Source organism: Vulpes lagopus, chromosome 11 (assembly GCF_018345385.1).
Source record: "Vulpes lagopus strain Blue_001 chromosome 11, ASM1834538v1, whole genome shotgun sequence".
NCBI lineage: Eukaryota > Metazoa > Chordata > Mammalia > Carnivora > Canidae > Vulpes > Vulpes lagopus.
Genome location: NC_054834.1, coordinates 16,940,439 through 17,466,601, shown reverse-complemented (window position 1 = coordinate 17,466,601; position 526,163 = coordinate 16,940,439). Strand labels below are relative to the sequence as shown.

The window sequence follows — 526,163 nt, the reverse complement described above, 5'->3', positions numbered from 1 at the left end:
TTAAGTCAATTGATTTAAGATTCTTTATGTTTACCTACTGCAGACAATAGTGGTTCAATATTGCAAGCAGTTTTCTTCTCTGTAAAATGAAAAGAATCTGCATAATAGAAACTAAATCAATGTTGTGCTTGCACTTTAAAATATAACCCCTTACCAACACCACTCTGCATTTATTTCATACTCAGATACTTCTCATGCTCTTCTGCTAGGCCAGGGACTATAGAAGACATTATAATGTGTGTCTAGTTCTGCAATCAATAAAGCTAATTTAAACTATCCTCTAACAGGTGAGGTAAAAGATTAGCATTTAGGTCTGGGATTAACAAGTAAAAATAGGTCATTCTGTGATATCTTCAGGGACACAGCACAGTTCAGGGTTTAAGGCTCAAAGAAAATCTGTTTTGAGAAGGACAAAGTCAAATACTTACTTCATTGCGGACAGACCTGTATCACGTTAATGATGAACCTTTAACTTCAGTTCTGGAAGCGTCATCTCTCTATTAGGATATAACACATCTTTCCCCCACCAACCTCAGTTCATTCAGCTGAATTTTTCTGCCCTTCCCTTGGTTTTCTAAGTGAAGCCTTCAGTCACATTTACCTTGATTACTGCTTTGACAGATACTAAAACCAAGATCAATGTGCCTATTTTTCTGCTGCAACTATTTTGCATGATAAGTACTCAGATAGTACGCAAAATCTCACTGAAGCACTCAATTCAAAACCTGAAAATGTGGGTACAAAAACATCACTACCATGATTCTGTAGAGTTCAAAATTGGCCATTTTGCTTTCTTATGAAATTGGTCAAAACGAAAATGTACATTTTGTTCTCTTCATTTGCTTTTCCCTATCCTCTTTAATTCAGTTTTATTTCCTTTGTTCTGTGTACTTTCCCTCACCCCCATGCTGATTTCTTTCTGCAAATCCCTTCAGTGATGGATACTGACATCAGTGTCCACAGTTTTAACATTTTTATTAAATCTAACACCGTTCATAGAAAGCCAGGCACACTCTAGGGAATTAGGAGCTTACTAAATGTTCAATAACCTCGTTTTATGGCCAAATTCCTCTTTTCCTGTTGCTCTAACATTTATTTTATTCAATTGTTATTATCTTTTGATCAAACAGCATGATAAGAAATGTAATTGAAGTTCCATTTTTTCTTTCACCATCCAGCATTTTGTTTTGATAAATTTCAAACAGGCAGAAAGGTTGAAATAATTATATAGAGAATATCCATACACCCACACGTGCGTATTCTATGAACATTTTATTACATTTGCTTTATCACCCAACTGTGCATTTATCCATTCTTCAATACATCTGTCAACCCATCATAATTTTTTGATGCAAAAAGTTAGAGTTATCAGTATACTTCATCTCTGAAGTTTCAGCATACATATGTAGCGGTAACTAGAGTTCTATATTGGTTTACAATTCCTTTTTTTTCTTTCAAGTGGTGTGTATATGTAATGACCTGTACAAATATTTAACTTACCGTTTGCTGAGTTTGGACAAATATAGACATCTGTGTAACCTCAACCCCTATCAAGACAGAGAACCTTACTATCACTGTAGAACATTTCCTCATGCTTCTTTCCAGTAAATCCTCACCCCCGCCCCTTTGCCCTGACCCCAGGCAACCCATGCTCTTATTTTTACCACCACAGATTAGTTTTGCCTGTTTTAGAACTTCATATGGATGGAATTTTAAAGTAAATGCCGTTATGGGCAAAACTTTTTTCATTCAGCATAATGTTGAGATCCATCCACGTTGTGTGTAGCAGTAATTAGTTCCTTTTTACTGCTGAGTGGCATTTTGTTATATGACTGTCCTACCTTTGGTCTGTCCATTCTCCTATTGATGAAATCTGAGTGTTTTTCACATTTGGACCATGATGAATAAAGAAGCAGCCATGAGCATTTTTGTATAAGTGTTCTTGTGAACATTGTTTTCCTTTCCCTTGAGTTACTATTTAGGAATGTAATTGCTGGGTCCTAGGGTAGGTGTATACTTAATATAAGCAGGGATGCCTGGGTGGTCCAATAGGTTAAGCATTGGACTGTTGGTTTCGGCTCAGGTCATGATCTCAGGGTTGTGAGAGTCAGCCCTGTGTCAGGCTCTATGCTCCCAGGGAGTCTGCTTGAGATTCTTTCTCTCCCTCTCCCTCTGCCCCTTCCCTTGCTCTCTCTCTCTCTCAAATAAATAATGAGAGCTACTTGCATAATTTACATATGAGTAATGATATATTTATGCTTATCTAAAAGAATGTGCATTTCATATATACTTATATTCTAATATTCTGATTTGAAATCAGTTTGTATGAGAATACAGCTATATATTTTTTCTACTAAGAGTTAATGAGCATAGGGCGTCTGGGTGGCTCAGCTGGTTAAGTGTCTGCCTTCAGCTCAGGTCATGATCCTGGGGTCCTGGGATGGAGCCCCACAGCAGATTCCCTGCTCAGTGAGGAGGCTGCTTCTCCCTCTCCCTCTGCCCCTCCCTCCACTTGTGCTTGCTCTCTCTCTCTCAAATAAATAAAATCTTTAAAAAATATTATAAGCAACAAAAAAAATATTATAAGCAACTACAAGGCCGATTTCTAAAATTGTGCCATGTCACATTTCTATCAGCAATGTATGGGATGTGGTTGCTCCACATTCCTGCCAACATTTAGGGTTGTCAGTCTTTTGAATTTTAGCTATTTTGGTGGGTACATATGGTATATCACTGTGTATTGTGGTATTCCTTGGCATTTCCTAATGACTAATGATGTTCAGTACTTTTCATATCCATCTTGGCCATTTTTAGGCCCATTTTTTGTGAAATGTCTGTTTAAACCTTTGTCTACTTTATTTGGTGGTTTATGTTTTTGCTTTTGAGCTATAGTTCTGTATATATCCTGGATACCAGTCTTTTGTCAGATATATGTTTATGAACCCATTTCTTTTTTTATTTCATCCGTCTTGGTCTCTATTCTGTAGCGTAATTGATCCTGGGTTGAATATTGTCTCCATAGCCTGTCCAGACTCTTATAAGATTGTAAAATAAATTCCTGCTATATTTTTCTTTAATGCCATAGGAAGGCAATTGTGGAGTCCTGAAAACTGTTGAATGTCAGTAACTAATTTTTCTATTTTTTGAAATTTTTTCTGTAGTATCAGTGGTTTTTTTCAGGATGGAATTAGCACTTCGTTTACTTTTAAAAACAGTTTCAGGGGTTCGTGGTTGGCTCAGTCGGTTAGAGCACATGACTCTTAATTGCAGGGTCATGAGTTTGAGCCCCATGTTGGGGGTAGAGATTATTTTTTAAAATAAAAATAAATAGTTTCACCTAGGGATCTATTTATAAAGTGATACAAAGTGAAACAAATCTAAGAATAATTGTAAATCTAAGAAAACCAGGCATCACTGGAACAGGTTAGAGAGCCAAGAAATAAATCCACTCATATATCATCAATTAATCTATGACAAAGGAGGCAAGAATATACAATGGGAAAAAGAATATTCAATAAATGGTGCTAGGAAAATCGGACAGCTACATGCAAAAGAGTGAAACTAGACCACTTCCTTACACTATACACAAAAATAAACTCAAAATGGATTAATGGCCTAAATGCCTAAATATGAGACCTGAAGCTATTAAACTTCTAAAAGAAAGAACAGACACATCATCCTTAGAAACATATCTATGGAATCTCTCCTCAGGCAAGAGAAACAAAAGCAAAAATAACCCATTGGGACTACACCAAAATAAAAGGTTTTTGCACAACAAAAGAAACCATGAACAAAACAAAAAGGCAACCTAGTGGATGAGAGGAGTTATTTGCAATAATATATCTGATTAGAGGTTAATATCTAAAATATATAAAAAACCTATACAACTCAACACCAACCCCCCCAAAAAAACCAAAAACCAAAAAACCAACCAGTCTAGTGAAAAAATGGGCAGAGGACCTGAATAGGCCTTTTATTAAAAAGACAAATGACCAACAGACACAGGAAAAGTTGCTTAGCATCACTAAATTACCAGGGAAACACAAATCAAAACAACAATGAGATACCACCTCACACTTGTCAGAATGGCTAGTATCAAAAAGACAAGAAATAATAGGTGCTGGTGGGTATGTAGAGAAAAAGAAATCCTCATGCACTGCTTGTAAGAATGTAAATTGATGGAACCACTGTGGAAAAAGGTATGGAGTTTCCTCAAAAAATTAAAAATAGAAATACTGTATGATCCAGTACTTCTACTACTGGGTACTTCCTTAAAAAAAAAAAACACTACATTGAAAAGATATATGCACCTCTATGTTTATTGCAGCTTATTTGCAATAGCCAAGATATGGAAGCAACCCAAGTGCCTATCGATAAATGAAAGGATAAAGAAGTGGTGCATATATTTACAATGGAATATTATTATGCCATAAAAAAGAATGAGATCTTGCCGTGTGCGACAACATGGATGGACCCAGAGAGTATTATGCTAAGTGAAATAAATCAGAGAGAGACAAATATCATGTGATTTCACTTATATGTGGAATCTAAAAAGCCAAAACAAGTGAACGAACAAAGAAACAGACAGACCTGTAAATACAGAGAACAAGGTTGCCAGAGGGAAGATGGGTGGGGGATGAGGAGAATAGATAAAGGAGAGTAAAAGGTGAAAACTTCCAGCTATAAAATAAATAAGTTACAAAGATGAAAAATGCAGCATAGGGAATATAGCCAATAATACTGTAATAATGTATGGTGACAGATGTGACTACTTTTATCATGGTGAGCACGGAGTAATGTATAGAACCGTCTAATCAATATGCTGTACACCAAAAACTAATATAACATTGTGTGTCAATTATACTTCAATAATAAAGAAAACTAAGCAATATTTTACTGTCACTTTATTTATAGTTATTAGGGGAAAAAGTAGCTAGTGCTGTCGGTGATTTGATGATGATAATAAAGTTGGTGATGACACTGCATATGTGTGAAACCACCTTTTTTATCTTTAAAATAAAAGCATGTCCACATTTTTTTATCTTTAAAATCAGGAAACAAACTTGGGAGTTACTTTCCTCTCTAAGAGAGAGTACTGCAACTAGTGTAACTGTTGTGGCAAATTATATTCAGATCTTGTTCTTAAAACCAAGGTGTAAGTGAAAATCATGGAGAGTTAAAGTCCTTCTGCATCATGCGTCACTACATCGTAATACAAAAGATTGGTAACAGTTCAAATAAACTGTTTTAACCCATCCAATGGAATACTTCCTTTCTCTGCCTCCTGCTGGATGTGTCGCTTGTGTTGTTTTATGTTTTCTTTCTTGGTTTCATAACCACTGGGTTCTACAGATGGAAAGAACTTTGGGGTCCTCTGGTTCTATCTCCTCATTTTACAGAGGAAGAAAAAATACCTGATATTAAATATTATGCCTCAAACAGTAGAACTTATAATTTGAGGAATTACTACTAGGCATAGTTAGGACTAGACACAGATCTCCTGATTGAATAATCTTTTAGTTTCATGTTTTTTCTTCTATTGTCCAGCCCTGTGGATTTTTGCTTTAAGGTGACACTTGTATTTACCCCCTTCATTTCTGCTATGTTTGCCAATAGGGTCTCTAATTATATCTAAATTGGATTGTCACTCTAATCTATTTCCCTCAGGTCCATCCTGCACTGTTTAGTCTCACTGATTTTCCTTTCGACAGGCACTCTTGCTTTCCAGCAACTTCAATGGTTGCTATTGAATCAGGTCCTAGATCCTCAAGGATCTTTACGCCCTCCTCCCACCTTGCCTCTTCATCCTTATTTCCCACTCTCCCCAACCTGCACCCGCTCATCGGGGTGGTCTCCCTGTTACCTAAATTCCTATTGTGTTTCCCCTGTTAGTTCCTTATTCTGGAAACCCCCTCTCCCACCCCTGCTCTCCAATAAATCATTTACATACAGTTTATGGTTCAAAATCCAGCTCAAGCTCCATGAGATTTTTCTAATTCGTCTCAACTACAATGATTTCTCACCCATTATTCATGCAACATACACTGCAACGTCCCACGTATCAGTTGATGTGGGTACTAGCGTCCATAAGAGATAAACCCCCAAATCTCAGTGGCTTAACATCATAGAAGTGTACTTATTCAAGGATGATAGTGTGTAAGTATTCATATATTGCCAATGCTGGTGATGGGAGCCCTGTGCCTCTTGAGGCCATTTAGTTGCCCAGGGTGATGGCGACTGTCATCATTTTTTTTAAAGATTTTATTTATTTAATGGAGACGGGGGGGGGGGGGGGGGAGACCACGAGTGGGTGGGGGAGGGGCAGAGGGAGAATGAGGAGCAGACTCCCTACTGAGCAGGGAGCCGGATGCAGGGCTCCGTCCAGGACCCCAGGATCATGACCTGAGCTGAAGGCAGATGCTTAACCAACTGAGTCACCCAGGCGCCCCTCTGCTATCTTTAATACAAAGCCCTCATTGTTGCTCAGGCATTGGAAATTGGGGGAAGAGTGGAGAAGGCAAAAATTCTTCTTAGCTACTTCAGTCAAGGAGGGACATGTCACAACACTTTTGCTGGTCAGAACTAGTCACAGGGCTCTCTATCTTTGTGTGCTCCCCGATTCAGCCTGTGTATCCCTGTAATCACTCTTCACTAAGGAGGGAAGCACAGATCTCTGGGGGGTGGCTAGCTAGCTTTCTTAACAATGTTATTCTGTACTGATTTCTAATTGCTTGGTGTCCTCATATCCCCATCTGAATTTTACAGTGTAACTAAAATTCCACAAATGCATATGGCAAAATGAGTCTGGCGCTTAGTGAAGGCTCAGCAAATGCTTGTTAAATAAGAGAATAATTTATAATTTATATGTTTTTTTTGTTCTTAATTCCTAAATTAAGTGAGAAAGAAAAACAAAGAATAACAAGTCCTTAGGGTTTCTGTCTTTGCCTTTTTTTTTAAAGATTTTTATTTATTCATGAGAGGCAGAAAGAGAGGCAAGACATAGGCAGAGGGAGAAGCTCCCCCATGGGGAGCCTGATGTGGGACTCAATCCCAGGACCCCAGGATCACAACCTGAGCCAAAGGCAGTTGTTCAACCATGAGCCAGCCACTCAGGCGCCCTTTACCTTTTTAAAGAACACGTTTGCAATGTATTCTTCACACATAGAAAGGGAAACTTAGCTGGATTATCTTCAATTTAAGAATAATAACATTGTTTTCACCTTTAAAAATATTTTTAGTTGGTGCATCTTGTTTTCTTTTCCTAAATTTCTTCTGCTATAGAAAAACTGACACACAACAATAGAGTGAATATTTATAATGAAGTCCCATGTACACACTGCTTGGCTTCAGTAATGAGTGACCTGTGACCACTTCTGTTTCATCTATTTTCCCCCGCTCCCCTCCCACATTGAATTTCCGAAACTAAACATAAATATCATATTATTTCACGTGCAAATATTTCTATTTATATTGCTAATAGACAAAGCCTAACCCCACCCCCATAATAACTGTATCTCGTTTAAATAACAACAGTTATTTCTTTCATCACTTAAAGAATCCAGTTAGTAAGCACGCTTCTCCCATTTTAATAAACTATTAGTTTGTTCAAATCAAGATCCAAACCCTACATTTGAGACATGCCTCTTACATATTTTTAAATTACATATTTTATTTTATTTATTTTTATTTTTTTTTTAAATTACATATTTTAAAAATTATAGTTCTTCTCCCCCTACCCCACTTTTTTCTTGGAATTTATTTGTTGAAGAAACCAAGTAACTTGCCCTATAATAGTTCTCATTGTCTCAACTTGGCTAATTCTATCCTTATGGTTCCTTTAAACAGTTTAATGTGCCTCTGTCTCCAGCATTTCCTATAGGCTGCGGTTAGGTCTAGAATCTCAATCTGATTCAGGTTTGATTTTTCATCATAGATGGGGGTGTGTACCACTATCAGAAGACATGTGACGTCTGCTGATCTCTCGTATACAGGTTAACCATTATCAATGAGTTTAAGAGTTGTTACTCTGATCCGTCCATTATAAAGTTTGCCATCGTGTGGTCTGGGCCACCACCGATGATCCACCTAGATCCATTATATCATTGTGTACCTCTGTGTCTTTTTATAATAAGATCTTTCAAAGCTTTGAAATATTTTATTATTCCTTTTCATCTTGTATGATTAAACATATGTAAGACATTTGAACTCCTCCCCCCAGTCGTAATAATGGTAATTAACATTAAAGTGTCCACTTAAAATATTTTCACACACACTGTTTCACCAATATTATCTGATCCTCTCAAATAACCTTAGAGGGAAGCTGGCTTTATGACCTTAGGCAAAGGTTGTCATCTTAAACATGAAGAAAGTAGTAATAACCATCTCTAGGACTGCTGTGAAATTTTTTTTTTTTTTTTTTTTTTTTTTTATGATAGTCACAGAGAGAGAGAGAGAGAGAGAGAGGCAGAGACACAGGCGGAGACACAGAGAAGCAGGCTCCATGCACCGGGAGCCCGACGCGGGATCCGATCCCGGGTCTCCAGGATCGCGCCCTGGGCCAAAGGCAGGCGCCAAACCGCTGCGCCACCCAGGGATCCCCTGCTGTGAAAATTTAACACGTTAAATACATACAAACCGCTTGCAACAGTTCTCACCCGACTCTGGTAAGAGTGAAACAAATGGTTGCTGCTGTTATTATTAATATTGTTATATTGCTACCATCAAAATTTCCTTCTATTGTAACCCATATGCTGTAGTTTTATTTTAATCAATGTATGTAAGACTATCATATATAGTGAATAGATACATTAGAACCTAGACGTAGAGACCACTGACAGCCCTTCCACAGGCACACTATGCCTGGTAGTCCCATTCTTTCACACACAGTTGTACCTGAAAGATAGAATTGCAAGGCGGGTTCTAGGTAATTTTTCACTTTTGTGTATTTTTTTTTTTGCTTTTATCACGGAAAAATTTAAATATACACAAATGTAGAAAGAATAGTACAATGAATCCTTAGGTACCCATCACTCAGCCCACTATCCATCAACCTAAAGCCATTCCAGTTCTATTCTTTCCCTCACTCACTTCCCCTTTTGTATTATTTTGAAGCAAATTACAGACATCATATCATGTCCTCTGTAGATATTTGAAGCATATTTATCTAGAGTAAAAAAACATTTAAAAAATAATCTAAGATCAATCATCACACCTAAAGTTCCTTGATTTAATTAGGCAGTTGGTATTCAATTTTCCAGTTGTTCTACAAACATCAACTTTTTCAGTTCCTTTTTTTTGAATTGAGATCTAATCCCCCACGTTGTGATTATAGCTCCTTAATCTATGTTACTTTTGACTTTATTCATGTTGAAGAAGACAGACTTTTTTGACCTGTAGCTTTCCCCAGGGTCTGGATTTTACTGCTAACATCCCTGTAATGTAGTTTCAAGGCAGCTTTAAACGTTAGAGTGTTCATGTGTATTATTATCAAGGTTTCACCAAATGTGATGGTATTATTTTGAGCACTGGTGATAACAGCCAGAGGTCAGGGGAAGCCAGCACTGCTGGTGGATCCCAGCTGACTGTGAGCGCTCTGTGACTGGCTGAGGTCGACTTGTCAGTAGGAGCAGCTGCTGTCGGGCTGAGAAAGCTTGTCTCCTGCCCCAGGCCTTTCCTGCTCTCTAATCTAAATGGGGCCTCTTGTTATATATACAGTTTCAGGGCATCCTCTACTTTTCCTTCACAGCAAGTGTCACAATTTCTAACTGTAGTGGACTTCCCCCATTTATATTCAGAAAAGTCGGCAGTGCATGAATGTAACTTGGTGTACAGCTCAATTCCAAAGAACACACAGACCGTGGTTTCCAACTAGGAATGGGGCAACACAAACCTGACACGATAATCATTTCCACAATGGAACTTTTTCTCTTATGACTAAGCACCAAGTTAAATTGAATTCAATTCGTTCTTCCTCTTCTCTTCTCCCAGGGAGGACTAAGTTCCTAGGCCAGAGTCATGCCATTTATATGCAGTTCTTTCTTTATTCACTCCTCCCCTGTAACTGAGGTTGAGGCTATTTCTTCATTCTGCATTAGTCCTGATTCCACAGGTTTGTAAAAACTTTATGGTCAGTCTTTTCTCCAAACAGACAAGGAGAGGAGACTCAGAGGAGATAAGAGTAGAGCACAGATGCCAATGGGTGCTGAGAAGAAGCACGCGGCACCATGTTCCTTATGGGGCAAAACCAAGGGGGAGGTAATTGCAACACCCAGATTTTACTTAGATGAATCTCAAGTTTGGAATAGCACCCAGCCAATAGGATGCCTGGGTAACCAAGGACTGAGGGAGCCCTGGCAGATGGGCTGAGGACAGCATTCTAGAAAACTGCACATGCCAGGGCAGTGTGGGGAGATTACTGAGAGTTTTAAGCCCCTGAAGGATTTGAGGGTGGTGGCAAAATGCTAAGAGGCCCAGGGAACCAGGAGACACTGTGTGTGTGGACCTTGAGGCTGGAAGCAATGGCAGGGCTCGCAGACACCAGTACTGGATACCAAATAGACTGTACCTTGGCTGATGTGCGTATGTGACTCACCAAGGACCATGTGGACAACCACACTACTGAAGCCGCTAGTGCCCTGATGCTGGAGGGTAGTTAAGGGCTTCCTGGGGAAGTTGGCTTATCTTCAAGAAAAAGGGAAACAGAAGAAGGAAAACTGAATCAGAATGCATAGTCACTCGTTTTAAATGGAAAGATACTGAGTTATCTTCAAGTGGCAAATTTGAGCTAATTTTCCTTCCATCAGCAGAAAGGGGACTTGAGCTAAGTTTGAATTCCATCCGAAAAAGATAAAGGCACATTCCAGCACATCTGGGTTTTTGTTTTTTGTTTTTAAGATTTTATTTATTCATTTGACAGAGGGAGGGAGAGAGAGAGAGAGGGAGAGCACAAGCAGGGAGAGCAGCTGGCAGAGGCAGAGGGAGAAGCAGACTCCCCGCTGAGCAGAGAGCCCAATGCAAGGCTTGATCCTAGGACCATGGGATCATGACCTGAGCTGGAAGCAGACGATTAACCGACTAAGACACCCAGGCGCCCCTGCTCTGACTTTATTCTGTATTTGAAGGGTATATTGGATACAGCAGTAGCCATAGCTGCAGATGACAATGATTATTCTGTGGAAGATGCTGAATAGTCACTAGTGACTGTCCCACCACCAACATAGTCCTGGCACCTTGATTCCAAAACTATCTCTCCTTTTTCTTCCCAGCCTGGGATCCCTTCTATTCTCATTGTCCTCTGCTACCACGTTTGTCTGCTCTTGCCCATTGACACCCCCAATCTTCATGCCCTTTCAGGGGAGAACTCCTGGCCAGAAAGGGGACATATGTTCTGGTTGGCTCTTGTCTCAGGTAGTCTTCTTCTTTGGGGAAACCAAGAGGAAATTTTATTAAAATATGTCAGTACACTGGGGCGCCTAGGTGGCTCAGTTGGTTGAGTGTCCGACTCTTGGTTTCTGCTCCAATCATGATCTCAGGGTCATGAAATCAAGCCCCATGGTGGGTTCCACACTCAGCAGGGAGTCTGCTTGAAGATTCTTTCCCTCTGACCTTCCCCTAACTCATGTACATGCATGCTCTCTCTCTCTCAAACAAATAATTAAATCTTTTAAAAAATATGTCAATATGCAATTTTATATCTATATCTTTAAACCATTTATTTGTATTCCAGGGGCACCTGGGTGGCACAGGGTTAAGCATCTGCCTTCGGCTCAGATCATGATCCCAAATCCTGGGATCAGTCCCCTCATCAGGCTCCCTGCTCATCGAGGAGTCTGCTTCTCCCTCTCTGTCCTCCTCTCCTCCCACTCACTCTCTTTCAAATAAATAAGTAAAAAATATTTTTAAAAATTTGTATTCCACCTCATTAATAAAGTATTTGAGGTAAGTAAGTATATCTTAGTGAAACATTTGTTGTAAATAAATTGACTAACCAGTTAAAAAATCTGATTTTGACCTGGAAAATAGGGACCCCATAATACAGTATTTCCTGAATTTGCCTGAAACACAGATTTATCAGGCCTTTCCCTTCAAGACTGATTGGATGGCTTTTTTTTTTTTTTTTTTGCTTTAGGCAATTATTTTCACTTGAAAACTTTAATAAAAATCACCAATGTTAACAGGGACAGTGGTGGATGAAGACACATGAGGAATTGGGACATGAGATTGTTAGGAGAGACAAAGAAATTTCTGAGTGAAAAGGAATTTGATCTAGCACTCTTTTTTTTTTTAAACAGTTTTTTGTTTGTTTTTAGTAAACTCTACCCACAACATGGGGCTTGAACTCATGACCCCATGATCAAGAGTTGTATGCTTTACTAACTGAGCCAGCCAGGTACTGCAGCACTACTTCTTTTCCCAGTATGAATATTTCTGTATGAATGTTGATAATCAAAAAAACTCATGGCATTATGGAAAAATCATAATATTGATGGTGGCAAATTATACTGAACTATCAAAGTTTTAAAAAAAAACTAAAAATGTTGGTCAAGTTGTGTCAAGTGGTACTAATTACAGCCTTTTCAAGGATCTTCTTACTATTGTATCTTATTATTTTGCAGCATCAAATGTGTCTAATTAACAGAACTGTAAGTTTTATTTGATTAGAACAGTTACCTCCCTTCAAATACCTATTTCTATCCATATATGCATCTTCCTAGGCACTTGTATGAGCATGATACCCTCTCAATTTTATTTTTTTTTTAAGATTTATAAGTTTATTGTAGAGAGAGAAGGCAAGCACGGTGTGAGAGGCAGAGGGAGAGGAAGGAAGAATCTTAAGCGGACTCTGAGCTGAGCATGGAGCCCATCGTGGGGCTCAATACCAGGACCCTAAGATCATACATGAGCTGAAACCCAGGGTTGGAGGCTTAACCAACTGAGCCACCCAGATGCCCCACCCACTCAATTTAAAATTATTCAAAGGAACACTGCATAGATAAGATCTGTTCTTTATTCTCATTTTCTGAAATTTCAGACAAACAGCTTTTAGAATATAGTAAGTCACCCATTTTATAGTCTCTTTTGAGAATTTTGTTCCTTTCTACCCCATCTCCCCTTAACAGAATTCCACATTTCAGAAGCTTCTCCACTCAGCAAAGAATAGCACTTATGGAAAGGGAAATCCCAAGGTTTTGTATTTGGGGATCTCCAGCCTCTGAAGGCTCTGTCAGCCTTCATCTCCATGAGTCTCAGCCTCCCCGGGAGGGAGCTTCTGGGAAGGAGAGCCTCCAGGGAGGTTGGCAGATGTGAAGGGCAAGGATAAGGGGGTCAGGAGGGCTGGAATGGGCTCCTTGCTGCCAGAAGACCTCAGTCGCTAGGGATTTGTGAGGGTCTCATGGAAGCTGACAGTCTGGAGACTTCGAGGCCTTCTGGCATCTGATCCTGCCATAGTGTCCATTGCTTAAAAGGTGAGATTATTAGAACTAATAATTCCAAAAGGACACAGTTTTTGTAGTAGGAATCTCTTCCTAATAAAACACAGCACCAAGTGGAAGGCAGTTCGTGGAGCAGGTTTTCGGGCCATTGCATTCTCCTGCCCACGTGGTCTGTGGGTCCTGTTGCTGTTTCTTGTCAGCAATCTGGCTTCTGGCCAAAGACAGCATATTTTCTAAGCCTGTAGCACTGAAAACTATTGCCATTCATAAAAATTCCCAGTTGCTTAGTCCTTCCCAAATGCTAGGTACTTTGAGAGGTTTGTAGCTGTGCAATTATGTCTATTGGTGTGATGTTACCACTGCCCCCAACTCCCGCCACCCCGTCTGCTTTTATGCAAACAAGCACATGGTGCTGGCTGGTCAGGTATTGATGGAATTCAGCAGGGACCCTGAGCATATTATCCAGGAAGATTACATTCTGGTTTCATAGCGTCACACTGGTGCTGCCTGTGTTTACCACTCTCGTCCTTTCCTCTCTTCAGCTGTCACCACAGAGTTTGGGACATCACTGAAGAATGGGGAAAGGAAGCCTTTAGAGTTTCCCACAACACATTTTCAGGAATCAAAGGGCAATGGCATTGATAGGAGAAGCAAACTGTATTAAAATTATTTGGGCCCTTAGCTGGAATTTCCTTGCCGGCTGGATTTGAGTCCCTTCCTTTGTGTCTGCCTGTCCATCTGTGAAAAGGGGATAATTACACCTGTTTCTCATTTGCCTCCAGAGGGATGTTACGGAGATTCATTTAAAAAGTCTATAAAGTTTTTGGAGCATGGAAAAGTATAATTACAAGAAAATAGATTGTCACTGCAGTGGTCCTGACAAATAGGAAGTAATTTCATTCATCAATGTAGAGATGAATATGTAATATTCACCCTCATTACATAAAAGTTGGCTCTTCATGCTCTATGAATTTTCCCACAGTATATATATCTAAGAGGTGGGAGTTTAGAGAACAGATGACCAGCCACAAAGGTGGATTTTAAATAATCCATTTTCTTTTAACTCATTGTATTCAGGCTTGATGCTTAAAGAAATGAGCCAAAGAAATGACATGAAGGAAATAGTAATCCTCAGCTACACTGTACAGACTCTAATATTTTTCCGGCTTATAATAAAAAATGACCATCTGAATCAGAAAGATTTCTTCAGGTCAGAAATGCTTATTTCTGTTTCCTATTTTATTTTATTTTTTTAAAGATTTTATTTATTTATTCGTGAAAGACAGAGAGAGAGAGAGAGAGAGAGAGAGGAACAGACACAGGCAGAGGGAGAAGCAGGCTCCATGCAGGGAGCCCAACCTGGGACTCGATCCTGGGACTCCAGGATCATGCACTGGGCTGAAGGCGACGCTAAACCGCTGAGCCACCTGGGCTGCCTCCTATTTTAAAAGTTCCTGTTTAGGGACGCCTGGGTGGCTCAGTGGTTGAGCATCTGCCTTTGGCTCAGGTCATGATCCTGGGGTCCTAGGATAGAGTACCACATCGGGCTCTCCGCAGGGATACTGCTTCTCCTTCTCACTATGTCTCTCTCTGTGTGTCTCTAATGAATAAATCAATAAAATCTTTTTTAAAAGTTCCTGTGTAAGTCTTAGAAAATCACCTGGACATATTTTAATTTTAATTTTAATATAATTAACAGACAGTCATATTAGTTTCAGGTGGATATATAGTGATTCAACAATTCTATACAGTATTCAGTGCTCATCACAAAGAGTATGCTCTTAATTCACCTAGATCTTTTTAAATGATAGGTTTTCCTAAGGATTCGAAAGTCAGAAGTCAACTGACACATATACTTTAATTTTTTTTTAAAAAGTCAATTGACATAACCCTAAAACTGCCAACTGTCAATTATGTAAGAGGCATGGCTATCACAGATATATAGGAAACACTAGTTTCTTCCAAAATATCATTTTACCTATTATTAAATTTTCATTGTCTTTCAAGGAGGTGAGCAACAGCTGTTTCCTGAAAGTTGCTAACATTGCATTAACAGTGCTAAAATTGCATCAACAGCGTGGGAAACAGAGTGAGGAAAGGTACAACAAATAAATCCAAATCCCCAAATCCAAATGAAGCGATTCCTGTTTTTTCTGTTCCACAGCACTCAACCCTGACCTCAAATTATGAAAATGAACAACAAATGGTTGTTAAATGCCTGCCTGCTATGTGTGGGAATCCTGGTTCTCAAGTGTGCTTTCCTAGACCAGCGACGTCAGCATCACCCGAGAGCTTGTTAGAAGTTAAAATCAGAAACTTTGGGGCTGGAGCCCAGCAATCCATGTTTTAACAAGCCCTCCAGGAGATTCCCATACTATGAAAGGTGTCTTTTAGAGCTGGAATTTCACAGGGTAATGATGAGGTGGAGACTGGGCTGGGCACCCTGTGGGCAGTATGGGGTAGTCGCTGCTCACAGAGAGCTCCTCCCTCTGACTTCTCAGGGGGTGCACCTCGGTGCCAGCTCAGGACTCGCATTTTGGGAGAAGAATCACTTTTCTCTGGGAGTCAGATCTCATTCCAGATAAAATGCTCAAATGGAAGAGATTCCAATTTGTGGTTAATACTGTGCCATGAAAACAAAGCTGTTCTCTATTGCTCTCATGAAATTCGCTTACAGAGCTGGGGGAGGGACCTCAGAGGGAGGGCATAAGGACAAGAGGGCCTCAAAAAGATTTGGTCCCCACTGTTACCATCTCTCGCCTCTACATTCCTGCCCCACAGCTCTTTCACCCTTTGCCTGTTGACCTCCCTTTGTGTGTGGCACGCTCTCCTGTGAATTTTGGGAGAGCTGAAACAGTGAAGGTGAGATCCATGCTAGAGATGGTGTAGAGAGGGAGGCCCCAGGCCAGTCTCCACCTCACCCACTAACCTGCCAGGTTCTGATTCCACGGGCAAGCTGCGGCTTCACCAGCCAGAGCTATACAATATATCCAACTTCACTTCCTTCTGGTTATTTTATTTTAATATTTTTGAAAGCAGTTCCTGGAGATAGAACTTGTCTTTCACTTAAACAGGACGTAACTCTGATGTACCTTCCAATTTCCACTGTTGGTGACCCAACTCCCAATAGAAAGGCCAGGCTGCCCCTACCCTAGTCCTTGGTGAAGAGGACTGCACCCCCCATGTCCCCACTTCCCGAGGTGCACAGAGCATGTCAGCCCTCTGCACACAGTCTCAGTAGTCGGATAGGGACCGATCATGCTTGGTGTCAGTATTCCCTGCAAGAAACCTTCCCTTTTGAACCTTTGGGATCTTTGCAACATCAGAGTTCACCTGTGGCTTAAAATTAATATGTAAATATAATGAAAGAGAAAGAGGAAGCTGAGTGGACTCAGCCAACCTTGACATCTGGGTCTTTTTCCCATACAAATTTTTTTGCGAGATGATTATTCAGCTGCATACACTGAAAGATTACTAACCAAAGGATAGGAGACAGAAGGGAAGGTTTATCTGGAATCCATATAATCCATATGCAAGGAGATAGGATTTTCCTAACACTGAAAGAAACCTTGACTAAGGCATTTAATTTTTTTTTTTTTTTTTTAAGATTTGTTTGATAGCATGAGAAAGCACAATCAGGGGAAGGGAGAGGGGAGAAGCAGGCTCCCCACTGAGCAGGGAGCCCAATGTGGGGCTTGATCCCAGGACCCTGAGATCATGACCTGAGCCAAAGGCAGACACTTAACTGGCTGAGCCACCCAGGTGCCCCTTGACGAACATATTTTAAAGCAAGTATTAGCAAAAAATAAAAAAATAAAAAAAAAATAAAGCAAGTATTAGCAATGTTGCTTGTATCTTAGATTAACTAGAAGCATTTAATTATCCCCAAAGTATGGTCAGGCGTTTATCCAGTGGTCTGTGGATAAACCTACAGTTTGCTTTTTTAGGGGTCTGAGGGGTAGAAGTAAACTGCTGTTTTTAAAGACTCCTTAATATTCCTTAATCTTTAATTCCATTTCCACAGTTTTCTTTGTGCAGTGTGTTTTATCCTGCTATTTAGGATATCTTTGTTAAAATTTTAGTGTTTGCTTACTAGCACAATTTTTCTCCTAAGCCTCTCTCTTTTTTAACTTATTTTATTTAAATTCAATTAGTTAACATACAGGGTATCATTAGTTTCAGAGGTAGAGTTCAGTTTTTGATCCATTGCATGTAACACCCAATGCTCATTCCATCAAGTTCCCTCCTAAATGCCCATCACCCAGTTACCCCATCCCGCGACCCCCGTCCCCTTCAGCAACCCTCAGTTTGTTTCCTGTAGTTAAGAGTCTCTTATGGTTAGTCTACCTCTCTGATTAAATCTTATTTTATTTTCCCTTCCCTTCCCCTATGGTCCTCTGTTTTGTTTCTTAAATTCCACATATGAGTGAAACCATATAATGGTCCTTCTCTGATTGACTTATTTCACTTTACATAATACCCTCCAGTTCCAGCCACATCATTGTAAATGTAAGATTTCATCCTTTTTGATGGCTGAGTAATATTCCTGTGTGTGTGTGTGTGTGTGTGTGTGTGTGTCTGTGTGTGTGTCTCACACCTTGTTTATCCATTTATCTGTTGATGTACATCTGAGCTCTTTCCATAGTTTGGCTGTCGTGGACATTGCTGCTGACACCAGTCAGAACGGCTAAAATTAACAAGTCAGGAAACAACAGATGTTGGCGAGGATGCAGAGCAAGGGGAATCCCTCTTGCACTGTAGGTAGGAATGCAGACTGGTGCAGCCACTCTGGAAGAGTGTGGAGGTTCCTCAAGAAGTTAAGTATAGAGCTACCCTGCAACCCAGCAATTACACTACTAGGTATTTATGGAAAGGATGTAAGCCTTGTGATCCAAAGGGGCCCCTCACCCCAATGTCTATAGCAGCAGTGTGGTCAATGTCCACAATTGGAAAGAACTCCGAGCCTCTCTTGACATATGAACTTGGTGATGGATTGGTGAGTGGAGATCTTTTTGGGTTATCTTATTGCCAGTATAGTTAAGAATCTTACAGTTAAGAACTAAGTGTAGCTAAGAATCATATTCTTAACTATACTAGCAATAAGATATACCAAAATCTACCTCTTTTAGGTATACTCCTTTATACCTAACAGAGACTTCAAAGATCATAGTCCAAGGAAACCAAGTCCAGAAAGTTTGAGTGGCTTGCCCAGAGTGCTTGAACTATCTGATGCCAGGACTGTGACAAAATCCAGGCTTTTCCCCTCCAAGATTTTATTCACTTACTTGAGAGAGAGCATGCGAGCTCCCGCACCAGCAGGGTGGAGGGACAGAAGAAGGAGAAGCAGACTCCCCACTGAGCACAGAACCCATGCAGGCCAATCCCAGGACCCCAAGATCATGACCCGAGTGGAAGGCAGACAAATAACTGAGCCATCTAGGTGCCCCACCCTTTTTTAAAAAGTAAGCTCTGCACCCTGTGTAGGATTTGAACTCACAGCCCCCAGATCAAGAGTCAAACGCTCAAAAGACTGAGCCAGCCAGGCACCCCAAGAATTCAGACTTCTTAACTATCAGGCAAGTACCGAGTGCATCACCCTATTGCTTTGCTAGTTTGTTTGCTTTAATACCTGACATTCTTTACTCTCTTGAGATTCCCTTCAGCATTTGGCCAACCTGGTGTAGATATTGGGTTTTTCTTAAGCAAGGAGGATTTGATACTATCAAAGGATACCAACATAGGAAATTGCTCCCAAGGGTGGACACTGATTAGATGGATATTTGGAAAGCTAGAGAGAAAGATGACACATTACAGGCTTCAAGCTGCCATAAGTGCTAAACATGCTGATGGTATTGTGATTTTGTGCAAGAGAGAGATAGGTCTTTCCTGCTGGTTCTGACTTGTCTCCCATTTTCTTTTTCAGCAGTCTCAGAGACCAGGCTTAATTAAAATAACGTAAATAGGGGAATCCCTGGGTGGCTCAGTGGTTTAGCATCACCTTCAGCCCAGGGTGTGATCCTGGAGACCTGGGATCAAGTCCCACGTCAGGCTCCCTGCATGGAGCCTGCTTCTCCCTCTGCCTGTGTTGTGTCTCTGACTCTCTGTGTGTGTGTCTCTCTCATGAATAAATAAATAAAATCTTTAAAAAATAAAATTAAATAACGTAAATATCATGGATTTTTGAGAACGAAGATGGCTTAAACTAAATATATTTCCAAAAGTTAAATGAACAGAAAGGGGAACATTAATGGAATCCTCAATGTAACTTTAAAAACATCACCTCCAAATGCCCTGTCATTTTGGCTATTAACTGCTTGGATCCTCTTTTTTCATGCACCGGGCTAGTTTTGATTTCTCTGAAGTAGTCTGATTTATTTGCATGCACCCAGAGAAAGATTCAGAGGTCTCCTCTTTTTTTGGCACAGTAAAATCTTTTTCAAAAAGATTTTCTATGATGTGGATTTTTAATACTTCAGCTCAAATCATGTTCCCTTTGTATATTGTGATTCATGATAAGATAAATAAACCACCACTGAAATTTGAAAAGAAGCTACTTCAGGAAGATCTTTAAGTAGCTAATGAGTCAGTGTGTATTCATAGAACTTTGATCAATGCTTGCAGGGACTATTTTGTGCTGAGAACAAAGACACCAAAGAGATAGGGCCACTGGGAGGAAGCTGGAGGGAGTGAACAGGCTGCCGTTGCAACCCTGGAATCAGGAAATTCCCAGCCCTAATAACCAAAGCCAAGTGCAGGGGAGAGCAGCTGGGAAAAAAATTCAGAACTGCCAACAGGTGAAAAATGCAGAAAATCCAATTCTTAGCAAGGAGAAACACCTTTTATTTTAGATTACCTGCAACATATTTTCAGGGTACAGTCTTGGCTAAGAAAAGAGGTTCATGTGATTCAACAGCTGAAGACAGCCTGTCGTGTCCCCTCCAAAAAAACCCTGACACTCCCTGGAGGGACACCAGAATCTTCTGCACTGGAGCATCACATCTTACAACTAAATATTTCATTTCAATCGAATGTATTTTCCTAGGAGCATTGCAAAGTATGGACTTAACCCTCTGCTTTCGAGACGGTAATTTATTTACGTAGTTCCTGTTTATTGGGGACCTAGCTTGGCTGGTGTGCTTCCTCCAGGAATTACCCCTCCGGAGGCGGTGACAATAGGTCTTCTGTGCAGGGAATTGCTGGGAGGGCCACCAGCTTCAGCAGAGTCAGCTCGAAGGGAAAGCTGGAGCCCAGGGCCAGGCTGCCAAGATTTTAATGAATCGCTCCAGATATGCTCTCTCATGCCTTCCCCTGTGTTCAGAAATCTGAAAGAAAAAAAAAATCCACATATAAAACACATGGCAGTTGGACATTAAAAATCTGCTACCCACACCAGTATCTGTTATGTTTCTTTTTAAATGGCTGAGTGCCATTTAAAAATGTACCTTTTTTAATGAATGTTTTTCTGTAGTAGGTGTTATTTAATTTTTAAATCAATTTCCCTATGAAATAAAGTCATATGATTGCTCAGGAAAAAAAATGTTTAATTTTAGTAATTTTTTTTTCCTGGGGCCAGTTAATGGAAGATTCCTATTAGGGAAAAAAGTCATTTCGGAGGTGAAAAAATACAATTTTCCATCATGCTTCTGCTTTTATTTGATTGTGGCTTATTTTCAGGCAGTTTGGGAGAACTTCTTAAAGCACAAGGTAAATAAGTTCAATAACTTTCTTTGCGTTTCTTTAAAGGCAATCTAATTTAAAGCCTTTAAATCTTCTGATATTTCTATGTTTTATTTTATTTGTTTAAAGATTATATTTATTTATTAGAGAGAGAGAGACAGAGAGCACAAGCAGGAGGAGGGGCAGAGGGAGAAGCAGACTCCCCACTGAGCAGGGAGCCAATAGGATCCTGGGGCTCTATCCTGGAATCATGACCTGAGCCAAAGGCAGCCACTTAACCCACTGAGCCACCCCAGGAGCCCCTGATAATTCAGTGTTTTAAATTCAGCCCACCCATGTCACTGTTTAAAGTTTTCTCTTAACTCAAAAATAATAGCTCTTTCTATGGGGAAAAAATAGTTTATGAAGCTTCTGAAATATCAGTCATTCTGAAAACATTTTTGTTTTTAGAAATATTTTCATCTCGAAACAATCATAAATTTACAGAAAAAGTGGGAGTATCATATAAATAACTTTTTTTCTGAACCATTTGAGAGTAACTGCTGATTTGATGTCCCATTTCCCCCCAAAACTTTAGTATATATTTTCTACAAATGAGAACATTCTCTTACATAACAATAACCAAAATCAGGAAATTAACCTAAAAACATCACTACCATCTAATCCTCAGGCCCATTCAAGTTTATTCAGTTGACCCAATAATGAATTTTTATAGCAAAAGTATCCAGGTCATGATCATGTGGAGCATTTAGCTGTCATGTTTTCTTTAGTCTCCTGTCTGAAACAGTTTGTCTTTCAGTGGCTGTCATGACCTTGACACTTTCAAAGATAACAGTCCTTTTGTAGAATATTCTTCACTTGGGTTTGCTTGATGTTTCCTCGTGATTAGGTTAATAATATCATTTTTGGAAGTGATTATATCCTATAATTTCCATTTATCCCATTACTGATGTAGTTTCCTTTGATCCCTTGATCTGGGGCATGTATACCAGGCATAATAAGGATTCTGTGGAGGTAGTACTTAGAAATTATCTAGATCCACATCAAGCTCCACCCCCCCCCCCCAAATATATATGGTGTGTGTATGTGCACGTATTACTGTGGTTTTCTGTTTTATTTAACAGGGTTGCTAAGTTCATTAAACAAGGAGGCCATTCGACTGAAGTGGCTCTAATGTCATGGTGGCCTATGTAAGCAAAGAAACATCTAAGCCTATAAATGCCTCAACATTTTTGTTTTTGTTTTTAAATATTTTATTTTTTTATTCATGAGAGACAAACACAGAGAGGCAGAGATGCAGGCAGAAGGAGACACAGGCTCCCTGCGAGGAGCCTGATGTGGGACTCGATCCCAGGACCCCAGGATCATGACCTGAGCCAAAGGTGGACGCTCAGCCACTGAGCCACCCAGGTGCCCCTGCCTCAAAATTTTGAAATCAAAACCTAAAGACAACCAATCACAGTCAACCAAGCTTTAAGTTACAGCCAATCAATAATTTCCTTATTTTGCTTCTACCTTTCCTCTATAAAAATTTTTCTTTAGCAAAGCACTTCTAACCATTTCCAGTTTGGTGCTGCCCGGTTTCCAATGGATTTTTGTTCAAATAAACTGTTAAATTTTAATATGACTCACTTTAACAGTTCATAATCTTTCATTGTAATTGTTTATTTTGATACTCAGATGATCCCAGACTTGGCCATTTGGGCCATCCCCTACACACTGGCTCCTGTGTCCTGACATGTCTTCATCATACTTCACAATACTTTCTGGCACTATGAGATGTTTTAGGCTCATTTCGTTCTTTCCTTGTGCCAGGTATGTTGATTGATATCAGAGGTATTGTTGTTCCCAGGCTTTCAGTGCCGAACTAGGGAATATAGATGTCTGTCTGTCTATCATCATCTCTCTATCTAATGGAAACAATAAGTTTACACTAGTACCTCTAATTCCAATTCAGTACTACAGAGATTATTTTTGCTTCCCCCTCTTTTCTTGTGACTCCCTTGCCTGATAGTGAGAAACATGATTTATATTATTCTTAATATGTTTACTTAACTGACCAATCCTCCTGTAAGTAGACATACTGTCATCTCAGCTGCCATTTCCACCCTTTGTGCAGATGCCCTCCCAAGCCACTTGAAATCTGACACCTCATGTTGGCCCCCCCACACCCCTCTCACACCCACATGGATGTATGCAGTTTGTATCCGACTGGATTCTGATACCTCATACTGGGTCATTCCTCCCAACACATGCAAACCCTCTTCACTCTGCTTGGGCTCTGAAATCCAAATTTTGGCCAATACCCTGTGCTCAACCCCACCTGTGCAGATGCTTACCTTTCTTTGCCCCATCTGATGGTTTTAGAATGTAATTTTTTAGGGACAGAAGGGGAAAGGGGATAATGGGGCTGCGGCAGGGGAGAGAGAATATAGGGAATACGGGGCAAAAAAGAGAGGGAAAATAAGGAAGGGGAAAGAACAACATTTATGTTTAAATATATCACAAGTTGGGGCACCTGGGTGGCTCAACGGTTGAGCGTCTGTCTGCCTTCAGCTCAGAGCGTGATCCTGGGGTCCAGGGAGCCTGCTTCTCCCTCTCTCTCTATGTCTCTCATGAATAAATAAATAAAATCTTTAAATAAATAAATAGACATATCACAAGTCGGCAGATTGTTTTTGTTAATAAGATATGGTTTAAATACAAAGAGAAGAATCTAAGAAGACACTTAGAAATGGAGTGCTTTCTGACATAGAATATAACAAAATTTTTTTCCCAGTCATTACAAGTAATACGAAAATCCATGTGTTACAGCCCAGCTTTCACATGATTACATATTATGTGGATGATGATCTTTTCGTATTTTGTATATCCATTGTTCTTCCTATTTGGGATACAGTAATCCCACACAGTTAATAATAAAATTTACTTCTCAGTAAACTTTCACAGGAACTTTGTGAAGCATTCTTGCTGCCAGAAATGTTCAGCAGCCTTTCTGACTGTTTCACCCCAAAACTTCCCTATTCCATGATTAACTCGGATATAATTCCTTCCGAATGGATTCAGACTGTTGTCTAGTCCATCTTATTAAATATCAATCCTCCATTTCCCTCCAAATCATAAGGCTCTTATTCTTTAGAACATTGCCCTAAAAGATCCATGTCAGTTTTCTTTTCAGCAAATGACGGGAGAGTGCTCTCATACTAACATTAGAAATAAGTAAGCAGATTGAAACAGTTATTCTATCAATCACTGCTACATACAGTGTCAGCTTCCTATAAAAACATGTAAAAACAACCTATAATGTTGTTATATGGGGCAAAAATTGGCACAAATTGTCAGGAGCATGGTCCCTTAAGGCTTGAACAGTAATTTTATTATTAAATCAGAGCAAAGGGATGCCTGGGTGGCTCAGTGGTTGGACGTCTGCCTTTCACTCAGGGCGTGATGACGGAGTCCCAGGATTGAGTCCTGCATCGGGGCCTACTTCTCCTCCCTCTACCTGTGTCTCTGCCTCTCTCTCTCCCTCTGTGTCTCTTGTGAAAAAATGAATAAAATCTTTAAAAAAAAAATAAAATAAAATCAGAGTGAAGATAAATATTTTTTAAAATTAAAGTTATTTTCAAAATCAAAGCATTAAAGGCTTAAAAAACGTTTCATGTAGTTCTATTTCTCAGAGATAACTATTGTTAGCAGTTGAGATAGTCTTTAGAATTCGATTTGTAGGGACACCTGGGTGGCTCAGCGGTTGACCGTCTACCTTCGACCCAGGATATGATCCTGGGGTCCCGGAATCGAGTCCCATGTCAGGCTCCCTGCATGGAGCCTGCTTCTCCCTCTGCTTGTGTCTCTGCCTCTCTCTCTCTCTCTCTCTCTCTCTCTCTCTTTTTCTGCCTCATAAATAAATAAATAAATAAAATCTTAAAAAACGAATTCCATTTGTAACTGGTAAGAAATGGAACTATATCTTCTATTTTTAAACATATCTAAGTATGATTCCTTTCTTAGATGAAGAAAGTGTGTAGGATGTTAATGTGCTTCATTTTCATTTTTAGGACAGAATTTAAAAATACTAAAAAATGACTATAAAAACATCTTCATCATAACAGAATGGAACTTGGAATTGGTGATTTAGGAACATAGGGATTATCCACCTTGAACATATTTTTAAAAATTCTCTAAAAAGATGTCATGTTTTTCCATCTCCTATTGTGTAGAATTCGAATACAATTACTAGAGTCACATTAAGTAAAACACTGAAACAATCTGAACAGAGGTAAAGAAGATGTTGACTTCAGATGCCCATCTGTTGTGTTAGAATCACTGTGTTGTGATGTGTACAGAATAGATACCTTCCCAGGACTCCTCTACTCCTGCAGCTTGGAGTGAGGCCTCTGCTCTGCACCTAACCACACAGGCTTGAACCTCAATAACTCAGTCACAGACAAGCAGAAAAAGAAAGAAGACAACTCAGGTGCCTGGGTGCTTAGTCGATTAAGCCTCTGCCTTCGGCTCAGGTCATGAAGCCCGGGATCCTGGGATCCTGGGATTGAGCTCCTGTAGGGCTCCCTGCCTCACAGGGAGCCTGCCTCTCCCTCTCCCTCTGCCGCTTAACCTTCTCTGTCAAATAAAATCAGAAAGAAAGAAAGAAAAGAAAAGAAAAGAAAAGAAAAGAAAAGAAAAGAAAGAAAGAAAGAAAGAAGAAAGAAAGAAAGAAAGAAAGAAAGAAAGAAGAAAGAAAGAAAGAAAGAAAGAAAGAAAGAAAGAAAGGTAGGAAGGAAGGTAGGAAGGAAGGAAGGAAGAAAACTCTTTGTTTTAAAGCTAGAATAGTACTTCTCAAACTTTATTGTACACGTGAATCATCCAGGGATCTGTTAAAATGTAGACTCTGATTCACTGCCTTGCTTCCTCTCCTCTTGCTTCACCTTGTGTCTGCATTTCTCCTATAAAGTGTCGGCACTTTAATTTTGCCAGGCTCTGTTTTCTAGAAGTCCTGGGCTATTAGCCTTTTCCTTTCATCTAAAATGGTGCTTCCTTCGGTTCCTGACTTTCTGTGGTCTGCTACTAGAAGTGGTGGCCCATGGCTTGGTTCTAACCTGTGGAGTCAGGACTCACCCTCATGTTAGACTTGTCTCCAGACTCTGGGGAGTGTCTGGGGTGTCTCTACAACCAACCCAGCCCAGCCTATCCTCGCCTGGCCCTCTTTGGGGTGAAAGTAAGAGAGGAATACATGGGTGGGAAGATCCTTGCAATAGGTAATAAAGCTTTGCAGTTCATGGTGTCACTATGGACCGGCAGTGGCAGCATCATCTGGGGGCTTGTTAAAAGGTAGACCCCAGCCTGCTGAATCAGAGTCTACAGTTCAACAAAATCCTCAGGTGAATCGGATGGTTACTGAAGTTTGAGAATCCTCAATTTGGGTTGCTATTAGCAGAAGTAACTGAAAATCCAATTCGAACTGACTTACATAGTAAAGGAAATTTGTTGGCTTATGTAATTGAAAAGTGTGGCTGATGGAATGAGATTCAAGTGGGATCAGATCCAGAAGTTCTTAAGTTTTATTAGGGTTCTGGAACTCTTTTTGCTTATCTGGGCTTTTTTTTTCCCTCCAAGCCTATCCCCGAAACATTATTTCATTTTATATTAATGAGAACAAAACAAATATATGGAACAATGTATAAATAAATAAATAAATAATAAATAAATAAAATAGCACTCTTTAGGGGAGGCTACCAAAATTTTTAACACAATGGTCCTTTAAAATTGAGACCCTTGGCTGCAAGTAAAATAAAAGGCTCACTCAAAACTTGTAGACAATAGGAAGTTTGTGATCTTTCATATCAAAAAGGCCAAAGGTAGGTCTGGTGCCAAGACTGACATGCCAGGGCTCCCTTTCTGTGCAATTCTCTGGCCTCTGCCCAAGCCCATCTGTGGACTCCCATCTTCAGACTGGAGCAAAACTGGTGAAGTTCCAGGAATCATATCCAGGCCTTCAAATATATAAAGGCCGAAAAAGGACCTCCTTTTCTCATGTCTCATCTTTAAGAATAGATAAATCTTTCCCAGAAATAACACAGCAGAGGCTTCCTGACCGCCCATTGTCCAGGATTAGGTTTCAGGCCCATGACAGAGAACTCTAGTTACTTCTGAATATCCATTCTCTGTTTTCTTTAGCAATATTGTTCTGATTTTATCTGGACATATGGCTAGCCAGCTAAAAGACTATTTCCCTGCTTCCCTTGCATCTATATTTGGCCATATGACTAAGTTCTAGTCAACTAAATGTAAGTAAAAATGTTATGTAGAACTCCTGGGAAGTATCCTTTTTGAAAGGGATGCAGCATCTTCTCTTACTGCTCTTCCATTCTGATTTCTGGAAAGCAAGCAAAATGGTTGAAGCTTTCATGGTCATCTTAGATCATGAGGATATGGATATACTCAAGGAGCTGGTGAAATAAAAATCTCAAAGAAGCCCGGGTCCTTGATGACTTTGGGACTTCCCATTACAAGTAATGGATGGTCCACCACTAGTTATGCAAGAAGAGAAAAGCTTACGTGTTTAATTCACTTTTTAATTTGGGTTTTCATTAATCTTTGGTGAACCTAATTGTGACCAATGCACATGCCCATTCCTAAATCAATCACTGGCCAGAGGAAATGTTACCACTTGACTGAGGGCAAATGGATTTTAGGGAGGCAAATGATTACCACTTTAAATATTTATTTACTTATATATTAAATATTTCTATTAAAAATAAATTACTATGGGGGACTTAAGTGGCTCAGCCGATTAATCATCTGACTCTTGGTTTTGGGGTCATGGGATGGAGCCCCACATTGGGCTCTGCATTCAGTGCAGAGTCTGCTTCAGATTCTTTCTCCCATTCACACTTTCTCTCAAATAAATACATAAAATCTTAAAAAAATAAAAATAAAAATTACTATGGGGAGGCAGCCTTCTCAATATCTACATATGAAGCTGCCTTGTTGTAAGTGCTGTAGCATCTTAGTTACAAAACTTAGATGATTATTTCCTGTGAAGTGCAGAGTAATTATTTCCATTTAGATTCTAATGCGTATTTTGGTGACTTCTATTAATTTTCATGAAAAAATTCTCATAAATCAAAGGGTTACTCTCCAAAATTCAAGGTTTGGTTTTTTAATTGACATACTTTTACTTAATTTCAACACATATGACTTTATTAATGAAAACATTCTTTTAGCACATTTACTGCTCCACTGAAGGTGAGTCTCAAACCTGGTCTCTTTAGTCCTTTCCTTAGATATCTTGCAGTTTTATACTTTGCGATGTGATTTTTTAAATAGACCATTTTCTAATTCCTTCAAAATCAAATTGTAGAGCAAGCTCTGTCTCGGTTGGGAGAGTAGAGTAGAACTTTTCCTTATAACATCTCTGTTCAAGAAACTATTCTCATTTACAAGGGATTCACAACTCATATTTCCAATTCCTTTAGTTTCCTTCAACTCTAAAATTCCAGATGAAATTACAAAGAGCCAAAGCTATCGTGAAAAGGCATATGATCCAAGCTCTGTAATATCTCACTGTGGTCTCAGCAATCCACTCCAATCAGGGTGTGGGGTTTGGGGTAAGTAGAAATGCACAGGCTGTAAATTAAGAGTACTCTAATTCCGTTCATTGGACATAATTAATGCAACCACCAGTAGCAGAAGACTTGTTCAGAGCCCAACTTTGTACTTAACGAGCTTTGCCGCTTTAGACCAGACATTCATTTCACATTTTCAAGCATCAAGTTTCCTCATCTATAAAATAAAGGCCCTGATTGTCACAAGATCTTTAAGTCTCCAATTCTTTTTTTAAAATTTTATTTATTTGAGAGCGTAAGAGAGGGAGCAGGAGCAGGGAGAGGGGCAGAGGGAGAAGCAGACTCCTCACTGAACAGGGAGCCCAAGGCAGGGCTAGATCTGTGACTCTGGGATCATGACCTGAGCCAAAAGCATATGCTTAACCGGTTGAGTCACCCACGCACCCCTAAGTCTCCAGTTCTGTGCTGTGCTCCAATTTTAAGGAAGACAATGGTTTATTTCTAAAATCCCCAAGAAGCAGAAATATTTCTTCTTTACCCCAAAACCAATTCCATGGCTTAATGATTCTGTGAGGCAGCTTTCTCGTTTCCAGCTTTATTAAGGTATAAATGACAAATGAAAATGATATATATTTCAAGTGTACAACCTGATTTCATTTACATTTTGAAATGATTACCACAATCAAGTTAACACATCCATCAGTGAAGCAGCCTCTTAAATAAAGAAGATATGACTGTCTCCTGTCTTCTCTGGAGTTTAAGGATAATCCACCAGGGACTCCTGGGTGGCTCAGCGGTTGAGCACCTGCCTTCAGCCCAGGGAGAGATCCTGGAGACCCGGGATTGAGTTCCGCATCAGGCTCCCTGCGTGGAGCCTGCTTCTTCCTCTGCCTGTGTCTCTGCCTCTTTCTCTCTGTGTCTCAAATAAATAAATAAATAAATAAATAAATAAATAACTTTTTTTTTTAAAAGGATAATCCACCAGCACTCTTCTTCTATTAACCCTTCACAAATTTTAAGCCAGTAAGTCACCATTCACCAGTCTTCTTAGTGAGTGATCTTGAAAGTTCAGCCATTCATGTACTACCTTCATGCTTTGGGCATCATCTTTCTGGTTCTCTGCCTTGGTTATCATGTTCTCTATGTTCCTTCTTAATTTTGGAGAGAATTTTTGTATAATCACAGCTTGATGAGGACTCTGTAAGTCTTGCTTGGCAAAAACAGGTTAACTATGAAAAAAAAAAAAAAACAACAACAACAACAACCCAGAAACCTACTGATTTTTAAAATAGGCCAGTAAAGACTTCATGACAAAGGCAACAAGCCTCACTTGGTATGAAACACTGAAACATTTGTTGTAGTAGCTGGCCATGACTTCCTCCCTTTGGTGCATGAGCAATATTAGTAGCCTCATGAAACATTTCTGCTGAATCTTTATGCACTTTACAGGTAGGAGGATTTTCCTAGGTTTAGGGCAGTGAGTAATGGAGGTCAACCTGGAATCTCCCACGACCTCAAAAGGAGAAACATGTCTCTAGGGCAAAATCAATGGTTTCTTTTACCTTTATTTAGAATAGTTTTCAAACCCTAGCAAGCCAAAGAATCACCCGAGGCTCTGGCTAAAAAGCTCATTTCTGGGCCTTGCCCAGGTCAAGACTAGAGCCTAGGAGTCCGCATTATAAAACAACTTCCCAGGCAGTTTTCAGACCCTAACTTTGAGACACGTGCTAAGGCTTTCCTTGGTCTATCACTGTGTTAGCTCAGTCTTCAATAACCTGAGTGCTTTTCCCGTCCTCTGGTAGGTGCCCCTGTAGCGGGATGTGCCAAGACCTAAGATTCAATATTCGTGGCTCCAGGCAGTCTAGCACCTGCAGATGAAGCAAACTGGCAGCCTCTCTAGGAGCTCAGGGCTGGGAAGGCTTTGTGGATCCAGATCGGAAAGATCTGATGATTGATTGACTGATTGATATTTTTTGAAAGGTGGGTGGAATCAGAGGGATTCCGAAGTCAGGCCTGGTGGAGCTGAGGCTGTAGGCGCAGAGGCTGGAAAGGTCAGTTAAATCGCAGGCACTTTCTCCTCGGGCGGCCAGCTGTGACTCGAGGTCTTCATCGCAGCGACATGGGGACAGTCTCTTGTTTTAGGGAGAGTAACAAGGCGGTGTGGATGCTCCAGGCGGACGGGCTGTGGCGGGGCCGGGGGCGCGACCATCCTCACACCCTGAGCGCGGGGTGGGAGGCAGCTGGGCGGCCCGACTGGCCCGGGTTAGGCCCCGGGTTCTCCGGCGACCGTCCGGGGGAGTCCTGGGCTCCGCGTCGTGAGAGCCCCTGGGAAGGGCCCGCCCATTGCCTGGGCAGGAGGGGCCCGCTGGGTCTCCGGGGAGCCGTCCTCGCGGGCTCCCCCTCCCCCCCCGCGGCCCCGGAGCCCCGGCCTCCCCCAGGGCTCTCCTGCCGGGTCGCACCGACCGAGGGACCGAGCGTTAAAGGAAAAGAAAAGAAACAAGTAACCGGCGGCCCCACGTACGCAGCGCAGCCCCGCGCCCAGCGGGTTGGCGGCCTCAGCGCGAGCGACCCGGGGCGGCGGGAAGGCGCTGGGCTCCCCGGGAGGAGGGCGGGGCGGGGCGGGGCGGGGGGAGGCCCCACCCCGGGACATCCTCACCCCGGGACGCCCCCACCCCGGGACGCCCCCACCCCGGGACGCCCCCACCCCGGGACGCCCCCACCCCGGGACGCCCCCACCCCGGGACGCCCCCACCCCGGGACGCCCCCACCCCGGGACGCCCCCACCCCGGGACATCCTCACCCCGGGACGCCCCCACCCCGGGACGCCCCCACCCCGGGACGCCCCCACCCCGGGACGCCCCCCCCCCGGGACGCCCCCACCCCGGGACATCCTCACCCCGGGACGCCCCCACCCCGGGACGCCCCCACCCCGGGACGCCCCCACCCCGGGACATCCTCACCCCGGGACGCCCCCACCCCGGGACGCCCCCACCCCGGGACGCCCCCACCCCGGGACGCCCCCACCCCGGGACATCCTCACCCCGGGACGCCCCCACCCCGGGACATCCTCACCCCGGGACGCCCCCACCCCGGGACATCCTCACCCCGGGACGCCCCCACCCCGGGACGCCCCCACCCCGGGACGCCCCCACCCCGGGACATCCTCACCCCGGGACGCCCCCACCCCGGGACGCCCCCACCCCGGGACGCCCCCACCCCGGGACATCCTCACCCCGGGACGTCCCCACCCCGGGACGCCCCCACCCCGGGACGCCCCCACCCCGGGACGCCCCCACCCCGGGACGCCCCCACCCCGGGACATCCTCACCCCGGGACGCCCCCACCCCGGGACGCCCCCACCCCGGGACGCCCCCACCCCGGGACGCCCCCACCCCGGGACGCCCCCACCCCGGGACATCCTCACCCCGGGACGCCCCCACCCCGGGACGCCCCCACCCCGGGACGCCCCCACCCCGGGACGCCCCCACCCCGGGACGCCCCCACCCCGGGACATCCTCACCCCGGGACGCCCCCACCCCGGGACATCCTCACCCCGGGACGCCCCCACCCCGGGACGCCCCCACCCCGGGACGCCCCCACCCCGGGACATCCTCACCCCGGGACGCCCCCACCCCGGGACGCCCCCACCCCGGGACGCCCCCACCCCGGGACGCCCCCACCCCGGGACGCCCCCACCCCGGGACGCCCCCACCCCGGGACGCCCCCACCCCGGGACATCCTCACCCCGGGACGCCCCCACCCCGGGACGCCCCCACCCCGGACATCCTCACCCCGGGACGCCCCCACCCCGGGACATCCTCACCCCGGGACGCCCCCACCCCGGGACGCCCCCACCCCGGGACGGCCCCCACCCCGGGACATCCTCACCCCGGGACGCCCCCACCCCGGGACATCCTCACCCCGGGACGCCCCCACCCCGGGACGCCCCCACCCCGGGACGCCCCCACCCCGGGACATCCTCACCCCGGGACGCCCCCACCCCGGGACATCCTCACCCCGGGACATCCTCACCCCGGGACGCCCCCACCCCGGGACGCCCCCACCCCGGGACATCCTCACCCCGGACGCCCCCACCCCGGGACGCCCCCACCCCGGGACATCCTCACCCCGGGACTCCCCGGACCCTCACCCCGGGACATCTCACCCGGGACGCCCCCACCCCGGGACATCCTCACCCCGGGACGCCCCCACCCCGGGACATCCTCACCCCGGGACGCCCCCACCCCGGGACGCCCCTCCAGCGGGCCAGGCGTGAGGCCTCGGGTCACTGGGGCACCTCCTTCACACTGGGGGCGCTGGGTTTTATCACAGAGTTCCTTCTTTTTGGCTTCGATGAGGGAGCGAACAGTGACATTTGAACTTTTCCAGCATTAATCGAAACTTTAAAGTCGGGGAACTCTGATAGCGCGCATCTTTTTTTTTCCTTTTAGAGAAGTTTGCTGTAAATAATGATGCTTCTCAAGGCTTAAACTGGGCCCCGGAGCTTCCCCCCACCCCAGCCGCCACGCACCTGGGAGGCCTTCACCTCCACGTGTGTGCGCCCCCCTGCCTCACCCCTGCGCTTTTCCTTAAGCTCCGCAGCCCCCCCCCCCCCCCCCCCCCAAGGCTGTGTTTTGGAAGGGTTTACCCTCGGAGCTACAAGTCCTCGCCCTTGAACTCTGCTGGAAGTTTCCACTGCCTGCCTTCTACCTTCACACCATCCCATGGCTTTAGCAGAACTCTTCGTAGGGTTGCGTGTCTTGGCATGTTGGTTATTGGTTCCAAATAAGGAGTCTTGGTAGCTCAAGGCTTGGGTTTGCTGTAGTGTCCTAATTAGTAAAGTTTTGCTTTTTTGGGAAAAAATTTTAAGTCTCCTAAAGAGGTTTTTTGGTTTTAAGATTTTACTTATTTATTCAAGAGACACGGCGGTGGGGGTGGGGCGGCGGTGGGCAGAGACACAGGCAGAGGGAGAAGCAGGCGCCATGCAGGGAGCCCGACGCGGGACTCGATCCCAGGACCCCAGGGTCACGCCCTGAGCTGAAGGCAGACGCCCAACCGCTGAGCCACCCGGGCCTCCCTACTAAAGAGTTTTTGTTTTTTTATTTTTTTTTATTTTATTTATTTATTTATTTATTTTTTTATTTATTCATGATAGTCACAGAGAGAGAGAGAGAGAGAGAGAGGCAGAGACATAGGCAGAGGGAGAAGCAGGCTCCATGCACCGGGAGCCCGACATGGGATTCGATCCTGGGTCTCCAGGATCGCGCCCTGGGCCAAAGGCAGGCGCCAAACCGCTGCGCCACCCAGGGATCCCTCAATTTTTTTTTTTTATTTTTTATTTTTTATTTTATTTTTTTTTATTTATTCATGATAGTCACAGAGAGAGAGAGAGAGAGAGAGAGGAAAGAGTTTTTGAAGGTTTAGCTTTTTAAAATACACTGGTCTGCTTTCCACCACAAAACAGTCCTTCCGCCAAGTCTTCAGGTCATAGAGCTAAATGGCAGGTGTCTGCAAATGAAAAATTAGGTGAAGTGTGAAATGCCACAGTCGTACATTTCAATAATACGTGTTGTGATTGAAAAGTTCTACGTGAACCAGTTAGGCTTTAGCTTCCTGGGCCTTTCACTCGTCTGTGAAGAAGCATAAGCTTGTGTGTTGACATTCCGCTAAACAGCAGATGAACTTAGGTCCTCAGCAGATAAACCTGCTAGAAATACCAGCTGTTTTCTAATTTCGGTAGTATTTCGCTCTTTTCAGGGCACCTTGGCAAGATGATTAGCCCTGTCAGGCTAAGAGAATTGTTCCTCCTGATGATCACCAGTGGGTGGTAGCTCAAAAGAACACGGTTAATTCCTCTTCTATAATTGGTAGCACTGGCAGGGGAATCTGGGATTCTATTTTATGTCTAGCATGGCTGTGACTCCACACATTTGGCAAATTATTTTCCATTCAAAGCCTCAGCTTTTCAAATGTAAATTTTAAGTAATTATACCGTTGTAATGTCTCCTCTCTGCACATTTGCTATCTAGATTTGAAGCCTTAATATTTTCACATCAACAGACACAATTGAAGATTTTTTAGCGAAGCTAAGTAATACTAAGTATGACATATTCCTGGCACAATAGCCAGGGAGCTGGGCTAAGTTCGCCCTGGAAATTCAGCACCTGTGAGGTAGTATTTTAATCAAGCAGAGTTTAAAAAGTAAGGAGGCCAGATTTGGTTACTATACATGCTTCTGGTTCGGAGTTGAACTTTGGGAAAATGATCTCTATCCTGGAATAAATGGAAAAAATATTTCTTTTAAAATTTAAAATGATGGGGCATCTGGGTGTCTCAGTGGTTGAGCATCTGCCTTTGGCTCAGGTCGTGATCCCGGGGTCCCGGGATCGAGTCCCACATCGGGCCTCCTGCGGGGAACCTGCTTCTCCCTCTGCCTGTGTCTCTGCCTCTCTGTGTGTGTGTCTCATGAATAAATAAAATCTTAAAAAAATTTTTTTAATAAAAATAAAAACTAAAATGATATAGCAAAGAAAACTTTGACACCTGTAAGCTATAAAAAACAAAAACCAAAATTGTGTACCCACCTTTAAGTGGGCAGCCTGGGTGGCTCAGCAGTTTAGCACCGCCTTCGGCCCGGGTTGTGATCCTGGGGTTCCGGGATTGAGTCCCACGTCGGGCTCCCTGCATGGAGCCTGCTTCTCTCTCTGCTTGTGTCTCTGCCTTGCTCTCTCTCTCTCACTCTGTGTCTCTCATGAATAAATAAAATCTTAAAAAAATAGAACAGTATCAGGGGCGCCTGGGTAGCTCAGTTGGTTGAGAGTCCGACTCTTGATTTCAGCTCAGATCATGATCTCAGGGTCATAAGATGGAGTTTTGAGTTGGGCTCCACACTCCGTGTAGAGTCTGCTTGAGTTCCTCTCTCCCTGCCCCTCTCCACTTGTGCACATCTCATTCTCTCCAATCAGTCAATCTTAAGAAAATAATATCAAGACTTTTGAAGGCTTTTGCATCTCCCAATCTGATCCTATTTCTCTATCCTTCATCTCCCAGTGGTAACAGCCATTTAAACTTTGATCTTATTTGTAGTTTTAACCTATATGTATATCTCTCTGTGCAAAATACCACTTGGTCTTGCTTGTTTGTGAATTTTAAATGAAAGAATACTATTTTCTATTTTGCTTTTGTTCCTTCTCAGTATCCACGTTGACTGCTGTAGGTCATTAACTTTCACTGATGTGTAGTATTCCATTGTGTGAATATACAACAATATGGTGACCATGGAGATGTACTGCTTAGATTTCCTTTCAAGGAAGAGCTTATCCCAAGTGCTCTCAGGTGGTCAGTAGATACATTTCATCTGTTAGCCCCTTCAGGGATGGCCTCCGCAGAGGACTTTCTCACCCAGTGTCAGGACATTTTGGGTGTGGCTCACATTTAATTAGGGATTGAAGTGGGGTATAAAGGCCTGGCCATTTTGACTCAACACAGAACAACTTTGACAACCCGTTTCAGTACGAGAGACTCTCCCATGGGGGATTCCAACGTTACCCGAGGTTACTGCCTCTTGACTTCGCCCACTTCCTCCAACAGGTATTAATCCCATTTCACTGAACATTCCCTGGTAAATACCCTGGATACTAACGTGTCTCAGGGTGCTTCTGAACTTTGCTTATCCTTTTTCTAGTGGTGATATTTGGGAAGTTTCTGGGGTTTGCTATTACAGTCAGTGCTTTCACTCACTTCCTGGTGCATGTCTCCTGGTCGACACATGTACACGTTTCTCCAGGATGGATGTCTAACTGGAGTTTCTGAGTCAAAGGTTATGTACATCTTCACTTTTCCTGGGTAGTGCCCAATTGTTTTCCAAAGCTGTGGTACTTATTAACAATCCCATTTGTGGTGTAGAAGTCCGTGTCCTCACAGACTCTTGATATTTCCACATTTAAATTTTTGTTGAATGGGTGAGTCTAAATGTTACTGCATTGTGGTCTGAGGTTTAGCATCTTTCTATATTTATCGACCTTTCAAGTTTCCCCTTTTACGAGATGTCTGTTCATCCTGTCCATTTTTCTATTGTGGTTTTTTATATTGGTTTTTAAGAGTTCTTTATTCTGGATCCTAAGCCTTTGTTCATGGTATATATTGCAAATATTTCCTCTCACCCTGTTTCTTTCAGTTAGTAATGGGGTGCCTTTGATAAAGGAGGGTTTTTAATTTTAATGTAGCCTAATTTCTGAGTCTTTTCCTTTTTGGTTTGTGCTTTTTTGAATATTTTAAGCAATTCTCTCCTATTTAGAGGTCACAAAGACATTTTCTTTTTTTTTATTTATTTTTATTTATTTTTTATTTTTATTTATTTATGATAGTCACAGAGAGAGAGAGAGAGAGGCAGAGACACAGGCAGAGGGAGAAGCAGGCTCCATGCACCGGGAGCCTGACGTGGGATTCGATCTCGGGTCTCCAGGATCGCGCCCTGGGCCAAAGGCAGGCGCCAAACCGCTGCGCCACCCAGGGATCCCACGAAGACATTTTCAAATTAACTTCTAAAAGTTTTGCTCTTTGCATTTTGTTTTTTATTCCATCAGGAATTTCCTTTTGTGTGTGACATGAGTTAGTAATCAAACGGGACACAAGAGCCTTCAAAAGTCTTGATATTGTTCTATTTTTAAGCTGGGTGTGGGTAAATGGTTTTGTTTCATTGTTATAAACTTACATGTGTCAAAATATTCTTTTGTAAATTGTATTGGTTTTCTGTATTAATAGTTCTCATATTACTAACCAGGTAACTCTACCTCTTCTCATTGACAGCAAAACCATTTCTGTCACATATCAAGTTTCCACATATGTGTGGGTCTCCTTTCTTGGGTTCTTAATTTTGTTCCTTTTGTCAACTTAAGAGGAAAGCATCTTAACTGTCTTTATGATAAGTCTTAATAACTGGTAGAGTAAGCCTGTGCACCTTGTCAGTCGTCAGGACCATCTCTGCTATCCTATACCCTTTGCTCTCTCACATACATGTATTTTGGAATCTGCCTATCAGATTTGACCAAAAAGTCTGTTGGAATTTTGATTTGAATTGCAGTGAATCTAGACATCAACTTTGGGAGAATCAGCATCTTTACCATATTAAATCTTACAACTATGAATCAAGTATAATTTAATATTTATTTAGATCCTCTTTATGACTCTTAATAAGTTTTAGAACTTCTTCCATGAAAGTCCTACACACTTTTTGCTAGATTTATCTCTAGATTGTTGTTATTTTATGTTGCTTCCATAAATGGCACACTTAAAAACATCACATGTTCTAGCTGTTATTGGTATATAGCAATGCCATAGATTTTATATATTAATTCTTTATCCAGTGCTTAATCTCCTATTGCAATGTATCACTTTCAAGAAAGTAAGAAAAAAGTCTGTGGTATGCAAATTGTCTAAGGTTTAAGTGTCATATGTGTTTAAGACCAGAAAGGATATAGATTTTCTGGTCTATATTGTCTGCTTTGATTACTCTTGGACCTATGATACACCAGATTGCTTCATCTTTCAAAAACTGTCATCATTCATCTTTACTAGGGAAGCGATGTATTTTATCAGGTGACTGATACAAGAGTAATGTTTTTCTGTTGCCTCCTGTATACCGTCCCTACTGGCCGATTCTGGGGGCCTGGCATTGACATGTTGTTTTTCTTCATTGTTTCAGGATTCTCTTGCTACTGTCTTTTTTACTTTCCCTCCTCCTACCTGTCTAGCCTCCTTTTCTACTTCTCATATTTTTTGTTGCTTCTTAACTCATCACCCCATCCTTGCTTTTTTTCATTCTATTCAGAATATGGGTGTAAATCATATAATGATATTCACTATATAAGTTTAGGAATTATAATATCTGGTAATGTTGAGCCATGGACTTATGTAAATTATTTACAGAATAGATATGTCATGGGTATAATCCTACTTTAGCACCTCCTGATCTATATATTAGAAATTAATTCCAATTTATGTATAAGACTGTGAGACCACTCTCCCCACCTGCACTCTTCCTAGTATGGTCATTGGAAGACAAGAAATATTTTTATCTGGTTTTTGTCTCAAAGTAGTTGGGAACAAAATTTATACTTTTGGCAAACATCTTCCTATAAAGTGAAATCTCTTGTATTTGGCAAAGATCTTAAAATGGACAAGAGTATCTGACAAACCAGCTCTAATTTTACATGAGCTGTGACTTACCAACATCTTTAGTATTGGAGTACTGTCCTTTTTTTAAATAGGTTTACTTATGCACGTATCTACATTTTTTCTTCATGAGCTCTGAGGACACTGAACTGTAAAATTAAACCACATTTCCTCATTTGAATTGCTAAACTTCCTCCTCTGGACTTTCCAGTGATGAACTACTGGGAGAAGAGTCAGAGTGAATAAGCAAAGAGGTGATTGAATACTTCTTTTAAAAGAGTGTGTCTAAACCATGAGCAACTAACCCGGGGAGGAAGGGCTGATAGGCTAATAGTGTGTGGTGAGACACTGGTCTCTGGATTTCCAACATTGCCAAATTTGTCTAATTCAAATGTCCTTGAGATGAGAATCATGTACTTAACTACAGGATTATTTTAAGACTACAGTTATTACTACCTAACAGATCCACGAAGGCATTATCTTTATTATTTATTTCAACTTGGTCTGTCATGGTTACATTATAAGCTAGTCCCGGAAATGTTATCTAATGACTATTGTTTAATGTGTAATATGAATATGTAGCCCAGTGGTTCTCAACCCTGTCTGCACATTAGAATCACATGGGGAATTTAAAACACACACACACACACACACACACCTTGGAGACTGGGCTTCTCACTAGTGCAGGAAAATCAAGATATTTTGGGTAGGTCTTGGACATCTAGGTACTTTTAAAAGCTTCTCCCTAATCATTCTAACCCAAAGCCAGGGTTGGGAACCACTGGTTTAATGAAACAGGCATATATAATTTGTTGTCATCTGTACTTGGGGATTTTTTTCTCTTAATTGTTAGTGTTTTGAAAATAGATGTGCTTTTGCAAGAAAAATTGAACTTTCTTAGCAAGATTTCTTGTAAAGGAGTTTCTTATCTTAGCTGAAACCTTTTAAGTGTACTTTTGAGAGGGTGTCTCCCAGTATCCCTATAATCTTGAAAGAAAAAAAATACTTCTCAAAATATTGACATATTGCATTCCAGAAGTTTTGAGTCATGTGCAGGATGAACAGAAACTCCCTGAAATTCTCTTGAGATGTCTACTAAGGCTACCTTAAAGGATTTTTCAGTAATTATCCCTTGTCTCATTGTAAGCATGATATGGGAAGCTTAGTTCATTCTGTTCACCTTTTTCTTGGTTTGAGATTAGTTTGTGCCACTTTTTTCTACATGATATTGGCCAAGCATCTGAATCTCACTAAAAATTGTTTTCTTGCTGAGTGAAATAAGTCAATCGGAGAAGGACAAACAGTGTATGTTCTCATTCATTTGGGGAATATAAATAATAGTGAAAGGGAATATAAAGGAAGGGAAAAGAAATGTTGGGAAATATCAGGAAGGGAGACAGAACATAAAGACTCCTAACTCGGGGAAACGAACTAGGGGTGGTGGAAGGGGAGGAGGACGGGTATTGGAGGGGAATGGGTCGCGGGCACTGAGATGGACACTTGACAGGATGAGCACTGGGTGTTTTTCTGTAGGTTGGTAAATTGAACACCAATAAAAATTAATAAAAATAAAAATAAAAATAAAAATTGTTTTCTTAATACAGCAGCCTATAATTCCTGATACAGTGTGGATGAGATAGAAATAAATTTGTAAATTGTTAAGTGCTATTTAGCAGTAAGTTATTGAATCATTGTTCTAAGAGACTAGGTGATTATTTTTTCATCAGTGGAAAGTGTGTCTGACAGCTCAATAAACATCAAAAAGTATATATGCTGGTATTAAAATAAAAACAGCACTTCCCCCCCCCCCCCTTTACTCCACTCCTAGAAGATCCAGGTAGCTTCTTTCTGTGAAGGATGGAGAAGAAGATGTCAGGATGATTCCTAAATTTTCTATGAAATCTGCTCTTTGTCTTTTGAAATGTTTCCCACCCCCAATTCCAGTGCAGGGGTCCAGGTCACCAATTATCTTTGTTTTTTATCCTGTTTTCTTTCTTTTTCTTTTCTTTTCTTTTTTTCTTTTCTTTTCTTCTTTTCTTTCTTTTCGAGGAGGAGGAGCAGACAGAGTAGGAGAGACAGAGAATCTTTTTTTTTTTTTTTTTTTTTTTTGAGACAGAGAATCTTAAGCAGGTTCCACGCCCAGCACAGAGCCTGATGCAAGGCTCTATCTCACAACCCTGAGATCATGACCTGAGCCAAAATCAAGAGTTAGTTGCTTAACTGACAGCTTCCCAGGTGTCCCCTATTTTTTTCTTTTAAATCAGGAATGCAAAGTGAAGTTTGCTCTAAGTTATAGGATAGTTTGCATATGTTTTGTCTGAATATTGGACCTTGTCATAGTCAACACAGTATTTTAACATCTAAAGCATTATTCATGTGTGGGGAAAATGAGTCAAGTTTAATCAATTTAATTTTGAGGAAATTGGGGAAATATGCATTTCTCTCCGGTTAATGATGATAATTATCAAAGCTGCATCTACTAATGTGTAAATCCTTTAATTGTAGAATTGAGAGAAATATACTAAATTTTTAGCTGAAAGTTGATGGTCAATTAACTTACAAGTTAAATGTTTTTGTTTTTTAAGATTTTATTTATTTATTTATGAGAGACACACAGAGAGAGGCAGAGACATAGGCAGAGGGAGGAGCAGGCTCCATGCAGAGAGCCCAATGTGGGACTCGATCCCTGAACTCCAGGATCACGCCCAAGCAGAAGGCAGATGATCAACCGCTGAGCCACCCAGGCGTCCCACAAGTCAAATGTTTTGTGTAAAGAATCTTTTCTCTCTCTCTCTCTCTCTTTTTAAAGATTTTATTTATTTATTAGAGAGAACACAAGCAGGGAGGAGGGGCGGAGGGAGAGGGAGAAGCAGACCCTCCCTCCCCACCCTGCTAATCAGGGAGCCCAAATCAGGGCTCAATCCCAAGACCCTGGAATCATGATCTGAGCCAAAGGCAGCCGCTTAACCGACCGAGCCACCCAGGTGCCCCAAGAATCTTTTTATCTTTAAATCAAAATATAGCTTTCATACAGAAAAGTACATAAATCACAAGTGTAGCTCAGTTGATTTTCACAAAGTGAAACTCACCCATGTAACTAGCACTCAGAGCAGGAAAGAGAAATTTAATAGAAACGCAAAGGTCTCCTTCATGCTCCTTTCCAGCAGTCACTCATCTAGCACCGTAGATTCATTTTGCCTGCTTTTGAAACTTATACATAAGTTAAATGATATAGTTTATACCTTTCTTGGGAGGGGGAACAACCTGGGCTTCTTTTGCTCAGTTATTTATATTGTACATTATAGCAAGTTATTCATTATGATTATTGTACAATAGTCCATTGTTTGGATATCCCACAATATATTTATTCTTTCCTTGATGGATATTTTGGGTTCCCAGTTTGGCTATTATGAATCCTAGTGCTATAGAAATTATTTGTGTCATTTGTCAAAATATGTGCATATATCCGTTGCAATATATGTACAATTCCTGAGCCATATATGTTCAGCTTCAGTAGCTACTGCAAATTTTCCAATCTACATTCTTGTTTAACAGTGTACGAGAGTTTCAGTTGCTTCACATTTCTTGGCATCATATAATATTAAAACAATAAGGATTTGTATTGTAATCTTTAGGATAACTAATAAAAGAATAGCAAAAGAATGTATAATTGACAGTAAGTAGGAGAATGAATTAATATGATTTTTGATTAAGCCAGAGGAAGGCAAGAAAGAACAATTGAGTCACATAGAATATAAATAGTGATATAATTGATAAAAATCCAAAATATCAATGATTAAATGTAAATAGACTATTCTAAAGGATATTGCTTATGTGTGTGTGTTTTTAAAGATTTTATTTATTTATTTGTGAGAGACATATAGGGAGGGAGAGGGAGAGACACAGACAGAGGGTGAAGCAGGCTTCCTTCAGGGAGCCTGGTGCAGGACTCAATCCCAGGATCCCGGGATCACAACCTGAGCCAAAGGCAGACACTCAACCACTGAGCCATGCAGGCACCCCTTAAAAGATATTGCTTGTAAAAAAAAAAAAAAAAAAAAAAAGATATTGCTTGTAAGACTACAGATCTTAGATATAAGGTCACAGGAAGAGTAATAATAAAAGAATAGGAAAAAAGCTGTGTAAGCACTAACCAAAGAAAGCTGATGTTGCTATACTGATATCAAAGTAAACTTAAAAGCAAAAAGAATTATTAAAGATAAAGGACATTTTGTAGTAAATAAAAGGGTTAACTTGTCCAGCTCCTGGCTAAAAAGCTATGTGTGATTTTTCAGGTGTAACCATATGCAATTGCGAAAGCTTTACCTGGAAGGTCTCATGGGGGAAAGCCACCCTCCCCAAACCAGACTTGGTGAATTGCCAGTGCACTGCAGTTCCTGAAGGGAGTTGTAGGCAAGGCTCAGGGCCCCCTGGCTAGACATCATCATATCCAAGGTTGCATTCTCAGCCCAGGTGCCTTCATTCAGGGGCCACTTTATCAAAAGCCATCAGCAGAGACCTTCTGAAGTACCTCTGCTGAGACTACCTCAGTAGGAAAAGGGGGGGAACCTTGAAGATAGTTCTTTTCCACTTTGACTCAGTACTTTTCCACTCTTAGGTCTTCTCCCTCTCCCTGCAGTGGTGTGGACTCTCTGAGCCCCGGAGTCCACACCACTGCAGGAGCCTTCTGTTGAGGGCTTATTCAGCAGTGAGAGACTCCCCACCTCCCTGTTGATCTACCTGAACCCTCCACCAGCATGTCATTCCATGGGGGAAATGAACTGTGATGCTGGTGCCTTCTCTGGTATGGACTCTTGCTTATACTATCATAGCAAGTGTTAAAAGGCTTGACTGTAAGTTATGTTTTTATCTTATTGCAATAATCAATTACTCAGACACCAGACAGTTCTACTGAGTACCTGATAGGTTAATCCACCAGGAAGCAATAACAGTTCTAAGTTTTTATGCCTCTAACAACATTGCTTCAAAATACTTAGAGCAAAAACTAGTAGATAACTTAAAATTTATTGAAGTATAGCATACACACAGAAAAGTATATGGGTTAAGAGAGTATGGCTCAGTGGGTTATTGCCAAATGTGTTGTTGGGTATATCGTATGGCCAACCCATACAGCATTACCAGCACCTCAGAAGGCTCCTTTGAGATACCTCCCAATTACTAATCCTTTCCTCTTTCCTAAAGGTCACTACTCTTCTGACCTCTGACACAATAGATTAGTTTTGTCTTTTTAAAAACTCTATATAACAGAATCATCAGTATGTGTTCTTTCGTACTTGGCTTTCCACTAATATTTGTTAGATATGTTTTTAAACATTCCCTGTTGAGGCACCTGGGTGGCTCAGTTGGTTAAGCATCCAACTCTTGATTTCAGTTCAGGTCATGATCCCAGATCATGAAATTGAGCCCTGGGTTGGCCTCCATGCTGGCTGTGGAGCCTGTTTGAGATTCTCTCTCACTCTTCCTCTGTCCCTCTCCCTCACTCACGCACATGGTCTCTCTCTAAAAAAAATAATAAATTTAAAAGTAAATTTAAAAAATTCCCTGTTAAGTATTAACTTGCTATTATCATTTTAGGTATTTTAGAAGATAATTATGAGAGCTTACGTATACTGAATGTTGAAAGAAATGGAAATATTATTTATACGTATAAGGTATGTCTGTATTCTTTTTTATTGTGTAAGAAATAGAAATATTTGTACTATAAGGTATGTCTGTTCTTTTTTTATTGTGTAAGATATGTGTAACATAGAATTTACTACTTTAACCATTTAAGTTCTTTTTTTTTTTTTTTTTTTTTTTTTACAGAATTTTATGCTATATCTTACTGAGGGGTAATGAATAAGACTTGTTGGCACTTAACCTTTTACATGACTCTTATTTTGTGAGATTAAATAAGGTGATTGAAATTCAGTCTTAATGTTTTCTTTTTTTAAAATAAGAACCATATACAATGTCTGACATAGTGCTCAAATTTTTTAAGTTAGCAGTTCCATTTTGCAGAGGGAAAAATGCTAAGTGAAAGATGTTTAACCCTAATTAAAATGTACGGATTTATCTCAGAAAATATTAAATATAATTCCTCAACATCATCTGTTTAGACTTCGGTATGCTCAGACTTTTGAGGCATTATTGTTTTCAATGTTAAGTGTTCTAAGGAATGAAAATGTACCTTTACTGATAACTTTACTATAATAGTGGAACATGAAAGAATAATTTCAGTGGCTAGCTTGCTCTGCATATGTGTATTACTCTATTTATTTATTTGCTAAAATGCTGTTTTAAATTGGGGCACTTGGCTGGTGCAGTCGGTGGAGCATGGGACTCTTGATCTTGGGGTTGTGAGTTTGAGCCCCATGTTGGGTATAGAGATTACTTTCATAAATAAAATATTTTTTTAAAAAGTAATTTTAAGTTGTATTCTATATGTGTGCTGCATTTAAAGAATTATATGATTCAAAAAGTTTTATTTACAGGAGTATCATGGACTTGTTTTAGCCACTCCCAATCTCTATCATATATATTGTCTTAAAGAAATAAACCCAAGTACAGAAAGATTTGCTCCTTTGCTAGATTCTACTACCTCCTAGATCCCCAGATTGAGCTGTACACTCTTAATCCATTTCACTCTTTAAGCCCATATTACTAGCTGACATAGGTTTGGTCCCTTTCTGACATGCTACCTTTAGCATGTACTTATTGGTAATACTGAGTACTTATTGGTAATATTGACTGAATTATTGCAGGTTTAAGATTAATAACATCCTAATTTCCTAATCAATGATATATAATACATATCTGGTTAATTTTTTTTAAGGATGATAAAGGAAATATTGCCTTTGGATTATATGACTGCCGAACCAGACAAAATGAGGTAAAAATAAATAAATAAATCTTAGATACTCATTAGTTATTGCTTTTAGAGTTTTTTCTTCTTTCTGCCTCCTTTTTGTAGTTACAGATTCTTATTTAATTTTCTAAAAATTTCGTTTTTCTTTCTTGGCCTGCCTTCTCTCTTTTACCATCTCTTGATGCCATTATCTTTAAAGATAAATAAGTAAATGAAGTGTAAGGACTCCTGAACCAAAATATCACTTTGAGATTTAAGCAAAGTTGGCTCAAATCAATTATTCAATATTCTGTAGGAATGTAGGAAGTCCAGTGTCTTCTAAGATTTGTGAGCTCCCAGAAGTTTAGGATCTCATAATGACCTCTGGTTATGAGTTCTGCTTCTCCTTAACCCTCATTTTTCTTGCTTCTCAAGGATCCAGATATAGAACTCAGCTTCCTTTTCTTAATTTTTCCCCACACCACCCACATAGGACATTGGTTGATATGACAAGCTTATCTAATTCTTGGTGCAAATGTGAGGGAGTCATTTTGTGTCTAGGTAAAAACAACTTACAAACATTAAGGGAGTAAGAAGTCTATAAATGTACACTGACACAGAAGGTTCTCCAAAATATACTGTTATGTGAAAAAAGCAAGTTGCCAGAATAATATATTTATGTTTTAAGAAAACTATACCATATATATATGTGTAAATATATATTAAAAACTTGTTTAAAAAAGATCGGGAGGCTATCGAATAAATTACAAACATGTTTCCTTTTGGAAGGGAGTTCATATGGGGCGAGCATAGTGGAGAGCTTTGACTTTTTATTTGGTGGTGTTTCATGTTTTAAACACTGAGACTATGTTCATGTGTTATTTTATAATTGAAAGGGTAAAACACTAAAAGTTAAGTGATTCTTTTTGTAAATTAGAATGCCTCAGAGCAGGAGTCCAAGGAAACCAAAATGTCTCACATGAATTCAGAGCCTCCTTATTCACTCAAAGTTCACTTTTTCTAATCAAGCATTTCATGACTTTTCAAATTTTTCATCAACTTTGGGCCATAGGATTTTAGTGTGTTCTCAGTGCTTTTTTTTTTTTTTTTAAATCTGCAAGTACTAATTACCTTCCTAATACTCTCGCTATGAGTTGTTTTTTCTTAACCTGTTCTCTATCGAGGTCTAAGACTCTTCATCTTTTCTTACCCTCTGAGGGTATTCTAAGAGAGTTTGCCTAATATAACTGTGATTGTCTTCATTTCCTCAATTTGCATATCATATCCTCCTTCTGCATGACCATTTTCATTTTCCTTAATATTTAATAAGGAAATGGAATCTTGCACCACTTCAAACAGCAAGAAAATTATTAAAAGGGCAAGTAAAAACAGAAGATTACTTTGCCAAGGCTCTGAATATGAGTTTTATAGGGGATGGGCTTGATAGTCTCTTAGACATAGTTAATGATATCATAGTTAAGTAACTTGATTAAAACTTTACTTGTTTCAATAATTATAATAGCTGACATCTAAGTGCTTATTAGGAGTGGCAGACATTGTAATAAGTGCTTTGTATGGATCATCTGACTTGATCCTTCTAAGGATTTCATGAAATAGGTATTATGATTTTTATTTTACTGATGAGAGAATAGAAAAATGAATAACTTGTCCAAGGTTACACAGCTAGTAAGTGGCATCATCAGAATTTGATCCTACATCTAGCCTGTCTCCAGGGTCTAGGTTCTTAGCCACTAGATCATGTTGCCTCATGGTTAAGTTTCAGTGCCAACTATGGCCTACAGTTGGAAACTTCTTTCTTAAAAAATAATCTGAAACTTCTCAGTATGGATAAACTGGTTAATTGATGGTTCTTTAATAGAATGTCTTGCCACCATGATACCTGTTTCAGAGCTAACTGGGAATTTGAATTCTAAAATTGTTCTTTAATACAAAACTCCAAATTAAAAAATAACTTTGTTTTAATAGCATCTCTATACATTTGAGAAAGACTTGCACGTCATCAGTTGCTCTATCAACAGTGAGAGAACTTTGCTTGGTAAGTTGAATTCTTTTATTGCTACATGTCAAGAAGTAAACTACATTTGTTGAGTTTCAAAGTATTGGACCTTTGCAATATTTGACTATCCTATACCAATGATTTTCTGGGAAAAGATGCTCTTGGGAGATTAATTTCAAAATATAAAAGTCTACTTACAAAAAAATAATTTTTTTCTGCATTACCTTAATCATTCACTGACAGATTCTTGAAGCCCTTAACTTTTTTCAGGTATAAAGTGGTAAACTAATCAGCCACTGCATGGATTCTTTGTTAATGGATTATTTTTTCTTTTTTCATTAGCTGCAAGTTTAGTTCATTCTGCTAAAGAAGGAAGAAAGAATGAGCTTCAACTAGGTATGACATTTTATTTTTTAGTGCCTATTGAAAGATGAAGATTTATTAACCACTAAGTTGAATTTAAAACATCTTTATGAATAGCTTTTATCTCAGAATGAAAAGGCAAAGGCCGTGTCAAGCATGAAAACGTTTTTTAAATTATTTTTGAAGTAAACAAAGTACAGAAAATAATGTAATAGTGAATAGAAGTATTAGAAAGCAATTAGCACTTGCAGACAGAGCAACACTGAGGAAAAACTAGAACCCTATGATCAGAAGCTGGTGTAAAAGGCTGGGAAGGGGTTGGTATTCCTTCAAGAATATCATTTTTTTTTCTTACATCTGGTAAGCAGTTAACTGATACATAATATATTGTGAATAATCTACCAATTCTAAATAAAAATTCTCGTTTGTCAAGGCCCACTTTATAATTTATTGTCTTTGTAATATTCTTTCCTTCTTTTTAACATTCCATATCCCCCATCTGTCCAGAACTCAACAAGTAAGTGCATGGAGTGGGTCAGGCACTTTGCATGCCGCTGTGGATAAAATGTTATGCAAGACAGGTGTGGCAGTTGCCCTCGTGGTGAGCTGTTGAGGCTGGTGGTGGGCGGGGTGTGCCATGGGGCATCATCCCATCTTCAGTGGAGGGTAGTAAGCCCCGTTGGACCAGTTTTTCAATTTACTGAGAGAAGTATGGACCTTTACATAAAATTTTGTTAAATGTTGGCTCAAATGCTTTTAAAAAATTCTACTTGTTGCCCTTATTGCCTACTTATCTACTTATTGCCCTTATTAAAAATGCCTTGTTGGCCCTTATTCCTTTTAGCCTCAAGAATTCCTTATGCTGGTAAACCCAATAGAACCTATATTCCTTATGTGATGTTTACCAACTATGCCTAATTGTGCTGCAGAAAAAATGGTAATTATGTACATTATAAAATATATGTTCAAAAATACATATGTTCAGACCAACTTTATTTTAACTTTTATTAAATTGAATCCTGTTCAGGGGGTGCCTGGGTGACTCAGTCGCTTAAGTATCTGACTCTTGGTTTTGGCCCAGGTTGTGATCTCAGGGTCACGAGATCAAGCCCCGCATCAGTCTCCGAGCTCAGCAGAGAGTCTGCTTGAGCAGCTCCCCCTCTCCCTCTGTCCATCCCCTCTGCACATTCTCCCTCTCTCTCTCTCTCTCTCTCTCTCTCTCTCTCTCTCTAAAATAAATACGTCTTAAAAAAAATCCTGTTCAGGTCTGCTTACTCAGTCTTTGAAGTTTGGTACACCTCTAGTGAAATTATCTGATCACATCTTTAAGAATATCAGAATGGACATTGTTAAGTATCATATTGGCTTCCTGATGTTTTATATCTTCTCAGCTCACCTTTTATGCCAGCTGCTGTGGTAAGAGCCAGATCTGCCCAGAGCTAATTTGACAGGCAGGGCCTTAACTCAGCCTCTGCCTGCTTCTCGTTTTTTTTTGCCCAGCGCCTTGGGAACATCTCTTCACTACTTGCACGTGTGCCACCTGGAAGTATGGTCAGAAAGGATTCCCAATAGGACAAGCATGGAGGGGCCAGGGAGCTGAGGGGTAAATACTCCCCTTTCCATCCCTGAAGTGGATCATTCTGAGGTGTGCTCCATGCAGCTCGAGTCCCAAGGTGGTCATGAATTTGATAAGGTCCTCTTACTGCTGGATTCTTCTTCCTGTTTCAACCCTGCTTCCTCATGCCACAGCCCTCAGGGCTAAAGTGATCCAGTCCCCTGAGATTACTTCTCATCTTAGTTTGCATTTTCCCCCTAAGTAGAGCCTGAGGCAGGCATTTGAATGCAATTAGTTTATTTGAGGAATGATCCTAGGAAGCACTATGTGGGGAGCATTAAAACAGATCTAGGGATCCTTAGATGGCTCCGTGGTTTAGCACCTGCCTTTGGCCCAGGGCGCGATCCTGGAGTCCCCCATGTTGGGCTCCCTGCAGAGCCTGCTTCTCCCTCCTCCTGTGTCTCTGCCTCTCTCTCTCTCTATCATAAATAAATAAATCTTTAAAAAAATAAAAAATAAAAAAAATAAACCGAGATCTGAAAGAAGGGAGGGAGCAAGCCCTCGGCTCTGGGGAAAGCACATTTCTGACAGTAACAACAGCCAGCACCAAGGTCCTGAGGCCAGAGTGTACTTGGTAGACTCGCTGATCAAGGATAGTGAGGAGGCCGAATGAAAAGGGGGCAGAGCAGAGTGGTAGGAACTGAGGCCAGAGGAAGACAGGCCTGAAGTACACCTAGATCCGTGGAGCCCCTACAAGGCCTGTGTTCAGTTAAGATTTCAAAAGTGATGTGACCAGAAAGCACTGTAGAATCCATTATGGTGTTTTATTCTTCGAACAAATGTCTTGGAAAGCCTTATTTTATCTGCCCATGAATGACCTGATAAGCCATTGGATTATAAAATGTAGTTTGCCTGGAGGTATTGTTTCACACTCTATTGCTTATGAAGAGATTTTTCCGTTGCAAGTGAGACAAACTGTAACATCTTTCATATGAACAAGATAGGCTTTTTGGTCCACACACTTGCCAACATAGTTTGTATCAATAGTGCTTCTCTTCTTGGCTTTGGCCATGGCAGATTAATATTTTGTTTAGAAAACAGTAAAAGAGGGATGTCTGGGCGGCTCAGTCAGTAGAGCATGTAACTCCTGATCTCAGGGTTGTGAGTTCAAGCCCTATGCTGTGTATAGAGCTTACTTAAGAGAGGGAGAAGGACGAGATGGAAGGGGGGGAGGGGGAAGAGGAGGAGGAGAGGAGAGAGGGGAAGAGGAAGAGGAGAGGACCTAGCTGCCCCTTCACCCTCCCCTCTGGAGTTGCATTTGCTGCAGGTCACAGTAGATCCCTGCTGGGCAGCTGTTGGGGTGGCCACCTGTGTTGGGCCCCTCTGCCACTGAGACTCTTCTGAGACCCGCTGTACCATTATAGTGAAGTCCTGCAGCCGCTCTGTGGAGCTATGGTTTGCTTCAAGAGCTCCAGTAACCAGAGCTGCTTCAGAACCAGGCACTGCTGGACTCTTCTAACTTTGTCATCATTCACAACATGTGTCTTCACCTGGCTCGGACCAGATTCCTTTGCCCACTGTCTACCCGCCCACCCTGCCAATGCCATGCTAATCCCTGTGCTTTTGTTTTTAATATTTGTTCAATTTATTTAAACTAAAAAAATAAAACTGTTCCCTTGTTTCTCCCATGCTCCAACCCTCATCTCTTGTGATTGCCAATTTGTTTTCTGTATTTATGAGCATGGGTTTTTTTTCTTTCTGGGAGTCCACACGTAAGAAATATGATACAGTATTTATCTTTCTCTGATTTCACTTAGTGCAATGCCTTCAAGATCCATCCAAGTTGTCACTTCTGTTCCTGCTGTCTCTACTTTCTGTGATATCCACATCCTGCCTGGACCTGCCTTACCCTACAGCGATGCCCTCCCAGGCACCGCAGGATTCTCTAACTTCTGAAGACGACTTTAAGCACTCCATAGAATCATGAGATTTTGTGACTGAAACTGACTAGATAAACGATCTGATTCTTTAGTTTTTGTTTTTTTTCTTTAGTAACAAGGCATAGAAGCCTAGGAATGCATTGTCCTTTCTGAAAAATGTGTATTAGGTTAGTAGCAGAGTGTAAACCAGAACTGACATCTCTAGAATCCTAATCCAGAGTATGTCATGTTACACCATGAAATCACATGGTATGTTACTGAGAGAAATGCCTGTTTGCATGGTTACTCTTATCATTATGCTTATTATATTAAATGTCCAGGATGCCTCTATAAAGGGAAGAATTAGTGCAGGAAGATGGTTTGTGTCCTTGTGTTCCATTTTAAAGTCAAGTGGATTTAGCTGATAGCTGGTTATCAAATTTACTTCCAAAAAGTCCACATATGAGTAAAGTGATTCTTTACTTTTCTAAGGAGAAGATTCCCCACATAGCCCCTAAAAAGTTTTTCCCCCAAATTGGAAAATGTAAACTTTTAGAGCAAGACATAAAATAGCCAATGTCAGCTTGTACTACTTAGTATATTACTTATACACACTTAATGTAAAATAACGTAATAAGGAAAATTGCTTTTTTTCTCATTCTCACATTTCACAAAGCATTTCTATTTTTAAGTATCTTTGACACTAATGTTTTTATTTATTTATTAAAGATTTTATTTATTTATTCATGAGAATACACAGGAGAGAGAGAGAGAGGCAGAGACACAAGCAGAAGGAGAAGCAGGCTTCATGCAGGGAGCCCAACATGGGACTCCATCCCGGGTCTCCAGGATCATGCCCTGGGCTGAAGGCAGCGCTAAACCACTGAGCCACCCAGGCCGCCTGACACTAATGTCTTTTTTTAAAAGATTTTTTTAAATTTAAATTCAATTTGTCAACATATAGTATAACATCCAGTGCTCATCCCATCAAGCGCCCTCCTTAGTGCCTGTTACCCAGTTACTCATCATCCCACCAACCTCCCCTTCTGCAATCCTTTGTTTGTTTCCCAGAGTTAGGAGTCTCTCATGGTTTGTCTTCCTCTCTAATTTTTCCCCACTCAGTTTCTCTCCTTTCCCTTAAGGCCCCTTTCACTATTTCTTATATTCCACATATGAGTGAAACCATATGATAGTTGTCTTTCTGCAATTGACTTATTTCACTCAACATAATACCCTCCAGTTCCATCCACATTGATATAAATGGGTAGGTATTCATCCTTTCTGAGGCAATTCCATTGTATATATGTGCACCACATCTTCTTTATCCACTATCTGTCAGAGGACATCGTGGCTCCTTCCACAGTTTGGCTATTGTGGACATTGCTGCTATGAACGTTGGGGTGCAGGTGTCCTGTCCTTTCACTACATCTGAATCTTTGGGTAAATACCCTGTAGTGCAATTGCTGGGTTATGGGGTAGCAAGATTTTATTTATTTGTGAGAAAGAGAGCACACGTAAGTGGGGGAAGGAGCAGAGGGGGAGGGAGAGGAAAGGGGAAAGAATCTCAAGCAGACTCCCCACTGAGCCTGGAGCACAATGCAGGGGTCAACCTCAGGACCCTGAGACTATAACCTGAGCCAAAGCAAAACCAAGAGTCAGATGCTCAACTGACTGAGCCACCCAAATACTTCAACACCAACGTCTTTCTTATTTTCTAGAGCCTTTTTTTTTTTAAGTTATCTAGCAGATTCACAAAGCTCCTCACCTTCACCTCTATCCCAGTTAAACAAGTATAGCCCTTTTGAACTGATATACAATCACTGGGATTTTTATCGTAAGCTACAAGTATCATTGACCAAACAATATTTGATCTTCATTTGTTCCATCCTTATATCTTTGGGATCCCACGTAGTAACTCGCTGTCTTGCTTTTTCAGTAATCTTTAAAAGGCATGTTTACAGAGATATCCAGTGCTTGTAATTGTAAGGCCATATGGTAGGAATTGTTTTTACATTTTTTGCCTTTATTTGCTGTCAGTTTAGTTTCTTAAGTAGTGAAAATTGGCATTGATTCAATGCTGTGCTGTCCTGAAAATTGTACATTATTACTCACAATAAAGTCATAGAGAAAGCACCTGAGAATATTAGGCTCTGCAAGAACTCAGCTTTAAGGCAGCTCCTTTTCTGAGGTTTAATCTTGGGGGAGGGGAACTCTTAGTCTAAATGTGGATCTCTGTGGTAATCCCATTGTAGCCTGTGTCCAAGGACTTCCTCCTAATTGCTATCTTTTATGTCATTTGCTGCAATGTGACACTGAGGAAATAAGTGGGTCTTTATTCACGCAGCTCTGCCACCATTCCAGAGGGAAGCCCTATCCTCTTAATAGGGTCCGTGTACTGGAGCATGTTCATCCGCCAGAAATATCTTTATATTTTCATCCACAAGTGATATTCATTCATGTGCTGCAGAACTGGAGTGGTAGTGAATGGAGTCGTGTTTACTTAGACTTAGGAGCCCAGAGGGCCTGTGAGGCTGTGCTAAGTGGCTGAGGAATGGTCAGGAACTCGCTTCTCACTCTGCGCCTATTGATTTCAACTTTGTGAGGTTTTCTTCTTTTGTCAAGGGTTTTAAGAACTGCCAAAGAAAATTTTAAGAAAATACTTTTCCTCTTGGAATAACTAATACAATAGGTAACATATTTATGTTTTCAAAGTACAGGCATAGGTGGAGAAGATAACGAATGACATTCTGGCCTCCTTTACTAAAAGCCTCCTTTCCTTTGTAGGATCAAAGTGCTTAACTTTGTTGGTTGAAATCCACCCTGTTAACAACGTGAAGGTTCTAAAAGCGGTGGATAGCTCTATTTGGGTGCAGGTAAGCAAGCATGAGCAGGAGCACGATGTGGTTATCACTCATCTCACTAATCAAAAGGTGTGAAACCTAGAGGCAAAGGTGCTTATAAAGTGTTTTCACACCCATTATCACATTTAATCCTCAAAGCACTCTGGGAAACGGGTATGGCTGGAAACATGGAAATTAAAACTCAACCTAGCTACTCTGTCTCCATTATAAACGGGTTTTCTGATCATAATGTAATATTCTTACTTGATAAAATACTGATTTTCGACACATATCAGGTAAGTCTAAAAAATGGTTTATTTAATGTATTGCTTTAGTTGACAGAGTAAATATGAATAAATGGCTTAATCCCTGAATTTATCAACTCCAGGGAAGGATACAGAAGCGCTGTATGTATAGTGCAGGTGGACCATAGTCTGTCTTCATTACCTGCACACTCAGAGTTTGTGAATTGTACTACGCACTGAAATCTATTTGTAAACCAAAGTTGATTCTCACGGTGCTTTTAAAGTCATCTGCAGCCGCGTGCACAGTGGTGAAAAATTCGTCACTCAGCTGGGGTTCAACAAGGGTGACTGACACTGCCTTCACGGTTCACTGCTCACACTGTAAACAGAGGTTGTTTAGTGCCTTAATTCTCACATGTTTGGGGCTCCTCATTGGTGATTGCACTATTTAAAATGTTCCCCGTGCATAGTTCCCAAGTGCTGTTTGGTGTGCCTAAGCACAAGAAGGCAGCAATGTGGTTGTAGAGAAAATATGTGGGTGAGATAAGCTTCCTTCAGGCATGAGTTTCTGGCGCTGTTGACCATGAGCTCAATGCTAACGGCTCAACAATATATATTAAATAAGATGTCTTTAGGAACAGACAAAAACAAAGCTATGTATTCATTGGTTGCTACAAATCTCATGACCATGCAGGAGCCGGGCCTCGTATTTCCCCCGGGAGCAGTGGTTCAGAATTCAGTGCATGGTGTTTATGGTGATCCGTAGAATATGCCTGCTGCAGGGGACACCTGACTGTTACATGTTCCTGCAGCGCTGTAGCATAACTTCCTTGTGGAATCTGAACTATCTGCTTCTTGTTCCCCCCACCTACTCCCAGCCTTGAGCCTACGGATCTCCCGCTTGCAGAGTGTCAGGAGAGGGGCCTCTCTCCCATCTGCCCCCTGCTTATAGGCAGGGCCTGGAGTGGAGCTCCTAGGCTGCCCTCCCCTTCCCCCAGGAAGCTGCTGTGTTTACACTGTCATCAGTACAGGGGTGACTGTGGGACACATCATACTTCCCTTTTCTGGCCTGTTCTGGTTTCCTTAGCGTCTCCACCCAGGGCTGTGTAGGCAATGGAGACATTATGGAAAGATTGGGACAGCTAAAGGGAATTAATTAGAACATAAGGAGGGAATGAGTTTTTATGAGTATATGGTTACACAACATTGTGAATATATTAACAACTGCTGAATTGACTATTTTAAAATAGTTAAAAAGGTGATTTTTCTCTTATGCAAATTTTGTCTCCACTTGAAAAAATTAATAGTACATGATGCATGACTGCTTTCATAGGCCAAAGGGAAAGTCCCCCACCCAAATGAAGTAAAACCCGTACTTGTCTTGTGGACCCATCTCTGTTCCTATCTCTGCACCCTGCTCCTCATACCTCTGCCCCGGGGGAGAGAAAAATCCTGCAAACCTCCACCAAGGGCAAACTCCCACCTCCCTCTCCCCCTCCTGCTCCCCTTCACTGAAATGCCATTCACTGTCCACTGAGTTTAGTCTTGCCTGCAGTCTGTCTCCCTTTTCTTACCAAAACATTCATGGTGATCTCCAGTAGTACATTTCTACAAGGCTGTGTGTGCGGCCTTGACCTCCTTCATAGAGGAACTTTGGCGAGACAGTACTGGCTGGGGTTTGGACCCCAATCTGGTACTTTTGAAACTTGCCTACCAGCACGACCTGCATCTTCCAAATTGTTCCAGATATCTACCTATAGTGCATATCTTCCAACTATGAATATTAATAACCAAAGTCTAGCACCATATTTGTGAAGATCAGTGTTGCCCTAATATGTTGTAATTTATACAGATTTCTACTGACAACGCAAAAACAAAACCAAATCTCACACACTTTTGTAGAGTGTGTCTGAAGCCTGTCTGTCTATAGTCTTACTTCCAGGCTTTGCTCTAGGGCTGCCTCATCATAGAAAGGAAAACCATCACCACCTAAATGGAACTTTTGAAATCACGTTCCCACTGAGTGCCACACAAGACCCGGCAGAGGCTTAGGACTCTTCAGCACCTTCCTCCAGGTCCCAGTTCTAAGCAAGCATGCCTTGGCCACCTCTGGAGTCCCAAGGGAGGCCAAATCGTCTTCCGTAGGAGCGTCTCCTTATATTTTGAGGCACTGTTTGCTCTTCCATTATCAGTATGGTGCCACTCCCCTTTGCTTCTCCTCAACCCCAGGACACAGTTTCCTGTTTGATGTGCAGTTTCACAAATCAGGACATCCCAAGTTCTATATTACTTTCATAGCTGAATTCTGCACTGCTATCTATTTTATAATTTTGAAGTTTTTGGTAGTGTTTTGATTTTCGATTCCAAAAAGGAAAACTTACAACAAACAATTTAAAAAATTTATCAGTCCTGTTTTCATTTTTCATTATCAGTCCTGTTTCATTTCACTTTTATGAAAAGTTAGGACACCAGGTAACCTATTTTGTCAAAATTTTTCGTAGTCTTTAGAGAGGCTGCCAACTCTAAAGTAGGGACATAAAAGGATTATGTTCTTTCATAATGCTTTGAAGTTTGGAGGGAAAAACCAAAATTCACTGGTAGCTCTTATCTAGTAAGCTGTCTTTTCATGTTACAAAATGAAACTGCTGATTTATAGGTACCCTTTTGATGATGAAAGAATTAAGTCACTGGAGTCATCTCATGACCTCTTTTCCCTCATTGTCACAGCTCATAGCACCAGGCCTGTGTTTCTGGCTGGCTGCTTTGTCCTGTGGGCTGGCACATAAGGCAGAGCACAGATAAGGAGTGAGGTGGATCAAGCCTTTTCTTCCCAGCGTAGTCATTCTATTATTTGAGGCTTGCAAATCCTCCACCACATGCCACATTGTGACTCATTGTTCTTCTTGGAAAGTCCCGCTTTACGTTGTGCTTTGTCTCTTGGATGCGGGAATTTGGAAGTTGTAGAGCATACATTTGCTCGGTTCACAGATTAAATACTAGGTTTAGTTGCATAACAGATGTATTGATCACTTTTTTTGTGCATGTGAAATAGAACTTTCTGTACAGATGTTGTTTATATTGTTTCTGAGTGGCTTCAGAATCATGTATTCCAAAATAGGAAGCACCATCTCTAGAAATAGCTTATGCTTTAGCCTTACTGTTTAAATTAATTATGTTGGACCTGTCATGAATTTCCCCCCAGAAAAATCGGCTCCTAAAAGTGTTCTTTTTCCTCCTTGTTTCCATTTGTAATGTGTGTATGTATGTGATTTATCTAACCTATTCTGTGGTTCTGAGTACCTACCTTCTACAGTATATAGTGATATAGTACAGTGATCAGACACTTTTGGAATATTTGTGTAAGCAAGGTTGTTGCTTATGATTTTGTGAATTTCCTCTTTACAGTTTCTCTACCCCCAAGTGGAAAGTCACCCTCCTCCAGAGAACCATCTGTTACTGATTTCAGAAGAGAAATGTAAGTATATCTTTTAGGTGGTCTATGTGAACTTCATGAAGGGCACATTTCTTGGTGAAGTATGGGACTTGACTGAATCTTCTAGATGTCCACTCGCCAGTGCTAAAGCTCCAACTGACCTTTGATGTCCACCTGAGACCTAGCACTCCTGTGGAAGGGCTTTTCCGTCTGCTCCCACGTGTTCCCTTAGGCTCTGCTCTGTTTCCCCATCCTGGGAATGATGGGCTGGCTCCTATATACATGGATTTCCACTTTTGTCACATGGTAGAGTGTAGTACAGTTGTGGAGGTCATTTTTACCTTCTTTAGTTCATCCTTCTTTAAGATGTCTGGCACCTTGGATAGAGAAAAGGGAAGGTATTAGAAGCCAGAAGAATTTGATGGCACAATTCGAGGACACATACATGGTCAAATTCAGGTAGAGGCAAATAAGAGTGGGACATTCTGTAATGAAGTTTACACTTTTGAGTGGGAAGGGTGGCAGAAAAAGGACAAAATCCACTGGCGGATCATATCTAGAAAGCCATCTTTCATATTACAAAATGAAACTGCTGATTCATAATGGCAAGGACAGGCCTGGGGGGTTATTAGGTTTGTGTTCAGTTACTATGCTCATGACCAATGATCTATCTCACATTTTTGTAACTAGAACTGGCAAAAGGTTAAGTATGGCCACATCTAGATGGCTTACTGAGAGAAAGGGGCCCGCCTTACAAATCAGCTTAAATTGTTTTGGGTTTTCTTATTGTGAAATTGACCCTTGTAAAAATACCAGGGTTTCTACCCAATATTTTTATACAAGAAGTGTTTTGAGATAAACCCTGCCAAATGAACCCCTGTGTGCTCCAAATAAGGCTGATGATGCAGGGAAGGCCAATATTGAGGGGAGCAGAAGGCTTGAATGCTGCACGTATTGTTGATATTGATGAGCAGAGTAAATGCTGGATTAGTGGTAGACTGTGGAGGGAGGCTGGAGAAAAGTGGGTTTTGTTTTGCACTTATATTATGAATTGCTATCTGTGATATTACTATTTTTCCAGCCAGTTGATTACTCTGCATTGCTTTTATAAATAAAGGTTCAACATTGTGAGGTGTAAAAAGTGATTTTTAAATGTTTTTCATAAAGGCTAAACTGTCTATCATTTCTCTTTTAAAAGATATTGAAAAATTTCATATCCACGTCATCCAAGAAGACGGAAATAAAGTGGTAAATATTTGAAATCTCTTTTGCTTCAGAGTTGTTTTTTTTTCCCCACAGAGTAACATTTCAAGACCGTTAAGGATAGAGTAATGTTATAGAGAAAGACTGCTTTCTTTATTTGATGTCTTACTGTTGAAACAGAGAAATAATAGACTTATGAAGGAGTTAATTATTTCTTTTCTCTTGACTTCGCTCTCCAGTCTCAGTCTCAGTCTCCCTGAGATAACTCATGACAGCCTTGTGGGACTCTTTCCCTAGCTCATACACACTTCCACAAGGTTAGTGCACATATACACGGATTCAGTCGTTTTTACCAAAACAGAATCATAATATATATATATATTGATTGGCCATTTTTGTTTTTACTTTTTACTTAGTACACCAGGGCTATCGCTATAGGTTTTCAGATAGAGATGAAGTTTTTTTCTCTAATTTTTATACCTACAGAGAATAAATGGGATCATAATGTATATACTAGGAGTTTATATAGTTCCTTTTTTTATATAGTTCCTTTCCCTTTTTCCCTATCTTTCCTCTCTTTTCTTTACTTTCTTTTCTTTTCTTTTCTTTTCTTTCCTCTTTTCTTTTCTTTTCTTTTTTTTCTTTTATTTTCTTTCTTTTCTTTCACTTGCATTCCACTTCTCCCTTGTCTTTTCAAAACCTCTGACTTTTGTCTACAGCCTATTAGGTATCCTTTCATGCATTTCTCCAAACCTGTGTATCTGCCATCCCCACCCCTGACGCACCCAGGGGTTTATTATCCACTCCTTCCTCATTCAGCTTTGTGGCATTATCTCCAAGTCAACCAGAATAGATCAGTTCATTCTTTTTAGAAGTACATAATAGTCCCTGGTATGGATGTACACAATTTCAATCATTCTCCCATGGGTGGACACTCACTTGATTGCCACTATTTTTTTTTTTTTTGTTCATCTGTTTTGGGTTACAGAGTATCTCAAATAGTTCTTTTTAAATAGCTTTACATATTTGGTACACATTATTTCTTTGGGCTAAGTCCTCAGGGATGGATAATTGGGTTAGTGGGTATATGCATTTAATATATCTCAACAGATTTTGCTAGATTGCTTTCCAAAAAACCTTGTAACAATTCACAGTTGTACAAACAATGCATAAGAGTTCCCTTTCCCTCTATCCATACCAGTCATTGGTGCATTTGCCTTTTTAAAAAATATTTCCAGTTTGATGAGTGTTAAGTTGATAACATTATTATTTTAGTTTGCATGTCCATTAATATTATTGGCTGTGTGAATTTGTTTTTCTGAAAATTGCTTAGTTACATCCTTGTCTATTTTTCTATTGTGTTATCTTTTTTCTTGACAATTTGTGTAAGATAATAATCTATTATTGATATTAAAAATCATTTCCTTCAATATTTAGTTTGCATCAAAATAATCCTTCTCTGAATATTTTAATTTTAAATTTAAGTGAGCAACATTGAAATGGAAAAATGCATTTATTAGTTTTATATCTCTGATTGAAAGCCTCAAATCAAGAGGCCTGGCTGGAAAAGTGTGACTAGAAAGTGTGTGGCTGGAGCTCCAAGCCACCAGGGGCGTGGGGTGCACAATGGCAGGGCATGGACAGAACAAGTGGTCAGCAAAGAGTCAGGACAGGAAGGAAGAATGAAGTCAGAATCCCAGAGCCAGCAATGCGCATTTAGAGGAGAGAGTCTCCTAAACAATTCAAGGTCAGTGAACTAAACAAGACCACGAATGGGTAGATAGTGGTTAGAAGATGGGCCTGGGAGCCCTGGGATACCCTGCAGAGTGAGGGCAGGGAGCACCTGCCAGCAGCCAACATAGTGTAACCTCACACGCCTTCATCCTAGTTTGCCCTTCTCTGAAGCATCATTGCCTTTCTTCTTTTTTTTAAAGACTTATTTATTTACTTGAGAGAGAGTGCGCACACATGCAGGGGAGGAACAGAAGGAGAGGGAGAGAAATCCTCAAGCAGACTCCCCACTGAGCGCAGAGCAGGTATGGGAGTTGATCCCAGGACCCTGAGATCATGACCTGAGCTGAAACCAAGAGTCAGGTGCCTAATCGACTGAGCCCCCCAGGTGCCCCCACTGGCCTTATTCTTAAGGGCTTAGATGATAGCTTCTTAAGGCCTTCCTTTCTGGCCTGACTTTTCTGACCACTGGCCCTGTCCATTCCCTTCCATCCCATGCATTCATGACATCTGTGGTAGGGTAGGTAGGCAGAATTATAATTATCCTCCAGTTTACTGAGAGTACAATAAGCAAGGCTCACAGGGGTGACGGAACTCTAGAGACGGACAAAACTGAGATGTGAATCTGGGTTGCCACATTCTGATGATCATGTATATACCTTTATCTGAGAGTCCCCAAATCTATTCTAATTTAACAAACTTCAGAAAAATGGAAACATGTGTTGCCCAAAGTTTAGACTCTTGTTGAGAATTTAAGTTGAGAATATAAAGGTGTTGTAGGAGAAGGCATACTCATTGGGGTAGACCTACGGCTTTAGTTAAATGTAACTGTAATAGAAGTATGCCAAAGTACCATAGGAATACAGAGGTGGGGAGCTTTGCCTTGGGAGGAGGTGAGGGAGGCTTTGTGCAGGAGACAGTGCCTAAGTTGAGTCTTGAAGGATGGACAGTATCACCATACTCATTGTGGAAGACATAGGGGTAAGAAGCATGACCAAAGACACACGAATAGCTTATGGCAGATGTGGGCTCATTGCCCAGTGCTCCCCAGCCCCAGGCCTAGTTTTTCCTCATCATTACAGCTGCTGTCTTTGGTGGTAAAGCCCTTCTGTCTGCAGATACCAGAGTGGGTTATGTACAGAATGGGAAGAATGAATCTTCTATTGGCCTTGGTGTTGATTTGTAGTTGGTGTGGCCTTGCCTTCAACAGCTCTAGCCTGCCTGGCTAACAGGGACAAGAATAATATAGTCCATCATAGAGTCTTTGGGAAGAGCAAGTGATTAAATAATGCCTTAAATCTTTTCTGGGAAGACTTTCCATGTGCATGTGTTGGGGGCAGGGGACTGCCAAAAATAAACTGTGGAAATATTTGTATGTATTATAAAGATATAATATGTAAAATAATGAATCCAGATATATTCTCCTTTGAAATAGTGGCTTATCACTAACATCTCTTTGCTTCTCTAGGTACTTAGAGACTCTGGCCATCTCCCAAGAGAGAGAGTAGCTGAGGATTTTGTTTGGGCTCAATGGGATATGTCAGAGCAGAGATTATACTACATTGTCCTGAAGGTAAAAACTAGTCCACTGGCCTCCTTTTTACCAGAACAATTTAATTTTGACATTACCATTATTACAATTTATTAAGTACTGCATTTTCATTGATGGGGACAGTCAATGAAGGTTTATTAAAAATATGAAAGGTTTTCATTACTGTTTGCCTCTTAGTTGCTTCCTTTTCTTTTTTTATTTTGTTTTTCTTTTTTTATATTAATGTTTTTGTTCTTTTATTTTTATTGTTTTAAAAAGATTTTATTTATTTATTTAGAGAGCATGTACGTGCATGCACATGGGCAGGGAAGGGGCAGAGGGACAGGGAGAGGGATAATCTCCAGCGGACTCTGCACTGAGCACAGAGCCCAACGTGGGGCTTGATCCCATGACCTGGAGAGCATGACCTGAGCCAAAACCAGGATTCGGATGCTCAACCAACTGAGCCACCCAGGCTACCCAGTTGATCTTTCTTTTAAAGATTTTATTTCTTTAAGTAATCTCTAAACCCAATGTGAGGTTCAAACTGACAAGATCAAGAGTTGCATGTTCTATCACCTGAGACAGCCAAGTGCCCCTTTGTAATTTTTTTTCTTTTTTGTAATTTTCACTTACTCTGTTTTCTCTTTTAGAAATCAAGGAGTATCTTAAAATGCATCCAGTTTTCTGCTAACGAGAAGTTTAACTTAATGGTAAGTCCAGAGAATGTTGGGCTGTAGGAAATTTTATAACACATGGCCTCCTTTTAAAGAGAGCTGTTATCAGAAACAGCATTTTAGCATTCTTGTTACATTAGTCACTTGTATGAGCAAGTAACATAGTTCTTATCGTCTCAAGGCTTCAACTCTATAACACACACAATTAACATGTAGGTAGAAGAGCACAGAGGAAATTTCTGCTAACTGAATGCCTCTCATTAGAAAAAACCATGCATGAGTGAGGACTTGTAGAAGTAATAGGTATGGCCTATGGTAGATAGCTTTAAGTGGTTACAAGTCATTTGACCCTAAAAGACTTGAGAGGATGGTGGATTTGAGTGTAGGGTAAAACATCAATGAGAGTGTATAGTTTAATTAGTAAATATCTAGCATCACTCTTGGCAAAGCCATTTGGGATGCTAGTCTTGTGAGGAATCATAAATATCTTTACCTATGGTGAAGAAAATATTATTCTTCACTAGGATTAATATTGATGTCTAATATAGATTGATATCATACTATTACAAGAATTTCATTTACTCCTCCTGCCCTTTTTTTAAATAACTTATTCTAAAGACACCCAGTCCTTCTCTCTGTACATGGTCATTTGTGTCTTGTAAAAGTGTACCCCACTGATTGGCTTGTTATACAACCATTTATGATATTCACATCTGAGGCAAAGTTTGTCAAGTATTAGCTCTTTAAGAAATAAATCTACACCAAGCTTATGATTGGTGTAAACTCTCGAATATTCCCAATGGACTTCCTGTGCTGTGGATTTAGGGGATAATGTCTAAAGATAATGATGGTTAAAAGGATTCTTCTTCATCAATAGGCAAGCACAGTGTGGTCAGGCTTGCTCTGAGTTTCAGAACTATCGTCACTAAATTAATGTTATTTTTTTTTGGTTTGCGTTCTCATGATTTTTTGACAGTTTGAAGCACCCTTGGATATAACATTAAGTGCCTCAGGATTTGAGTAAGTTACTCATAGATTATTGTTAATTTTTATAGATACTTATGGGCAGAATGATTATATTTATACCTAATCTATGGCATGCAGATATAAGGACAATTTGATATTCCGTGTGTGTTTGTGACCTTTTATATTCCTGTCCTCAATAGGGAATCTAAACAACTTTATCAAGCACAAACACAGGATTTTTCATGTAAAGTCAATCATATTGATTTTCGTAGTCATTTATTTCTGTAGGATGTTTCCATTTATTTTGATCTGTGGAAATGTTCTTCTCCCGTTGCTTCAACAAAAGGAGTTGATGAATTAGGACTACATTTAGAATCAAACATCAAAATCCTTCTCTTGTTGCCACAGAGAGGATGTTGCAGTCAATCCACTTGTAGCTCAGCTGTGTCTGTTGCCTTTATTGTTTGTTTTCCTTTTTATACCTTTACAAAAGTAAGCTTTTCTTCTCCCAGACTATTTTATGTATAGTAAAAAAAAATGAACATTTTTGAAAAATAATAGACACAAGCCCACTAGTGCACAGAAGAAACGAAAGTCTTCTTGAATTAGAGTAATAATAATCCAAAATTATTCTACATTTCAGTAGCTTTATTTCATCGTATATAAACACTCAGTTGTGCATATTTTGAAATCCTATATACAGAAAAAATTTTATTACCTTCAACTTGTTATATATTTTTTTCTCTATTGCCACAGCCATGCCATTGATGTATTTTTTTTTTATTACCGTTTTATGGAACTTTTAAACAGACAAACACATTATCTACTTAAATTTCTCAGGGACCAGTCTCTACTTCTGTTGGGTATGTTATAGTGGTTACTGTCCTTTATGAGGGAACTTTATTTTTTTTTTTTTTTTTTTTTTTTTTTTTTTTTTTTTTTTTTTTTTTTTTTTTATGATAGTCATACAGAGAGAAAGAGAGAGAGGCAGAGACACAGGCAGAGGGAGAAGCAGGCTCCATGCACCGGGAGCCCGATGTGGGATTCGATCCCGGGTCTCCAGGATCGCGCCCTGGGCCAAAGGCAGGCGCCAAACCGCTGCGCCACCCAGGGATCCCGAGGGAACTTTATTTTTTATTTAAAAAAATTCTTCTTATTAAAGTGTGGTTGACATACAATGTTAAATTAGTTTCAAGTGTACAACATGGTCAATTATGCATTGCTCACTGCATTAAGTGAAAGAGGGAACTAATTTTTAAATGCATTCAGTGTCTTGTCCTTTATCTTCTTAGACTTGTAAACTTTGGATGTGATGATCTTCAAGACCAAGGGAACCTATCCAAACACCTGACCCTGTGCGTTTTTACCAACCATACAGGTAGAACCAGGATTGTATTTATCAATTTATTCAATTGTACTTGAGTTCTATGAAAAATTTAGTCATTGTTTAGCTATATCTTATATATATCTTAAAATGTAATAGAGCCAATCTTACATAAATGATCAGATGACTGTTTATATACCAAATTATCTTCTCCACTGCAATTTTATATATACGCTGTCTGTATGAGAGAAGCCACAGTCAGCAGGGTTATTGTTCTAATAGTTATTTGTGTTTTTTGATAGAGGGGATAGATTCATATGTAATTGATCTACATTTTCTCACCTGCTCCATCTTTTAACAAATGGTGTACAATTATGGGGATGCTTTTTGTGTCAGGCTTACTGATGTATTTGAGTTCTAAACCTATGTACCTAGCTGCGCTAAGAGCCATTCTATAACTTATGAGCTGACAGTCAAAGCTTGACATAAAGTTATTAGTACTGTAATCATCTAAACAGTCAATTCTAATTACTACATCTAATAGCCTTTTTAAATACACTAGCTTGAGTGGACACTTACCACGGAGTTAAGTAGCACTTGGAATAAAGCTGTATTCCTTTAAAGCCAAATTCTGTGGTATTCACTAAGCCAATGTTTATGGAGATAACAATGATGAGCAAAACTGACCTAATTTTTATTAGTACAGAGGTTACTGTTTGGAATTTAGACATTAAATAAATGCACAAATAGTGTTTCAATAGAATCTTGAGAAATTGTAGGAATTGGAAAGTCATGAGCATATATATAATGAAGGTTTAATGGAAAATGATAGTATCTTCAAATATGTTCTAGTTCAGCCAGTGTGTCCCTGTTGGTCTTATTGTATCCCATTCAGTCTTAGTCCTAAAAATTGTCCCCTTTCCCACCTCACTTCATAATCCAGCATATTGTTTCCATTCTCTCTCAGGCCAAAGTTCCTCCATAAAACAGTTTTGGGGAGTTTAGGGAAGGAAGTGATGTTTCACTTGAGACTTGGAGGGTGTATATGAACTAAGAACAGTGTGATTGAACTAGAGTGAGCAAGCGGGAGAAGACCAGGATGGGGGGAGAGCTGAAAAGTAGGTGTGAGTCAGGTTATGTAGGGCCTTGCAGATCATGAAAGAGTTTATATTTCATCCTCAGAATCCTAAAGTCATTAAAGGGGCTTTCTTTTGTTGTTGTTGTTGTTTTAAAATTTTGAGAATGCTCAAGCATTACAAAAAAGTTCAAGAACAGAATGAACATTCATGTACCTTTTACTTAACCATATCATTTACACTATTTGCTTGATCATATTCTCCACACATAGGTACCATATTCTTCCTTTTGACTACATCATTCAAAAGTAAGTTGCAGACATCCTGACACTTTACAGCTAAATAATTTAGCATGTATCTCCTTAGGTCAAGGGCACTCTTTTACATAACCTCAGTTCCATTATTAATCACATTAATCAGTAATTATTTAATATTCAAATTTCCATAATTATTTCAAAGAAGCCCTCTATATGTATAGATTTCTATATGTGTGTGTATATATATGCATATGTGCTATATATGTCTCTACGTGTATTTGTATATAAATGATAAATGTATGCATATATATAACTTTTCAAGTCAGGATCCCATCAAAACTCATGTATTGTATCTGGTTATTATGTCTTTGTCATCTGTTTTAATGTAGATCACTTCCCTACCCCTACTCCCTACCCACTTTGTTTTTCTTTCACAACAATGATATTTTGAAGAGTCCAAGCCAATTACCCTGTGGAATGTCCTGCATTCTGGATTTGTCTGATTGTTTCCCTGTGGAAGTATTTAACTTCTTCCTCTCTCCTCCACATTCTCTGTATATCGGTAGTTAGGCTGAAAGGCACCATTACACATAGGTTAAAATTTTTTCATCAGAATACGTCATGGGTGATATTGTGAAATTTATTTGCACCAGATCCAGAGGCGCATAATGTCAGGATGTCAGGATGTCTTAACTATTTATGATGCTAAGTTTGGTCATTTAGTTACATGGTAACCACTGTCAATCTCTCTTGAAAAGGTACATTTTAATCTCTGTGTGAGTGATCTGTAAATTATTGCTTTGGCATCACATGACTGCCCTTTCCACAACAACTTTTCACGTGGCACTCCTTGATGCCCCTTCACTGAAGTGTTTTAAGCAGGCAGTGATGTGATTAGATGTGTATTTTTAGAAGATTACTGGCTGCTGTGTGAAGAATGGATTGGAAGAGGCAAGAGAAAAAGTGGGGAGGTGAGCGGATAGGATGAAGTTGTTATACATTTGGGTGGAGGATGGCCTGAACTGGGACAGGTGGCAGAGGTGGTAACTAGATGGGTTTGAGATGCATTTGGAGATAGAACTGAGAAGACTTGCTGTCGTTTAGCTGGAAAGGAACGGTTCTCAGGCTTCTGGCATAAGCAACTGGGTGAATAGTGGTGCCATGTACTGAGGTATAGTGGCTTGGGTGGGTCTTTGGAATGGAGATTGTGAGAGGTTTTTTGGACACGTTAACTAAGATCTGGGACTTAGAAGAGAGGTTGGGACTGGACATGAATAAATGTGGAAGTTTTTAAGACTGTAGTTTGGCATTTGAAGCCATGGGAGGAGTTTATAGGGTCAAAAGGGAGGAAATTTAGGAATAGGATCTAAGAAGCAAAATGCATAAAGGTTAGGTGGAAGGAGAGAGGGAGGGAGGGGAAAACCAAGTGTTTTACTACAGCAGCCAAAGGCAGAGGCGGTCTCACAAAGGTCGAAGTGACTAGCCGTTAATAGGTAGTGAGGGGTGGAGTCCACTGGGTCTGGCGGCACGGAGGGTCACTGTGAGTGGGTTGTGTTGGGTGACTGAGGTGAAATTTTGGTTGTGCTGGGTGAAAAGGCGTGTGGGAGTTGAAAAATATCACAGCAGGTGTAGACATGAGAGAGACAGCAGCTGGAAGGGCTAGTAAGATGTAGGGAATATTATTTTTGAAGGTGATAGAGACTCCCGTATGCTTGAATGCTCACAAGCTGTTTAGTGGCAAGAGAACACAGCAGAGGGGAACAACTAACTGGTAGGGTTAGTCTGCTTAGAAGGTGGGCAGTAATGGGATCCAGCTCCCATGGAGGGCATGGGGTAGGCTCTTCCCTAGTACTTTGTCTTTAAATCAGTTGACTATAAACAATCATTTGAAGCTCTCATTCTTTGAAGCTTGTATTTCTTTTCATTCTAATGCCCCTAGGAATTTCTCCTGAACAGTATCAGCTGTAACTTATAAATGGGCGATCTGTGACATGAAATGTTAGGTTTATCTGCATGAGAAGTAGAAGAGTGTTCTTTCCTTTCTCGGCAATGTATAGGAATGTAGAAAATGAGCCTTGCTCTCCACAGGCAGCTTTGCAATAGAAATAAGCCTGTTTCAAATGAGATGCTTCCCAAGTTAAGATGCAACAAACCAGAGAAGGAACCTTTTGATTTTTAACTAATAAACTGTCAGCACATTATTTCCCCAAACTGCTTTTTACAAATGATTTTTCACCTTTGTGATTAAACAAACAAAAACCTACTTCAGGGGTGCCTGGGTGGCCCAGTCGGTTAAGCATCTGCCTTTAGCTCAGGTAATGATCACAGGGTCCTGGGATCGCGGTCCCTGCATCAGGCCCTGCGTTGGGCTCTCTGCTCAGCGGGAGCCTGCTTCTCCCTCTCGCCTGCCACTCTGCCTACTGGTGCTCTCTGTCTCTGTGTCAAATAAATAAATAAAATCTTAAAAAAAAACCCTACTTGAATGATGTAGGAATGAAGAAGGGAACAAATAGTCATCCCTATATGGCTCTCTCTATACTACAGAGCTTCATTTCCCGAGGGCATGGAGACCAGAGAACATGGTTCATGAAATGAATGCTGACAGATCAGGGTCTTCAACAAACTCAATTTTGCATCCGTGATGATGCTGTAAGAATATTTGATATTCCTTTGTCCTATATTGGTCATTGGGAGCTACTTTGTCCTTTCACCACTACTTGTTACATTCTTGAAAGCATCTTTGACCTGAATTTTCCTGCCCTAAGAAATGAAATTCACTACCTTCCAATGAATTCGAGGGTAAAATCTGGATGATGGGGGTGGACAAGGGGGCAGAAGAGCTGTTGCCGTTGTCAGGCCACTTCCTTATTTTTAAGATTTTATTTTTTTTCTATTTCTTTTTTTTTTTAAGATTTTATTTATTTATTTGAGAGCGAGAGAGTGAGGGAGTGAGCACAAGTGAGGTGGGCAGACGGAGAGGGAGAAGCGGACTCCCCACTGAACAGGGAGCTGGATGCGGAGCTCAATCCCAAGCCCCAGGATCATGCTAAGCTGAAAGCAGATGCTTGACCAACTGAGCCACCCAGGTGCCCCAGGCCACTTCTGTATTAAGATTGAGTTTATGTAGATTTGTCAAACTAGTTCTAGCAGGAGGGTAAATCAGAGATTTCCTAAAGCAGTGAAGGAAAGAAAATATTCTTATTCCTGTCCCATCTAATAGTCCAACCATGCAGCTGTGCTTGAGTCAGTGGCCATCATTCTTTCTTGTGCACAACCTACTGGGACGTAGTGAGGGGTGAAAAGTGTACATTCTCTTTCCCGTTCGTATAACTGCAAGAGTTGCCCTTCACAAGTTCCCAGAATTAGCCTTGTGTTTTAGCATTTTATAGAGCCTTTTACAATGAGATAATTTCCCTTGGAAAACTTTGTCCATAATAGCTTTCATTGTCCAAATAGTTTCCCAAAGGCTAGCCAACTTTGAGATTTTATCTTCATCATTGATGAATATTTATTAAACATCTCTTTCTGGATACGCCATTAAGAGCATGCTTTGTTTTTTCAAACTGCGACTTCCCCTAACTTGCAAATAGCAGCAAAATCATTCTGGAATACTAATAATCACAGCTAACCTTTATAGCTAGATAACACTTCTTCAGAAGAGCTTTATACGTACGATCTCATTTAATTCTTATCTAAGAACCGTATGAGGTAGGTTCTGTGTTTTCTTTATTTAGAGACAAGAAAACTGAGGTTTGGAGAATTTAATTAATCTGCTCCAGTCACATTTTATTTCATTTATTTTTTTGAGTTTGTTTACTTATTTAAGTCATCTCTACACCGAACATGGGACTTGAACCCATGACCCTGAGATCAAGAGTCGCACACTCCACCAACTGAACCAGCCAAGCATGCTACCCCAGGCACATTTTAAAAATAGTGATGCCTGTGGTGCTTGGATGGCTCAGTCAGTTGAGCATCTAACTCTTGTTTTTGGCTCAGGTCACGATCTCAGGGCCGTGAGAGAGAGCCCCGCATAGGGTCTGCTCACTGGGCATGGAGCCTGTTTTGGATTCTCTCTCTCCCTCTGCCCCTCCCCCAGTACTCGTTCTCTCTCCCTAAAAAAAAATAAATAAATAAATACTGATGCCTGAGTCTTACCTTCAGAGATTCTGGTTAAGTTGATGTAATGGGGAGCTTGAGAATCTGTGACTCTCAGGTGAGTTCAATGTACTCTCAAGGTTGAGAACCAGTGCTCCATTGCTGGATGGTCCAACATGGTAGCCACATGTGGCTATTTAAGTTAATTAAAGTTAAAAAAAAAATAGTTCCTCAGTCATAATAGCTACATTTTAAGTGCTTCAATAGTCACATGTGGCTAGTACCAATTTAGCCAGCACAGATATAAAATATTTCAATTATCAAAGAAAATTCTATCAATGGGACAGGTTTGCAGAGTCCATCACATCCCATGTCACCTTGCTGTGTCTTTAATATTATTTTTTCCCCTTTGGGCTTGGGAAAGGGAACTAAGTCACAACCTAACTTGGAAATATTTGCTTATGAGATCTGAAGATGGCTCTTGGTGTATGTAATCAGGTACATCTATTCTACACCTCGCTGTAATTTTCTTCAAAACAAGAAAAATGATGACCTCCATTCTCTAAAGGATGGTATATGGAGGATTTGGCTAAAATAGAGGATATAATCTTCTTTATATTGTTGACATTTCATGTTCATGCCTCAGGATAGAGTCCTACAAGAAGAATTTGGGTCGATAGTATGAATATATTTAATCCTCTACAAAACTGTATTTCCGAGGGGTTGTACTAGTTCTCTTTTTTATTATTTGAGAATGTTCTTCCTACTGCTACCTTGACAGAATTGATTATCATTTTAAAACTTTTGCTAATTTGAAAGGAAAAATATGGTGCCTTTAAACATTTTTTATTTTGTGATTAACAGGCTAAAGTTTTTAACTATGTTTGCTAAAAATTTCTTCCTCCTTGTGATCATAGAACATAAAAGGACAGGTTAAACCAGTAGTTTTTTGCTGGTAGTATGTTTACTTTATGAAAGTAGTCAGAGTGGTACATGGAACTTTTTTTTAACTGTTATAATTACTATTTTTTGTTTGTGCTTTAGTATAGTGTTACTTTGATTCTTAGTGAGTCTGCTGTCATTTTAAAGAGAAGTTATTATTGTGTACTCAGTAACCATAACAGTAATTTTACATCTAACAGAATTAACTATTTTTTACCTGAGAAAATGTTTCTTTTTGTTACTTTGCATTTAAGATATTGCAATAGGGGCGCCTGGGTGGTTCAGTGGGTTAAGCGTCTGCCTTTGGCTCAGGTGATGATCCTGGAGTCCTGGGATGGAGCCCTGGGTCAGGCTCCCTGCTCATGGAGAGCCTGCTTTTCCCTCTCCCCCCTGCTCATGCTCTCTCTTGCTATCTCTCTCTCTCTCTTAAATAACTAAAAGAAAACTTAAAAAATGATATTGCAATAAAATATACTTCTAACAATATGTTATGGTTTTTTTTTAAGATTTTATTTATTCATTCATGAGAGATACAGAGAGAGGGGCAGAGACATAGGCAGAGGGAGAAGCAGGCTCCCCATGGGGAGCCCGATGTGGGACTCGATTCCAGGACCCTGGGATCACGCCCTGAGCCAAAGGCAGATGTTCAACCACTGAGCCACCCAGGCATCCCTATGGTTTGCTTTTAAATGTCATTAAAAATGGTCACAAATGATAACCATTATAACAGAGTGCTCATTAATGTCCTTAATAGCCTTCTTAGAGAAGATTGGCCTTTTTTTTTTTTTTTTTTTTTGCCACCATGATTCTTTGATAAAGGACCTAGTGAAGTATAACAGAGGAAATATGGCTGTTCACTGAGGTAATGATTGAATTTACACAGCTAGTTAATCTTAGCTCTGGAAGTAGAACCCAGCACTCTAGACCCAGTCAAGTTCCTTTCCACCCTGGAAATCTCCTGTTTCACATAATCATATAAATGTTAGCACTAAAATTCTCAGCTTCAGCATAATGCCCTCCTTGGTAGGTCTTTGTTGAGTTTATCTAGCCTACATATCTGGCAACAGCTGCTAGAGATGATGGACATATTCCACATTGGAATATTCCTCATATTCCAGAGAGTGTGAAGCCTGAGGGTGTTCTGGAGTGATGGGGTAAGGGAAGGTGTCAGGGCTCATCTGGAAAGACTACTGTGCCAGGAGCACTGTCCTTTGCACTTCGGCCAAGGCTCTCGTGACCCAAATATGGGTGGGTATGGGCCAACACACACTTGCTCTTACTACCCCAGTTTGCCTTCCAATTCCAGATAAAAATAAGGCTGGAGACTCTCTTTATTTTATTTTTTTTTAAGATTTTATTTATTTAGTCATAGACACAGAGAGAGAGGCAGAGACACAGGCAGAGGGAGAAGCAGGCTCCACACAGGGAGTCCGACGTGGGACTCGATCCCGGGTCTCCAGGATCACACCCCAGGCTGCAGGCGGCGCCAAACCGCTGCACCACCGGGGCTGCCCTGGAGACTCTCTTTAAAGAGATGCATTTTGATAAACCCAGGTCTATAATGATTAGTAATGGCCAGAAGACAAGCTAAATGAGAGAGCAGGGCAATATATGTATATTAGGAGAATCTCCTCTGTAAACTTCTCTAGATTCCCATGATTTCATTTATTTTTATTTTTTTTATTTTTATTTTTAAAGATTCTATTCATTTATTCATGAGAGAAAGAGAGAGACAGGGACAGGCAGAGGGAGAAGCAGGCTCCATGCGGGGAGCCCGACACGGGACTTGATCCTGGGACTCCAGGATTACACCCTGGGCCGAAGGCAGGTGCCAAACCTCTGAGCCATGCAGGGATCCCCCCATGATTTTATATGCAGGAGTGTATCTCTATTCATTTTCCTCTCCTTCCATAGTTCACCACAATACATATGTGTGTGCCAAGTAACGAATTAAAATTTCTTAGCAGCTTGTTAATAAACCAGTTCTAGAATTTGGGAATAATCTATGAGGTAAGTTGAAGTAGAAACATCTAAAGGAATAGAAGTAAGGTTAAGTGGCTTAGGAAACTTTTTATTTGTCTATGGTTCTTTTCACCTCTAATAAACACCTTCTTACTTCTAGGAAGTTTGTGTGTATGTTACAGTCCGAAGTTTGACTCTTGGGAAAAAATCACGTATTCAGTGTTTTACTTTCATAAAGGTACATGTCATTTATTCTTGATTTTTTATTTTTACATAATCACTCTTCCACAAGTTAGAAGTCTTATTACCTTGTAATAAGTTTATCAGTACATTCTATACTTCTGTAATACATGTTTCCTGGAGAAATTCACTAATGAAAAATACAGTTAACCCTTGAACCACATGAACTTGAACTGTGCAGATTCACTTATATACGGGTTTTTTTCCAAAAATACAGTATAGTACTGTGAATGTATTTTCTCTTCTGTATGATTTTTCTTAATAACATTTTTCTTTACTATGATAATACAGTATACAATATAAGTAACATATAAAATATGTGTTAATTGACAGTTTATGTTTTCAGAAAGGCTTCTGGTCAGCAGTAGGCTATTAGTAGTTAACTTTTGACTCCCTAAGAACTTATACATGGATTTTGGACTGTTTAGGGATTGGCATCCCAAATCTCTTTATTGTTCAAGGGTCAACTATATTGAGTTAGCTAATATTTTTATATATTTTTTCCTGACCTATATTTTTTCTAGGCTTATAGTTAGACCAATACTTATGGACATATTTGTCCAAAATGTGTTTGCTTGCTTTCTTATTATTACTAGTTGGAAAACATCAATATATTTAACTTATAGGGTTACACAGAGTTTTAGTTAAAAGCTTCCATCATCTCTCATCTCAACAGGTCTTAGACCTAAGATACCTTTATTTTGTTTCACATATTTGTAGCCCAGGAAACTGATTTGTCAGCAGTCAGCCTGGGGGGAGGAGTAAATATCCAAGCTTTTTCAGTTCTATAGTTGGCCAGTGTACCTGTAATAGTTTTAGTCTGAATCATGCTAAGGCATATTTATTTTACTTGTTTAGTTCTTTAAAATTAGTTCATGTAGTACATACTGTGGATAGAATTAATTTTTTTTAATTTGAAATTTGTTAAACTAAAATAACTATGCCAGGCCATATTAGAGTTTATTTTGCAGGACTATCTAACAGTATCTTCAGAAGTTAAAAATCTAGGTAAAAAAAGTTTAACACCTTAATAATGAAGGTAGACATGCTTTAATAGCATAAGTTGGATTTTTCTTTTGTGGAAAGTTTTCATAGATTTTTCTAATGATTAATATAATGGTTAAAACCATAAATAAAACTTCCGTGAAAGTTTTATTAAGAGTTACTAATTCTGATGAAGAGTTAGAAAAGTGGAGAGTGAAGAGAGAGTCTACTACCCTAAGTGATTGAGAGAAGTCTCAGAGGATCTTAATGATGGTAAGAAGGTACAGTAAATCGTGAGGGCCACTGAGCCACCTGGTCTCCTCCATCTCTTGGATCCTGAGGTAGATTCCTTTAGATCCTTCTGTCCCCACACAGCCCACCTTATAAGATCTAATATTATATGCTAAGCCTAGAACAATTACTGGGTCCCGATTGCAGTGTGATCTACCTTCCGAGCTGGCTTTTAGAGAGTGATGGAGAACCGTGAAATCCAGAAATCAGAGACTCTTGGTTTGTCAGTTTCACAGCTCCTGAATATTAAGAGTATCACATAGAATAATAGCCTTGGGTGGAATTCCGGCTATTTGTTTCTTACCATTCTTTCCTTGGTTTCCTGTTCTCTCTCCGCAGGGCACAGCAAGACCTTCACTGCTGCTCTTGGGAGTGTTGACTCACTTGTGACTAAGGGCCTTACTTTTCTCAACCTTGGTGAGTGAGAGAGAGGTGCATCTCTCTGCTCTGACTCTCCTTTCTAGTACAGGTGATACTCAGCCTTCTATATCTCATTTTGCTGCCTGTGTGCCCCATTTTCTCCTGCCTCTTTAGGACTTGGATTGTGATGATAACCACTGGCCTTTATGAAGCCTGATAGGGGAAGGTTTTTTTCTGGAAACCTTAGCACTCCTGATTTCTCTGTTGTTCAAGGGTCAGCTGTATTAAGTTAGTTAATATTTTTATAATATATTTTTCCTGACCTATATCTTTTTCTAGACCTATAGACCAATCCTAATGGATATGTTTGTGTCCCCCATTCAGGTCAGCCTTTTGGAAAGGGATGCATCTCCCTTTATAGAGAACCTAGGCTGTGAGCTTTCCTATGTTTTTAGTAGTAATACTAAAAAAGCCATTTGTTAGTATAAAAAATGATAACAGGGCACTTGGGTGGCTCAGTTGGTTAAGTATCTGCCTTTAGCTCAGGTCATGATATTGGGGTCCTGGAATCGAGCCTAGTGCCTGGCTCCCTGCTCAGTGGGGAGTCTGCTTCTCCCTCTTCCTCTTCCCACCACTTGTACGCACGCGCTCTCTCTCACTCTCTCAGATAGATTTATCTGTCTATCTATCTATCTATCTATCTATCTATCTATCTATCTTTAAAAAAAAGTGAGTGGGACATTCCCTAAAAGCCTATGAGAAATAATACATCTTGTCCCTTGATTCTAGAGAGGACAAAGGTCTTTGAGACATTGTCCATTCCCTGTTGCTAATTGCTAAGAGCTTCCAAGTCCTATAAATGATTCACGGATCAGCTCGAATATGTTGATTTTCCCTGAGTAAATATGGTAAGGGAACTTGAGTGTTAGGTTTGAACATATTAATGGAGTCTATAATGAAGAAAATCAAGAGGGGGTTTATTGTACCAACCTACGGAAAGTGGCTTTTCCATGTCAGTTAGGATGAGGGGCACAAAGAGGTTAGCACAAGACTGAATAACAGGCCTATTACTTGCCTACCTACAGGACATAGCACAGTAATCAGAAAAGAAAAGCTTCAGGTGTAGAGCACGTGATTCTTTGATAACATTCCCCTCTTCCTGTTCCCCAGTCTGTCGACTATTATGACAAAGGTTTAGGAAGCTGTGATGGGAGGGGAGTTGGCAAGATGAGAATGAAAATGATAAAGTTTGTTAAAAAGATTTTTCTTTTGAACAGTACTATAGATGAGGTAAGATAGTGAATGCTGAGTGGGCCAGTATGTGGTAAATGTTAACATGAGCTTTGAACCTGTGGGAAATTGCCTTAGAGAGGCCTGATTCTACTGCTTCCTGTGGTAAGAGAGATAAATATAAGGTTTCCTGGGTCTGAGACTTGATTCTTATCAGAGAATGCTACATCAACATCCCATCTCAAGAGTGATGTGGGAAACTTTCCACTAAAAAAACTCCAGCATTTCGTGAGGTCAAAGGTAGCCTTCCTTTTTTTCCCCTTGAGAATGACTCTAGAAAAGGGCAGGCATGATTTAATCTATGGTCTTCGGACTGTGGAGCCAGCAGAAATACTAGAGCTTTGTAAAAATAGGCTCTTACATAAGTTATCTTTATTTCTTAAAAGCATTTCATCTTCTCAGCACAAAATTATATCCAAGATTAAAACTATTCCAGAGGTAGTTTTTATGACAACAGTATTGCTTTTTGAGTGATGTCGTTTTTTTCTTAATGAATTATATGCAGTTGTCCTGAATTGTCAACCGATTAAAAGGGACTTATATTAATTAAAATATAAAAGCATAGGGGCGCCTGGGTGGCTCAGCAGTTGAGTGCTGCCTTCGGCTCAGGGCATGATCCCAGGGTCCAGGATCAAGTCCCACATCGGGCTCCCTGCATGGAGCCTGCTTCTCCCTCCTCCTGTGTCTCTGCCTCTCTCTCTCTCTCCCTCTCTCTCTCTCTCTCTGTCTCTGTCTATCATAAATAAATAAATAAATCTTAAAAAAAATATTAAAGAATAGAGTTGGGGGAAGTTTTCCATGAACCCAAATACCTCTATGTAAGATATGTTTGTAAATAAAAAGCTACCATTTTAAAAATGAATACTATATGTTAAGCATGTTATTTCAATTATCTTGATCCTTACAATTCTGCTGATGATGTTATCCTCATTTTACAGATAATGAAACTGAATGAAGCTCAGAAAGACTGAGATGTGTACCCAGGCTCTTTTGAGTGTCTCTTGTCAGGGGCCCTGTGTTAGTTTCTTACTGCTGCCATAACAGATTATGACACATTTAGGGCTTAAAGCAACATAAACATTGTCTTCTGGTTCTGGATATCAGAGTTCTGAAATGAGTTTTGAGGGATTAAAGTGAAAGTATGGGTAGAAAAGGTTCCTTCTAGAGACTCTGAGGAGGAATTCATCCTTGGCCTCCTCCAGCATCTCGAGGCTAGCGTTTCTTTGCTTGTGACCACATCACTCCCATCCCTTTCATCCCCACATGATCTTCTCTGTAGCCCAATCTCCCTCTGTCTGCCTCCTATAAACATAATTGGAGTTACTTGGATCCACTTGGATAATGGTACTCTTCGAATCTCAAGATCCTTGATCCCATCTGCCAAGTGCCTTTTATCACTTCAGGTAACATATTCACAAGCTCTGAGATTCGCACATGTACGTCTTTGAGGGTCATCATTTGGCCTACCACAGGTACTGTTGACATTTTTTATGAGATGATACTTTTTGTGTGAGAGTGTCCTGCGCGTTGAGGGATTTAACAACCTCCACCAAAAAGCAGTAGGACTCCTCCTTCCACTCCAATGATTGTGACAACTTGAAATACCCTCTTATATTTCCCAATGCCTCCTCTTCCAGGGACATAGTTATCACCCTAATTAGCTGTTTAAATGCTAGGGCTAGAAGTTAATTTAGGTCATTTGATACCCAAACCGTTTTGACTGTACCTTACTATATCATTATTTATGGTTTTCTACTTAAATGTTGCCATAAGAAGAACATTATTGCAACCGTTTGAGCTACTCATTTTAACATCACTTAATCCACAGTGATCAAGAGGACACTTACTTAAGTCAATGGATCTGAGGTTTTTTGTTTTTTTTTTTTAGATATTTATTTGTTCATGAGAGAGATTGAGAGAGAGAGAGGGAGAGAGGCAGAGACAGGCAGAGGGAGAAGCAGGTTCCATGCAGGGAGCCCAATGTGGGACTCGATCCCAGGTCTCCAGGATCACACCCTGGGCTGAAGGCGGCACTAAACCGCTGAGCCACTGGGACTGCCCCAATGGTTCTGAGTTTTACATCCTCTTTCCTTTCCTCCGAAAGCCTTCAATGCAAATGATTAGCATATATTTCTTTGCTTCTTAAGAAAAAAGAGTCCAGCTGGCTCACTTATAATCTAAATGTGTCATCTATATGAAATTCACTGCTATTGCGTGTGAAACGTTATTGGCAAGGGCTACTTCCACCTTACCATTCTCCAGAATCTATTTTTACACCTTGTCTCAATCTGTGTACAAGTGTTCTTGGTACAAAATTATCTGATACCGGGACCGTGAAGGTGTGAATTCTCGGCAGCTCACTATGCAAGGAAATACACTAGTACCTCACAATGTGTTAGAATGACTGCAGAGATTGTTGTGATGATTTTTGATTTAAGGGTTCTCTAAGTGAAACGATGATGATGATAATAGTGATGATGATGATGAATGGGCAAACATAGGAAACAAAATTTTAGAGCTTCCCCCAAATGGCAGAAACTAGGACGGAAATCCCCTTCTAAGCTATTCCCAGCCTACCAGAAAAAGGAATAATTCATTTTGCTTGGTATTTTTTTTTTTTTCTAATTTGCTTTCTGAGGCCATGTAGGTTCGTATGAAGCCACACTTCACTTAGAAACAAAATTATAGATATCAGTTAAGATAACCCTGGCTAAACGTATGAAGAAAATTAGCCACAGATAGAAATAAATGAGATCTGGCTAGTAAGATGAAATGTACCGACATCAGATGGTTTATTATTACGTTGATTAAAACTTTTATATTTAAATGGTTCAAAGAAAAATAGGGATACTGTGACATTCTGGGCTTTACATTTGCCTGTGCAGCTCTTGCTACATGCAGATAACTTATAGCTCTCTCTTCTAGATTATTATGTGGCTGTTTACTTACCTGGTCATTTCTTTCATCTGCTCAACATTCAGCATCCAGACCTGATCTGCCACAGTTTGTTTCTGACAGGTATGGCTGTAGTTTTTCCCTCATGAACGTTGTCCATTTGGGTTTATCTTGGCCATGTTTATGTTTGGGTGAGAGAGGTTTCTTTTATTTGCTGACCTCCTTTTTTTTTTTTTTTCTGCCAGGAAACAATGAAGTGGTTGATATGCTACCTCATAGTCCTTTACAGTCACTCTCAGGGTCCCTGGTACTGGATTGGTGTTCTGGAAAGCTCTATAGGGCACTCCTCAACCAGTCCTATTTATTACAGTTCCTATGGAACACTCAGCTAGACTGTGAGAAGATGGCCGTGTTGCACTGTGTGCTCTCCTGTGGCCGAGACCCCCGGTTCCTGGAAGCCAAGGTGGTGATGTAGCTTCAGTTTAAAAATTGGCAAATAGACACCAACTGTATATATGTGTGGTTGAAATGAATAGAAGTCACTTTTATTTGGCAATAATTAATTGAAGTTTATGGTTTGTGTCCTGATTTGAATGTATTCTCTTCTTGTGATTCTTTTATATGGACCCCAATCAGACCTCAGACTATGAGCATGTCTGTTCTTCTGACTCTTCTTTTCCATACTGTGCTAAATATTAGGTACATCAGTAACATTCCAAGAAAGTGTTCAGTAAATACTGAATAGTTTCTCAAATACCTACATTTTTCCTGGTCTATATTTGGTGTATAGTATCAGAAGAACTAAAATCTACTGGCATATATTTATTATAAATTTAATTTATTGTAATATACATCACAATGTATATTACATTATAATAAGTAAATATTAAATATTTTTATTTATTGATTTTATTTCATTTATTAATAAATATATTTGTAAATATATTTGTAATTTATGAAGCACTTTTACATGTTTTGTCATTTAATTTTACAGCTATCCTGTGAAGTTGGAGAAACCCCCCTATTAGAATTGATTAGGACCAATGGGTGGTTGGGTAATTGAAGAAAAGATACCTTAAACATTTTATTTTAACCTAAAACAAACGTCTCTTTTGACGTAGATTAAGACCCTTCCTTTGTGTATTATCTGGTTGGAGTTCAAAATCATTTTTCTTACATAAAACTAGTAATGTGTTGTCTCTTACTTCCTGTTAGTTTCTTCTTCCTTTTTTTTCTTAACCCTACTACTTTCTTCTTCTTTTAACCTGAGAGCCATATTTTTAAAGATCCCTTCAAAATAATCCGTATATATTGGGCAATTTTTTCTAATCTTTACAGTTGTCTCACACGAAGTTTTTTAGTGTTTTAGACATACATGCCTTTGAATCTTTCCAAAGCATTAAACTTTTATTGAGCAAACAACAGTCTTTTTGCATCCATATTTCACTCCCTTATGATGATATTTTATTAAATTACCTAATTGTGAAGATAAGTACAACCAGCATGAATAGGTTTCGAAATAAAAACAACTTACTGGTAGCAGTATCCTTCATTTCTAGAGTGGGAACAAGGAATTTCGGTACACCAGCAGGTGAGGATGGTTGTGGAGATAGACTTGTTACAGCTTGCCTTTGGGAGGACTGCATAGTGATGTTCACAAAGGTTAAGTGGTGTGACAGTGTTCACACTGTTGTCTAAGCTGGATTCAAACCCAGACCTGCTGCCTTCAGGCTTTGTGCTGTGATTTGGTTTGGTTTGGCTTTCTTCTGTATCCCACAGCTCTTCATATTGGTACTTTGCTATATAACATGACCTACCCTAGCAAAAACAAACAAGGGGTGGAAAGCTTATTTGGATTTCGACCAAGGGCATTTATGAAAAAAGATACGTAAAATGGACCTGATTTATAATACTGCTTAAGCCACAGTCTTGTGTTACGTGTCTCGAAGAGAAGTGAGTGTATTCTTCGACGGTTCCAAAATAGATACAGAATTTTAAAAGATTCACGTGTGTTTTGTACTTCTTTGATGGTGGGGGCTGGGTGCAGATGTAAATACCAACAGAATTGTCTTCTTTCTTTTTAAAGATTATTCAGTGGATTTCTGAGAACATTTCCACCTGCCATTCATTTGACCTCATTCAGGAATTTATAATTGGTAGGTGTTGCTGATGGTGCATATTAAGTTGAGTCCTTGACCCTTTTGCGGGAAGGAAAACAGCAAATTGATAATGCCTCAATCTGTCAAAATGTTGGTTAGAAGCTTTTTTTTTCCCCTACTCTATTTCAGTTGGCAGCTAATTAAATTTCATTCTCTCGTGGTCTTGTGAGAAGCTACGACAGTTCAGAGACTGATGAGATTCAATATGATCTTGATTCTCTAACCTTATTAGTGATTTTCTTCCCCCCTGGCAAGATATAAAGACTTCTTGTGTTGGCTGGTTCTGTGTATAATGGTATAATGTCACTTTGGGTTAGGCAGAAATGCCAACTAATTTTTAAAAAATTATTCTCATTGTAAAGAACAGAACCTGAACATTTCATAAGGTAGAACCATAAAGTTAGCCTTTTGAATATCTTCAAAAGGAGGATAAGGCAATAAAACCTTTTTGGGGGGTTGATTGTTTTGATGAATTGCAGTGTCTACTGCCTTATTCTTCTTATTAAACCATGTCTTTTTTTTTCTTTCAAAAATCTACTCAGCTTCTTCATATTGGAGCATATATCCAGAGACAAGTAACATAGATAAACTTTTGCCATATTCCTCAGTGCTCACTTGGAATACAGTAAGTTAACACTTTGTATTCTTTATGTAACTAAAATTGATTCACAGTCATGGGTAAGTTGTAGGACATCCCTGTCACAATACCCATGGCTGTGATTTCATTTGTGTTGACTGATGAGGATCTGAGTTGGAGTTTTCTGGCAGCAAAACAATAGTGAATCTTTGCTGTTTGCCAAAGGTATTTATATAAAATAGGAGAATCAAAGGAGAAAGTACTGAATATGTATTACTCTTCTTACTGCTAAGCAGAAATAAGCCTCTTATTTAATAAGTCATCTTCAAATGGCATTTTAATTTTTTTTTAGCTACTGGAGTGGATTAAAATATTCCTTAGGTTTTTATAAATGAGAAATGGCCAGACCACTGCTGTCATTGTAAGCTGTTCTATTTACTAAGTAGATTGACCCCTTTTCCGAGCCTCATAAGGAAAATCTGTAATAATGGTAGAGCTGCAAGATCAGTGAAAGTTAGTAATCTCAAGCAAATTCACTGCCCTCAATCTTTTCCTCCTTCTGGTCCGTCCTTCCTATTTTTCAGTTGAGAGTGCTGAGCTAACATATTGTTTATTTTCTCTTGAACGTGGTATAGTAAACTGATATTTGTTGGATCAGAAAGTGAAAATCATGTACCAGCTGCTCCTGAAAAAGGTTTCTTCTTTCCTACTTAAATGTTAGAACTATATGCTTAGTCTCAAGGCAGAGGTTTGTATCAAAAAGGCATTTAGAAAAATAAATTGAATTCTACTAACACAGACATTGGAGAATACGTACTGGGATAAATTGTGACACTTGCCCATTTTGTATTTAGACTATCTAAATAGTCAGATATGTCTGATTCATTTCTGAATGTTCAGTATGCACAGGGGTAGTGTTTTCCTAAAAGCCCTTCTGCCTTTTACTGTTATGAGTTATTAAGTTTTCTTGTCTCACTGTAGAATAACAAGGGAAAGGTGAGCTGGTTTTTCTCTGAGTCCTCACTGTTTGCTTTGAGAACTCATGTGAATATACATGCAGCCTCTATGGTGATGTGGCAGGAAGTTTGCAGGTTAAGCCACGAGGAGTCAGGAAATGCTCTTCTCTGTGTCCTTCCCTCACCACCCAACCCTATCATCCTCCATGTCTGTGTCTGGGAGGTGAGGACTGGAAACTCCCCTAGTTCCCAGAGTTGTGTTTAAAGATGGAGCACATGTTAACTGGATGTCTTGTGAGAGGCTCATCTTGACAGGCAATTCCTCACTTTGGCATTTCTCATGACTGGGGCGGAGGAGCTGTTATAGACAGAGAGAGTGATGGCAGGAAGTCCTGTGAGAGTATAATAGAAACAACCCACGGTTATAACCACCATATACTGAGCTTATTTTAGGGTTAACCATGTTGCTCTAAACTTCAGGTGGTTGGAGTAGGTTACTTTTTTTTTTTTAATATTTTATTTATTCAGGAGACACACACACACACACACACACACACACACAGAGAGAGAGAGAGAGAGAGAGAGAGAGAGGCAGAGACACAGGCAGAGGGAAAAGCAGGCTCCATGCAGGGAGCCTGATGCAGAACTCAATCCCAGGACCTGGGATCACTCTCTGAGCCAAAGGCAAGCACACAACTACTGAGCCACCCAGGTGTCCCTTGTTATACCTATCTTAAGATGCCTTTTATAACCTAAAGCTTAGTGAAATTTTAATACTTTTTTGAATTATCTTCTCTTACCAAGTAGAGATAAGTGAAACACAAAATGCATTCTCAACACAGGCTTTCTGTGATCACAGTGGACAACTCAGTTTTTTTTAATATTCTGGAAATTTATTTCTCCATTGCTGTGGTGCTCCTTTCCACAGGAACATTGGGTGTCAGTAAAAATCTAGTACATTTAAGTTCTAAACAAATACCAGATTTTCTTTTTTTAAATCTAAATTCAATTAGCCAACACATAGTACATCATTAGTTTCAGATGTAGTGTTCAGTAATTCATCAGTTGTGTATAATACACAGAGCTCATTACATCACGTGCCCTCCTAATTCCCATCAGCCAGTTACCCTAACCACCCACCAAACTCCCCTTTAGTGGCCCTCAGATTCTTTCCTGTAGTTAAGAGTCTGTCATGGTTTTTCTCCCTCTCTGATGTCACTAGATTTTATTTCTACATAACACCTTCTGAATTATTTTCTCATATATCTTCTTTTTTTTCACTAGTTGAGAGGCTAGTCTACACAACTGATACAGAAATACACTTCCAAAATAACTGAATGAAGGACAATTTTGGTTCCTTCTAGCGAGGCAGGGGCCAACTATAACATAATACATTTAAGCAAAAAAAGAAGAGGGAGGAAGAAGCAATAAAATAAGGAAGGAACATGTCTCCCTTATTTGATGGTGCAAATGTAGTTTGCCTCATTTGTTTTTAAATAGAAATGTGTAAATAATATATTATTTGCTCTGTATTACTAATAGGCTTCTCCTTTCCTTCAGAGACACTGTCCTCTATTGTAATCATAACTTTAAAGAATATTTCCCTTCCCAACGCAAGAGATGGGTTGTGTTCCCTGTTATTTATAAACCCCAAAGTTTATTTAAAGTAGAGGTTAGCAAACTGGGAGCTGCCCTCAGCTTCTGTCTGTGCAGAAAACACTTCCTGGAGGCTCAAGCTTGTGGTGCTTGATACATTTAGCAGTCATGTGTGTGTTTTTCCCCCACCATAGGAAATTCCTGGAATAACCCTTGTGACAGAAGAGATCACATTGCCTTTCATGAAGGTAAGTCCTTACAGAGAAGGACAAAACACACCGTGCATATGGCTTCCTTGCTGGTTTCCACACCTGACTGGAGTTCCAGCTCTGCTGCCTTGAGTATCATGGTGGTTCCCAAAGGGCTTGCAAACAGTCAAGGGAGGATGGGGGGTAAGGGACAGGGTTAGTTCTCTAAAAAAAATCCTTCCTCGGGAGTTGAGTAGTAACTGAGGATGATATTATGGCAATTTTTTAGGAATACTCTTTGGAGAGGGAAGTTTTCTGAAGATAGAGAATGATGGGGCTCAACGGAAACCATACAGAACTCGTCTTTTCCATGCCGCCTCAAACCAGTTCACACTGGAGGGGTTCTTGTAGATTGTCCTTAGAGGACCTGGTAGCTGCTTCTTACTTCATTTGTATCCTCTCAACATGCACGCACGCACACACAAATACACACACAGTCTGAAACCCATTAAGTAACCTGGGCTGGGATTATCTAATTTCCTTCTGGTTCTAAGAACAACTTTTCTCTTTTTTCAAAAGTGACCTATGTTGTCTCTCTGTATGTGGTCTCTGTGAAGCTTCTGCACACCTCCTTCCTGCCACTAAGCAGTAGCGATTAGTGTCTTTCTGTAATCTGGTGGTTTCAGAAGAGTTTCTGAGTACAATAGGGAGAATAGAAAAGGGTGGGTGAGTAGAAAAGAATGTGTATGTAGTTAAAAACTGGAGAGTGTTTTAGCAGTTTCCTTGAAGCTCCTTTGTTGTTTTTGGCATCACCTCCTGTTAATTATAGCTTGGTGTGTAGTGGGAAATCTCAACTTTTGGCAGCAGACAGCTCGCTGCACTGCCGCTCTTTTATTTACATTTGATGCTTTTGGATCCATGAAGGGCAGGTAAGGCCTGGGCAGCTGGGGAAAAGCTGAAACCCGTAAGGTTGAGGTCATGGTGGTGCATGGGCAGTGAGAGAGGGCCAACCGGGGTAGGTTTAGCAGTTCTGGCTTTCAGGCCTAAGAAGGGTCCTGCAAGGAGGCTGACAAGTGATGGTTCTAGGCCCCAGCCTGAGACCACTGTGGAGCTCTCCAAAGGGAGGAGGATGAAGGGAAAAGAAAGGTTTGATTAATAACTGAAAAAATTCTAGGGCACCTGGGTGACTCAGCTGGTTAAGCGTCTGCCTTCTGCTCAGGTCATGATCTCAGGGTCTTGGGATTGAGCTCCATATGGAGCTCCTTGCTCAGCAGGGAGCCTGCTTCTTCCTTTCCTTCCCGCTCCTGCTCTCTCTCTCTCAAATAAATAAAATCTTAAAAAAAAAAAAAAAAAGCTGAAAAAGTTCTTAAGAGCCTCCATCTTTTCATTGTATGGTTTCTGCTTTTATCACTAGCCCTACCAAACCCATAATATGTTTGATGGACACACAATAAGCCAGTGAAGAAAATTTTAAAGAGAAAGTAATGTCACCCATAATTCTACAGTTCCTGACAGATCAACTTTCAGCTCCCCCACCCACCCCCGTTTCCTCCTGGCCTTTGTAATATTTTACCTAGTAATGACAACCATCCAGAGATATTTAGTAAAGATTGCCTATTATATCATTTTTCGTGCTGCTACTATGTGAACTTTGTAGTTATGACCTCTCATGGCTCCATAAGATTCTGCTGGGTTATTGTGTCCTAATTAATCATTTTTCTGTTTCGAGACATTTACTCTGTCTCCAGCCCGCATTAAAAAATTGCTATTAAAAATAATGTTGCAGTGAATATTTTTACATAGATACATGTGATGTCTATGTAATGTCTATATTTGGTTTATTCCTCCAAGGTTAAATGTCCAGGAGTTTTACTGGGCGAAGACTATGACAATTTTAAAACTTTTGATTGTTATTGGCAAATTGGTATTCAAAAATAAGTTGTGATTAACTTACAAGGTTTTTATGAGTTTCTCAGTTTTACTATAACCTTTGCACCATTGTGTATTTTCATTTAAAAATTGGGACAGCCGGGTGGCTCAGCAGGTGAGCGTCTGCCTTTGGCTCAGGGTATGATTCCAGGTCTGGGGATTGAATCCCAAGTCGGCTCCCTGCATGGAACCTGCTTCTCCCTCTGCCTGTGTCTCTGCCTCTCTCTCTCTCTCTCTGTGTGTCTCTCGTGAATAAATAAATAACATCTTTTTTTAAAAAAAAAAAAAAAAGCGTAAAGGAGTGATGTGAAGGTTCTCTTAATTTTTTACCCATTGGCTTATTCTAAGAATATGACTTGGCTTTCCTTCAGAACAAAGTAGCTTATTTTTGCACTTTTCTTTTTTCTATTTCTGTATGTAAAATGTTGTGTTTATATTCATGTTTTTTTCTTTGATAGTCACCCTGCCATCTCCTCACTTTTTTCTCCTCTCCCCTAATTATCTTTAGCATCTGGCCCTGCAGACAGATGTTTCCCATTTAAGCATCCCCAAACCTGCTTCGGAGATCGCTCTCTGCTCCACATGTGCCTACATGATGGTAGGAAGGGTTATGTAGTGCAAGTTCGAGCCGTAGATCTCTTCACAACCCTGTCCACGCATATGCGATGGACAGGCGGGGGAGCAAAGGTCCTGCTGGGATGGGCCTTGGGCTCTGGAGGAGATGGTACTAGATTTGGTTAGGCCAGTCCCCAGCCCAGCCCTGGTCACTCAGCACGGGGGACACAGGACACCTGGCTCTGATCTTTCTCGTTTCCCCACTTCTGTTTGCACAATACCCCTCACTAGAAGCTGCTGCCTTTGACCTACTTCTTCTACCCCAAGTCCCAGCTTAATTATATTGCGATGGACTTGCTTGCAGTGGCACATGCCACCCTCTGCTCCCCCCCCCCCGCCCCGCCCCCAGCCCCAGTTATAGGACTGTTCTCAACATGCTTATTCAGCTACAGGAGTTGGCTCTGACTACCTATGACCTGAATCACAAGTTACCTTTCGAATGAATGTGTGCTTGCTGCCAGACTTTCCACGAGGCCCAAGGGACCTCTATTTACTCTCACCACACTGGCTTCCATTCTCCTTGGTAGATGACTAACGTGATAAGGAGTCCGGAGAGGGAAGGGCAAAGTGAAACTAGATAAGCATTTTCTTCCGGCTCTCTCTGCAAGTAATTCTCCTGTGGAGTACTTTACATAGGACTTAACTAGGACTATGTCATTTAACGTGCATAAACCAGTTAAATTAGAAGTTTTATCACCTGAAATGCAAGAGGCTTCCTTACATTATAAAATTGTTTCCCAGAGAGCTTTAAACAATTACCTGAATAGTATATTGAAACAAGGTCCTTGCCCTAAAAGCAGTGTTATCAAGAGTGACCTTCCTACGAATGATTTTATTTTTTAAAGATGTTATTTATTTATTCATGAGAGACCCAGAGAGAGAGCGAGACACAGGCAGAGGGAGAAGCAGGCTCCATGCAAGGAGCCCAATGTGGGACTTGATCCCAGGACCCCAGATCATGACCTGTGCCAAAGGCAGATGCTCAAACGCTGAGCCACCCAGGCATCCCCTACGAATGATTTTAACCCTTCATAAAACATGGTTTTCTCCAGGGAGGTGGTAATTTTCATTAAAGGCTTAAAATTACCCTTGATGTTATGGTGAGAAACTATTAAAACTGTCCGACCACAGGAAGCACAAAAAGATTGAAAAGCATATAGAGACAATAACCTATTTGAACATAAAGATATAGATGAATGAGCATACCACAAATGGAGAAATGGAGTATTTTTACCAAAGTATTTTTAAAGCCAGACATCCTTAGTTTCTTTTTATAAAATAAGGAAACCTTTTTGTCATTTGTTTAGATTAACTGACTCAGAGACTGGGAAGACCAGAAAGACTTCTCTATGCCCTTCCCAGTTCTGTCCACTCAAACTCGATCGTGTTACTGCAAGTATCTATGAGGAGGGCTCTCAGTGCCCCCTGAGCAATTGGGAAAACGATCGTGGGCACCTGGGCTCTTCTCCATTCAGAGACTTGTTTATTTAATTATGCTTCTTCACTTAAAAAGTGTCTTAAGAATACTATTTTAATTGGACAAGAGTATAATTAATTGCTTAAAGAAATAGAAACAACTTTTTTCCTTGACCCTCCCAATACAACCACAATCATCTAAAGGTTTGTTGGGGATCCAGAGTATCAACAAAATTACAATAGCTTACAATTTTTAAAAGTGATGGGTGTCGCTTTGATAACTGTGTGTCCCAGATAATGTCAATTGGTTATGTGGGAAATTGATTTTGCAAAGTTCAGTTTGTACATAGGTGATACTATGATATAACTAGAAATACTAGACATTTGGTCTCCATCCGTGATTCCTAGGACAGAGTTCCTAAAATCCTGGTCATTTCCTAAGTGATAAGAGCTATAGGGACATATTTTTTTTATATTTAGTGTTTGTTCCCAGTTTCTGAAATAGCTCCGGAGCAAAACGGTGAAAAGAATGTCTTTTGTTATTCATATCAAGCCCCTTTCAGTTACACTTGAGTTATGTTAATGAGATGATTTTTTGGAAAGTACCTAGGCTGTGGGCTGGTTGCATAAAGAACCAACCCTGTAGGAGGTTGGAACTTTCACTGCCTGCCCTCGTCTCACCTCCAGAGGTAAGGGGAGATTGAGTTCAGTGACCAGTGGCCAATGATTTAATTTATTCTGCTTGTGTAATGGAGCCTCCATAAAGAACTCTTACTGAAGGAGTTTGGAGAGCTCCTGAGATGGATGACCAGTGAAGGTGTGGGAGGGTGCTATGCCTGAGGAGCGCTTGGAAACAGCCCTTTCCCCCACGCCTGCTCCTATCCATCTCTTCCATCTGGCGGTTCCTTAGTTGTATCCTTTTACGATAAACCAATATGTAATAAGTAAACTGTTTTCTTGAGTTCTGTGAGCTACTCCAGTGAATTATCAAACCTGAGGAGGAGGTCTTGGGAACCTCCAATTTATAGGCAGCTTTTGGGATCCAGTGCTGCTTCTTGGTAGGTAGTGTCAGAATTGAGTTAAATTGTAAGACACCCAGTGGTGTTGGAGAAGTGATGGATGTAGGGGGGGAATCTCACACAATTGGTGACCAGAAGTGGAGTCTTCAGTGAGTAGATTGTTGTAGAAGAAAAAGAAGAGTTTTTCCTATGCAAAATATCTCCTGGAACGGTGAGGTATGGCAAGTTCAATTAATATTGTCAAACATAATTTTACAATGCTACAAGGAAATATTACTTCTTAGAAACAGAGCATCAGGCTGGTGTTTTTATTTCTGTCATATCTACAGAGATGGGGGGTGCACCTTCAGTTTACATCTCAGATGATGAAATTGAGGAACAGAGCCAGCCACTAGGCTGTGGTGCTGTTCTTCATAGGTTTGGTTGCAGATATACTGTTTAATGCTTAAGGTTGAAAGGAGAGAAATAGGTTCCTCCTGGCTTTCTCAGGGCATGTGCTGGTTATGAAATAGTTTAGAGTCATACTTAGTGATTACATTAAAAATGCAGCCCATTAAAAATGGCTGAGAGAACTACTCAGCTGGGCAAAGAAGAGAAACTGCATTTTTCTAGATGTGGGAAAGAAAGAGGAAGTTAATTTATAAATAGGAGAACTGGCACTCACAACATGCAGTTCCCTTTGCAGGAAGTCTCAGGAGTTCCAGTCACTGGTCCTCTGTATGGATCTGATGGTCTGTTCAGAGCATTTTGGCTTAGTATGGTGCTTTGCTAGTTTATGGACACACAAGGGTTTCTATTTTATTCTATCTGTGCTCGAGGTTAGTGGGTCACTGTGTTTCTCTGGGCTGCAAATAAAAGTTGATACTGAGATGGAATCTGTTGGACAGCCAAATTGAAGTGATGCTCTAGTTTTGCTAGTTGAGCCCTGGTGTGGAGAGTCAAGGTTTTCTGAGTTGGCCTCTTCTCCTCTAAGAAGATGAGGATTAATCAGCAGATGCAGGATCAAAGCCAGAGGGCTTTTTAGAAATGAAAGGCAGATGTCTTTTTTTCCTGGCAGGAATTTGCAGATGAGCCAGTACCACATGGCTTTTTTTTTTTTAAATCTCCCCAAATCAACTAGCAATCCAAATCATAAATGGGGAACAATCCCTTAATGTAACCCTCTAGTCCTTTTCTTCAATTAATAGTTTTTATGGGTTTCATCTCGTAATTATTTTCATGTCTTCCTTAGAGACAAAATGAGATTTTTTTTTTGAAAGTAATCTCCACACCCCAACATGGGGCTCGAACTCACTACCCTGAGATCAAGAGTTGCATGCTCCACCAACTGACCCAGCCATGCGCCCCTATTTTTCAAGAAGAGACTTGGGATAATTTCCCTTCTTTCAAAATCAAGCTTTTTAACTCCTCCTCATGCAGGAAAATACTTCTGGGGCTTCCTTGAAAATCTGATGGCTTCTAACACCAGGATCTCCCAGAAGTAGCTAAATTTATGAGTATTTTTCTTTTTTTAATTTTATTTATTTATTCATGAGAGACACAGAGAGAGAGAGGCAGAGACACAGGCAGAGGGAGAAGCAGGCTTCATGCAGGGAGCCCAACATGGGACTCGATCCCAGGTCTCCAGGATCACACCCTGGGCTGCAGGCAGCACTAAACCGCTGCACCATCAGGGTTGCCCAAGTATTTTTCTTATAAAACATGTTTGTGTACTTTAAAGCTTTATGAGCTCTTCTGCAGTAGCCTGCAATGCGCCCTGTGGGCTGTTGTGGCTTTTCCTTTGTGTCCATGGTGCTGTCCCCAATGTTCAGTTCACAACTAGTTTTATCATCAGTACCAACAGATGGAGTGTTTTTCTATGCTCCCAGGGTGACTGTTCACATGTGATTGTGCAGCTTTTACTCCCTCTTCCCCCCATTCTATGTCAAAGCATCTAAAATTTTATCTTGGAGCTGCTTTAATTCCCTGGGTTAACGAGCATGCCCGTGTTACTCTGACGCTGGAGATCATCCTAGATCGGCTCCGACCTCCTCCTTAACCCTGCCTCCTGCTAATTAGCAACACAATCACAATCACAGGTTTTCAGACAGCTGGTTCTCCATCAGCCTGTGAACTGGAGGCGAGGCAGGTAGATGAAGGAAACCTGTGGGGGTGGGTGGGCGAGGGAGATCATCTGGGCATGCTCCAGTAGAGTCCTCTGCCCCGACTGAGCGCTAGGGCTGCTCAACCTACCGCAGCCCAGTGTCCAGGGGATGCCAGCCAGGTGTTTGCTGAGCTTGGGAGTCACGTGCTAGAGGCAGAGCATGAAGTTCTCGTGTTGCTTTCTCCAATGCTCTGTCGCTGATCTAAACCCACGATCTGCATTCTTGTCACTTTGCTCACTCCCTAAGTGACCCATCTGAAACATCCTCTCCATGTCTTTCACTTACTCAAGTCCACTTTCGAACCCTGGGTCTTATCTATTACTCAGGCTTCCAAAGAGGCCTTCCAATTTACAGTGACCTCCGAGAATTTTCGTAACTGAAAAAAATTATATCACTCACCTCATAGATTTCCATGTAGTGACCTATGCCACTAATTGTTTTCATCTGTGTTATAACATCCAGCCCAGTGACCTTGAAAGACCTACAGGTGTATAGTAAAATAATTCCAGGACTTTTGGTTAACAGTGCTTCTTATTTAAATATAAGTGGTTTTTGTTTATTCTTTAAACTCAGAGCCTTTTCCTTCTAACTCAAGGGTTTGGGCTATTTTAGGTTATGAATTCCTTTAAACACTGGTCCAAGCTGTAGACCTTGTCCCCAGAAATGTCCCACAACTCACTCCATTTTACATACAGTCAGTGGGTTAATAAGCCCCTTTGAAGCCCAGCCATGGACTTGTTTTATCTGTTTATTCTCAACTGAGAAAAGGAATTTATATTTTAATAGGGTGGAAGGGGAAGGAAGAAGGTAGCTTGGGAGAGATCTTTTCTTAGGAGCTGCAGAAGATCCCATGAGCACATGGGATCTTCTGACAGGACAGTGACATTTGGCCTGAGGGGAAGAGGCACCCTGACAGTTAGAAACCAGTGTGCCCTCACAAGATGTCCTGGGCCTCGCAAGATGTCACCGACCACAGAGTGGGACTGCTGTCCAAGCAGGCCGAGCGGGTGTCTTAGCCAACCACTAGATGTCACCACAACACTGATTAGTTTCGAGGCTTTGTGTTAGTGGGCCTAACCCAGGAGTAGAAGAGCAAGAAAGCTGCAGTGACTTCCTGTTAGGGACTTAATACTGCCAAATGTTGGCAGAATTTGCTTTCATTATTATTTTTTTCAATAGAAGGAAGACCAAAGGGTGGACAAAGGTACATTAATTATAAATAAATTAAAAGAGGAAGAAAAGGTGAGTGAGGTAGGTCAATCAGGGACCGTGATGTGACACAAGTGTTCCAGTTTCCCCTAGAAGTGACCTTTTCTTGGAAATAGTTTTTCTTGTCTCTGTGAGAAGGGATGTTGGCTGGATGGGCCTTTCAGACTTCTAAAACAGCAAGCTAATATTATGTAAGCTAATATTATGTAATTTATGGATACTCCAAAATTCATTTTGAACCAGTAGTGACTGTCCTTTCTATAACAATTTGGGTAATGTGCTATTTTTTAACATAAGGGCGTTTTTCTTGATTGAGGCATATTTTATTTAAGTTCTCTCTCTCTCTCTCTCTTTTTTTTTTTTTTTTTTTGCAATGTAGCTAAATCTGTTACCACACTAGGCATTATCTCACTTTGTTTTATGGATACACATTGCACTTATGGCCCTAGTCAAATCTTTTTATAAATATGTATATTTTGGCAAGAAAGTATATCATAAATCTATCTTCACTGATTTAAGAAAACAGTTTTTGTCAGTATATCCTTTGACATCAGCCATAGAAACCTTTTTCTAGATATGTCTCCTTAGGCAAGGGAAACAAAAGCAAAAATGAACTACTGGGACTATATCAAAATAAGCTCTTGCACAGCAAAGAAAACCACCAACAAAATGAAAAGGCAACCTACGGAATGAGAGAAGATATTTGCAAATAATATATCCAATAAGAGGTTAGCATCCAAAATATATATTAAAAAATTATACAGCTCAACACCCAAAAAACAAATGATCCGATTAAGAAATGGGCAGAGGACCTGAATAGACATTTCTCCAAAAAAGATGTACAGATGGCCAATAGACACATGGAAAGATGCTTAACAGTACTAACCATGAGGGAAATGCAAATCAAAACCACAGTGAGATTTCACCACACTCCTGTCAGAGTGGCTAGAATCAAAAAGACAAAAAATAACAAGTGTAGGTGAGGATGGGAGAAAAGGGAATCTTCATGCTTTGTTGGTGAGAATGCAAATTGGTACAACCACTTCAGAAAGCAGTATGGAAGTTCCTCAAAAAATTAAAACTAGAATTACCATATGACCCAGTAATTCTACTACTTGGTATTTATTTACTTGAAGAAAATGAAAATACTAATTTGAAAAGATATATGGACCCTTATGTTTATTGCAACATTATTTACAATAGCCAAGATATGGAAGCAACCCAAGTGTCCATCCATAGATGAATGGATAAAGAAGTGGTGGTATATGTATATAAAGGAATATTAGACAGTCATTAAAAAGAATGAGATCTTGGCATGTGCTACAACATGGGAAGACCTATAGGCATAGTACTAAGTGAAATAAGTCAGACAGAGAAAGGCAAAGACCATATGGTTTCACTTATGTGTAAAATTTAAGCAACAAAACAAATAAATTAAAAAGAGACAAACCAAACTCTTAATTACAGAGAACAAACTAGTGGTTGCCAGAGGCAAACTGAGTGTTGGTGGGCGGGGGGGGGCGGGGAATGGGTGAACTAGATGAAGGGTATTAAGTGGTACTAACTTCCAGTTATAAAATAATTATTAGAGATGAACAGTACAGCAGAGAGAATCTAGTTAATAAGATCGTAATAATGTTTTTTGGTGACAGATGGTGACTACAGTATTGTGGTGAGCATTGAATAATATATAGAATTCTTGAATCATCGTATTGTACCCTTGCAATACAGGATTGTATATTAAGTATACTTCAATTTAAATTTTAAAAATTAAAAAATAGAGGCACCCAGGTGGCTCAGTTGATTAAGCATCTGACTCTTGGTTTCAGCTCAGGTAATGATCTGAGGGTCATGGGCTCGAGCCCAGCATCAGGCTTCATGCTAGCAGGGAGTCTGCTTGAGATCCTCTCTCTCCCTCTCCCTCTGCCCCTCTTTCCACTCTCATGCATTATTTCTCTTAAATAAATAAATCTTATATTAAAAAATTAAAACTATTTGTGTCAACACATTCTTCAATATTAAAAAAAAAAGCAATAGTATTGCACTGTATTTAAAAACAAATGTAATGGATACTTTATTGCTTCAATTATAGCAATATGTCAAGGACCTAGATAGAATGCCAGCAAATTCTGTTTTGGAATATTTTATGACTAAATGTGAAACTAGTTCACTCCACCTTTCTGATTCCTCGGTTCAGAAAGACATCTTTTGGTAGTAGATAAGCTTAGCAGTAAGTAAGGCTATTCCTGTGCTATAAGTCTTATGAACTTTCTCTGAATATAGCATTGTTAGTACAACCTAAGTCAGAAAAGTGGGTGTCTGGAGAGGAAACAATTTTATGTGTTTAGTACAACACAGAGTTTAATACAGGCTTCCCAACATAGCCTTAACCTAGGTGATTCATACAGGTTTTGGAAAGTGAGCAGTAGTTCTCTATTAAAGGAGGAGAAAAGGAAATGGGGAAAGCAAGACTCTGTAAGTCTTACTATTTTAGAATTCCTGCAGGAGGAGAATGCCATCTTTTGTGGGAAGAATTCACTCAGAAATGCTACCCTATATGAGCTGAGGAAGTAAGGTGAGCCTGGCTTTGCAGCAAGGCTTGAGTGGTTCTTGCTGGTTGGTTGGGGCCACAGGCCCTGCTTGTCAAGCTCACCAATGTTTTTTTGTCTTCTGCAGGTCCACAGCTTTAAGGGCTACTGGGAAAAACTGAACTCCAACCTGGAATATGTTAAGTGCTCCAAACCATGCTTGCTCTATAACAACAGCATGGTCAAGAGAGAATGGCACAGCCTGATCTCAGAAGAGGTTTGTGTGGATTCATGAGAATAAAGCAAGAAGCAAAAGTACAGAGCGTTAGATGAGGTGATGTCCTTAAGTTCTAAGGCTGGCTTAAATTTGCAGCACTCCCCCTAATTGCCAGGCTCTTTTGCATTGTTGCAAGGAGACCACAGTGCTTCTCTGATCTCTCTTTTGAGGAGAATCAAGTGCACAGAAGTTAAGGGACACACACAGCATGTTCATAGTAGAAGTGAGACTAACATCCAGGTCTTATCTGTGTTCTTGCATTATTTGTATAGTTAAAAATTGGTTTAAATAAATCCAGTCTTCCCAAATTAGTGGTTGCCAGGGGTTAGGGCTGATTGAAAGAAGAGTGGCTGGGACTGACCACAAAGAGGGCAGCACAAGGGAGATCTTTGGTAGGATGAAACAGTTCTATATCTTGATTGTTGTGGTATATTGTGGCACATGAATCTATGTACATGATGAAATGACATAGGGCTCTACACTCATTCTAGCAATATCTATCTTCTAATTTTTGATGTTGTACTATCATTATTTATATAAGATATAAACATGGGGGGAGATTAGGTGAAGAGTCCATGAGATCTCTCGGTAGTAGTGTTAATGTATATAACAACACTGTATAGTTGATTTGCTACTTCCTATAAATCCATAATAATTTCAGAATAAAATGTTTTTTAACTAATTTTTAAGAACCTTACATATTTTGATTACTTGGAAAGTATATTTCTTTTTTCCAAAACTCTTTACTATATTGTATTATGTCCTTGGTATGAAAAATGTCACCCACAAAACCTCTATCTTCTATACCTCTGACATGTTCTCTCTTCTAGAAAACCGGAAGAAGAAGGTCCATGGTATATGTGAGGAATATTTTTGATAATGCAATGAAGTAAGTAAAAGTAAGGATTAGTACCTACAAGATGACTATTTTTTGCAGTTACTTTTTTGGATACCTTTCATGGAAGTAGTTTACTTTTGTTGAGTATCTTCAATAAAATGATGCCATCAGCTTAATGAATGCAGCCACCTGGGCCCTATTCTTGAGTTTGGTGCTAGAGTTTCTAGTGGGAAAATTGTATATGCTAAATGCTATAGACTTGCATCCTGAGGGTGGATGAAATATGAGCGATAAGTGGCAAAGAGAGCTCTTACTAAGTGAGCACTTTGGAGGGTAGAGACAATAGGTTCATTTAAAAAGCGTTAGTGGGCTGATGAGCTGGCTCTTATTTTGAAAGCCCATTTTCAGGACAGATGAGTCATCTCGGAGTGCTACAAGTACAGGCCCCATTCCAACCTTGTTCTATTTTCTGTTCCCATTATTTCCAATAACTGAGAGCTACGATTGTTCTAAATTGTTGTCATTGTTTGTGCTAAAGGGTTTCGAGATTTTTATAATTGCCTAATGTGGCTTTTGTCAAGTTGATTAAAGTGTTTGAGGTTTTCAGCCACCTGAAAACAGTTTCTGCAGTGGTTTTATGGAGGATATCTTTGTATGGTATTGTGGCTTTAAAAAAAAAAATCTTCCTATGTGAATAACACTGGCTAATTTCTTTGTAGGGTGATTTCTAACCTAGAAGCAAGGAATTTGGGTAAGAAAAGACCTGTAATAAAGCCTTCTGGATTTCAGTCAGTGTTTGGTTTGTAACACTGTGTTTCCTACCCCCGTGTTGGCAAGAAAATCACGCCCAATAGTGTAATGAAGACAGCACCCTTTACTATCTATCCAACCAGCTCTTTCCATGTCTGTCTTGGCACCAGGACCTTTAGGGACAGCTGCTGAATGTGCTTTTGCTGGAAGAGTCCCTGAGTGTTGGCTGTTTGGTTTTTGTTATTTTTCTTCATGCTTGATCTAATTACCATGCCCTGTAGCTATACCCACAGGATGCCCTTCTGCAGTTCCCCTAGCTTAGTGCTGCTTTCTTTCCAGCCATCTAATCATACAAGGGTCTTTGATTTTGGTTAATGTTTGGGCACTCACTGGGCTAGATCATAGGAGTACAAAGATAGGAGTCTCTGGATAAGCTTTGTGGTTTTGGGGGAAGAGCATGGGCTTGGAGCCAGACAGAACTTGGCTTCAGTTCCAGTTCTAGCCACATGCTGACAGTGTACTCGTGGGTGAGCCATGTATTCATTTTGTGCATTATCCTTTTCAGGGCAAGGTGGGGGGGGGGGAATGAGAGCAAATGGGGTAATGTTTATAGTGCCTGTTACAGTGTTTGGCCCAAGAGATGCCTGAGGTGGCTGCTTTGTCATTAACGTGTAAAGAAATGCAAACGCACCATTTCTAAACCAGGTGACAGGTGTTATAGAACCACAATGGGGGAGGGATTGGGTCAGGAGTGGGGATGGTTGGGGAAGAGAGCAGGGTTAGAAGAGGCTTTCCAGGAGTGACATCCGAGGTAAGTCTTGATAAACACCCTGCCAGGTGCAACTGGGGGAAGAGAATTTTAAGCGTATCTAGATACAGCTTTTTTTGTGGTTTTTGTCACTGGAACTCTTTCATGCCTCATAAAGGTCAGCCTCCACTTAAAAAGCTGTTAGTTTTATAGCCCACTTTTGTTTTATAGGCTTGGATGTTTAGGTATATGTTGGGCAATCCTAACGGAAATTATTTTATACAGTGCATTGTGGTGCATCCTGCAGCTGTGCACACAGCTCACGTGAACCCTGACAGTGACCTTGTGATCCAGCCCAGGCCGCCAGAGCCTGTGCTCACTGCACAGCCCAGAGGGAAGCAGCCTCTGCCTGTGTTAGCAGACCATCCGTGCCTGAAGCCAGGGGTTCCACCAACGGCAGGAGCAGCAGGCAGGAGTCCTGCCTGGCAGCCAGGGTGTGGATGTGCCTGATTCAGGCTCACCCTTCTTGCTCCGCTAGGAATTTTGCAACATGGGGAATGTTACTGTTTGTCGAAGCTTTTGTTGTATCCGTCGCTCCTGTCCCTGTTGGAGCTCTTGCTCCTGTACTCCCAGCCTGTTTGCATCCTGTGGCCAGTCACTCTCTCTGGGTGTACTTTGGGAACTTGTCCCTTCCTCTCACATGCTTTGCTTGCACTGTGTCCTAGGAAGAATGTCATCATTAACAGAAACAGAACAATCTGTGTGAAATTCAGGGCTGCTGGCATCAAGTTTTGAATTGCTTCATCTTAATCAAGAAGGTTGTTTAGGATCCAGGTTGGATTTATCCTGAGGAGTGGAGAGGCATCTGTGCTGGCCTACCCAGGGTGGTCAGCCTACTGACCAGGGCAGTTCTGCTCTCTTGATGGCTGTGTGCCTCAGGTGATCCAGGAGAGGAGGAGCAGGGCACGAAGGCGCTGTTAGAGTGAGTGTTAGGGCACATCTGCCAACAAGACTGTGTTTGCCTGCCCCTCCAGTCTGCTGGTGTAGTGCAAATCATCGGATTTCACCTTCCATGTCACTTTTCCTCTTGATCTGGTTACCTTTTTAGTTGGATAACCTGTGTCAATTAATATTATTTGCTACAGTAATTGACAGATCCCCCTCAGTTCAGTGACTCCCAAAGTCATTAAACTATCAGGGGGTCCCAAAGAAGGCAGTCATGTAATCCTTCCACTAAGTACCTGTCCCTGTGTTTATGGCCCCCGTGGGGTTAAAAGAAGGCCCAAGTGTCTCTGACTCCAGTGAAACAGATTCTTAGACAGTGGTAAGCTTTCATGTTAAAGAGAATTCAAAGCCAGAGCCTGTTGGTGTTGGGAAATGGGTTCCTTGTTTTCTTTCTCTCTTAGTCTGTTAGAGTAGAGCTTTCTGTGTATCATCTGACTGATAAGTTTGGCTTGCAGGAATAGGCCACACATTTAATGAAAAATTTCATCCCATCAGCAAAATGGTCTATTTTTCCAATAACTCAGAGAAGGGAAACCCAGGCTTATTTCTCTTCTTCTAGCCCATTTTCCAAAAATCACTCTGCTTGACTCTTGTTTTGTTTAATTTCAGAGCCAAGATTAACACCCCTCTTCCAGGAGGAAGACTATCACCAGAGGCTGCTTATAGGGCTGGTAAGTGGTCTGTGGGCCACTTGGGTGCTGGGAAACAGGAGGATTCAAGAGAAGGGGAAAGGGCTAGATTGTGCTTCTCACATTGATCTTATTTTTCATTCATTCTTTTAATGCATAGCCGTTACCAGCCACTGTAGGCCCTGTGTGTTCAGTGGTAAGCAACACTGATATGATTTCTGCACATTTACAAGTTATAGTCTGGTGGGAGAGATGTAAATGAATCAGTCACCACCCAGAATATATAATTACAAAACATCATAAGGAAATGCACAGCACTGAGTGTTTAAAACAAGGGAAGACAAGAACAATGTCTCTGTGGCATTTGTGTTTGGGGTTTAAAATACAACAGAATAAAGTATTCTTTCTCAAGAAGTCCTACTACAAGGAAGACCAAAGAGAGATAAATCAAAATAAATGAATGGGAGAGCAGAATTGGTAAATAAATCCAAAATCTATTTTTTGAAACACTGATTCAAGAGACATATGGAAAGTGTAATAAAATATTTTTAATACTTGCAGGCTTAGGAATGGGATAATCTATTACCTTAAATATAGAAATTTTTAAAATATGTATAAATACATATTCACACATTTGAAAATTCCAGTTAAAGTTTCCTTGATAAATAGAAATACCAAACTTGAGCCAAGAAGAAGTAGAAATCCTTGAAAATACAATAACCATAAAAATAATTTAAAAATATATCAAATATTATCTTGAGGGGTACCTGGGTGGCTTAGTTGGTTAAATGTCCAACTCTTGATTTTGGCCCAGGTCATGTTCTCAGGATTCTGAGATTAAGCCCCATCTTGAGCTCTATACTGGGCATGGTTGGAGCCTGCTTAAGATTCTCTTCCTTTCCCCCACTCCTGCCCACACACACTCTCTCTCTCAAGAAAAGAAGTTAAAGATTCTTGCTATTTTCACTAAAATTTTACATTGTCTGGAAATTCTATACAGTGTGATAAGCAAAAGTAAAATAAGATGCTATGATTGTCCAATGCAATAAACAAAATAATCACCTGGGGAAATGGAAAATATTAAGCAATTAGTAAATAAGCTGCTGATTCTAAATTTATTTTTTATTAGGATTAACTAGTTAGAAAAGTTAATGAAAAACTTTATTCCATTTCCAAATCCTTAGCATCTAGGCTTAATAAAATCACAACCAAAAAGCCAATGAAATTTCTCTGATGGTTGACCAGAGGAGTGGAACTAACATTACCAGATGGCCAAGTGTGTTATTGACCTACAGTAATTGAAACAATATGGTGCTTGTACAAAATACAGAATCAGGAGTCTCTAGTTTAAATTTGAATCTTTAGTGTACGATAAGTTAGGCATTTAAAAAATTACTGGAAAGAAATAATTTTTAATCAATCAATGGCTGGCTATTTGGAAGACAGTTGGAGTCCTCCTATTCCAAATACCACCACCTTATACCGCAAACCAACAGAAATACCAGATGGATTAAGGAATCTAATAAAAAAATTATATGCGTGTGTGCTGGCATATCAGATTGTCAAAAATTTAAAACTCACGCTAGCAAAGTTCATTGTACAGGGAATTGGGCAGCCCCATGCAATGCAGTTGAAAACTAGTATAACCACAGCAGGAGGCATTTCGGAAGTATCTCTAAAACCTTACATACGTGACCCAACAAGTTCCATTTCTAGGAATTTAGCTTGAGAAAATACTTGGGGATATGGCAAACAAATCATATACAAGAGGGTTTTTTTAGTACTGTTTACAATAGTATAAAGTATTCCATATGAGAATAAGAATATCCAATTCAATTTTAGTACTTTCATAAAATCTGAATACTGTGTAGCCCTTACAACCAGTGTGGTAAAGAAATTTAATGACATAAACTATGTCATTTTTTTAATGAAAAACAAATTAGAAAACATTGAAATAAGTGTGCACACTGGGAAAAGAGGGAAATAAAAAATCCAAAATGTTACCACAGATGATAGGATTATGAGTGATTTAAAATTTAATCTTTATGGTTGTTACAGAAAAATTGAAAAGCATGACAAAGCATGCAATAATCTTTAAAAATTTTTAAAGTTTTATACCTAACTAACACATGGCCCAGAATGCAATGGGCTAAGTTTTGCTCCGGGTGTCATATGTGTAAATCTGCCAAAATAGAAGATATGTGCACACATGAGGTCAGTTGTATAATTTCCATGGAGTTTATTGGTGCAAAGATCGCTCCACCCAGGAGAGCCTCCAGCTGAGGAGGGCATTTAGGCAAAAGGGAGGAGGAAAAAAGGAGACAAAACAGCAAAAGGTGAGGAGGGCTGGGATGCTACACTGATGGGTGAGCTCCAAGAAAGATCAGAACAGAGTAGGTAGGGTAGCCCCGGTGGCGCAGCAGTTTAGCGCCGCCTGCAGCCCAGGGCATGATCCTGGAGACCCTGGATCGAGTCCCACGTCAGGCTCTCTGCATGGAGTCTGCTTCTCCCTCTGCCTGTGTCTCTGCCTCTCTCTCTCTGTCTCTATGAGTAAATAAATAAAATCTTTAAAAAAAACCAGAGTAGGTATACAAGCCTGTTTAGAGGTGATGGAATCAATAATTTCATTACTTTTGCATGTCGGGGGGCTATGCCGAATGCCTAGAGCCCCTACACAGAGGGAGGTACCTGATGCATTTTATTTTTACTCCTGCCTCTATCTTTCCAATTCCTCAAAGCATGCCTCTCCCCACTACACCTGCATCAACATAGTTCATCATTCAGGTTGTTCCTGTTAGTGCTCCAGGGCTGGGAGCAGTAGACTTCAACCCTTTGGTAGATCCCAAAGCCCTTGACTTCTAAGTTAGTGGCTTCCCTTGGCTTCTTTGGAGAATCCTCATCAGGGCTGGGAATCTGCCTCTCGGCTGCTCACTGGGCTCTGGGTATATCAGCGGTTCCTCTTGAGGAATGTTGGTGTCCCTGATGTATGCCCATTAAAGTAAAACTGTGGGTTATACATTTCTGCCAATAGGCTCTTCAGGTCCAGTATTTTTCATATTGGTAAACTGTTAACAAATGGATCTAGTTTAAAACAGTAGCAGGTGTGAGTGGGTAGTTTGTGACGTATCTAATCCGTATCCTGTTTTCAGATGGTGTCTGAGCTAAGAGAGCATCTCCTGAGACACCTACAGGGTATAGAAAAGAAGAAAATTGAACAGATGGTTCTGGACTACATTTCAAAACTGGTTGGTTTTGCTTTTTGTTCTCTGTCCTGCATTGCCCCAGCCCCCCCCAGTATGTAGCTCCCAGTTTTTGGCTCAGTATGTTTTTAAGATTAGGTTTTTGCAGATTTTCTGTCCTCAAACCACTGTGTTTGGTGCTATAGATTGAACAAAGGGAAAAAAGAACCAAAAAACAAGGGGGACTTGGTTATGAAAGTGGTTTATTACACTCCCTTCAAATAGTGATCTATATGTTCACGGAAGCATGGAGCTGTGACGAGCTCAGCATGGTTGCCAAATGCTCACGTGCCTCTTGGCAACTTCCAGCTCCTTATTAAACTATCAGTAATGATTTCTATACATGGAGGCTGGTGAAGACATGAGAGAAGTTGAACTGAAATTCTTAATGAGTGCCAACAGCCCAATTAGGCCAGATTCTTGCTTAATTGTGTAAATACTACCACATTAGAGTCTGCTGGTGAGATTGGTAGCTCATCCACCAGGTAGCCACCTGTTGGAATTGTGTGATCCCAATTAATAGCACCAGTCCATGTATAAACAGAAATGCTATGGCTAGACCGATTTTGAGGTGGTCTTGAGTCTCTCAGAAAGCATATGGAGCTGAGGCCTGACCCTACTTAGAAGCTAGAAATAATATGCTAGACAATTTCCTAAAGTATTTAAATTCATAGAAAGAGAAAGAACACTCCATTCCTCCCATTTGGGGTAAGACCAGTATGCAAATGACCAGTGTGTGAACATACATTTTTGCATTAAACTCTGGAAGATTAAATGTATTAGATATGGCCCTGGCTGGATTTCATGTTTAATTTTAAAGTTTTCTGCCTTTATTACAGTCATTAGTGTCTGTTTTTAAACAACATGTTTAGAATTTCACAATTTTTAATACATTAGGAGAGGTTGGTATTCTCACAAATTGATGTTTACAAGCGAGGCATTGAAACTTCCCTAAATAATAATTCTTCTTAGTAGAACCGTACCGAGGAGCTCACCTTATGAATGTGGCTTTTATCTTCTCCATGCTGGTATTAACTTGCTTTCCCTGTCCCTTAATAACATAAGAATTTAACATGTCCACCACCTTTCTTTCTGTTGACTTTAAATTTCACTTTGCAAAGTGTTAAAGATTTTTGTTCAAGCATCATTCTTCCCTGTAGCTAAACCCATAAAAGTTTTAACACTAGTCTGTATTAACCACTAGAAGCAATGCGACCAGAAGTGGTAGAGATGTAGCCCCAGAAAACTCAGTACCCTGATTTTCTGACTTAGCAGTGACTGATGGAGGCCAGATCTGCCTGCTCCTGCCCAGCAGCAAACAGCCATGTCCCCTGGTCCTCGCAGGAGAGTGGTCCGACAGGCTTTCTGAAACAAATGCAAGAAGTTGCTGCGGCACGAGACTTCAGCCAAAGAGACACCGAGAATCTGTGTCGTTGAGAACTAATTATTTTTATCTGTGCCTATATGGAGATCCTTTCTGATTTGCCCCCTGGCCTTGGCTACACTTGCAGGGCATGGGATCCATGGCTGGTGACAGCCCCAGGGAGACTGCTCTGTTGCTGACAAACTAGTCAAATGCATGACTTGACTTGAAACTGGTCGCACTCCACAGTTGATGCTTGGGACCTCCATTCTGTTCTGTGTCTCCTTTCTCCTCATTGTCAGCTGTGGGCCTGTGTCATGGAACAGTCCAAGAGCAAATCCAGTTGTACTTGGCCTTCACTGCTGGCAGAGGGCCTGTGACCGAGGGCCTGTTGACCAGGCTGGGGAAGCTCAGCTGGGGCACTGCCTGCATAGACAGAAGGGACTCTGTTAGGCTCTGGTGCACATTTTCAGTCTTTCCATTTTGGATTCCACGACCTCTGAATTGGCTGCAGAAAGGCTGGTTCTGTGTCCAGGCGCAAGCTGAATGCCAGCCACCCTGAACATGCCTGTCAGGCCTGTGGGGGGCTCGCTGTAGGGACCCCGGAGGGAGAGGGAACGGGCAAAGGTTAACAGACTGTCTTTATCCTCCAGCTGGATCTCATTTGCCAAATACTAGAAACCAGCTGGAGGACACATCATCTTCACCCCTGGGTTCTCCACTTGTACGCAAGTATTTCTTGCTCTCTTTTATCAAGGTGTAAAAAGGGCTAAAACAACTTGAATTGCTGCCCATTTTGGCAAAGCTTTTTCAGAAGTTAACAACTGAAAACAGTTGTCACCAGCCCTGACACTGTCTTAGTTCTGTACTCATCATTTAAAGGAGTGGCCCAGTTACTTTACCGGTCCTCTTTCCCTGGCATATGGTTGATGGGGAGGAGGGGCACGTGATCTCAGGACTGCCAGGAAGGGGAATTTAGGTTAATACAATTTATCATTTATGCGCCTACTGCCTGGTTAGATTCTAGGCATTAGGCTGATGGTTGCCATCATACTCATGAAGCTTTCAGCAGGGCCTAGCCTTTCATAATTAGCATGAATTCCATCTCTATGTGCTATTCAGAGCCACTGCTTAGACAAACGGAGTTTTAGAGATGAACCCCTTGGCTGATGGCGGCTCTGTTGTTTTACCCGTCAGCAGGCGGGCCAGTGCTGCTGAATTTACAGTCTTTCACATCATGACCAGGATTCTGGAAGCTACCATGAGTTTGTTTTTACCTCTGCCTCCTGGTAAGTCTTGGCTCTTTTGTCCTTTGTTGTAAGAAATGTGTTCTTTCTTCTTCACCATGGTCCCCAGATTTTGACAACATACTGGATGAGACTTTCTGTGTTTGAGAAATTATGTGTCTGGTGTCAGTGTGAGAGATGGGCCTGACATTGGTCTCTGCAGACCAAATCTCTCCTCATTATTAAATTATACTGTGACTTGTCACTAACTTTAGGGAGCTGAAGCTGGTCTCTATGCAGCTTGCAAGGATATTTTGAACCAGTGGACTGATTTAGGGAGATCTTTCCCTGATGTCTGCAGGCTTAGTTTATCTGATTGAGAAAGTTAACACTCAGGAGGAAGTGGGTCTGGCTGTTAGAAAATAGCTGATTTTTATGTGCTAAGAAGCTAAAAATCGCCCTTAGGATTTTGAAACAGGACCAAGTCAGGCCTCAAAACACCCTTGGCACATGTATGTAGTCATTTATTTAATTGGTCATTTGTTCACTCAATAAACAAACATTAGTTGATTTTTTTATTATATTCCATATACTGTGCTAGAAATTAGAGCAGTTACAAAAAGTAACAGAAATCTAGTTGGTAACATGTATTCATTTTAAGAAACAATAAGCTCCTCTCTGCCTTGTGTTCATTACATATATATGCTTTTTTTTTAAAGATTTTATTTACAGAGAGAGAGAGAGAGAGAGAATGCATAAGCAGGTGGAACAGCAGGAAGAGGGAGAGGGAGAAGAAGGCTTCCTGCTGAGCAGAGAGCCCATCACTGGGATCATGACCTGAGCCAAAGGCAGATGCTTAATGGACTGAGCCACCCAGATGCCCCCATTATGTACATATTCTGATGAGTGCTAAACTTTATGATAACTATCACTACATAATGTTTATCAGCCAACTTAATTTAATTTATTCATATACATCTATCCCATCATCTATCAGTAATTCATTCCTTTACTCATTTTAAGTCAACATGTAGATGGTGCCCATTTTGTGCCAGTTACTATACTAAGTACTTTACTTAAATGAGCCTATTCCATTTTCATAACAGTCCTAAGCGGTAGGAGCTTAAATTGGACCACATTAAATTGCCAATACCCAACCAGTTTTTGACCAACAAAAAAGGCACTTTCATATACTTCCACTTAATATTATTCCCACTTTATAGAAATTGAGGCATAGGAAGGTTAAGTAACTTGCCTAATAGACACACAGCTATTAAGCAACAGAGCCAGTGTTCAAATCCAGGAAGTCGGGCTCCAGAATCTGTGCTTTTACTACTATTCTGTGCTTGCCTCTTGAATTTTATATTTCATTTGAATTGGTTGATGCTGAAACATTGACAATTTATTGGCCCAGAAATCCCCACAGCATGTTTCAGCCTGTATGCATTTATGATACATCTGATTCAGTTTGGAATCCTTCATGCTTTCTCTATCCAACATATGCCTTATCTTATAAGATCTGCTGATATTGGAGGTACAAAAAGGGTTTCCTTTGATTTTTTAGGGATCCAAAAGTGACCATTCATGAGAAGAATGGATGACTTTAAATTATCCCAATAGAATAGGAATTTCAAGGGGCCCTCTAGAAAGAGTGAAGGGATTTCATGAAAAACTATGTATGGTTTTCTGGCTTCAACTCTTAATTATTTGTCATTAACACAAAAGAGTTGGTAGGGGCATGGATTCATGCTTTGAGATTTGTTCACCATGGATGTTCAAGCCTCTTTTGTAAATAAATGAAAGTGACTTAGTGGGGACAATATTATATCTGGGAGATCATAAAACTTTACTTTCTATGGAACATCAGGGACATGTAAGGAGAGAAAACATGGAAAAGTGTTATCCATAGTGATTAAGAATTATTGTGAGTAGACTTTATGGTTTGTTTCCATGGGTCAGGTAAGGAAGAGCAATATCTCTCCTTTCCTCTTAAATGTTTGTTTCCTTCATGTGACTTGGAAAGAGAGGTGAAGTGACACTGGATCATATGGGTGTACACGTGTATGTGTAAATACAGGGTGTTTTTTTCATGTACTTGTGTATATAGGCTTGCTCTCCAACCCTGCTGGACTGTTTGAGTTCCAAGGGCTGGAAACTTGTAACCCAGTTGGTTAAGGAATAAAGAGGATGCGGACCATGAAAAAGTCATGGTTTCAAAGTGGAGCATTTGTAGTTTAAATGGGACCTGTGTTCCCCCCATGGGCTAGAGGAGGCCAGGAGCCCTGGCGGAGATGAGAACTAGAGTTGGCTGGAAAAGCTCTGTTTTGAAGCTGATGCCTGCTTATGCGTTCTCTCTCTCTCTCTCTCTCTCTCTCTCTCTCTCTCTTAGCCAATTTGCTCTGTTGCTTGGAGCTGACCCAAAGCCAAGAACTGTTGGATGTGGGGCTGTGCCCTAGGGATAAAGGATGAAGGATCATCAGGGATCTTTAGGACATGGACACAGGTCTAGAGAAGGAATTCTGAATCCAAGAAATCTATAGGAACCTAATGAACTTTTCTTCAGAACAGATTTCATAACTTTTTCTAATCTTGGAAAGAATGTCCAAATCCACTTGAAAAATCTCATGTTATTGGTTACTTAGTAAAATCACTTTTTCTTTTTTTTTTTTTTTTTTTTTATTCAGGGAGGCCAGAGTGGCGTCATCTTGTTGTCAGCCCCTTAACATCTGCTTGTGGGCAGAGCCTGCACTTTATCTGACCCTTGATGTGGCCAAGGACTTAGGACTTAGGACTCAGTCTCTCACTGCTCATGATTCATGTGTTCAGAGAGAGAGAAAACTCCACGATTGTTCTGAACTCAAATTCAGGCTCTTTGGGCATCATGTCTTTGTCATGTAAGCTCCTAAGATTAGGCTGTGATCCATTGTCATTCCCTATCCACACCCCGTCAGTTTCCACGTCTGGACCCATTGCCACATGCTTCCAATCCCTTTCCTTCTCCTTCACTGTCAATGCCCCCATCACCCCTGGTGCAGGTTCATGCAGTGGCCTGCCAACACCGACAGCTTACACACCTCTTGCAGCAAACTGTTGATACTCCAGTCCATTCTTTGCCTGTTGCCGTTTTAATATTCCAAGAGCAAAACTCAGACCCTTTTACCATCTTGCTCAAAAGCTTTCAGTGTACCTCCCCAAAGTCTTCTAAATAAGAGATTCCTTTCTGTCATTCAGCATTCAATCCCTGTCATGCACACTCAGAGCACCCTGCACTTTTCTTTTATAGAACTGGTCACTTTTAAAGATTTTATTCATTGTTGGAAGAAAGAAGGGGGAGGGGCAGAGGGAGAGAGAACCTCAAACACACTCCACATTGAGCTTGGAGCCCCATGCGGGGCTCAGTCCCACAACCCTGAGATCATGACCTGAGCCGAAATCCAGAGTCAGATGCTTAACCAACTGAGCCACCCAGGTGCCCCAAACTGGTCACATTTTTAAGAACGTATATGTTTGTAATTCTTTGATTGTCTTCCCAGCAGCCTGGGAGGTGGATGGGAGCAGCAGTCGTGTCTGTTTTGCTCATTATTGTACACCCAGCTGCTTGTCTGGTGTCTGGAAGGGATTTGTTAAATAAATTAGCCATTCCAACCTACCTCCTACCATACCTCTTGTATACCTGATTCCAACTCAGCTGGGTCATTTGATACTTTCTGAATATGTCCCATACTTCCTCACCTTTGGGCCTCTTTCCATATTGTCCCATTAACCCAGCTACCAATTCTTGGGGCAGGATAATGTCATAGCTAAGAGCCTAGGCTAAAGTCCCATAGCCTGCATTCAAATGTAGCTCTGCCACTTACTAATTATATGATCCCAGGCCTTTCTTAGTTCCTGTGAATCTTGGTTTCCCCATTTATAAAGTGGGAATCAGGCAGTTCCCACGTCATAGTGTTGTATGAGGATCAGGTTAGCCAGTGCAGAGATTGAAGGCCTTGCTACATGTTTGCTCTTGGTCACCATTGTGCTACCCCATTGCTAGACTCTTTTTTTTTTTTTTTTTGTGCTAGACTTTTCATAGACCGAGGGCTGGTTCTCCAGGCAGTCCTGTGGAAAAGATACTGGTGGCTCCATTTTAGGGAGGAGGAAATGGAGGCTCACAAAGTTTTAGCTGGTAAGCAACGGCAGGATTCTAGTGCAGATCTGCTCAGGCAAGGTGGCTTTTTCAACTGCCTCCACTTTGTATGTTCTCTGGCCTCATTTCCACCCCCAGGAATTGCATTTACCCTTCAAAGCTCCCCTCATGTGCTGTCTTTTCTGAGAGGGCTTTTCTAATTGTTTCCTGGACCCATATCTTCTCCCATTGATATGGTTTTTATTGTTTATTATTAATAGTGTGCTTAGAACTCTGGATTTCTGAGCGTTTGAATAGCCCTTCCCATAAGACTTAGGTTTGAGGGAGTTGCCTTCCTCTCTTGAATTCCTATAGATTTGCTATCTGACCATATTATTTAGATTTTTCTTGTTTATAATTTAGTTCAAGTAGACCCCAAAAGCCTTTCTTTAGGGCATACCCAGAGATCAAGCATATAGACTGTCCCCGACTGGTTCAAAATTTTTCCACTTCAGCGAAGTGTGGTCCCTGGTAATCAGCCTTTTAGCCTGGGCATATAGAGTTTGAAGGTCTTCTGTTAATTGTTCTCTTTTGCCATCTTACTGTAGAATTGCAAACCTGTTACACTGTACAACTGTTTTTCATTGAGCAGGCCTTGCACTCTTTTTGCCGAAGAAGGGACACAAAGTGAAGGACGTGCCTGCTTGTTGGGAACTTACCATAGACCCAGCACAGTACTTAGTCACGATAACACAAAGAAGGAGACTTGGACCTTGTCTTCAAGAAGCATTTATTAGGGACGCCTGGGTGGCTCAGTGGTTGAGCATCTACCTTTGGCCCAGGTCATGATCCTAGAGACCTGGGATTGAGTCCCACATTAGGCTCCCTGCATGGAGCCTGCTTCTCCCTCTGCCTGTGTCTCTGCTCTCTCTCTGTGTCTCTCATGAATAAATAAATAACATCTTAAAAAAAAAACATTTATTAGGAACACCTGGGTGGCTCAGTGGTTGAGCATCTACCTTTGGCTCAGGGCGTGATCCTGGGGTCCTGGGATCAAGTCCCACATCGGGCTCCCCACAGGGATCCTGCTTCTCCCTCTGCCTATGTCTCTGTCTCTCTCTGTGTCTCTCATGAATAAATAAATAAAATCTTTTAAAAAAATCAAAAGAAGCAGCATTTATTAGATTCTAGGTGTCAAAGCACTGAGTTGAGGGCTTTATTACTATCCTTGAATTCACTTCCTGTAGAAGGCTGGCTGACCATGCGTACTACCCCCCCCACCCCCACCCCCGGTCTCTCATCTAGGTTTTCATACTCTGCACACGATCCTTGGCGTCCACTGTCTCCCTTTGCATAACCTGCTGCATTACATTGACAGTGGGGTGTTGCTGCTCACCGAAACAGCTGTCATACGGCTCATGAAAGGTAAGAGGCTCTGAGTTTGCCACAGGGCCAGCGCCAGTCTGAGCCCCGTCCAGGCTGGCTTCCCGGGTGTGCACCCCGTGCAGTCACACAGGGCCTTGCTGCCCTCGGGGGTGCCCCACATTCAGCTGCATGCTCGGCATTACATCTTAAAATTTATAATATTGGAACAGGTAGGGGGGTGTCCTCATTTGTCTTCTGCAATGGACCCCCAAAATTATGCAGCCTGTCCTGCTAAGTACAGTTCATTTCCGGTAACCAGCCTTCAGCTAATTTAAAGTAGACTTTCAAGAGGCCCCAACGGGCTCCTTGATCCATACACAGCTATTGCATTCCTTTTCTGTACATGAGGGCACTTGAGGATAGGAGCCTCCAAAGGCTTGTTGCTCCAGAAAATGTCATGGAATGGCTTACTTTCAGCTGATTAACTCTGTCATCTCAGACTGGAAATGCAAGAAAATTTGAGAGAGGCAGCACTCATGTGAGTTTGGACTCGAAGGTCTCGAGTCTAATCACTTGCTGAAATTACTCATTGGGTAGCTTACAGATGTGTTGGGGTAACATACTTTAAAGTATTTGCTGTTGCCCAAGGTGCCTTCTGTTTCAGTACAATTGTTTTGTGACCGGCAGCCTCAGAACCCTGTCCCACATACAGAAGCACGTCAGTAAACGAAAGCCCTTTAATTCAGAGACACAAACTAAAAATTTCAAGCTATTGTTAGACTTAGCCTGAGAATTCAGGGTGGGGAACGTGTGTTATCAGAATGAACCATCGAAGTATTATTCGCTTGCTCAGATATCAAAATGGAGATTTGTTCTTTTTGCCAATCTAACTTTTTTGTAGATCTGGACAATTCCGAGAACAATGAAAAACTAAAATTCAGCATCATTGTGCGGCTTCCCCCGGTAATCCTGACTTTTCTCTTATTCTCTCCATAAGCCTTGGTGTAAACCTCCTTAGTTTCTTCTTGCAAAGGGAGCATTTACTTGTTTTGGGCTAAAGTCAATTGAATTGTTTCACTTTTCGGTCCTTTCCAAGAAATCCCATGCATCTCCGCCCCGCCGGCCGTTCCCTGCTGCGCCCAGAAAGTGCTTGTACTGCCCCTGGCCTGGAGTGCCTGGCACGGCCTGCCTAGAACATTTAGCCAGTTTCTCCCTCTTAGGAAACCACACTAATATTTACATCTGTGAGCCTGAGGGGAGGGAGAGGGGAAACATGTGCTTCGGACATTTAAACTGATAAATTTAAATTTAAATACAGGTGAGGTCAGAAGGTTCTGGAACTGCATTTCCCCCCACTGCCATTTCTACCACAGCAGGAAAACATTTCCAGGTTGAAGGAAGAATGAGAAACATGAGAGAAAGGCTTGTCCAGACACTCCTTGTTTTTATGGGGGATGTTAGCTCTCCAAGTCAGAACTACTGTGAAAATATGGAATTCCACAGCAAGGTCCTAGAGCCCCGGACTTCGTGGACTTGCTGACCCGAGAGCTCAGCCGGCCCTGCTGTTGACATACCTGGAGCGCCTGTACCTCCGGCTCGGTCCTCCCACGCAGGGATGTCCTTCTGGGCCTCCTTGGTTTCCTTTGTAACACCCCCTCCTCCTCGCAGCTCACTGAAGCCCAGGCAAGGGCAGAAAACAAGGCATATTTTCCATGGCTAGATCTCTCTGGGGAAAGTCTCTGAACATTTAGTTTGGTCTCTAAATTTGATTTTTTTTTTTTTTTTTTTTTGCCTCAATCTCGTAGAGAGTTACATTTTTCTGGGCAAGACGTTGGCGAGAAAAAAAAAAAAAGACATTGGCGAGAACATGCCTACAACCTTTTGTTTCCCAGCAAGATACCACTTAGAGTTGCAGGTACCCAGTTTTGAAGAATAGCAGATGAACTCCATTTCAGAAAAAGAAATTTGGCAAGATCAGTGTATGAACTACTTTCCTTGGGGTTGAATTGGAGTATTTATTCAAAATTCAGAAGCACACCTCCTAGGAAATGGCCTTTCTTCAAAGGTCATTAACCATGAAGGGCCTCTCTTTTATTTTTTTAGTTTTTTTTTTTAAGATTTTATTTGTTTATTTGACAGAATGAGAGAGCATGTGTGAGCCAACACAAGCAGGAGGAGAGGCAGACAGGAGAGGAAGAAGCAGGCTCCCTGCTGAGCAGGGACGGGGTCCATCCCAGGACCCCAGAATCATGACCTGAGCCCAAGGCAGATGCTTAACCCACTGAGCCACCCAGGCACCCCAAGGGCCTCTCTTTAGACTAACTAGCTACTTTGGAATAATCCTTTTAAAATTATAAGTAGATAAAGGTACACGTACTTGATGCCAGTATAAGCTACATTCTCCTCTATATTTTTTCCATTCTTTTATTGTTATTCTTGACTCAGTTTTTTTAGTTTTAGATACACAGGAAAATTGAGTGCAATGTCCAGAGATTCCCAGTACACCCTCTGCCCCTCCACATGCATAGCCTCCCCCGTTACCAACATCCCCCACCAGAGCGGTCCATTTGTTACAACTGATAAACCTGTGCTGACACATCACAATCACCCAAAGTCCGCAGTTAACATTAGGGTTCACTCCCGGTGGTGTTCATTCTATGGATTTGGACAAACGTATAATGCAGTGAGTGGGTCCATCATTATATTATCACACAGAGTATTTTCACTGCCCTAAAAATCCCCCTCTACGTATTTTTCAATTTGCTTAACAGCATATTGGTCAGAAGATCTGTCGACTTTGGGATCATCCTATGAGTTCTAACATCATTTCGCGGAACCATGTGAAGCAACTGCTACTGAACTATAAGAAACAGGTGAGTCTGTGGGCAAGCACAGCCCACCAGATGTTGTATGGATCCTATCTGGCCATTTCAACATAGCCACAGAGTCAGCAATTGTAGTGCTTACAACCACCACCACCACCCCCTTTTTAAGTTTGTGCTTGTTTTGGAGAGTCCGCTAATAGCAGAAGTGGTTTCCCTTTTAGCCTCAGAGTTCTATGATTGACAAGTCACCAGGCAGTGTGGAGTTTCTGCCTCTGAACTACTTCATTGAAATACTGACAGATATAGAATCTTCCAATCAAGGTAATTGCACTCATCTGTCCTCAGGGCTCTCCTGCTTTTCTCTTGACACGTCAGTCCCGATTCACTTCTGCGTACCCCTTTCTTTCCAGAATACACCTTACTCATAAGGAGCCCTTACTGCAGCGGGTTTTAATCAGTAACATACAGTTTAGTTCCTGGAGTAAATTACCAAAGGAATAATCACCCGTGAGGGGTGATTAGGGTTGAAGGGTTGAAGAGGCTCAAAAGCCATTTGGTTGATGTGAATGACCTTTCTTGGGGCTTACGTATAATAAATTTTAACAACACATTTTCAGAGTCATGTGTTTTACTCAAATATAAAATAATTACGATTTCAATGAGCTGTAGGCCCAATGTTTTACCATGGCTACATAGTAACTCTTTTCTCTTTATTTCTTCCAGCTCTGTATGCTTTTGAAGGACATGACAACGTGGATGCAAAATTTGTGGAGGAAGCAGCTCTGAAACACACCACAATGCTTTTAGGCTTATAAAAGAGAAAATGCAATTATATCAGCTTCCAGTATTTTAATCTTGCTCATCATCTTGACTTCTGTTGAGACTCCTTTACCAATATTTAAAATTGGTAACCAAAATCAGAATACATTGTTGAACCATCTGAATTTCAGTTTGGTGCTTGTTCAGAGAGAACTAAACTGCTGTACCTCATCTCAGTTTTGAAGAGCAGACAAGCAGTCAAGTGTAGAGGAGTGACAAAACAGTCTAGGAAGCATGGACTGTCTCAGTGAGGACCCAGTGGCTTATCTTCCTAATGATTTCATAGGCCAACAGCTAGTTTGTATTGCACTCTGAAATAAAATGTGCTTTAAAAAATGCAGGGAACAGTGCTTAGAAAAACAAAAACGAGATGTGTTGCGGAAGATAACACATGACAAGTAGAAAAATGAGATGTTACATAAGAATTGTATTTGGAAAGAGGATGCTTTCTAAAGAACTGAATTTGGACCAGGTCAACTCTGCTATTTCCAGTGTGGAATGCTTTGTAACATACAGCAGCGTGTACATACAGTTCTGAGAGTGGGCTTTGTCTTTGTGATGGTTCAGATGGAACTTTATTTAATATGTTAAAGTTTTTTGTATTTATAAAAGTTTGATTTAGTAATATCTTGTCATTAAAAAAAAAAAAAGAACACTGAAGGTTCTAGCCTGACTCTTGGTTTATGAACCTAGCCTTTTTATTCCAGCCAGAAATCATGAGTTCATGAGCATGTTCCCTCAGAGGCCCCCAGGACATCTAACTAATTCTCCTAGTTTTATTTTTTCTTCCCTTTTTTTCTCTCTTTTTAAAAGATTTTATTTATTTGAGAGAGAAGAGAGAGGGCACACAAGCAGGGGGGGAGGGGCAGAGGGAGAAGGAGAAGCAGACTCCCCAACGAGCAGGGAGCCCGATGTGGGGCTCATGACCTGAGCTGAAGGCAGATGCTTATCCCACTGAGCCACCCAGGTGCCCTTTCTCTCTCTTTTATAATGAGTTAATTCTGACCAATAACAATAGTTGCTTGCCTGGGGTCAGCCAGGCCCTTTGCTTTTCTATCTCTACACTGTTTCTTACAATGAACTTGTGAAATTGTAATGATTATAAATATCACTAGCTGGTAAAATAATTCAGCTTCTTTTCTAAAATCATACTTGTGTTCCAAAAATTGCCCTCTCCTATGACTTTCCCCTTTTGGTCAAATATTTAGTCATCACAGAGACCCCAAATCCTGGAGTCCTGTCAGCATGTTAGACTCTTTCTCTTGGAAGATCACTATTTCCCCCCCCCTACCCTTTCATACTTGGCGTTGTTTCGGTGTCTTTCTGAAGTCTGAGTCATCGGACTCCCATTGATACTGGTCCTGCCACCACTCTGCTCATAGCCATTCGTTTCCGGATAAGATGCCAACTCCTTGACATTCAGTGTTTCCTAAATCCCAGCCTTACATGCTTCCCCAACATGAACACGCTGTTTAAGCCAGGCCAGTTCTCTGGGCCCTGAGCACCTTTTTCTTCCAAGCCTTGCTTTAGGCTACTTCCCTCACCTGGAATCCCCTCCCCACTTATTAAAATCTTATTTATGTTTAAGGGCCAGATAAATAAGTCCATGTCTGACCGTGATCCCTGGCTATTCCCACACACAGTGACACCTTCCCCTTCTGAACCAGTAGCACATGCTATAATATTTAAACGTCCATCCCTTTGTGTCAAAAAAATTGTATTTCCATTCTTAAGTTGTTTCCTACAGGTATATTTTTTGGATTACTAATGCAATTAATAATTCCTACAACATAGGAGCTGTTAAGTATGCAGTATTTCTTTGTGTTGACCACACAGTATTATCATAGGTACTTTGCTTTATAAAACCACCAAATTAGATTAGATTCAGGACTGATTTGTAGGCTGAGAATGAGATTAAATTCCATTCTGGCAGGATGGGGGCTTGGAAAAGATTTTGTTTCCATTTAGAGAAAGAAGAAAAATAAGGAATGTAGTATTTCTCATTTCCAGAATTATGACACAAAATCCATACCTGACACCAGTTTGAAGTATGGTTTGAAATATTAATGAAGTAAAATCAGTTTTCAAATCTTGCGTATTTTCATAGATGAGAAAATATAAAAACAGAATTAGGAAAATGTACTTGGGTGAAATGCAATAAAACCAGAGTAATGAAATAAGTGGAACTGGCCTCATTTTCAGCTCTGCCACATGCAAAGCTGTGTTTTCATTGGAATTTTTAAAAATCTGGAATCAGAACTTGATCACAGGCTTGTTTGTATATAATGTAAAAAATCTAGATTTAGAAGAAAGATAAATTAGGGCATAATTATTTTTGCAGCTAAAGGATTATCGTAAAAAGAATTATCATGATGTAACTTTAAAAAGGACAAGCTTCAAAAAAAAAAAAAAAAAAAAAAAAGGACAAGCTTCCACACGGCTTTTTGATTTACATTACCAACATGAACTTCAAATGCATCTATTTAACAAAGTGAATTATAACCCCCGTGATACTTGGGATACATTCCTTTTCAAACATTTTATCTTTCTCTTTCAAGGGAGTATGTTGAATAGTGTTTGCTTTTTTTCTTCAATAAACAGAAACCACTCTGCCAATTTCTGTACTTCAGTAAATATTGATTTATTTTTCTTGCATTTTTATAGCACTTGGACTACTATATAGTTCTGAAAGTCAATATATAGAGTGAAAAAAAATGAACAATACAGATATACGCTTTAACATAGTTGTAGGAAAATTCTATGTCTTACTTAATATCGTGTAAAATATAGTAGCTGATGAGTGTAAAAGGAATCCATGCTGTTTGCCGTTGTTGGTTGACTGGGATGCCATATTTGTCTGTAATTTAGAGCTATTCTGCTGATACTTTCCAGCTGTGCATCTGAGGAAGCGTGGCTGAAGTGTCTCCTTGAGAAGCCCAGATTGGTTCACATGCTCAGATTTCAATCGGCTTTGGAACAGGTTTCCTTATGTGCCTCATATTGGCCCCTTGTTCACTGGGCTTGAAAGGAGCCAAAGCGCCATATGGTTTTGGCAAAGGAAGAGCGGCCTCTGCCTCTGGGATGTAGGCATTTGGACGTGGCTCTGCAGTTGTGTAAACACCGTTGGGGAGTTGGCGGTTGTCTGATACCAAGAACTCCTGCAAAGAATGATTTTTCCTTTTTAGTTTCCTGAAAACAGTAATGAAGTCCCTTCATCCTTAGGGCCCAGCAGACACAGCTGCATCTGAGCAGCCTTAGCCTGTGCTGGCTGGTATTTTCCCCCAGGGATGGGAGGGTATGAGGGTGGAGTCACTAAACACACACACACACACACACACATACACACACACCACACACTGTGTCTCCCTTGACCTTGTTGCTCATGACCCTTGTTGCTCATGCATCACTCTGTTCCTGGAATTGTGGGGTTTATCATAGACTGGCTGGTGGGTCCTAAATTCACTGTATTTCAACTTCAATATCTTTCATCAAGCACTAATTATTTCCATATTTTTGAAAAAGGCTGGAGTAAGTCATCGGTGAGCAAATGTTACAAAGGAGGAAATAAGGATAAAGTAGAACCAGAGGAGAGAAGTGGTGAGCAGCTTGCTTTGAACCTCCAGGTCCTCAGAATTGTGCCTGTGCTTCTGGAGAACAGAGGAATTTCTTCTAGCGTTAAAAAGCACTCTAAGCAATGGAGACAGGTAAATGACAGTGGGGACAGGTAAAATTGGAATGCCCTCAAAAGCAAAGCCTCAGGCACTGTGGGAATTATAAACCCGACCCTACTTTCAGGTATTCCTAGCACATATTTGGAAAGCATGTTTTCTTGGGTTAGGGGTGAAGAGCGATCCTTTGGGGGGGGTATTTACTTGACAGTCTGAGAGTGAGCCGTAGGTTCCCAGGATGTGGTCTTCTTAGGAAAATGCCTAATTCCATTGTAAGAATGTCATGGGGTGGGCAAGACTGGGCCCCTGAAGGGCGGGGCAGTCTGTGTTAGGCCTAGACAGGGGCCCGTGGCAGGAGAAGAAGCTGTGACCTTGAGGCCTATGATGCACACGAAGCAGAAGAGGCTGGAGGCCTCACAGTGTGCTCCAGTGGCCCCAGTAGCCACGTGTGGGCTGAGGAGGGACGCAAGCAAGGACAGAGACTGAAGACCGTTGGACAGAACCAGTGCCAGCCTGGCTGCTGTCCTGCCAATGGGAGTCCATGGTGTTCAGCACACAGGCCACGATGAAGGGCTGGGACTTGGTGCTCGGTGAGCGTTTTCTGGAGAATATCATGCACTTTGGACTATTATTTTGCCCTGTCTACATCCTCTCTTAGAATTCCTTTCTAATGATCGTCAGAACTAAGTGTGTGGTAGAGTGGGACATTTTTCATACATTTTGGGAGGACCCAAATCCCAGAACACAGCCCTTCCTAGCACACTTTACAAATGCAACACAGAAGACCAAGCTTACCCGAGACTTCTCAGCGACAGCCAAGGCATACATTTCTTCATCTCGAAGTACCTTCAACCATTCTGTCTCGATGTCTTTATTGAGTGGCAGGCCCTTTTCTATCCTGGAATTGCAAGAGAAAATGAAGTCTTCTTTCTCCCTGACTTCCTTTTGGAGTTCAATGGCCAGAGCTTGCTTCATGGACAGCTCAGCAACAAGAGCCATCATCTGTTCCGTAGCATCTTTGATCTTCTTCCGGTAGCCATTCATCTAGAATGAAAGAGACCAAGGCTTAGACTATATATATTCCACGAAGAGTCAAGAAAATGGCAGGCTGAGAGCTGTCTAGAATGGTGGGGCGTGGGGGGGGGGGGGCGGCATTCTTGCCTGAAGGAGGGAGAGCCTAAGTGGGAATTCAGAGAAAATAAGAACTAGAAGAGATCTCAGAGATTGAGCCCAATTTCCTGGCTGTGTAAGTAAGGAGAAAAACACATCTGTTCATTGAGCTATGGAGTTCCAAGTGGATAGATAACACTGAGGGGAATAGTCCCTTTAAGAGGTGAGAAGGAGAAAAGGACAGGATATTTTTGATGTCTAAGTTCTGGCCTAAGATTGCCATGTTTTTAATTTGTCACTTATCCAGCGGAAAAAAGTCTGGTAGAACAAAAACTATACTTAAAAAATACTTGTCATCATTGGGCAGCCCAGGGGGCTCAGTGGTTTAGCACCACCTTCGGCCCAGGGCCTGGTCCTGGAGACCCAGGATCGAGTCCCACATCGGGCTCCCTGTGTGGAGCCTGCTTCTCCCTCTGCCTGTGTCTCTGCCTCTCTCTCTGTATCTCATGAATAAATAAAATCTTAAAAAGAAAAATACTCATCACCTATGCAGAGGTCCCGCATCTGAAGTGATTTTTAATGGAAAGTATTATACCTCATTGTGGTTGCACTATTGATCATAATTCCTGGGATGCATCTTTATTAGGTCATGAGCAAGCATGAACTGAACCAGGGAAAATCTGGTCAATCATTTGAAATGAAATGTACCTTGTTCTATACATATGTTTACCATTTCACATCAGGTGGTTATCATCAAAGACTTAAAAGATCGGGCTAAGTAGAACACAGCACGATTAAAACAATATTTGTTGAATGAAGGAATTAACGAATTCTATCTTAATCCTCCAGCCTTTTGAGCCAGGGTATACTGAGACATGAATGTGAGCTTCCAAAAACTACACCTGACCTTGAAACACCTTCATCTCCTAATAGAGAGCGGACACTGGCCTATGTGGGCCTGGGTTTAGGGCAATGTTGCTGCCAGTGGTTTGCCTTTCTCTGAAAATATAATGACTGATTATTATATACACACTCTCTTTAAAGGAACAGGGAATATATGCTTCAAAAACTGTTCTACACCACAGCGATTTTTAGGAAGCATACATTGAATAAAAACAACCACCTTTTAAAGCTTCAATGGTAAGTCATTATCTTAAGTTTCATGGATTCATCAGTTAGGGCACACCGAGTGTTATGTGTATGTGTACGTAACTGGCCGACCTTTTCTCCTCCAAAGAAGGATAGTATCATTCTGGGCTTCTGGGCTGCTCTAAGTCTTTGGCTGGGAATCCCTCTGCCTCCCCCTCCCCCTTTTTTTTCTTTTTAAGATGGTGGGGTAGGGGGAGAGGGAGAGAGAGAATCTTTGGCAGGCTCGGTGCCCAGTGTGGAGCCCAGCATGGGGAAAGGAGCTGAATCTCACAACCCTGGGACCATAACCTGAGCCAAAAATCAAGAGTCGGATGCTTAACCCAGGTGCCCTGGGACTTCCCATTTTCTGTTCATTTGGGAAAACTTGCAAGAGGAGCCATTTGCTTCTAGGAAAGATGAGAGCCTGGAGATCTGCATTCTTGTTGAGTCCCCACAAGGGGCTAGGCCACTTCTTACCTAGTGAATACTTAAAACAACTTAAGCTGATGTCACATCCCTGTCACAGATTAGAAGACTTGGTCATTAAAATCCTCTCTGTGTCCTTCTCAAGGTCACTCACTAGTATTGCTAAGTCCCGGACCTGGTATCTGAACCATTCTACCCCTAGTTCTGCCTACTGTGAAGAGGTCATAATGTTGAATGAAAAAACAAAAACAAAACAGGGAGAGAACACCAAAGGTGGGGAAAGGCAGGGGAGATGAACCACTAGGCTAGGACTCCTCTGACGGAAGCCTCCCAGGTAGCAGTCCCCACCATTAGCATTTCTCTAGCCTTTCTCAGTTGACTTCCAGACTCTGTTGACCAGCCAGCCCTGGGTGAAAACGAAGGACTTCCCCTAAAGAGAGGGAAGTTCATTTTGCAAAAGGAAGGAAGGCAACATTTAGAGAAACAACATTTAGAGAAAATTAGAGAAATGCTAATTCAGGCAAGTTCATGAGACTAAAGAAGTCTTAACATCTCCTATTTCTGGAGTAAAGTTGTGACCTGCACAGGAGTCGTGGGACTGGGGGCTCAGTGTGCTAGTGGAAGTCCTCAGAGCAGCCGGGTAAAAGCCAAAGGAAAACGGCAAAGGAGCCTTGAGATTTATAATGATTTTGTTTCTTTTTTTTTTTTTCTTTTTTGATTTTGTTTCTTTAGGGCACCCAAGTGTTTCTGGAATGGGACTGACTGTTCATTCATTCAACAGACTGTTTTTTTCTTGAGCTTAGTGCACACCAGCTTTGGGGAAATTAAAATCCCCGTGCCGTCACGGCGGGATGCTCCAGGGGGCCAGGAGGCCCAGCGAGCAGGGGACCCGGACGGCCCTGTGCGGAGGCCCTTCCTCCCCTGCCTCCCCTGCCTCCCCAAGCCCCCTCCTGCCGGCTGCCCCTTTCCCCACGCTCTAGCACCAGCCTGATGGGTCGCTCTGAAGTAGCAGGCCTCAGATTTTAAATGTCTGAAATTGGGAAGCTCCACATTCAAGGTGTCGCCTTGCTAGTGGGGCCCCAGCGGTGGCTGCCCCCCAAGACTATTAGGCATGGGTGTCGGGTGATTGCTGTTCTCTTGTCATGGTCCCTGGCCGTTTCTGGGTTCTGGCTGGGTTCTGGATTGGGGCCCCTTCCATGCCGCCTGCTGGCTAAGTGAGGCCTTCTGATCACAAGGAACTAGAGAGGATTCAACTTGGCACATGAAATATAAGGGTGACAATTTCCATATTTTGAATATGTGAAACTTGTAAACTGTCATCGAAAAGCTTAAGTCTGCCCAGTATAAAGTGAATCCACTCAGGGAGCAAGATTGAAACCGACTCTGGACAATTTTTTAAGATTCACCTTTACATTTTAAATTTTACATCTTTGTTTCTCTAGTCGTAAAGCCTGATCTCTCCAGTGCTTCTGTCAATGAATAACGCAGTCGGCGGGAAATGAGAGGGGTATAGGATAAGGGACAAGGCAGGGCAGACCTTTTTGGCTAAGAGCAGTGTGTCCTGCTTGTAGGCCTGAGTTTTGCTGCAGAGCCTGTCTGTGAGCCGAGACACCTGTTCATAGATAAAGTCCTTCTCCAGTAACTTCTCCTCCTTCTGGGCCAGCTGTAGTTCCAGCTACAGTTGAAAACAATGTCAATAAAAAGGAAAAAAGTCATGCAAGTCAAAATCTCTCTTAATTAGAGCACTGTTTCTCCCCCTTAATGGGGACAGATTGCTTTTATACAGTTGCCAAGATGGCTGCAGGAAAGTCTTTAGCACCGGCCTAGGTCAAGACTTCCCTTGCCCCCCCACCGCCACCCCCTCCGGATAGCTTTGGGAGGTCTTCCTCCCCTGGTAGAGGGTGTCCCTCTCAGGGCCAGCCAGCTTCCATGTTGCCACTCCTCAAATTTCATCCACTGAAGATGCCAAAAATGTCCTTTGGGCTCTGAGACAAAAGTGGGCATCTTGAAACCACTCAGGTTTTACTTCTTTTTGGCAAACTCTAGAAACAAGCTTAGGTTTAACTACTGAATTACAAGGAAAGGACTGGATTAGTGGCTAGGACAGTGAGGGATGGGGGACAAGTCTGTCTGCAGAAGCTGGGACAGCACCACACGTAGCTGGGCGCTGACGGACACCATTCTGAGGATGACCACTTACCGCATCTAGTTTTTTTATCATTTCTTCTTGGGTCATATCCTTCCCTGGAATGAAGCGGATTCTGTTCTCACCGTCAGGATTTATAAATTGTTTCTCCAGGTCCTTTATTCTCTCCGTGCACTGTGAAAACTATTTAAACAAGAAACATTAACTTCAAAACTAACTCTCCTGCTCACTAAATTTTAAAATCACATAGCCCAAGGTCTTTAAAATCTTTTGGTAGGATCAGTCTGGGGCAAGGTGAAAGAGGAGGACTGTCACCATCCCAGCTGCGGGGACCCGGGGTCGAGTGCCGTGTCCCATGAAGATGATGCCCAGGACTGCTCTCCGCAGCAAGGCCGAGATCTGGGTCATCAGAGAAAAAGCTGATTTTACCACCAGCCCTCCGTGTTCCGCCGGTGGGAGGCTGTGTGGTTGCAGCGCTCAGACTGTACTGACCTGACCTCTTTATTTTAGGTTGTTACAGAGGTCAAAGTAGACAATGTACAAGGCCAGTGACACACTAGACTCCAGCTTAAAACTCTTTGTTGGAATACGTTTAATGGCTTCCAGAAGAACAAAGTTCTCAATTATTGGGTCAATCTGGTGTACGGTCTGCAAGGAACTGCTGAACTATTTATATTTTTTTTGCTAACCAACCAAGGTAGTGTTTCACAGATCAACTATATTGGTTGAATCAATGAGACTTTGGCGGTAGGTGAAGAAATACGCCAACTCCCAAGCAGGAGGGGCAGTCACACTCAGCCTCACTTCATGGGGAGAGATGTGGAATGCAGTGAAAACCAAGAGTCATCACTTTCAACTTTTTTACTGAAAACCTGTAGAATCTTAGGCAAATCATTTATCATCTCTAAACCTTAGTTGTCTTAGGTGGCTCAGTCGGTTAAGTGTCTGCCTTCAGCTCAGGTCATGGTCACAGGGTCCTGGGTCGAGCCCCACATGGGGCTTCCTACTCAGCAGGGAGCCTGTGCCTCTCCCTCTGCCCCTCCCGCTGCTCATGCGCATGCTCCTCTCTCAAAGAAATATATAAAATCTTAAAAAAAAAAAAAGCCTTAGTTGCTTCAACTGTCAAATGAGAAGATAAGGCCCAATCTAATGTAGTTGATTCACTAAATGAGATAACACATCTCAAGTACTTTACAACATATTCTAGGGTGATGGGGGTAGAATTTAATTTTTAATTCATGAATTCACCTCCTCCTCCTCACAAAAAGAATTTTAAATGGTGACATAATTATTTTTTTTCCTCTTTTATTCCTCTCTCTCAACATTCCTTAGTTGCCCTCAATATGGAGTTAAAGTATACATATATACATAACCAAGCGTAAATACATAATTATGCCATTTATTATTAACAATGCTTCACATTTTCGTTTCTTAATTAGGAAATAAAATAAGGAACAAAAATATGGTGCTTGCTTATCAAAATAGTACCTTGATTGACCTTATTTCCCTATGGGTCGTTGAGGAAAAACTATATACTTTTTCTTTTTTTTATAATTTTTATTTAAATTCCCCAGTTAGTTAACACACAGTGCGATATTAGTTTCAGGTGTAGAATTTGGTGATTCAACACTTACATACACCACTCAGTTGAACAACAAGTGCCCTCCTTAATCCCCATGTTTACTTTTTCTATATAAAATAGTGCGGTGTCCTAAAATAGTTCACGTAACTTCCAAGATCCCTAAAAAGGAGCTATTATTATAGGCACCAGGAAAATGTGACTCATGATCATCCTTGGATTACACTGTGAGACAATTAAAAATTGTTTCAAACAACTGAGGAAATGCAAACCTTAAGGGAATTCTGGAAATGATGCAAAAACTGGGAAGACTTTGGGGAAAAAAAACACAAGACACTGCAGCTGTAACAAATAACAGGATGTGACAGGGCTCCAACACGGCAAGGCAGGGTACAAAAATGATTTGCCTAAGGCAAATTTTACATCATGTCCTTCAAAGGGCCCATGTTATTTGTGCTGAGTAGACAAGTAAGTACAGTTTGAAGACTAATAGGAAACTTTTTTCTTTTTTTTTTTTTTTTGAGATTTATTTATTTATTTATTTATTCATGACAGACACAGAGAGAAGCAGGTTCATAGGCAGAGGGGGAAGCAGGCTCCCTGTGGGGAGCCTGATGTGGGACTTGATCCCAGGACCCCGGGATCACGCCCTGGGCTGAAGGCAGATGCTCAACCGCGGAGCCAGCCAGGTGCCCTGATAGGAAATTTCAACAGTTCTTAAGCTTAGAACTGACTCTGGCAGGACAGGTAACTGATGCTAACCCCTAGTCCATATGTCTCAATTCGTACGCAATGAGAATGGAAAAGGCTCAGATCAGACATAAACGCTTCAGTAGTTTCCTCTTGGGTCAACTAAGCTCATATTTCACACCAGATACCTGGTTTTGTATAATGAAATGCCAAGTGCATATGTTTTAAGAACAATGAATTTTATCCATTGACTGGAAGCCCTGATTTGCAATGAACACACACAAAGTGCCTGCACAACAGGGAGAGAAGTTTTCTCTTGTGGATCTTAATGAATTTAGAGTCCTTTTGTTCTGCTGGGCATCTTGATAGTGTAGTATGGGCACAGATGGCCCCGAGGCTCTGTTTTGGGAAGGAGCTGGAGAGAAACAAATTATTCTATAAAATCGAGACAAGTGTGGAGTGCCTGGGGGACACTGTGGGGTGGTGGGGCTGCGGAGAGAAGAGGATGAAAGGTGGAAAGGCAAGCAGGTGAAATGGAGCCAGGCTAGGGTGCTGCATGGGCCAACACACATGGACACTGTTAGCAGTGATGGGGTGGCCGCCCATAGGGCTCTGCGGGTATGGGTATCTGATACTGAATTTGAGGTTCTTCACATTTCTGTAATGTACCCAATCATGCTGCTGCCCCAAATCGTCAATCAGTTCACTAAGGTCTTGCATGAATGGTTCTGTGCAGGTAGGCTAAAGAAGGAGCTGGTCCTGAATCTGCATTGATGGGGCATAGAAGTGAACCAGAAAGTGTGTGTGCCAGTGGGGGGCGGGGGGGGAGGCTGTCCTTCATATGAACCACTCATTGATAGTAGGAGTCAGACCCACAGGAATCCTGAGCAGGTGACCTTGGAGACCTGAGGGACTCCTGGGAGTGCCAGCCAACCCATCCACATCAGGCTACACTTACGAAATAAGTGATTAGGAGAACTTATGGCTAAAAACAAACATATATGGGACAGCCCGGGTGGCTCAGCGGTTCAGTGTAGCCTTCAGCCCAGGGCCTGATCCTGGAGCCCCAGGATCGAGTCCTGCATCAGGCTCCCTGCATGGGGCCTGCTTCTCCCTCTGCCTGTGTCTCTACCTCTCTCTCTCTCTCTTTGTGTGTCTCTCATGAATAGATAAATAAAATCTTAAAAAACAAACACACACTGGAATTAGAACCTTGGTACATTTATGCACAACGAAAGATCCCATCACTGATAAAGCATTTACACACTCAAATGGCATAAGATATGAAAGTGGACCCATTATCTGGTTCCGTAGTAATGTAAATCCCATGACAGATTAAATGGAAAAAAAAAAAACCCAAAAAACAAAACCAGGACTCAAAACTGTCTACACATGAGCTAATGAAAACCGTTTACTTATATATCTTGAAAAAGACCAGAAGGATCTCTGCCAGATTTTTGATAATTTTAATAGTGATTGTATCACAGGAATAGAATTTTATTTTTTTATAATGCTTGTATTTTTTCAAAACTTCATTAACTGAACATGTTTTAATTTTATCATCAGGAAAAAAACCTGAAAACAAATCTGACATTTTAGAAAACACACTATAGGTTAAAATTTGTTCCTGCTACGTTGAGTCAATGGAAAAAAGTGTAAGACACAAATCTTTATTTAATTTTTTTCTTCTATTTTCATTACGAAAAAAACAATTACATGTGAAGAAAGTAGTTTTATGTTCATAATTTTTTATGTATATGAGTATGTATTTATTTATTATTTCATGTTTAAATTGTTTGGCTTTATTCTACATTTACAAAGACTGTGTCAGGGGATCCCTGGGTGGCGCAGTGGTTTAGCGCCTGCCTTTGGCCCAGGGCGTGATCCTGGAGACCCGGGATCGAGTCCCACATCGGGCTCCCAGTGCATGGAGCCTGCTTCTTCCTCGGCCTGAGTCTCTGCCTCTCTCTCTCTCTCTCTCTCTCTCTGTGTGACTATCATAAAAAAAAATAAAAATAAAAAGACTGTGTCAGAGACCAGGCTATTCAATGGCAGGGAAACTACAGGGATTAATAAGGAGTCTAATTATATGTGATTGCTAATTAACAAACAGCAATCTCGGCTTCTAAGGTTAGGAGTTCTAAAAATGAGAGAACGAGATGGTCTCCAAGATCTTTCTAGCAAGCACGAAAAACATAGTTATGCTGGTGGCAGTGAAGGCCTGGACTCGTTAAGTTTTGAGCTATAAGGAAGCTAGTGCTGAGATTCGGGAGGGCTTAAATTCCAAGGAAGGCAGAAAATGCTTCATGGGGGACCATCTGTAGCCTGCATTCCTGAAACATAAATTCCACCTGGAGCAGCAGAATTTTTTTTTAAATTTATCTATTTTAGAGAAAGCAAGTGGGGGGGAGGGGCAGAGGGAGAGAAAGAATCTCAGGTAGACTCCCCACTGAGTGCAGAGCCCTATGTGGGGCTTGACCTCATTACCTTGAAATCATAACTTGAGCCCAAATCAAGAGTATGACGCTCAACCGACTGAGTCACCCAGGTGCCCTGGTGCAGAGGCAGTTTTAAAGAAGACACGTAACTCATGGGTTTGTACAGGTACCAGGAAGGGCCTGGCTCAGTTTACATGTAAGAACTTGATATGATCTTCAAACCAATAAAGTTGGGGGGGAGGCAAATGGCCCCAGGAAGCGTCTGATGAATGTTTCCCCCACCTGAATTTGCAGCACTGCTAAATCAGCATCCAGGGCCCTCTTGGTTGGCAATAATTTCTGGGTCACGTGAATTTGTCTTTGTTTCTCAGCAATCTTCAGTTTCAGGAATCGGATCTTTTCTTCCAGGACATGTATTTCAATTTCTCCATTTAGTTTCATCTTCTCTTGGATATTTATTTTTTCATAAAAGATGCACACCTCCTCTTCTCGCTGTATCAGCTGAATACCACTATGGTCAAAAGGAGAGGCAGAGGCTAAGAGGAAGTTGAGACCACTTTTTTACTACTTATGGTAATTCCCTCTGGATTTGGGCACAAAATACACATCAACATTACGGAATTCCAGAAGACAATAGATATTTACTGTCTGCTCTCTAGTTAAACAATTTAAGTTTTCCTAGGGATACGAGAGGGAGGGTTGTTTAGCGTCTCTTCTCTGCTCTGAGCTGATCATGCAGTTGGTATCTCTGCAAGTCCCAAAGGCTTTCTGAGGGTGGGAAAAAAATGTCATTCCCCATGCATGAATGAAGTGACCCCATAATCTGATTTTCTGCAGACCCGTTTCTTGGGCCAGGCTTGCCAACCGAGGTCTGGCCAGAAGTACCCAGGCAGGGGGCCAGGGAATGTGTTTCTGCAGTGATTCTATGGAACTTGCCAGGCCTATTAGGGTTTTTTTTTTTTTTAAGTTGAATATTTTTGATGCAGATTTCCCCCTAAACAGGCAAAGCTCTGTCCTTTGTAATCACGCCAGGGGAAAGACCCCTCCATGTGAGGAGAATGTGGGAAAGAAACAAAGTAAGAATTTTCCAATTCCAGCCCTACAGGTCTGACCAGGGCCTGGGAAACACACTGCCTAAATAATTTGTTTTGTGCCGGGAGCCAAATAAGAGCACTTTTTTTCCCTCTCAGAGAAACCACCTGCCAGTAGTTTGAAAAAGTAGTGTCCTTCGCACCCTGAAGCTCTTCCCACACTCTGCATAGCCGTTATCCCAGAGTTCATCTTTAGTTGCTTTTACCTCTTTCTCTCTCTCTTCCCTTATAGTGTGTGGACACATAATTGGATTTGCTTAATCTTAATGTTAAGATTATTATATTTCATCTGCCATTTTAGTGGCTCTTCTGGGGATCCTCTCATTTCTCCTGACAACAGAAGCCAGGAGCAATGCTTTACCACCTTTCTGTGCTTGTAGGGTCCAATGCTTAGAACGTGGCTTCACGTGGAGCAGCCCACACAAGCCACGATGAGGCCAGAAGCAATCCCTACAATCTCACGTAGAGCTCCCCGTAGCTCAGGCAGCTTGGGAACCCCGCTACAGCAGTCACTGTTAGTAACATAACCGTAGCCTGCAAGAAGTAATGCTCTTCGGAGAGTCTTACCTGCTGAGAAAGCGAGTTGGGAGAATGACTTGACAAATATACTAGGACCAAACCTGTCACAAAGGTGGTTACAAGATCCGAAGACTTATTTATGTCGATTATACTGAAATAACTTGCTGGTATCAGGGGCAGCCTGAAGGGTAGCTCGGGGAAGACCCCTGATCTTTGAGCGAGCCACCTACACCCACCTAAAGCCTACTCTTGCCTGTCTCTCTCTTAAAAGAACAACTTCTTATTTTCAGGCCACACACGCAGCTCACCCCCCCCCACTGTACCCCCACAAGAGGCGAGTGAACCCCAAATGTCAAATGCTCCCCAATACCCACCATCAAGTCTGGAGAGGAAAAGGAGCAACCTGTCTAAATGGGATCTCTGGGTTTCATTGCTCACATGAGGTTCCTGTTTAGTTTTTTTTTTAAGATTTATTTATTCATGATAGACAGAGAGAGGCAGAGATACAGGAGGAGGGAGAAGCAGGCTCCCTACCGGGAGCCCGACGTGGGACTCGATCCCAGGACTCCAGGATCGTGCCCTGGGCCAAAAGCAGGCGCTAAACCACTGAGCCACCCAGGGATCCCCCCGGGTTCCTGGTGTTTACCTTTCATTTCGACGCTGAACGGCTTTCTCGTACTTCTTGCGCAGCTGCACCATCTCCTCTTCGACGGTGGTGATCATACTGGCCAGCCGGTCGATGTTATTCAGCTGGGCTTCCTTCTTCTCTTTCATTTCCTGGAGTTTTGCTACAATTTTGTGCACGTCATTTTGCATGCTTTCACGGATGGTAACATTGTTGGCATGTTTCAGCATGGAATTTTGGAGCTTCCTTTAAAAATAATGGGAAAATGGGGAAGATGATCGTTTCCTTTGATTACTTTAAAAATAATGAAGACTTCGGAAAGTATCAAAGTCTCTGGGGCTGTAGTCTGTCCCTGGGAACGACGGGAGTAGTACATAGTCCCCGCGTCACCTGGGCGTTTGTCACCTCCCAGCACCCCAAGAAGGGTGAGTACAGTACGTGAAGATACTTTGAGGGACCGGAAGAGAGACCACATTGACATAACGAATTCCAGTACAGCTGACCCTTGAGCGACGCAGGTTTGAACCGCGTGGGTCCACCTATAATGTGATTTTTTGGGACAAATACGACACAGTGCTGTAAACGTTATTTCTTTTTTTATGATCATCTTAACATTTTCTCTTCTCTAGCCTACTTTATTGTAAGAATACAGCATACACATAACAGCCAAATATTTGCTAATCAACTGGTGCCTGGTCAGCAGTAGGTTATTTTTTTATTATTATTATTTATTTATGTAGTCATACAGAGAGAGAGAGAGAGAGAGAGAGAGGCAGAGACATAGGCAGAGGGAGAAGCAGGCTCCATGCACCGGGAGCCTGACGTGGGATTCGACCCCGGGTCTCCAGGATCGCGCCCTGGGCCAAAGGCAGGCGCCAAACCGCTGCGCCACCCAGGGATCCCAGCAGTAGGTTATTAGTAGTTAAGTGCTCTACAGGGATTGGCCCCCTGTGACCCCTGTGTTGTTCAAGAGTTAACTGTATATTGCTATAATTGTTCTACTTTATTAGTAGTTATTATTAACCTCTTACTATGCCTGGTTTATAGGTTAAATTTTATCATAGGTATGTATGTTATAGGGGGGAAACCTCATAGAATATTTAGGGTTCAGTAGTATCTGTGGCTTCAGGCAGCCACTGGGGGTCTTGAATGTATCCCTCATAGATAAGAGGGGCTACTGCAGTAATTTATTTGAGAGAGAGAGCATGAGCAAGGGAGAGGGAGAGGGTCAAGCAGACTCCCTGCCAAGTGCAGAGCTTGGAGTCCCATGCAGGGCTCAGAACCCTGAGGTCACGACCTGAGCCAAAGTTAGACCTTTAATGGACTGAGCCACCCAGATGCCCCAAATAAGGACTATTTTTATGGATAAGAAAAGCGAGCCCAGAGAGGTAAGTTAGCTTGCCCAAGGGCATGCAGCCAGTCAGCTGCAGGGCTGGGATTTGAGTCTAGAAAGCTACCTCTCTCAACCACTCTGCTGTACGGCCTCCTATAAGCACAGTAGATGCTTCAGATCTATAACCAGGGGGTGCTGGTTAATAAACATTTGATGGTCTTCCAACTTTAAATGCAAAGTGATCAAATTTGTGCTTTTCTTTCTAATTCAGTAAATGAAAATAGTATACAAACATGGTTTTTTATTCACTTAAAAATATGGCTATCCAACAGTGGAAGCATACAGAATCGCATTCAGATGCTTAGAGTGTCATTTGTGAAGCATTTTTGAGCAAGGGCTCTTCCAGCTTTGTAATATGAGTATCTTCTACTTTACTATTCCCAGGTATTTTAGAGTTCAATGAATCAGAAGAGAAATTTTTGAAAAGACAATAGTTATTATTACACTTACCTTTCTTGAGTAACTGCACTATTTCTTAAAATTTCCAGTTCGTTTAACAACATTTTATGCCTTTCTTTTATCTCATTTACTTTCTGGTGAGCTTTGTGAAGTAAGTTAACAAATTTGTTTCTTTCATTTCGAATAGTGTCATACAATTTAGCAAACTCTTTGAGTCTGTGGAAACATGAGGGTTTTTTTTTTTTTTTGAAACTTGTGAAATAAAATCCATTTTTTCCCCACCTAACAAGATAGATCATCATGTAATTCTTTTACCTGCGATGAATTTCACGTTTTTTCTTCTTGTGTATCCTGATTTCAAGATCCTTTGTTTTGATCTCCTTAACAATGTTGGTATATCTTTGCTGAAATATGAAAATTAAGTGTGAAATTAAAAAAGAAAGAAAAGCCCACCACCATCAACATATGGTTGATGTTGATGTAATCATTTACATGTTGATGTAATCATTTACATGATTAGTAAATATTTGGCTGTTATATGTATGCTGTATTCTTACAATAAAGTAGGCTAGAGAAGATAAAATGTTAAGATGATCATAAAAAAAAAAGAAATACGTTTACATGGGACCCCAAGCTGCACTCCCAGCTTCACCCTAGCTCATTCCTGTCCAGTAAGGAGGAGAAGTCAGTCTTAGCCAGCTGAGTTGTACAGTTGAGGGGAAACTGTAAGGGAGAGATCTGGAAGCTGTCTGCCCAGCTGAACTGAATTAAGGACAAGAAAGAACAAGAAAAAGGGAAAGAAAAGAGCCTGTACAGGTTGGCTTTGAGGAAAAGTTTGGGGAACTTTTGAGAGAGCCTAGGAGTGAGTGTGGATGGCACAGATGGGCTGGGTAAGTGAGGAGTCTGTGGAGGATAGCTGAGGAGAGGGGATTTGTAGTTAGTTTTGACAGATGCTATTGTGATATTTTATGAGAGGCCGAAGCCGTGATTTTTTTAAAAAAAAGAATTTATTTATTCATTCATGAGAGACAGTGAGAGAGAGGCAGAGACACAGGCAGGGGGAGAAGTAGGCTCCATGCAGGAAGCCCGATGCAGGATTCGATCCTGGGACTCCAGGATCAGGCCCTGGGCTGAAGGCAGGTGCTAAACCACTGAGACACCCAGCACCCCCAAAGCCATGATTTTAAGGTGCTTTTCCAAGAAGAAATGCTACCCCGTGTAAATGCTTGCTCAGAACAGTTTGTGGGATCCCTGGGTGGCTCAGTGGTTTAGCACCTGCCTTCAGCCCAGGGCCTGATCCTGGAGTCCCGGGATCGAATCCTGCATCGGGCTTCCTGCATGGAGCCTGCTTCTCCCTCTGCCTGTGTCTCTGCCCCTCTCTCTCTCCCTCTCTGTGTCTCTCATGAATAAATAAATAAATTTTTTTTTTAAAAAAGAACAAAGTTTGCCCTCGGAAACAGCCAACATCTGGGTCCCATGCTAAATTCAGGAATTCTCTTTTAGTAATACATTACATTCATTTTCAACAGGAAACCTCTGAACATAATCCTTTCGTGGAATAAATGATTTTAGCTGGCATGACAGCACAATCATTTTTTTTTTTGCCATTGGTTTCATTGTTCTTTTGGTTTGGGATGTTGCCCTGGGTCAACTCCGGTACTTTGTTGGGAGCCCAGTAAAGTCAGGGATTTGGAGCAGTAACTAAGGGCATCCTAGCATTGGGCTAAACAATGCTGGCCTGATGGCCTTGGGAGGGACAGCAGGCAAAGGCCACTGCTCTTGATTTGTTCTTCGACAAGCCCTGGTGGCTTGTGAGTTGCTGGGGAATCAGAGACCCGCCGCCTGTGCACTGTCCGCACTGCCCCGGGAGGTCCCTACCTTATGCTTACTGAAGTTGTCATGTGCTTGAATCCTCTGTTCATTGTCATTGACCCAGCTCATTTTTCCTCTAGATTGCTGACTATCGCTAGTTGAATCCTGAAAGCCTTTTTCACACTGTATGATTGAGTTTTGTTGGGGGAAGCCGTGTTGTCAAACTTGAAGGATACAATTACAGCTTCCTAACGAACACGGTGTACAGCTGAGGATCTCCTGAACTCTTACGGTAAGTAATGGGTGGTTACAAAAATGCAGTTACCTGAGCTTTCAGGAAATCCTTGGATTTTTGGTCCTTCTCATCAATTTTGATTTGAGTCATACGGACAAGGTTGAAGACAACGTCTCGCATGTTTTCTTGCTCCTTTAAAAGCTTGTTTTCTTCTGCAAGTTGTTGTTCCACTAGCTTGGTCTCAGCTTCTGATAGGATTTTCTTTTGAAAAGCACAACATATTATAACTTTTTTCTTTGAGGAAACATACTAGGACCAGTACCTTAATTTTTTTTATTTCCTTTGTAGAATTTATTTTACTAGGATGTAAAACAAAGTAATGACTGCCTAAGCTCCAAGTAATTTATCTTATAAAAGAATGTACAAATATGATAACATGTAGTTTTTCTTAATCAGACTGTATTTTCAAGTAACTTTAAGAAAAAGAAGAGACAGGGCATCCTGGGTGGCCCAGAGGTTTAGCGCCTTCAGCCCAGGGCATGACCCTGGAGACCCGGAATCGAGTCCCACATCGGGCTCCCTGCATAGAGCCTGCTTCTCCTCTGCCTCTCTCTCTGTCTCTCTCTGTGTCTCTCTCGGTGTCTCTCATGAATAAATAAATTAAATCTTTAAAAAAGAAAAAGAAGAGACATAAAACATGTTTTTGACAGTGCTTGAATAAACAAAATTTGAAAATCTAGAATTAGACATTGGTGAAATAAAGTATATATTATTTTAAAACTGATTATATACTCAATAGCCCTTTTATTTTAATTTTTGCTGGTTCAAACACATCCTTTTTTTCCCAAATTCAATGTGGGGTTTGGTCTCTGAGATGAAGAAACAGACCCACATGAGGAAGGATCAGTATTGATGAGCTTTTGTGAAGCATAGTTACAAACACAACTCTTTATTAATCATTCTCAGATAGAAGCTTAAATAAGAGTTGACATTGGGAATCCCTGGGTGGCGCAGTGGTTTGGCACCTGCCTTTGGCCCAGGGCGTGATCCTGGAGACCCGGGATCAAGTCCCACGTCGGGCTCCCAGTGCATGGAGCCTGCTTCTCCCTCTGCCTGTGTCTCTACCTCTCTTTCTCTCTCTCTGTGTGTGACTATCATAAATAAAAATTTAAAAAAAAAAGAGTTGACATTAACCTGTTGGGCCAAATTCCTTTTAGCCACTTCCACTTCCTTGTGGAGTTCTCTCCTTCTCTCGGATAACGTAGAGTCATCTTTAGGGATAGCTTCAATCTGGAAATAAAAATTTTAAACTGGCATTTCCACAAGAACAAAATATTCAGTGTCACGTAGTCAAACCCATGATGTACCTTTTGCAAAAGGCAGGCAAATTATGATTCTCAGTCTTACAGGAACTGCCTTTTATGCTGAATATTTTTTATAAAATCCTGGTAAATGAAAACATAAAAATCTGCCCCACATCTATAATTCACCAATTGCAAATTTTCTATTTCTGCTTCATTTGGAAATAAAATAAATTTTACTAATAATAGCTGCTAATAATTATAGAGCATTGACAATGTGTCGAGAAAGGTTCTAAGTGCTTATATGTATGGTCATATTTAATCCTCACAATAACCCTATGTGATAGGTAATATTATTATCTCCAGTTGTACAGATGAAGGGAAGGAAGAACGTTTAAGCAACTTGCCTCAGTGATACAGGTGCAAACTCAGGTGGTTAGAGTCCACGATCCTAACACTGTATTCGATTGGTTCTCTAACTCATGACTCAGTACTTTGGAAACATGCATGTTCGAGTGATATTTATTATACTTATAAAATGTGAATTCACATACTAAATCCTATAGATTAAACAATAGGAACTATTTATTAATAATAGTAAGAATACTTGGCTACTCTTTATTTTTAAGATTTTATTTATTTATTCATGACAGACACAGATTGAGAGAGAGAGAGGCAGAGACACAGACAGAGGGAGAAGCAGGCTCCATGCAGGGAGCCCGAAGTGGGACTCGATCCCAGGACACTGGGATCATGACCAAGGGTAGACGCTCAACCACTGAGCCGCTCAGGCGTCCCTACTTGGCTACTCTTATGTCATTCAAGGAATAGCTGGAAAATTCTTACCCAAAAGAGAAGTCTCTTAACTGTTTTGTTGAAACCTGACATTCCACCCTTACATTTCTATTGCATTGGCTTGTGCTTTTGTCCTTTGCTAAAGTACTTCGGGAGAAAGTACCTTTCATTCTATCAGTCTTTGCTGTCTTGCTAGATTCTTTATGATGGAGGAGAGAACAAGGAGGAGGAAGACACATGGCAGCTTCCGGGGAAACACTATCCAAATGCAGGAGGGGTTATCCTGGGTGCTGACAGCACACTTGACTTCGAGCAGGTTTAGAGTTGATCATTGTACCAAAAGCACAGGACTCCAACCTGATATGGTTTATTTCCTACTGCGACGGCAACAAAGTGGAAGAGTGGCTAAAATTTGTCTCAAGAAGGAAAGCTCATACTGTTTAGTGATGTAAAGGTCACCTAACAGACTCTTTCTGAGATATATGTTGCTTTTTAAAAGTAGCTAAAGTAGGGGCACCTGGGTGGCTCAGTCGGTTAAGCGTCTCCCTTCAGCTCAGGTCATGATCCCAGAGTCACAGGGTAGAGCCCAGTGTCAGGCTCCCTGCTCAGTGGGGAGTCTGCTTCTGCCTCAACTTTTGCTCCTTCCCCAGCTCATGCTCTCTCTATCTCTCAAAAAATATGTTTTAAAAATCTTTAAAAATAGGTAGCTAAAGTAGGTCTTTGGATGTCCCAACATCCACGAGCCTGTGCCTCTTCAGGAGCACCTTCTGTACCCTCAGATGCCCAAGATGCCCAGCTTCCATCCCACCTGGGGAGCTAGCTGTTGAGAAGTACACACTGGATTAGAAAGATGAGACATGGTCTTGTGAAATCCATATAACGATATACAGAATTTGTGATTTTTTTAAAAAGATTTTTTTTTTATTTATTAATGAGAAACATACAGAGAGAGACAGAGAGAGAGAGGCAGAGACACAGGCAGAGGAAGAAGCAGGCTCCACGCAGGGAGCAGGGCGTGGGACTCATTCCCGGGTCCCCAGGATCACGCCCTGGGCCGAAGGCGGCGCTAAACAGCTGAGCCACCCGGGCTGCCCCAGAATTTGTGATTTTGATGAGCAGATAAATGCAAGTGCAGATCAGAGAAGGAACAGCTAAAAGTAGACTTAAATAATCAGGGAAGATTTTTTGGAAGAGTTTAAGAACAAGAAAGAGTTTGATTTCTCCTTCTGGAGAGTGGAGTCAATTCTTCCAGAGGAAGTCTAGCAAGCATCCCAGTTCCTGGCTACTTCTCTGCCACAGGGGCCCAGGAGTGGGCTACTCCAAATGCTTTGCTCCCCAAGTGTAGGCAAATCTGCATAGGAATGCTAACTGGGACCAGGGAAGCTTCCAGGGTTTTTTACAGAAGATGTGATGAGGGCACACTCACTAGCTACCCTGTCAATTAAAGGTTCCTAAGAAATCTTCCTGGTCTCAGACATTTAGGTCCAGTGTTTGGAATTACAAGCAATCCTGCAACAAATTATATTTATTTCTGAATCCTGGCTAGCTGATACCATTTTTAATTCTCCATAAACCCCAATCCTCAAGTTTCAGATGAGAATTAGGGATGCAGAGAGAGAGAGAGAGAGAGAGAGAGAGAATTAGGGATGCTTGGTTTGTGGAAGGGGTAAGAATGTGGCCCATTGGTAGCAAGCCTACTGGTTACCTAACCTACATCCACCTTCTACTTTGACTTTACTAATAAAACCCCAGTTTTGTTCATAGCTGCAATGTATCCAGGATTCCTCAGACTCTTTTGCAACTGGGAGTGACCAGCTGAACCAGGACAGGCCAGTGAAATGTAAATGGAAGTCTGCTGGAGAACACCCCTGAGACAGTGACTGCTTTCCTGTTAAAAAGACAGAGTCAGTCAAGTCAGCTACCATATGGCTTTTATTTTCTTCCCTCTCAACTTTTGTTCGGTCTTATGCCTAAAGGTGGAAGGTCTTGTGGCCTTCAAAACAAAATATACACATTAAGGATGACAGAAAAAAAGAGCCAAGAGCATCCTGAGCCTGCCTCTGGACTTTTTATGATGTGAATAAAACGATCCCCTAGTTAAGCCACTGTAATCGAATTTCTGTTACTTCTGGCCAAATCGAGTCTAGTTATTTTAGTTATGTTCTAACGCTGGGTGGCTTGAGATATTTACTGTTACATTTAAGCCCCTAATTGCATCTATCAGTAGGTTTTGTAAGCCTATTTATTTTAGTTCTTTGTTTGGGTTTTTTATAGAGTTACATTTCATTCTTAGAGAACCAACCAAAAAAAGTGTTTAAGGTAAGAAATTAAACATCTGCTCCCACCTTCACTATTAATTGTCTGGTGTCTGCTCTTCCAGACATTTTTAATGCACGAACCAACATCAGTAACTACCATAAAAGTTAAGAAGTTAGACATGTTTCTGTTACAGTAAACATCCTAATTATTTGATATCAAAAGAACCTCAGTTTCTTTAAGGCTTTGATATTTTCCTAAAATATTTCAAACTTTCATGAGGTTTGTGGCTTGAATTTCAAAAGCCACAGGAGAATCAAACCACTGTCTCCAGGGGGAAACGAGGTCTGAAGGAGTAGCTGGAGCCCTTCATGCTTTACCTTTTATCTTTTTCCTTTTTGGACCTCGTGTAAGGCTGAAATGTTCACTCATGCTGGGAGTGACTATTTTCAAGTACTGCCAGCCAGCGTAGGACTTGGCCGGGCTAATGATAAGCCATAAGGTCAAAGAGGAAGATCGTCTCTCCCTGAAACAAACTGCACTAGGGCAAAAACCTAGATTGTTTGCGAACCCAGTGAAGGAAGAGGATTTTAATGTTTTAATTTCTGTTAGTTTTATATCCATCGGGTACTCGGGTGCTCTTTTGTAAATTGAATAGCTAGAAGTGTCCTAACATAAATAGCTTCTGTTTATTAAAATCTGAACAACTTGTGAGCCTTCTACTGCAATCTCCCCTTGGGTCAAGGTCATTCGTTTCGTATCTGTGTTCAGGCAGGTCAATGTATAGTGGCGACCTCATCATCAGAAAAGGCTCCCAACTAGCTTTATAGCATCCCACTCTTAATTATAAAGAGATAGCCACAGGGCCTGTAAATTAGCCCAAAGTTTCTATTTAAACATCGTAGTGTGCTAGGACCTGGGCTAAGATGGATTAGTTTGTAGTAAACCAATGCTCCTAACAAGAATAACTTGAAAAGTTTGATCAAAAGATGTGTTCGAAGGCTTAAGAGTTGCAAAGGTAAACAGATTTAAAGTCTTCAAAGGTTCTAGCCCTGAGAAGTAGTAAATTACTAATTTATATGGACTCTAATTAAAATCAAGGATGAGTGTTGGACCCTTTAACCACTTTAGGTTAAAGCATGGAAAGAGAATGCAAAACTAACTAAAGCATATCTAAAATGGGGAAAATAGAACAACTGGAAATAGAAATAGGACAATTCATCTGAGCCTCTATGATGGGCTGGATGCATTTTATTTTACTTTTATTTATTTTTTTCTTTTAAAAAATATTTTATTTATTTATCCATGACAGACACAGAGAGATGCAGAGAGAGAGGCAGAGAACGAGCAGAGGGAGAAGCAGAGGGAGAAGCAGGCTCCATGCAGGGAGCTGGACGTGGGACTTGATCCCGGGTCTCCAGGATCAGCCTCTGGGGGGATGGTGGCGCTAAACCCCCGAGCCACCCGGGCTGCCCGGTTGGATGCATTTTAAAATTAGCATTCTCTGATTTCCTTTTCTTTATCAATAGCAAAAACAATTTCTTAAAATATTTTTACTTCAAAAAGATGGCACTGATCTTGAAAAATCAAAACGTAGCGTATAGCACTCACCTCTAATAGAAGCCTTTGATGTAGTGCTTGAGTTTGAGTGAGTGCATCCCAGGACACTTTCAAGAGTAGCTCCATCTTTTTTAAATTTCGAAAATCTCGCTCTTTTTCTCTTTGCTTACGAGAAAGTTCATCATGGTAGTTCTGCTTGTCAATGAGACAGTTTCGTAAATTGAGATCCAAGATCCCTCTGTTCCAGGTAAAGAGGGAAAATGAAGGTGATTTGTCATCAACTGCCCTTCATGTTTTTCAAGGCAGCATGCTCAGCATGTTCATACAGAACTATCCTCATATTAGAATCAACTTTTAAATAATGCCAAAAGCAACTTTGGAGGTTGACATATAATTGAGTCACAGTCTTATAAAAAATGCAAATGGAATAGCAGCTCGGCAGAAACAGAGGCTCAGAGGCTGAAATTTTATTTAAAAATAGGAATTAACACCTTCCCAAGGAACTGCACCACAGAGGTCTTCCCATTAAGAAAAACTCATGATTACCCCAGAAATACCATTCATCTGTTGGAAAATTCCCTCACCTATAGCATACTCCAGTGATACACTTTTCAGAGGCACATTTCAAAAACCTACCAAAATACAATACATTGTTCCTTAAGATTTGGTCATAAGAAATTGAAGAAAATGATGAGTAAAAGGTGGGGAAGATATTTGGAAATACTCTATGTAATATTTTTTAAATGGTAAAAATCTATAAAATACTTAATCGAATCAACATTAATCTATTTGAGATTATGTAATGATCCTCAAATATAAATTGAAGAAAAATTTTGATGACAGATCCCAGAGATATTACTAACCTTTCAGTTAGTGAAGTTGCTTCACTCACCCTGGTTAATTCCAGGAGCTTGACCAATTGGTTATATTCTCGTTCTTTGATTTCAAGTAAGGCTCGTTTGCCTTCAACTTCCTTTATTACATCTTCTTTCTCTTCCATTATAGAATTAATTTTGGTTTCGACTTTCTTTAGCGAGTCATTTAGTTCTTTGAGTTCATATTCCAAGACGATCTTTTTCTTTTCCATTTCTCTGTGGGGGATACATACATACATGTACAGATACATACACACATATGTGTACACGCACACGCACACACACACGCACACACGTCTGAATCCATGCTATCTTTACCTATTTTTACTTTCTGAGAGGGCAACAGAGGAGCTAGTGATGAATTCAGAAGTGGGGTGAGGATGACGGGTGGGCGGGATTTGGGGGGTATCTCCACTGAGGGCCAGTGAGGGCAGTGATTTGTTCTGCTTCCTCACTTTCTCCCCAGATCCCCAGTGCAGCATCTTCTGGGATCTACCCTCATCCTGACCAACCTCCCTGAATCTCTCAACTTTGGTGGTGGTGGCGTGGCCTTCAGAACTGTTACAAACACCTGCTTTTTTTCCCTTTGCACCAGAGCAATCATACTGTTTCTCCAGAATTCTTGTATCTTCACTTATTTTTATCTTTGGGGGTCCTCTAAACCTTGAGAATTTTCTCCATGATTTCTGCCTGTAAATCTACTCTGAATGTTTGAGGGTGTTCCCCCATGTGAACAGTTGGTGAAGTGAAGAATTGCTGTCATCTGGGCTTTAAGCTTCTGGCTGGCTCACACACTTCTAGAACACGGAAATTCAACACAGTTCAAATCATTTATCTCTTGCAGAGCTCTATGAAAGCCAGTTGGAATTCTCCATACACGTTTAATTTGTAAACTCGAAAGAGAATATTGACCCCAAATTAAGACATAACTAAGTGTTAGGCATGATAGTAATATGCTGCATTACTTTCTTTCTTTTTTTTTTTCATTACTTTCTTTTAATGAACTTGACACACACACGCAACCTCAACAAGGCCAAATGCAGATAATTCGAAGGTCTTAAGAGTAGTTTGATGTGTTCAGTGGTTAATATTCTTGTTTTAGCATGCACACATAACTTGGGGGAGAGTAGGATGGATTAAGGATAATACTAAATCATACACTTTTTTGCGTGTCGTTTTTTCTATCTCTTTTCCAATTTGTACAGGAACAGCTTGATGATGGACCACCTCATCCTAGTAAAGAAACAGGCTCGTGTTACATTATGTAGTGTTAGGCCAGAAAGCAGTTAAGACAAATTAAATAGAAAAGAATTATGATGTGTAGAATTCTTGCTACCTGTCCTGTACTGTGCAGTGTGCTTTAATTATTTAATACTCACAGTGACCTTAGAAGACAGCTACGGTTGTTAGCGGTTTAAAGAGGAGGCAGCAAAAAAATAAAATAAAATAAAAAAATAAAATAAAATAAAGAGGAGGCAGCTGAGTGTAACTAATGCTGTTTGCTTCCTGTAGGGATGTACGCCCAGCCTTCGGGGGCGGCAGGATGGCTGCTAACAGCTCACGCTTGGTCTCCTCTGGGGGACTGCTCCTGGCCCACAAGAGCTGTCTTATCAAGGAATAAGGAGTCGAGGGAAGAGGGCAGCCTCTGTGACCAGTGGTATAAGGCCCATCCCCTCCACCTCTGGGCGGAAATCATGGTCTAGAGTTCCCCCTGGGGTCAGGTTGAGACTAGAGTGCTCTGAAAACACATTTTGGCCCAGCCACTTAGCCCAACTCTGTGCTACTTCTCTCACACTCCTATCAGATTCTCCTTAGTGCTCTCCCTCAACAGGTCCTTGTCCGAAGACTAGAAGCTCTGCTTCTAGAGAACTCCGCCTAAGACTCCCACTAAGAGAATTTATTATTATTTTTTTAATTTTTTTAATTTATTATTTATGATGGCCACACACACAGAGAGAGAGAGAGAGAGAGAGAGAGAGAGAGAGAGGCAGAGACACAGGCAGAGGGAGAAGCAGGCTCCATGCAGGGAGCCCGACGTGGGACTGGATCCCGGGTCTCCAGGATCACACCCCAGGCTGCAGGCGGCCCTAAACCACTGCGCCACTGGGGCTGCCCTTCTACTAAGAGAATTTAAGTAATTTTCCCAAAGTCAGATGGCTAGTGAGCGGTAAGGCCAACATCAGAAGCCAACTTTGCCTAGGACCACTTTCTCCTACGTCCTATGGATTCACAGAAGGATTAGTTTTAACCTCAATCGGCTTATGTACACGGCAGGGGTTCTGGAACAGCCCTTCTTGCCTGAGGATCACACTGGACTTTGGTGCCTGGGGTAACACATGTGCACGGAGGTTGCACACATCGTGGGGGTGAAATGCATTTCTCCCAGGGATCTGGCTCAGTCCTGGGGCCAATCCAAGTTTGGTAAGGCTAAAACTCTTAAGATTTGTTGGGGGGCCTCTTTAGGGAGAAAGAGTACAAAATGACAAATGCTAAATAAGCACAGGGCCTTGGAAGAGGTTCGTGCACGTGAGGGCCTAAGGCTTTAGCTTTGTCGGGCTCCTCGTAAATCTGTCTCTGCTCAGGTCCTATGTTCCAAGTAGCAGCTGGGTATGTCTTATTTGACTACTCTAACCCCTTAAGGAAAAAGACATTAAAGTGAATCTTAATTGTCCTTTAAGCCAGCGAGCCTCAGATATTGTTGCTTTTAAAATAACTCCAGGTTATTTAAACCGTTTGAGAGTTATGTATTTTTCAAAGTACAATGAACTTTAACTATCTCCTAAAATATAAATGCACAAAGTCTTCATCCTTTCATGGGGGGAAGGAAGTAGTGTGGAATCAAACAGACAAGGATAAAGTCATACAAAGATACACAAGAGGTTAGGACATTTGGTTGCTCTCCAAAGAAGTGATTGTGTTCGTGACATTCAATCCTCATGCTGAAAATGCCTGGTGAGGTCTAGAGAGGTCTTTTCCCTGGGCCAAACTAGGGCGGCAGCACCACTCTCGAGTTTTGGGTGAATGCCCAGAGCTCAGGTTTAGTTTGATGGGATCTGTCACAAGGCTGAATGTTTCTGTCGGTGTGATGCTAGTCCTCTTTGCCAAACCCACGCAGCTAGTCTTGGTAACCAGGCATCTCTATGTCCACGCAGACACAATGCTTAAGTATTTATGAACTGTAAGTAGCACACCTTTAGGGTGACCTGACATTCCAACAATTCTTCTAGCTCCTTCTGTTCCTTTAGTAATTGCTTTTGCTTAGATGCCAAATCTTCCCGTAAATTTTTGATTTCCAATTTCCTCTGCATTATTTCTTTACGTAATTCTTCAGTACTTTCTCTCAATTGTCTCATCTTCTTCTCCATTTCCTTTAAAAGTAATGAAAATTTATCAGGTTATATAGAGCCTGAGCAAGCATCTGTCTACCAAAAAATAAAATTAAAAATAATTTTACTCACCATTTTTATTATATTTGAGCTTTGCAAATGATTTCTTACAAAGTTAAATACAATAATAACTTCTGACATCTTTGATAAAGGTATGACAGTTGTACGGCATGTATTACACATTTTACATTATATTCATACTTTTTTTTTTTTTTACTGGTGCTCCTTTCTATCCTATATTTGAAATGTGTCCTTTTTGAGTTTATTTCTATTTCATACCCAAAAAACATTAGTGGAAATTTCTAGCCTATTTTCTAGGTTTGTGATTTGACATCAGATGCAAATAATCTTTGATTATTGGGCTTGTGGTTAACTTGAGTCCCACACGAGAATTAAAGACTAGGGAGGTGATATTTGGAAAATCCAATCCTTTGTGCTCCTTAATCCCCCACTTTCTTATTGGTATTACTTCTCTAACTCATTCAGATTCTCCCCAAAGGTCCTCCATCCCAGATTCATAACACATCTTTGTTCCCTTGAGTGATTATTTGGGGAGTGTTTGACTTAAGGGAGAGAAGCCTTACACTCAAAATATCTACACATGGGGTGCCTAGGTGACTCAGTCAGTTGAATGTCTGTCTTCGGCTCAGGTCATGATTGTAGGATCCTGGGATGGAGCCCCACATTGGGCTCCCTGCTTAGCGGGGAGCCTGCTTCTCCCTCTCCTGCTCCCCCTGCTTGTGCTCTCTCTGTCAAATAAATAAATAAATGAATAAATAAAATCTTAAAAAAAGAAAAGAAAAGAAAACCTACACATTATTAATGACTGAGTGAATGTATCCATTTAGCTTGCTCTGGGCTTTCTGCACATCTCCCTACTCCACTGCTGCTGGGGGAGGATAAAATTGGTGATCCTATGATCTGGAACTAAAATTCAAAATTCTTTTTCCCATAAAATCTGTGTAGTAAATGATAGTTAGGTGTACTTCTAGAATAGTGCATATTTTATATGCCATATATGTGTGTGTATGCCACACACACACACACACACACACATAAAAAGTACTATTTTACTCTATGCTAAACAGGTTTTTGTGCCTTGGAGTTAAAACACCAACAACACACTTTTGACATATAACTGTTTGAAAGAGGGCAACAGTGCAAAGTGTAATGACATTTCTATTTACTTTATGTGATAGATCATGAAAAACAGACTCAAATTCCTCCTGTTCCTGTAGGTATTTGTTTTTTTTCTCATTAAGAGGTAGAGCCTATTTCTCTACCCCTTGAGTTCAGACTTAGCCATATGACTTGCTTTGACCAATAAAATATTCTAAAAGCAGAGGCTTGAGAAGTCTTGGGTCTTGGGATTTGCCATTACCTGAGGCTGTTTGTCTCTTTCTTGAGTCTGGAAACCCTTCCATCATTATAGGACTAACTGGTGACATGTGATCTTAGACCAACTAGCCTGCCAACTGGCCAACACATGATGAAGCCATCCTAGACCACCCAGACCTAAATGAACCAGCTCAGACCAGAAGAACTCAGAACTGTGAAAAATAAGAAATGTTGGTTGTTTTAAGGCACTAAGTTGTGGGGCACTTTGTTATGCAGGAATAGATAAGTGATACATCTCCTTCACGAAAATTTCTTATAATAAGCTTGAGATGTTCAGGAAGCTCTGAGAGTAATAACTATGCAAAAATAATGTTTTTATGTGCCAGCCACAGATCCCTTTTTTTTTTCTGAAAACAAAGCAGATAATTGTCCAACCAAATACAGCCTAAATTAGATGCCAAATAGCTAAGCCTGTAATAGGCATCACTGTGTGTATTCCAGAAGTGATTCCCTCCAGCATTATCCATACTTAAGACTCTTGTATCTTTCATTATGTCTCAGGGTGTGGTTGTTGTGATAAACATCAATATTTATCAAAAGGGATGTTTAATCCAGCTGTATCTAACAAACTGTAAACCATCTAAGTAAGACTTACTCCTGGCTTAGGTATCTTCTCAAATTCCTTTATTATGAGATTTTTTTCTTCTGTTAAGCTGTGAAAAGAAAAAAAAACAACAAGTTTGACAACGTACAAAGGAGTAATAAGCTATTTCTACAGTAATAACTTTCTACTTTCTCTTAGAATGTGCTTCCCATGTTTGTTTGCCAGGTAACCTGATGGCTTCAGTGACTCCCGACTAGATGCTTCCTCCCCAGTCCTCACACAACACTGTGTACACCCGCCCATGGGAACAGCTGTCTTACCACATTACAGCTACTTGGTAACACGACCTCCCCACTAGACTCGGACCCCTTCCAGGCAGGCTCTGGGCCTTTTCTTTTTTTCTACTATTTGCAATAAACCAGTGCCTGTCTGGATTGCTGCAATACCTCCCACTCACTCCATCAAACAAGCAGGTCTCGCCAGCCAGTAGGCCTGGGAACTTGGAACTAAAGATGCATTCACATCTTTAAGGTTTATTTTTGTGAGTTTTTATTTGCAATCATGTAAATTAAAGTTAATGTTGCAAGTGTGTGCCACATGGAATTTAATATAGGTCAGTTGTCTGGGACACAAGCTGAAGTTGAACTTTCATAGTTTTGAATATGTAGGCCTTTGCTCTTAGAGCTTGCATACAAATTGATAATAGTCTCCTTCTCACCTATTGATCCTACACCTCACCCAGGCTGCCACCAGGGGGTGGTAGTGTGCTGCCATATTTTGGTTGTAAAGGACACCTTTATGCCCCTGAGTTGGAAAAATGGTGACATGAAGCTCTCCCGCAAGACAAGACTCACAGCCTTTCCTTTAAATAAATGTAAAATGACCTTTTCCTTAAACAAACATAAGATGGCTAATTCCTTAGGACACCTTAAACTAGTTGCATTTCTATCATGTGTTTTTTATTAAGAAAAACTGATTGACGTTTTCCCTTTAAAAGATGCATATTTTTCAGGCTCCTGGGTGGCTCAGTCGGTTAAGTGTCTGCATTTGGCTCAGATCATGAACCTGGGGTCCTGGGATAGAGCCCCACATCAGACTCCCCGCTCAGGGTGGAGCCTCCTTCCCCCTTTCTCCTTGCTCCTCTCCCCTGCTCATGCTCTCTCTGTGTCCAATAAACACATAAAATCTTTAAAGAAAAAAATGCATATTTTTCAATTTACAGAGAAATATATCATTCATAATCCCATCCCATCACACCACAGTTGATCATTTTTATTTTCCTTCTATCTTTCAATAATATTATACAAAATGCATACCTATGATTGAATTCATTTTTATCCAACATGTAATTAAAGATATCTTCCCAGGGGCACCTGGGTGGCTCAGTGGTTGAGCATCTGCCTTTGGCTCAGGTCATAATCCTGGGGTCCAGGGATCGAGTCCTACATGAGGCTCCCCACAGGGAGCGTGCTTCTCCCTCTGCCTGTGTCTGTACCTTTCTCTCTGTGTCTCTTATAGATAAAAAAAATCTTCCCAATTAAAAATATTTTTGGACTTCATAATAATATAATAGTTAGTTTCAAAGTTCCCTAGTGGGTAGATGTCACATAATAAAATAATCGTAATATCATCTTTCACTGATCCTATGTCAAGTAATTTACATGCATCGTTTCTAAACTTCAGAACTTGCCAGGTAGGTATTGTTTTCTTCGTTGTACAAATGAAGACACAGGAGTTAAGTACCTTTTCCAAAGTCACATAGTCAAAGCTGAACTGACATTCAAACCTAGAAACTGAGCTCTGACTCAATACCAAGCTGCCCCCTCTGGAATACTTTATTATTTAAATATTCCATTTTTCTTTAGAATTTAGGTTGCTTTCAGTTTTTCACTTTTATTTATTTTTTTTAAAGATTTTGTTTATTCATGAGAGAGACAGAGACATAGACAGAGGGAGAATCGGTCTCCTCGCAGGGAGCCCAGTGAGGGACCTGATCCCCAGACCCAGGATCATGTCCTTGAGCCGAAGACAGATGCTCAACCCCTGGGCCACCCAGGCGTCCCAGTTTTTCACTTTTAAAAGCAAAGTATAGTAAATATCCTAGTAAATATCCTACATCCCTAAAGACATGTATTATGTCTTTTTTTTTCCTCCTTTTAGATTCTCCTTTTTGCGTGGCATTGCTGAAATAAAGAAAAAAACACTTTTGTGCCTCTTGATACCTCTTAACACCTAATCTTTTAAAATGACATTAATATTGAAATCTGCCTGCCACCTTTCGCTTTCCTGGCTAAGGGGTGCTTCGGGTGTCAAAGGTCCTCAGGATCCATTTCTTTCCTAACTGAGACCATGTCATCAAAGGCTCTTGGTTTTAAGGACTCGTGAGTAAACGGACGGTGCAGGAGGCCTGCATGTTGTTCTGTGCAAGAGGCATTCTTTCACCAGTGGTAGAAACAGCCTGAACGAGTGGAAATTGCCGCCGGTAGATTTTTGAACCAGTGCAAGCAGTAGAATCTAAGAGTCAGGCCGTCCAGAGCTGGAAGGGGCTGCTGTGGGCCGCCGTGGGCTTCTGTCGGGAGCGGGGAAAGCAGGCTGGAGGTCACAGAGAAGGTTCGGGGGACCCTAACGTGTAGTCAGAGCTGAGAACCATGGGGGTGGGGAGCAATTCTTCAACTGGACATGCGGCCGAATCACAGGGGGAGCTTGTAAAGCACTCCCACGCTGCCTTGGGTGGGGAGGCCTGGGCAGAAACTGGAATCTTGCTTTGGGAGTTGGGTCTACCTTTCAAACAAGCCTCTCCGGTGCTTCTCTCTCGGTCATGCAGACTGCACCCTGCAGAGCCTGGTCTAAGCTCATGGTGCTCTTGGCTTCCACAGGCCGAGCAGGAAAGACTTCACAAGTGTTCAGAAAGTGCAACCCGTTGCAGCTGTGAGTTCTTACTAACTAGCCCTCATGACCTGTGTGCCCTGTCATACCTAATACCCCGGGGTCCCCGAGGCATTGCTAAAATGACCCAGCTCTTCCTTTCTCCCCGGGTCTGCTGGTTTCTCGGCCCCACCTGGCTGTCACTGCCAGACTACCAAGGCCCGGCTGACTCGGCACAGTGAGTCAGGCTGAGCACTGATTTATCTGCCCTCCAAATCCAAGAACTACCAGAAAGCAGACAAGCTCCAAAAGACAACAAAGTGAAGGCAAGGGAAAGGTTGAAAAGAGTATTGGAGGGGCGCCTGGGTGGCTCAGTCGGTTGGGCACCCGCCTTGGGCTTGGGTCCTGATCCCGGGGCCTGGGGTCGAGCCCCCCGTCGGGCACCCTCTCCCTCTGCTGCCTGCCCCCTGCTCAGGCTCGGGCTCTCTTTCTCTCTCTCCAATAAATAAAATCTTTTAAAAGAAAGATATTGGAAAATCTTTTCAGAGAATGTCTTTAGAAAGATAATGATTTTGACTTTATTTCGAAAATCAGTCCTCAATAGTATTTATTTTATTACTTCATTATTTATGTGTACTATTTCTTTTACTTAAGAAGGTTATATATTCTTTCCTAAACTGCATATTCAAGAGGTCAACGAATATTAATCTCAAAGCTAAAACTATGGCGACAGATTTAATTATTAACCAGACAACGTAATTATATGCACCATTACTAATTCTTAAAGATTTATATTATGTGAAACCGTGAGAAAAATCAACCAAATTACAGAGTGGAGTTTTTTTCTCTAGAGCATTTGAACAACATACTATTCTTCATAGTTGCCAATGATTCAGAAGTTCCCAAAGATATTGGGGTGGAGGGGTGCTAGTTATTAGGGCTTCTGTTATTTAGACGCTGAATAAAATGAGTTTGTTGTGCTGATCTGAAAAATAGCATCTGTATATTCAGATGAATGGTTTTCTCTCACTGGCTTAGTTTATTTTTAGGTGGGGATGGACCTATCTACTTTTTTCCTGGGGAGGGGGTGTTGAGTGAATTCGTTTCGGTACCATATAATATGAAATATGTTAAAGCCAATGAAATACAGCCTATAATTCTTCCCTCGTATTCCTTTTGGAATCACCATTATTTTTATGGAACTAAGTTTGTTCACTCTTGAGCTGCTAATATTTGAGAATGTGAGGGAGTCTGCTCAAGCTAGAGTATGATGTGTTACAAATCCAAAAACAATACACACTAAACAGTTCTGCAAATGTGTGTCCTGAATGTTCTCGTTCGCTGTCGGGCACTATGCACAGTCCCCTTCCTACCCCAAGTAACTCAGCGAACAATTTGCCTGTCTATACCTAAAAGGCAAGAGTTCTGGTTGTTGCTGGGTTTTTTCCTTTGGCAGGAATACTTGGAAATTTTAAACAATTTAAATATCAACTGACTTATGTTCCTCTTACCCTTTCGTGGAAATGTCAAGCATTCATATTTTCAATACTAATGAACAACCACCAATTGTTTTAATTTCATTATTTTCTCAACTGAAAGAGTGCTTACAGAGCACAGAAATAGCTAGGCTTTCTTTTTATAGATCTCACTGTGAGCCTGAAACGAGTTTAGATTGAAAGACAAAAGAGAACTCAGATTCCGCACCCCCCCCCCAGTCTAACTCTTCTGGGTAGGCTAGCCTTCTTCATCCCCCAGTTGAAAGGATAGGCCCCAAAGAGAGGATTCAAAACTCAGGGCTTGCAGAGTCCTCAGAAAAATCGCTCAAGTCATTTGCTTATCTCTCAGCGGGAATGAATTCATTACATTCGCTCTACCGACTCTTAAAAATAGCCAGAGAAAGTTCTTCCACCTTAAAAGGTAGCAAATCCTAGGAGCGATTGTTTGGCCTTCTCTTCGGTACCCAGGCAGGGCACCCAGCGCACCACAGCACAAAACTTGGATGGTAATCATTTTCAAATTCCATCTAAATAGTGTGATTTGCTGAACACAAGTCAGACTCTTCCACTGACTTGCTACTCCACAGGAGGAATGTTAGAGATTTTGGAAAGAACATTTGCCTTCCAGCAATACATCTCTCCTTTCGCTCACTGGATGACATCCTCTAGTTCTGCATAAGTGAATGTGTCCTCCAAAAGGATATTGCTTTCTCTCTTGATGCTGAGGAATAGTTTAGGAGAATAAGGTTGACTCTGTGGTCCATGTTCCTGTATTAGAAAAACAGAGGGAGCCACATGTGACCCTCAACTCACATAGGTCTGTCTGCAAAGTGCGTGAGGGGCGCCTGCCATGCAGCATGTGGTCTGCTGCTGCTGAAGGGACACGGGGCCACCATCGGGGAGAGGCGGAGACTGTGCCAAGTCCTTGTTCTATGCAGTGTGTTCTCTGGCTATGGCCAATGCTTATGGCTTTGTTCTGACTCAGGGAAAACAAGAGCAGGCATCTCCTTCTGCGGGTGTCTCCCTGTCACCTGAGATTTTTTTTTTTTCTAGAAGTTGTGTGACCTTCCCGTTCAGGGATGGCCTGTTCTAGGAAATGAAGGAAAGAGCTAGGCTTATAGTCATCTTACACATTGCCATCTCATACTCATTGTGCCCAAAATTCCTTCCCGAGTCTAATTTTTCTGTTTTTGTTCATGTGGAAGGAGCTTTGTTCAACTCTGTCTTCGGTGTGTTTGAGAGAATTGTGTGCTTACCTATTTAACCTGTACTGAGTGTGGGACTCTCTTTCCTTCACTGCATTGTATTCATTTTGATACTTGAGGAGTTGTTCTCGCATTTTAGAGACCTCGGTGGTGGATGCCTCAGGGAAATCGTCAGCTTGCTGTAGGTGAAATTGCTGCTGCTGTATTTGCTCGGTGAAACGTTTGGCATCCTGGAGCAGCTGGACCTCTGACTCTTGTGTGCTGGGTTCCATGAAACAGAGATTCAAATAATGAGAAGGGCACAGTTTTAACACCTGCAGTGGCTCACATAGGGGGTCTAGCAAGGAGAGCTCCTGGTTCTTTCCATTCCTGGGTTCAATTCAGTTCAGTGATATTTTTGTGCCAAATATTGTACTAGGTACTTCTAGGTACTGGAAGCGAATGGAGCTCACAGTCTAGCAAGGGGAACAGATGGAATAGGTAGCCGGAATACCAGGTGACAAGCACTACCACTGGTGTCTAGACCAACATGGTGGGAGAGAGAGGAGCATTGAGTTGGATGGGAATGTGATATTTGTACTTGACTTTGAAGAACAGCCAAACTGGGAGATAAAAAGGGGGAGAGTGGGTCCTCCCTTCAACTTTCCCGGCAATGCTGGCTTTCTCTAATTCCTGAATCCTCCTCCTGACTGTAGGAAAATCTTTTCCTTCTTGGTGAACTAAGAAACAACAAAGTTTTCTAATGACTTTACTAGGAAACTAGGATGAAAAACTCTTCTATAAAATTATGGACATAAACCACCTTACAGATTTCTGATCCTATCTTTAATGTCTGGCTGGAGCTGGACTTGAATGTCACAGTTGAGGGGGACTCCCTATCTAGGTCTTGTTCCTGTCTAGGAAAAAGGGTTCAATATCTGGCAAGAAGCAGATTTGAGTGGACACAGGAACTGGACTTGGTGAAATCGTCTAAAGCTCCCCCACCTGTTCTGCATGCTGGCATCAGCTGCAGGCTGAGCAGCAGCCCTGATTCAGCTGCCTCACATTAGCTACCTCTCCTACACGGAAGCAAGACTGGTGCCATTTCCTGCGTTAAAGCCAGCACTCCTCCTTGGCGCACACTCCACCAAGATCCTTCCCCAGGAGAAACCGTCAGGGGTCTCCTCATGTGCAGAGATGCCCAATGACCTGATGAAGGCTGTCTCAACCCGAAGTTACCTGCTCCACCCATTTCCTCTGGCATTCATACGTCATTTGCTCAATAACATCCAGCGAAACATTAACTGGGACAGAGTGTGTTCCAGGCACTAGGTTGGGTACCAAATAGCAACAGCAGCTACAGTGCTAACACATATAACTTCTATTAATGAATGCTGGAGTGGTTTCTTACAATTCATTTTCCTTGCATGTTAATATACTTTGTAAATCTAAAGTTGCCTGAGCTCCTTCATAAGGGTCTTCAGCTGCGGAACTGTGAAGTGTTGGCTTGTGCCTGATTTCCCCAGAAAGAAAACGGACAAAGCGGTTAGGGTTCTAGCCAGAACGCAAATGCTGATTTACCCACATGGACTTGAAATATAGTGTCAGCAGTGTCAGCAGAAGAGGATTTAACAACTTCTATAACGCGGTTCCTATGTAAAACCCATTCAGTTTCAGTTCAGCATTTCCAGGCTCTCTCTGCCCTGCTGAAACCCCAGCAGCAGGAGTGGGGAGCCTGTATCTTCATGCTGTTCTCACCCACCAGGCAGGGGCAGTGGGAGAGGGTGGTGTGTGTTTGTAATGACAAGAGAGGGAAGTAAAGGGTCAAGAGGAGGTAAAATGTGGGTAGCAGAAGGGAAGTAATGGTTCTGCAACACAACCTGGAAGTAGGAAGAAATAATGCCATAGCTTTGGTCCTACATTATTGTCCATCACTGGGGCCCAGGGAACTGAATTGTGGGCCAGGGAAGGTGGAAGCTAAATCAGCCCCCCACAAAGCTCTGCTGAGCTCTAGATTAGAGCTATCGGGAGGGTGAGAAATGTTGCAGGATTCTTTGTATCTGCAAAGGGACTTGGAGGGATGCCCTGAGAGCTGCATGGATTTGTTCTTCCCATTTAAGCAGTGTGAAATATGTTGGAAAAGATTACCCCAGACTTCCTATCTAAAGCCTCCAAGTTCCTGAGTCTTGAGAACTGTGTGTACACTTTGGCAGTCAGGCCAATTGTGGGGAAATGGAGTCTCCGTGAGGGATGGGGATGAGGAGTCAGCTTGAGGCTGGCATAGAGGAAGAGGAGGAGGAGCCAGAGCTGGGCAGTTACCAGGAACTTGGATGGAGCTGAGTAAGTAAGGCGTGGAGTGAAAGCGAAGGGTGCATAGGAATGCAGCTCTGCTCTTCCGGTGATTCACTCTTCCCACGTGCTCCCATCCTCAAAGTAGCCAAATCGACTCTGGACAGGAAAAGAAGTAGCCCAGGAAAAGAACTCTGGGCTAATGTTTGAAGACTGGGGGAGAAGATGGATGGAGAATGAAAGGATGGAGCTTCTCTCCATTGCTGTCCCTCCTTGGCTTTTGGGGAAGACATATGAGGCAGAAGGTAATGGGGAAGAGGAAGAACAAGGATGGGGAGTAGTGAGGAGTAGCAGCAGAACAGGATTTCCCTTCTTTCTTCACTCTCCTCCCTTGATTCCCAGAGGCTCATAGCAGATGCTTGGAAAACTTTGTGGAGTCATCCTATGGAAGCCTATTCTCACCTGTTGCTGGTTGGGACTAGGCTAAGGAGGGTAGCCTAGGGTAGGTGGAAGAGGTGAGAAGACCAAAGGCTCAGCAGATGTAGGCTGGGGTTGTGCTTGAACCTACACCTCCGAGTGGTAAAGAGAGGTGAAGAGCAAAGAATCCTACAAAAGTGTCCTGAGGCAGGTAATGTCAGTCTTCCACCAGATTCTCCCCATCTCGGTCTGCTCTTGGGTCACCTGTAGCTTTGGTGGACAGTTACCAGTGCGCCTCTGCCTGAGAGCTTTCTCTGGCCATAGGAACTTGCTTGGCTTCTCAGAGGGCATGCTAGAAGTGCCAGGAGCCCCTCTCTCTAGGAGCAATCATTCAACAAAGGATGGAAAAGAGTGGACAAGTATCCCAGTTTCCTCACCTTTTGATGGGAGAGTTCTGAGGTGTGTTCCACACACGCAGAGGGTCCTCAGTGCGACTGAGCACCAGTTGGCCACAGGATAAAGCTGCAGATAGGCACCCCCTGCCAATCCTTCCCTTCCCCATCTCACTTCCCCATCCTCCCATGATAATATCTGGTATCACTTCTCAAACTACTTGAACTCAAACCTTCGCCTTAAGGTCTGCTTTTGGGAGGCTACAAAAACAAGACAGATCCCATCACACAAAAAAGAAATATATGATAAAGATGTCTCAACACAAGCAAATAGCCTACCTTACCACGGTATCATGCAGCAAGGTGTACTTGGCTTTTAACTCTGCCATTCTGGTTCCAGGAAGTTTCCCCAGACTGTATAACTAGCAAAGAGAACACAGGATCACTATGGGAGATAATATGGATATAGGGATATTTTATAAAATCTTCCTATTCAACATTAGAGAGGAAACATATCAGGCAATGTGGTGTATTACAACGATGCTAGGTTTTTGGAGAAAATATTTCTCTTCTGCCTCCGGTGATCTCTACGTCCCTGGGCAAGACTCTTACCTCTCTAGACTATGATATCTTCACCTGTAAATTGAAGTAAGGAATGGAGTCAAATTCTTCCAATTAAAAAAAAAACATATTTCTAGGTTTAGCAAACAACCTGGATAGTATAGATGACTAGGATGGCTATTTTTAAGTTGAGAGAACTAATAATTATCGAACGTCTTTTACGAGCAAGTGTTGGACAACAATTATTTCATTGTTAAAAATGTTTTTGTGAAGTAGGGATCATCTCCATTTTAAAGTTTAGAAAGTTAAGTGATTTGTTTCAAAGCTACTGAGCTAGTTAAAGGCAGTGTCAGAATGTAAACCCAAGTGGCCCAGCTCCAAAAACCCATGATCATTCCATTGCACCACACTCTCTATGCCTCTACAGCCAAAGAAGCATGAAAGTTTATTTCATACAAAATTGATATTATTTGTTCCTTTCTCATTTCTGGTAAAAGAACTTTTGGATTTACTCTCGGAGTTAGATGATAAATAGTAATAGACATCACAGCACAATATGAAACACTAAAGTTTTAACATTTGGAACTAATGGCAAATGGAACTAAAGGAAAGATCTGTGTTTATCAATGTCATGTTGTTCTTACCTCTAAAGTATTTCTTGAATCCATCTGTTTTCTTCTCCCTTCCCTGGGGAGGGAGAAGGGACTCACTAGTCCAAGTCACATCCCAGCTCAGTGGGACTACTGCAAAACCTCCCCTTGTCCCCCTCTCCATCCCTGTGTCCACTCAGGGCCCCTGTCTGTCTCCTTTCCAGGGAGATTTTTTTGAAATTTTTAAAAAGATGTTATTTATTTATTTGAGAGGGAGAGTGAGTGAGTGAGAAAGAGAGAAAGTGAGCAGAGGCAGAGGGAAAAGCAAGGGGCAGAAGGAGCCTGACACAGGACTCAATCCCAGGACTCTGGGATCACAACCTGAGCCAAAGGCAGATGCTCAACCAACTAAGCCATGCAGGCATCCCCAGAGAGATTTAAAAAAAAAAAAACAAAAAAAAAACCACAAAGGTTTTGCTATGCTGGGTGTTCAAAACTCAAGTGGAATAGAATTCAAGAGCCTGGGTATGACCCCTGAGGTCCTGGATGACCCTGCTACCTCCCAGTCTCCTTCCAGAACCCTCTCATCAAGCTTTTAGTGCTCCAGCCACACTGGCTGCCTTTTATTTCATTCCCCCAGGCCTTTGTGTTGGCCATTCCTCACTTATCCCCAGGCCAGATTCTTTCTTCATACCTCACTTTCAATATCAATCCATAATCAGGCCTTCCTCTGACTTCTAAATTAAGATAGATACCCCCACACACCACCGACCCCAAAAGAACACTGCACTTCATAACATATAACATATTATGATGATCTGCAGTAATAAATATGTGACTAAAACAACGTTACTCCCCAACTGATTGTATAAGTGCCATGAGGAAAGGGCCTGGATCACCTTGTTCTTCACGGTGTCCTCAGCCAGTAGAAGCCCAGGCACAGAGCAAGTACTTGGCACACATGTGCCGCGTGAGCAAATGCATGAATACAACTGATAAAATGCGACGGTCAGAGCCTCCACAGTGGGCTTTCGTGGTCTCTCTACCCAAATAAGGGTGGAAAACACATTGTAAAATGCACTATGAAGCCCTCTCACTTTTGTGAAAGTCTGTGGGGTCTCCTGTGAGGGACTTACAAGCTAGTGCCAGACCTGGATTCCAATCCTCCAACCTTCACTTTCTATATATGGTAAACAAGGCTTTTTTTTTTTTTTTTAGTTTTTATTTACATTCCAGTTAGTTAGCACACAGTGTAATATTAATTGCAGGTGTACAATGTAGTGATTCAACACATACAACACCCAGTGCTTATCACACCGAGTGCCCTCTGCCCTCCTTAATCCCCATCATCTATTTCACCCATATCTCCACCCACCTCCCCTCTGGTACCCACCTGCAGTTTGTTCTCTATACTAAAGAGTCTATTTCCTGGTTTTCCTCTCTCTTTCCCCTTCCTTATGATTGTTTTGTTTCTTAAATTCCACATAGGAGCAAAATCATATGGTATTTGTCTTCCTTTGACTTTTTTTGCTTAGCATAATGCTCTCTAGTTCCATTCACGTCACTGCAAATGGCAAGATTTCATTCTTGTTTATGGCTGAATAATATTCCATTGTGTAGATATACCACTCCTTTATCCATTCACCAATTGATGGACATTTGGTTCTTCCCATCATTTGACTATTGTTGATGGTGCTGCTATGCATTAGGCTGCATGTATCCCTTTGAATCAGTAATCTTGTATTCTTTGGGTAAATACCTAGTAGTACAACGGCTGGATCTTAGGGTAGTTCTGTTTTTAACTTTTTGAGAACCCTCCATACTGGGTAAATAAGATTCTTAAGCCCTTTGAGGAAGTTCTACTTCTCACTATATCGAATAACTTAAAATGTATTCATGTGCATAATTTATTTTACATGTAATTTTTAAAGTGTTGAGTTGCTACTTGTAGGTTGACTTAATGTTACACTTTATAAATATTTAATTAAACACATTTGTTTCTTCCATTTTCTTTCTGCATTTTTGAACTATTATGTAATTTACTTCAGATCTCAAACATTTTCATTGGTTCTTAAAAATGGTGTAGGACATAGGCTCTGTGCCCTTAAGATTTAATATGTTAAAAAGAAAAAGCTTTGCACATGGGCCCTCTTAAAGGAGAAAAATTACTGGGAAAAAAATCATGAAAAGGCAAGGGTGAGAATGTGTGTTTGTATGTGTGTGCATGTAATACAAAGATCACACGGTGACCAGCCTTATAATTAGGCAACAAGTTAACCACTCTCGGTAATCCATTGGGTAAGGTAATTATGGACTCTAATGTTTAAAAACAAATATAGTATGTATAGTTTCGTTATCAGGCTGAAAAGACATTACCTCTCACCTAGTGCTGTGCATGATGAAAGCAGAAGTAAATGTGACATAGGTCCTCCCCTAAAGCAGCTCACAGTTTGAGAAGATAGAAATTACAAAATGCTTACACTCAGTAGTTTTATTGTTAGTAAATAACCATATTGGGCATTATGCAAGTATTTTCTCTATATTCTAAATTAAAGCAAATGAATAAAATGATAAATTACAGACCATTTCCAGGAGGTGGAACTTCCAGAATGGTCATGTGAAGAGCTTGATGAAGACCTTGATGAAGAGCTCTCCCTCAAAGAAACATTGATTCAACTCGTCAAGATTATCTAACACAACCTTTAAAGTCTCTGGAAATTGATCTAAGGGCTTCCAAAATAATGAGATGTATTTATTTACAAAATCTGAAACTCGGGACACCTGAGTGGCTTAGTGGTTGAGCGTCTGCCTTCGGCTCAGGGCATGATCCTGGAGTCCCAGGATCGAGTCCCACATCAGGCTCCCTGCATGGAGCCTGCGTCTCCCTCTGCCTGTGTCTCTGCCTCTCTCTATATATCCCTCTGTGTGTGTCTCTCATGAATAAATAAATAAAATCTTTTTTTTAAAAAACTGAAACTCAGAAAAATAGGAGACTGTGACATTTGAAACATGAACTGCATCCATTATCCTCAGTTCCATGTTGTGGAAGAAGTATTCTGGGCAGGCTTAGCAGCCAGGGAAGAGCTCATCTTCCCCACCTTCCTATTGCTAAAGACCTATTCAGGTGGGTGGGGCAAGGTTAAAAATAAAAGCAAGGATAGAATATCTACACAGAGACATCAGAGGCTGCACACTATGGCGGGGAGATACACTTTGCAGAATTAGTCCAGCCAAGTCACTAAACAAATAAACAAGTGAACAATAACACAACCCCAACAGCAACAACAAGAAGCCAAGGGAGAATCCGAAACCAGAGTTGTTACAATATATTATCTAAAATGTCCAATCATCAGCAAAAGATTATGAGTTATTCAAAGGGGGGGAAAGGCAAAAACTCTTTGCGGGGGGTGCAGATGTGGACTTTAACAAAGCCTTCAAAGCAGCTATTATAAATATATTCAGATAATGAAAAGAAATCATATTTAAAGGATTAAAGGAAAAAATAAAGGATTAAAGGAGATTATGATGACAATTCATCAAATAGTGAATATCGATAAGGTATTGATCTAGAAGGATAAGAACTAAGATGTTAAAATGGTATTCTTTGGGTAATAAGAATGTATGGTTTTCATATTTTTATGTTTCCTTATCTGTATTTTATAATTTTCTCCAACACATATGTATTGTTTTAATAATAAAAGTCTATTAAAATATGCTTGAAAACTTCGCTGTAAACAATAGGGATTCAGCAAAATTTCAAACTGGAGAATGCTGTGATCAGATCCTACTGGCCGATACAGCCAGATTCTAGCTCAGACTTAACGAAAACTCAGCTGTATTAGTGGAGTCTTTTCTAAAATACCAGTTAATCGAAGCCTGATGGCAGTTGGGCCAGGGGTGCATGTTGGCAGGTTTTATGACTACAGAAAAAGCAGGAAGGCTCTAGCCTCTCTACAGGCTTCTTTTCTTATTTGCTATTTCCATCACTCCCATAGCCATACTTGCCTTTGATGCCTACAAACCTATGAAGAAAGCTGACGGGGTTAAACATCTGGTATGCCTTTGTCATTTCTACATGAATTGAAAAAATTAAGTCATAGACGTTTAGAAAGAAGATTGATAAGCTACCTTTTATTTGATCTACTCTCCTAAAAACAAGTCTCTCTTAAAAAAGGAAAAGATCGGGATCCCTGGGTGGCTCATGGGATCCCTGGGTGGCTCAGTGGTCTGCCTTTGGCCTGGGGCGTGATCCTGGAGACCGGGGATCGAGTCCCGCGTTGGGCTCCTGGCATAGAGCCTGCTTCTCCCTCTGCCTGTGTCTCTGCCTCTCTTCCTCCCTCTATGTTTATCATGAATAAATAAATAAAATCTTTTTTTTTTTAAAAAAAGGAAAAGATCAAACTGTGAAGAATGGATTCTAGCCTCCCTAAAAATAAAATGCATAATCTGGATGTAATATTCATCCAACAGTGACTTTTCTGTGAAATTGCAAGTTTGCAATTCTTTAAGCAGGTCTTAAAGCAAGTTTGCAATTCTTAAGCAAGTTTGCAATATCTCTTTAAGCAGGTCTATCTCTGGTTGGGAACTTCAGACTCCATTCTGGTGGATGAAATGCTTCACTCATAAACATAAAATAGCTGCATTTTCCCACTGCATGATACAAATGGGCACAGAAACCAAGTTTGTCATGTTTTAAAAATGCAGGATCTAAAGAACAGAGCATAAGGCCCAACTCAAACTGTCAAAGAGTATACATAACGAAAGGTTAGATATAATGTCATTAGGTTCATAAATATGATTTCACAATAGATAATTGTGTTACTGAATTGCCTTGTTGGTAATTGAGTCTGGAAGGAAACATTTACTCTAGAGCTGAAAGTTTAACAGGAGTTCATGATTCATGGATAGCATGTAATGATACGGAAAAAATTTCAAAAATGGAAATTCTAGGACATTCCAAGGAAAGTAAGAACTTTCACCAAGTGAACTTATCTGCAAGGGGGTCAGCATGAGGAAACAATTAAGTGTTTGTGGGGGTGTCTGAGGGGAACCACAATGACCATGGTTATTAACCTATTCTATTCTCATTGCCTCTTTGACATTACCTAGTGCTTTGGTCTTATCCCAATAAACCATTGGCTTTGGGGGATAACATAAACTTGAAAGCATAAATCCTTACCATCTTGTCTCCCACTCATGCTTTCCCTATCTCTGCTAGATATAAACGACATGGCCATTTTTAGCAGTTTCCAAATGCAATTGAGCTCTCAACAATGCTTCATCACTGCTTTTGTCTGACCTTTCTCCTTGGTTGTTATATTAAGCTTTAGCTTTCCTGTATACCTAACTCATTCACCAAACAAAATTAAGCCACCTGAACTCATCATCTACATCAACAGATCCCTTTATCTACAGCCACACTCACCTTTAACTTCTTTCCCCAGATTTCAAAAATGAAGGCAAGCCTGTCCACTTGTGTTTTCAAATATATACTCTCCTGCCTCGTCCTCGGCATTAAAGCATCAGTTATACCTTCCTTTTCTTTATGATCTCTATTTCTCCCTCATAACTGGTTCAGTGTGGTATTGTAATCAAATACAAATATATCAAAGCAGACTTCAATGTGAATTCCAGCTCTACTATTTTTTTTCAAATTCCAGTATAATTAATGTACAGTGTTATATCAGTTTCAGGTGTACAATATAGTGACTCAGCAATCCTATGCATTACTCAGTGCTCATCACAATAAGTGTGCTCCTAATCTCCTTCACTATTTCTTCCATCTCCCACCTCTGGTAACCACCAGTTCTCTGTATCTGACTCTGTTTTTGTTTGTCTCTTTTTTTCTTTGTTGTTGTTATTTTTTAAAGATTTTATTCATTTATTCATGAGAGACACACAGAGAGAGGCAGAGACATAGGCGGAGGGAGAAGCAGGCCCCATGCAGGGAGCCCTACGTGGAACTCTATCCCCAGACCCGAGGATCACACCCTGAGCCAAAGGCTGATGCTCAACCACGAAGCCACCCAGGTGTCCCATTGTTTTATTCAGCTCTACAGCTTCTCAACCTTGTAACTTGGAGTAATATTTCATCAATCTGTGCCTCAGTTTCTTCAGCTGTAAAAGACAAAAGTAGTCCCAATTTCATAAATCTGTAGTGAAAACTAAATAATTATATATAAGGTATTTGGTATAGTGTCTAGTACACAAATAAGAGCTTAATCAGTGACAGTTATTTTACTATTGTCATCATTGACATTATCCTCAACCTGTAAATTTGCTCAAGTCTTTCTCATTTAAAAAGCAAACAAAAAATCCACCCCTGGGTGCTATGCTCCTATCTTTCTCTCCTTCACTCTCATATCAGCTTTTCTGAAAAGAGTAGTCTCTGCTCTGTATCTCCCCTCCGTGACCTTCAGGTCACTCACCAATTCATAGTCACTGGCCTGCCAGCACTTCACCAAAATGACAAATTGACCAATGACTTTCTCATTTCTCTGGCTGATTTTGATATTTTTCCTCTTAACCACTGTTTTCCAGTAATTTTTTTAATGATATATATTGATGTGGTTTTCTTTGGCCTGAAATTTGTTCACAATGTTGGATCTGTGAGTTTATCGTTTTCATCAAATTTAGAAAAATTTTAGATGTTGGTTTCTCAAATATTTTTTCTGTCCCCCTCTCCTCACCTTCTGCGAGTAATTATTCATGTTTGGCCACTTGATGTCCACAGACCACTGAAGTTCTCTTCATCTTTATTTTACACTCCTTCTTCTTTGTTTCATTTTTATTTTTTTAAATTACTTAAAAATATTTTATTTATTCATGAGAGACACAGAGAAAGAGGCAGAGACACCGGCAGAGGGAGAAGCAGGCTCCCTGCGGGGACCTGATGTGGAACTCGATCCCAGGACCCAGGGATCACAACCTCAGCCAAAGGCAGATGCTCAACCACTGAGCCACCCAAGCATCCTTCATTTTTAATAATATCTATTGTTACATCTTAAAGATCATGAATCTTTTTCTTTAGTGTTTAATCTGCTGTTAATCCCATCCAGTGAACTTTTTTTAAAAATCTGTCTTTTTCACCTTTAGAAGTTTGATTTGAGCCTTTTTCTAGCTTTCCCTTTTCTCATTTTATTTATGCTTCCTTCCACCTTTTTTTCAACATTCAAAATATGTTTTATTTTTATTTATTTATTTATTTATTTGTTTGTTTGTTTGTTTTTGAAGGTTTTATTTATTCATGAAAGACACAGAGAGAGAGGCAGAGACACAAGCAGAGGGAGAAGCAGGCTTCATGCAGGGAGCCCGATGTGGGACGACTCGATCCCGGGACCCCAGGATCATGCCCTGGGCCAAAGGCAGGTGCTAAACCACTGAGCCACCCAGGGATTCCCTCAAAATACGTTTTAATATCTGTTCTGATGTCCTTGTCAATTAATTCTACTTCTGTTCCATTCCATTGTTTGACTTTTCTCCTCATTATAGGTCATATTTTCCTGCTTCTTTGCATGCCAGACATTGTGAATTTTACACTGTTGATTATTTTTTTCATATTCCTTTAAATATTTTTGGGCATTGTGAGTCACAGTTAAGTTACTTGGAAACAGTTTGATCCTTTCAAGGCTTGCTTGTAATCTTTGTTAAGGAAGTCCAGAATGATCTTTTGTCTAAGGCTAATTTGGCCCCACAACTAAGTCAATACCCTTCTACTCAGCCCATAGATTAGGAGGTCTTTCTATTTTGGTTGGTGGTGACATGAACGATTGGTTCTGTGTGGGTTCCAGGTATCATTCCATGCTCTCCTCTCTGGGAGTTCTTTCTCCAGCCTCAGCAATATCTTCACAAGCATGCACGATCCCTGGAGCTTTTCTTCTACACTCTTCCCTCTCCTTACCTATGTATTTTAGCCAACTTGGCCTCCCTGAATCCCAAAACCTGTCATCACAAGTCAGCAAGACCACTTGGTTCTGTTTGGGTCCCCCCCCCCCCATGCTATCACTTGGAAACTCTGAGTTGTAAGATGGCATAATTATAGGTCTCAACTTATTACGTACCCCCAGAGATTAATGTCCTGTGCAATCTGTTGTCCAAAGTCTGAAAACCATTATTTCATCTAATTTGATTTGATTCGAGTTGTTTAAAGTAGTAGAGTAAATCTGGTTCCTGTTACTCCATCTGAGTTGGAAGTGGAGCCCCAGTGACCTCTTAATTATTATATTCAAAGGATATTTCTCTGTCCTTAGGTTACTTGATAATTTTATGACATTTATTACTATTGGCTTATTTTATAGTTCATCATTCCTGGAAATCTCTCCTTTTCCAGGTCCTGTAACATATAGTCTCACAGTTCTCTCTCTTAATTTTCTGTTTTCTTCTATAGTCCTCCCTTTAAAAGTTGGTGTCACCCAGGATTTGGTCCTTATCTTTTTCCTCTTTTTAAATTATTTGCTTTCCCCAGGGCCTCTTATTTACTTCCATAGTCTGAGATACCACCTACTGAGGACCCCCAAACAGAGGGGTCTGCAGCCAGTCATTGGACAAGCTAGAACTTTATTTGGGCAAGGGCCTTTTAGGACTATGGAAGTTACAATAGAGAGTAATAAACATCTTCTTTGTCCAACACCTGGAATACATGAAATTGTTTACTTAATACAATATCAGTGTTCAGGTATTGTGATCATTTTTTAGAGAGAAATTTAGGATTATGTAGCATTTTATCCTTTTATAGAATAAACAAAATCCACAATTCTTTACTGAGCATGTTGCAATAGATAACTAACCACTTTCCCTGACTTTAAGTCTGTCTCCCTAGAATGTGTCCTCTGTGCTGCCAGCAAAACACAATCTTCACCTTGTTTTAAACCCTTCAAAGGATTCCATCATCTTCAGGATTAATTATAGGTCCCTTAACATGGTTTACAAGGGCTTTCATTACCTGGCAGTTGCCACTCTCTCCAAACCTGTCTCCTCCCTTTCTAAACTTCCCATGGCCATTTCAGTTCTATATTGTGTCCTGCACAATGATGCCTTTGCCCCTGTCCCCTAAGATGTCCACATCCTAATCACTGTGACATATCTAGAAATATGTTACTTTACATGGCAAAAGACACTTTGCAGATGTGATTAAGAGTGTGGACCCTAGGGATCCCTGGGTGGCTCAGCGGTTTAGCGCCTGCCTTTGGCCGAGGGCGCAGTCCTGGAGTCCTGGGATCGAGTCCCGCGTCGGGCTCCCAGCATGGAGCCTGCTTCTCCCTCTGCCTGTGTCTCTGCCTCTCTCTCTCTCTCTGTCTATCATAAATAAATAAAAAAATCTTTAAAAAAAAAAAAAGAGTGTGGACCCTGGATGTGGAGATCACTGTGGATTACCTGGCTGGGCCCAATCTAATCATAGGTTAGCAGAGGACCTTCCTGGCCATGTTGAGAGGGATGAAATGGAAGAAGGAGAAAGATTGGAAGTGTGAGAAGGACTTGACCCACCAGAGGAAGGGGGTCATGGGACAAGGAAAGTGTGTAACCTCTAGAAGTGGGAAAAGGAAAAGAACCAAATACTCTGGTAGGGCCTGCAGAAAAGAATACAGTCCTGCCTACACCTCAGTTTTAGCCCAGTGAGACCCACATTGGACTTCTGACCTACAGAATTATAAGATCATAAATTTATATTGTTTAAGCCACCAAGTTTGTAATTGGTTAGGAAAGCAGTAGAAAATGAGTACAGTTCCCAACCGTACCACACCTTACGTGTTCTGTTCTCCTACCTTCAATTTCTTCTTTCTCCTGTCCACTTGGGGAACTCTTATTCTCCCTTTAAAACATCTCTGTGGTAACCACCTGAGACACCTCCAGGGAGAATTACTTCTTTTTCTGTATTTCTAGATGCATCTATTATTGTACACACGGTGCCCTATTACCAAAATATGTTTAAATATCTTTCTCCCACTCCACTGCACATTCTTTGATGATGGAAGCCCTACCTTATTCATCTTTGAGCCCCAGTGCATGGCTTGGTATCTTGTAAGTACTCAATAATGTTCACTAACCAGTTACGGATTTGAGCTTATCTTAAAACGAATGATGCAGTTAGAAGAACTCTTGTTCAGTCACTTGTCAGAGAAAGAGGAATAGGTTCAGGCAAGGTAACTTGGCCTGAGCATAGACTCAAAAAAGCAGAGAATGTGCTGTACAAAACTAGCCGCCTCACCCACAGATTCTCTTTTCCCTTCTGTGTGGGCGTCAGGGTGCACAGGACGAGCAAAGAGTCCCTGCAGCCAGCCGTCTTGTTCCTCTTCTGGTGGCCTGCCACAGGAATTCGAGGGGGAGGCTCCAAGTGGCAAACAGGGCCTCCCAAGAGTTTAGGTTTCAAGTGCAGTGGACATCGTGGGTGAGTAATGCAATTCCTTAGCTATATGTAAGACTTCAAAGTTAAGTTGCAATCATTTTAAGATAATGTGTGCGGCCAAATAAATAAAAAGCATGCCTAAGCATGTACATGCTAAAGGGTGGCATTCCTTTAAAACACTCACATTTGTCCCCTGGAAACTGCAATTGCTTGGAACTTTATCAATCATTTATCTCTTGTTTAAGATTTTTCCCCCTTTTCCCCAAAAAATCATGAGAAGAAATGGTAGCAGGATGGAGTGGCTGTAAGCCTGGGAGGCAGGAAATGAGCCAGACTGAAACCCAGCTGCTTCTTCAAGAGCTTCAAAGGGTGAACCAATGATTGAGAGCAAAGAACTTGACTGGGCCAAAGATATGAGGGCCAGTCACATAGGGTCCCAACAGAATTAGAGTCAGGAAACAGAGCCAGGTTAAAGCCAGTGAGTGACTAACGTCAGGAAATAGTACACAGAAGCATAGGGGGCGGGGACAGGGGAGAGGGATGCCATGGGCCCCAGGGAGGATGGTGTTGCCCAGCTGACTCTCACCAATCGCATGCAGAGGTGCCACCTCTAGTGCACCTTTAAAGATCTTGAGTGGGTTTAGGCAGTGAGAACCCTGAAACAAAGCTGGGGCCTTCATGGCCAGGGCATTTCTCACACAAGGATTATAAATGTATGAGGGTCATGTCCATAGCAGGTCAACTAATTGTTCATCTCACTTTATAATAGCTCACAGACCAAAGCCCCTGCTCTGACCCTGTCCTCAGGAGCTGTCATTGTGAATGTGGGCTGACTCTCCAGACCTGGCTGCTCTCTCTGCTACGGAGTAGGTGTGGGCACCCACCTTTTGGGCCTCCTCTGGTGTGCCACCAGCACCGCCACTCAGCTGGATGCCAGCAGAGGTCCCCCAGCTCCAGGCCTTGAGGTTGGAGGGAAGGGATATAACCTCTCCCCACAACAAAGAAACTCAAGATGTCTAGTGCCCACCTTCCTGTTTTGAAGATGCTTCTGCCCACAGTGCTCTTGCCAGTATTCACAAGTCATAATTTATTTAGCATAGAGGCATCCAGGAAGCCACCGGCACCAGCATCACCCTCCACTTCCCCTTCTAGCAGGCAGATTGTGAGGGACAATGAAGTCTTTGACTGCTGATTGCAGAAGTGTGCTTTAAAAAAGAACAAAAACCCAAAGTTTCAGCTTGAATTTCCCCATTGATACTATAAAATGGAAATTTGGGAGCAGAATATGGGGATGTTTGAGTTCCACTCTTGTTCTTTTCTTTCTTTCTTTTTTTCAACAAGAACATTTTTTACTTGATGCATACTTCGGAGTACATGGTTCTAAAAGATATATATATACAGGGCAGCCCCAGTGGTGCAGCAGTTTAGCGCCGCCTGCAGCCCAGGGCATGATCCTGGAGACCATGGATCGAATCCCTGGATAGAGTCCCACATCAGGCTCTCTGCATGGAGCCTGCTTCTCCCTCTGCCTGTGTCTCTGCCTCTCATTCTCTCTCTGTGTTTCTATGAATAAATAAATAAAATATTTTAAATATATATATATATATACATAAATGAAACATTTCACCCAAGAAAGATAGAATTACACATTTTCCTCAAGTACACACAGAATTCCCTGGTTAAATCATATAAAAAGAGACATAACAAACATTACAAATCTAAGAAGACTGAAATCATACTGAGTATATTTTCCAACCATAATGGTACAAAACTAAAGATTAGCGATAAAACAAAGCTGGAAAATGTACAGTGTACATATTAAATAGTTACTATGTAAATACTAAACAATACACTACTGTACAAGCAATGGGCCAAATAATAAATCAAACGACAAATCACAATATATCTCAAAACAAAAGAAAACACAATATTCCAAAACTATGGAATGCAGCAAAAGCAGATGTTAGAACAAAATTTATGTTATAAATGTCTATATGAAGAAAAAAAAAGCTCAGATAAACAACTTAACACGATACCACAAGGAACAAGAAAAAGAAGAAACTTAGCTGAAATTTAGTAGAGGAAAGAAATAACAAAGAAAAATCAGAAATAAATAAAATAGAGACCAGAATAAACAATTATCTAACATTGAAAGTAATGGCCAGTTTTTCCAAAATAACAAACAAAATTGGCAATGCTTTAACTACATTAACTAGGAAAAAAAGAGAGAAGACTCAAAAACCAAAAAGAGAACTGGAAAACAGTACAACAGATGCCATAGAAACACAGTGTGATAACAAGATTACTGTAAACAATTATATACTAACAAATCAGATAACTTAGGAAAAAAACCAGATAATTTCCAAAAACACATAAGTTACCCAGATTGAGTCATGAATCTTGAATCCAAGAAATAGAACATTTTTTTAGACCAATAACAAGAATGAAAGTTGAATTGGGACTCAAAAATCTCTCAGCACAGAAAAACCCAAGACCACACGGTTTCATTGGTGAATTCTACCAAACATTCAAAAAAATAATTAATGACAAAATGAATCAAAATCTTACAAATAGTGGAGTAGAGAGCATGCATTCAAAATCATTCTGTGAGGCCAGTATTACCCTCATATCAAAACAGCATTAAAACAAGAACAGAAAGTCTAGTTGGTCTGATACAAGTATTGCTACTCCAGCTTTCTTTTGACATCCATTTGCACTACTAATGTCTCTCTGCCCCCTTGCTTTCAATCTGAAGGTGTCTTTTGAGCTAAAATGAGTCTCTTCTAAGTAGGTGAGTTCTACTCTTGTTAATTCACTGGTAATGGGGCTTTAAATTCTAGCAGCATATTTGGATGAGCCATTTAATTTTTGCTAAATTTAATCCAAGTATTTTATTCTTTTTGTTTCTATTGTAAGTGGAATTGTTTTCATAATTTCATCTTTCGATTGCTTGTTGCTAGTGTGCAGAAGGCATTCAATGTTGTTCACTAAAATTTTTAACCATGAAAATAGAACCATAAAATAAACCATAAAAATTAACCATAAAATAGTCGTCTTCACCTTGGTGTCAGCCTTTTTTATATGTTCTACAAATGTTTCTTTGAGCCTCTTGTTATCTTGATGTATCCTGAGCATCTAGAATAAACTGTCTGACACTAAGGTACACAAAAATATTTAATGAATGAGGCCACGATATCTCACATATTCCACAAAGTACATATCTTGTCAGTGTTGAAGTCTTGCTCCCATGTCTGTCTACCAGGTGAAAAGCTCTCTGGAGGCAAGGATCAGTCTAGTGCCCCCAAAACCTTGCATAGTACATGGCATGTGGCAGGTGCTCAGCACATATCTGAAGAACCTAACAGTATCTAGCAGAGCAGGAGTGTGATGTAAATGATCAAACATATCACAAAAGGAAATTTCAATATATGGCTTTCCCTCTCCACACACACACGTGAACTGGGCCAAAATGATCAGTAAGGACATCACCAAGAGAATCTTCTTTAGATTCTTAGTCAGTCTAGAAGGAACACCAGCAGCCTGAAGAGTGTTTGCATGTATGTGCACATGTGTGTAAAAGTAAGGTGATATTAACTTGATACTGATTGTGTGAGATTTATGGATTGGTTGACTATATATGGAATATTCATTGCCTATACAGTTTGGAATGGAGTATTAAACACCTTTGAATAGAAAATTTGTCAAACATTTTCTCCTGATACCCCGCCACCCAGTCCTCAACTCAACATGATCTACGTGTGGGGATGCATTACTCAGCCCATAGTTAATAACTTCAGTAGATTGATGGGCCAAATTTAAGTACAAGGGAGATTTAAATCCATAATTAAGTAGAAAATCAAATATCTGAATATTTGAATCCTAACAAAAACTCTTTTAAGGGCAAGATAGTATAATTTTTCAAAACTAAATGGGTATCATAAAGTATTACATTTAAACATAAGGTTAGATCCTAAGAATCTTCCTGGTTTGTGTACTAATTTGAACCATTTAGTCACCTTATAAATTTCTTGAAATCCTGCAGTTGAATGGTAACAGATGGATAGCTATTACCCATGGCAATTACATAACAAATTATCTTGAAATTTCCTCAGAAAAGGGTGGAATGTTCAGAAATTAACATAGTTTTCCAAGAAATCTGGTTTCTATGATATTTGGAGACATAGTTTGTTAGCTTGTCTTGGTTTTGTTAAAAGGAAAGAAAACTATGTAATACCACCAAGTATACTTTTAACTCTCTTCACTTGATACCAACTTTGATACCAAGCAAAGCAAAGTAAAAAGAAATGAGGGGGACAAAGTTAAAAAATAGATTGTAGCAAACATTTCACCAAACACAGCTGTTTCTAGTTCACTAAGTCAACTATTACAAAATATTCTAATGTGCCTTCTGGCAAAACACAAATAGCATCATTTCATGGAAATACCATGCTTCCAGTTATTCCTGATAGTTTGTAACAGTTTAAGGATATGCAGCCATTTCTACAGATGCCCTTTCTTCCTTCCTTCCTTCTTCCTTTCTTTTTTTCATTTCTACAGATTTCCGTATCAGGAATAGAGGTAAGACACTATCTAATCTTTAAACACATACAAGAAAGACCTTAATCCATGTCATAAGAGCATATTTCACAACTGCAAACTAGTAGTCAATAGCATAAATACACTCTGCAAATGTTTTCAGTATGCACAACATACAAATAAAATTAGAAAATTAGCCGGCAACATTTAAAAATTGGTAGACTTTAAATAAAAATGGAATTTTCAGCTTCTCTTGAAAAATTACCAGATTTTATGACACCAGATTCATATTCCAACATTACAACAATCAATTGGCATTTAGCAGAGGCTGACTTTCAGAGATACTTAAGAGGCTACCCCTTTTAAAAGGAGCACAGTCTGCCCCACCCATTCCATGTATGGCCCATGTACTAACACCTAGGCTGTTTCACTTATTTTCGTTACTTTTATGGATCTTCTAGGCATTTGAGATTGGGACGCTGTACATATTTTATGATATGTATATAACATCTATATCTAAAGGTAGAAAATAATCAATTGATTAAGAGAGTAGCTCCATTCATAAAACTCCTGCACGAACTTTTTGGAGTGTCCTTTCCTTGGGGTTGTATCTGCCTCTTTTGCTTACCCATGTACCTACCAGACCACAAGGGTATATGACTGCATCATCTGGGGTTTAGAACTTGGCAGTTTAGGGGTACCTGGGTGGCATAGTTAAGCCTCTGCCTTCAGCTCAGGTCATGATCCCAGGGTCCTGGGATCGAGACCCACATTGGGCTCCTTGCTCAGTGGGGAGCCTACTTCACCCTCTCCCTCTGTGCTCTCTCACTCTCTCTCTCAAATAAATAAATAAAGTCTTTTAAAAAAAGAACCTAACAGTTTAAAATTTGAGATTTTCTTACTGTTTTTCCATTTTAGCTCCTCATAATTTTGTCAAATAAACAAGAATCTGATAGTTTTTTGACTAATTGACATATTTAACAATTATTTGAATTTAAATATTTTATTATTTGGATGTTGAAATGAATTTTCATTTTAATAAAACACTATGGAACAAAAAATAAGCTAAAAAGATCATGAATATACTGTGAAAAATTGTGTCAGCCAAATTTTGCTAGGGCTGAAAAACAGGAAATATTCAGTTAACATAAAGGACTTTAAAAAAAGTCTATAAACATTATCCTTGCAGTTAACTATACCTTTGGTTATGTACTTTACGAGATTTGACAAAAAAAAAAAAAAAAGAAAAAAGAAAAGAAAGAAAGAAAAAAACCTGTAGCTTGTAAGGGAAGTGCAGAAAAATTCTTAACAACTTACTCCAGTAGTTATCATTTTAGAAGTCTGCACCATATAGGAAGTGAGCATCCAGTAAAGTAGTCAAATGAGAAAATTATTTCCACGCAAATCAGGCACCAGCACAGTAGGGATTCTGAGAGGGGAGTTACAGGGACAAAAATAACTTATTTAGAAGTAGCATATTTCAGGGCATCTGAGTAGCTCAGTTAGTTGGGCATCCAACTCTTGGTTTTGGCTCAGGTCTTGATCTTAGGGTCGTGTGATTAATCCCCAAGTCAGACTCCGGACTCAGAAGGGAGTCTGCTTGAGTTTCTCTCTCCCTCAACCTCTCCCCCTGCTTGTGTGCTTTCTTACTCTCAAGAAATAGATAAAATCTTAAAAAAAAAAAAGTAGCATAATTTATGACTTGCCATAAGATGGAAGACTGGAAGTTCCATTAAGGTAGGGACTCTCATCACTATAGCCTAAGGTCTGTCCCATGTGGAACTCACAAAGACTTGAGTAAGTGGAAGAAAGAGTACATGTGACGTAAGCAGTCTTTCAATAAATATTTACTAAATAAATAATTCCTAAAATGAATTTATTCAATAAATATTTACCAAGTGAATGAACACATGAGTAAAATTAATCACTCTTATTTCTTATTGAAAGTAATGCTTAACGTTTATTTACTTATTGAGAGATTGTGTTGTAGTTTGTGTATATTATATCTCATTTAGTCCTCACAATCATCCTATAAATAAGTATTACAATCCAAAAATTTTTAAAGTAAAAGTTATAAAAAATAAAACTTTTAACAACAATAACAACAGCAACAAAACTCAAGATGGTTGAAAAACTTGAGGAACATCATAAGGCTGGTGAGAGGCTTTGCAGGGATTTGGCCATAATCCTATTCTGTTACTTATTTTCGTGAATTAAAGAAAAAGAAAGAAAGAAAGAAAGAAAGAAAGAAAGAAAGAAAGAAAGAAAGAAAGAAAGAAAGAAAGAAAGAAAGAAAGAAATGAGTAGCATAGTCTTTCTGATAGCATGGAGACAGTGTGAAACATTTAGAGAACTTAAGGTAATATAAGTTGGCAAACATGAAAGACCATGCAGAGGTGGATGATATTCATGAAAGGATACTTTATCAAATTGATGCTGTGAGGAAGGATGGGTGAAGAAGACATATAATTAATTCTGATATCACTTATAGTGTGAAACCAAAAGACAGTAGCCAAAAGTAATATGATGGTATGAATTATATAATGCTATGAATATACAGGTAACCATTACAACAAAAACACAAATCTTCCTAAATTCCAGAAGCTGTGCTATAATAAAGACATATATAAATATAAAGGAGGGTTAAACCTTGAAATAGAATTATACCTCAGGAAGAGGAGGGGAACAGGGTGGAGGGGCTGGGGATAGAAGTTAGAATTTTTTAACATACTTTGTTTTGGAGAATGATGTCGAATAGTACCTTAAATATAATATTAAATTCATAAGCAACTCTAAAAATTGAAAACAAAATAAATTGATTGAATGTAACTATATATCAAATTGGCACATAACTGCATAATAATAAAGAAAATTGTACAGGACAATTAGGGAAGTATGAATGGTTCTCACAAATATAACATAGACGGAAAGAAGTCAAACAAAAAATACATTTTGTATGATTCTATTTACATCAAATTAAAAATATACATAAAACAAAAAAGTATGGTATTTAGGGATTCATGCTTAAGCAGTAAAACTATGAACAATAAAAAAAGGATTACAAAAGTCAGAACAGTAGCTACTACAGGTTGAGTGACAGGGTATAAAGGGACTTTCTGGGAGTTGACAACGTTTCATGTTTTGACTTGGGTAGTGGTTGACTATCTGACTTGAATTGTACTTTATATTTTGGACACTTTAACATATGTGTTACATATGTAGAAAATGGTCTATTTTTTAGAAATGCCATATGCAGAAAAATGACTTGAAATATACCAAAATGTTAAAGTATTATTACACTTAACAAAAAACCCCAAACAACCCAATTAAAAAATGAACAAAGGACTCAAATAGACATTTCTCCAAAGAATATAAATGATCAATAAGCACCTTATAAGATGCTCAACATTAATCATTGAGAAATGCAAATCAAAATCACTATGAGATACCACTTCACACTCATTAAGATGGCTATTATTGAACAGATATTGTACCCATTTTAATAGCAGTACTATTCATTAAAGCCAAAGGTGGAAACAACCCAAATGTTCGTCAGTGGAGGAGTAGATAAACAAAATGTGATGTATACAGACAACGGAATATCAGTCAGCCTTCAAAAGAAATGGTATGCTATCCCATACATGCTACAACATGAACAGACCTTGCCGACGTTATTCTAAACGAAATAATCCAGATACAAAAGTACAGATATTGTTTGATTCCACTTATATGAATGAGGTTATCTAGATTAATCATATCCACAGAGACAGAAAGTAGAAGAACGATTACCAGGAGGGGGATAGCGGGGAATGGGGATTTATTGTTTCATGGGAACCAAATTTCAGTAGGGGGTGCTGAAAAAGTTTTGGAGACAGATGGTGGAGATGGTTGCACAACAATGTGAATGTAGTTAACGCCGCTGAACGTACACTTAAGAATGATTGAAAGGGTGAATTTAGTGTTACGGATATTTTACCATGATAATAAAAAAGAAGTAGGATTAGTTTTCATATGCATTTCTGTATTTTCTAGTCTTTTTTACAATGAGCAAGTATTTCATTTATAATGAGAAAAAAAAGTTTCCAGGAAAGGGATTTTAAAAAATTGGTCACATGCCTCCTAGAATGCAGCTCTGGGCAGGGTGGGACACAAGACGTTTTTTATAAAATAATTATTTTAAGAATTTATACTCTAAGCCAGACAATACAATCAGTCATAGACAGACAAATGGGAAAAAATATGAATACAGATGAGCACATATTGGAGAAACTGTCTAAATCATGTTCATGTAAAGCAAAGCATGTGAATATAGCACGTTTGGGAATTCCTAATCATTTTGAAAGATCTGAAGAAACTGTCTTCAGATTTCTAAAATCCCAGAAGCATTGTATTAGGAAAGTTTTAATATGGGTAAACTATATTTTGGTGGCATTTTTCTATAGTCTAGCAACAAATTAAGAGTACTATACAGATCAATCCAGAATTATCTAGAAAAGCTAGTCTGGAAATTGGAAGACCTGAGCAGCCTTCATCAGGGTTGGACAGATCATTTAGCTCTACCTAGACCTGTTCATTCATCTGTAAAATGAATAGGTTGGTCTTGAAAGCATGAAACATCATTTCCTGAGAGTTTATGGCACCATGAAAAGCTTGCGATAGCTGTTTAATATTAAACAGCTCTTTAGTATTAAAGTCCCCTTAGTAAAATCTAAGCACTCTTTGTTCTAAATATTTTCTATCAGTTACTGGCTTAGTATATTCACCTTCTATCTAACAATATTATTTTGCTATTTGATGTCGTGTTTGTGTTCCAAAATGTGAAAACTCAAGGAATTACAGGGAATTAAGTTGTTATGAAAGTGAATAGTTCCACAACAAAACTCCTTTAAATATTTGGAAATTGGATATGCTGGCTAAAAGTTTCGCACTGTTTGTAAAGTTAAGCTGTTTAGAACTTGTATGTCCTACAAGTTTATTTAACTTTGCTGATGGGCAATATAATAATATAATCTGAAGCAACTAGGGACACAACTAGCCACTGTCAAAATCATGGAGAAGGCATTTATTTTTGATGCCCTAATGCTCTGATTCCAATCTTATCCTATAACTTTGTTCTCTTAGTATCCATTCCAGGAAAAAAAAAATCCCATAAAATTAGTTTTACATATGGATTTAATATCTTCATTAAATAAAAGATCAGGGGCACCTGGGTGGTTCAGTCAGTTAAGTGTCTGCCTCTGGTTCAGGTCATGATCCCGGGGTCCTGGGATCCGGCCCCACATCATCGGGCTCCCACCTCAACAGGGAGTCTGCTGCTCCCTTTCCCTCTGCCTCTCCCCTTGTTTGTGCTCTCTCTCTCTCTCTCTCTCTCTCTCTCTCTCTCTCACACACACACACACACACACACACACAAATGAATAAATAAAACCTTTAAGAAAACACACACACACACAACCCACAGAAGATGGTGGTACAGTTCCCAACATGATTCCAGTTTGCTCTCTTTTCCCTCCACCCCCCAGGCTGGTCTTTTTTCTTTGTCTGTTGTCTTTCCCCCACCACCTCCATCTCTCAGGGCTCTACTTCATTCCACTGTATTTGTCTTCTATGTTTGGGTGGGAATTACAGGGAAAAATTATAGAAGATGGGCACATAATAAGCAGCAGATGTTAGCTATTTGTAGAGCAGTGAGGAAGAGCAGCTTAAATTTGGCCTAGATTCTCCAAGTCAGGCCAGGCTCCTCTTCTGGTGCCTGCCTTATAAAGGAGAAAAATAAAATCCCCCAATCCATATGCTGCTTCTCCCTCCTTACTCCTCACTGCTTCATACTACTGAAGCAAAGGTATAAGAAAGAGGGGGAAAAGTAGGAAAGGGGCAAATGTAAAAAGCAGAAAGTTTTAATATATTTACCTCTTGTGTTTTTATATTTTCAATACTACAGCTATGTCTTTATTCTGTGCATTCAGAAGAACTTATAATTTACTGAATTGATAAATCCTACACTCATTAAATAAGTTTTAGACTTAGGGAAGCTACATATGCCATTTGTATGGAATAAGGTTTTCTTTTTAAAATCCCTTTTGTTCTAAACACTTATTTCTTCTGCTTCGTAAATGGAAGATTTTGGAGCGGTGGTGGTTAGGGAGATGGGCTGAGACGCAAAGAAAGAAGCCTAATAAGGGAGACAAACAGGAAGCTGTCTTCTCAACCCAGACAGCATATATCCACGGTAGCAGTGATTATTTACAGACACTATACAACCTTCGTGATCTAATTTGAAAAAAAAAAAAAGACTTGAAAAGTGGCCATTTCAGGAGTAGCAAAAGGACAGGCCAACGCCATGGTATAGAGGCAGGGAATTGAAGGGTTCAGGAAATGCCCTGGTGTGCTCTATGCCAAACATACCACCTCTGCCCAAGGCTCGCTCTGGCTTGGAGCAGGTTCCTCTACAGCTTAAAGCTCCACCAAGTGAGGGAAGCACCTGTTTTTTCACCCTTATGATCTCCAGGGCCAGTACGGAGCATGGTTCAATAAATATAAAATAAATATTCATTGACTGGATGAATAAGACAAAGTAGATCTTTATAGTTTTTCATTGGAATTAATAATTTTAATTAAAGAATTGTCTGTACTTTTTTTTTTGTTCTACATTTTGATGCTTTGCTTTGCTATTGTATGGCTTCTAATGAATAACATTTAGAATCATAAACTGTCACAGCTGAAAAGAGCCTTAGCGATCTCTAACTTGACTTTCTCATATTACAGATATGGAAATTAAAGCCTACTTTAAGTGGCAAGAGTTACCTCATAGGAACATGAGTTCCAAGACTACCACCCTAAGGCTCTTTTCACTGTATCATGTCAAGCTATTTATTTATTTTTAAATATTTTTATTTATTTATTCATGAGAGGCACAGAGGGAGACAGGCAGAGACATAGGCAGAGGGAGAAGCAGGCTCCATGCCGAGAGCCTGACGTGGGACTTGATCCCGGGTCCCCAGGATCACGCCCTGGGCTGAAGGCAAGCGCTAAATCACTGAGCCACCCAGGCTGCCCACGTCAAGCTATTTTTCAGATGATCCCAGTAATGAACAAAACTTTTGTGTCTGTTTTGTCTTCTTTTGGTGCAATACCAATTGTTGCAGCTAAACTTTGTATCACTTGTCAAAACACATGCCCAATCATTGGTACATGCAAACATAATCAAAATGGCTTTGTATTAAATACACAAGCAGAGGAAAGCTGTGATTAATAATAGTTCATACTTAAAAATAAACAAAATAAACAATAAAGCAATTTTACATCTGTTGATAATGATCATAAAGTAGTTTCTTCTACCCTGAAAGATTTTCACTGAAAAGAACAGGAAATGACCCAAATCATAGATAACATCAAATGAGAAGCAGAAAAGGAAATAAACTAAATAAGATCATGCTGCACATCAGAATACTAAACTGTAAATGCTTAAAAAGATTTCCTAAGAACTGGGAGACCTATCAGTGTGTTTCAGTGTTTACTATTTACAACATTTAAAATTTTATTTATTTATTTATTCATGAGAGACACAGAGGGAGGGGCAGAGACACAGGCAGAGGGAAAAGCAGGCTCCCTGTGGGGAGCCCGATGAGGGACTCGATCCCAGGACCCCGGGATAATATATAGGATATGGATCATATGGATTTAATGTATATGTTATACATAATTTATATATTCTTTTTAAATGCCAAATAAAGCACTACCCTAAGGAAAGCAACTGTTGAAACAGGTAAAACCAAATTATCCATTTCAGCTTAGAATGAATGAACAGACATTTCCCGGAATTTAAAGCTATGGATTTTGTAGCAATATACATCCAGTCCTCATTATTCATGGAATGTGTTTTTGCAAATTCACCTACTCACTAAAATTTGTTTGTAACCCCAAGATAATACTTGCAGACTTTGGGGATCATTTGTAGACATCCCTAGAATGGTGAATATTTAGAGTTGCCCAACACTCAGCTGAGCTCAACGAAGGCAACACTCTGCTGTCTTGCTTCAACTCTCATCCTGTAAACAGTATCCTTTCTATGGTCTAAGTGTCATGTTTTGTGCATTTTTGTACCTTTTTGTGGGCAATTTCGCTGTTGAAAAGGACCCCTGAGTTTTGTGTTGAACTGCTGCCTTGTGTTGCTAAGTACAAGAAGGTTACTATGCACATTATGGAGAAAATACATGTGTTCGATAAGATCACATGAATTATAGTTCTGTTGGTCATGAGTTCCATGTGAATGAATCAACAATCTAAAACAAGATATTTTTACACAGAAACACATTTAAAACAAGGTTATGTATTGACCAGTTGACATACATCTTATAACCAGAGGCTCACAAAAACCTAACCCAGTATGTCCCCTAGGAGCGATGGTTTAGTATTTGTTAATGCAGTGTTTGCAATGATTTTATAGGAAATAACTACCAGAAATAATGAGCAACAAAGAGAAAGTGCGGAAAGCCATGATTTGAAACAGAAAAGAAAGAAAGACACAATTTGATTTTCATAATTTTTTTTTTACTATGTTTTAATTGTTTGCTTTGTTTCAGGAATATAGAAAGGAAACTTAAGATCAATTTTCAATAAAGAAATAAAAATAAATACATTGTTTCTCCAACATTGGTTATATGAAGTTTTCTAAGTCTCTGGAAATTAGATGATAGCAAAATTAGATGTCATGTCCCATGGACCTCTTTGATCCTTCATGATCCCCGTGCTTGGTGTGGGATACATGGTAAAAAGAGATTTTGTTGATAGATAATGACTGATGGACATCTCAAGACTCCCATGGGATATTCCAGTTTCATAAATTCCAGCTGAAGAGCCCTAAGTACCCCCACTGAAGACCCAGGCCATTAGCATGTCTGATAATTATATATTCTGTAGTCTCATAAAGAGTGGACCCTTGGGTGTTTCTGTCCTATACTTCTTTTGAACCAGAATCTTTAAGGATACATATAACGGATCTTTCATAGTAGGTCCACACTAGAGGGATTTCTAGTCTGCATCTATGCTAGTGAGGTAGTTGCAAAACAGACCAAAGAAACTATCAACTATTATTCTAGTTTTAACCAAAATCAGGCAATTCTTGATGTCTGTATGGGTTGCTGAAATCAGGATATTGTTTAAAGTTCTTTCTATGAAATTTATAACAAACAAGGACTAAGATCCCTAAGGAATATTAAAACAAACATTATTTACTATCGACATTGCAAATCAAGTAGTTTAAAAAGTGAACGATTTAAATTCTTTATTATCCTAAAAGCATGTATTCCCTAAAGTATAATCAAATACTCTTGAATTTAAAAATTAGAAACTAAAATATATTAATACATGTACATAATATCAGTGAAAATATTTCAGTGCTATAAATAATGATTGTCATATCAACTTCCTTTGGTACAAATAGAGACATAAAGTGTTTCCTTTTTTAAAAAAAAAAGCTGCATTAGAGGACATGGAAATTTACTTTGGAAATCTGAAAAATGCAGTAAATGCAGATCCTCCCTTGAATGTACTTTGAATAAGAAAACAATAAAGAAGTCCGAATATGTTGTGAATATAGGCGGATGAAATTAATTTTCATATGTGGCTTATAGAAATTCTATCATATGGTGCTATATAATTTGTTTGGATCTGAAAAACAAATTTGTAAATGGGCATAATGTGTCAGTTCTGAGCTGAAGGCAGATGTGGGGAAGAAGGGAAGATTCTGACACTGTTATGAGGAATCACGCCCAATGGCTCCATCCATTGTCTGCCTTCAGGTCAGCTCAGGAGCCCCAGGGTCCTGGGATCCAGCCCCTGCTCAGCGGGGAGTCTGCTTCTCCCTCCCCCTCTGCCCTCCCCCCTGACTCTCATGCTCACTCTCTCTGTCTCTCTAATAAATAAATGAAAATCTTGAAGAATCAGAGGATAATACTCAAATCAGGGCAGAATGGGCATGAGAAAATCCAGAAGACTTTCCAGCAAAAGGCAGGAGGCAAAAGGTGAAGGTCAGATGATGAGAATTCCATAGGCATTGAAGACAGATCTTCAAACTTTTGATTATCTGATAGCTGCCTGCTTAAAAACCTCTCTCCCAGTCTTCACAACACTGCATTCTTCTAATTCTCGTCCTATTTCTTTGACCATCTTCTTGGTTCCTGTGGTTTCAAGTTGATATCCACATGTATTCTGTGATGATTTCATATCTAGATGTCCAGTTGTTTGGCAGATATTTCTACTTAATGGCTTGTCAGTTTTTTCAAGACAGAAATAATACTTCCACACTCTCCCCAACCTGCTGCTCCCTCCCTACTCATTACCACATTACTTAACTTCAACTAGAGTCATATTTCATAGTTCTCCATTCCCCTCCATTTCTGATCAGTTTTCAGATCTCATGGCTTCTGTCACTTCTTGGTAATAATGTATGCATTAATGTATGCAATAATGTATGCAACCCCTTCTGGATAAAAACCCAGAGGATCACCTGCCAATGTCAATGAGAACTGATTAACAAAGCAGTTCTCAACCTTTTTAGGGGAATTTTTTATAGATCCCAAAGGGACAGGAGAGCCAGTTCCCCTCCTGCCATCACACTAATACCTCTCACCTACAACTCCCATTTCCTATTCGTTTGTAGTAGAAGATCCATTCCTAAAAATGGTCATGGGGTTGGCAGGGTAAGGTTCCTGTTGTTAACTGACATTTGAAAAATGTCGTATACATCACTTCCCTCTTGACCAACCATAACACACTTTAGCACATGACTGATCTTCCTCAGATCTGCTTGTCCTGAAACTCTACTCATCAGCATTTAGTTACTCATGTTCCAGGAAACGCACTTTGGGAAACAATGACTTGGACTATTTAAATGGTCTCTACACTGCTTTCCTCACCTAATCTTTCCCTTTCTAGTGCATCAAGTATTCATTGACAGACTAATTTCTCTAAAATGCTTAACTGATAATATTATTCTCTTGCTCAATATTATTCCCTTTTGTGGCTCCCCATTGATCTAAGCAGTGGTTCTCCATAACATGGTACCAATATACCTCTCCAGTATTATCTTTCCCCCTATGTGGCAGTGTGGCATGGGAGAAGAGATAAGAACTTTGGAGTGAGATCCTGGTTCAAATTTCAACTCTGTCTCTTGAAAACTGTAAAATGGGCAAGTATTTAATGTTCTGAGCCCCTTTTTTGCTCATCTGAAAGTGCACATAGTAACTGTAGAGATGGGAAGATGTAGTGAGATAGTATTAGTGAAAGCTTCTCTAATGATTGTAGCACACACTCTCTGGCCCCGTGGGTTATAAACTCATTAGTCAGGTTGAACCTCTTTCATGTTGTAGTCACATAATGTCTGCCTGCATAAGTGACCAGTGATTTTTTTAAATTAAGAACCCAGAGGATCACTTGCCAATGTCAATGAGAACTGATTAACAAAGCAGTTCTCTACCTCCTTTTTAGGAGAATTTTTTATAGATCCCAAAGGGATCCAAGCTTTTTAGGTGGAACTATGCCGTAGCCCTTGGCCAGGTGGCGGTGCAGGGCCCAAGAATCAGCAGCAGTGCTGGAAAGTCAATCCCTGATTCAAACGATGAGACAACAGCCCAATACAAGAGTCAGAAAGCTGCACCTTCATTAGATTCAGAAACTTTTTAAAGTGCTTATGACTTACTTCAAAGTCCAATGTGAAGAAAATCCTGCCTAAGAAGGAAAATGAGATATTGTTTGATTTGTTTCCTAGTGTAGCCTAAGTACCTGAAATAGTGTCTTCCCTATAGAGGATGCTCAGTTAATACATGATGGATAGAGGGATGGATAGATGGATGGATGGATGGATGGATGGATGGATGAGTGAATGAATGAGGCCATGGCATGCATTTTACATATGATCTAGCATAGTGCTGGATATATAGAAGGTCATTAATTAATACCTGACTGGCTAAATATATAGATTGTATTCTAGCCAGTTAAGGGCATTCAGTAATGTATTCTAAACTAAATGTTATTCCTATATATTTCTACTTTATACAATATTTTCATGTATTATCTATGTTATCATCACTCTTTTTTAAAATGATTATTCATGTATTTCTCTCCTTACAATAGAAGAGTATCACAGCTTAGAAGGGAGTGAGGAGAAAAGATGAAATTAAGAGATTATCTAAATATTTCTAGTCAAAAGTTAAGAAACTGTGTATATTGGTTTGACTACACTGAAAGGAATGAAGAGGAAACAAACTTAATTTTTTTAAAAAGCTGGAAGATGAGGAAGGAAAATGAGGCATAAGGTGTGCAGAATGCATTTGATAAATTTGTTTGGAAAGAATGTTACGCTTATACACCACATTTGGTATACACTTCACTCAAATTTTTTGTAATTATCGTTCTTGTATGAGGGAAGGACAGCCAAATACCTCCTTCACAGCTACAGGAACCAAGGTTCAGTAAAGTTAATGATAATACATACAATAAGAGGTAGATCCAGGGGTGGAATTCAGGTCTTCCAAGTATTCAGGAGTGAATACAATTGCCAAGGTGTAAAGTGAGCCTGACGTATTTAGAGAACATATTAGGGTGAATAGAGTATCTGGCTGGAATGAAGGGTGTATAAAGAAAAGTCAGAGGGCAACAAGTTAAATAGATATGAGATAGATTTATAGAGTATCTTAAAGTAATACAATAAAGAGTTTGGATTTTAATCCATATCAGTTATTTTGAAATTATTTTTAAAGCCAAAAAATACTTTTTGAAATAAAAAACTGGGACACCTAAAAAAAAAAAAACAAAAACAAAAAACTGGGACACCTGGGTGGCTTAGGTCGTGATGCCAGGGTCCTGGGATCGAGTCCCACATGGAGTCTGCTTCTCCCTCTACCTAGGTCTCTGCCTCTCTCGGTGTGTCTCTTATGAATAAATAAATAAAATCTTAAAAAAAAAAAAAGAATCAAGAAACCTTATATGAGATGCCAAGATGTAAAACAAGGTAAAAGGAAGTGGTTTCTCCAATTGGAGTGTTCCCCTTTTCTGCCCCCTCAGCCTTTGAGGAGAAAAGGTTGAAAACTGCGAAAAAAGGTTTAAACCAAGACAAGTCTGAAGAGGCATGAGTGCTGATATGTGTCTGGCCAACACAGTCACAGAGCAAGTGGCAGAGAGGCGGGTGGGGGGACCCCCTGTGGGCGCAGAGAGCCCGGACACCCGGCTGCCAGTGGGAAGGAAAGCAGGGACGCTGGGGACAGGAGAATCAGAACAGAGCCAGAGGTTCGAAGACAGTGTCAGAGTATGACAGAGCTGGTGAGGGCGAAGGAGAAGGCTCTGAGGAAGGGCGATGATGCACTTTTAAATGCGTTTTTGTCGTAGAGACATTTCCACCAACTGTGCTGGGGCCAAAGGGGTAAAAAGCAACCCCTTCCTCTCGACCAGTTTTCTTCTCCTTTTCAAACAGGTGAAACAAAAGTGCATGGCAGGAGTCAGAAAGCTGCACTCGTGGTCATAGTTCTAAAAATTTTCAAATGCTTAAGATTTCACCCGAGAGCCCAACACGAAAAATACACAGAATCCTCAACGACCCCAATCTGAAAAGGAAAAAAAAGCCCATCTCCCATTTATGTAAACTCCCCCTTCTTCAGGCCGGATAACCAGCACCTTGAGCTTCATCTTTAACAGCTGGTTTCCCCAGTGGCATTAAGTACGATTTGTTTCAAGGATAATTATGGTGAAATCCGAGAATTTTTCCCCAGGGCTGTAGAAACTACAGGTACAAGCGCAACAGGAGGAACGTGTGCAAGCAGTCAGGCGCGGGAGTTCTGCGGCCGCCGTCCTGGGAGCGACCCAGGGCTTTGGGGCGGCTGCGGGGAGGGCACGGCCCCCGCTCCCCCGCTCCCCTTCTCTCTTGCTCCCGCACTCCCCCCGCTCCCCCGCCCCCCTGCTCCCCCGCCCCCCCCCGCTCCCCCTCTCCCGCTCGCCCCCGCCCCCCCGCTCCCCCTTTCCCCCCTGCTGCCCCCTACTCCCCTACTCCCCATCTCCCCATCTCCCTTGCTCCCCCGCTCCCTTTCTCCCCATCTCCCCTTCTCCCTTGCTCCCTCCGCTCCCCCTGCTCCCCCCCACTCCCCTGCTCCCCATCTCCCCTTCTCTTTTGCTCCCCTGCTCCCCCCTCCCCTTCTCCCCTTCTCTTTTGCTCCCCTGCTCCCCCCTGCTCCCCCCTCCCCTTCTCCCCATCTCCCCTTCTCCCTTGCTCCCCTGCACTCCCCTTCTCCCCATCTCCCCTTCTCCCTTGCTCCCCCTGCTCCCCTGCACTCCCCTTCTCCCCATCTCCCCTTCTCCCTTGCTCCCCTGCACTCCCCTTCTCCCCATCTCCCCTTCTCCCTTCCTCCCCCTGCTCCCCTGCACTCCCCTTCTCCCCATCTCCCCTTCTCCCTTGCTCCCCCTGCTCCCCTGCACTCCCCTTCTCCCCATCTCCCCTTCTCCCTTGCTCCCCGCCCCCCGCTCCCCCCGCTCCCCCCTGTTCTCCCTCCCGCTCCCCCGCGGCCCGGGCGCTGTGATGCAAGCGCCCCCGCCCGTTTCCGAGAACGCCCAGCGCCGCCCCGGCCGCCAGCTGCGCGCCCCTTAAAGCCGCGCGGGCCGGCCGGCGCCCCGGGGTGAGCGCCCGCGAAGATGCCGCCGGCCGGCTGGTGCTGGCTGGGCCCGGTCCTGGCGGCGTGCGGCCTGCTGGCCGTGGCGGACGGCGCGGCGGAGGCAGGCGGGGGCGCGGGCGCGGGCGCGGGCGCCGAGGCCGCCTGCCCGGCCACGCTGCGCAGCACCGGCAGGTGCGCGGCGGGCGGCGAGTGCGCCTACCAGGTGCGCCTGCCCGCGCTCACCGTCCAGCTGCCCGCGCAGTGGGGCAGGCTCGAGGAGGTGTTCAAGGAAGTCCAGAACCTCAGGGAAACGGTGAACAGCCTGAAGAAGTCCTGCCAGGACTGCAAACTGCAGGCTGACGACAGCCGGGCCCCGGGCCGAGGGGGACAGCTGTCGCCCAGCCCGGGGGCCCCGGGGGAAGCCGAGGACGGGCGGGTTCGAGAGCTAGAGAGCGAGGTTAACAGGCTGTCCGCCGACCTCAAGAACGCCAAGGAGGAGATCGACGTGCTTCACGGCCGCCTGGAGGAGCTCAGCCTTGTGAATATGAACAACATAGAAAATTACGTCGATAGCAAAGTGGCGAATCTAACGTCGGTGGTCAACAGTCTGGATGGCAAGTGTTCATCCAAGTGCCCCAGCCAGGAACACACACAGTCGCGTCCGGGTACGTACGACGCTTTCTCATCGCTTGTCCCTGAATTTTATATAGCTAGACACTATCTGTAAACATTAACCTCAGCAAACAAGGTCGACAAATGGCAGATGAGATAAAAAATCAAGCCTTGTATTCACCAAGGTAGCAGAGGAGAAACTACCATCTTTGCAAATGTGACCATAGAGATAATATAAGAATTCTAAAAATCATGCTTGGTTCTGTATCTTGCGAGAGAGAGCACTTCCAATTTCAAAGATCTGATGTGCTAATGCTAGAGCTACACACAAATGGAAGTGGAGAGATATTGTTTTGATATAATGTTTCAGTGCATTTAACTTATCTTTTCGCTGAAAGGTTTGAGAACAACAGAGAGAAGGCTGTATTTCTAGTTATGCTTTGTTCACTGGAAATCAGTTCATTGGAAATCTGTTCCTTCTCGTGTGGTCACAAGAAGTCTTTGAAAGATTTTAACTTTCTGCCGCTCATAATCCCAAATATCTAACGACAATAGGAGATTTTATAGATAGAATAAAAGCAGCTATGTAGCTTCATGTGTGCGCAGAACTTTTTGCTTTGAGGGGCACAAAAACATTTTAAAGGGAGAGTTTTGGCAGGCCAGAGGAGCACAAACTTAACTACTACTTAACTACTCCTGCTATGCCCACAAACTTGTAACTGTGGCACTGGTTCCTCCAAATGCTGGCTTTCCATCTGAGTTCCTGGGACACTGCTGCTGATGGTCTGGCTACACTTTGGAAAGCCATCTCTGCATGAGGGCGACCGCTTACCATGAGTGTAAGGTTGAAGGGATATGGCATGTGGGACAGAGATCATATTCTGTTGGGCCAAGCACCTCATGTGTGCACCGTCCCTAGGGAATCTGCCAAGGATCCGGAGGTAGGCAGGGCTTTCAAGGACCACTGTTGCTAATACTCCTGGTAGTCTGGATCTGAATGTACCCTGAACTGCGAGGCAGAGGTTCACATCTTGGTGACATCTCTGGGCACATTAGATTTGATGCTGCGTAGCAACTTGGAATGATATGAACACGATTCTACTATTCATTTCTGTGCTAAAAGTTTGGAGGAAATATTGGGGTACTCTGAGTTCTAAACACACATGAATAGATATTTTGTGCCTCTGAGTAGCTCATATTAAATTTACCTTATCTGGCCCAAATCTTTATAGAAATTCTTTGAGAGTAATATCTGTATTTGATTCCTACAGAGCTATGTCAACTGATTATTATATTTATCCTGGACATAACCACCTGTTATTTCTAGAAACCAAACATATGAAACACTGGCTAAATACTTTCCAGATAATAAATTCAGAACAAGAAAAAAAATAAATTCAGAACAAGAATATTGGTATATTATTTTAAAAATTCCTTTTCTTTTTTTTTTAATTTTTATTTATTTATGATAGTCACAGAGAGAGAGAGAGAGAGAGGCAGAGACATAGGCAGAGGGAGAAGCAGGCTCCATGCACCGGGAGCCTGATGTGGGATTCGATCCCGGGTCTCCAGGATCGCACCCTGGGCCAAAGGCAAGCGCCAAACCACTGCGCCACCCAGGGATCCCAAAAATTCCTTTTCTTACTTGATCTTCTTTCATTGTCACACAAGTAAAACAAATGTGAATTTATGATCAGTTCTGTACCTTAAAATTTTAATACATCATTTGGACATAACCAAATGATGACAGAGGAAGGTATTGGCCCCTTTGGGTAAAAGGAAATAGAAAGAAACCTGTGCTTTTTTTGTACACATGGAATGCAGTTCTAGGAGAGTTGGAGGCATCTGACCTTTAGCACCTAGGAATGAAGTAGTTACAAGAACAAGCTTTACAGCCAGCTAGACCTCAGTGTGTCCTGGCTCTGCCACTTAATGCTTCTGTGAACTTGGCAAGCCACTGATTCTCTTTGAGCTTACTAAACATCCTCACGTACAGATCGGAAACAATACCTACATCATAAGGTCAATGTGCAGAGTAAGTGTGAAAACGTGAAGTCTATGTAGAATGCCTGGAACACATAAGTAGCACTCACTAAATAGTAACTAAGTTACTGAAACTACTTTATTGATCTCATTGTTTATTGTGAACATTGTCACTATTATTACCAAGAGTATGTGGAAGAGCCGTGTCTGCTTTATAGCATCAAGTTCTGATTCCGAAGCCTTAATAAACATTTGCTAAACATGTCAAGTAAGTTTTGCAGAGCAAGGTTTCACTAACACCATTGACTGAGTTATCAGACTGCTTTTGTAAATGTAAAGAATTCTTCAGATGCATATTTTTTATTAACAGAATCCAATGCCTTTGTCTTCTTCCCCGTTTAGTGCAACATCTAATATATAAAGATTGCTCTGACTACTACACAATAGGCAAAAGAAGCAGTGAGACCTACAGAGTTACACCGGATCCCAAAAACAGTAGCTTCGAAGTTTTCTGCGACATGGAGACCATGGGGGGAGGCTGGACAGTGCTTCAGGCACGTCTCGATGGAAGCACCAACTTCACCAGAACATGGCAAGACTATAAAGTGGGCTTTGGAAACCTCAGAAGAGAATTTTGGTTGGGGAATGATAAAATTCATCTTTTGACCAAGAGTAAGGATATGATTCTAAGGATAGATCTTGAAGACTTTAATGGTGTCAAACTCTATGCCTTGTATGATCAGTTTTATGTGGCCAACGAGTTTCTCAAATACCGATTACACATCGGTAACTATAATGGCACAGCGGGAGATGCCTTACATTTCAGTAAACATTACAACCATGATCTCAAGTTTTTTACCACCCCAGATAGAGACAATGATCGATATCCCTCTGGGAACTGTGGACTCTATTACAGTTCAGGCTGGTGGTTTGATGCATGTCTTTCTGCAAACTTAAATGGCAGATATTATCACCAAAAATACAGAGGTGTCCGTAATGGGATTTTCTGGGGTACCTGGCCTGGTATAAGTGAGGCACACCCTGGTGGCTACAAGTCCTCCCTTAAAGAGGCCAAAATGATGATTAGACCCAAGCACTTTAAGCCATAAATCACTAATGCTTATTCCTCTGGGTATTCATTACCTAATAGGGCAGTTAATTCCTTCAGCACTTTGGAATGTGCTTCATACTACTTTTCTGTGACTAAAATTTTATCTCTAAGGAGTAGGTTCTTATGCTACACAGCATTTGAAATAAACTGAAAAAATATACATTTTAAAGGAGTTCTTTGTTGCTGTTGTATTGTTATCCAAATGAGTACTTGCAAAGCGATTGGGAGTATTGAGAATTATACGCTAGATTTATGATTTTCTTAATTTCTATTAATTGAAAGGTTTTCTACTTACTTGTATTACTATAATTATGAAATCATTGTTTATTTAGCAGCCTGGATTTTTACACAAGTAATCTGTATTTTGATTCTGACTTACATTTCAAGGTAGATCACTCTTTTCAAACTATTCTCAGTTATTGAGTATTTCTTCATCTCTAAATATCCTAATCCTCATTCTGAGATAAACTTTTTCAATTGATGGCATTTACTGTGGTTCAGGAAGACCCCTATAGCATTTTAGTTCCCAGATGAAGGGAAATCTATATAATTAGACCTATTTAGGTACTATTTGTGAAATGTAAAATATTTGTCATTTAAGAGATTTTGAAAGCGGTAGCATAATGTCACTTCTAAAAGCATTCAGAAAATTAATTCAATCTTAAAGACTGTGGTTTAAAGGTAATTCACAATAACTCTTTAGATGTTGGATGGTAAAAACTGCTTTAATATAAAAATTAGCTTCCTTTGCTCTGTATGCACAATAGTTTTTAATTTAAGTTTGCTCACTACTGTGCGTGACTACTGGTAGGCTTTCTTTTGGAAGGGCAGTTATGGGTGGGGAATGAAGCATTTATTTATAGACTAGCATACTCTGAAGGCCAAAGCATTTATATCCAAAGCAATAATTTCATTAAGTGATTCACTTCATAGAAAGGTGTTTTATAGGACATATGAATTTTGAAATATATAGTAGTTCAATAGTATGTATTTCAATTCTTAGCTGGTGTATTGCTTATTTTTTTAAAAGATTTAAATACAAACTAAAATATCTGAAACTTTTATAATTCACTAATTCTGGAGTGTAGGTATCATTTTTAAAAAGATTATAAAAAATAGTGTGTTAAATTTCATCACTGTATAAAGAGATCATTTCAGAGAGAACAGTAGTATTCTGTTGAACATTTAAAAATATTTTAGAATAAAATTTGAAATAATACACTATATTGTATGTGAGTCATAGAAATATACTTAGCTTTTAAATTCCAGTTAGTTTCTATTATAGTAACCAAGTTTTCAAAATAAACTCATAAAGATGCAACTTTACTCATTTGAAAATGATTAAAGAGGATAGTTGCTTTAGGTAACAAATTAACTTTTTCAAATATTGCCCTTTATAGAAAATTCTAACCCAAAAAAGAAGCAAGATATTCTTTAAAATATATATATATATGACATACAAAGTTTTCAGGTACACATGATGAAAATTAGGTTACTGTGAACACTATCAAAAGGTTAAAGCAAGAGCAATGCAGATAGAATTGTGATGACCAAAATGTAAAATATCATTGTAGATTTCAAAGGCTTCATATCTACTCCATAGTTTAATAAATGTAAATGTAACTGATTTACTCTTTATTTCTCTCTTCTCTTTAAAAAAAGATTATGAAGATTTTGATATTACAATATATTTATTTCAGATAAGAGAGGATTTTCATTTACTGTATGTAATTATTAATATATGCATAAGTTTAAGTAATTTTCTGTTATCAAAAATGGACTTGTGAGGCAGGATGTTATCCTCTCAAACTTCTAATTCTCACAACAAAGAAAAGAAAAAAAAATAGACTCTTCACAAAATAGAGTTCTAAAGAAAAATAGCCTATATAGTGAGTGTCTTACTGACTTAATGGGAATGAGGTATCATTTCAGGAGATTTGGCAAACAATTCCACATAAATACTCAAAAGCTTGTCTTTCTATCTTTCCACCTTATTTTGAAGGATCAAATTTTATTTTCAATTATACTTTTATGGCACTTTTCTAATAAAAAGTTCTGTGACATAGGAATTCCTTTTTGAAATCATTTCATGTCATTTATAAAATATATTTTATACTTTGATCATCTTTAACATGTTGATGGAAATAGATGATATCTCAGTTTTTTGCCTTAACATAGCTATTCACTAATATATACTAATGTTCATAAATGTTGATTTATTTCAGATATTTCAGAGTCTTGGTTCCATTTTAAAGGCTACTATTTGTTATCTAAATTAAGACTTTATTTCTAAGCTTTATCATTCTTTGAAAATGTTGACTAAAATTAGTCCTTAGAAATTCCAAGTGAAACGAATTCACTCATTGCTGAGAAGAAAAATCAAATTCTTCTTATAAGCAGTAATATTTCAAATGAACTAATGACACATCTGTCCAGTAAAATAAAGAGCTTAAATATACAAAGTATAAAGGATATCCTAGTAACAAAATTTGCTGGTCCTTATTTTTGAATGTCTATCCAATAAAGGTTTTAAAAGTAAAACTGATGGGTAGTCATGATAAGCTTTTGTTTAAAATTCTTATTTTCTCTAATGTATAAGTTGGTTTATGTCTCACGTCTTTTAGCAACTCTGTAAAATAAAAGATTTAATCTTCACCTCTATTTCTGCAATGTGGAAAAATTATGTATTATTGTTTGTAAAATAATATTTATATATTTACTTTTGTTTAAAAATTTGCCTAGTGTTTACCTAATTAGACTTTACCTTTGATCCAAAAAGACTTTAATGAGTTCTATTTCATTAACAGGAAGACAGAGGCAAATACAGGAACATTATCTTATTTCTCTGCAGAATATTGTTGACACATATGAAATACAAAAGTTTCAGTTTCCTTTTGCAGCATTCAGCTCCATCTTTTTTCCATCATTGATGTTGCTGCCTGCCTCAGCCCTTATGAACTCCTTTGGAAATGCAAATGCCTTCTCAGAAACCCATGCCTTCTGTTTTGATCTGTTCCAACCCACCCTCCATTTCACTGTCAGAGAGGCTGTTCAGAAATACAACATATTATTCCAACAACCCCTCATTTCCTATAGGATAAAAATCCAGCAAATAAACCCCTTCATGAATTGGTCTCTGCCTCTCCTTTCAGTGCCCTTATCTGCCACTACATATACTCCTGCCATACCAAATACTTTGTTGTTCTCCAACAATCTCCATGTTCTCTGAGTTTTCCACTATTTTCGCTATGTTCCCTTGGTCCAGATAGAATGCCATCCTCAGCCCCTGCTGAGTTTTGTCTTATCGCTCATGATTAAGGGCAGGGACTCAGGAACTGGACTTGCTAGATTTGAATTTCAGCTCCACCCTTTGTAAGCTATGTTATCACCAGCCAAGTCACTTAATCTCACTGTCCCTTGGTTCTTTCAGTTATAAAATGGGTAACAGTAGAATCTGACAGTTATTGAGAGCATTAAATGAGAAAACATATGAAACACCTAGAATACACACACACACACACACACACACACACACACACACACACACATAACATGCCATCATAGCATCATTATCCTAAATAGTTCTCTCTTTTGGCCAGTCTATTTTGGTAACATTAGGAGGGGTTTGGCACCTTTCTTCTTTGGTCCTGCCAATCTACATATTCCTTATTATACATTACATTATTCAACAAAGGTTCTACCTTGATATCAATCTGTTTGGCTAGGATATAGACAAACAACTGTCTCAAACGACAGTGTTGTTATTCAAAATGACGAGTATGTTACCACAGATAAAGAGCTGTAGTATAAGAAGCTGGAGTTATAACTGGGGAAGGAGCAGATACAATCAAATCTGAGGACTTGGGAGGCAGTGAATACAGGTGAATATAGGTGAGAAGTGGTTGAAGTCAGGGAAATACGACAAGAGAATGAGTATATATAGATTGGGTACATACACTGGCAAGCCTTTAGAAGGAGTTCTTGGAATAGGCATCTGGATACATGTCATGTAGAGGGGTATGGCAATACCAGAACACACAGTGATTGTTCTCCTTGACTGTGTTCCTAAAGAAAAAAGACTTTTTTCCCCATACTTCTTATACCATATTGTAATTTTGAAATTAATTTTGATCATACAAAATCCATGAATGCTTTAATTGAAGAAAACTACTATTAGACTAGAGGCCCCTTTGCAAACCACTCTCAATTCCAATCTCCTCCCTCTCCCAAGGCAACAAGCAGAGTTGGCTGAATTAAAACTAACTTTATTCTGTGTCTTGCCAAAATGCAATGTCTACTGAGTCATACCTAGGCCAGGTTTCTTTTGCTTATTTATTGGGAAGAGCTGGAAGTGAGAATAAAAATGAGGGAGACTGGGTGTGCTTGGAGAACTCAGTCCCCTGAATTCCCAAAGGTGACCGAGCCTTCTTTGCTCCTTGAAGTGGCCCCTTCCGAACACTGAGAAGGTTCATCTTTCTCGAAGACAGTGTTGCTTTCTTTTCTGACGGAGAGAGCTTCATTCTCTGTTTAGGCTCCTTCGTCCCACTCTTCAGCCTCTCTAGAACTCTAACCAGGGCATGCTCTCATGTCAATTATGAAGTCAAATTGGAGGAGAAGCCTTTACAAGAATTTGCTAATTTTTATCAGCAGAAAGCTGGGGGCAACATATGGAGACCGATCCTGAGGTTGCTTGACTAAGGAAGAAAAAACAGACTTTCAGATGTGACTGAAATCTATTGATATGGGCATATTTACCAGAAGCTCTGGATTCAGTGGGCCGGCTTGAGCAGATGTGTTTGGTTCTCATAGTTTGCTTGATTAGTTAACACAAACCTAGTATCAACAGCAGCTCATGGTAACTAAGATTAAGAAGCCAGAAATGCCATGGAACTAAAGAACTTATGGGGATAGAAATGTTGGAGTGGATTCAGGTGCATAATTCATTCAAACAGTATTTACTGAGTGTATACTATGTGCCAGACAGTCTTCTAGAAAGCCAGAAATATATCAGTTACCAAAAAGCCTAATCCCAGAGAGTTTATATCTTATCAGAGGAGATGAATAAATATATAATAAATGCCATAAGCCGTTAAACAGGGCAAAGGAAATAAGGAGTATGATAGGAAGGAAGCCATTTTATAGACACAGACTGAGGAGACCTCCCTGAGGAGATGACATTTGAACAGAGTCTTAAAGATGTAAGAGAATAAGCCAGGCAGATACTGGGAGAAGATATCCAGGCAAAGGGAGAACCAGGTGCAGAGGTGCATGGCATGTTTTTAGGGTTGGCAAGGAGGCCAGTGTAGGAAAAATGGACAGTCTAGGGTGGAGAGGATTTAGGAGAGAAGACCGGAGAGAACTTGGGGAGGTGGGGTGCAGTGGCAGCCAGACCATCTAGACCTTGTAAGTCATGGTAAAAATTCTGCCTTTTACTCTGAGTAGGTAACCAAATGTTTTTTATTGGAGGAGCTACATGACCTCACCCCATTTTAAAAGGATCACTCTTGTTGAGTGGAGAACATGCTCTTGGGAGACATGAATGAAGCACAAACACTGATCTGACAATGTTTGCAATGATCTTGAAAAAATGTGCACCACAGTGGTTGCAGTAAAGTGGTTCCTTAAGGTAAAGCTGACAAAATTTGCTGATCAAAGATCGGGGTGGATGGCGAAAAGACCGGAAGTATCACAAACAATGACAAGATTTTGGCCTGAGCAACTGTGAGGGGTGGAGCTGCTGTAACCCCAGGTGGAGATGCTGCAGGGGGAGTCTGTCCAGAAAATGTAGCGAGGGTGGGGTGAGGGGGTGGCAGTGGGCAGTTGTGAGCATTCCATGTTCAGATATCAGTAATACATCCAAGTGGATGGCATGTGGAGTTAGCATGACATGCAGAGACAACATCTAGCATTCAGAAATACATTTCTATACTTAGAAATACAAGAATGTAGATAGTAATGCATTTAAGGACCTACATGAGATAACTGAGTAAATAAGTGTACATGGAGCAAAGACTTCCACGGAAGAGTTGGAGATAAGGAGGAACCAGCACCGTGGCAGCCCATCCTCTCACCTTGTAACCTTCATTTCAGAGGTCATGTGGCTGCAGAGATTTATTCCCACTGCAGCAGCTTTCTCTAGATTATTCTAGATTTAGATGTGCTTTTCCTTGCTTCTGCCAGCAACACTATTTTGATGAGTTACTAGATGTCTTAAAAGCAGTTATGGTGTCTAGAAACGGTATTCCAGAAATCATGGCTCCTGACTTAGGCAGTCACTTCACAGTGAAGGGAGGAAGCAATGATCTATTGAAACCTCAGATACTGCATCTTCTGGGGAACAGCACCATGTGAGGTTGGAGCGTTGTCATGTAGGATACAGTGTGCTGTGGGGTTTCTTTTTTAAGATTTATTTATTTATTTGATAGAGATGTGTGTGTGTGGGGTGGGGTGCAGAGGGGCAGAGGGAGAGGCAGAGAGAGAATTTTAAACAGGCTCCACACCCAGCACACGGCCCAATACAGCATTTGATCTCATGACCCTGAGATCATGACCTGAGCTGAAACCAAGAGTTAGACACTTAACTGACTGGGAGACCGATTGCCCCAGATATGGTGTGTGTGTGCGTGTGGGTGTGGGGGGTATAGCAAAAGGAATATGAATATGAACTAGATTAGAGACCAAAAAATGTTCTTTGTTAAGAGTGTAATCCCTGAGATTGAGTAATCAGGTATGCTCATTTTAAATCATTAGGGTACTAGTTTGCTATGATTATAAACCTTTAGTTAAGCAAAGACTGGTTTTACTTTTTTTTGAGACAACGATCTTTCAAAAACATTTTCCGGGGGCGGGGCAAGCTGCTGGATCCCCAGGCACCTGTCCCCACTGACTTACCCAGAGAACTTTCATATCATCCTGAAAACCTGCGAATTCGGCCTGAGATTTGTTTTTTTTTTTTTTTTTTAAAGATCTTACTTATTTATTCACGATAGACAGAGAGAGGGGGGCGGGGGGGCGGTGCAGAGACACAGGCAGAGGGAGGCTCCACGCAGGGAGCCCGAGGCAGGACTCGATCCCCGGACTCCAGGATCAGGCCCTGGGCTGAAGGCGGCGCTAAACCGCTGAGCCACCCAGGGATCCCCTTGTCCTGACATTTAAAGAGAGAACAGCTGGAATGCAACAGAGACAAGAGTTTGCGCTTCTAACAAGGTAGGAAGACAGAAAATAAAATAAATAAAAAAATAAAATAGTCCGGTGGGGGAGTCCCCCCCACCGCGAGGAGGAGCCGGGCTGCGCGCGGCGGGGGGGGGGGTGGTACGGGGAGGCCCGGGGACAGGAGAGCCCAGTCCCGGAGAAGCGGGAACTTTAAAATCCGCCCTGGGTCCTTCCCAGAGGGAACGGCACTTACAGGGAACTCGGGCAGGACCCCAGGAGGGGCAGTGGGGCCCCCGGGTTCCCGGGGTCCCTAACAGGGGAAGTGCACCGGGGGAGGGCAGTAAAGGGCTGGAGCAACGGCAGCCCGGGTGGCTCAGGGGTTTGGCGCCTGCCTTTGGCCCAGGGTGTGATCCTGGAGACCCAGATTGAGTCCCGAGTCGGGCTCCCTGCATGGAGCCTGCTTCTCTCCCTGCCTCTCTCTCTCATGAATAAATAAATAAAATCTTTTTAAAAGTGGGGGTGGGGGGGCTGGGGCCCCGGGAGTGGCTCGGGTGGAGGGGGCTGCGATCCCTGGAGTGATCCCAGCAGCGTAGGCCCGGGAGCCCAGGGCGCTGGGGGCCACAGCCCAGGATCCTGCGCTCCCCCAGAGACAGGCGGAGGCCGGGAGGGCCCAGGACAGCAGGGCGCCCCCCGCCCCTGGAGCATCCAGACCCCTGCAGGCCCGGGGCTGCAGTGCTTGCTGCCGGAGCGGACTCCAGGGCTGGGGAGCTGGCCGCCACCAGTGGGGTTGTCACCCTGTGCCTGGGATGGAGCCGGGACGCCAGGGAACGGGGCCTCACAGGGTAAACAGCTCCCACTGAGCCCAGCACCTGGCAGAGGCGGGGCAGCTCCCCCGGGTGCACACACGTGAGATTCCGCACAGCAGCCCCTCCCCCAGAGACCAGCTGGAAGGACCAGGGAAGAGCAAGTTCTGGACCGAGCAGCGCTAGAAAGCTCCAGAGGAAGTTGAGGGATTTACAGTCTATAGAACCAGAGGATACGCCGCCTTGGTTTTGTTTGTTTGTTTGGTTGGTTGTTTTTGTTTGTTTGTTTTTCTCTTTTTCTTCCTTTTGCTAGTACAACTCGTTTTTAGCCACTCTGCACTGAGCAAAATGACTAGAAGGAAGAACTCACCACAAAAGAAGGAATCAGAAACAGTACTCTCTGCCACAGAGTTACAGAATTTGGATTATAATTCGATGTCAGAAAGCCAGTTCAGAAGCACAAGCATAAAGCTACTGGTGGCTCTGGAAAAAAGCATAAAGGATTCAAGAGACTTCATGACTGCAGAATTTAGATCTAATCAGGCCGAAATTAAAAATCAATTAAATGAGATGCAATCCAACCTGGAGGTCCTAACAATGAGGGTTAATGAAGTAGAAGAAAGAGTGAGTGACATAGAAGACAAGTTGATGGCAAGGAAGGAAGCTGAGGAAAAAAGAGAAAACAATTAAAAGATCATGAGGAAAGGTTAAGAGAAATAAGTGACAATCTCAGAAGGAAAAATCTATGTTTAATTGGGGTTCCAGAGGACACCAAAAGGGACAGTGGACCAGAAAGCATATTTGAACAAATCATAACTGAGAACTTCCCTAACTTGGGAAGGGAAACAGGCATTCAGATCCAGGAGATACAGAGGTCCCCCCTCCCCCTAAAATCAATAAAAACCATTCAACATCCCAATAGTGAAACTTGCAAATTCCAAAGAGAAAGAAAAAAATCCTTAGCAGCAAGAGACAAGAGATCCCTAACTTATATGGGGAGAAATATTAGCAGCAGACGTCTCCACAGAGACCTGGCAGGCCAGAAAGGGCTGGCAGGATATATTCAGGGTCTTAAATGAGAAGTACATGCAGCCAAGATACTCTATCCAGCAAGATTCTCATTCAGAATAGGAGAGATAAAGAGCTTCCAAGGTAGGCAGAAACTGAAAGAATATGTGACCACCAAACCAGCTCTGCAAGAAATATTAAGGGGGACTCTGTAAAAGAAAGAGGACGCCCAAAGAAATAGCCACAAAACCAGGGACTGAATAGGTATTATGATGACACTAAATTAATATCTTTCAATAGTAACTCTGAACGTGAATGAGCTTAATGATCCCATCAAATGACGCAGGGTTTCAGACTAGATAAAAAAGCAAGACCCATCTATTTGCTGTCTACAGGAGACTCATTTTATACCTAAGGACACCTACAGCCTGAAAATGAAAGGTTGAAGAACCATTTACCTTTCAAATGGTCCTCAAAAGAGAGCAGGGGTAGCAGTCCTCATATCAGATAAAGTAAAGTTTATCCCAAAGACTGTAGTAAGAGATGAAGAGGGACAGTATATCATACTTAAAGGATCTATCCAACAAGAGGACCTAACAATCATGAATATTTATGCCCCTAATTTGGGAGCTGCCGAGTATATCAAATAATAACCGAAGTAAAGACATACTTAGATAATAATACACTTATACTGGGAGACTTCAACATGGCACTTTCTGCAAATGACAGATATTTTAAGCACAACATCTCCAAAGAAACAAGAGCTTTAAATGATACACTGGACCAGATGGATTTCACAGATATTTACAGAACTTTACATCCAAACGCAACTGAATACACATTCTTCTCAAGTGCACAAGGAACTTTCTCCAGAATAGACCACATACTAGGTTACAAATCAGGACTCAACAGATACCAAAAAATTGGGATTGTTCCCTGCATATTTTCAGACCATAATGCTTTGAAACTAGAACTAAATCACAAGAAGAAATTTAGAAGAAATCCAAACACTGGAGGTTAAAGACCATCCTGCTAAAAGATGAAAGGGTCAACCAGGAAATTAGAGAAGAATTAAAAAGATTCATGGAAACTAATGAGAATGAAGGTACAACCATTCAAAATCTTTGGGACACAGTAAAAGCAGTCCTGAGAGGGGAAATACATCGCAATATAAGCATCCCTCAAGAAAACTGGAAAAAACTCAAATACACAAGCTGACCTTGCACCTAAAGGAACTGGAGAAAGAACAGCAAATAAAACCTACACCCAGCAGAAGAAGAGAGGTAATAAAGATCCGAGCAGAACTCCATGAAATAGAGACCAGAACTGTGGAACAGATCAGCAAAACCACGAGTTGGTTCTTTGAAAGAATTAATAAGATAGATAAACCATTAGCCAGCTTTATTAAATACAAAAGAGAAAAGACTCTAATTAATAAAATCACAAATGAAAAAGGAGAGATCACAACCAATACCAAGGAAAAACAAACGATTTTAAAAACATATTATGAGCAGCTATACACCAGTAAATTAGGCAATCTAGAAGAAATGGATGCATTTCTGGAAACCCACAAACTACCAAAACTGAAGCAGGAAGAAATAGAAAACCTGAACAGGCCGATAACCAGGGAGGAAATTGAAGCAGTCATCAAAAGCCTCCCAAGACACAAAAGTCCAGGCCCTTATGGCTTCCCAGGGGAATTCTATCAAAGGTTTAAAGAAGAAACAATACCTATTCTACTAAAGCTGTTTGGAAAGGTAGAAAGGGATGGAATACTTCCAAACTTGTTTTATGAGGTCAGCATCACCTTAATTCCAGACAAAGACCCCACCAAAAAGGAGAATTACAGACCAATATCCCTGATGAACACAGATGCAAAAATTCTCAACAAGATACTAGCCAATAGGATCCAACAGTACATTAAGAAGCTTATTCACCATGACCAAGTAGGATTTATCCCCAGGATGCAAGGCTGGTTCAACACTCGTAAAGCAATCAACATGATAGATCATATCAACAAGAGAAAAAACAAGAACCATAGGATCCTCTCAATAGATGCAGAGAAAGCATTTGACAAAATACAGCATCCATTCCTGATCAAAACTCTTCAGAATGTAGGGATAGAGGGAACATTCTTCAGCTTCTTAAAAGCCATTTACAAAAAGCCCACAGCAAATATCATTCTCAATGGGGAAATACTGGGAGCCTTTCCCCTAAGATCAGGAACACGACAGGGATGTCCACTCTCACCACTGCTATTCAACATAGTACTAGAAGTCCTAGCCTCAGCAATCAGGCAACAGAAAGAAATAAAAGGCATTCAAATTGGCAAAGAAGAAGTCAAACTCTCCCTCTTCACAGATGACATGATACTAAACATAGAAAACCCAAAAGACTCCACCCCAAGATTGCTAGAACTCATACAGCAATTCGGCAGTGTGGTGGGATACAAAATCAATGCCCAGAAGTCAGTGGCATTTCTATACACTAACAATGAGACTAAGGAAAGAGAAATTAAGGAGTCAATCCCACTTACAATTGCATCCAAAAGTATAAGATACCTAGGAATAAACCTAACTAAAGAGGTAAAGGATCTATACCCTAAAAACTACAGAACACTTCTGAAAGAAATCAAGGAAGACACAAAGAGATGGAAAAATATTCCATGCTCATGGATTGGAAGAATTAATATTGTGAAAATGTCAATGCTACCCAGGGCAATTTACACATTCAATGCAATCCCTATCAAAATCCCATGGATTTTCTTCACAGAGTTGGAACAAATCATCTTAAGATTTGTGTGGAATCAGAAAAGATCCTGAATAGCCAGGGGAATCTTGAAAAAGAAAACCAGAGCCGAGGGCATCACAATGCCGGATTTCAGGTTGTACTACAAATCTGTGATCATCAAGACAGTGTGGTACTGGCACAAAAACAGACACATAGATCAATGGAACAGAATAGAGAACCCAGAAATGGGCCCTCAACTCTATGGTCAACTAATATTCGACAAAGCAGGAAAGACTATCCACTGGAAAAAGGACAGTCTCTTCAATAAATGGTGCTGGGAAAATTGGACAGCCACGTGCAGAAGAATGAAACTAGACCATTCTCTTACACCAGACACAAAGATAAACTCAAAATGGATGAAAGATCTAAATGTGAGGCAAGAATCCATCAAAATCCTAGAGGAGAACACAGGCAACATCCTTTTTGAACTTGGCCACAGCAACTTCTTGCAAGATACATCTATGAAGGCAAGGGAGACAAAAGCAAAAATGAACCATTGGGACTTCATCAAGATAAGAAGCTTTTGCACAGCAAAGGATACAGTCAACAAAACTAAAAGACAACCTACAGAATGGGAGCAGATATTTGCAAATGACATATCAGATAAAGGGCTAGGATCCAAGACCTATAAAGACCTTGTTAAACTCAACAGCAAAGAAATAAACAATCCAATCATGAAATGGGCAAAATACATGAACAGAATTTTCACTGAGGAAGACATAGACATGGCCAACAAGCACATGAGAAAATGCTCCGCATCACTGGCCATCAGGGAAATACAAATCAAAACCACAGTGAGATACCACCTCACACCAGTGAGAATGGGGAAAACTAACAAGATAGGAAACATCAAATGTTGGAGGCGATGTAGAGAAAGCAGAACCCTCTTGCACTGTTGGTGGGAATGTGAACTGGTGCAGCCACTCTGGAAAACTGTGTGGAGGTTCCTCAAAGAGTTAAAAATAGATCTGCACTATGAGTATTATGCAAGTCAATTGGAGGACAAACATTATATGGTCTCATTCATGTGAGGAATATAAAAAATAATAAAAGGGAATAAAGGGGAAAGGAGAGAAAATGAGTGCGAAATATCAGTGAGGGTGGCAGCACATGAGAGACTCCTAACTCTGGGAAACGAACAAGGGGTAGTGGAAGGGAGGTGGGCGGGGGGGGGGGGTGTTGGGGTGACTGGGTGATGGGCACTGAGGGAGGCACTTGACGGGATGAGCACTGGGTGTTATGCTATATGTTGGCAAATTGAACTCCAATAAAAAAAAAGAAAAAATTTTTTTCCAAAAGTTATCCCAGTTAGCAGTAATCGGAATCTTGTATTTTTAAGACTTCAAAGTGAAAATAGCTAGAAAATGCATTAGAATAGCTGTAAATGAATCTCACTGGCAATTTTCACTTATGTTGGGTCCAGCTGGAAATGTGTGTAGTCCTCTATATACGGGCAGGTTCCCCTAGTGTTGTAGACACACGCATCAACACAGGCATACACGTATGATACACACGCAGGCTTCTGTGTGCTATCTGTAACACATGCTGTAATACACAAGGAAACCTACCAATCCAAATAAAATAGCTATGCAGCTCATATAGTCAAAAGTCAATACAACAGAATCAACATGGGCCAATAGCTAGCTTATTTGAATAATGCTATTTAAAACAGGCTGCCATAAAAGAACTTCAGACTGCTTTCTTTAAATCCCCGATAACAAATTCTGTGCTATTGGTGCTGCTGTTATTCCTTGAAATGCCCCCTCCTCACTGCCTCTCTTCTCCTCCACAACCCCATAGCATGGCTCCTTCTACTTTGCTCCTTCTTCTCCTTGACGACCTCTCTGTCAGGTCAGCAGCCTACTGTTGCCATGTCCATATTTAATTCTGCCTCTGCAATTTTGCTTACCTAAAGTCCCAGAGGTAAACCATAATTAAAACCATGATCTAGCTAACTCGTGATCAGCATCTTCTTAGACACAACACAGTATCTCAAAAAGATCTGTATTATTTTATTAGTGATTTTCAGAAGGAAACTTACACTACACTTCTGAGGATATAAACTCTTCTTTTGAAATTCCACCTCCAAAAATCATATTTAGCCTTTTTGTCTAAATAAGACCATAAATAAAGGCCATAAATAGCCTTTTTGTCTTAGTCTTTTAAAATAGCTGATATTATACTTATATTTATATTTCAATATGAATATGTATCATTTGCCAAATATGTGTATAGCATGATGCTATATGCTTATCAGAGTATTCTGGATATGATCTTTTCCAAATAACTATAAAAACTCTCAAAATCTGAGTTTAATCTCTAGCATTCAAGGTTTTCTTAAGTAAGTAAGGATGATACTATTTAAGATGAATTGGTTCTCTATTACAAAAGACCTCATACAAAGGTTCAGCTTATTTGGGACCATATAGAATCCAAAATTTGTTCAGTTTCTGCCTCTGGAAACTGGCTTTCTCATCTTCTGTAAGAATCAAATCAAATAGCTCGTGCTTACGTTTTGAAAGTTTATCAAAGAAAGGTTCGCAAAACTACTTGCTTACATTTATGTTCATTCAGTAACGGTAGTATCACATTTTTTTCCAGTTAATTAAGTCGCCTGTTTTAATTTTATTTAGAGATTCTTGCTTCTGAATAGTAATAATGACAAGCAGCTGTCACTTGCTGAGTGCCAGTCATGTGCTGGACACTTCCCTTGGGGCATTTCCAATGTTCTCTCTGCTGTGATTAATGCTGCAATAGGGAGGTAATGTTTTACACTCATTAAAGTCTCCCCTGAAAAACAAACATACGAACCTCTGTTCCCTGCAAATTGTTCATGATGTGTGGACCGTTACCCACTTTCAGCTTTCCTGGCTTTCTGGGTATATTTCTCATGAAATGGGCTAATTTTCTATGAAAGATAGTTTATGATGATTCCATGATAAAGTGCACACAGAAGCAAATCTCAGTATTACCCCTCCATGGGTTTTCTGCGTGAATTTTTTTAAAGATTTTATTTATTTATTCATGAGAGACACAGAGAGAGAGAGGGAGAGAGAGAGGCAGAGACACAGGCAGAGGGAGAAGCAGGCTCTGCCTGACGTGGGCCTCGATCCTGTGACCCCGGGGTCACGACCTGGGCCGCAGGTGGCGCTAAACCGCTGAGCCACCTGGGCTGCCCTCTGCGTGAATTTTGAAAGTGGAAAATGGGGATCCCTGGGTGGTGCAGCGGTTTGGCGCCTGCCTTTGGCCCAGGGCGCGATCCTGGAGACCCGGGATCGAATCCCACATCAGGCTCCTGGTGCATGGAGCCAGCTTCTCCCTCTGCCTGTGTCTCTGCCTCTCTCTCTCTCTCTCTCTGTGACTATCATAAGTAAATAAAAATTAAAAAAAAAAAAAAGAAAGTGGAAAATGATTCCAATAAAATCTCAATTTAAGGTGAGGCCTATATTTTTGTATTTTGCAAAACAAATTACATAATATTCTGCGGACAGGAGATATTTTAAAGATTAATACATTTTCAAGTGTTTTAATGTCCCTACTTAACCTAGTAGTTAAAAATTATTTTCTTCCTGCAGCTAAGTCAGAATTTATAACAACTCTGACAGAAAAGGCCAAACAAGTGTTCTATGCTCTCCAAACACTATTTTACTTCCATGGTTACGTGGCACAATTCACTGATGAAAACCTTCTGCTTAAGTGCAAAGCACTTTGTAAGTTCTTTAGAAGCCAAAACATTTATCATGTAAATGCCAAAATCTTTATTTTTTGTTTGTTATATAAAATAATTATTCAAAAATGTAAACATCACTTATAAATGAATGGTGTTAGCAACGGCGACTTTTTAATTCTTATATTCAGGTAAAAATTTTGTCTTCATCTGATCAAGTCAATGATTGCACATCTAGAGAGGCCACGGGTACCACGGGTAGCTATGCAAAATAGACAAGAAGACTGATGCTTGTCTGATGAGCATGGAGTTGGCGTTTAACGTGCAGAACTGCTAGGGTGGCGAAGGTTCCATAGACTATTCTGTGAATGCCCATGGAAGCGGGTCGGAAGAACCAGGAGAGTGTGTGATGCGTGAAACGCTGTTCACCTAGAATATAGTTCTGCTTTCATTCTATGTTTTGGGGCTTCACCTTAAGTTTCACTTGAAGAAGAGGTTTTGTTTTCAAATATATATTTGAAAAAAAAATCATTGCCTCCCCACTGCATATCCCTTCGGGGGCTCAGCCAGCGAAAATAAAACTATAATAGATGCATGATCATTCTAACTTGGTATTATCTTTCTAACTTAGACTTTTAAGTGGACTTGATGTGGTTAAACACATTCAGAAACTTGGAAGAAATGTCCCCCTCTTTGAATTGGCTTTGTAAAATGGTGATTCAGGAGTGTGATTTTTTTTTTTTTTTTTTTGTGGAAGGCTTTCCTAATTACAATGTTGGTTCATTCTTTTGAAAATGGCATGGCTACACACACGATGATAAGCTAAAAAAAGAGTTTCAGGGAATATCAAGATGAATAGCATAGGCTTCCTGCTTTCAAAGTTCCTAAAGCTACCAAAATTTAGTTTAAAAAACAGGAGAGAAAATAGTAAATGGCATAAGGTACAAACACCATGCAGGGAATTTATAGCAGAAACAGGGATCTCAGGGCACCTGGGTGGCTCAGTGGTTGAGCACCTGCCTTCGGCCCAGGGCGTAATCCTGGGATCCTGGATTGAGTCCCACATCGGGCTCCCTGCATGGAGCCTGCTTCTCCCTTGGCCTATGTCTCTGTCTCTGTGTCTCTCATGAATAAATAAATAAAATCTTTAAAAAAAAAAAAACAATAAATATTTTTTAAAAAAACAAACAGGGATCTCACTTTGTCAGGAAGTGGAATGCTTCAAGAAAAAGGGAGGATTTGAGCTGTCTTTAAACAATGAGTAGAGCACTGAAGCTCAGAAATGTGAAGGAGAGCACTTCTGAGCTGGGTATAGGAGGAGCAAAGGCATCGGCGGGTGGCAAATGGGGCACTAGTTAGGAAAACAATATTATGTCTAATTTGGCTGGAGCCTGGGGTCTCTGTCCAGGGACAGTACCAAAAAGAGAGACTGTAAAGGGATTTGCCTCTTAGGTCGAAGAGGCATGACAATCTCAGGCAAGAAAACCTAAGAGAAGGAAAATGTCAAGTCAAAGTACCTACTATCTGCCCTGCCAACTACTCACGGATTGCTCGGCTCTGTGTCTGGGTCCGTGAGGTGATAGTGGGATCCTGGGTGGGAAGGAAAATTGGAAGGAACTCTGAAGACTGTCTTACAAAATAATGAAAAAGCCAAAGATGTCAAGGAGAGGATGGGTAGAGATACAGAGGGGGGAAAAACAGCTCGGGGACAGGAAAACGGTTTCTGGAAGAGTTTTTAAAGAGGTGCTAAAAGGCGTGTGGGAGAGGCATCTGCTGTGAATTTTAGGGAGTTTTGCTGCATGATGTGCTGTGGAACTCCATCCTCTGTTCCTGAAGGAACAGTCATGTAATCAAACTGCTTTCCAAGGCTTTCTGGAGGCAGATCTGTGTTTCCTTTTGGCTGTGCTGAGATGGATTTTAAGGTGAGAGAGAGAGCTCAGTTTTATTGGGCTCACAAACTATCTGTACAGAGCATGGGGCTCCCTCCACCCCCATGGTGGTGCTGATGGAGACAGGAGATGTGAAGGAGAGGGCACAGGGCACCTTCCACTCTGTATGCTTCACCTCTGCACCCACCACACCCACGTCTGTTTACAGACTGGGGTGCTGTATAAGATTTCTACTGGAAAAAGGTGATGAAAGCGGTTTAAAAACAGAGTGAAAACCACCATGGTAGACACTGTGGTACCCATGAAGGGATAATACGCTGAGAAATGTACTGTTCACTACTCCGCCCTGGCCGATCAGAGATTTTCTTCCCAAACCATTAAGATTTAAGATATTTTGAGCCTGTCCATGCTCAGATATATTCTTTTGTAGACAGCAAAATCTGTCTTTTTAATCTGAAGCTTGATGGCAGGTAAGCCTTACTTCATATCTCGGATGCACCCTGGTGTCCCTGTTTGCCCCCTGTTGGGTATGCATGGACTGGGAATACAGTAAAGAACTTTTGCCTCAGAAGATATTGGACTTGGCATTAGGTTCTAAGCTTGCTGCTGGCATTTCCTTTCTGTTTGCCCGTATGTCAACATAAAAGCTGGATGTGACAAAGGTTAAAATATGATGACTCGAACTATCAATGTACTAGGAGAAAATACAGGAAACAAATTTATGATCTCAGAGTAACAAAGGTCTTCTTACAGTATGACACAGAATCTGAAGCCATAAAAGAAAAGCACAATAAAAAAACGAATTTCCACATAAAGAAAACCACCTTAAGGAAACTCAAAAGAAATCCAAAAAACTGACAGACTTTTGCAATGCATATTATACACAAAGGCCTACTTTCCTAAATGTATAAGGAATTTCTATAGATCTATAAGAAAAAAAAACTATACAATAGAAAAATGGAAAAAAGGATGTGAACAGAACTCGTACAAAAATAAGTACAAATGGGTCTTTGTATTAACCATAAGGGTTTCCTGAAGCTGATGCTTTAACGTCTACTCTGTATGCCTATGCTGGCCAGATACACCTTATTCTAGACAACCTGATAAGGTGCCTGAGTCACATCACCTTAGCCTCCTGCCTCCCTCATCCTCCCCCTTCCCAGCCTTGATAGGAGTCTTCCTCCTGGAGGTACACTTCTCAAATGCAAACCAACCATTCCAGAGTCCACGCTCTCAACTCTCTCCTTATTAGGCTGTCACAGTCAGGCCACTACACTTACCCCATCCCCCCAGAGCCAAGTACCAAATAACCAGGGACAGTCCCTATGCCCCAGAGCTCACTGAACTTAATCCTACTCACCAATCCCAAGCCTGTCTTATCCTGCTTCACTCATTCCTTCCCAAGAAAGTCACAATAAAGGCTCTTGCCCAGTCCCTCCCTCTCCCTCTACCTCCTGAGTTCCCAGTGCTTCCTCAGGTTGCTCATCATGGCAAGGCATGCCCCTTTTCCTTCAGAACTGTGAGTAACAGACTATCATTTCTACTATCATTTCAACATCTATCTCTTAATCTGTTTGCCTTCCTATACAGGACATTTTTCTATAAACATATGAAAAGAAGCTCTGCTCCATGCATTTGAAGGTAACTGTAAAAGAAAACTATGATGAGGGACTCCTGGGTGGCCCAGCAGTTAAGCACCTGCCTTTGGCCCAGGGAGTGATCCTGGAGTCTCCGGATTAAGCCCCACATCCCCGCGGGGAGCCTGCTTCTCCCTCTGCCTATATCTCTGCCTCTCTCTCTCTCTGTGTCTCTCATGAGTAAATAAAATCTTAAAAAAAAAAAAAAGAAAACTATGATGAGATAACATTTTCCTTTCAGCAGAGTGACAAAGGTCAAAAAGTTAGACAGCGCACAGTGCTGGTAGGAGTAAAGTCACATTCATTTACTGTCCCTGAGAACATAAATTATTACAGCCTCTATGGAGAGCACTTCAGCAATAACAGTGAAATGTCAGAATATGCAAATTCACAATATGGCCATTCTACTTACGGATATATACTCAAAAGAATTGAAAGTGAGGATCTTGAAGAGATATTTGTATACTCTGTTCATGGCAACATTATTCAAAGTGGCCAACAGGTGGAAATCACCCAAGTGTCCATAGACAGAAGAATGGATGAACAAAATGTGGTGTATACACACAATGGAATATTATTCAGTCTTAAAATGGAAAGAAATCCTGTTACATCATACAATATGGAAGGAACAACACCAGTTTGAACTGCGTGGATCCACTTACACATGAATTTTTTTCCCCGATAGACACAATACAGTACTATAAATGTATTTTTTCTTCCTTATGATTTTATTAATATCATTCTTTTTCTCTAGCTTACTATATTGTAATAATATAGTGTATAATACATATAACATGTGAAATATGTTCATCGACTATTTATATCATTAGTATGGCCAAGAGTAGGCTATTAGTAGTTAAGTTCTGTTGGGAAGGGCCAAAAGTTATGTGTGGACTTTCAACTGTGCAGGGAGATTGGCACCCATAAGCCCTGTGTTGCTCAAGGTCAATATATATTCAAATAGTTCTTGGGTTACTGAGGGTACTGTTTCACAAAATGGATGTTCTCTACTGAGAGCCACAAGCTTTCAAAAGTCAACTTACTTTCACTCTCAAGAACTTTCTCAAAGGAAAAAATAATACTATTAAGTATTTCTTCCTAATCCTTATTTTTAAGAGCAACATCTGTTCACAGTGACAATTAAAAAAAAAAAAAAAAGCATCTGAATTTAGGATTTTTTTTTTTAAGTAGGCTCCATGCTCAGTGTGGAGCTCAACATGGGGCTTGAACTCACAACCCTGAGATCAAGAAGCAGAGGCTTAACTGACTGAGCCACCCAGGCACCCCTTTAGATTATTATTTTTAATATTTAATCAACTTGCTATAACAGTTTATCTAAAGAATCAATGAAAAGTACAGGAGTAATTAAAATTTTATTAAACATATAGTGAAAAATAACACAGGCACATGCATATACACAAACTAGCTCCTCATTATATCTATAAAATAATCAAAAAAGAGAAAGAGAAATTAAGGACAATTAACCACACTGAGCAAGGGACAGATGAGATGCTTGGGGATATGGGGTCACTATGGCATTGTCTTCTGGTTCCTAGCCCTGAGCCTAGCTTGTGCTCAATGCTCAGTAAAGATTTCAGAATGATTAAAGGAAGATAATCTCAGATAGAAACAGAGGAACTCTCTCTGTCCTTGATTTTCAAGTCTCTTCTGACTCCTACTTGCCACTGATCATATGTTCAGATAGCAGAGTTTTTCCGACAACACCCTGGATTCCTGGACAGAATCAATCTTCATGTTTTCCATTTTAAAAGTGCCAAATATAAGGATACCCTAACATGGAACTTTCTTTTCTCTTCCCCTGGACTCCTCTGCAGTATATGATTTTACTGATTGAATTTAGGGGCGCTAATCTACTTTGCAAAGTGGAATATGGCTTGTATTCTTATATTCCTAATATAAACCTTTAATCTTTGTAAATAAATATTAGCCATGTCAATGCCACCAATGTTTAAGTGCACTGCAAGCATGTCCCAAAGTCTTTCTCCATACTGGAGAGATTTTTAAATTTCCACCTTACTGTCAGAGTTAAAAAAGAGGAAAACACCAAAAATAAATAACTTAATGGGAAACATGGAACCTATCTGTATTGTTTAACAAATTATCAGTCTGTTTAAAGTTTCTTGACAGCCAAAAATATATCCTGAAAAATTATTCCCACAATGCTGGCTGATGTCTAAAAGGACAAGTGAAAACAGGCCAACAATAGCAACACTTGTAGAAAGATTTTAAGAAGAGATTTAATAGTTTTTTTTAATGCATGTCCTCTACATATAGCATATTAATGAAGTGTGATAACTAAGAAAAGGATCGGGAAGTTAAGGAGAAATATTTTAATAGAACATTAAATATTTATCTTTATTGCTTTTCTTTTAATACACAGTTTACTTATAAAGTCAGTTTGTTAAAATCCTAAAATAGTAGTGTTTAAATGTATCAATGTCAAGTGAAGAAATGACAGATGAAATGTGCACTAAGGGAGGAGCCAGGGTTCCTTGCCTGGCTCAGCACCTGCCCAGCTCAGGGCAAGTCTCAACCTTTCAGAACTTTAAGATAAAAATAGTATCTTAAAATTCCTATTCCTTATGGAATTGCTATGGGAATCAAATTACAGGCTTAAAACTACATAGACTGTAAGATCCTTGAGGATGAGGATCTTAAATGTTCATCTTTGTAACCAGTTACTTGACTAATTCAGGTATGAAAGAAATAGAAATAATTGTCATTCTTGAAAAACATTTTAAGTTTCATTACAGATTAACCCAAGAAATTTATTAGTACCTAGAGGAGGTCAAACCTAGAAAATTAAGGAAGCTTTTGTAGCACCAGAAAATCACCAATATTTTCAGTAACTAATCAAAAATTTGTATTAAAAATTCCTAAAATTATTTAATCTGTTACCAGCCTTAGGAGAATGATATGTGTAAAGAATAAGAAAGTATCTTTTGAATATGTGGATATCCCAGTAAAAGTAAGAAATTAAGTAAATGATGGCAACATCTTTTTATAAACACACAGTGGTAGAAGGTGCTGTTAAATATAGATAAAACCAACTTGCAATCCTTTCAGAAAGCAATCTGAATACCGGTGAGAACCTTTTATGTCTATATACCCAGCCCAAGGACATCTCTGGGAAACTCAAGATCCACATATTGGGCATTCCTCTCAGACCTGATACTTCTTCTGGATTCTCTGTCCCTTAGGATACCATAATCTGGCCACTTTCCCAAATCAGAAATCCATGCATCAGTTCACACTCTTTTCTCTTCCTCACTCCCCTCCTCTCTGTCCATTCAGATGCTAAGTCCAGTGTTTTCTATTTCCTTAATATCTCTCCTATATGTATTCTATCCCTTTTCCTATTGCCACTGCCATGGTTCAGTCTCTCCTTACATCTTATCTTGATACCAAAATGGCATTCTAATTGGTAATATGGCAGGAATGGAACAGAGACAAATTCAATAGGTATTTAAGAGATAGAATACAGGACAAACATTAAGTTTAGGAGAAGAATAATGAATTTAGTTCTGATCATGTTTAGCTTGCGGTACTTTAGGATCATCTGGCAAAAATATTCCCAGTACATGCATGTATGGGTATGGTCAAAGCTTAAGGACAGAGAAATAGGTTCATAGTAGACATAGTGAATATGGCTGAAATAGACCCTCTTGTGTCCTACTCCTCCAAAAAGCTTTTTCCAGATCATCCCATTCCCAGTCATTGTTTCTTCCACTCAATTCTGATAACTTTGATTGTACATTCCAGGTCCACAATTATATGTTGCCTTTTGTTGATATTTAATATTTCAAGTTTCTTTTCCCCAAATTAAGCTTCTATATAATAGTAACTTTTTAAATGCTTTATGCCTATGAATGCCTACGCTGTCTGGCACTATGCAAGCATACAGGAGGCACTCAAAACAAAGAAGGAGCTGGGGGGATAAATTTGATTTTAGTGACTTTAATAATAACTATAATAAATATCTCCTAGCATAGAGTTTGGCACATAGTGGGCATTGAATTAATATCTGTTAAATGGATTAAGATCTAAAGTTTCCCATTATTCTTCAAAAACTTCTTGATATCTCAATTGATTCCAAATCTGACATGCAACTAAAACTTGGACATGAATATATTTATTACACATTTTGTAAGAAGTCCAACTGTTGATAGTCTTGTTTCAGTTAAAAGGTCACATATCAGCAAGCTTAGTCCCTCTTCATCTACTCACCCACAATACTTGAACACCCCCACACTCTGCTTTTACAGAATTTCGTATTCTATATTGACATACATTCCTACTTCCTTAGTGTTTCCCTCCAGTGTTCACATTGGCCCCTCATACCTCCAAATGCTCTTGTGCTACCTTTTCTCTTTACAGGTCAAAGACTTAGCTATGCTTGGCACAAGAATTATTTTCAGGAAATGAAGAGAAGGAAGGTTCTTGTTGAAAAACAAAAAGCCAAAAAGGCAACTTAATTTCATGTTTTGACTTTGACTCTTGGCATTAAAAACAAGAATGGCTTTATGGCTTCCAAGTCTTGGAAAACTTCAACATCTGACACACTGACTTTTGACACCTGACGTCACACTTACAAATCAGTGGTACTTTACATAACTATGTACAGACAGAAATAGAAACCCTAACTTGGGGTTAGGGTTTATACCATGAAAGCTATAACTTATGTTAATCCTGGATGTACAAACAGCAGCTAGTATGATGCTTTGAACAGAGACATACGCAAACTATTTGTTGAAAAAATGATTTTTTATGCTAAATATTTACTGCTTGTCTCTGTGCAAGGTCTTGAGCCAGGTGCTGTATAAGATACAAATAAAATAACACTTGCCACTGTATTGGACAACAAGAGTTATGTATGGCCCATAGAGTGTGTTGTTGGTATAATCTTTTTGGAAAGCTACTTGAAGTTATCTACTAAAGCTGAATATAAACCCAGACTATGACCTAGTAACCCCACTCTTAGGTATACACCCAAAAGAAATGAATTCATAAGTATAAGGCATGCATAAGAATGATCATAGAACTTTATTCATAATCATCCAAAACAGGAAACAACCCCAATCTCTAAACAGAATAGGAAGGATAAGCACATTATGGCATATTTACAAATAAGAACACTATATAGCAGTAAAAAAGAATGAACTACTGCCACACTCAATGCTATGATCAATTTCAAAGACGTAATGGGAGCAAAAGAAGCCAGGCACAAAAAAGCACAGACTATGTGATTCCATGTCTGTGATATCTAAGAAGACGCAAAACTAATGGGTAGTGATAAATCAGAATAGTGGTTAACTTTGGTGGTAGCAATGACTAGGAAGGGTCTCAAGGGACACCCCGGGTTGCAGGAAACATATTTTGATCTGAGTGGGAATATATGGCAGGAGTGGAGAACAGATAAATTTAAGAGATATTGGAAGAAGATATTTAACTCTCAAACTGACAAAGAGAAGAATTAGGATTGGGAGAAGAATGATGAATTTGGTTCTTTTTTTTTTTTTTTTTTTAATTTTTTTTTTTTTTATTTTTTTATTTATGATAGTCACAGAGAGAGAGAGAGAGAGGCAGAGACACAGGCAGAGGGAGAAGCAGGCTCCATGCACCGGGAGCCCGACGTGGGATTCGATCCCGGGTCTCCAGGATCGCGCCCTGGGCCAAAGGCAGGCGCCAAACCGCTGCGCCACCCAGGGATCCCGATGAATTTGGTTCTGAATGTGTTGGGTTATAGGACTACGTGAACATTCACTCAACTGTACACTGAGTATTTGTAAGCACCACTGTATATATGTTATATGATAACAAAAAATTTTTTTTGATAACAAAAAAAATTAAAAAAAAATAAAATAGAACACCAACAAGTTTTCAATAAGACAATAAAAATCTAGCCTCAGGCCTGAGCGTCAGGCCTCACAGGTGGACAGTGATGGTAGAGTTGGGGAGCAGACGTGCAGCATTAATCCATACAGTCTATTGCTGGAAGCCATGTGGCTTAGTTCCTAAGTACCACTTGGAACATTCATCCCAGTGTGAATCAACACAGTGTAAAAAAAAAAAAAAAAAAAAAAAACACAGTGTAGTTCCTGCCCTGTTAGGTCTTACTGATTTATATAGTCCCAGTGTCAGTGGGGAATTCTAAATTTTCCATGCAAAATATTATATGAGGAGAAGATATTCCATAAATATCTGTTAATGACCTAGTAACATGTGACGGGTGGAGCCTACAAATGCTCCAACAGTTGAGAGGTTGTAGGGAACACTGGCAAAATTTCTCTAAGGGCATGGGAATTAAGCCAGACTCTAAAAGATTAGGAACAGATGCAGGGGTTACAAAGTATGGCCTATACAGGTATTTGATTTGATTTCTTTGGGTGTGAATAGCACAGTCTTTCAGGAGGCAATGTGACTAGAAGTATTTCTGGACAGCCATAATCTTGCATCATAGTTTGTGAATATGTGCCAGTTCCCTAGGCTTCTGAGTGTGGGAGCGTCCCTGTGATGGAGTGCACCATAAACAGAAGATCAGGAGAATCTAAGTGAATTATTAGCTTGCACACGTGGTTTGGGCCCAAATCACACAGTGCTATGAATACCATACTGAGCATATTCTGCAGGCAATGTTTTTTTTTTTTTAAGATTTTTTTACTTATTTATTTATTCCTAGACACACACACACACACACACACACACACACACACAGAAAGAGAGAGAGAGAGAGAGAGAGAGAGAGAGAGAGAGGCAGAGGGAGAAGCAGGCTCCATGCAGGAAGCCCGACGCGGGACTCGATCCCGGTTCCACTCGGTCCCAGTTCCTCAGGATCATACCCCGGGTGTGCAGGCAGTGCTAAACCACTGCGCCACCGGGGCTGCCCTCTGCAGGCAATGTTTTTTTTGTTTTTGTTTTTTAAGATTTATTTATTTATGATAGACACAGAGAGACAGAGAGAGGCAGAGACACAGGAGGAGAGAGAAGCAGGCTCCATGCCGGGAGCCCGACTGGAATTCGATCCCTGGACTCCAGGATCGCGCCCTGGGTCAAAGGCAGGTGCTAAACCGCTGAGCCACCCAGGGATCCCCTGCATGCAATGTTAAATGAGACCGTGCCATTTGTATTTTGGTAATGTGGGCCAATTGTGTGACTAGCATTAATAATAATACATGCTGTAAGCAGCTTCTGGTTCTTTCAATGTGATGCCAAGCATCTGGACTTTTGAAAGTGGATTTCTGACTGCTTTCTTTCAGTTGCCATCTGAACTCTTGCTATTCTGCAGATACAGCTTCTGTTTAGATAAGCAAAGGAGGGAAGCTCATATAAAGTAGGTCAAAAATTTTGTTACGACTCATAAATCTTAGACAAATGCTGAAAGAATTAGCAAATAAAGCTATAGATGCCAACAGGAGCAATTTCAGTGGTGTTTCTTATGGAAATAAAGTTATTTGATGCTGATAATCATTCTGCAAGATTTTGCTGTCTTGAGGAACAGCTGTTATGCAGTGAAATTACTGATTTTTTTTTTAATAATTTTTTTTTATGTTTATTTATTTATGATAGGAACACAGAGAGAGAGAGAGAGAGGCAGAGACACAGGCGGAGGGAGAAGCAGGCTCTATGCACCGGGAGCCCGATGTGGGATTCGATCCCGGGTCTCCAGGATCGCGCCCTGGGCCAAAGGCAGGCGCCAAACCGCTGCGCCACCCAGGGATCCCGTGAAATTACTGATTTAATTAGTAATGTAATTTTACGCTACTCAGAAGTGTAGATAAGACAGTTCTTTGACGCTAGTCTAAGGTATCAACCTTATCAGGGGCCAGTCATCCCCAATGTTTAATAACTATAATTTATGCATACATGTATATTGAGAGATTCTTGAGATATTTAATAAATTGTTACACTGAACATCAGTATGCAGAAGTTGTCCTAAGAGCTCCTTTGACTTTATAAGACAAACCTTCCATGCTTCATTATCTGTGCCTTAAAAAACTTGACTATAGTTTTTATTATTAACATAACCTTTAGTAGAAATGAATTCCAGTATAGCCTTATTTTTTATTTGATAGAATTGTTAAGGGTAGTGGTATAAAAATAGAAATTCTATTGCAAAAAGTTAGATATATGATGGATTTTAGCAGAAAGAGAGAGTCCTTAAAAATATTAAGACTAGAGATGTGAATTCATGGTTTTAAGGATATAAATATAGATAAAGAAATAGCTACAAACTTGTGGGTAAATATATTCATGCATGTGTTGCCTAGCTCTGTCTTCTGAGAGGACTTAGAAGCAGTGACAGACCAGTAGCTACCAGCATACCCAGCACTGAGATCTAAGTTTGCAAATATATCATTCTCCACTAAAAGGAACCAGGGATCCTTTGAGAAATTTTGAGAATTCCAAGGCTGGAGCAAAGAAAATGCAAGATGAATCTGGAACACATTCTTATGACAGAAATTAAAGAATTACACAAAGAATCATAGAGTCATGTAAAAAGGACAAGTGAGTCCTCTTGAAGAGATTTACAATGGCAAAATCAGGGAAAATTGAAACATCAAAACAAAAAATGACAGTCATGGATTATGACTCACTGAATGGAATAAGAACTTATAGGTCTAGATAGATAGGTACATAGGAAAAAGGTAGATAGAAATAAAAGAAGAGAAAGTTCTGCCTTGTAGAAGCCAACTAATAAATGAAGAATGAATAATGGAATTAGACAATCATCATTTGGCAACCATAGTAATAAAAATTGATTTGGGCAAGTATCATCAAGAGATGTAAACCTAGTAGGTGAAAATTTTAGGAGGAATAGGATATTTAATCTCAGTCTCAGAGAATCTCCCCATAGGTCCTGATTAATTTCAGACAGAAAAATAATTTTACAAAGGAGAAACATTGTGAAAGTCAGCACTTTAATCAAGTGATCAAAATTAACAACACCAGTAACAGGACAAGTGGACATCTTGTGTTCCTGATATCCTGTTTCTATATAAAATAAAAATTCACAGTAGTGGCAGCAATTATTTCAAATCTTTACACCAACAAAATATTTGGGTGGGGATTTGGTTTTGCTTCTTGGTTTTGGATAAACTCTGATTTTGTTCTAAGAGTTTTTAAGCTTATTTTAATTTTTATTTTTTTTAAAGATTTATTTATTTGAGAGAGAGAGAGCAGAGGAAGGGGCAGAGAGGGAAATGGAGAGAATCCCAAGCAGACTCCCTGCTGAAAGTAACCCAATGAGGGGCTTGATCCCATGACCCTGAGATCATGCTCTGAGCCAAAATCAAAAGTGAGGTGCTCGACTGACTGAGCCACCCAGGCACTCCTAAGCTTATTTTTATTATGACCATCAACTTACTTAGAGATTTTATTCAGTTATATTTGCATAAAGTAAATAGTCCAGAATTCAGATGTTCTCTAAAACACTTTCTAAAGTATAGTTCTCAAGCATGATAAGGTAACAGTTGCATATGTAGTCAGTTATTATTTTAAAAAGAAACTCTCCTCATATATGAGCATTTCCTAAATGTTCACCTTTTTAAAAAATTATACAAGACAAAACTAGAACAAAAATCATATTTCCTTTTTTCTTCTCTGCTAGTTAAGAAGCAGTATATTTCGGTGCTCTACTGCTCTAGCTACATTTAGTTAGGTAAATGTACATTTTTCTATCATTGTATGTCAAGATCTTTTATCTTCATTTTATGGACGTAAATATAGTATATTCAATAATGAAAGAAATTTGCTCTTTTATATCATTTACTGACCTACGGAATGTACTTAATTGACCATATATATGCAAATATTTATTATGCTATAAAAGTATCAGAATCTACACCACTGTGTTAGTCCGAGATTGTATAAGACTTTGGAAGAGAAGGTGGGGACTATTTTATTTTAAAATGCTTCAAACTATGTATATTGCCTACAGGTTACATGTAATGAATCATTTTGATAATAACATTAGCTTCATCTGATTTTTAAGTAGATAATGACAGGTCTTAGTATAGTAATATGTAAAGAGAAACATACCTCATGTAGACAAATGAAAGCTGGAGTCGTAGATAAATCAACACACCGCTCATCTTGGATATTAATTGTGGGTGCTATAGCATAAATGGGGTCTTCTTGATCTTTTTCATCTTTTTCCTCTTCCTCTTCTTGTTCTGTGTCTGTTGTACTGTCTTCCATTTTTCACAATTCTAAAATAAAATGATACCATATCCAGCTTTAGGGAATCTTCAACTATAAAGTAAAATTAGTAGAAAATAATAAAAGCAAGCAAAAGTCAACTGGAGTAAGCTATTCTCCAATGAAATTTCAGATCAGTAAACTTAGCTATAAATTATTATAAAGTCTCCTTTGTTATAAAGATATTCTCCATTGTTACACTCAGTAATTCTTATTTATGTATTTATTTATTTACTCATTTATTTGACAGAGAGAGAAGGAGCACACATAAGCAGGGGGAACAGCAGGCATGGGGAGAGGGAGAAGCAGGCTCTCCAAAGAACAGGGAGCCCAAAATGGGGCTCAATTCCAGGATTCTGGGATCATGACCGGATCCTGATATATACATCACACAATATACATGACCAAAGGCAGATACTTAACTAATTGAGCCACCCAGATGACCCAATAATCTTAATTTTAAAAAGCAAGCTATTGTTGCATTATTTGGAAAAAAGTGGCGTAACTAGAATGCAAGCTCCATGAGCGTAGAAACCTAATTTTGTTTACTGAGCATTATAGTTATCTTCAATTACTACTTATTGATTGGGTAAATAAATATAACTTTCACTCTTAAAATATAACACAAAATTAATTCAAAAATTTGGGGGGAGGGATCCCTGGGTGGCGCAGCGGTTTGGCGCCTGCCTTTGGCCCAGGGCGCGATCCTGGAGATCCGGGATCGAATCCCACATCAGGCTCCCGGCGCGTGGAGCCTGCTTCTCCTTCTGCCTGTGTCTCTGTCTCTCTCTCTTTCTCTCTGTATGACTATCATAAATAAATAAAATTAAAAAAAAAATTTGGGGGGAAACTAAAAATCAACACCCTATGGTGGTGAACACTGCCTGAGGCATGCACCTGTGCACTAGCCCGATTGCTTAATTGCTACATACCTGTATTCCTGCTATGACCACAACTCAGGCCTATGCTTGTATATACTGCCTTGCCCCTCACCTATATCTGCTGCCATGTACATGCTTAGTTATCTTATCAGACTTCACTTATAAAACATAAGCTCAACAATAAGATTAAGGATATCAAGATGGTGACTAGCATTAAACCAAGCTCAAACCCTTCTGAGAGCAGGTCCTTGTATGACTGCACAAGTCACGTAGCCAGCCTATGTACTGCCCATTGATTTGCTCACATATTCAAGTGGATCCAGAGCAACCTCTAAAAGGACCTGTCTTGGCCTGCAAGGTCTCTCCTGGCCCATTTTGGTGGCATTGGGATAGTTGCTCTTCTAAGAGAGCTAGTAAGAAGACTCCATTGCATTTTTTAAAAAATGCCAATTTAATCATTTGCTCTTTGATTTCTGACACATGTGAATCTGCACTTAACAGAAGAGTATACTTGCACTTTTCTCTTGCCAGAGAAGATAACTCCAACTGTCATAAATTTAAGGTCCAGATCTTCTGTTGAACATGTATCATCTCTCATGTCTATCTCATCAGATTAGCTGCTCCTTGATGATGGGAATCCTCATTCTTTTAATAGGGAACGCATGATCTGTAATATGAATCTGGAAGGCATGGTAGGCTCTGGCTCCTAAATTTATTAGTCAGGTGGCCATAGTCATGCCATTTATTCATTAAGTTTCTTTTCTTCCTCTCTAAAATGGGAGTCACAGCAACTAATTTTTGTTTCATAAAAAGTATACACAAATTAAATATGATAATACCTGTGGACTTTCGGCTTCCATTCTGCTATCTCTAATTTTCTACCACGGACATAAATTATACATACACTTGTTTTCCAATTCTTGCTACAAAAATACTTCATAGGTGTAGCATGTACTTCCATCAGAAGGCACTAAATGTCTGATTGTCTTTCTTTTTCTTTGTTTTTTTTTCTTTTTTTTGTCTTTTTTCTTTTTTTTTTTTTTCTTTCACTTCATTTGGTTGTCTTTCTTTTTGTGATAGTAATAGCTACTGAGATCGTTTGGATTCCCACTCCTTTAATACATGTATATTTTTTTCAGTGCCATAAAGCAGTGTTTTAAAAGAACCTGTTGTGGGGCAGCTGGGTGGCTCAGTGGGTTAAGCATCTGCCTACATCTCAGGTCACTATCCCAGGGTCCTGGGATTGAGCCCCGCATCAGGCTCCTTGTTCTACAGGGAGCCTGCTTCTCTCTCTCTCTCTCTCTCTCTCTCTCTCTCTCTCTCTTCCTCTGCCGCTCCCCCTGCTTGTGCTCTTGTTCTCTGTGTCAAATAAATATATAAAATCTTTAAAAAATATAATAAAATAAAAGAATCTGTTGTTATTAAGGCATCATAATACTTCAATTTTACCAATTACATGTTTGTTGTTTAATCTTTAAGGAGCTAAAAAGGTTTGATTACATATCTACATTTGTTTGTGTTTATAAGCTAAAATATGTAGGTTCAACCATTTCATGGGTGAAAAATGTTAATGACTATCCCAGCAAAATATATCCTTCAGAACATTAGATCATACCTGTTAATTTTAGCTTTTCCTTTAAGAAATATTTCAAATATAAACAAAAATAACAGAATGGTATAGTCAATCCTCCAGTGTCCATTAACTAGCTTCAACAAATAATAATTCATGAACAATTTTGTTTTATCTAAACCTTTCTACTTACGCCTCTGCTCTCCCCATAATTTTGAAGCAAAACCCAGACACGGAGATTTAATAATATACCCTAAAGAACTCTATAATACTGTACAGAGATAACCCTCATGTCATTGCACACCTGCACAACACTCCTTTATGTGGCTATGCCACAGGCTATTCAAACAATCCCCAAATTATAAACATGTGGAATGTTTCCAGTTTTCTGCTATCACAGTTTTGCAAAGTATAGTACATATATTTCTTTAAAAAATTTTTTTCAAGGCTCTTGGAATTTTTATAATCAGGATGACATTAACTTTCAAAACTTAATTTCAGGCAATCATCTCAAAGCCCTGCACTTTACCTAGGGCACTGCACTTGCCCAGTGCAGCTTACCCAAGCAACAAAAGAAGGTCACTATGCTGAATTTGTACAAATTCCTCAGTCTGGGGAAGTTTTCAGTCTGTATTATCATGAAAACATTTCAAATACTTTAAATCAGGTAAAACATTATCCAGAGGGAAGCAACAAAAAGACACTATAACAGAGTTCTGATAGATATTATCAGACAAACTTTGCCCTTTAAAAAAGAAAGGGAGAGTGAGTAGGAAAGTTAGAAAACACAATTGGACAAATACAAAAGTCTCAAGTGAATGTAAACCTAGAACACTAACTAATCTAAATAACAGGTTGGAAAGGGCTTAAATAGATAGCAAAATTTAACAGATTAAATGCATATTCAAGGATCCATTAATGTGGGATTGCAAAGCCTGTTAATATCACCATGCTGCAGGTAATATGATTGACAGCTATAAATAAAAAAATAGAATAAAATATAGTTTCAATTTACATGATATAAACAAGGAAATATTTATAAAACATCTAAATTCCTAGTGTAGGAAGAACAACACAGCTATCAAGTATAGTCATTCTAGAGATGTGTATTTCCATGATACCTAAATCAAGTAAGCAAATATATACTGAGTTGTTTTATGAAGAGCAATAATTTACAAAGAGCCAAGCAATTTACAATATAAAGAGAAATCAAGGCAGGGAATAACTAGCTTTATATCATACAATGTAAGGTAAAATAAACCTAAATAAAAAGCAATGTTGTCCTACCAACATTGAGATAAGCCTTTAAAAGCAGCATGTAGCCTGGAATTTAGATTTTAATCTATAGGAATTGGAAGCCATTACTTTTTTTGCTTTGTTTTTGTTTTTTGTTTTTGTTTTGGTTTTGGTTCGGTTTTTTGGATTAAGGAGTTATCTGAGCTTGTAAAGGTGTTAGTGACAATGAAAGGAATGTTTTGGAAAGGGTGTAATTTGAAGGCAAGGAGACAATTTAGTGGCTGTGAATCAGATCCCTCTGCTAGGGACAGGAGATAGATTCTTTGGTGAGCAAAACCAGACCAGGTGTCTGGCCTCAGGGGTGCTCACAGACTGATAAGCAAGATAGAAATTAATCAGAGAATTACAGAGATAAATGTAAAAATAAATATAACTGAAACAGGTGCTATGAAAGCATGGACCACAGAGGCAGGGTTACCATGCACTGCACATTTCCAGTAGGCACAATTCCCACGGCAAATGCTGCAGTGCAGCAGCTTGATGGGAAGGTTAGAAACTGAGAACCTGAGCAGAGGCAGTACTGTGAGTCAGTACTCCATGCTGTAGGAGTCCAAAGAAGAGAAGACATGGTTTTATGAGGCTTTCTAGAAGGGAGAGGACATGTACTGAGGTTTAACACAGAAAAGCAAAAGGCTAGTGAAGGAGAAAGACAGGTAAATATGAGCTTTAGTCCTATTCCATAAGAACACTGAACGTCTCTATTATTCACACTTTGTCTCAGGCTTAAAAGATAAAGCCAAAATAGGAAGCTTCACAAAGAATAATGAAGCAATAAACATTGCAGAGTATGCCTTGTGTTGTAAGACAAACCACTACTTCCTCTTCTCTAGAGCCAAAGAAGTGATCATCATTTTGTGTTTTGATTTTGTACTCTTAAGGAAATTTTTCTTGACAGTTACAAGGAGCACATGCAAAAACCAAATAGTCCATGCACCAGAGAATGGGGCAGAATACACAAATGATGGTGATTTTTTGAAGATAAAGGGCCATGCTTGCTTCAAGAAATATGTGGCAGGAAACCACGCTGCCTTTTGATATTACTTGCCACCAAACTAGCACAAGTTTTGCTCATCTTAGAATAGAGAGTATGATGTAAAGTAAAAAATGATATAGTCCTACACTGAACCTGAGCATTCTTTTTCATAAGTTAGCTCCTCTATCTGCCCTGGAAACATGATCACATGCTCCCTCCCCCAGCAGCCCATTGCTATAGGTGAGTTATGAGACTATGTCTCCAGTTAACTCAGAGTTGGACTTGTTGGACGAAGGGAAACATTTGGGACAATTATTTTGTTTGTTTGTTTCAGTTTCCTGTACTTACCAAAAAAATATGTCAAAATGAGGTTACAAAAATTATGGTATATATAGTTATATGACAAGTGTCTTTTGGTCCTGTCAGTGTATCTCTGATTATATGCATATTCTTTTTTAGAGATGAGATTAAAAGTCAACATTGAAAGCCCTTCCTAAAAGGCCCCTGGTCCACATATCACAGGCTCAGAATATTGGGCACTGGATCCCACATGCAGATCCACTTCATCCAACAACATCATCACCTGATACTACCAACTCCAGAGCCCTAAATGCAACAGATACAATCACTGCATTTATTCATGTGTAGATCTTTAATTAATGTACGATTACATAATACCCATTGTTATTATACAAAGACACGGTTAGGGGTTAGAGTTGAAACATTTTTTTAAAGATATGGATGCAGACTTCAGGTCCTGTTTTTAAGAAGTGGGGGTAGATAAGCTTTGTCATTCAAAGACCTAACAAATCAAACCACAACTTCTTTCTGTTCCTAAAAAAACAAGGAAAGAAAGAAAATTAAAAAAAACACTCTCAAAAAAATAAAAGAAACTTGCAAAAAAAAAAAAAAACAATCTGGGACAAAAAAAACCAACCACTGCAGTTCAATAAGTATAGATAAAATTTGCCTCATAACTGAAGGGTTAAAGTAAAATGTGGGTTAAAAACATACGTACATACATACATACGTACATATATAGAAATAAAAGAGAACTCTTGAGAGGAAGCTCCAAGTGCATATCTAGCCTTTAAAGTAAATGTTCACAGTATTAGTTAAATCTTAAAAATAAATAAATAAATAAATCTTAAATTATATGCATGTGTAACTAATGTTCACTGCCCACGATCGCAGAGAACCAGTGTTCTCGGATAAGCTCCCTCCTTGGGAGGGAAGGAAGCTAAGAGAGCTCTAGTCCTTCTCCCAATTCATTTCACTGTCCTTTTGCCTCCCTTTGCATGCTACCCGACAACCCCAAACACAGACCCAAGGAAAGTTATTCACCTTCTCTTTAAAACTAATTCTTTTTCCTTTTCCTCAGAAACCCACACCGTCAAAATAAGCTCCATATTACTCATTTCTGAGTGGGTATAACATATAGGGTCATGACGGGAAGGACCATCCACGTGAAAGACTTCAGAGAATCAGACACGATTCTCGTCTCTAACATAGGCTCCTGGTTGCCCTCATGAGCAGCTGGGAACTCCTGCCCAGTGGTGGTTCACCTGTGCACTTAGTAATAACAACACGTAGATAGCCCTTCACAGTTTAAACAGAGTTTCCTTCATATGACTTCATTTTATTCTTGTAACAGCCATGTTCATAATTATTATTATCTCTATTTTACAGACAAGGAAATGGAAGGTCAGAGAATATAAGTGATGTACCCAGGATCACACAGCAATAAGTGGGCAGTACTTATTCTAATTCATGTCCACTGGCTCCAAATCCCTTACCCTTATGTACCATCTAAGGACTCTTGCCATGGCCTTGATAAAGCCCTTTGAGCTTAGCCTCCAGTAACGGAAAGCAGAATCAAGGATATAGCAGGCTAAAGGAATTTGACTTCTGTCATGGCAAAGGTGCAAAGCTACAATCCCTTTAGCAAAGAGCAGGCCAATACAATGTAAATCAATTAAAGACAACTTAATTCTTGTAGAGCAGTGATTATTAGGCAGTGCTGGAGGTGGTTAAGACTGAGCTGTGCAAAACAATGGGCTATAGAACTTGTTGCTATAGTTACAAACCAAAGGAAAGCTTTCGCACGCAAAGTGTGGCAAGAAACACTGGTCTCATATCCGCAATAATTTACAGTCATTCTGCAAGTCCAGTCAGGCTTCAGAAATTCAAAGGATGCCTGAGAGGCCCTATCAGTTCCCTTGATGGTTACCGAATAATTTGTAGTGAGCAGAAACAGTTCCAAATCCTGTGGGAGGTTTGGAACGCTCAAGTAGGTCTGAAGCTGTCTTCCAGAAGGTCTGTGAAGCAGAGACTCTATATGTTTGTGTGCAATCTAGAATCTTCACATTGCAGGCCATTCCTTACTTATGCTACAAAAATGTGCATGTTTTTCAAATTCTACTGTTAACTTTGCTTAAATTTAAAAAAAAAAAACATACCTGAAAGCACATTCATAACATTACAATGCTAGTTTAAATGTCCTGTCAAATTAGGCCATTGCCTTGCAAACCTGCTTTTCAATTTACTCCTTTCCTCTTCCCCATATGCTAGTCAGTAGGAACTGTGATTCTAGATTGGTCTGGCTTCTTAGCAAAGAACTTCATGAAGCTATTGCTGCTTCCCATCTGCAACAGCCCCCGCCCCCCATCTCCCTTATTTCTCCCGTTATTTCATCTAAGCCTGGGATTAGTGGCTTTAACTTAGTCTACCAGCATGACAGCATGGGGTAATGGAAATGAATACTTTGAAGTTCCATTCAGGCTTGAATCTCATTGTTCCCCTTCCTGTGTGACCTTGGACAAGATATTCAACCTCTAAGTGGCTATCTTCTCAACTGCAAGATGATTTAAGGGTTGTTATGAAGATTAAATGGAACAAAATCTCAGCCCAGCCCCAGCATGTAGTCTTCAATAAATGTTAGCTCCCTCCCACCACGGTCTGGTTCTTTTGCTTTCATGTGTAATACGCCTTAAATGATTTTGACAGGGATCAAATAAACAGATGTCAGCCTGTGACTGGATCAAATAATTTAGGAATCTCTAGGTTGGGTCTTCTCTAGCATGAATTTGTCCCAGAATATTTCCTTAAGATTTCGTGTGTGAGAGTCCTGGTAAGCCTAACCTTCAACGCCCACTATCAGATGTTTTAATCTAGGAACAGAAAGACTCTGGAGGATATTGGGTGCTGCAAAATATTTGTATTTGCAAAGTATTTGGGTCCTTGAAAGAATATGTGTCAACTCTTAGGGCAGGGCCAGCTTTAGACAATAAGTAGGCAAAGTTCCTTATGCCATGGCTAGAAATTTCATAGTCTCCTCTTTTCATTGCATAACTACTTCTGTTCTCAGGCTTCCCCTGGCCCTACACAGATCTCCACTTCGGTCTTCCTTCCCTTGGGCAGTATCTCTTACTCAATTTCTTTCCTTCCTCTAAAAGTAAAAGGTTCTTACATTCATTATAGGGTTAGAAGAATATTTACCGAGCCAATTTTCCTACTTTACATTGGAAGAGGAAGTTAAAAAACAAAACAAAACAAAAAAACCAACCCATAACCTCTCTCTGAGCCAGGGAGCAAGGAGAGTTGCCATGGGCCCCTGTGGCATTCTGTCTGCCCAGGGCAAGGTTCAGGAAACGAAATCGTGGAACTCAGACATTCAAGAACCTCAGAGAGAGGACGTGCCTCTTCTCCCAGGAGAGAGGTGGGGCAAGTGGCAAGGCTCCATACCATCACCGATCCTACCCTTGCATGCAATGAAGCAGTAGACAGGGAAGGCCCAAGACGGTTCAAAGTGACATGGGAGACACACTGAGGTAGAGATGACAGTGCTACCTCCCAGGCGCCCTTGACGTTGTGATGAAAGACACAGCTTCAGGAAGCTCTGTGCCCCCACGCAATTGAGAGAACCAGATGGGAATGCAGAATTCTCAGAAGACACCAACAAGGAGAGCCAAGTGTGAGACCCAGGTGAACGCATATCTCAAGAGAGGTCGGCAGGGTCAAACAGCAACCACTGGCCGACAACCATCCTGATACCATAATGCTACCTAATAACACTGCACTTGGGTGTCAACATTTAAGAGGAAGAGAGAAAAAGATGAATTAAGTGGGGTTCTTTAGTCAGTTTTATGGAAATACAATTTGTGTCATAAAACTCTCAATCTTAAGAATACAATTTGATGAGATTTTACAAACATTGACAGTTGTGTCATCACTGCCACAAACAAACCCATTGTTCTCCAAGTTTCCTTTGGGTGCCTTTACACTCAGTGCCCATGGCTATCCCCCTGCCTGCCAGCCCAGGCACCTGGTAACATCTAGTTTTGTTTTTTCCAGTAACTTATATAAATAGAATCATAGATTTTTCTGGCTCCTATAATTTAGCATAAGGTTTCTGAGGTTCATCCACATTGCCATGGACATCAATATTTCATTCCTTTTATTGCTGAGTAGTATCACACTGTACAAATACATCACAATTTATTTGCAGATTTACCTGCTGATAGACATTTGATTCATTACTCGTGTTTGGCTATTATGAATAAACTTGCTATAAATATTTGAGTATAAGTCTTCATGTGAAGGATTTCATGTATGGTTTTATTTTTCGGGTAAATATCTAGGAATGGAATTACTGGGTCATATGATAAGTATATGTCAAATTCTATAAAAACCGTCAAATTATTTTCCAAAATGGCTGCACCCTTTTATATTCACACCAGGAACAAGTGGACACCAAGGTTCCCACTGATCCATATCCTTGTACACTTGATACTGTCAGTATTTTTATTTTTTGCCATCCTGGTAGGTGTATAGTGGCATCTAATTTTAATTTTTAATTTGTAGTTCTAATTTGCATTTCCATAAGGACTTATTAATGTTGAACATATTTTTATGAGCTTACATGTCACTTATATATCTCCTAAGATGAAGTGTCTATTTTCTATTGTTTGCCCAGTAAAAAAATCAGGTTCTTTTGCTTCCTATTAATGTTGTGAGCACTCTGTGTATTTGGGATATAAATCCCTTATTAATCTGTTTTGTAGATATTTTCTCTCAATCTCTCCTAATCTTTTCATTTTCTTAGCACTGTCTTTTTGAAGGGCAATTTTTTTCTTAATTTTGAGGAAATCCAATTTATCATATTTTTCTTTTATGGTTCACTTTTTTTGTATCTTAAGATATCTTTGCCAAACTCAAGGTCACAAGATTTTCCCTTATGTCTTCTTCTAGAACTTTAGAGTTTTAGCTCTTCTACTTGCATCTTTTATCTCTTTCAAGTCTTATGTATGCTGTGAAATAAGGGTTGATGTTCTTTGGGGAGAGGGGCACATTAATATCTAGTTGTTCAGCACCATTTGTTAGGAAAAGCATCCTCTTCCCAATGAATGACTATGGCACCTTTTCAAAAATCAATTAACCAAATATTTCCAAAATCAACCAAATATTTCAAAAACCAATTCAAAAATCAATTAACCAAATATGTGTAGGTCTATTTCTATGTTCTCTATTCTGTCCCATTGATTTATGTCTATTCTTATACCATACAATATTGTATTGATTATCGTAGTTCTGCAGTAAGTCTTAAAATGAGATAGTGTAAATCCTCAAAGTTACTTTTCAAAATTGTTTTGGCTATACTATGTATTTTTTATTTCCATAAAAAAGAATTAGAAGCAATTTGTCAATTCCTATTTTTAAAAAAGCCTGTGCAATTTTGACTGAACAATGAATAAATACATTAGTGTGGGGTGATATGCCATCTTAATGTTGAGTTTTATCTTCCATGAATATGATTTTTCTCCCTAGCTATTTAGGTCATCTTCAGTTTCTCTCAGCAATATCTTATGGCTTTTAGAAGATAGGTCTTGTATATGCTTGTTTAAATTTATCCCTAAGTATGTCACATTTTGTATGTTATCATAAATGATACTATTTTTAAATTTCAATCTCCAAATACCATTGTTAGTCCTTAGAAATAAAATTGGTTTTTGTTATTGACCTTGTATCTTGTACCTGGTGAAACATTTTTATTAATTAAGTAGCTTTGCACAATATTCCTTCGAATTTTCTACTTATCTGAACATGCTATCTGCAAATAAACACAAACTGACTTCTTCCTTTCCAATGTAGATTCCTTTTATTCTTTTTATTGTTTTATTACGCTATGTGGAACCTCCAGTACAATGCAGAACAAAAGTGGTAAGAGTGAACATTCTATCTTTGTTCCACATCTTAATGGGGAAAGCATTCAATCTTTTATAGTTAAGTATGATGTCAAGTATAACTTTCCAGAGATGCCTGTACCAGGTGAAGGAAGTTTCCTCCTATTCCAAGTATGTAGAGAATTTTTAACAGGACTAGGTATTGAATTTTGCTAAACAGTTTTTTAATCCATTGAGATGATCATATTTTTCAACAAATGATGCTGAATAATTAGACATCCTTATGTAGAAGAATTTACCTCAAACCATACCCCACATCATTTACAGAAAGTAACTGGAAATGAGGCATATACCTAAATGTAAAATCTAAAAGTAAAAAATGTTCAGAAGAAAACATAGGAGAAAATATTCACAACCTTGGTTTAGAAAAAGTTTTGTTTGTTCATTTTTTTGTTAATCTTTATATATATTTTAAATTTTTTATTTATTTAGTTTTATGTAAATTCAAATTGTCAACATATAGTGTAACAACCAGTCCTCATTCCATCAAGTGCCCTTCTCCTGGAATATAAGAAATAGTGAAAGGGATTATGAGGGAAAGGAGCTGAATTGAGTGGGAAAAATCAGAGAGTGACACAAACCATGAGAGACTCCTAAATCTGGGACACACTGAATCTTTAGAACAGCCCATTCATATCATAGCCCATAGAGGAGATGAATGTGATGCTAGAGGTAAAGTATCTTGCCCAATTTCCTTTAGTCTAAATCTAGGGTGATGGGTTTTCTTTATTTTATTTTATTTTTATTTTTTTTATTGGAGTTCAATTTGCCAACATATAGCATAACACCCAGTGCTCATTCCATCAAGTCCCCCCCAGTGCCCGTCACCCAGTCACCCCCACGCCCCGTCCACCTCTCTTTCCACCACCCCTTGTTCATTTTCCAGAGTTAGGAGTCTCTCATGTTCTGTCTCCCTCTCCGATATTTCCCACTCATTTTTTCTCCTTTCCCCTTTACTCCCTCTCACTATTTCCTACACTCCCCAAATGAATGAGACCATATAATGTTTGTCCTCCGATTGACTTATTTCACTCAGCATAATACCCTCCATTTCCATCCATGTTGAAGCAAATGGTGGGTATTTGTCATTTCTGATGGCTGAGTAATATTCCATTGTATACATAGACCACATCTTCTTTATCCATTCATCTTTCGATGGACACCGAGGGTCCTCCCACAGTTTGGCTATTGTGGACATTGCTGCTAGAAACATCGGGGTGCAGGTGTCCCGGCGTTTCACTGCATCTGTATCTTTGGGGTAAATCCCCAACAGTGCAATTGCTGGGTCGTAGGGCAGGTCTATTTGTAACTCTTTGAGGAACCTCCACACAGTTTTCCAGAGTGGCTGCACCAGTTCACATTCCCACCAACAGTGCAGGAGGGTTCCCCTTTCTCCACATCCTCTCCAACATTTGTTGTTTCCTGTCTTGTTAATTTTCACCACTCTCACTGGTGTGAGGTGGTATCTCATTGTGGTTTTGATTTGTATTTCCCTGATGGCAAGTGATGCAGAGCATTTTCTCATGTGCTTGTTGGCCATGTCTAGGTCTTCCTCTGTGAAATTTCTGTTCATGTCTTTTGCCCATTTCATGATTGGATTGTTTGTTCATTTTTAGATTGGATACAAAACCACAAATCATAAAAGGAAAAAATAGATCAATTGGACTTTTTCAAAATCTAAGAGATCTGCTTTTTAGAAGACAGTATTGGAAAACTGAAAATAAAAGTCACAGATGGGAAGAAAATATGTGCAAATAATGTATCTGCCAAAAGACTGGTATTGAAAATATATAAAGAAATCTCATGGTTTAATAAGAAATCAGGGACACCTGGGTGGCTCAGTGGTTGAGCATCTGCCTTTTGCTCAGGTAGTGATCTGGGGTCCTGAGATGGAGTCCCACATCTGGCTCCCTGCAGGGAGCCTGCTTCCCCCTCTGCCTATGTCTCTGCCTCTCTCTCTCTGTCTCTCAAGAATAAATAAAATCTCTTTTTAAAAATAGGATATCAAACAGACCAATCTAAAAAATGGGCAAAAGATTTGAACTTATATTTAACCTAAGATATACAAATGCCATATAAGAATGTGAAAATATGTTCATTTCGTTAGTAATTAGGGAAATGCAAATAAAAATCACAATGAGATACAACTACACACATTAGAGTCTTTTATTAAAAGTGACAATACCAAGTGTTGGGAGGATGTGGAGTAACTGTAACTCTCACATATTACTAGTGAGAATGTAAAATTGTAGAGCTCCTTTGGAAAATAGTTTACTTACTTCCTAAAAAGTAAACAAACATTTACCAAATGACCCAGCCATTCATTCATATGTATTTATTCAAAGGAAATGAGGATATATATCTATTCAAAAACTGTACACAAATGTTTATATTGACTTTATTAATATTCACCCCAAACTGAAAACAACTCAAATATCAACTTATAGATCTATAAACAGATTATGGTATATTCATTCAATGGAATTCAACTCAGAAATAAAAACAAATAAACTATTGATAACATACAATAATGTGAGTGAATCTCAAATACATTATATTAAGTCAAAAGGCTATGTACTATATGATTCCATGTATATGAGTTTCTGGAAAACGCAAAAATATAGGTTCAGATAACAGATCGGTATTTGCTAGAGGCTGGACATAAGGGGAGAATAAATGACTAGTGGTATGAGGGAACTTTTGGCAACGATGAAAAAGTTCTACATCCTGATTGTCATGGTGGTCACATCACTGTATACATTTGCCAGAATTCATAGAACTGTTTTCCCAAAAAGGGTGAATTTTACTGTGTGTAAATTATACCTCAGTAACTTTAAAACAAAGCAAAGCAAACAAAAAGAACTAAACTTACACGAAGTGTGAAAACTGTAGACAATCAAAACAAAGGAAAAAAATTCTAAAAACAACCAAAGAGAAAAGGCAGTTTCTCTACAAATGCACTGAATTAGACAGATAGAAGACCTAGGCTTCTCATTAGCAAAAACTATACTCCTTCAAAGTACTGAGAGACAGTAACAGTCAACTAACTTATTACTTAAGAGTAAGGGCAAAATAAAGACATTATCAGACAAAGTCTAAAGAAATAACTCAGAGACTCATGGATATATGTAAAGATATACTTTGGTAAAAACAAAACCAAAGATAGAAGGAAAGAGGTGACCAAATAAATGGGTAAATGTTGCTAAACTAAAATGAGCACAAGATATAAAAAACTATAACAGTGGCACAGGCGGTTAAGTGACCAACTCTCGATTTCACCTCAGGTCATGATCTCAGGGCTGTGAAATGGAGCCTCGTGTAGGACTCTGTACTGAACATGGACCTTGCTTAAGATTCTCTCTCGGGGCACCTGGGTGGCTCGGTGGTTGAGTATCTGCTTTTGGCTTAGGGAGTGACCCTGGGTCCTGAGATGAAGTCCCACATCTGGCTCCCTGTGGGGACCCTGCTTCTCTCTCTGCCCATGTTTTTGCCTCTCTCTGTGTCTCTCACGAATAAATAAAAATCTTAAAAAAAAAAAAAAAAAAAAGAAAACCTACAGACTAAATGAATGGAGGAAAAAGAGGACCGCTCCCCTCAAAAAGCAAAAAGGCAAGGTTAATAGAAAACACAAAACAAGATGGCAAGAATACATATAAATGTAAAAGTAAGCCAAAAATGTAAGTGGATTAATTTACCTGTTGAGACAGATTCTCAAATGGGTTTAATATATCCTGCTGTATTCTGTTTACAAGACACAAGTCCCAAATATAATCTCATAAGTTTGAAGTAAAAGGATGAAAATATTATTAAAAATATAAAGACAGAAAGCAATACTAGAGATAATGATATTAAATATTAATATTTAATGACAAAAAGGAAATTTATCAGAAACAATATTAATTCTGAACCTATACATCACGAGCAGCATAGCCGCAAAATATAGAAAATGTAAGTGGAATTTCTATTCAATGCTACTACTATGTGGATGATTGAAAGGCTATTGCTACTTGTCAAAATGGAATTAAACGTTAGCATAAGCAAGACTCTTGTCTAAAGTTAGCTTTTAAAATTTTTCTATTATGAATAAACTTTGGTTGCAATAAAATACTATCTTAGATGCACACAGACACACAAATACATATTGCTTTAACATACAAAGTACTCGAAAATATGTGTATCATAGGCAACTTCTCAAGGTGTTTAAAGTGGGGAAATTTGATTGCATTAAATAACAACCTTTTACTTGTACCTCATGGGCATAGAAACAAATAGCACGTAGATTTCAAATGAGGCTACCTACATATTCATTAGATATCTTAGTACTGCCAGTTACTAGTTTAGATTATTGAATTTATTAAGATTTCATAATAAGAATAAAAGTTATAAGATAGATTGATTGTAAAAGTTTATAATTGAGAAAGTTACCAAATTCCTTGGGCTTCCCTCACTTAAACTGAATTCCAGAATGCTTTAAGTTACATTTTTCTGAAAACTCTCTCATGCCCTCTGCTGTCCATTTATTGAATATCAATTATTAAATAAAGTAAAATCTTCATGGGCATTTACATTTACATCTATTTCATTATTTGAGTTAGTCTTAGGAAACAATATATTTTAAGAAGTGCTTTTAAAATGTTTAAATTATAGGGATGCCTGGGTGGCTCAGTGGTTGAGCATCTACCTTTGGCTCAGGTCCTGATCCCAGAGTCCTGGAATCAAGTCCCACATCCCTGCAGGGAGCCTGCTTCTCCCTCTGCCTATGTCTCTGCCTCTCTCTCTCTGTGTCTCTCATGAACAAATAAATAAAATCTTTTTTAAAAGGTTTAAATTATAAACGTAATATGTGTTTATTATTGAAAACACACAAAAAATGAAATGATTGGCATCCCAAGTGGGTGGGAGCAGTCTTGTGAAACTGAGCTCTTAACCTGTGGGATCTGACACTATTTGCAGGTAAATAGTGTCAGAATTAAGCTAAACTGCAGAACACCCCGCTGGTGTCTCAGAAAATTGCTTGTTGTGGAGAAAACCCCAGACATGTGTTAGCCAGAAGCGTCAGAAGAAGTGTTAAAGTTATACTTATAACTTCTTATAAGTTATAAGAAGAACACTTATAAGTGTTATAAGTGTTATAATGGTAGTAGTGTGAGAGTAAAGGAGAAACACAAAGGAGAATTGGAGTTTTCCTTTGCAATTATTTTATGGGAGTTCCCCTATCATTGAATTGTCTTCAAAATACAATTTTTAAATTGCTGCATAATATTCCAGATGTTTACTGATTTATATAACACTTACTATTTTGGGACATTTAAGTTGCCTAAGTAATTCTATAATAAACAAAATTCCTTGAATGTAAGTTCTTTTTAATATCCCTAATTTTATGCTTACATTAAATCCCCAAAAGTATAATTTCCAGGTCATGGTTGCACATATTTTTAAAGTGCTTTATGCATACTGCTGAATTGAACTCTGTAAAGTTTGTAATAACTTACACTGCCACCAGCAATATATATTCACGACTACAGGAATGTTGTTTTTTTTTCTTTAACTGAAGATGTAAAAATATCTTCCAAGTCAGCTTTAAGGGGAAAAAATTACATATGATTCTCCATTCATTTGGTGAATAATCATTTTTCTTCAAAGGTGTCAGGAGGATCAAGGACCTTTTCAGTACAGTGGGAAGAGGGCCAGACCTTAATTGTTTAATCTTAATCTTTCTGAATTTGTTTCTTCATCTATAATGTGAGGATAATATAATATTTGCCCTGATAAACTTAATGTTTTATAAGGATACTATAAGATGACATGATTTGAAAACTATAATATCATATAGATGGAAGGCAGTATTTTTATTAGTCATCATTGACATGTGGACAGATTTGATACATGTCATGTAACCAAAAAAAAAGTATTTTTAAAGTATCAATAACTTTTTAATATCCTATAATGTTATATCATTTTCTCCATTTTCAAACTCATATAAATAGAAAAGTAGTGTTTCAATTATCTTTATTTAAAATTTATTTCTTTCAAATAAATTTATTTGAAAATAATCAATGATTTTGCACATAGACAAGTATGGTTCAAGAGGGAGGGGCAAGACGGCGGAAGAGCAGGGTCTCCAAATCACCTGTCCCCAACAAATTACCTAGAAAACCATCCAATCATCCTGAAAACCTACGAATTCGGCCTGAGATTTAAAGAGAGACCAGCTGGAACGCTACAGTGAGAAGAGTTCGCGCTTCTATCAAGGTAGGAAGACGGGAAAAAAGAAATAAAGACACAAAAGAAAAAAAAAAAAAAGACACAAAAGGCCTCCAAGGGGGAGGGGCCCCGAGGAGCCGGGCTGAGGCCGGGGCGAGTGTCCCCAGGACAGGAGAGCCCCGGCCCGGAGGAGCAGGAGCTGCACCAACCTTCCCCGCGGAAAGGCCTCCCGGGGAATTGGAGCAGGATCCCCAGAAAGGCGGGGATGCCCTCGGGCTCCCGGGGACAGTAACAGAGGAACTGCGCCCCGGGAGATGCGCCGAGCTCCCTAAGGGCTGCAGCCTCGGCGGGACCCGGAGCAGCTCGGAGGGGCTCGGGCGGCGGCTCCGCGGAGGGGGCTGCGGGGCTCCGGGAACAGCTCGGAGGGGCTCGGGCGGCGGCTCCGCGGAGGGGGCTGCGCGGCTCCGGGAACAGCTCGGAGGGGCTCGGGCGGCGGCTCCGCGGAGGGGGCTGCACCGCCGGGAGCGCGAATCCAACAGCGCAGGCCCCGGAGCACAGGGCGCCGGGACACAGCCCAGGATCCGGCCTCCCCCCGGGACAGGCAGAGGCCGGGAGGGCCCAGGACAGCGAGGACGCTCCTGCCTGGAACTGAGCAGATCAGCGGTCCCGCCCCGGAGCCCCCAGGCCCTGCAGACGGAGAGCCCCGGAGCTACTGCGGGGGCTGACTCCAGGGTCCCAGAGCTGCCCCCGCCACTGTGGCTTCCTCCCGGGGCCTCACGGGGTGAACAACCCCCACCGAGCCCTGCACCAGGCAGGGGCAGAGCAGCTCCCCCAAGTGCTAACACCTGAGAATCAGCACAGCAGGCCCCTCCCCCAGAAGACCAGCGAGACGGACCAGTTCCAAGGGAAGTCAAGGGACTTAAAGTACACAGAATCGGAAGATACTCCCCCGTGTTTTGTTTTTGTTTTTGTTTTGTTTTGTGCTTTTTTTTCGTTCTTTCTTCTTGATTTCTGATTGCTTCCCCCACCCCACCCCCCTTTTGTTTTTCTCCTTTCTTTCTCTTTCTCTTTTTCTTCTCTCCCCCCCCTTTTTTCTTCTTTCTCTTTTTTCTTTTTCTCTTTTCTTTCCTTCTCTCTCTTTTTCTCCTTTTCCCAATACTACTTGTTTTTGGCCACTCTGCACTGAGCAAAATGACTAGAAGGAAAACCTCACCTCAAAAAAAAGAATCAGAAACAGCCCTCTCTCCCACAGAGTTACAAAATCTGGATTACAATTCAATGTCAGAAAGCCAATTCAGAAGCACTATTATACAGCTACTGGTGGCTCTAGAAAAAAACCATAAAGGACTCAAGAGACTTCATGACTGCAGAATTTAGATCCAATCAGGCAGAAATTAAAAATCAATTAAATGAGATGCAATCCAAGCTAGAAGTCCTAACAACGAGGCTTAACGAGGTGGAAGAACGAGTGAGTGACATAGAAGACAAGTTGATGGCAAAGAGGGAAACTGAGGAAAAAAGAGACAAGCAATTAAAAGATCATGAGGATAGATTAAGGGAAATAAACGACAGCCTCAGCAAGAAAACCCTACGTTTAATTGGGGTTCCCGAGGGCGCCGAAAGGGACAGAGGGCCAGAATATGTATTTGAACAAATCACAGCTGAAAACTTTCCGAATCTGGGAAGGGAAACAGGCATTCAGATCCAGGAAATAGAGAGATCCCCCCCTAAAATAAACAAAAACCGTTCAACACCTCGACATTTAATAGTGAAGCTTGCAAATTCCAAAGATAAGGGGAAGATCCTTAAAGCAGCAAGAGAAAAAAAAGTCCCTGACTTTTATGGGGAGGAATATTAGGGTAACAGCAGACCTCTCCACAGAGACCTGGCAGGCCAGAAAGGGCTGGCAGGATATATTCAGGGTCCTAAATGAGAAGAACATGCAACCAAGAATACTTTATCCAGCAAGGCTCTCATTCAAAATGGAAGGAGAGATAAAGAGCTTCCAAGACAGGCAGGAACTGAAAGAATATGTAACCTCCAAACCAGCTCTGCAAGAAATTTTAAGGGCGACTCTTAAAATTCCCCTTTAAGAAGAAGTTCAGTGGAACAATCCACAAAAACAAGGACTGAATAGATATGATGACACTAAACTCATATCTCTCAATAGTAACTCTGAACGTGAACGGGCTTAATGACCCCATCAAAAGGCGCAGGGTTTCAGACTGGATAAAAAAGCAGGACCCATCTATTTGCTGTCTACAAGAGACTCATTTTAGACAGAAAGACACCTACAACCTGAAAATAAAAGGTTGGAGAACCATTTACCATTCAAATGGTCCTCAAAAGAAAGCAGGGGTAGCCATCCTTATATCAGATAAATTAAAATTTACCCCGAAGACTATAGTGAGAGATGAAGAGGGACACTATCTCATACTCAAAGGATCTATCCAACAAGACGACTTAACAATCCTCAATATATATGCCCCGAATGTGGGAGCTGCCAAATATTTAAACCAATTAATAACCAAACTCAAGAAATACTTTGATAATAATACACTTATACTTGGTGACTTCAATCTAGCTCTTTCTATACTAGATAGGTCTTCTAAGCACAACATATCCAAAGAAACGAGAGCTTTAAATGATACACTGGACCAGATGGATTTCACAGATATCTACAGAACTTTACATCCAAACTCAACTGAATACACATTCTTCTCAAGTGCACATGGAACTTTCTCCAGAATAGACCACATACTGGGTCACAAATTGGGTCTGAACCGATACCAAAAGATCGGGATAGTCCCCTGTATATTCTCAGACCATAATGCCTTGAAATTAGAACTTAATCACAACAAGAAGTTTGGAAGGACCACAAACACGTGGAGGTTAAGGACCATCCTGCTAAAAGATGAAAAGGTCAACCAGGAAATTAAGGAAGAATTAAAAAGATTCATGGAAACTAATGAGAATGAAGATACAACCGTTCAAAATGTTTGGGATACAGCAAAAGCAGTCCTGAGGGGGAAATACATCGCAATACAAGCATCCATCCAAAAACTGGAAAGAACTCAAATACAAAAGCTCACCTTACACATAAAGGATCTAGAGAAAAAACAGCAAATAGATCCTACACCCAGAAGAAGAAGAGAGTTAATAAAGATTTGAGCAGAACTCAACGAAATTGAGACCAAAAGAACTGTGGAACAGATCAACAAAACCAGGAGTTGGTTCTTTGAAAGAATTAATAAGATAGATAAACCATTAGCCAACCTTATTAAAAAGAAGAGAGAAAAGACTCAAATTAATAAAATCATGAAGGAGAAAGGAGAGATCACTACCAACACCAAGGAAATACAAACGATTTTAGAAACATATTATGAACAGCTCTACGCCGATAAATTAGGAAATCTAGAAGAAATGGACGCATTCCTGGAAAGCCACAAACTACCAAAACTGGAGCAGGAAGAAACAGAAAACCTGAACAGGCCAATAACCAGGGAGGAAATTGAAGCAGTCATCAAAAACCTCCCAAGACACAAGAGCCCAGGGCCAGATGGCTTCCCAGGGGAATTCTATCAAACGTTTAAAGAAGAAATCATACCTATTCTACTAAAGCTGTTTGGAAAGATAGAAAGAGATGGAGTACTTCCAAATTCGTTCTATGAGGCCAGCATCACCTTAATTCCGAAACCAGACAAAGATCCCACCAAAAAGGAGAATTACAGACCAATATCCCTGATGAACATGGATGCAAAAATTCTCAACAAGATACTAGCCAATAGGATCCAACAACACATTAAGAAAATTATTCACCATGACCAAGTAGGATTTATCCCCGGGACACAAGCTGGTTCAACACTTGTAAAACCATCAATGTGATTCATCATATCAGCAAGAGAAAAACCAAGAACCATATGATACTCTCATTAGATGCAGAGAAAGCATTTGACAAAATACAGCATCCATTCCTGATCAAAACACTTCAGAGTGTTGGGATAGAGGGAACTTTCCTCGACATCTTAAAAGCCATTTACGAAAAGCCCACAGCAAATATCATTCTCAATGGGGAAGCACTGGGAGCCTTTCCCCTAAGATCAGGAACAAGACAGGGATGTCCACTCTCACCACTGCTGTTCAACATAGTTCTGGAAGTCCTCGCCTCAGCAATCAGACAACAAAAAGACATTAAAGGCATTCAAACTGGCAAAGAAGAAGTCAAACTCTCCCTCTTCGCCGATGACATGATACTCTACATAGAAAACCCAAAAGCCTCCACCCCAAGATTGCTAGAACTCATACAGCAATTTGGTAGCGTGGCAGGATACAAAATCAATGCCCAGAAATCAATGGCATTTCTATACACTAACAATGAGACTGAAGAAAGAGAAATTAAGGAGTCAATCCCATTTACAATTGCACCCAAAAGCATAAGATACCTAGGAATAAACCTAACCAAAGAGGTAAAAGATCTATACCCTAAAAACTATAGAACACTTCTGAAAGAAATTGAGGAAGACACAAAGAGATGGAAAAATATTCCATGCTCATGGATTGGCAGAATTAATATTGTGAAAATGTCAATGTTACCTAGGGCAATTTACACGTTTAATGCAATCCCTATCAAAATACCATGGACTTTCTTCAGAGAGTTAGAACAAATTATTTTAAGATTTGTGTGGAATCAGAAAAGACCCAGAATAGCCAGGGGAATTTTAAAAAAGAAAACCATAGCTGGGGGCATCACAATGCCAGATTTCAGGTTGTACTACAAAGCTGTGGTCATCAAGACAGTGTGGTACTGGCACAAAAACAGACACATAGATCAGTGGAACAGAATAGAGAACCCAGAAGTGGACCCTGAAATGTATGGTCATCTAATATTCGATAAGGGAGGAAAGACTATCCATTGGAAAAAAGACAGTCTCTTCAATAAATGGTGCTGGGAAAATTGGACATCCACATGCAGAAGAATGAAACTGGACCACTCTCTTTCACCATACACAAAGATAAACTCAAAATGGATGAGAGATCTAAATGTGAGACAAGAGTCCATCAAAATCATAGAAGAGAACACAGGCAACACCCTTTTTGAACTTGGCCACAGTAACTTCTTGCAAGATACATCCACAAAGGCAAAAGAAACAAAAGCAAAAATGAACTATTGGGACTTCATCAAGATAAGAAGCTTTTGCACAGCAAAGGATACAGTCAACAAAACTAAAAGACAACCTACAGAATGGGAGAAGATATTTGCAAATGACATATCAGATAAAGGGCTAGTTTCCAAAATCTATAAAGAACTTATTAAACTCAACACCAAAGAAACAAACAATCCAATCATGAAATGGGCAAAAGACATGAAGAGAAATCTCACAGAGGAAGACATGGACATGGCCAACATGCACATGAGAAAATGCTCTGCATCACTTGCCATCAGGGAAATACAAATCAAAACCACAATGAGATACCACCTCACACCAGTGAGAATGGGGAAAATTAACAAGGCAGGAAACCACAAATGTTGGAGAGGATGCGGAGAAAAGGGAACCCTCTTACACTGTTGGTGGGAATGTGAACTGGTGCAGCCACTCTGGAAAACTGTGTGGAGGTTCCTCAAAGAGTTAAAAATAGACCTGCCCTACGACCCAGCAATTGCACTGCTGGGGATTTACCCCAAAGATTCAGATGCAATGAAATGTCGGGACACCTGCACCCCGATGTTTCTATCAGCAATGGCCACAATAGCCAAACTGTGGAAGGAGCCTCGGTGTCCATCGAAAGATGAATGGATAAAGAAGATGTGGTTTATGTATACAATGGAATATTACTCAGCAATTAGAAACGACAAATACCCACCATTTGCTTCAACGTGGATGGAACTGGAGGGTATTATGCTGAGTGAAATAAGTCAATAGGAGAAGGACAAACAGTGTATGTTCTCATTCATTTGGGGAATATAAATAATAGTGAAAGGGAATATAAAGGAAGGGAAAAGAAATGTTGGGAAATATCAGGAAGGGAGACAGAACATAAAGACTCCTAACTCTGGGAAACGAACTAGGGGTGGTGGAAGGGGAGGAGGGCGGGTGTTGGAGGGGAATGGGTGACGGGCACTGAGGCGGACACTTGACGGGATGAGCACTGGGTGTTTTTCTGTATGTTGGTAAATTGAACACCAATAAAAATTAATTAAAAAAAAAAAGACAAGTATGGTTCAGTTGACAATTCCATGAACTTAGTTTGTTCCAGAAAACAAAATATTACCATAGAAACAAAATGATCTGCTAGGTATTCCTATATAACCTAAAAATATTTGGCATGTGTACACAAATGTTAGTGCATTCTCAACTTGCTTAAACCAATGCGTTTTTCAAATTTTTTCAAAATTATCCCCGTGGGTTTTCATTAAAATGACACTTTGAAGATCTGTCTGAATAATTACGGCCAAATGAAACACAAAGCCAAGGACAGAGCTAGTATTCAGTGGGAACACGATGAACCTAAAAGCTAGCACCTATCATGAGCCTTCACTAAGAGGAAGAATAAGGAGGGAGAAAGAACTAGGAGGACAGAAAAGAAAAAAGGATAACTTGTGAAAGCACTGAATTTTAAAAAAGATAATGGCTAGCAGAGAACCCTGTGACCTGGGCCCATGTGGACTTTAGACCAGTTCATTAGTACTTTAGTCCATCTCTCTATCACTATACCTCCCAGTAATTCCACTTATTGCACTTTTGCCATGGGCTTCAGTTTGTTTGTTTGTTTTTAAAGATTTATATATTTATAGGGGGGAGGGGCAGTGGGAGAGAATCTTTAAGCAGACTCCCTGATGAGTGGGGAGTAGAAGTGGGGCTTCATCCCAGGGCCCAGGAATGATGATCTAAGGGGAAACCAAGAGTCAGACGCTAAACCGACTGAGCGCCCCTGGGCACCCCAACAAGGGCTTCAGTTTTTTAAGACACTCAGTTTCGGCACTTGCATTTTATTCAATGTCACTGCAGTTTGTCTTTACTGAAGAACATAGGGAATACATGGTAGGAAGAGAAAGGGGTACAGAAAGGGAGAGAGATGCAGGGAAGCAGGAAATAAATCTCGTGGGGCTTTTTTTCCTTTATTAAATTGCCTGCATAATAAAAGGTAAAAGAGATCTTAAAGAGTCATTCAGTACAATCCTTCTTCATCTTAAAACAGAAGCAGATTCAGGTGACCCAGATAAACCAATGATAGAGCCAGGAAAATAAGCAGTCTCATGCTCTTCCCATTGCACTGTGTTGACTCTTTTTTCCTTATTTTAGTTTTTTTTTTTTTCCTAAAACGGGGGGAGGGCGTCATTTGTAGCCAAAGAGATCAATGCTTCTGTCGACACAAGTTCTGATCTCTCAGATATTTCTTGGTTACTAAGAATCGATGCTCTCCCTAAAATAAAAATACAGTAATTTACACTGCAATTTTGCAGCCTGTGCGTAGAGTTCACATCCATTACCTTATTTGATCTTTGCAAAAACTTTTTGAGGCAAAATAAGGAAAGTATTATTGACCTCATTTTAATAAAAAGAAATTAAAACGCTGAGACATCCAATGACTGGTTTAAGATCGCTTAGGATCAGGAAGGAGAAAGGACTCTATTGCTATTTCTATACTTGCTATCAAAGAGGGCGTTCCACTAAAAAAAAAAAAAAAAAAAACTACCAATCTGGTTTCTTATTTTCTTGCCCAGGGATTCTCCACCCCAGGGTATCCAGCACTAGTTTAGTGAAGTTTAGATCTAACCACCCACTGGGGGTACTCTAGTTTGCATCCAGATCTCACCTTTTAAAAAGTTTCTTACCCCTTAACTTGGTCCTGATCCTCCTTTAGGTTCCTGTTTTTCTCGGTAAATTAGGACCTCCCGCGTCTCACTCCAAGGCTCTACCCTGTCCAAAGGAGTCGCGTCCTTGGTAGCCATGGAAACCACGCAGTCCTGCCCACCGTGCTCCTTCCGCGCTTTCCATTGGCCAGTTGGATATCTGAGTAGCTCCTTCCTTCTGCCCTGCGCGTTGCCTCCTGGGATATGTGGTTTCTAAGCGGCCCGGAGCCCCACGACCTGTGTCCCCTTTAGAACTACCAATCCCATGCGCCTTTGCGAAAGGGAGGACGTGGGCAGGGAGTCCAGGGGTCCGCGTGGATACTTACTGTCGGGGGCGGCGTGCGCGGCTGAGGGTTTAAACTGCCGACGGAAGTGAGCAGTCTTGCTCGGCAAATCGCGAACGTCCGCCTTTCCGACTTGAGGCGGGGCAGCGGCCGGGCGGCCGGGCCTGCGGCGGCGGCAGTTTGAGGAAGCGCGAGAGGGGCGCGCCATGTTCGCCCGGCGCCCTGGCTGCGGGCTCGGCGGCCTGCGGCTCACCCCGCTAGGAGTTGGGGCGCGCGGAGCCGGCCCGGCCCGGCCGCACGGCGGAGGCGGAGGCGGAGGCGAGCGGCAGCCGGGCTCCGAGCCCCCGCCCCCGCCAGGCCCCTCGCGCGGGAGCCTGAGGGCGTGGGCGCTGCGGGTGAGCCCGCTCGGCCGGCTGCGCGCGCGGCTGCCGTGCCACGTGACCGTGCGGCCGCTGGACCCGCTCGCCCACCCGGCCGGCGACCGCGTGCTGGTGGCGCTGCGGGCCGCGGAGGGCGGGGCGCGGGCCCCCGGCGGGCTGCGGCTGGAGCGCGGCGGGGCGCCGACGGAGGTGGCCGTCGTGTCGGACGCCCTCGACCCCGGGGCGTCCGTGGACGTGAGCGCGCCCCTGCAGTTTGGCAAGTGAGAGGGAGCAAACCGGGTTGGGGTCCCGGGGCACAGCCCGAATCTGACCTCAGGCAGGTGCGCACTTTTTTTTTTTTTTTAAGATTTTATTCATGAGAGAAAGAGAGGCAGAGACCCAGGCAGAGGGAGAAGCAGGCTCCATGCAGGGATCCCAACGAGAGATCCCAACGTGGGACTCGATCCCGGGTCTCCAGGATCAGGCCCTGGGCTGAAGGCGGTGCTAAACCTCTGAGCCCCCGGGCTGCCCAGTTGCGCCTCTTATCGCTGCTCCTGCTGCTGATGCTCGCTTCCTATCGCTCCCCCTGCAGCTGTTGCGCGCTTCCTATCGCTCCCCCTGCAGCTGTTGCGCGCTTCCTATCGCTCCCCCTGCAGCTGATGCGCGCTTCCTATCGCTCCCCCTGCAGCTGTTGCGCGCTTCCTATGGCTCCCCCCTGCACCTGATGCGCGCTTCCTATCGCTCCCTCTGCACCTGATGCGCGCTTCCTATCGCTCCCCCCCTGCAGCTGATGCGCGCTTCCTATCGCTCCCTCTGCACCTGTTGCGAGCTTCCTATGGCTCCCCCCTGCAGCTGATGCGCGCTTCCTATCGCTCCCTCTGCACCTGATGCGCGCTTCCTATCGCTCCCCCTGCAGCTGATGCGCGCTTCCTATCGCTCCCTCTGCAGCTGATGCGCGCTTCCTATCGCTCCCCGTGCAGCTGTTGCGCGCTTCCTATCGCTCCCTCTGCACCTGATGCGCGCTTCCTATCACTCCCCCTGCAGCTGATGCGCGCTTCGTATAGCTGCCCCCTGCAGCTGTTGCGCGCTTCCTATCGCTCCCTCTGCAGCTGATGCGCGCTTCCTATCGCTCCCCCTGCAGCTGTTGCTCGCTTCCTATGGCTCCCCCCTGCAGCTGATGCGCGCTTCCTATCGCTCCCTCTGCACCTGATGCGCGCTTCCTATGGCTCCCCCCTGCAGCTGATGCGTGCTTCCTATCGCTCCCTCTGCACCTGATGCGCGCTTCCTATCGCTCTCCCCTGCAGCTGATGCGCGCTTCCTATCGCTCCCTCTGCACCTGATGCGCGCTTCCTATCGCTCCCCCTGCAGCTGATGCGCGCTTCGTATAGCTGCCCCCTGCAGCTGTTGCGCGCTTCCTATCGCTCCCTCTGCAGCTGATGCGCGCTTCCTATCGCTCCCCCTGCAGCTGTTGCTCGCTTCCTATGGCTCCCCCCTGCAGCTGATGCGCGCTTCCTATCGCTCCCTCTGCACCTGATGCGCGCTTCCTATGGCTCCCCCCTGCAGCTGATGCGTGCTTCCTATCGCTCCCTCTGCACCTGATGCGCGCTTCCTATCGCTCTCCCCTGCAGCTGATGCGCGCTTCCTATCGCTCCCTCTGCACCTGATGCGCGCTTCCTATCACTCCCCCTGCAGCTGATGCGCGCTTCGTATAGCTGCCCCCTGCAGCTGATGCGCGCTTCCTATCGCTCCCCCTGCAGCTGTTGCGCGCTTCCTATCGCTCCCCCCTGCAGCTGATGCGCGCTTCCTGTCGCTCCCTCTCGCTCCCTCTGCAACTGACTCCCTGGCCTAACTCAGTTGCCTAACGCCCACGGAGCTTGACTCTTTTTTTCTGTTCTGCTTTGCGTGGCCTGGTGAAAGGCAGACACCAGGTTCCCAGTTACAGACGATTTATAGATCCACGGGAAGCGTCGTCTGGGATCCTCTAAGTCACCTATTCTGGGAAGCCTTGTGTCCTTCTTTGGCACATCGTTCCTGTTTTTCTACCCTGGTTTCTAAACCGCTGGGCCACCCGGGCTGCCCTGTTTTTCTGTACCTGCACTTTGTCAATGGCAGACTGGTCTGCTTTCCAGGGTTGAGGCGTGTCGACCGCCCCTTGGGTGGCAGGTCGGCCGCCCCACATCTCCCCTTGCCCTCCAGCCTGCGCTCTGTCCTAGGACATGACACTTCTACCTCGGACCACGTGCTGGGTTTCACGTAGGCTCCTAGCTTCTACTGATCTCTCTGTTTTAAGTTCTCCGTTGAGTAGCAGTGTTTGGAAAACAAAAACACAGGAAAACTGCCTTGGAGGCGTCATTCGACAGTGCCTACAATGCTTTTAGGTATTCGGGTTCCATGATACTTAACCAAATGCAAGCCAGTGTGTACGCATTTTCTTAGTAAAGTCACCCCAGGCTCCCCTTCCCGGGACTGAAGGGTGATACTGATGATGATGGTTATAGCACCTGGCACTTAGAATCCTTTCTAATCCTTAGGATTGCACCGTACAGTAGTTACTGTTATTAGCACCGTTTTACATAAGGAAATTGAGTTACAGCAAGTGTCATAAAGTAAGCATTTATTGTGGGTGAAGGAATCCGTGCCTTCACGACACGGATTCTAGAGTAGGTCAAAAAAGATGTGTGTTCTCTCTCGGATATAAAGTGGTGGAAAATGGAACTGATTGTGGAGTCTGCTCAACCACTAAGCTTTACTGCTTCCCAGCTTCTGTAAACTAGCCTAGGAATAAAGGATCCTGGGCAGCCCGGTGGCTCAGCGGTTTAGCGCCGCCTTCCTCCCGGGTGTGATCCTGGGGACCCGGGATCGAGTCCCGCCTTGGGCTCCCTGCACGGAGCCTGCTTCTCTCTCTGCCTGTGTCTCTGCCTCCCTCCCTCTCTCTGTTTCTCTGTGTGTGTCTCTAATTAAATAAAGTCTTAAAAAAAAAAAAAAAAGAAGAAGAAGATCCTGCCCTCACAATGTACCAGTCTGGGGTAGGGAGGAAGGTTTGCCAGTATGTTATTTATCATAATAAAAAATGCACTGAGTATTGAAATAGAGTAAGCAAGGTTTTACGGTAACAAAGATAGAAATGGAACTATCTGTGCTGCTGGTCTCAAACCTCATTATTTGCAGATTCCTCTTTTTAGAGCCAGAATCCCATTTCCAATTTAGGTTTCTATTAAGCTTCTCAAATCAACATAATTCCGTTTTCTTCATACATATTTGTTCCTCCAGTTTGTTTATACCTGTTTCTGTGAGTTGAGTAGAAGTAGCATTATTGTCACTCAGTGCCTCAACTTCTCTACCCATCTCGTGGGGATCAAGGGTATTTAGAATATGTTTTCTTCTCTCCATGTCTATTAGCGCTGCCTTGGATCAAGGCTGTGTTGTGACACTACTTAACTGGGTAAAAATTTATTAGTTACATTTGCATCCACGTAACCATGGGGTAAAATTGTTGGCTTATGTATTTTAGATTATTGCAAAATTATCATGTATTTTTAGATTATTATTGTATTCTAGATTATTTTAGATTATGTATTTAGATTATTGCTATTTTTAAAAACTTTATAGAGACTGCAATATATAAAACTGTCGAAATGTATTTTTATGTCCCGACCATTAAAATTGTTGTGTTAAACCTCAGTAGTTTGTGTGTGAGGCAACAAACAGATCTATACTACTCCTACAATTTGCTTTTAATTTATACGAAGTATGGGAACAAATGTTTAAATCATTGTGAAAATAAGAGAGAAGAGGCTCCAATTTACCATAATGACTTTTTAGCTTGCTGTATTCTTACTTGAACCTGCGTGTGTGTGTGTGTGTGTGTGTACACTTTCTCAGTGGGGAAGAGGTTTCCGTGATCTTTCCCAGGAATGTCTGTTGTAATTGGAACCTCTGCCCTCATTTATTTTTCTCCTATGTTACTTTCTCTCTTTAGATGATATAGGCCAACTGAAATAATGCTTTATTTCTAAAAACCAGCAGAAAAGGGCACTACATTTGTCCTTTTGCTGTGGTAGAGACCCCTGAGGTGCTGACAACTATGGTATCTCCAGAGTTCAATAACATAAACATAACAGAAAAGACAGATTTCTAGGGGGTACTAAAATGCTTTGGAGCTCATTAGCCATAGTACTAATTTGTTTTCTCTTTTTTAATTTCTAGATCTGAATATCAAGGCATCAGGGTCTGGTTGTGTAGAAGTCCAAAATATTGAGTGTGATAATTATTGCAGAATTGAAACTGAGCAGGGGGCTGCCATCTTACAGTCTGTTAAGGTATGAACATTTTTCTAAAAGTGTTTCAGTATTATTTTAAAAAACCTTAAACTTTGAGCTGCAGTATCGAACTAGTGCTGTTCGGAGTACATGTATTGAGAATATTGAATACTATTTATTTATGTCTCAGTTCTGGTAAAAATTTTGCTTTGAAATCAGTTCTGCTCTGAAAGTACAGAAGTTGTAGCAGCTTTCAAGATTTTCCTCATTTTTCCTTTAGATTTCATTTGAAAGTGTACAGTGAAACTAAAAATGCATTCTTAGTATTCTTAGATCTTATTAACTTAAAGAAATTTTAGTTTTAACAAATGGTTTTCTTCCATTTATTAAAGAGTAAGGGAAGTCTTTAAGCACTCTAAATATGCTTCAAATATTAGTTGCATTTTTAATGTACCAGGTAGCTCATTACTTAAGGATTAAGTAGGTATTTTTGCTAAACAAATAATTCATCTTGTTTTATAATAACACTTTTATGTTTAATTCTTAAAATTAGATTAATTTCAGCTCTAAATGATTTCAAATATGTCTCTGGTAGGTTCTGGTTTATCATTAGTACTGGTACTTCTGTATTTCTTACACTTGTATATTCGAAACACAATACTTTTGTGAACTTTGATGGCATATAACTTTGCTGAAGAGAAGTTTCATAATTGCTTTGCTTCATAATTACAAAACATTTTCATTTTTAGATTCATGAACACTAATTAGAATGATTAATTTGATGCATTTAAGATTTACAGGTTTGATTTGTATTTCTCTGATGGCAAGTGATGCAGAGCATTTTCTCATGTGCTTGTTGGAATATAAAAAATAGTGAAAGGGAATAAAGGGAAAAGGAGAGAAAATGAGTGGGAAATATCAGTGAGGGTGACAGCACATGAGAGACTCCTAACTGGTAAACAAACAAGGCGTGGTGGAAAGGGAGATGGGTGGGGGGGACTGGGTGATGGGCACTGGGGGGCACTTGATGGAATGAGCACTGGGTGTTAGGCTATATGTTGGCAAATTGAACTCCAATAAAAAAAATACCAAAAAAATTTTTTTAATTTAAAAAAATAGAATTTTTTATGTCATTTGTTTATTTCACTTTTATTTGCACACCTGCCTTTAGTATCTGTCCACATGTGAACCATTTCAAATAAATTTAATTGCACAAATATAAAAGATTAAAGAATACTGTATGTCCTTTTAGCAAAATGAGATGGTTCAGGTTCTTGTTGTAAAAGATACACAACGAAGTCTTCATGTTGAGTAACTAACTGGATAATAATATTCATAGTTCCTTTGTGCCTTTAGAAATCTACTGTTGACTCATCAATGCTTGATGTTCAGAAAATTCATCTGGAATATTGTCTTCTGAAGTCTTGGTATCTTATATTTTCAGTTTCACAATCAAAATTAGAAGCTAGATGGCACAAACAAAGGATATTTGGGATTGGAAGAATTAATATTATTATTAAGATAGCCTTACTACCCAAAGCAATCTACAGATTTAGTGCAATCCCTATCAAAATGCTGGTAGCTTTTGTCACAGAACTAGAATAAATAAATCTAAAATTTTTATGGAACCACAAAAAACCTTGAATAGTCAAGTGATCTTGAGAAAGAAGAACAAAGCTGGAGGTGTCACAATCCCAGATTTCAAGACACACTACAAAGCTATAGTAATCAAAACAGGTACAAAACTGGCACGAAAATAGATATATAGATCAATAGAGCCCAGAAATAAACCCACACCTATATGGTCAATTAATCTATGGCAAAAGAGGCAAGAATATACAATAGGGAAAAGATAGGTTTTTTCAATAAATGGTACTGGGAAAATTGAACAGCTACTTGCAAAAGAATAAAACTGGATCACTTTCTTGTATCATAGACAAAAATAAACCAAAAATGGATTAAAGACCTAAATGTGAGACCTGAAACCATAAAACTCCTAGAAGAAAACATAGGAAATAATCTCTTAGACATAGCATTAGCAACAGATTTATGGATATGTCTCCTCAGGTAAGGGAAATAAAAACAAAAAACTATAGGGACTATACCAAAATGAAAAAGTTTTGCACAGCAAAGGAAATCATGAATAAAACCCCTTTTTTTTTTTTTAAGAATGCGGAGTATTACATTTTTAAACTTCCAAATTTGAAAACAAAACAGCCTAGGTTAAATAATGTAGTTTTCCAAAGCTGAATGTGCTCATTTGGAGCTCAGTTTCTCTGCTTGCAGTACAAAACCAACTTCCTAAAACTCATAGGCAGGAGCAGTACTGTTGTGATGATCTGTGATTGTGTGAACTGATCAATCTCAGTTGGTAACATTCCTTTTTTTTTTTTTCTTGGCAAAGGTTTAAAAATTTTTAGAATAGATGCATTTTTCTAGTCTTACACAAACAATTTCATTCCAAATGTCTCCTGTAAACACCTTCTAATTATCTTAATGAGCTCACTCATGTTGATGTGATCAGGTACAAGGAACTTGATTTTATCCAGGACAGGAAGTTGCTTCTCACCCTTGTACTGTTCTAGTGAATGTGAGAAGATATTTGTGGATGATATATTTGCTAAGGGGTTAATATAAAAAATATTTAAAGAACTTACATAATTCAATACCTAAAAAACAAAAAATCCAATGGAAAAATGGGCAGAGGACCTGAATGGACATTTTTCCAAAGAAATCGCACAGCCAACAGATACATGAAAAGATGCTCCACATTGCTAATTATCAGAGAAATGCAAATCAAAACCATAATTAGATATCACTTCACACTAGTCAGAATGGCTAGTATCAAAAAGACAAGAAATAAGTCTTTGCAAGGATGTGGAAAAAATGGAAACCCTTGCACTTGGTGCAACTGCTGTGGAAAACAGGATGGACATTTCTCAGAAAAATAAAGATAGAAATACCATATGATCCAGTGATTGCTTTACTGTGTATCTACCCAAAGAAAGCAAAAACACTAAGAAAGATATATGCACCCCTATGTTTGTTGTGACATTATTAATAATAGCCAAGATATGGAAGCCCAAGTATCCATCGCAGATGCATGGATAAATAAGATGTGGTGTACACACACACACACACACACACACACACACACACACACTGGAATGTCACTCAAACATAAAAAAGAATGAGATCCTGCCATTTGTGGTAACATAGATGATCCTAGAGGGTATTATGCTAAGTGAAATAAGTCAGAGAAAGACAAATGCCATATGATTTCACTCATCTGTGGAATTTAAGAAACTAAACAAGCAAAGAGGAACAAAAAAAGAAACCAAGAAACAGATACTTAAAGAGAGTAAACTGATGGTTACTAGAGGGGAGGTAGGTAGGGAGGGGATGGATGGAATAGGTGATGGAGATTAGAGTACACTTATCATGAGCACTGAGTAATGAATAGGTTATTGGATCACTATATATAACTGAAACTAATATAAAACTACATGTTAACTACCCTGAAATTAAAATTTAAGACTTAATATATTACCATTAAAAAATTGATAGTTCTGTGGGCACTGTTCAAATATAAATGTGCTCAAAATAATCACAATTAAAAGAGCTACAGATTTTTTAAAATTTAAAATTTAAAAATCAGAAGCTCCTATCCTAATGTCAGTCTCTTTGCTTTTATCTTTTGATTCATCTGATAATTCTGAGAGATCTTTTTTGGTCATTTTTCTTCCTCCTGCCATTATGGACATAAAACAAAAAAAAAAATGGTTTCTCAATCTTAGCACTATTGATATTTTAGACCAGATAATTCTTTGTTATCATGGGCTGACCTGTGCCCTTTAGGATGTTTTGCAGCATCCCTGGCCTCTACCTACTAAATACAAGTAGCACACTCCTCAGTTTTATGACAATGAAAAATATCTCAACATTGCCACATGTTCTCTGGGGGGACAAAATCACCTTTAGTTGAGAACTACCATTCAGGGCAAGTCCTTCATTTCTTCTGTTGTATTATCATTTATTAAGCATGGTTGAGAATAATTGATGAATAATGATGAAATAATTCCTAGGATAATGAGATAGCAAAATATCATAAGATGTGAAAAGTAAGAATACTAAGAACCCATAAAATATTTTAGATTTATAAGAGTCCAGTATTCTGATTATAGTAATTTTAAGATAGAATGTGTTTTATTCTATTTTTTTTTAAGTGAGTAAATTCTCTATTTGTTCTTTGGAAGACCTTTAAGAAAGAATACAAATCATGAAGTCCTTAGAATAGTTTAAAAAAATATTCAAGAGCTAAAATTGGGTCTAATGGAGCTAAAATTGGGTCCCAGTGGATCCTAACAGTATACCAAAGATCAAGAGAATTATTCTTAAGATCTTAGGATATAACTGACTTAAATTCACAAATGGAAGCACTTTGTGAAAGATCTTGTTTAATTTTTAAATGTACAATATTATCTCAAATTAATGATTGCCTATTATGTTTCTCTTCCACTCATTTTAAGGACGTAAGTATATTTGATCTGTTTGGTAAAATGTTTATAGCAATAATAATAGGTATTGTTTTCTGGGTCTTTTTTGTACTGGGAAACTTAACTAAACCTTCATTTAACCCGTGAATTATAATATCTCCCTTTTATCAAGGAAGAAACTCAGGCACCAAGAGATTGAGGGATCTGATTTAGGTTCATATAGCTAACAAATTAAGCTGAGATTTGAATTTTAGTCTTTCTAATTTCCAAGCACATGTTCTTTCCACCTTTCTTTACTGTTGAGTAAAATATATGACAATACTACATTTATTCTGCACTCTTAGAGAACAAGTAAGTAAATTTTTAGACAACAGGTACATAACTCATGGGAGGCCACACCTTTGCGTTTTTTAAAAATGCAATACAGTAGCTTATACTGAATTGGTTCTGATTTATTTATTCATTTATTTATTTTATATATTTTTAAACATTTTATAATCTGTAATTTTTTAGAGTTAGATTAGTTTTAAATTATAACAGCAGCTCTTAATATGTTTGAGTCTTAGCTCTCATTGAAGATGATGATTATCTCCTTAGAAAAAGATGTACATATATGAAATTTTGTTTAGTTTCATAAGTTTCATAGACTCTCTAGAAATTCACATAAGCTTGATTTAAAGTAACATTTGTTTTGGAGGTACTCTTGTCAAAAGTTTATCAATTATTTGTTTGATGAACACTATTAAATGCGGTTTTACTTCAGACTCATGTCTCTGTGGGCATGAAGTCTACCACTGTAATATAAATAAACTTATTAAGAATGATATACTTTGTCCTTTTCACTAAATTTTTTGAAATTCATCCCCGGGCTTTTTTATCTAAGGTTTTTCTATTTTTCCCTTTGAGTAAAGCAACCAGAAGGTATATTGTTGTTTTGAGTTTAATTTTTCCCTACAGTTTAGACACTTCTCTGCTTTTGCTGGTCTGGTTGTTGGTGAGTGTGCTTTTGCTATTTTTCTTCCTCCGCTATTTACCTATTCCTTTTTTTTCTTTTTTAATAATTATGGCAGAACTGAAAATGTAAGTAATGGTTAAGGTAAAGCAAACTACTCCAAAAAATAGGCCAAATATCTAGTGGCTCACATACAGCTATAGTTTATTTCTCTCTGATGTCCAAGTGTGGCGGTGGCTCTTCTATTTAGTGATTCTAGGTTCTTTCCATCTTCTGGCTTTGTTATCTCTTATAGTCTTACTGTAATTTGCACTTGTCTGGTGGAAGGGACAGAGCACAAAGAAGGCATACCAACTCTTCTTAAAAGCACCAGTCTTGAAATTGCCAGAGCATTTCCACTTAACATTCTGTTGGCAAAAACTTAGCAACCCCTTACAATAATAGAAGCTGGAAAATGTCATCTCTTCATGGGCCCAGCTACGTTGCTATTACTTTGGGGGGGAAAGATGATTTTTGTAGACCTATGGTAGTTTTGTCAATAGTTGCCAAGTGTGAAATCAAATCTTTCTTTCCTTCCCCAACCCCCACAGCCCCTCACTGGTCCACACCCTTTTTTTTTTTTTTTTTTTTTTTTGACAGAGGAAGCTAACAGTGACTGTTACGTATATGAGCTTGAGATATTTTCTTTCTTTTTTTTGCGCTTGAGATATTTTCACCTAGAGTTCCATTTTCTGGGGTGTGTTATGTTAGAAAGTTTAATAATCAGTGGGCTGTTACCCGAAGTATGAATATATCCTTCTTCAGAAGACTGGCCATCAACGTGGGTTTTGAAATCATACGGAGCTTGATTCTGTTTGTTTATATTTTGTTGTTTACTATCACCTGATAAAGTTAACCTTTCTGATTCTTGAATTTCTTCCTCTAAAAAATGGGAAAAATATAGCACCTATTTCTGAGTTGTTGTCAAGATTAAATAAGTCATGTAAAGTAGTGAATACCATATTTGGTACGTACCAAAGAAAATGTCAAGTAATATTAACTATTACTGTTATTAATAATGATGAACAATAGTTGTTACCTTCCTTATCATTTATGTTTAGTTAGCCAGTCACAGTGATTTTATATTCCCAAGCCCTTTTTCAGTGAAGCTAACTGGAATACCCATGTATCTTCTTTTTCTCTAATGAGTACAGATGACTTATTTAATCCTTTTATAAGCAAATGACATTCTTCCCTGGTTGATGTTATTATTCCAAACAGTGTGTTTCTATTTTATTCTTGGTTCCTTTTGCTGGTTTATTATTTAAAAAGAAATATATAGGGATCCCTGGGTGGCGCAGCGGTTTGGCGCCTGCCTTTGGCCCAGGGCGCGATCCTGGAGACCCGGGATCGAGTCCCACGTCGGGCTCCCGGTGCATGGAGCCTGCTTCTCCCTCTGCCTATGTCTCTGCCTCTCTCTCTCTCTCTCTGTGACTATCATAAATAAATAAAAATTAAAAAAAAAAAAATTTAAAAAGAAATATATAAACTGTTGGAAATTTTTTTATTAGTCTAAATCAAATTTATTCTTTTTCTCTGTATTTTTTGTCTTTCAGAGTAAAAAATTACATGTTCAAACAAAAGGAGGCAAAGTGATCTGTCTGGGAACAGTTTATGGAAATATAGATATTCATGCATCAGATAAAAGTGTAAGATTGAAACCTTTTTTATTTAGCAATTATAATTTTGTATCTGGTTGGCTCACACAGCTTGTAGGTAGATTCTATAAAACTTGTAGCATAACTTTCTTTTTTAATGCATTTTCATTCATTAGTAAATTCAGATTTGAAATTGAAGTGATTAAGTATTACACAACTTAAGTTTTAGTTTATGATTTAATACTTTTGACAGTTATTTAGTTCTTTATTTGGAATTGATAACATCTTTAAGTACTAAATGTTTATTTAATTCAAGTTCAGAAGGAGTGTTTATGATCATGGATTAAAACTGGTCATTAAGTAATACTGCCATGATTAAGATTAAAATTTTTTTATGTGTTAGATTTATTTGAGCATTTTTCCAAGACGTGTTTACTTTTCCTTTAGACAGTTGAAGGTTGAATTTCAAAACTCAACTTTCTTAGTATTTGCCACAAGATGGCACCATTAGATAGCATTAGTGTTCTCCAAAAACTTATCCATAGGGGTTTTGGTTGTTATGAGATAGTTTGTATTTTTTAACTTTTGTCACTTTCTGTGATTTAGCATAGTTTTAAGAATATAGGTATAATTTTGAAGTATAAATTGTCACAGTTTTTTCAACATTATGGATAATGTTGTAAATCTTTGAGAACGGGCTGGCTCCCAGACAGGAAGCCTGTGTCTGCCTATGTCTGCCTATGTCTGCCTATGTTTCTGCCTCTCTCTCTCCGTATCTCTCATGAACAAATAAATAAAATCTTAAAAAATACATATCTGAGAATGATCTAGTTCACCTTTTATTTTACACAATTTGCAAGAATCTTTCGTTATAAATTTAAATTCTCTACCCAGCTTTATTCTCAGGTAATTGGTGAGAATGAATTATATCTTGTTGGTAGGTTGTTTTTGGCGTAATTAAAGTAGATTATAACAGTAACTGTTTTTACTATTGTCACTTTTATTTTCTATCACCTTTGTCTTAGAACCTGTAGGAGACTGTTAAAGCCCAAACATTGAAGTTTATCCCTTACCTTAAGATAGAAAAGTATTGGGATCCCTGGGTGGCTCAGCAGTTTGGCGCCTGCCTTTGGCCCAGGGCGCGATCCTGGAGACCCGGTATCGAATCCCACGTCAGGCTCCCGGTGCATGGAGCCTGCTTCTCCCTCTGCCTGTGTCTCTGCCTCTCTCTCTCTCTCTCTCTCTCTCTCTCTCTCTGTATGACTATCATAAATTAATAATAATAATAAAAAAAAAAGATAGAAAAGTATTGAAAGATACTGCCTGTCCCACTTGGCAGCTCTTTTAAGATGACATTTAATTTCATCCCTTGGATTGCTGTGGTCTTAGAAGTACAAAAGGGAAATTTTGTAGAACTTTGTAGCTCCTTCAAACCCTGTCCTTTAAATGTTAATTGAAATGAACTAAGTTACCAGAATATTACATATTGACATTCAAATAAAAGTATCAAAGGAAAATTTAAATCATTTCTTAATTATTTGCTATTTTGAACATTTTAGCCACTGTGTCCACTCATTAGTTATTTATTTGTTCCAACTTCCATGGTTTATTGACTATTCATTTATTCTTTTGTTTTTAAAAAAAGATTTTATTTATTTATTCGTGAGAGACACAGAAAGAGAGGCAGAGACACAGGCAGAGGGAGAAGCAGGCTCCATACAAGGAGCCTGATGCGGGACTCGATCCCGGGAATTCAGGATCAGGCCCTAAGCCGAAGGCAGATGCTCAACTGCTGAGCCACCCAAGCATACCTATTCCTACTTTCTATTGTACTATTTTATTTCTTGCCTGATTGAGTTTTGTGTTTTATTAAAAAATTAGTCTAGATAATTCTTTTTATTTACATTATAAAGTGTTAATATTGGGGATCCCTGGGTGGCGCAGCGGTTTGGCGCCTGCCTTTGGCCTAGGGCGCAATCCTGGAGACCCGGGATCGAATCCCACGTCGGGCTCCCTGCATGGAGCCTGCTTCTCCCTCTACCTGTGTCTCTGCCTCTCTCTCTCTCTCTCTCTCTCTCTCTCTCTCTCTGTGTGACTATCGTGAATAAATAAATAAAATCTTAAAAAAAAATAAAGTGTTAATATTTAAAATTTCTAAGTTTGTTGGGTTTTATATAGAATGCTTATGATACATGTTAGCTCTTAATATACAATTGTCTCAGTGGTATGCTATCGATATTTGAGAGATAGCATAGTGAATTGGTTAAGAGCACAGAATTGAGAACCAGACTACCTGAGTTCAAACCCGGGCTCAGCCACTTAAACTTTTTAACTTCATACAAATTATTTAACCTCTACATGTCTTAGTTTTCTGGAAAATGGAATAAGAGTAATGGACTTAACTCAGAGGGTTATGAGGATTAAGTCACTTAAAACAGATTAAGTACTTAAAACAATGTCTGGCACATAGTTAACCTAATATGGTGTTTACTATAATGGTGATGATGAAGGTAAATGAAACACAGGAAGGATAACCTGACGAGTCCTAGATATACCAGTTAACTTTACCGAGATCTGTTCCATTAGTCATAAAATAGAGATATTATTTGTTTTTCCTACTCAACAAGATTGTGAGAATCAAATGAGTACTATAAACATTTAACAGCATTTTTAATATGTCATTTTAAACGGAGTGGCTGTTTTTAAATATTATCATTAATTTTAGTATCCTAAGTTTAGTACAGAGAAGATAGAAATTCATTTCTTCTAATGGTTGGATGAATTGGTGACGTAGTTGTCAGTTGACCTCTCTTAGTTTGGGCTACAAAGTCACAGTGCTTCCTTAAAGTTTGATTTTCATTATATGTAATGTTAATTTATAACAACTAAACTTATGAAAAATTTTCCTTATGTAGAAGAGAAAATTAATTTATAGCAATATCTCTGTCAAGAAGGTATTAATTTTTGGATCTACTTTTGTATCTTTCTTTAAATAGCTACTTCTGTTAATAAGCAAGCTATACAGCTTAATCCAAAGAGTCTATTTATGACTTTTTGTTCCATTAGCACTAATAACTATATGCAAGAGCTTCAACATTTTGCTATAAACTATGGTGTCCTAGCTTTAATTATTCTAGTTAGTATCTGATATAGTGCATTATATGTGGTCCTCAGGGAATTTTGAATTTCATTTCTTTGAAATTAATTTTATGTAATGATTGGTTAAAATAACTGTATTATTGTAGTGGGGAAGGTTGTATTTTCACTTGCTTTCTTTTGCTTTGGTGCAACAGGAGGGTATTTTTCTATAAGGAAAAATATTTAGTGTTTAATGAACAAAATAAATCCTTGACCGTTTCCAGATACTCCTAAGAAGTCTCTTAAAGGCTTTATTTGGTTGTAGGGAGACTCTAATCAAAAGTGCTCCTTTGCCAATTTAATTAAGTTTCAAATATTTCAATATTTATCTTTTTTTAATCCCCTAAACCAGTCTGATTATCTATAAAAAGCTAGAGTTGTTGTCTGCTTAATGGAAATACTTGGTGAGTTTGAAACCATGCATAAAGCAGCTTTCATGAAGAAACTTTGTAAGGTAAAGGACAATTTTTTTCAGGAATTTTACATCTGTACTATAACACTGAGGAATACAAAACATTTGTATTCTCACAAATCTGAATGAATGTAGGGTAAAGTATCTTTTTTTGACCGAGTTATTGAAACTAGATTTAAAATAAAAATTCCTATGAATCCATAATCAGTTTAAAAGAAACTATAGATAAAAAGCAATTAGGTATATATTATGTACTTAATAAAAGTTAAAGAAGAAAGTTATATACTTCAAATCCAGAGGACAAAATCATTCTAGTTTGCTTCCCAGTGGAACCTCTGAGTGCTTTCCTTTTTCTTTTTTGTACTTCCAAATTTTAATATTCTTGAAACTCAGTTCTTATTACATAGTATTTTGAATCTCTAACATTTTTTGAAGCACATATTAGTTATGAATGACACTGGTGTTGTGTTGATGATGTATTGAAAAACAAGGGCAGACCAGGTGGCTCAGTGGTTTAGCGCTGCCTTCAGCCCAGGGTGTGATCCTGGAAACCAGGAATCAAGTCCCGCATCAGGCTCCATGCATGGAGCCTGCTTCTCCCTCTACCTGTGTCTCTGCCCCTCTCTCTTTCTGTGTTCTCATGAATGAGTAAATAAAATCTTTAAAAGAAAAAGAAAAAGAAAAACAATGATCTTTCTTTAAATACCTTAGTGTAATACTGGAATTTATCCTGGACAAAACTGTAGCATGCCTTCCTGGTGACTCGATTTTTATGTCAACAATTTTATATTAACATTCACTTGATGCTTATAAAGCATATTTAAAATTTGATAGAGATTATTTGGAGTCCTTAACTAGATATCTTTGTTTTACATTGTGCTCAATATTGGAAACAAATTCATGCTAAATTTTGTTAGGAAAGCTTAGGGATAAATACAAAATTCTTTCCATTTTTTTAATATAGAAATAGAAATCGATTTTGTTAGAATTTAAATGGAAAATTGTAGAAATAATAGTGTATTCACTACATTAACAGATGATAGAAGAAAATCATGATAGTCCAATAAAATCAGATAAAAGATGTACTAAAAATTAAAAACCCATTTATAATTCCAACAGCAACAAAAAAAATTTTCAAATAGAAGGGACATGATACAAAGGATCTAAAGGATACCTATGGCAAACATCTTACTCAATGAGGTTGCTATATTGTAAGTTTTCCCTCTGAGAACAGGAATATGATTAGGTTGCCTACTAACTCATTGCTTTTGTTCATTATTGAATTGGAGGCCTGAGCCAGATAGGCAGGACAGAGCAGGGAAAATAGCATTAATATAAGGATAGGAAAGGAAGTAATGAAACTATCACTTGTAGGCAATATGGTTATGCATGTAGAAAAACTTTCTTAAAATCAGGGAAATGATTAGGATTAGTAAGTGAGTTTCATGAAGCTGTTGGATTTAAGACCAAATACAAAAGCCAGTTAAAGTAAAATGAAGTTTAAGAAAAGATTTCTTTTATAATAGCATTTAGAAAATATCAAATAGAAATAAACTTAAAAGCTGAAGAACTTTATATAGAATATAAAACATTATTAAGAGAAATTAAAGAAGCTCTAAATAAAAAAAGGAATTTAATGAGTCTATTCCATATTCCATAGAGAATATACTGTTGCTCACAATATTGTAATTAAAGCCAGTGGGAAAAAAAAAAAATAAAGCCAGTGAATCAAAATCAGTAAAGTGATTATGTACTGGGTAGTAACTTTTTATGTAGTTGTCCACTAACTCTGTAGGTACTGTTTTGGCTTTTTACCAGTCTTTGTTTTATAACGAAATAATTTTGAGTTTTTATCTCAATAGACTGTGACCATAGATAAACTGCAAGGAAGTACTGTTAATATATCTACTGAAGATGGTTTGCTGGAAGCCAAATATCTTTATACAGAATCATCATTTCTGTCTTCTATTGCTGGAGATATTACATTAGGAAGTGTTCATGGTAAGATGAAAGAGGCCTAATATATCTCAGACTCCACATAACATAAATTTTAAGAGGTGACTCTTGTTTCTCTGTAGACGAAGAATCTGCCACTAGGAACTGGCCCTACTAGTTAATGGCCTACTAATCATCTTTTTAAAATAATTAATTAATGGCCTAATAATCATCTTTTTAAATAATTAATGGCCTACTAATCATCTTTTTAAAAAAACATAAAATGACTTATAAGCTATTCAATTTTATTTGGGCAAGAAATTAAATATTATTCTGTTATATTTGAAGCTAATAGTAATTGTGATTTTTATTGCATTTCCTTATTTATTTTTTTGCTTTGCTATGCCTTAAATAGTTCTGGTAATTTGTAACTCTTCATATTTTAAAAATGACTTTTATGTAGCATTGCATTTTTGTTAATGACAGTGAAAAGTCTGTACTTAATATTTTGAGTACCTTTTAGTAGAAAGCAATACCCAGAGCAATACTCCAGGATCACACCCTGAGCCGAAGGTGGAAGTTCAACCACTAAGCCACCCAGCCGTCCCTAAATCCATTAATGTTTAATTTCTTTTGCTTTAAGTTAGATATTTATTGAACTTGGGGGGCACCTGGGTGGCTCAGTGGTTGAGTGTCTACCTTTGCCTCAGGACATGATCCTGGGGTCCTGGGATTGAGTCCTACATCAGGCTCCCCACAGGGAGGCTGCTTCTCCCTCTGTCTGTGTCTCTCCTCTCTGTGTCTCTCATGAATACATAAATGAAATCTTAAAAAAAAAAAAAGTTTGTTATAGTTTGCTATTAATAACTTAATACTATTAATAACATACATGATAGTAAACAGATGCACCTTTTTGAGGCAATCATCAAAAAAACTCTAGGCTCTTATATTGATTATTTAAAGTGCTGAAATGGAAACAATTGCTAGGGATAAAAGAGTTTGTTCCTTATCCTTTGTTAACGCCTTTTGTATTTACTGACCTTTAATATGAAGTCTGATACCTTTTCTTGGGTGGTTTAAATTTGGGTCAGACCTAGATCCTCTTTGGGCTGTACTCTCAAGTTGGATTTCTTGAAAGCAGACTCTGAAATGGAAATTAGAGTACAGCACATTTATTAGGGAGGCGTCTTGGGACCAATGCCATACAGAGGAAGGAAGCCCAATTTCCACTGGAGAAGTTGGACTGTGATGCATCCTCAGTACCCAAGGGGAGAGCTCTGAAGCTAGGATTGTCCTCAGAATTGTATGAAGTTGAGGTGAGGAAAGCTAGATCTTTATATACCCATCATTAGATAGATGCAAAATGTCGTAGGAAGAAGTATGATCTTGGGCCAAGACGGCTCTTTTCAGCTAAGGCAATTCCATAAGAGGGCTGACAGCTGAGGGCTGTCTGCCAGCAGCACTCCAATCAGCTAGGAAAGTAAGCCCTCAGGTATGGAGGAGTTCTGGATGATGAATTACAGCATTCACTGCAGTTATATTTATTGATTCATTCAACACAATATTGAATACCTACTATGTGGTATTTTCAGATACCAAGGATACCTAGTTGGGCAAGAGATGACCCCTATCCTTTAAGAACTTGTGGTCTTTATTATTGGTAATACTAGTACAGCAATGAGAAGTAAGAGAAGGGAAAATTTGATACAGTCACCACTGTTGAAAAGCTTCCATGTTATTTAACCCTACATTCCCCATCTGATCCTTGGCCCACACTCCGCTTTGGCTTTTCAGTGGTGGTAAATTTGTGAGAGAGATAAAAGGAACCCTTCTCATTTCTTCATCACACCAGTGCCTGCCACTTTTTAACCACCCTTTAGATAAGCCTATTTCTTCCCTCTACTATGCCAATCTTATCTCCATCCTTGTCCTAAGGGTGTCCTAATGGCATCCTTATCATTATATGGACATGCTACTGGAGTTTGGAGTGTGGAGGTGGGATGGGTACAGAAAAATAAGCAATGTTCTAGCCCTAGTAGGTGAGAAGATCAGAGTCATGGCTAGTGAGAAGAAGACCCTGTGTTTTAGATATGGGGATTTTAGTAGGGAGAGATATCTTCCAAGGATCATCCCAAATTGGAACTCTGAATATATATTGCAGTGAATTCTTTGTTCTAAACGGGGATGGTCATATAACTAATAAATTATATTTTGGCTATATTTAAACAAGCTGGCTTGTTTATGGGAAAATGTGTTGCTACCTCTAAACCTGAATTACAGAAAAAGATTTGGGAAATATATACATTCTAAGACCTGCCTGTCCAGGATTTATTTAGTTTGGCTTCCTTTCTTTCCTTAAGCAAAACTTAAGCTTATTTTTTTTCCCCAAGTAGATTTAAAAAAATTTTTTTCAAATAGATTTTTTAAAACTCAGCATACAGATGTTGTAAAAAGCCCCCCCCCCTTTTTTTAACCACAGGTATGATGACAATATCTGTCTTTTTTGATAGATTTACCAAGTATATGAGTTTGGAGATTTTGATGTCAGTGGGTAGGTGGGTGGCTTGAAAGCAAACATGTATTGAGGGCTTAAGTGGGCCAGGCCCTTTGACTTAATGGACAATTGGCTGTTTACCAATTGAAGAAAACAAAACTTAGAAATGTCTGATTGTTTGTTGTCCATTAGAAGTTAATGTAAGAGCAAGGATATAATCCAGGTTTCTTGACCTTCTAGATGTTTTTAAACAATGTTCAAACAAATCTGTGTAATAGCCATGGTGAATCCAAATACCATCATTGCTTTGAGGGCTTCCTGGCATGCTCTAGAGATGTTTTCTGTAGGCAGACAGTGCTACAACAGAGATGGACTGCTTCAGCTATGTTCTATATTGTAAACTCCAGTTTCAGTAACATTTGTTATGCCTTACAACATCTGGCAAAAAATGTTGATGTTCTTCTGTACAGTGTTCAGGTTCAGTTTGGCTCCTTGGAGATACCTAGGCATTCAGTTCATTCCATAAAAGTGTTGTTGCTATCTTCAATGTATGGTTTCTAAGGGTTCTATGAAAGGAAGAGTGAGCATGAAATTTATCTTGTCTATATTTTCTATTTGTTCATACACCCTGATGACAAACCAATACCCAACGTGCTTAGAGTACTGATGCCCAGTAAAAGGGAGAATGAAAGCAGTAATATATCTTTTCTAACTGCTAAATTGACTCCTTTGTGTAGAGAAGAAAAAAATCTATCCTAAATGTGTTTCCAAATGGAATTTTTAAATATAGTCAACCATATTTTTTCTAGGTAAAAAAATGAGTAAACTACTTGACTAGTAATATTTACTATTTGTAAAAAAATGAGTAAACTACTTGACTAGTAATATTTATTTGTATATTTACTATTTGTCTATTAAGTACGTGTGCCTTCTACTATAAAAGAAACTGGTTTATTCATTGATCCAACAAATATTCCCTGCTGTTCTGGACTGACAATCTAGTAGAGAATAGGTAGTTGGATAGTTTGTGTTTAGCTATAAAATTTTGTGACGGTTTACTCTTTTGATTTCCTTCTAAATTATCAAAAATTAGAGTCTATGTGAATTATATTTTATTATATTCTGCTATTTGAATATTATTTTATAAGAATTCTATTAATGTATATGTAAGATATAATATAATTATATGTATTCTACTAAATATGTTTTTAAAATATAAATATATGTAGTCTCCTGACTCTTTAGAAAGAAACAAAAGCTACCTTGAAATGGTTTACTGAGGGGCAGCCCAGGTGGCCCAGCGGTTTAGCGCTGCCTTCAGCCCAGGGCCTGATCCTGGAAACCCAGGATCGAGTCCCACATCAGACTCCCTGCATGGAGCCTGCTTCTCCCTCTGCCTGTGTCTCTGCCTGTCTCTGTCTCTCTGTGTCTCTCATGAATAAATAAATAAAAATCTTAAAAAAACAAAAAAGAAAGAAAGAAATAGTTTACTGGGATTGGTTTTCATTTATAACATAATTTGAACAATTAATCAGTTTTTAATATGTAAGCATACTCATGACAATTGTTTTAGCATTTTATATTTAACTTGTTACTATTTGGAGTAAGTGATTAATTAATAAAAGTGTACTTTAAATATTTAGATTCCCCATGTAACTTAGGGTCTTATTTTAGGTTCTTTGGGATATACATTGATAAATAAATTGCTGTGTATTAGTTCTCTCATTTTCTCAAATTTTTCTCATTTAACTACTTTGAATTTTAGAAACTCACAGAAATAAAACTCCATTAGCTATACAAGTACAGTTGACAACTTTGATATCAGAACTTCATAAATAAATGTCCCAATTTGCTTTAAGAAATGACATGTAGTCACTGGTAAAATTGTCAAACATCTGCGTTGTGAATTTAGGAAGTAAAAAATAATATAAAATTTCAAAAGAAAAGCTTTTATTGGGATAAATAGAACTTTTCATGAAGTTCATGAAAATGCTTTGTTTAAATTCTAGGATTTATTGTTAAGTCTGTTGTAAAGTTTCAGTCTGATTTTCATTTGGACATATGATACATTATGTTAATGTTGACTCTGGACACTTAAAACTTTTTTATATGAATACTAGGAAGGAATTACTGCTTGCTTTGTGGTACGGAGAGCATAAAATTTTTTTCAGGATTTAGATATGTGATATATGCAATATTTGGGCTCAGTTCCAAGTCCAAGATGGACTTGGCTCTCTCTGTAAGGGTGATGCTGCCATCTTTATTGTGTGGCTTCTAAGTTTCCACCAAACGAAGAGAGATCAGAGATTCATGGGAAAAATTTCAAAAACAAGCTGATTCTGCCATATATTTTTAGCCAGAATATCTTATTTTTATTTATTTTTATTTTATTAAGATTTATTTATTTGAGAGAGAGAGAGTGCCTGCATGCACACAGGGTGGGGAGGGGAAGGGGAGAGGGAGAAGGAGAAGGAGAGGGAAAGAGTCTCAAGCAGACTTCACACTGAGCATGGAGCCTGAGCCAGGGTCAGTCTCACAACCCCAAGATTACCACCTTCACCAAAACTGAAATTTGGGCACCCAACTGACTGCACCAGCCAGGTGTCCCTAGCCAAAATATTTTAAATGACTTTATCAAATTGCAAGAGGCTAAGATTGAGAGTTAGCAGTATTTTAAGGCAGGAAAAAAGCACACAAATATTAGTGGGCAGTGGTAGTCTCTTTCATGTTTTATATTTATAACTGATCTTTCTCAAACTTCTATGAATTCCTCCTTTTTCCACACCTTGGGGTATTCTCCAGGATTTCATCCTGTTTTATGGTTCTTTTGCTTCTTTCTTTTTCTTGGACATCTTATATGCTTTGAGTCTTAACCACTCCTATATTCTGATAATTCAAATCTCTGTCTCTAGCTCTGACTGCTGACTTATACATCCATATCCTTGAAAGACATAGCTAATTGGATCTTTACAGGCATCTCAATCTCAACATTTATAACTTCTTTTATCCTACTTTTCCCCACTTCCCCAAACCTCATCCATATGTTCCTCCTCCTCTATTTACATTTGCAGTTCTGATATTACCATGTACCAAACTGCCCAAGCTAGAAATCTTGAACTTCTCCTAGATTCCTCTCTCATCTCCCACTCATCTAATTAATCACCAGGTTTAGGTAGGTTTTATCGCCTAAATATTTCTTCAATCTGTCCCATCTTTTTCTTTCTAATTTCTACTATTCTCTTTAAGATTCTTGTCACCTCAGACAGCCTAGGTGGCTCAGCGGTTTAGTGCCGCCTTCAGCCCAGGGCGTGATCCTGGAGACCCGGGATTGAGTCCCACGTCGGGCTCCCTGCATGGAGCCTGCTTCTCCCTCTGCCTGTGTCTCTGCCTCTCTCTCTCTCTCTCTCTCTCTGTGACTATCATAAATAAATAAAAATTCAAAAAATAATAATAATAATAAAATAAATAAATAAATATTTTTTAAAAAAAATATTCTTGTCCCCTCTTGTTTCAACTCTAGCAACAACTTTCTTCCAGTCTTTGCTTTCTTCAAATCCTTCCTCCTGACTATAGCCTATGGTTGTTTATTAGAAATGCACATTGAACATGGCATTCTCTTATTCAAACTTTTGCAGTTGCCTGAATGACCTGCCTAACTTTCCATTTCCCTTTGAACCCTATGCTTTGCCCTCCAGAATTACATAATCTCTTACTTTCCCATATATATTCTTACCTATTTTATACTTTCAAGTCCTTGATCAGAGCCTTTGACTATACTGATCATTCTGTTGATAGTTTTCTTAAAGTGCTTTTCCCATCTTTCTTTACCTCATTGACTTTTATTAATGTTCAGGTAAAGCATCCTCTCCTCATCTCTGGCCTTCCATTGACCCATACATTTTTGCCTAATTGTAAGTTCCTCAAGAGCAAGGATCATGTTCTTCTGTTCATCTGTGTATTCTAGCATTTAGAACTGTGGCTTACAAATAGCAAGTGCCTCCCATCCTGCTACCTGTCCCCCACCCCAATACAAAAAGAATTTAACCTTAAAGGATATTTGATTGCTCTGTTTGGATTATTAGAGTATATGTTTTTTAAAACCATAATCACATTTCTTTTAGTGAAGAAAAATAAACTCATGTTCATCTCTAATTGATAGCTTATCTTTTCTTCCCGCCCTACTAGAATGAAGAATTACTAGCTAAGAAAAGCAGTATGTTTTCTCAAACACTGGGATTTGTGGAGAAGTTGCATAACTTGAGAGTAAGCATACATGGTTATTACAGACCTTATGGCATCCGCTTTATTGAAAAGAAGGCTTTTACAAAAATCTCCTCTCAAATAGTGATTTGTTTATTGGAGACCAAATAGGTAGAACCAAAATACAGGAAACTGTGCTAGTATTGGTTGAGTTGTGTCCTTTTAAATAATCTGCCATATTCCACAAAGCATTTGAGGTAAGAAGTCCATTTTGCATTTTATAATGACTTTGGAATATTTCTGTTCCACTATGCTTTTACTGTATAGAATTCTTAACATTCGAGAGAGATGTAATCTGAGACTCTAGGTGCCACTGTAATATGAACTAGTCTTCATTCTTTTTTTTTTTAAATATTTTATTTATTTATTCATGAGAGACACAGAGAAGAGAGGCAGAGACACAGGCAGAGGGAGAAGCAGGCTCTGGGGATCCCTGGGTGGCTCAGCGGTTTAGCGCCTGCCTTTGGCCCAGGACACGATCCTGGAGTCCCAGGATCGAGTATCATGTCGGGCTCCCTGGAGTATCATGTTGGGCTCCCTGCATGGAGCCTGCTTCTCTCTCCTCCAGTGTCTCTGCCTCTCTCTCTCTCTCTCTCACACACACACACATACATACATACATACATACATACATAAATATCTTTTAAAAAAAAAAAAAAAAAGAAGAAGAAGAAGAAGCAGGCTCCATAGGGAGCCTGATGTGGGACTCGATCCCAGGACTCTAGGATCACGCCCTGAACCGAAGGCAGACGCTTTAACCGCTGAGCCACCCAGGCGTTCCCGTCTTCATTATTTAATAGATCTAAAACTTCTATCTTATGGATTTAAGAACCGTAACTTTGAGATCACTTTATTTTCATGATGAGCAGTAATGCTTAGCTTTTGAGAAACATGTTTTCCTTAAAAAAAAATATAGGAAATATGTATAGAATTCATTGAGACTAGTATAAGATAATAAAGCTTTTTTGCCTTGCTGAGTGGGCACCTGGGCCCACTAGCTAAATGACTATAAAACTGTCATAGTTCTTTTTTTTTTTTAAGATTTTTTAATTTACTTATTCATAAGAGACACAAAGAGAGAGGCAGAGACATAGGCAGAGAAGCAGGATCCCTTGAGCAAGCCTGATTTGGGGGACTCAATACCAGGACCCTGGGATCACAACCCAGGGTCCAAAAAAGGCAGATGCTCAACCACTGAGCCACCCAGATGTCCCTGTCATAGTTCTTTACTAATAGTTAAAATCACAAAAATCAGTGTTCTACTTCATTTTATTTTTGAAGTGTTCAGGAGGTGGAAACAATAAAGAGAATTCTGAGTAGAAGTTTTTACTGTTTCACACTAGATTAATCTCCCTAAAGCATGGTTTTCTTATTTGTATCCATCTTGAAATTCTTCACTGACTCTTTGAATTTAGGATAAAGTCCATAGACTAGTACCCCACAGTTCTTCTACAGATTGCTTTCCAAACTAAATCTGAATATTTAAAAAATCATTCAAATCAATTTTAAAAATCATTTAAAGAATGATAATGTTTTCTGTGCACTGGGTACTGAACAAAGCTTTTTGGGTACTGTACAAGGCTTTATATAATGATAAATAAGAAAGACATGATCCCCATCCCTATAGACGTGCCTAATTGCTTCAGCTTAACTGATTTGCATAATTTAAATATAGCATGTTTAGTTCTGCCTTTTTACCTTTGTTTATGTAATTCTTTTTTCCAGAAAATCCTTCCCCTTCAACATATTCAAATTTTATTCATGCTTCAAATCTCAGCTCTGGTGATATCTGCACTATGTCTTCTCCTTGTCCACGTCAGGTCATTTTAGTCTCTTTCTTCTGAATGGCCATAGCACCTAATACTTATTGTTCACTTTTGACTTTCACTTATAATTATTTATAAATACCAATTTTTAATTTTTTATGTATGTATCTCCCCAGATACCCTATAAGGCTTTGGATGGCCAGGCTGTCTCTGGCTCCTCCCCTAAATGATTCATGTCCCTCCCACATGCAAAATATACTCCCTTCCAAGTTTCCTAAAAGTCTCATCCCATTAGGTACCACATCAGAGTACAGAATCTCTTCATCAAAATCAGATCAAGGTGTAGATGAGGCTCCTCAAGTATAGTTGCTTAAGTACAACTCAATAACAGTTTCTCGAAATCTGAAGACCTGTGAACTAAAGAGACAAGCTATCTAGCCTCCACATCTCCCCATGCACACTGCTTATACACTGATGGGACAGGTATAGGATAATTGCTATAGAGGTTCCTGTTCAAAAGTGGGAAAATGAGAGGTACGAAGCAGTCACTGGTCCATAGTAATTTTGAAATTTGGGTGGGCAGACACTGGAGTTTCCTTGATTATATCAGAAGACCTGAGAATAATTTCTTAGGGTTTCAGGCATTGTCCTCTTGGATTTTGTTCCTCCCTTTGAGTCATCCTTACTTTTTCATGAAATAAAGCATGTTTTTGCATCTAAGTGGTTTTCTTAGCTTCCTGACAATAGAATTTTGGAGGTCCAGTGGTCTCTTTTTACTTTGTACTGTTCAGTGTTCTTTTTAGTTCAGTTTAGCAGTGTGTTTGCTGTTGTTATTCTCTCAAAAATTTTGTCAGCCTTCTGTGAATCATGTTGGGGTTTATTCCATAAGATAAAAGCCACATCTAAGAATCTCTTAGGAGATATTGAGGTAAAATGTACTCAAGCTTTCTAGAGTGTCTGTTGTTTGATTGAGAGGCTCTGTGAAATAATACCTTTAATTTTTTTAAAGGGCTTTTAGTATAATTAGTACTGTGAAGTACCACTTTTGACCTTTCTGGGGTCTTAAGAAGAGGTTTTGCAGTCACCCCTCAGCTTCATTTTAGGCCATGTACTGCCCTGGATTCAAACTTTGTTTGGAAGCTACTCCTGACTTTAACATCTTTTGCCATTTTGAGAGGCTGAGAATTTTCAAAACTATTTGTGTCCTGGTTTAGTTTGTTTGTTTGATTCGCAGCCCTTTCTTTAGATTAGTTTATCTCTCTTCTCTTGCATTTTACAGTAAGTGGTGCAAAAAACAAAACAAAACAAAAAACCTACACATAACACAACACTTTAACCTTGCTTGGAAATTTTAGTTAAATCACTCACTTCATTAAATTACATTTCCTAGTTTCCACACTACTGAAGATAATGGTGGTGTTAGGTTTCTGCAACTACTAAACAGGAATTTGCGTTTCTCCAACTTCCAAAAACATTTTCCTCACTTCCTCCTGAACCCTTGTATAAAGAATACTCAAAGTCCAACTTTCTACTAACTGTCTGTTCAAGGCAATTTAAGCTTTCTTTAACACGTCCCTCAAAATCTTTCCAACCTCTACCCACTGCCAAGTTCCAAAACTACTCCTAAATTTTTAGGTATTTATAATGGCAGCACCCCATGTTCAGTTTTCAACATCTATACTAGTTACTTCTAACAAGTTATCTCTAAACTTAGCAGCTGAAAGCAACAAACATTTATTGTCTTAACAGTTTGGTTAGGTTAGGAATCTTGGTGTGGCTTAACTGGATCCTGTCAGCTGAGGCCATGGGGTACATTTGAATATTCCACAAAGGGACAGTCTGCTTCCTAGCTCACTCATGTGGTTGTTGGCAGGATTCAGGTCAGATCCTGTTGGACAGAGGCCTTTTTTAGTTCCTTCCTAGTGGGCTTCTTTTATGGGGCAGTTGACAGCATGACTAGCTGGCTTCCCTCAGAGCAGAAGAGGGCTGGCAAGACAGAAACTGTTATCTTTTTGTAACCTAAAGCAACATCCGATCACTTTTGCCTTATGTTCTGTGTTAAAAGCAAATTATTAGGTACAGCCTATACTTGAGGGGAGGAGATTATACAAGGGTATGAATACCAGAGGCAGGGATCATTGAAAGCCATCTTAGAAGCGGTAGGATGTTTGGCCACTAATTGCATATGATGGTGAATCTGCATTTACTGGGTTTGAAAATTGGAAGAGAGTGTCTAGAACACACCAATGAAATAATATTTACATAACACATTTAAAAGAATCTTTACAACCCTATAACTTACTGAGACTTGAAAATAATTTTAGGAGCTTAATTTCTTTATACAAACCAACTTTTATTCCTACACAAATGTACCCCTTGTTTATATCTTCACATGAAGTATGATGGAGTAAAAGACTTTTTAGAGAGATTTTTGTAATCAAAGTACATCTGACTGTAGGACAAATGATCAAGTGCTTTGTTGGCTTTTTCTCCGTTACTGATATGTGACCGTATTTACAGGATGTAAGAAGTTAAGTAAATGAGGTCGCTTGCCTTGGATATTTCTGAGATAAAAGTTATTCCTGTACCTTTTTAACGTAGTTCTGGTATTCCAGTAGAAAGCCATGTTACTTACATTTTCAGTGCAGTGAACTTAGGTGGTATGACTCTAGGAGTAATTCTACAAACATACACACATATGAAGAAAAATCATACTAATTTTGGTATTAGAAGAAAGAGGCTGAGAAGAATGATTGCAATATCCTATACTTGTCCTGGAAAATGTATTTTCATCAAAAGACAGGAACCTCTGAAACCTTTTTCTTTGTTAGTCATACTGCGGTGTGTTCATTATTCCTGCCCCAAACTCTAACTCTTGGCACAGAAATGACTTTAACAGGCACGGCAGAGTGGCCTGAAAAATAACAGTAATAACTTTTTTCCATGGATTATTTTAGTATTAGTTGGTTCACAGCTTGAGTGATCTGGTAAATATAGTGATGTTTATGCTGAAAATACATAGTACATTTAAGTAACTTTTTCATTTATGCGTTACAGAAATATCCTTACATTTCTTTCATGTTTCCCAGAAAGTATGGTGGTTCGTTTTGTAGTTATGCTAGAGAAGCTTAAGGTAGAGTAGAGGAAAAGAGTTTGTATAGATGACTAAAGCTAGTTATTTCAGAGTTGCAGCTAAATCTCTTAGTAGATTTGTAATAGAAAATTTGTCAACAATGTTATCAAATAATATGGATAGCCAACCGTGTTTTACTTTTTTAAAAGATTTTATTTATTTGTTCATGAGACAAAGAGAGGCAGAGACATAGGCAGAGGGAGAAGCAGGCTCCTCACAGGGAGCCCAGTGGGGGCTCTATCCTGGAACCCCGGGATCACACCCTGAGCCAAAGACAACGTTCAACCACTGAGCCACCCAGGCATCCCCCAACCATGTTAGAATACTATACAACAGCTCCTTTCTAGATTATCCCTAATATATAAAATTGTCTTTTCTTTTTCCTTTACAGGTGATATAACGTTACAAAGCAAGATGGGAAATATCGTAGTAGGTATGTGCTAAGCTGCTGGTTGGTAAATTTTGCATCCTTTTAAGAATAGCTATATTTGTGATATTTTATTAGGGTAAATAAAATCTGAAATTTAGCTGACGAATCTGATAGAATCCTGATAATGGAAGCCAAATATAGGCAGACCCATTGTATGAATACATAAAATTATTTCTGGAAATTCATTGACTCATCATCCTATAAATAATGTATAATTATAGATTTGGCATCAGTAAGAATAAAGTTAGAATTCTGACTTCACCACTTTGTATAAATGGGCTAATTACCTTCTCTCTGTGCTTCAATTTCCACATCTAAAAAAATAGAAATAATACTAAGTACCTATCATTTAGGGTTATTGTAAGAAGTGAGATCATATATTTAAAGTACTTCACGATGTCTGATGTATGGTAAAAATTGAATAAATAATAGTCATTTTTATTATTGTTCTAATCCTAAGTCAGAGCTAATAGTGGCTAATGGTACCTTAGACCTCATCACTACATGTGATTCTGCGTCTGTGGGAGAAAAAGTTCAGATTTCAGAGATTTTAGATAGTTTTTCTCCTTCCAAATAGCACCAAGTGGGCAAAGGCACACTGAACCCTAAGAATAGTGGTGGTTTTTAGGCCTTAAAGGATTGGGGGTGGGGATGGGAAACTAGAACCTTTGTGGGAAAGCTGTGGCTTATTGTCATTATCAACGCCCAAGCCTCCTGGCTTTGTCCTTTTTGACATTTTACATTTTTCCTTTCTTTGTATTGATTGAAATAGTAAACATGTTCATTAGTTCTTTTCACTATCACTCCTGAAGTTTCTGGCTAAAAGTACATACCTTTTTAAAAATTTTAAAGAGGGCAGCCTCGGTGGCTCAGCGGTTTAGTGCTGCCTTCAGACCGGGGTGTGATCCTGGAGACGCGGGATCGAGTCCCACATTGGGCTCCCTGAATGGAGCCTGCTTCTCCCTCTGCCTGTATCTTTGCCTCTCTCTTTCTCTGTCGGTCTGTCATTCATAAATAAATAAATAAATACATTTTAAGGGATAGTATCTTTTATGTTCAGTGAGTGATTAAGTAGAAAATAAAGGCTTCTTAAGTGGTAGTTATAAACCCTTTTACCTAGGACTTCTGGGTGGCTCAGCGGTTAAGCATCTACCTTTGGCTCAGGGTGTGATCCTGTGGTCCTGGGATCGAATCCAGCATCAGGCTCCCTGCATGGAGCCTGCTTCTCCCTCTACCTATGTCCCTGCTTCTCTGCCTGTGTCTCTCATGAATAAATAAAATCTTTTAAAAGTAAATTATTTTTTAAAAAAAAGAAAAAATCATTTTAACAAGACATGACAGAAGGATTTACCTGTTTCCAGTAATCAAGATTTACTGTTGACTGCTCAGGCCATTTCGTCAGAGCACACATCTTGAGATGGTAAGGGAACTTTCTAGTGTGAACAAAAAGGTACACTGGTGAGAAGCTAAGCTAGCTGAGGAGAGAAAATGCTAGACAGAGTGGAGTTTATAGCAATAAGGCAAGAGGGGAAAAAGAGAATATTGCAAATTGGGAGGCACAGAATTTCAATACCAACTAGAAGGCCCTTTAAGCAGATATGAATTTGATGAATACTTATGATTATAATATGATAATGCTAGTGTTATTCTTGGATGGAAATATGGGAACAAAACGGACAACCATTCTTTCTAAAATTGGAAATAAATGGTTATTTATTTATACTGGCAAAGAATAGTAATAGGAATGAAATGAGCAGTAATGTACGTGTTTGAAGATGGTTTCAAACTCTGTATAAATAACTAACATTATAAATTCTTTTTAATTTTCCATATGAACTTTTCCCCACTATTAAGTACTAGAGGGATTTTCAAACAAAATGTTTTATTTTTCTTAGATAAATCTCTGTCTACTCAAAGAAAATGACCTAAGTCCAATGTTAAGAAATATATTATAGGGGGGATGCCTGGATGGCTCAGTGGTTGAGCATCTGCCTTTGGCTCAGGTCGTGATTCCGGGGTCCTGGGATTGAGTCCCACATCGGGCTCCCTGCAGGGAGCCTGCTTCTCCCTCTGCCTATGTCTCTGCCTCTCTCTGTGTCTCTCATGAATAAATAAATAAAATGTGTGGGTTTTTTTTTAATATATTGTAGGGGCGCCTGGGTGGCTCAGTCAGTTGAGTGTTGGACTCTTTGTTTTGGCTCCACTGGTGATCTTGGTATCATGGGATAGAACCATGTGTTGGGCTCCATGGTTGGCAGGGAATTTGCTTGGAGAGTCTCTGCTTTCTGGCCCTCCCTCTGCCCTGCCACCAGGGCATACTTGCTCGTACATGCATGCTTGCTCACTTGCTCTCAAATGAATAAAAAAATCTTCTAGATTCTAGAAGTAGTTAACCCTTTATATTTTCTTTAGCAAAATTTAAATCGAGTCCGTGGTTTTAGGTTGTTCTTAAAAATCCACAAATATGTGAAAGTAAATAAAGGTTGAATTCTTATTTGGTAAATGTGGTTGATAAATTTAGGGTTTTATTTTGGAAGAATCTTTTAAAATAAGAGAAAATGTATACATTTGTTAAATTATATTTTGATCTGTTGTGGTGTGGAGAAGCATGAACTGTAGAAGTAGATTTGATTGTGAATTTTGGTCCTACCACCTATTTGCTGTGTGAGTTTGATCAAATTAATAAGTGTTTCTGCATTTGCATTTTTACACATAAAATGGATATCACTTAATATAGCGCAACATTGTTAAGATATTGAATAGCATAGTACCTACTAATAGCCTACTGTTGACCAGAAGCCTTAACCAATAACAGAAACTGTTAGTTAACACATATTTTGTATGCCATATGTATTATATACTATATTATTATAAGTAAGCAAGAGAAAAGAAATGTTAAGAAAATCATAAGAGAAAATACATTTACAGTACTGTACTGTATATTTATCCAAAAAATTCACGTATGAATTTTTTCAAATTCCTAACAGTTCAAACCTGTGTTGTTCAAGGATCACCGATATAAGGTACAGCCCAACAAATGGTAGTAATTCAATAAACTATCCTTCTCTTTCCTCTTGGAGTTTATTATCTATAATATAAAACTTGTAAGCCACTATGTTTTAGCCCTAATTATGAAAGAAATGTTTATTTCATAAATTCCTTTCTTTTAGTATCTATATCAAGACTTTGGAAGAAAAATATAAATTATGTCTATATTTACTGCCTCAACATTGTGTTAATATTTGAAGACAATCTTGTGTGTGGCAGTAACTAGTCAACATCTATTTGTTGAGTGCCTGCTCTGTATCAGGAACTCTTTTAGGTATTAGGAAATATTATGGTCAACAAGACATAGTCTCCGTGCTCATGTTTGGCCTGAGTAGAAAGACAATAAGCATGTAAATAACCAAAGGTAACTTCAGATTGTGCAATGAATAAATAAGAGGGTAATGGAATAGAGAATGAGGAAAGAAAGCTATTGCGTTTAGCAATCAGGAAGAGTCTGAAGAAGGGACATTTGAACTAAAGCCAGAATGGGAAAGAGGCTCATAAAATTCTGGATACAGAGCTCCCCAGATAGAGGAAAAGCTGGTGCAAGCCCTGAAAATGGAATGAACCTACCATTTTCAAGGTATAGAAGGAGATCTTGTGGAGAGTCATGGGAAATGAGGTAAGTGAGGGCTAAATTTAGATAGAGCCTTATAGACATTGTAAGAATACGGACTTAATTCCAACTACAACAGGTGTTAGCAGGAGAGTAATATATAATTTATATTTTGAAAGAGCGACTAAGAGCTGTTGTTTTGTAATGTACTAGAGGGTATAGAAGTTGAAGCAGGCAACTAGAAAGCTTAATTTGTTTATCTATACTGTTGATGGATACCTGGGCTGTGTCTAGTTTTTGGCAATTGTAAAAAAAGGTTGCTATGAACATTTTTAGACAAGTCATTTTATGGAGGGATATATGGATTACATATATATAAATATATGTGTACATATGTGTATATATATATATATACACACACACATTTTTATGTATGTATTTTTCTCCTCTTGGGTAAATTCTATTCCTAGAATAGAATTGCTGATTTGAGTATGCATAATAAACTACCAGATAAACTACCCCCAAGTTCCATTTCACACTTCCTCCTACAGTGTATGAGAAGTTGTTCCGCATCCTCACCAGTATTTTTATTGTCAGTCTTTTAATTTCACCCGTTCCAGTGTGTGTACAGTGGTCTCCCTATATTAATTTACATTTCCCTGATGACTAATGATATTTAGTACTTTCTCATGTACTTATTGGTTATTAGTATATCTTTTTTTTTTTTCAGATTTTATTTATGTATTTGAGAGAAAGAGTGAGAGCATGAGCAGGGAGGGGCAGAGTGATAAACAGACTCCCTTCTGAGCAGGAAACCAGACATGGGATTTGATCCTGGGACTCTGGGATCATGACTCCACTGAAGACAGACCCCTAATCAACCAAGCCACCCAGGCGCCTCTCTTTCTTTATGAAGTTTTGTGTTTTGTTTGTTTAAAGATTCTATTTATTTATTCATTAGAGATACAAAGAGAAAGGCAGAGACATAGCAGAGGAAGAAGCAGATCCCTTGCAAGGAGCCTGATGTGGGACTTGATCCTGGACCCCAGAATCATGCCCTGAGCTGAAAGATGCTCAACCACTGAGCCAACAAGGCGTCCCTCTTTTTGAATATTTTGTTCAGATATTTTGCCCATTTAATTTTCAACTGGATTATTTATCTTGTTATTATTGAATTGGAGGAGTTGTTCATATGTTCTGGGAACAACCCTCCATCATATCGTTGTTTTTCCATATTTCCTCTCAGTCTGTGACTTGCCTATGCATTTTCTTAATAGTGTGTTTTGATGAGAAGATTTCCATTTTGATAAAGCCTAATTTACTGATTATTTTCATGGTTATTGTTTCCTGTGTCCTGAGAAATCTGTATCTGCTTTCAATCATAAAGCTGTTCTCTTATGTTTTTCTCTAGCATCTTTAATAGTTTCTGCTTTTGCCTTCAATCTATCTCTAATTTTTGTGTTGCATGTGCAATAAGAATCAAGATTTGTTTTTCCCATTTGAATGTTTTAGTTATTATATCACCACTTGTTGAAAAATCTTTCATTCTCCAATGTATTACTTCATCATCTTTATCTAGAATCGTGACTGTATAGTTAATACTTTATTATTATATTAATAATTTGTTTTATCTGGTTTTACATTTGGTGATATTTTCAAGAAATTTGTCTATTTTGTCAAATTGTCAAATTTGTTCACATACTTATGCAAAGTATTCCCTTATACTCCTTTTTATGCCTATAGGATGTGTAGTGATATTTCTTTCCTCTTCATCCCTGATATTGATAGTTATATTCTCTTTTTCTGGATTAGTTGAGACTTGACTTTATAATTTTGTTAATCTTTTCAAAGAACCAACTTTTCATGTTGTTAGTATCTCTCTTCTTTGTTTTCTAATGTATTGATTGATTTCTGCTGTTTATTTTGTTCTTTCATTTACTTTGAGTTTCCTTGCTCCTCTTAGTCTAGCTTCTTCAGGTAAAACATTAGGTCATTGATTTCAAACTTTTTATTTTAGACTTTTTTTTTTAATATTAGCATTTAAATTATAAGTATTAAAAAGCAATATATTCCTCACATTTTGAAATATTGCAATTTTTTTCTTCCATAATTTGGCTATTATAAATAATGATGCAATAAACATAGAGGTGCATATATACCTTTGAATTAGTGTTTTTTAATTAAGTTTTTATTTTAACTGTATTCAAATGCCAGTTGGTTAACATAAAGTGTAATATTAGTTTCAGGTATACAATATAGTGATTCAATATACTTCCATATATTACCCAGTGCTCATCACAAGTGCACTCTTTAATCCCCATTGCTTATTTCATCCATCCTCCCACCCACCTACCTCCACTCTGGTAACCCATCCGTTTGTTCTCTATAATGAAGAGTCTGTTTCTTGGTTTGTCTCTTTTTTTTTTTTCCTTTATATAGATCCATGTATGGATCCAGCATAGATCCATCCTTGTTGCAAATGGCAAGATTTATTTTATTAGTTTTAGGTGTACAATATAGTGATTCAGTAATTCCGTACATTACTAAGTACCCATCATGGCAAGTGTACTTCTATTCCCCTTCATCTATTTCATCCATCCCCCACCTCCTCCCCTCTGGTAACCATCAGTTTGTTCTGTATAGTTAAGAGTCTCTTTTTACATTTGTCTCTTTTTGTCTTTGTTGATTTGTTTTGTTTCTTAAATTCCACATATGAGTGAAATCACATGGTATTTGTCTTTTTCTCACTGTTTTTTTTTACTATCATAATACTCTCTAGCTCCAACCATATTATTGTAAATGGTAAGATTTCATTCTTTTTTCTGAGTAATATTCCACTGTATACCACATCATTTTTATCCATTCATCTATCAATGGACATTTGGATTGCTTCCATAATTCAGTTAGTGTAAATAATGCTGCACTAAACACAGGGGTGTTTTTATCCCTTAGGATTAGTGTTTTCATATTCCTTAGGTAAATACCTACAAGTGTGATTACTAGATCATATGGTAGCTCTTTTTAATTTTTAATTTTGCCTTCTTTTGAAGAATATTATCACTGGGTATATAATTCTGAGTTGACTGATTTTTTAAAGTATAAAAAAATATAAACCAGGGTAAAAGATAAGTAACAAACTAGAAGGATACCTGATATATATCCATACAGACATATAATCATGGGGGGGGGGGGTGTATGACAAATGAGAATAAAAGGAACACTCAGTGACAACATGGATGAACATGAACAAGCAGTTCACAGAGAAATAGTCAATATACATATACAATATTGTTCCATCTAAACCATAAACCATAAATCAAAACCATCTAAAAACATAAGCAGCCATGACTTAAAATACTAATAAAATCAATTGGTGACAAAGTTACAGTGAAACATGGATTCCTATCAATTGGTAGTTCAGGTGTGAATTAATTAACCATTTAGTAGGTCAATTTGGAAATGTATATCAAAATTGGAAGTGTCTACATTTACTTTGCTCTAGCATTTCCTCTTTTAGAACTTTATCCCAAGAGGATAATCTGGTGAGAATATAAAGATATATGCATTAGGATATTCATCTTTCTGTTTATAATAGAAAAATAGTGTACATTTTAAGTTGTTTCAGTAAGGGAATAATCAAATTTATTTGGTACATTTGTAAAACAAAATATTAGCCTTTAACAATATAATAACCTGACTCTATAGTTTACAACATAGACATATATTCCTGATACATTTTTTAAGATTTTTATTTATTTATTTGAGAAAGAGCCTGAGCAGGGAGCCTGATGTGGGACTAGATCCCAGGACCCTGAGATCATGACTTGAGTGAAAGGCAGACATTTAACCAACTGAGACACCCAAGTGTCCTTGACATTTTTTTTTTAAAGATTTTATTTATTTATTCATGAGAGACACACAGAGAGAGAGAGGCAGAGACAGGCAGAGGGAGAAGCAGGCTCCATGCAGGGAGCCCGACGCGGGACTCGATCCCAGGTCTCCAGGATCACGCCCTGGGCTGCAGGCAGCGCCAAACCGTTGTGCCACTGTGGCTGCCCTAACCTTTTATTAAATGAAAAAAAAAAACAACATAAGACGTGTGCTATTATTTCATATGTATATATTTATAGTGAGTATTAAATCAGAAAAGGAAAGGAGGGAGAAAAGAAGAGAGCAGAGCAGAGCACAGCAAAAATTACCCAAAACTTGAATTCAAAGTTGTTTGGGTCCTGTTATAAATTTCTTCTTTTGAATATATCTGGACCTAAAAGTCACTGATTTGTGGAAATACATCCCATTTCTCCTAACATTTGGAACAGAAGATGTCATACAGTTTCTCAAGAACCCACTTGTGCTCCTTTATAAGAAAACAAACATTGCTGATTTTTTTGTTTAATAGGAACGTACAGCTTAAGAGGTTAAACCAAAATGTGATGACATAATCTAAGCAAGTCAGCAAAGTCCTAGGTATCTATTTGATAAAAATAGTGAGCAATCAAGGTCAGTGAAAAGTTAGAACTGCCCTGAGACAACTTTTTTTCATTTCTAAGCAAGAATTTAATATCTGTATACTACTAAAACCTTAGGGAAAAGAGCTGATTTCAGTAAATTGGTAAATCTCTTTGTCTTAAACAGAATTAAATTTTACTTTTGGGAGGGGGGGTGGGCAAGGAAGAGCTTATTTCCTCAAACCAAAATGTTTTGCTCTAGGAATCAGCAGACTCTGTAAAGGGCCAGATATTAAATATTTTTGGCTCTGTGGGCCACACAGTCTACCTGTACTATGCAGCTCCCTCATTGTAACACAAAGCAGTCATTGACAATGCACAAACAAATGGATGGGTCTTGTTCCAATAAAATTTCATTAATAAAAACAGGAGGGCTGTAGTTTGCCATCCCTGCTGTAGAGCCTAAAAACCTTGTTATGAGTCTGGCAAAATTTTGGATATGATGCCTTAATCCCAAAGGTGAAGTTTCTTGATTACTTGGCTTTTGTTTTTCATAAAAGATTTGCTAGAGAGATTTGAAGGCAACTCTGAATCATGGTAACCTAATTAAAGTCTACTGAGTAACTTGGATTTTGAGGAATTGAAATTGCTAATAAGCAAATTGGTTACAAAGAAACAAAAAAGTGATTTGTAGGAACCTGAGAGGGAAGTTTATTAGAATAGCAGAGACTTCAAAATATTGGAATAGGTAGTGAGAAAAAGTTATACATAATATTATCAAGTTAGAATATTAGGAGACTTGAGATGATTTAGGTATTATCCTATCTGATAAAGGAAAATAGACAAAGTATTCTTCCTATGATTCCTTTATTAAGAAGAATATAATTCAGGTAAAAGGAATGTAGATAATATAATTGATCAGCTTCTTAAGTATTACCTTATCAGTCATTTGGATTGTGTATATACATTATAATATGCCTCCCCAAACCCCATTCTTCCTAATTTCTCTCTCAGAAGCTAAGTGCTGTAAAAAAAATTTTGATTATATATGTCAAAACCGTGATTTTCTTTAGACTCCTATTTCTTAAAATAATGTCTTTTTTTTCTGGAATACCAGATCATCCATTTAAAATGAGTCAACAGGGGCACCTGGGTGGTCAGTCAGTTGGGGATCTGACTCTTGGTTTCAGTTCAGGTTATAATCTCTGGGTCGTGGGCTAGAGGCCCCTATTGGACTCTGCCTTAGTGTGGAGTCTGCTTGAAGATTCTCTCTCTTTGCCCCTCCTCTCACTAGTGAGTGCTCTCTTTCTCTCAAATAAACAAATCTTTAGAAATAAAATAGTCAACAGTAGAAAGCAAAGCTTGATAGTAGATGACAGTAGCATAGGAATGCTTAATAGAGTTGCTCACCTAGCCTTACTTTCACTGCCTTATGTTGTCTCTTTTGGAAGGCATTGCCAGAAGCCATGTACTGGTGATTTTATCTTTAAAAAAAGAATATCTTTATATTTGGAGCAGGAGGTGGCATGGTTTGCCTTGTGTGTCATTTGTAAGCCCAGCTTCCTAATGCTCCCTCCCTAATGCAGGATACTGACTTAGAAAGCTTTACTTGAAATAACCTTATAATTCTGGCTTTGTATATCCTTTATGTTCTGTGTATGAAATTTGTTCCTTGTAATTAGTGTAGCTCTGGAAGTTGTAGGACTCGAGTTGCAGAAATGAAGAAATACCTTTTGTGTTACCGTATCTTAGTATCTACATGTTGAAACTTGAAGTTAAATGAAAAATTGAGAACTTTCTGAACATGTTTGATTTTGAAAGAATTCTTTCTTATCTGAGAGTTTGGAATTTTAGCCTTTCAATTAGTTTTTATTCTCTATTAGACAAATGTATATTACAAATGTATGGGGTTTTTTTGGTTATGTGTTCTGATTAGCTAATAGTCAACATCAGTTTTACCCTACTGTGTGTGTAATTTTCCAGGAAAACCCACTGGTCTCTGTGAGACCAACAAGATCCTTGTCCAAAATTGTGAGGATAGAAAACTCTCACAGAGAGCCTACTTATTCCAGACACTATCTGGACTGATAATTGCTGTTTACTTCTTAACCGCCCTCTAATGCATATTTCCCTTCAAGCTTCTTCTAAGAGCTATAGAATTTCTCCATTATGTGAATTTCCAAAAAGTAAAATTTTATAGAGGAAGTCTTAATTTGACTCTTGGTAATTAATTTTTAGTTCCAGTCATTTGTATTACAGAAAACAAAAGAAGATTAGTGTTTGTTTTGCTACATAGCTTTTCAATTATCACTTTTGCTTTCTCTCTTGAAAACATATCTTGAGGGTTTTTTTGTTTTTGTTTTTGTTTTTTCAGTCTCCAAGGGATGGACCACTATCGAGCTCATGACTGATAATACAAGGATATAATTACTCAGTGGCTTAGAATAAAATTATTTAGCCTTTGTTTATTTCCCATTGGATTGGGGGGAGAAGTATTTATTAGCTTCATGAAAATCTTGTGTAGTTTTTCCCCTAGAGACAGCAAGAAATCAAACATGTTTCACATATTTTACTTTGTTCAACCTGGGATAATATACACATTGTGTAGTCCACATTTCTTTTTAATTGTAATATATTTTTACCTGGCTTCCTTTAGGATGATTTAGTAAGAGATTATATAAAAGGAGTTTCTGTTGGTAACTGAGGAGAGAGATAATCATCTTTGCCCAACTATTCTATGTCATTTTTTATCACTAATGGCTTAATTTCCCAGCATGAGGTTTACTTTTGAACTTAGAATTAAATAAATTGGGTCCAATAAAGGGCAGTTTTTAGTATACATTATAGATAAGTATTATGAATTATCTTGGGGTCAGATTTTAACCACTTTATTCCCAAGTTGCTTTGTTTAGGGTCATTTAAAAATTGAAAGAAAAATGTCTTGTATACAAATGTTTTTTCTTCACATTTTACTAAAAGTATAATTTTTGGCATTATTTTCACCACACTCCCTAATTTGTTTCCACTTTGAAGTAGTAAAGTTCCTGATAAAATAGGCTTTTTAAGAGGTTTTTCATATATATATGCGCTTTGGCCTTCTCAGGGCATTCAGACAGAATATTAAAAGTTCAGTTGTCATGAGGAAGAAGCAGCTACTTAGTACTGACTCTCCAACATCATTCTCTTACTTCTTTATCTCTAACTTTGTTAGCTTTCCCTTGAACTTGAAATGTTGGCTTTTTGAAGACTGGGGTCAATGATGACAGATTTGAGTGTCAAACCAGAACCACTGTAATTATGATTTTCTTCTCCCAGCTGAAAAATACCTGTTCAATTCCAGAACTTTGAAAAGAAATATTTAGATATAAACAAGCTTCACCCACTCTTTAAGTGACTCCTTTTATCTCCATTTCTGTCTCTCTAAGAAATGCAACAAAATCTTATCTAGAGTAAGTGTTCACTATTAGCAGTACCTTTTTAGCACCAACAAATTTGCTAAAAGGAGAAAATATAGGATAGTTTTGATTTGGGGGCACCTGGGTGGCTCAGTTGGTTAGTGTCTGCCTTCAGCTCAGGTCATGTTCCCAGATCCTGGGATGGAGCCCCACATTAGCCTCCCTGTTCAGTAGGAAGTCTGATTCTCCCTCTGCCACTCTCCTGCTCATGCTCTCTCTCTCAAATAAATAAATCTTTAAAAAAAAAAGTTTGATTTTTGTTAACTTTGCTATTCTCTGTATCTTCATGAGATAAAACTCTTTAAATATTGAAAGTTGATAATAAACTAAATGTATCAATGGTGCCTAATAGTCTTGGCTGTCAAGGATCCCCTGCTTATGTACTCTCCTTTCTATATATTAGGTTGCAGAGTAAGGATTTTTATCAATAAGTTATGCAAGTTACTATGGACATAGGGATTTTTTGTTATCTAGGTGTAGATTTGTAGATTTCAAATTCTTTCATTTTAAAGTGAAAGATGGCATAACTATGGGGAAAATAAAAACTTTGCAAGACTCTTAGTGCCTTATCCTACTGCTGAAGTGGATGGAGTCTTTTATTTCAAGTTTATCATTTCAATTACTACAGTAAGAATGATTATACTTACAGTTTTTCTTTTTTCCTAGACTCATCCTCTGGATGTCTAAAGGCCACAACTCATCAGGGTGCAATAGATGTGTATGTCAGCCATCTAGGGCAAGTGGAGTTGAAATCCCATAAAGGTTAGCCAAGTGGAATGTTTTATTTTGATATATGGTGTACATAAGGTTTTATGTAACATCCAGGAAACAGATGGTCAGATTATTTTCTCTCTACTGACATCATGAGCTCAAGAAAATTTCTCATGATAGAACTTGATTTAAAGACTGACTGGGGGGCACTTGGGTGGCTCAATTGGTTAAGCATCTGCCTTTAGCTCAGGTCATGATCTTGGGGATCAAGCCCCGCTTTGGGTTCCCAGCTCAGTGGAGGGACCTCCCTTCTCCTTCTCCCTCTGCCCCTTCCCCCCACTTCTCTCTCTCTCTCTCTCTCTCTCTCTCTCTCAAATGAATAAATATAATCTTTAAAAAATAAAAGACTCACCAGAGGGGCACCTGGCTGTCTCAGTTGGAGGAACATGCAACTCTTGATCTTGAAATTGTAAGTTTGAGCTCCACATTGGGTGTAAAATTTCTTGAAAATAAAATCTTTTTTAAAAAAAGAATAATAAAGACTGGGATACTAATAACTCTCTTGATCAATGATTTTTGAAACTTTTGGAACAGGTGGCTATAAAGACTGTTGTTACCTTTGTAGTACAAACAAAAGTGTTACAATATATTGTCTGTTGTGGAATTATTTAGTGTTAGTGTTTGGATTTCTCAGTTTGGTTTTATGTCTGAAATAGAATATTATTTGGAGGGAAAATGCTCCCATACATTTCTTTTGGCAGCTTTTCTACCAACTTGTTATAGGACCTTCTTGAGCCATCACTCTAGAATAATTCTTTGCAGTGTGTGGTCCTGAAATAAAGATATCACCAGGAAAGCCCTCTAAAGTGATTGTTGACTTAATCTCTTGAAGTATTAAGTCTTATTATGACATGTCTCTGTATATAATCTTATTTCTGTTACAAATAACTTATTCTAAGAATCCAAGTATTTCATTAAAAATAATACACTTTTTAGTCATATGAAGATTGAATATAAGTCTGTGTACATGGTGGCAAGTGGCTTGTATACTTGGAGTAGTTTGGCCATAGGAGCTGAAGTGACCTGGGTGCAGAAAGTTAAGAAATGTAGCTCTAAAAAAATTTTTTAAATAAAACTTAGACCTTGCATATTGCTCAGAACAGAGCTATATGTGTATAACAAGGAAAATACTTCCTTACAGAAAGTTGTTCCTGTTGTTAGTTTCTTGGGCATATTTTCTTGGGCAATACATTCTGTCCAACAAGGCTCTCTCATCAGAGTGTCAAAATAAAACTACAAACAGAGGCCTAAATCAGAAGGGTTTTTTTGCTGACACACAGGCGATTTGATTTCTCAAGATTACATTTTTTTCCTTTAAAATTGGATAATATTGCGTTATCACTGAATTCCTGAGAGCTTCAGTAATGCCATTCAAGATATTTTGTAAGTTATATTTAAGTCATATAATGCATTGTCTTATTACAAAGGCCCTAAGAAAAAAATGTAAATCATTACTAATTTACCATAACTAGTAAGAGTACAAAGTTTTCAATAAGTAGCTTTTATATGAAAGTTATTTCTATTTTGTATGGATGGACAAAAAAGTAAAATAAACAAGAAACATTGTTAATCTTTATCTACTTAAAATATCTTTGAGCATTATTTGGGATCTGATCCAGTAACCTATTGAAATAGCATATGATGTTGCAAAATTTGATTAAGTTTATAATTTTGTGTTTTTCCTATTGGACTGGCATGAAGCTTAAGGACAACTGGAAACAAAAAAAAATGTCTTACTTCAGGTATCTTAATTCTAACTATACTTGGGAACAGTAACTTTTTAAAAGAGTAATGGAAAATTATTCAGAGTTCTGTTGCTTAATGCTTAGTGAAGAGATCTAGAATCCTTTCCAACTCTGCCTGTGTCTTGCAGTAACAGGGTTTGGAAACAAACCACTTGAGTGTCCTAGATGTTCTCCATTTCCCCATGTGAAAAAGAATGTTGTGTGCTTGTTTTTCTCTTCCTATGAGTTAATTTTATTAATTCTTTCAAAAAGGCTGTGTTTAGGCTTAAGAGTCAGACCTGCATCAGAGTACTGACTCTTCCATTTAAAATTTGTCCTTGATGAAACCGCTGATCCTTATATAGTGTGCCTTCACTATGTGGTATAGTTAGTATTAGTTCACTTTTTAATTGAAAAAATGGTATTGATCTCAGTAACTATGAAGATGGTTTATGAAATGAAAGAGTTTGAAGATGTAGCAAGAGCCCTCCTTTCTAAAAAAGGTAGTTAAAGATAGGACATTTGAGAAAGTTTTCAAGTCATGAGAATTCTTTCATAAACAGTAATGGAGTTCTGATGGTGACGGCTTTTGTTTTTTAAGGATGTGGAGAGAGATGAGGATAGAGCAAGTTGCATTGCTTAACATTTTTAAAGCTCTCACAGATTTAACACCCCTTTTCATTTAAGAACAGAAAAAAGTATTCATAAAATTACCACATTTAATATATTTAGAAATAAAAAGTCCTACAAAAATTTTTTTTAATCTATGATTTTTTACTTTTAAAGTATGATTGGTAGGAAAGCATGCATCTTCTATTCATTCTGAAATTTCCCAGGTTTATTTTTTCCCCCTCAATCCCTCATATCTGTTGTTATAGGGAATCTCCTGTCAGTAGTTTATATTTAAAAACTGAAAAGTAGTTTGTTTTTTAAATAAAATAACCTAGTTGTAGTGATATGCTTTGTCATGTACTCCCACCCCACACATTTTGAGCAGTAATTATGAGAGTTTATCAGTTTTACTCCAGACTTTCCAGCTCCAGTTAGGAAGGCTGAGAAGATACGAAGTTAGACCCTGACCTCATGACCCGAGCCAAAGGTAAAGGTCATGATCTTAACCAACTGAGGTCCCAGGCATCCTGCACCGCTGTTTAAATAAAATGTGCTAAGGAGTAAAGATGGTGTCCCAAGAGCATGCTACCCTTTCAGTCATTTTTCAAATAACCCCTGGTACTTTTGATTTCTTTGCATTAATAAACTTTTTAAAATTTATTACAGGCTCTATTCTTGTCAAGGTCGCACCTTCCATTCAAGCTTATTTACAGTTATCAGGGAAAGAGGTTAATATAAACTCAGAAGTCCATGTTCAAGAAATGACTGAAGTTCACAAAGAGGATGGCGTAATTATTACTGGTAAGGGTGCTGCATTTTGCTATGTAAGATGAATAGTCATTGTTCATACATAAGTAGAAATATAGTACACTTAACTGCAGCTTTAGTCTTTTATTCCTTTCCATCATCACATTTTGATGTTTGACACTCTTTTCTTCCAACTGCTTATCAGTAAGTAGCACAGTACAGACATTTAGTTTGAGATACTCACTAACCTGTTATTGGATTAAATCAATTTAAATAATTTTTCTATCTCCAAAGCATAGTTGCACACCCATGTTCATAGCAGCATTATTCACAGTAGCAAAAAGGAAAAAGCAACCCAAATGTCTATTGATGGATGAATGGATATGTGAAATATGGAATATTTCAATATTTATGACTATCATAAATAAATTTTTTAAAAAAATTAAAAGTTGAATTTGCTTTAAGATTTTATTTATTTATTCACGAGAGACACAGAGAGAGAGAGAGAGGCAGAGACACAGGCAGAGGGAGGAGCAGGCTCCATGCAGGGAGCCCAACGTGGGACTCGTTCCGGGGTCTCCAGGATCATACCCTGGGCTGAAGGCGGTGCTAAACCGCTGAGCCACCCGGGCTGCCCTGAATTTACTTCTTGATCCATATGCTACAGAATGAATATCGTGTTAGCAGGCATGAGGACATTAATCTCATTGTACATCTCCATCAGAGCTCTTGGGTGACCACTGCATTGTCAGTGAGCAGTCATATTTGAAAGGAATCTTTTTCTGAACAATAGGTATCAACAATGGACTTAAGGTATTTAGTAACCTATGTTATAAACAAGTGGGCTGTCATCCAGGCTTTGTTGTTCCATTGATTGAACACAGAGTAGATTTAGCATAATTTCAAAGAGCCCTAGGATTTTCAGAATGGTTAATAAACATTGGCTTCAACTTAAAGATAGCAGCTGCATTAGTCTCTACCAGGAGAGTCAGCCTGTCCTTTGAAGTTTTGAAGCCAGGCATTGACTTTTCCTTTCTAGCTATGAAAGTCCTAGGTGGCATCTTCCTCCAACATAAGGCTGTGTGTATACATTGAAAATCCTGTTGTTTACAATAGCTACCTTCATTAAAGATCTTAGCTAGATCTTCTGGAACTTGCTGCAGCTTCTACTTTAGCCCCTTGTGCTTCACCTTGCATTTTTATGTTATGGAGACAGCTTCTTTTCTTAAACATCATGAACCAGCCTTGGCTAGCTTCAAACCTTTTTCGTGTAGCTTTTTCACCTCAACCTTCATAGAATTGGAGAATGTTAGGGCTTTACTCTAGATTAGGCTTAGCTTAAGGAAATGTTGTGGCTGGTTTGATCTTCTATCCAGACCACTAAAACTTTCTGCATGTCAGCAATATGACTGTTTTGCTTTCTTATCATTTGTGTGTTCACTGGAATCATACTTTCAGTTTTCCTTCAGGAACTTTTTTTTTTTGCATTCACAGCGTGGCTAACCATTTGGCACAAAACGCCTAGCTTGAGGCCTATCTAGGCTTTGGACAAGGCTTCCTCAATAAGCTTAATCATTTTTAGCTTTTGCTTTAAAAGTGAGAGATGTGTGACTCTACCTTTCACTTGAACACTTAGAGACTATTTTAAGGTTATTAACTGGCCTAATGTTGTTGGCAAAATATTGTCCTGTCTCAGGAACTAGGGAAGCCTGAGGAGAGAGAGACTGGGGACTGGCCAGTCCATGGAGTAGTCAGGACACATACTTACCAGTTAAGTTTGCAGTATTGTATGGGTGCATTTCTGTGCTTCAAAAGTCACATTAGTAACATCAAAGGTCGCTGATCACAGATCACCATAACAAGTGTAATAATAATAATGAAAGAGTTTAAAATATTGTGAGAATTACCAAAATGTAATACATAGATACTAAGTGAGCAAATGCTGTTGGAAAGAAGGTGCCAATAGACCTTCTTAGTGCAGGGTTGCCACAGACCTTCAATTTGTGAAAAATGCAAGGTCTACAAAGCACAATAAAGCAAGGTATGCCTTTGTTCATTTTATATGTCATAAAAGTTAATTTGAAAAAAAAAAAGTTAATTTGTTAAAAATCATAGAATCTTAACAAAAAGCATGACAAGTAATAAAAAGAAGTCCTGTACACCCACCCTCAGGTCTAACCCAAAGCCTAATGAGCAGACTCATAGTGATATAGTGAAAATTTGATGAAAATTTAACCATATTAAAAGGAGTAAGAATCAATTTCTTGTGATCTAATCTCTGAAGTTTAATAAGGAGACAATAAAAAAAAATAATGAGACAATAGAGTTGCCTTTTTTGGCTCTAGTAATTTTTTTTTAAAGATTTTTTAAGATTTTATTTAACTTATTTAAATAAAATCTCATGAGAGACAGAGAGAGAGAGGCACAGACACAGGCAGAGGGAGAAGCAGGCTCCTCGCAGGGAACCCAATACGGGACTCCATCCCTGGACAAAGATCATGCCCTGAGCCAAAGGCAGAGGCTCAACCACTGAGCCACCCAGGCATCCCTTGACCCTAGTAATCTAAAGCAATAATATAGATCTGTTTAATAATGTTCTGAATTATAGCATAATTAAATTATTTTACATATGTTAAGAATGTTTGAATTAGAAATTATTTTGTCATTTTTTTGTTCTGTTACTCATAGCATCTTGTGTCTTTCTGAAATTTACTTTTAGCTTTAATTTAGTTTTAAAACCCTATTTTCAATGCTTTAGCCATTAAAAAAAATAATAAACCTCATTAAATGATTTAAGAACACTTACTAGTCCTGTCACTGGATGAAATCAGTATCTCCAGACCTGATCTCTCTTTTTTCTGGCCCATCCTTATTCTGTTAAACTAGTACTACCTCAAGCATAATATATTTGAAAACAAACATCATCTTTCCTTTGCCTAGCTCCTGTCTTCTGTATTTTCCTTTATTTGGTCAGTCACTCAACAAACTTTTATTGATTATTGAATCAAGCACTGCTAGAAATTGTGAATAAAAGATCTGTCATCTGGGAAGTTCATATCCAAGTAAGACAAATCAATGAACACAATGAAGTGGAATAAATGTATTAATTTTATGTATATGATATAGTGAAAGGATTTATATGACACATCTAAATTAGACTAGCATTATGAGTTTGAAGAAGTGAGAGAAGTCCAGCATACCTGGAGTATAGAGAGTAGGGGAAAATGGTATAAAGGAAGGCTGGAGGGCAGCCCAGGTGGCTCAGCAGGTTAGCGCCACGTTCGGCCCAGGTCGTGGTCCTGGAGTCCCGGGATCGAGTCCCACATCAGGCACCTGGCATGGAGCCTGCTTCTCCCTCTGCCTGTGTCTCTACCTCTCTCGCTCTCTCTGTGTCTCTCATGAATAAATAAATGAAATTTACAAAAAAAAAAAAAAGGCTGGAGACTTTGGGAGGTGTCAGATCATATAAGGCTGATTTGGATTTTATACTAAGTGCATTGCAAAGGCACCAGAAGGTTTTCATCTGGGTTTACACAACCAAATCTATGCATTACAAAGATCATTGAATGTTGAGTGGAGAAAGATTGGAAAGAGCAATGGTGAGTGAAGGAAAAGCTAATTAGCATGTTACTGTAGTAAATCAGGAGACCAAGGTCAGTGGCCTGGACTCCACAGTAATCTATCTTAAACTCCACAAACAAATACATAAACCTTCAAAAAATTTTGGTTGAAGAAATAGATGAATGCTATGAGGAAGATAACACGCTTACTTCATGAGCTATTATGAGGCTCCTCAGAGTATTTAATTCTTTTTGTGTTATATGTTATTATGTCTTATACTCCAGCCCCTCCTTCCTAAACCAGGAAGGCCTAAGTTGCAGAATGAAGTTTATTTCCTGCCCACAGCGTAAAAATCTAGGTACTTAAAAAAAAAAAAATCTAGATACTGATCAACAGAATTTTTTTCTTTTTTTTTAACTTTTTTTTAGTGGCTTTATTGAGATTTTTTTTTTTAAGATTTTATTTATTTATTCATGAGAGGCACAGAGAGAGAGAGAGGCAGAGACCTAGGCAGAGGGAGAAGCAGGCTCCATGCAGGAAGCCCAATGTGGGACTCGATTCCAGTACTCCAGGATCACGCCCCGAGCTGAAGACAAACTCTCAACCACTGAGCCACCCAGGCATCCCCAGAATTTTTTCATAGAGTACCACATGACATACCATGAGCCCCAGATATATCTAAAGATTGTCTCTCGGGATCCCTGGGTGGCGCAGCGGTTTAGCGCCTGCCTTTGGCCCAGGGTGCGATCCTGGAGACCCGGGATCGAATCCCACGTGGGGCTCCCGGTGCATGGAGCCTGCTTCTCCCTCTGCCTGTGTCTCTGCCTCTCTCTCTCTCTCTCTCTCTGTGTGTGTGACTATCATAAATAAATAAAAATTAAAAAAATAAAGATTGTCTCTCATATTAGGTTAAATCCATTAGAGTAATTATGCAGAGGGACCTCAGATAAAAACAGAGCAATCCCTTTGGAGAGCTGTATGAACAAGTGACTGAGTTTATAGAAACTTTCATAATTCATTTTAATTCTAAAACTGGTGCCCAGAAGGCCACAGACCTTTTTATCAAATGGATGGAATAATTTAAGAGGTCTAGAAAATCAGAGCAGATTGCTTTTTCTGTGGAGATTTCCAACATAAAACCCAGTTTTGGAAATAATGAGCAGCTTTATATGTGAGTTGTTATTATAGGCAGCTGAGCTCAGCTCATCTGGGCTTTCCTTACAGAGCCTATGAGGCATAGCAACAGAAATACCCTCACTGCTAAGAAGTCTGGATTATATCTGTAGCATGACTTCTGCATGATTTCTGCAAAAAACCCTGCCAGTTAAAATTAGTCCCTAGGGCTCAGGCTTCCCACAGGGTTTGCTGTGTCAGCTTTGTAATTTTGTTTGGTTTCCTGTTTCATGGCTTCCCTCACTGTTGCTGTCACTAATAACTGTACATTGTACAATTCTTAAAGTAATTTATAAGTATTATATCCTATTCTGGGGTCAAAGGAAACCTAGGACTCTCAGGCTGAAACGTTTATGTACTTTAAAAGCTGTACACAATGTGTATTCTTTGGAGTGCATTTTTTAATCCTTAGAAGATCCTTGATTCCAAGTCTTGTACTCTACCCATATATGGCAAATTCAACGAGTGGTGAATGGCTTAGGTAAGATATTTCTTGGAAGAAATTGATTTCTCAGGACGCCTAGGTGGCTCAGCGGCTGGGCACCTGCCCTCAGCTCAGGGTATGATCCTGAGTGAGATATGAAACCTCACTGTGGTGTATCAAGACATTCTGGGAATCCAAAACTGCAGCAGCACAAAATCCTTTTGTCTTAAAGGCCCCAGGTTAGATGCTTAGAAAGTATTGCAGATAAAGCATGTTGCCAGCCAATGATGTTTACTCTTGTCTGCTTAGTAGAGAGGGTAATACTACTGAGTTCTCTTTATTTTAATCAAACTAGAAATGTAAATTAGAATATAAAAAATGAATTCATTTTGGAACAGACCACCAAGTCAAAAGAGAGTTCTCAGCTTGTTTTTAGGCCAGAGTTAGATGTTTAGTGGTATTGTGATTTATAATGGAAAACTGGTTCGTAGATTAGAAAAGATGTTGAAATGGGACTAAGCCCACAGAAAGCTACTTTTAAGATCTAGTGACAGTGTTTTCCCTACAAGTGGGAAAAAAACTAGTTTTTGATATGACTCATAGAAATAATTCTTTTTTTAGAGCACATTGAAGTTTGAGTTTTCTCCAACCTTATAACACATGGATTTGTCAATCATGTAAATGTGCCTTAGGATGACATGGAAGAAATTCCATAAGAGAACAAAAAATGCTATAGGTTTATGGCTGTCTGCTTAAAAATACTTTGACAGGAAGCTAATGTAGAAAAATTGCCTTTAGATTGTAGTTTTTTGTTTTTTTTATGATAGTCACAGAGAGAGAGAGAGAGAGAGAGAGAGAGGCAGAGACACAGGCAGAGGGAGAAGCAGGCTCCATGCACCGGGAGCCCGACGTGGGACTCCATCCCAGGTCCCCAGGATTGGGCCCTGGGCCAAAGGCAGGCGCTAAACCGCTGCACCACCCAGGGATCTCTAGATTGTTTGTAGTTTTAAAGTGTTTTTGTTTCCCCATCATTTTGTTAAAGTGTAAGATACTGGGAATGTCATAGATAATTACACATCAACTTTGTTCATTAATGTTTACCAAAGGTTTTGTTTCTTTTCATCTGCAAACTACCTGTAAGGCTAGATAGTAAATATGTTAGACTTTACATATTCTTTTTGGGTTTGTTTTTTTTTGTAACCCTTTAAAAATGTAAAGTTCATTCTTAGCTCTTAGGCCATAAAAGCGGGCCTCAGGCCAGATTTGGCCTGTGGGCTGTAATTTGTTGACCTCTAGACTAGAGATCAAAGTGAAATCCCTAATATTAGAGCATATGAATTATGCTTGTAATGCCTGGGATTTTTGTTTGTTTTTATTTTTGTATTTATTTTGTTCACTTAAGAAATACTGAACCACAGCCAAATCTTACCCTGAATGACCTCTTCCCAGTAGTAAGGAAAAAATGATTTGAGGAAAAAGTGTAATTATGTAAGATTTTAGAAACAATGCAACCATAGAAGATAGATACAATGGCAAATAAAAACACAGAAAAATGTTTGGCATCACTAGCCATCAGTGAAATGCACATTAAACCCAAATGAGATACTACCTATTCGAATGGGTAAAATAAACATTAAAATATTTGGTTATAGAATTGTGTATGGTTAGAGGTTTTACTTGTAAAACATATGCATTAAAAATAATAAAATTTCAGAATCATTATTTTCATGTTACACAAGTGTATGATTTATTGTCCCAGCCAGTTGGTAAACTTCTTGAGGATATTCACATATCTTTGTACATCTTTTGAATGTGAAGGTATAAACTACTTTAGCCTGGTGCTTCCCCTAGTGGGTGGTCAGTAGTGTTTATAATGTAAAATGGGGATCCTCCAGCTATGAATCATTGAAGTTAAATCTGCTGCTAATAAGGCAGCACCAGAATTATCCTTCTGACCAAATGTTAATAAACCCTGTTATAAGGGTCAGGAAAGGGAAGTGGAGGCTGGGAACAGGGAGGGGAAGGGGCAAGCTCACCTTAGCCAAGAAGCTTTTTAAGCCTATTTTGAAACCAGAGAATTAAATTCTGCAAATTACTACTTAAAGCCCTATCTTTGTTCACACCTAGTGTGATTAGGTCAGGTATATTTGGGGTTAAATAATGATTAATGCTTCTCAACTAGGTATTTGGGGGTAAATAAAATAACGTGGAGATTCGTATATTTGGGTAGATTTGGACAGGGCAGATTTAGAGAGCAAACACTGGAGTTTAAAAACATGTTCTGAGGGGCACCTGAGTGGCGGCACAGTTGGTTAAGTGTCCGACTCTTGGTTTCAGCTCAGGTCATGATCTCAGGGTTGTGAAATCGAGCCCTGCATCAGACTGTATACTCAGCACAGAGTGAGCTTCAGAATCTCTCTCTTTCTCCCTCTGCCTGTCTTGCTTGTACTCGTTCTCTCTCTCAAATAAGCAAATATTTTTTTAAATGTCCTGAGAAACAGCTTTTTCTCCCACTTAATGGAAGCCAAATACATAAGGATAGGGTTGTCATTTCCCATTTTTTTGGCCAATAAAACATTGATTATCATTGGCAAAGGGTTAAATAAGGAACAAGTTTCCTGCAACTGCAAGTTCCAAAATGTTTTGCAAGATTTTTGTAGGAAGGAATTTATGAACTTTACAAATTAGAATAGTCCCCACAGATTCAGACCGAAGAGTGAAGAGCTTTCAATAAATTACTTATGGGCAAGATAGGGAAAGCTATTTTCAAGCAACCTAAATGGAATTGTATAAACCATCTTGGTTTTTGAGTATTATCTCTAGACTAAAATTGCTGTGTGTTCATTTTGTTAGTAGCAGTAGCATTGTGTGTAGTGTGAGGGCCAAGGGTGGGCTGCCCCAAGATGTATCACTTTGGCATAAAGATTATTTCAATTTAAAAGTAATCAAAACCCAGCAGGTGCTGGAAAAGCTGTCTGCCTCCTCCTCAATTGCCTAAATTTACATTGGAAAGGAGAGCCTGGGCCAGCATGAGAGCTATTAACAGAGGCTCCCCTTTCCTAAGAAACTCACCTGCATAAAAGGGCAACTGTTGGGATCCCTGGGTGGCGCAGCGGTTTGGCGCCTGCCTTTGGCCCAGGGCGCGATCTTGGAGACCCAGGATCGAATCCCACGTCAGGCTCCCGGTGCATGGAGCCTGCTTCTTCCTCTGCCTGTGTCTCTGCCTCTCTCTCTCTCTCTCTGTGACTATCATAAATAAATAAATAAATAAAATTTAAAAAAAAAAAAAAAGGGCAACTGTTGTTTTTCAAAACATCTTTCATATTCCTGCTTATGGCCTTCTCCCCTTTGTATCTTCAGGCCCTATCCCTCTCCTTAGTTCAAATAAGTTTTGTGTTGCCTCATTGTCTTTAGGATTTCATGCCTGTGTGTATTCCCTATATGTACACCTATTAAATTTGATTTTCTTCTGTAAATCTGTCTCATATCAATTTAAGTCCAGCTAGAAGAACCCTAGGGGCAGTAGCCTCTACTGCTGCAAAAGGAAATGAGTAGATTGGCTTCTCTTTCCATAAGCAAGAAAAGCATGATTGGGGAGGTGATAAATAAATATATTGAGGAAAAAATCTTAGTTGGAAAAACATTACTATTGTTGATGCCAAATAGTGTAAAAAATAATAATAATGAAGTTAAAGCAACCAATCTTCAGGATTTCCAGTTCTTTCCTCTACACTTACTTGAATTACTAGAAAAAAAAATCTGTATTATAGAAAAACTCTTAGGTGCAAGTACCTCAAAAATTCATGACCTACCAAATTCAGCACAGGCACAAAAAGAAGAACATTTAAATTGACAAAGCTGAACCCCTTAATAATGAGTTGGAAGAAAAAGAGAAGCTTTTGTGAATTAACAAAATTCAACCAGGTAAATTTAAAGATCTAATTGGCTTTATTGAACGATTCATGAATTGTTTGAATTGTGCGGCACCTAGCAAGTAGAGAGGAACTCCAGGAAGTTGTACCAAATGGAAGGTTTTTCTAGAGGATGGGGGGACAGGAAAGTTATTAGCAAAAGAAAAGGATTGTTCAGGCTGGGGGCGGGGGACGGACAAAGGGGTCTTATTCACAAGAGCTTGTCTATCTCTAGGGGATGGAAAGGGCCCTTGTGTCACACACTGGCACTGACTGAAAATTCCTGACTGACCAGCTAAGACTCCATTGCTGGGGTAGTTTGAAACTGCAGTTAGATTATGTATTAAGCACCTGTTTGGGAACTCAGTCTAAGTGACACCATTTGGGCTTGTGGTATTTGTTTTTTTTTGTTTTTTGTTTTGTTTTTTTACATTTCTAACATCAGGATTCACCACTAGAAATGAGATTTTTAACCAGTTTACTGAAAGTAATGATGGCATTGAAATATAGCAAGAGAAGTAGAAGTCATTGGATACTTGAAAGATGCAATGAACCTTAAGACATAGACAAGATTATGGCTCTGATTAAAGGGGAGGCAAGAACTCAGAGAAGAATTTGTATCCAAGATATACTTTATATCAAAGACACGAAGATTGGATTGGTGTCCAACACCTTTTCATCAACTAAGAACATCACATCTTACTAACAAAGGAAAAAACTATACTAAAGAAAAGAGTTATTTCCTGATTTGTGTGCTTGGATTCAGTTCAGATTTGATTGGCCTCTTTTTTTTTTTTTTAAAGATTTTATTTATTCATGAAAGTCAGAGAGAGAGAGGCAGAGAGAGAAGCAGGCTCCATGCAGGGAGCCCAGTGTGGGACTCTATCCTGGGACTCCAGGATCACACCCCGGGCTGTAGGCAGGTGCTAAACTGCTGAGCCACCCAGGGATTCCCTGATTGGTCTCTTAAATCCAGAATTACAGTGGAGCTTTAGTTACCTTGATTCAAAGAAAAAAAACGTAGAACTAAAAGAGAAATGGGAAATAAACCTGGTGAGCTCTATGCCTGCTACAGCTTATTCCCTGGAGGTAATTTCCAGGTTGCAGGGCAAGGAGGGGTAATACAGAGCCCAAAAGACTCCTGCAGAGGAGGACACTGGACTGAGCATCTGGGGAGACCAAGACTGCTAGATTTCACAAGAGACCATTCCAGAGAGGAGATGGAGCTGCACATGGTGCCCGTGAGGCTTCAGCGCAGTACTGATCAGGAAACTACCTGATACCTGCCTCAGTATGAATGAACCTCAAAATGATTATCTTGAGTGGAAGCACCTAGATTTTTTTAAAAGAATAAAATACATATTATTTTGTTCCATTTAATAAAATTTTAGAAAATGCAACTAATCTGTATGACACAAAGTAGATCAGTGATTGAGGGGTTGGGGAGAAGTGTCTGGAGGTGACAGGAAAGGGGCAGGAGGAAGAGATGACAAAGGAGCACAAGGCAACTTGTAGGAGTGGTGGATATATTCATTAATTTGATTGAAGAGATGGGTTTCACAGTTTTAAGTATGTCAAAACTTAACTGTATTGCATATGTTAAGCACATGTAGTTTGTCAGTTGTACTCTTTTTAAAACCTGCATACAAAAAAAAAACTAAATACAAATAAAAGAGCAGCTTCCCTTTCAGTTGTTCTGAGAAAATGAAAGGAGGGAATAAGCTCAGGTAACCCCTTTGCAGCTCTCCCAACTCAGGCTATCTTTTCTAAGATTTTTGCTGTTCCAAAAGTATCTTTCAGTTTCAGAGATGGGTTGTTAGGATCTATGTAGTCATATATTGCTCTTGTCAATGAAGATATAACTTTATGCCATTTTGTGTTTCAGGGCTCATGAACCAAGCAAGCAAACATGAAAAATGGATTAAGGCCGATGCCCCAGAAGGCACTGTAAATGTTAAAAGTCAAAGCTGGTTTCAGTCCCTGAAACTGCAGGACTAAGGATGGTTTGAGTTATATTTATAATTTTTAACAATGACGGGGTGCCTGGGTGGCTCAGTGGTTGAGCATCTGCCTTTGGCTCAGGTCGGGATCCCAGGGTCCTGGGATGGAGCCTACTTCTCGTTCTGCCTATGTCTCTGCCTCTGTGTGTCTCTCATGAATAAATAAATAAAATCTTTGCAATTTCTAACAATGATTAACAGATCTGTGACTACAAAAATGCAAAAACCATAGTTCATCTCAATGTTGAAAACAACAAATTGGAGTGAATGAATACTGGTGAATTGTCTTGTGGGGGGCCTTTTCAAAATTTGTACTTAGCTATTGTATTTGTTTTCTCTTTCCCTGTCATGAAACTACACAAACTTACTGACTTAAAATAACACTTATTTTTAGCTTACAGTTTTGTAGGTCAAGACACCTGCGTGGCTGCATTCTCTGCTCAGGGTGGACAAGGCTGGACTCGAGGCATTAACCAGAATATGTTCTCATCTAGATGCTCTGGGGGGAAAAATCTACTTTCAAGCTTGTTCAGATTGTTGACAAAATCCAGCTTCTTGTAACTACTACTGAGCTCTCTGTTTCCTTGCTGTCCATCTGTGATCACTTTAAGTTTCCACGGGCCACTTGCATTCCTCCATTGTAAACCCAGCAATGATGCATTCAGTGATCCTGGTACTTCAATATCTGATCTCGTCTGCAACCAGCTGGAGAAACTGCTTTTATTTTTTTTTTTTTAATTTTTTTTTTTAATTTTTATTTATTTATGATAGGCACAGAGAGAGAGAGAGAGGCAGAGATACAGGCAGAGGGAGAAGCAGGCTCCATGCACCGGGAGCCTGACGTGGGATTCGATCCCGGGTCTCCAGGATCGCGCCCCGGGCCAAAGGCAGGCGCCAAACCGCTGCGCCACCCAGGGATCCCGAGAAACTGCTTTTAAAGACCTCACTGGAGGGCACCTGAGTGGCTCAGTGGTTGAGCATCTGCCTTTGGCTCAGGTCATGATCCCGGAGTCCTGGGATCAAGTCCCACATAGGGCTCCTCGTGAAGAGCCTGTTTCTCCCTCTGCCTGTTTCTCTGCCTCTCTGTCTCTCATGAATAAATGAATAAATCTTTAAAAAATAAAGGGTCAGTTGATTAGATCAGACCTACCCAGAATAATCTTTGTTTTGCCATATACTGTAACATAATCATGGAAGTGCTATCTCATCATATTTATAATTTCCATTTACACTCAGGAGGAGATTATACATAGGCATAGGTAATGGGGGGCAGTTATCTTAGAATTTCTTGCGCCATAGCTCTCTTGTAATATGTTTGCTACTTAGTACTTCTTATGACATCAATGTAAATTGAAGCTTTGAATAAAACACATCATAAATGTGATAATGCATTTGCCACCGATTCTTAATTTTTTTGTATTTAAGATATAATGCATTGGAAAGAGGAGAAAATTCAGCTATTTTATAGTCTGCTGTATGAATATTGACTTTTACTTTTATAGTAGCATACTGTATAATTTCCTGAATTTCTCTTTCAAACCTTACTTGTCTACTTCTGGGGTATTTAACTTACCCAAGACTGAATAGACCTATCTTTTGGATTATGTTTTTTTATGGTTAGGATAAATCAGTTCTTAAATAATGCTTTCTAATAAACCTCAAATACTATGATTTATAATAGTTTCTTGTTAATATTTTATTTATTTGGAGTTCTACTCTTCATATTTATGAGACAAAGTAAACTTCATGGAACATCTCATAGTATCCTTTAGTTAGTCTTCATGAAATCAAGATTTATAGGGATTCCTGGGTGGCTCAGCAGTTTGGCGCCTGCCTTCGGCCCAGGACATGATCCTAGAGTCCTGGGATCAAGTCCCACATCAGGCTCCTTGCGTGGAGCCTTCTTCTCCCTCTGCCTGTGTCTCTGCCCCTCTCTTGTGCTCTGTCTCTCAAGAATGAATAAATAAAATCTTAAAAAAAAAAAAAGCTGTAGTATTCAAAACAGTATGGTGCTGGCACAAAAATAAACAGATCAATGGAACAGAACAGAAAGACCAGAAATAAACCCACAATTATATGATCAATTTTTGACGAAGAAGCAAAAGTATGCAATGGGAAGAAAAGACCGTCTCTTCAATAAATGGTGTTTTGAAAACTGGACAGCCACATGCAAAAGAATGATACTGGACCACTTTCCTACACCATACACAAAAATTAATTCAAAATGGATTAAGAACCTAACTAAATGTGAGTTCTGAAACCATAAAAAATCCTAGAAGAGAGCATAGGCAGTAATTTCCCTGACATCAGCTGAAACAACATCTACCTAGATCTGTCTCCTGAGGCAAGGGAAACCAAAGCAAAAATAAACTGTTCTACAACTCAACACCAAAGAAACAAATAATCCAATTAAATAGAAGATATGAACAGACATTTCTCCAATTAAGACATCCAGATGGCAAACAGACACATGAAAAGACACTCAACATCACTCATTTTCAGAGAAATGTAAATCAAATGCATGAGATACCACCTTGTACCCATTAGAATGGCTAAAATAAAAAACACAGGAAACAACAAACAAAGGTGAGGATTTAGAGAAAAAGGAACTCTTGCACTGTCAGTGGGAATGCAGACTGGTGCAGGCACTGTGGAAGACAGTGCAGAGGTTCCTCAGAAAATTAAAAAATAGAGCTACAATATGATCCAGCAATCACACTTGTAGGTATTTACCCAAAGAATATGAAAATGCTAATTCTAAGGGATGTATATACCCATATGTTTAATGCAGCATTATTTACAGTAGCCAAATTACAGAAGCAACCCAAATGTCCATCGATGGATGGATAAAGAAGATGTGGTCCACAGTGGAATATTATTCAGCAATAAAGAAGAATGAAATCTTACCATTTACAATAATATGGTTGGAGCTAGAAAGTATTATGCTAAGTGAAATAAGTCAGAGTAAGACAAATACCATATGATTTCACTCATATGTCGAATTTAAAAAACAAAAAAGTGACAAAATGAGACAAAGAGATTCTTAACTATACAGAACAAAATGATGGTTACCAGAGGGGAGGTGAGTGGGGTGATCGGTGAAATAGGTGATGGGGATTAGGAGTGCACTTGCCATGATGAGCACTTCGTAATACATGGAATTACTGAATCACTATAGTGTACACCTAAAACTAGACCTAAAAGTATTGTATACCTAAAACTAAAACTGTATACCTAAAACTAATATAATACTGCACGTTAACTACACTGGAAATTTTTTAAAAGTAATGGAGAAAATAAGTTAAAGACCGATCCGGTATTACCAACACAGGTCATTTGTGACAGTCAGAACAGAGTTGTGCTTTTCCCTGGACCCTCAACAGAAATATCAATAATGATAAAAAATCCACAGGTGAAAGCTTAATAAGGAGGTACGCAACAATCCATACCTTTTAGCATAAAATAGAAAGAGCATCTTTTTTGACATAGCATGGTTGTTAAAATTCCTCTGTAGCACAGATGTGATTAGAAGATTTTTCGGGACGCCTGGTGGCTCAGTGGTTAGGCATCTGCCTTCCACCCAGGGCGCAATCCTGGAGACCCGGGATCGAGTCCCACATCGGACTCCCTGCGTGGAGTCTGCTTCTCCCTCTGCCTGTGTCTCTGCCTCTCTCCCTCCACCACCCCCCACCCCGTCTCTCATGAATAAATAAACAAAATCTATTAAAAAAAAAAAGATCTTTCTGAAACATTGCAGGGATATCCTTTCAATTCACATGTAGTTCATATTTCTATTTAACTTATCCCTGACTGTTAAGTCAAATGTGAAGGTGAGTCCTGGGTTAAGTGGCATTTAGTTCTTATTGTTAAATGTCTGGAAATAACTAAGAAAGCCTTGCTTCCTTTAAAGATGTATGTCTACATTTTTTAAATCATCACAGATCCTTAAAATCATTACCCAGGCTCAAACTCTTACACTGACTCATATGACCATCTCTGCTTTCTTTTGTGAAGAAAAGCTTCTAAATTCCTTGTCAAAAATGTCACATCTCTCAGGCTTATTTTATATAACTGTAACCTTAGATTTGATAATCTCATCAGCACCATTTGTCTGATGAAGGTAAATTTAAGTAGAAAATTTACATAGTAGCAATACTTAATTTGGCTTTTTAAAAAAATCATGATTAAACCAATTAGAAGAACTAATAATGTATTTAGAAATATTTGTAGTTGGAATAAAAATCAGGAGATGATTTGCTGCTTGGTTACACTGTTGAGATCCAGCTGGTAAAAATACTTTCATCAAATTAAGCTACCAACTTCTAGATTTTTTGTTCTTCTTGCTTGAGGCTGAAGGTCATACTACTTCCTCTTCACCACTGTATATTGAATCTGTCACTGTGATTTCTTCATCTTCTTTAAGTGGTGTTATCTCTTGTTTTGTAAGAGGCTTGCCTTCATAATCATAGCCAAACCAAAGTGGAGGGTCATTAGGGTTATATTCTTGCTGCTGAACCATAGATGACATTCTCCTTGCTGCCTCCCTGCAATAAGAGTGATTTGCATTAGCCAGTTGCAGAAGTAATTGCTAGCGCAGAATTTTCAAACCAGAGCAAATTTAGAGTTAAAAAACTGTCTCAAGGCAAATGAATTGGACAGCTCTTTTGCATTCCTGAGAGAGTATGCAAATATTCAGGATCCCAAAGTTTAAGTAGCTCGGTAGCTCTCTGGTTCAGTGGGATCAGAGATTAATAGACTCAGTGAATGGTTAGGGAAACTATGCATGGCAATGGAATGGGAACACTGAGGCCACTCTAGTGCTCTTGAGTGAGCCTTCTGCCCCGTATCTCTAGTTTCTTTGATGAGGGAGTACCCTAACCAGCCAATCTATGAAGTCCCACCATGCAGGAGCTCTTAACCCAGAGTCCACAGATCCCCCTGTTGGATAGATGGATGAACTTCAGGGAAGTCCATGAATTCCCTGAAAATGTATACAGTTTTGTATCTAATATATATTTTTCTGAGGAGAGGGTTTGTGCTTCATCAAACTCTCAAAGGTGTCAGTGACCAAAAATGATTAAAAATATTACTGTCTTTCTTAGGAAGAAGTAAGGAAGAAAGGGAAAAAAGCACCTAAATGTGATTCTGGACCCAAATTTTAAGATAGGTGGGTGGAAGTTTCCACCCCTAACTAAGCAATTCTTAGACAGCAGCTGGGTATCCTACAATTCAACTTAATTTTGACACTGTCTACCCAGAGACAGCATCAGATTCCACAGATTAAAGGCTCATCCTCACTAGACTGCCCTCCACTTCAGATACCAGTTGCAAGTCCAGGTTGTCACTCAGGCTTCTGACTGGCTGGCTATAGCGCAAAAGTTCCAACAACCCCGGCCCCCCGCCTGCCCCCACCTTCTTGGGTTTGATTAATTTGCTGGAGTTGCTCACAGAACTCAGAGAAACATTTTGCTTACTGATTCACTGGTATTTTATAAATGAGTATAACTCAGGAATAGCCAGGTGGAAGAGATATATGGGACAGGGTGTGGGGAAAGGGTACAGAGCTTCCATGCCTTCTCTAGTGCACCACTTTCCAAATCCACACATACTAACCAACCTGGAAGCTCTCCAAACCCTGTCCATTTAGGATTTTATGGAGGCTTCATTATGTGGACCTGTTTGATGAAATCATTGGCCATTGGTGACTGATTTAATCTCTAGCCTCTCTCCCCTTCCAGGAAGTCAGAGGGTGGGACTGAAAGTTCTACCCCTTTGTTCTTGGTTGGTTCCTCTGACAACCAGCTTCCATCCTAAGGTGCTTTCCAAAAGTCACCTCATTAACATACACCCAGTTGGGGTGGAAAGGAGTTTGTTATAAATAACAAAACACCCAGTTCACTTTTATGGCTCTGAATTGATTTCAGGAACTGAGGACAAGACCAAATATTATGACAAAAGATGCTCTCATTGTTCTTGTAGCCCGGGAAATTTCAAGCGTTTGGGGAGCTGTGAGCCAAGAACCATGACGAAAGACCAATATATATTTCTCATAAATCACAATATCACAGCATTAGAAAAAAAATAGTATATCTAACTCAAAAATGCCTACTCAAGGGTTTTCAAGGGTAGAACAGTGCCATTTTTCTAGGAAGTTGGTTTGAATATTGAGGCCAGTACTAAAAAAAAAAAAAAAAAAGGGAGTAATTAGCAATTTCTGTAGGATCAGAAATGAGTAATGATATTTGCCTATGAAGGGGCTACTTTGCCCACTATTACCATATGTTACACTGAATTATTAATTGCAAAAGTCTGGAAACAGTCATTGATAAAGAAGCTGGTATTACCACATGCTTTGAGTTAAATTTGTGCTCAATGGCTATATGCGTTCAGGCAGCACAATGAAATTGGAAAAGGCTGAGATGCATCAGTTGTTTAAAATGCATTTCATTTAAACCAAATTTTAGATGTATTAAAATAATTATAACCAACTCAATAGGAAGACAACCATAGCATTACTAATTCCATCTCTTACCACATTGCTTTTTGGCATATATAATTCCACTCACATAAAACAAAAACTAAAACAAAACAAAACACACAAGTTTAAAGAATAACATAAGTAAAAGCAAATTATGGTAATTTCTAGTTCTGAGCCACCAATCCTATGAACTAAAACTTGGCAAACCAGTGTCTTCTCTTTAGAGAAGTACTTATTCTCAAATTTGAAAATTTTAAGTTTATGGTCAAAGATGAAGCTTTACATTCTGGTAATGTTTTAATTTTTTTTTAATGTGGTCCTACATTTGAAAATTCTTATATATGATCTTTATATGTCCTCTAAGTAGGACATCATTGTGCAGTAGTAAGAGTGTTATCTTTAGCTTTCTCCCATTTTCTTCTGAAGATTATTCTCCCCTTCCAATTCTATGGAGCTGAGATTGTTATGGTTTTGAGGGTGTTTTTCATGAAGATTGTTTTCCCTTGAGTACTTACTGTAACATAATACCAAATGTCAAGGGAATCTGAAGCATAAAATATTGGCACCATCAGTTTCAAATATAAAACACTACCTCGGCAGCAGAGCTTCATTGTTACTAACCCTTCACCCGATGTCTGCCTATTTAAACTCAATCCATCTTTCAAAACTTCAAAACAATCCAGCCTCTTGTAAAGACGCACACCCAATCAGTTCCTCCTCTGAACTCTATAGAAAGTTGATCATGAAGTTAATTTCTTTCCAATACATAGCTTCATGGCATTAATTGTTTATAAATTTAAACTTTATTGGGATGCCTGGGTGGCTCAGCAGTTGAAGGTCTGCCTTCAGCTCAGGGTGTGATACGGGGATCCAGGATCAAATCCCACGTCGGGCTCCCTGCATGGAGCCTGCTTTTCCCTCTGCCTGTGTCTCCGCCTCTCTCTGTGTGTGTCTCTCATGAATAAATAAATTTTTAAAATCTTTAAAATAAATAAATAAATAAATAAAAACTTTGTTATTTTCCTTTTGTTTAAGAAGATAGTAAATTATTTAAGGGTATATTCCATTTCTTTGTATCTTCAGTGGGAACCCAAACAAGACATTTTCAGCAGTTTACACCAACAAGGGAAGCCCTTTTAGCTCTCTTACGTCCTGCAAGTTTGTTTGAGGCATTCTTAGGTTGCTTTTTCCAACACCCTCTTGCCCCCTGCCAGGATCCTCCCAAACAGCAGAGCTCTGGCCTCGAATACTGTAGTTCACAGTAGTTGGTAATGATCACTGATGATAAGACCAGTACAACTATAGGCAACAATGGCCTTGAGCTTTAGGAAAAGGATGAGTTTGAGGAGTAAAAGATTTGTAAGTAATTGACTAAAGTATATGTATCCTTTGGCCTCAGAAGAGCAACAGTTTTTGAAAGGTCTAGATAACTGGTAGGAAGATAAAAACTCTTAATGCTAAATTTGGTTACATATGAATAATGGGTCGTACAGTTCCCCAGTCAGCTACAAGCCAGGGTAAATGAGATGATAATTAGGGCAAATAATGGGAGTTTGAGAAAATAACCAGAAAGTTGGGGATACTAAATCCTCAATATAGACAAGAAAAAATAGGGAATGAATAGGGAAGAGGACTTGTTAAATGCAATCCAATGGGACAGAGTGAACATGAGTTTCGTATTAAGCACTACCCATGGGGGAAGTACCCAGTGGTATGTGCTGTTAACTTCAAACAGAGAAAAGAGCAATTTTATTTAAGGTAAAAAAAAAATTTACTTGGGAATAGCAGAGGAATCACAATTAAGGACAAGCAAGCTATGGTAAGCCATAAGCAAGTTCAAAAAGAAAAAGGGAAGGTCAGCTTTTATTATGTTTTAGGAAGAAATTGGGGAGGGTTGTTTTCAACAAAAGTTTATTGGAAAAGAACAAGAGTTTGAGGTTGTGGCAGTTTCTCATTGGCTGCAAGTGGTGGTCAGTGCGTTGTTGCTGGGGCAGGGAGGGATCTTCCTTATCTGAAAAGCAGAGATAAAATTCCTGTGAAAAATGTCCTCTCTTGTTGAAATACAATTGTCCTTGAGCAACAGAAGGCTTAGGGGTGCTGACTCCTTATTTCTTGACTCCATGCCACCTTTATCGCTTTATCGTAGCTCTTAGTGGCAATCACTGCTTTTTGTTCTACTCTTCGTCAGCTTCATTGAAACTCAACATCCGAAGGTCCCCTGACCATTGGAGGTGATGCTTACAGACCAGAGAGAAGCAAAGGATCAGGTCTCCCATCCTTCTCCCTTCCCTTCTTCCCCAGTCTCAAAGGCCAGGAGGTTAAGGCTTTCTGTAGTTTAAAGTGTTTCTCAGGCGTATCTTAAAGTGTGTCTGCTTTCACAGCATGGTAATGGGAAAAAAATGAAAATCTGAATCTGTCTTGGGGCAAATCTGAGCTTATTAGAATTTTAATGCCAGCATAAACTATTCCCTAATCCACTTTCTCTCCACCTTTTAGAAAATCCTTAGGCCATGAACTAGCTGTCCTTACCACCTTACTTGAACCTGTGGCATCCATCCTCTTAGGACTGACTCCTAAGACTCAGGACCTGGCCAACAGAACAGACCAGCATGGTGTCTGCCAGCAAATATCTCTGAGTGCTTTTTCACAAATCCTGTTTTGCTGTGTGTTTGCACACATGCACTTTTGAAAAGTATCCAGAAACTTGAAAAATGTAGAAACCGAACATTCCTGCCAAAAAGAACTCTCTCTCTCTTTAGTTATCAAAGTAGTTTTGTGGCCTGGTATGATCAATATATGGGAGCTAAGGAATGTTGAAAAGAAGATGTCTGCTTAGGAATTACTATGTGTTCTAAATTTCTTAGGGTACATATGGAATCCTTTGACTCCTTTCCATTCTGGCTTGACCTAAGTTGTCTCTAAGACCCTTGGACCTTGTAGGAAATGCTTTGGGAACTGAATCAGTGCACTGCTTAGTGATCATTATTCATTTAACTTGGTGAGGCAGGCATCTCTGGATCAGTAGAGAACATGATTTTCCAAATGATACATACAAACAGTTGTGAAGTATCACATTAGATATTTAGTAATAATGAGGTACTGACGATTTTAAGTGATTTTTGGTTTTTATAAATTAAAGGGGATTTAAAGTTATTTCTATAATAACACTACTTGCTCTCACATACATTTCCTCCTAGTTTCTTGAGTAGCATAAAAGGGGGTGGAGTGTTGGAGCCAATGCAGATTGCTGGAATCAGCAGCCTCTGAAATGTACACATCAGCAAGTAAATTGGGCACAACAGAACTCATGTCTCCCCTTATTTATCAAGTCCTTTGAATGTCAGAGCTTTAAAAAAAAAGCTTGAAAATCACTAAGCTAAAGGCAAAAGAGCACCACTGTGATGATTAAGATATAGGTACAAAAAGTATGGCTCTGCCTTTTATTTGTTTGACCTTGGAGCTTTATTTAAGCTGTTTAAACGAGTTACCTTATTCATTTTTAAATATGGTGGCATTTATGAGCATTAGATGAGCTAGTAAACAAAATAGGATTAACAGAATAAATAGCAGATAATAATTGTTAGGTAATGTTATTTGTTCATACTAGTAACATTCAGTAGCTCCAGATTACAAAGGCCTTTCCCCAAAGATTTTTCCATGAGCTGAAGAGAACTCTGATAAGAGTTTTATTTCCTAGCAACAGACCTCTCAGAGGGGTTGGCTAGTACTTCATGCTGCCAGCCAGCAACTACTACAAAGACCTTCAGGGTATCTCTTTTTGGAGCTCTAAAAGCCACCAAGACTCTACTCATCTCTTTAGAGTTGAAAGTTTTGGACTCTGGACACAAAAATGTCAGAAAAGGCCCTTTATTCTTTGCTAATTATAGACTTAATGTCTCTTTTACCTCTTTGTGGTTCAGACCCTCCTGGGTTGTGGAGACCATTGTTTGGGTCTTGTTCCCTCTCTTCAACTATGTTCTTCTTCCTTTCCATTGCTTGTTTTTCCCACCGAAGGCCATATGTTAAAAGGTTGGTTGTACACAATTGATTCAATCTAAACTGATATTTTTGTCATGTTTATGATCATAGTTGCTACTTATTCCTCCTTGAATTAAAGGTGCCTAGATTATGTCTCCACATGATGCTTCTGGAACCACTTCTTGTGATCCCTTTAGGCTCTGGGGTTGGTAGAATGACAGTATATCTCCTGCTGAAAGCTCTCTTGCAAAATTTGCCAATTTGCTCTTTGACCAAAAGTTTCCTACTCCCCCACTTCAGCTGGACAGGCATCTTTGGTTTGCAAATCTGGCTCAAAATTTTTAGATTCCATTGAGTATAGGGTAATTTATACATAGAAAAGTTTCTTCTGATGACAGTAATTGGATTTTAAGAGCCACATCATAGAATATTTTCTTGTTCAAGTGGAAACAAACATGTGGGAGCCCAACACTTTGTGATTCAAAGCCATTGAACCACTTCCCACGCAAGAAAAATTTCCTCTATCCCAACTACCAGATGTTCTTTTTCCCCTAGACAAAATGGCCATTGCAGTTGAGGGAGCCACATTAGTCATGGAGAGAGCAAACAACTGATTTTTTAGTCAATATAAGTAAGCGATTAGACATCAGCACAAACTTGAGTCTTGAAAGGGCCACATATTCTGTGCAACATTTCCAATTCCACCCAAGGATTTAAGTGGAGGAGGAAGCTGCTTTATAATCCTTAGAGCTGCCCCCAAACAAACCTGACCCTACCTAGCCAGGCCTTAACACTTCTCCAATCAAAGTTTTCAGACCAGGTATTTTGGAAGCTAAATAAACAGTACCTTGACTAAAAAACAGTACCTGTCCTAGAAGTTGGAAGTCAAGACAAGTATTTGCAGAGCCTTACTAGTCCAAATGCTAGGACTCTCCAAGCCACTCTACTGTGGGGACTTCCCTTCTTTATTGCTAGACAAAAACAGAATCAGAGGATTCTAGGCTTCTTTCCTACTGGAGCGTAGCAGGGGTGGGCCTATGAGGAAGACTGAGGTGGTTGGGCCTTTTTAGACAATGAGATGGACAGACAAGCCAGGTGCCCTCTAAACACTAGGACCATGTCTCTGCTTCTTGCTGGTAGGGACAGCCAGCTGTGGTGGTAGAAAACAAAATAGGCCTTAACTGTCCTAGCTTAGGTAAAGGAATTTTTCATAGATCCAACTAGTTAAATAGAGTTTTGCATTGGGTTTTGGAGGCCAAGCCTAGCTAGTAATAAAGTCTTACTTTGCCTTATTTTGTTTTCGTCACATATTTTTAATCTAGTGACTTTGAAGGCAGGATTAGGATATTACAAAATATTTTGGGTCTTCTTAACCAAACACCATTTTTATCATACTTTAATGTCCCATACTATAATTAGGTTCGTGTAGACCCGTACTAGAAAGTCCCCATTCATTCTTACTTAAAATCCCACTTATTAGAAGTTTAGTGATATTACCTCCCCAAAATACTAATTTTGTCAAAACGCAATGAGATTAGAAGCCAGACTCTTTTGTGTAATAAGTTATTCATTCATTGTCATCTTACCCAAAATTGTCTGTTTAATGATATGACAGGGTTGGCAGGGACTCCCAGGACCTTATTTTATGGTATCCTTTCTCAATGAAGTTAATAATAACCATTTTAGTCATCTCTAGACCTATTATGAAGGGTATGAGTCTCCATTCCTCTTCAAAAATTTTCAAAGACCTGCTTCTTTTCTTCTGACCCAGCTTCAGTTGGCCTCCCCCAATCAGGCCCAGGCTCAATGAGAGTGCCTGTCTTACTAGTAATAATTTTTGTGTGCTTCCCCCCCCTCCCCCCCATTTCATTTCATTTTAACACATACAGCCTTGGATCAGAAACCATTTTCTTCCTCACGCTTCAAGTGATCAGATCTCCTAGTTCAGCTCGTGCCAAGACTATTTAATTAAGAAAGTTCCTCTGTGACATATATGTGCTTACACTTTATACTTTGATAATATTAATTCTTAGTATTCATTTTTCCAGCCTGCTGCAAAGACCAGACCTTCAGGGATCGGTCAAGAATTCTCATTTTGAACACTCCACCAGTTACTTCATCAGGTCAGCTAAAACTACTTGGATGTTTTTACTCTCCACCAATAAGGAAACAAACTAAACAATGAAGCACATAACTGCTTTATATTTTAAAACTCACAGAGTAGACACCTGAGACCCTCTCCTTATATAGAGTGCTTATTTATCTAACGTTTGCTTCCATGGAAACATTTTGCAAATTGTAGGAACCAGCACTTGGCCTGTAGCAGTCAAGCCAGAATACTCTGAGCTGTAGCTCTTAGAGGAAATTCCTAAATGAGTAACAACTATCAAGCAACTAGCTTTGAGAGAGATGGGGCTTAGGGGAACTGTTAGTAATTTATACTTAATTGTTAACTGGTTTTATCTAATTATTTCTTAGCCTGTAGGGGAGATTAACTGAATGGAAATATTTTTGAGAGATGAGTAGAGGAAGAGGTCATGATAGTTCTACGAGGAGCAGAGTTAAGCTTTTTAACACTGGCAGGGTCAAAGAAAGGGAGGTGAGAAGGTCTGCTAGTAAAGAGATATAAAACCGCAAAGACCATTTTAGAAGAAAGCGTAATAATGTTCAGTTCAAAATGTTGGCTTCAATTAGGCAAAAACTAAAATGAAACTTCATAACTCTGAAAGCCACTATGTATTACAAATGCCATTCTGTTTTCTCAGAAAGTTGTTCTCAAAGCTTTTCATATTCGGGTTCGTACTTACTTGGAAATAAGTCTGCAGTATTGCATCTTAAGGATTCGAAGTTGTTTGCAGCCCATCTGAAGGTCCTCAAGCATTTGGTCAGTAAGCAGGACACAACCAGAAATATCCAAAATGTGCAAGTAATGGCATTTTGCCGATAACATCTCCATCGCTGAGTCAGTAATCTGAACACACAGCCAAAGTTAAGTACTGATTATTCTGATGAAAGAATGTGTACTAGGCAATTTGAGCTGCTGTAACAAAATACCATAGACTGAGTAGTTTAAACAACAGACATTTGTTTTGCATAGTTCTGGAAGCTGAGAAGTCTAAGATTAGTTTACCCACAGACTGAGTGTCTGGTGAGGACCCTCTTCCTGGTTTGCAGATGGCTACTTTCTTGCTGTATCTTCACAAGGCAGAGAAATAGCTCTAGTTTCTTCCTATTCTTACAAGAACAGTAATTCCATCATGGTGGCTCTGCACTCATGACCTCAATCTAAACCTAATTACCTCCCTAAAGCCTTACCTCCTAATACTATCACGTTGAGAATAAGAGTTTCAACACATGAATGAGTGGGGGGCAAAAATTCAGTCCATAACAAACAGAATCAAAACTCTTGCCAGCTTGTCACGGGATGAGCCTATAACTCATGTTAGTCATTTAACTGTTTGCAGAACAGAAAATTATATTTTAGATAGTGCCAATAGACTTTGTGATCTTGCTGTTATTTTCATTTTAGAGTTGTCTATTTTGGATAGGTAATTTCATCAAAATTTCCTTAGTAATACCTATCACACCAATATGAGCATCTTATGAAATGTTGCCATAATGGAATTTGGCTTTAAACTTGAATTCACTCTAAGGCATCATCAGTTTAGAAACAGAGGGTTAATAACAAGTATGTTACAAAACTATGAAGTTAACCCGCATACAAGGTCAAATTACTCTGAGGAATCTGAACATCTCTTATGGTTTGTGGGTAGAGTAACACGGTTATGGAAAGGGACAAGTAGGGGAGACATGTTTGTAGGCAAGGGAAGAAAGAGCAGAAGACCACAGAGACCACATGAATCTTATTCTGAGAAATTCTGCTGAGGGTTCCGACTTTTTTTTTTTAAGATTTTATTTATTCATTCATGAGAGACACAGAGAGAGGCAGAGACACAGGCAGAGGGAGAAGCAGGCTCCTTGCAGGAAGCCCCATTTGGGACTCGATCCCGGGTCTCCAGGATCAAGCCCTGAGTCAAAGGCAGACTCTCAACTGCTGAGCCACCCAGGCATCCGGGTTCCAACGTCTTGAGTTTGCCCACATGTTCTGCAGAGATAATTCAACTCCAATTCTTAGATTATTTTACTCACTCAAGGTCTAGCTTTTGAATTCATAGCTAAACTGAGACTGGCTGTAGAATTAACAAGATTATTTTCCTCAAAGGAATTTTTTTCCCAACTGGATTTAATTTCTCATTTTAAATGTCTGAACATTCTAAAAAAAAAAAAAAAAAAAAAAACATGCCATGAGGGACGTCTGGGTGACTCAGCCGTTGAGCATCTGCCTTTGACTCAGGACGTGATCCTGGAGTCCTGGGATCGAGTCCCACACTGGGCTCCCTGCATGGAGCCTGCTTCCCCTCTGCCTATGTCTCTGCCTCTCTCTCTCTCTCTCTCTCTCTCTGTCTGTCTCTCATGAATAAATAAATCAAATCTTTTTTAAAAATGCCATGAAGCTTGGCTCTTGTTTTTAATATAAAGTTAGAGACTTATACAGAAAACCCTTCAGTTTGAAATGTACACTTTCTAAGTTTGAAAAAACAGATGTTGTCATTGTCTGAGCATGGCCTGTTTTCAGAACATGTTTAGGACCAAGGTTTAACATTGTGTCTGATTCTCCCAAAAATGCCTTCAGACATTCCTGCCATACTGTGTTTGTCTCTGAGGATCTGATGTCATTGGAAAGAAATAGGAAGGGAAAAAAAGCCCTCAGAATTGTAGAACACAAGAAAGACAGTGAGGAGATGCAAGAGTCCAGGATGGATAGAGTTCAGAGAGCTAGGATTTATTGCTTCTGAGAGTGAAAAAGGAGGTCAACATTTCCATAGATCAGAAGCTCAAGATGTTCAATGACTGAACTGTTGTTGTTGGGACTTACGGGGCTGGGAACTAGAGTTGGAGGTGACTGGCTAAATTCTTAACTTCCCGATACAAGGTCCTAATGAGCAGAGATTGTTATTCCCACTTCAGTGCTGGGTAAGATGGGATCACAGTACTAATTACTGAACTTGGTGAGGTGGTTGCAAGAAAGAGCTGGTCAAAAAAAGAAATATAAATATAAAATAAAATAAAATAAAATAAAATAAGAAAGAAAGAGCTGGTCATCCAGGAGATGGATAAGGTGACCATTCAAGATTGACTCGTGGGCTTTTGAGAAACCTAGCCAAGGATGATGAGTCAGACACTAACATGCTTAATGGCTCATCAAAACCAATGTAGGTAGAAATATAACATTGTATGTCAACTATATTGGAATTTAAAGTAAAATAAGATTTAATTTTAAAAAGCAATGTAAAAAATAAAATAAAAAAAATAAAAAGCAATGTAGGTGGAATACATTAGACTGGACCCATAGCCTTATGATTTCTCAATGAGGAGTATTCCGATTGGCCCAGATTATAGTCACTACATCTTTTGAATCAGGATGCTTACTTGATTCACAGAGATAATAAAGCTAAACCCTTCTTCTCTCTTACATTGAGGTTCTGGAATAATCTACTCCTTTCCCTTTTTTTCACCCTAGATATTTAATATAGGGTGATTTGTTTTGTAATATCTTATTTGTGTAACATCCTCCTTGGTTTCTAGGCTGCAAGATAGTATCCTCTGCCCAGTTTATAGGAGGAATTCCCTCAGCTTCTCCTTACCAAAAACCAAAAAACCCCCAAATCATACAAACAAAAAAATCCTCTGCCCCAACTTCTCTTCTCACTGGAGTCTTTACTTCTCTCATTCTCCTACTTTTCCCTCTAATTAGTAGAGCCACTAAAAAGCTGAGTCCCCATCTGTGCCTGCTTTATGGCCAGGGTAATTCCCAGTGAGCCATGTGTTTCCCATGTGTCCACATGTCTGTGTGCAATGAAAACAAGAACTCTGCAGAGGGTCCATGGTCAGTGCTGCTAAGTGTCCTGACCCACTTCTAGAACCAGATGATGCTGACCAGAGAGACATTTGGTTTCTCTAGTTCTAAACAAGTATATCATTAAACAAGAATTTTGCTGTGAACTTTTTTTTTTAAGATTTTATTTATTTATTCATGAGAATACACAGAGAGGAGAGAGAGAGAGAGAGAGAGAGAGAGAGAGAGAGAGAGAGGAGAGAGGGAGAGAGGCAGAGACACAGGCAGAGGGAGAAGCAGGCTCCATGCAGGGAGACTGACGACTGACATGGGACTCGATCCAGGGTCTCCAGGATCACGCCCTGGGCTGCAGGCGGCGCTAAACTGCTGAGCCACCTGGGCTGCCCTGCTGTGAACTTTCTAAATTAATTTTGTCACAATTTACCACATCATTCCACCCCCCTCCCCCCGCCTCCTCTTCCTTACTACAGCACAGTTAACTATGGAGGAACTAGGAGGTTTTAGCTTCACTCTCTTAATCCACTCACCTCCCTCACCACACAAACTAAACAGCTGAGAAGCTGAATTTTTAGACTAGCTGGAATGCATGGTATCCTGAGAGTTTGGGTGACACTTTCCTAAAAAGAAGTCCATCAGTGTGCACCACCAAAGACAACATGGTTGTTAAATGTTCTTGTAATTTCTGAGGATTGTCTTTTTAAAGATTTTTTAGTTCTCTTTCCTCTGCATGTTTTTATTCCTCTAAGTTTTTTTTTTTTTTTTAATTTGTTTTGGTCTTTATCTTCTACTTTAGAGGCTTGTTTGTTATGTCTGGTAATCCTTGATTGTTTATTAATAACAAAAGGACTAAACACTGATGGGAAGCTCTGAGTGCATGATATGGGTCTTCTCTACATAAAGCTTCTATGGTTAGATGGATTATTAATTGGTAAACCCCCAAATGTCAATATTTTTCTGTCTTTCATCCTGCACTAGTCAGAGCCTCCAGAAAAGAGGGTCCCGTCCTGGTCTGCCTGAAGGGGAAGACCTGGCAGCCACATTCTAGATGCTGCGTTGGAAGAGTTCTTGAGTGTCTCTGCATTTGGCAGTCACTTAATTCCTGTTTTCACTTTTGTACCCAAACTCTAAATTATACGTAGTATCTCCCAGCCCAGCAACCCTCTGTTTTCTGAAGGCTTTTTTAAGATTGATTCATTCATTTGGGGGGGGGGGGTGCATCAGAAGGGAGAGAATTCTTAAGCCAACTCCCTACTGAGTGCTGAGCCTGATTCCTTAACCCATGAAATCATGACCTGAGCCGGAAACATGAGTTGGACACTTAATCAGCTGAGCCTCACCGAGGTGCCCCCCAGCAGCCCTCTGTTTTTACTATCTGTAGAATAAGCGGTAGAGAGCAGTTTTGCTCCCCAGAGGACATTTGGCAATATCTGGAGACATTTTTTTATTGTTACGAGAAGGGGGTACGGGGGGCCAGGAGCTACTGGCATATAGTGGGTAGAGGCAAGGATGCTGTTGAACATTCTACAGTGCATGGAACAACCCCTCACTACAAAGAATTATCTCATCTAAAATATCAATAATGCCAGGATTGAGAAATCTGGGAAATCTGGGAAATAAATATCTAATCTTTTGGTGAAGGTAGGGAAGGGCAGCTGCCCAGAGGTGTGAAGTAGAGGAAGAAATCTAGGGATCTGTCTACTTCTCAAGAACTTTTAACCCAGCCTTCCTCATTTTAGCCACATTCTTTTTTTTTTTTTTCCTAAGATTTTATTTATTTATTTGACAGAGAGCAAGAGAGCACAAGCAGGAGTGAGAGAGGGAGAAGCAGGCCCTCTGCTCAGCAGGGGGATTCAGGGCTCAATCCCAGGACCCCAGGATCATGACCTGAGCCTCACTTAACCAACTGAGCCATCAGGCACCCCATTTTAGCCATTTCTTTAACCCAGTTCCAGAGACAAGCAGTGCTATCAAATTTGAAGATCATGGTATAAATCAATTTTTCCCCTTAGCTTTCTCTACTGTTGGCTTAGGATTCAAAGCTATCTCTGGCCTGCTAAATTAGTTTATCTACGTTCAAGCTTCTAAAATCTTCTTGCTCTTTTCTCCTCTCCTGTTGTCCCTATCAGCATAGGCATTCACCCTTCTTCTGCAGTTCTGTAGGGTTTCAAGAGGGACCAAAATTATATGCGTATATTCAGTTGCTATATTAATCCAGATTCAGAGATCTCTATTTCTTGACATAGTGATATGTAGTAACAGAAAAAAAAATAGGCTACAATATATTTTGGAAAGAATCACTTTCTATTCTTAAAAAATAGAATCTTAAGATTCTATTCTTAAAAAAAAAAAGACAAACACAAACCTTCTATAACTATTTCTAATCTCTGTGGAAATAGAAAAATATTCTAGAAGATTATGTATAAAATTCCAACAATGGTTATGTCTGGATGGCAGTATGACAACAGATTTTTTACTTTCTTCTTTTTGTTTTTCTATGTAGTCCAAGGGTTTTACGATAAGTATATATTTCTTTTATTAACAAATATCAGGGATCCCTGGGTGGCGCAGCGGTTTGGCGCCTGCCTTTGGCCCAGGGCGCGATCCTGGAGACCCCGGGATCGAATCCCACATCGGGCTCCCGGTGCATGGAGCCTGCTTCTCTCTCTACCTGTGTCTCTGCCCCCTCTCTCTCTCTCTCTCTCTCTCTCTCTCTGTGTGTGACTATCATAAATAAATAAAATTTTAAAAAAAATTAAAAAAAAAACAAATATCAAGAAAAATGATCAAACACTGAAAAGAAGACAAAAGATGATTACATGTCTTTTCAATGTCATATACAACATTTTTTAACAGGCTCACCAGAGGACTTCTATAAGAAATTATGCCTACTAATAACTATTGACTAGGGCCCAAACTCAGTGAAGTTACATGTTATAACTTGTTATATTTTGTCTAGGAGAAATGTACATTATTTCTATCTGGTGGTAACCATAACTCCAAGATTATGGATTTATTACCTTCTAGGACATTAACCAGTTTTGTATCTAACCTAACAATTGCATTCCAACATTCTTTTTCTTCAGTTCCTATAAATACTCAGTTTGATCAAATGCTCTATGACCTGGCTTTACCATTAATGAATAAATAAACCTTTAGCATATTTTCATATTTGGATGAGAATTGTTTTTAACTTTTTGAAAATTCTACTTTGAAATAAATGAAACCATAAAATGATATGGTTTATAAAATAAAATTTTATTTGAATAAAATAAAATTATTTCCAACTTGGGGAAAGAAAAAAAGTGTAATGAATAACTCAGTCATAGCGAAGAAGAAAGTTCTGCGATGAGCCTAACCCCTGACTGCTACCCTGCCTGGGGTCTTTGTCAGTGCTTCAACTGGACACATCTGAACTCTGACTCCTGCACATACCTTTGGACAGCCAGCAATGCTGAGAGATGTGAGGTAAATGCAATAAATGGCCAGTGCTTTGATAATCTCATCTGACAGCTGGGGGCAATAAGAGACATCCAAGTGTTCCAAGATCAGGGAGCCTTTGCAGAATGCCTGCAGGAAATTCCAAAGTCAAAGGTTTTTTCATCTTAGAATTATTCAAATGTTGTGTGCGTCTGTTTACTTACCCATAGGTTTTTTTTTTTGGTGTGTGGAGGGGGGGTTGTGACAGATGTGGTAGAAAGACCAAAATGAATTCTGAAAGGAACATAACCTTACAAAATGCCCTAGAGTTTAGGCAGGTTAGAAAGTAATTTTGCTACATGTATTTATGCTCGTTCAGTCCCCCAAACCTTTCCCACAATGTTATTGGATAAAAACTGCAGGAATATCACACAAATTATCAACTCAAGATGTGCAAGTTGCAAGGTTCTTTAAAAGTTCATCTTAAAAAGAAAAACACTGGACAAAAATGAGTATTCTTTTTTCCATCCCTTTCTCTCAGTTTCTCGGCCAGCTCTGCACGTGCCTTTAATTCTTTCTCAAACGTCAAAGAGAAAAGTGCCTTCTGTGAGGCTGTACTTGGTGGTCATTCATTGTCACATACTAGTTCATAATTCACATTCATCCCTTTAAACCACATTGAAACTTCCAATATTTTGCTCGTGAGAAACTCTGCAGAGCTGAAATGTAGCTACAGTGTTGAAAAAAAGAAAACAATTTAGTTTTTTTGTTTGTTTTGTTTTGTTTTGTTTTTCTTCCCAAAGAGTTTAAAGGGAGATACAGTTTATTATGGGAGCAGTTTATTATGCATTTCAGTCCTTGAAATACAGATGTGGTACATCTTGTTGGAAAATAAAAGCTATTACATCAAAAAAAAATTTTTTTAACAAGAGACATTCACACACCAGCTTAACAGTTTACTAATATTCAAATTCCTGTTAACAGAATTTGGTTTTCCTGAATTTAGTGCTAATGAGAAATTTACCTATGTGGTTAGTAATTCTTAGAGTTAGATTCAGACAAATGACTGGAGGCAAAAGAATCTGGAAGGGAGAATTAGATGGGAGATGGTGTTAATGTAACAAAAAGACAGGGTCTTTGGAATCAAGCAGACCTGAGGTTTTGTTTTTGTTTTTGTTTTAAGATTTTATTTATTTATTTATGAGAGACACAGAGAGAGAGGCAGAGACACAGGCAGAGGGAGAAGCAGGCTCCTCGCAGGGAGCCTGATGTGGGACTCGATCCTGAGACTCCAGGATCACACCCCAGGCTGTAGGCAGGCGCTAAACTGCTGAGCCACCCAGGAATCCCTTCTTCTTTTTTTTTTTTTTTTTAAATCAGGGAAAATAATATCTATCCTCTAGCATTGTTCTTGAAATACCAAAATGTTCATCTGAAATTTCAAGGCCTGGAAATCATTGGATATCCTTCCCTTTACCTTAGTAGTTCTTAATTTTCATTCCCGCTTTTCAGGTAAAAAGCAAGAACTGAATGAAAAGAATCCATGAGGAAATAACATTGAAAAGTTTACAACTGAGCAGTTATACAAATACCAAAGGATCCATAAAAGTAAGCCTTATAGTAGTTGTAAAAATATCCTAAGATGAGTAGGAAACCATGATGAATTCAAGATATACTAATACTGTACTTTAAAAAGTCCCTGCCCCAAATTATAAAAATTAGAAATTATCAACATGTGCTCAGTCACTCTAGAGGTTTTGCTTCATTGTGAAGCAGCTCAAACTCTTAGAATACTAGAGACCTCAGTAAATGATGGTTTACCATTAATTTTAGTTACAAATATTAGATTTCAGTAACTAGTGAGTTACTAGTAAGGCATTGCTTATTTATGTATAAAAATGGATGTCCATTGGACTACCTATCATTTTCCTCTCAGAACTGAGGGAAGGGCCTAGCTGGCCCCTTGGATCACTTGATGGCCCTCAGGATGACCCCAGTGGACTTCCCTCCACTGAGTATGCTAATTTCCACTCCTTTCAACCCTAAGGAAGACTGGGAAGAACTAGTCAGCCCACTATTTTCTTTAACAAGTTAATAAAAGAGGGAAAATTCCTAGCAGTGGTGGTTTAGTCTAGGAGGTAAAAGATAATACTAAAAGATATTGGATGGGCAGCCTGGGTGGCTCAGCGGTTTAGCGCCTCCTTCAGCCCAGAGCGTGATCCTGGAGACCCGGGATCGAGTCCCATGTCAGACTACCTGCTTGGAGCCTGCTTCTCCCTCTGCCTGTGTCTCTGCTTCTCTCTCTCTCTCTCTCTCTCTCTCTCTGTGTCTCATGAATAAATAAATAAAATTTTTTAAAAAAGATATTAGTGGTTTAACCCTCAATCACTATCTTTTCCTGACCACAAGAATCAACAGCATTTCCTCTTTCCTCTGACATCATGTGGAACTTGTCTTTTTCAACTGATTCAGCAGTTACAGTACTTGACTTATTCCTGTGTTGTGGCTAACTTTGTATGGAGATCTGTCTTCTCTAGCGACTAAGTGATGTCAAACATTGGAGGGGGCAGCTGGTCAGGAGACAGTGAAGTCCCTGTCTTTGGAGATAATCAAGTATAGAGGGACTACCCAGTGGTGGTGCAGAGGGGAATCTGGCTTTGAAGGACTAGAATTATTTGTCTTAAATCTTAGCTTGGAAATTCAACTAGTTTTTTAATGGGAATGCAGGAAGTCTTTCAAAAGTATTGTGTGGTGTGTGGAATTTGGCTAATTTTTTTTTTTTTAAGTTTCAGAGGTAGAATTTAGTGATTCATCAGTTGCATATAATGACCAGTGCTCATTACATCAAGTGCCCTCCTTAATGCCCATCACCCAGTTATCCCTTCCCTCCACCCACTTCACCTCCACCAGCCCTCAGTTTATTTCCTAGAGTTCAGTTTGCCTCCTCAATTTTCATCTTATTTTATTTTTCCTTCTCTTTCTCTATGTTCATCTGTTTTGTTTCTTAAATTCCACATATGAGTGAAATCATGGTATTTGTCTTTCTCTGACAGACTTATTTCACTTAGCATAATATCCTCTAGTTCCATGTGTATCATTGCAAATGGCAAGATTTCATCCTTTTGATGGCTGAGTAATATTCCATTCTATATATGTATATCCCATATATATATGGGATGTGTGTGTGTGTGTGTGTGTGTGTATCCCCCACATCTTCTTTACCCATTCATCTGTCAGTGGACATCTGGGCTCTTTCCATTGTTTGGCTATTGTGGACATTGCTGCTATAAACATTGGGGTGCATGTGCCCCTTTGAATCACTGTTTGTATCTCTGGATAAATACCTAGTAGTACAATTGCTGGGTCATAGGGTAGTTCTTTTTTTAAATTTTTTGAGGAATCACCACACTGTTTTCCAGACTGGTTGCACCAGTTTGCATTCCCACCAACAGTGTACAAAGGTTTCCCTTTCTCCCCATCCTCACCAACATCTGTTGTCTCCTGAGTTGTTAGTTTTCCTGCTGGCTTTTTATACCCCCTTCACAAGCATCATATTTATAATACAGTAGGTTCTCAATATATATTAGTTGGTTGATCCATCCTTTGTAAGTGTCTTCAAGAGTACAAAGAATTCTGTTTTTTTAAAAAAATAATTTAGTAAATATAGGGATTATTATGTCACAAGGAGTAGGATATCATTGTTTTCTACTTAGAGAATGGACAGAGTTCAGGAAACCAGAGAAAATTTAAAGTAAGAAGGAATATTTAAACTAAGAATAAAAAAAAAATAAAAATAATAATAAATAAATAAATAAATAAAATTAAAAAATAAACTAAGAATAATTTATTAAAAGATGAAGTGAGCTTTAAAGGGAGATTCAAGGCACTTAGTATCTGAAAACCCTTTCAGTAACATCTGTCCATGTTTTGGACTGCTTGAATCAGATCTGCTTTAAGCCTTAAAAAAAAAAACCCTAATATTCTTTGAAGCTGAACTTTCTTAGAGGTTTTAAAATTAAAGAATAACTTATAAAAACGTATTGGAAGGTCTATAATACATTCATGGTAGCATTCTCATCCATGGAAAATCTGAGGCATAAAGATTGGTCTTAGGTTTTATGCTTGGCATAAGTCAGTGCAGATCTGAGAAGTAAGTCAGAACTTCTTTCTTTGTAATTCATATTTTCCTTTAGAGACATGTAAGTCATAAGTAACTTAAGTCTGCAGGCATGTTTCAACATAATCACTCATGAAATTCCATTTCTCCCCTACAGATAAGATTATGTTTTCTGGCTCCAGTGATGCAGATTCATACATATATCAATGCCGTTGATTTTCTTGTCTTAGAAAATGTCAGACTAAGCATCCTTCCGAGAATATTTTTTGTAGTGAAGATGGGGAGAAAACACAGAAATTGTCAAGTTTGGCTCCCATCCCACATACCAACCAGTTTTGCTGTGGGTTAACAATTTTGAAGTAAACTTCCAAATCTCTCAGCGAGCTAAATCATTTCTTTTCTGTATCTTCGGAGCTGAGTCACAGTGTGGGAAGGCTTAATGACCACATTCCTAAATTGGGTATGTAGAGGAGACTTGAGTTTCACTGACATTTACTGTCATAATAACGTACTTTTGCCAAAACCCTGATTTAAGCTACCTCAACAGGTGGCAGCTCTCAGCTTCAAAAAACTCCCCTTGTGGTGCATACCCAACTTTTGACTATGTACCTCATTAGGTTCCGATGAATTCTACTACTAAAATTTGTGGGGGAGTTGTCCCTATTGGTAATTTTGAAAAAAATCTTGTACCGTCAAGAACCATTTTCTGGAATGAAGACTGTTTTTGGCTGCTTCAAAGGCTAAAATACAACTTCCACAATTTTAAGTTATAAACTGGATTCAAAGCTATAATTTCTTGGGCGTCATATATGCCACCAAAGATAGTCTTCCTCCTACTAGGCATCAGAGCAGGTGAGTGTAGCCGTGGCTATGGCCTGGGCACACTGAGCTGGGAAACCTGGGCATTGCTACCAAAATTGAACTCTATAAAGCCTGTCTTCTCACCTTGTAGTGAGACGTTTCCCTGCATTCCCACCCTCCCTGTCGGGGAAACCAGGCTAAGCAAGGCTTAGCTAAGGCTAAGGAGAATACTTCTTTTAAATATGGAGGCATTTTGTAAAGGGGAAAGGCTAAAGCCTCAAACAGACTTTTCCAAAGATACTTTCATGATACAGTTTTTTACCTAATTATATGGTGATTTGGGTAATAAGCCTCAGCTTCAAGCCAGCCCAAATGTGGCTTACTCCACAAACTTTTCCCCATTTCAAAGGGGAAGACTTGCCTCTTCCAAATCCCTATAGATTTTCATTTTTTTTGTCTTTCTTACTTTCTATTACATAAATATTATATAAATAGCTATATAATTGTTTTATCTTCTGCATTGACTTTAGCTTCTTGAGGGCAGTATCCATCTCTGATTTATTTTTGTGGCCTCAACATCTAGATGCAAAGGAGATTCAAGATGAGAGAATGTCCAGAGGGAAGAGAAGATGCCTCTTAGCATAGGAGTGAGGAAAATGAGCTCCCATAGATTGCCATCAGGACACTAAGTGCGGTCCTTCCTCACACCCTGTTTAATAACTGCAGATACAAAGGCGGTTAAGAGCACAGAGTCTGGGGCCCACCAGCCTGAGTTCATATCCTGCCACTTAGACATTCTGTGTCTCTGGATAAATTACCCAACCTCTCAATTCCTCAATGATCTCATTTGCAACAGGGAAATAACATGGTACCTTAATATGACACCTACTTCACAGAGTTGTTGGGAGGATTGAGTTAATATGAATAAAGTAAATGAATAGTCGCTGGTGCATAGTAAGTGGTCAATAAATAGTAGCTAGTACTATTATTTGTATTCTACTTCTCTTGTACTCTGCTGCTCTCTGGTATGATTGCCAAATTTTTTAAATCTTACATACCACAGTAAACATATTTTGAGCATAAACTTTCAATAAATGTGTATTAATATACTTACAAATTATATAGACATACAACTATTCAAATATATACATATATTATCTTATAAATATATAGTATATGTATCTTATATATAATACATCATATCATATAAAAATAAAACAAGACAAAAATAACTATAAATAGAAGTTCTAATATTTTCTTGTCACACCGAAATAAACTGTCTTGCTCATTTGCCAAAGTAAATGTTTTCTCTGGAGACACCTATTCAAAGGTATATCTTTGGTTGTCAGTAGACCTTGATGACTCACTAGCTGCATAGACCGTGGATATTTGGTAAAAACAAGGGAATTGCTTTTAAAATGTAAAATGTGACAAGTGCATAAAGAAGGGCCAAATGTGGGGAAATTACAGAAAAGAAAGGATAAGCAATCAAAGAGAATGTATATTGGAAAGAAGACCTGGAAAAGAACAAAACAAAATATGTTTGAGTTAAAATTTGCAATTAGAATTTGGCAGGAGGGCAGCCCCGGTGGCTCAGAGGTTTAGTGCCACCTTCAGCCCCAGGTTGTGATCCTAGAGACCCAGGATCGAGTCCCACGTCGGGCTCCCTGCATGGAGCCTGCTTCTTCCTCTGCCTGTGTCTTTGCCTCTCTCTCTCTCTCTCTCTCTCTCTCTTCTCCCTGTGCCTCTCAAGAATAAATAAATAAAATCTTTAAAAAAAAAGAAAAAAGAATTTGGCAGGAGTAGGGGGGATTCCAGAACAAGATTCAGGTTTTAGATGTTATCTCCAAAATAAGCGTAAGCCAGGATTGGACTACCCAAAAGTCAATCAGGTATTTCTCTTGTGGACTGTAGGATAACCTACACTTTCTCTATTTTTCTAAGATAAATAAAATGGGTGCCCAGTGGCACTCCTCCAGGGATTTCTATGGGACAAGAAGGGCACAGAAAAATTACTTAAGCTATAATAATCAGCCTGAAAGAGTTGATAGGATCTGTTTGCACAGCCAGACACTCTACTTGTTCTTTCTCATTCTTTCCCAAGAAAATGGGAACTCAGAACTTTTACTCTAAAAACAAAGTCATATCATCCTCCTTTGACCTCTTCCATTTAAAGATCTCTAGGACTAAAGTTCATGAGCCATCAGTGCTGCTTTGATCTTCCATTTGGGGCCCTAATAGAATAAGAGATGATGTCATCAAGGGAGGTTACCGATTTAGCCAGAAAACTTAAAAGGCCTGAAGTTGTGTCTGTGACCTTCAGAAGGTTAACCTCAAGCTTCCTTACCTTTAAGAGAATGAAAACAACTGAAAACCTATCTCACAGGCTTACTGGAAGATGGGAAGAAATTGTGTACTCCAAACGAACTTGACAGACATAACAATGCTGGCTTTTGTCTCTCAGCTTTGGAACCGGAGAGGTCCTAGAACAATCTTGTCTGCCATTTAAAAACTGAGAACACAATTTCACCATCTTCCACATGTTGAAGGCTTCACAGTGAAGAATATCATGTGCAAAATTTAGCTGAAAGTTAATAGAGAGGGTAATTAGAAGTCATAATGTGGAAAAATCATAGCTCTTGTGAGACATGCCACAGGTACTCAGTTCATGTCAGGTGGGGCATGATAAGCAAAGCCCAGGCACATTGGCTGAGAGAATTGGCCACTTAGATTTAAGAAGCAAAAGAAGCATAAATTCATACTCTTGTGGGAAAGTGGGATTTTGATGTTTATTTTTCCTGCCTTATTGTTTTGGGTTTTGGGGGGGTTTTTTTGTTTGTTTTGTGTTTGCCTTCAGACAATCTGACAGGTTTTGTTTAACTTTGGCAAGTTTCATTTTATCCAGGATAAACTAATATTCCAGGGGTAGCTTATAGGTTGGGAGAGGCCTCCAAAGGATTATCTTCCTTTTGACACATTCTCTCATAATTCTTTTCTGTAGATGCTCAACATCTACATATGTTTATGCTTTATGCTCAACATAAAAATAACAGATGTGTGCATTCATTCATTCATTTAGCAAGTCTGTCTGCTTCAATTGTCCAAAAATAGTTCTCCCCGGTGGGATTGGGCAAAAAGCCAGGACTGGTGTCGGGTGTTCTCCATTTCAGCTATTTATCAGCTGAAGAAACATGGTACCCATGACTCCAGTATCCCTTGAAACCTACAGACTGTGGGAAAATGACAAGCTGTCAAATCCCACATCCTTTAAAGTCTAGCAAATTTCTAATTCTATTGAATTGCCTCTACAACTGGGAACACACAGGGTGAGGAGCAACAGGAATACTGAGCTTATTTCTTTTGCTCATAGTCTTTGAAGAGAAAATAATGTCTAAGTATCTTGGTAAGAGTTTGTCTGTGACAATGAATTCTAAGTGTCTTAGGTCTCTGAAGAGTATGTTGTTCTATTATAAATTCTAGGAGATGAGGATGACAGCACATGAGAGACTCCTGACTCTGGGAAATGAACAAGGGGTAGTGGAAGGGGAGGTGGGCGGGAGGTTGGGGTAACTGGGTGGTGGGCACTGAGGGGGGGCACTTGACAGGATGAGCATGGGTGTTATAGGTTGGCAAATTGAACTCCAATTTAAAAATAAATTAATTAAATAAAATAAATAAATGAAGGAAACATTAGAAGATAAATAAATAGATACATAGATAAATTATTTTAAATAATAAAAAAAAATAAATTCTAGGAGACCGTTCTTGGCATGAATAACCATGAAGTTCAAATTTGTGTAACAAAGCTCTTACCTGTTCTAGGTTTTGTGGGAGTTGCTTTTTCCACAAGGCATCAGATACTTTCTTAATTCTACCATAGGAATTCCTTGGTTTCCTCTCCCCAAGCCCTGTAAAATGATTCTGAACCTGGGACCTTCTGGGATCTTCATCACTGAGAGTTTAGTCAATTATTTCCTAACAGTAACCTGGAATATTGGATGAGGTAAAGAATTTTCCTGAGCAGTGTGGCCAAGAGATAGTGTCCAGATGTCTGGATGCCCTGTCTCCCCACACAGAAGATTTCAGAGCATCCACTGCACCAAAGGACAACTATTAAGGCCATTTTGGAAAGGGATCCTCTGTTTGTTGGTTCCCTCACAACCAGGAACATAACTGTATCCCTGGAGAAGAGGTGGAGTTATTGGAATCTCGTACTTTGACAATTTTTGAATGATTTAATCTTAGAAACCAAATAGAAATCAATGTTGGTTTTTGAAAAAATTGTTACTATGTGGAGCCATCACATCTAATCCATCTTTGACATTTTAAGTCAGTATGTGTCAAAAGCCACTAAAACCACTAAACCACCAAGGGGGTGGAATCTATCAACTGATGAGAATGATTGATGAAAATCTTGCATAAACAACATAACTAGTCAGAAAGCTTAGTGATTCAAAGTAAGAGTTTGAGATCAGAAAAGTCTCTCGAGAGTAATCCACTTCTTGCTCCTAGGACAAGAATGAATCTAACATGACTGTTAGGTCAAGTCACTACACTTTAGAGGGAAATGTCCAGAAAAGGCTGCCAATGGGCAATTCTTGGGGAGGAGGACTCAGAAAAGTTGCTGAATGAGGTGGGTTTTCTCCTAGGCCTTTCTGACTGAGTATCCATGGATCCCATACAGTAGTTGTAAGAGTTTCAGTTCTCCAACACCAGTAGTGCAGGGCACAGGACTGACAACCCTAAAGCTCCTACTTGGACTCAGCCTGGAGCAGCCTCACATCTAAATGAACAGCAATGGGGGCAGCCCCGGTGGCTCAGTGGTTTAGCGACGCCTTCAGCCCAGGCCCTGATCCTGAAGACCTGGGATCCAGTCCCACGTCGGGCTCCCTGCATGGAGCCTGCTTCTCCCTCTGCCTGTGTCTCTGCCTCTCTCTCTCTCTCTCTCTCTCTCTGTGTCTCTCATGAATAAATAAATAAAATCTTAAAAAAAAAATAAATGAACGCAACGGATCTCAGTCTGCTGTTTTGCCAGCTATGAAGTAGCTCATGATTTACACCATTACAGCTACCCTTCCCAATCCCTTATTCCTTAATCCCTCTTCTCTGCTTCTCTATTTATAAATCAAGAGAAATCTGTTACTAAAGTAAAGGTCAAAATCAAAAGTTTGTAACACAAGGGAAAGAATAAGAGAGGTTAAAAGTTAGAGAAGAAAAGATGAAAGGAAAAAGGAACTTGTTATCTCAAATGTCTAAGCAGTTAGGTCAAGATTAAGGATCTCAAAATAAGAAGGAACTGTATGTAAGAGAACAATGAGGGAAGTGGATGTACTAGCATCTCTACTGCTGCTTATGTCCCATAACCAAAAGTTGTCAAATACTTTTGTGATCATCAGAGAACATGACATTCATGTAGGCAACAACTAGGCTCTTAAAATTCATCAGTGGTGCCATTTAAGAGATTTCAGTAAACCAGCTTGTGAAGAATATGCAACAATTAGGCAGAAAAGACACAAGAGAGTGGATAAAACTGAGCCACTAAGACATGCCTCTCATTTTTCTTATGTAGCTATAAATACCACCCACTGCATTCTGGTTGCAGGGCTTTAAAACACAGATATCTATCTCTATGAGAGGTACTTTTTTTTTTTTTAATAATAAAAGACAACAGGAGGCCATGTCTGGGTTTGCAGAACAGTGATAATATCTAAGTCTGAATTTTCCCCTCTTCTCCAAACCATAAAATTTGTAGAAAGAACAAACAAAACTACACAGTGCTCATACATTCATCCTTACTAGGAGACAGAGAACACTACAACCTTCAAATTATCTAGAAGTAGTGTAAAAACAGAAATGAATTCCAACAGAGCTCCCTTAGCCTACCTGCAGCTGCCACAAGCCTCTGGTTTGAGAGAGTGGGAAAGGCGACGTTGCCATAAGAGTAGAAGAGCAAAGAGAGCTTCAAGGAAGCAGACAGAAGCACTCACAAGAGAGAAAGTGCAACAGTAAATGCCAAAATACTGAATAGCACGTAGTAGGTCATAGCTCTGGCTACATGACTTAGCTATGGGAAAGAGCTTGAAAATGAGGGTGCCACAAATCTCCCAGGCAGCCAGATACATGGATGTCATCCTCATCCCTGTCCAAACTATCAACAAGTCCAAGGATTTGACTACTTAAATGTTCTCCAACCCATTGCCTTCTCTTTAGCCTCACTGTTACCGTTCTTGTCGGGCTGCAACTCTCTCCCCCCTGGACTATAATAAAAACCTCTTCACTTACATTCTTTCCGTATATCTTAATAGCTGTTTTCTCTCCCCTCTGTCCTTCAGTCTTCTACTTTTCTTCTTCTTTTTTTAAAAGATTTTATTTATTTATTCATGAGACACACACACACACACACACACACACAGAGAGAGAGAGAGAGAGGCAGAGGGAGAAGCAGGCTCCATGCAGGGAGCCCGACGCGGGACTCGATCCCAGGTCTCCAGGATCACACCCTGGGCTGAAGGCAGCACTAAACCACGGAGCCACCTGGGCTGCCCCATTTTTAAAATTTTAGGGTGATTTTTTGTTTTCAAAAAGTGAACAGATTATCTCAGTGCCCACTACATTGAAAAGTCCAGTCCAGATGTTTTTAGTTCAACCACGGAGCAAGATTTTCACAAAATAAATCTGAATGAGACAGGTGAGTATTGTCTTACATGAAAACATGGAGTTATTCATCTGAGTTTAACTTAATCATTTAAGTTTTTGCCAACTCGGTGATTGGAAGTAATATCCTGGTGGTGTACTTGTTCTAGGGAAGCTTAAGAATCTTCATGAATGGACACGATCAAAGTACCTGGACTTTGGGGCAGCTATGGGTTCCATCTGTATGAGCACAGCCGCCTCACCAGGCTGCACCCTGCGGGGAGCTCAAAGACAGCAAGCCCGTGACCACCAAGGAGTGCGGTGCTCACCTGCAATGGCGCCTAGCTGGCTGGCTCAGACAGCTCTCTGCTCCTGGCTCCAGAGCCCTCCAGTTCTGACTTCATTCCTGGGTTCTCAAGACCTGATTCAAGCCTAATTTACACGTATCATCCCTTTTGGATGCTATTTATGGAGCCAGCATCCATGGATCCAGAAGTAATGTTCCATTTTCCAGTCTGTCATGAGAGTTTGGAACTTATCACTTCCATTCTCAAAACAAGAATAAAGGTGAGTGAACTGAAAATCAACAGCTCTTCTTAGATCTGTCAGATAATTGAGGTCACAAAGCAAACCACCACTCTGAAAACTGGAGACACAGGTGAATACAGAGAATCCGGGCTTACTAGGACCAGAAGCCTGTGGCTGGAGCCAGTATCAACATCTGTTCTCATTAACAAAAGCCTGACCTCAAGGGAAACTGACCAGGACCCAACCAACATGGGTTTTATGCGAGCCAGTCCTCATCCTTATGGGATCCTCTTTTTCAAGAATAAAGCAATTATATTTATGTAGTGTTCTAGGTTTTTACAATGCTTTTACATATGTAATTCATTTAGTCAATTATATTTAAATGCCTTTGGAAAATGCATTGATTCATTCATAGGAATAAGAAAATTAATAAACTATGTCTTCCAGGAGCATATTCTAAATTATCTCCTTAGTTTTTAGAGCAGTTTGGCTGTCAAGATTATCTATTTTCTGACTGTTTAACTAAGGTACATAAATTATCAAACCATTATACTAAATATGTTCATTTTTTATTTATTAGTATTAGTTTCTTTTTCATTAAATAGAGTAATAATCATAGTAATAGGTTCATATTCATCATGCAGCCTGTGTCAGGAGCCATGCTAAGTATTCAAATGTTTTATATCATTCAATTCTCACAACAGGAGGGCTATTTTCTTTTTTTTTTTTTTTTAAGATTTTATTTATTTATTCATGAGGGACAGAGAGAGAGAGAGAGAGAGGCAGAGACACAGGCAGAGGGAGAAGCAGGCTCCATGCAGGGAGCCTGATGCGGAACTCGATCCCGGGACTCCAGGACCATGCCCTGGGCCAAAGGCAGGTGCCAAACCGCTGAGCCACCCAGGGATCCCCCCTATTTTCTTATTATATCATTTTTATAAGTGAAGAATCCAGAGCCTGGAGAAGGAAACTAACTTGCCCAAAATCATGCATCTTGACGGACTAAAATTGTAAAAATCTGTCTGACTCTTGAGCAGACATTGGAAACTGCCAAATTTTTACTTGCAGGCCAAATATCTGATCTGTCACTGGTTTTTATATGGCCTTCAGTCTAAGAATGGCTTTTACATTTTTAAATGGTTTAAGTAATCAAAGACTAATATCTCATGACATGTGAAAATTATATGAATTTAAGTTTTGTTGTCCATAAAGTTTTGTTGGAATACAACCACTGTCATTTATTTATGTACTTTCTATAGCTGTTTTTCACTCTGCGTTAGCAAAGTTGAGCAATTGTGACAGAAACTGTATTGCCTACAAAGTTCTCTGGCCCTTACAGGAGAATGTTATAGAAAAGTAACAAGAAAAGGGGACTTCTATTAAGAGTGCTAGTCCTGCTCCTCACAATTAAAGCCACTACAGGAGCAGAGAATTGTTGTGATGCTTAGTGAATAACTTAAGATGATGTGGCCACAGAAAGAACAGAATCAGTATAAAAATTAGGACTGTGGCTTGCTTGCTAGGCCCACATTCCCAATATTATATCATTGCCTTTGCTATCAGAGAGCTCATCTTCACACTTTTGTAAAAAGAAGATTCTTTTAATTTACATGAATATTTAATTTTTTAAAAAGATTTTATTTATTTATTCATGAGAGACAAAGAGAGAGAGAGAGAGAGGCAAAGACACAGGCAGAGGGAGAAGCAGGCTCCATGCAGGGTGCCTGACGTGGGACCCGATCCCGGGTCTCCAGGCACCCCTGGGCAGGTGCCAAACTGCTGAGCCACCCGGGCTGCCCAAGATCTAATTTTTAAAATTAAAATATAAACAAAAAAGTCATACTTTAACAGATTAATTTTAATGATTTGCTTTGAATATTGATCACATTTATTTGGTCTAGGCCTAGAAATATATATAATCTTACAGCATCTCTATACACAATTTGGATACATACACATTGACATATGTGTGTAATCTAACATACACTAAAATGTGTACATATATTTAATTAATACATATGTATTAGACACATAGATGTGCACATATTTACACGTAAACATGCAATCTGATGTATGCTAAAACTTAAACATACTTAATTTGAACACCTATACTATACATAAGTATAGCTTTACATATATATTTACATGCAGACATATACAAACACTTTTCAGTACATACACATACTAAGTCCTTGTGGTAAGTCATAACTAGACTTGGTTTTCCCCTCTCCAATGCTCTTTCTTTCTTTTTTTAAGATTTTATTTATTTATTTGTGAGAGACAGAGAGAGAGAGACAGAGACACAGGCAGAGGGAGAAACAGGTTCCCTCTGGGGAACCCGATGTGGGACTCGATCCCAGGACCCTGAGATCATGACCTGAGCCAAAGGCACACACTCAACCACTGAGCCATTCAAGCATCCCTCCAACGCCCTTTCTTAATCAACTACCTCAACCCACCACACTGAAATAATAACAATTTTGTCCAGCTGCAAATGACCTACATAAAGAAAAATATGTCTATTCATATGTCTATTAGTGCTAATGTATTTACAGCATACTTCATTCCCGAAAACGGTAATGAGAAATATGAACTAGATAAGGGAGTATAAAAGGCCATTAGAGTAAATAAATTGCTTTTATTCCATTGGTTTATCCAAACAAGACAGAACTTCCATTTTATCTGTATTGCAACATCCCAATTAAACCAATTCTTTTGCCAAACTTGACAGTTTGTTAATTAAATACACAAAATGCTCAAGGAAAAGATTTCTTGAGAAATGCTCCATTATGACTGTATCAAACATCTTTTCTAAACCATGTGTGCCTTTTAAGAGCACCAAATAATTTTAGTTTAACATGATCATTGAATGTTTAATGTTCTCAGGAAAAAAAAAAAAAAAAACAAAGTTGGAAGAAGTAATTAAAACCAGATCCTAAGTCAGTACATCTGAGACTCCAGACACTTAATCTGCATGTGCTGTGGTTTTCCAGTAAAACACTAAAATGAGGTAATTTTTTTATTCTTAATATGGTCATGACTCTTGCAAAACCTAACCAGGGTGAAAAATGTTTATCTCATTTTCCTCATTAAATCATCATGCTGAATATAAGTTTCAATGTCTTGTGCTAAAAAGAGAATCTCTTACCTTTACCTTTGAGAAGTAACAAGAAAGCGAATTCCTGACAAATTGTGGATAATCTAAATATCTCATTGCAATCACCTTATTTTACTCATTTCTCTTTTGTAAATCCAAATAAGGAATTGTGAAATTGGTTTACGTGTCATTTTCTCCTCTCACCTTCTTTGTCTCATCTCTTTTGGGACTTAATAATTGGGCTGGAGGAGGCACAGAGAAGAAAACTTTTCCCAGAAGTGTGAACCTGGTAACCTTAGAAAGGAAAAACTGGTTAACAGCCACAACATACACACAGAGCACACCGAAAGCAGGGAGGAGAAAATGAGATGATGAAAAATATTTTTTTCCATGAACTTGAATGGAATAGCTGATCTTGTGTAACTAATAATTAAATAATTCTGCATTCCCATGCTCCTGTAGTCCCCATTTTTATTTTTTCTTTTAGATCACTGAAAAATATATTTTTAAAATATTACATTTTTTCACTCATCTGTATGATTATGCCAGGTGCATAACAATTAGGAGCTTCAGGTACTGAAACACATGGGGTAGCATATTTTATCACAATGGAAAGAATGAGCTAAGTAAGTGGATAGGATAAATGATTATGTGCTCAATTGGTACTTTAAGAGCTTATGAGAAAGGTAAATATCCTAGATCAGGTCTTGAGGAAGGTTCTAGAAGCCATAATATACCTATTGTAAGCAAGCCTCGATGTAATGTTTATTACAACATTAAGCCTCTCAATGTGCTATTAAAAGAAGAAAAACCACAATCATAGGTCCATACATGTATTGAATCAGGACAAAATCTGGTAACCTATTAGTAAATCATGGAAGGTAACTTGTTTTTAGTTTTTATTTATTTATTCATGAGAGACAGAGAGGCAGAGACAGGCAGAGACAGATGCAGGCTCCATGCAGTGAGCCTGACATGGGACTCAATCCTGAGACCAGGATCACGCCCTGAGCCAAAGGTAGACGCTCAACCGTTGAGCCACCAGGCATCCTGAAGGTAACATTTTTAAAGAGCATTATTTTTGGATATTCTCAATTTTTTTTCCCAATCAAATAAATTGTCAGAATGTCCATTAAAAATGCAAGGAGGGCAGCCCCGGTGACTCAGCGGTTTAGTGCCGCCTTCAGCCCAGGGCATGATCCTGGAGACCCAGGATGGAGTCCCATGTGGGGCTCCCTGCATGGAGCCTGCTTCTCCCTCTGCCTGTGTCTCTGCATCTCTCTCTGTCTTCATGAATAACTAAATAAAATCTTAAAAATAAATAAATAGTCTCTCTGTTCTTTCCTAAATAAATAAGAACTAATAACCTAGGAATATGCAAACTGTTAAACACTAGAAGCCCCATTTAATATGTCCTAAGAGTTGAAAACCCTAAACACTTATGAAAACTAAGGGCTAACCTAGCAAAAAAACAATCTTTTTAAAGAAACTCTTACTGAGATAAAAGGATTTATCTCACAAGTGCAAAGATAATGCAAGTGGAGAGCTGAGAATTCACAGAGCACCACAAACTTGAAGCTATCTTCTGTGAATTTGAAATGGACATCACAGGAAATTCAAACATGACTCAAAAGAGTCTTAAAATATTATATAAATGGTGAGCTAGAGAAGATGCTGGGTCAAATGGTGCTCTAGACTTTAGCATAGAATTCTAGAGTTTTGCAGCTAAAGGAATCCTAGAACCATCTAATCCAACTCCCTAATTTTACAGGGTAGGAAATTAAGGCCAAAAGGAGTTAATGACTGTCTAAAGTCCTCTACCTTTCTCAGTAAGCTAATCCAACTACAGTTTTATGGAAATAAAGAGTAGAAATGGAAAACTGCTATTTTAAATGGCTGATTGACAACATGGCTTAGTGGAATTTTTTTTTTTTTTTTCAAATTATGTTTGCTGTACTTCATTATGTCTGGGCAATTAATGGCATGTAAGGGGAAAAGGTAGCACCATTAAGAAATCTCGCCTTTAAGAGGCACTGGTGTCAAGCAATGTCATTTTCTCCCACCTTCAGAATCTGGGTACTAAGGTTCTAACAAGTTCCCAAGGACCTCACAGAGTCAAAGAGAAATGAGAGAAAGCACTGGCTTTCTAATATTTAGCTTCACGTTTTGGTCAGTATTTTTTCATCCCAAGGAGCATTTTAAAAATTAGTAAGTGGTATATATTAAGAGGCCATGTCATCACTATGATCGGTTTCAGTACTTCTGAATGATTTGTGGTTAGTGGTCAAATGTAATTATCACCATATAAGAAATATAACCCAATATTAGAAATGTTAATATTTAACTGTTTTATTTTAATAACCTTTGTCCTATTACCTTGTCAAAGACCTTTTGAAAAAAAAGAAAAGACCTTTTGAAACCCTGACTAGATCATATTCATGGATAAAGCTTTATGTAAATGTATGTTTAACTTTTAAGTAGGGTAAATCCTAGTTTAACCTTAGAAGAACCCTTTGGCTTTTTCTCCTAGTAGATTACAGATATCTAAATGTTTTGTAACCCCCTTTTGGTATTGTAGAGTTAAATTCTTGTCCATATGGAAGTTGTTAGTCCTCTCTGGGATTTTTGTTTTGAAGGATACTGTTCCTTCTTTTTAATTCTTTATACAGTTGAATACACTGCTAAGCAGATTCCTTGAGAACTTGTTAGAACTTTAGTACCAATTGAGCACATAATCACTTATCTTATCCTATTACTTAGCTCATGCTTTCAATTATGATAAAATATGCTACCCACTGTGTTTGAGTACCGGAGCTCCTAATTGTTAAGTACCTGGTATAATTTTTCAAACTCTTCCAATTTTCATGATTAGATTATATGGCATTTTTATCTACAGAACATTCTTTATATGAGAAGATTTAGATCATTCCCTAAATAAAATGTCTACCTATCCTTATTTATCCCATGAGTACTAACATTGGGAAGGGAAAATAGATAGGAAAAAATGAAAAAACAAATTCTCTTAGTCACCTTAGGCTGTGAAGGCCTGTCTAAAGCCCAGGAGTTTATTCTATCTGAACCAAGATCACATGAGTTGTTATATTTCCAATCCACTAATTTTTTCATTGTGACCTACAAAGTTTATTCAATTTATGCCTAATTTTTCATTATAATTCTTTAATAAAAGAAGTTAATTACCTTACCTGAATTCCAACATCGGTGATTTTATAACACTCAGATAGAGAAAGTTCCTTTAATTTTTTATGCCTGGAAAGTGTCATCAAACCCTAAAAATATTTAAAATAGAGATAATTTTGTGATTATAATTTAGTACAGACAGTGTATTTCTGATAAAATAAAGTGTATTACAGTGTATTTCTGTAAACTAAAAAAAATTAGCTTTTGTCTTCTATTTCTTTATGCTTAAATTATAAAATCACTTTGTTAGGCAACATTATTAAATAAAAATTTCAGGTTGTCGCTAATGTTTTGTAAAAAGTATAACAGAATCCTCCTGAGGCAAGGAAAGGAGAGCAAAAATAAACTATCAGGACTACATCAAAATAAAAAGCTTCTGCACAGCAAGGAAATAACCAATAAAACTAAAAGACAACTTACTGAATGGGAGAAGATATTTGCAAATGACCTATCAGATAAAGGGTTAACAGCCAAAATATAAAGAACTTATACAACTCAACACCCAAAAGATGAATAATCCAATCAAAAAATGGATGGAAGACATGGATAGATATTTCTCCAAAGACATCCAGATGGCCAACAGACACATGGAGAGATGCTCATCATCACTCATCATCAGGGAAATGCAAATCAAAACTACAATGAGATATCACCTCACACTTGTCAGCATAGCTAAAATAAAAAACATAAGCGTTGGTAAGGATGTGAAGAAAAAGATAACTTTTTGCCCTGTTGACAGGAATACAAACTGTTGCAGTCACTGTAGAAAACAGTATGGAAGTTCCTCAAAAAGTTAGAAATATGACTAACCTATGATTCAGCAATCACAGTACTGGGTATTTATCTAAAGGATATAAAAACACTAATTAAAAGGGATACATGGACTCATATGTATATAGCAGCATTATTTACACTAGCCAAATAATGGAAGCAGCCCATCCATCGATAGATAAATGGATAAAAAAGATATGAGATCTTATTTATATATAAAAAAAAGAATGGAATCTTGCCATTTGCAATACCAGAGATGGAGCTAGAGAGTATAATACTAAGCAAAATAAACCAGTCAGAGAAAGACAAATACTATATGATATCACTCATTTAGAATTTAAGAAACAAGCAGGGGTGTCTGGGTGGCTCAGTTGGTTACGTGTCTGCCTTCAGCTGGGGTCATGATTCCCGGGTCCTGGGATCAAGCATGCCCAGTGTCTTTGGGCTTCTGGACTTCCTGTTCAGCGGAAGGCCTGCTTCTCCCTCTCCCACCTGTTGTGCTCTCTCTCACTATCTCTTTCTCTCAAATAAATAAAATCTTAAAAAAAAAAAAAAAAGGCACTTTGATGAGCATGGGATGATGTATGGAATTGTTGAATCACTATAACATACATCCGAAACTAATATAACACTGCATGGTAACTATACTGGAATTAAAATTTTTAAAAATAGGGACCCCTGGGTGGCTCAGCGGTTTAGCGACGCCTTCAGCCCAGGGCGTGATCCTGGAGACCTGGGATCGACCCCACGTCAGGCTCTCTGCATGGAGCCTGCTTCTCCCTCTGCCTGTGTCTCTGCCTCTCTGTGTCTCTCATGAATAAAAAAATAAAATAAAATAAAAATTTAAAAATAGAAATAGAAATACAAAAAAAGAATAAAAAGAGGATATTGGCTACTCTTTTATTTCTCCTCCTCCTACCCCAGTACTTAGCATAGGAAAAAAAAAAAGAAGTGTCACAGAATCCCAGAGCCAGAAAATTCCTTATCTTGTTTCCTGTGTCCAGGTACATATTATCTGAATCAATATAAACAAATCTTAAAGACCCCTAAACTTATAACTTTATTTTGAAGACAATTCGTATGGCTGATCTATTTGTCGGTAAATCTTTATACCTAATGTAAAAGTCTGAAATCTTTAGCTCATTTTATTATGTTTAATTGCTTAGAAAGGGGACAGATCTTTATATAAAGGCCTACAGACATATAATCATTCATCAGTAGCCCACTTTTTCTGTTTAAAAACTTTGTTTCTTTTTTATTCTTGTTTAATTCTTTGTTGCTTTTAAATTCTTTCAATTTAAAAAAAAATGCACTTTTTAGTCCTTAATTTTTTTAATATGGGGTTCTGCTGTTCCATTTCTCAGTACTTTCCCCACTAAACTGGGGAAACTGACTATGTGCCTTTTTTTTTTTTTAATTTTTATTTATTTATGATAGTCACGGAGAGAGAGAGAGAGAGGCAGAGACATAGGCAGAGGGAGAAGCAGGCTCCATGCACCGGGAGCCCGACGTGGGATTCGATCCCGGGTCTCCAGGATCGCTCCCTGAGCCAAAGGCAGGCGCTAAACCGCTGCGCCACCCAGGGATCCCGACTATGTGCCTTATAGATGCCATTCTTCTGGATTTGCATTCAGGATCACTTTTATTACACTTCCTATGAGATGGACAAGAGCAGTTTCCTCTCATCCTATGGTCCCAGAGCTGCCAGGCAGGGAAAACCCCAGAAATGGTACATGGGTGTGTCCTTTTAAAATTTTATTTGTAGGACTGGGGATCCCTGGGTGGCGCAGCGGTTTGGCGCCTGACTTTGGCCCAGGGCGCGATCCTGGAGACCCGGGATCGAATCCCACGTCGGGCTCCCCGTGCATGGAGCCTGCTTCTCCCTCTGCCTGTGTCTCTGCCTCTCTCTCTCTCTGTATGACTATCATAAATAAATTTTTTTAAAATTAAAAAAAAATAATAAAATTTTATTTGTAGGACTGGTTTACATTTTATTGATCATAAATACAGCATTTGGACCATAATTGAAAATGGGTTATGAAAATATTAAATCCTGTTTCTTTTCACTGAGGCACATATTAGGCCTTTTCAAAAAAAAAAAAAAAACAACAACAACAAAAAACAGTCCAGGTCAAGGAAAGAAGTGCTTGAAAATCTATTTAAGAGACACCTGGGTGGCTCAGCAGTTGGGCACCTGCCTTCAGCCCAGGGTGTGATCCTAGACTCCCGGGATTGAGTCCTACATTGGGCTCCCTGCATGGAGCCTGTGTCTCTGCCTCTCTCTCACTATGTCTCTCATGAATAAATAAATAAAATCTTTAAAAAAAGAGAGAAAATCTACTTAATTGTTAAATAATCTATTTAATTACAGTTTAAACAGTAATCTCTGATTTTATTTAATGATTTTGTATGCCATCCAAAAATAAAATCACTCCATTCATTTTCAAAACTTTATTGCAAAAAATAAAAATAAAAAAAAAATAAAAACTTTATTGCAAATATGGACTCTTCTGTTAGGAATACATTATGTTTTCTGACTCCTTTTTTCTTTTTTTTTTTTTTTTTAAGATTTTATTTATTTATTCATGAGGGACACACAGAGAGAGGCAGAGACACAGGCAGAGGGAGAAGCACGCTCCCTGCAAGGAGCCTGATGTGGGATTCGATCCCAGACCCTGGGAAAACGCCCTGAACCAAAGGGAGACACTCAACCACTGAGCCACCCAGGCATCCCTGCCTCCTTATTTCAAAACAAAAAAATTACTAAATCCTGTGAAGCCAGCACATGTGATCTAGGTTCCAGATCTGAATGCTATTTTATTCATGTTAGAAGAATTGGAGTTTAGATATTCCCCCACAGAAACCAAGTTGTTTAAACAAAAATAATAAGAGATGCAGGGCTTGTCTGATTGTCCTATACTTGATAATAGCTCAGTGTATTTTCTTAGCCTATGGGGAATTTGTCCTATGAAACTCTCTCTGGAGTTTTCACATTTTTTTTTCCTTTTCTGTAGTCAAATTAGAATTTTTTAAGACAAACTAGAAATGAAGTATACTTGTTAAGTATGACATTTGCCTATGTTCTCTTTACCACTTTATTCAAGATTACTAAAAGTTAACTAATATTAAAATAGAATGTTGTATTTCATCACTATAATTGTTCATTAAAACATATGGCCTCAAAATTTAATTATTTAAACATAATTAGCCACTAGGTAAATGCAAATCAGAATCACAATGAGATGTCACTGCATACCTTACAATGATGGCTATACTTAATAAGACAGATAAGGGGGCACATGGGTGGCACAGTGATTGAGCATCTGCCTTTGGCTCAGGTCATGATCCTGGAGTTCTGAGATCAAATTCCGCACTGGGCTCCCCACAGGTTGCCTGCTTCTCCCTCTGCCTATGTCTCTGCCTGTCTCTCATGAATAAATAAATAAAATCTTTTTTAAAATAAATAAATAAAAATAAACATAAATAAAAAGACATAATAAAAAATGTTGGTGAGGATGTGAAGAAATAAAAATCCTTATTCACTGCTGTTGGGAATGTGAATTGGTCCAGTCACTGTAGAAAATTCAGTCTGGCAGTTCTTCAAAAAATTAAACACAAAGTTACCATATGACCCAACAATTCCACTCCTAGATATATACCCAAGAGAAATGAAAATATATGTCAATACAAAAAACTTGTACTCAGATGTTCCATAGCAGCATTATTCATAATAGAGAAAAGAAATGAAACAAGACAAATGTCCATCAATTGGTGAAAGGATAAATAAAATGTGTTATATCCATATAATAGGATATTATTTAGCAATAATAAAGTATGATGCATACTACTGTATAGATAAAAAAACTTTTAAAACATTACGCTGAGTAGAAGAAACCAAACCCAAAAGGCCACATATTTTATGGTTCCACTTATTTGAAAAGTCTGGAATAAGCAAATATATAGAACCAGAAAGTAGATTAGTGGTTGCCAAGTCTGGCTGGTGACTGGGTCGAGGCTAGGGAATACTGCTTATGGGAGGGGAGCTTCTTTTTGAAGTGATGAAAATGTTCTGGAATTAGATTGTGGTGATGGTTGCCTAACTCCATCAATATACCAAAACCCACTAAATTGTACACTTTGAATCACTGAGTTTTATAGTATGTAAATCATATCTCAGTAAAGATGTTTGTAAAAATTGATTAATGTAGTAATTGTATAGCTAAATACAAATCAGAAATACTCCTACAGCATCCTTTCAGTCCAAGATGAACACAGAAATTTCTCAGACCCAGACGGCCAATCCTGTTAGCAAGACAGGGAGCAGGAGATGTCATCATGCTAACGCGCTGGACAAGTTATCATAGGCCAGGCTGCCGTAAGTAAACAACTTTGTGACTGAGTAGCAAATCTAATCCAGCTGGAGGAGACCAGGCCTCTGCTGAAAACTGTGTTGTGCTAGTGTGGGAGCTCAGCTCTCAGATCAAGTAAAATACACTATTTCAGTCAACAGGATTCTTTTATTTTTTTTTTTAAGACTTTATTTATTTATTCATGAGAGACACACATACAGAGAGGCAGAGACACAGGCAGAGGGAGAGGCAGGCTTCATGCAAAGAGCTCGACATGGGGCTTGATTCCAGGTCTCCAGGATCACGCCCTGGGCTGAAGGTGGCGCTAAACCGCTAAGCCACCCAGGGATTTCCCGCCCCAGGATTCATTTTTTTAATGGCTTTTTGACTCAGAAGCTTTTCAGATTCATGACCTAAAGAATATCAAACCCGGCAAGGTCAAATGTTCCACTTAGCACCTTGAGGTTCATAAATGCTCCACATTAGATATTCCCTGAAATCCTTGTTAAGTGCTTGGGATGAAAGTCTTGGGGGTCCCAAACTTTTACTTCTAGGAGGTGTGGAAAGAGGAAGGTGGGAAGATAAGGCAAAAATAAGGAGGAATGAGGAAGCAACAAATGGAGTGATTGGGCCTCATTAGGGCAAAGGGCAGATGGAGGCTTACTTTTCAGGGAAGTTGTAACCAAGAAAATTTAAGTCCTCCTTAAGCTCCTTCAAAAATCAGCCAAACTCATGAACATTTTACTGGAAAGGTTTTGGTTTATTTTCCCAAAGCGTAGGAAGGGAATAAATTGTAATGAAGCACAGGAATCAGAGGAAAAGCATCTGGTGTGGTAGACAGGATTGCAGGTTGGATGAGAAGTGTGAGGACCCCAGAATCCACAGGAGTCCTCAGGAGCAGTTTACTCCTTCGTAGGCACATTGCGGGGGGTGGGGAGGGGGGTCCTGGATCTGAGGGGCTGCGGGACTCCCAGTAATTGGTTGATATTGTAGCTCTGGTATCAGGCCCATTGAAGGGAGTGTCAAGACATAAGACTCAAAAGAATGCGGGCACCGAGTCCCAAGAGCCTTATACATCATTCTAAGGAATTGGGACTTCATTCTGTGCAAGAGTTAAACAAAAGTTTCCCCCTTTAAGGAATATGAGTTGATACCTAAGTGACCATAATGCAAACAAAAACAAAAATAAAAAACAAAACCCACAAACCTCACGTGTTTTAAGAGTGGTATAGGGACCACAGAGCAGGACCTGGCAGTCTAGAAAAGGCTTCCATGGAAAAGGGGAATTTGAATTAGGCCTCAAAGACCAACTAGGATTTTTGATAAGCAAAATAATAATAGTGTTTTAGACTGTGGAAAGGGCATGAACAAAGACTTCATTAGGAATGTGTGAATTACTAGGGAAGTAGTTCAATTTAGGGTCACTGGAAGTCGTGGGAGGGAACACTGAACGCTGCCAGGAACTGCAACATGTACACAAGACATTTCAGAGCAAACAAATCCTTGAAAACAATTCTCCCCCCCTCCCCCAATTTTACATCTGGAACTATTTAGCAGCTGTAGATAGACATCAGTAGTGAACTAGTTACCAAATGTTGGTGTGTGTGTGTGTGTGTGTGTGTGTGTACTTAGCATACAGCTGAGTCATACACCTGTATACTCTTTACCTAAACTCACCAATTGTAAACATTTGCTACATTTGCTTAATTAATGTGTGTGTATGAACATACATGATTTTATTAATATATCTGTGGATATAGTTTTATATATATGTATATATATACATATGTGGAGTCTTAAAAACAAATGAACAATCAAAAACACAAACATAAATACAGAGAACAAGCTGGTGGTTTGTTCAGAGGAGAGGGAGGCGGGGGCGGGGGATGGGCAAATTAGGTGAAGGGGACTCAGGTACAAACTTCCAGTTTTAAAATAAATGCTTTGGGATGCCTGGGTGGCCCAGTGGTTGAGCGTCTACCTTGGGCTTGGGGGAGTCTCGGGATCAAGTCCCACATCAGGCTCCCTGCATGGAGCCTGCTTCTCCCTCTGCCTCTCTCTCTTTCTGTGTCTCTCACAAATAAGTAAATAAAATCTGTTTTTAAAAATGCTTCGGGATCCCTGGGTGGCGCAGCGGTTAGGCGCCTGCCTTTGGTCCAGGGCGCGATCCTGGAGACCCGGGATCGAATCCCACGTCGGGCTCCCGGTGCATGGAGCCTGCTTCTCCCTCTGCCTATGTCTCTGCCTCTCTCTCTCTCTCTCTCTCTCTCTCTCTCTGTGACTACAATAAATAAAAAAAAATTTTTTAAAATGCTTCAAGAAAATTTTATATATGTAGTATATAAAATATATGTAATACGTATATGGTTACATTTGTTTTGTCCGTGGCTTCCTTTGCTCTTCAAAGCTTTTTATTTTGGTGTAGTCCCAACAGTTTATTTTTGCTTTTGTTTCTCTTACCTGAGACATATTCATAAATATGTTTCTAAGGCTGATGTCCAAGAGATTAATGTCTATGTTTTCTTTCAGAAGTTTTATGGTTTCAGGTCTCACATTTAGGTCTTTAATCCATTTTTAGTTTATTTTTATATATATTGTGTAAGAAAGTGATCCAGTTTCATTCTTTTGCCTTTTTGTAGCTGTCCAGTTTTCCCAACATAATTTATTGAAAAGATTGTCTTTTTCCCATAGTATATTCTTGCTTCCTTTGTCATGAAATAATTGACCACAGAAATGGTTGATTTCTGGGCTCTCTATCCTGTTCCATTGATCATTGTGCCTATTTTTGTGCAAGAACCATAGTCTTTTGTTTACTATAACTTTGTAGTGTATCTTGAAATCTGGGATTGTGATAACTCCAGCTTTGTTCTTTCTCAAGACTGCTTTAGCTATTCAGGGCCTTTTGTTGTTTCATACAAATCATAGGATTATTTGTTCGGTCTGGTTCTTTGAAAATACTATTGTTATCTTCATAGGGATTATGTTGAATCTATAGATTGCTTTGGGTAATATGAATATTTTGACAATGTTAATTCTTCTAATCCACGAGCTTGTGTCATCTTCAGTTCCCATTTGTGTCATCTTCAATTTCTTTTATCATTGTCTTATAGTTTTTGGAGTACAGGTCTTTCACCTGCTTGGTTAAATTTATTCCCAGGTATTTCATTCTTTTTAGTGCAATTGTAAACAGGATTGTTTTCTTAATCTCTCTCTTTGCTACTTCATTATTAGTCTATAGAAACACAATGCTTTCTATATATTAATTTTACATCCTACAATTCTACTCAATTCATTTGCTGCTTTAGAAATTTGAGGGTGGAATCTTTACAATTTTCTATGTATAGTATTATATCATGTACAATTAGTGACACTTTTACTTTTTCCTTACCAATTTGGATATCTTCTATTTCTTTTCTTATCTGATTGCTATGGGTAGGTCTTCTTGTACTATGTTGAATAAAAGTGGTGGGAGTGGACATCCTTGTGATTTTCCTCACCTTAGAGGAAACGCTTGTAGGTTTTCACATGGAATTATGATTGCAGCTATAGGTTTTTCATATATGGCCTTTATTATGTTGAGGTATGTTCTCTCTAAACTGATATTGTTGAAAATTTTTATCATGAACAGATGTATTTTGTCAAATGCTTTACTGCACTTATTGAGATGATTGTATGGTTTTTATCCTTCCTCTTGTAAATGTGATGTATCTCATTGATTGATTTACAAATATTAAATAATCCTTGCATGTCTGGCATAAATGTATTGTTGAATTTAGGTTGCTAATATTTTGTTGAGGATTTTTACGTCTATGTTCAGCAGTGATATTAGCCTATAGTATTCTTTTCTTTATCTTTCTTTCTTTTTTTTTTTGTGGGGTCTTTGGATTTGATATCAGGATAATAGTGGCCTCATAGAATGGATTTGAAAGTTTTCCTTCCTCTTCTATTTTTGGAATAGTATTAGACGAATAGGTATTTTTGTTTGGTAGAATTCATCTGTGATGCCATCTTTTCTTGGACTTTTGTTCGTTGGGAGGTTTTTTGTTTGTTTGTTTGTTTGTTTTTAGATTTTATTTATTTACTCATGAGAGACACAGAGAGAGAGAAAGGCAGAGACACAGGCAGAGGGAGAAGCAAGCTCCATGCAGGGAGCCCGACATGGGACTCGATCCTGGGTCTCCAGGATTACACCCTGGGCTAAAGGCAGTGCTAAACCGCTGAGCCACCGGGGCTGACCTGTTGGGAGTTTTTTGATTGCCAATTCAACTTTATTAGTCATTATTGGTCTGTTCAAAATTTCTATTTCATCCTCATTCTGTTTTGGAAGATTATAACTTTCTAGGAATTTATCCATTTCCTCTAATTTGTCCAATATGTTAGCATATAATTTTTATGATATTCTCTTGTATCTGTGTTGTTGGTTGTTCTCTCTTTCATTTTGAAAATATTTTAGTTCTCTCTCTTTCTTGATGTGCCTAGCTAAAGGTTTGTCAATTTTGTTTATCTTTTCAAAGAACCAGCTCTTGGTTTCATTTGTCCTTTCTATTTTTTTTCCTTTCCTCTCTCTTTCATTTATTTCCACTTTATTCTTTATTATGTCCTTACTTTTACTAACTTGGAGCTTTGTTTGTTCTTCTCTGTCTAGTTCCTTTAGGTGTAAGTGTAGACTGTTTTTTGAGATTTTTCTTGTTTTGAGATAGGTCTTTATCACTATAAACTTCCCTCTTAGAACTACTTTGGCTGCATACCAAAGATTTTGGATGGTTGTGTTTTCATTCTCATTTGTCTCCATGTATTTTTTAATTTTCTCTTCTTCATTGACTGATTGATTGTTTTTTAGGATGTTGTTTAGCTTCCATGTGTTTGTGGGGGATTTTTTTGGTTCTTTTTTTGTGTGTTGTGTTGGTTTGTTTTTTGTTTTGTTTTGTTTTTTGTAATTGACTTATTTTTTCTTGTAATTTTTTTGAAATTTTGTTCACAAAAGATGCTTGATATGAATGCAGTCTTTTTAAATCTATTAAGACTTGTTTTGTGGTTTACTATGTGATCTGTCCTAGAGAATGTTCTATGTGCACTTGAAAATTCTGTATTCTGTTGTTTGGGGATGGAATGTTATATATATACCTCTTAAGTTCATCTAGTTTATTCACAGCCATTATTTCCTTGTTGATTTTCTGTTTGGATTATCTATCCACTGATACAAATGATGCATTAAAGTCTCCTACTAAAAAAAAAATAAAATAAAAAAATAAAGTCTCCTACTATTATTGTGTTGCTGTCAATTTCTCCCTTTATGTCTGTTTAGCTTTATGTATGTAGGTAGTCCTATGTTGAACGCATAGATATTTGCGATTATTATATATTTCATATATATATGTTATAAATTTCCCTGAACCATTTGAAAATAAGTTTCAGATATCATGATGCTTTACCCCTAAATATTCTGTATATATCTCCTTAGGAATAAGGAGATTTTTTTATATACATAGTATAGTATATATAGTATTATAATGCTTAAAATTAATAATACTGTACTATCTAATATAAAGCCAATATTTTTATTCAAGAACCAGTTAGAGTTCATGCATTACATTTAGTTGTCATATGTCATTAGCCTTTTTTTCTTTAAATTTTGCCTTTGAAGACATTGACTTTTAAAGATCCCAGGTCAGTTGTTATGTAGAAGTCTCACATTTTGGATTTGTCCAGTTGTTCCTTATGATTAGATTCTAGGTAAAGATTTTCTGCAAGAATACTATGTAGGTGCTGTTGCATCCAGTTAGGAGGCATGTACATACATGAGGTGTCCCACTGGCTGGTGATGCTCCTACTCTCTTGACTCAGCTGGTAACATAGATCCTTCATTAGAGTATATTTTTACTTTTTATTTAATAAATAATCTGTGGTGTGGTGTATTCATAAGTATACAGTTTTCCAAAAACCTTTTGGTCAATGGTTTTAGCAATAATTGGTGATCCTTGACTAAATCACTTATTTCATTGAGTGCAAAATGCTGATTTTTCTCACTCTATCCCTCCTTCAATATTGTTAGCACTTTTCTATCTTTTCTATCATCATTTCTCTTCAATTTTGCTGAATATTTTGGGAGATGTTTTGAATAAAATAAGATTATTTTAGACATAACAACTATTGCTGTTAATTTTTTGTGTTACCTTAACAATATTTAAAGTTCTCCAAATTCCTGTTGAGCACATATACAATATAAATTTACTGTTTTGGTTGGTGTGATTATATTATTTATTCGCAAAAGACAACACACCGAGGAAAACAAAGACACCGATATTTTGCCTTATTTTAAGACATTTGATCATAATTTAAAAACAAATGAGGGAACTTTCCAGAACGCTCGGTGAGACGCGGAGGAGCGGCGGCTGCCCGAGCTGCGCCCAGCAACGCGCTCCTTCCCGCTCCCCCACACCGGCTTCGGTCCTCTCACCGGCTGTAGAAAATGGTGAAAGAAACCACTTACTATGATGTTTTGGGGGTCAAACCCAATGCCACCCAGGAGGAACTGAAAAAGGCTTACAGAAAACTGGCCATGAAGTACCACCCTGATAAGAATCCAAATGAAGGAGAGAAGTTTAAACAGATTTCTCAAGCTTATGAAGTGCTCTCTGATGCAAAGAAAAGGGAATTATATGACAAAGGAGGAGAACAGGCAATTAAAGAAGGTGGAGCTGGTGGTGGTTTTGGCTCCCCCATGGACATCTTTGATATGTTTTTTGGAGGAGGAGGCAGGATGCAGAGAGAACGGAGAGGTAAAAATGTTGTACATCAGCTCTCAGTAACCTTAGAAGATCTATATAATGGCGCAACAAGAAAACTAGCTCTGCAGAAGAATGTGATTTGCGATAAATGTGAAGGCCGAGGTGGTAAGAAAGGAGCAGTCGAATGTTGTCCCAATTGCCGAGGTACTGGAATGCAAATAAGAATTCATCAGATAGGACCTGGAATGGTTCAGCAAATTCAGCCTGTGTGCATGGAGTGCCAGGGCCATGGGGAACGGATCAGTCCTAAAGATAGATGTAAAAGCTGCAACGGAAGGAAGATAGTTCGAGAGAAGAAGATTCTAGAAGTGCATATTGACAAAGGCATGAAAGATGGCCAGAAGATAACATTCCATGGTGAGGGAGACCAAGAACCAGGACTTGAACCAGGAGATATTATCATTGTTTTAGATCAGAAGGACCATGCTGTTTTTACTCGACGAGGAGAAGATCTTTTCATGTGTATGGATATACAGCTGGTTGAAGCCCTGTGTGGCTTTCAAAAGCCAATATCTACTCTTGACAACCGAACCATCGTCATCACCTCTCATCCAGGTCAGATTGTCAAGCATGGGGATATCAAGTGTGTGTTAAATGAAGGCATGCCAATTTATCGTAGACCATATGAGAAGGGTCGCCTAATCATTGAATTTAAGGTAAACTTCCCCGAGAACGGCTTTCTCTCTCCTGATAAACTTTCTTTGCTGGAAAAACTCCTACCTGAGAGGAAGGAAGTAGAAGAGACTGATGAAATGGACCAGGTAGAACTTGTGGACTTTGATCCCAATCAGGAAAGACGGCGCCATTACAATGGGGAAGCATATGAGGATGATGAACATCATCCTAGGGGTGGTGTTCAGTGTCAGACTTCTTAATGGGGCTGGTGAATAACACTGCTGCTGGCATTTTATATGCAGTAGTGGATGAGTGAAGGACTATAATCATAGCTCACTACTTGCTATTGTTTTTGTTTTAATATTCAACTATAGTAGTGTTTTAAAAGTTAAATGAAGAATAAACTCAAATATAAAAGCTCAAAAAAAAAAAAAAAAAAAAAAAAAAAAAAAACAAATGAAACATGTTTTATAAATGAAACTGATATGGATGCAACTTTATGAAACAGAGCTTAACATTCTGAAAATAAATTTATTCCTTAAAACCTGAACTTGGCTCTTTTCTGAGACACTGTGTTTTTAGAAAAAGTTTAGAAAGATGGTCTAGGAGTATTAACAGAATAAAATACAATGTAACTTATCTGACAGCCACATTGCTACAAATCATCTGTATTTATAGTATGTTTCAGTTTGAAACTGTCGACACTTTAATACAGGCACACCAGAAGAGTAAATAATCTAATAAACTTTATAATCTCACCTGCATGAGTAAAGAAACAATTTCTTAGTAAAATCTACATAAGATTGCATAGTTTGTTCAACTTTTAATTCATTTTTCTTGACTATACTTTATAAGCAGTAGCTAGTAGGCTTTCTTTTTTTTTAATTTTTATTTATTTATGATAGTCACACACAGAGAGAGAGAGAGAGAGGCAGAGACACAGGCAGAGGGAGAAGCAGGCTCCATGCACTGGGAGCCTGATGCAGGATTCGATCCCAGGTCTCCAGGATCGCGCCCTGGGCCAAGGGTAGGCGCCAAACCGCTGTGCCACCCAGGGATCCCGCTTGTAGGCTTTCAAATTAAAATACTAAAATCTCTCTTCCACAGTAGTGAGATAAGCCATTGTAAAGATATGGAGAAAATATGAAAATATTACAAATGATTAATAATACACTATTAGAGGCAATTCCAACAAATTGGCAGAAGTATTGAGACCCCAATGTATGAGTATGTAAAGAATTTCAACAGAAAATTCATGTAAGATGAAATACAATTGTAGTGATAATCAGCAGATCTAGGACAAAATTATTACTAGAATTTTTTAAATGCAAATTCAAATAACAATAAAGTTTTAATTCCTAGATATTTTTGTGAAGTTAAAACAGGCAATATTGGTAAATTAGTGTAAGGCTTCCATGTTTATTTTATTGCTGATAGCAATAAAAAAATTTGCTACAACCCATAGGGAAAGCAAGTAGTCAAAACAACAAAATGTCCAGTTCAAAAGAAGAGAAAAATTGATGGGGGAAATATTTATAACAACTTCAAGGCAGACTTCTTGTCTTATTCTTGTTTTTACACTCAAACCTAGGATTGCTGCTTTGAATATGGTAGGACCCAGCTAATTACATATCAAAAGGAAGAAGAAAAGGACAAAGAAAATGAGTGGAATAAACGTGTGAACTTTCTCAATGTTTGTGAAAAATAATTTAGAATAATTTGGAAAAACAAAGTGTGTCCATTAGTAAGTCTTTTTGTACATCTACAAAGAATTATATAAAATATTAACACCGTGCTTAATTCCTTTACACAGACCCACAAGAGTTTTGGGTAGTTTACTGTCTGTCCCAAACAAACTATAATAGCATGAAGCACCAATATTCAACCAAAATGCTAAGCTTTTTTCTTTTCTTTTTTTTTTTTTTAAGATTTTATTTATTTATTCATGAGAGACACACACACACACAGAGAGAGAGAGAGAGAGAGAGAGAGAGAGAGAGAGAGAGGCAGAGACACAGGCAGAGGGAGAAGCAGGCTCCATGCAGGGAGCCTGATGTGGGACTCGATCCTGGGTCTCCAGGATCATGTCCTGGGTTGAAGGCAGAAGCTCAACTGCTGAGCCACCCAGGCGTCCCCATACTAAGCTTTCGATGTGCCCATGTACAACGATATACATGGATGAGCAATTTTGTTTTATAAAAATTAATACATCCCTATCTTCATATTACTTGAGGCACGTGTGAAATTTGCCCTTGCTGACAGTCTCCCGCATTTTGAAACACCACCCCCCTTCATTCCCTCGATATTAGTCTGAACTCCTTCCTAACTTACTTCTCTGGATGTTCATTTTCAGTTTCTTTTGTGGGTTCATCTCTCAGGTCCACCCAATAAATACTGGTGTTTCCTGGAGGCTTGAACTTGACCTCTTTTCTTCTTCTAGCTCATCTGTGCCTTCAACTACATCAACCATCTCTATATCTAGCCCAGATCTCTTTCCCGAGCTCCAGATCTTTCCTAATTGATAATTAGATGCTTGGGTGTGCCATAAGCACCTCAAAATCAGTATTGTTACTTTCAGAGCACTAGCATTCAAGCTGGAAACCACAAAGTTTTAATGGGTTCCTCAGTAGGGAGTCTGGCTGAAGGTGAATGGCTCATGATGGACTTTTCTCTGATTTTAAGTACCTTGCTCTTTGAGTTTTGCAACTTTTATGATTCTCTTTATAGGTCCTAGATTTCCCTGGCTGGGAAACCTATAAATGTGACCTATGCAACTTAGGATATTTGATATTTGAAGGATATTAGAAAACACATTCAATGAAATAAGATGCAATGAGGTACTCAGGAGTCTAGAATAACTGAGAACTTTGATGTGATTATTAGAAGTTAAGGTCATAAGAAATCAAAAAAGAATAAAAGATCCCTGACAGCAAACAAGAAGCCTCCTTTCTTGCTGCCCCACTCCCTTTTTTGAGGATAAAAATGAAATGTAAATTGTGATAGAAGGGACAGAACTTGGGAGAGGCTGTTGAAAATCTTCTGCTTTTCAGTAAATTTTCTGCTTTCAGTTAATGGTTGAATTGGAATATACCTAGTTCCTATGATCCCTTGCCAGACATACTGAGGAACAAAATGAAACAAAACAAAAATGGTGATTCCAAAAGTCAAATGGTTATTCTTCTTCTTGCCACTCAGAATAGAAGGGGCCCATAGTGTAGAGAGTTGTGTCCTAGTACTGGAACCAAACATGTCTAAAATGGAATTCAGCATCTTGTTTCCAAGTCCTAATCTCTCTCTTAGGCTCTTTTTCTGGTTAACAGAACCACCATGTCTGCAGTTGATCTAGTAAAAACCTGGGCATTGTCAGTTTCCCCCCATCCCCTCTACTCTCCGTATCCAGCCAATCAATCACCAAGCCCTACCTAACTACTTCCTAAATATCTCTTGTGCATATCTATTCCACCACCACCATCAAAACCTCATTTCTAGCTGTACGAGTTCCACTCCGAGTTCTGCAGTAGCTCCATTGCATATAGCATATAGTCTGAATCACCTCGCAGAGCACCCAAGGCCAGTCACATTCTACCCTCCACCTTTCTCCAGCCTCATCCCCTATCTCCTTGGGCCATGCTATGACAACACAAAATCAGCTGTGGGTCCTCCAACACATAACCCTCTCTCATGTCTCCACGTCTTCCCACCTGCTTCTTCCTCCACTGAGAATGTCTGTCTTTACCTACAAACACCTATTGAAACCTTCAGCCTCACCTCAAAAGCTGAAAAGTGTCCCCTGACTTCTCCACAAATAGACAACAGAGACATAAGCACTCACTTTTCAACTTATCCATGCTGCCAAGATATAGCATATGTACCCATATATATTTATATATATACATAAATCTTCTTCACAACAAATATACCTCCTATGCCATAATTTGAATAAATCATTGCTAAGATCCATTGAGTGTTTACCATGTGCCAGGAACTATGTTAGGCAGCTTACATTTGTTATCTCATTTACTCTTCACAACACTATGAGGAAAGTATATTATAAACAGTGTTTTAAAGACAGGGAAATGAAGGCACAGAAAGGTTAAGTAACTTGCCCAAGATATCATAGTGTGGTGATATCAGACAAGATGTGAAGGCACACTTTGAACTTATGCTTTTGGTAACTTTTAACCAAGTAGTGTTGTCACTCTTGTTGTTACTGTTTTGCCACTAGACTGTACCTTGTGACCAGATCTATATCTGTAAATTTAGTACTCCCAGAACCTTGCATGGTGTTTAATACACAATTGGCAATGAAAAAATATTTGTGAATGAATGAGTAGTCTGTAAAACTATCTGTTTTTGTGGAGCCAATTTTATCTTGCTGGCGTACTCTCAGAATTCTTGGATAGAATCTATTTCCCTTCAAAATTATGTGAACTAGCGCTTATATTTCATATGTTCCTTTCTGAAAGATTTGTTCTGTTTGGTGCTGCTTGCCACATTCTTTTAGAGATAAGGAACAAAACTTATACTTGGAAATATGTTTTATCTCAATTAGCACATCCTCTTTCTAAAATCACTGATAACGCTATATTGTGCAAAGTCCTTCAGAATGTATTTTAACCTCACAAGTGATTTTCCTCTTATTCTATGGTTAGCAATTACAATTTTATTTTATTTTATTTTATTTTATTTTATTTTATTTTATTTTATTAAGATTTTATTTATTTCTTCATGAGAGGCACAGGGAGAGAGAGAGGCAGAAACACAGGCAAAGGGAGAAGCAGGCTCCCTGCAAGGAGCCCGATATGGGACTCGATCCCGGGTCTTCAGGATCACGTCTTGGGCCGAAGGCAGGCGCTAAACTGCTGAGCCACCCAGGGATCCCGCAATTACAATTTTTATAAAAATAATTTAGCTTTCTTTTTCTCAATTTTTAATCCATTTTATCTGTATGTTTTATCTATTATTATTTATTTCTCCTTACTTGATTGTTAGTATGAATTTTGTAATCATATTTTTTAATGTATTAACCATTAGATCTAATTTACTGACCTATAGATCTAAAGGAAAGCAGGTTTTGGTCAACACACAGAAGTATGTCCTCTCTCTATATATATAGAGAGAAAGAAAATCAGCATCTTTGTTACCTAGAAATAGAGCATCTGGCCTTGAGACTGCTTGCCTTCTATCTAATGGAGGTCAAGGGGAGGGTTCTGGCATCAAAGATTCTCCTTTTGCAACGTTTCCAGTAGGCATTTTGCTGGCAACAGGAGACAATTGTCCAGTAGCCTCTGTAAGGAAAATCACTATTGCTCATGATGGTATCAACAGAGTCATATAAGGCCACTAGCTAGGAGAAGGGCCTGGAAAGGACTAAGAAGAGGTCAAACTCCATATGTAAGCATATAACCAGGGCAGACTGCTTGTTCTATGCTTTTGAAAATCCAAGGCAAGCCCATTTGCCTCTGAGTTTCCCTGTTTCCTTTTAATTCTCATTCTTTCTATTTATTGAATCCCAAGTGATTTCATATGTTTCCTGCTTTAGAGGTTATGCTTCACCAAGCCTCAGGCCTTATTTATGTGTGTGTTCCATGCAGATGGGTGGTCTCTTGAAAGTGTATCACCAGATTAAGACATGCAGCTGTAAGCACTCCTACTCCAACTCACAACATAGCTGAGAAAATGCGGAATTTCAAGAAGCCTGGAGTGTTTGGGTAAAAGGAAAGAAATGGTACAAAATTCATTCATTCACTCACTCATTGACTCACAAATATTTTACATGCCCCTAGGTACTAGGCATTATGCTAGGCTTCCCAGCCTTTACCATCAGGAGGCTTACAGTATTGTAGGGAGACAGGTGTGGAATAAATATTAAAATATAATGAGCAAATGGCTTTTGTGGGGGCATTGTAAAGGACAGTGGAAATAAGACAGAGAGATCCTAAGTCTGCCCAGGAGTTCCAGGAGAGCTTCACACAGTTGAAACTTTTGGGATAAGCAAGAATTTACTAGGTGGACAAAGGGAGAGGGTGTTTCAGACAGAATAATTTTCAGAGGTGGGGAAGCAAGGAGAGCATGACATGTTTGAGGAGCTACAGGAGAGTCAGTTCTGTGTCTGTGGAGTTCAAGATGAAAAGTAGACGTCTGGTGGGAGTGAAGTGGTAGAGGTAGGTAGGGGCCACCTCAGGAAGAGATTGGACCTCTCCACTAGATTGGTTAGACTTTAAACCAAAAGCAAATGTGGAGCTTTTGAAGAAATATGACCAAGGAAGCAATAGTCTCCAATTTGCATGCTGAAGGATCACACTGCAGTTGAGTGAAGAACAGCTTTGAAGACCAGTGCCACTTAAGGCAAGAAGTTAGTAAGGAGAAATAGTGCTTGAACTATGGCAGTGGCAGCAGGGATGGAGAGGAGGCAGAGGGATAGAGAGAAGAGATTTTAGACTATACTTTATAACATATACAATTACAATTAAAATGGAAACCATATGCCAACATTCAATCAGAATTTTTTTCAATTCAATTTGAAAGTATTTTGCGTCCTACCCGTGATTCAAGAGGTATTATTACTGTGAGGCCATCTAAATAGATAACACCTCTCTGGGGAACTATGCTATAGTGTGACAGAAATAAGATATGGTATATTAGGAACTAGAAAAAAAAAAAGGAACTAGAGAATTCTTACCTATTGAGAAAAAACGTCGAGAGACATTAGTGTCACCCTGCGATTTATGTTTTCTTAAGAAAGAATGCATCAATAAAATAAAACCCATTGATACTGTCTTGGAGTGACTTAGACTGAGAAGTGGGATTTTTTTTTAAAGATTTTATTTATTTATTCATGAGAAACACACCCAGGGATCCCAAGAAGTATGATTTTTATAATCATGGAGAGCAGGACCAGTGTTTATTATAAAATTATTTCAAAAAATTTAACAAGGCACTATTCTCTTATGCCAAGATGTTTTCACTATGTTACAATCACCAGGGTTTACTTGGTCAGCATCTCCCTACTTAGGCGTGTGAAGAAGAGAAGGAGGCACATCCCAGGCAGGAAGTGCAACATGTATAAAGGTCCTGAGGTAGGAAAGATTTTGACTTGTTTGTGGAGCTAAAAGAAGGCAGTGGGGCTGAAGGAGAGGAAATGAGGAGAGGAGGAGCATGAGATATCGGGACGGTAGGCAGGGATCTGTTTAATTAATAGTAAATATTCTTTCAAATTTTAGTCCTTCCCTGACTTAGCTTCCATGTTTTATTAGACACTGTTGGATATTCCTCAGTCCTCCTCGCATGACTACACTCACCTGGTTCTCTTACAATCTTTCTCACCTTCTTTCTTTATTCTCCTTTATGGATTCATCTTATTCCCACTCCTAAATATTGGTATTCTATTGTGTTCTTCCTGGGTGCACATTTCTCTTCGCTTCCCACACTCTCTGAGGATCTTGGCCACATTCACATCTCCATGCTAATGACTCCTATGAATCTCCCTTCAAGATGTCTCTCCCACACCTTTGGCTGAACGTGCTATATACTCTATGTGTATAAAAGTGAAATCAGCTTGCCCTCAACACCAGTTATCTCTTTTTCAAGGGAGGACCGTCAGCTACCCAAAGTCAGATTTTTGGAATCATCGTTATCCTTCCACCTTCATGCCAGGTCCTGATCTCCCACAACTAATCAATCTGCAGGTTCTTTCGGTGGTATGTCCAAAGGTATGTTCCTTTCTTACTATCTCTGGCCTCTACCTGGTTCACAAATTCATCATGTGTTTCTTTAGCTACTAAAAGACCTCCCACTGGGCTCCCTGCCTTTAGTCTTTCTCTCCTCCAATCTGTCCCCCAGGGAACAACTCAAATAATCTATCTAAAATGGGAAGCTAACTACGATTGTGACTTCCCTACTACGTGCTGGCTAGTCATCCACTGGTTCAAGTCCAAGCTCCTTGGCACAGTATGGAATTCCTCAGTGACATCTCCTTTTCATAGTATATTTTAGTCATATCAAGCTACCTAGAGACCCTTGTTCATAGAGTTCATTCGCATGCTTGCATGCGGAGCAGGCTAAGCTAAGAGTCCCTTTCCTCTCTTCTTCCAACACTATACTTGCCACACCATATTTAAATTACCCTTACTTACCCTTCCAAACTGGACTGCAGAGAACAGATCCTGTTCACATTTGGTAACCCTATAGCTCAGCATTTGTTCCTTCATTCAGTGAGTATTTATCAAGTGTCTACTACCCCAAGGGTTCAGGGAAAACAGCAATAAAGAAAACAGTCTTCATGGATCTCACATCCTAGTGAGGGGGCTCCAGGAGATTGCCAACATACAGGCACTCAAGATATGGTACTCATAATTAAAGATTTCGAACATCAGGCAAATAAAAGAGTCCTAAACCACTGTTTAAGCACACTGTCTGGAACATTGCTCTGACTCATTTTTCCTTCTAACAACAAACATGGCAGTGACTAAGACAACGTAAGCAATGGACTGAATTGCCCTAACTGTGGGTATGTGGTCTCGGTAGGTGCTAATTCTCCTTAACTAGAAGAAAATATTTTCCCACATACATGGAGATACAACCTCATATTCAAACAATCCTTCAGGGTAGCAAGGGAATAATTAACATCCTATTTAATTAGACATTTAAAAAAGCTGTAAGAGATTAAAGACTTTTACAGATACTTTAAGATACCATCACAGTAGGGGTGCCTGGGTGGCATAGTCGGTTGGGCATTCCACTCTTGGTTTTGGCTCAGGTCTGATCTCCAGGTTGTGAGATCCAGCCCCGCATGGAGCCTGCATCGAGCCCCCATGAGGCTCCAGGCAGTGTGGAGTCTGCTGAGTTTCTGTCTCTCTCTTTCTCTCCATCTGCCCTCCCTCCACCTGACTCATTCTCTCTAAAATAAATAAATAAGTCTTTTAAAAAAAAATTACACCATCACATTAGTAAGCTATTTCTTTCACTAGTAAACCCTGTCCTCTTTATATCGGAAGAGGAAAACTGATGTATTTCCTCATTCTCTGAAATGTAATTACCAGATAACTTCTTAAACAAGAACTTCTTAAACATAACTTCTTAAACTTCTTGAACTTTTATTCATGGATGATGCATTATTCACTATTTTCTAATTATTATAAGATATGTATACAGTTTGAAATAACTGTGTTCTCCTCTTTCGTCCCCCATTTTAATTAGCTTTTTTACTTAAACATCTAAGTTTCTAACTATATGTGTTTTTGCTTTTGCTGATTAACTTCCTCATGAGTTTCCATGATTTTCAGAATGCAACACTGCTTCACCCTGTGCAAACCTAAAAAGCTTTTCTACCTCTGAGGAGTGAATTTCGGTGATTTCTCTGAGTATTTTCTGAGCTCTCTACAACTCTATAAAGCTGTATTACAGGTGACTCAAATGAACAGCAAACCTGCTCCTCCCACTGTGGAAAGGACATAGTTCAGTAAGGGACACCACCATTTATACAGATGCTCAAGCCAAAAATCTGGCATCATCCTTGATTCCCTAACTCTCTTCTTTATCCCCACAGTCTATTTCTATCTCCTGTTGATTCTTTTTCCTCAGTGACTCCCAAATCTGCAGACTTTGCTCCAGCCCTATTACTGTCTCCCTCCCTCTAGCCTTAATGCCAATGCTCATAACTGGATTACTGCTTTAGTTCATCTAGTTCATGAACTATTCATCTATTATTCCTATATCTATCCAGCAGATAGAGTCATCTTTAAACCATGTCTATTTGACCTTATTACAGCGTAGTTGACAATACTGAATGCCCCTCTGTTGCCAAAAGAGCAGAGAACAAATTCCTCGATGTGGCTTCCACACCCATCATGAGCTAGTCTCTCTGTTTCTTAAGTATCATCTCTCACCATTCTCCTCATGATCAAGCCATACCCAAATGTGCAGATTTCCTTGAGGCCACCATACTTTTAAACCTCTATTTATTTAGAGGTCTTTATTCAGGTGTTTCTTTAGCTCAGCGCATACCCCTCTTTCTCTCTTGGAAAAGGTCTTCTCTGACTCTGAGCAAGGTTATTTCCCACACCCACCATGGTTTGTAACCACTTGCCCCATGCCTGAGGAGCCATGTCTGTTTTCTTCATTCCAGCATCCCCAGCAGAGTACGAAGTAGTCAGAACACAGATTTGTTAACTAAATGAGTAGTATGATTCTAACTGAAAACTCATTATTTAAAAGAACTGAGAGTGAACGTAATCATTAAAAAATGTAAGAAACTTTTTTCCCCATAGGCACAAGTGGTCACATTTGATCCCTAGTGAATATCTGCAACATTCCAGAGTTTAAGTCCCAAATGTTAAGTCTCTAGTCAGATTTGCACTTCATCAGAACTACAATCCAGACTGGGGTTTAGCTGCCCAAATTGATATCTGAGCTGACTCATTTTATTTTGACTGTTTGAAATTAGCTTCCACAGCTGTTGTAGTACTGCATTGTCAATCATTTGCCTTTTAGATCAGAATTTAACCAATTTGGAGGAAGAAAACAACAACCTGCAGAGGACTTATTTTTCAATGTTTTAGCAGAACATAACTACCATTCTCCCCATAGATATCCATTTAGAGCTCTCTCAGATTGTGTATATTCTTTACAAGAAAAAAAAAATGTGAATGGGACTTGAGGCTATATCCTAAGTTTTTAACTTGTCCTCAGTAGATAAAACTTTAGGGATCCCTGGGTGGCGCAGCGGTTTGGCGCCTGCCTTTGGCCCAGGGTGCAATCCTGGAAACCCAGGATCAAATCCCACGTCGGGCTCCCACGTCCGGCTCCCGGTGCATGGAGCCTGCTTCTCCCTCTGCCTGTGTCTCTGCCTCTCTCTCTCTCTCTCTCTCTCTCTGTGTGTGTGTGACTATCATAAATAAATAAAAATAAAAATAAAGTAGATAAAACTTTAAATATGGTCTTTGAAAATAAAAACTGAGCTTTCCCCAAATGCTAAAAAGTAGGATAAGGCATTTAAGTTTCCCAGCTTTTATTCCACAAATGTTCACCAGACACTCTGGGCTTGTGATGAGTGCTCTGGTGGGATCATATTTTGATGTATTTTATACTGTGCTTTGATCCTCTACCTCTTGTTACCTCATGACCCTTCTAACAACAGCTGGACATCTATGTGTCAGGAAAGGTTTTTACAGAAGAACACAGGAGAATAAAAAAAACAGGTCTTTAAGCTTTAAATTTGAAATCATGAAAGACTTGAGACATAATATTTTTCAAACCATATAATCAGTTGGAACATTTTTTTCTATTCCTAGATTAGATAGTCTATGTCAAGAGAAAAGAAGAAGAGCAAAACAGAGAACAAGGGAGAGGAACAGAAGGGGAAGGATAAGAGAAGGGAAGGAGCAGGGAAGGGGAGAGGAAGTGGGAGGAAAGAGTAGGAGAGGGGGGAGCTAGAGGGAAGCAAAGAATGAAGTGCTGGGGGATCCCTCATTCAGGGCCCTGTTCTAGACCTTCCTGGACTCTATCTGGAGAGAAGGTTGGAACCTCCTGATAGGTTTGGGGACTAGTGAGTGGGAGTCTATTCTACCTTTCCCTGGTAGGGTTGTGAAAAGCAAGAAGGCATCAGAGGTTTCCTGTGCTTGCTGTTGTATCAGCTAAGATCTAAAGAAGAAAACAGAAATAACTCTGCATAAAACTGAGGACATTTCATTGTGACAGGGAATGGCTACATTTGTGGCAGAGAAACTAAGAAGCCAAATAGGATGACAAATCTAGAGACGTGAACAGCCACAGGAAGCCACTACTCCCCCTACGCAGGAAGACCAATGAGAAGAGATGATGTTTTTAGACCCCAGGGGCCAAGGTCACCAAGAAAGCTGGAACCACAGGAGGCCTGATTGGACAGAGAAGATTATAAAGGAAATGTAGCTGATGGTGATGATGAAAAGAAAGGTGGAGGTAAACTCTGGCCTCTTCCCCTTCTTAACCTCCAACTGCTCACAAATTCCTCACAAGGACATGACTCAGCCACTCTGTTGCTGGGTGAAAGAAGGGTGAGGCTTGGGCCTGAAGGCAAATGCACCCAGAGGTAAGAGCAGGAAAATGTCTGCAGGGCATGTCTAGGACTATGGACCTAAAACAGCCTCAGATTCCCCCAGCATGACCTGGAGGGGTGCAGAGCAAGGCACACATGACAAAGGAGCCTGAAGATTTAAAGGAACTTTGGAACTGGGATGAGGAAGACACATCAGGGATCTAACTAAACAGGAAACCATAGACATCCCAGTGGATTCCAGCTTGGACAGAAGACAACATTGACAAGATCAGACTTGCCTCCATCATAATGAGTTGACTACATGTAGCTGCCCCCACCCCACTGGTACCATACATAGATGACACTACCAAGGAAAGGGAGAGGAAATCATCTAGCAGAATGGAGACCGAATCAAAATTCACTCTTAGATAAAGGAAAGAACCAAGACCAATAAACAGGTACAGTCTTACATCTAACAGAGCCCACTAAATGTCAGGAAAGAATGGACACAGCACAGATATCAGTAATGCAGTGAGAAATGAAGAGAAATAGGTCATGTTAAAGGATGTGCTGGGGGTGTGGTCTCACAGGTGATATTTGATGAGCTTGAGGGATAAATAGGGATTTAGCAAGCAGATGGGAGGTCCTCACCTCTATTGTCTTCCTATATTCATTCCAATGCACTGATTTTCTTTTTAATATTTTATTTATTTATTCATGAGGGACAGAGAAAGGCAGAGACACAGGCAGAGAGAGAAGCAAGCTCCATGCAGGGAGCCCAGTGTGGGACTTGATCCCAGACCCCAGGACCATGCCCTGAGCGAAAGGCAGATGCCCAACCACTGAGCCACTCAGGCATCCCAATGCACTGATTTTCAAGAGAAGCCAATACATTCTTTTTCTAACTACAGCCCATAAAAGTCTTTTTGAAACCTGGCAAATCTTTCCAGGTTTATCTTCCTTTTGATTAGTAAGTGGAGCAGTGCTGGAATGATAGGATGAGTGTGAACTCAGTTTCAACTCTCATGTATATCAGCCGTTTGCAGGAAATGAGTTTCTTTTTTTTTTTTTTTTTAAGATTTATTTATTTATTTTAGAGAGAGAGAGCATGGGGGAGGGGCAGAGGGAGAAGGAGAGAGAGTCCCAGGGACACTATGTTCTGAGCACAGACTCTGACAAGTGACTCTATCTCAGGACCCAGAGATCACAAGCTGAGCCAAACCAAGAGTCCAACACTTAACTGACTGCGCCACCCAGGTACCCCAGGCAGTGTTTATATGTTGGCAAATTGAAATAAAAAAGAAAATATAAAATTTAAAATGAATAAATAAAATGTATCCTTCTGTAGATTTGATGAGGCCATTTTTAGGCTTCAGTTTTGAACTAAAGAGTGAGATCTTAAGGCACTCAGCTAGTCTTACTGAATGTTCAGTCCATAAGAAAAACATACATAAGCCAACTGGAATATATTATTTCCACATTACCAAACTTCTATAATGAAACAGATTTCAGATCTATCATGTAACATTCCAACCTGTCAGGACTTTGCTCAAAATACTGAGTTTACCATTTTATAAGCAGAGAAACAAGACCATTGATTTACAAATAACCTCAACTATCACTATTCCAGAAACAATATTCCTAATCTTACCTTTTATAATCTAATAATTTAGGAAATAAAAATAATTGATGTTCTCTTAATTGTTTACAAAATGAAAAATGATTGTATTGCTGAAAACAATAAAAGTCATTGAACTAATTCGAACATTTTCTTTACCTCATTAGAGATGTTTGTTCCAGAGAGATCTACCGATACCAAGGAAAAGATGTATACAATATGTTCAATTCCTAAGTCAGTCAAATATTCACAATTTCGTAAACTCAAGTAGTTTAAATTAGAGCACCTGAAAGAGAGTACGAAGAATTAATTTTAGCTTTTAATCACAGTGTCAGTAGTAATTTCAGACAGTAATCAAAACTGTCTGAGAGAAGCAAATGGTATTGAAGCAAGGACTTTCTTTTCCTCAAAATGAAAGTAAACTTAAAAGTGGAAAATAATTTGGCATTACAAAGTAGGATGAATTGGAGGCAGATTATGATATATTATTATATATGTAACATATACTATACATATTATATCTGTGGTTTCATTTCATATTACAGCTTCTAATAAGAAAAAATACTTCATACATACAAAAAACTATCATATAAGTAGGATGAATGACCACTAAAAGTGGAAGGTCAAATTTCTCACTTATCCCTTACTAGTTTGCTACAGGAATTGGCTCTTACTATACACAAGATCTCTGACAAGTAAAGAGGATCAAGAACAAACCCACCAGCTAGAACATCCATTGGGAGAGTAAAGGTTTACATAGATAGAGATAATGTCCTTGAAAAGTGCAGAGAAGTCACTCACGTCTAGATAGTGACAGCTTCATTAATGACTCCCTCTCAAACATTGTCAAATGTGAAATTAATGAGAAACATCTCAGTTATGATCAAAAGACTAGTCTACAACTCCAGTGTTTTTTATTTTCATCTCAGTTATGATCAAAAGACTAGTCTACAACTCCAGTGTTTTTTATTTTATCTCACTGAGTATTAGACCTGTTTCTTGGTCTCCCAAGAGTTTCCAAAATGGCTCTGAAGGTTTATCTCTGATCTCTGCTTTAGCAGATACACAATTACTAATGATATGATGTAAAATTATATTTTTTTTATCATACCGCTCTGATAGTTTCACAATAGAGGCATCACTCAGGTGGATACAGTTACTTAAATTCAGCTCTCTTATCCTTGTGCTCACAGGACCATCAAGAAATTGCTTTAGTCCCACATCACCAATTCTGTAGGAAAGAGGAAAGCTTTACATGTGACTTTATATGTAAATCTATAGAGTACTACTTAAATAATAGTTACTACATTCAATATGTTCTAAAATAGCATGGTAATATCTTTATACTGGCATTGTGTTGATATTTTAAAACCAAATTTGGTTATATAACTTTTAGTGTTATAGGAAAAGTATAAATAATAGTAATTGGAGAAATACTAATTAAAATGTTCTTCCTGTCTACTGCTCATTCAATTTGATGGCATAATTATTAGAATTATTAACAAGACAGATGGTTCTTAAGGTCTCTTTCTCTTGGGTTAAAATGTGATCCAGTTAAGGAGTTCCTGATGCAGTCTCTCCTGCAAGAGCAAAACACCCAAACTTAGGAAAGAGAGAAAACCAAGACAACTACTGCCAAGGCAAGCAAGGCAAACTACTGCCAGAATAGTGGAGGAATTTTCACGAAATACAAGGTCAAGTTAGCTGGACTGTAAATCTAATGAGTGTGGATTTTTTTTCTGCTGAAGTACAGAAAACCTGGATGAAGACCTTGACCTCAGTCTTCCCACATTTTCTACCCCTAATTCAGAGATACCAGTATGTCAGGGCCATCTCCATCCCCTGCCCCAACCATGCTTTATAGTTGCCTGGAGATCTGTTTGGCCCATCCATTCCTTGTCTTCCATTGGGAGTTTTATTTCTAATTCCATGTGGAGACCACCAGCTCTTTCTAAAAAGCATTTCAGTAAATAAAGCACAACAGGAGATTGCACATTGCATCCTAAGAGGGGTGGCTTTCACACAGCACAACCCCACAAGTAGGTGTACTGATGGGAAGAACCTTGGGAGCAATATATGTTGACTGCTGACAGCTTTTATACCCCGTATTTGGGCAAATTTACAAAGAACTGCGAAGTACGGACAGAAGGTGAATGGGCCTGTTTAAGCTGCATGGGCCATATTAAGTGGATACTTCCTGTGTCCATCAACTCACCTTCCATCTGTACTAGGACAGGGAGACAGTGGCAGCACGTGGGAAAGCAGTTAAGGGTCTGGTGGGTGGATGGGTGAGGGAATAGGAGGAGAAAAGGGAGAAAGAGTACAAACACAACTGATCGACTTATCTATTGGCAAATACGAGGGCTGGAGTAGTCACTGAGAGATCTTTTAACTAACCAGAAAATAAATACAGCATAGGATTTGTAAGACTTGAGAAAGCATACCTTTGAAAATGATTTTTGAAAGAAAATACAAAAACTTTAGAACATATTAAACAGTGTAAACAAACAGTAGGAATTAATAAGTGACCTGGCTATACCAAAAATATTCTAAGATGCATTCTAAGATGAAAAGGCAGTGACCTGAGATAAGACAGATGGCAAACATAGCAGTGTTTTTCTATATATCTTGATTTTTCAAGATATGTCTTCTAAGGCAAGAGAAACAAAAGCAAAAATAAACTATTGAGGGACTAGATCAAAACGAAACCTTTTGCATGGCAAAAGAAGCCAACAAGATAAAACAGCAACTTACTGAATGGCAGAAGGTATTTGCAAGTTACATCTGATAAGGGATTAGTATCCAGAATATATAAAGATCTTATAAAAGTTGGCCCCTGGTGACAGGGTCTGGAGAAGGGACAGTGGGCACCATGCCAAGCCACAAAGGTGGCAGGAAGGAGCCCCTGAAGCAGCCCAAGAAGCAGGCCATGGAGATGGACAAGGAAGATGAGGCATTCAAGCAGATACAGAAAGAGAAACAGAAGGAATTGAGGAGCTAAAAGCAAAGGCCACAGGGAAGGGCCCCTCGCCACAGTTGGAATTAAGAAATCTGGCAAAAAGTAAGCTCTTCCTTGTGCCTGAGGCAATGGTGATCCTTATCTCCATTCCTGTTTAAACATCTGTATTCTGTCCTCAAATCACTAAATTGTACACCTGAAACTAATGTAACCTACAGCTAGAATAAAGTGTTGTCTTAGATCCTGTTGTACATTTAAGAATGAACTTTTGGAAAAAGATAAAAAATCAATCGATCATAAGAAAAAAAAGCTTATACAAGTCAACACCAAAAAACCCAAATAATCCAATTGAGATAGAGGACCTGAAGAGACATTTTTCCAAAGATTTACAGATGGCTAACAGACACGCAAAAAGATGCTCAATGTCACTTATCACCAGGGAAATGCAAATCAAAACTATGATGAAATATCACCTCATACCTGTTAGTGTCTAGTAGCAAAAAGACAAGAAATAGTGAGTATTGGTGAGGATGTGGAGAAAAAGGAATACTTGTACACTATTGATGGGAATATAAATTGTGCAGCCACCTTGAAAAACAGTATGGAGACTCCTAAAAAAATTAAAAATAGGACTACCATATGATCCAGCAATTGCACTATTGGATATTTACCCACAGAAAATGAAAACATTAATTCAAAAAATATATATCAATCCCATGTTTACTGCAGCATAATTTACAATAGCCAAGATATGGAAGCAATCTAAGTGTCCATCAATAGATGAACGGATAAAGAAAATGTTGTATGTATATACATATATATTATGTATATATACACACATTATACAATATACGCAATGGAATATTATGCAGCCATAAAAAGAATAAGATCATGCCATTTGAGACAAAATGGGTGGACCTAGAGGGACCTAAGTGAAATAAATCATACAAAAACAAAACCATATAATTCCATTCATAAATAAAATCTAAAAAAACATATGATTCCACTTATAAGTGAAATTTTAAGCAAAAGAGAAGAAAACCAAATGAATAAACAAACAAAAAGCTGAATCAGGGGATCCCTGGGTGGCCCAGCGGTTTAGCGCCTGCCTTTGGCCCAGGGCGCTATGCTGGAGTCCCAGGATTGAGTCCCACATCAGGCTCCTGGCATGGAGCCTGCTTCTCCCTCCTCCTGTGTCTCTGCCATTCTCTCTCTCTATGTCTGTCATAAATAAATAAATCTTAAAAAAAAAAAAAAAGTTGAATCAGACCTATAAATACAGAAGACAAATGGATGGTTGCCAGAGGTAGAGAGTTGGGAGGATGAGCTAAACGGGTGAAGAGGAGATACAGGCTTCCAGTTATGGAATGAATAAGTCATGAGAATAAAAGGCACAGATAAGGAATACAGTTAATTATATTGTAATAATGGTGTAAAGGGGCAGATGGTAGCTATATACAGATAGTGAGCACAGCATAAAGTATAAATTTGTCAAATCACTAAGTTGTACACCTGAAACTAATGTAACTCTGTGTGTCAACTATACTCAAATTAATAAAGAAAAAAAGAATAGATGGCAAAGAAACTAAAAATTCAATGATAAGTATAATAACCTAACTTAAGTCATCAGAACCAAAACTGACCCTTTTAGAAAACTGAATTAATATGTAGAAGGCATATTTGAAAAGTTCCTTTGAAATGCAGAAGGGTAAAGAATTAAAAATAAATGAGATAAAAAATGAAGAACTAGGATTCAGTCTTTAAATAAAGAGGATTCTTGAGAGAGATAACAATAAATAAAGCAATAATCAGAGACATATAAAAGCCTTTAAAATAGCAAAAGAGGGCAGCTCCGGTGGCTCAGCGGTTTAGCGCCGCCTTCAGCCCAGAGCCTGATCCTGGAGATCCAGGATCGAGTCCCATGTCAGGCTCCCTGCATGGAGCCTGCTTCTCCCTCTGCCTGTGTCTCTGCCTTTCTCTCTCACTCTGTATCTCTCATGAGTAAATAAAATTAAATCTTCAAAAAAGAATAAAAATAAAATAGCAAAACATACTCCATACATTAAAAAAGAGAAAGCAAATAAAAACAAAAGGTAAAAAGTACAAATAGTAGAGACACAGAACCCAAAGAAGTCCTAATATATTAGTTTTATAATAATTTATAATAATATAAATCAGTTGAAAATATCTCCTATTAAAAGATAAGAGATTGTCAAATTGGTTTAACAAATAACTCTAAATTATAAGTAGTCTAGGAGAAACACATTTAAAATAAAATGACAATACAACAAAAAAAATTGCAGGGGTGCCTGGGTGGCTCAGTTGGTTAAGCATCTGCCTTTGGCTCAGGTCATGACCCTGGGGTCCTGGGATCAAGACCCAAGTTGGACTCCCTGCCCAGTGGGTCTTATTTCTCCCTCTCCCTTGCTCCTGTCTCCTGTTCATGCTCTCTCTCTCAAATAAATAAATAAATAAATAAATAAATAAATAAATAAAATATTTTTAAAATTTGCAAAGATGTATATATAATTTTATATTATAATCCAGGAGGCATCAAAAGTCAACAGAAAAGGATTATTCAGTTAATGTTCCCAGTTAATTGGTTAATGTAGTTAATCCCAAATCTGGCTGTGCATCAAAAGCGTCTGTGTTGTTTAAAAAAAAAAAAAAAATACAGGGGATCCCTGGGTGGCTCAGAGGTTTGGCACCTACCTTTGGCCCAGGGCGCGATCCTGGAGTCCCGGGATCGAGTCCCACGTTGGGCTCCCGGCATGGAGCCTGCTTCTCCCTCTGCCTATGTCTCTGCCTCTCTCTCTCTCTATGTCTATCATAAATAAATAAATAAATAAATCTTTTTTAAAAAAGACTATCCTTTAAAAAAAAAATACTGAATCTGGGATTCCATTCCTAAATATTCAAATTCAGTAGCTCTAGGGTAGGGTTTAGGTATTTGTAATTTTATTCAGCTCCTCCAGTGATTCTGATACCCTGGAATTTTTACGTTTAAAACATGTATATGTTTTTAACTTACCTTTTCATTTCTGGTTTTTAATTTAATAGCATTATAGTAAGAGAAATAGAGTTTGTTGATACCTATAATTTAAAAGTTGTTGAAACTCGCTTTAAAACTTCATGCATAGTCCATTTTAAAAAGGACTGATGTGTGGTTGAGGGAAATGTATATTCTCTGACTCTCAAAGTTACTGTTTAGGCTTATCTCTTATAGATGAGTTTTTTAAAATCTAATCTGAAACTTTTATACTAGACTTTCTCTGTCTTTTTATCCTACGATATACTCTCATATTTTATTTTTTATCTTTTTTTTTTTTTTTTTTACTCTGCTATCATGAAAGGAATTATCTTCCATCTCTGTACTTTTCTCCTCAGTGAGTTCTAATCTGCTATCTGGAAATCCATTGAGTTTATTTCAATAACTCTTATATTTTGTATTTTTTAAAGTTGTTTTTTTAAATATATATTTTATCATATTTTGTTGCCTGCTAATGTTTCTGATTTCATTAATTTCTTCAGATATTTCATACACATTTGCTTGATATCCTATGCCTGATAACTCCAATATCTGAATTATTTGAAGGTCAAATTTATTTTGCTGTTTCTGGTGACTCTTTTTCATGGTGTCTCATGTCTTCATACATGTAACAATTTTTAATTGTGAGCAGCTATATTTTATTCTTAATCTGAGGAATCCTAGAGGCCTAAATAGAAAATGCTCTCCTCCGGGGAAGCATTGAGTTAACTTCTTGCAGGAGCCTGGGCAATGGTGACATAAACATCTATGGTCAAAGCAGCGATACCTTTTATGTTTGCTTGCTATTCATTATTCATTTCAGAGAATGTTTGTTCCACCTTGAGAGGGTGGTGCAGAATCAGGATATTAGATATTAGATCTTTCTCTTACTCTTTGTGGGTTCAGCAATGTATTTAAAGTATGTTTCATCAAGGATATAAATTGTGGCAAAGAGTCATTTGAAATGTTTTGTCAACTATGGAAGTAGAAAACCTCCATTTATTTTTTTTTAAGATTTTATTTATTTATTCATGAGAGACACAGAGAGCGAGAGAGGCAGAGACACAGGCAGAGGGAGAAGCAGGCTCCATGCAGGGAGCCCGATGTGGGACTCAATCCTGGGTCTCCAGGACCCTGCTCTGGGCCGAAAGCAGGCACCAAACCGCTGAGCCACCCAGGGATCCCCACCTCCATTTATTTTAAAAGTAGTTAATCTGTAGAAACTTGAGTGAAATATGAGGATGAAATTCAACTTTTATTTTATTAAGAATTTGTCATCTGTTCATCTGTTAGGGAATCCACATGAGGAAAAATCTAACCAGTACTCAAGAGGAAACCCTTCAGTAAGATTGGCTCCTCCTAAGCAACTAACAAAGCCCATCTGGGAAAAGGCCTGTTAACTGAACTAGCCATGAGAACCCTCACTAGGAAAAGTAGCCCTTAAGTGTTCCTGGGAATTCATTTAATCTTTTAAGGGCCCATGATTCCACATGGGTGCCCCTTCTTGGTGTTGCCACAGACTTTCATGTTTACTGACCAGTGAGCATCTTGAGGAGAGGGTCTTGCACATTCTAGATAATTAATATTTCTTGAATATATAACTGAGTGACTCATTACCTTATACAATTTGCCAAATTCAACACAGTTAGTTGCTTCAAAGGTGAAAGCGACTTAAGGCTACCATCTGTTATTCTCTTGCAGTCTACCATGTAAATGTGATTGATGTTTGGATAATTCTTTATATATTTGAAGCATGCATCAGTAATCCTTTTATTTCCTGTTTTAAAACAAACAAACAGAAGACAAGTATTATATTTGTAATTCCCCAAGAATAAAATTAAACATTAATCCTGAACCCCATTTTTAATCTCACAGACCTTCAAATCGGATCTTTCTGAGGTTACAAGTTGAAAGAGCTTTAAAAGCACAATCAGAGATATGTGGCGCACCAATGAAAACTATTGATGTAATACGAGTGCACTTTTCAGCTAACACCTTTAGAAGAAAAAAAGATGATTAAATTTACCACTGTGTATAGAACAAGCTTAGCAAAGTACTGAGGTTATTTATTTTTCTCAATATTTTCAGAAGCAGACATATTAACTATTAAATTTTCCTAATTTCAAAGACAATGGAACTTTTATTTAATATATTTGAGTACAGTTACATTTGAGTAATGGAGAGGAATCAGAATTAAATCATGTTATGAAGTTGAGGGACAACATGAGAAAATGGAATGCTGAAAATATCACTACATTTAGAAGTTTGACGTGTAAAACTAAAAGTTTATGCTTAGGCTACAGTATCTCTGAAACAAAAATATCCTAGTTGTGAAACAAAGGTTCTTTTAGGGTGTGTAAGGATTCAAATGTTCAAATGTGTGTGGGGGGGGGTGTAAATTTTTAATGATTTTCTTACTGTAAAAACAACTAAATTAAAAATCCCATTCATACTTTTCAGTAATTCACACCACTAAAAAATGTGCCCATCTATTAGGACTGAGAATAAAATGTACTTTGCAACTACCTACTTTTACACAGTTGTCCGTCAGAGTTGGCATGTCGTTGATGGTCAGATGCATAATTCCGGTGCAACTGTTTGCAATGTTCCTGAAGCCTTGGACTGAAATCTGAATTGTACAGAGTACATGAAAATGATGGGAGAACCCATTAGCATGACACCTAATAAAACCCTAAGAAGTTATAACCAAAGGTATGTCATGATTTTGCTACTATATTTTAAAACTGAAACCATAAAATATGGCAGACGTAAGAGGGAAAGAATCTAGTCTTTTCTTCTTTAATACTTAATTTCTTACATGTATGTTTTGTGAAATGATCACCACAATAAGTCTAGCTAACTTATTGTTTAATTTCTTATTGAGGCAATATTCACATAACACAAATTAATCACTTAAATGGGCCATTAACCATTCATAGTTTGATGCAACCACAACCTCTATCTAGTCCCAATACATTTTTATCACTCCTAAAAGACACCTAATCTATTAGGTAGTTTCTTCTTACACACGCCTTCTCCCAGCCCCCAGAAATTACTATCTCTGTGGATTTACCTATTCTAAATATTTCAAGTAAGTGGAATCATACAATATATAGCTTTTTGTGTCTCCTTTCTTCCACTTAGCATCATGGTGTAGCATCATGTATCAGACCTTATTCATTTTTATGGCTGAGTAATATTCTTTTCTTTAAAGAGTTTATTTCTTCATTTGAGAAAGAACATGAATGGAGGGAAGGGAATGGGACAGAGGGAGAGAGAGAAGCAGACTCCCCTCTGAGCAGGTAGCCCATCACAGGGCTTGATCCTAGAACCCCAAGATCATGACTTTAGCCAAAGGCAGACATTTGACCGACTGAGCCACCCAGGCACCTCTATGGTTGAATAATATTCTATTGAATGAATATACCACATTTTGTTCAACTGTTCATCTGTTGATGAATAATATTTGGGTTGTTTCCATCTTTTGGATATTTTGAATAGTGCTACTATGAATATGCATGTACATCTATTTGTTTGAGTACCAGTGTTTCAATTCTTTTGAGTGTATACATAGGAGCAGAATTGCTGGGCCATATGGTAATTCTATGTTTAATTTTTTAAGGAACCACCCAAATGTTTTCTACAGTGCTTACACTACTTTACTTTCTTTTTTTTTTTTTTTTTTTTTTTTTTTTTTTTTTTTTTTTCAGTTGATTATTGGTGTTTAATTTACCAACATACAGAAAAACACCCAGTGCTCATCCCGTCAAGTGTCCACCTCAGTGCCCGTCACCCATTCCCCTCCAACACCCGCCCTCCTCCCCTTCCACCACCCCTAGTTCGTTTCCCCGAGTTAGGAGTCTTTATGTTCTGTCTCCCTTCCTGATATTTCCCAACATTTCTTTTCCCTTCCTTTATATTCCCTTTCACTATTATTCATATTCCCCAAATGAATGAGAACATACACTGTTTGTCCTTCTCCGATTGACTTATTTCACTCAGCATAATACCCTCCAGTTCCATCCACGTTGAAGCAAATGGTGGGTATTTGTCGTTTCTAATTGCTGAGTAATATTCCATTGTATACATAAACCACATCTTCTTTATCCATTCATCTTTCGATGGACACCGAGGCTCCTTCCACAGTTTGGCTATTGTGGCCATTGCTGATAGAAACATCGGGGTGCAGGTGTCCCGACGTTTCATTGCATCTGAATCTTTGGGGTAAATCCCCAACAGTGCAATTGCTGGGTCGTAAGGCAGGTCTATTTTTAACTCTTTGAGGAACCTCCACACAGTTTTCCAGAGTGGCTGCACCAGTTCACATTCCCACCAACAGTGTAAGAGGGTTCCCTTTTCTCCGCATCCTCTCCAACATTTGTTGTTTCCTGCCTTGTTAATTTTCCCCATTCTCACTGGTGTGAGGTGGTATCTCATTGTGGTTTTGATTTGTATTTCCCTGATGGCAAGTGATGCAGAGCATTTTCTCATGTGCTTGTTGGCCATGTCCATGTCTTCCTCTGTGAGATTTCTCTTCATGTCTTTTGCCCATTTCATGATTGGATTGTTTGTTTCTTTGGGGTTGAGTTTAATAAGTTCTTTATAGATTTTGGAAACTAGCCCTTTATCTGATATGTCATTTGCAAATATCTTCTCCCATTCTGTAGGTTGTCTTTTAGTTTTGTTGACTGTATCCTTTGCTGTGCAAAAGCTTCTTATCTTGATGAAGTCCCAATAGTTCATTTTTGCTTTTGTTTCTTTTGCCTTCGTGGATGTATCTTGCAAGAAGTTACTGTGGCCAAGTTCAAAAAGGGTGTTGCCTGTGTTCTCCTCTAGGATTTTGATGGAATCTTGTCTCACATTTAGATCTCTCATCCATTTTGAGTTTATCTTTGTGTATGGTGAAAGAGAGTGGTCCAGTTTCATTCTTCTGCATGTGGATGTCCAATTTTCCCAGCACCATTTATTGAAGAGACTGTCTTTCTTCCAATGGATAGTCTTTCCTCCTTTATCGAATATTAGATGGCCGTACATTTCAGGGTCCACTTCTGGGTTCTCTATTCTGTTCCATTGATCTATGTGTCTGTTTTTGTGCCAGTACCACACTGTCTTGATGACCACAGCTTTGTAATACAACCTGAAATCTGGCATTGTGATGCCCCCAGCTAAGGTTTTCTTTTTTAAAATTCCCCTGGCTATTCGGGGTCTTTTCTGATTCCACACAAATCTTAAAATAATTTGTTCTAACTCTCTGAAGAAAGTCCATGGTATTTTGATAGGGATTGCATTAAACGTATAAATTGCCCTGGGTAACATTGACATTTTTACAATATTAATTCTGCCAATCCATGAGCATGGAATATTTTTCCATCTCTTTGTGTCTTCCTCAATTTCTTTCAGAAGTGTTCTATAGTTTTTAGGGTATAGATCTTTTACCTCTTTGGTTAGGTTTATTCCTAGGTATCTTATGCTTTTGGGTGCAATTGTAAATGGGATTGACTCCTTAATTTCTCTTTCTTCAGTCTCATTGTTAGTGTATAGAAATGCCATTGATTTCTGGGCATTGATTTTGTATCCTGCCACGCTACCAAATTGCTGTATGAGTTCTAGCAATCTGGGGGTGGAGGCTTTTGGGTTTTCTATGTAGAGTATCATGTCATCGGCGAAGAGGGAGAGTTTGACTTCTTCTTTGCCAATTTGAATGCCTTTAATGTCTTTTTGTTGTCTGATTGCTGAGGCGAGGACTTCCAGAACTATGTTGAACAGCAGTGGTGAGAGTGGACATCCCTGTCTTGTTCCTGATCTTAGGGGAAAGGCTCCCAGTGCTTCCCCATTGAGAATGATATTTGCTGTGGGCTTTTCGTAGATGGCTTTTAAGATGTCGAGGAAAGTTCCCTCTATCCCAACACTCTGAAGGGTTTTGATCAGGAATGGATGCTGTATTTTGTCAAATGCTTTCTCTGCATCTAATGAGAGTATCATATGGTTCTTGGTTTTTCTCTTGCTGATATGATGAATCACATTGATGGTTTTACGAGTGTTGAACCAGCCTTGTGTCCCAGGGATAAATCCTACTTGGTCATGGTGAATAATTTTCTTAATGTGTTGTTGGATCCTATTGGCTAGTATCTTGTTGAGAATTTTTGCATCCATGTTCATCAGGGATATTGGTCTGTAATTCTCCTTTTTGGTGGGGTCTTTGTCTGGTTTCGGAATTAAGGTGATGCTGGCCTCATAGAACGAATTTGGAAGTACTCCATCTCTTTCTATCTTTCCAAACAGCTTTAGTAGAATAGGTATGATTTCTTCTTTAAACGTTTGATAGAATTCCCCTGGGAAGCCATCTGGCCCTGGACTCTTGTGTCTTGGGAGGTTTTTGATGACTGCTTCAATTTCCTCCCTGGTTATTGGCCTGTTCAGGTTTTCTATTTCTTCCTGCTCCAGTTTTGGTAGTTTGTGGCTTTCCAGGAATGCGTCCATTTCTTCTAGATTTCCTAATTTATTGGCGTACAGCTGTTCATAATATGTTTTTAAAATCGTTTGTATTTCCTTGGTGTTGGTAGTGATGTCCCCTTTCTCATTCATGATTTTATTAATTTGAGTCTTCTCTCTCTTCTTTTTAATAAGGTTGGCTAATGGTTTATCTATCTTATTAATTCTTTCAAAGAACCAACTCCTGGTTCTGTTGATCTGTTCCACAGTTCTTTTGGTCTCGATATCATTGAGTTCTGCTCGAATTTTAATTAACTCTCTTCTTCTGCTGGGGGTGGGGTCTATTTGTTGCTTTTTCTCTAGTTCCTTTATGTGTAAGGTGAGCTTTTGAATTTGAGATCTTTCCAGTTTTTGAATGTATGCTTGTATTGCGATGTATTTCCCCCTCAGGACTGCTTTTGCTGCATCCCAAAGATTTTGAACGGTTGTATCTTCATTTTCATTAGTTTCCATGAATCTTTTTAATTCTTCCTTAATTTCCTGGTTGACCTTTTCATCTTTTAGCAGGATGGTCCTTAACCTCCACGTGTTTGTGGTCCTTCCATATTTCTTGTTGTGATTAAGTTCTAATTTCAAGGCATTATGGTCTGAGAATATACAGGGGACTATCCCGATCTTTTGGTATCGGTTCAGACCCGATTTGTGACCCAGTATGTGGTCTATTCTGGAGAAAGTTCCATGTGCACTTGAGAAGAATGTGTATTCAGTTGAGTTTGGATGTAAAGTTCTGTAGATATCTGTGAAATCCATCTGGTCCAGTGTATCATTTAAAGCTCTCGTTTCTTTGGAGATATTGTGCTTAGAAGACCTATCCAGGGTAGAAAGAGCTAGATTGAAGTCACCAAGTATAAGTGTATTATTATCAAGGTATTTCTTGAGTTTGGTTATTAATTGGTTTAAATATTTGGCAGCTCCCACATTCGGGGCATATATGTTGAGGAGTGTTAAGTCCTCTTGTTGGATAGATCCTTTGAGTATGAGATAGTGTCCCTCTTCATCTCTCACTATAGTCTTCGGGGTAAATTTTAATTTATCTGATATAAGGATGGCAACCCCTGCTTTCTTTTGAGGACCATTTGAATGGTAAATGGTTCTCCAACCTTTTATTTTCAGGTTGTAGGTGTCCTTCTGTCTAAAATGAGTCTCTTGTAGACAGCAAATAGATGGGTCCTGCTTTTTTATCCAGTCTGAAACCCTGCGCCTTTTGATGGGGTCATTAAGCCCGTTCACATTCAGAGTTACTATTGAGAGATATGAGTTTAGTGTCATCATATCTATTCAGTCCTTGTTTTTGTGGATTGTTCCACTGAACTTCTTCTTAAAGGGGAATTTTAAGAGTCCCCCTTAAAATTTCTTGCAGAGCTGGTTTGGAGGTTACATATTCTTTCAGTTCCTGCCTGTCTTGGAAGCTCTTTATCTCTCCTTCCATTTTGAATGAAAGCCTTGCGGGGTAAAGTATTCTTGGTTGCATGTTCTTTTCATTTAGGACCCTGAATATATCCTGCCAGCCCTTTCTGGCCTGCCAGGTCTCTGTGGAGAGGTCTGCTGTTACCCTAATATTCCTCCCCATAAAAGTCAGGGACTTTTTTTCTCTTGCTGCTTTAAGGATCTTCTCCTTATCTTTGCAATTTGCAAGCTTCACTATTAAATGTCGAGGTGTTGAACGGTTTTTGTTGATTTTAGGGGGGGATCTCTCTATTTCCTGGATCTGAATGCCTGTTTCCCTTCCCAGATTAGGAAAGTTTTCAGCTAGGATTTGTTCAAATACATATTCTGGCCCTCTGGCCCTTTCCGCGCCCTCGGGAACCCCAATTAAACGTAGGTTTTTCTTCCTCAGGCTATCATTTATTTCCCTTAATCTATCCTCATGGTCTTTTAATTGCCTGTCTCTTTTTTCCTCAGTTTCCCTCTTTGCCATCAACTTGTCTTCTATGTCACTCACTCGTTCTTCCACCTCGTCAAGCCTCGTCGTTAGGACTTCTAGCTTGGATTGCATCTCATTTAATTGATTTTTAATTTCTGCCTGATTAGATCTAAATTCTGTAGTCATGAAGTCTCTTGAGTCCTTTATGGTTTTTTCTAGAGCCACCAGTAGCTGTAAAATAGTGCTTCTGAATTGGCTTTCTGACATTGAATTGTAATCCATATTTTGTAACTCTGTGGGAGAGTGGGCTGTTTCTGATTCTTTTTTTTGAGGGGTTTTCCTTCTAGTCATTTTGCTCAGTGCAGAGTGGCCAAAAACAAGTTGTATTGGGAAAAGGAGAAAAAGAGAGAGAAGGAAAGAAAAGAGAAAAAGAAAAAAGAGAAAGAAGAAAAAAATAGGGGAAAAAGAGAAGAAAAAGAAAGAAAAAGAAAGAAAGGAGAAAAAAGAAAAAAGGGGGGGTGGGGGAAGCAATCAGAAATCAAGAAGAAAGAGAGGAAAAAAAAGCGCAAAACAAAACAAAAAAAACAAAAAAACAAAAAAACAAAAAAAACAAAAAACAAAAAAAAAACCACGGGGGAGTATCTTCCGATTCTGTGTAGTTTAAGTCCCTTGACTTCCCTTGGAACTGGTCCGTCTCGCTGGTCTTCTGGGGGAGGGGCCTGCTGTGCTGATTCTCAGGTGTTAGCACTTGGGGGAGCTGCTCTGCCCCTGCCTGGTGCAGGGCTCGGTGGGGGTTGTTGACCCCGTGAGGCCCCGGGAGGAAGCCACAGTGGCGGGGGCAGCTCTGGGACCCTGGATCCAGCCCCCGCAGTAGCTCCGGGGCTCTCCGTCTGCAGGGCCTGGGGGCTCCCGGGCGGGGCCGCTGATCTGCTCAGTTCCAGGCAGGAGCGTCCTTGCTGTCCTGGGCCCTCCCGGCCTCTGCCTGTCCCGGGGGAGGCCGGATCCTGGGCTGTGTCCCGGCGCCCTGTGCTCCGGGGCCTGCGCTGTTGGATTCGCGCTCCCGGCGGTGCAGCCCCCTCCGCGGAGCCGCCGCCCGAGCCCCTCCGAGCTGTTCCCGGAGCCGCGCCGCCCCCTCCGCGCGGAGCTTCTTCCTCTGCGCGAGCCGCCGCCGCTGAGCTGTTCCCGGAGCCCCGCAGCCCCCTCCGCGGAGCCGCCGCCCGAGCCCCTCCGAGCTGTTCCCGGAGCCCCGCAGCCCCCTCCGCGGAGCTTCTTCCTCTGCGCGAGCCGCCGCCGCTGAGCTGTTCCCGGAGCCCCGCAGCCCCCTCCGCGGAGCCGCCGCCCGAGCCCCTCCGAGCTGTTCCCGGAGCCGCGCAGCCCCCTCCGCGGAGCCGCAGCCCGAGCCCCTCCGAGCTGCTCCGGGTCCCGCCGAGCGCTGCAGCCCTTAGGGAGCTCGGCGCATCTCCGGGGCGCAGTTCCTCTGTTACTGTCCCAGGGAGCCCGAGGGCATCCCCGCCTTTCTGGGGATCCTGCTCCAATTCCCGGGGAGCCCCTTTCCGCGGGGAAGGTTGGTGCAGCTCCTGCTCCTCCGGGACGGGGCTCTCCTGTCCTGGGGACACTCGCCCCGGCCTCAGCCCGGCTCCTCGCGGGGCCCCTCCCCCTCGGAGGCCTTTTGTTTCTTTATTTCTTTTTCCCCGTCTTCCTACCTTGATAGAAGCGCGAACTCTTCTCACTGTAGCGTTCCAGCTGGTCTCTCTTTAAATCTCAGGCCGAATTCGTAGGTTTTCAGGATGATTGGATGGTTTTCTAGGTAATTTGCTGAGGACAGGTGACCTGGAGACCCTACTCCTCCGCCATCTTGCCCCTCCCCACTACTTTACTTTCCACAGGCAATCTAGAGTGTTCCCATTTCACATCTTTGCCAACATTATTTTTCATTTTCCTTTATTTTTTTTAAAGATTTTATTGTTTATTCATGAGAGACACAGAGAGAGAGGCAGAGATATAGGCAGAGGGAGAAGCAGGCTCCCTGCAAGAAGTCCTGTGTGGGACTTGATCCCGGGACCCCAGAATCATGCCCTGAGCCAAAGGCAGACGCTCAACCACTGAGCCACCCAGGTGTCCCCCATATTTTCCTTTTAAAAAATTCCCTAGTGGTTTTGAAATGGTACCTCATTGTGATTTTGATTTGCATCTCCTTAATGACTAATGATATTGAGCATCTTTTCATGTGTTTATCAGTCACCTGCATATCTTCTTTGGGCGAATGTCTATTCAAGCCCTTTGCTTATTTTTTAATTGGGTTGTCTTTCTGTTTTTGATTTGTAAGAGTTCCTTATATATCCTAGACACTAGACCTTTAGATAGGTGATTTGCAAATATTTCCTCCCATTTTTTGGGTTGTCTTTCCCTTTTTAAATAATGTCCTTTGACGCACAACTTTTTAATTTTGATGAAGCCCAATTTACCTGTTTTTTTTCTTTTGCTGCTTATGCTTTTGGTGTTATATCTAAGAATCTATTGCCCAATCCAAAGTCACAAAGATTTACCGTCAGTGTTTTCTTCTAAGGTTTATTATTTTAGCTCTTATATTTAGATCATTGGTCCATTTTTAAAAAATATTTTATTTATTTATTCATGAGAGACACAGAGAGATAGAGAGGCAGAGACACAGGCAAAGGGAGAAGCAGGGTCCATGCAGGGAGCCCGACGTGGGACTTGATCCCGGGACTCCAGAATCACGCCCTGAGCCAAAGGCAGACACACCACTGCTGAGCCACCCAGGTGTCCCAGTCATTGGTCCATTTTGAGTTAATTTTTGTATTCGGTATGAGGTAGGAATCCAGCTTCATTTTTTTGTGTGCAGATATCCAGTTGCCCCAGCACCAACTGTTCAAGAGAGTATTCTTTCCCCCATTTAATGGTCTTGGCACCCTTGTTGAAAATCAGTTGGCCATAAAAGTGTAGGTTTATTTCTGGTCTTTCATTCTATTTCTTTTTTTTTATTATTTCATTGGTTTTTATGTCTATCTTAATGCCAATACCACACTGTTTTGATTACTGCAGGTTTGTAGTATTGATTTTTCTTTCAGCCATTATTATCCACATTAGTGGGAGCAGCGGCAGTGGAGAATATTCAAAATACTGAATGATGGAAGGATCAGATGCATTTGATTATGGTGAATTTTCTTAAAATAATTTATTTAGGTTTCATTTCCTATAACAAATAGGATGAATGGGAAATCAGATGACATTTAGACTCACTCACTGTAAAAGAGTGGTGATAATTAGACGGAGAGCCCACCCAGGAAGAGACAGCAGAGGGAACACCCCTGCAAAGTCATCGTCACAACAGCATGACAGAGAACAAGCAAGAGCAGCTATAAGGGACCTCTTAGGAGACCTCTGAAGACTTCATGTGTACCATCTGTCACTCAAGGTGACTTCCAAGGTTCTGTCATTAAAGCCTCCACCTATTTAAAAAGGACTAGCCAAAAGTTAGGGAACTGAGTGCCACATCCTCAGAACAACCAGAGCTCAGCTCAAATGCCGCCTCCTCCTTAAGTGTCCCTGAGCCTCAGATTAGGCCAGGGTCTTTTTAGACACTTACAGCACTGTTTAAGTATCATAACTATAGTTAAATTTACATTATATTTAATTGTTGAACTAACTCCCTTGTATCCCAGCTCCCTAGCAGGGTACCTAGAGTGTCAACTGAATAGATATTCAAGTAATATTACTACGTGAGTAAATGGAAGCATGTGTGAATGAATTAGGAGAACCATGCGTATAGCTAGGTTCTGTTGCCCAGCAGACATGACAGTGTGAGTACCTGGTCAAAGGCCAGGGGAAGCCCTTGAGAGCAGGGTCTGAGCATGCAACCTTGAGGGGCTGCCTCAGGTAGAAATATATTTAGTCTATGTTCTGAATGCTTGTGTCTCTGCAAAATTCATATATTGAAATCCTAAACCCTCACAGAGGTGATGTCATCAGGATATAAGTCCTTTCAGAGGTAATTTTGGACTCTGCTCTCATGACTGCATTTAGCACTCTTATAAAGGAGGCCCCAGAGAGATCCCTTACCCCTTCCACCATGTAAGGTTACAGCGAGAAGGCGCTGTCTCTGAACCAGGAAGCAGACTCTAAATAGACATTGAATCTGTCAGTGCTGATCTTGAACTTCCCGGCCTTCAGAACTGTGAGAAATAAATGCCTGCTGTTTATAGCCTGTCTAGTCTCTGGCATTTTGCTATAGCAGCCTGAATGGACTGAGATACTAGAACAATTTTTTTCTAAAGAGTTTTTGGGAAATATGTTTCTAATATCTGAACAATGTCTATTTTGGCCCAGGAATTTGAGAAAATTATCCTAAAGAAATAGAGCTGCACACAGAAATTTATTTTTTTTATTAAGTTTTTTTTCAACTTATTTATTTATGATAGTCACAGAGAGAGAGAGAGAGAGAGAGAGAGAGAGAGAGAGAGAGGCAGAGACACAGGCAGAGGGAGAAGCAGGCTCCATGCACCGGGAGCCCGACGTGGGATTCGATCCCGGGTCTCCAGGATCGCACCCTGGGCCAAAGGCAGGCGCCAAACCGCTGCGCCACCCAGGGATTCCCCAGAAATTTATATATAAGAATTCTCTTTCTTAGCCCTTTGTTCTACTTAGACCTTCAACAGATTGGATGAGGCCCAACCAAACTGGGGAAGGTAATCTGCTCTACTCAGTTTACCAATGTAAAAGTTGACTTTATCCAGAACACCCTCACAGGGACGCCTGGGTGGCTCAGTGCTTGAGCGCCTGCTTTTGGCTCAGGTTGTGATCCTGAGGTCCTGGAATCAAGTCCTGCATCAGGCCCCCTTCAGGGAGCCTGCTTCTTCCTCTGCCTGTGTCTCTGCCTCTCTCCGTGCCCCTCATGAATGAATGAATGAATGAATGAATGAATGAATAAATAATCTTAAAAAAAATTCCCTTCACAGACAAACCTACAATAATGTTTAATAGAATAGTTGGATACCCCATGGGCCATTCAAGCTGGCACATAAAATTAACCATCACAGCTACCTTGGGGAATTTGGACATTTGAGATTCATAGTTGATGTTGTTTGCTCTTGCCTGCTTGGTTTTGGCTGATCATATGAACTTGCCTGGCCACATTTTTATCCATATCATCATCTTTGAGATTATCCACTCTATCTGGCACCACTAAGTACTTGAACCGGGCAAAATTTAAAAGGAAAGCTTAAAGATCTTATTGTCACCTCATATTGTGAATTTAAAACAGAAACCTTCAAGCCTTTAAAGTTCCAATCCCAAATACTTAATTAAGGAATTTCAGTTTCTCAAAGTTGAATAACTACTTTAGTAGGGGAAGCATTCCATTTTTAAATGCATGTGTCTGAGTATTATTTAACCTGTGTAGCTTTGTGAGAAATCATTTTTCAGAGAGGGAATGTGATTATCCAGTGTTATGGAAGTCTCCGCTCAGAAGTGACTGCTCACACTTGATGACCTACTACAAAATGGCAGGAGGTAGGAACAGCCAGAGAAAGGCAGGCTATTCCAAGGAGCTTAGACTTCTCCTATATGCTGAGATAGGCTCCAGGAGATAAGGAAACAGATGCTCAGGTTCCTTGATTGTTTTTCCCCAGATTAAAAATTGACAGAGCAAGAACACAGATGTTCAGACTCTTAATCCAGTGTTCCTTCTGATTAACATTCTTCAGCAACAATATCCATTTCAACTGTCCCATCCCAGCTGCCATAGGTCTTTAAACCTAGTTGCCCCAGCCAGAAAGACATCTGATTTCTCCAGTACTCAGTAGACCTCTCTGCTTTTTTCTGACCTTGTACCTCCCTCTGCCGCTTTCTCTTTTCCTCTACCCAAGCCTTGACTATTTCTCAAGTTCCAATGCATGACTCCAGCTACTTTCCTTCTCTTTCTCTTACAAGCCTAAAGCTCTATTTTAGCCATAACCCTTTCCTATAATCTGCATGTCTTAATTACCACCCCCCAAAGAAATGAACTTACACTCTTTTTAAAATTTCTTACTGTGTTGGACAACTGTTTGGGGCCGAATGAATTAAATTTGGGAGTAAGACAAATAAAGTCTGGGAAAGAGTACAGAATCTGACTACAAACAAAAATTGAAAACAATTCCAAGTCAAAGGTAAAGGACAAGTGAAAGCAAAGCAGTGGGAGCACTAGACTTGGATAAAGTGGCAAAATCACCCTTGGGATAAATAAGAATTATATAGTGGGTAAGGAGGGAGGGAAAGCTAACAGAAGACCCATAAGGCAAGAATGAGGTATTTTCTACAAGTATTCCCAGAGAAAATTCCAGGGGAGGTGAATGAACATTAAAAATCTGGAGATCGGGGATCCCTGGGTGGCTCAATGGTTTAGCGCCTGCCTTCAGCCTGGGGCGTGATCCTGGAGTTCCGGGATGGAGTCCCATGTAGGGCTACCTGTGCGGAGCCTGCTTCTCCCTCTGCCTGTGTCTCTGCCTCTTTCTCTCTGTGTGTCTCATGAATAAATAAATAAAATCTTAAAAAAAAAATCTGGAGATCAGAGGAGCTTGGAGTCAGCAGAGATGGGTTTGAGCCTGGCTCTGCTTCTTTCTCACAAAAGGCAACTCAATCTCTCTTGACACTTAGTTTTGTCATCTGTTAAATGGGTATAATAATACCCCAATTTTTTTTTAGGAACTACTTAAGAAAACAAAATGGGATAATGTATATGTAAAAGTGGTTAGTTAGCACAGTGTCTGGCATGTAATACTGGACACATGTTTTCTTATTACTATTCTCCTGAGTGCATTGTGCTCCCACAGAGAAGTGAAGATTCAAGAACTAGAGATAGAGGACCTTGAGAGATCATTCTAGTGCATCCCTCGCATCACACACATACAGAAATGGTATTCAGAGAAGTTGTGAGATTTGTCCCCAGGGCTGGACCATGTCAGGAAGAGTGAGTGCTCCACAAGTACTGAATGAATGAACAAATGATACTGAGTCACACCATCTAGAGGCCACCAATCCCCACAGGACACATAATTCCAGGGATGGGAATAGTTGTTTTTTTACAATACTTCTAAATTCTTCCCCTTTATCTCAAATCCTGGGCCATTACCCTACCACTAGTGTTTCAAATAATGGCTTCCCCTGGGGGAAAGAAAAAGAAAGAAAGAAACTTTTCTTTCTTGCTGTCTTGGAAACATATTCATGACGAGATTTTCTGAACAAGGGAAAAAATTATAGCAGTAATCAGCCACAGCTGAGTGATTCCTTGCAATGCAGCCAGGCACTTGGTGCTATCAACCAATAAGACTGTATCCAGAGAAGAGGTGGGGGAAACCTCTAAGAAGAGCTTTTTAGTTTTGTCTTGGCACGAAATGCTTGGTTCTCTACATGGTTTATTTTAGAATATCCAAAAAGATGCTTGGCTAATATTTTATGGACTCAAATATTCTTGCCAGAATCTTTTCGGCCAACCAACTATTAGTTGTCCTTTCTCTTCACTGAAACAATGGTCATATAAGCCTGAAATTAAAAATTCCCCTCCTAGGGAAAAAGTAAAATACTTCACCATGTTAAGAAGCAAGCCCTGCCACAGCTGATACCTGTGCGCTTTCTGTTTAGTATTCTTACAAAACTTGGGATCTAATTTCTCTTTGTTTAGTTGTTAAATGGCTTTAGTCTGGACACCAACTGGAGCCCTTTCACTCCGCTCTCCGCTGGTTGAACTCCCATTGGTTGGGAAGTTGGCCGCACCAATGCTGTTCCAATCTCAAATCCCAGCAGACAGCTACTGCTGCTGATTGGGGATAGAGAAGTTTTGGTGATCCTAGGAAATTCTCTCCAGCTGCCTCTGGGTGGGTCTGAACCCATGAGCAGGACAGGACAGAGCTGTCTGTGAAGGAAATGAGTTGTCAGTGAGCAATACAAAATGAAAACCAAAGTGTGAGCACCAAGGACTAGCTCAGATCCCTCTTTGCTTCTCCAGGATGGTAAAAAAAAAAAAAAAAAAGAAGAAGAAGAAGAAGAAAGAAAGAAAGAAAGAAAGAAAGAAAGAAAGAAAGAAAGAAAGAAAGAAAGAAAGAAAGAAAGAAAGAAAGAAAGAAAGAAAGAAAGAAAGAAAGAAAGAAAGAAAGAAAGAAAGAAAGAAAGAAAGAAAGAAACTTAGCTCAAGGAGAATTAGCAGAGTACTAAGCTCACACTTCCCACTTCTTTATAACATTGTCTCCGGACCAGTTAACTCAGCAACACAGAAAAGAGATATATGTAGGGCCAGACCTTCTATGACAGCTAGAAATATCTATCTTAGGTAGACATTGCCCAAGTTGTGTTCCTGTACCGTCTCCAGCTGTTTCTCTCATTTGAACAACACTGTAACCAATGACTAATGGATAATGTAATGACTTTAGTCATATCCATATATCCTTCATGACCTCCAGGTAACCTCAAAGAAGACTGGCTTAGCAAGTGGAATGAGTGGTTGGAGAGAAAGACAAAGATTTTTCCCAAAACATGGAACATTTTGTTTTATTGCATTCAAATGTGCCACAAGCTTCTAAAATAGCAATACTTCCCAGGACCTGTGCTAAAAAGCCTTGACAGGATTTCAAATACTGTGTCCCCTGTGGTGACAGGAAGAGAGGCCTACTTATTATCCCTCTGATGACCCCATACTTTCCAGTCTAGATGTTCTTCATGGCTACCCCCTCCTCTGCGTTTGCTAACGCATTTCTCCTAGGTACCCTCCCTGGATCTCTTCAGGTAGGACTGTTTCTTCCTCTTAGGCCCCAGAACACCAAACACCATAGCCCTCAGTTTGAATTTGCATCATCTGCCTTGTATGATAACTACTTATGCACATGTCTAATATTCTTGCCAAGGAACACAGACAGCATCTTATCCATCGTGTCCTTTACAGTACAACACAGGGGCTTGGAGCACAGTATGATATAACAACTATTTGTTAGTAGACTAAATAGTTGTTGAATAAATTTTTTGTAGAATGTAAGTTAAAATTACTAGTTCTAAAGGCGGAGGAAGGAGGTAATCAGTATGGTCATTTGTTAAAGATTACTGTACTTATCTAAAAACATCGGACAGCCAATCATAAAAAAGAAAGTTTCATCTTCCAATGTGAGTGAGAAATTAGAATACAAGATTAGTGAAGCCTACAGATGCCAGGAAGGCAAGCATGCATGTCAACTCTGCATTCACTACACAATGACTCAGGGCTGTGATCTGTAGAGGCAGCCTTGGTCCTTCTTAAACTTTATCATTCTTGTTTAGAGTACACTATCCTGTTCTTTTCCTCATCCAATGGCCAAATTACTCACAGCCTCTCCTGTACTATAATGGACGTTTATCTCCTTTTTTACTAAGAGAATCACAACCATAATTCTTTCTTATTCCAACACAATGATCCATGAAGCTACTCGGTTTGTCTAGATTAACTGAGCTAGAGGGTGGCTTACAGCTGGAGCTCTAACCACAGGCTTCACCTAGGTCCAAAGACCTAAGGAGAGTTTTGTGAAGAGTTTATGAAATTTTGTCTGTAAGTCACATCCTAAGATAGGGAACAGAGTGGAAACTGAAATAAGTATGGTTTTTCAGAAAGCACTAAAATTTTTGTCAAACCTTTTTTCAGGAGTATGAAACATGATCTTCATCCTCTGAGACTCATTTTGCCATCTGATTTTTCTAAGATCTAAAAATCATTGCCAGATGTTTCATTTTTTTACTGCTTAATGTAATAAACATCCTAATACAGTTTGCCTACAAAGAGATTGTCTTAAGCAATGGATGCTAATAGTAGGTGTTTGTTGTATTTCTCTATTTTTATTTTCAATATGGCTAGCATGAAGTTACACTCAAACTAATATCATAACAACCATTTAAATTTATGAGTCCTATCTTACAAGAAATATAAAACAATTTTCATGAATTTTATTTTTTCCCCCAACACAGTTTGAAGTGTGATTCAGAAAAGATATAAAGCATTCCTTTAACAGGGAAACTGAGGCACAAGAACTGATGCAGAAATTGTATGGTGGCTATTCTGATTCATGATTGTTTTTCCACTAGAACTCCTTCTTATTTCTTTTTTTTTTTTTAATTTTTTTTTTATTTATGATAGTCACAGAGAGAGAGAGAGAGAGGCAAAGACACAGGCAGAGGGAGAAGCAGGCTCCATGCACCGGGAGCCCGATGTGGGATTCGATCCCGGGTCTCTAGGATCGCGCCCTGGGCCAAAGACAGGCGCCAAACCGCTGAGCCACCCAGGGATCCCGAACTCCTTCTTATTAATGACACTTAAGACCACTTACTGTTTTTTTCAAATAGGAAATGCAACTTTTTTTTTTTTTTTTTTTTTTTTTTTTTTACCATATGCAGTATATAGCACTTTACAATTTTACAAATTACAGTCTGCTGGTATAGAGCCTATTCTTCAGAATTAGTGAGATCAAGGTTCTAATCTCAGCCAGACATTTTTTGTGTGACCTTAGGAAAGTTACTTACTCTGTCTTCATTTTAAGTGGTGTGTGGGGCCAGTTTATACCAGCTTGCAAGCACAAACTGTTGAATTTTTAGGCTCTGCAAGCCTGTTGTTAAATTAGATTAGAGGCTCCTATGTGGCTCAGTCGATTAAACATCTGACTCTTGGTTTCAGCTCAGGTCATGATCTCACAGTTGTGAGATGGAGCCCTGAGAGTTCAAACCCTGGGAGATGGAGCCCCTCACTCAGTGGGAGGCTGCTTCTCTCCCTCTCTCTCTGCCCCTCCCCCTGCTCATGCTCTCTTTCTCTCTCTCAAATAAATAAATAAATCCCCCCCCAATACAGCCAGATTAAAAAATAAATCATATAAACTTTAAGTAAATTATATCAACAAAGCTAGTGAATACTCAAACTTGTCACTTCCTAATTATCTTATTATGTGTTACTATTACCTATGCTCTTGAGGATATTGTTTACTGTATCTGTATAGTGAAAATATTACCTCATGGTATACCATGGTACCTCTCTTCCCAACTCTCTGTTCAGTGACTTCTCATTGGAAACTTGAAATAGTTAATGGTGAGAGTATTTACACCATGGAAATGATCAATCATTGAAAATCAGGGCTTTTCCTGCTCTCTGCCAGTTGTTAAATATTTGCCAGCACACCATTTTTCAGTTTCCACATGTCTAAAATGACAGTTATGATACCCACCTCATATAGTTATTTATAAAGATTAAATGAGATAATAAAATAATAAGGAAAAACCTCAACACCTAGCACCCAGTCAGTACCCAACAAATGACAGAAATTATTACCATCCATTAAAATACAGAATAAAGGAAAATGGAATCAAACAAATATAAATTAAATTAACTGTCACCAATTCATTTTGGTACATAATCTGCTTATTTGCAACTGGTGTAGCTGGTCGCACAACTATTACTGTTCCAACTACCTATTGGATAACCTAGCAAAACTGTGCCTCCACTCTCAGTTCTGTGCCAAGGACCAGACGTCCACACAGAAGCACAAGATCCTAAAGCCAAAAAGGGCTTCAGAGATCATCTAGCCCAAACGAGCCATTGTGTAGATGAGGGAACTGAGGCAGAAGACCACGTGACTGTCCAGAGTTGCACAAGCGGTGAGGGGGATAGCAAGGACTAGATCCCAGGGCTCCCCACTCCAGGCTGCGGCTCCTTTGCCCATCCCACTGCCTTCTGCTGTGTGAGAGAGAGAAAGAAAAAGAAATTGCTTTCTCCCCTTGCTTCGCTTATGCAATCTCCGTTCCATCCGGCTAGTACATTCATTCCTGGACGTGGCTCTGTGACTTTCTCCCACCTCTACCGCAATCCCCAGAGGTGAACGAGTAAGGCCTTCCATGATCTTTGCTTCTCTGGAAGGGGAGGTTAGACTTTATGCAGCCCAGAGAGAACTGAAATGACCTTGGAATCTTCTTGTTCGCAGTTTGCACAACCTACCTTTAAGATTCACGGGTCCCAGGGAGACTTAGCAGTACAAGCACTACTGATTAATTATTATTGCACTGAGTCATTTGGACATTTCTGGGATGCTGTCCCTTTTCATTTTTCTTGACTTGTGTCTAGTGACTGAAAAATAACTTATGAAGAAAATACTTTCACCATAGTATTTCATAGTTTCCTAGGCTCATCTTCCCCTGAATCTAAAGAAATGTCAGGGGCTCCTGGTTGGTTAAGAGTCGGCCTTCATGACCGACTTAGGTCATGACCTTAGGGTCCTGGGATCGAGCCCCACATCAGGCTCTCTGCTCAGCAGGGAGTCCACTTCTCCCTCTCCCTCAGCCCCCAATCCCTGCCTCTTGTGAGCTCTCTCTCTCTCAAATAAATAAAATCTTTAAACAAAAAACTAAAGAAATGTCAGACTCCACCCTTACCAAGAAAAGACTCTGAGGCTTTGCTCTGACAAGTCGCCAACGTCTTAGCTACTTAACAGACTCCTTGAGCTTCCACCTAAAGCACCTGGCTGACCATGCCCTGAAATTGGCTGCTGTTTCTTTCATTTGTTCATTCATTTATTCATTCATCAAACATTGATCACAGTCCCACTACATGCAAGGTACTGTATTATGTGCTAAGGAGGCAGATACACAGGTCAACAAGGCAGCATCCTGGCCATCAAGGAGCCCACAATGGGGAGAATAGACAAATAAGCAGACCACTGAACACCTAGAGAATGCTTAGTGGAAGTACGGTTATAGAACACGTGAGAATCCTAACAAGAGGTTGGTGAGAGCTTCCTAGAGAAGACTGTGACTGAACGAAGCCTCAGAGATCTAGAACAGTTAACTTGGTGAATGGGAGAAAGGGTCAGCATGAGGGTGTCTAAACAGAGGGCAAAGGGTGAGCCTAGTAAAACAACAGGCTGGAAATGAAGAACAGGGAAGGCAGAGGAGCAGAAGCTCCTATTACAAGTTCTCTAACTGTTGTTGCTGGTTTTTTTTTTTAAGATTTTATTTATTTATTTATGATAGACAGAGCAAGAGAGAGAGAGGCAGAGACACAGGCAGAGGGAGAAGCAGGCTCCATGCCGGGAGCCCGATGCGGGACTCGATCCCGGGACTCCAGAATCACGCCCTAGGCCAAAGGCAGGCATCAAACCGCTAAGCCACCCAGGGATCCCCCTGTTGTTGCTGTTTTTTAAAGATTTTATTTATTTATTTGAGAGACATTCAGCGAAAGAGTGAGCGAGCATGCACACGCAAGTCAGAGGAAAGGGAGAAGCAGACTCCCCATGGAACAAGGAGCCCGACACGGGCTCCTGGGACCATGACCTCAGCCAAAGGCAGACACTCAACTGACTGAGCCACCCAGGTGCCCCCTAACTCTCTGGTTTAATTCTCTTAAATCTGAATATATAAATGGGAACCTCGGCCTTCATCTGGCTCCTTCTTTCATCCCACGTTCAGAGTTGTTGGTTTTCCAGGAATTTCGGTTTCAGCCTGAGACTGGCTACAGCCCTAGCCTTCCTTCCCAGCATTGCTGCAGTCATTTCATGCTGGGCTTCCTACACAGTGTCATAACCCACTGCTACACACAGTTGGGGATACATAAATCTGTAGGGGAAGTGGCCACCCAAAGATCATATCCACAGGAGAATCCTTGCAAGAGCAGAGGATAAAGGGAAAGTCTAACCAGGAATCACTGCCGTCCTAATTGGGATTTCCTCATCGACAGCTAGGAAAGCTTTGTCTTCTCACGAAAGCTCTTGACCCTACCCATATTTTTCTATTTTGAGAGTCTGAAAGAAACAAGAACTTTTGGAGAGCGCTAAAGTTACTAGGGAACCAATGTAGGCATCTTTGGAGCATTTTAGCTCATACCTTGTTATCCATTTACTCACTTATGGGGATGTGTGGGAAAAGACCCAGGAGATGAGGAAGGTAGCCACCCAGAAAGCTCAGGAGGAGGATTCTGGGCAAGAAAGATGGCCAGTGCCAACCCCCTCCAAGCCAAGAGCTCGTGTGCCAAGGGAACGGGAACAGCAAGGCAGCCAGTGTAACTGGAGCAGAGTTGGTAAGGGGGAGGTAGTAAGAATTCATGCCACAGGGGCAGTTGAAGGAGAAGACAGAGAATGTAAGGTCATGAAGGTCCCGCTGAGGTCTTTCTTTTATTGAGTGAATGGGATGCCTCCCCAGGTATTTGAGAAGAGGGAGGACATTGACTTGTTGTTTTTTTTTTCAAGATTTTGTTTATTTATTCATGAGAGAGAGAGAGAGAGGCAGAGACACAGGCAGAGGGAGAAGCAGGCTCCATGCAGGGAGCCCGACGTGGGACTCGATCCCAGGACCCTGGGATCATGACCTGAGCCAAAGGCAGACGCTCAACCACTGAGCCACCCAGGCGCCCCCGACTTGGGTTTTATTTTTTTTTATTCTTTATTTTTCCAACTTGGGTTTTAAAAGTATCACTCTAGATGCTGAGTTGAGAGCAGACTTATAGGAGGCAGAAGTGAAAGCAGAGAAACCAGTTAGGGGCCCATGACATTTATGTAGACAAGAGATGCTGGTGACCTGGGCTGGGAGCTGCGGAGGTTGTGAGGAAGAGTTAGATCCCAGGTAGTTCTGAAGTAACAGCATCCTGGCCTTCCAGGCAGAGTGATGTGCAGTAAGAGAAAGAGAAAGGTCCAAGATAACAGACTAGTGAGCTAGATCTGCTGTAACAAAGTACCGCAAACTGGGTGCCTTAAATGACAGAAATGTGTCATCCTACCACTCTGGAGGCTAAGACTCCAAGATCAAACTGTCAGCAGGGTTGGTTCCTTCTGAGGTTGCTTCTTTTAATGCGAGGGAAGAGGGAAGAATATGGTCCAGGCCTCTTGGCTTGGCTTGTAGATGGCTGTTTTCATGTTCACGTGGCACTGTTCTGTATGAGTACATCTGTGTCCCAATGTCCCCTTTTTTATTAAGGACGTCATTTATATTGGATAAGGGCCATCCTAATGACTTCATCCTAGCTAATTACATCTGGAACAACCCTATTTCCAAGAAAGGAGGTTCTAGGGATTGGGGACTTCAATATGTGAATGTAGAGGGTTACAATTCAAGATGTAACAGGTGACTCTAAGATTTTTGGCCCAAGGAACTGTAAATGTGGAGCATCTGTCCTTAAGTGACACGGGGAAGGCTGAAGGTGGAACAAGGAGTTATTTTTTAGAGCAGGGATTTTTTTTTAATAGGAGTCTGAAATTTGAGAAGGAAGTCTGTGTTGGAGATACCTATCATATATATGTGTCTGTATATATATATATCACATATATTCATATTACTTCTATAAATATAGATTACTTCTATATCATCTCATATGGATACATAGGCTCCTACAAGCATATATACGTGTATATGTCTGTAAACACACTCCTATAGACATATAATACATACATATGTATGTATATATGTGTGAGTGAGCATCTGTGTGTGTGTGTATATACATATATATATTTGCTCATTATTGTAGGTGATATTTAAAGCCATGATCTAGGTGAGATCACCAGGGGAGTAGGTATAGGCTGAGAAGAAAAATGGACCAAGCACTGAACCCTGGGACTCTCTGTGATTCAGGGTTTGGAGAGAAGAAGAGGTACTTTAGAAAGTCAACTTTAGAAATATTGTCAGAAGAAAAAGAGCAAGATATATAGCACAGCATCATGCAGGAGAATTAAAACATATACACACAGAACCATAATATAAGAACTCAAGACTACATTCTTACATAGGTATCCCCTGCTTTTTGAAAGCTCATTGGGCTACTTCACTTTTACAAAAAGACCTCCATTAGTACCTATTTTCACTAGCCAAAAGAAATCCAAAGAGGATTTTGCAGTGAGCCATTACAGAGACAGCAGGCACCAGAGACAGTCCGAGTGGCATCTTCCCTGGGAGCTCAGCACCCCAGCATCAAGCCGCCACTGGTCTCAACTGGGTCTCAGAGCAGCTGTGCTTTATCTCTATTTATTTTGTGCATCCATTAGCAAGACGTGTCCTTAAATGTCAGAAAACCTAAGAAAGATTAGTTTTAGGGCCTGGGAGCACTCAAGGATGTTTCCGTATGGATTAGTGGTTACTGGTTGTTTGCTTTATGCCATTTCTGCTTAAGAAAAGTTTCATAGGAACACAGTACTTTTGCACAGCAGAGGAAACCTGTATGTCTATAAGAACATATACGAAATCACATAAAACAAATTAGAGGGTTTGCTTGTGTAGGGGGAGGAGAACGGGAGTGGAAAATGTGGGTAAAAGGAAGTCAATAAAACAGGAGAGCGGCCTTACATGGGCTGATAATGAAAGTCCATGAACTGAGGAATACGATTAAATCTGTTCCTGGTGCCTGGGTCCCAAAATAGGTGAAATAAAATAAAGTAAATCTAACTAATGAAATAAAAATTCCCAGTTATGTTTCCTCCCCTGAGTACTTTTTCTCCCCTGCACAAAATGGCAGAGAAAACAGTAATTTTTAAAAAGATTTTATTTATTTATTTATTTATTTATTTATTTATTTATTTATTTATTTATGAGAGACACAGAGAGAGAGAGGCAGAGACACAGGCAGAGGGAGAAGCAGGCTCCATGAAGGAAGCCCGATGCAGGACTCGATCCCAGGACCCCGGGGTCATGCCCTGAGCCAAAGGCAGGCACTCAACCGCTGAGCCACCCAGGTGTCCAAAAACCATATTTGAAATCGCTTCTTCTGGGTCACCTGGGTGTCTCAGTTGGTTAAGGGTCTGCCTTTGGTTCAAGACATGATTCTGGGGTCCGGGGATGGAGCCCCACATTAGGCTCCTGCTCAGCAGTCTGCCTGCCTCTCCCTCTGCTCATGCACTCCTCACTCATTAACTCTTTCTCTCTCTCTCTCTCTAAGAAGTATATAAAAATCTTAAAAAATAAAAAACAAATCCCCTCTTCTTAATTTCTTTTAGTGAAAGTGGTCACCAATAGATAGGTTCTGAATGCTTGATAAAAAATATTTGAAAAGAGAAAAGTTCAATGAAACCTACTTAATGTGGAAGTGGATATAAGATAATTTAAATATTTACTGGTAATTTCTGAGAAGGGAAGAGTACTTACCAGGATAGAAACCCACTTTAAGTTTGAATGTGGTTCTCCTACCTCTCTTGATAATACTGCTGCTATGAAAATAAATCTTGTGGGGAAATATAGGAAGTAGATGTGGAGAGCCACAGCATTAGCTTTCCAAGAGGAATCATATCTATGTGAGGTTTTTTTTTTTTTAAAAAAAAGATCTTATTCATTTATTCATGAGAAACACAGAGAGAGAGAGAAAGAGAGAGAGAGAGAGAGAGAGAGAGAGAGGCAGAGACACAGGCAGAGGGAGAAGCAGGCTCCATGCCAGGAGCCCGATGTGGGACTTGATCCCGGGACTCCAGGATCACACCCTGGGCCAAAGGCAGGCACTAAACCGCTGGGCCACCCAGGGATCCCCGAGTGTTTTAAATTACAAAAATTTCATTAGGATTGACACAGCCAATTTAGGAAACCAACAGAATTAACACAAACCAAGCTTACACATGCTTCATGACCCAGACATTCAGCTTCTATGTGTACACCCAACACAAGTGTCTTATATGTACACAAATGATAAAAGGACAACACATTAGTCTAGACTTACACTCTCCAAGCCTTGCAACCTCAGGAAAACAGAATTTATTTTTCCCAATGTTGAATATCTAGAAGGAGTCTAAATGGTTCTGGTAGGGTCATCCTCGTCTCCTGGAAAAATCACAGCCACTGCAGATGCAATTAAGGATTGTCTAGACCTGGGTCAAATGACTCAGTACCCATAGAAAAATCCTAATGGTTACTAAACATTTACTGTGTGAAGCCACATTCTATTTTTAAAAGGATTTTATTTATTCATGAGAGACACAGAGAGAGGCAGAGACACAGGCAGAGAGAGAAGCAGACTCCCTGCAGGGAGCCTGGAGTGGGACTCGACCCTGGGACTGTGGGATCACGCCCTGAGCCGAAGGCAGATGCTTAACCACTGAGCCACCCAGGCATCCCTGAAGCACTGTTCCAAGCACGTTATATGTGTCAATCATTTCATTTACACAACACACGTATGAGGCACTTATATGTGTCTATCTCAGAGATACAGAACCTGGAGTATACAGAAAGCTTAGGAAACCTGCCCCAGTCTCATAAGTAGTAAATGGCAAACTCAGGATTAAAATGCAAGTGCCCCAGAACCCATGCTCCCAAATACTGTCATGTACTGCTCTCGAGGCAGAGCCACAAGAGAAAGGAGAGAAATGGTTCCTGAAGCAGAGTATGAGGTGCAAAGGAAAAACTACCAACATTTCATAAAATAGTTCATTAGTATCACTTATTTAACTAGATGTTAATCCAGATATTCAATAAGCATCTGATAAATGTCTACCATGAGTAAGAGCATCACACATCATTCTTCAGAGCACAGAATAAGATGGACCCATTCACTGTCACCAAATGTCTCCCTGACCGTAGATCACAAAGGACCGCTTTCTTTAAATAATAAAACTACTTTGTCTGCAAAAAGTCTTCCCAAATTCTGCTTAAGTATAGTTTTTCAAAAATTGTTTTATGGCATAAGCTTAGATTTTATAACTTTGAGCAAATAGTAAATATAGAAGCAGATATATTAAATGTGTTCAACGTATTCAATCAGAATTTTTTGTTAGGTGAATGTAGATTGTTTTTTTCTTTCTTCTTCTGAAAATAGTATAATGAAAATGTGGCACTCTGGATATGAAAGAAACTTTTTAATTAATTTGAAAAATATTTTAATAATGGCAGCCTGTTGGGAAAAATGCTGTTATCTAACAAGTATTTATTAAGTGCCTGGGTATGGTTTAACCTTACAAGTAATCAGAGAAATATAAATTAAAACATAAAATATCATGTTCAATGTCAAATTGGCTAATGTTTTTTTACATATTATTCTTATGAAGATACCAGACATTACTTTACATTTATGGTAAGTTCTATTGACAACCTTTGTGGAGCATGGATGGCCTTAAAAGGAACTATATCCTCTGACCATTTCACTTCTCAAAATTCATACCAAAAAATTGCCTAGACATATGGAAATATATGGTTATGAGAATTTTCCTCACAGGTTATTGATGATAGAAGAAAATGGTAGGCCACTAATGAATGGTTAAACACATGTTGGTATTTTGATACGATGGAATACTACATAGCTATTAAAGGTAAGTTATAGAAAATATTTAACAGGGAGATGTTAACTTTATGGAATAATAAAAGATATGTGTACGATATAATCCACTTCAGTTTTAAAGTATAGCTGTACATAGAAGAAAAGATCAGAAAGCCTTATCCTGAAACGTTAATAGTGTTTGTTATTTCTGGGTGGTGAATTTCAGATAATTTAAATTTTTTTGCTTCTTATTTCTTGTGCTTTTGTGTTTCATGTGTAAAAAGAGAAAAAAAGCAAAGGTTTAAAAAGTGAAAAAAGAAAGCTCAAAGTGATAAGTGTATGATTAGAGGTTTGCAGTGTGTAGTGAAAGAAGAGCTCACTAGAGTGTGGCTCTATCCTGATTCAAGGCCAAGCAGGCAGAGGCTTTTTTGAGAAGAAACTGAACAGAAGGATCACTTCAACCACATTAAAGATGATGACATGCAAGTGCATGTGCAAGTGCTGGTCTTCATTAGGAAATCAGTCCTGTCACTGAACGCACCTACACTGTTTATCCAATCCCCCCAAAATGCAGAGTATTTCTAAAACATGTGTAATTGATTTTCACTTTTCTTTGCAGTTCTCCACCATGTATTTTTTTTTCCTGACAAGTATCGTTAAAATACTTTCCCAGTATTGTATAAATAACATCTTTCCTTTTTTGGGGAGCAGCCACAACCGCATTAAAGTTTAACCCTTGACACTGAGGGGGCACTTGATGGGATGAGCACTGGGTGTTATGCTATATGTTGGCAAATCGAACTCCAATAAAAAAATATATACAGAAAAAAGAAGTTTAGCCCTCTACATACTTCACATATGTTAATCCAGAGCTCCTGGGAGACAGGATGCTGTTTTACTCATCATCGTGTGCACAGTATGCAGCAGGCACTTGGTTAACACCAGCGGAAAGCAGGTAGGTGTGAGCTTCTATTCTCAAGTCCTCTTGTTTTATTAGGACCTTTCTTCTTGGGCAGATGTATTACACATGACTTCATAGTGCAAAATCCCAAACTTACAAAAAGAAAATAGATTTTCGTTTCCAAGCGGAAAACCTGAGAAATGTGTGGATCATCAGTTTTCCTTCTTTGAAACCATTTTTGTACCGTCGTATCAATACAAGTAGGCCTGGAAGAGTGACACTGTCCTCACACCCAGAGCTGGGGAAGTGAACAGAGCCTCCTCATAGAATTTCACAAATCCCTCTGAAGCAGTAACATCCAAGCTTCATCCATTCTTCCTGCATCTAGGGCAGCAGTCATTTTAGAGATATCTGGGGTTCATAACGAGCTCATTTCTTACTCCCCAGTGGGCCTAAAGGGGCCCGGTTTCAAATGGCACAATTTCCAGTGACTGAAACAGTGTCTGACACCTGGGGTTACATCTCGGTTGAATTATGAAATACACAGATGGGAGTAGAAGATGGATGAACGAAAGAAACTTAACTCTATTTGCATAGTGATGTGAAATCCTAACTTCACGGTGGTTCGAGATTTACAGATTAAGGGACAATCAGGAAAAGAAATCTACTCTTTATACATTCAGACCAAACTTAAATACCCGCTGAGGACAGGCAGGGGAGGCAGTGGCATGAGAGGCCTATGGGCATGTGCGGACCCTACTGAGTAGAGGCGAGGCCAGCATTCCATTTCAAGGAGGTAAGGGCAACTCGGTGCTGGCCCTTTGTAGCCACATGGCAATGCAGGCCCAATTTCGCTGGTTTTGCCAGTTTTTTAAGAGAAACTTAAAGTCTAGATTTCTTTATGAAAACTCCAAATTTTTAAATGTTGGCTCAAAATTTAAAAATAGATCAACACTTGTCTGTGTGTTTTGTGTGTTTATCTGGCCAGAGGCACATTGATTTGCATCCTCTCGTTTTGACTTTACTGTGTCTGAGAATATTTATCCCTAGGACATTTGTATGTGTGTTTGTGTGTCTGTGTATGAGTTGTATGTTGTTGCTACCTTGTGAAAATCATTACCTTATGGGAACTGAGAAGAACAAGGAGGTAAGCTACAGTGCGGCGAGGGTTTTTAAGCACTGGGTGAGCTGGTGGAAAAATCTTGGAGGATGCATCTTTAGAGAGATGTGTCATGCACATTGAGTTATCCCTGACCTTGCAAATATTTTTCTCTGTGATTAGGCCCTTTGTGTTTGCTAAACGACACCCAGGGTGAGAGTAAGCATCTACCCTCCCAAAGAAACTGGGAGATACCAGTACTATTTCCCCTAATGCTTACGTATCAAAGGATGGCTCCCGGGCCCTTGAGGAAGACATTCCTGGGTCGTAAAACCCGCAAGAAGCTTTTAATGAGGTTTCTATCTATCTCAAAGAGAGCAAAGAAAGAATGTACAGTTGCAAGTTTTCTAAAATAAATGCTCGGGGCGCCTGAGTGGCTCAGTCGGTTAAGCATCTGCCTTGGGCTCAGGTCATGATCTGAGGGTCCTGGGCTCAGTCTCTCTCTCCCTCTCAAATAAACAAATAAAATCTTTAAAACAAATATGCCCTAAGAAAAGGGCGGTCAGGGGCTAGAGTCAGGAAAAGCCTGTCTCAAGTTCAGTTAAGCTGAAGAGAATGTTAAGTCCATGTCGGTTATGGAGTGATAGTAGATGTTGATGGTTAGCAAGCTACACATCAGAAGATCAGAAATAAATGTAAATTCTAGATGTTCCACCCCTAGCTAGAAGCCCTCCTAGCCTTTCCCCTGCCTCCTCCAAACCACCCAGTGCCTAGGGAAGCATGGAATGCCAGTGATGTGAGTAGCTAAGCTCTACCCACTTAAGAACTTGGAGAAGGAACTGGTACTAGGCTGGCATTCGCTCCAGAGCACTGCCTGTCTACATCTGTACCAGCAGGTGCTCCTAACTAGCACCAGCACTAAGGGCCTTCACTGGGTGTGCAACCTGGGGAGCCAGGGTCTCTTCATTTCTAAAATGGGTGTAATAAATACACACTATATAGCACTTGTATGAGGAGTGATACTGATGTGTGTAAAGCACTCAACATGGTGCCCGCCGTATAGTGACAGCTCAGTAAATGAGAACTCTCAGTGTCGCAGCCAGTTCTCAGCTGTGCTATTACATTATTTTCATAGAAGGACGAACATACTATGATACTAATATTAACAAAATACACAGAGAGGTAGAATAAAAGAAGTTAAAAGGGCCACGACTTAAATCTGCCCAAATAGAGCAGAAGAAACTACCGGTGAGGTAGTAACTCATCCCAAAGTGCCATGGCCTACCCTGCACAGCTCCACCCTATTTTCCACCCAACTTTCCTTCACCTTGTTCCCCCAGACTTCAATTTATTTCCCCATGTAGATCTCCAATCTCCACGTTACTTAGCCCAAGGATATAATACATTTTTAAAAATTACAATCTTTGTTGTATTTCCTTGGCTACATTGAGCCCTTCCAGGATTTTACCCAGTGCTATTTATTTTTGGAAAGCCCATGTGGGTGCTAATTGACTTTTCAGGAAGTGCTTTGCAAATTCTCCCCTCCCCAAAAGGCTTTTCCTTTGTTTGTATCTTGGTAGCAATTCTAAAGTTTTCAACATTTGGACTCTGGTATTATAATTGTGCTCAAAGTATCTACACAGAAGTGGTCTGTTTCATCATCCAATGAGCGCGGCCCGTGTGTGGATGTGACACTCCAGTGGAAGGAAGCCAGGAGCCTATAGTAGCGATCCTGGGGAAAATTTAAGCAGCTGTGGCTGTGTAATTCAAAACCTCTGAAAAGTGTGCTGCAGTCCGTGCACAGCATTAGTATAACATGAGGGCTGGATGTAGCCCGGCCCCCGGAGGACTTCCTCGCCTGCTGCAGGAAAGAGAAGGCTGAGAGACAAACCTGGGTGCAGCCGGAAAGGTCCAAATAGATGAGCTTGTGGCATCCATTCCCTAAATTCAGGTACCGTAAACCTTTGTCTGTGAACTTTCTGCAGTAAGCCAAACTAAGATTCTGTAGGTTTGGGAAGTACCTGAAAAGACAGAGGCGAGAGAAGAGAGGAAGGAAAGGGACTCTGCTTGAATCGTTTTCCACATCTTTCTTAAGCCACTTATGACAAAGAGAAGTAAAACTATAAATTAATCTTTTCTCCTTGCAGATATTCAGCAGTTGAGCCTAATTGTTAATTCTCCTACAGTTAGGTGAAGGAGCTTGGAGTGGCATATCAAATAATGCATAATGCTACTTTAAATGAAAATACAGATTTGCCTAGATTTTTTATAAGGCTAATTGGGGGAGAGCTCTGGGGGTGGGGGATGTTTGTGCATTTATATGGTGTGGATGTTAGTTAGTGTTTGAAACCAAAATTACAGAGTTTGCAGTATTGTTGCATTTATATTTTCTTTTTGGAGCACCAAAACAATGTGCAAAATGTCTAGATGGACAAACCCTTTGTAAACATTTAAATGGCAATTAACTGTTGCATGACAGTGAGGATTTGGGGCAGAAAGGAGGCAAAGTTAAACATAACAAGCTCCTAAAACGGACATGGTAAGCAAATGGTTGTTAAAAAAAAAAAACATTTGAATATGCATGATTTTGTAAGTGTTTCATTATCTCGGTTAAAGAAAGACTAATTGATACAAAGAGCTTAAAAATGGGTTAAAACGAACAATCTGCAAATGAGTTGAGCAACACATGAAGGGAATAAAACCGACATCAGAGACTATTAATCTCACTGGAGTTCAAACAGATTAAATATGGCATTACCACCATGACCAAAATGATTGCTTCCAGAGAAAAAGGAGGGTAATTAAGATGAGCCTGTACTACCGTGCAGGGACTTACGGTTTGAGGACATTCTGTGGACAATTTTCCAAGCCTTCCTAAGCCTGGCATTTTTTAAAAGTGCAAGAACTCCCACTATTGCTCGCTCTTGTAATGGAATTAACAACATACTCTTGGTTTGTGATCTGCAACAGTTTAACAGCAAATTGGAAAGCAAAAAGAACAAAATGTGGGAAGATGATGCCTCTCTATCCCTCAAAAGCCCACAAATGACAAGTAAAATTTACTTTCACATAAATGGGAAATAAGATACACAAGCATTGACAGTTAATCAGATTTATTCCTAAAATTTGAAAACACATCTATATGATATGTAATGATTCCCATTCCATAGTGACTTATTTGATGCAGAACACACATTCCCCTCTAGCAATGTCCATGAAACTCAACAGAACAAAGGGGGACGCCATCTGGGTTCCCCAGTGGCTGTGGGCAGGGCCATGGAGCAGAAAGCAGCACTAACATCCCAAGGACACGTTCCCTCTCCTGGGGCCCCTGAGTTAGCCAAGAGCTATGCTAAAGTTCTGGAACGCTTTATCTTCCTCTCCCTGGAGTGTACCCTTGTGATTCAACTGAGTAAAGTACAGTTTTCTTGGGGGTGTGTGGGAGGTTGTCATTGCTAACAAGCCTTTAGCTCTCTAATTTGGAGAAAGGAATAGTAAGGCTGACAGTACGACACAATGGAAAATACACAAGGATTTGGAATCTGACCAAACTGGATTCAGATTTCAGCCCTGACACTTACTGCAACTTCCCTAACCTCTCAGAGATTATTTCTGCATCTGTTAAGTGGAGATTATAATATTTTGTCTCTCTCTCTTTTTTTTTTTTTAACCCTGACCAGCTTTCTTGAATCCCGGTTTTCTCGTCTGTAACACGGATGTAATTCTATCTGCTTTCTTTTTATTTATTTTTAAAAAATTTTTTTTATTTATTTATGATAGTCACAGAGAGAGAGAGAGAGAGAGAGAGGCAGAGACATAGGCAGAGGGAGAGGGAGAAGCAGGCTCCATGCACCGGGAGCCTGATGTGGGATTCGATCCCGGGTCTCCAGGATCGCGCCCTGGGCCAAAGGCAAGCGCCAAACCACTGCGCCACCCAGGGATCCCTGCTTTCCTTTTAGAGGTATGACAATTACATAAGAACATAGATGGAACAGTATTATATTAAGGATGACTTTTGATGATTCAACTCAGCAGGTAGAGCTTTAAAATCTATATTATTGCTACAATTACTTCAAATAATAGAATATTAATTATTCTTAAGAAGTTCATTCTATCTTCTTTCATGTAATGGAATGAATACTCATCTGACAACAGTGGTGCATACAACTGATTCCAAGAGTTTGGAGGACCTCACGTTACATCTACATCCTAATTTTGGTCAAGGTTTAATGCCCTATTTAATCTGTTTTAACTCCAGTGAGACTGGTAGCCTCCAAAATACTTTTTATTCCCCTCACGTGTTGCCCACTCATTTGCAGACTGTTCTTAACCTATTTTTAACCTCTATATTGATTAACCTATCTTTAATTAAAATAATGTAGGTATTACTTACAAAATTATGCATATTCAAATATATTCAAATCTAGTCCAAGCCTACTGTCTGATTTTTTTGAGTCCTAACACTCAATACTAAAAGTCCTTTTACTCAAAATACTAAAAATAGGAATTGAATGAGGAGTTCGTAACTTTTTTGTTGTAACAGACATCTCTGGATCTATGAACCCTTGGTTAGCATCATGTTTTTAATGTGTAAAATAAAACACTTAAAATCATAAAAGCAGCTATTTATATTGAAAGATATCACTATCAAAATTTTTTATAGCCAAATGAGTGGAATAATAAATTATGTGCTTCTTTATCAGCGTATTAAATAACAAGCTCTAGTGGTAGGGTTAATAACTACCCATGATTTTGAAGTATTGATGAGTGTCAGTGATACTTTGAGATACTTGTATCAACTATAATAAAACATTTGAGATTTATATGGTAAAAAAAGTCCCAGGAACCGCTAATGCTACTCTGAGTTTTTAACCTACAGTTCAGTTAAAGCTTGGTGAAAATAGAGATGATTTTCCCCCCACCAAATTCAGGGAACCTGGTCTCGTTGGGGGATCCACTGACCCCAGGTTAAGAACCTCAGGTTTGGCAAAAGAAGTTGTTCACCGGACTAAATGGCTCCCAGATTGAAAGTCCCTAGATGGCTGTCTTCAAAGTGGAACCTCCTGGGAGCCATCCGTTTGAAAACCAAGCACAGGAGGAACCCTGAGTGACCCTATAGGCCTTTCTAGGGATTTACAGGGCTACAGACTTAAAGCTCTTGGGGATGGGAAAATAATTAGTTGACAGTGAAATCACTTGGCAAATTTTATGCAATACTGCAACTTTTTATTCTGAATTTTGGCAAAGAAGTAAATCCCTTACGTGAGTAAGATCTGGTTCATCATTTTCTCAAGCCAGAGACAACTTGGTGTTTCTAATTCCACTTTGAGGCAGTGCTTGAAGGCTGTGTTTATCTTTTCCTAATTACTTGATAAACTAAGTATTTCTAATGGGGGGAGGGGCTCCCTTGGTGATTTATTTTTCTACTGCTACCATAAACTTTAAGAGGTCACAATTCTTATAGAAACAACAGAAATCACTTTTTCTCTTTTCTTTCGGCTTTTTTTCCATTAAAGAATTGAAACCTTCTGTGTTAGATCACCAATACCTGAGGGAATTACTATTGGAAGGAACACAGAATTATGTATTTAAACAAAAATCTCTCTGAAAAATCACCAAGACAAGGCCTCATCTGTAAAAAGAAAGGATTTGCAGGCAGTTTCTTTTGAGTGTTGAGTTCTTTAGTTTCACAAGGCAGTTTTGCATAATAGAATTTCTGCAGAAATCCAAATGCAGTGTTTCAATCTTATTCATAGGGTAGATCTTGAGGATGTCCAGTCAAGGCAATAGCTTACTGTGTCTGCCTCACTCTGATGGTTACTGATAAGACTATGAATAAGTCTCCAAGCCAATTGAAGGGTCAGTATGAAAAATAATGGAACACCGTGTCACCATAACACATGAAGCTCCATTAAGGAGCAAAGATCATAATAGTTTTATTCACTCCTGTATGCCCAGAATGTCTCACACACAGTAACTGATCAATACATGGTGAATAAGTTGTTGCTATTAGGATTCAGGAAAAGGAGAAATCATTGTGGAATTCTGGTAAGATGGTATGACTTGAGATGTAAAGGCAATGGTGTAGCAGAGAGGAGGAGAAAAGCATTCCAGCTGTAGAAAATGAGAAGCATGCAGCAATCTGATGACCAGAGTTAAGGGCCTCCCTTGGGAATTCTGGGCAGGTAGGATTGATCAGATAATGTTGGGGATGGCAAGGGAAGAGTCTAGACCTTAAGCATGTCATCAAAGACAAGACTGTTATTCAAGATGATACTTACCGCATGAGGCAAAATAGATTGAAGAGAGACCAAGAGTGAACCGTCAGGACGCTATGGCAAAAGAAGTGCTGAGAGTGCCACCTAGGTTGTAGAATGAATGGAAAGGGTTTGATTCAGGAAATATTTAGAAGTAAAAATGTCCTGGAATGGGTATGAGCTAGGAGCAGCCCTCATTTTCAACTTTAGAAAACTCAGTAAGTCCCCAAGGAAGTGAGGGAAAATGTTCAAATAAGATGCTGGCAAATCAATGTTTTCACGATGGGCAAACAAATTATATTTTTCTTCTGGTAAGTGATTTCTTTGGAAAAAAATGCTAAAGGCACTGGAGAGAGAATGACAACAGCACAAACAACATTTCTCCAGTTATTTATAGTATAAAGAACACTTTTGCATACCCAAGCATATTTGAAACAATGGAAAACAGAGCAAAAATAGAGAACCATTATGAAATGTATTTTTATCATAGATAAGAAAGTCAGTGAATATTTTTTCATATGACAAAAATCATTAATACCCAGTGCATTTACCCTGGATGTTCTCTCAATTCCAAGAACTAGAGTTAAAATTAAAACAAAATTCTCATTTTGGGTCCTGTTTTTCTAACTGTTGCCCACAAATGGTACAGCTTCATTTGTACAATAAATGGCCCTGAAAAACTAAAAAAATTTGCGTGGTTGTACTATTATTTTAAATTTCCTAGGAGAAAAGATTATCTCAAAGTACAATATCCCAAATCATCTACTTTGTAAGTTCAGATTTTCACATATGGATTTAATGGATTTTGTAATGTATTCTCTCTCTCTCCACACACAAAAACATGTATGTTCTCTCTCTCTTTGTGTTTCTATATATACATATACACATACACACATTCATACATGCACATATACTCATACACATATATATCTCAATATGGAATGCCTAAAGAAAAGTACGGATTAATATTCTATATTGGAGGACTAGAGAACCTTCTAGAATTCCTGAGAGGGTCAGGGCCCTCCACAGTGGTGTCACTGGAGCTGGCTTGCACCAGCCCCTGAGAGCCAACTCCCAACTCCACATACAATGACATCATGTTGGTATATTAAAACTGATCATGGTGGTAGTATTTTACATCACAGAAATCAGTAAATCCTACAAATCAGAACATATCCTTAACCCCTACATAAACTAGTTATTAAACAATTACTGGAATACAGGTATCCTTGGAACACACTTTGAGAACTACTGATATAATGTAGTATGCTGAGGAAATGTATACAGAGACAAAAATGGCAAGAGCGATGCTGGCACCTTTGAAAGACAGGAATAAAAATTCAACCTACAAATAAAAGAGAATTCTTAAGATAACACCTGAACAAATGGAATAGAAGCATTAAAAAGAAAAATACCTTCCTTGGCTGATAAAGGGTTTCAGTTTTAATGTTCAAAACATTTACATGTTCCAGGAAAGTTAATTAAAATGATACAATTAAACTTGGAAAATGTTTTTAATTCCTTTGTAAAAAAGGAAATTCCTGTAAGCATAGTGGCAGAAAAAAAAGGTTACCAACAAAGGAAAAAAAAAATCAAGCTTTACCCTTCTCTTTAACCTGAGATATCAAAGATTAAGCGGCAATATTTGTAGGATTTTAAGAAGAAAGTAAAGGACATGATTCAAGAACTACGTACCAAGAGGAGTTGTTGTTCACCCTCCAAGACAAAAGAAAGTAATTTTCAGAAAACAAGGGCCTAAAATCTAACAGTTGTTTATCTTTTGAATAAAAGTTTTTAAAACTATATTTACAGTCACCATTGGAAAAAATCAGATTTAAAGAATAAGGAAATTGTGGAACAAATGGACCATCAATGAATGACGAAACTAGAGTCAGTACTACATAATCATAAGCATCATCACAAATATGAAAATATGAAATCGTTGTTCCATCATGATTTTGATAACTGGAGAAACACATAGTAAAAGCATATTTTAAAAAACCATACAAATAGCCACTGATTGGAATACAGAACAGCATATGCACATACCTCTGAATACCTTAAGACTATAAAAGTCAACAGCATAGTTTATGTAGCAAAAGGTGGAAACAAGGACTACAGCAACAGAAAAATCAAAAAGATGATAAAAATAAGACCATAACACTCCACTTGGAAGGAAATACTAATCTTCTAAACTATGCTCTTAAAAAGGCAGAATGAAACATTTTAAAATACAAGTTAGCTATATGCTTCATATAAAAGGCAAATCTAAAATACACCAACATAAAGATTAGAAATACAGAGGTACAGGAGGCAGATGGGTGGCTCAGTTGGTTAAGCGTCCAACTCTTGATTTCAGCTCAGGTCATGATCTCAGGGTCATGGAATCTAGCTCCACCCCAACCCCCTGGCATCATGATGTGAGTTGAAGGCAGATGCTTAACTGACTGAGCCACACAAGCACCCCAAACACGATGAACTTTTAAATTTAATCTGCTTTATTATTTTTCTCCATCATTTGCTCAAGTCTAAACAATCAACAAAAAAATAAGTCAAGCCCTAATTTGTATTGTCTGCTACTTCCCAGGGTGTAGAATACTTCTGACTGGTGGCTGATTCCAAGCTACCAATAAGAGGTTACTGAACACGGAGTTGGGAAGAGATGCACAGTAGCAAACTATTATGTAGTATTTTCACAGACAGATTCAATGCACATACATAACCTCCAGAACACAGGTGAGAGTAATGTGTAGACAATATTAGAAAGTGATGAGTTTTGAGCATTTACTGCCTATATAAGAATCTTAGATATATAAGGAGGTATCACACATCACTTGAGAAAAGGTTTATTCAATAAATGATGCTGGAGTAATTGGTTATTTATTTAACAACTCTGAAAGTGTAAAACATATCCTTAGCTCACGGACTGCCCTAAGTCAGGCTTTGGACCACACGAGTCATAGTTTGATGAACCCTGTTAGATCTTTGCTTCATTTATCTACCAAAATAAATTCTAGATTGACTATAGATTTAAGTAAAAACAAATCATACAAGAAAAAAAAATAAGTGCCATCAAACACCTGGAAGGTGTTTAAAAATTTTTATGTTTAAAAGTATCAGAAATTTTAAAGGAAGTTTTGATAGATTTGACTACAAGTGGAAATTCAATTAATGGGATAAACAGAAAATATGTTACCACTTTTTTTAGGCTGGCACATTTCCAGAAAACCAATTAGAGACAGAAGATAAGGAGAACTGCCACATAGAATTTTCTCTAGCTTTTCCAAATGCTTTGCTGTCATTTTTCAAAGGATCCCAGAAAGTTAGAATCTCAAAAATGGTTCATTTGTTCACAATAGTTTGTAAAATGTTTTTAATCTCTCCTAACATGATTATCTACTCTTCCTGATTCATATTTCCTTGGTGAAAATAAGTGGTAGTTGAATGACATAAATATAAATACTCTGTCAACTTTTGGTGATGTCTTGTATTCTTCTGTCCCTTCTCCCTCAAAGAAGCACTGGCTGAGGAAAAGCAACATTTGTGTTAAGGATTGTCAACAGTCCATAAATCAAAAAACAACCAGTATCAGGTTTCCTGGAGGTGGTGGAGATCCAGAGCACGACGGGTTAACCAGAGCATGGCCACAGGGAATGTGGGACTGCAATGCTCAGGGTCCAAGGAGGGAAGACACTGGGGTTCCATTGTCAAGGATCCAGACATGGGACTAGAATTTAAGAGCCAGGCTCCCCTGCCCAGGAAGAAGAACCAGAAAGAGACAGGCAGTAGCCTAATTGAAGCTACTGGGCACTTGGCTCCAAGAGTGACACAAAAACGCTGACCAAGGAGAGGACCAGTTATTTAACCCAGGTCTACCCAGGAGGGAGAGAATAGGCACTAGCTTGGGGACTTGACAGCAGCGGTCCTGTTACCATGGTGGTGGGGTGTTGGCAAGAGGAATGCTGCCTTTGGGGAATGCTAGAGCAAGCCAGAGCCTAGAGGAGCATAAGTGTTTTCAGGGCAATACAGATAACACAAGAATTACCTTGGCAGGAGTCGCATCGTCCTATTGGTGATAGTCGTGTTGGACAGATTGAGGTACAGGACTCCAGCACAGCCCTCAGAGATGTATCTCATTGATTCATCCTGCATAGAAACAGAGGGAAGAATCTTATCAAAGTCTAACAGGCTTTGTTATTTCCCTATTATCTCTCTCCCTGCTCCAAAAAAGTATATGCAAGCCTTGGTCTCTTCATATTCTTTGTTATTAATTGTAAATCAAATTAAACAGAAGGTGACGGTTTTGTTCGAAGCTTCATTACTCTCTCCCCTTCCTTTTCTTTGGAGATAAAGTCCCATTCCATCACAGTGACACTTCGTTCAAATTTGAACCCTTGCAAGTTCACCTCTGACAGAAAATCTGAGCCCAAGTTTCGAAGTGTCAAACACTCCTGGCTCCTCAGATGCATAAAAGTGATTAAAACCTAATCCATTTTTAAAGATTTTATTTATTTATTTATTTATTTATTTATTTATTTATTTATTTGAGAGACAGAGACAGGTGAGGGGAGGGGCAGAGGGGGAGGGAGAAGCCGACTCCACACTGAGCAGGGAACCTGATGTGGGTCTCTATCCCAGGACCATGACCTGAGCCAAAGGCAGATGCTTAACCAACCGAGCCACCCAGGCACCCCAAAACCTGATCTATTTTTAAACTTGCTAAAATCATTCTGAAGACAGGAATAGTAAATGCTCTCAACTGGACTTCATTAAAAGTGATTCAATATTTACACATATATATTTATAGAAATGGGGGGGAATGGGTGTAATGAAGTTTCTGTGGTCCTATTAGTTAGTATATGACAACAGCTAAACAGATTCTCAACAAATTTACTTGAGATGGTCTGAACTAAGATATAGGCTACACACATGTTGAGCCTGAATTTCAGTGTTGAGGGTGTCGTGGGTGAGACTTTCAAAGATTCAAGCAACCCTTCCCCAGGGAGTTGAAACTGAGGTACAAGAGAACAGTGACTGTGACAGGAGACAGGGAAACAACAGTCATTTCAAGCCTGAGCCCTAAATTGACATTTATAAGACCAGATAAATTGCAAGCTTTGATTGTGGTGGAGCTGCTTCTCATCTGGGTAACTATTTATAAGACGTTCCAGTATGAGTAAGTAGCAGCAGGTTTTTATTTATTTAATGATAGCTGATGAGTCTCCCCAGGAACACCAATGAGGTCAGCTAGTTTTAAATATTTGTAGCACATCCGTCCTGGAAAGAATAGGCCACTGCAGGAAGAGGCAAATTGTCACTTGGCGAGGGGATATGGTTTAGGAAAGAATTGTGTGTGTTCAATATGGCTCCCTCCAACACCACTAAGGATGGCAAAGGTTTATTTTCAGCAGGATCATCAATGTTTAACATTCTATTCCTATTTCCCGAAGCCAAGGATATTACAATAACAAAATCCTGCAGTTGCAAAAGCGGTAGTTCTGCTATAGGAAAGGTTCTGGGTGCTGACACCACATGAGTGCACATACAGGGCTTCAACAGACACTGGATTCTTGCCACTGCCTTCAGGCTGCCGGCAATTTTTCTAGATATTCCACCACTAAAATGCAAGATTTAGGTATACGTGGATAGATTTTTAAAAAATATACAGTACAATTTTCCCAGAAGGAATGGGGAGAAGAATCATAATGAATGGCATTGTAGTTTAATATAAACAAAATCTGTCTTCAAAAATGTTCATGGTGCCAATCAAATATCAAAGTGATTGTGCACCTATTGAAAGACTGGCAAAAATGCAAATGAGATGGGCAAAGAGAGGATAGAAAGCTGGTTTATCTACCCTTAGGGAGCTAGCCACAGAGAAGGTGAAAATGTGGGGCCAGGAAGAGGAAGTGTGTTTTATGCACCATAGAGGAATCTGATTTTTCCTTTAAGATAAGGAAGCAAACCATTCACTGCATTTTCCTGTCTGGAGGAGCTTGGAATCCAAGAAACATCAGATGAATCCTATTCTCAGCATTTAAAAAAAACTCAGGGTTCAATCCCCAAATGCTTGAGCTCATAAATGCAAAAACTGTTTGCATGTCTTCACTGCAAAACGGTTGAATTTGTCCACAATGCACCAAATCTTTCTGAATGTAATATATTCATAAGGCAAGCTTCTTAGAAAATAATATATTCATAAGGCCAGCTTTTTGAATGAACGTTTCTCAACTCCTTAAATGTAAGCCTGTCTCCCAGTCTATGCTTCAAAGAGAAAGACAATAGTAAAATGTAGCTGGATAAAATTATCAGCCCTGTATAGTATTAGACTCCAAAATTGGAAAAGACTTTGATGTTCACAAATTCAGTGCAGATGGCATTGTTTTGACTTCCCTATTAGGAAGCCAAATTTAAAGACTATGATCTTTTATTCAGGGGCAGAACTGAAGCCCCTTGAGGGCAGGAACTAAAACTTGATTCACTTTAAATTGCCTCTAACACTTGTATTTTATAGCATATAAATTCCCTATATATCTTTATACATAAAGATAAACATATCTTTAATGTAGTAGGTACTAAAAATACCCACAGAATTCAACAGAAGCTTGAAAGAACTATAATGATGATGCTGGGAGGTGTGTGTGTGCCATGCTGGAGTTTGAAGAGCGTGACACAGTCAGACTCTTCTGTTTTCACCCTACTTCTCTTACTGTTCTCTCTTACGATTCTTCTTTATCTCTTCTCCTCTGCCTACTTCTAAAAGTCAGCAATCCGCAAGGTCCAATCCTAAATTCTCTTTACATACATTCTTTCTCTCTCTAGGTTGATCATATTCACTTCTGTAATGTTAATTAAGAATACAGACACATCAACCCAAGATGGAATCTCAAGTTCTAGGCCATGTGATTCATTACCTACTCAGTATCTCCACACAATTTCATTCATTAAACAAATGTTACAGAGTATTTACTATGTGCCAAGGTCTGTGCAATGTGTTATGACTACCACAGATAATAAGACACATCTCCTGCCCTTTGGGCATCTTGGGCGAATGGAGGAGGCATAAATGGTGTGATTAGGACTAATTATTATAGGACTCCAGAGGGGCAGCAACAAACCCAGCCCTGGGTGTCAGAACTGTCTTGATAAAGGAGGTAGTACCTAAAGTAAGCCTTAAAGCCTGACAAAGAAAGCAACACCTGAGGACAAAGCAAAAAGGGATTCCATGCCAGGAACTCAGTCTGAGCAAAGAGCAAGGAGTAGCTTGGCTCATGCAGCAAAGAAAGTGTTGACTGTGTGGTTGCTGAAACTTACTTAATGTGTGTGCAGGAATTGAAGCAAGAGGAGGGTGGAAAAGGAGGCAGAGGCAAAACCAGAGGGTCTCCAAGATACTGTAACGTTAAAGAGCTTTGACTTTATTGAATAGTGTAGATGACAAATGTGTGTATAAATGACGGAAAATGGGAGTGAAATGATCAGATCTGCCTTTTAGAAAGTACATGTGCTATATGTTCACAAATTGAACTTAAATTTTAAAAAATCAGAAAAAAGAAAAGAAAAGAAAATGTATGTGCTCACAGGATGGAAGATAGATTGGAAGTAAAAGAAAAGCCTGGAGACAGAGAGCAGGAAGGAGCTGCCCAGGGTTACATTTCCACCTTTATTGGCACACAATTGATAGCCATAAAGACCATTAAAATGAGCCTGTTGTTTCTACTGGGACCCTGTTTTTTTCTGTCTCACAAACATATGGCCTTAAATGTAAATATAGTTCATTTTTGTAATTCTTGAATAGTTTCCACCTTCCAGGGACTCCAACCTTGGGCATATAGCTACAGGATTAATAATAGCATTATACAAATGGGATAAAATTTCTTGCCAATGTTTAACATACTTTGCTTTTTTACACATTTGATCCTAAATGAGCTCATAGGCATGTATTCTGGCAAAATCTCTGTGTATTGGCACTCCAATATAGCAAGTCTGAATCTATATAAATAACAGTAAAATAAGTTTCATATACTCACTGTGAGTGTTGGGCAGTCAGAGACATTCAGCTCTTGCAGATTTCTACAGAGGCCTAAATCAAACAGGTTAAACATCACTAAACAACATAGTGCAAATGTTTAAACTTAAAATTTTTCTTCCTACATTCAATGCAATGTATTCATTAGAAAATAAACAAAAACCTTGGCAAGTAACTTGTTCTAAGTATATGCTCCTTTTCCCAGAAAACCGATTTCTTTTGGCTTTAAAATTAAAATTTATACACATGTTTATTATCATTTAAGGATTACAGAAGAAAGGGGGGAAAAAAGGAAAACACTACTTTGGGGAAAATAGTATATATTTAGAGCTTTTAGCTGGGAGGAAAACCAACCTGCTTTTTTTGTGGCATGACTTTTTGTTCATTTTTTCATTTTTGTCTTATCATTTTATTATAAAAATTTTCAAACACAGAAAAGTTGAAAGACTTGAAGAATTGTACAATGAATATACCTAGATTTTATTTATATTCCACTGTATTTGCTTTTATCACATATTCACCTAATAACATCTGCCCTTCGATCCATTTTATTTTGTATGCATTTTAAAGTAAGTTACAGGCATCAGCAAACGTCCCCTCATACGTCAGCATGTATATTATAAATAATTCAGCATGCATTATAATTAACAAAATATTTATGATTTGTTTAAATTCGATTTACATACAATTTACAGTGAATTACAGACAGGGAAGCGGAGCATCATAAAGGCCAAGTGGCTGATTAACTCTGGGACCAGAGGCAACTGCCCAACTTATGGTCTTGCACCTAAAGATGACACATGTATGCAAAGAGCTAGAGAGCCAAGTGTTATATAGTCAGCACCCTGGGTCTAGACTGATAGGAAGTGAAACTCCAAATCAGAGACAGAAAAGAAGTATCTAGGGGAGAGGACACAAAACAGTAAAGGGGAGGAATGCTTGAGGCAAAGGGAGGGAAGTCATTCTCGGTGGGGGAGACCCCCATCAAGCAGGAACACTCCCGGCAAGGGGGTGATCCTGGCATTCACACTGCTACCATGAACAGAAAACACATCTGCTGCTCATAACCACTTAGCTCCACAATAATAACAACAGAAATGTTATTAATTATAAATTAAGTTTGAGCATTTCTTTCTTTGCCAAGAATTAGGACTGTGTCCCAAGTAATAAATGCAAACCAAAAATCACTTTCAGAATTTAAAAATGAAAACAATTCTTTGCAATGTGCAGATCTTAGAAGTCATCAGTAATACTTAGGAAGGAAGAAAAGAGAGTCTCAAAACAATGTCGTAACAAAATTGATGATATTACTTTTATAGAATAAAAGTCAGTAATTCATGCATCCAACAAATGTTTACCAAGAGCCCTCTACGTGCCAGAGATTCTACAGATGCTAGAAATACAGCAGTGAACAAAACAGACAAAAATCCCTGCCCTTGGGGAGTTCACATCCTAGTTGGGGGAGACTGACAGCAAACAAAAGAAGTAACATTATCTACTTTGACGGATGGTGATAAGTAGCATGAAGCAAAATAAAACAAAAAAAGGGGGTAGAGAGTGGCTAGCAAGTGGGAAGAGATGCACTTTAAACAGAGTGGTCAGAGAAGGCTTTGCTAAGGTGACATCCAAGCCAACATGTGCAAGATTTGACAAGGCCGGTGCAGTATACTTCCAGCATTTCTGGATCTCACATTGAATATGGTTGGTTAATGAGGAGATAGTACAGGGAAAAAAAAAAAAAAAAAGCTTGGGAGGACCTAGCTATTGCACACCTACTTCTCTTTTTTTTTTTTTTTTTTTTGCACACCTCAAGATTGTAAGAAGACTCCCCTTAACTTCTTGAATCCACTGTTTCACTCTTCCTACTGCTAAGCCCTAACACAGCCAGGTGCTTCCCCTAGACTCGCCCTGGGCAGAGTCTCAGGCGCCTAAGCCTGTCTCCTCCTGGCAGCAGTGCTTCCTGGGAGGCATCCATGCCCCACTTCACAGATGCAGGAGAGGGCGTTCGGTAAGTAGCTGAGGTCACACAGTGAAGCCAGCAGGAGAGGCTTCCATCCAACCCAGGGCCCCAAGGTGCAGCCACCAAAGCAGGCGGGCGGGAGGGGGCACCGTTCAGGCTGGGCCTTTATTCATTGCAATGTCTTTGCTTTGAAAAAAAAAAAAGAAAAAAAATAAATAATATATAAATATATTTATTTATTTATTTATAAATGTATAAATATATTTATATTTTATATATAAATAAATATATTTATATTTTATATATAAATAAATATATATATATTTTATGTATATATACTCATTGAGGTGATCATCTCACAACAACATATGCAAAAGTCGAATCATCATGTCATACCCACGTCATCAGGTCATATGCCGTCATGCATCATGACGTCAGCCGTCCATCACACCACCATACAGTACGAATGTAAGGGAAGCGCATGTGTTTGTGAGACTGCTCAGGGTCGGGCACCCCAGGCTCACAGTGTTTTCTCGCACGGCCTAGGGACTGCGGTGCGCGTGCGCGGGGTCTCGGAGCGCCCAGGAAGCCGTCGGTCCGTCGGTCCAGGCCCGGGGCCAGCTGGATGTCAGGATGCGCGCGGTCGCCCTGGTGATGCTGCTCGGCCTCTGCGAGGCGGCGGAGCTCCGCAAGGCCAGCCCGGGGGGCGCCCGGAGGGGCTCGGGGCCCCCCTGCGAGGCCTACACGTACCTCCACGAGAAGTACTTGGACTGTCAGGAAAGGAAACTGGTTTACGTGCTGCCCGACTGGCCCCCGGATCTGCTGCACATGCTGCTGGCCAGGAACAAGATCCGCATATTGAAGGACAAGATGTTTTCCAGGTTTAAGAGGCTGAAAACCCTGGATCTGCAGCAGAACGAGATCTCCAAGATTGAGAGCGAGGCCTTCTTTGGTTTAAATAAACTGACCACCCTGCTGCTGCAGCACAACCGCCTCCAAGTCCTGACGGAGGAAGTGTTCCTTCACACGCCTCTCCTGGGCTACCTGCGCCTCTACGACAACCCCTGGCACTGCACTTGTGAGATGGAGACCCTAATTTCAATGTTGCAGATCCCAAGAAACCGGAACTTGGGGAACTACGCCAAGTGCGAAAGCCCACATGAGCTAAAAAACAAAAAACTGAGGCAGATAAAACCTGAACAGTTGTGCGATGAAGAGGAGAGGGAACAATTAGACCCGAAACCCCAAGTGTCCGGGAGGCCCCCAGTCATCAAGCCCGAGGTGGACTCTTCTCTTTGCTACAATTACGTGTTTCCCATACAAACACTGGACTGCAAACGGAAAGGTCTGTAAGTTTTTTCATTTTCATGGGCGATTAAAAAAAAATGACCTCTGAATCTTACACCCCAACGTGCCTGGGGTTTCTGGTGCAACTTACCCCAGAAATCTTTCCCCGGGGACCATGGAATTTACTCCAAGCTTTTCCAGGGTTCAGACTCCAAGTGATTGGTCATTGTGGGCCAGTAGAGTTGCTTAGGAAAGGCAGCCCCTTGGGTCCTACTCTGAATTTGCTAATCAACAGCTGTGGCTGTCAAGAATCTCCTTTTCTTATATCACAGCGTAATAGAATTTAGGTAAACAAGGGGTATAAAAACAGGTCCAAATGCTTTCTGCATAATGTGACTGAAAGCAAAAACATGGCATGCATCCGTGGGGAAATTACCTCAAGGAGGATCATGTGTAAATGGAGACAGGTGACAGGACCACGAGAGAGAGGCAAGGTGGGATGTAGTGACCACCAGTGTCTGTACTTCTAAGAATTGGTGTCAAGGTTTTAATACATGCTTGCTAACATCTTGTATCTTCCCTGTTCCCAAATTAAAACCAAAAAATATTGAAAGAACTAAACTGAAAGTATTTAATCCAAGAATTATGAACTCTTTCCAGAATACTTCTTCCTGAAAAATCATTGCTGGGTTTTACTTCCCACACAGTCTTGCTCCGATACTGTGCAGGGTCTCCATATACAGGATTAATTTACGAAATAAGAAAATGGGAACTTTCAGTAATGGTCTTGATGGGTTAGTGAAGACGTTCTCAAAGTGTGGTCTGGGACCTGCTAATCCACCCTGGACAACTGTCCTGTGGGACAGTGTCTGCTGCATTTCTGCATGATTGATGACTTATACGTAATATTCAATTAAAGCTAGATGTCATTGGATTAGGGTCACATCAGAGCAAGGTGCTATTTCTTCCACTTATCTTAGGAGGTTTTGCTTTGTTTCATTTCTTTAAGAACAGAAAGAGAAGGTTAAGAGCAACCCAGAGACTTTGGCTCCTTTTGGGGGAACCATAGGCAGGAATTAGTTGAGCCCGAAGCAGCAGGCAACCTGAACCAGGAGAAAATGTGTTCATTTATCAGCAAAGAAGTGCCCAAGCCTTGCCCCCTCTCCCAGACTCCAGAGGCGGGACCTGGTTAGAGCACATCACAGCCATGTGACATGGAAAGGTAAACAGCAAAGCTAAGATTTGAACCTTGGACTGCCTAATCTTGCCGTCCTCCTTAATCTGATCATGTTTAACCAAAAAAATGCCTCAACAGTAGAAGCATCAAAGAATTCCAGATAAGTCAGCTTATGCCATTTCTCCGCAGCCAGATTGGGTAGAATTTCCCTGACACTGTTGCACTGAGTACTTAGTGCCCCATGCTGAAGAGCATGTTGTATTAGGAGGGCATTTGGGATGCTTAGATTAGAAGCTTAAATTATATATTCAAGAAACTAATACAAAGCTACTAGCCCTAGACTTGATTTAGAAAAATTACATGAAAAAAAAAAAAAGAAAAATTACATGAATACAACAGAGGCTCTCTCCTCAAGCTAAAGTTAATTTGCACTTGCTACATCAGGTGATAAGGAGGAAATACTTACAGTTAGGTTCATTGATTAAGAAAAATGCCATTAAGGGCAGCCTGGGTGGCTCAGTGGTTTAGTGCTGCCTTCAGCCCAGGGCCTGATCCTGGAGACCCGGGATTGAGCCCCATGTCAGGCTCCCTGCATGGAGCCTGCTTCTCCCTCTGCCTCTCTCTCTCTCTCTCTCTCTGTCTCTCATTAATAAATAAATAAAATCTTTTAAAAATGCCATTAACACAAAATTGAAGACCTACAGCTAAATTACACTGTAATTTAAGAATAGATAACATGGAGGCACTTGGGTGGCTCAGTCGGTTAGGCATTGCCTCTCAATCTCAGGGTTGTGAGCTCAAGCCTGGGCTCCACCCTGGATGTGGAGGCTACTTTAAAAAAAAAAATATGAAGGGAAATATCTTCCTCTTTTATGGCTTTATTGCTCTTTGCCATTTCCCTTCACAATGAGGCTATTTCTGCCTTTTCTTATTTTCCATGATATTTTTGCCTCATTTTCTTTTGGCAAACATCAGCTTAAAAAACAGATACATTTAAATTTTTTTTCTTTCCTCAACTTATTGTTGTCTAAATGCAACTTCCAGGTATGTCCCATAAATTAGGGGGGCAGATAATGTCCCTTGTTTTAAAATATACATTTATATACTGGAAATAATATAAAGCCTCATGGCATACACACTTTATAATAACACTGGCTCATCCATGAAAGGACAACTCAAGTTCCTCCAAACAATAATGACTACATAAATCAGAGAACAGACCTTTCAGATTACAAAATGAAGGGTAGTTTTGTCTTTAAATATCAATATAAATTGCTTTCACTATGGTTGATATAAATCTGTTGATTCAGTTGATTATTTTTCATCATGGTGTATTGTTGATTCCCAGAAGTTTAAAGGCAATGGTCTTATCTCTTAAACCTCTTACTCCCAGGTAAGTGCCTGGTACAGGGCCGTATGCTTTAGACTGATGATAATAATGGAAGTGCTGGGGATCCCTGGGTGGCTCAGCAGTTTAGCGCCTGCCTTCAGCTCAGGGCATGATCCTGGACTCTCAGGATTGAGTCCCACATCGGGCTCCCTGGATGGAGCCTGCTTCTCCCTGCCCGTGTCTTTGCTTTTCTCTCTCTCTCTCTCTCTCTCTCTGTGTGTGTCTTTCATAAATAAATAAATAAAATCTTAAAAAAATAAAATAAAATAACAGAAGTGCTTTCTTCTCTTGCAAAAGCAGTAATTTAAACAACCTTTAGAAATAAAAATACATAGAATTAAAAATCATGGCTAGAATTCAAGTATGACAATCTGAATTTAATCTACTATAATTTTCCTTATTCCATTCTATAAATAAATAACAAATGTCAAATGTGAAGAATCCCTGCCAAAGTATAGTGATACTTTTGTTTATGTGCCACATGTTAGATACTATGTAGAATCCAAAGAAGCCTAAAACCTGCTATTAAGAGTAGATCTCATTAGTGAATAAGAGCTGTCAACTGAATGCTCCGTGTGCCTAAGACATAGCAGTTTATGTGCATTATGTAATTTACTCTTCATAATCTTCAAAGAGCACTGTTATTATTCTCATAAAGGAGGGAACTAAGGTACACAGAAGTTAAGTTGCCCTTCTAAGGTCACAGAGGCAGTCCCCAAACCATTGACCTCCATGCAATATCATATCTTGTTTCAAGATTCTAGGTATATCTGTTAACCAAGAAAAATGTATAAAAGCTTTCTGGGTGCTTTCTCCCAGTACTGACTCTCCTCTTAGGCTCTGTACAATATACCATGTACATGAAGACACACAGGAAACCCAAATACAGATTCTCCTAACTCAGGAGTTGTGCCTTCCCAGCTGGCAGACGATGGGTACCCAATATGTGCCAGTTTGACCACACAGACCTCAAAGATCACTAATTTTGCCTTAAACATTGGACAGCAAGAAAAAGAAATAGTAGCTTTATTCACTGGGGGACAGGCACTTGGCCAACAAAACTTAGTCTTTCAAAGGGAATAAATGTAACCTTAGTTGAAAGGCATGTTTATGCCATATTGAGGTAAATGGATTTGCCAAAAATACATGAAAGTGAAAGTTGAAAACTGCATTTAAGCTTCATATTTACCAGAATAATTTACAATTTTTCAGGATTCATTTTACTTCTAATGAGTTAGGGCCAGGGAAAATTATGCAGGTAAATTGCTCTCAGTTGTCTCTGAAGTTAATTTCACTGCTAGTCTGAGCAATAATTAAGTTTTTATTTGCAAAATTGGGGTCATTTATGGCTCTTTGCCTTCAAAGTAGTTCTGACACTGCTGACAACTAAGATAGCCCACTAAATGGGAACTTCCATGGAGAAAAGTTTCCAGTTCACTCAAACTCAGCAGGTTTTGGTTGGGGAGTCATAAGGCTTGTCAAAGGTAAATGAGGCATTTTTTTGAGTGTTTACCAAGAATCTTAAGTAGCAGCAAATAACTACATGGTGCCTGGTCTAGAAATGGGGGCATTATGCACCAAATTTGACTTGTGGCCTGAGGGAATTTGTATTTATATAATCTTTATCAAAGACACACACACTTAACATTGATATTTGCGATTCTCATTGAAGTCTAAAAGAACTAAAGAACTGTTCTTACTGATCAGTATAACAAATAAGATTTTTCCATGTTTTTCTAAGCCAAACCAGTAAAGGCTCTGGGTTACATTTCCTGGTTTTACTTGTGGATCCTATTTTTACCCTATTTTTACTGCTGACAATGCCAAAGTTGGTTCTGCAATTCACAGTCCCTTTCCAGCATCCACAGGCCTGTCACGCTGCTTAAACTGGGTTTCCGGAGTTCTCATAAACATTTTTTTCTACCCATTTATTTGTGGTTTACCCACTTCAGCTTGTTCTACAGTGGTTGTTTGGGAGGTCTCTGTCACCCACCACACGTCCAACCCAGCAAACAAGTCCTGATAAAGAGCCTGCTTTCCAGAACCTAGGAGATACTGCCTGTGGTGGCAAGTCCTTAATGGCTTCATTGGATCTTAATGAGGACTTGAGCTTTTATTCATAGTGCGAGGGGAACAACGGGAGGATTTTACCCTGTGGAGGATTGGAAGCCATCGGGGAAAATGACATAATCTGTGTTTAGACAGTATCTCATGGGCTTAGGACTCTTTGGAGAATAATCCAGACAAGAGCTGATGGTGGCTTAGACCAATATGGTAGCTACCAGTGGAGGAACTAGAAAGAGAAGAGATCTTGGGTATTTTGAAATAAACTCTATTCCGCTCTTAAAAGCTCTCTAAAAAGATGACACAGACGTTTTCAATAATTATTCCAAACATTTAATGTCTTTGAACTGTCCTCAGTTGTCTCCATGGTTTTTAATTATTGCTGGGATCTCCACCTCCTTGTTTACATGTAGGACCCAAGAGAGAATATAACTCTCCCGTCAGGGTCTTAATGATCCTCAAGGGAGGATTACTATGCCGTTGCAATATTATAATACATTCAAGTCTTAAAATCTTTCACTTTTCAATATATTGGCAGACAAAATTCTAGGCCAAACAGAACAATGACTTACCAAAGGACAAAAATAAGATCACTCCATATTTTATTTTTTTATTTTAATTTTTTATTTTTAAAAAAATTTATTTTTCTGAGACAGAGAGAGAACAAACGAGGGGAGCTGCAGAGGGAAAGGGAGAAGCAGGCTCCCCACTCGGCAGGGACCCAGATGTGGGACTTGATCCCAGGACCCTGGGATCATTACCTGAGCCAAAGGCAGATGCTTAACTGATTGAGCCACCCAGGTGCCCCAGATCATATTTTAAAAGGATTTTTATTATAAGAATCCTTAGTATTCTTAAATAATTAAACTCAACATTTAATGAGCTTTTATTATATATTTACAGTATATTTATCTGTTGCTGACTGTGATGAGCCACCCCAAAACTTAGTGGCTTGAAATAATACACATTTATTATCTCACAGTTTCTGTGGGTGAGGAAACCACACATGGCTTAGCTGGGTCCTCTGCTTCCAGATCTATCACAGGGCTACAACCAGTGTATTGAGCAAGACTCATGCCTGTGGACTCATCTGAAGGCTCAACTGGGAAAGACTCCTCTTCCAAGCTCATATGGCCATTGGCAGAATTCAGTTCCTCAAGGGTTGTTGAATTGAGGGCCTGAGTTCCTTGCTGGCTGTTTCCCAGAAGCCACCCTTAATTCACAGGCCTCTCTGACATGACAGCTCACTTCATCAAACTCAGCAGAAAAGAGTCTGCTGGCAAAACAAAAGTCATAATTTCTTGTAACCTAATTGTGGAAGTGACATCCCATCACATTTGCTGAATTCTGTTGGTGGAAACAAGTCACTAGATTTAGGCCATACTCAAGGGGAGGGGTTGACACAAGGACATACATATCAGTAGGGAAGAGCACTGAGAGCCATTTTATTTTATTTTGTTTTTTAAAGATTTATTTATTTATTCTCACAGAGAGAGGGGGGGGGGGCAAAGACACAGGCAGAAGGAGAAGCAGGCTCCACACAGGGAGCCCAACATGGGATCTGATCCTGGGTCTCCAGGATCATACCCGGGGCTGAAGGCGGCGGTAAACTGCTGAGCCACCTGGGCTACCCGAGAGCCATTTTAGAAGCTCTCTGCCACATACCATTATTTATTTAGGATATATTAGGCATTGTCCTAAGCCTCCACCATGAAGCTTCTGTGGTGGGCAGGAGACAACAATGAAAGCAATCAGTAAAATGTATACTAAAGCAGGTAAAGGTAGTATTAATGTTATTGCCCAACAGAAAACTGGGTGATGTCATTTTAAATATAGAGCTAGGAAAGTTTCATGACCACCCCAATATATTGACTCCACCTCAGTTCTCCCACATTCCAACTTTACCCTTTGCCAGGCTTGAGGATTCTAAGGAAAATGGAACAGCATGAGTGAAGCAGAAAGGTACCAGGAACAAACAGGCAGCAGAGCATAGTGGTTGGAAGTATATATTCTGAAGCTACAGCATGTGTGTTTAAATCCTAGGATTAAAAAAAAAGATTAAAAAAAATAATAATAAATAAATAAATAAATAAATCCTAGGATTATGACTTGGGGCAAATTGTATCCAGTTTCCTCATCGGTAAAATGAAAATAATAATAGTACTTACTTAGCCCATGGGGTTCTTGTCACTTAATACTTATTAGAACACCTAGAACAGTTCCTACACATAGATATCAAGATACTGAGATCCCATCAAGGAGAGAAATCAAATTTAGCAATAATGAGGATACTAAAGAAGGAACTACCAATACCATTCCATGTGAGACCACGGGTTCTGAGTGTCAAGAGAGGGAAAAAATAAGCCTGGGTCTTTATGGAAGTAAAGATATTATGAGATAAGTCCTAAATACCAGACCTTTTTTTTTTTTTTTTTTTTTTTTTTTTTTACTATTTTGAAGAAATTCTTAGCAATTCAATTATTCTGTACCAAAAAGGGTATTATGGATAAATGGATACCCCCTTTTATAAGCCTATTTTACTCTACAGAGTTCAGTTCAACAAACTTTATTCAGAAAGCCTTTGGGCCATGCTATTTCTTGGGTGTCAATTAATCTAGACATTTTATTGTGTCTAGTTTTCTTTTGCGGAAATAGTTTTCTGTCTCTTCAGTTTTCACTTGCCCTACATAAAATTAAACCTCAGAATATTTTGCTAAAGATTAAGAGAAAGGACAAATATTATGCTAAAATATAAAATAAACACTTAACTTTTTAAAGCATGATTTAAAGAGAAACAAATATTAAAGACAAATTAGGTGAACCCTGATTTCCTATTAACCTGTGAAAAATAACCCAGACTCCTCTTTCTATAGAAGCAGTAACAGTAATACCAGTATTTTTGTTCCTGAGGTATCCAGTAATCTAGGAGTGGTGGAGTATAAGCTAAATCACAAGGATTCAGGGGATATGGTGATGAGGAAGCAGGAGCAAGTCAAGACTACACTTTCTCAAATTTTAGCATCCAAGGAAAGGAGCAATAAGATAGCAGCTTGAGGACCATTAAGGCCAAAAGCGTTTTGTTCCTTTTTTAGGGTGGAGAGACCTGAGCTTCTTTGTTGCCAAAAGGAACAGAAGAAGAGGGATGAAATGAAAATACAACAAAGAGGCAGTAGTTAAATAGTGAAAACCCGTAGAGTGGGTGGGAAGGGATTAGAAGGGGACACACATAGACTAGTTTGGTTGGCTTCATTTCCTTTCAGGTTTTTAATTTTTTTTCTAAAGCTTCCCAGGTGCTTCAAAAGGACAGCCAAGAGGGAGCCCCACTGCCTCACTTGATGATGACCAGGCCAAGACGCAGTGCCTACTGTCCTCTTGATTTCTTGATGCCACCTGTAGGACATTTCTCTGAAGAGCTCAGCAAAGAGTGATGGCTGTTCCTCTAAGTGTGACCTCCTGGTTCACAGGGCTTTGGTGGAATTCGGGCTTTCTAAGTCTTGTTCACGCCAGCATTCTCTGGCTTTAGATAATCCCATTCCCCATTAAGAGCTAACTCTTCTACCACAGGTGGAAGAATGACAGAGAATGTGGGGAGAGGGGAAAACCTCAATAACTGGAATGTTATTCATTTTTCCAGAGCTAAAGAAAGTTCCGAAAAACATCCCTCCAGATATTGTTAAACTTGACTTGTCATACAATAAAATCAACCAACTTCGACCCAAGGAGTTCGAAGATGTTCATGAGCTAAGAAAATTAAACCTCAGCAGCAATGGCATTGAATTCATAGATCCTGGTAAGTTCCACAGAATAGCCCTTTAAGTGGGTAATGGGGATGCTCTGATTTTTTTTCTTATGACAATATTTGTAGTAAATGCAATTTAGTTAAAAAAAAAAAAAACCTAAATAATAAAAGGTTTAAACACCATGCCTAAATTAGAACTTGTTTGGTACTCAGAAAAATATTAACCAAAATGTTGCTTTATGAAGGATGTAATACTATATATTACTAAGCAAGTTATTCAGTTGTTCCAAATAAAAGTGTTTTGTAGAATAGATTTTAAAAATAAGAATACATGGTCAGTAATATGTTAATGAACATTATAGTGATTTTTAAAAGGAAATTCAGATTTGGCATTTTCTTTGCTGTCCATTAAGTTCAAACTTGTTTAAGGCAAGACTTTAACAACTTGTTTAAAGTAAACTTGAGGGAATGGGGTGCCTGGGTGACTTAGCTGCTTAAGCCTCTGTCTTGGGCTCCGGCCCTGGGATCGAGCCCTGTGTCAGGGTCCCTGCTCTGTGGGGAGTCCACTTCTCCCTTTTGTCCTGCCCCTCTCCCTGCTCGCGCTCATTCTCTCTCTCTCTCTCTCTCAAATAAATAAAATATTAAAAAATAAATAAATAATGAATAAAAAAACCTTGAGGAGCACATTAGTGAAGTATGCAACTCTCGATCTTGGGTTGTGAGTTCAAGCCCCAATTTGGGTGTGGCGATTACTAAAAATAAATAAATAAAACTGAAAAACGTAATAAAGTAAACTTGGAACAATCTGCTAAGCACCAAGCTCATAAATTAAGATAAAATGTGCTCAATCCAGAGCCAGATGTATTTTATCTAATCCTAGATCCAGATTAATTTTTTTTTCATCCTTCAAAGATTTTCCCCATTTGCTAGTAATAAGCAAAGCCTCTGGTGAAAATGAGTGTGGTACATTAAAGAAACACACTGGATTTGGAAATAACTGAGAATTACTGCAATATTGATCAGATTTGTAACATACTTAACATACATGCCTTCATAGTGCTAATTCAATTTGAAAAATCCTTTCTATAGTGCAAAATGGGTTTGTTTTATTTCTAGTGGTATTTTTCCCTCATCAGTTATGAAATTCCCATAATTACAAGGATTCCTTTACTATCCTTGAGATCTCCTGAAGGCCTCTTAGACTTGTTTGCCTGGTGTGCTTTCCTTGCTGACACATGAGATGAACTCTTGTTACCAGCAATAGTATTATTTTCTTTCTCCTTTGTTCAATTCAGTCCCAAGAAAATATTTTCTACATTAACAAATATGTGTTGAGCACCTACCAAATGCCAACCACATTCTTGATATGTCTTTTGGAACAACAACAAAAAATTATCTCAGCTCTTTAATAAGTCAAAATGACCTAAAGAAGTTTTAAAATAAGAGACCTTCAGGATGCCCCACTGGTGCAGTCAGTAGAGCATGTGACTCTGGATGTCAGTGTTGTGAGTTCAAGTCCCATATTGGGCATAGGACCTACTAATTTTTAAAAAAATAATAATAATTAAAATTAAAATTAATAAATAAATTAAATTAAATTAAATTAAATTAAAGACCTTCTATATTTCAGGACCAATGAGATGCAACAGTGCCCAAGTAGAATTAGTTAACTACTTATGCTGGCAGGTACCCAAATGCAATGAGATTTACTGGTTTTAAAAGGCGTGAAATAACAATCACCTAAAATGCCAAACTTCATTGCAGAAGAGAAAAAAAAGACACCCTATTAAGGGTTTTATCTTCTCTAAGAAACAAATGAAATCCAGCTTTTTCAAGTGCTTGGATGCATATGATTTAAGTAAAAACAATAGCACTTGCAAAATAAAATCTAGGAATGTTTTCACATGCTTTCAGTCTAAAGGACTGACTTGTTCTAAGGAAAGTGAATTGTGAGATCATTGGTTCATAGAATGTTAGCAAATAGGGGAAAAAATACAGTGTCTTCAAAACTGTCATTACACAGGCTGACCTTTTGCTCCTCCCCAGCCGCCTTCCCAATCTCAGCACTCCAACCTAAGCCATTGCTTTTGCACCAAAATAGAATTCTTTTCAGGGGAAATTATGACTTTTGTCTGAAAACAAATGATATAAAAACGGTTCATGGTATTGGTATTAGAGCACATTTTCCAAATTCAAAATAAGGACATTGTTGTATGCCCTGAGTATTTTAAAACAGTAATGAGAAAATGTTTGAAATAGAAACAAAATATTTGAAATCAAGGTTGACCAATAAGTTCCAGGGTTAGTTCACATTAACTGAAGTAGGGATAATCTAGATTTAGATTTCTTTTCTACTCCTGGAAAGGAAAATAAAAAAGGTTTTTGTTGTCTTATTTTTATGTTATATGTTTGACATTTGTTAATTACCCACCCTCCAGCAGAATTAAATACATATGGATTCAAAGCTGACAGCTACCAAAGCTTGCCAAAACACAACCAGATGTTTTCAAAATGTTGATAAAAATTGTTTCATTTTGGACTGTAAAGAAATATAATTCCCTCCCCATAAACGGGGGGGGGGGGGGCTGTTTTTGAAACATTTTCAGAGTTTGCTCATATCCCAGGAACTGTCACATCATCACCATACACATTTTTTCCTTGTTTATGCACTTATATCTTACACTTGAAATATTTTCCTAATTCATGCCTTTTTTGTGGCATCTTTGCAGTGAGTATTAAAAAAATGCACTTGAGCCCCAAATACATTTTTTAGAAAACTAACATAAAACTGATTTTTCAAATGATATATTGTATTCTAGCCAATTAAATCCAGGAAAAGGCCTTGTGTGAGTAAAAACATACTGCAGAATTTTGCATTAGACACGTATACTGTTAGGAAAATATAATGAAAACCAAAATTTCCCAACACAGAAATTCTCTCTACAAAGGGAGTAGAGAAAAACAAAACAAAACAAAACCACTTTTCTTATTGAATAAGCATTAAACCAGAATGTGATGGACATCACAGGCAATCTTCTAAGAGATTACAAAGACAGAAATCTTACTCTTTTATGTAGCAAGCAGACAATCCCATACATATTTACCCTGAAAACATGCATACATGGTAAATAACTAGTCAACTGAAAGAACTGACAGCATTATTTGTCATACATGGTGGTCCTAACTTTATCTAGTAATTGAGGTGACCAATTGGCTTTATCCAGAGGAAAACAAATTCCATTGTTACATGAGGAGGTAGTTTCGCAACTAGGAGCAAGGCCCATAGGGTCCCACAGAAACTGGAAGATAGGGCTGCTATCTCCCTTGATGTTTACATTTCAAAGATGGCTTTCAAGTCCTTGGGAAAGTCATTCCTGGCTCTAGATAGAAGCCCTCGTTAGTCTTGTAAAGGATATGTATACATTTCAAAGAGAGTATAAAGTACTTAAAATTACAAGTTTTCCAAAGTGAATGCTCTGCGTTAAAGGAAAGGAGGACAATCTTTTTCTTTATTTTCAACCAGGAGAATTAGTCTCTTATTTTTTTTGTACTTGTCCTTATAGTACACCATACAGTTGGATGTAGCCCAGCTATTCAGTTCATTAACAAAGATTTTCTGTTTCTAGCTGCTTTTTTAGGACTCACACATTTAGAAGAGTTAGATTTATCAAACAACAGTCTACAAAACTTTGACTATGGAGTATTAGAAGACTTGTATTTTTTGAAACTCTTATGGCTCGGAGATAACCCTTGGAGATGTGACTACAATATCCACTACCTCTACTACTGGCTAAAGCACCACTACAACGTCCACTATAATGGCCTGGAATGTAAAACGCCTGAAGAATACAAAGGGTGGTTTCTGGGAAAATATATCCGCACTTACTTTGAAGAATGCCCCAAAGACAAATTACCGGCATACCCTGAAACATTTGACCAGGATACGGAAGATGACGAGTGGGAAAAAATACACAGAGATCATACAACAAAAAAGCAACGTGTAAGAATCACTATAGTGGGATAACTTAGAAATTGTTCTGAGTGCAACTAGTTTTGTATTTGCTATACTGGTGTCAGGAAGCCGTACGTTTACATTGTGATTAACTGTGTTGCCTATTTATGCAGGGTTTTCGGCTAAAGGAAGGTTCCCTTATTAGTATTATTATTGTGAAAATTCTAGCACTCAAGGGAAAACTTTCATCCTGCTTGCCTGCCTGCCTATTTGCAGACCAGCGTCTGGTGATGATTCCTTACTGGTAAACTGCGGAAGTTGGGTCCTAATGATGGCATTGGAATTTCATAATGTCCTGTATAAATGTTTTTACTGCTTTTTGAAAATTAAAAAAAAACTTGATTTATTTTTATATGCTTTGTGATAGCTGCTTGTGTATACCTGAAGATCAAAATGAAAACATGAATGCTTAGTAATAATAAAATATCATTCTCTCCCCTCTGCCCCCTCCCACTTTTTTTTTTTTTCAGTAAGTCAGCTTATACATAGACTAAAATTCCATTTCAGATTCCTGTGCATCCCAAAATGAGGTCCTGGTAAACCCAAATTCTCAAGTACTCTTCACTGATTCTTGCAAAAAACTGTCAAGCTAGACCTGAAGAATTGTCACAAGCAAATAAATAGAGAATCTGGAAATTATATTAGACACTGGCCAGAAGATGGGACTCTGAAGAAGTTGTAGATGGTGTGAAACATGAGCAATGAAGAGGTATAAACACTACAGAATGTGGAAATAGCACTGATTTTTGAACAGAATTCAGACTAGGCAGCCACCTGCCAGTAGGAAGGGCTCAGGCCCTTTCTGCTAAGCTAATATGCCAACCATAAAGCAAAGGATGAAAGTAGAATCCAGCATCAGGATTGGGGATGAGGAAGAAGCAAACAGGAGGCAGTGATCTCAAAAGCAACTGAGTAAGAGGTGTAGTCCAAGAGGAGCCCCGTGATTTGGTTTTGCAAGTTAAAATTAGCTCACCTAGGGAAGCGGATCAGCAGAAAAAAGTGGGAACACCTGGAGACTAGCCCCGTTAGCTGTTCTGAGAGCTGTACTATTAGAAAAAATTTTTATTTTTTTAAAGATTTATTTATTTATTTATTCAGAGAGAGAGAGAGAGGCAGAGACACAGACAGAGGGAGAAGCAGGCTCCATGCCAGAAGCCTGAAGTGGCTCGAACCCTGGTCTCCAGGATCATGTCCTAGCCTGCAGGTGGCGCTAAACCGCTGCGCCACCGGGGCTGCCCAGAAAAAATTTTTAAAGAGAGAAGTATATATATATATATATATATATATATATATAGTTTAAAATGCACTTTTTCCTTTTAATAGAAATTTCCCTTTCACACTGAGTTGAATACATTTTCATTTCTTATATCAAGATATTCCTACGAAGTTTAGCAACTAGTTTTACTTGATACTTAACAAAGCAGAGAAGATGGCATATGACAAATAGTACTGAGCATTTCTTAAGCACCGACTAGATGCCAGATGCTGTGCTTAAAGCTTTACATATTCTGTCTAATTCTCCCAAGATCCCTCTGAGATAGGTAATATTACCTGCCCTTTTCTAGATGAAGAATCCAAGGCTTAGAGTTTAGGTAACTTGGACAAAGTCACAGAGCTGGCAGGTGGCAGAGGCAGCATTCAGGTCCATCCCAGCCCTTCCTGTTGTGGAGGGCTGCAGAGCACTCTAAACATCACCATTGACCTTGGCTGCCTCACATCAGGACTTGCAGAATCAGATCCAAGAGAGGAACAGGTACCAAGAATGTTAATTAAGCCTATTCCTCCAGAAACACCCATGAGGACAGTTGGCAGCAGACAGTCTTTGGTCCAGGGCATTTAAACCTGTATTAATATGTGTAGGAAACCAAGAGAATGGGAAGCTGGAAAAATTGCTGGAGCTGGTGGTTCAGGAAATGACTCTGGATTGTGAGGCTCTAACCACTCTACCCATTTTACCAGTGGTTTGGACTAGAGGTAGAGACTTGCACATACTGGGCCTTAATGGAAATCCTCGCCTTATTCACTGAGGTATTAAAGGCAGATGTTAAATCTGTTACTAGAGCGTAATGTTCATGAACACTTAAGAGTCGAATATTAAGGACACAGGACCCATTTCAGGTCTGATGGTGGAAAAAACCTGGATGGGACCTCAGTAGGAGACTGAGGCACACAGTGGGGACACAAGGCTTCTGGAAAAAGAGAGAAGATTAAATCAGACTCAGAGAAAGGGCTCAAGCTACTCTCTGGTTCCATTTTTGGAGCCTAGTTGAAGATTTTATTAGTTGATTTTTTATATTCAGTGTCATCTATGAGATCTATTTGGAAATAAAGCTCTAAAACACGTTGCAATAGAAATTGATCCGTACCATCCAAAAGTTAGTTTAGAGTTGCTAATATCTCCCAGAACCAAAATTGAAGCACATTTTTGAAAGCTTAGGATTGATTTGCCCCTTCTCTGTATCAGAGTTTCTGCCTTTCAGCGAAACAGAGTTGATCAATGATGGAATAAACGGTTAGGTACATCCTCTTCTGCCGATTTCTTGATGGTTGAATAACTTGCCTTTGGACCTTCCTTCTGTTCAACAGATGATGAAGGTCAGGAGACTAAAAAATAAGTATATTTTGTGGTAGTCAAAAACATGATAATCCGGAGATCTATCTATTTGGTCATACATGTTTAAATGTCACTTGAGTATTTATCCAAATATTATTTGAGTATTTATCCAAATACTCAAGCTTTGTTTGTTTTAACTTTCCCACTAGTCCTCAAAGTCCCTAATTTTTCCAAAGTAAATAAGATTCACTGCAAGCTGAGGTTTCTTGATTCCTAAGTCTGAGTCATCTCTGACCTAATGCCTAACCATTCAACTTCTGGAGCTTACACCCTAGATCAATTAACATCTGTTTCTGAGGAATCTGTTTCTCCAGCTCTGGCAAATAGAAGCAATTCAGTACTGAAAACCTGCTTGCCTAGATTCTATGAGACATCGAGGCTTCCTTCTTCAGGATGTGTGGGGTGTTGGTGAGTGGAGGGGAAGATGGAATCTGTGACTAAAATCAGTATCAATGCTAGAGTGAATAAGAACAACATGAATGGGGCAGGGAGACTGATGAATTCACAATTCTGTTCAAAACGATTTCAATATTATATCTTATAAATTCTAGAAACATAAACATGCAACTACAGGGGTGTTCACAAGTCAAAGTTGTTTTACTAAAGCACAACAACACAACTCCTGAACTTAGAAATCACTTGTGTACCCTTGCCGAATGTTTGCCACAGTGTCTTAGCATATACTCTGCACACTTAATTGTCCCAATATTATAGCAAGCATTTTTCTTCCCTACCTTCATCTTCCTTTTAAACATTTTAAGATAACAGTTTACTTTTATCCCAAAGTTTTTACAGACAAGGATTTTGTACAACTCTTATGGCCATTCAGTCAAGCAGCTCAAATGATCAGCCAATATTTATCCTCAAATATAACAATAAGAAAGCCAAACTTCTTGCCAAAAAAGTGTGTAATTCCAGACACACCAACAGATTGACTAACCCTAGCTGGGGGTAAAAATATTGAAAAGCTGAAACAAAAAAAAAAAAAAAAAAAAAAGCTGAAACATCACTGAGATTGGGTTTTTATCTTTGATATACTCAGGGTAGCTGGAATTAAAACTGATTTCATTAAATAACCTTTAGTAAATTAAAATATCAAAAAGATGAGCTAGGCATTACATTTACTTCTTTAGAAAGTCAAGGTCTACTTAAGCTTGCATGTTTAATTTTTTCCTTGATAAAAACTTTTGTACTAAGAAATACAGAATTACATTTCCAGATAAATACTAGTTTATCTGGTAAGAGGGGCAGAGGCAGAGAGGGAGAGAAAATCTTAAGCAGGTTCCACACCCAGTGTGGAGCCCAGCACTGGGCTTGATCTCACGACCTGAAGCGAAATCAAGAGTTGGTCACCCCACCTAGGTGCCCCAGATAAATACTAAATATTCTTAAGTAGACGACAAGATACCAAAAACTTAAGGCAGTATTTTTGCCTCTCTTGGACCTCAGATAAAATATAAACCATCTAAGATATATCTATCTATGTATTGATACAACATATGAAATATATATTACATATATAAGATGTATCATCATCTGATATAATGAACATATGCCATTGTATGGTACAGAATTGATCATTTTTTGGCCCTCTCTGTATTCTCTATACAAGTTGCAGCTCCATGTTGCCCATTTCCTCTCCATCCCAAACTTCCCAGTGGACTTTGTGCCTAGGCATCAGGAATAATATTTACGTGGAAGCAGTTTTTTTTTTTTAAAGGAAATCTAGGGAAAGCTATAGCTGTAAATGCCAACATTTTAAAAGAATACAGACCTCAAATCAATAACCTAAACTTCCACTTTAAGAAACTAAAAAATAAAAGCAAAGAAATCTAATGCAAACAGTTTAATAAAGATTGGAGTGGGGATAAAATAAAAAATAGAAAAACAATGGAATCAACAAAAATCAAAGTTGCTGTTTGAACACTCATGTTCATAGCAGTATTATTTCACAACAGACAAAAAATGGAAGCAACCTGTGTCCACTGATGGTTGAATAATAGATAAACAAAATGTGGTGTACATATCTAATGGAGTATTTTTCACTCTTAAAAAGGAGGGATATTCAGATTTGAGCTGCCACATGGGTGAAACTTAAAGACATGATGCTAAGTGAAAGGAATCAGGCTCAAAAGAGCAAATATTCAGGAGTCCACTTATACAAGGTAGTCAAATCCATAGAGGGAGAAAGTAAAATGGTAGTTGCCATGGGTTGGAAGTAGGAAGAAATGGGGAGTTAATATTTAATGATTCAGAGTTTCAGTTTTGCAACTAAAAAAAAAAAAAACTTTTTGAAAAAGTCTGGGGGCACCTGGGTGGCTCAGTCAGTTAAGCATTTTGCTTCAGCTCAGGTCATGATCTCAGGGACTGGGGATCAAGCCCTGCTTTGGGGGTGGGGTGGGGTCCCTGCTCAGTAGGGAATCTACTTGTCCTTCTCCCTTTGCCTTTCCCCCTACTCATGCTCTCTCCTCTCTCAAATAAATAGATAAAATCTTTTTTAAAAAAAGTTCTGGAGGTGGATGGTGATGATGTTCCCACAACAATGTGAATGCACTTAATGCTACAGAACTGTACACTTAAGATGGTTAAAACAGTAATTTTTATGTATATTTTATTTCAATAAAAAAGGAACTAAAAAGTTGGTTGTTTGAAATGATCAACAAAAATTAACGAACCTATAGCTAGACTGATCAAGAAAATCAAGAGGGAAGACTAAAATTTCTAAAATTAGAAATGAAAGTGCATGCATTACTATTCGCTTCACAGGAATGAAAAGGATTATAACAAAATACTATGAACAATTGCACCTCAACAAATTAAGTTACCTACATGGAATTGGCAAATTCCTAGGAACACACAAGCTACCAAACTTGACTCAAGAAGAAACATAAACTCTGAATAGATTTATAACAAGAATTAGCAATCAAGACACTTCCAAAAAAGAAAAACCTAGGACAGATGCTTCATTGGCAAATTCTTTTTTTTTTTTTTAAGATTTTATTTATTTATTCATAGAGACACACACAGAGTGAGGGAGGCAGAGACACAGGCAGAGGGAGAAGCAGACTCCATGCAGGGAGCCTGACGTGGGACTCAATCCCGGGTCTCCAGGATCACACCCTGGGGCTGCAAACAGCACTAAACCACTGAGCCACCAGAGCTGCCCTTCATTGGCAAATTCTACCAAACACTTAAAGAATAATTAACGCCAATCCCCAACTCTTTCAAAATATAGAAAAGGAGAAAATAGCCCCTAACTCATCCTGGGAAACCAGTATTACTCTGACAATGAAGCCAAAGACCTCAAAAGAAAGGAAAACTACAGACCAATATTCCTTTTAAATATAGACGCAAAAATCCTTAACAAAATAGCAAAGAAAATACAGCAGCATATTATAAGGATTATACACCATGAACAAGTGAAATTGGTCCCAGGAATGCAAAGATGGTTCAACATACAAAAATCATTCAATGTAATAACAATATATTAATAGAATGAAGAAAAAAATTCCGTTGATGCAGAAAAAGCATTTGACAAAATTCAACACCCTTTTATGATAAAAAAAGAAAAGATATAAGAATATAAATGAATGGAAATAAATGATCTGCCTAGAAAACCCAAAAGAATCATCTGACAAATTGTTAAAACCAAGAAGATACTTTAATATGTCATCAATACAATAACATAATATAAAATCTATAGCTTTTTTCAGCATCAGTAATCAGTCAGAATTATCTCATTTGGTATGTTTTCTTTACTTTTTCAATTAAAAAAAGAATTATAGGTACAGTTGAAACTCTCTGGAGCACCTGGGTGGTTCAGTCAGTTAAGCATCCAACTCTTGATTTCTGCCCAGGTCATGATCTCAAGGTCATGAGATCAAACTCCTCTTTGGTCTCTCCACTGGGTGTGGAGCCTGCTTAAGATACTCTCTCTTCCCTCTGCCCCTTCCCCCTGACCCTCTCTCTCCCTCTCTTAAAGAAGGAAGAAAGGGAGGAAGGAAAGGGAAGGAAGGAATGAAGGTAGGAAGGAAGAAAGAGAGGGAGGGAGGGAGGAAGAGAGGGAGGAACTAACTCTTTGTGAACCTTTTCCCTACTTCATTCAACTCTGTCCCCCTCAGGGGTAACCATTATCTCGATTTGGAGTTTTCATTCCCATGCATGTTTTTTGTATTTTGCTATATATCTGTATGTCCCTTTAAATATGCGTTATTTAAATTCTTTCAAAGTATTAAGTATATTATTATTTTGCACACTGAAAAATTATATGCAGATGGTATTAGATTATGTATATCATTCTGCAACTTACTTTCACTCACATATCACTAGACTCATCCATGTTGTACTTTTTAAAATATATTTTTTCTTTCATTTCCAGATATATGGAAATTTTAAAATGCACCTTAAACAACATATGGGTTAATGCAATGGACTGGATGTGTTCCCACCACCAAATTCAGAGGCTGAAATCCTACCTCCCAATGTGATGGCATTAGGAGATAGGGCCTTCAGGATGTAATTAGAGTGGAGCTCTCATGAATAGGATTTGTGCCTTTATGCAAGGGACCCCAGAGATCTCTCTCTCCCTCTCTCTGCCATGTGAGGATTCCAGACAACAGTCTACATAACCTAGAAGAGGGGCCTCTCTAGAACTATGCTGGCATCCTGGTCTGGGACATCCAGCTTCCAGAACTGTGAGAAATAAGTTTCTGTTCTTTATAAGCCACCCAGTGTATGAAAGTTTATGGTAGCAGCTCAGACTGACTAAGGCAGTCAAAGAAATGTCACAATGAAAGTCCAAAGCTGTTTGGAAAAAATTGGAAATAACCTCGATGTCTATCAGGAGGAAGAAAGTTAAGTAAATTATGCTACATCCATAGTATGGAAAATGATTCTAAGTATTTAAAAATAATTTAGTTGTTCAAAAATAATAATTTAGTTGTTCTATATATACTGACAAGGAAAGATTTCCAGGATATAAAAGAATATATAAAAAATATTTCCTTTCATGTTAAAATTTTTAATTGTGTCACATACATGTCAATGTATTTTAGAAGAACAGAAAACTGGTAACATTGAGTATCTTTGAAGAAGCAAATGTGTTTGAGGGAAATAAAGGGAGGTTTTTGTTTAACTGTCTTGTTGGAATTTTTAAATCAAGAATATATTCCTATATTTTTTTTTTTTTGGTAGATGAATTGAGGATACATGGGTAGACAAATGCTAGGCAAAAAAAAGTAGTCAACAAGAATGGACAAAGGAAGAAAAAAAAAAAAGAATGGACAAAGGACCAGCTCCCAGAGCATACAGTCCAGTGAGAGCCGATTATACTATAAGCATTTTAAATGTTTTTAATTGGCATTCTTATGGCCTATGACTGTAACTGGTTTCTATTTTATTTATATTTTTCTTTATATTTGTTTAATTAAAAATAGGAAAGCAAGACAAAGAGTTATAATAAACATACTCATACTCACTGACAGATCTCAAGGTTTTCGATCGGAGAAGACAACCACGAAAATTCAAACGCAGCACATTTAGACGCCACCTTTGCAAAGTAGACACTATATATTTATCTGTGATTATATTTTTTACTGTGGAAAAATCAATCTAAAAAGGATAAACAAAAGACATTAAGAACTGAGAAAGATCTTTTGCATGTAAAATTTTTTATATTTTTAAAGCATCAAGAAACAGGTTTCTTCATCACATCTCTTTTTCACTTATTTCTTTGTGTTCATGCTCATTCTGGAGTTTAATTACAAACAGATTTTTTTTTCATGGTCATTCCCATGTTTAATTACAAACAGATTCCAAATGTCCAGTCCAGGTCGACAGCTGGGAGGGCAGGAGTCTTGCATCTTCCCCACAACAGAGTTGATTGTTGTTGGAGTGGCTTGGCTACCCTGCCATCATTCCAGGTGAGCCCCAAGGCTGCCTGCCTCCCCCCACCCCACTCAGTCAATGAACCCATCCTGGGTTCATAAGGAACGTGTGCCTGCTTCTTTAATCATGAGCAGAGACTGTATGGTAAGTTCTTCACTACAGAGAAGACAATTTAGAGTGAGAGGTTTATAGTAGCCCTCTCATAACTCATAATTTGGAGAAGGGAGGTCTGGGGAAGAGACCTGAGTGTACCTAGCTAATCACATGAGATGTATGTAAACTCCGAGTGGCTAGGGCCAGTTGATTAATAACATTGATATTATAGTATTAATAATGTCCTTCAGCTAAAAGATTAAGTTTATGAATTCCATTTTTTTTTTTTTAAAGGAGACTTTCTTTTTTTTTTTTTTTTTTTTTTTAAATTTATTTATGATAGTCACAGAGAGAGAGGCAGAGACACAGGCAGAGGGAGAAGCAGGCTCCATGCACCGGGAGCCTGATGTGGGATTCGATCCCGGGTCTCCAGGATCGCGCCCTGGGCCAAAGGCAGGCGCCAAACCGCTGCGCCACCCAGGGATCCCATGAATTCCATTTTTTAAAAAATATTTTATTTATTTAAGAGAGAGAATAAGTGGGGGGTGGGGAGCAGAAGGAGAGGGAGAAGCAGACTCCCCGCTGAGCAGGGAGCCCAACATGGGGCTCAATCCTGGGACTCCAGGCTCCACAGTAAGCACTTTACTTGCATCTCCTCAATTTATGTCCACGGCATCCTGAGTTAGGCAACATTAGGTCTAACTCAGATATAATGGCAATATGTTTCCAACCAAAAAAGAATATTCAATTTGTTTCTGCCATTTAAATTAGGAAATACTAACAATCTATCTCTTAAAAATAACATTATTGTCTTTCTATCTTGTCCTTTGAGCTAGTGCCTAGACAAAAGAGAAACAAATGCACCTACTATGTGGTCCTATTGGGGGAACAGGGAAAAAAGTAGTCCCTAGCATAGTTGGCTTTATAGCAGGCTGTTCTCTTTTGAGAACTAGAATGAAGATAACTTTGAGTCATGTCTACTTACACTGTTCCACAGTGAGCTTGCTTGTGTCATCAACATCCAGGAGTGGCAAACTTGACCACATATTACTAACTCTCTTAAAGTGAGGTAGTAGAAAATCTAAACAAAAGAAGAGAAATACACAATTTTGAAAATTATGTGAATTTACGTGCAACTCTTTCACCTACCTTTTTTTGTTGTTAATGATGATAATGTAAGCCATATGGTAGCAGCTGGGGCTCAAGTGCTGGAATTTTATCTGAACATAGGAATTTTATCTAAAGTACTAGAACTTATCTGATGATGCCTCTGATACAATGTGGTCTTTGCAACTGATAGTCACAGAAGGATAGGGAAGATAGGCAGATTTATTTTCTGACTGCAACTGGCTTTCTGCTAGCAAATGAATCATTTTCCTAAATAGTAGCTGCTACATAGGAGACATTCAATGATTGCTTGCCAATCTCAACTAGATTCTTTTTCAAAGTTAAAGGATGCCTAGGAAAGGTCAATAAACCCATCTTGGCTTTTATTTCTGGAAAAATGGTAGACTAGAAGATCTGCAAATTCTCTTGATACAAAATATGAGTCAATGCTAAAACAAAGCTTTTAAAGATTTCTTTAAAAAAAATTTTAAATGTCAGCTTTATTGAGCTGTAATTGACATATAAAATTCAAGATATTTAGGCGCCTGGATGGCTCAGTCAGTTAAGTGTCTGACTCTTGGTTTCAGCTCAGGTCATGATCCCAGGGTCTTGGAGTCAAGTCCCATATCAGGCTCCATGCTCAGTGTGGAGTCTGTTTCTCCTCTGCCTGCTTGTGCTCTCTCTCTCTCAAATAAATGAAATCTTTTTTAAAAAATAAAAATTAAAAAATTAAAAAGATATTTAAAGTGTACACTGTAGTTATTTGATGTACATATAGATAGTGAAAGGATCCACTTTAATTGGCATTAATTAGAGCTAATTAATTAATGCTAATTAAGGTTAATTAATGTGTTAATACGTCCATCACCTCACATATTTATCTTTTTTATTTTTGGCAAGAACATTTAAGTTCTACTCTCTTAGCAAATTTCAATTATACAACACAGTATTATCAACTATAATCACCATGTTTTACATCAGATCCTCAGATCTTATACATCGTATAACTGAAAGTTTGTACCCTTTCTCCCAGCCTCTCCCTATTTTCCCTACCCCACAGGCCCTGACGACTACTTTTCTACTCTCTAAAACAAACTTTTTTATAAAAATGTAACTGAGTTTTTAAGAAAGTAAGGAAAATATCCAGGCCCACAATCTTTGTAAATCCAGACTCATAGTAAGGTGTTCATGCTATAGTTGCTCTGGATAAGGGCACAGTGGGGATGGCTACTGCTTTTCATGACAAACAGATTTCACTGGCCATGGAAGGACAGAATAAGTTACAGGCTGTGTAAAGCTAAAAGTCCTAACTGCATCAGAGAGAGAAAGAGAAACAGAATTTGAAAGGGGGAAATAGAGAACTCCTGGATCATTAAACAGAGAGGTTAAAACCACAACTACTACCTATTGGTGAGGAAAAAACTAAGGTACTTAGCCTGGGACAAAAAAAAATATTCTCAATTTATAACCAAAGACTATCTATCACGTGGATTGGAATTTGAATTTTAATTATTTGTGGGGTAAATTTTAATTTATTACATTTGCAACTGGATTTTATATTAACGTGCAAAGAGCTTCCAATAACCTAGTGGTAACTCTAGGAGATTTGACAGAAATAAATACCATCTCTCTAAAGAGACACATCCTCAAACCCTGCCTTATAGGATTCCTACAGATTAATCTCTCCTCCCAAAATGAGCTTTCAATAAAAATTACAAAACACATGAGGGAAAAAAATCCAAGAGCCAACAACAGACAAAAAATAAATAGCTTCTTTAATCAAATTGTCAGAAAGTGATTATGAAAACATTAAGATGATAAAAGGCTTAGAAAAATAAATTCTTGAGAAAAGCTGTTGTCACAAAAGGACTGGACAGATTGATAAAGGAACCAAATAAAATTCATGGGAATTAAAAATATAATTATTGAAATTAAAAACTCAATGGATGAGTTAAATAACAGGTGAAACTCAGCTGATATAAAATAATATAAAAGGGATTAAGAGGCATTACATACCACAAAAAGGCCCAACATTCTATATATATCTTCGTAGAATTTCCAGAGGGAAATAATGGAGAGAATGGAATATAAACAAATTAAAAAATAAAACAAATGAAAATGAGAAGCAACAATTCTCCTGCTCAAGAAGCAAAAGAAATCCCAAACAGGAAAATCAAAAGATACAATGGCATTGTAGTAAAATTGCAAAAGGCCAAAAGAAAAGGACAGCCTTAAATTCAACCAGATTATCTGGAAAGAATGCCACTTCACAAAAACCAGAAGTCAGCAGAAAATACTTCTCAGCCTCAGACACCACATGCAAATAAATAACAACTCAAGGATGAGAGTTAAGGAAAGGCACTCTGAGACAGAGATTGAGAGTTTATCTGCAATAGACCCTTCACAAAAGAGCTTCCACAGGACGTTGGAATCAGAAAGAGTGAGATGGAAACAGTAACGATGGGCAAAGAAATTAATTAAGTAGAGGGGTAAAGACATTAACCTTAAAAAACATATGACTAGTGGGGGATACGGAAACAAGCTGGGGTAAAAATCCTAGATAGTACTAATATTCGAAGACTGGAGAGAGTAATCAATTAAAGTGTTTTAAATTCCAGTAATCATGAGGAAAAATGTATAGGTAATAATTTTGACATAAATTCATACGTTAAAAATATTTAAGAGAAAGCACTGAAATTGTAGAAATAGAACACATATCCTCTAAAGCATAAAAATGGGAAAAAGCAAATTTTAAAATTCAATAAATAAAGGCAGGAAAGGAGAAAAGAAACATGTAAAAAAGAGGATAAATAGTGTAAAGTTAGAAGAGGATATGAATCCAGGTATATCTAGTAACAATAAATTTAACAAAATTCACTGGTTAGAAAACAAAGATTATCCCTAATAATGTTTTTGCTTTAATGCTTTTCTCTCTGATTATTAAATCAACTTCCCTTTCATTTATGTTCCTCATGTTCAGTATTGTGTTTAGATGGATTCTTTTTCACTTTAGATAATATTTATTCCCATTGTAATGAGGAGAAAATTAAGGATGAAAGACTATACGAACCCCTCTCTATGACATGTAGACAGGTGTGATAGAGCAGGAATTCAGGTCTATTTTTTAATTAATTAATTTTTTTAAAGATTTTACCCTTTTATTTGAGAAGGAGAGGGAGGGGGGAGAGCACAAGAACATCGAGAAGAAGCAGACTCCCTGCTAAGCAGGAAGCCTGATGTGGGGCTCAATCCCAGGACTCTGGGCTAAAGGCAGGTACTTAACTGACTAATCCAGATGCCTTTAATTTTTTTTTTTTAATTTTTTTTTTTATTTTTTTATTTATGATAGTCACAGAGAGATAGAGAGAGAGGCAGAGACACAGGCAGAGGGAGAAGCAGGCTCCATGCACCGGGAGCCCGATGTGGGACTCGATCCCGGGTCTCCAGGATCGCGCCCTGGGCCAAAGGCAGGCGCCAAACCGCTGCGCCACCCAGGGATCCCTAATTTATTTTTTTAATTGAAATATAGTTAACACACAATGTTACATTAGTTTCAGGTGTACAATACAGGGATTTAACAACTCTATAGAGGCACCTGAGTGGCTCAGTGGTTGGGCATCTGCCTTTGGCTCAGGTCGTGATCCCGGGGTCCTGGGATGGAGTCCCATATCAGCCCCACTGCAGGGAGCCTGCTTCTCCCTCTGTTTATGTCTCTTTAAAAAAAAAAAAATTAACTCTGTATACAATGCTATGCTTACCACAGGTGTAGGTACCATCTATCACCATGCATTGTTATTACAATATAACTATATTCCCTATGCTGTGCCTTTTACTCCCTTGGTTTATTCATTCCGTAACTACAAGCCAATACATCCCATTCCCCTTCACCCATTTTGCCCATCCCCCCATGCCCTCCTCTCTGTCAACCATCATTTTTATGTATTTATGAGTGAGTTTCTGCTTTTTGTGGTGTTTTGTTTTGTTTTGTTTCTCCATTTAGGTGAAATTATATGGTATTTGTCTTTGTCGGACTTCTTTCATTTAGCATAATACCTTCTAGGTCAATCCATGTTTCCCACATGGCAAGATCTCATTCTTTTTTTTATGGCTGAGTATTATTTCATTGTTTATGTATACCACATATTCTTTATCCATTCAACTATCAGTGGACACTTAGGTTGCTTCCATATCTTGGCTGTTGTAAATAATCCTGCAATAAACACACGGGTTCATATATCTTTTTGAATTAGTGTTTTTGTTGGTAAATACCCAGAAGTGAAATTTTTTTTCAAAGATTTTATTTATTTATTTATTTATTTATTTATTTATTTATTTATTTATTCATGAGAGACAGAGAGAGAGAGAGAGAGAGAGAGAGAGGCAGAGACATAGTAGAGGGAGACATAGCAGAGGGAGAAGCAGGCTCCATGCAGAGAGCCCAATGTGGGACTCGATCCCAGGACTCCAGGATCATGCCATGAGCAGAGGGCAAATACTCAACCACCGAGCCACTCAGGCATCCCCCAGTAGTGAAATTACTGGATCATTTTTCTATTTTTAATTCTTTGCAGAACCTTCATATGGTCTTCCACAGCACCAAATTACATTCCCACCAACAGTGGGTTCCTTTTTCTCCACATCCTTGCCAATGGTTGTTATTTCTTGTCTTTTTTATTTTAGCCATTCTAACTGTAAAGAGGTAATATCTCATTGTGGTTCTGATTTGTATTTCCCTGGTGATTAGTGATGTTGAGCATCCTTTCATGAATCTTCTTTGGAAAAAATGTCTGTCCATGTCCTCTGCCCATTTTTAAACTGGATTACTTGATTTTTTGGTGTTGAGCTGTATAAGTTCTTTATGTATTTTGGAAATTAACCCCTTACTGGTTACTATCCCCCTTATATCATTTGCAAATAACTTCTCCCATTCAGTAAATTGACTTGTCATTTTATTGATGGTTTCCTTTTTCTGTGCAAAAGCTTTTTATTTTTTGTAGTTCCAGAAGTTTATTTTTGCTTTTGTCTCCTTGTGAGGAGACATATCCATAAATATGCTGCTAAGACTGATGTTTTGGGTTTTTGTTTTAAGATTTTATTTATCTATTTATGAGAAACACAGAGAGAGTGAGAGAGACAGAGACACAGGCAGAGGGAGAAGCAGGCTCCATGCAGGAGTCTGATGTGGGACTTGACCCCAGGACTCCAGGATCACTCCTTGGCCAAAGGCAGGCGCTAAACCGCTGAGCCATCCAAGGATCCCAAGACTGATGTTTAAGAAATAACTGCCTTTATTTTTTCTAGGAGTTTTATGGTTTTGGGTCTCACAGGTAGGTCTTTAATTTATTTTGAATTTATTTTTGTGTATGGTATAAGAAGGTAATTCAGTTTCATTATTTTGTGTGTGGCTGTCAAATTTTCCCAGCACCATTTATTGAAGAGACTGTTTTTACTCTATTATACATTCTTGCTTCCTTTGTTGTAGATTAATTGACTATATAAAGCATGGGTTTATTTCCAGGCTTTCTATTAAGTTCTGTTGGTCTATGTGTTTTAGTGCCAGTACCATACTGTTTTGATTATTATAGTTTTGTAATATACCTTGAAATCTGGGATTGTGATACTTCCAGCTTTGTTCTTCTTTCTTAAGATTGCTTTGTCTATTTGGGGTCTTTGGTAGTCCCACACAAATTTTAGGATTATTCACTTTAGTTTTGTGAAAAATACTATTAGTGTTTTGATACAGATTGCATTGAAGCTCTAGTGTAGATACCTTAACAATATAAATTCTTCTAATTAATGAGCACAGTATGTCTTTTCATTTGTTTGTGTCATCTTCAATTTCTTTCATCAATGTTTTATAATTTTTGAAATCAGGTCTTTCACTTCTTTGGTTAATTTATCCCTGGGTATTATGGTCTTTTTGGTACAACTGTAAGTGGAATTGTTCATTTAATTTTTCTTTCTGCTACTTTGTTATCAATATATAGAAATGCAATAGATTTCTGCCTGGGTGGCTCAATCAGTTGAGCATCCGACTCTTGATTTTGGCTCAGGTCATGATCTCAGGGTTGTGGAATCAAGCCCTGCATTGGGCTCCATGCTCCACATGGAGTGTGCTCAAGATTCTCTCCCTCTCCCTCTGGCCCCCACCCACCTGCATGGTAAATAAATAAATAAATAGTAACAGATTTCTGTATATTAACTTTATAACCTGCAACTTATTCATTTACTACTTCTAATAGATTTTTGGCAGTCTTTAGGGTTTTCTATGCATAGTATCATGTCACCTGCAGATACTGACAGTTAAACTTTTTCCTTAACAATTTGGATGCCTTTTATTTCTTTTTCTTATCTGATTGCTACAACTAGGATTTCCAATACTGTGTTGAATAAAACTGGTGAAAGTGGACATCCTTGTCTTATTCCTAAACCTAGAAAAAAAAGTTCTCAGTTTTTCACCACTAAGTACAATGTTAGTTGTGAGTTTGCCATATATGGCCTTTGTTATGTTAAGGTATGGTCCTTCTAAACTCACTTTGTTGAGAATTTTTATCATGAATGGATGTTGAATTTTGTCAAATACTTTTTCTACATCTATTAAGATGATCAGATGACTTTATCCTTAGTTTTGCTGATGTGGTGTACACATTCATTGATTTACAAATATTAATCCTTGTATTCCCAGGATGAATCCTATTTGGTCATGTTGAATATCCTTTTAATGTATTGTTGAATTTGGTTTGCTAATATATTACTGAGGGGTTTTTTTGGACCCATGTTCATTAGGGATGTTGGTCCGTAGTTTACTTCTTTTTTATTTCCTTTGGCTTTGCTGTCAGGATAATGCTCACCTTGTGGAATATATTTAGAAGCTTTCCTTCCCCTTCTATTTTTGGAATAGTTTGAGAATATTAAACTATTAAATGTTTAGTAGACTTCACCTGTAAAGCCGTCTGGTCCTGGACTTTTGTTTTGGGGGAGCTTTTTGATTACTGATTCAATTTTGTTACCAGAAATTGGTCTGTTCGGATTTTTTATTTCTTCCTAATTCATTTTTGGAAGCTTATACATATCTAGAAATCTATCCATTTCTTCTAGGTTGTATAATTTTTTGGCATATAATTTTTCTTGTAGTCTTTTAAACTTTTTTTTAATAATAAATTTATTTTTTATTGGTGTTCAATTTGCCAACATACAGAATAACATCCAGTGCTCATCCCGTCGAGTGCCCCCCTCAGTGTCCGTCACCCCCACCCCCACCCCCCTCCCCTTCCACCACCCCCAGTTCGTTTCCCAGAGTTAGGAGTCTTTATGTTTTGTCTCCCTTTCTGATATTTCCTACCCATTTCTTCTCCCTTCCCTTCTATTCCCTTTCACTATTATTTATATTCCCCAAATGAATGAGAACATATAATGTTTGTCCTTCTCTGATTGACTTATTTCATTCAGCATAATACCCTCCAGTTCCATCCACGTTGAAGCAAATGGTGGGTATTTGTCATTTCTAATGGCTGAGGAATATTCCATTGTATACATAAACCACATCTTCTTTATCCATTCATCTTTCGATGGACACCGAGGCTCCTTCCACAGTTTGGCTACTGTGGACATTGCTGCTAGAAACATCAGGGTGCAGGTTTCATTGCATCTGAATCTTTGGGGTAAATCCCCAGCAGTGCAATTGCTTGGTCATAGGGCAGGTCCATTTTTAACTCTTTGAGGAACCTCCACACAGTTTTCCAGAGTGGCTGCACCAGTTCACATTCCCACCAACAGTGTAAGAGGGTTCCCTTTTCTCCGCATTCTCTCCAACATTTGTGGTTTCCTACCTTGTTAATTTTCCCCATTCTCACTGGCATGAGGTGGGATCTCATTGTGGTTTTGATTTGTATTTCCCTGATGGCAAGTAATGCGGAGCATTTTCTCATGTGCATGTTGGCCATGTCTATGTCTTCCTCTGTGAGATTTCTCTTCATGTCTTTTGCCCATTTTATGATTGGATTGTTTGTTTCTTTGGTGTTGAGTTTAATAAGTTCTTTATAGATCTTGGAAACTAGACCTTTATCTGACATGTCATTTGCAAATATCTGCTCCCATTCTGTAGGTTGTCTTTTAGTTTTGTTGACTGTATCCTTTGCTGTGCAAAAGCTTCTTATCTTGATGAAGTCCCAATAGTTCATTTTTGCTTTTGTTTCTTTTGCCTTTGTGGATGTATCTTGTAAGAAGTTACTGTGGCCGAGTTCAAAAAGGGTGTTGCCTGTGTTCTCCTCTAGGATTTTGATGGAATCTTGTCTCACATTTAGATCTTTCATCCATTTTGAGTTTATCTCTGTGTATGGTGCAAGAAAGTGGTCTAGTTTCATTCTTCTGCATGTGGATGTCCAATTTTCCCAGCACCATTTATTGAAGAGATGTCTTCCAGGAAGGCCAGCATCACCTTAATTCCAAAACCAGACAAAGACCTCACCAAAAAGGAGAATTACTGACCAATATCCCTGATGAACATGGATGCAAAAATTCTCAACAAGATACTAGGCAATAGGATCTAACAATACATTAATAAAATTATTCACCATGACCAAGTGGGATTTATTCCCGGGACACAGGCTGGTTCAACACTCGTAAAACAATCAATGTGATTCATCATATCAGCAAGAGAAAAACCAAGAACTATATGATCCTCTCATTAGATGCAGAGAAAGCATTTGACAAAATACAGCATCCATTCCTGATCAAAACTCTTCAGAGTGTAGGGATAGAGGGAACATTCCTCAACATCTTAAAAGCCATCTACGAAAAGCCCACAGCAAATATCATTCTCAATGGGGAAGCACTGGGAGCCTTTCCCCTAAGATCAGGAACAAGACAGGGATGTCCACTCTCACCACTGCTATTCAACATAGTACTGCAAGTCCTAGCCTCAGCAATCAGACAACAAAAAGACATTAAAGGCATTCAAATTGGCAAAGAAGAAGTCAAACTCTCCCTCTTCGCCAATGACATGATACTCTACATAGAAAACCCAAAAGCCTCCACCCCAAGATTGCTAGAACTCACACAGCAATTTGGCAGCGTGGCAGGATACAAAATCAATGTCCAGAAGTCAGTGGCATTTCTATACAATGAGACTGAAGAAAGAGAAATTAAGGAGTCAATCCCATTTACAATTGCACCCAAAAGCATAAGATACCTAGGAATAAACCTAACCAAAGAGGTAAAAGACCTATACCCTAAAAACTATAGAACACTTCTGAAAGAAATTGAGGAAGACACAAAGAGATGGAAAAATATTCCATGCTCATGGATTGGCAGAATTAATATTGTGAAAATGTCAATGTTACCCAGGGCAATTTACACATTTAATACAATCCCTATCAAAATACCATGGACTTTCTTCAGGGAGTTAGAACAAATTATTTTAAGATTTGTGTGGAATCAGAAAAGACCCCGAATAGCCAGGGGAATTTTAAAAAAGAAAACCATATCTGGGGGCATCACAATGCCAGATTTCAGGTTGTACTACAAAGCTGTGGTCATCAAGACAGTGTGGTACTGGCACAAAAACAGACACATAGATCAATGGAACAGAATAGAGAATCCAGAAGTGGACCCTCTTTTAAACTTTTGTATCTCATACTTGCAGTTATTACTTTTCATCCATTTCTGATTTTATTTATTTCAGTCCTTTTCTTTCCTTGACGAGTCTGGCTAACATTTTGTCAAATTTGTTGTCTTTTCAAAGAATGAGTTCTTGGTGTCATTCTTTTCCATTTTTTTAGTCTCTTTTATTTATTTCTGCTCTGATCTTTATTATTTCTTTCCTTTCGCTAACTTTGAGCTTTGTTTGTACTTCTTTGTCTATTTCCTTTAGGTATAGGATTGGATTGTTTGAGATTTTTCTTGTATATACCTATAAATTTCCTTCTTAGAAGTGCTTTTGCCACATCCCAAAGATTTTGGACCATTGTGTTTTCATTTTCATGTGTTTTCTTGTATTTTTTTATTTCCTCTTTTATTTCTTTAGTGACCCAATAATTTTTTAGTAGCATGTTGCTTACTCTCTGTGTGTTTATGTGTTTTCCAACTTTTTTCTTGTAAATAATTTCTAGTTTTATACCACTATGTTAAAAAAGATGCATGACATGATTTCAATCTTCTAAAATTTATTGAGACTTATTTTGGGGCCTAATATGTGATATATCCTGGAGAATGTTCTATGGGCACTTGAAAACAATGTGCTTCTGTTGTTTTGATTGGATGTTCTGTATTTATCTGCTAAGTCCATCTAGTCTAACATGTCATTCAAAGACCCTGTTTTCTTATTTATTTTATTTCTAGGCTATCTATCCATTGATGTAAGTAGGACGTTAAAGTCCCCTCCCTACTATTATTGTGTTACTATCAATTTCCTTCTTTATGTCTGTTAATACTTACTTTATATGTTGACATCCTTCAGTGTTGAGTACATGGATATTTACAATTTTTTAAAAGCTTTTATTTATTTATTCATAGAGACACAGAGAGAGGCAGACACACAGGCAGAGAGAGAAGCAGGCTCACTGCAGGGAGTTGATCCTGGGCCCCTGAGATCATGACCTGAGCCGAAGGCTGATGCTCAACCATCTCTTGTTGGATCGATTTCAGGAGGATTTTTTTAAAGATTTTATTTATTTATTTATGAGAGACACAGAGAGAGAGAGAGAGAGGCAGAGACATAGGCAGAGGGAGGAGCAGGGTCCACATAGGGAGCCTGCTGCAGGACTTGATTCTGGGACACCAGGATCATGCCCTGGGCCAAAGGCAGGCACTAAACACTAAGCCACCCAGGCATCCCTATTTCAGGAGGATTTTTAAAGCTTATCTGATAAAGAGGGTTACTACATTACAAATAAAGAAAACAATTCAAACAATTCTCTAAAGATTTATAATAATTTTAAATGCGTAAGCCTCCAATAACACAGCCACAAAGATACAAGGAGAAATTGACAGATCCACAATCACAATGAAAAATTATATCAAATATCTTAATTGTTAATAAATCAATGTGAGGAAACAAATCTTCCCTGAATTTTTCAGTGCTTCAAAAAAGGCTCTAGCCTCTGGAAGCACAGAAACTTCACTTCCTCCAAAGTTTCCTTTCCATATACCGTGGGGATTAGATCTATAACTATTTGTCCACTTGTCTAGTTAAGTTCTCTGATCTAAAATGTAGTAACACTTCTCTTGTTTCCGTAAGAAGGTCAAATGGTTATAGTTTGGCCTCTAGGTCAAGCTCCCAAAATGCTAGGAAGATCCCCAGTAATTTACATGTAAAGGAGATATGTGTCTCATTCAGGACCTGGAAGACATCTCTAGGTCATAAAAACTAGACACTGGGGCTACCTAGCCCTTGAAGAGGTGTATTTATGAGAAGTCCCGCCTCCCCCTTTTACCTACAAGGACCTATGTCATTATACTGAGCCCACCCAGACACTCAAGGATAAATTTGTCATCTTAAGTCTTTAACTTAATCACATCCACAGAGACTCTTTTGCCATTTAAGGTAACATATGCTCAGGTTCTAAGGATTACGATATGGGTATCTTTGGGGGGCTATTATTCTGGCTAGCACACTATGTAAGGAAATCTTAAACACTGAATTTAAGAGAGCAGTTACTTCTGAGCAAGGGAAGACAATAGAGAAAAGTTTTAATTGTATTTGTTAAACTTCACTTCTTAAGCTGTGTGATGATTACACAAGTATTCATTATATTTCTTTGCATGCCTAAAATATTTTAATAATCTCACTTTTGAATAAAATACTCAGGAATAAGTTTAACTAAGGAGGTAAAAGACTAGTACACTGAAAACTATAAAGCATTATTAAAAGAAATTAAAGAAGACCTAACTTAAGTCCATATTCATAGACTAGAAGACATAATATAAATAAAAATAAGTGGAACTAAGTTAGAATTTGAAGTCTACCAATGAACAAAAAAATACCAATAGGCCCACAGAGAGTTTTTACTAGAGTATCCTATCAAATATTCAAGGAATACGCAATGTTAATAAGAAAAATATTAAGATGTCAGTACTGCCCAAAGTGATCTATAGATTCAATTCAACCTTATGAAAATTCCAATAGTTCTCTTTTCAGAAATGGAAAAGCTGATCTTCAAATTCATATGGAATTGCAAGAGGCCCCAAATAGTTAAAGAGTTTTCAAAAAGAAAAATAAAGTTGGAGGACCCACACGTCACAATTTTAAAACTTAACTACACTGCTACAATAATCAAAATAGCATGGTACTAGCATAAGGATAGACACAAAGACAAATGTAGTTGGATTGAGGGTCCATAAATAAACCTATACATCTATAGTCAATTGACTTTTGACAAGGATGCCAAGGCCATTCAATAGGGCAAGGACAGTCTCTTCAACAAATGATGCTGAGACAGTTGGATATACAAATGCAAAACAATAAATTTGGATACCTACTTCATATGATTATAAAGTAGGTTAAATTAGTCAAAATGGATCAACAACACAATATAAGAGCTAAGAACTATAAAATTCTTAGAAGAAAACATAGGGGTAAGCCTTTAAAACCCTGGTTTTTGCAAGGGATTTTTAGATATGACACTAAAGGCATGATCAGAGAAGGAAAATATAAATCACATTTTATCAAAATTTAAAACTTTTGTGCAGGGACGCCTGGGTGGCTCAGTGGTTGAGTGTCTGCCTTTGACTCAGGGCATGATCCTGGGGTCCGGGATCGAGTCCCACGTCGCGCTCCTGCAGAGAGCTTGCTTCTCCTTCTGCCTGTGTCTCTGCCTCTTTCTCTCTCTGTCTCACATGAATAAATAAATAAAATCTTTTTAAAAAATAAAAATAAAAAATAAAACTTTTGAGCATTAAAGGACTTTATCAAGAAAGTAAAAACTTTACCTTTTTGTCTACATGTACCATAAGGGAAAAAATATGCTAACAATTTAGTCAGCTATTGAAATGGCCAGGAATCATTGGAAAGGTACTATGGCGGATCAAATGGCCTGAAAACTATACTTGTACAGATTTGTAAATATATTTGTATATATTTGTGGGTTTTTTCTTTAAGTAGGCTCCACACCTAGCATGACCCTGAGATCAAGACCTGAGCTGAGATCAAGAGTTGGATGCTTTGGGCAGCTGGGTGGCTCAGCAACTGAGCATCTGCCTTTGGCTCATGTCATGATCCCAGGGCCCTGAGATCCAGTCCCACATCAGGCTCCCCACAGGGAGCTTGCTTCTCCCTCTGCCTATGTCTCTTCCTCTCTCTGTGTGTCTCCATGAATAAATAAATAAAATCTTAAAAAAAAAAAAGAAAAAAGAGTTGGATGTTTAACCAACTGAACCACCCAGGCAGCCCTACTTGTATATTATTTTTTTTAAGAGAGCAGCATTATGAAAGGGTCTATGCCCAGAGGTAAAAGCAACCTGGAAAAGAGAAGCAGCAGCACAGAATAGCAGTAGAAGAGAGCCAAACTTCTGAGAGTATAAGAGATACAAAAACCTGTGTAAGAATTGTGTAAGAACAACTTAAAGGAGAGGGAGGCCAGGAAGTGAAGCCCTAAGGGCAGCAAACTGTATAGAACTAATGAAGACATAAAGTCAATAAAGGGAGACCTCTAAGTACCCCCAACATATAGGCAGTGAACACAAGAGCACAGTTGCTCAAGGTGGACTGAGCCTTTATTCACTGGACCTTTATTCCTCAGGCACCACTACTCCTGAAGGTTACTATCTTAGTTTCCTAAGGCTGCTGTAACAAATTACCACAAATTGAGTGGCTTAAAATATCAGAAATGTATTCTGTGACAGTTATGGAAGCCAGAAGTCTGAAACCAATGTCAGCTGAGCCATACTCCCTTTGAAGGCTCAAGGGGAGGATCCTTCCTTGCCTCTTCCTAGCTTCTGGTGGTTGCCAGCATTCCTTTGCCATTCCTTGGCTTGGAGTTATATCACTCCAGTCCTTGCCTGTGTCATCACATGGCCCTCCCTCTTATGTGTATCTGTATATCTGAATATCTGAATCTCGCTCTCCTTTATCTTATGAAGATATGAGTTATTACATTTAGGACCCACCCTAATCAAGCATGACCTCACCATAACTAATTACATCTATTTCCAAATAAGATTACATTTTGAGGTTCTCGTTGGATGTGAATTTTGAGGGGATTACTCAACCCAGTATAGTTACCTAGCTCCTCTGAGTCTGTTTCCTCATCTACAAAACAAAGGTCTTTGATGAGATAGTCTCTAGAGGCCAATTCACTGAATACTGAAAATTTTGTGTTACTTTTATGATTTTGGCCAGATAGTCAATACTAGGCTCCTAACTGTATTCCTATTGTGTAATCTTTAATGTCACATTTTTTTTAGATTTTTAATTTATTTATTCATGAGAGACACAGAGAGAGAGAGGCTGAGATACAAGCAGAGGGAGAAGCAGGGTCCATGCAGGGAGCCCGATGTGGGACTTGATCCTGGGTCTCCAGGATCATGCCCTGGGCCGAAGGCAGGCACTAAACTGCTGAGCCACTGGGGCTGCCCTTTAATGTCACATTTAAAAGGTTTATTTTCTCCCTACCCAGTGATTAAATTATTTTCAGCTATGAATTTTAAAAGTATATTATTTATAACCAAAAGAAGTCCATACTTAATTGGATTGTACCTATCCTCTAGATGCAAATTCTCACATAAGTGGAGACACACTTTGAGAGGCATATATAGATTCTTATTTAGATAGTAAAGAAGAAAGGAGCTATTAGAAGAAGACCACCTAAATGCCTTTTCCAAAATGTAGAGTTATTAATGTATTCACTAGTGAATTAATTCTCATTGCTAAGTACCTACCCTATTCTATAACAACCATACCTCACTAACTCCATAGAACTTTGCCCAGAAATATTTACAAGGCAGGTGTTCCACATCTCCATGTGGAATAATCTTTTGTGAAGAATTTAAGTGCAACTACCGTGAACTTATACTTTCTCCTAGGGAGTCATGCCATTGTTATATAGTGAGAGTTTAAAAACCTTCATATGTATTTGCACTTGGAAAAACTAGAACATAACTTCACAGGGAACATGGGCTGTTGCCAACATGAAAACCTGGGAAGAATATCAGGGCAAGTGAGTGTGAATTCCTAATGCAATTCCATAGATACTACGTGGTTCTTCTGTGTAAGACATTCTAACCAAAAAATCTGGTAATATGCGACAGAGAAAAAGGGTAAGTTATAAGAAAACCATAGGCCATTGAAACTGTATACAAGTATGAAGTATGAGGCTACTCAATCATCCTAGGCAATATGTATCAGTTCTTCACTATGTGCCGATGGCGGGGGGGAGGGGTTGGATTTTTAAGAGAAGGAAGTACATCTAGTGGCCCGTGAACAAACAGTGAAGTGGGCAAGAGGAACGAAAGCCCACATCACATGGGAAAGGAAGGGATGTCGGGTAGAGGATAAAAGAGGAGAGAAGAACCTTTCACCCCTAACAGGGAGAGAACAAAACAACAAGAATTTACAAATGCAAGGAAGCCTACTTCTGCCCCTTGAAACAGGTCCTGAGAGTAATGATCCCAACACCAGAAATACTGAGGCAACTGCAAGAAGAGTCTTCCTAGAGTCTGAGACTTTTGACACCCCACTGCCGACTCCTCACTCCTCCTAACTCATGTGGGGACGCAGGACACTTGGTATACTTGTGGTTCTTGGGATGAGGAGAGCATGAAATACCGAAAGCAAACTGAAGCACCAGAAGCACAGCAGGTATCTGCATTTTGACCTCAAGTGATAGAATTAGGATCCATGGGAGGGTCAGCAGCCAACAGATTTCAGCTTTAGGTAAGGAAAGGCCTCCATAGGCTAGTCCCTGCTAGCACAAAGGCTCCACAACGCTAAGATTTTTGTCATTCTCTGTTCTCCAAAACAAGAGAGTGCCAAAGGAAGAGACTTGACAATGCTTATGATGAGAACTAAACATATCCTGTAAGCCCCTGTGGTGTTTACCACACCGGGTAAACCTGGTGGAAGAGATGAACTTCCTTCTAGCACAAAAATTCTAACATTTTATAATTCAGTGCCTCTGAGACAGGCCAGCTCTCAAAGAAAAGAACTTCATTGGGGATCCCAGGGTGGCTCAGCCGTTGAGCACCTGCCTTCAGCCCAGGGTGTGATCCTAGGGTCCTGGGATCAAGTCCCACGTCGGGCTCCCTGCATGAGGCCTGCTTCTCCCTCTGCCTGTGTCTCTGCCTCTCTCTCTCTCTCTCTTTCTATTCATTTATCATGAATAAATAAAATATTAAAAAAAAAGAAAAGAACTTCGTGAGAACTAAATCTATTCCCCAGCAATACCAACACACCCTACTTTTTTGTTAGATTGCCTGGATAGTAATGCATTTCACGTGGGAGTCTTGCTGCAAGAACAGTGGAAACCAAACAAAAATAAATCCAGACACTATTGGCACTAGAGGAAAAAAAGCTACAGTATAAATCTTCTAAATTAGACACAGTTCATGCATGACAGAATTATGTGACAGTGAGCACCATCAAATAACAGCAAGACCTCCTTAGCAACTGGATAGCACTTAATCTACAAGATGCTTTTACACATATACTTCCAGGTCACCCTGCAAGGACTCTGTTAATGAGTTGCATAACCAAGAGACCATACCTGAGAGCTGGAGAAATGGAAAAGATCCTTTCCCTTGATGGAAAATAAAATATAATAAAAATTAAAAGTTCCCGCTTTGGTCTACCATACATAATGGGCCTTCAGGTAGGCCTGTTAGTCTCTCCAAGAGCAAAGAAGAATGATGGAGGGATGGAGAACGTAGATCTCTTCCTCTTTCTAAAGCCATTTAGTAGGGCTAACAAAGTAGGCATCTATACGGAATGTGGGTAGTTGTGTCTCCTAGAGGAGGGTGTTAGAGCCCAAGCAAAGTTAGAGTCCACTTAGAAGGGCTCCCCAGTGCTGATGTCCACACTTCACTGGAGGAAGCAGGCATCCAAGTGAGGCAGGGAAGAGGGGTTTGGGCTACAGTAGGGAAGGGGCATGGAGAGGAATGTGGGAGCCCCAACAGTGTGAGAAGACCAGTTTGGCACAGGACTAGAGTCTAAGTGCATGGGAAAGTGGTCAGGTCAAGGAGTGGTGACACCAGGGGAGATAAAACAGGTGGTCACAACAGGGGGTGGAGTTAGAGTTTAGTGATATAAGAAGCTCATCTATCGGCATTTGAATGGCTCAGTTGGTTGAGTGTCAGCTCAGATCATGATCTCAGGGTCATGAGATAGAACCTCGCATTGGGCTCTACACTCAGTGCAGAGTCTACTTGAGATTCTCTCTCTCCCTCCCCCTCTTCTCTCTCTCTCTCTCTCTCTCAAATAAATGACTACATCTTTTTAAAAGAAGAAGAAGAAGAAGAAGAAGAAGAAGAAGAAGAAGAAGAAGAAGAAGAAGAAGAAGAAGAAGCTGCTCATCTATTTACTCATGGGATCAGGGACTAGCCTGTGTGAAATGTCAATATCAAAAGACTGTAAGGGGGTATTTGCACAGGAAAGGAGGCCACAGCAATGGGATTTTAGTACATATAAGGAGGGGGTAGACAGATCAAATAGGTAAAAATATTAGGAAAATGAGAACCAGGCTTCTCACTCTAGGACAGATAGTTACAAGTATGGAAAAGAAGACTTTAGTTAATTTTGTAGTGTTAGATTGGAATTGGTGAGCAATCATGGTTTTTAATGTACATAACCTGATGGACAGGTGAGGCTGAGTGGGAAAACCCTCCCTTGAAGCTCATGGAGAGTGAATTCTTGAACCAAATTAAGGTACTATTTGCAAGAAAGAGGGGGAGATATTGACTCTTAAGTAGCAAACATCCTTCCAGTCATTGCCCAGTAGATAGTTTATCAAAGTAGAAAGCAAACGTCTTTGACTCCAGAGCGTTTTCTCCAATTCTTTGAATCCCTGGGTGTTACCCACAAACCTATAGCAACTAACCTAGAGTGATCCCCTAGAAGTCAGCAAACTTTTTCTGAAAAGGACCAGATAGTAAATATTTTAGACTTTGTGGAACAAGAAGCAATGTTCTAAACTCTTTGAGCAACTGTTCACCACAAGGTAAATGGTCCTTTTTTTTTTTTAACCTTTTTTTTTTTAACATTTAACATTTGAAAATTAAAAAAAAGAAAAAAAACATATTCTTAGTTCAAGGTCAACACAAAAACAGACAGGGGCTAGATTTGTTTCTCAGGGCATAGTTGGCCAACCCTGCTGTAGACCACCCACATCCCCCACATGCCTGTGATGGGTCTAGCTTAGATGCTCCCTGGGGACCTAATGTGCCAAATCTATGGCATCTGCAAGAATCCTTGGGGGCAAGCCAAACTTTTAAACCTGCTTAATTCTTGTTATCCCTGCTGAGGGCAACCTATGTCCTGAAACACCCATTTCATCAGAATAAATAGAGCCAAAGTTAGGAACAAAAAAATGAAAATTCCCAAGAGATATTTTTGGTGACACTGTATTTGCCTCAAAAGGGCCAGTTTTCACAATTCTCAGATAGTAAAAGTAAAGTTCTGTTAGAATGTGAATGTATTTAAGCCTTCACTTGTAATGTAGGTCACTGTAGGCAGTTTGGGCATAAGCATTTTTAAATGTCACGGTAAACCTCTAGGGTCCATTCCACCATTGACTGTCTACCACTGGGAGTGTTTAGTATTGGTTTGGTCTTAGTCTAGTTATGTTTAGTATTGGTAGGACTATTCACAAACATTACATCTTGTATCAACTCTATCCCCAATATCCCCAATATATAATCAGGAAAATCAAAGAGTAAATTACCTGCTGTAGGTTACACAGTGTCTCAGCCTGGGTTGCTACAACAAAGTACCATAGACTAGGTGGCTTAAACAACAGACATTATTTTGTCACAGTTCTGAAGACAAGGAAGTCCAAGATCAAGGTACTGACAGATTTGGTTCTTGGTAAGGTCTCTCTCTCCTGCAGACAGCTGCTGCCTTTTGTTTTGTTTTGTTTTTTAGATTTTATTTATTCATGAGACACACAGAGAGAGGCAGAGACACAGGCAGAGGGAGAAGCAGTCTCCATGCAGGAAGCCCGATGTGGGACACAAGCCCAGGACCCTGGGATCACGACCTGAACCAAAGGCAGATGTTCAACCACTGAGCCACCCAGGTGCTCCAACAGCTGCCTTCTTGCTGTGTCCTCACATGGCTAAGATAGGAAGCTCTGGTATCTCTTCCTCTTCTAAGGACACTAATTCCACTATGGGGGCCCCAATCCTCATGACTTCATCTAAACCTAATTACGTCCCCAAGGCCCCATTTCCTAATACCATCTCACTGAGAGTTAATGCTTTACCATATTAATTTGGTGGGGGAACAAACATACAGCCCATAACATGCAGTTATCCAGAGCTGGGATTCATACTCTGGTTCACAAGATTCATTTCCTTTATACAAGTTCCAGAGAAACCTTACACCGTTCTAGAATAGTAGATTGTTCCTGCCTGACTGCCATCCTGCCAAGAATAGAATGAGTTTATTTATCTGTAAAACACCTTTCAGCATAAAACTCAATCTTCACCATCTGAACTCTATTTTTAACATTTTCCCAAATGCTCATAATTATTGGACATTTTCCAATCATAAACTACTTGACAGTATGTAATGATGATTTTCTTTATTTTTGCTGACAGATTTTTCTAAGATATTCATGACAAAATTCTCCAAGCATCCATTTACTTGAAGACAGAATTTGTTCAAAAGTAAACCTCTGTTGTTTAATGAAGTCATTTTCTTCACCCAAAATAAAAATGAAACTTTGACCAGTACAACAAGGTCAGGTTTTTTGTTCCTTGTTTAAACTAACCATTCCGTTTTGCACAACATCTAGTGTCAAAAAATACAACAACACTTCAACTTCTAAATACTTAGAGGACAATTTAACCACATCCCATTAGAAATAGAACTCCTAAGAGTAAAGCACTTAACAATTAAACAATCTGCTTCCATGGCTAAATTGCATGTTATGTTTAAACTTAATCTTTAAAAATTTTAAACATTAATATAACACTGGGCTATTCTTAGCAATTATCTTGTTCTGCTTACAAAAAGTAGGGCTTTTTATAAAAGTTATTTTTTTATTTTTTGTTTTTAATGCAGTATTTCTGGTGCATAAATGGTAGATATTCTAAAAATTCTTAAAAATAAAAATTCTTCTCATGTATAGAGAATTTGAAGGGAAAAATAATTCATATCTAAGTTTTTCACTCTATTTTTCCCTAACTTAAACTTATTCTCAAAAAAGATATATGATCCCTAGAAGACAATATCCTAAAAACAGTTCTATATGTTTCCCAAATGCCATTAAAATACTGGCTCAGCAGTTTAGCACCTGCCTTCGGCCCAGGGCGTGATCCCAGAGTCCTGGGATGGAATCCCACATCGGGCTCCCGGTGCATGGAGCCTGCTTCTCCCTCTGCCTGTGTCTCTGCCTCTCTCTCTCTCTCTCTGTGTGTCTCTCATGAATAAATAAATAAAATCTTTTTTAAAAAAGGTCAAAATACTGTTTAGCTTCCATATGGGTCTGAGCCATGGTGGTGACAGTCCAACACTCAAGCATTGGATCCCAGGGACATATAAACCAATATTTCTGTAAGTGTTCCTCAAAATATTAAAAAATATTTTGTAGGGAAAAAAATGATTGCATGGCCAAATAAGTTATGGAAATTCTGATCAAAACCAAGTAAAACATTATGAAATATTTAAGCACATAAAGAAAGAAAGAAATTGATAAAAGTACATATCCACTAAGTCAATTAAACAAATATTACCCTTTTAGAAACTAAAGAGCTTTTCTTTAGGACCCTCTTCATACCCACAAAGACAATGACGTTAACCTTTTACTGTGGACCTCATTGTGCTTTTTGTTCGTTTTTTTAATGAAAATTCTCTATCTCCCAGCTTCCAGGATATCAATTATCCATTCTTGTTTTTCCCTAATTCTCCATTCCTGGTTCTCTGCTCCCTCCATTTGTCCCTATATCAGTCTAAAGAAACAGAACCAACAGGAAATATCCAGCAACCAATGATAGATAGATGATAGATAGATAGATAGATAGATAGATAGATGATAGATAGATAGATAGATAGATAGATAGATAGATAGATAGATATAATAGATAATCTCCAACCTCTTATGATGGTTCAACTCAAGATTTTTCAACTTTACAATGGTTGAAAGCCACATGCATTCAGTAGAAACTGCTTCAAATTTTGAATTTGGATTTTTCCCCTAGCTGTGTGATATGATCCCAGCAGCAAGCCACAGCTCCTAGTCAGCCATATGATCACAAGGCTAAACACCCAATATACTTACAACCATTCTTTTTTTTAATTTCAGTATAGTATTGAATACATTGCATGAGATATTTAAAATTTGATGCTAAAATAGGCTTTGTGGTCGATGATTTTGACCAACTATAGGCTAATGTAAGTGTTCCAAGCATATTTAAAGTAGGCTAGGCTAAGCTGTGATGTTCTACAGGTTAGGTGTATTAAATGCATTTTTAACTTATGATATTTTCAACTTATGATGAGTTTATTGGGACATAACCCTATCATAAATTGAGAAAGATCTGTTCACACATGTGTGTGTGTGTACATCTATCTATATATTTTTTTAAGTTTTTTTTACTCTAAGAAATTGGCTCCCACAATTATGGAGGTTGAGAAATCCAAGATCTATAGTCAGCAAGCTGGAATCCCAAGAGATCCAATGGTGTAGATTCTGTGTGAGTTTGAGAGCCTGAGAAGCAGGAAAGGCAATGAATAGTATAAATTCCAGTGCTAGTCTGAGTCAAAAGGCAGGAGAAGACTGATGTCCCACTCAAAGACAGTCAGATATGGAAAGAAATCTTTTTTAGTCAACTTTTATTGTAGTCAGTCCTTCAATGGATTAAATGATACCTGCCCACACTACGGCAGTGAGGCGTGAGGGTGAGGGCCATCTGCTTTGCTCAGTGTACTAATCCAAAAATTAATCTCAGTTAGAAGCATCCTCACATACATAACCAGAAATAATGTTTAGCCAAATATTTGGGCACCTCACAGCCTGTTCAGGTTGACACATAAAAGTAACCAGAACAGTCTCCAGTTGGCTTCCCTGCCTTTTCTCAAATCATGAGTATTCCCTAAGACTAACTCTTTGGCACCAGCAAATTTTTAAAAATTCTCTCCTTCAAAGAGTTCATTCATTCTGAGGGTTTATATGATGTTTTATTTATTACAACTATCTAAACAAAAATTTTAATGCTGTACTTTCACTAAGAAGGGAAAGGAAGCTGTACAGAGGTAGAAATTTATATTTGTTGTGCATTTCCTCTGTGCTATGCATTTCATTTTAACTATTACAAGAACCCTGTTCATGTCCTTTATTATCCTGGTTTAAAGAAGAAGGGACCTATCTCCACACCATTTTCTAGTTCTACCTGGATTTAATTACAAGATACCCAGTTAAATTTGAATTTTACATAAAAAAGGAATAAGTTTTTGAAGATTTTATTTATTGAGAGAGAGAGAGAGAGAACACAAGCAAGGGAAGAGGAAGAGCAGAGGGAGAGGGATAAGCAGGCTCCCCACTGAGCAGGGAGCCCGACTTGAGGCTCAATCCCAGGACCCTGAGACCATAAACTAAGCTGAAGGCAGACGCTTAACTGACTGAGCCACCCAGGCTCCCCAAAATGAATAAAATTTTAATATAATTACCACATAGTGTATAGGACAAACTTAAACTAAAAAAAAAGAAAAGAGGGGCACCTGGGTGGCTCAGTCAGTCAAGCATCTGCCTTCAGCTCAGTTCATGATCCCAGGGTCCTGAGATGGAGCCCCATCTTGGGCTCCCTCCTCAGCGGGGAATCTGCTTCTTCCTCTCCTGCTGCTCCTTCTCCTGCTCATGCTCTCTCTCTCTCTCTCTCTCAAATAAGTAACATCTTTTTTTAAAAAAAGAAAAGAAAGAAAGAAAAGAAAACAGGGTACCTGGGTGGCTCAGTTGGCTAAGTGGTAAACTCTTGATTTCAGCTCAGGTCATGATCTCAGGGTTTTGGAATTGGGTCCCAGATTAGGCTGCATACTCAGCGAAGAGGCTGCTTAAGGATTCTCCTTCTCCCTCTGCCCCTCCCCCACTCATGCTCACTCCCTCTCTCTCAAACAAATAATTCTTTTAAAAAAAGAAGAAAAAAAAAAAAAAAAAGAAAAAAGAAAAAAAAAAAAAAAGAAGAAAGTTTTATCTGAAATTCAAATTTAACTGAGTACCTTGGGTTTTTTTTTTTTTTTTTTTTTTTTGAGAGAAAGAGAGAGAGCACACATGCATGTGCCAGGGGGTGGGGCAGAGGGAGAGAAGTAATCCCAAACAGGCTCAACTCCCAGCGTGGAGCCTGATTTGAGGCTTGAGATCATGACCCCAACTGGAATCAAAAGCCGGATGCTGAATCTACTGAGCCACCCAGCCCCCCTGCATCTTGTATTTTTATTTGCTAACTCTGACAACACCTGTATTGGGGTTCTGCATTGCTTGCACTGGTCCTCCCTCTCCCTTAGCCCTGCATACAGACCCTCAGTGCCTGTCTGATGACCTATGCCTGATGAAAATAAATGTCCTGCCATGACCAATGTCATTACATGCCAACAACTTCTATACCGTCATCACTGTGCTCTACCCACTTACAGGAATCTCACCAGGTTGGAAACCTTCCATTTTCACCACCGGGCCTGACTGTAGCCATTTGGCCAAACTCTCTGAAGACTCTTTCTTATGATAAGCAGCTATGGAACAGTTTTCCCATCACTCCAACTAGAGCTTACACCACCCTGGCTCCTGATTGAGTTTCCCACCAGCATACAAACCACTCCCATCTTCCATATAATATGAGGTCTTGTGGGAAGAGGGAAAATGTGGATACATAACTGATAAAAAGCAACCCTTGAGAGGCATGTTATAGCTCAGAGCAGCAGAATGAGCCCCAGAAAACTATGTAGATGAGATTTGTGTTCAACATTTTTTCAACATGGATAAAGCTGTAAGTATTATGTTTATCAAATCAGTGAATTCCACAAGGCTGGATGACATAGCTAACTCACAGACTTTTTGAATTAGAACCAAAATCAACAAGATGAAATTAAACAGGAATAATAGGAACTGCTGTGTTTAGATTGAGAAAAGCAGTGACATAAGGTAGAACTGTGGCCAGCAGTTCAGATAAAGAAAACCTCAGCATTTTGGTTCAACACAAGTTCAAAGATGGGCATTATGTAGTAGAGGGGAAAAAGAAGCCTTCGATTCAAACAAACACTATCTCAATACCTGATTTCACTACTGAATTCCTGTGACCCAGGTGTCTCTCTCCTCGTTGTAAAATGGGTGTAATACCAAACTCACTAAATTGTGAGAATTGACAAGATAACGTACATTAAGCATGTCATACCACTTGAAGGATAATCGATTGAAGCATTAATTTTTGTTTTGTTCTCTTTACTAAAGGAGTCCAGAAGAAATGTGAAGACAAGATGTGCAGCCTAGTATTTGAGTCCTCTAACGGCATTTACATGGCAGGGCCAAAAGCAAAGATTGCCAACCACCAAAAGCCAAAAAAAAAAACCCACAAAAGACCTAGCCTCAGAGAGAGGAATTGGATTAATCAGTAAAAAGCATTGCTGGTGAATGGAGGGGTTCCTGAGACTTAGACAAAGATCTGGGCTCATGGCAGACACTTGTGTCACATCCCCATGCAGACCCTATTCAGATGGGAGTCGCTGGAAGGCCAGAGCAACTGACCACTAAGTAACCTACACTGATCACCACAGTAGAGGTCCCTGAGCCGAGACTTGGCTCAGAAACCATGGAGCCTCCTGCCTTTAAGGAACAGAGTTAATTGGCAGGAAGCACATGTGTGGAGGCTAGTGCGGGCTCAAGTCCAGTGCTCTTCTTGAGTACATGGGCTGTGAGAGACTTCTAGGCTTCCTGTACAACTAAGGAGCAGCAGCTGGGTGGTGGTAGGGGTGGGGTGGTGATTAGAATTGAACTTAACCATTGAGATTGATTTTACTGGCTGCCAAATGAGTGGGCACATGGAGCAAATTGACCTGATGTAGGAGGATAAATAAATATGACATTTATTTTCATCCAAATTAGTGAGTATAATTCACACTCTCTACAAAATTGAAAAGGCTTGTTCAGAGTAACTGAAGCCAAACCCAGCCATACCACTGTGATTTAACCTACTTCTCTATCATTTCTTTCATTTGCAAAAAAAGAAAAAGAATACTTCATTCACAAAGCCCTGGAGAGGACTGTACGAGATAACTTGTAAGAAACATCCCAGCAGAATTCTTAGTGTAGTGTGGTTGCATTTTACACAGTTTGAACTCTGTAGATTTAGAATAGTGCAATTAAGATATAAGCCTCAGTATATGGCAAAAATTTGAAATAATGTGAATCCCATTTTACATTTATTTCATGTGAAAAATGCATCTTGAGTTGGCATCATTTGCTAATCATTAATTGAATATAGAGAATAAAAAAAAAAGAAGTCAAAGATGCCCCTCACCAAGTTCTAATTTGGGTGACAAATGACAGTGTTGTTTCCCAAGAAAGGCCAGGAACATGATGGGGTGGAGAAAAGTCTTTTAAAGGCAGTGGGAAGGTGATGTCTTAAAGTTGGACTTACTAGGTAGTAGACATTGTGCAAGGAACATCCAGGTGGAGTTACTTGTCAGGCATTGCTGATAATGACCTGGGTCTCAGAATAGAAATCTCCCTGGAGATAAATAGATTTGGAAGCCATGGGTAGGGATCCCTGGTGGCGCAGCGGTTTGGCGCCTGCCTTTGGCACAGGGCGTGATCCTGGAGACCCGGGATCGAATCCCACATCGGGCTCCCGGTGCATGGAGCCTGCTTCTCCCTCTGCCTGTGTCTCTGCCTCTCTCTCTCTCTCTCTCTCTCTCTCTGACTATCATAAATAAATAAAAATTTCAAAAAAGGAAGCCATGGGTAGACAACATATAACCTAGAGCATGTCTTTGACATCACCCAGAGATTGAGAATGGAGTGAGAAGAACAGAGAAGCAACGATGGAGCCCTTAACAACACCATCATATAAGAAGTAAATGGGAACACATTTCCCTAAAGGAATCTTAGAAGAAATGATCAGAGAGGTGGACAGAAAGCCAAGAGGAAGTGTGCTCACTGAGGCTGAGTTTAAGAGATAGATTTAATGCTAAAAACATTGTCATCCACATCAGGTCACAGAAAGGTCAATAAAATCATGAAATTGTCATTAGCTGTTGAAGGCCGATGCTAAGCCTAGCTCCACAACTTCAGTGAAAACATGGGAGCAAAGATGGCCTGCAGGAATGTCCAATACCAAGTATTAAGCAAAGTAACACTTATCCTGGATGCTGTACCAACTAGGTCACACTTGGGATACTTTTTCTGACTCTAGGTACTATTGAGTGTTATATACTGATTAGAGGAGGAAGCCGTTGTACAGGTAAGAGTAGACAGGCAACAAGATTAGGTAGTATAAATGGAAGATAAATTATAAAATTCAAGGCAAAACAAACAGGTCGTATCATGGGGAAATGATAAAGACAAAACAAAGAGGCACAGGCAGAAATATGGTGATTTACATTCTTTTAACTATGATGCTGACAGTAGCCAGGAACACAGGGGGAATCAGACCCCACGGGGCGAGGGTCTGAGAACAGGGCATTCTTCACTCGCTATTGCTTTGCCAGAGGACTCCAGGATGCAAACAGCATTATGAGAATATCCACAAGCTAAAAATGAAACCATAAATGGCACAGAGCCTTAGGTGATCTCCCCTAGCTGGGAGAGAAAGCTTTCCAGGTAAAAGTCTTAACTTGAACCTAGGTGTTCAAGACACACTTTGGGCTGCTACTTCTCCTACTGATTCTTATCTGACTCAGTGTTAAGTAATAAATCATGTGAGTGAATAACATTGCCTTATAGAGTTTTCTCTTACGTTACTGCTTGAAGGAAAAACCTCAGGACCAGGATAAGGAAGGAGCTCAGTGATGAAGTGATGAACCATCACAAAGTGATGCAGGCAACCTATACCTACAAGCTCCCCTGCCCCTCAAAGGACTGGGCCCACTCAGAGTGGGGAGAACACGTGGACCCTTCCATGAGGAACCAAAAATAGAGAATTCTCGGAAGGTGTCAACCAAGAAATTCTCAGAAGTGGGTCTGGGGAGGGTTGAAACTAGAAAATGTCATAAAAGAAAACACAGTTGACTGAACTGGGAATTTGTAACCATCAAAGGACCACAGAATCAAGTTATATGTTTAAATAATTGACAAATGTGGTCTTAATCCTCATGGATGCAGGAAAGGAATGAGGGACAGAAAGTACTGGGGAAGCTGCTTTTTCTGATAAGAGGAACAACTTTCTAATTATCCAATCCTTCCCCAAATGGAACAGAATAACCTCAAAGTCAACAATCTCTTCAACACAGAGTGTTAAGCCAGAAGCAAGATAAACTTTACTGTTAATGGAGATTTTCATCATTCCCTTGGCCATCTGGAAGCACTTCGGTAACACTACATGCCTCTCTCTCTCCAACCCTCATGCCTCCTCAAGGGAAGAGCAGGGATAAACCAACTGAAGAGTTTGGGAAAAAGATCCAGGCCTATAAGTCAACTCCTGCTCTGCTCTGCCCTGACCTGAATGCAAGATGCCTGCAGCTGGCCGCTCTCAGTAGCCTGAGGAAGGTCTGCAGTTGTCCAGCCATGTAGGGACTGAGGATAAGTTTATCTAATTCAAATCACCTTGGTAAATGATCTTAATCCATATTTTCCTAGCAGCTGTATCAGATTAATATTTAGATATCCATCAACTTTTCTTTTTTTAAAGATTTTATTTACTTATTTGAGACACAGAGAATGGCACAGACATAGGCAGAGAGAAGCAGGCTCCCCGCAAGGAGCCCGATGTGGGGTTACATCCAGGGACATCTGGGTGGCTCAGTGATTGAGCATCTGCCTTTGGCTAAGGGCGTGATCCCGGGATCCATCTGTCAACTTTTCAATTGGTTGCAAACTCAGACAAGGAAAAGATATTATGATATTGCTTCTAAAACCTCCCATGTATCTATGAGGAATATTGTCCTGGGAAAAAGTTTGGACACATTCTAAAGTTGTTTTAAATGTAGGATTCTATGACTTTAATGACTCTTCAGGTACTCCTAGGACTTTCTAACTTAATGTCTTAATGACATTGCAAGTTCAATGAATCTAAAATTAAATTTCTCTTCCCCCCAAACCAGCTCACTCTTGCAACACACTCCACATTGCTGCATATCAAAGGTACAACTGGCCTTACATTGATTCAGATTAAAAAGGTTAAAGTTCCCAAATGGTAGAGAAGTTGAAAATATCCCTATCATAGTTGCAAATCAGTACCAATATCAGCAAGTGGTTGTCAAAAGCCCAACTATGATTGCCAAGATTTAGTGAAAGTGTAGAGAAGAGAGGGCCAAAGTCAACATCCAGAGGTGCCATCAGGGGCCTGAGCGGTGAGGGGAGGGTGAGAAACTTATCATGAGGGCAAAGAAATAATTCACAAAGGAGATAACTAGGAAATGCCATGCCCCAGAAGTAAAAAAAAAAAAAAAAAAGCATTTCAAAAAAGAAGTATAAAATGCTATAGAAAGAGCACAGAAGATAAGAGGTGAGCATGGACTATTGGATTTCATGATCAAGAAGTTCCTGGAATGAGAACAAGTTTGTAGGGGTGGGGCTGAAAGGGCAAAAATTATTTTTTATTCATTCATTCAACCAACATTCATTGAGCGGTTGTGAATTCAAAGCATGAAAGACACTGTCCCTGTCCTAAAGACACTAACAGTCCAAGAGGAAAATGGAAAATAAGTAATTATACTTATTATAAGAGACAGAAGTGCCTCAGGAGCTCAAGGAACACATATGATGGGTAAGTAATAGAGATTCAGGGGAAGCACAGAAGAGCAAAGTTGAGCTCTGAGCTGTGCCCAAGCAGAAGTGAGCCAGTCAAAGAAGACTAGAAGGGGCTCTGTACAGAAAGGGCTTAATGGCTAGAAGGAGTTTTAGGGCGCCTAGATGGCTCAGTCCCATTAAGGGTCTGCCTTTGGTTCAGGTCATGATCCCAGGGTCCTGGAATCGAGGCCCAAGTCACGCTCCCTGCTCAGTTGGAAGTCTGCTTCTCCTTCTCCCTTTGCCTGCTGCTCCCCCTGCTTGTGTTCTCTCTTGCTCTCTCTCTCTCTCTCTCTCAAATAAAATCTTTAAAAATAAAATTGTTATAGTTTTGTACTTTAAAAAAAAATTACCCTCACTTAGGTAATGAGAGAGTTCCTTAGCATGACTGGAACCAATGATTCCCATGGGGAAATGGTGGAGACTGAAGCTGAGAGGCAGGGAAGGGCTAGAACATGAAGGGCCTTGGGGGGTGAGTTAAAGCCAGTGGTGAGTCAGTAAATGATTTTAAGCAGGAAAGTAACAGGAATACATGTGACTTTAGAGGGGCATCTAGGTGACTCCCAGGACATCCAACTCTTGATTTTGGCTTAGATCATGACCTCAAATGTCATGAGATCAAGCTCTGCATCCAGCTGGGCACTCAGCTCAGAGGCTACTTGAGATTCTCTCGCTCCCTCACACTCTGCCCTTCCCATTGCTAAGTAGATAGATAGATAGATAGATAGATAGATAGATAGATAGATAGTTGGATACATACATACATACATACAAACATAAAAAATTTTGTGGCAAATTTCATTTGGTGGGCAAAGAAAATGAGTTGGGAAGTCAACGTTAAGAGCAGATGCTGGGGGGATCCCTGGGTGGCTCAGCAGTTTAGCGCCTGCCTTTGGCCCAGGGCATGATCCTGAAGTCCCGGGATCGAGTCCTGCGTCGAGCTCCCGGCATGGAGCCTGCTTCTCCCTCCTCCTGTGTCTCTGCCTCTCTCTCTCTCTCTCTCTGTCTATCATAAATAAATAAATAAATATTTTTTTAAAAAAGAGCAGATGCTGGAAGACCCCATTAAGGAGCTTTGCCAATCATGTTACTGATAGGCACAAAGTGCTAAAGAGAATGGAGAGGAGACAGAGAGATTACACATTACAAAGGAGAGAATATGCAGTAGGGGATAAAGAAAAGAAGTCAAGGATAATTCCCAAAGTTTACCTCGGTCAATTGAGTCAATGATGCCACTCATTTAGAAACAGAATACAGGAAAAAGAGGGTTGGAGGAAGGAAATGATGAGTTCTATTCTGGAAATGATGAATTGGCTTGTGCCTTTGGAACACCCAGATGGAAACTGGTTAAAAGCCATCTCTGAGGGTCTCAGTGACGGATGGGAGGTAGAGTCAAGAAGTTTCACAACACATCTAAGGAGAGAAATAGAATGTTAACTCAATAGAGAAGGAAGGAGGATTGAGAAACGTTTCAAAGGACTGAGTGAGATATATTTAGAGACATCAGGGAATAGATCAATGAAGAGAAAGCAATTGAAGACGATGAGACCAGGGAAGGCACAGTAAAGGAGCAGGAGTAGCAGCTCTCTACTTAATTTTACCTTGTGGTGTGATACAAGGAGAGTTGTCTTCTGAACATGAAACACAAACTCTTGAGTTAATTAGTAAACTGCTTCAGTGCAGATCTCAAGCCATCAAAAACAGATGGCAAACTGCTAAAATGAATTAGACTCCACCAGCCATTTCACTGGAATATTGTATGGTATGGAAAGAAAAACACTTGGCAAGACAAGAAGCATGAGTCAGGAATAAGTGTTGAGTGATGTGAGTCATGCATTTAAGATCAGTAAAAACCTGGCTCTGCTCCTGTTAATACTTGTGAGCTTCCCACCCCTCTAGTCACTCAGGCTCCAGATCCCCTATCAGGCTCCTCACTCCCTCTTTCACGCCACATAGCACTGAGCCCAGAATTCTGTTAACACTTTGCTTCCCTCATGGGTCCTTTCCTTTCCTGTGTGTGTGTGTGTGTGTGTGTGTGTGTGTGTGTGTGTGTAAGCATGTGTGCATGCTGGCAATGAGTTTGGGTTTTCTTTCAAATTTTTTTAAATTGATGTGTAGTTGACATGCAATGTTTTCACATTAGTTTCAGGTGTACAACATAGTGATTCAACATTTATATACATGACAAAGTGATCACTACAATAAATCTAGCTGCAGTTTGTCACCATACAATGCTGTTATATATTATTAACTCTATTCCCTGTGCTGTACATTGTCTCCCTGTGTCTTATTTATTTTATAATGGGAAGTCTGTACCTTTTAATCACCCTCCCCTATTTCACCCATACCTTCACCTTCCTCTCCCCTCTGGCAACCACCAGATTCTTCTCTGTATCTATGTGTCCGTTTCTGTTTTGTTTGTTCATTTTTTTTTATCTTTTAGAGCCCACATTTCATGCCCACTAATGCTGTCCTACTGCTCATTGTTAGAGAATGCCCCTTCCACTTTCAGACTTCACCCCACCTCCATGACCCAAGTATGGGGGGAGGGTGAAGACAGGAAGAGGAAAGAGAGCTGCTTTCTAAATCTGCCATCATGTCACTGCTTACTTGTTTTAAGCCCAACATTGGAGTAGATCCTCAAGGCCTCAACAATATAGCCCCATCCCATCATTCCAATTTTATATCTTGCCGCTCCCAACATAAGTCCTTCATTCCAACCAAGCTGACCTTACTCAACCACACCTGAAATTTTTCTCCCATTTTCTTGGTGTTATTTTTCTTTCAGTTCTTTCAACAAACATCCCACAGAGAGAAGCCTCTCCCTGATAGCATAGCAAACTCCAGTCATTTTTAAGTGAGATATAATTGCCATATAGGATTGTATTAGGTTCAGGTGTACAACACAATGATTCTATTTTTGTATATACTGCAAAATGATCACCACAATAAATCTAGTAAACATCCATCGTCAGACATAGTTACAATTTTTTTCCTGTGGTGAGAACTTTTCAGATCTACTCTTGTAGCAACTTTCAAATAGATAGTACAGTATTATTAACTATAGTCATGATACTGTACATTATATTCCCATGACATTCATTTTATAACTGGAAGTTTGTACCTTTTGACTACTTTTACCCATTTTGTCCACATCCCACCCTACTCCTCTGGCAACCACCAGTCTGTCTTCTGTACCTATGAGTTCAGTTTTTTCATTTTCTGTTTATTTTGTTTGTTTGTTTGTTTGTTTGTTTTAGATTAAGCATATAAGTGAGATTATATATACTATTTGTCTGTCTTTCTCTAATTATTTCATATAGCATAATGTCCTCAAAGTCCATCCATGTTTTTGCAAATGGCATGATTTCCTTCTTTTAAATGGCTGAATAATATTCTATTGTGTATATATATTACATCATTTCCTTTTTCTGTTCAAATGCCATCTGTTCATGGGCATTTGGGTTGTTTTCATGTCTTGGCTATAGTGAATACTGTTGCAATAAACATGGAGATGCATTTTTTTCTTTTCAAATTAGTGACTTTATGTCTTTTGGATAAATATTCAGAAGTGAAATTCCTGTATCAGGTGATATTTCTATTTTTAATGTTTTGAGAAGCCTCCATACTGTTTTCTATAGAGTTTATACAATTTTGCTTTCCCACCAAGAGTGCACAAGGGTTCCCTTTTCTTCATATCCTCTCCAACACTTATTATTTCTTGTCATTCTGATGTTAGCCATTCTATCAGGAGTGAAGTGATATCTCATTGTGGTCTTGATTTGCATTTCCCTGATGACTAGTGATATTGAGCATCTTTTCACATGTATTGGCCTTCTGTATGTCTTCTTTGGAAAAATGTCTATTCAAATCCTCTGCTCACTTTTTAACCAAATTGTTTGATTTGTGCTACTGAGTTCTATGGGTTCTTCATATACAGTTGACCCTTCAACAACACAAGTTTGAACTATACAGGTCTGCTTAGGTGTTGATTTTTTTTTTCAGTACAGTGAAGTGCTATAAACATATTTTCTCTTCCTTATGATTTTATTAATAATATTTTCTTTTTAGCTTACTTTATTATATAATATAGTACATAATACATGTAATATACAAATATGTGTTAATCAACTCTCTATCTCACTGGTAAGGCTTTTGTGGGTTTTTTTTTTTTTAAAGATTCTATTTATTTATCATGAAAGACACAGAGAGAGAGAGAGGCAGAGACACCGGCAGAGGGAGAAGCAGGCTCCATGCAAGAAGCCCGCCGTGGGACTCGATTCCGGGACCCCAGGATCACGCCCTGGGCTGAAGGCAGCGCTAAACTGCTGAGCCACCAGGGCTGCCCTGGTAAGGCTTTTGGTCAACAATTGGCTATTAGTGGTTAAGTTTTAGAGGAGTCAAAAATTATACATGAATTTTTTTAGTACAATGGGGTTAGAGCCCCTAAATGTTGCTCAAAGGTCTTAGCCCTTGGATATTTTGTATTTTGGATTAACCTCTTACCAGATATATGATTTGCAAGTATTTTCTCCCATTCAGTGGGTTGTCTTCTCATTTACTGATGGTTTCCTTTATTGTGCAGAAGCTTTTTAGTTTGATAAAGTCCTACTTGTCTATTTTAGCTTTTGCTACCTTGGCTTTCGGTGTTCCTTTTAGTAAAACTGTTCATCCTTTATCCCGACTCCTTTTCTTCATAGCATTTAACTCTGTATGACACATTCCTGCACATTTGTTTATTTGTTCACTCTTTCTTCACACAAAAATATAAGCCCCATGAGAGCACTACTATTTCCCCAATACCTAAAACAGAGCCTCGTACATTGCAGGAATCCAATATCATTGTTCAATAAATGAAATAAAATCTATTGAGTGACTGTTTGTGACAATCTTACGAACTGAGGGTAAAGAAGTAATCAAAACAGGTGTAATATCAGAACCTAAAAAAAGCTTTTACTTCAGTGGAAGAAACAGGTTTAAAAACAAGCACATTATTGAAAATTAATAGCTATTTACAATGACAAATGTTATGGAGGAAAAGAAAAAGGCCTTAGAGTGGGGACTGATTTTAGATTGAGTTGTCAGGAGACGTCTCTCTGACAAGTGACAATTAAGCTGAGACAGTAAAGAAAGCAGAAGAGCTAATCAAGGTAATAGTGGGGTGGAGAAGCATTCAGGACAGGGGCATAAACAGAGACGAAGCCCTCTCTAGGGTTTTGTGCATTCACTCCTGATATTTTCCTCTGTTGGGATGCTTGTTTCCAACCAAGAGTCATAGATGTGTAATGCTAGAAGTTAGTCTGAGAGGCCATCCAGCTTACCCTCTCTTTTTAACAGAAGAAACTGCAAGTATATACTCTGCTAGAGATTTTCAAAGTCTTTAAACTGAGGCTGAGAGAAGTTAGATGCCCTCTGGGATCTGCAAAGTGACAGAGCCAGCAGGACTGACTTTAGAACCTGGTTTTCCATGACTTTCTATTCAATGGTTTCTCCATCACTCTGACATCTAAATCCAACTTCCACTGAGAAATTACAACGTGCTGGTCATTAGTCTAAGTGTTTCATATTTATTAAATCATTTAATCCTCATAATAGCATATACAGGAGATTTTTTTTTATTATTATCTACCCATACAAGTGAGACAACTTAAAAGAGATTAAGCAACATGCCCAAAGTCACACAGCTAAAGATAGTATTGGCCACCCACACTCCAGAGCACACACTCTCAATTTCCAAGTAGTTGCCTCTTTCTATGGTGTAGTTTTTTCATCTTAGGAACGAGGTATCAATTTGCCAAAGTGGTTCCTGCTAAAATTAATGTAGTATCTTCTACAATTTGTCATTAAAACTTTATAGGAAAATAATTTGTAAACTACTTAACTTAGTATTACCAATTAGAACAGAAGTGATAATAAATCAAGGTCCATGGGCGGAACAGTCTTGCACCAAAAATAAGCTGATCCTAAAACAATTTTTAGATGTTTTGCTCCAGCTGCTTTTTCACCACACCACAGATCGAGCCAACACACACATAGTTCCTTGATAGAGCAAGGTTTTGGAATCTTCCCTTATCTGAAGTTCCCATAATACATGCCTATGAAACCTGGAACCACTCTCTGCTTCAGTGAATTGAGGTCACTCTGACCCCTGAGGTTATCAAAACATGGATTTAAAAAGTCATTGAGAATTCTCTTTTGTTTTACAATTCTAAGTAGCTTAGTCCAACAGGCCTGAACCATCTGGTTCTTCTCCTGCAACATGGCACAAGTTTTAATAGCTATCCAGGGGTTTTAAGGGGTTTCTTTCTGAGTGAGAAGATGAGTCATCAACACTGAAGGTGATTTTATAACTCCCTGCAAGTTCACATGCTACTATCTTTTACAAACAAACAAAATATTATAGTTATTTAAAATGAAGGGCAGCAAAAAATAAAATAAAATAAAATAAAATAAAATAAAATAAAATAAAATAAAATAAAATAAAAAGAAGGGCAGCCCTAAGACACTGCTTATATTATTAAGCTGATCAAACAATTTTTTATTTTAAAACAACCACATTCATTACCTAACAAGATTATTTAGACATTCCAAATTTGTCAACATGAGGCTTTCTCTGTATTGCTTGCCAAACTACACAGATACCAAAAAAAAAACCCAAAACAACCAATCTTGCATTTTCATGGAAAATGGTCTTAGCCAACCCTCCAGCTAGCTCTGAATTTGAGAGATAGAGTATGTGTCCCCATCTGCTAACTAAGCAGCCTTTCCCAATGGGTAAATGATACTAAGGAAAATGGTTATAAAACAGAACCTGACCTATTTTCATGGGTTGATGTAACTGAACCTAAAAAGCAAGCCTGCAATGTCGGTGTGTTTTCCAAGTTCAAATTGTATCACATTCCAGATTGCTGTTTTCAATTATGCCATCAAAAAATCAGACAACCTAAATTGTACAAATCTCAATTTCTTTTAAAGACCAACACTTTTGGGACGCCTGGGTGGCTCAACGGTTGAGCGTCTGCCTTCCGCTCAGGGCCTGATCCCAGGGTCACAGAATCGAGTCCCACATTGGGCTCCCCATGGGGAGCCTGCTTCTCCCTCTTCCTGTGTCTTTGCCTCTCTCTGTGTCTCTCATAAATAAATAAATAAATAAATAAATAAATAAATAAATATCTCTTAAAAAAAAAGACCAACACTTTCAAAAACTTTAAATAAAGTTATATCCAACTCACATTACATTTTCATGCTTATAACACCTTTTTTCCTTAAGTCCTTGAGAATCTATAGCATTAAAAAAAAAAAAGAGAGAATCTATAGCATTAACAAGCTTAACAAATCCAACTGTTTAAGACGTGAGTCTTAGAATCATTAATTTCCAGTTTTTCACTAGTAAATAAATAAAATCTTCATTATTTTATTTCCTTTGCATTATTTTTAAAGATTCTATTTATTTATTCATGAGACAGAGAGAGAGAGGCAGAGACACAGGCAGAGGGAGAAGTAGGCTCCATGCAGGGAGCCTGATGTGGGACTCGGTCCCGGGTCTCCAGGGTCAGGCCCTGGGCTGAAGGCAGCGCTAAACCGCTGAGCCACCCCTGCTGCCCTCCTTAGCATTTTTAATGGACATTCTTGACAATTTATTTGATTGGGGAAAAAAATGAGAATATCCAAAAATAATGCTGTACTTTAGTGTCGTAACAAGATTTAGTCATTTTGAAAAGAAAAATATTATTCATCTACTTTTAAGGGTAATACAACTAAACAGATATAAATGGTTCCATTCCTTTTTTGTCTCAGAAGTAAAATATTCATGTACACATTCCATTTTTCTAGAATTCTCCAAGAAAAATAAACAGAATGGTATAGGGTTTATAATTTTAGTCAAGAATTAGCAAAATCAGGTCCTGGTCTCAGTTTTGTAGTTGTCTGACTTTGGGAATGTCATTTGATTTCTTAGATCCTTAGCTCCTAAAAAAGATAAAATATCAACACAGAAATCTCTACGTTCCTTTCTCAAGATCATGCTATGGTTTGAGCACTCTGGTAGACTCTATCAGTATGATCCCAAAGAGACTCTATGTAGTCCCACATGAAAATGGGAGCAGGAATCAGGGTAGAAGGAAGGAGAGGAATCCTGATCATTCTCCATGATGTGATATCAGAAAATAATATGTAAAATGCAAAAAGTAGCAATGACTTTCATTGTTTTGAAACTTCAAGTAATCCAACATAAGCTCTTCTCCATAAATTTACAGTTCAGTTGGAGAGAAGAGAGCGGGGAAGTTTTGCAGATCAAGTGCCAAGAGGGCTGAAATTGCCTAAAGTAAAATCAATGAGGGAGTACATGAAACCACTTCTTCTGTATTATCAACCAAAACACTTCTTATGAGAAAACATGCCAGTTCATAGCTCATCATAAGTGTTGAAATTTCCATGTACAAGTCTGTATTAGGCCCTGGACCACTTAATGAGATGGTTTCCTGACTCTGGACACTGATCCTTTATTAATTGACATTTTGGCTTCTCTGAATTGGGAGAGGGAAGAGCATTAAACCAGAATTCCTTTGCAGCAATTATATACTGACTTCTTAAATACTTGCTTGCTTCTGATGTGTGGTAACTTACTCAATCCCCACTCAAAGTCCCCTTCTGCCTAGCAATTTGCAGTTAGACATGACAAATTTCTAGCCTAAAAATATCAGTGAAAGACTTGACTGTGGGGTCTAGGGGAAACTGGCTTTTCTACAAAACAGGAATCAGCCAATCTTTTTGCTTCCTACCACTGTGATTTTCACCCTTCTTCAGGCCTGATAAATGAAGATATGGCTGGAGGTGGAGTAGCCATATTGCAACCATGAGGCAAAAAGCAAGAAGATGCTAAGGACTACAGAGTGAAACAATAGTTTTTCATCATTGAATATGATGTTAGTTGTGGGTTTTTTCATATATGGCCTATATTATGCTCAGGTATGTTCCCTCTAACTCTACTTTGTTGAAGGTGTTTATCATGAGTAGAGGTGTACTTTGTCAAATGCTTTTTCTGCATCCATTAGGATGATCATGTGTGTGTGTGTGTGTTTTTAAAGATTTTATTTATTTATTCATGATAGTTACACAGAGAGAAAGAGAGAGGCAGAGACACAGGCAGAAGGAGAAGCAGGCCCCATGCCGGAAGCCCGACGCAGGCCTCAATCCCAGGTCTCCAGGACCATGCCCCGGGCCAAAGGCAGGCGCCAAACGGCTGCGCCACCCAGGGATCCCTGATCATGTGGTTTTTATCCTTTCTTTTGTTGATGTGATATATTATGTTGATTGATTTGCAAATATTGAGCCACCTATGTAACCCTGGAAAAATTTCACTTGATCATGGAGAATGTTTTTTAATGTATTGTTGGATTCAGTTTGCTAATATTTTGTTGAGGATTTTTGCATCTATGTTCATCAGAGATATTGGCCTATAATTTTCTTCTTTTGTAGTGTCCTTGTCTGGTTTTGGTAACAGGGTAAAGCTGGCCTCGTAGGACGAATTTGGAAGCTTTCCTTCCCCTTCTATTTTCTGGAATAGTTTGAGAACAGGAATTAACACTTTTTAAAATGTTAGGTAGACTTCATCTTTGAAGCCATCTGGTCCCAGACTTTGTTTATTGGGAGTTTTTAATTACTGATTCCATTTCATTGCTCATAATCAATCCGTTCAAATTTTCTTTTTTATTATTTCTGATTCAGTTTTGGAAGGTTCTATGTGTCTAGGAATTTATCCACTTCTTCTAGGTTGTCCAATTTGTTGACATATAATTTTTCACAATATTCTCTTATAATCCTTTGTTTTTCTGTGATGTTAGTCATTACATCTCCTTAATTTCTGATTTTGTTTATTTGAGTCCTCTCTCTTTTTTTTCTTGTCTAGTCTGGTGAAAGATTTATCAATTTTGTTTATCCATTCAAAGAACCAGCTCCTGGTTTCATGATCTTTTCTATTGTTGTTAAGGTTTTTTAGTCTAAATTTCATTTATTCCTGCTCTAATCTTTATTATTTCCTTTCCTCCATATGACAATGGTACTATATACAGAAGACCCAAAAGAGTCTACCTAAAAATTACCAGATCAAGTTAATGAATTCAATGAAGTCACAAGATACAAGATTAATATATGGAAATCTGTTGCATTTCTATACACGATGAAATAACAGAAAGAAAAATTATAAAAATAATCATATTTATAATTGCATCAGAAAGAGTAAAATGCCTAGGAATAAACCAAGGAGGTGGAAGACTTGTACTCCAAAAACCATAAAACCCTGATGAAAGAAAATGGCAATGATACAAACAAATAGAAAGATATTCCATGCTCATGGATTAGAACAGATATTCTTAAAATGTCCATACTACCTAAAACAATCTACATATTTAAAGCAATCACTAGGGATCCCTGGGTGGCGCAGCGGTTTGGCGCCTGCCTTTGGCCCAGGGCGCGATCCTGGAGACCCAGGATCGAATCCCACGTCGGGCTCCCGGTGCATGGAGCCTGCTTCTCCCTCTGCCTGTGTCTCTGCCTCTCTCTCTCTCTCTGTGTGTGTGTGACTATCATAAATAAATTAAAAAAATTTAAAAAAAATAAAGCAATCACTGTCAGAATACCAACAACATTTTTCAGAGCACTAGAACAAATAATCCTAAAAGTCGTATGGAACCATGAAAGACACCAAATAGCCAACGCAAAACTGGAAGTATCATGATCCTAGATTTCAAGATATACTATATAGCTACAGCCTGCAAAATAATATATATGTGTATGTATATATATACACACACACAATGGAAAAAGACAGTCTCTTCAACAAATGGTGCTGGGAAAACTGGACAGCAACATCAAAAGAATAAACCTGGACCACTCTCTTACACTGTACACAGAAATAAACACAAAATGGATTATTAAAGACCTAAATTTGAGGTCTGAAACTCCTAAAAGAAAACACAGGCAGTAAGTTCTTTGACCTCAGACATAGAAGCCCTTTTCTGGATGTCTCCTCAGACAACGGAAGTAAAGAAGATATGACTGACAATTTGTAAAGAGGAAATTATGGGTGAAAATACCCTTATTCTAACTCCATGATATAGATAAAATGCAAGATTAAATACAGACACACAGATATCTTGTTCCCAAATATAATTTGACCTTAATTCTGTACATTTAGTGGGGTATATTTAATACATGGAATTTTATAATGTGAAGCTGCCATCAATCAGAATAAAATCATATTTTATAGCTCTTCCACCACTTACCAGGTGATCTCACAAAGTGGAAGTTACTTATCTACCAAAATAGGAGAGAATATAACCAGTAATTGGAATTATGGCTTATATTCATTGATCAGTTCAATGACTTGTAAACTGTAACTACCCGATTCTTTTTTGAATTCACAATCTAAGGAAAAAAAGATAATATAAAAATTTTAACTATCTGAAAGTTGCAATAAGACAAGCCCATTTACTGGGATCCCTGGGTGGCTCAGCGGTTTAGCGCCTGCCTTTGGCTCAGGTCGTGACCCCGGGGTCCTGGGAGAGAGTCCCCCATCGGGCTCCCTACAGGGAGCCTGCTTCTCCCTCTGGCTGTGTCTCTGCCTCTCTGTGTGTGTGTGTCTCTCATGAAAAAAATAAATAATTTTTTTTTTTAAAAGACAAGCCTATTTACATTCTAGAGTGAAGGCATAATATTATGATTACAAGATTAGGGATTAAAGATTAAAAAGTAAGTGCCACAGGGATCCCTGGGTGGCTCAGTGGTTTAGCATCTGCCTTCAGCCCAGGGCGTGATCCTGGAGTCCCAGGATCAAGTCCCACATCAGGCTCCCTGCATGGAGCCTGCTTCTCCCTCTGCCTGTGTTATTGCCTCTCTCTCTCTCTCTCTCTCTCTCTCTCTTTCTCTCTGTGTGTGTCTCTCATGAATAAATAAATAAATATTTTTTTTAAAAAAGTAAGTGCCGGAGTATCTAAAATCTATTCCACCTTAAATGACAATGTATGCTTGATGGAAGAATGTTTTCCTTTCCTTCTTATTTTCTACAGCTTTAGTTTCTCCACTTTTGATTGTTAGATTCGTCTTATAACCATCCAAAAAGGATGACCTCTTAAAAAATGAGTTGAATCCAAAGCTAGTTGTAAAAAGAACATATTTCTTTGAAATAGGATTTCCATCATTCATGTAAGGTTTATAAAACCACTATTTTTTTTTTTAGATTTTATTTATTTATTTGAGAGAGAGAGAGAGAAAGAGAGAGAGAGCACAAGCTAGGGTAGGGGTAGAGGAAAGAGGAGAAGCAGGCTCCCCCACTGAGCAGGGAGTCTGGTGCAGGGCTCCATCTCCGAACCCTGAGATCATGACTTAAGCTGAAGGCAGACGCTTTACCAGCTGAGTCACCCAGGTGCCCCTAAAACCACTCTTTAAGTAGACATTGTGAAAATGACTAGTTACAATACGTGAATTCATACAAACCTGTGAGACTGCTCTTTCAGGTAACAGTGAAATGTCACATTCAGGAATCTCGCCTAGAAGAGAGGCTTTAGACAGACTGTGTCCAGGAGGAATGGGTTCTTCTTTAGCAGCTACTTTTACCTTGCTTCTCCATTTTCGCAGTTGAAGTTCATGTTTTAACATCTGCCATGACAATAATTGACAAATTCCATGTAATTGTTGTAAAGGTTAAAATGAGATGATATATATAAAGCACAGTACCTGACACCATAATAGCATCAATTAAACATTATTTATTATCATCACCACTATCGTTGTCCATAGCATGTTTAATATTCTCTAGACACCAGAGCATTAGAGATCATTTCCATTAGTTGTCAGATATCATTGGCATAGGCAGCAACCTCAAAAATGTGGTCCAGCATCCTCTTTTAGATGAGGAAGCTGAAACCCACAGAGTCAAGGTTTTGGTAATGACAGAACTGATATTTGGGGCATGGAAAGGAGGTGGTTGGCCCAGAGACCAAAAAGAGAGAGAGAGAGAGTCAGAGGAAAGCACTTGGGGACTTTCCTGATTTATTGTTACAAGAAGTCCCCATTTCAACTTTCAGTACATTCCTTAAAACCACATAATCAAGAAAAAGCCATAAGGGTAAGTAAGTGTTACATTTTGATTGGTGTGTGTGTGTATATATATGTATATATACCTATAATTTTATATCCATATGTGTGCCTAAGGAAGAGCACACATTGAAGAACTAGCACACAGAAGTGTTCCGTGCTTCTCTTCCCAGAACATACCTGCCATCCTCACTTTACCCACTTAAGTGAGTGACTGTAAGGTGAAGAAATTGCATAGCTAGAAGAAAATATTTTCTCTAAAAACCCAATTAATAATATACATCTATATTAAGAATAATACGGTATCATATATAATATAGTGTTTTATATATATTAATATGTAACACCTACTGCATGCAAAACATTATGCTCTGTGTATAGCGATGATTAAAAGAACAATATTGCTTCAGGAATGTTCAGTCCAAGAGGGGTGGAAAAGGGGCAGACTAGTCATGCACAGTCGCTTATTTCACCATTAGACAATCATTGATTAGGCATGGAAAGGGGGCAGACTAGTCATGCACAGTCACTTATTTCACCATTAGACAATCATTGATTAGCCAGGGTCAAAACACTAGCTTAGTACACAGTGTTGAAAAACGCTGAACAGGGGCGCCTGGGTGGTTCATTCAGTCAAGCATCCGACTCTTGATTTTGGCTCAGGCCACCATCTCAGGGTCGTGATTGGATCAAGCCCTGCATCAGGCTCCCTGTTCAGTAGGGGAGTCTGCTTGAGATTCTCTCTTGCTCTCCTTCTGCCCATTTCCACATACCTCCCTCCCCACATGCATGCACTCTCTCTCTTTCAAATAAATAAATCAATATTTTTAAAAAAGAAAAAAAGATAAAACACTGAACAAGCAGACTTAAACAGTGGTACATAAAGTACAAGTGTTAAACTGGCAACGTTTGAAATGTACTCCACCAAAGGCAAATGCTAGAGGACATCCCATAAGAACACCAATTCAATAGATGAAAAACTTCCAGAGAGGGAGAACTATGCTTTATGCACCTCAGTGTCCTCTGCAGACTCTAGCACTGTTCCAAACATAAATATTTCCAATCTCTCTTTTCTTTAACCCTCTTGGTATGTATACAGTATCATCAATCTCAACATCTGAACCAGTGAGGGGTGGGAGGTGTTGACCCTGCCCTCCATGGAGGAACTCCAAAACAGGGAGTTTAATTTCTTATTTTTCTCTTTCTTATTTATCCCATTTGTTTTTTTTTTTAAATATTTTATTTTATTTACTCATGAGAGATACAGAGCGAGAGAGAAGATACAGGCAGAGGGAGAAGCAGGCTCCATACAGGGAACCTGACGTGGGACTCGATTCCGGGTCTCCAGGATCACACCCTGGGCTGTAGGTGGCGCTAAACCGCTGAGCCACTGGAGCTGCCCAAACTTTGCATCTTAATACTATTGATAAAACATTGCCTCTGAAGTAATACAACTAAAAAAATTCCGTTTTTCTATGTCTGATCCTAATAGTGTGAATATTTAAAACAACATTAAATAATAATGTACTAATAGCTTAAGCAAACTAGAGATATTTTTCAGTTTGGAGAAATTTGCTTGGGTCCTCTGTTTTAATTGCTTTAATTCCGGGGGGGGGGGGGGTCTCAGTTAAGAATAATCCTTTAAGTTTAGCAATTTAGTAATTTTTAAAATAATTTGATATTAAAATTATAATTAATTCATTGAATGTTAAGAATAATAATTTAATCTTATCTAGAAAAGAAAAAATTTATTCAGTCTTTATCATATCATATAGTTTCTCTTCAATTTTATTTTTTTTCTCTTCAATTTTAGACATCTATATAACACTTGCTTAAACAAAATTCTTAGTTTTTAAAAATAATTTTAAACAAAATGTTGAAATGATTTTTTCCTCAGTGTTCATAGTTGAAATGAAACAACAGAATTTATTAGAAAATATTTTTGGTAGCTGAAGTAAAATTTAAATTATTAAATTAAAAGAGTAAAGACCCCATCAAAAGTATATAATATTGGGACACTTGGGTGGTTCAGTCAGTTAAGCGTCTGACTTTGGCTCATGTCATCATCCCAGAGTCCTGGTATCAAACCCTGCATCCAGCTCTCCACTCAGCAGTAAGGCTACTTGTCTCTCTCTCTCTCTCGAATAAATAAATATTTTTAAAAGTACATAATATTCAGGATTTTAGTACTTTCCATGCATACCATTATTATCCGAAGCAACATCAGTATAACAGCAAAATTCAGTTTCTAAAAAAGATTAAGTTTCCAAGATACCATACCAGCTCATCTTCTCTCTTTTTATACTCGTATCTTGCTTTATCTCTCCATTTAGTCAGGGTAATTATTAGCTTGTAATGGTGGCACATCTTTCGTATTCGCAATAGTGCTTCTAAAGAAGATTTATTAGATTATTGCATATATTTAAAGATGTTTCCAAAAAAAACAAAGTGTATAATATTCTATCATGTTTATAATATAAAACAATATTATATTTGACAATTCTTGTTTGATTTTCATTACATCTAAAATTAATTACTTTTGACAGCAGATTTTTACTCCTGAAACTTTATTAACCTGTAAACATTACCTTTGCCCTTAGAAATTAAGATGTAGGTGTATCTGTGTGGCTCAGGTGGTTAAGCATCTGCCTTTGGCTCAGATGATGATCTTGGGGTGTTGAGATCGAGCCCTAAATCGGGCTCCCTGCTTGAGGGGGTGTGCTTCTCCCTCTCCCTCTGCCCTTCCCCCTGCTCGTGCTCTTTTCGCTATCTCATTCTCTTTCAAATAAATAAATAGAACCTTTAAAAAATTTTAAGATATAATAGATGTAATAACACATCAAGACATATATGATACATATAATTTCTTTTTTTAATCAACTCTGTTTTTTATAAACCAGAACTTCCAAACTTATTCATAGAAATACAGTTATCAGGTGGTATTCTGATTTAGTTGAATGCCCTATGATTAAATAAATTGCTCCATTTTGTGTTTTAACCAAGGATCTCAAAGCTCAAACATATGAGCCAGGCCAGAAAGGAGGATGACTAAGGGCAGGCCCCAGGGACACCACTTAAGAAGGACGTGGCTTCTAAGCTGCAGCCAATTGTTTCTTCTCAGAATTAAAGGCCCATCAATCTTATGCTAAAACCTTCAGAGGGCACCTGGGTGGCTCAATCAGTTAGATTTCCGACTCTTCATTTCAGCTCAGGTTGTAATCTCAGGGTCATGAGATTGAGATCCATCCTCTGCCCTGTGCTGGGCATGGAGTCTGCTTAAGATTCTCTCTCTCCCTCTCCCTAAGCCACTTCTCCCCCCACCCCATGCTCCCATGTGTGCTTGCTCTCTCTCTTCTCCTCTCTAAAAAATAAAACAAAACAAAACCAAAACCTTCAGAGGGCTCACTGTAACTGAGATATCAAGAGGAAATGATTCTCTGGTTTGCAGCAGCCATAAACCAGTATTTGGTGAAGTGGCTAAATTCTGAGCAAAAGGCTGGAGTTCCCTATTCCTGTTCAAAGATCATGTACATGCATTGTCTATTCATTACAGTTATCAAGGGTATAAGGAAAAGAAAATTTGTTTTCTTTGTTTCCTCGTGTATCCATTAAATGAAACATCTGTAAGGAATGGAAAACTCTCTACAAGAAATAGTCCATTTTGGTACCTGTCTGTGATATACCAGCTCTCTGTGAGTAAAAATGATGATAGTAGATCCCTATTTATATTTATATTTGTACATACATCACACAAATACATATAGGATTTCATTTTAAACATGCCTGTTTTCTATTACAATAAAACCCTTTGAGGGCAGCCTGGGTGGCTCGGCGGTTTAGCAGCGCCTTCAGCCCAGGGCCTGATCCTGGAGTCCCAGGATCGAGTCCCACATCTGGCTCCCTGCATGGAGCCTGCTTCTCCCTCTGCCTGTGTCTCTGCCTCTCTCTCTGTGTCTCTCATGAATGAATAAATAATAAAATAAAATCTTTTTTAAAAAAAACCCTTTGAGACAAATCTCATTAAATATTTTAAATTAGTGGTTTTACATTTCATGACAGTTCTCTAGACATCATAACAAATTCTCTAGTACAAACTGCTTAATTGTTAAATGTGTTGATTCTTTGAATACCTGAATACAAAGACCAACTGCTAGTATGTAAGGATTTACCTGTAAGTAGTTTTTTTTGACCTGCTGCATAAGAGTGCCAAAGACGAAATACATATTTTTGAAGTCTGAAATTGTCATATTCTATTGCTTTTTCCATTTTTTCAGCTAGAATATCCTCTTCATTTATAAGAGGTATTGCTATGTCTCTCCAAATGCTATAGGCAGAAAGTACAGAAAAATAGTACTTTGATATTATGGCAGTACATTACTAATAAAGGGAGAGGGAGAAGGAGTAATAATACCTCCCTTGTCTCCCCTAAAACCACAGTATAGAAACAAATTGTTCAATTATTGTTATTGTTTTGTTTCCAGCTAGTCCTTGCATTTCCTTTGAGCTTGCTCTTCCTTTTGCTACATTTCTAAAACCCAGGAAAGATCTGAAATTCAGAGATTTTTGTTGTAACCTATTTAGAGGCAAAACTAGACCTGACCTAAAGTAATTTTGCATTGGGGTACCTCAGCGGCTCAGTTGGTTAAGCATCTGAATTTAGATTTTGGCTTAAGTTATGATCTTGCAGTCCTGGGATCCAGCCCTGTATCAGGCTCCACACTCACACAGATTTGACTTGAGATTCTCTCTCTCTCTCTGTCCGCCCTCACCCTCCACCCCCCACTCCCACTTTCTGTCTCTAAAATAAATAAATCTTTAAAATAAATAAATAAAAATTTATTTTTTTAATTTTTTTTAAATAAAAATTTAAAAACTAAAGTAATTTTGCATCAAAATCCTCCCTGGATTTGACACATAGCTGTTCGTAGTCTTTTTTCCACTTCATTTCATATACATTTCATTTTATATACATTTACATAATACATAGAGAAGAAATACTAATATATTTGAACATGTTTGGTTCCAACATGCTGCCCCAAACACCACTGAAGATGTTATATAATATATAGAATGTGCAGAAGTTACCTTTGTAAAAATTTTTAAGAAAAGGAATCTAAATTTCAAAACATATCTCCAAGGATTTCAGATGAAGATATTATAAACCTATCCTTTCAATTTTCAAGTTTTATTTTTTTTAAAGCAATGCCTTGAAGAAGTAAAGAACATATTTTAATTAAATAAAAGCCAAATAAAAAATACAAGAAATATACAATGCAAAATGGTGGAGACATGATTAAATAGATAAAATCAGAACAACTGGCCAAAAATGAGTTCTTCATGTGGAAAATATTAAGAATAAAAACACAAATAAATAGTATGTAAAAATCATTTTCTTACCAAAAGTGAGTCTTTACTAAATGTCCAGTATAAAAAGTACATGCTTTTATCATCAGTTCTGGAGTCATCTAAAGTAAACAAATAAATGAAATAGCAAACATTAGAAATAAATGGAATGCAAAGGCTAACCCCAGAAGATACACAGGAAAATGTGAGCAATGGTTGCACTGGGCAGTAGGGAGACAGGAACAGACTGGAAGAACCACATACCATTTATATATTTTGTAATTTTATTGTATATGTCTCTTACCTATTTTTTTTTCTTTTTTTGAGATTTCATCTATTTATTTGACAGAGAGAGAGAGAGCACAAGCAGGGGGAGCAGCAGGCAGAGAGAGAGGGAGAAGCAGGCTTCCTGCTGAGCAGAGAGCTGGATGTGGGGCTCCATCCCAGCACCCTGGGGTCATGACCCAAGCTGAAGGCAGACACCCAACTAACTGAGGTACCCAGGCACACCTGTTATCTATTTTTCAGAAGTTAAGATTGCAGCTTAAAATTTTTTCATTATATTGTATTTACTTTAAAGCTTTTTTTTTTTTTTTTTTTTTTTTTTTTTTTTTTATGATAGTCACAGAGAGAGAGAGAGAGAGAGACAGAGACACAGGCTGAGGAAGAAGCAGGCTCCATGCACCGGGAGCCTGATGTGGGATTCGATCCCGGGTCTCCAGGATCACGCCCTGGGCCAAAGGCAGGTGCCAAACCGTTGCGCCACCCAGGGATCCCCACTTTAAAGCATTTTAAGTAAGTTCTATGGTATTATTATTGTCAGCTGTATTGATAGTAGTACAGAGTTTGTGGATCTGCTGGTCATTATTAAACTGAATGATTTTCCCTTCTGGAGAGTATAAAGTTAAATATTCTTTTCTCTTTTTTTTAAGATTTTATTTATTTATTCATGAAAGACACAGAGAGAGAGAGGCAGAGACCCAGGCAGAGGAAGAATTAGGCTCCATGTAGGGAGCCCAACGTGGGACTCAATCCCAGGTCTCCAGGATCACGCCCCGGGCTAAAGGTGGCGCTAAACTGCTGGGCCACTAAGGCTGCCCAAATTTTCTTTTCAAAAAAAAAAAGAAAGAAAGAAAGAAAAAAAATAAAGGTGTACAGGAAGGCATCATCAAACAGGAATGGGAAAGCCACATAAATTAAAATTTGGGGCTATGCTGAAAGAGAAGCAAATGTATTTATCACTTGGCAACTTCACATAACATACATTAACAGGTGGGAACAGCTGACTGAGGGTTGCTGAAATCATCTGTACCTTCTGTACATTCTTTAATGAGTGAAGATAATATTATATTAACACATTAGTTATATGTTCATGGCTACTGTGAAAGGTTAATAGTGTTATTTTTTTCCTTATGTTATCACCACCATTTGCCATATAAATAAACGTGTGGCCACCTCTGTTTGGTTCAAATCTACACCAACTGCCCAGAATTCTGAATTCGGAGACTAATGTTTTTCTCCTTTGCTCATTGTTGTAAATGCTTTGTTAAGTTTGTCGATACAACATATGTGTTAATCATGGATTTATTTTAGACACACCACAAAGGCCTGCAGGCCCCCTGATACTCTGCATGATGTTCAATGACATTTGGGAATCCTCAGTTTCATGGTGATGATGTGCAAATTATGCTCATAGTGAGGGGGAACATAAATCATTGAAGTCATTTTTTACTAAATTCTGATTTTCATAAGGGAAGGGAATCTAGATAAATAAAGTAAGAGTACTGGGAATATCACAGCAGAGTGGATAAACCCAGAAAAGGAAAGAAGCGGCAGAAATAAAGACAAATTGCATCTACAATACAGTTTTTCTGCTCTGCCATTAGTCCCTAAATTTCCTACAATTAGACTTTACCTGGAAAGTACTATATAAACATCTACAATAAAGGGCATAGTTCATTTAAAAAATAAACATTTACATGATCAAATAAATGAAAACAAGAATTGTAATTCAGCCAGTAACTCTTGAACTCAAGTTTTCTAATAATCAACTCTTCAAATCAGCATGAAAATGTTCTTTCCATTCTGTTCTTGAAAGAATTTGAAGCCCTCATTAATCCACAATCTATATGCTGGAAGAGTTTGTTATTCTAATATTCCTTTTTTTAAGAGTTCCTTTCTCTAAATCCTTTTTATTTTTTTAAAGATTTTATTTATTTATTCACGAGAGACACACAGAGAGAGGCAGAGACACAGGCAGAGAAAGAAGCAGGCTCCCCCTGGGGAGCCTGATGTAGGACTAGGTCCCAGGGCCCCAGGATCATGACCTGAGCCAAAAATAATGCAATCTTTCCAATTAAATTTTTATCAAGAAGCATTTTATTCCAAAGCTACTGGAACAGAGAAGTTTTAAGTTCTTTCCATAAGGTGGTAGCATTTTGGCAGGTTAACAATTGTGCAATTAGTCTTAAAGTGCAAGTTTGACTTATTTGAGGTCTTTATAAAAGAATCCCTTTAAAACAGTGTGACTGCCAGGTATGGTTTGAATAGAGCGATGAGTCCAGAGAAAGGAGTGCTATTTGGCATTTTTAGGATTTGTGGTTGAAGAAGCTCCACCTCAGTTTGACTTCAGAGCTCTCAAGGCAGCAAGAGTATCAGCGCTAAGGCTCCACTTTTAGGCCAGGGACATACTTTTAAGAGGAATTCTTGAATTCACACAGGACAGCTTTGGGAGTTCCAGACACAACTGGTTGGATTTTTTTTTTTTTTTTAAGATTTTACTTATTTACTCATGAGAGACACAGAGAGGCAGAGACATAAGCAGAGGGAGAAGCAGGCTCCCTCTGGGGAGCCTGATGTGAGGCTCGATCCTGGGACCCCGGGATCACACCTGGGCCGAAGGCAAATGCTTAACCACTGAGCCACCCAGGAGTCCCACAACTGGTTGGAATTTTAAGGGGAAACCAATCTCCTGCATTATGATGATAGAAACTAGAGGCAGTGAAATTTGGAATATCACTATCAACACCATTCTACTTGTATCCCAGGCTGCTAAGGCCTGGGGAAATTTTGTAATAAATTAAAAACTAATGAAATAGCATTTTAAAACACAAATAACAGATTACAAATTATCTGTTTGTTAACTTACAGATACTGAATTTGTGGTTCATTAGTGTCAACAATGACACTAATTGTAGTGATAGGGAATAATTGGTCCCTGTTAATAATGTAATTTTGTTCAATACTATCCATTTATTACATCTGAGGAAATTGATACATTTAAATAATGCCAATAGAAAAAAAAGTTTTACTTCTATAATATTAGAAGTACCTAGTGTAATGTTAGGAATCTGGTAAGAACCAAACAAACAAAAAAAAAATGTAAATCCTTACATTCATACTATCATTTTTGGTTTTTAGTATATTATAACACAATTTTTCTTCTGGTAGGCAGTTCCTTTTATGCTCACTTAATCCCTGAATCAAGAGATTATATATATATATATTTTGAGATTATATATTAAATTATTTTAACATCTCTCATCATATTTTAAAGCGCTGTTTCTTTACTTCATTCATGAGCTTCATTAAAATCCCACATAGCATAATTCTAGAATAATGCTAGCAAGATAGTATGGGATTTACTACAGATTAAATGTTTATGTGCCCTAAAATTCAGATGTTGAAACCTAATCTCCAGTGTAATAGTATTTGGAGGTGAGGACTTCTGGAGATGATTAGCTGATGAGGGTGGAACCCTTAGGAATGGCATTAGCGCCTTTATAAAAGAGACTTCAGGGAGTTCTCTCATCCCTCCTGCCATCTGACATAACAGCCTGAAGATGGCAGTTTATGAATAAGGAACCAGGCTCTCACCAGACAAATCTGCCAGCACCTGGATCTTGGACCTCCTAGCCTCCAGAACTCTGAGAAACAGACTTCTATTGTTTGTAACTGCCACCCAGCCTGTGGTATTTTGTTATAGCATCCTGAACAGACTGAGACAGGCCTAATACATATGTGTTGAATACATTGCCTCAAATCCTTCCCAACTCTAATTTTTAAAACTTTTCATAGGCTGGAAAAAGTAAAAGTAATACAGCTGCCTGGGTAGCTCAGTGGTTGAGCATCTGCCTTTGGCTCAGGTCGTGATCCCCGGGGTCCCAGGATCGAGTCCCACGTCAGGCTCCCTGCATGGAGCCTGGTTCTCTCTCTGCCTGTGTCTCTGCCTCTCATGAAAAAATAAATTAAAAGACAAATAAATAAAAAAGTTAAAAGTAATAACAAAAATACTAAGAAGAAACAATGTCTTTAATGCAGAAGTGAGCAGTGTCTATAATAGCACCATGATGTGGTACAAAGTGTTGGATTTCTTATGATAAGTGATTTTCTTATTTTTTTCTATCTTCTGCAAATTATTGAAAGAGTCTTGAATGCCCAAGGGGCTCTTGGGCCTAGAGATAAACATTAACTGCTATTTTTATTTTACAGCTCTATTTAATGAACACATGTTTAAATGAAAACAACTTTGAAAAATCAATTTCCTTAAACATGTAAATGTTTACTACAAATTTTAAGTAAATTCCCTGAAACTATTTAATTAAAATTTAAAATTTACGAAAATGTTTAGAACACTCAAATGCCATATGTAGTGGACAAGCATACAAAAATGCCCTATCATCAGTTATTACTACTTACTTTACACTAAAATTTATAATGTAAATAATGTGAATCCAGTTCATATCTTCATTATTTCTCACCTTATTTCTATTCCTCCCAGGTTACTGTAATACTCAGTTTGATTCCTTTTCAGAAAAGAGTAATCTACCAAATTTTAAAAGAAAAAGTATATTTTTGCAAATCAGCCAGGATACAGAATATGGTTATTGACCAGTGGATTCTTGTTTGGGGAAATCGATCTGCCTGCCTCTCTCAAATGATTAAACCCTAGCCACTGGGGTCATATGGTTAAGTTTCCTTTTCATAGTTTTTTTTTTTTTAAGATTTTATCTATTCATGAGAGACACAGAGAGAGAGGCAGAGACACAGGCAGAAGGAGGAGCAGGCTCCATGCAGCCCAACGTGGGACTCGAATCCAGGACCCCAGGATCACGACCTGAGCCAAAGGCAATGCTCTACTGCTGAGCCATGCAGTGCCCCTCCTCTTCATAGTTAAACTTTGTTACACCAGCAAGACTTTTAAGTGGATACCTTTCATTTATAATTTATGGTTTTGCTACACAGTTCTCCCTACAATAACATTGTTTTAAAAGGGAGCACTCTAGTACCTATTAAGTGAGAAAAGCAAGAAGCAGAAGGCTACACATAGTCTACTACTTCAATGTAAGAAGTTGAAGGGGCAGAGAATACAGTGTATTTGCTCATATTTTTCAAAGATAAACAATGGATGGGACATCTGGGTGGCTCAGCGGTTGAGCGCCTGTCTTTGGCTCAGGTTGTGATCCTGGGGTCCTGAGATCAAGTTCTGCATCAGGCTCCCCACAGGGAGCCTGCTTCTCCCTCCGCCTATGTCTCTGCCTCTCTCTGTGTCTCTCATGAATAAATAAATAAAATATTTTTTAAAAAAGAAACAATGGAAAAATTAAAGAGATAAACTAAAAACTACTAAAACTGGATACTTAAGAAAAGGGATGGGATAGAGAGGAAAGGAAGGTAGAAATAGAAGCAATACTTCTCTGAACACTCATTTTATTGCTTTGCTTCTGCTGTCATGTAATATTATACATACAAAAGCAAAGAGAAAAAAGGATGACCATCGGCACAAAGAAAGAATTACTTTGGGTAACAAAAAAAGTATTATTCTGACTGAAAATATTTGGTAGGATATATACATGTTCAGGACAAAGAGAATTTTATAATTTTTTTGACTTGCATACCTCTCTTAAACTGTATTCAGTGATTTTTTATTTTTAAAGATTTTATTTATTTTGAAAGAGAAAGTACAAGTGGGGTGGAGAGGCAGAAGAAGAGAGAGAAGCAGACTCCCTACTGAGCAAGGAGTCCATGCAGGGCTCAATCCCAAGACCCTTGGATCATGACCTGAGCTGAAGGCAGACCTTAACTGACTGAGCCACCCAGGTGCCCCTGCATTCAGTGGTTTTATTGTTAGTGGTCCTATAGTACTGTTATTCCAAAACTGTTGCATGTGTATTATAAGATGAAATTAATAAGCAATGACATTACTGTCTATAGGGATCAAGATTCATAAAAACTGGGTTGAGGGAAAAAAAAGTGGGTTGAGCAGATCTTACTGGGTGCCCCCCCATCTGATGCACTAGGAAAAACATAACACCCCCTCTGCAGTTATTCCTGTCACCAAGAGGGGAAAAAAAAAAAGGAAAAAAAAAACCCTGAATATCAAATTTGTAGATCTAACGACAAACTTGAAAGAAATACAAGAAACAGAGCAAACAAAATGATGCCAGAGGAAACAATGAGAATGTGGGACATTTTACAAGATAAATGATGTCTTCCTCAATAAAGAAGTAGAATGGGAAATAAGACAGTATGTGAGTTACAAGCAGCATTAGATCGGACACCCAAGGGCAATGTGGACCCTGCATGGATTTCGATTTGACAGAGCCATGTGGAAAAAGGGCATTTTTGAGACAATTTGGGAAACTCAAATATGGACTAAATATAGAATATATATATACCTGAAAAATAATCAGCCCTATGTGATTGATGTTCAGGAATTATTGCTAATATCATTACATAGAAAATGGCACTATGCTATGTTCTCTAAAAGTGTCATTTTTTGTTAGAGATGCACATTGATGTGTTTACTGGTAAAAGAATATAATTCCTGGGGTTTGCTTTCCAATACTTCAGAAAAAAAATGCAAGGGGAGAATAATTAACAAGATTGGCAAAATGTTGATTATTGTTTAAGCTGATGATGGGGGATCCTTATGATGTTCTACTTGCATGTTATGTTTAAATTTTTCTAAGATAAAAAGATTTTTAAAATGCCTTTTCTTCTTGCAATCAGTACCCATCTGGAGATTTCATTTCCTAAGCAATGAGAATCAAGTCTGTGAAGTTAGTTTCCTCCTGACAATGGGGGATTCTTTGATCTTGGAACACACAGTTAAAATGTCTATTTGCTATTATGAGAGCAGTGCCTACTTTTCTGTAACTATGTGGCTTACTCACAGTTTCCTATATTCAATCTTCTCTGTTTTCACAAACAGAAACAAATACATAGTTATAAATAGGCATATACAAGCAGTCCTTGCAGGCAGTGTCATGACAGACTGTAAAAATGACTGCAAGCTGAAACCATACAAAACAATCATAATAATGGGAAAAATCACAATTGTTTGTGATCTCTTACCAGCAATTATAGCTATATAAGAAACTGTATGAAAAAGAAAAATGGGGGGGGGGAGCAAAGCTGATATTTATTTAGTATACTCTAATTGAAAATAATTGGAAACTTTAAGGATTGAAGTGCCTTATTCTTCGTAAAAAATTTTTTTTTCATTTTCCTCTGAGGGTGAAGGAGAAATAAATTAATATATTTTCAGCCTTGGCTGAGCCCTCTAACTAAGCAATCCTAGGCACCTAGAGATTTACCTTTCATGAAGTCACATCTAGTGTGTTTTTCCTACCTTATAATATGAAGCGGGCATCTTTTCTATACTTTGGTGAGTTATCAAACTCCTTTCTAAGTCTGGATGAGCTTCCCGTAGTTTTTCCTTTGCACTTTAAACATCATGAAATATCTCTGAAAATTCCATTTCTAATAAAACTTTAGGTTTGACGTAGCTATGGTGTCTCAGAATTCTGGGTAATTCTCTAAAAAATTCTCTACAGCTTCTAGCTGGACATCGGACATAATTTGGTTATATTTTATAAAATCATTTTCAAAATATTGACAGTGAGGTTTATCCCTCTACCTCTCTTATCCCAGGTTTTTAATAATTTTCATATCTGATATCAGTGATGTTTAAACTTTTTTCATATGACATAGTCAAAGTGGAATGATTCTAGAGTGTGAGGTGGGGATGAGAGACCTAGAATCCCATCCCCCTGGGTCTCAGCTCCTGAGGTGGCTCCCCTAACATCTCCAAGAACACAGTTTGCAGATATCTATGCTTGATAGTAGAAAAAGTTCTATGGCTGATAAAGTTAAGGCATTAAGACACCCACACACCATGACGCAGATCAACTAAGATTCAACATGTGGGTTCTTCCCAGTGCCCTGGTTCTCTGAATCATCCCAGTCTTAGCAGAAATATCCTATCCCTCTATTCCTGTCTCTCTCTTGCAGACCACCAATTAGAATCCACTGTTACCCTCCACCGGGCCTTCCAAATGAAGCTTCAGATTCATCCTGGCTCCCAGCATCCACCTTGACCAAGACTTTGATTGCACGTTTCAGTGCCCAACTTTACCAGTAACTCCCGAGACCTGCCTACACTGACCAAGACATCAGCCTGGGATCTAGAGGTATCACACATGGTTCCACACACATGTAATTTGTGTTGGTATTTTTCTCCCCACATGCTTTTTGCTATTTTAGCTTCTCTCAGATACAGTCTTTGTTCTAAAAGTCTCCACGTCCTGAATTACTTCCTTGCCCTCCTTACAGGATCAAAACCAGCTGTTGGAGCTGGTCACTGCTTTCATTAACAATCAGGGTCTGGCTTTTAAGTTAGATTTCACTAATGTCTGGCCATATCTTTATAAGCATAATCCCGGGGCGGGGGGGGCGGATGGCAAAGAGAACAGAGAAGGGACAGAATACAGAAGGAAGTAGATTAGAAAGGAAAGAATATATCCTCCTTTGATGCTTTCTATAATGCTGTTTTTATCATTATAAAGATACAAGAGAGGAGGAGAAGGAGAAAGAGGAAAGGGGAAAATATAATAGAAAGATTTTATCAGAAGAGGAAGATTAAATCCCTGGTAAATGCCTCTTGGAAATTTGGGGAGGTTGCTATGAATGTGGCTCTGTGCATGCACACGTGTGTGTGTGTGTGTGTGTGTGTGAGAGAGAGAGAGAGATCGAGAGAGAGAGAGAGAAAGAGAATGAGAGAGAGAGGAATGTTCCTTTGGAACATTCTTCTGAGTGTCCCCCATTCCAAAACAGTTTGACCTCATATATCTCATAAAATCAAGTATCTATTTGAGAATTTCCATCAAAATTTGAGATGTATATTTTAAAATGTTTGATTATTAATACTGACCAGCTGATCATCCAGTCCAAAAAGTTGTTCCATGTAAGTTTCAGACAACCTCCGAATTTTTGGCTTCATTGATGGATCGATGCACATATCCCTTCAATGAAATCATAAAATATAGTCAAACATTTCATTTCATAGTACTTAGTTCCATAATTAAATCAGCGATTGAAATCCGTGATTCTATGGGTGGAGTGTAAGGAAGGGGTAGGAACAGACACTCCCCCTTGGGAGAGGCATATCAAAATCACCTACAGGGCTTTTTCAAAATACCCCCTCAGGATTTTGCTTGTGCTCCCCAAGACGGTATGCCTCCCTTTCCTCATCCTCAACTTGAAATATCTGCCAAATGAGCACATTATTGATGAGAGAGGGCTACATTTCTCAAGTTAAAAACCAGCGGGGAAATTGTTCTTCTTGAAGTCTTTGGGACTTAAAAGCCTGTGGAGGGATTCTTTAACCATCTTGAGACTGGAAGCATTCATTGGCAAGACCTTTTTTGGTACTGTACAATGGGTGCGTTACCTTGAAAATAAAATATCTCCCTACCATAAAGCAAAACAGTACTTACCAAAGAAGACTTTCAAGACCATTTTCCATGATAGTAATGATCATTTTCTGTAAATACTTCAGCGGATCCTCAGGACATGTAATAAGTAGACCACATAACAGAGCCTAGGGAAAATGAAATAAACTCAGTCTTTCTGGATTTGCATGTTCTTCCTAAACAACAGATAGACTTCTCTCAGACAAGTACAAAGTCAAGGGGCACCCGGGTGGCTCAGTGGTTGAGCATCCGCCTTCGGCTCAGGTCATGATCCCAGGGTCCTGGGATTGAGTGAGTCCCATACTGCTTCTTGCTCTGCCTATGTCTCTGCCTCTCTCCCTCTGTGTCTCTCATGAATACATAAAATCTTTAAAATAAAAACAAAAAGCCAAGTACAGAGTCAAATAATGTGACACTTTTTAAAGTTAACATACCTTCTAGATACCCCCTCTTTTTATCCAGTGTTAATATTTTGTTATAGGCAAACTGAAATGCTGTTTACCTTTACTATTTAAAGAAAATCCATTGTAAATGACACAAGAGAGCTGCTGCTCAGTGTTTTATATTATGTGAGCAGTATTTTGTAGTCAAATTGAAGACATAATTGTGATACTTTTGATGAGTGGTTTCTACCCTTTTTAAGTATAAGACTGTCTTTTAAAGTCAAAAAACTCCTTGGACCCACCGCAAAAGTGATTGAGAAAACCCACTTTCAAAATCTACTGTGAGTTCAAGAAATTTTTTAAAAATAGGGGATCCCTGGGTGGCGCAGTGGTTTGGCGCCTGCCTTTGGCCCAGGGCGCGATCCTGGAGGCCCGGGATCGAATCCCACATCGGGCTCCCGGTGCATGGAGCCTGCTTCTCCCTCTGCCTGTGTCTCTGCCTCTCTCTCTCTCTCTGTGTGTGACTATCGTAAATAAATAAATTTAAAAAAAAATAAAAATAAAAAATGTATTTGTATTTTATCATTCACAACATCTATAGAGCATATATTTGAAAAATTATAGCACATGTTGCTCCTGGCTGGCTTAGTTGGAAGATCATGCGACTCTTGATTTTGGAGTTGTGAGTTCAAGCCTCACATTGAGTGTAGAGATTACTTAAATAAATAAAACTTAAAAGAAAAAAAAGAAAGAAAACTTGTAGCATAGTTCACAAACATGGGAAACAATTAACTTGCTGGATCTGGATGTGTAAAGGACATTTATTTATGAATGCAGAAAGCTGCGGCTATCTTATTTTCTTCTCTGAGTTTTCCCACAAGGAGAAACTTCTTCTAAAATGTATTGGTGAGGGATCCCTGGGTGGCGCAGCGGTTTGGCGCCTGCCTTTGGCCCAGGGCGCGATCCTGGAGACCCGGGATCGAATCCCACATCAGGCTCCCAGTGCATGGAGCCTGCTTCTCCCTCTGCCTGTGTCTCTGGCTCTCTCTCTCTCTCTCTCTCTCTGTATGACTATCATAAAAAAAAAATAAAAATAAAAAAAAAAAATAAAATGTATTGGTGAAACCTACAGAATCATTGAATATTTCTTCATATGAGACAGAGAACAGGTTAACAGCACACCTCCCACAGAAACCGCCTGGAATCATCCTTAGACATTTCTCTTGCATTTTTGATTCACTGTCTGCTGGCAGGGTCTAGGGTGTATGGGGGCTGGACTGGGGGTAGAAGTGAACAGGCCCTTCTTTTACACAGGGCCTTTTCTTGCCGGCTGTTTTTCTACTCACTCTCTTGTGAATAAAATAATTCCACCCCTTGAGTCATACAGACTTCTTCCCACCTCCATGGACCAAGTGTCAGCAGATCCAGGCCTGGGGATCCTGTCTTAGACTCTCAGCAGTTCTCATAGTGTTATTCCAAATGGAAAAAAAAAAAAAAAAAAAAAAGGATAATTTCCCTTGATTGGACCCTGCACAACATATTTCTCCCTTTGCAATTAGTTTCATGTCCCCTTTCTAGTGTGCCTACGGGCTGAGAACCCAGCCCTCCAGACTATGGTAAAGTGATCAGACCTAGATGTCTCTCCTTCTCTAGCAATGACTTCCCCCCACCCCAGATGTTCACAGTGAGCCTTCGGCCATCTGCAGACTGACTTCTTTCTCCCCCAGACCTAGAGACTATAACTGCACAGGAGGTCAGGGATTCTCACCACAGTTGCAAGATAGATGTAAACAGTATTCTGTTACATAAGACCTGAAGTCTTCTGTGACCTGGAGGCCAGACTTCAGACAGCTCCCTGAATAGCCCTGACCAAAGGCCCTTCTGCTTTCTGGTACTTTAGTGCCCGAGTCCCCAGGGTACGGAGTTCCTCTATTCCCCACTCCTCACCACATCCTTCCTTCTACTCTGGCACCCTGAAGACACCTGCATCAAAATCACCTGGGGGTGGTGAACAGGTCTCTGAAGATGGGGCCTAGGGTGCTGCATTTTGATGAGTTCCCCAGGTGATTCCTATACACTAAAGTCTGAGGACTAGTGCCCAAAGGGAGCTCAGCATTTTTTTTAAGAAAGCTGGGATCTGATTAATGAATATGAGAAATGACTTATTTTTTTACATTTCTAAGTTCCAACAGAGTAGAAAACTACTTTTCCTGAAAAGTCAAATCAAGTCGAAAGGATAAGCCTCTGGAATGCTAATAAAGGCTTGTGGAACTAGCATAGTTCAAATGTTCCCTTTCTGCATAAGAAATCTCACTGTTCAGTTTCCCATTGGGCAAGATAAAATAGGTTGAGGCTTTCTAGATTAATGTGTGAACAGTACATCGCTATGTGCCAATAAGAAAACATAATTAGTGAATCAATAGCTTTGTTGTCTCCCTGATGGAAAGAAAAATTATAAAACCAGAAGCTTGGTCTTTATAAGCAGAGGCAAAATATGCAAACATTCCCACAAGATGAATCTGACTCTCAAAAAACATCAATTAGGGCTTTATTACTATTAGGTTTCTTGGTTAAAAACTTACACAATCAGGGACAAAAAAGACCATCACTTAATAATTGAGATTGGCTCCCTCAAGCTAATAATTCACAAAATAATTTTGCAATCCTCCACTTTATTTTGGCTCTGCTGTCTAACTCAGACCCCAATATTTCTCAAATATTCTGAAAGATGTCTGACGACAAACATGGGTTTATCTAAGACAATAGTCCCTTGTTACTTTTTTTTTTTAATATTTTATTTATTTATTTTGGGGTGAGAAGGGAAGAGCGAGAGGGAGAGAGAGTCTTAAGCAGACTTTGCACTGAGCATGGAGCCCAACGTGGGGCTTGATCTCACGACCCTGGGATCACCACCTGAGCTGAAACCAGGAGCTAGATGCTCAACTGAATGCATAACCCAGGTGCCCCCAAGACAATTGTTTTTACTCCTTTCTACAACTACCCATCTTTAAAGGAGCAAGTGGGTGGATCCACTGGGTTTATATCCTGGATTTGCAATCTTCTAGTGTGGAACAAGTTACTTCCCTTTTCCTTACCTATCCACGCAATAATAAAGGTACATATATCATAGGAATGAAATGAACTAATGTATGTAAAGTATTTTGAGTAGCATAAGTACTCAATAGATAATAATGATAACAAGCCATCATTATTTTTCACTATTCTATTGCTAATTATCACCTCCATTGGAGGAAAAGACTTGAACAAAGAGAAAAGAAATTCAAAACTATTCCCTTGTACCACTCAAAGCCAGTGTGATGACACAGAGATTGACTTTGAACCAAGCCTAATGAAAGAGATAAGGACAAATGCATCTGGGGGGCAATGATTAGGAGAGAGAATTTGATAGAATAATTTAAATATAAATAGTAAGATAGTAACTGTCTATGAGAACTATGGTTAGATATAAAATACTTAAGAGAGCAAGTCTTTTTTTTTTTCTTTTAAGATTTTATTTCTAAGTAATTTCTATACCCAACACAGGGCTTGAATTCATGACCCCAAGATCAAGAGTCACATGCTCCACTGAATGAGCCAGCCAGGCACCCTAAGAACAAGTCTTATTTGGCTTTTCAGATATGCAATAAATATAGTAAAATATATTAAGGGCCTATGTAGCAACGCAAAAATTAATTGCCCTATGAGTGCAGAGAAAAAGTGATTACAAAAGGCTTGCGAGGTCCTCAGCAGTGAGAGAAACTTCCAGGTGCCAAGAAATGGGCAAGAGGTTTACAGATAGGGTCTTTCTCTAGGTAATTCACAGAGTGAGTAGGTTTTTAAAGTATAAACTCAGGGCTCTTCCCTTGCCCATAGCATACAGTCAGGCAAAATTGTCTGCATGTGTATATTCCCCCAGAATTTGAGAGGTTTTTTTTTTCACATTATCTATCTGAAAATACATATTTTTTAAGATTTTATTTATTTATTCATGAAAGACACAGAGAAAGAGAGACAGAGACAGAGACACAGGTAGACGGAGAAGCAGGCTCCATGCAGGGAGCTCGATGTGGGGCCCCAGGATCACGCCCTGAGACAAAGGCAGACACTCAACTACTGAGCCACCCAGGCGTCCCTGGAAATATTTTATTATATGCAAACCCAGAAACACATTCTTCTTTTAAGTAAGTGGTAGAGTAATTAACATATACTTGTTTGACTTCTTTCTTAGATGAGATTGCTTTTAAAATGCAATGTTAAGTACCTGCCTTCAGCCCAGGGCGTGATCCTGGAGTCCCAGGATTGAGTCCCACATCGGGCTCCCCACAGGGAGCCTGCTTCTCCCTCTGTCTCTCCCTCTCTCTCTGTCTCTCTCAAGAATAGATAAGTAAAATTAAAAAAAAAAAAGAAAAAAGAATCACACAGTTACAGAAACCTCTTTCCTTACACACAGGTTTAAGTTTCTATTCAAAGTCCTTCTACCCCCACTTCCCACCTCCACACCGCCCAAACAAGCGCCAAGTGACATCTCACAAATGCTTGCCATCCCCATCTATGGTAGAAATGGAGTTGGCATGCTATTGTGTCATTTGAGGGGACCTCTTGATTTTTTTCTATAGTAAATTAAAAATTTTTAAACAAAAAGATTTCTGTGTCTTCTTGACATTTAAATGGAAGGTGCCGAATTTTTATTTGCGAAACCCTATCACTGAAAGGATACTGATTACTATTGAAAAGGGTCAGCTGACTTCAGCCATTCACAGGGGAACCCCAGGCAGAGGAAGATGCGCTCAAAACCAGAGCCTGAGGGAGTTTAAGGCAGACTGGACACAGAAGGAGACGCAGTGGCCCTGAGTTGACAGCAAGACCGTAGCTGCTGATGCCTGCTGGGTGCCTGGCTGATGTGGAGACGGCCACCTCCAATCCCTGGGCAGGTGAATTGTTAGTGGAGCAAGAACAATCGTATACTTGTTGGTTACTTATGTGCTCCCCAAATTTGCCTCTGGAACTGCATCTGCAAACAGGCTGGCTGGGCTAAGGGAACTCGGCAAACCTAAGCACCCTCGGGAAAACCCAGAACCTTCTAGCCCCAAGGTCCCATAAAATGAGTCAGTCTATCCATTTCCTTTTCTCCAACAAGGGCTGGCTGTCTCTTGCCCCTATATTCCCATAACTCCAGATTCTTGCATCAATGGCAAATATTTGCAGCTGTTAGTCCCTCAAAGAAAATACCCAGGGGCAGTCTGCATAATATAGAAATAAATGCAATATTTTAAAAATGAAAGTTGGAAACAATCACAAAAGAGACATAAAAACTGCAAAAAGATCATAAAATAAAAAATTGTTATATATTTCTAAAAATAGAAAACTTTACTTAAAAATCATGATTTGTTATTTAAATACGCCCTCTGCTGGGAATATCTAGTCTTGCAAACTAAATGTTAAACCGAAATCCGAGCTAACATTTAAAGAGCACTTTTCTGCTCTCAGAGACAATCACTATATATAGATGTTTAATAATTTCGTAGATACTGTACCCCATAGTACCTCACCCATCTCTGATCCCCAAGGGGTAAGCCTTGTCTGTAGACAGTATGCTCACTACTGACTAGCAGAAAATTGAGAGAAACCGGTTTTTAAATATTATTGACAATGTGTGAAATTCTACCAAATTCTACCAAAAGGGCTTCCTTGTGTATTGCTCCTATCTTAATATCTTTTAAAATACAAATGTCTCTTGCAAGGAATCTATCCAAGGAAGGAGATTTCAACAGTGGTGGGATGAGCATTTCAGAGTTCTCAGAACTGTCTCAGTGAGTGAAGAATCAGAAGACAATGCTCAGTTTTCTCACAGTTCTATCTAGGTGAGGCTCCGCGTCCCCATGCAGACATTTTTTTAAAAACTTTGAATTTCTAAAATATGTTTCCTGAATTTAAAATAGTACATAAGGAGTAAATCTTTTATTGCCCAGATTTCCAAGTATTTGATCAATGACTTCATTTATTTTAAACCTAAAATCAAAGTTTAAAAAATGCTTGCTGCCAAGGTCTAAAAAACAGACAAAAACTAGCCATTCTATATCTTGATGTTTATATCTCTAGTACAAACAATACATGCAGATTGCGTGGAAGGCATATTATACGCTAGTGTTCCCTGAGGGAAGTAGACCAGCTTGCTGCAACATGAGGATATGAACCATGAAGAAAGAGATTATTTCCTAATCACTATTAATCACAGTGATTTCAAATCATTTTTTTTTTGAAAACAGAAAAAAAAATCTTAAAAAAAAAAAAAAAAGCTCATGGGAATCCGAAAATATATCCACATAAAAGCAGAGCTATTCTTTGGGATGTTGCACGATGGGTGTCAAGGGAAGCAGCAGACCTCTCTTCCTTCCAAAGCCCTTTCTCCAGCCACAGAGCAAGCCTCATGGGAGTCATTAGCACCCTGGGCTTCTGCTCATACAAAACAAAAAAGAAAACCTTTGGAAATCTACCTGTATGCAACCAGGCACACACAGACCAACCTGGAAACTGAGCCAGAGTGAGAGGGTTTGATGAAGGTGCTAGGTGGGATAGAGAGTGGCCCACCTAGGAAGTGGGGTGTCCAGGAGAGCTCGGTTAGTGGCCAGAGGCAACAGAGCTCTCATCTCAGGGAGACCAGACAAGGCCTGCGACAAGGCCTGCGACAGGCCAGCCAGCTGGATCTGGGACAAGAAAGAAGAGCTTCCCAATAAGAAGTACTTGTACACTCCCTGTGCTTTATTACTTTTTATTTTGTAAGATTTTATTTATTTATTCATGATAGAGAGAGAGAGGCAGAGACACAGGCAGAGGGAGAAGCAGGCTCCACGCAGGGAGCCCAACATGGGACTTGATCCCAAGTCTCCAGGATCACACCCCGGGCTGAAGGCGGCGCTAAACCACTGGACCACCCTCTTTATTACTTTCTAGTTTATTTGGTAACAGTATGGGAAAGTAAAAGAGGGAGCATTTTTTCCCACATTGAGGCCAGCATTTCAGTATTTTCTTTTAATATAGGAAAACTTCTTTTTCTGATTATAAAAACAGTATATGGTCTATGCAATTTGGAAAATTCAGAGGAAATAGAAGAAAATAAAAATCAACCACCATCCTGCCAACCTGAAATAACCTCTAATAAAAACTTTAATTTCAGTCTTTCCTCAATGCATATACTTTTAAGTTTTAAAATTATAATTATGGGATCCCTGGGTGGCGCAGCGGTTTGGCGCCTGCCTTTGGCCCAGGGCGCGATCCTGGAGACCCGGGATCGAATCCCACATCGGGCTCCCGGTGCATGGAGCCTGCTTCTCCCTCTGCCTGTGTCTCTGCCTCTCTCTCTCTCTCTCTCTCTCTGTGACTATCATAAATAAAATAAAAATAAAATAAATTATAATTATAAATTACAATTAGGATTATGTATTGTTATTGTATATCTTTTTTTTGGTATAGCCTTTTTTTTTCCCTTGGCTAATCATGTTGTGAATATTTTTCCATTTCTGCCCAAAATTCTTTGAAACATCATGCACTGGGGGCCCTGGGGGGCTTAGTCAGTTAAGCATCTGCCCTTGGCTCAGGTCAGGATCTCAGGGTCCTGGGATCCAACCTGGAGTCAGGCTCCCTGCTCAGGGGGAAGTCTACTTCTCCCTCTCCCTCTGCCCCTTCCCGCACCCCCACTTGTGTTCTGTCTCTAATAAATAAAATCTTTTTTAAAAACTCATGCATTGAGGTTGGTTGATAATCTACTGCAAAAATAATAGTACTATAAATGTTTAATCATTTCTAAATGGTTGGCCATTTAGTTTCTAACTTTTTCTCCTTATTAAAAATTATAGGGCAGCCTGGGTGGATCAGCGGCTTAGTGCTGCCTTAAGCCCAGGGCGTGATCCTGGATACCCAGGATCGAGTTCCCCGTCAGGCTCCCTGCATGGAGCCTGCTTCTCCCTCTGCCTGTGTCTCTGCCTCTGTGTGTGTGTGTGTGTGTGTGTGTGTGTGTGTGTGTCTCATGAATAAATAAAATCTTTCAAAAAAATGTTTTAAATTTTAAAAGTTAAAAAAAATTATATGATGTAATATTTATTTTTACTACTAATGATGACATGTATGTATCTTCATCTGACCATTTTCTTAGGATAGATTGCAAGAATATAGAATCAGAAGGTGTGTTTTGAAGTTCTTCATATGTTATCTCAAAATTGCTTTTTAAAAAGGCATTATGAATTTATACTCATTAACAACCAATGTGAGTGTCCATTTTACCTTGCTGACACCAAGAATTATAAAATTATAATTTTTGTTGATTTGATGGATGGAAAACAGTAATTCATTTCATCTACATTTTGTTTTGTCAGTAGGCCTAAATAAGTTTTCTTACATCTCCTAGCTGTTATGGACTAATTACGTTGCTTCAAAATTCATGTATTCAATGTGATGATATTTGGTGATGGGGCTTTTGGAATATAGTTAGGATTAGATGAGGTTGTGAGACTAGGGTCCTCATGATGGAATTAGCACTGTTATAAAAAGAGTCACCAGATGGCTTGCTTTCTGTCTCTGCCATGTGAGGACACAGTGAGAAGGCAGCCCTCTGCAAGCCAGGATGGGTGCCATCACCAGAACCCAACCATGCTAGCACCGACCTCAGACTTTCAGCCTCTAGAACTGTGAGACAACAAATTTCTGTGATTTAAGCCACCTACTAGAATGGTATTGTGTCATGGTAGCCCAAGCTGGCTAAGACACTAGCCATCTATGATTTTGCATACACTTTATTTGTCCTTTAGTGGGATAGGCTTCATTTAGATAGGATAAGGGAGGTAGATAAAACTGTACCCAAAGAGAGACAACCCTAGAGAATGAGAAATTCAGAAAGACAGAAGCAAGGCCACTTGTTGAATCTCCATTCATATCCCTGGAAGCCTCCCCTAGAGTCCTTCTCACCTATGGGTTTTTTGTTTTGTTTTATGTTTTGTGTGAGATGGAGAGAGAGAGAGACAAAGAGAGTTCCCACGGGGTGGGTGGGAGGAGGGGCATGGGGAGAAGAAGAAAGAGAATCTTAAGCAGGCTCCACACCCAGCTAGGAGCACCCTGCCCCCCCCCACCCTGAGATCATGACCTGAGCTAAAATCAAGAGTCGGATGTGTAACCAACTGAGCTACCCAGGTGCCCCTCAGCTATGGGCTTAAAGGGTCTTGTGTTGTTGTTGTTGTTGTTGTTGTTGTTTTTAATTTAAATTCAATTAATTCACATAGTGTATTATTAGTTTCAGAGGTAGAGTTCAGTGATTCATCAATTGTATAGAACACACAGTGCTCGTCACATCACAAGAAGGGCTTTGTGGTTTGAAACAACAAACCACATCAACAGTCTATTCGGGCTGCTGTAACAGAACATTGTCGATTGGGTGGCTTATAAACAACAGAAATTTATTTCTAGAAGCTGGGAAGTTCACGATCAAAGTACAGGAAGATTCTGTGCCTGGTGAGAGCTGCTTCCTGGTTCACAGATGGCTGTCTTTTCACAGGGTCCTCACATGATAGATGGGAGAGGGATGTCTCTCAGGCCTCCATTATAAGGGTACTAATGCCATTCATGAAGGCTCCACCTCATGACTTAATCAATCACCTCCCAAAGGCCCATCTCCAGATACCATCACATGGGAGATTAGGCTTCGAGATATGAATCTGGGGAGACATAACATTCAGTTGATAGAATGCTCTTATTACTTTTTACATTTTCACAATAAAATCTATTTTTTAGATTCAAAAATAGGCACCAGATTCCTTTGGTGCATGTGAGAAGAGCTGTTCCATGTGTGACCCCGCTGATCGCTGGGACGGAGGTAACCAAGACGACTGGCCGTCAGACAGTCTCTCCACCCTCACTGTGACACTCAGGCTTTTTCTGAAGTTCCAGAAGCTCGGTGTCCTTGAAAAGAACAACCTTGGGCAGCCCCGGTGGCTCAGCGGTTTAGCGCCACTGCCACCTTCAGCCCGGGGTGGGATCCTGGAGGCCTGGGATTGAGTCCCATGTTGGGCTCCCTGCGTGGAGCCTGCTTCTCCCTCTGCCTGTGTCTCTGCCTCTCTATGTCTCTCATGCATGAATAAATAAAATTTCTTTTTTAAGAAAAGAAAAGAACAACCTTCTTGGAGACAGTGATCATTTCTGGGTCAAGGGTAATTTTCCTTGGCTTATTAAATACATTAATATGTTCTAGACCTGCACTGTCCAATATAGGAGCTACTAATTACACGTGGCTATTGAGCACTTCAGACATGGCTAGTCCAAATTGAGATGGGCTGTAAGTGTAAAATACATGCCCAGTTTTGAAAGCTTAATGTGATTTTATATTGAGTCCCTGTTGAAATGACTATATTCTGGACAGACTGGTTTTATAAAACATATTATTAAAATCAACGTCACCTATTTATTTTTGCTTCTTTAATGTTTCACAGGACACCCAAATAGATAAATGCACAGAGAATGCAGGAGAAAAATCTGGGCTAGAGACAACCTCAGATTCACAGCTGCAAGTGGCCAAAGCCTTTGGGGCATTTTCTACTAGCACACGGTAGATGCCCAGCAAATATTTACTGATGGAGTGGTCCAATGCACCCTCCTCCTTAGCTTACCACTCCTGCCGCCCCCAAGAAAGAAAGGCTGGCGGGAGTCAAGACCCTAATTTGTTGTTCAAAAAAATAGAAGTTACCTGACGAACTTGAATCGAACATACAATCCAATGGTCTTTAAGACGGGTGTACGAACCCCTAGGAGCCCACAAAACCATTTTTCCTTGTGGACACAGGATAAACACCAATGGCTCCCAGGGCTACATGCTTCTCTTGGAACATCCAGGGATGGTATATCTCTGCCCCAGCATTCCAAGCAGCAACCTGATGTAAATTGGCTTACATCCCATCTTGCCTTGTCTCATGATTACCACCACCCACCATGGTCACCAACACTGTGGTCCGAGAAACTGAATGCACTGGTTGTTTAAACCAATAAGGTTTACACCATCTTTAAAGCGGATCTTTAAGCCCTGTTTATCCACTCCAGGTGGTACCACATGAAGCAGACATAAGCTCTCCCCAAAAAACCTTTCAGAATTCACATTTCTAAACAAACAAAATGATTCTTGTTGTTTTAAGCCACTAAGTTTTCCAGTTGTATGACATAGCAATGGGTAACTGATACAGCGAGCAAACAGAAAATGACTGACCAGCCAATCACACCTGTCATTCCAGACAGCCCCTAACTACGTACGGTATGAGAAAACACAGCCAGCCATTACTATCCTTTAACTTTTTATTATGGAAAACTTCAAACATACAGAAAGTAAAGGAGTATAATGAACCCCTATGTGCACATACCCAGTTTCAACAATTATCCCATTCTGGGAGTCTTCAAAGCTGTTCATGTTAACAATGATTTTAAAAGGACAACATATTAAAGAAAACAGGAAATGATAGACAAAATAGCTGAAAACATGCAAAATTTTAATCAGAATGTGTAAAATAGAATCGGCTGATATTCTAAAACTGAAAAATATACTGTTTGAAATTAAGAATTCATTTGATATACTTATTAACAGTATCCTGGACACAGCATGAAACAGAATCAACAAATTTGAAGACAATCATGAAAAATATCCAAACTTGAGCACAAAGAGAAAAATAAGGAAAAAACAGAGCAGGGTGGTGGGAAAAAACTAACATAATTATGATTGCAGTCCCAGAAGGAGAAAGGAAAATTGGGTAGAAGCATTATTTGAAAATGATCAAAAATTTTCTAAAACTGATGGAAAATATCAATCAGTAGAATCAGTAACCCAATAAGTCAAGCAGGGTTCTGTTTTGTGGTTTGTTTGTTTTCTTTAAATCAGCCTCTATGCAGGGGTTTGCAGGATAGGTGGGCGAAATTCAGAAGAGGTTAAATATGCAGGGAAGCCCTGATTTAAAAAAAAAAAAAAAATGTATGTATTCCAAAGCTTGCCGAAGATGGGTTTTAGAGGATTGCTAGTCCTGTCGAATCGGGTCAGATGAGTAGCTGTGTAGGGATATGAGGCTCAACGGGTTCATCCTGATTGTCCTTTAGGGGAAGTGGGTAACCAGGCTAAGGAGGGAGCGGGGGTCCCAGAAGCCTGCTCTCTTGCCCTGCTGGTAACGTGGTCAGAAGTGATCGAAGGGCTCATGAGAATATTGCCTTCAGTGAAGGGCACTTCTGAGGGCTCCCCTTCTCTGGGAGCAAAGCAATGTGGTAGGACGGTGGGCTAGGGTGCTCTTACCCAAAGGAGGAACCAGGGATATCTCTACCAGCTTATGGGAAGTGGAGAGCAAGGTGAGGAAAGGCTATCACTTCTCTGATGCTCCTGACCCTCAGCTCGAGCCCACTTTCTGCTATGTATCCCACAGCCAACCGAGACAGGGTCATCGCAGCTATTCGGAGTGATCTAAATCTTAAACCCAAATATTCCACTTTCGGACCCCTACCCTCCTATTTTTCCAGCTCCTGCACTCAGTTACTGCCACTAACCCTCTTTACTCCTTAGGAACCTCCACTTTCTACCCATGTATCATATCCTGTCCCATTCTCACCTCCTACCCAGTCCCTTGGCCCATCACTCAGGTACCCTAAAAAGCTTAGCTCCTTCCCTGCCACCCCTCCACACTATACGTCTGGCAAACACCTCTCCTGGATGAAGTCAATCTTATTTCTGTAACTCCATCGGGTTTACTGACTGCTACTTAAGAGAAACCAGGGCAGCCCTGATGGCCCAGTGGTTTAGTGCCACCTTCAGCCTGAGGTATGATCCTGGAGACCTCGGATCGAGTCCCACGTCAGGCTCCCTGCATGGAGCCTGCTTCTCCCTCTGCCTGTGTCTCTGCCTCTGTGTGTGTGTGTCTGTCATGAATAAATAAATAAAATCTTTAAAAAAAAAAAAAAGAAGAAGAAAAGAAAGAAAAACTACACCCTGGGGAAGATGAGTGCCATGCTCTCTACATATTTTGAAATATAATCGTGTAGAAGTAAAACATGAATGAGACTCATCAGAAAAAAAGGAAAACAATACACAAGTATACACAGCAAAAAAAAAAAAAAATAGGGTTCTCTCCTAAAAGCATCCCCACAAACATTTGCTATTAATAGTTTTGCATATGTTCTATGCATGCATTATTATTGTCTTAAACGTAGCTACACACACACATAGGAAATCACAGTAGCTACATTGTAGGAGGCACTTCTGGGGCAACTTGCATTTTTCTTCTTCTTTTAAACTATGTCTTGGAGAGCTTTTCTTCTCAAAAGGTATACACATACTTTATATACTATCTCATTCCCTTGTTTATTATATAGAAGTTATTTACTATTTTCACCATAATGAATATCCTCGTACAGCTTTCTGGATACACGTGAATGCCTATCTCTCCAGTGGATCCCTAGAAGTGAAATGTTTGGTCAAAGGCTATATGTAGTCAACATTTAATAAATTTAAATTAACCATTCAAAAAGGCTGCACCGAACTGCCCTCCAAGTGCACAGCAGAGTCACTTTTGCAAGCTGGGCTCTCAGGGCTGCCGGGCTCTCCTCGTCTCTTTCCCTAGACTTCTCTCCCCCTCAGTCTCCACACACGTGTCTCTGCTCAAGACCCCTTCTGCAGCCTCCAAACCCGCGCAAACACGCACGCCTTGGCATATGTCTCCCCAAATATTTGTCGAGAACATGGAAGTCACCGGGCCTTGCCTTCCTAATCCCCAAACCTACAGAACCCGCCGGGCCTCTCCAGTCCTTCCTGCTGTAACGACGCGGGGAGGGGCCCCTGGTCAGGCAGGGGCGGGGTGTGGGGTCCGGGCCTGCCGCCTGGAGCCCCCGAGCCCCCGCTCCGCCTCTCCCGGGGCCCGCCGCTGCCCGCTCGCTCTCCCGGCCACTCGCGCATCCTCCTGCGGCCCCGGGCCTCGGGCCCAGACCTTAAGTGCGGGGCTCGCGGTTCCTGTCCCGGGCCCCGAGCCCCCTCCCGCGGGCGTGTGCCTCGCCCCGTGCTCTGGCCTCCGAGCCGGTCCGCCCCGGGCGCCGCGCCGCCCGCCCTCTCTCCCCCCGGCTCCCGGCCGGGCCCAACCCCGCCCCTCCTCCGGGACGTCTTCGGGCTCCGCTGCTCTAACGCCGCCGCCGCCGCGGGCTGCAGTACCTCGCACACCTGAGGAATGTAATTCTCCTTGAAGTAGCTCCTCAGCCGGGAGTCGGCGGTGCGCAGCGAGGCCATGACCGCGGCCCCCCGGACTCCGCGCCCCGAGCCCGCTAGCGCGTCCCGGCGTTGCCCCGGCAACCGCGGGGCGGGGAGGGCGCGGCCCCGGAGCCCCCCGCCCCCGCCGCCAGGAGCCGCCGGGAGCCGAGGGGAGCCGCCGGGCGGGGAGGCGGGCCCGAGCCCGGGCGGGAGCGAGAGGAAGCCCGCCTCCGGACGGGGACCGCGTCCCCCAGTGAGTCCCCTCGGGGCGCGTGGTCCCTGCGCCGCCTCGCGGAGCTCCGCCCCCTCGCTCCGCCCCTCGCTCCGCCCCTCGCTCCGCCCACGCTCCGCCCTCCGCTCCGCCCCTCGTTCTGCCCTCGCTCAGCCCCCTGCCTCCGCCCCTCGCTCCGCCCCTCGCTCTGCCCCCGCTCAGCTCCCCCGCTCCGCCCCTCGCTCCGCCCCTCGCTCCGCCCCCCGTTCCGCCCCCGCTCAGCCCCCTCGCTCCGCCTCTCGCTCCGCCCCTCGCTCCGCCCCCGCTCAGCCCCCTCGCTCAGCCCCTCGCTCAGCCCCCTCGCTCAGTCCCCGCTCCGCCCCCGCTCGGTCAGCCCCTCGCTCAGCCCCCGCTCCGCCCCTCGCTCCGCCCTCGCTCCCCGCTCCGCCCCTCGCTCAGTCCCCGCTCAGCCCCTCGCTCAGCCCCCGCTCCGCCCCTCGCTCCGCCCCCTGCTCAGCCCCCGCTCCGCCCCTCGCTCAGCCCCTCGCTCCGCCCCCTCTCGCCTCGTCAGCCCCTCGCTCAGCCCCCTCGCTCAGCCCCTCGCTCCGCCCTCGCTCAGCCCCTCGCTCAGCCCCTCGCTCGCCCCCTCGCTCCGCCCCTCGCTCCGCCCCTCGCTCGCCCCCGCTCCGCCCCTCGCTCCGCCCCCGCTCAGCCCCCGCTCCGCCCCCTCGCTCCGCCCCTCGCTCAGCCCCTCGCTCAGCCCCGCTCCCCCGCCTCGTCAGTCCCCGCTCTGCCCCTCGCTCAGCCCCTCGCTCCGCCCCCTCGCTCCGCCCCTCGCTCGCCCCTCGCTCCGCCCCCTCGCTCAGCCCCCTCGCTCAGCCCCCGCTCAGCCCCCGCTCCGCCCCCTCGCTCCGCCCCTCGCTCAGCCCCCTCGCTCAGCCCCCGCTCCGCCCCCTCGTTCAGTCCCCGCTCTGCCCCCTCGCTCAGCCCCTCGCTCCGCCCCTCGCTCAGCCCCCGCTCCACCCCCTCGCTCAGTCCCCCGCTCTGCCCCCTCGCTCCGCCCCTCGCTCCGCCCCCTCGCTCCGCCCCCTCGCTCAGTCCCCTCTCTGCCCCCTCGCTCAGCCCCTCGCTCCGCCCCTCGCTCCGCCCCCGCTCCGCCCCTCGCTCAGCCCCTCGCTCAGCCCCCGCTCCGCCCCCTCGCTCAGCCCCTCGCCCCGCCCCTGCCACCCCGCCGGGCGGCTCGGGGCGCCGTGGGCGGTCCCTCCGTGTCAGCAGGGCCATTTCCGGGAGGCGGGGCTCGGGCCCCATTTCCTGTGTCCTCCCCGCGCCGGCGCTCGGGCGGCGGCGGGATCCGCTGCTCCCCGCCTCGCGCGCCAGGCCCAGCGCAGCGCCCCGGCCCCACGGCAGCATGGGCGGCGCCCGGGACGTGGGCTGGGTGGCGGCGGGCCTGGTCCTCGGGGCCGGTGCCTGCTACTACATTTACAAGCTGACGCGGGGCCGGCGGCGAGGCGCCCGCGGGCTTCGGCTGCGCCCCTCGCGCTCGGCAGGTGAGGCCACGGGGTGCCCGGCAGGTGGCCGGGGCGGGGGGCAGGGGCACGGACGACGGCCCCCTCGGCGGGGTTCTGAGCTTCCGCCTGCGTCCACCTCGTCCAAAATCCCGGGGTAAAAACGCCCGGATTTTCCTGGCTGAGGGCGGCGTCCCCGCGGAGGATTGGGTGGTTTCTCAGAAGCGCGCGGGTTGCCCCTCAGGGTAAAGCCGCTCCCGGCCCTTGACCCGCAGCGGAAGGTGCGGTGGTGCCTGCGGCCGCCCCGGAGGCAGGAAGGCCCGGGGACTCCCTGCGGTTCGGTTACGAAGTTGCGGAGGCCCTGGGGCCGCGGATGGAAACAGCTGCCCGCGCGGGGAGCTGGGGGCGCCCCCCCGCGACCCCCGCGACCCCCGCGACCCAGCGCCGGGGTGGTTGCGCCCCAGAGCCGGTGGTGCATCGGGTTCCGAGGATTGCTGGGTGTTCTAGGATAGTGCGGGTCACGGATGCCACCCAAGAAAGTCCTCCCTACAAATGGAGGAAAGAACTAAAGCTTTATTGTTGAATAAGCGCGACTCCAGATTGCCGTGCCCAGCACAGGCGATCAGCTGATGGGATTGAGAAGACACACGTCTCACCCCTTCGTGTATCTGGCGGATAAAGTCTGTTTCGTGTCATCTGCATGTTCTGAAGATAAACAAGAACTTGTCCTCAAGAGGGCTTGACAGCACCATTCACACAGAGCCCATCCTAAATTCGCTGGTAATCGGGGTGGCTATCGCTGTTAGCTAATCGCCTTGATCCAGAGGAAAGTAAAATTTCTCGGGATCTTTATGATGAGCAGGTGGTTAGCACGTGGAGCCAGGCGCCAAGGCTAAACTTAGGGGTCTGCACTCCATCTTTTGATGTTTACATTTCACATAGATGACCCCAAAAGCCCCTAAGAAAGACTTTCTTGCTTGTAAACTGGCAAGACGGTTACTTAGCTTTTTAAAAGTCATTTGGGGCACCTGAGGGGCTCGGTGGTGGAGCGCCTGCCTTCAGCTCAGGTCATGACCCCGGGGTCCTGTGATCAAGTCCCCCATGGGGCACCCTGCATGGAGCCTGCTTCTCCCTCTGCGTGTTCCTCTGCGCCTCTCTCTGTGTTTCTCGTGAATAAATAAATAAAATATTTTTTTAAATGCCATTTATATCAAAGAGAGGATTTACAGTTCTGGCTGACGTTTGAACAACAGGGGTTTAAACTGTGCAGGTTTACTTACACGAGATTTTTTTTTTCTTTCAATAAATATATGCACAGTTCTGTAAGTGTATTTTCCTTATGGTTTTCTTAACATTGCCTTTTCTCTATTTTATTGTAAGAATACCGTATACAAGACATATACCAAATACATGTTCATTGTTTTCAGTAAGGCTTCCAGTTAATGGCAGGCTCTTACTCAAGTTTGGGGGGAGTCCCAAGTTACACATGGATTTTTCAGCTGCTCAGGGGTTGGCACCCCTAACCCCTTGTTCGAGGGTCGACTGTGTAAGTTTACTCAAGGAAATACTCTAAGAAAACAGTGAGGAAAAAGTCTGTTTTCCCTTTTGTCACAAAAAGCAATTTTCAAAACAAGATTTTTATTTACCTTTACTTACAAAGCCTAATTTTTTGTCTTTGAGAGATTTCTGGGTTCGGGTACCTTCTTGCTTATACTGACTCAACCTTGTGAACACTGACAGAGTCTTAAGCTTAATTTTACCAGTTTAAGTTACGTTAGGTCAGGCGTCCTACAAAGAAGCTGCTCCTGGTCCCCTCTTCCTGAAGCTGCACACCTTTATCTTGGAAGACTTGGTACTTGATAAGTACCCTTTTTTGCAGCAGCATCCTTAGATTTCAGAAGATGATCTTTTTTGTTTTAATTGAGATATACTTGGCATATAGCATTGTATTAGTGACATACAACATAATGATTTGATATCTGTTTATCTGTTTATTTGGTATCAATATATATAAGGTAAATATATGTGGTTGGATTTGATCCAAGTATTTGTACATATTGCAGAATGATCACCACAGTAAGTTCAGGTGACATTCCTCACCTCACATAGTTCCAGGTTTTTTGTTGCTGGCGATGAAAACTTTTAAGCTTTACTCTCTCAGCAACTTTCAGGTATACAAGACAGTGTTACTTGCTGATTGTCACCAAGCTGTGCATTACATCCCTAAGACTTATTTATCTTAAACTAAGTCTGTACTTCTCACCACCTTCAACCATTTTACACTCCCTCTTCGCTTGCCTCCCGGCAACCCCAGTCAGTCTGTTATCTGTATTTGAGTTCAGTTTTTTTTTTTTCATTTTCTTTCTTTTTTTTAGATTTTACAGGTAAGTGAAATTATGTAGTGTTTATTTTTCTTTCCTGTCTGACTTGTTTCAGTTAGAATAATGCCCTCAGAGCCCCCCCCCCCATGTTGTTGCAAATGGTAGGATATCATTTTTGGGGGCTGAGTAATATTCCAGTATTTTATTTATATATATAAACACACACACACTACGTTTTCTTCATCTATCAATGAGGTTGTTTCTGGTCTTAGCTATTATAAATAATGCTGCAATGAGCATGGGGATGCCTATGTCTTTTCAATTTTTCTTCAAATAAATATCCAGAAGCAGAATTGCTAGATCGTGTGGTAGATCTATTTTTTATTTTTTGAGAAACCTCCATACTGTCCAGTGGCTGCACCAATTTACATTCCCACCAGCAGTGCAGTAGGGTTCCCTTTTCTCCACGTCCTCACCAATGCTTGTTATCTCTTATCTTTTTGATACTAGCCATTCTGACAGGTGTGAGGTGATAACCTCATTGTGATTTCGATTTGCATTGTACACATGATTACTGATGTTAAGCACTATTTCATGTATCTGTTGGCCATTTATATGTCTTTGGAAAAAATAGCTATTCAGATTCTCTGATTATTTATTAATGATTATTTGAGTGGGTTTTTTTTCTGTTGAGTTGCATGAGTTCTTTATATATTTTGGATATTAACTGCCTATCAGATCTATGGGAAAAATTTCTCCCATTCCATAGGTAGCCTTTTCATTTTATTGATGATTTCCTTTGCTGTGCAGAAGTTTTAAATTTGATATAGTCCACTTGTTATTTTTGTTGCTTTTGGTTTTGGTGTCAAATCTAAAAAATCCTGCTAAGACCTTTGTCAAGGAGTTTGATGGTTTGAAATCGTATGTTCAAGGCTTTGGTATGAATTGGTTTTTGTATATGATCTAAGATGGTGATCCAGTTTTGTTTTGGTTTTTTTTGTTTTGTTTTGTTTTGTTTTGTTTTTACATGTGGCTCTCCAGTTTTCCCAGCACCATTTACTGAAGAAACTGTCTTTTCCCCATTGTATTTCTTCAGCTTCTTTGCCATAAATTAATTGATAATACATGTATAGGTTTATTTCTGTGCTATCCCTTCCATTGATCTGTGTGTCTGTTTTTATGCCAATAACCTACAGTTTTAATTACTGTAGCTTTGTCATGTATTTTGAAATCAGGGAGCATAATGCCTCCAGCTTTGTTCTCAAGATTGCTTCGGCCATTTGGGGTCTTTTGTCGTTCCATACAAATTTTAGGATGGTTTGATCTATTTCTGTGAAAATGCCATTGGAATTTTGATAGGGATTGCATTGGATCTCTAAGTTGCTTTGGGTAATATGGACATTTTAATAATATTCTTCCAATCCACGAGTATGAATAACTTACCATTTATTTGTGTCTTCTTCAATTTCTTTCATCAGTGTCACAGTTTTCATTGTACAGGTCTGTACACCACCTTGGTTAAATTAATTCCTAGGTATTTTGTTCTCTTTGATGTAATTGTAAATGGAATTGTGGGGCAGCCTGGGTGGCTCAGTGGTTTGGCACTGCCTTCAGCTCAGGACGTGATCCTGGAGGCCCGGGATCGAGTCCCACCTTGGGCTCCCTGCATGGAGCCTGCTTCTTCCTCTGCCTGTGTCTCTGCCTCTCTTTCTCTGTGTCTCTCATGAATGAATGAATGGAATCTTTAAATAAATAAACGGAATTGTTTTTCTTAATTTCTCCTTCTGATGGTATGTCATTAGTGTATAGAAATACAACTCACTTTCTTATATTGAGTTTGTATTCCGCAGCTTTGCTGAACCTGTTTATTCTCAGCTTTTTCATGGAGTTTTGAGGGCTTTCACTACCTAATATAATGTCCTTTGCAGAAAATTTTACTTTTTCCTTTTTGATGTGGATGTTTGTTATCTCTTTCTCTTGCCTAAATGCTCTAGTCAAGACTTCCAGTACTATGTTGACTAAAAGTAATGAGAGAGGACATCCTTGTCCTGTTCTTGATTTTAGAGGAAAATCTTTCCAGTTTTTCACCATTGAGTATGATGTTAGCTGTGGGTTTGTCCTTTATGGCCTTTAGTATATTTAGGGACATTCCCTGTACATCCTCTTAGTTGAGAGTTTTTATCATGAATGGATGTTGGATATTGTCAAATGCTTTTTCTGCATCTGTTGAGAATATCACCTGATGTTTATCCTTCATCTCCTTACTGTGGTGTATCCTGCTGATTGACTTGCAGCTGTTGAGCCATCTTTGCGTCCGAAGGGTACATTCCACTCAATCATGGTGTATGAGGTTTTTAATGTATTGTTGGCTAGCATTTTGTTGAGGCTTTTTACATAGGTATTCATCATGGATATTGGCCTGTAAATTTCTCTCTTATGGTGTCTTTGATTTCGGTATCAGGGTAATACTGGCTTTGTAAAAGGAGTTTAGAAGTGTTCCCTTCTCTTCTGTTTTTTTGGAAGAGTTTGAGGATTGGTATCCTTCTTTGAAGAATTTGGTAGAATCCATTAGTGAGGCCCTGGGGTCTTGGACTTTTGTTTGTTGGGAGATTTTTGATTACTGATTAGATCTCCTTACTAGTAATTGGTCTGATCAGGTTGTTTTTTTTTTTTTTTTAATCAGATTTTTCATTTCTTCAAGTCAGTCTTTGTAGGTCGTATATTTCTAGGAATTTTTCCATATCTTCTAGATTGTCCAATTTGTGGCATATAATTGTTCCCAATACTCTCTTAAGATCCTTTGTATTTTTGTGTTATCAATTGTAATGTCTTCTTTTTCACCTCTCGTTTCATTGAGTCCTCTATTTTTTTTCTAGGTAAGTGCAGTTAATAGTTTGCCTATTTTGTTCATCTTTTCAGTAAACCAATTCTTAGCTTCATTGATCTTTCTATTTTCTTTCTATTCTATATGTCATTTATTTCTGCGCTGATCTTTGTTCTTTCGTTCCTTCTGACTTTGGGCTTTGTTCTTTTTATGGGTCCTTGAGGTGTAGAATTAGGTTGTTTATTTGAAATCTTTCTTGTTTCTTTTTTTTTTTAAAGATTGTATTTATTTATTCATGAAAGACACAGAGAGAGAGGCAGAGACACAAGCAGAGAGAGAAGCAGGCTCCATGCAGGGAGCCTGATGTGGGATTCGATTCCAGGACTGCAGGATCACGCCCTGGGCCAAAGGCAGGCACTTAACCACTGAGCCACCCAGGCATCCCTCTTGCTTGTTTCTTAATGTAAGCATTTATCACTGTGTACTTCCATCTTAGAACTGTCTTTGCTTCACTCCATAAGTTTTAGTATGTTGCATTTCTATTTTCATTTGTCTCGATATTTTTTTATTTCTCCTTTGATTTCTTCTGTGACTCACTGATTGTTCAGTAGCATGTTTAATCTCCATATATTTGTGAATTTTCCATTTTTCTTCTTGTTTATTTCTAGTTCACTACCTTATAGTTGAAAAAGATGGATGTTATTATTTCAGTTTTCTTAAGCTTATTAAGACTTATTTTGTGACCTACTGTATGATTTGTCATGGAGAATGTCCCATGTGTGCTTAAGAAGAACATCTTATTTTGCTTTTAATAGAATGTTCTGTAAATGTCTGTATCAAGTTCATTTGTCTCACATATCCAATGTTTCCTTACTGATTTTCTGTCTGGGTGACCTATCCATTGATGAAAGTGAAGTATTGAAGTTTCCTACCATTGTCTTGCAGTCTACTTCTCCTTTTATGTCTGATTATATTTGCTTTATATATTTAGATGCTCCCGTGTTGGGTGCATACATATTTACAAATGTTATATGCTCTTATTGGATTGATCCTTTTATCATTATATAATTATCTTCTTTGTCTCTTATTAGAATCTTTGTTTTAAAATCTATTTTGTCTTGGGGTGCCTGGGCAGCCCAGTTGGTTAAGCGTCTGTCTTCAGCTCAGGGCGTGATTTCAGGGTGCTAGAATCAAGTCCCACATAAGGCTCCCTGCTCAGCAGGTTTCTGCTTCTCCCTCCCTCTCTCTCTATCCCTCCCCCTGCTCATGCTCGTGCTTGCTTCCGTTCTCTCTCTTAAATAAATAAAATCTTAAAAAATTAAAATAAAATCTATTTTGTCTGATATAAGTATAGCTACCCCAGTTTTTTTATAGTTTGCATTTGCATGGAATATCTTTTTCTCTCCTTTCACTGCAGTCACTTTCAGTAGGTGTATCCATAAAACTGGAGTGAGTCTCTTGACAGCAGGTAGTTAGTGTTACATTGTGATTTTGAATAAGAATAATTCTTCATCCTCATTTCTGGCACAAAGCTCCTAAAACCTTCAGAATTTTCTAAGTGCTGTGAACAATAAAGGTATCTTTTGTTATGTTAATGGTAACTATTGGAAAGTCCGTTGGGATGGGGTCTTGTAGCCAGGGAGTCAAGCATGTGATTAAAGGGTAATAAGCTGTGCTCAGTTTGCAGCACGTATACTAAAATTAGAGGACAATAAACCTAGTAAGCAAAATTTTCTGAGTTGTGCGAGCTGCTCTAGCAAATTAATTGCAACCAAGGTGGAGGCTGGTGAAATCTCTGATCTATACCTAGTTGATCAGAAGCACTGGGGACAACTTGGCCTTGCCCCCTGGCATGCAAAGTGAGGGGAGGGGGGGCAGCCTTTGAGGGGCTGAGGCCGGAATCTGTGGGATCTGATGCAGGTGGATCGTGTCAGAATTGAGTTAAATTGTAGAACCAGTTGGTGTCCAAGAATTGCTTGGTGCTCTGGAAACACTCACCATATGTTATAATGGGTGACCAGAATCAGAATGTGAATTGGGTCTCGTTTTTTGTTTTTTGTTGTTGTTGTTGTTGTGTTTTAGTTTTATCCCTTCAGCCACTCTGGGCTTTTTGCCTGGAGGATTTACTCCATTTACATTTAAAATAATTTTCAGTAGGCATGAACTAATTGCCACTTTGTTAATTGTTTTGTGGCTATTTTGTAATTCCTTTGTTCCTTTCTTCTCTTGCTCTTTTTGGGATTTGATGATAGTGGTAGGTTTAGGTTCCTTTCTCTTTAATGTTTGTTTATCCACCATAGGTTTTTGCTCTGTGGTTACCATGAGGCTTACGTAAAACCTCTCATAACAGTCTGTTTTACATTGATAATAACTAGAGTTTGAGTGCATTCTAAAACTCTACATTTTACTCCCCCCACATAGGCATATTTTATATTTCTGATATCACAATTTATGTTTCTTTTTGTCTTCTGTATTCCTTAACAGATTATTGTACTGATAGCTATTTTTTACAATGACTTTTAGCGTTCATACTAGATTTATAAGAAAAGTGATTTACCCACCATCATTATACTATTGTGAACTTAACTATGAATTTATCTTTACCAGCAAGATTTACACTTGATTGTGTTTTCCTACTACTAATTAGAACCCTCTTGTTTCAGCCTCAGGAAATTCCTTTAACATTTCTTAAAAGGCCAGACTAGTGGTGCTGAACTCCTTCAGCTCTGGCTTATCTAGAAAATATTTTCTCTCCTTTATTTATGAAAGACAGTTTTGCCAATTAGAGTATTATTATTTGGCAGGGTTTTTTTCTTCCAGCACTTTGAATATACCAGGACACTACCCTCTGGCCTGCAGTTTTTGGCTAAAAAATTCTGCTCATTCTTATCATGTAATAAGTTGTTTTTCTCTTGTTGCTTTTCAAGATTTTCTCCTTGTCTTTAACTTTTGACTTTTTAAAAAGATTTGATTTGTTTATTTGAGAGAGAGAGCATGAGTGGAGGAGGGGCTGAGGCGAGGGAGAAGCAGACTCTCTGCTGTGCGTGGAGCCAGGCATGGGGCTCGATTCTAGGACCCCAAGTTCATGACCTGAACTGAAATCAGGTGCTTAACTGACTGAGCCACCCAGGCTCCCCAACTTTTGACATTTTTATTATAATGTGTCTTGCTCTGGGCCTCTCTGGGTTCCTCTTACTTGAAACTCTCTTTGCTTCCTGGATCTGGATGTCAGTTTCCTTCCCCAGGTTAGAGAAGTTATTTCTTCAAATAAATTTTCTGCCCCTTTCTATTTTCTCCTTCCAGGACCCCTATAACGCGAATGTTGGTTAACTTGATGTTGTTATCCCATAGGTCCGATAAGCTATCTTCACCTTTTTTTTTTTTTTTAACCTGCTCTGATTGGATGAGTTCTCCTGCCCTATCTTGGAGTTCACTGATCCATTCTTCTGCTTCATCTAGTGTTGTTGAATCCCTCTAATAGATTGTTTTTGTTGTTGTTTTCAGCTCAGTTATGATATTTTTCAGCTCTGTGACTTCTCCTTGGTACTTTCTTATATTTTTCTGTCCAGTGCCAGTAGGAGATGAACCTTACTATTCACCTGTTCCCAGCTCTTGATCATCTCTCCAAACTCTGTGATTGTCCAGGCAGTCTGTTTTTAATAGTTGAGGGTGTGCCAAGACCCATCAGTGTCCCAAAGGGGAGGATCTCCTTCAGTGCTTAGACAGAGGCTGATTAGAAGCCAGACCTTCAGGTAGCAGCTTTTAAAGTGGAAGTATACCTGTCAGTGAAGACAGAGAGGGGTGTTTGTCTGAACACCGTACTGAGCCCTGGAGTGATGTCTGAACACCGTACTGAGCCTGGGGTGATGGCTGATTGTGAACTATTTCTTTGCTACCATCCCACTGAACCTGTGAACACAAGCCCTGCTGGCTGCCAGAGCCAGGTGGTCAAGGGCATGTCTTGGGTAGCATCCACAAAAACAAGGGCTCCTCTCTGGGAGATAATAGCAACCTGGCATGAGGCATAGGGAGAGTGCAAAGGTGGTGCCCATCCAGCTTCCCCATCTTTGGAGAGTATTGCGGTCCATCCCTTGACGTTTGTTAAAATAGAAGCCTGCCCTTCACACTGCCTTGCAGTTAGGAAGATAAGCAAAGAGGCCTCAGTCTATGCCTCTGCTGGCCCCAGGGGGTTAGCTGTGCTTCACATGTGCAAGCCCTTTAAAAACTGTCTCTCAGTTTGTTGTAGCCTGGGGGGGTCTAGTGGATGCAAGACTTGTTGGCTTTCAAAGCTAGATGTTGGAAGTCCATATGTCAGGTAGAAGTCTTAAAAGCTGGAACACGGGATGTGGGGTCCAAAGCCCTTTCTCCTCAGGGAGAAGCTGGAGCTGTGAGTTCCCTCCTATTGGTGTGTTGCTGCAGTGAGGCTGGTGTTTATGGCAAGATTGTGTTTCATCTTCTACCAGTTTTAGTGTGGGTTTTTTTTTTCCCCTCATTTCTGGATTTCTTTCAGAGGGAATTATTCTCTATGTAGCTATAGATTCAGTGTGTCGGGGTTAGAAGGTCAGTTCAGGATTTTCTTGTGTCACCATCTCAAACCAGAACCAGGTGATTTTTTTTTTTGGTCTTCAACTTAAATTTGTAATTCCTGTACTGCTAAGACTGTTTGAGAGCACTGAAAAAGATGGAAATATTCGCAAACTCATTTATTTAACAACCTGATACCAAAACCTGATAAGGAGAACATGAAAAAACTATAAATCTGTCTCAGTTATGAATAAGATATAATGATTTCAGTAAAATATTAACAAATCAAATCCATCGGGGCATTAAAGTAGTGATACACGAGGCCAAGTGGATGCATAAGGAAGATTCATATTGGGAAATATAATAATGTAATTTATAGCATTAATAGATTAAAAGTAAAAACACATGACCTCATAATAAAAGGACATTTGAATATTATTCTTTCTGATAAACTTTTTTGTTCTTTTTACACATTACAAAGTGGTCCCCATGATAACTCTAGTTACCATCTGTCCTCATACAAAGTTATTACAATACTATTGATGACTTTCCCTGTGCTTCCTATACATTCCCATGATCTATTTATTTTATAACTGGATGTTTGTACCTCTTAATCTCCTGCACCCAAATCCCTCCCACTTCTGGTAACCAACAGTTTGTTTCTTGTATCTATGAGTCTGTGTCTGGTTTTTGTTTTGTTTGTTCCACCTATAAGTGAAGTCATGTGGTATTTGTTTTCCTCTAACTCATTTCACTTAGCATAAGACCCTCGAGGTCCATCCATATTGTAGCAAATGGCAAAATTTCACTTATTTTTATGGCTGAATGATATTCCATTGTGTATATATACTACTACTTTTTTTAAAAAGATTTTATTTATTTTATTTATTCATGAGAGAGAGAGAGAGAGAGAGGCAGAGACACAGGCAGAGGGAGAAGCAGGCTCTGTGCAGGGAGCCCGACGTGGGACTCGATCCCAGGTCTCCAGGATCATGCCCTGGGCTGAAGGTGGTGCTAAACTGCTGAGCCACCCGGGCTGCCCTATACTACTACTTCTTTACCTATTCATTTATCAGCAACCTAACACTTAGGTTGCTTCCACACCTTGGCTATTATAAAAAATGCTGCAAGAAAGGAGTATGTGTATTTCTATTCAAATTAATGTTTTCATTTTCTCCAGATAAATAACCCAGAAGTGGAATTGCTGGATCCTATGGTAATTGTATTTTTAGATTTTTGAGGACTCTCCAGACTGTTGTGTATAGCGGCTGCACCAGTTTACATTCCCACCAGCAGTGCATGAGGATCCCCTTATCACTACATCCTCACCAGCCTTGTTATTATTTGTGGTTTTGGTAATGGCCAATCTGGCAGGTGTGGTTTTGATTTGCATTTCCCTGATGATTAGTGATTTTGAGCAGCTCTTCATGGACCTGCTGGCCATCTGTATGTCTGCTTTGGAAAAATGCCTATTCAAGTAGTCTGCCCACTTTTTAATCCGGTTTTTTGTTTTCTGCCACATATATGTGTACCAAATCACACAACTTGAAAGATGCATAGGCATCTTTGGAACCAGTTACAGTCTTCGATTGACTCCTTTCTTTCTTTCTTTCTTTCTTTTTTTTTTTTTTTAAATAGCTGAGAAAGCTGAGACCCCAAAGAGATTGAGTGACTTGCCTGCACTTTGTATTTTCCTTTCTCTGGTTTTTGCTACTAACTACATGTGTGGCTTCAGGCAAATCCTTAGACAATCCTACCTTCAGTTTCCTGGTGTGTAAAAAAGAGAAATTTGGATGAACACCCCCCCCCCCAAATTCTTTCCATTCTAAAAGTCTGTTTTTGTCATTGTTTCACTTTTCAAATCTCTTGGGAGTGAAATATTGCTTTATAAAGTGCAAATGAGGCAGGTAATGGATTCAGGAGTAAAAGCATAGTCCAGAGGTCCTAAGTATAAAACTTAAGAGTGAGAAAATGCTGGTTTTTCAGCTTTTAAATTTCCCGAACAGGTTTCTTATTTGGCTTTCTCAGGAGGACATAGCACTTACTGTTTCCCACAATCTGTATACTTGTCCCTTTCCATCATATTTGTCGGTGATTCATCTTTAAGCAGTATACTTAATTACTTTCATTACGGGAGTAATATGTAATTATTGTAAAAAAAAAAAATAAAGCGCTCATAAGCACAGGGTAGAAAATAAGTCATTCATAATCCAATGCCCAAAGATAACCACCTTCAATAATTCAGTATTTGAAAAAAAGCACAGGAACACCTGGGTGGCTCAGGTCATAATCTCTGGGTCCTGAGATCTCTGGCTCTCCCTCATCCCACCATGGGCTCTCTCGCTCAGGTACGTAATCTGACTAGATAGATAGATAGATAGATAGGAAAGAAAGAAAGAGAAAGAGAAAGAAAGAAAAAAGAAAAGAAAGACTAAGAAAAGGCGCAGCTGCGACATCATATAGCACCCACTGTTGTAAGCCGCCCTCCCCAGGCAGTGTTCTGTGGACGGTGCATTGTCTAACATGTAATCCTAGTTTCATTTCTCAGGAATCCTGTTCTATGTTTATAACACAATGATGGGGTTATAAAATCGTTTCTGTTTTTCCTGTGGTAATTTCTGTAAATAGGTTTTTTTCCCTCAAAAGTAAAGCTATAAATTCTAAGTAGTGACTTAGAATTGACCAGTGACCAGAAGTGACCAGATCCAGCATTTGACTGCTCTAGCATTTACTCAAAATGAAAGCGTTGCTTTTCTCTCTGCCCCCAGCAGGACTGTTATTCTAGCAGCCCAGTCATCACACCACGTTCACGTCAACCAAACAAAAACGCCACCCTACCAACATGACTACTCTCATGGAGTTCTCTCCAGCCTGAACACTGTGATCAGAAAAAGTCCATTTAATGCAAATTCATTTCCTTAATGAAAAACTGTGCCTCCAGGCAAGTGTTCCCTTGGATGCAAGTACCTGGTCTTTAAAAGAGACAGAAAATGCTCAAGCATTGCAGTGCCTTACTGAGAGAGAAGTGCCAAGTGACCATTGGCTCATTACTTTCTCTTTTTTTTTTTTTTTTAAATAGGCTCCATGCTGAGCATGAAGCCCAATGTGGGGCTTGAACTCAGAACCCTGAGTCAAATGCTTAATCAACTGAGCCACCCAGGTGCCCCCGCTGGCTGATTTTTTAATGTCCATAAGCCTTGGACATAATAATAATAAGTCCATAAATTGTAAATTGAGAATTATAAAAAATATCTTCCTCCAGAGGTTACTTGAAATTCAAACAAGATAAAACATATGAAGTGCTTAAAACTGTGCCTGGCATCAGAGTGCATTCGATACTGTTTAAAAAAAAAAAAATTGAGGGGGGGGACACCTGGGTGGCTCAGCAGTTGAGCACCTCCCTTAGGCCCAGGGTGCGGTCCTGGAGTTCCAGGATCGAG

General features: G+C 39.6%; 8 protein-coding genes across 22 annotated transcripts in view; 6 read left to right on the top strand and 2 right to left on the bottom strand.

Annotated features, from left to right (window-relative positions):
* The first annotated feature begins 48,610 nt into the window (after window positions 1-48,610).
* LOC121471256 (gamma-secretase activating protein) lies at window positions 48,611-116,074 on the top strand. Of its 9 annotated transcripts, none has more exons than XM_041721731.1 (27): window positions 48,613-49,009; window positions 54,331-54,419; window positions 58,037-58,106; window positions 59,263-59,312; window positions 62,467-62,571; window positions 63,183-63,242; window positions 64,183-64,226; window positions 65,465-65,550; window positions 73,992-74,069; window positions 75,686-75,763; window positions 79,922-80,014; window positions 80,137-80,354; window positions 81,978-82,047; window positions 82,593-82,675; window positions 85,374-85,427; window positions 96,376-96,504; window positions 97,335-97,393; window positions 98,062-98,093; window positions 100,455-100,516; window positions 103,624-103,719; window positions 105,730-105,800; window positions 106,274-106,365; window positions 111,716-111,835; window positions 112,677-112,738; window positions 114,547-114,648; window positions 114,822-114,921; window positions 115,324-116,074. In XM_041721731.1, the coding sequence occupies exons 5-27, from the start codon at window positions 62,536-62,538 to the stop codon at window positions 115,413-115,415; spliced, it is 1,917 nt and encodes a 638-aa protein (XP_041577665.1). In that variant the 5' UTR covers window positions 48,613-49,009; window positions 54,331-54,419; window positions 58,037-58,106; window positions 59,263-59,312; window positions 62,467-62,535; the 3' UTR covers window positions 115,416-116,074. The 9 variants fall into 9 exon arrangements, 6 of the variants coding, with proteins under 6 accessions (XP_041577668.1, XP_041577665.1, XP_041577667.1 ...); XM_041721733.1 differs by having other exon boundaries at window positions 48,614-49,009; window positions 106,277-106,365; XM_041721734.1 differs by lacking the exon at window positions 114,822-114,921 and having other exon boundaries at window positions 48,612-49,009.
* Window positions 116,075-116,351: 277 nt separating this feature from the next.
* Window positions 116,352-244,443, bottom strand: CCDC146 (coiled-coil domain containing 146). 5 transcript variants are annotated; one of them, XM_041773792.1, is made up of 20 exons: window positions 244,316-244,439; window positions 243,972-244,186; window positions 218,813-218,982; window positions 155,776-155,858; window positions 152,411-152,620; window positions 146,845-146,902; window positions 144,657-144,833; window positions 142,625-142,698; window positions 141,454-141,681; window positions 140,642-140,828; window positions 135,873-135,968; window positions 134,769-134,939; window positions 132,947-133,035; window positions 132,683-132,847; window positions 130,861-131,085; window positions 128,887-129,115; window positions 123,952-124,080; window positions 123,289-123,426; window positions 119,883-120,131; window positions 116,352-118,577 (listed from the first exon to the last, which is right to left on the bottom strand). In XM_041773792.1, the coding sequence occupies exons 3-20, from the start codon at window positions 218,969-218,971 to the stop codon at window positions 118,374-118,376; spliced, it is 2,871 nt and encodes a 956-aa protein (XP_041629726.1). In that variant the 5' UTR covers window positions 218,972-218,982; window positions 243,972-244,186; window positions 244,316-244,439; the 3' UTR covers window positions 116,352-118,373. The 5 variants fall into 5 exon arrangements, with proteins under 5 accessions (XP_041629726.1, XP_041629725.1, XP_041629727.1 ...); XM_041773791.1 differs by lacking the exon at window positions 243,972-244,186 and having other exon boundaries at window positions 244,316-244,443; XM_041773793.1 differs by lacking the exons at window positions 135,873-135,968; window positions 243,972-244,186 and having other exon boundaries at window positions 244,316-244,443.
* On the top strand, window positions 186,077-191,870 carry FGL2 (fibrinogen like 2). Its single transcript, XM_041773797.1, has 2 exons — window positions 186,077-186,766; window positions 189,099-191,870. Exons 1-2 carry the CDS (start codon window positions 186,142-186,144, stop codon window positions 189,803-189,805), a joined length of 1,332 nt encoding a protein of 443 aa, XP_041629731.1. The 5' UTR covers window positions 186,077-186,141; the 3' UTR covers window positions 189,806-191,870.
* FAM185A (family with sequence similarity 185 member A) lies at window positions 244,257-300,691 on the top strand. Of its 3 annotated transcripts, XM_041773798.1 has the most exons (8): window positions 244,259-244,909; window positions 248,839-248,951; window positions 255,935-256,027; window positions 261,389-261,527; window positions 273,506-273,547; window positions 285,718-285,813; window positions 288,825-288,959; window positions 299,860-300,691. In XM_041773798.1, the coding sequence occupies exons 1-8, from the start codon at window positions 244,480-244,482 to the stop codon at window positions 299,970-299,972; spliced, it is 1,161 nt and encodes a 386-aa protein (XP_041629732.1). In that variant the 5' UTR covers window positions 244,259-244,479; the 3' UTR covers window positions 299,973-300,691. The 3 variants fall into 3 exon arrangements, with proteins under 3 accessions (XP_041629734.1, XP_041629733.1, XP_041629732.1); XM_041773799.1 differs by lacking the exon at window positions 285,718-285,813 and having other exon boundaries at window positions 244,258-244,909; XM_041773800.1 differs by lacking the exons at window positions 285,718-285,813; window positions 288,825-288,959 and having other exon boundaries at window positions 244,257-244,909.
* Window positions 300,692-304,106: 3,415 nt separating this feature from the next.
* FBXL13 (F-box and leucine rich repeat protein 13) lies at window positions 304,107-511,662 on the bottom strand. Its single transcript, XM_041723506.1, has 21 exons — window positions 511,303-511,662; window positions 496,741-496,844; window positions 496,176-496,266; window positions 487,016-487,083; window positions 485,788-485,942; window positions 483,899-484,008; window positions 481,019-481,180; window positions 439,327-439,422; window positions 437,840-437,972; window positions 414,121-414,173; window positions 410,139-410,239; window positions 401,728-401,857; window positions 372,810-372,908; window positions 372,157-372,274; window positions 371,897-372,056; window positions 365,404-365,523; window positions 364,452-364,578; window positions 338,144-338,227; window positions 319,780-319,914; window positions 313,238-313,401; window positions 304,107-304,518 (listed from the first exon to the last, which is right to left on the bottom strand). Exons 1-21 carry the CDS (start codon window positions 511,375-511,377, stop codon window positions 304,332-304,334), a joined length of 2,472 nt encoding a protein of 823 aa, XP_041579440.1. The 5' UTR covers window positions 511,378-511,662; the 3' UTR covers window positions 304,107-304,331.
* LOC121472264 (dnaJ homolog subfamily A member 1-like) lies at window positions 349,615-350,952 on the top strand. The gene has a single exon (XM_041723505.1). The coding sequence runs from the start codon at window positions 349,728-349,730 to the stop codon at window positions 350,919-350,921; it is 1,194 nt and encodes a 397-aa protein (XP_041579439.1). The 5' UTR covers window positions 349,615-349,727; the 3' UTR covers window positions 350,922-350,952.
* LRRC17 (leucine rich repeat containing 17) lies at window positions 401,660-430,100 on the top strand. Its single transcript, XM_041723504.1, has 4 exons — window positions 401,660-401,787; window positions 416,626-417,424; window positions 425,632-425,787; window positions 429,363-430,100. Exons 2-4 carry the CDS (start codon window positions 416,713-416,715, stop codon window positions 429,758-429,760), a joined length of 1,266 nt encoding a protein of 421 aa, XP_041579438.1. The 5' UTR covers window positions 401,660-401,787; window positions 416,626-416,712; the 3' UTR covers window positions 429,761-430,100.
* Window positions 511,663-512,856: 1,194 nt separating the features above from the next.
* ARMC10 (armadillo repeat containing 10) overlaps window positions 512,857-526,163 on the top strand; it is a 25,315-nt gene continuing 12,008 nt past the window's right edge. The window contains exon 1 of the mRNA XM_041774013.1: window positions 512,857-513,096. Within this exon, the coding sequence (XP_041629947.1) occupies window positions 512,958-513,096 (139 nt within the window). The 5' untranslated portion in view covers window positions 512,857-512,957. The remainder of the gene's footprint in view (window positions 513,097-526,163) is intronic.

What these genes read in the sequence shown, in the direction of transcription:
- LOC121471256 (XM_041721731.1), top strand. Translation starts at nt 62,536, where the DNA reads ATGTCAGAGCAGAGATTATACTACATTGTCCTGAAG. An exon ending in CATTCAGGAATTTATAATTG is followed by an intron (nt 82,048 to 82,592) that starts GTAGGTGTTGCT and finishes AAATCTACTCAG; the next exon opens with CTTCTTCATATTGGAGCATA. An exon ending in CACCCCTGGGTTCTCCACTT is followed by an intron (nt 105,801 to 106,273) that starts GTACGCAAGTAT and finishes TTTACCCGTCAG; the next exon opens with CAGGCGGGCCAGTGCTGCTG.
- FGL2 (XM_041773797.1), top strand. Translation starts at nt 186,142, where the DNA reads ATGCCGCCGGCCGGCTGGTGCTGGCTGGGCCCGGTCCTGGCGGCGTGC. An exon ending in ACACACACAGTCGCGTCCGG is followed by an intron (nt 186,767 to 189,098) that starts GTACGTACGACG and finishes TTCCCCGTTTAG; the next exon opens with TGCAACATCTAATATATAAA.
- CCDC146 (XM_041773791.1), bottom strand. Translation starts at nt 218,971, where the DNA reads ATGGAAGACAGTACAACAGACACAGAACAAGAAGAGGAAGAGGAAAAA. An exon ending in AAAACGACACGCAAAAAAGT is followed by an intron (nt 141,682 to 142,624) that starts GTATGATTTAGT and finishes TATCCCCCACAG; the next exon opens with AGAAATGGAAAAGAAAAAGA. An exon ending in GTTCAGCGTCGAAATGAAAG is followed by an intron (nt 129,116 to 130,860) that starts GTAAACACCAGG and finishes TTTTGACCATAG; the next exon opens with TGGTATTCAGCTGATACAGC.
- FAM185A (XM_041773798.1), top strand. Translation starts at nt 244,480, where the DNA reads ATGTTCGCCCGGCGCCCTGGCTGCGGGCTCGGCGGCCTGCGGCTCACC. An exon ending in GAGCGCGCCCCTGCAGTTTG is followed by an intron (nt 244,910 to 248,838) that starts GCAAGTGAGAGG and finishes TTTAATTTCTAG; the next exon opens with ATCTGAATATCAAGGCATCA. An exon ending in GGAGTTGAAATCCCATAAAG is followed by an intron (nt 285,814 to 288,824) that starts GTTAGCCAAGTG and finishes AATTTATTACAG; the next exon opens with GCTCTATTCTTGTCAAGGTC.
- LOC121472264 (XM_041723505.1), top strand. Translation starts at nt 349,728, where the DNA reads ATGGTGAAAGAAACCACTTACTATGATGTTTTGGGGGTCAAACCCAAT.
- LRRC17 (XM_041723504.1), top strand. Translation starts at nt 416,713, where the DNA reads ATGCGCGCGGTCGCCCTGGTGATGCTGCTCGGCCTCTGCGAGGCGGCG. An exon ending in ACTGGACTGCAAACGGAAAG is followed by an intron (nt 417,425 to 425,631) that starts GTCTGTAAGTTT and finishes TCATTTTTCCAG; the next exon opens with AGCTAAAGAAAGTTCCGAAA. An exon ending in CATTGAATTCATAGATCCTG is followed by an intron (nt 425,788 to 429,362) that starts GTAAGTTCCACA and finishes TTCTGTTTCTAG; the next exon opens with CTGCTTTTTTAGGACTCACA.
- FBXL13 (XM_041723506.1), bottom strand. Translation starts at nt 511,377, where the DNA reads ATGGCCTCGCTGCGCACCGCCGACTCCCGGCTGAGGAGCTACTTCAAG. An exon ending in TCAAAAAAAACTACTTACAG is followed by an intron (nt 484,009 to 485,787) that starts GTAAATCCTTAC and finishes AATCTTCTTTAG; the next exon opens with AAGCACTATTGCGAATACGA. An exon ending in ACGATGCGACTCCTGCCAAG is followed by an intron (nt 401,858 to 410,138) that starts GTAATTCTTGTG and finishes CTGTCTTTTCAG; the next exon opens with GTACTTCCCAAACCTACAGA.